The sequence below is a fragment of the Typopeltis vanoorti genome, chromosome 13, assembly GCF_054136105.1.
Source record: "Typopeltis vanoorti isolate ZY-2024b chromosome 13, IOZ_Tvanoo_1.0, whole genome shotgun sequence".
Classification (NCBI taxonomy): Eukaryota; Metazoa; Arthropoda; class Arachnida; order Uropygi; family Thelyphonidae; genus Typopeltis; species Typopeltis vanoorti.
In genome coordinates this window covers 27,141,407-27,639,425 of record NC_143561.1, presented here as the reverse complement: position 1 = coordinate 27,639,425, position 498,019 = coordinate 27,141,407, and the positions used below count along the sequence as shown (strand labels likewise).

At 35.4% G+C, this 498,019-nt stretch overlaps 2 protein-coding genes and 1 pseudogene across 2 annotated transcripts; 2 read left to right on the top strand and 1 right to left on the bottom strand.

The window, feature by feature from the left end:
* Nucleotides 1-46,536: 46,536 nt before the first annotated feature.
* On the top strand, nucleotides 46,537-83,682 carry LOC150100009 (acid-sensing ion channel 4-A-like). The gene is made up of 4 exons (XM_090403193.1): nucleotides 46,537-47,144; nucleotides 68,766-68,878; nucleotides 78,347-78,510; nucleotides 83,533-83,682. The coding sequence occupies exons 1-4, from the start codon at nucleotides 46,537-46,539 to the stop codon at nucleotides 83,680-83,682; spliced, it is 1,035 nt and encodes a 344-aa protein (XP_090259319.1).
* A 61,243-nt stretch (nucleotides 83,683-144,925) lies between these two features.
* PAN3 (Poly(A) specific ribonuclease subunit PAN3) lies at nucleotides 144,926-484,116 on the top strand. The gene is made up of 17 exons (XM_090403152.1): nucleotides 144,926-145,410; nucleotides 157,413-157,504; nucleotides 172,997-173,119; nucleotides 194,427-194,577; nucleotides 214,546-214,739; nucleotides 232,491-232,667; nucleotides 267,554-267,611; nucleotides 287,892-288,050; nucleotides 301,268-301,384; nucleotides 337,811-337,963; nucleotides 355,767-355,923; nucleotides 397,718-397,805; nucleotides 418,155-418,294; nucleotides 442,507-442,636; nucleotides 465,493-465,557; nucleotides 478,316-478,454; nucleotides 481,759-484,116. Exons 1-17 carry the CDS (start codon nucleotides 145,224-145,226, stop codon nucleotides 481,912-481,914), a joined length of 2,286 nt encoding a protein of 761 aa, XP_090259278.1. The 5' UTR covers nucleotides 144,926-145,223; the 3' UTR covers nucleotides 481,915-484,116.
* Nucleotides 171,930-172,058, bottom strand: LOC150100008 (U4 spliceosomal RNA; annotated as a pseudogene).
* Nucleotides 484,117-498,019: the final 13,903 nt, after the last annotated feature.

The following is a 498,019-nucleotide window of genomic DNA, read 5'->3' as shown; positions in this document are numbered from 1 at the left end:
TGACACATTTGTTTATCTAAGAATTTCAACTACTGAATAAACACACAACCTTCTCTTTTGAACTGTGTGTGTGTGTTATATATATATATATATATATATATATATAATGACTACTACTATTAACTCGGGGTTGGGATATGTTCATTTTTAATATTAACTGACTTAAAACCCGAGAATTATAACAAAATGAGATTTATTTGAAAACGCAACATGTTTCGTCAAGATTGACTTCATCAGGCATTAAGAACATAGAAAGATATTAAAAGACACTGAAAATAACACTGATTATAACTGTATAACTTTAGAGTGTCTCAATGTTATTTTTAGTGTCTTTTAATATCTTTCTATGTTCTTAATGCCTGATGAAGTCAATCTTGACGAAACATGTTGCGTTTTCAAATAAATCTCATTTTGTTATAATTCTCGGGTTTTAAGTCGGTTAATATTAAAAAATGAATATATATATATATATATATATATATATATATATATATATATATATATATATATATATACACACACACACACCTCCATAAACATGAAAATATATGGATGTACATAAATCACAGCTGTAGTAATGAGTAAATGAGCCGTCAGGACTAAGCAATGATAATTGCCTTTATTTACATTAAACATTCCATTGTTTGTCATTCTTTTTCTTTTATTTATATTTATTATTTTTTTTAAGTTAGAGCAGCAATTAGAAGAATTGTTTATGTACATGTTAACTTTTGCAAATTTTTCATATTCCAATGTTATTTACATATATTTTCACATATTACTTTCTCCTTTTTCGAAAACTGCATCTTTTACCATCAAAAATGTAAACCACTCGAAACATGGCAAGCTTTGGAAAAGCTTGCCATGTTTCGAGTGGTTTAATTACTGCACATTAATTACTGTACATAAACACTACACATGCATTTTTCACCAAGAAAGCAGCTTTTCATTATACAACATACATTAAATTCATAACATGCTTATGTAGCTCTAAATTGCCTTTGTGAATCGATCATCTAATCACATTTGTGTGATTAGCAGGGGTGGCTCATGCATAGGCACTGCAGAGCTGCAGTACCCCCAATTTTTCTCGATATATAAATATATTTATTAATTTATATTTGCTTGTAATAATATTTAATTTTTTCATCAACTATCCTATACAATTCTTTTATTTTTGTATAAAAAATAATAAAAAATCCCCCTTCTAGCACTCAGGAGGGTGAAGGATGCTAGCAACACTTTTTACCACAGTATCTTATTGCTAGTATTTGCTATGCGCGTCATAGTGAGATGCGAGCTTTAACGCGTAATGCACACTGTCCATCGCGCAGTTCCACTGTTGTATATATGCAGTCTGCGCCAGTAGTAGATTCGTAGTGCTTATCGTGTTTACTCTGTCTCTTTAAATATTTGGACATTACAATTAAAGACTTAACATTTGTTATAGTTTTTATTCTAGAACATTATTGGGGTTATAGTAATAGATTTTATTTTAAAGTAATTTTGAATTATACTAAACTGTATAATTTTATCAATAATAAACATTTCTTCATGAAACAAAACAAGAATATATATATTTTATTTTTAAGTAATTTTGAATTATACCAGACTGTATAATTTTATCAATAATAAACAATATTTTTTCATGTTTAATTAAAAAAAATTTTTTTATCATAATTTTGATATTTTATCCACACATGTATACACTGTACTTACAGTGTGTATGTATATTTCGAAAGTTGCAGCACCCCCACGATTTCAAGCCATGAGCCACCACTGGTGATTAGATTTAGATCATCTAATCACAATATGAGCATAAAATTTCTCTTCATATAAAATGAATATTTTTAGGATAGAGTATGAGAATTGAAACTTTTTCACCCAGCTACTTATCTGTCTTGTTATTGATATACTATTATATTTGTGCTTTCATATAACCATTTTTTTTATATAACATTTTTACTTATTTTCAGTCATTTTGTTCTCTTATAATTACTTGAAAAAAATTTGTTATAGTCCCAACAACCCAAACATGATAGTGCATTGATATAATAAGTCATTGAACAATTTATCTAGAATGTGTATATTTAAAAGATGCTGTTCTTTTTTAAAAACAGTTTCTTAAATTTGTTTCATTATCAAGTGAGAAAAGTCTATAGTAACTCATTTTGTAATTATCTGCCTTTTAGCTCTGAAAAGCAAGGTCTCTTAAAGTAGTCAAAATTACAAATTTTAATACTATAGTCTGTTCAAGATGTAATTGCCATTATCTCATACATTATTGTGCAAACACTTTACCATCACTTCTAGATTGTGTAAATATTTTGACTAAATCGCCAGTTAGTATTCATATCAAACATTGGACTTATAACGATAAGTTATTTCATTGTTTCCTTGTTGTATGGATAATGATATTGATAAGTGTTGATTCCATATTTTAGGTGATCTATTGTTGAATTTTTTAATAGATTAATAAAGATTAAGGAAATTATTCTGAATGTGAATTTCTTTTGTTTTGTGATAAAATTGGACACTGATAAGCAGTGATATGGATGCACATGCATGTGCTCACATTCTCCTTACTTTGTTTCTTTTTATTTATTACCTGCATTCAAGTGGCCCAAAATGCAACTTTGTGACCAGATTTTTAAGCTTTCAGTGCAATATTGTTGGTCATCTCAATGAAATGCAAAACATGGATTCTCTAAAATTAATTAAGAAATCGCAAATTTTGGAACTAGTTCTTAATTTTACCTCACAAAAATCCTTTTGTTTAAACAGTTTGTGTTCAGGCATAAACAAATCAAACACAAATCTGTGTAGTAGTGAGTACTACTACACAGTAATAATATTGATACAAATAGTGATATTTGTCTAAGAATGTGTAATGAATTTATTTTGTATATATTGTAATGATTTAACATGTCAGACTTTTTTTTTATATAAAATAAAAGTTGGGTAAAATATCTGAATATTGTGACAACTGGAATACATACAGCAGATTTTATCCATTATGTAAATTTTGTATCATATCACTGCTTTTTCTTTTTTGCTCAATAGTTTAATTTTTTTAAAATTTTATTTTATTCTGATGTGAAAATAATATATTGCACATTATTTCAAATATTCTTATGCATGTGAATGTTTTTAGTTCAAACATAAGCTGTTAAAATAGAGTAATTACTTTTTTCTGGTATACTTTTAACTACACTTGGTGGCTCATTTGTATAGTTGCAATTATTTTTGCTCAATAGAATAAAACTTTTATGGGAATAATTTACAAATTATTCCCATAATTTCTTTTTTTTTACTTAAATTGTTTCTCTCTTCCAAATACTGTATAAAAGGAATCATGTTATGTCATTAAAAAATTTATATATATATATATATATATTTGGGCATATGTACTCATTATATGGGACCAGTAATCATGATTGTTTATTTGTATGAGAAAATGAACAGAGTACATGGATGATATGCAGTAAATAACTTTTTGTGAATATTTTTTCATATTTTACAAAATAAATGTGTGAATTCATTTATAAATTGATTCATTAATTCAAATACTTCATAGTAATTTTTAATGGCTCACAAACACATGGTATTGTTCTGTTTGTGTGTAACTACATATGAATATATATAAACAATTTTGGGTTTGTGTTCATCCAGTTCGGACCCATCATGTGTGCAAAGATGTCTACATGTGTAAGGCATTAAAGAAGAATAGAGATCTGCAAGATGTCCAACTGTGTCAGGCAGACTGCAAACAAGAGTATACAAAAGAACATGCAGGTAGATTATTATGTCTGTACACAAATGCTAGGAGTATCCGAAACAAAGGGGGTAGAGTTTGTTGCTTAGTCAATATGTTGCGACCTCAGATTATAGGAATTAGTGAGACCTGGCTATCAGAATCAGACCTACTAACTGATATCGAGTGTCATTGTTACAGTATTTTTATGAAAGATAGGGTCGATAGGAGAGGAGGGGGGGCATGCTGCTAATGATATTGGATGACTTAACTTCAGAGTTGAGACCTATGAATGTAGTAATCCTACTAAATATTCCATGTGGCAGTGAATTTGAAGCCATCTGGTGTGAAGTGGAATCTAAGAAGACAAATTACATAGTGGGGTGTTGTTACAGATACAGATCTGGTGGATCGGTTGCTGGTGATGAAGAAATGCATCACCAAATAGAAAAGGCGAGTGCGAAAAGAGTAATCATAATGGGAGACTAATTATCCAAATATTGATTGGGTAGCAGTAGAATCACAAGAAGAATGAAAATGCATTTATTGAGCTGTTGCTGGACAACTTCCTCAAACAGCATGTGACAGAAGGAACTTGAGGTCAAAGAGTTAGATTTGATTATAGTGTCAGAGGGTGTTTCAGTTAGATGCAACTATTCTGCCTCCAGTTGGTGTCAGTTATGTGGTAATCACTTGGGAAGTGACTAAGTTTATGAATGTTCCATTCAGAAAAGGTTACATGCTGAACCTTTTCTGAATGGACAAAGCAGGAAATTATGACCAACTGAGGAGTATACTGAGTTCAGTGGAATGGGATCGGTTGCTGGGTGGAAAGAATATCAACAGTGCATGGGAAGCATTTAAACAATACTTATATTATGTGATATCAGAATGTGTTCTGAGAGTTCGAAGAATAAATAAATAGAGTAGGAGTCAAATGGATGTGTAATCTTATTAAACAAGAGACTCGTAAGAAAAGGACAATGTGGAAGGAATACTGTTTGCATAAGGATGTCCATTATTGCAGCAGGCTAGAATTCACAACTGTTGTACAGAAAGCAAACTATGAGCATGAAAAGAAACTGAGTGCTAAAGACAACCCACAAGAATTATATCAATATGCTGCAAGTAAATGAAAGAATAACTTCTGAATCCAGATGGCATGAGGGTTACAGATGCAGAAGAGGTTCACTTAATGAGTGCCCATTTTTGTTAAAAGCTATCAACTTGTGGTATGCAACATTGAGCTCACTGTTACCTCTTCACTAGATGCAGGTCTGAGGCCGAGGTATTAGAGTTGCACAAACTGAATAAGAATTCAGCAATAGGGACTGATGGAATATCAGCATGTGTGCTAAAAGAGTGTTCAGCTGAACTGGCCATTCCTTTGACCAGGATGTTAAATTTAATACGAATCTCAGAACAGGGAAGATTCTGCAGGAATGGAAGGAATGTATGGTAATTCCATTGCACAGGGTGGTGCACAGACCTTTGTATCCAACTATTGACTAATTAGTATCTCAGGTATGGTGGTGAAGATTTTGGAAAAATTGGTTATGGCCTGCATTCAGAAATGAGTTAACAATGAATATATCTACTTTGCAATTAACAACATGGGTTTACTAAGGGAAGGTCATGTTTTAGCAACTTGCTCACATTCTATAACAATATTACCATTGAACTAGACAAGGGGAATGGATACACCATGATACTTTTGGATTTTGCTAAGGCTTTTGACAGACTGCTGCATAAATTGAAGAAAATGGGTTTGGATTATACAATATTAGCATGGATAAGTGGATGGCTGACTGACAGATATCAAAAAGTGGTATATACAGGGAATCTGAGTCTGCAAGGTTTAAGGTAACCAGTGGTGTACAAGGATCAGTGCTTAGTCCACTGTTATTCAATCTGTACACTAATGATATTGGGAAGGATTTCACAAGTGACATGCAGTTATTTGCTAATGATGCAAAGATAGGGTAGGGTAGTCAGGAATGCTGTGATATGCACTCTTTGCAGAATGATTTGAATGGGCTGGAATTGTGTGCATGGGGAAAATGGGTGTCAGTTTAATGTAAGTAAATGTAAAGTCATTCACTTCGGCATGAATTAGATATCCAATGTCGTATTATGTTGGTGAGATTAGGCTAGAAGAAACTGAGGCTAGGATCTTGGAGTGTTAATAGATAGGAAGTTGAAGTTTATGGGCTATGTGGCAAAAATTGAAAATACAACTCAAAAGATAATTGCAATGCTGAAACGAATGTTCACATGTAAAGAAGAGGATGTTATTTTGCCTCTTTACAAGGCCTCGATAAGACCTCACTTGGACTATATATGCAGGTCTGGTCTCCTGGTTTCCTTTGTGATTCTGATATTGGAGAGAGTACAAAGGAGAGTTAAAAATGATTCAGGATTGTAGAATACTGATTATGAAGACATTAAGAATTTGTAGATTGCAGACACTAGTCTTTTACTTGTTGGCATAGGTTTGTTAAAGGTAGGCCGTGTTTTACAAACGTGTGTGTGCTATAATGTGACGAATGTATTGGACAAGGAAGATTCGCATACATTGATATACTTAGATTTTGTAAAGGCTTTTAGTAGATTTCCACACAAGTTAGTCACTAAACTGAAGCAGATGGTATAGAATGAGAGACTAGTGAGATGATAGGTGAATGGCTACCAGATAGGTATCAGCAAGTTGTGTATGGGGTGGAGGACACTGTCCCAAAAGCAGAAAGTCAGTAGTGGTGTGCTGCAGGGATCGCTTGGGGGACCACTTATTTAATTTGTGTATGTGTATATACACTGCTAAAAACAATTAGGGATATTTTAGTTTTTGTCGAATAATTATAAATTTCTGCAAATATAACTAGTGGACACTTTATATACATGAATAAATATTTCTTATATTTATACTTATAGATAGGAATGAGATTGTTTAAATAATCGATATTTATTACACATTTTAGCGTGAAATAATTTTAACAAGAATAGGCAAAAACGCTTTTGTTAATTTTTAATAGGGCGTATGGTCTCCATTAACAGCCAAAACAGTATTACAACTCGATTGCATGGACCACATAAGATGATCAGCAGTTCTTGTGGGATATTTCCCCACTCTTCCGTGAGAGCAATTTCGAGCTCATGAAGCGATCGTTTCGACAAGTCTTAACCAGGGGTGTAGTCGGGCCAGGGCGATGCCTGGTACTTTTTAAAAACTATCAAAATTTTTAATTCATTATAATGATGAGTTATTATGCATTTCCAGCTTTGGGTCAAAAAATAACAGCTTGCCGCTCTTGTCATTTTCGTTTCATTGGCCGTCGCAATAATAATAATGCCGCACTTCGTGCTCTGGATTTTCGTTTCCAAGATAGAGTCATGGCACTATTTTTTATTAGGACTACACTCCTGGTCTTAACATGATTTTGTACGCAGTTGCATGTTGTACATTGTTCATCAAATTCCTGACATGTACCATCAACGGGTGTAAGGATATGATAGTACTACATGAAAAAAATTACATCATTACTAACTTCCTATCTACAATTTTCCTCCAAATCAGTCTGTTACTTGTCAAGACTCCAACATTATCAGATCTTATATTTCTATCGTCTCAGGCACTTTGTACCGTATCAATCCACCTATATCTTGGTCTTCCTCTGAGTCGTTTTCCTGCCAACTTGACAGAGAACACTTGTTTTGCTAATTTTTCCTCGCCCATTCTGTTTAAGTGACCATACCACCTGAGATTAGCTCTGCTAACGCATTCCTGGATGCTAACAATGTCAAGTTCTTTCCTAATATTCTCGTTTTTAATATGATATTGCCATTGAGGCCATCTGTTCACGCCTCTAATCTTTCTCAGGACTCATATCTGCGGTCTCTAGTCAAAGAATCAGCTTTGTTGATTCTGTTGTCCATTTCCATATGTAATTTACCATCTTCACTAAAAATCGAGCCTAAGTAGCTGAAATGTTTTACTTGTTCTATAAGTTCTCCGTACACAACGCAGTTGACATTTTCAACGATTCTACCTATTTTCATTGTCTTTTTATTGCTGACTTTCATACCATATCTATTACAACAGTTATTCCATTTAGTCAGGGAATCTTGCAGACGTATGGCATCGTCGGCATAAAGCAAAGAACTGACATTAATATCTCCAAGTCTGATAGCATGTTTAATACCACTTTCCTTCATAATGTGATGCATATAGATAATAACATGGTATAATGTACATCCTCGTCTCACACCAGCTTTAACATTAAACCATCTTCCTGTACTTTAATTCTAATTGCTGACTTACAACTCAAATAAAGATTAAGTATTGCTTGATATAATTTCCCATTGACACTATATAACTGTAGTGTATTGAATAGGCTTCTCTCTTGGCACCTTGTCATATGCCTTTTCCAGACCGACAAAACTTAAATACAGATCTTTGTTATATTCCCATGCTTTCTTGACTATTTGTCGTAAAATGAAGATCTGATCCTGACAGCCTCTATTTGGCCTGAATCCCGCTTGTTCTTCACCAAGCTTTTCTTCCACAATTCTTCTCAACCGTTTCTCAAGTATACTTGCATAGATCTTGCCAGGAACACTCAATAGGGAAATACTTCTGTAATTCTCACATTGTTTTATTTCCCTTTTTATATATACGGGTACTATTAGAGCTGTACTCCAACATCAGGAATTCGTCCCTGTGTTTTTCCTTCACTGTCCAGGCCTTCTGAACTATGCAGTGCAGCCACTGTAAGACTTTTATACCATCATACTTCAGCATTTCAGGACGAATATCATCTGCTTCTGCTGCCTTTCCACATTTCAAGTCTTTGATGGCTTTTTCTACTTCAAGTATGGATATGTATTCCTGACTGCATGCCTGGTCAGTGTTTTTTTATCACTGTGCTGTCATCACTGCTTGTTTTATTTAGCAGTTTATCAAAGTAATTACTCCATATTTCAAGGATATCTTTTTCTCCCGTTTTCATGTCACCTTTATCATCTCTAACTCCTTTTACAGTACTTTCCTCCATTTCTAAGCTTCTTCAACAACCACCAGAATATTTTGCCACCTTCTTGATATTTATTTTCTATGTTCTTGCCAAAGTTCTCCCATGACTTTTGTTTAGCCAGTTTTACACGGTGTTCAGCTTTCTTACATTTTTCTGTAAGAGCACAAGCTGATATATTTGCCAGGAACTTCTGATATGCTTTCTTCTTTTCCTTTACTGCCTCTTTAACTTCCTGTGTCCACTGTGGAGTTCTGATTTTTCTATCCTTACAGATAACCTCACCACATGCCTCTCTGGCTGAATCAATCAGGGTTTTCTTCAAGGCTTGCCACTGAATCTCCAAGGTTTGGTTCCTGTTCTCAAACTCTTTTATTTATTTTTATTTTTTGCAATAATCTTTGTATTTTAGTCAACAGGTCACATCTGAGAGCTGCTCAACTTTTATTCGCTTTAAAATTTTCTTACATGTTTTTCTTTTCAAAATGAAATTCAGTTTTATCCTGCTCGAGACTAAATAGTGATCACTTCCAATTTCAAATCCTCTGTACACTCTGGTGTCCTGCACCAGGAAGAAAACATCACTATCAACAATAACATAGTCAGTGAGACTTTTCTTTTTCCTTGCATCTTTTCTCCATGTGAATTTGTGCACATTTTTATGTTGGAACATGGTGTTAGTAATAACCAGTCCATGTCCTGAGCAGAAATCCAACAACTATTTGCCATTATTATTAGCTTTGCTCTTTTCTCCAAATTTTCCCAAATTATTTTTGTATGTCTGACAATCATTTCCTACTCTGCTATTTAGATCCCCAACAAGGACCAACTTTTCCTTTTTCATTGTCAGCTGCTTTTTCTAAAGCAGCGAAACATTCCTTCACTTCTACCTTAGTAGAACCTTCTGTGGGACCACAGGCACAAATAAGTCTCATTGTCCAGTTCCCCATTCTCATATTTGCCCACATTACTCTACTTGAGACTGACTGCCATTCAAGAAGAATAGCCTCGTATTTTGTTTTGAATTCTATGGCTACTCCTTTTCCTTGATTGTTATTGCCTGAATATAACATTCTGTATTTATTGCTCAGAAAGATCTCACCAGTTTTTGTCTTTTTTGTTTCAGTCACCCCTATCATGTCCATCTGGTACTTATCTAATTCCTCAGCTAGCTCCATTTCTTTGCCATCAGGCTTCTTATGTTTATAGTGCCGATCTTTAACGCTGGTGATGTTACGTTGGGGGGGGGGGTATGCTTTCAGGTTTGTTCCAGTAGCTGACTTTTTGCTGTTTGCTCTGGTTTCCTGGAGAAAACAACGGGGACCTTGTGTAACCGGGCGACGCCCCAGCCGGCATGGAATTTTGTCATGTTGTACCATCATTTTGTATATTGGTTTAAGCCAATAAGAATACAATTTGGTTTGCTAAATCCCAAATTACCAGCCCATCCTCGTTTCTTTAGTATCCAGGTAGATACCCAACAGGGTGCACCACGGGAAGTGAGGATTGGACATTAGGTCAGAAGCCCTGGTCGGTTCTCCGCATTCCTTTAAAAGATATGTGGAGGTCTCCTCAGTTATACAGCTTTGACTCTTAAGCACCCCGTTGTACACTGTTGTATATTCAGAATATTTTTAAAAAATGTGTCACATTTGTAAATTATTTTTATAACTTTATAATTTACAAGAAAACCAATCAGAAAAAAAAAATCAGCTAACGCCTTTTTATTCCCGTATATACGGGAGTAGGCGAGGCCATTTAGCCCTATCTAACTTTTGGAGACTGAGTGGGCAGTTCAATCTCCACTGGTACCCAATCAGAGACAGATGGCCCAAGGCTATCACTAATTAAGCGGTACGCAGTGAAGAGAGACGGCTCAAATGTGCCGCCATCTCGTGGTCTCTAACCCTAACACAATATATTTAATGTCTGAAATAATGTGGGTTCTACGGTCGATTTTCTTGAGTTTACAGGACGAAAAACCCGAGTTTCCGGGAGGAAAAACCTGCTTGCCCATGCCAGAGATCGACTAACTCGGGAACCGGTCGAAAAAAGGCTTAGAAAAATTTCCTCTAGTCGCCGACTAGACTCAAAACCAAGATTTCCTTCGTGCGGCCTAGCGCGGTGGTGTGCAAACGCCACATCCACTGAGCTACACAAGAAAACCAAAACATACCTAATTGTTCTGAGCAGTGTATTAATGATACTGGGATAGGTTTAACTGGTGATTTACGGGTACAAATACAGGAACATCTAGAAAACATGGGCTTCAATATACTCTGTACTACTAGCAACTATTTTCCTTTAATTTTTCGTTTGTACAACCCTGTGGGAGTGGCGTTTGTGTCTAGTATAGTCTGTTCAAAGAAAGACCATTTTAAGTTCGATTCTAGTCGACGACCAGAGGAGCTTTTTCTAAGCCTTTCTTCATTAGTTACTAAGTTACGTGGTCTTTGGCAAAAGCAAGTAGAGTTTCCTCTCAGAAACTCAGATTTCAAATGCTGCAACTCAAGAAAAAACAAAACTGCAGAACGTGTGCTAATTGAAACAATTTATACGTGTTAGGGGTTTAGGACCAGAGTTAGTGGCAGTTGTCTGTCATAATCACTTCCCTGTCAGCCTAGAACTCACTATCAGTAACAAATGAGTGGAGCTACCCACCAATTTTCATAAAGTATGTTAAGCCAAATGAAGCTTGCCTTATTTTTTAAGCATTAAATTTGTTTATTTTATTTACGATGATTAAAATAAGGTCCTCTAATTTCCTTCATTCCGCAAAGCTATAACACTTTTAGCCTAAAGTTTGGAAATCGATTCACAGCAAGTCTATCATCGTCATAGACTTGTTCATCGATGATAAACAAGTCTATCTTGTTCTTCATCGCCAACAGCTATTCATTGTTATTGATGATTTTGAAGAGAGTAAGAGAGAAAACTTGTGTTCATAAACTCCAACTAATGTAGTATTAATGCTTGAAACACTGACCTGTATAATATAAAATAACAGATTTTTTTGAAGGTGGAAAACAGCTATCTACAGATTTTAAAAGTTACACACGGCTAAGGAAAATATTTTATATACTTAAATATACGGCTAGCATAAAATTATTTCTCCATAATGCGGAAATATGTTTATAAGTATAATGCAGTGATATTTTTCCAAACAGAGAGATCCCCATGTGAATTATCATACTAAATCATCTGCATTCTTCCTCTTTATGCAACAAAGAGTATGTCTGTTGAAAGGTTCAGGCATTACGGTTGGGAGGTGGGAGAGTCCGATATTTCTGCTACACTACTGATAAAGAGCTATTGTGCAAACCAGTGGCGCACTCAGGATTTAATCTTGGAGAGAGCCGAGTACTCAATTAATATTGGGGGGGGGGGGAGTTGAGTAGACGATTTGAAAATACACACTACGCATTGCTTACGACCTATGACTGAGCATCTGCAGTGATCGGCAATACATGATACCGTGATCTCTGGCCCAGTTCGGGCAAACAAAGTATTGCCCGAGCACTACTTGCGTTCACAACGGCCGTGATTCCCGAGAGCCAGAGGGTATTCCCACCTTATGTGACCACTAATTCATAAGTAGCATAGAAATAGAAGACTCGACAGAACATAAATAAAAAAAAAAGAATTTTAATTAGGAAAAGAGTTTTGGAAAATTTTCTAGTCTTTTTTCCTTTTTCTTTGGTGGGCAGTACTCCGTCAATGGTGCAAACTGGCAGGTGATCATAGTGATATTTACAGGCATAATACCCTTCTTGCTTTTTTTTTTTAAATTTTAATTTTTTGTAAGAATAATCGTATGAATAAGCAACATATGGACATATGACTAACCATATCCATTGCACATCTGACAGCTGTATATGATTCCTTGTCTAATAACGCTGATTTAAAAATTTTCCCACCATTCCGGAAGCAGACCATATTTCGGCTAAAGTTTTGAAAATCGATGCGCCGCCAGTTTCCATCTTTAGCTGTTAAGGATAATTGAACTCATGGCATTCGTTGTTGCTGGTTGAAAAATACACTGCTTGGAACGAAATCAACGGACGCTTCCCCCCCCCCCCTCCCCCCATGGTCAAGGTGCATTGTGCCATGTAACGATTCACGCATTTGTACCTACAATAAACTGGAGAAATATGATGCTCCCAAGTCAGTGATCCAGTGTCCATGTGAAATGGCTATGAGAAGGGAACTGACAGAGATTGAAAGAGGCGTTATGCTAGGATGGTATGTTACAGGCCTATCTGTTCGGCAAATTGGGCAGTTCCAGGTCAATAGTCATAGCATACAGAGACGGAAGCGTAGGGTGTCAACGTCAAGTGTTATCCACATAGGCCGGCCCATCATACTCACCGAACAGCACTGTAGAGTGCTATGAAGGAAAAAAATATAAAAACAGCCATTCTTCGGCCCACACGTTAAATTCGGAGTTCTAGGCATCGATTGGAACACGAATCTGCACAAAAAACCTTCAGAACCGAGGCTCACCACATGGGCTTCCATGGTAGGACTGCAATATGCAAGCCCCACATTATCCGAACTAATTTGCAGCGTCGTCTTCAGTGGTGCAAAGAAGATGTACAGTGGGACATGAAAGCTGTTATGGAGAGACGAATCACCCTCTACTGAGCAGATGGACGGGGGTGGTGGATACCCGGTAAACGTCTCATAAGAGACGGTGAACCTACATTCCAGAGACCGTCACACCTACATTGCACTCGACTTGCCTCCACACAGTCCTGATCTCAACCCTAATGAAAATCTGTGGGATGAACTGGAGTGTGTGTGTGTATGTGGGGGGGGGGGTGAGGTCAAGGGATAGTCCACCAAGGGATAGACTACAGGAAGAATGGTCTAAAATTCCCAATTATAACTATCGTGCGCTTGAAACGGTGAAATTATGCTCAGTAGGATTGCTGCAGTGATCGCAGCAAAAGGTGGTCCTACATCTTATTAAGGTGGGTGCCATGACTTTGTTCCTCACACTATGGTGTCCATTGACTTCTTTCCAAGCAGTGTATAATGGGCTCTACAATCTATTTTTCTGAGATGTAAGAGGTTAAAAACAAGAGCTCTTGGAAGGAAAACCCTACTAGCCAGTGCCAAAGGTCGACTTACTTTCAGAACCGACTGAAAAACAGTTCCTCTAGTTTAACAGTACTTCTGGCATTCTAGCATTATTGTAAAATAAACGTTGAAAATACGGCTACACAGGCACCCATAAACTGGCTCTTGCTAATATTTGTTTCCTCTCTCTCTCTCTATCTATTTTTACATTTAGTCTGATCAAGAACTGTATGTTTATTAAGCCAAACCGTTTTAATATTTCATATCTTCTATTGTCATGAAAGTATTGTAAAATTAACTCAAAGTAGAGTTTCGACTTCAGTCACATAATTGCTATTTACTTTTTTTGTCATGATGTAATTACCTTTAATGCAACATCTGACATTTATTCCTGAATGCCATTTAAATTTAAATAAATATCAAAGATAAAATTTCCATTGTCAAAGATTATACAAGCGAGAGTATGCTTATGTAGCTCAGTGGAATTGGTGTTTGTATCCTGTCTGCTAAGCCGCTGGAAGATTTAAGTTCAAGTTTGGTCACTGATTAGAAGAGCTTTTTCTTCAACCGTCCGAGTTAGTCGATTTCTGCCACGGGGAAGCGTATTTTATTTTTTCTCCCATTAGCTCAACAAACCTTTTATCTGATTTTTTGTCCCATAAACTTAAGAAAATCAAAGGCAGAAATCACACCATTTCAGAGAATAACATAAGTTGTTAGGATTAGGGACCACAAGTTGGCAGTACTTGTTTGCTATTCTCTTCGTCGATTATCGTTTAAAATTACTGATAATCTTGGGTCAGCTATCTCTGATTGGCTACCAGTGGAGACTTAATCGCCCACTCAATCTCCAAAAGTTAAATAGGGCTAAAACGACCTCACCTCCCCATAAGGGAATAAAAGGGGTTAGCTGAATTTTTTTTATATACAAAGCAATAATTTAAAACTTTCAGAGACAGTCTTTGACGAGATAGCAATGCAGACGAAAAGTATCTCTCTCAAGTGTAGTGCTTAAGACTCCTGCCTCATACCTTTAGAAGGTAAAGTTAGACATTGGTATATAGTGGTGGTTGCTTTTTTTTTCTCCAGAAGGAAACATGAGGTTTTTATTCCGAATAAAAAAAAAGCAAACCATCCCAGGAAAATTAATTAACTGGCATAACACTGACCTCATAGCCTTAGCTGATTAAGTAATCCAAAACAATCCAGAGAACAGTATACCAAGGGGAGAATGCTGCTCTTGAAATTCACGCTTGCTCTTGTTATCATTCAGGGAGTGAGAGGTGTGATTGAAGTCTGATTAGCGGAATAATGAATTACCGACCGTTTTAAAAACTATATATTTAGAAATGTATGTACATTTAATCATACAAATACAACATTTATTTTACAAATGATATTCAATCTTTTTCAATTTAGCCTTGAATACAATTTCTACCCTACGGTTCTCCTTTATGAACTAGTCAATAACATCATAATAAAAACTTGGTTGTAACTTAATTTTCCCAAGCAACACGCACACTTATAAAGGCTGGCTAGAGCTACGTTGACTGCGTATGGCCTGTGTTAAGCAACAGAGTGCGACGACGTGAAATGGCTATGCACGCGCATGAAATCCCAATGTTGCTGCGAGGATCTGGAAGCTCCTACAACCGAGCAAGCCAAGGTAGCTTTGACTAGAAGAGCTACCTTGGATGTTTGCTTTTGACGAGCAAGCATCGGCCTTCGATACACAACGCAACGCTCAATTATTGCCGCGCAAGCTTAAGACATCTTCTGTCTACAAAAACAAAAGCCAAAATGGAATGCTTATAAATGCATGCATTTATTAACAAATAAATATTACTTCTTTCTCAATTAATGAGCTTGCGCAGCAAGCATAGCAAGCATGGAGAATTCGCCCCTGCAGTATACTGATTGGCAGCCTTAGTTGCTTCAGCTGTAATTCCAACGTAATATTTTCAGGCTCAATTGCCTAGACCAGTGGTGAAGAACCTTTTTATGTGCGCATGCCAAAAATTTACAAATTGAGTTGCTGTCGTGCCGGCGTATGCCAAAAATTTACAAATCAAGTTGCTGACGTGCCAGGCTGTTTTTAGTAGGGGAAACATTAATAGAAAATTAATTAATTTATAATATTATATAATATTTTCTAAATTATTCAGTGTAAATTGATTATTGTATTATTAAATTGATTTTAATGATGTTGGTTTGAAAAAAAAAAAAAGAAAAGAAAGAAAGAAAGAAAACGGTAGTGAGAAAAATATTTATGCATTGTAACTCACCATAGAAGTCAGCGGAGCAGGGGAAGCAGAAGGATATCAACTTATCGGAGAAATGCTTACCATATTTACTCGAATATAACATGCCCTCGTGTATAACTTGAACCCCTGATTTTACTTTACGAAAAAAAGACATCAAAAAGTTTTGCATATTACCTCACACACGAAAAATGTTTAAACATATTCATGTCGAGGCGATAGTAACTCGCTCTCCGAGGTAACAACATGCCCTTCCCAGCAGCCATTATACTGTAGATTTATACTTTGTATTCCTACAGTATAATGGCTGCTGTAGTCTATGTAATATATTTCTAAACAAATAGTGTGATTCATAAGTTAGAGCAGTTTTTATTCCAGCTATCTCTAATTGCACTATTATTATTATTATTATTATTTGTCACTATGCAGCTTTGCTAAAACATTATTTCGATGCCAACTACAGGACAGTCAGAAATACATACCGTATAACAAGACCTCAGACTAATAATTGTATCACATATAAATACAATAATCACTACCAAAAGGCCACGCGAAACTTCTACATCCCAGACATGATAAACAAATTATCTTTTGAATACAGAAACCTTACAAACTACACTGAAAAGACCTCTTTTTCAGCAATCAAGTGATTTGATGAGCTGATTTACCCACTCTTGCGATATGCCCCCTAAACTTCAACTCCCTATCCACAAACACTCCCAAATCTCTGGCCTCATCAATCTCCTGGAGTATGGTTCCACCAATGTGATATACTGCTGCTATCCTTTTCACCCCAAAATGCATAACCTTACACTTTGCCACATTCAATTGACATCCATTTTCCCTAGCTCAGGCCCCCAAACTATCCAAATCATTCTGTAAAATTTTGACATCACGTGCTATTGCTCTACCCAACTTTGCATCATCAGCAAACAAGTGAACACTTCCTCTCAGATCCTTTCCTATATCGTTAATGAACAAATTGAAAAGTAGTGGTCCAAGAACTGCACAATGCGGCACACCACTAGTCACAGGCTGTCTTTTGGACTCAACTCCTGAATAAACCACTCCCTGGTATCTCTCCATCAACCACCCTCCTATCCATCTCACCAACCCTATATCCATCCCCATCTGCTCCAGTTTACTGATTAGAGTTCCATGTGGTATCCTGTCAAAGGCCTTGGCAAGGTGCAGTAGAATCACTGTAAACCCATGACCCTTATCCAGTTCAGCCGTCACTGTGTTATAAAACGTGAGCAAGTTACTGAGGCATGATCTACCCTTCACAAAACCATGTTGTCCCCCCATACATTGTATGGGGGACAACATGGGGGATCCCATTTTGATCTATCCAATCCTGTATTTTTTTCTGGACTAATTTCTCCAAGACCTTGACAACGATTCCTGATATGCTAATCGGTCGGTAATTTACAGCAGAAGTCTTGGAACCTCCTTTATGCAGTGGAACTATTTTCCCCTCTTTCTACCCCCTCGGGACTAACCCAGACCCGAGACTCAAATTAAACAAAATTGTCAAGGGCACTGACAATTCTTTAGCCGCTTCACGAACCACACGAGCTGGTATACCATCCAATCCCACAGATGATTGACATTGAGGTTTTGTAATAGACTACTTACCTCCACTTCATTCACCACAATTCCCGTATAATCTATTGGTTCATTCATTCCTGCAATGTCACCACATGGATGATATATTCTTGCAAAGTGCTCGCTCAGTAATTCAACTATATCAACTGATTCGGTTACCTCCCTACCATCGGCATTCTTTAAAATCATTCTGCCATATACATTTTTTCTTTTACTTGCAACATATCGAAAGAACTGTTGGGATTCTCTTTAGCTTGCATGACTAATGTTCTTTCATAATCCGTTTTTGCTTTTGTTACCACACTCGTTACCCTTCTGGCCTGCGCTTTATACCGTTCATGTGCCTGCCGGTCACCTATCTCCTTAAATTCCCTCCATAGTTGTTTCTTTTTTCGCAGCTCAAGCTTAATGGTGTTATTCATCCATTTAACCCCTACTTGATTTATTATTCAGACTCTAGGTATACAGTCAGCCATTGCTTCATGCAAACACTTCTTAACTGCCTCCCATGCACTATCAACTTGTAGCCCTTGCAGTTTTACATGCCATGGCACTGCTCCAATCAAACTCCTAAGCTTGTCATACTTACCAGCCCGATAATTCCACATGTACCCTGTCTTAATTGTAAATTCTACACCTTTAGCCACCTCCCAAGTCAAGACCCTATGATCACTCTCACCAATTGGTGGCAACGTGGTCATATTCGTTACAGCCAAATTCTCAGATGCAATTACTAGGTCAAGCACTCTCTGACCCCTAGTATTTTCCATTACATGCTGTCTCAGATAGTTATCCCTTAATAATCTCATAAAATTCAACTCCTTCCTCCAATGTGTCCTCTCCTCCTTCCAATCAATGTTACCATAGTTGAAATCACCCATAATAATTATCCTCTTTCCACTCATTTCTTCTATTTGCTTATGCATACTATCTCCACCATCTATTCCATCACCTGGTCTATAACAGCACCCAACTGTATATTTTGTTCTGCTAGTTTCAATCTCACACCAAATAGCCTCAAATGTTCTCTTTTCTCTATCCTCCAGTTCCTCTTCTATTCTCCGTGGTTGTAGCTCATCAGCTATCATCAATAAAACTCCTCCCCCCATTTTATTCTTCCTGTCATTCCTGAACAAACCATACTCCTCACATTCAATCCCACTAGCTATATCATCTTCTGTCAGCCATGTTTCACTAATGCCAATAACCTGTGGCCTGGAAGTGCCACCTAAGGCCAAAAATTCTTCCTTCTTGTTCCTAATACTTCTGGCATTAGTATACATGAATTGCAGAAGCCCATTTGTCCCCCTCCTTATTTTGATGCCTTATACTAACTATCCCATTCTGATTCGTGGTCTTTCATACTCGCTTGGGCATATTACACACATTTATACACTCAACTGTCTCCCTAAAGTCTGCATACCTACTCCCCCCCCCGCTTAATAGCTATAGTTTCCCTGATTCTGCACATCCACTTCCACTACATTCGACAACACCTTTTCTTTTCAAGTCTCCGTACACCAAATCCATTCAAATGTAAACCATCCATCTTATATAAATCCTTTCGTCCATCGAACCCACCCCACACATCCACAAATTCTACACCACTCCTCCTGCATAATCTGCGCATAAAGTCATTAGCAATTTTGGCCCTCCTTCTATACTCTTCACTGTCATACCGTGGAAAACAGACTCACCATCCTAACTCTCTCACTCTTCTCTTTTGCTACCTCAAGCAAATCCTTCACATCCTCACTCATAGCCATTTTGTCTCATTTCAAATCATTTGTGCCTGCTACCACTATCAATTCTTTCACCTGCCGGATTTCTGTCCCCTCCCACAGAAACTATGCTGTATAGACTCAAGCAAACGATATGTTGCTCTTAAACACAGTATCTAACTAAAAACTATTGTCCAATTTTTCAATTACATGAAATAAGTGTTTGTTTTATTGCATTTGAAATTCTCGATGTCATTATGACAGATCACAAAGGCTAACTTCAAATATAATTCTACCACGAATTGAAACATGCTATATAATTACGGTGACCATATCCTTTATTTAAGAGATCAGTCCTTTATTTCACTGCTTTGTCATTTAGATTTTGTTTTTCTAAAATGGCCATTTTGTCCTTTATTTTGTGAATTGAAATAGTAAATTGAATATTGATGTCAACATATTTAAAGATGCAATTCATAAATTTTACCAAACCTGCATTAATTATTTAAATAACTGGGACAGCTGTTTCGTGGAAATGGGAGTATTTGAATGGGTCCTACTACGGGAAATCCCTCTGCGGGCGAAGATCAAGGAAAGTGTTTTGTTCACTTCCAGTCACTGGAACTTAAACATAAATGAAGGCGAACTATTTGATGAAGTTTCGTGTGTTAAAAGTTATGTCACCAGTGAAAAGATCGAAGAATGGCGGCAAAACGACGAGTCCTGCCGACGTAGATGAGTTGAAATTTTTAAATATTTCGCAGATAAACAGGTATCTTTTAAAAACATTTTAAAAATCGTTGAATTTTGCTTATATCTCCCTGGATCTAATGCTCCCCACTGAACGAGTATTTTCATTAGTGAACAATATGTGAACCAATGAAAAAACCCAATTAGAAATCGAAACATTGAAAGCACTCGTTTATACCAAATGGAACTTTGACATGAATTGTATATACAGTTTTATGAATTTTTAAAACACGAACCTGATTTATTAAAAAAAGTTCATTCTTGTGAAAAGTATCAAAATTAAATTTTTTAAAGTAATAATATGATTGTTTAAAATGCTATGTATATGCTTATATTTTACAATAAACGTTATAAAGATTTTTAGTTTTAGTGAAACAAATAAACGCGATCGTTTTTTTTTTATTTATTATGAAACAATTTCTGATTTGTCCTTTATTTTCTCCAAATATATATATGGTCACTTACATATAATGCGTATGTGAGTAATGAGAAGTTCCGTCGGAACGATAAACGACACCCCATCGTGAATGTGTTAAAACTAAGAAATATGTAGTGAATGTTGTTATGACAGTTTCAGATGTTATGGAATTCGGTTGAAGAGAATTAGCATTTCAACTCATCAACTGTTGGTTGCCTTTGTCTTTGGGTCGCGCAATCTTTTGTTAATACCGCACCAATCATATGCACGTCATCATAGCTGCTCTCTCGTGTAAAACAAAATTTAACTTGTACGTATTGTAATAATTAAAAAAAAAAATGAATTTATACGCGTATAAAAGGATATCACCTGTAAATCGTTGACGTGCCAGCAAAATTCTCGGACGTGCCACCTCTGGCACGCGTGCCATAGGTTCGCCATCTATGCCCTAGCCTAGACAATTGCTTCCCAAAGTGTGGTACGCGCACCTCCAGAGGTACGCGAAAGTTCTTTGATTGGGTACAAGACACAATTTTTTTTTAATTGATTACTTTTTTTTTTTACTTTTATATTTTTGTCGCTGTATTGTTGAAGATAAGCGCAGGTCTATTCTATAATTAATTTTTCAATAACTCAAATATCTCAAGGAAGTTTTAAACAAAATATGTCTATTGGCATATTGGTCTATGTCTAACCTGACCTTCGTTAGAGACGCCTCTGGTTGATGGCACAAACGCGTTCCTATCGCGTGGATGGACGAACTGTTGCAACTTGTATTCTTAACATAGAGCTCTATATACGGCTAGAAATAGAAAATATAGCATCGTATTTCACGAAACTCACTTTTTCCCAACAGAAACAATTTTATTCATTAAAGTTTTTTTTTTTTTGTTCGTTACTAGTGAAAATTTTATTTCATAAATTGTGTTTCTACTGTATATACACAATTTTGTATGACAATTTTCCATACTTCAGGAATAGCAAGAACGTCATTACGGTTTAAATTTGGTCCGTGTAGTAGGGCTTCAGCAGTTTCTTTACATAAACGTTCATGTCTATATAAAGATCTATGTAAAAGTTTTGTCTTTTCCCAATGGATCCTATGGTTTGGGTTTTCAACTCCGTGTTGAGAGAGGCCAGATTTCTGCGGTTTGAAAAGACGAATGTGGTCCTGATGTTCCGAAATGCGTTTCTGAACAGATCTAGTTTACAAAATTGTGTAAAATAATCTCTTTCTATATGTTATCTTTTTTTCCCCCAGTTATATTTAATATAAATTCCATAACACGCTACTGCACGCATATTGAGATTCCATTGTAATCATGCGCCCTAACTGTATGTGTATTATTTGAACTACTGTACTGATGATGTCCCAAGATACTTGGGATGAAATATTTACATATTAAAATTTATATGTAAATTTTAATATGTAAATACTGTGGTTAGTACGTGTGTTTTTTAGTGATGAATTCACCACAGGTTTCATTGTATAAAAAATTATAATCATTCGAAATCTATGATATATCAAATTTCATATATAAATCTTCTTTATATATCTTAATACTAAGCCCTACGTGCATTATTCCTGAAATTTAAATAAAATATTTAATATGATAATTATTTGTAAAAATTATTTAATAAAATTAAAGAAATTCTTATAAAAATATTTCTAAGACAGCGGGGACGTGAACTTCGAAGGTCAGGTAAAGTAAACTGTCTTTTGTATTGTCTTGCGGGGGCGGGGGGTTGTGATTTTTTTAATGATATAATTGTGCTGAGTTAATGTGTTAATTATGTTAATAAAAATGAGCGGAATTAACTTCATTGCATTATAATTAACTGAAAGACTGTTAACTGTGCTTTTAGGTTCATAGGCTTCTTAAACGATCACAATCACCTGTCAATTAAGGAAAACAACACGTCTGTAAGCGGCTCGTGTGTTTACAAACAGCGTGAATGCACGCTATGTATGTCAGGAAATTAGTTCCTAACACGCAACCAATAAAGAAGAAAGGCAGAAAGGAGGGAAAAAAAAACTCTAAAGAAAGTAGAATGACGTAAAGTGCTGCGAAAAGAGTATTTTTTATCCCTCTTTTCTTTCCCTCCTTGCACTCCTAGCTACTTCTACCTTACTTGGGTTTCAAAGAACTGTACGAATTATTTGAATTTGAGTTACTGAAGTAAAACATCTTAAAATTTTTACACACTATTCTTATTAATGTCATTCAACTTTTAACAAACAATACACCTAAACAAAACTAGGAAGTGCAAAATGCAGATCAGCGATTTGAATTATGGATACTAGAGCATCAAAAATGCAAGACGGAAAGTAAGTAAATGAACATGGTTGAATATGAATATCTCTCAAACAAAATGCACAGTAGGAAAATATCTAAACTGAATTCTTATAAGGAACTCTGAAGATAAATATATTCACAATGGAGGATACTGTACTTCAACTATTGAATAAAGAATTCCGAATACGTAAAGCAATTTTTGAAAACAGAGCAAGTTGCGTGCGAGTTATTTGAAAAATTAGAAACTTTCATACGCTTTTATATTATGGATAAACTAAATTGTTCAATCCATTTGTTTTAGTGTGCAAATTTTAAATAAGCAAAATAAAGAAAATTAAAATAAGTGTGCTTATTTGAAATATATGTAAACAAGTATAATGTAATTATTATATGGAACCTCGATGAAGTCCTAAAATTCATCACGGGAGGCTAGAAATGCTGTCTGTATGAGTAGGATTTCCAGGTTTTGCGGAATCCAACACAGGTTATTATTATTATTATAATTATAAGGGTGTTTCCATGGAGTCAGAAGGCCCATCGCGGGAGGCTCTACATTGCCACACTAACCATCATTCACACAATGCTTATCATACTTCTCCTTAAATTCATTAATAGACGAAGCATTCACAACCACCTATGGTATCGCACTCCACGCATTCACCACCCTCTAAGCAAAAAATCTAATCCTAACACCCTTGTTAACCACACTCTTACATAATCTCCAGAGATAATCCGTCGTTCTTTCCCTTCCTGTCACATCTCCTCTCTTACGTCTATCAGCTAGTTTTTGGAGCCCACTGACCTTCAATCTTTCCTCGTAGGAAACATTCCACAGACCTGCAACAATCTTTGTAACTCACCTCTGGATCTTCTCATCCATTTATTCACCACCAAGAAATACAGGTGACCAGATCGGTGCGGTTTTATTAATGCCTTATAAAGTGGAATAATAACTTCCATATAACTACTTGTCAGTGTGTTCTTCAACAATCATGTAATTTGATTTGATCTTTTGGCATCCTTTGCAATATGCCTTCTAAATTTAAGTTCTCTGTCCACAATAACCCCCAAGTTCCTTGATTAGTTAACTTCTTGCAGTTCAGTTCTATTAGTGCAGTACACAGCATGTGATTTCATCCTCCCGAAGTGCATCACCTTACACTTGGCAACGTTAAACTGACAGCCATATATCTTAGCCCATACCGCCAGCCGGTTTAAGTCATTTAAGTCATCTTGCAAGATATCTACATCATTTGAATCGCTCTTCCCAATTTTGTATCAATAGCAAACAAGTGCATATTTCATTTCAAATTATTTCCCATAACATTAATGTACAAATTAAACAACAGAGGACCAAGTACAAAGCCCTGAGGTAGACCACTAGTCACTTGCTTTCTTCTGGACTCAGCTCCTCCATAAACCATTCTTTGATATCTGTCCTTCAGCACCCTCTAATCCAAATCACCAGCTTCAGATCCATACCCATTTGCCCCAATTTATGGAACAGAGTTTCGTGTGGGATCCTGTCAAATGCCTTTGCAAAGTCCAGCAGTATCACCGAGTAAGGATTTCCTTTATCCAACACCTCCACCGTTACATTATTATAGAAAGTAAGTCCGTTACCTACCCTTCACAAAACCATGTTGCTTCTTATAAAATATCAATTTCTGTCTATCCAGTCCTGAATTCTAATTTTTATCAATTTCTCTGAAATCATCACTCCTGATATACTGATTGGCCTATAATTTGCCACTTCTGTCTTGGCGCCCCCCATTTGCAATGGAATTATTTTCTCCTCTTTCCACTCTATTGGAACTTTACCAGAAATGAGGCTTAAACTAAACAGCCTGGTTAGAGGAAGGGCTAATTCTCTTGCGCATTCTCGTAACACGTGGGCCGATATGCTATCTTATCCCTCGTATGACAGTGTTAGCATTAAGGTTCTGTAATATACTAAGCACTTCTATTTCTTCTATCTTCTATCTCTCGACTCTCATCACTAAGTGACACATTCAGCACTGCAATATCACAACCAAGATGGTACACTTTTGCAAAATGAGTACTAAGTAACTCAACTATTTGATTTGCTTCTGTAACTTCCCTACCATCAAAACCTTTTAAAGTCATCCTTCCATAGTTATTCCTTCTTTTACTTGTCACAGCGAAAGAACTTCTTAGGATTTCTTTTGGACTCATCAGCTAGCTTCCTCTCATAATTAGCTTTGGCCTTCCTTACCATACAGGTCACCCACTTTGCATACTCATGAGCAGTACCTTGTACTGCTTGTGCGTATGCTCATCACCTTTTTTCTTTATACTTCCTCCACAACCTTTTTCTTTATCTGCAACTCCTTAATAATACTATTCATCCATCCTACACCTACTTGATTTCTCCTCCTGACTCTGGGAATATAGTCTGATACTGCTTTCCTTGAATCCGCTTTAACAATCTCCCACGCACCATTAACATCTCTCCCCTTCAAATTCTCATGTCCCAGAACTGCTGAAGTTATTATTATTATTATTATTATTATTATTAATTGCAGGGTGAGCTACGGCGAAGGCTGGAATGTAAATATTCAATGTTTAATTAAATGCTTAATATAATAAAAAAACGTTTATACATTATTATTACTATTATTATTATTAAGTAGGTGGGATTAATCTGCCTCATCACTCATCCACGCGTAATCCTCATAATCAAAGACTGCAAATTATGTAACAAAACAGTCAACAGTCAGTACGGTGTATATAATAAAGATACAGATATAAAAAAAGTACCGTGTTTTTCGGACCATAAGACGCACCTTTTTACATAGAAAAATCGAATGAAAATTGGGGTGCATCCGAAGGTAACATTAAAATACGACTCTTTGCACTGTACTGAAGCTGTTAGCGAAGTTTAATTATTGGCGCAATATGTTAATAAAATTAGTAAGTACGCCACTGAAGGTAGGTACCTAAGTTATCTCGCTGCGTATGGGTGAATCACCGATTTAGAGCATCAACAGTCATTAGTGTGTAAATATATGAGCTTTTGTACGGTTCATTGGAATTATTTTTTATTAGTCGTTAAAATGAGAAAAAATGAGTGTAAAACAAAAAAGACTTTCATATAACGTGAGTTATAAATTAAATGTGATAAATTATGCAAAACAATATGGAAACAGAGCAGCGGAAAGAAATTTTGGTCCACCACCAACAGAAAAAATGGTTCGCGAGTGGAGAAAACAAGAGGAACAATTAAAACTGCTATGTAAACACAAGAAAACATTGCGTTCGCACCTAGAAAAATGGCCAGAATTAGAAGTGCTAATGAAAAATTGGGTAACAAATCATCGAAACATGAGAATATCTGTTTCTACGAAAATGATAATTTTTGAAGCGAAACGATGGGCAACTGCTAATGGAATGTTAGATTTTACCGGATCATCGTCTTGGTGCTTTAGATTTATGAAAAGACACGGGTTGTGCATGCATACAAAAACCACTCTAGTCCAAAAAATGCTGGCTAACTATGAAGCTAAAATTATACAGTAGAATTCCATAGATTTTTCATATCAGCGAGAAGGAAATTTAACCTTGAGCTTAATCAAATTGCGAACATGGATGAAGTGCCTCTAAATTTTGATGTTCCTTCACGGACAGTGGATTCAAAAGGCACCAAATCAATAGTGATCAAAACAACAGGTCACGAAAAAACTCACTAGACTGTAGTTTTAGCTTGTTGCGCGGACGGAACAAAACTACCCCAACATGTTAATATTCAAGAGAAATACGTTACCGAGAGATGAAATTCCTCGTGGCATTATTATCCACGTTCAAGATAAAGGCTGGATGGAAGAAACAGGAATGAAATTATGGATATAAAAGATATGGGCAAGACGTCCAGGTGCGTTGTTTAAAAAGCCTGCGATGTTTAAAAAGCCTGCGATGTTAGTGTGGGATCAATTCAGAGCGCATAAAACAGAATCAACCAAGAAGCTTCTAAAAGAAATGAATACAAAATTAGCTGTCATTCCTGGAGGCCTTACAAGTCAATTACAACCCTTGGATGGATCTATTAATAAACCATTCAAAAATTTTATGCGGGAAGAGTGGAACAAATGGATGGCAAAGGCAAATTACGATGTTACAGCAACAGGACGTATGAAACGGCCAACAATTTCAGAAGTATGTACCTGGATGAAACATTCATGGGAAGCTGTGAAAGACGAGACAATTATAAAGTCATTTAAGAAATGCGGGATAGTAATGCGATGGATGGTACCGAAGATGACGCAGTTTTTGAAGGGAGTGACAACAATAGTTCAGACGAAAGTAATACGAAAGGTGTGACATTAACAAGACGAGTGATAGTACCGAGAGTGAAGATGAACTGAATACAGGTAGTCCTCGACTTACGACGATTTGTACTTACGACGGCCAAAAATTATTATTAACAATTCACTAATTTAACTTTGCCACCAGCATATACATACATATATCACATTACTTTTGTATATGCATTGCATATACAAAATGTCGCCATTAGTCGACAAGCAAAGCTGGAGTTCGAGGCAACTAAAGGGGCAGTTAATATGAAATGTGCAATTTTAATGAAAAAAAGGGAAGGGCCAATTCATGAAATGGAGAAGCTTTTAATGATATGAATAGATGAACAAATCAAATCAACAAAAATATTCCTCTGTTTGTTTACGATTCAAACAAAAGCACATTTGACAATTTAAGGAAACAACAACAACAAGAAAATAAATACAGCGAGCATACATTTAACGCTAGTAAAGGTTGGTTTTATCGATTCAAAAGCCGCTTTAACTTACTTAACATACGAATAACGGGAGAAAGCTGCTATTTCCGATTTTGAAACTGCCGAAATTTTCAAGAAAAATCTGGAAAAAAAATCTGAAATAAACACATCAAAAATGGTGATTTTTGATATGTGTTTATGTATTTTTTTCTTAAATTTTTCTTTCTTAATTTTGTATTTATGTATTTATATGTGCTAATAAATAATTTATAAATGTTTATATAAGTTTATACATTTTTAACCGTTTTAAGTTAAATAGAAACCTAATTTATGTAAATACTATAACAGAAATCAAACAAATCAAGAATTAACAAAAGTCCTCGACTTACGTCAAAATCGATTTATGGAACGTTGGAACGTAACCCCGTCGTAAGTCGAGGACTACCTGTATTGCTAATACAAACGATTGCAACAATAAATAAAAATTAAGTAAGAATTTGTAAATATCTTTATATAATAAATATTTTTTTCTAAAAATCGTCTCATAAATTTGGGGTGCGTCTTATCGTCCGAAAAATATGGTATATGAATTTGTATCCAAAGAAAAAAATATTGAAAAGAAATAATGTGCCATAAACTGCGTACAGTATAATGTACCGAGCATCAAGTGTAATATGCATTAATTGTAAATACTCTGTACGATGAAAATAGAAAAATTGTTATTTTATACATAAATGTGTAAACATGCAAAAAAATGTCTGTAATAATCATATGTATGTAATTTATCTGAGACATTATCATATTATTATTATTATTATTATTATTATTATTATCCATTATTCAAAAATTCCGTGTAATCTTCATTGTTAATATTAGAAGAACAAGTGCTGTAAATATAGATGCAAAAAAGTATTACTATCAAAATTTTAATTGAAATGCAATGTAGATAATGAATCACATATGCAGCACTTAGTGCTGAATTTTGTAAAAATTACAAGTTGAAATATCACTAAAGATAATTATTGTGATTGTGTAAATATTTCAGAAAATATTTCAGAAATCAATTATTGTTATTACTACTACGTGACACCTCCAGGGACCATCGCGGGAGGGCACTCTACTCTACTTCGCTAAATACATCTCAATCTCTCCACTATCACTTAATTCTCCTACTACGACACTACCATCATCAACACAATCAATCCCCATCATCATCATCATCATCAACAGTATTTTTTGTCTGTAAATGATAAATACATAAAGATGAAAATGAAGCTTAAGGACAGATAGAAATCTATCAGCATTCTTTTTTATTAAAATAAATAAATAAAATAAAATAAAACTGAATAATCTTAACGAATAGATGATGAATTCTCCCAGCTCCCATTCTTTCAAATAGTTACTTATTAATCTTTATCAAACACTTTTTTTTTTTCCAGGAAACAGGGAAAAACACTTCGTTTCCAAAGTGCTAATTTCTTTATTTCTTATGCACAAAATACACATGGAAAATACAGGAAATCAAATTGTACATGTTTCTTGTGACCAGAAATAACTTTTTTTCCGAATAGATAGGTTTCAGTAAATCTACACAACTTTAGCTTTTAATTAAAATGAAAATTAAGAAAATAACTTAAAAATAACTCTCTGTAAATAAATTGGTTAAGTCTTGAAAATCAGCTCTTACTAGGGAAATACATCCTATCTAACCGTGTGAACTTCCAAAGACTTCCCGATACAACATATGAAAATTTTATAATATTGACGGAATCTACACTACTTGACCTCCCTTGTTTAAAAAGAAAACGGACATAGTCGGTAGAGTGGATATTTACAATTTATGACATTATAATTAGTAAATGGTTGAACAAATTGCAAACTGGGCCGATGTCGCTTAATAAAATACATTTGAACTTTTTTTTTTTTTTTTTCCCACTAAAGGGAGTAGGCGACAGTCTTTAATACTGACTTTTTCGAAATTGTTGGAAACCGGTCTCCGGCTCTCACCATCGCCGAGGTCGAGTGCTAGATAAGTACATTGAAATCTGTATCCTATTAATGCCAAGTCCACTTCTTTTCAAACGTGTATATTGTTATGTATTACATATGCATAGCAGTATACATCTAGACCTCAATAAAGGTACAAACCGGTGTCAGAGTAGAGTGCTTTGCATTATCGGATACTGAGGCAATTGTGCAAAAAATCTTTACTGCACCTCCCGAACGCAACTTGAAAAAAGACAGGATACTGATTTGCACCTTTCGACTGGTAAATACCTGAGTTTGATTCTGGATTATATATATATATATATATATATATATATTTTTTTTTTAAGTGAAGACGAGCCAATCTCAAACGGAAGCAGCAGAGTTTTTTTTTTATCCTACATACAGGCAAATCGGCTCAGAGAACACACACACGCAATTTACAGACAAAACGCTACTTAGTGAGCTCAAGATAGTTATGTGTAAATGGAGAATTAAGTAGTGTGGATGGGTTGTGCGGAGTGGAGTGTCCTCTTATGATAAGTCCTTATTGGAGGCAATAAGGATATCTGTAAATTGCGTCTGTTCTCTGGGCCGATTTGCCTGTATGCGGGATAAAAATAACTCTGCTGCCTCCATTGAGATCGGATCCTCTTCGCTTTAAAAAACCATATAAAGATTCCTCAAGAAACCTCCAGGCAGTCAGGGACTCGCCGAGGAAGGCCGCATCACCTGCAGCTATCCTACCGTTTCTCGAATTCATTCTCACTACCTGCACTCACCACCTCCAAAGGCAATTCATTCCAATCATGCATCACTCTCCAGAAGAGAAAAATCTAGCTCTCACCCCATCTTGACAGCATTTATACATTCTCAACTTCCATGGATACTCTCTCTGTCTCTTCACCCTCTATAAAATAAAATAAAAATTCATCTGCTGATATCACATCACATCTCTTTTTCTTGTTTCCTAGTGTCTGCATCCACAAAATCTTAATCTTTCATAATCAGTATTCCACAATCCTCATATCATCTTTAACTCTCCTCTGCACTTTTTCCGTTGCATAATAATCAAAGTGAGGTCGTGAGGCCTTGTGATAAGCAAAAATGACTTCCTTATCCATACATGGTAAAGTTTGTCTCAGCACTGCAATTATCAGCTGAGTTGTATTTGCATATATGGGTATTGTACTTCAACTTCCTATCCACTAAAACTCGAAGATCTCTAGCCTGATCAGTTTATTCTAACATAATCCCATCAATATAATGAAAATGGATATATAGCCATTTTTCACATGCTCACAATTCCAGTCTGTTCAAATCATTCTGCAAATACTGCATATCAACTGCATTCCTGATTATTACCTTGACTATCTTTAATTACATCATTAGCAAAAAGCTGTAGGTCACCTGTCAAATCCTTTCCGCTGTCAATAATGTAAGGACTGAATAACAATGGACCAAAGATTGATCATTTTGGTACACCACTGGTCATCTTAAATCTTGCAAACGAACATCCCTGCACACTATTTTTTGATACCTGTCAGTCAGCTATCCACGCTCGTACTTTAAAATCCAATCTCATATTCTCCAATTCAAGAAATCGTTTTTAATACTCTATCCTGTCAAAAATCTTAGCAAAGTCCAAAAGTACCATAGCGTATCCGTTCCCCTTGTCTAATTATTATAAAATGCTTGAGCAACCTGCTCAAATGACCTTCTCTTAGTAAATCCATATATCTTACTATATAATAAGTACAGGATGTTATATTTCTGTAATGACGATCAAGGAAAGGAAGGAGCAGTGATAGCATTCAACACCAAACATGAAGGTAAACTTCTTGAGTGGAAGGCGGTTTCAAGTAGAGTTATGTGGCAAACTTCAAAATGGGGAAATGGACAATGAAATTTATTTGTTCCTGTGTCACCACAGAAGGTTTTCTCCTAAGGAAGAAGTGGAGGAATATTTCCAGTCATTGAAGCAAGCACTTGACGTAAAGAAAATGGAAAAAATTGTCTTTTTTTTTTTTGGAGATTTCGAAACAGCAGAGTAGGAAATAAATCCCACCAGGCATATAGAAACGTTGGGAAAATTTAGAGAAAAGGACAAGGCTAATAATAACGAGATAAGTATCTGCTAGATTTTGCTCAGGATACGGATTAGTTATTACTGACATCATGTTCCAACATAAAGATATGCAAAAGTTCACGTGGAGATAAGACGGAAGAAATAAGAAAAGCCTCGGTGACTGTGTCACTGTTGATAGTAATACTTCATGCTGGTTCAGGATACAAGGTGTACACAAGATTTGAAATGAAAGTCACCATCACTTACTTCTAAGTAAGATCAAGATGAATATGACACTGAAAATAACAGTATGTAGGAAAGTTTCAAAAAAGAATTAAAGTTGAGCAGCTTTTACAGGTAAATTGTAGATTCAACTACACAAACATTATTGAAGAAAACTGAAACAAATTCAAAACAAGAACCGAATCTTGGAGTCTCAGTGCCAAACTCTGAAGAAGATATTGATTGATTCAGCTAGAGGTATGTGGTGAAGTTGTCTGCAAAGATAAAAAAAAAATAAGAACACCACGCTGGACATAAGAAGTTAAAGAAGCAGACCTGAAAAAGGAGAAAGCATAGCAAAAGTTCCCAGAAAATAAGTCGGCAGATGCCCTAAAAGCATACAGAGAAAAATGTAAGACAGATAAGCCATATATAAAAGTAGCTAAACAAAAGTCATGATAAGACTGGTAAGAATATAGAAAATAAATATCAGGAAGGTGGCTAAATGTTCTGGACGCTGCTCAGAAATGGAGAAAAGAGTATTGTAAACAGAATAAAGATGATAAGAGTGACATGAAAACTGAAGATAAGCACATCCTACAAGTCTGGCGTAATTACTTCGAAAGACTTTAACGAAAGAAGCAGTGATAGAATAGTAGTAGAAAATTTGCAAGAGGAATGCAAATAGGAGTACATGTAATTACTTCAGGAGAAACGAGCCATCAAATCTTGAAATGTGGAAAGGTAGCTAGACAAGATGATATTCGACTAGAAATTCTCAAATATGGAGATATTAGTTTTACGGAAACTCAAGAAAATCGACCATATTTCAGACAATAAAAAGGTGTACGACCACTTAAATAGAATGGGTGAGGAAAGGTTAGCAAAACACGTGTTTGATGCCAAAATGACAGGAAAGAGACCCAGAGGAAGAAAAAGGTCTAGGTGGATTGATTCAGTCAAAAGTGCGTTAGAATCATGAAATGTTAGATACGATGATATTGGAGTGCTGACAAGTAATAGACTAATCTGGAAGAAAATTGTTGATAGAAAATTAATAATAATGTAAATAAATCATGTAGTGCTCTCATTGTAGCCTGAACACCCTTGAGGGTACGGGAAAGTGGTGATGATAATAATAATTTTAATTTATTACTGATTTGATTAAATAAATGAGTTTTATATAAAAAAACAATTATACTTTTCAATAATACGCAGTTATCACAACAAATATTTTTATCTGATGTGCAAGCATTGCTGCATTCGAAGAACTTGGTTTCCAATATGTCTATACGCTGTGAGCTTTCCAATTTCGTTTAGAAAAATGTCATTACAGTCGTTGTCATATTTTCATTTCATGTTTAAAAAAAAATCGTCTATACCCGAGTTTTTAGCGACTGCACTGACAGATATATAGAGACACATTTCCAAATTCTATGGGCACTAAAAGAAATTATAAAATGTTTCTGTTCATAGTCACACTTTACTTCTCAAAAAATGTCCCTGCAGATTTTGATTAACCTGTATCTATCAGAGAAGCTTTATATTAACTGAAGAAATTCATTAGGCTGGCAATCGAAATTGGTTTTATTTATTCGTATTGAGTTTCCTCCCTTTTTCTCCCCCGTCCCTATTGGAGCGAGTCGAGCCCCCTCATGGGGGGGTTAAGTATTTATGGCTGTAGATCAGTGTGTGTTCACGGGGCCGGTTTGCCTGCTTGCGGGATGAAAAACGCCAGATAAACTAGTGAAAAAAACCCTACTGCCCGCGCCAAAGACCGGATAACTTGGCTATGGCTGAGGAAGATCCTCAAATTCCTCACGTCTTTGACGGGAATCCTGGGACACTCCTTCCCCACTCATATGGTTGCGAAGCGCACAGCCACTAGGCTAACCGCGCGGATATCGAAATTGGTGATTATATTTCACATAACGAACTTTTGTGGATGCTTTAAAAAATCCGACATAGCCGATGTTGAACTGTAATTGAAAACAGTGCTGTTATTTGAACTGATATCAACGTACGAAGAACGGTCGAGAGCCAAATCGAGTCCAGAGAAAAATTATTTTTAGGCCTTCAACTTTGTATCTCTGAACACCTATATATATGAAAAATAAAACATGCTACAGGTCTGAGATGGGAGATCCTAAACTCCAGAGATAACCTTTTTTTTTTTTTCCTCCGCTTTCCGATCTCCTTGTAAACCAATAAAAGGTGACAGTTATGCAGACTTCGTGTGTGTGTGTGGGGGGGGGGGGAATGCTTTAAAAAGCAATGAAATACGAAAGTAGTTCTTCTTGAAGGTTACACGAATTCTGCATTGCTGTCGATTGGATTTAGAAACGTAAGTCATCATCATCATCATCATCATCATCATCAAATTCCTGCCATGTACCCTCAAGGGGTGTACAGGATATGACAGTACTACATGAAAAAATTACATCATTACTAACTTCCTATCTACAATTTTCCTCCGAATCAGTCTGTTACTTGTCAAGACTCCAACATTATCAGATCTTATATTTCTATCGTCTCAGGCACTTTGTACCGTATCAATCCACCTATATCTTGGTCTTCCTCTGGGTCGTTTTCCTGCCAACCTGGCAGAGAACACTTGTTTTGCTAATCTTTCCTCGCCCATTCTATTCAAGTGACCATACCATCTGAGATTAGCTCTGCTAACGCATTCCTGGATGCTGACAATGTCAAGTTCTTTCCTAATATCCTCATTTTTAATATGATATTGATATTGATGCCATCTGTTCCAGCCTCTAATCTTTCTCAGGACTCTCATATCTGCGGTCTCTAGTCTTTGGTCAAGTGTTTTACTTCTGACCCAGCTCTCAGATCCATAAGTTAAAATTGGTTTGAACACAGTCTTGTATACAGCTAATTTAGTGTTCCGACTACTTTCTTTCTTATTCCATATGAATTTATTCAATTGACTTCCCACGAATACCAGCTTTGCTGATTCTGTTGTCTATTTCTATATTTAGTTTACCATCTTCAGTAAAAATTGTGCCTAAGTAGCTGAAATGTTTTACTTGTTCCACAGGTTCTCCATTCACAACACAGTTGACATTTTCAATGATTCTGCCTATTTTCATTGTCTTTGTCTTTTTATTGCTGACCTTCATACCATATCTATTACAACAGCTATTCAATTTAGTCAGAGAATCTTGCAGACTTGTAGCGGATTTATTTAGAAGTATAACATCATCCGCATAAAGCAAAGAGCTGACATTAACATCTCCAATTTTGATATCAGGTTTAATACCACATTCCTTCATAATGTGATCCATATAGATAATGAATAACAGAGGGGATAATGTACATCCTTGTCTCACACCAGATTTAACATTAAACCATAAGTCTAAATACGCAAATATTAGTACTGGTGGTGGGAATACTAATAATAACTGCATGAAATAGTAATTAGAAAATCTCTTTCAGAGTTATTTGGTTCCTTATGGACAAGAATCAACATAAATAACTATTATCAGTATCGAATTTATTATTATTATTATTATTATCATCCCTATGGAATTAGATCTTTCACAACATTCAATCATGACAAGTGCACACTACACTTTTAAGCGGGGGAAAAAAAAGAAAAAAAGCAGCTCCTGAATACTCATCATCTCTTACTATAAATTAATTTAATGTTTTTAAACTAAATTCAGAATTAATATATTAATAAAAACAGTCTAGAAAATAAATTTAATATAATTAACCTATTAATTCAATTCACAGACGTCGTTTTTTTAAAAATAATTCTTACATTTTTTCGTATATTTTATGAATTTTCATTTATACATAGAATTTGTAAACTACGGCGCTCAGTAATGTAATCTTTTAAAGTAACTTTACTCGTAGTTCTGAAGCTGCACTTAAACTTCCAAATTTCATGCAAAAAAAAAAAAAAGTACAGAAAATACTACTTTTAAAGGTAGCAAAATCAAATTCATGTATCTCTCTGTGAGCAGTTTTCCATCCATTATTTATGAAATTTTGATTTTTTTTTAAACTTAGTAAAACAAGATAAACAACTTACATTTCTTCCTAAGCTGTCACTTAATGCCTAAAGCATAAAGTGACAGCTTTGGCATTTTTGGTCGGTATTTGTTACGAAAGCAGACGAACTAAGAATTATAAAACAGTATCGTCTGCTCTAACAAAATTGAAAAACAAAAAGACAAGCGCCATCTGGAAGTTTGTAGTTTATCCATATTATATATATATATATATATATATATATATATATATATATATATATATATATATATATATATATATTATTTTTAATTTGACTAGTTACAGTATATGGAAAATATGCCAGCTTAAATTTAGAATTATTATAGCTTACTTTTTTGAATAATCCGTTTTACAACAAATTGGTCATTAAGAGTATTTCAATAGAATACAATTGATATTTTTCTAGGATAAGATATTTTCTAGGTTCTAAGATATTTTTAGAATGATTATGCATTTATTTCGCGAATATTTTTTAAAGTGGTTTCTTCAAGACACTGAAAGTAATAAAAGATAAACAGACGCCTCCAATAGTGAATACACTTCCTGTATTAATAATGAAGCATCAGCTGTGTGTGTGTGTGTGTGAAGTTATTCGCCAATGGTTAATGAGCAAATATTTTAGTTTGCTTAAAAGAAGTGACTTCTACGTGTACGTTGCCTCAGGAGAAAATAGCTAAATAGCAGTCCAGAAGCAGTGGAAGTACGAAGAAGAAGAAGGGACAACATCAAAGTGCCTACGAGGTCACATCTCCCAGAAACTGACGGCGTATATGATCTGTACCAGTAATGTGACAAATTAGCCCCTTGGCGACAAGGTGCTGTTTGGTGAGCACGCAATGGGGATTTTCCACAGATGGCTATTGTGGTTGCTATAGCAACTGTCTCCTTTCTCTACAGTTCACCGACATTACCTGGTATTACTCTGCAAACAAAAAAACTAAGAGTAATCCACACATTTTAAGATGAGAAACGTAAACCGCAATTTAGCAATTGCATTTAGAAGTTTCTAGCAATTGGGCATCAATTGCTTAAAAGTTAATAGAACCATTCTTGAACAATATGAGAAATCCATGCGCAGTTTCGACGACATTGTGGGATCTTTATGTTCATTTTAGGTTCAATAAGGAAGCAAACGTAAATTTGGGCATTTCTATTTCTCTCACTTAGTTTGTCGTATTAAAAAGCGTAAGAAGCAAATAATTCACGTTATTTATATGTGCTACAACAGTGCTTCTCAACTGGTGTACTTTGAGATGATTTCTGATGCGCTGGGATGGGTATCTTACTTCCGCCATTCCCAACTACCTACGTAGCTGAAATAAAAGGGCGAAAAAAAAAATAAATAAATTTGTTCATGATAATACATCCTAGCTAAATTTCCAGTCCATACATGAGTCGAAAGATTTTTCATTTCTTCGATTTGCTATTACTTTTAATAATAATTTTGATATTTTTTTTTTACTCGTTTAGGAAATTTCTGTAAAAGATGGGCTCTCAAATGAAAAATTTAATAATTTTTATGAAAGCTATTTTAGCGTTCAATTCAATTCTAGCTCTTATGTTTGTTGCTTTTATAACAGATTTACGAACAGTCACAGTAAGGTTTGTAACGCAATGATTTTGTATTTTTGTCGCATCAAACCAATATCAGCGTGCAACAAAAGTTAAATATAAGGATAAGCGGCGAAGAACTGAATGTTTTATGTGTTTCCAACTGATGCTTTTATTGTACTGGAGCGTCTCCGATGCTTCAGCTTCTCTGTTAAATGATATCATGCCAGTTATCCTCTCTCATCTCGTTGCAAAATGTTACATTTCGTATATTCATCTCTTAAAGTGTGACATCATTTAAAAATAAAAATCAGAAAGATAGAAATTCGATGCACTACTACGTTACTAAACAACAAATTTCATCAGCAAGTTTTATGAACCTGGTCACGTATTTTACTAGTTTACAAGTGGGTTTACTAGTTTTGAGATTAACCTCACACAATGCATATAATAACCTGTGCCGTATCTTGCAAGTAGAGTCAAGAGTCCATTTATGCCTAGGCACAAAATTGGAAAGTCATAAAATATTACATTTAAAACAATTCATAAATTGAAATAGATAAATTACCAAAACTAAAGGTTGCTTTACAAGTGTTCCTTTTTTTTTAATTATTTTTATCCGTTACATTTAGTACAACTCCACTTAGTGTACGAGGTGTGACAATTTAATTCCCGGAACGGCCGCGTAGTGTTGCCCTTGTGGTGATTTGGTTGGAGTCACGTGAGTAATCGTATTACTTAAAGCAAGGATCTCAAACTCAAATGCAAGATTGGTAGTCGAGTGTTGAGAGTGGTAGTGGTTGATGAGTGTGTAGTCCCATTACGGAGTTATTTTGAGGAGGGTTAGTTTTCAGCGATTTACCGGTTAGTGTTGAGTGGATTATTTGAAAAATAGTGATGAACGTTCAAGTGATTGTGCTTCGAAGGTAAACCACCAGCGCGATTACGCTAAGGAGTACACCATATACACTTCAGGTAAGCAAGTTTGAAGTTTGAATATATTAAGCATGAACAGTTTAAGTCCCTACGACTTTATCCAGTCCTTAGATAGGAAGCTTGCGCTCGACCTCCTCAAAAAACTGTTGAAGAAATTTGAGGTTGAGTGGCCAGGGTACCTAAACCTCTCTTCAACAGCAGAAGACATCACAGAAGGGAACGACAAAACACCAGGGGAGGAAGGGAGATCGACCTGATAATCTCTGCTCCCACACCAACAGACCATGCAGATATAGAAACCCAAGCACTAAAAAAGCGAAAAACAGCGGATACACAGGAAAACGAGGGCGCCCCCCCCCCATTATGCGAACACAACAAATAGCCTATACACGGGCAAAGAATGTGGACGACGAGGTAAAAATGCATCCTACCATAGTGGGAGACTACAGGCACCTTACAAAAACCATGGACGACTTGGGCATTAAGTATCATACTTTCTCGCTTAAGTCGGAGAAAAATCTTAAAGTCGTGCTCAGGGGAGTAATAGAAAACATCACCACAGACGAAATAGCTGAAGACCTCCGCCTCCACGATTTCCCACCTGTCAAGGTCAGCCGAATGCTGCGGGCTGACAAGAGCCCAATGTCCTTAGTTCTCGTGGAGATACATAACACCCACAAGAACATATATAACATAAAAACAATCTGCGGCCTCAAAATCACACTTGAACCACTGAGGAAAAGAGCCTCGTCAGGCCAGTGCCGCAGATGTCAGAAATACGGCACGCTCAGAAGCTCTGCAGAGCGGATTACAAATGCCTCAAATGGGGTCAAAACCACTCCACAACCACCTGCTCAAAACCAAGGACCTCACTAGCCAAATGCGCAAACTGCGGAGGCCTCCACCCGGCAAAATACAGAGAGGTTGCAGCCACTACCCCAAAAACAAAACGGACAACAAAAAGAAACAGATCACTTCTCAACCCTGCCCACAGGCACCAGAGACGACGGCTCCCCCCCAGCTGCCTGATATTCAACAAAAGACAACAAAACACCAGTCTCTGCAAACAGAAAACATCAAAAGCCCGGAAAGCCATCATCGAATCAGGACATATGCCGAAGTAGCCCGCCCATCAAAAGACATCCCACAGGTCCAACCTCATCCAAACATGACGGCAATCATCACAGCCTCATTGGCAAACATGCTATAAGACTTCAGTAAGTCAAACCCTTCATCAAATACCACAAAGAGATTCCTAAAAGAAACACAGTCCATCTTATCAGCACTTGCATATGAACAAAACTAGACCCCTCCCAGATTCACTATAGATAGTCGCTTGGAATGCCAACGGCCTAAAAAACAAGCCACTGGAGCTTTAAGAATTCTGTCACAGACACAACCCCGACATCATCCTAATCAACGAAACTCATCTAAGACCTGCAGACAAACCAAAACTGAGAGGCTACACACTGTACAGAAAAGACCGACTGGACTACAGGGGTGGCGGCACAGCCATATTCGTTAAAAACTACATCAGGCACAATAGAATACCCAACCCTCCAACCACCAATCTAGTGCTCACTGGCATCGAATTCCACACAAACCCAACTGGAAGACTCAAAATCTACGCGGCCTACAACTCCCCTGCAAACACCCTGCTATTTTCCGACTCGGATGCTGTCCTCGGTGTAAATGAATCAATCATCATCGCTGGGGATCTAAACTCAAAACATTCCTCCTGGAAGAGCAGAATGGCCGTATCCTCTTCGGCTAGACAGGACTAAACAACGCCGTCGTAATAGGACCCACCGAACCAACTCACCATAGCACAACGGGCACAGCTGATATCCTAGGCATCGCTATCCTACACAACATGAGATATCAGTACAGCATCCAAGCACTGAACGAATTTTCATCAGATCACAACCCAATTCTACTTTACCTAGGAAACAAAGATCAACCCCCCCCCTCCAATCCTCCATAGTCTGGGAAAAACGTAGGAAAGTGCTGCCAGAACATATTGGCCCAGTTTCCTGCATAAAATCCAAGGAAGAAATAGACACAGCAATAAACAACCAAATCAAGAAGGCCATAACAGCAGCTACAGTAACCATAACCACCCACAAACAAAACCGCCTACCGGAAGAAATCATGAACTTGATAAGGGAAAAAAACAGACAAAGGAAAAGATACCACAACACACGTGCTCCCCAAGACAAAACAATCCTATCCTCAACAAACTAAACAAATCAGTTCGAGAAGCTCTCCAAAGCCACAGGAATCAACTGGGAATGCAAGCTCCAATCTATCTCCACAGCAGATCACTCTAACTGGAAATTCCTAAATAGCCTCTAGAAAAAGCGCAAATCTCCCCCCCCCCCTTCAAGCAGAACAACACCTAGTGTACACATACGCTACCCTGCATACAAGAACCTAAACTGCAGGCACGTATACAAGATTCATCGCAAAGTCAGGCTCTCAATAAATCGCCATGACAACAATCTAAGCCCTATTATGCCTACCTCACCCACAGAAATAACTGGCATCATCAATCACCTCAAGAACAAGAAAGCCCCAGGACCCGACGGCATCATGAACAAAGTCATCAAGGCACTACCACGCAAAGCCATAGTACATCTGGCAAATATCACAAACTCCATCCTAAAATGGCAGCACTTCCCCCAGTCATGGAAAATAGCCGACATCATCCCAATTCACAAGCCAGGCAAAGACCTACACCTACCAGAAAATTACCGTCCCATCAGCCTGCTATCCAATCTTGGAAAAATAGCAGAGAAAATTATCCTCATCAGACTTCAAGAACATGTCAACAAATTAAACATTATTCCACAAGAACAATTTGGCTTCTGTCAAAACCACAGCACCACCCAACAGATCCACAGGTTGGTAGAACACATCACGACAGGCTTCAACTGGAATCAGCACACCAGGCAGTCTTCCTAGACATCTCAAGGCCTTCGACAAGATCTGGCACCAGGGTCTGCTTTACAAACTTATCATCTCAAACATGCCACTAAACATGATACGTCTCATCAAGTCATACCTCACAAACAAGAAGATGCAAGTTAAAATAAGTGATACAGTTTCAACCCAACGACAAATCCTGGCTGGAGTTCCCCAAGGATCACTGCTGGTCCCTATTATGTTCAACATCTACATGACAGACATCCCTCAAAATCCTCTCACATCCACCATTGCTCTCTATGCAGACGACACGTCAATATTAGCCAGATCCCGCCCAACCACATCTCGTAACCATAAAACTACAAGATACCATCCAAAATCTAGAAAAATGGTTTGCAGACTGGCGACTACAAGTAAATCCCCAGAAAAGCTCAGCTATACTCTTCACAAGAAGATGAGCATCCCCCAAAGGAGACGTCACCCTGTTCAACACGAATATTCCCTGGAAAATGGAAACTAAATACCTCGAAATACTCCTCGACAAAAGATTATCTTTCAACAGCCACATCAAGAGCACATGCACCAAAACATCGAAAGTCAGTCATCGCCCAGCTGTGCCCCTTGATTAATAGACATAGCATACCAAACACAAGAAACAAACTTCTACTCTACAAGACAGTGATCCTCCCCACAATTACATACGCCTCCCCAGCCTGGAGTCATACCTCCAAGACAAATATCCTCAAGCTACAGAGACTACAAAACAAGTGCCTACGGATGATCCTGGACGCCGCGTGGTTTGTCGGGAATGCCCAGATCCACAGGGACATAAATACCCTCCCCCACACACACACATCTCCTCACTATTACGCTCCCTGGGAGAAAAATACTTCACGATGGTGTCCACGCATCCAAACCAATTAATACAGCAAGCTGGAAACTACGATGGTAATGACCACCGGAAACACAAAAGACCAAAAGCCATCCTAATACCCAACAACGACACATAACCCCCTCTGCCCATTCAGGGCGAGCTAAAATAGCTCACAAACCTCTCCCATCACTGCTTCCGAAACAGACAATAGGGAATATAAAAAGTGTCGAGCCCTTTGAGCAATAAATGTCCTGCGTCCCTCAAATGCAAAGAGCCAAGTCAATTAGATGTATATCAGACGAAGGCAGTGTTCAATATTATTCTGTGAACCAAAACATAAACTAAAAAAAAGAAAGGCTCTAACAAAGGCCCTTTTGTAGCTGGGCCTTTACGACTTACGTAAACAGTTATACCACCATTTAAATTTTAAATTTATAACCATTTTTATTTTTAAACTTCAGTACATTTTTTAAATCTTTTTGCCATCCCGCATCTTTTCTGTATATTCATCGCAGTTCTTATGGTTTGTTTCATAATGGCGTTTTAGGTTATATTCGTTCACCACGGCGACACTTTGTCTACATATCAAACATGTTGGAATATTTTTTTGCTTCCACAAATAAATATGCCTTCACCCATTTTTCTTGAAAGTTCTGCCTTCTTGATCTATTTTTTTTAAACTTTAAATTCAGACATTGTTGAAAAAAATCAGCTAACACCTTTTTATTCCCGTATATACAGGGAGTAGGCAAGGCCGTTTTTTTAGCCCTATCTAACTTTTTGGAGACTGAGTGGGCAGTTCAATCTCCACTGGTACCCAGTCAGAGATAGCTGGCCCAAGGCTATCACTAATTAAGCGGCACGCAGTGAAGAGAGACGGGACCACGCCATCTCGTGGTCCCTAACCCTAACACTCGTATTTAATGTCTGAAGTAATGTGGGTTCTACGGTCGATTTTCTTGAGATTACGGGGAGAAAAATCCAAGTTTCCGGGAGAAAAAACTCGCTTGCCCGTGATCGACTAACTCGGGAACCGGTCGAAAAAAGGCTTAGAAAAATTTCCTCTAGTCGCTGACTAGACTCGAAACCAAGTCTTCCTTCGTGCGGCCAAGCGCCGTGGTATGCAAACGCCACATCCACTGAGCTACACAGGCTCTATCAGACATTGTTATGGACAAAAAAAATATAAGTTATTGAGGTCGCTTTTTATTAACACACTATCATATTATAATGGTAACCTGTAACTTATTGACATTGTATCACGTGGCTTAAAATGGCTGCGTGACAAGTAACTTCCATTCAGTGTTGCTAACATTTGATGATAGAAATGGTACAAAGAATTGTAATAATTAGTTTTACTTTTGTTTAAAGCTGTCATAAAACATTTAGAAGTTTGAATTTTTTCTGTTTTAATCCCCGTAGAATGTCAGAAACATTGATTTTTAGAAAAGAAATCATTAAGGTCGTGGGCCGCCAGTTTGCGACCCCTGACTTATAGTAACACAGGCAAATTAATAACCGATGGCGCCAATATATGTTTGCTTTTAAAGAGGATGGAGTTTTTAATGTTTTATTACTTAGACCTAATATTCTATAAATGAATATTATGAATTTTGTTGTATTTTAGGAACTTAATGTCAAAACAGTTTTCACAAAGGTGCTGTGCCTCCGCACGTGTTGCCTTGAAGAAGTCTCAGCTTATTGCCACCTTCAAAGCCCTCCAGCTATTGCCCTCTCGTAAAGACAGGCTTTCTCACTTGTCGCTACCAGGTGTTTATCGAGTATCACGTTCTTCTAACTTATCCTCCTTTGGTCAAGTAGACTATTTCAGCTGATATGCGAATGTCTGAACATCAACGCTATATTCGGTTCATTAAGCCTCAATCATTCCGATTGGCTCAGCATGAAGTTGACACTAGCTATAGAAATCTTTGAAATATTATCAAACTGCTTTATTGATCAAATACCTTCTTAGATATAAACGTCTGTTCAAAGGACTGAAGCCTTATTGGGAAATTGTAATTTCTAATTAAGTAAAATAATTTCCCCCATCCCTTAAGTTCCTAATAGTGTTATAGGTTGAACCTACTACAACACGGTTACTTTTATAAAGAAAACCATTGTTAAATCATCACATTCAAACTACTGCACACAGTTTGAATCAACAGTATTTAAATTTTCCGTTCTCTTAGTTTTTATGTACACTGATGATGTTTGTTAACACTAAAAACAAAATACTGCATTTGTTCATTATTTTTAGTTAAATATTTTTCCTTTTCACTGCGGCCAAGTGCTCATTCTTCAATTATGGAACACATATAGGGGAGTCCTTTACATCATAATACTCAATAAAACATTATTTGTTACCTGAATCCACTCACAAAAAACAACAACAAAAAAAAAACTTACAAACCTATAATATATCAGTAACATGGGTGGATAAAGGATTAAATAATCCGGAAATCCTAAACATGACATGAAACTTTTCGAAGCCATTTTAGATCTTCTCTAATTAAAGAGATCTCCATTTCAATCACCAAAAATCATTACTTTTCCTTACACCAAATTGATTGGAAAAGTACTTGCTCTTTACATCATACAAAAGCCTGGTATGATGAAAGTTTAAAGAAGCCTGTGAAATTCTGATTAACCACCCTAATCTCAACAATAACGGTGGCATAAAAATTCTAAGAATTTGGATGGCACATATCCAGCCTACTTAGTTTCCGGCATACTTTAGGACTTTAAGCAACCATAATTTTATATAACGAAACTAGTTAATTTGATAGCTGTATATTTTCAGTTTAAATCATCTGAACAGATACAGTTTAAATTGTATTAAAAAAAAAAAGAACAGGTTCTGGTGGATATTAGCTAGAACTGTAGATTTTTCCAGCATGGTTCTCATTTTAGTCGATCGTTTATGCAAACAAGTAAAGTGTTTTTCCTTCCCTGAAACTCGGGATTTGAACTCAGAACAATTGACTGTAGAAATCGCATAGTAATATGCTAGTTATGATTAGGAATAGGAATACAAAATGGCGGCAGTTGTCTGCCATATTCTCTGCACCTTTATGTCTACAGATCCACAGAAGAAAATTAACTCAGCTATCCGTGATGGCTGGAGGATGGAGATTCACTGCTTACCGATTTTTCAAAAGTTAAGACTAAAACCATTCCATTCAAAGAGCTCTCTTTCGGGAATAAAAAAGGAGTTCGAGGATTTTTTATTAGTGCAAGTGATGTTTGATTGCATTCTTGATTTTTCTTTATTCGACAGGAAATTGTATATTATTTTTCTTATTAATTTCATATTCTTAAAATACACTTTTTAAATATAGAAAAAATTATAAAATTTAATAACATACGATATCAACAAAATATAAATTTCTAAATTTCTTTTGCAGAAAAACTACTGAAATTAGGTCTTATTGCTACTACCAGAAAGTTTCGATATACAGCCGGCTTTTGAAACTTTCAATTGTTTTTTTGCATTTGTCTCTGGGATGAAATTAAAACAGTGAAATCCCCCCCCCCCAAAAAAATAATATAAAAAATAACATTCCGTATACTTACAAACAGAAGATAAATTACACATCCTGGTTAAAATGTTATGTTACATAATGTCAATTGCACTTCTAAACTACAGATTTTTTTCCCTTCTACGACAGTCGTTTCAAATGTTCCTGTGAACTGTAAAAAAATATTAAACATATCTAGTCAATGATATTTTAAAATGTTCAATTCAAACATGCTTATTTTTAATTTCTAGTATACACTGGCATACCAGTATGGTTGAGAGTGTGATTATTTTAAGAATACTAATGAGCTGATTCCGAAGTTAATATAAATTTACGTATAAATCACATACGAACTTAATAGAAATATGCGTAAGACTGCCATGGTACTAATATGTAGTATTTTCCCATATACGCTACTTTATATATCATTATCACTGAAATCTCTTGTAAGGAATGTTTAAAAAAAATGAATGTATCTTCTCTTTATCAAAGAAATCAATACAATATAGCAATAATACTAAATGACCAATTTCAACTATAGTATTTATTGTCTGAATATCAAATAAACCAATAGATATTCAGCTTCCGTAAAAATCCTCCATTTAAGTCGGTCTATTCTTGCACGTCAAAACACATGTGCACTTCGGCCACTAGTCGTGAAGTAACTCGGGGCACAAACTCTAATCAATAAAGGTTTTCCTTCAGTCGCACTCACACATCTCTTGAGGCGGCTCACTTCAAACCGTAGTCATGCAAGCCTACTGGAAAGAGAGAGACTTGCGTAGCGTCAATTCTTTGTGTGGTCTTTGTCAGGATTTTGCATTTCGGTCTTCAGCACATGGTATTCCACGCATAGCGAGTTCCCAGGACCGAGCTCGTCGATGTATGTGGATTGTAGTGTTTCTTTTAGCCGTAGCAGGATTTGGATATCACAGCATTTACCTCATTCTCACCTACCTGTCGTATCCGCGAATGACAACAACGGAAGAAATTCACGCAGACCAAATCGAGTTTCCAGCAGTAACAGTGTGTAATATTAATCCTCTAAAAAAGAGTTATTTTGAGGATTACCTCGCCGAAATTTCTACCTCTAATCCTCTCCAATCTATCGAAACTACAACTCAGGATTTAATGGATATCTTTTCGCCCACTTCCAGCGAAGATAATGGAGAATTTGGACAAGCGGGAATATGTTTTCGGTCGTTGAAAGAATTCTTAGATAGAAGCAAAACTATGGACCTTAGTGATATGTGGATGAGTGTTATTGCTACAAAGGAAAATCTTAGTAAATTTGGACATCAGGCAAACGATCTGATTGTCCAATGTACTTATAATTCAAGAAACTGCTTCAATAACAGGTGAGTTTTAAGTTTGCATCTAGTTTTATGACTGCAGTTGTATATCAATTGGTGGTTCATTGCAAAGTACTGGCATTCTTAGTATTGGTTCACGAGATTTGAATTACCTAAAGATAAGCGTCTGAGAAGCAGTTGGAATTATTAATGTCTGTAAATTGTATGTTGTTCAATCCAAACAGTTTGCTACCTTATAAATACTCACGCGATCATAAGATGCAGTTCATTAATTAACGACAGAACATCCATTAACTGTTATCGCGTAAAATGTTTCGTATAGAAGTGGCCAGGCCACGTTCATCAGTGATTTCGTCATGCATCATACCTACTGCACATATGCGCAGCAGGAAACAGAACGAATGTGTAAGTAGATGAAAAGAAATGAACAATTCAATGTTTGTGTGTGTGGGGGGGGGAAGGAATCATTACTTGGTTTATCCAGGAACGAAAATATAACAAATTATATTTGGAAGTTCATTTTAAACGGCTGTAAAGGTTATGTTAATATGAGTTTTTGATTAAAAGAAGTGCCAATCTCAAAAGTTTATTCAAGAAAGGAGTGGAGCTTTGATCTTTCAAAAATAAATAAATAAATAATCCAGGGAGTTGAGGAGCATTATAAGTGGTAGAAATTAAAGCTAATTTTTATTGCCAACAACAACAACAACAATAAAAAATCAGCCTACAAATATTTTAATAAACTTTTTTAGGCCTTCATGTAACTTTTTAAAATTATATTTTATTATTTATTTTTAGGAATGGATTACGAAGGAAGATTATTCAAAATGTAACAGTAGGTGAATGAAGAGTTGTGATTTTAAGTTAAATAGTAACAGGGCCAGTTTGTGGCTTTTATAGTAGAGGCAGCTGCATCCAAAATCAGTGTATCTCAATCATATAAAATACTATATTGTTATTAAAGGCTTGGGAAGCCTCTAAATCTGCCATTATCATGGTAGCTGTCACGACGATTTATAATAATATTCCTTTTGCGGACGTAGCCAGTCTAGGTCCGCAAAGCAAGATCATTATAAATTAGACTTTACTCACCAACTACAAGAATTTTCTCTTTTTCTTTTATTTCTTTTTCCCCTTCCTAACCGATTTCAGGATTAGTCAATGTTGGGTATAGATAGGTAGCATTTTTACCCCAAGGAAAGGAAGAAGCTCGGTCTTTTTAATTCTGAACTCAGATAAATAGACCAGAGAGAGAGAGAGAGAGAGAGAGAGAGTGCACGCACGAACACGCGCGCGCGACTACATATTACCCAGTACCAGTTAGAATTAGGAACACTAATCCTAACTGGTTCGCCATAGGAATGAGCTCAACCTCGGAGATGGTGGAGACGGTGCAGACGGGGCTGCCTACCAATTCACCAAAACGGTAAGGCTAAAAACGTGCCGCCTACTCTCTTTGAGGAATAAAGGGTCGTTAGAGGATTTATTTATTTACGGAATTGTTATTAGAAATAATGAACAGGCAAAATGTTAATTTACTCGTGATTTTGTCTATTCAATAAATTTAATACACGATTTTTTAATTCAAACTTAAAAATTTAAAATCTTCGAAGTCCACTGGAGCTTGTCCATACATGTACATGAAATTATTTTTTAGATCTTATTTCCACAGTCACAAACTGTCGCATGTTATAAATCCCTCTCAAAAATTACATAAGCTTGAACAGCTTGAGCAGCTGAGGGTTGTAATCTTTGGGGAAGGCAGAGTGAGGGTAATTGTTCCAAAGAACAGAAGTAGATGGAATGAAGAAGGAGGCAGTGAAGTTGGTTGGGTGTCTATCTCTACCCTCTATCAGACGGATATCTACTTCTATTTCAGACGTGTTCCAGAAATGGAACAGCCTTCTTGACGAAGTGCTTAATTTACATCTATTCAAGTTATCAACAATTTTTTATGAGTAAGAATGACATTAAAAACAATAATGAAAAATGGGGGTTCCATCAGAAAACAAACATTAGTGGTAAAAAAAAGAAAAAAGTGAAAAGTATTGCCATTTGTTCCGCCTGTACTGCCATTCAGGAAATTACACAAATTAAAGAAGTATAATAGGTGTTCACAGTGGCGCACCCAGAGGGGGGGGGACAAGGGGCCCGGGCACCCCCCAAAGAAAAGGGAAAAACACTAGAAAATTTTCCAAAAATCTTTTCCTAATTAAAATTAATTTTTTATTTATGTTGTGTCGCGTCCTCTATTTCTATACTACTTATGAATTAGCGATCATTGCAGATGCTCAGTCATAGGTCGTATGAGATGCATAGTGTGTGTATTCGCAAATCGTCTACTCAACTCGGCCCCCCCCCCAAGGTTAATTCCTGAGCGCTCGGCCCCCTCCAAGATTAAATCCTGAGTGCGCCACTGGGTGTTCAAATGGCTTTATTTTTCGTATTATATGAGCATTACCAGGCATTAAACATGCAATAATATGAGATATAAGAATATTATTTCTAGTCAAAGCAATGGCTGTTTTCTCAGTATTTCGTTAAACTCCTTTTTTGTCTTTATGATTACAACTCATTCCCATGGCGTGCTGTGAAATCAGACCGCACTATGATACTACATAGGTTGACCTATGACACTCGTATTATTCGTGCTGTCATTTTCTGCATTTCTCTTCCTAGGAGCAGAGAGGGAGGGAGGATAAAATGTTAGCGGAAATTGAAAATTAACCTGCATTGGAAGTATCATTATAAAACATACTCATCTTTTAAGCCGCATGGAAGGTGCAAATTCATTCTGAAATGCGAAATTTTCTAATGCACCAATATATTCCATTATGGATGGCAGTAACGTTCTTTTCAGCGTGTTAATGACTGACCAGAGGAGGGTTATGTGTTTCTTATGGAAATACAACAGTCGACCAATTTGAAATCATACGGGAAGCAGGTATTTATGTCTGATGTACTGAATTTCATTTGAACCACATAGAGTGAACTTTGACTCATCTGAAAAAAATTAGTGTGCCATTGCTCTAAATTTTACTTAGCATATTCCTTTTCCCATTTAATTAAACGTACAGCGTGGATGTTTTAAGTCAGTGTTTTATTATTATTATTATTATTCTGAAAAGAGGTGCTCTTAAGTTTCTATCCACCGACAAGCAACAAACAGTAGCGCTAAGTGCTGTCACTGCTGCAACATCAACACTTTTTTTTTTTTTTTTGTTACATCTCGCAGCTAATACCTTCATGAAGAGCAGGCAAAAACATTAATAACAAAATACCACTTTGTTTACGCGGTGTTAACGGTGTTATTGTATTCACAAATAGCAGCTCTTCTCTTTATATGATGTAACTAAATCTGCAGATGAATGCCACATCAGACATATTATGTAACCAATTATTATTTTTGGTTGGGGAAGGCATAATATATTTATGCTTTCATAATATATTTATTTTCATTAATATAAAAGCCACATATATTTTGATTTTTTTCTTAAGGTTTACTATGCACTGCTTAGCAAATAATTCATTTATTGCAAATTCCATTTCTTTCCAAATCTCTGCAAAAAAAATAGGAAAAATGTTCCAAAACTTAACAAATGCACTTCGCAAATAAGAGGTCTTGTTTTCAACGTCAATGATGCCCACTTCCATCTCCAATCAACCGAGTATTTTCTTCAATCACTAATGATTTCGCTTTTACCAATTACTCACTCTGTCTCAAAAATGGCAACTGTGCATATATTTTCTCTGATATATATACCATATTAGAGAGTATCTAACTTTTTTTTGGGGGGGGGGAGGGTAGCTAAACATCTTTATCATATTCATTCAAATCCAATTGTTTCCGTCACTTTCCTAATTCCATCAACCGTCCCGAACGTTTTAATTTGCTTTCCTTAAACGTTGATTTTCTCACGTCCAACTTTCCAAACAACAGTTCATAGATTTCAATATTTGCAATTACGTAGAGATGCCGACGCATATGATATCACCAATGATCTTACATAAATTGCTCATATACCTAATAGAATACCAAATAACCCTTAATTGCGCTCTTACTCTAGATCACTTCCTCACTAATGAGGGTTATTTGGACGCATGTTTCAGAAGACTGGAATTGTTTTCAGTCTTCTGATTCAAACATTTTCACTGAAATGCATCGCTGAAAGAATTCTTGTAGGTATTATTATTATTATTATGTGACACCTCCAGGGAGTCCAAGGGCTCATCGCGGGAGGGTACTCTACTCTACTTCGCTAAATACATCCCACCCTCTCCACTAGTACTACTTAATTCCCCTATTACGACACTACTACCATCATCACCAACAACAGTATTTTTTGTTTGTAAATTGTGTGTGTGTTCTGAAGGAAAATTTGTCTGTACGTGGCATGAAAAATCCGAGTTTCCGGGAGGAAAAATCCTGCTACCCCCGTATGAGATCGGCTGACTCACTTTCAATTGAAAAAGTCCATATAAGGATTCCCTTCGTCACTGCGAGAATCGAACCCAGGTCTTTTCCAATCGAAGGACGCATGTTTCGCTGTTCTTCCAATTGAGCTATGGACACCTGAAAACACGTTATTTTTCTCTTTCCTTATCTAAACAGTGGTTCACCAGGAAGTATACTAAGGTCATACTAAAGAATTACGCATTTCTCAAGCGTGTTCACTGAAATATCCATCTATTTTTGAGTTTATACTAAAGCTCTAAACAAGTGTAAGCAATTTGCAATTACTCTAAAGCGAACTGAATGTGTAATAAATTGCGACATTCAGTTCTTTTGATTTTACACAGAAATTTGTTCAAGTTGACTCTTTTTTTTTTTTTTTTCACTTTATTATTCGGCTGACATTTATCCTGCCCGTTAGAAATTAGCCTATTCCACCTTTTCCTAAGAAGAGCGAAAAATCTTTAACATAAACTTATCGTTCCATATTCTGATTTCAGCTTCCCGCCCCCAAAAAATAATGGGATAAGAGGCAACTTCTATGCTACATGGAAACTCCTGAAATAAAAAATAACTGGCAGTACGAATTATACTACAATCGATCGACAGAGTATTTTTTCCCATTCGCGAGGAAATCTTTGGAAAATACTACATATCCTGAAATCTGAATAATCAGATTTCCAAACCGTTCTTTTTATTAGAATTAGGATATTAGCACAATCAGAATATTAGCAGAATTATTCTGATAATTCTACTTAGAGCTAAATAGTGCTAATAAATTTACTTAATATTAGAAAAAGTCAATTCTGTATAATTTCTTGCAAAAAAGAGCCCCTCCCGTTTTCTTTCAGTCTTACTTCTGACAGATAAATCCCTAGACACCTGGGGGGAGGTTGATGTAACCAAACGGGCGCATTCCTCTGGGTGGCAGATGGTGAGAGCTGCTCCGAGGATATTGGATACCATGTGATCCAATGCCGGGGGAGTATAGCTAGGTCACCAGATTTCTGAGGGATATAAATACGGAACTGACTAACTTGGATATGAACACGACATCTAGTCCTGATACCCCCCCCCGCCCACAACTGTGTTAAATATTTCTACTCCAGAACAAACATCCATATTATTTTGCTCCTACTGCAGGGAAACCAGCCTACATTTAGTACATTCGGTCCTCCCAAAAGGGGGGGGGGTGATAAAAGTCAGCCAACAAATTAATGTTTATTCCAGGAAAACTACTACTTAACAAGTGGTAGTAGTAGTAGTAATAGTACTACTACTACTACTGCACTTGTTAAGAAAGAAGGAAAGAAAAACCGCAAACGGGTACAACTCCAAAAATAGCCATTGGATTATGATTTTGAAAACACGTATAAGAACAATCACTCATCTCACAAACTCACTGAACTGAATTAAAATTAATTTTAATTCATAGTGGTACAAGAAACAAGATGGACTCGAACAGATATACAAAATTTTGGAAAATTCAGAATTCTTTCAAGTGGGAATCGAAATACGATGGAGCAGCATGTATAGTAGATAGAGAAGACATTAAAGAGAATGTTGTAGATATTAAATCTGTGAATGAAAGTTTATACACAATAAGAATGAGAACATAATTGTTTATTTTATGCATTATAAAGTCAACGTACCATCAGAAGAAAAAATGATGGGGGAGAAGGAGGATTTTTTTCTGCAAAATGATGTGGCTGTATGGTGATATAAGACTGATATGAAGGTTTTCACCTCTCATTTCACCAAAAATTCTCGACCATGGTACAAGTGTTGGTTCTCCAATTGTGCCAATCCATTCCAAGAAATAAAAAATCAACACACCACGAATGGCTCAAGCAAAACTCCAGAATTACACTCGGCCTACAATGCAGTTAGCAACGACTGCAGAAACCATTAAAAAATCGATCCTGCTGGTCCCTAGCCAAAGTCATCAGGCACAACGTTTTCCCTTTCCTGCATTTCCACCTCTCCTACGTCCAGATGTTACTAGAGTGACATCACCCAAAGGTAAGGCTATATTGGCATCACTCTTCTCTTCCAATTCCTGCACTGATGACCAAGGCAAAATTATTTACACTTTACCAAGAAATGCTCACTCCAAGAGGAAACTCCTGATCTTCAACCAGGAAGAAATCGGAAAAATCCTTCATAACTTGGGCATGAACAAGCCATCTGGTCCTGATGTATCTCCCCAACTACTGTGTTAAAAGTTTGTGCTCCAGAACTAATATCCATATTATTTTGTCCACGCATGGAAACAAGCCCATATTCAGCTCATCCCCCACCCTACTGTAAAAAAAAATGATAAAAGTTAGTTAACAATTAACATTAATTTGCACTGACTTCAGGTCTCTCAAAAACCATGGAGAAAATTATCAACATCAAATTTCTTCAACACTTGAAGACAAACCAGATAAACTACTTTCACTCGCCAGCTAATTTTCTAGCGGCCAGAGATTCTCAACCTATGGTACGCGTACCACTGGTGGTACGAAAACAGAGTATAAAATTAAAGGGTAAATTAACATATTTTTTTTACTCGCAACATGAGTTGAGAATTAAAAATGTATGCACAAATATTTAACAGTTCTACTTAAAATATTTCATGCAACTAAATGAAAACAATTAGATTTTACATTATCATTAAAAACTTTTGTATAATAATATACAAAAATAACACGGAAGTTCAATTTGAATTTAATAAGTATTAATCAAATGACAGAAAGTAACTTGAATAGATTTGATCATGCAACAATGGGAAACAGTTTGTCCGTTCTCGTTTGTTTAGCCGCGAGTCGCAGTTACAGTTAAGAAAGTAGTGGTGTTAGATTATTGTCTTTGAATGTGAGATTTTATTTGTGAAATTGTCATATTTATATGTAGTTTGTGTCAGAGGATAGAAAGCGGAAGATAAATAAGTGGTTAATGAGCGGGTCCTCAAAAAGATCGAAGGGAGAAATGAGTGTAAGCGGGAGAAACAACTCTTCTCTGCCAGAAGCCACTATTCGAATCCTAACCAACCGACGGAGGACATCATTGTACAAGAATGCAACAAAACGCCCCGTACAGCACAACGTAAATATAATCTCAGTTATTTATCATATGGTTTCACATATATTGGAGAAGAAACCGCACCTGTTCCCCAGTGTGTGATTTGTTATGAAACGCTATCAAAACATTAGATGAAGCCTTTCCTTCTTAAACGTCATTTTGAAACCAAGCATGGCGATTTAAAACACAAACCTTTGGAATATTTCCAGAGAAAACTGTCCGATTTGTCAGCGAGGAAAAAACAAATATCCTCATTTTCAGGATTTAACACGAAGGCTCTGGAGGCATCTTATGAAGTCAGTTTAAGAAAACAGCTAAGGCAGGAAAACCTCACACGATCGGAGAGTCATTAATATTACCAGCAGCTACAGATATGGTTAGAATAATTTTGCGGGAAAAGGCAGAAAAACAACTCGAAATGATTCGATTATCCAATGACACCATATCACGAAGAATTTCAGATTTGTCTTCAAATGTTAAGGAGCAGTTAATAGAAAAAGTTCAGGCTAATAAATATTTTTTCCATGCAATTAGATGAAACTAAGTTATTGTTTTGTGAACCACTGCCGGCTCGAACAACCTCAAATGAAATATTTTCAAAATTAGACCAATTTATGAAAATGAATGATATAGAATGGAATAAATGTGTTGGTGTTTGTTCTGATGGAGCACGTGCAATGGTTGGGAAACACAGTGGCGTTGTTGCAAAAATTAAAGAAGTAGCTCCACAAGCAAAATTTGTACATTTGTAGCATTCATCGCGAGGCTTTAGCCGCAAGAAATATGCCTGTTGCTCTGAAGACAGTTTTGAATGAAAGTGTGAGAATTGTTAACTTCATTAAGTCCAGAGCTATGAATTCACGACTATTTTCCATTTTGTGCAATGAAATGGGTGCTGAGCATGATTCTCTTTTACTTCACACCGAAGTTAGGTGGCTGTCGAGGGGAAATGTATTGAGCTGCCTGTTTGAACTTCGTTCAGAAGTGTAGATTTTTCTCTCTGAATATCCTCAGACTCAGACTTAAATTATTTCACTGATGAACTGTGGCTTGCCCGATTGGCTTACCTGGAAGATTTATTTTGCCAACTCAACCAGCTGAACACGAGCTGCTCCAATATTTCGATAAGATATTCAAACATGATTAGATCTCCTTCTGGGATTGATCTACACCCTCATCCTCTCTTGGTACAGTCATATCTGTCATAGCGTCTACAGCCATCAAAAAACTCGGTTTACTTTTCGGCTCAAGACACGGTACAACTACTAACACTGTACAAATCTGAAATGCTGCTCACACATTGGAGTGGTGTACCCAAATCCTCTCTTAAGATTGCTTGATGCTGTTCAGAAGAGGACAGTCTGGTTAAGCGATGATCCCATTCTTACAAATAAGCTCAAATCTCTCTCTCTCTCTCTCTCTCTCACACACACACACACATGCGAGTACATTCAGTTCTAGCTCAATTCTGTTGTAAAAGTAGGTACTTTCGCTTTCATGGACAATGTTCTGTTGAAATAACCACTATCCTTCCTTCACTTTCTTTCAAAACTTTAAGAAAAAGCAGTTGCTGGTACACATACATTTACAGTCAAGCTCCAAACTTATCGAACAAATTTCTCTTATTCGTAGTAATGATAATGGAAAGAAATTGATAGATTTTGCAGTAAGTTTGCTGATTAGTGTATCCGTTCTCCAACCATCAGGTGGGGGGGGGGGAGGTCGAATCTCACTGTGGGTATGAATGTTTGTGATTGTCTTTAGGTGACACATAATTTCATCGCCTAGTGTGAGACCACCTGGAACGTTACTTTTATTTTATTTTTATTCAGGAGTGACGGTTTTATTCAGGATGCAAACCCCATTTTATCAGGGCTACCCACATTTTAAGAAAAAAATAAATTAAAAATAACTTCAACTATAACAAAACTTTTAATGAAAAAAAAATCGGTGTGCAAAATAGTCACATGCCACCTCTTTCAACTAGTTCGATTACAAGTTGCGCATTAAAATGTATAAACATTTTATATGTATAGTTTTGTTTTTGTTTGAAACATATCCAATAGCACTTAACTATTTTTGAGGGTGCATAACTAGGTAAACAATTCACCAAATCATAACATTATGATGGATCGCTAAAAAATCTTGCTTCATAATAAAATTTATTAAAATGTTCCAAAATTGCAAAACACCCAAGTCTGTAAGCTGAGGGCAGCCTCTTGGCGAATGACCATGAAATGCTTCTCTCTCTTGCTGGAGTTTTTTTTTATTTAAAAAAAAACTGGTGAAAAAAAAAAAGAACGGGTGAAAATCCGTTTTTACATTGTGTGATTTTCTTTGAGACACTTTCTACTGCAATTATTAACAAAAATTACCATCTTTTGTTCATAACCTTTATGAAATTTTTTGTAATCACATAATAATCAATGTGATATGGAAGCAAGGATTCTCTCTCTCTTTTTTTTTTTTTTTGATTAATCGGCTGATAACTTTCGATATTTTCTCCCTTGATATTCGACAGTCATTTGTCGATAAGAGTGAAGGAACTTCTGTCACAAGTATTTCATTCTTCATGAGTCAGCGCGAATTTCTGTATCTAAATCATTATAAGAATCCAATGGCTTTCGTATTTTCATATATATGAGGCATGGCCATAAATAAAAAAGATAAATATTTTTCTTGAATACTACTGATTGACTGTTCGCGATAGTTACTTGTGGATGTGATACAATTAAGCCACTAATGCTATCACTGCTCAAAACATTTGCCAACTTTGTTTTGGAATCTCCTTCATTGTCTACATCATTTCCTTTCGAATGTTTTCAATTTTATAAATATTGCTTTCTTGTTGGTTTAAGACTCTAAAAGGAGAAAAGACTAGGTTGCCTTCATGTTCAAATTTTCAACCATACGGAGCCTTATTGATTTATTTATCGAAATCAAACTTACCGGCTATTAATCGTATACTCAGATCTAACAAAATGAACTTTTTTTTTCTTTCAGCAATTTGATTTCTTATGAGAATTATACTAAACAACTAATTTCTGCATCGTCTTTGACCTTCTTCTATAAAAATACCTGTCAAAAACTCTTATGCCTAATATTTCTTGTTCCACATTTTAACTTTTCTAATGTTGCTGTTTTCTGAACTTGGGAGAAAATTTCATGTTAATTCTTTCTAGTTGATGCTCTGTTTTCATTATGACTATTAGCAGTAGTGGTTCAACTGTACAAATATATGGTGTAAGATGCAACATGCCACTTGTGGAATGCAACATTGTTATTAACTGTATAAGTCGCTCAATAAACTCAGTATCATCAGTTATAGTCTCATTACATGCTTAATGTATTTAAGTATAAAGGGATTTTATTTAAAAAAATATATAATTTTACATTTTTTTTGCATTTTTATTTGTTTTTTTACATAATTCGGAAATCGTGTACTAGACACCAAACAAAATGCCTCCAACAAACAAGACTGTGGTCTCACAAACACACACTGGGTAATGAAATTCATTTATTCTCTAAGCATTCACAAATCTAGACAACACAGTGGGATTCGAACCCACAGCCTGTTACTCAGAAAGCGGACATATATATGCCCTCTGCCAACCAAAACTGACAAATATTTACATTAGTGCAATTTTGAGGTCGCAGATATCTTTAATGACAGATGCATACGACGTTTTTTGGTGTTGTCAACATAAACAAGAGGGAATGATATGTAAATTTCAAAATGCAACTTCAGTTTCTTGCTAATGGTATAATTTTTTTTTTTTTAAGTTTCTGTTTTAAATTCTCATTTAAACGGAAAGCCATTACCTGTAGACGATAATTGAAGAACGTTTTTTTTGTTTTTGTTTTTTCAGATTAGGAAAGGTGGACACCTTTCCTAATGCTCTCTTCAAATCTACCGGTAGATTGAAATTGTTCATAAGTTAATTTGGATTCAATTTCAATGATCAAATAGGGTATTAATTCCTACGGTCTCTTCATCGCTAATATGGCTTCTTTCAGATAAAATCGCTACGCAAGCATTCAATCAGTGCTAAAATCGAAAAGTGAAACCTCGTTGTGTACATTGCGATTAAAACTATGTAAACTACTCAATCAATTCACTATTGTTACATTTATATAATCTCGAGAAGTTTTTTTTTTTTTTTTTTGGAAAGACTCTATGAGCAAGGAACAGGTGATGCTAGTTATTGTAAAAGGAACTCCAGACATTGTCATTATTATGACGTTCCAGAAATGTGAAGTAAATAAATACAGAAAAACATCAGCGAAAGGGAACATTCTCTTATGCTATGATGTCACTGGTAAATAAACTATAAATAAACGGTAGGAGTGTCTATAGAGTGTCATTGATCTTTACTTTGTCCCTGCATGAAAACAACACAGTTATATGTAATATGGCGTCAAGTTTGCACCACAAATTCCCGAGATGACTATCTTACTTTTGAAGTTTGGCTTCAGAAAACAGCGTCTAGACATTTTAAGTGGTTGATGAAAACTTGAGACCTATTTTCGAAGGAACCAATAGTCATGAATTAGCTTAAGGTGAAAGCAATGGTCAAAAAAAAAAAAAACGCCTAACAAAAAAAAAGTCCTCAATAGTAAACAACATACCTGTTTTTGAAGAACTTCTATGCGATGGAAAATTAACATGTAATGTTGACTTCCTTATGCGGTCTAGTTTATATTCATAAAACAAAATTGAATTCAACTAAACCAAATAAAAGTACTTTCCAGTTATGGAACACTTTCTCTCCCCTTCATATTATAATCAACATGAAGATTAGCATACCTCCGCGGGTGGTCCTTTATTGGATCTGTGTCAATACTCTTTTAGGTGTCTTCTGGTTTAAAAGCAGAATACTCCCTGGTGGTTGTTTTTGAGTTTTATAGTACTTTTTAATAGGTGGAATGGTCTCTTTCAAGAAACTGTCATTGTAAAAGAAAGCGTATTATCGTATTTTGTTACTCTAGTTCTGGTATTCGCACTGCTGTGAATATCTTTTCATGCCCAAACTCTTATACACATACATTTCAGTATAATCAATAGCGGATATAAATTTTTTGTATCCACTTGTATTCATTATTTACAGAAAGAAAGTATCGCACTGTTAGATAAGAGATAAAGATCTATTAGATAATAGACCAGTTTATTATCATAAAGGCCAATTGTTAGTTTTTAATTATCTTATAAAAGTCAGTCACTATTCGGCCAAAAAAATGGAAACAAATCTTCAACATGGAATTGTCGTTACATTGCTCTTATTTCAATCTCTTCTAAAATAAATCATTATAATCTATCATATGACAAATTAAGTTATAAAAATGTCAAATGAGTTTAAACAAAAAAGAAATGCATAGAGCTTATGGTTTGTTTATTTATTTATGTTTCACTTACAATGTAACTGCATTAAATGACATCACGTGACACACTTATCAGATTCGTTTTGTTCATCTTCCTTATTCAAATAATTCCAAGATTCTGGATTCTGTTTGGACATATTTTACTAAAATTAGTGTGTGTGTGTGTGTGTGTGTGTGTGTGTGTGTGTGTGTGTGTGTGTGTGTGTGTGTGTGTGTGTGTGTGTGTGATGTGAATCCTACACAACAAAAATTGTAAACTTGTTGTACATTTAGTACTGTGGGTGGACCTAGGCTAAGATAATCTGAAATCCCTGCTCTCATGTTCCAAAGACCAAGCACGAAACTCTTCAAGACAATTCAGCTTCTAAGAAGGATATCGGTCTCACCTGTAAATGAAATTCACCCACCAACTAAAGACACTCACAGATATCCCTGTGAATTTTAACAGGATTCAAATCCACTGCATGTTGTTCGTAGAGCAAATATGCCATCTTTGCCACCAGGCTGGTCGTGTATCTTTATTTATTTATTATTTTTTGTTACCAATTCCACACATAAGAGATCCGTTCGGCACGACTGCCATTATGTGGGAAAGTGGTTAAGGAAAAAAAAAAAAAAAAGGATCGGTTGATGTTCTCTTGAGGAGTCCTTGGAGAATACAGTATGATAAAGGCTGTTGGTTCGATAAGCCTCAAGCTGATCTATGTATGGATATCGAAAGCAGCAATGCTGCTTGTGTTCTTACATGTTTAGAAGAAACTGGAGGGAGAGGAATGGTAGTAATCAAATGGGTGGAACAACGCCCAGGAAAATAACTATAGAAAACACATAATACAGAAACCAGTTGACGTATTTTCGTAGATGTCTGTTTCTATTATTCTGTGCTTTGTTTATCGTAATGACAGATGGAAGTATAATAAGAATTCGCGTCATTTCAACATAAAGTGAAATAACTTTCAGGCGCGTCTTTGATTATGACGGCAGCTTAGCTAGCACGTGACATGCCTTGTCTCATGGAACTCATGGCATGTGCTGAGTCGCATACCGGAGATCCCTCACTAAGTACCTTATTACTAAATGATGCCATAACGTTACTGAATGCAGCCTATTATTTGAAATACGAAAACGTAAGATATTAACAGTAGTTACATAAGCTGTCGAGTGTAAAAGGTTTCTGCTATAACTTTTGACCTTGCAACGCCGCTAATATCACTGATTCCTGCTTGTTATGAAAGATAAAAATGTTTGAAACAGTACCATGTGGTAGTAGAAACCTTAAAAAGGTACTTCTTTCTTTTAAAAGGTACGGAAATAAGAGATGAAGATATGGGATTTTCGGAGTTCGTTTAGTGCGTATTACGATTTTGCATGTTGGAATTCGTAAGTGCTTTTCTCTTAGAGGTTGTAAAGCTTTTATTCTTATTTTGCCGCTTTTTTAGTTCAATGTAAAAGCTAAATATATTATTAGAAGATCGGAAGATCTTCAAATAGAATATATTGAATGTCAGGTGGACACTCAGAATACCAGTATCCATGATGCAGTAATGTACTATGTATTTAGGTTTCGCGTCCTTTCGTATGTGTGCCATGCACTGCTTGAAAAGAAGTCAACGTAAGTCACATGGGTAAAGTGAATCGTGCCATGTAACGAGTCACGTATTTGCAGCGGGTACACATTGGAGGAACATGATGCTCCCAACTCAATGTAACTGAGTCCTGGTGAAATCGCTGCGAGACGAGAACTCAGAGCGTTGTGACAGGATGCCATGTTGCAGTCCTAATTGTTTGGCAAACTGTTAACAAACTGGGCCATCCCAGGTCAACTCTAAGCGGTACTACACTCGGGTGGAAGCCTAAGGAGTCAACTGCAAGTGCTACCCTCAGCGAACGACCCACTACACTCACGAACGTGACCGTAGAGTGCTTTAAGGATAAATATGTAAAAATGGCCATTCGTCGGCCGATACGCTGAATGCGCAGTTCCGTGCATAGACCGAAACGCGAATCTGACATTCAGAACTGAAGCTCATAACATGGGTTTTCATGGTACTACCGCAATATGAAATCCCCACATTACCCGAACCAACATGCAATGTCGTCTTTAGTAGTGCAAAGAACGCATACAGTGGGACGTGGAAGTGGAAAGCTGCTATGGAGCAACGAATCGCCCTACACTCTCTACCGAGCAGATATGTGGGTATGGAGGATGCCCGGTGAACGTTTCTTACTAGAGTGTGTAACCCTAACTAAATAAGATGGCATGATCTTGTTTATCCTAGTTTGGCCTCGGACTTCTGTTTGTGGTGCCACGAACAGTGAACTCTGAGAGGTATCTGAACATTCTGGACAATGCAATGCTTCCTACTTTGTGGCGTTTCAAAGGAACTGAACACTGTCTCTTTCAGTAAGTGTCATGAGGCTGCTGTTGTACTGCGTGATCTGTGGACATGAACGTCACCACACTTGACTGGTCTCCTGAGAGCACTGATCTCAACCCTACTGAACAACTGTGGGATGAATCGGATCGTCGTTGGACGAGGTCAAGGGACGTTTGCTCCACAACAGTCCAGGACCTCATTATATGTCTACAGGAAGAATGGTCGAAAGTTCTCATTGATCGTTATCACGCACGCACGCACGCACACCACACACACACACACACACTGTGTACGATAACGATCAATAAGAATTTTGGACCATTCTTCCTGTAGGCATGTAATGAGGTCCTGCAGCAAACGTCCCTTGACCTCATCCGACGACGCTCCAATTCATCCCACAGATGTTCAGTAGGGTTGATATATATATATATATATACATTGAAGTATCTAAAAAAACTGGAAATTATAGGTAAAAATTGCCACACATAATTGATACATAAAAAACATTGTATTTTTTCAAGGTTGTTCTAACAGGAGTGCCATTATTTATTGCAAGTGTGCGTACAGGCTCACGTGAACGCCAATATTGAATAACTGCAGCATGGCTATCTGGGATGTTATAACTCAAATTGTTGTTTAAGTGGACAGGGTTCAGCAGGATTTCCCCTTGATTCTACAATTTTTCTCTCAAACTCATCATCACAGCGAAAAATTTCTGATCTATCCCAGCAAACGGAGTGGCTTTGTTGATCATCATTAGGATTATTTGAAAAAAGAACATGACTGGATAACGCAGTATATATATATATATATATATATATATAATATTAAAGGAATTCCTCCTAACCGCCTCTTCTGTAGTTTTGCTGATAAAAGAATCATCCATTCTTCATTAACATGCGGTCGGTTTATGAATAATCAAAAATTGAAGACCATTGGAGATTCATTATTTGTAATACAGGGTGTCCCAAAATTCACGCAAGATTTTTAGCGCCATTTGTGCGGTAAAGTATTGCCAACGAGAAAAAAAAGACAGCGTGACAGCTGACAGTTCAGGGTTATTAAAAATGGAGCGCTACACGAAAGAACAACGCATTTTCATTGTTGAGCAATATTTTAAAAATAATGTGTGATTTTCGAACAAAATCATCTTCAGCGATGAGGCTCATTTTCATCTTGATGGCTTCGTTAATCGACAAAATTGTCGCATTTGGGGTTCAGAAAATCCACGAGTGATTGTTGAGAAACAAATGCACCCACAACGTGTCACTGTTTGGTGCGGATTTGGGGCTGGAGGCATCATCGGTCCATTCTTCTTCGAAAATGCGGCTGGTAAGGCAATAAAGTTAATGGTGCTCGCTATTGCGACATGATAATCCAGTTTTTTGTGCCTAAATTGCAAGATATGGATGTGGACGACATGTAGTTTCAACAAGACGGTGCCACATGACATACAGCCCGAGAAACAATTCAATTACTGCATGAGTCATTTCCTGGTCGTGTAATTTCCCGTTTTGGTGATCAGAATTGGCCGCCCAGATCATGTGATTTAACGCCGTTAGACTTTTTTCTTTGGGGTTTTTTGAAGTCTAAGGTTTATGCCAACAACCCCATGACCACCCACTCCTTGAAGGAGGAAATTGACGGCTGTATCAATGAAATTCAGCCACATTTATGCAAAACGGTCATGGAAAATTTCGACAAAAGAGTGCGTATGTGCCAGCAAAGCCGTGGAGGCCACTTACCCGATATGCTATTCCATGCATAACCCTATACTGTATACTTTATGAATCAATACGAAATTGCAATTTTTAATTAAAAGCTTGTGTTTTCTCTCAAAATTACTTCTTGCGTGAATTTTGGGACACCCTATATATATACTCAGCTATCCTTACTTTCCTTCCTTAAGTATGAAGACAAGCGAAAAAAATCAGAAAATGAACCACTCCCTATTTTTATTCAAAAGATTAAAAGTAGTACTACCTAACTATACTTGAAACCTTTCTACTCTTCTGCTCAGATTACTACAATCTAGATGAGGGACCACTTGTATCAGCATCATTCCTAATAACACTTTCTAACGTTGCATCAAACGTAAACGATGGGTGGTTGCCCTTCACACAATTCGCAACATCATTAACATATAGATTAAAAGCAGCTATCTAAAGGCAAAGTACTGAGCGACATGGACGTTTTAACCAAATACGCACCTACCAGGCGTTTCTTCAGCAGTTGATATAAAAATTCAATATTTATATAAAAAATATTATTGATTTGATCGAAAAAATTCTTATGATTAAATCAGTTATATTATGCAAACAATATTCAAATAGCAATCACAACAATGTAATGTTATGCATGAGATAAACGGTCGTTTTTCTAGAATCTGGGAAAGTTTTGTGGAGAGTAAAAATTTGGGGAATATGAATGCGCACTGCAAAAACGTTGTTAGAAACTGAGAGAACTTTGCCTCTTTTCCTATTATAATAAGACGTACGCCAACTATTCAGAATAAATTGACTCACTGTGTAATTATCTGGAAAACTGGCACGGATTTAGTAGCTACATATTTAGATCAGGAGGCGTTGTTTAAGATCTAAGGACAAGTTGCTAAGATTAAATCCAGAATATCAAAATTCCGATAACCGGCGAGTATGAAATGTTCATACATGGGTATTAAAATGAAAGTTAAATAATAACACTGCAGTTTTCAGACGATATTTATTATCATTTGGACTATATAGCGAACAAGCAGAATGCATGGTTCTGGGAACAAAAATTCTCCATCAATTTCATGGAAAAATTAGCTACGGAGCAAAAGTGATAGGATGGATAGCTGTGTAATGTTTAATTAGACGGGGGTTTTTGTTCCTTCAAGGAAACTATAAACTCCAGTCTGTGTAGAATGATTCCTTTTTTGCATAAAGTGACAACTCAGCTATTCTTAAGATATCCTGTGTAATTTATGCAAGAACGTGTCACGTCGTGTTGGATTATCTGCATGCTACCTTTGGCCCTTATGTAATCTCGCACTGATACCCTGAACATCGCAATAAGGAATATTATTTGGCATCTCTTGTTCCCAACTTGAATTCGTGTTGGAAGTGAAGAGTACGATCTGTTCACGGATCTCAATTTCACGAGATTAGCAGATAAATGAAAATCTCATGGACTCATTTATAGGTCACGGGGTTACTACAAATATCGAAGTGTGCTATTAACAAGTTCTTAAATAATATAAAAGATGTATGGATGGAATATTTGTTATTCCATCCATACGTTACAAACTTGAAATGTTTGAAATGAAATGAAAAATGAGCAAAATGTTCAATTTTGTTCATTTTTCAAAAAACATTTTCAAAAAAAAAAAAGTGTTAATATTTCTTGTTTGAAGATAGATTAAAAATAGTTTTTAAAACCTGGAAGATACGAAGTGTTTGTGAATGGCTGAGACATAAATTAGTGAGAGGAATATCAGACAGATAGAGCTTCTCAGTGTGTTGTTGGATGGGAACAGAGATTTATTCATCAAAGCTATATAAGTATGTGAGCAGGATGAGTGGATTTGCTACATGAAGGACAGTGAGTGAATGGACTGCACTAGCGGATTAGGAGTTTGAGTGCAACAATATGTAGAAAACCTTTCAAGATGAGACGTTAATGTAGTGTGTGTGTGTGTGTGTGTGTGTGTGTGTGTGTGTGTGTGTGTGTGTGTGTGTGTGTGTGTGTGTGTGTGTGTGTGTGACTCTCGGGAGGGGAGGACTAAGTGCGTGAACAAATTCTAACAGTTTATAGATATTACAAAATAAAGACTTATTGTTACATAGATCATATATTTATAACGTACTTATGTTCTTACAAATTGCCTACCGGTTTCGCTAGTAACTGACTAGCTTTATCAAGGCTTGCATAGTACAAAAAAAGGTAAATGCAAAAAAGGTTTAAAAATACAAAGAACCGTTAGTATCTGTTAGGTAGCTAGGGTGACACAATTTAAATAGTTTATAGATGTTTAAAATTGTTGCCAGGCACGCTATTGTCGTAGAATTCGTGGTGAACGCGATCAACACGTTATAGCTCAAAGGATTAAAGATTTACATAAATCCCTCTTCCCCCTTCCACACACATATCATTCCAAGCATACAATAATGAATGCTTCTGCGTTTTCACCACGAAGATATAAGAAGTATCTAGTCCAATCAGGATAATACCAAATGTCTCCTGATCATGATGGTATTTTCCAAATGTTCACGTTTGTGCTTCAGAGTTGGTTTTCGTTTGTGTTGCATTTTATTTTTGCACTGTTCCATTCCGCTGGGATTTATTCAATCCATATTCAACCTATTCCTAAATGAGACAAATTTTTACCATCAAATTACCACTGCAGTTTGATGGTAAAACAGTGTATATTCCATTTGAGACACTCCGTAATTTCTAAATAATGATAAAAAAAAAACTATCAAAATTCAACTTTTACACTACTCGAATTGATTCAACTATTAAACGGTCACCACTATACATAAATCGTTATGGTTCCAAAGGGACTTGCACAAATCACCCTCCTGGATAAATGCCATGGAAAATTTGGAGATTCAAGTATTTTTTCTTCAGATTTCTTAAGTATCTACTCGGTATGGCACTTTATCCTAGAACTACCACTAACTTTGTGAAAAAAGCTTGCAACATTCAAGTATAGTTCAAGTATAGCTCAGGAAAGATCATACCGAAGTAAATCGTGCGTATTTTTTTTTCAGTGTAGTATTCAGAATATAATATATTTCGAGATTTCTGTTACCGAGATTCAGCAGTTTGTCCGATCGTTATACATTATAATATTGATTTATTATTTTTTCATATTGGGGTTTCCTCCCTTATCTTCCCCGTCCCTTAAGGCGGGTTGAGCCCTCCTAATCAGAGGCTAAGTATATTTATGACAGTAAATCTGGGTGTGTGTGTGTTCAACGGGCCGGTTTGCCTTTTCTGAGGGACGAAAAACCAGAGTTTCTGGGTTTTTGAGAGAGCAGACTGAAAATATAACGCCTGAAGATCAGGAGAGGGAGAGATTTAACACAACGCATATAACGGCTGATCTAAAGCATAACGAATATTTATGATAAAAACATAGCAAAAAAGACAGAATGAAAGGATGGAATTACATTCGCTTTATGCATGGGTTTTTGCTAGGCCGACAATGCCTTTAACGGTTCAGGTCAGTTCACTTGTGAATATCTGTATTATTTTCTTTACAGTTTGCAGAGCTATTTGCTGTCATTTCTGATGGTGAATGAATTTCGACTGTTTAGTGATATTTCTTGTGAACGTTTACTGCGGAACACTGCGGTTGGAGAACTTAATGGTCTGTGGAGGTGCTTTTTCGAGTAACTTATTTTTATTTTATTTAATTATTTTTTTAAGTGCGGAGAATAGTGCAGGGTGTTTCATACTGTTTGTGTCTGTTTTTATATCAACATTTACTAATTTGTTGATTACATTATTAATTCTGTTATTCTTTGAATGTAATCTACTATGCCTTTTTTCTTTTCTGAATTCATTTGCTCCTCTATTTATAATTTTCGCATTCATCCTATTTTTTTTTAACTACAAAATTCAGATATACAATAGAAAAGTGGTCTGTAATTTGGGCATATTCATTGTAATGTGTTTCATTTAAGCAGGCATGCATAGAAAAGTAATGCAACAAAACGGCAAGCGACTGCTGCATCTTGTGTTCCTAATACTAGCTATTATTATTTTGTAAATATCTATCGTGAAATTCTACGGTAGGAGTTTTCTGACTTAAGTATTTAAAAATCCTAGTTCCGTTCAGAAGAAAATCCCCTGTTTAATGGTGTCAAAAATCGACTCACTTGGGCTGAAAAATCGCTTAAGAAAAAAGCTTTTCTAATCAGTGACTAGAAACGAATCTATAACGTCTTTCTCCTGCAGAAAATATCATTTATTTATTTATTTTCTATTCAGAATTTTATTTAGAAGCGGTATCATTGTGCTATTAGTATGATTACTCATGTTTCTTTAAGTGCATGCCATATTGTTTGTTTGTCCTCATTATCGACTGCTGTTAAAATTGGCAAATTTTGACTTCATTTCATTTTCAAATTATTTTATTTAAAGCTTTAAATAAAATATATGCCGTTGCTTAATTCTACTTACCTTTTCAAGTTATACTTCATGGTATTAAAATAATCGTTTAAAAATTAAAATAATAACTATGTTTGTGTTTCTAATTATATCATTTTATCTTACGATTTGCTCTTTATTAATAAGATGTCCATTCAATATATGTATGTGAATATTCAAGTGTATGAATATATACGATTTTAATAGAATATTCAAATGCCGTTTGCATAAACAGAATTCTTTATATTACAGTGCTTCCATTGTCCATACGAGCAGTTACCCATCTCCTCGCTATGGACTCTGTCATACAATTGTCGTTACTCAAGATGCTTTAAGAAAAGTGAGGAAAACTGGATCAGCATTAGGTAAGATGGCAAGCTATCATGAAAAGTTTGAGGTAAATTCAAATAATGAAATAAATTTATAGAGCACTTAAAAGATTACTTTGCCAGCAGAAAAAAACTATGATTTTTATGGTCTTTTGAGATGAAAGGGAGGAAAAAAACGTAATGAAGAGATTGTAAACAGCATGAATATCAAAGAGATATGCTATGGTTTAATTTAAGTTACTCACTGTTTAATTCAGTTGTTCTAAATAGATAAATCAGCTAGAGAACACACGCAACTATCAGACCGAAATATTGTTAGCAGATGGCGTAGTGTGTCGATTGTGTAGTGTCTAGAGGGAAGATAAATAGTGTACGGAGTGGAGGATATGTATATAAATGGTGGGTTGTGTGGTTAATCCTTGGTCTTCAAGGAGGTGTTAGTAATAACAATAATAATTTCCTTTATTCTAAGTCTCTTCTTTGTTTACATTGTTCCTTTCTTTTTTTTTTTGGTCTAGATTATTTGTTTGCTTTCCAATATTCAACATTTGTTAGTTGTTGTTGTTTTTTAAATAAAAAGATTAATGTTTTTACTGTCCCCTCAGTTCCTTATGGTTCTTTTTGCCTTGAAAATGATAGATATTCCTAAGAGACAGTTCAGTGCATTTTTTTTGTGAATGCAGAGAACGTTTCTAACATCCTAAATAACGATTCGGGATGTTAGAGGATTATTTTAGAAATCAGAAATCGGTATGTTGAAAATAAAACAATAATTAGATCCGAATTAAAAAAAGTTATGATTATAACAAAAAGCTACCCAACAAATTATTCAATGTAGATTCTTATCTCTAATATATATATATATATATATATATATATTAAAAGAGTGAGTCAAGTATTAGAATAGCAAAAGGTTGATTGTAGTTTACAAATATCCATTTTACTGTCATTAGTTTAATAATCAGGGTACTGCTGTTGTGTGATGGTGCTGTCCGCTTCTAAATTGTAGCCAACCTCCCGCTTCCTTAGTGCTTGGCTCACTTTTTTTGAGCATGAAATTTTTTAAACTTTAAACAGATATTATTTATTTCAGATAAAAGAGGTAAAACAATCGACAAATAATGCAACCTGCAGTGGCGACGGAGGCATTTTATATTCTTAGTTTACTTTTACAATCCAACCTTCCATTTTGGTCTAATTATGAGAAAGCTACCAGGGAACTCTAAATACGCAAGGGGAAAAAATCTGCGGTAAAATGACCCTCCCCTCGCACATACACACCAATATCTCCCTTTATTTTAGTCCTACTGGGCTGAATATTTCGCAGCATCTTCAGCCATATTCCAAAGTGAGTGGAAGTCAGTTGAACGATGCGAACTACAGAGGTTTCTGAAGTCTCACCCATTTTAGTCCGATTCAGCATTGAAAGAAACAACTATCTTCCATATATGGTCGAAATCAGTTGAACAGTGCGATCTGAAAAAGTATCTCCAGAAGAAGAGAAAAACTCCAATACTTCTTGAATGTTTTTCTTTTATTATTATTAGTAGTAGTATTACAATAATTGAATTCTAGTAGCAAGGCTTATACGTTGGTCATACATAACTGGTAATTAGTTTACGGAATTAACAACGCATATAAAGTATATTAATTAAAGGTAACTTTAATAAATAACTTCTATATTTCGGCAACGTCACGTTGCCATCTTCAGGAACATAAAGATATGGTATGTGCACGCAGGCACTAACAAAAGCAAATAGGGAAGAAAGCAAGAAACTAATATTGTTCTAAAGTCCTAATGGTGCCCTCTGGTGGGCTAATTTGGTTGACTTGGCAGTTGGGCTGAAGTTCTCAAAATGTAAGTCTCCCAAATTTGGGGTAGTTTCATGCACCCAAATTTGTTGAGGTTAGGAACGTTTTTTAGAGCTGCTGAAGATTCCTTGAATAATCTTTCGTATTTAAACTTGCTGTGGTGTATTATTTTTGTTTTCTTCCAACGAATTCTATGGTGGGTATCTAAGGCATGGTCTGCCAGCCCAGAGCGGCTGTACTGGCGAAACCGGATGTGGTCTTTGTGTTCTGAAATCCTGATATTTGTTGTTCTGCCTGTTTGGCCAAAGTAGGACCATTTGCAGCTGCAAGGGACCTGGTATACACCAGGTAGGTCTAGGAGAAGTGGTTGGTCTTTGGTAGAGCGGATAAGGGATGCCAACTTTTTATATGGTCTGTAACAAGAAGTAAGGTCATATTTTCTGAGGATATTGGTTATTTTCTCAGAGGTGCCCTGGATTTAGGGGATGGTGATAGATTTGGTGTAATCTTTATTGTGGAGGGGGGTTGTGGTTTACTGGTTTGAGTATTTTTTGGATTTTTTTGGGGTTATAGCCATTGGCTAAGAAAGTGTTGTGGATGTGGTTTAGTAGTTAGGGCCTTGTCATCTGAGCAGATTAATTTTGCCCTGTTATATAGTGTTTTTATAACCCCATATTGTTGTGAGGGGGGGGGGATTGCTGGTGAATGTATCTGCCAGTATGGGTGGGTTTTCTGTAAACAGAGAAAACCAAAGATCCATCAAGCCGGTGGGTGATTAAAGTGTCTAGGAAGGGGAGGGTGTTGTTTTCCTCTTTTTCTAAGGTGAACTGGACTCTGGGGTATTGGTTGTTTAAGTGTGTTAGGAAGGAGTGGAGTGAGTCTGAGCCATGTGGCCAAATAGCGAACACATCATCCACGTAACGAAGCCAAATAGTGGGTTTTTGTGGGGCGGAGTTTAAGGCTTTCTCTTCAAAGGTCTCCATAAAGAAATTGGCCAAGGGTGGGGAAAGTGGTGAACCCATGGCTGTCCCCTCTATCTGTTTGTAGAACTTTCCTTGCCAAACGAAATAGCCTGAGTTCATTGTGAACTGAGATATCGGGAGGAAACTTGGCTTGGATGAGCTCTAGGGTTTCTTTGAGTGGGACATTAGTGAATAGGGAGGAGACGTCAAAACTGACCATTATGTCAGCGTGTTGGAGTGAGAGGTTTTCTACACTGGCTTTAAAGTGGGCTGAGTTTTTTATGTGTGATGGTGTGTTGCCAGTATAGTGTGTGAGCGTTTTGGCTAAATATTTGGCTAATTTATATGTGGGGGAATCGCCATCCACTATGGGACGTAATGGCACATGTTGTTTATGTATTTTTGGGAGTCCATATAATCGGCGGGGTCTACAGTTATAAGGTTTTAGTTTGTTAGTGACTTCCACAGGCCAAGAAGTGACTTTCTTAATGAGTCTGTGGAGAGTTCTAATCTGAGAGCTGGTAGGATTATATTCAATAGGGGGGTAAGTAGTACGGTCTAGTACTAAAGCATTAAGCTTACCTTTGTAGTCCTTTTGATTTAGCACCACAGTGGCGTTTCCAACTGCCAAGTCAACCAAATTAGCCCACCAGAGGGCACCATTAGGACTTTAGGAACAATATTAGTTTCTTGCTTTCTTCCTCATTTGCTTTTGTTAGTGCCTGCGTGCACATACCATATCTTTATGTTCCTGAAGATGGCAACGTGACGTTGCCGAAATATAGAAGTTATTTATTAAAGTTACCTTTAATTAATATACTTTATATGCATTGTTAATTCCGTAAACTAATTACCAGTAATTAGTTTACGGAATTAACCAGTTTACCAGTTTACCATTAACCAGTTTACCAGTAATTGAATTGACTCTAATCATTCGTGCATTAAGAGTAGGCTCGCTACAGCACTTGATTGGAGTGACTGTGGTGATTCTTGATAAGCCAATCATAATATGATCACTTAGAACAAGGGGTTATGAAAAGGTTTGTACAGTGATTATTGTTATTATTATTTGTTATTTATCAATTTTTTTGAAACACAAACTAATCATCACGTATGGCTTAATACTAAATTTCGAGATATTCTCTTCGGCACTCTCACTTAAAATAAATACTTGAAACACTTCCGAAGGTTACTGTTTTTGCAGTAATTCTACTGAAATTTCTTAAATTCTAGTGATATTTCTTAAATAAAAATATCACAGTTGCCTCACTATCCCATTCATTTTCGACCTCTGAAGCGAGACTTTATTTATTTTTTTATTTTTATTTTTATTTTTTGGGAGGGAGAGATAGAACTTACCGCGTAAGGTCTAATGTGTAATAAAATACTGCTCCACCTGTATACTGGATCACTGTGGTCTTGCAACAGACAGTCAAGTGACTAATTGTAAACCTTAAAATATGTTTTTCACTAGAAATTGAAGAAAACAGGAAAGAAACTCCCAATCCTTGATCACGAAAGTGCAGTCAGTTTATCGTGCATCAAAAATATCACAGATAAAATTGCTACAGCGCTGAAACAACGTGACTGTAAAGCAGAGTCACACCCATGATCAAACAACAACAACAACAACAACAAAAAAGCATTCCTCGAAATATGTTGAGATATATGAACAATAACCAGAAGTGAATGTCTTAATTCTTTAAAAAAATCTCAACGCAGGCGGTATTATCATTATTAAAAGTCGTTAAGAGCCAATTCGCTTCATCATAAATAACTTAGATGTAAATATCAATTTAAAATTTTAACTACATAATTTAAACAAAGTTATATAACTATTTCGAATAATTACTGTCCTAAAAACATGCCCATCTCCAGATTTAAAAGCGTATCTACATTTGTTTTTTTTTTCTTTAGCAACAACTGATCCAACAGAAACTGTCTTTTATTATTGTTATTATTATTATAGCTAATACAAATCTTTCATGAACGGCCCTCAATCATCAAATTCTCCACGGAAGTCACTGTGAAAGGGGGGAGGAGGCCAGTGTATAGCATTCAGTGTTAGAAGGAAACTGCATACTGAGGATTTCTTGGAAGAGTTACCCACCATAAACCGTTAATACTCGGCTAATGCATGGCGCCAGCGATATAGTTCCGTCAACAAAGTCACATGAAAATAACTGCTGTTTTTAGTGAATAAAAATTTTATATTAGAATATTCCACGAAATGAGCACGAAATGGACTTTAGCATTCTCTGATTAAAATGGATCCAAATAAATACAATAAATACCATATATGCATATATCCTTTATCAGTATGAAAAAAAAAAAAAAAAAAAAAAACTGAATTTCACAAAAAAAAAAAAAAAAACTGTATTTCACAAATAACAGTGGAAGGAATAAACGTGCTATGTTTCTAAACCATAGCATTTAATTAATGTACAGTATGTAAGAGAGATCATATATGTACGAGGCCAATTACGGCCATTTCATATTTGAATCCTAGCACATTATTTAACACAGTTTCCAACTAGCGAATTCCGTACTGCCGGAATTTAAAATTATAATTCCCTGACAAACAGGAAAACAAAATGACCGAATTTTTGTTGTCCAAAATATCCATTAAATCACTTTATTTTTATGGCTCTGAAATATATAAAAAACGTAAATTAATATTATAAACATTATATAATAAAATTTATATTCATGCTTTTCAAGACCTTGCAGTGCATTTACTGTGGTGCCTTTGTGGCACTATCAGAAGCGACGAATAACATTTGGTCGAAAAGACCACCTCTACTCTGGCTCGAATCGCGCCTAGGATAACTTTGATTAAGAGATGAATGAAATAAATAATTTAATGAGAGCAGAATTTTCGTTCCTGGTTCAAAATCACCGTCTAGAGATGCGAGGAACATTTATGAAAGCCACAGTCATAAAAGTAGCTGGATTTTTCTTCCCCAAACTCGCGAGGCCAATCTAAAGGTAACACACACATCATTCCCGTACAATCACCCTGCCGTAGTTACTTCTATTACTTATAGGTTTAGTTACTTGAGCGTATTGTAAACGACCAACCAGTCAATCCTCTATCTTCGTAACCATGGTGATATAGTTACTGGTTGCGAAATTCTATGCCGAACAGGCTGGCTGTACGGATAACGTCTCCGCTTTTCGATCTACAGGCTGCGAGTTCGAATGCCACTGTGCTACGGATGTTTATGAATGTCTTTAGGAGATTTTCATTGCTCGGTGTCGCACCACTACCACCAATCTGCTTCTTTCAAGCGGCTTGGAAAAGGAACATATCTGGTTACTGGAACAGACTTTCTGAATTATATAACTATTTGCTCACTCAATAGCATTAAGTTATTAGTAGGAAGCTTTACTAAAATAAAAATGTCACTTTTCTTTATTTGTCGGTTGTTTTTTTACCTATTTTATATTTAAAAAATAGTTGATAAATATGAAAAAGTATTTCATAAGCAAAAAAGATGAACCACGTGCTGATGAAACTGGAAGTTGGTTGCAATTTAGAAGCGGCTACATTATTGCTTTAATTGTTGAGCGTACATTCCCCTTGGAAAGCCGAGCAGTAGCTGCTTTAAATTGCAGCCAACTTCCTGCTTCTTCGCTACTTGGCTCACTTTTTTTTCTTCTTCTTAAGAGATATGTTTCATTAGATACAAATATCCATGAAAAATAATTAGAATTTACAAACATTCAAACTAGAGAATATCATGCTCGTGCATTATCTTTAATTAATTAATTAATTTTAATACAAGAATTTTAAACTCAAGAAGTTGTACAAGTTCGTCCAGAGCAGATTTTACAAACGTCCGCATGTTACGTAAAATTTAAGAATGTGGAGTTAAAATTAACAGGGAAAAAAAAAAAAAAAAAAAAAAAAAAAACATTCATTGTGTATTTATCGCTCTTCGCCCAACAAGTTACGAGTTCGAATTTCACTACCATTAGTTCAAACGAAAAATGATGAATAAAGTAGTTGAGCCGGAAAAAAAAGAAAAAGAAAAAAAAATCATCATGGCTCAATTTAAAAAAAAAATATGCATATTCAAAAAGTTTTTTAGCCAAACAGATTGATGACAGGTTGTTATTATTGTTTTGTCTCATTTTGCCATTATAAAATGACCCAATGACAGCAACGAGATTATTATCATCACTGCAGATCGATTTGCCAATAAATACGAAATTTTAATTAAAAAAAATAAACGCTTATCAAACGGTTTGGAACCTAGGAGTTTAACAATGAAAGTGCATTCGACTAGACAATACGTCTATTGCATATCCATCCACCTATCCACACACACACACACACACACACGCACGCAGTTAGCCTATTAGGCATTATGGGCAAAAAGACTAAAGCGATGAGGTTATGTGTGTCTTAAATGTGTGTGTTCTCAGCTAGTTTGCTAGTTTTTGTGGAATGAAAAACTCCAGTTTCCGAAAGGAAAAATGAAATTCTGCCACTCCTTATATGAGACTGGCTTAATTACCTTCCACTGAAAACCTCTTGTAAAGATTCCTAGCATAATAAGCAAGATTCGAATCCAGGTCTTTCCGACGCAAATTCAATCGAATTTTGTTGTCGCATTTCTTTTGTTTTAGCGAGAACTATCGTAATGGGTTTGACAAATTTACGCTAATCAAATAACTCAGTCAAGTACAATAATATATATATGTTATTGTACTTGGGGAGGGGGGGGGGGACTATGCCCCTCTCGCGTCTACGGCGCGCAATCCCCCGTGTTCCGGACCTGGTAGGCCGGTTCTCCTTGAATTCTGATGACTCGAATTTCCAAAACTCGAAACTCAGGGTAGCCCCCGAGTTTCAAAACGTTTCCAAAAACGTGACATAAAAAAGCTTATCATTATATATATATTAGGGGGATCTCCCCCCTGATGCCTACTGCGCTCAAACCCCCCCCCCCCCGAGTTCCGGACTGGTAGGCTGGTTTCTCCTTTAATTCTGATGACTCGAATTTTGAAAACTCGAAAGGGGTTTTCTCCCCCCCCCCCCCACCGGCACCCAACTCACCCCCCCTCGAGTTCTGGACTGGTAGGCTGGTTCTCCTTGAATTCTGATGACTCGAATTTTGAAGACTCGACACTCAGGGTAGCCCCCTGAGTTTCAAAAAGTTTCAAAAAACGTGACATAAAAAGGCTTATCATTTTGTATATATATAGGGTAGATATTTTTTTATTCCTTAATTTTATGTTCTTGTGTTCGTATTTCAAGTGATTATTTCTTGCTTTTAAAATCTTTTATCGTTCAAAATTTGATTAATCAATAACAGATGGTATTTGATGTATCCCTTTTGATTCCGTATTATTAGTAATTGACACCTCCAGGGAGTCCAAAGACTAATCGAGGGAGAATGTGCCAACAGAATCGAACGATTGGGCACCTTCCAACTACTAACCGCGCTCAAACTTACTTAACTGAGCTATTAGTAGCAGAGGCTCTACCGATCGACCAACCTTTGCCGGCATGGAATATTTAATTCTGGTGCTTGAGTTCATACTCGTATGGGATTTCAAAATCTAATCGTGGTGCCATCTTATGACAAGTATTTTTCACGTGGTCCTTAAAAAAACGGAACAGATTTTTTTTTTCTTCGCTGCTTCGTAAATCAGGCGATTTTCAAAGAGAGGAAGTTCACAAACATGAGCAAATATACATGATGTAACCATACGAAGAAAAAAAAACAGGAATATTTTGATAACTCTATGTATAACTGTTCTTCATTAATAATGTTTTCGCTATTTTATCAGTATATAAATATTAATAATATTATTCCGCGGATAGGGAGGAGAAACTAAAATTCTTCAGCTCAGCTACAATAACTTTAAATACATAACGCTAGTTTAAGTTAAGGGATATTACATCCCATATTGTTTCTTAGCCGAATAAGAAACTCAAAGAGTTTCATGCCGAATATAGAAACTATATAAAGTTCGACGATTCCAAGCGTAAGCAAATACCTGGATACTGCAGCAACTGACCCTTTAGGTAGTGCAAGCTGAGGCAACTCATAGCAAAGGTGGAGCAAGCTCTGATCACTATTCTTGATATTTACCCATAATGTGAACCTTAGCTCCTAGGAGCTGTATTACTGTTCTACATTATGAGAGAAGGTCACTACCCAGACCGGTTTCAACCTTATGTATAGGTGAAGCGGGCTCTAAAAGACGATCCCGAAAGATCGCCCAACTCAGCGTTGTTCCGCTCGATGACAGGCTCACCCCGTCACCGAGAAGAACTTCTCAGCATTGGCTCTACCCAGTGGCAGGCTCACCCCACCACCAAGCAGAGCCATAATCTCAGCGGTGGCCCCACTCAGAGACAGGCAAAAATCTACCTCCAAGTGGGGCCTCTCAAAGCCAGATCTACCCCGCACCGGTTTCCACCCTCATTGGGGTCTCATCAGTGAGTAGGTAGACCTAGTTAATAATACCAAGTTTGTAGCGAACAGAACTTACATCCCTTCTATGAGAATTGCCAAGAAGTGCCCTAATAAATTACTAATTATATGAAGAGCCAAAGGCTTCAATTCGGCGACATAACAACCGGAGACAAAAACATGTTAGCGTCCGCATGGTAATTATACAAATATGTAGGTTACTTAACTGTATTTTTTTTAATAATCATGCTATTATATGCAATATAGACATCAAATAATTGCTAATTATTTTTTTACAGGCCTTCGACTTACTCTAAATATCGAACGAGATGAATACTTAGATCTTGTATCCCCAGAATACGGAGCGCGTCTATTAGTTCATCCACAAGGAACATTTCCTACATTACAAAGGGGTGGAGTGATATTACAACCGGGGACAAAAACATATGTTAGCGTCCGCATGGTAAGTATCAATATATATATATATATATATTCGCCATAATCATACGAAGTCCCAAGTAATCTGCTTGAATCGCTCTGTATACTAATAGTCCCAGGAGCCATTGAAAAAATAAAGGAATTCCCAGGCTTGCTATTTAGGGGTACCGGTCGTCCTTGAGAATTACTTTTTTTTTTTTTTTTTTTTTTTTTTTTTACTGGTTGTTAAATAGGATATTATGTATTCATCCATTTTTTATAGCCAGATAAAGAAAGAAACTTAAAAGTTTCGAAAATTACCAGAGAGTTTATGAGAATATAACCTTCAGTTTGCACTACTTAAAAAAGATACACGGAGCCGATATAACTGCCTTTTATTACTGCTTTTTTTTTTAATTAGATTAGTTTTCATTGACCTGACAGCTGTTGGTTCTCATCACAGACAAAGAAGAAACTCAGCGGCCAAAAATTCTTTGTTCAATACCATAGCATTCCTCTATCAGAAAGTTGGATTCATAATAAGGAACTCTCGGTGCTAGTTGTCGTTGACAATTACAGTTTCCCAATGAAATAAACAAATGGAAAAAAGACACACGGATTTTGCCTAGGAGCCGATATAACTGCCTTTTATTCCTGCTTTTTTATTTGGAAAGGGATTAACAGAGAAGAGAAGTCATGAGAAGATTCGCGGAAAGACAGGAAAACATACCATCTTTTGATCACAAAGGATCAGAATTTTTTTCGGGAACGTCTGGATCAAACAACATACCAAAGCAATGCTGGAAGTGAAGTGAAACGAAGTGTAAGCATGAGCCATCACGAAGGGGTTGTTTTGAATGGGTTATTAGAAAAGCTGCAAATTTCGAGACGTAAGTGAATATAGGTATATACGAGGGTAGTCTGAAAAGTTCTCGGCCTCGACCATAGATGGCAACACTATCGGCAGGATTTTTTTTTCCAAGCTGGTACATCTGTCATAAGCATCCATGTGAATTTGCAAGTCATTCTATTCTAGTATTCTAAACGTGGCCGTACCAGCCTTGAAGATGATCTACGTGAAGGACGTCCAAAAACGTGTAACAACACCAGAAATCATTGATCAAGTGCACGATATAGTATTGGATAACCGGCGAGTCAAAGTGCGTGAAATTGCTGAGACCATAGGCATTTCAAAAGAAACGTGCAGGATATATTTTGCATGAAGAATTGCAAATGAAAAAGCATTGAGCAAGATGGGTGCCGCGCTTGCTCACAGCAGATCAAAAACGCACTCGCATGAAAATCTCTGAACAGTGCTTGGAGCGTTTTAACAAGAATAAAACTGATTTTGTGCGTCGATTTATTACTATGGATGAGACTTGGATTCACCATTACACACCACAATCCAAACGGCTGTCAAAACAGTGGACAGAAGCCTTGTTCAGCGCCAAAGAAGACAAGACGGTTCCATCAGCAGGAAAGGTCATGGCATCGGTGTTTTGGTATGCTAAAGGCATTTTGTTTCTTAATTATCTTGAAAAGGGTAAAACAATATATTACCGGGAATATTATTCCGATCTTTTAACCAGACTAGACGAAAAAAATCGTGAGAAAAGACCTGGTTTGCAAAAGAAAAAATCATCTTTCATCAGGACAATGCACCCGCCCACAAAGGTATTTTGGCAATGGGAAAATTAATAAGGGATCTGCACTATGAATTGTTGGAACATCCACCCTATTCCCCAGATTTGGCTCCCTCTGACTTCTATCTCTTCCTCGCTAGTCAGCGTTTTTCTTCAAATCAAGAGGTGATTGCAACTGTAGACGGGTATTTTGCAGATCTTACTAAGAACCACTACAGGGACGGGATAATGGCGCTGGCATAAATGTATTAGTCTTAAGGGAGATTATGTTGAGAAATAAAAATAATTTTGAAATTATAAATTCGTTTTTTCATTGTTAGGCCGAGAAGGTTTCAGACCACCCTTGTATATTGACAATACTATAAAGTGTGAATGAATATTAAATAAGCAGCAGAGATATTATATTTATTATTTAAATTATTTAAAAAATATAGTATTGTATTAGAAGGAATATGGAGGGAAAGTTATAAATATTAGCTTAAAAGTTGTGATGAATCCCAGTGGAAGAGATACTGTGCACATATTTCATATGTATGCAGCTTTGGTCTATTTTTGGAAACGTTGGAAAGAAGGGGAATTGACCAGAGGCCGACGATATTTACGAATTCGATTTTGTTTGCGTTTTGTTCTGATAGCGCAGTGAACAAACAAACAAAAAGCTACTAAATAATTCAGTAGCTTCTTTGTCCTCATGTTTTTAGTGCCATAGATATGGGAAGGCCACACATTTGTGTGAGTTCTTCCTGCTCTCTCTCTCTCTCTCTCCGACCATCAGACTGTAGATTTGAATCCTATTGCTGCGGACATAAATGTTTTGTGGATTTCTTTAGGTGGGAAATGAATTTCATCGTCTACTGTGAAATCACCGCCTCGCTTCTCGAAAGCCTAAAGTGACTTGTAAAAGTTCCTTGTTTGGTCTCAAGAGCTGGTTTCCAGATTATGTTACCCTTGGCCGTCCATAGCACTAATACTAGTGTACTGTAAGTTTGCATCTTTTAGTGGGTGAGATTCACATTAAAAAAAAAAAAAGTGATCTGATCGATTGCACGGAAGGAAAAACGCACTGTATCGATGTAATGCAGAACGCCTCGCACTCGATTTTGTAATTTATTTTATAGATACGCATGTAGTACGCATGAATCTGTTCGTTGAAAGGTAGTTTTGGGGGGTGCGATCCTTTAGCGTATATGAAGAATATTGCATTTCTATGACCAGAATGTGTTTCCACCACCTGTAAACTATATATTTATATAATGCAGGTGGGGGAAAGATAAAATCAGTTAATGCCTTTTAATTCCTCTAAGGAAGTAGGCCTTAGAGGAATTATTTGACGGCCTGGTTGGCCAAGCAGTTAGCATATCAACTCTCTAACAGGTCGCGAGTCAGAATCCCGCGATAGTCTTTAAGTGGGAGATGAATTTCATAGTCTGGTGTGGGACCACCCCCACCGCCTACTGGAGGCCCGAAGTGGCTCGAAAAAGTTTATTTTTGGTCACTAGAGCAGGGTTGCTGGACTATATAAAAATCCAAACTTAATGAAATAGGAAAAAAAATCGTTAGCCCACCCATAGTACAAATACACTATAAGTTTACAAAAACGTTCCGTGACAGCCTCATAAAAATAATTACCAAGTAAAATTTTTTATTAATGTCAATTTTATTTTCGCGTTTCAAGTAGAAGTATTTGAATATCTGTGATTTATTATTTAGCAGAGGCAAAAATTCAAATATTTTCCGTTTCTTGAATATATTTTCATAATATATTCATATTCAAACTGGACGTCGGGTTCTAAAAACAGTTAATTTTGTTAAAAGTGTGTACAGAATTATATTCTAGTAGCATTTTTAATCAAACTTTTCTTTTGATATGCCCAATTACTTTTCAGCGGAAGATAGAGAGGTTACCGGAGCCGTATCGAGGATGCAGTGACAGTTTTAGAAGAACGCTGTTAGCAAAGTATTTGAAAAGCACTGGACAGGAATTCCTTCTCCAACATGAAGTTTACACCTTTGAGGTAGGGCAATGTGGATATTGTACTGTAAAGAATTATCGCGATGAAAATTTTGCTCAAGAGAAAAAAAAACATAATAAATAAAAACCAATAAATTATTATAATTACGGCTATTATAGCCTGTTTTTGTTTAGGAGTGTCCCTTATTTAAAATACATTGGCTATCATTACTCAAAAAAGGCGTATATATATTTTAGGGCATTATGGGTGGGTATAGAAGGCAATTATAGCAGAATAAAAGAGGTGGAAAAATTTTGTACATACCTTGTTTTAATTCTAGGATGTCTTCCAATTCCATGATCCTGCTGAAGGTTGTTTATAACGAGGGGGGAGGAAGGTGGAAGGGAGCGTGTGTGTTTTGACGCGGGAAAAAATTTTCCTTCAATACTCACCCATAATGCCCTAAAATATATATACCCCTTTTTTGAGTAATAATAGCCAATGTATTTTAAATAAGGGACACTCCTAAACAAAAACAGGCTATAATAGCCGTTTTTGTTTAGGATATAATTATAATAATAGTGTTTAAGAGGAGTAACATGGGAATTTTCCCAGAAACTATACCCAATAAATTAGTTATATATTTTATATACCCAATAAATTAGTTATATATTTTATATACCCAATAAATTAGTTATATATTTTATATATTAGGAATATCAATTTAATGTACTTATTAGTGAGAAAGGTATTTTTTAAGGTTTATTTTAAGAAGGAAATTACTTGGTATGAAAGCTATCAAGCTATCATTGAAAGAATAAATTATATTTTACAACCTTTTTTATTTCTTATTTTTTCTGTTAACACTAGGGGCCCCACATCATGCTCGCTGACTTTCATCAATATTGGTTGTATGATTTTTGTTTTGTTTACATTTTTATTTACTTTTTACTACTTACTTATATTTACTTATCTGAAGTGTATGGTTGGTTCAATTAGCTCAATTAGAAGCTGAAGTTCCTATTTTATTTTATTTTTTTTTAATTTTGGTTTGTTTGTCCAGGATGATTTACATTCTTTGTATTGTTATACAGGGTGTCCACAAATGTTTACCCTGATTATAATATATTATAACTCTTCAGTGGATACTTGAAATGAACACAAAGTTAGACTTCAATGCATAACATATAGAAAAAAAAAGTCAATGAACAACTTCAACATGCACCGCCCGTAACACATCTAGGAGTGTAATGTCTGGTGACCTCGGGAGCCATGGGATTGGACCATCTCTGCCAATCCAGCGATTCGGGATTTCTCGATTAAGACGATTGCGAACATCACGAGACCAATGAGGGTGGGAGGGCTCAGTCCTGTTGAAAGATAACATTTGATTGCATCTCCTGTAGCTGGGGAATGGCATAATTATTGATATTGAGCATGTCTAAGTACACATTTCCATTAATTTCTTTTCAGAGAAAGAAGAAAGGGCCAATTACTCGATCATGCATTAGTCCACACCACACATTGAGTTTTGGACTAGCGCGAATGTGTTCTCTTATGGCATGTGGGTTTTCAGATCCCCAGATCCTTACATTGTGTCTGTTGACTACTCCACTCACGTGAAATGTTGCCTCATCAGAGAAACAAACACGCTGCAAAAAATCATTATCCTCATCGATGCGATTCAAAATAAGGTTCGTAAATTCTTCACGCCTTGGAAGATCATCTGGCTTTATCTCCTGGACAATTTGGACTTTGAACGCAAACAATTTCAAACCTATGCGTACCACTTTGTGATAGGCAAACGTCGGCACTGTAACTGGAGATTTTGTTTTTGCTAGCCACAGAACACATTGGGCTTTTTCCTGTACTGAAACCATTTTTAAAGAAAATCAGCGGCAGCGCTCCTGGTAGCAAAAGCAATATACAGAAGATACCAGTATGGAAACTTTATGAGTGCCCAAGTTTACCTGCAACAAAATTTATTCAGTTAGTGTTATTGTTAAAATATTATAGCCAGTTGAAATCAGGGTAAACATTTGTGGATACCCTGTATAAGTAGAGGTGTTGTATACACACGCATTTACTTATATGCATTGTATATATGTGTGTGTATAACAGTATATATAATGATTAAATTATAATTTGTCGTTTTCATCAACAGATGACGAGTTTAAAAGACATAATTTGACTTATGTATTATATATGTTACTGTAAAAGCCCCAAAATTGGTAAATCCTAGCATTTACTATAGTGAGGTGGTAAAAGTCCGAAAAATGCTTAATAAACGCTTCCATTTCGGATTTTTACCAAACCATTTCAGTAAATGCCAGCATTTACCAATACCAACTGGTAAAAGCTCGAGTACTGTGCGAGTATAGACAGGTGTGAGCGGCTACGATCTAGAATCAATTTAGGTTAGGTTAGGGCAGGTTCCAAAAACCTGCTCTCGGACAAAATGTTAGAATAAATATACCAGATATTGATAAAGCGAAGATGGATCCAAAATCAATAATAGCCGTTATCACTGACATTAAAGGCGAAGAATTTTATGAACTTGGTACTAAGTTGGGTACCAAACCATTTTGGAAATTGTTACCATTTACCAACAGCAATTGGTAAAATGCCCGTTTTGTATAAATTATGATAATTTATCTTTGTCAATTTAAATTTCAAAACGTAATGTCCAGAATAACATTAAACATAATTGCTTTATTATTTTACTACATTTAATTAATGTATTATAAGAAAATGTTCATGAAATAAAAGTAACTTATTAATCACAATTTCTTTTAACTTTATCAAATCATAATTAAACGTATTTGTTACAGGTGGACTGTCGTGACATTTGGAGTTACAAAGTAAATTGGCTGATTTGCATAAACGCATCTTCGTGGTACATTTCTTTGAACAGTTGCATTTTTGGAATCCTTGTCCACCAACTAAAGAAAGCTTTTTTTTTTACCACTTCACGTACACTTTTCTTCCTTTCCGACTTCTTCGATGCTCAAAAATTTTTCTTTGCACAAGGTAAATTGGTTTCTTGTATACAACGCTTTTAGTTTACCCAACTTAGTACCAAGTTCATACAATTCTTCGCCTTTGATGTCTGCGATAACGGCTATTATTTATTTTGGATCTATCTTCGCTTTATCAATATCTGGTATTTTTATTCTAACATTTTATCCGAGAGTAGGTTTTTGGAACCTAACCTAAACTGATTCTGGATCGTAGCCGCTCACACCGGTTTATACTCGCACTGTACTCGGTCTTTTACCAATTGGTGTTTGGTAAATGCTGGTATTTACCGAAATGGTTTGGTAAAAGCCTGAAATGGAAGCGTTTACAAGCATTTTTCAGACTTTTACCACCTCACTATGGTAAAATGCTAGGATTTACCGGTAAAACCTAGGATTTATCAATTTTCGGGCTTTTACCGTATATATATCTAAGTAGAAATAAGTATAACCAGATAACAGTTTGTCGCTAAGTCGATAAACGGCTTAAAAACAAAACAACAACAACAAAAAAAAAAAAAAAACACGAAAAGATGTATACAAAAACACAGACAATAGCCAGCACCAAATGTCCAAACCCGATTATTAAACTGCATAACTGCTATACTATAGTGTGCTACCTTGTGACTGATGTTTTGCACTGTAGTTTAAAATTTAATTCAGTCTTTGATGTGCCCTAATAGGTAAGCCCAATGGAAAATCGATTGTTGCGATTGAAAATACTCTGTTCTTTATGCGAGGTCAGCGTGTGAAGACAGTGATGTATGTTTGCGCTTACAATGTATAACTGCAGAATCTATTTCTGTAGATTCTATACTATATTAACAAAAGTAACTGGACAATTTGTGGGGGGGGGGAAAGAAAAAGCGCTTTACTAAATTTCTGGTACCGAGTGGGACCACCTTTGGCCTGAATGACAGGCCAAAGGTGGTCCAACACTACCCTTCGGGGCACACTTTCAACCAATTTCTGATATTTCACAACAGGAATCATCTTCCATTCCTCGCGCAAAGCTATCCCCCCATTGTTGATGCCGCTGTGGTCTGGACCGAATTCAGCGTTCTAATTCTTCTCAAAGATGTTTGATTGGGTTGAAGTCTGGACTCTGAGCCGGCCGTTCCAACACTTTAATGTTGTTTTGTGGAAACCAGTCTCGGACACACAGTGCAGGTATGACATGGAGCACTGTCATGGTGAAACATGCAAGAATCACTGCCGAAGTACTTCCACAGCGTCGGAAGCATGAAGTTGTCCTGGAGATCCAGGGAGTCATCAGACGTCATGGTTTTGGGCACGTATACCAATGGAACAAGCCCCATCCAACTGAAACATTCCCATATCATTACCTAGCCTCCACCAAACTTAATAGTTGAAATGATGCAGTCCTGCTGGATTCCCAGGGTAATCTCCAGATCCAAGCACGACCATCAGAGTGAAACATTTGTAAGCGTGATTCGTCGTCCCACAGAACACTTTTCCAATCATCTACGGTCTCCAGGAACGGTGTGAAAGATACAAATCCAAATGTCGTTTGGCATTGAGGGAAGAGGGCTGGCTTATTTGCAGCAGCTCTACCGTGGTAACCTAAAGCATTCAACTCTCTGCGGAAAGTTCTATTGCTGACAGATATCCCTGCAGCATTTTCCAGGTTTACTGCAAGGTCCGCTGATGATGAGATGCGGGATGCTAGTACATTCAGAGACAGATCTGGTCGATCTCGGTCAGTGAGTGTCCGTGGCCTACCAGGGCGTTTTCTGTTGTGGTAGCACAATCAACTTTCCATCTACGAATGACATAAGGAACGGTGGATTTCGGTATGCTGAGACAGGTAGTAATGTCAGGGATAGAAAGACCTGATGTCACATCTAACTGCTATCCCACGATGGAAATCCGTCAGTTCAGCTGCATGTGGCATCTTTGACATCAAGTACAGCTCAAAACATGCGGCACATCCAGCATTTTATTACCATACTTACGCAGACGCTACCTGAATATTTGCATGTGGCAGAATCCAAAATATGCATGGCATGTGAGGTGTCTAAATACTTTTGTCAGCATAGCGCATATATTTTACTTTTCATCGCAAGTACTCATTAACGAATGTCCTTCGTATTGTGTTTTATATCTGCTGCACGCTCTTTCTTTCTCATCTCAAATGAACAGTCAGTTTGTCTAAATACGAAATATAGAACTGAAAACTTGGTCTTATAGATGCCTGAAGGACTGTTCGGATCTTTGATGATCGTAGTAAGTTCTATGTATTTGACATGAAGGCGATTTTTATGTTACACTTCTTGAGAGTATTCGCATTCTTACAGTATCCACGTAAGATAGTGAATATAAATCAGCGGATATCTAAGGGAAGCAATATCGGAACGTATTCCCATGGTCAAGAAGATAAATAAGGTAAGCGTTAGACAGACGAGTATTAGGCGTGATCTACAAAAAAAAAAAAAAAAGAAAGAAAATGTTATGGAGAATTTACCAGGCGAAAGGTGATCAATATACTCATGAACAGTACAAATCTCAGGCTACAAAGATTATCAGCATAGTAAGGAAGGCTAAATTAGATAATAAGAAGACCTTAGACAAACAGGTCAGAGGAAATTCCAAAGAATTTTACTGTGGAAAGTTTCCGAAGGAAAAACCTGATATTCCTGGAGAAAAAGCCCGTTTGCCCATGCCAGAGATCAGTTTGACTAAATACGAAATATAGTACTGAGAACTCGGTCTTTTGGGAACCAGTCGAAAAAAAAATTTAAAAAAATATTCTTCTAGTCACCGATTTAGAATTGAACCTTTCTTCGGATAGTTAATGCTATGGAGTGCAAACGCCACTTCCATTGAGCTACATAGGCTTTTGTGTACGTTGTGAAATACGTCGCTGCTAACTCATCTGATAATACCTAATCTTACCTCGTCTTAATTAATACCTAATATTAGTCTAATATATTTTTATATCGCAAATGAAAAAGTATGTAACTTTATTTGGGTTGTTCATTCATAACTTCATTAGTTACATTTTGATACTAATTTCAAAATTAACTTCTAAAATGAGGCCATGTATTTTTATGATTACAAAATAAGCTCGAAATAGTGATTCTTTTCACAACTCAGCTATTCATGAAACAGTGTATTAACTGTTTATGTTAATATTACGGGTGTTTCCATGGGGTCAGAAGATCCAATACGGGAGACCCACACTAACAGACATTCACACAACACTTAATCATACCTTGCTTTAAATACATTCGCTTTCAGGGCACTAGCTGTCTCTGACAATCCAATCATTCACAACTCTCCAAGCAAAAAATCCTGCCCGAACACGCTTACTAACCATATGCCTGGTAAGTTCTCTCTCTACTCATGATGTACTGAAAAATTTCTTTTGTTTCTTTAAGTTATGTCTCTATCATATCCTTTCTTTTCTGCATGTCAACCAGACTTTGAAACAACACACCTTAAGTATGCCCATGCTTTAGAGATCTCCACTTGGAAACTTGCCAAGAATAGTCGATTCATGCTGAAGAGAGAAAGAAATGAAGGACGTACGAATTGGTCGCCAACACGCGAAATCACGTGCTTTATAGGTAAAATTTTCCAACTGTTATACAAGCAACACAGTTAACTACAATTTGATCATAAAACAGAAGTTAAGTTTCCGACGTGTAATAATAAACAACTCATTCCACAATACGGATTGATTACCCTATTATCGGAATGGATTCTCCTTTTTTGGACATGCGCAGAAGTGTCTCTAATCTGTGGGCGAACTTTTTTTTTTATATATATATATATATACGTCTGTCACCAGCTCGGTCACTCGTTTCTGGATCCTCTTCACTATCTCCTGATCTCCAAGAAGCCCAGGTGCCAAATCTGAGCACAGTAGCCAAGATAAGGCCGAATCATACCCTTATAAAGAGGAAGGGGTATAATAACTTTTCTATCATTACTTATCAGTGTGTTCTTCAACATCCAATGATACTTTAGCTGTTTTGCAATATGCTCGCTGAACTACAACGCTCTGTCCACAACGACACCAAGATCCATAGCCTCGTAAAATTTCTGCAATCTAATACCATAAATGGAATACATAACTTGTAATCTCTTTATCCCTAAGTGCACAACGTTACGTTTTACAAGACAACCATTATCCTTCGCCAACCTGTTTAAATTATATGCAAAATGTCTGCATCACGTTTATCAACTACAATAAGCCGTTCCCAGCTTAGAATCATCAGTAAATAACTGAATTTCTCACTCACTCACTCCTCCTTAAATCATTCCCTCATTAAAAAAAAAGGTTATTATTTTTATTTTAAAAATGAAACGTTTCTTAATCTTTGTGTTTGGAAATTAAATAATATTTTATTCATTACATTTTTTAAAAAAAATACAGGCTCGATTAAATTATATCCAAATTCCATGCTTATTTTTCAGAGAGCAACTGAATCAAAACTACGACAGCAAGCGATTTGGTATTTCTGGACTGAGGGATGGGGGGGGGTACGATGGGAAAGTGGTCTACACCAAATGAAATTTAAAATATATCTTTAAAATATCGCGATAATTATGTTTGTCCCTCACAGATTGACCCCACATATTGGTCAGGTGATTGTCCTATTTTAAATAAAATTGCGGTGCTTTTTAATTGAATCCAGCTATTCACTTCTTTGTTATTTATTTATTATGCATTTATTTTTATTTATTACTTATTACTAGTTATTTTAGATTATTTTTTAGTTAACTCATGTGAAGAAGAGTGAAAAGAGATTTAGTCTCTGTAAGTGCTTTTCAAATGCAAATAATAAATAATATCTACGCTAAGAACAGACGATATTGTAACGCTAGTAAATTAGGCTTAGCAAGCCGACAGGTTCAAACACTAAAAACTAAGAAAGAATCTAATCAACTTATTAAACATACTCACGGCTTATCCAAAATATTTGTAATTATTCACCACTTAAGATATATTTATAAAAATCAAAATTGAAATATTAAAATTGAAAGAATAATCAAAACCGAAAGAATCACAAAAAAATGCAAGTAAAATGCAATCATGCAACTTGCGCCATCTCATTGCACCAGATCACATCTTAATTACGATATATCCGCAATATTTACTTGCATCTTACAAAATGTAGTAAAATGTAAATTCTGATGAAAACATATAAAATATTATTTTACAATATAAAAAAGAAAATTAATATATTAGGTATTATTACACTGCTTGATATCATCGCATTGTCTTATTTAGTATTTAACTAATTATTTAGTATTGAATGCCATGATGTATTTGTAAATTATGAATCATTTTGTGCATGATCAAGTAGCTTATTAAAAAGATTTATCGCATTAACACTTCGCAGTTTGAAGTGTTATTTTTAGCAGAGAGCGATTAACTGTTCTTTGCTTTTAGAGTACCTCAGTTACCTGCGTGGGTAGAACCCATTAATCTAATATATTTTTATATCGCAATTGCAAAAGTATGTAACTTTATTTGGATTGTTCATTCATAACTTCATTAGTTAAATTTTGAAACTAATTTCAAAATTTGCTTCTGAAATGAGGCCATGCAGTTTTAGGATTACAAAATAAAAATTCACTAGACTACTAGCTTAGTAATTGAACTGTGAGGAAACACAACAGATAACTGTAACATAAAATTCTAATTGTCAAAATATATATTTATTTAGATGATGTTTTATTATTTCAGTACTGTCAAACATTATGCAGAGAATCCAGATTATTACGTCTGTGTGGATGTCTCGAGGAATTATCTCAAGAAGGAAACAGGTCATGTGATCCATGCAATTCAACACAGGGTAACTAACTCTACGTTCATGTTAAATAATTACCAAGATGGTACAACAATCTTCTATGTTTCTAAATTTGATTCATATTCTATTGTTTGTTAAGAAACTGAGATATAAACTATTTCATGATGAGCAGATAATGTCTAGTATCAGTTGACCGAAGTATAATTATGAACATTTATAATTCACGCATTAATATAATTGCACTGATATGGAAATTTATATGATGCAAACAAAGTTTCATAGTTACTGATGAATCAACTAAAGAATTATGTTGCACTGAGTCAGTAATAGCTGATTTTTACTATTTGTGATATATCGATAAAGACTTATGCAAGTCTGTTTTTCGGAATTTTACACAAAATTCATATCTCTTAGTCTCTAATTCTTATGAATGACAAATTTCATAAGAAGTAATATCATTTTAGTATTTTGGTTTCATAATATAAAATTAAAGTCATAATTAACTGTCTATTCATGCTCTAATACACAGTTATCTATACAAAATTTATATTCTTAGTCTCCAATTCTTATGAATACCAGGAAACCAAGATACTAAAATGATATTACTTCTTATGAAATTTGTCATTTTAGTATCTTGGTTTCATAATATAAAATTAAAGTAATAATTATCTGTGTATTAATGCTATAATACACAGTTAACATTATCTATCCTCCTTCTCCTTTCATGTATTAGGCCTAGTGGCTCGTTACGTTCGTATTAGGCATAGCCTGTTACGCTTTGAAACCGCGACCGCGTCCGCGCGGTTAGCCTAGTGGCTTTGCGCTTCGCAACCATGCCTTGGAAAAGAGTGTCCTAGGTTCGATTCCCATCCACAACGTGAGGAACTTAAGGATCTTCCTCAGCCATATCCAAGTTAGCCGGTCTTGGGAGTGGACAGTAGGTTTTTTTCAGCCAGTTTATCTAGGGTTTTTCATCCCGCAAGAAGGCAAACCAGCCTGTGGACACACAGGATTACAGTCAGGAATACTGACCCAGCCATAGGCCTCATTCGTCAGCTATGCCGATTCTGGAGCCCGGATGAAATTTGGGGGGACTGAGATGGTGCCGTGCATTCCCGTAAAGGGAACTCACGGCCGCTGTATCATCATACGATAATTAATTAATTTACCGCGACTGCCTCGAGGATAAGGTGGTTAGCCCTATGCTTCTCGGTGTGTCCTATGTCTGTGGATACGTGTGTTCATGGGGCTGGTTTGTCTATACGCTTTGGGTAGTGATATGTGGAATTACATGGACTCGAACTAAAAACTTGACCAACGAGCTCAGGGCTACTTAGAAGAAATGGAAAGATCACTAATGGTATTACCATTCAAGATAAAAAGCACGATATTTGGATCAAAGCACAGATTCAAATGAAACACATTGTAAAAAGCATTATCAACTGGACAGATCATACTGCAAGAAGCAACACTCAAAAATTGACAAAGTTGATCTTGGAGATGGAAAGAGAGCCATAGAAAGACAAAAAAAGATGGTGGGAAGGTGAGATTAAGCAATTGGCTGGAACTCAGTGATTGAAAAAATCCCAAAATAGGAGAGAATGGAGGGCTTTAGGGGTGGCCTTCTTTCAGCATAGGAGAAAATAGCTGAGGATAATGATGGTTAGTTTTTCTGAATATACAATATTCGAGTCTCCAAGAAGAATCCACCCTTTCGTGAAAAGCCTTATGAAGTTTCCCCGTGTTCCAGATGAGATTAAAAACTATGGAGGCAATTTTTTAGCTTGGTGAAAACTTCCATGATACTAGATCAGTGCTAGGAAGAGTTTACATATGATTATTTATATAACGTTTGGCACATGCAGAACAATATCGAATAAAAAAAACAAAAGAAAATGAATGTAATATAAAAACTGCAATTGCATGTCTGAGCTTCTGATCCATTCTAGTGCTGATGGTGCAAATCAGACCAGTGAACTTCATAAGCATGCAGGCTGCATTCAGAAGTCATGTGATGAATTGTTTGTTTAGGATCACCGTTTAGATAATGAGTCTGCACATATTCCGTGGTTCGTATAACTCCTATTAGATACGATGTTATTCATTGACTAGAAAATCTTTTCCAGGTCTTTTTTTTTATAGTAAGCAGGGTATCTAAGTCTTTCTTCCGGTTCCTGAGTTGGTCGATCGCTGCAACGAGCAAGAAGGTTTTTTCTTCTGGAAACTACAGTTTTTCGTACCGTAAACCCAATTTCAGACAATAACATATTATGTTAGGTTCCAAGATGGCAGCACTTGTTTGCTAGTTTCTTCATTGGTTGGCGCTTATAATTAGTGATTGTATTGGACCAGCTATCGCTGATTGGCTACAGGGTAAAGATTGAACTGCCCACTCATTCTCCAAAAGCTAGATAGGATTAAAAGGCTTTGCTTACTCCCTAAAAGTGAATAAAAGGCTTTAGCTGATTTGACTTTTTTCTCCTAGAAAAACCTTAGATTTTTAACCCTGAAATTGAGAAAAACTTTCTGGGGTTCTGAATTAGCGTAACGGTGATGGTGTCAAATGTCTCTTGGAGCGAAGCGAACTAATTTCAAAGAATTTTGTACAAAATTCAAAAAAAAAAAAAAATAATAAATAAAATAAAATAAAAATCAGCTGATGCCTTTTGGGTACCAGTGGAGATTGATACCCATTCAGAGATAGCTGGCCCAAGGCTATCACGAATTAAGCGGCTGCAGTGAAGAGAGAGGGCTCAACAAGTGTCGCCATCTCGTGGTCCCTATCCCTAACACTCGTATTTAATGTCTGAAATAATATGGGTTCTACGGTCGATTTTCTTCAGTTTACGTGACGAAAAACCCAAGTTTCCGGGAGAAAAAATCGCTTGTCCATGCCAAAGATCGACTAACTCGGGAATGAATAGATTTTAAGCATTTTACCTTTCATTTTAATTATGCAAGGGTAAGTTAGTAAATCTAGCATCAAAATTCTAATCACATATTTCTGCAAAGAAGAATTTTACGTAACATTTGACATTAATGGCTTTAGGGGTGAAGCAAGATGCTTTTCATATTCCCTGCTATCTGTTATGGCTACAGTGAGAAAAAAATTTTGTGAGCAGTTTGCTCGCCCAGAATTGGCATGGAGATTATGTATCGCTACAGGAAATTAAAATGACTTTTGGTCTTTTATGTTTAAATATATCCGTTGCATCGTACACTACAGCTTGCTGAACTAGATCGTTGGAGTGTATGGACATTTTTAGGAAAAACGTTGTTTCTAAAGATCGTAGGAAAGAGAAAATATATGGAATATTTGTATCTCAATGAAGTCGCTTGGTTCTGACGAACCATGGAGCGTTTACAATCATTTAAACACTTATTTTGTACACGTTACAATTTGAGACTGTTAGTATTGGAGGTGTGGCTCCAGGCTGGAGAAGCGTAAGTGACTATGGGACGAATCAACAGCTGGTATAAAAGCAATTTGATTCTGATGTTTAGCTTGCTGTTCCTGTTGATTAGGGGGGGGGTAGATCTGGGCAATGGCTCCAGATGCCCACACGTAGTCTTGATATGCTGGTTAAAAGTTAATTTTTTGTCGAACACGACACCAAGTTATTTTATTTCTGTCTGCCAAGGGATTTTAGTTTTGAATAGTAAGACGTCTCCTGCAGAGAATATCGATCTTTTCGTGAAGAGAATGGCTGAGCTCTTTTTGGGATTTACTTGTAGTCTCCATTTGGAGAACAATTTCTCTAACTTTAGAAGGTTTCTTGAAGCTTTTTTAGTAACAAGGTGTGGCATAAAAGATCTCGCTAATAATGCTGTATCGTCCGCATATTAGGCCATGATGGATGACAATGGGTTGTGCGGAATGTCTGACTTGTACATAGAGAACAGATGGAATTATTCTAATGGAACCAGTAGGGATCCCTGTGACACTCCAACCAAGATATCTCGCTCAGATGAGGTAGTACCATTTATCTTGACTTGCATGCTTCTATTCTGTAGATATGATTTAACTAGGTGTACCCTTTTCAGTGAGATACTGGCTAAGTTTATGTAGCAATCCGAAGTGCCATATTTTGTGAAATGCTTTGGATAAATCAAGAAAACAGTTCCAGTGTATTGACGCCAGTTGTAGCTGGTGGTAGTATATTCAACTATTCTGAGGATTTCTTGGGTAGTACTATGGTATTGCCGAAAACCAAATTGTTCTTTAGGAAGGATGTTTAGTTCATTTACTGAAGCTTGAAGTCGTGAGAGGATAACCTTCTCTGCAACTTTACTCAGGTTGGAGATGAGATTGATTGGACGATAATTTTGAGGCAGGTGTGGGTCCTTGCCTGGCTTATGTATAGGGATTACATCAGCCAGTTTCCAAGTGGTAGAAAAATAATGAATCCTCAAGGTTGCATTTATGATTATGGTCTGGTGCACTACAGCTTTTCTGGGCAGAAGCTTGATCACATTATTTGTGATACCATCTGGACCAGGAGCTTTTTTGTTCTGTAAATTCTTTATGGTATCATATATTTCTGCAGGTGATGTGGGTGCAATATTGTCAGCACCGGTATCGGGAGATTTTAATGAGTGTCTGACCTGTCTGTGAATCTTATACAAGTGATTGTAATCTAAGTTTTCACATGAAGGTTTGCACTGCTCATAAATTTTTTGCTTTGGCCTCTGCCTTTTCTACGTCTGTGTGAACAAGGCCCTGGTCAGAAAGTATAGGGGAAGGGATCTGCCTTTGTTTCTGACATTCCTCAGTAGTCCCCAGATAGAGTTAATTTGTTGGGTTGGGTGTTGACTGCGGTTTCAATATCTTCTTTTGAACGTATATGAGGAAGGGGTTCAATGTAATCCAGTAGTACTTTTGACAATTTTTCCCACGATATAAATGAGTGAGAGGGAGGAGAGAGGTATTCTTGTTTTCCCAGCTGTAGCAGAATTGGGTTCTGATCAGATGACAACTCGTTCAATGATTTTAGGCTGTACTGAAGTTTAATAATTTGCAGGATAGCTATATCCAGGATGTCAGCAGTGCCAAACGTACTGAGATGAGTTGGCTCGGTGGGACCTACCACAACAGCATAGCTTTATCCTATGTAGTTGGAAAGGATGCGGCCATTCTTGTTGGTGGTTCTACAATTCCAGGCAAGGTGCTTGGAGTTTAAGTCTCCGGCAATACTGATGGACTCTCTAACTCCTAAGATGGTTTTTTACAGAATGGTGTTGTATATAATTTTTAATGAAGATGGCAATGCCACCGCCTGTACAGCTCAGCCTGTCGGTTCTGTATAGGAGATATCCCCTTATTTTTTTAAGCTGTCCGAGTGTATTAGATGTGTCTCGCTTATTAGAATAATATCTAGGTGATATCTATGATTAAAGTCTTGATGCTGAGGGTCTTAGATGTGTCTCGCTTATTAGGATAACATCTGGCTGGTATCTATAAGTAAAGTCTTGGAGCTCTAAAATTTTGTTTCTGAGGCCATTTGCATTTCATGCAACGATTTGAAGAGCGGTTGGATTAGTTTGTTTCTGTTCATCTATAAGTGCTGTGAGGAATGCCTGTGTTACGAGTAGGAATCATTTAGTGGAGGTTACTGAAGTGTTTCACATGCTGAAGTCTTGTGGCATGTTTTCTAGAGAGGCAGTAATAACAGCGGTTAGGTTTGTAGGTGCTGTTTGCTGATTCTGTTCTGATGTTGACATGTTTGAACGGGCCACTTCAGCATAACTTCTTGTTTGCCTTCGGTATACTCTATTCTTGAAAGCCTCTGATTGTGGCCGATGAGCTTTCTGCTCAGGGGTTTCTGGTGTTCGTGTTCTAGAGGAGGAAGACAGTTTAGCTGTCTCCAACCGTCTGTTCTTTGGGTGTTGAGTACATCCCTTATAGTTGGCCGGATGAGGGCCACCGCAGTTGGCACATTGTGAGAATGGTTTTCGGCTTTGTATAGATATTGGTTGGGTGGATATCCCCACATTTGGGACATTTAAACTCAGCTTTATACAGTTTCTGGGCGTGATCAAACTTTTGGCACCTGTGACATTGCCCAGAAGATACCCTTTTCTGGAGTGGCTCTGGTGTGATGATGAGCCCTCAGATTGATTTTAAGTTGTAAATATTTTTGTATATGTTGTGGATCTCTACATGGACTAACGGCATGAGTCTTCTCAGATCTATACGTTCTGCTGACCTTTATAGGATGCAGATCCTCTAAGTTAAGATCAGCAGCTATCTCTTCTGGATCAATATCTTCAGAGACGCCACGGAGGACCACTTTTAAATTTTTTTCTGAACTGAGTGAGAAGGTATGGTACTGAATACCTCTGAAGTCCATTTGCTCTGTTAATTTTCTATAATTTGTCTCCGTGGCGGGTTGTATCTTGATACCCTCATCCGCATTTTTGGCATTTGTGTAATCAATTTGTAAACTGGACATAGTAGATCTTAGAGCTGATCATCGGTGTTTTTCCTCTTAGTATGATCGGAGGCACCTTTTCTTTGGGAGAAGCAGTGGAGTCCGAAACCTGGACCGTCTTGTTCCATTTCTTTATCTTTGGGTCGTTCTACGGGTGTTTTGCGCTTCTTGCGTGCCAGGACGTCTTCGAAATCTGAGGGAGTAGAGATCACCGAGTCCAACTGCTCCTTCATTTTATCGGCGTCATCACCTGTGACGCTTGCTGGGGGGGGGGGACGTATCGTAAAGTTTCACCTTTCCTGGCCATTTGTTATTAAGCAGCTCACCCAGTCTGATGAATTCATGATATACTTCCTCAAATATCATCTCATCTATTTGTTTTTCCATGTCTGTCAATGTGAAGTGTCAGAAGCTTAAAAAAAAAAAAAAAAACGTTTACCGTGTAGTTGCAGTTTGGCCGGCACTTTTGCAAAACTCCGAATTTCTAGGATAAAAGCACTAACATAAAATGGCGAGATCTTTAGAGACTCATCTGCAACAAGCATCGCGCACAAAACCAAAATCTTAATCACAATTCGACTACCGTTTTACATAACGTATGCATAGCATGTACATTTTAGTCATCGTTATCCTTTCCTTCATTAGATGAAATGGTTTCTTTTGGCAATAAATAAAAGCAAACTCGTCACTCCATCTAAACCTGTCAATCTTAGCCTTCTATTTTTATCTAGAAACTTTCTTTTTATCATATGATTTAAAATAGACAAAGTGTGTTGTTTCCTACTCTTTTTCGCGGATCCGATCAACTTAATATTCTCAAATCGCTATAAATTTATAACATTATACTCTGCGAGGCAATGCTCCTAACTAATATTTATTGTATGTGTATGTGTTTTACGTTTGATTTTCGTTGTAGGATTAAAAATCCGATTTTCCTTTTTTTTTTTTTTTTTTTTTCCCAGAAGGGAATACATAACATATATTTTACATATATATGTTATGTAAAATATTTGATCTCTGACGTGGGAGTAAACCTTACTCCCACGTCAGAGATTGATTTATTCTGAAATAGACTGAATAAAATCATAGAAGTTGTAATCGGTGTCTAGAATTGAACTTGTAAGGTCTTATTTCTACAGATCTAGTGCCATTGAAGTCACTACATAACTACTTAGGTCACCTCTTCTAAATATATTTAACTATCCTTAATTAATTAAATCTGATCATTTCTTATCAAAAAGAGACTTCTTTGCATTAACATGCTGTGGTTGAAATAACCACGATTACTCTTTGAGTTCACTAAAGCCAAAAGTCAAAAATTCTGGCTTGTACGTACATTAACACAAGAAAACACAATCCAAGAAAATGCACATACTATAGACAAATTTACCTATTACTGTAAATCTGAATTAGAGAAAGGGATTACTCGGAAATTTTACTGATAATTTTAAGAGAGTAAATCGTAGTCCTTGTTTATTTTGAAAAATATCTAAAGGATTTAATTGTAATGTCCAAAAATTGTAAATCCATTCCTTTAATTACAATTAAAGGAATGGATTTTATTTTTAAGCAATTTTGAATTATACTAAACTGTATAATTTTATCGATAATAAACAATATTTTTTCACGAAACAAAACAAGAAGAATATATTTTATTTTTAAGTAATTTGAATTATACCAAACTGTATAATTTTATCGATAATAAACAATATTTTATCATGTTTATTTTTTTTTTAATTTTCACCATAATTTTGATATTTTATCCAAACACGTATACACTGTACTTATAGTGTGTATGTATATTTCGAAAGTTGCAGTACCCCCACGATTTCAATTCACGAGCCGCCACTGGTGAGACTACTACCTTCTTACTAGAGGTTTGAAGCAACTTGGAAAAATTTGTTTGTTCTAGAGAACAAACAAATTCTTCCAAGAGCCCAATATCAAGAGCCCAGTTTCTAGCTTATGATCTTTATCCCTGCCAACGACACTTTTGTGCTATGGGCTCTTTTGTGATTGTCCTAAAAAGAGTATTAAATGATGATGCATTTACTCTTAAAGGACCTCTCGAAGTTTTGTTTTAAATATGAATAAGCATACATAGTTTATGAGAAGTTCTTGGATAGATTTTTGTTCGTTTACTCTAGAAATACATTATAAATGCGGAGAAACAGTTTTTTTTAAATGATAATCCTGGAAACAGACAGCAGGGTACTTTCGAAATCCTGAACTCGAGACTAAACATGACCTTCTTACAATCACTTTAGGTGTGCAATAAGCAATGTGGTTATGATGATGATCTCGCATCTACCAAAAGAAAGTTATTTCCCACCATAACAACATTCACAACTATCCATTTTACAAAGAGTTTCAACCTTGTTCCTTTTATATGTATCCCGCTAATCATCCCTTTATTTACTACGTGTATGATTAAAATGAGTAGAGTGAGTCAGCGCAATTATATCAAAACTTATTAGTACGTACATTATTATTATTAGAAAACATTTTTATACCTATCCTATTGAAATAACTACGGTGTAATGCATTCCTGATTCAAATTAATCTTGTTCTTATATACTTTAGTGAGATGCAGAACTAACTTCTACAGGTCCTTCACGAGAGCCACAGGATCCCAAGAATGTCAAAAACTCTGCAAGCCAGCTTGCACGTGAGTCCGAATATTTATTAAAAGAAATTATTTTAATATTTTAATTTTAATATTTTAATATTAATCAAATTATTGCTATCAGTTTTTTTAAACAGTATCAACTAGAATTTTTATACACCTGCTTAACGTCAACAACTGAATAGCTTCTTGTTATATTAGCTTCAAGTCATTCTCTCCTTTGGATTTTTTGCCAGTAACATACCTTCAGGATATTTACAAATTCCGTTTTATATAATTAATTACAAAATAGAATAGTGGCCTCCATATGTTGTACAATACCAAGATATCTCATAAAGAAATTAGACCAGATATTATGAGAAATTTTGTGTTAGAAATTATATTATGGTAGTTCTTCTTTTTCAGCTGCTCTTTTGATTCGTTACCAGATATTAATTAATTAAACTTAATTTAATTTTAAAAAATTCTGAATTTAAAAGAAAAAAGAAATTAATCGTAAATAAATAAATTCTCTAACTTCTTTCTCTCATCTAATTGCTTCACTCTTCACCATCCTTCATTCTTCAACTTTCAAAGTCTTGAGCTCTGACGACATCTGAAAGAGGATAGTTGCCTGCGCCACACTGCGATCCTAAAATCCTAAAAGATGTAAATTAATATCTGGAATAGTGTGAGTCTTACGATCTATTTTTATAGTTGCTGAGTAAACTTGAGTTTTGGAGATAAAATCCTATTTGTCAGTGGTAAAGATCGACTCGGAAGCCGACTGAAGATAAAAGACCTGGATAAAGTACCTCTAGTTGGTGATTGAAATAAAACCTATAACGGTCTTACTTTGAGCGGTCTAGTTCTATGGAACACCATTTCCATAAGATTACACAGACACCATTAATCTCATAAAACAATTTTATCTGAAATTTAAATCTTTGATCATCTCATAAGTGATGCCTTTTCTGGATCGCATATACTTTACTGAGATACGAATATTGCGCGCTTCTTCTACTTACTGACATATTGTTGTTCTAATGTGCAACATATTGAAATTATTATGCGAAAACTTTCTTAAAAATGTTGTGCGCCAGCGGCTAATTTCCGGTTTGAGGATAGTAATATTAGTTATCAAGTAATTCCTGTGACTGCAGCAATCAATGCATTACAGATTAACTGTAGCTGATGTCATTAAAAATATGAAAATCCAATGGTGAAAAGAAAATCAAGAAAAATTCAGACATACTGCATAATTGATCTTGTTTGCTAGCACACAGTTCCAATAAAACTTATAAAAGCACTTCTTTTATAAGTTTTAGCTTTGGTTAGGGGCGAGACCTAAACGTCCAGCTTCACTTCAAGAACTGACTACCATTTTCATGGTGGAATGAGAGCTATCGTAGCACAGTTGCTTTAGACGATGCTGTTGTTTGGAAAGACCTCTGCTTGAGTTCCATCAAGGATAGGAAGAAACTTTAACAGGCCTTTTAAAATATTATGTAGGCTTTTCAAGTTATTCGGTCTCATACTGTGGTGGTAGGATTCCCAGTTCCTGGAATTCAGGTTTTTCGTCAGACGAAAATACATTACATCAAATGCTTTATATTGTTTTCATAAAATGATGCCATAGCTGCCCGTATGGGGGCCTGACTGCAGTTGTATCATAATACGCTAACTACTTACCGAACAATGGAGGCATAGACCACAATAACCCTATTTTGTTTATCAATATTTAATCTGTAATCTTGGATAAAGATGGGCCAGTGTTGTATTGAGGTGTGTGAAATAATCAAGAGTGTACATAATTTATGAAACATTGTAAGTACACATAACAGCCACTGAATTAGAAACCTTTATGTGGATGCACACAAACGTCACTTACTCGGTGTATATGCAAAATACTTGGTCACGTGCATCACCACGTGTTTTAGGTAAGTACTTAAGAATACTAATAGTCAGTAATTGTAGGTGAGATATTCCAAGTGTTTAATGAGCAGAATTGCTTGTCTAAGAGGCATAACTGTGGTCTTATAACAGGTTGTCAGGAACGAGATCGCCATCGTCTGAGAAGGCTGAAAGGCTTGTACGGAAAATGGAGCTTCCTATGTACAGCAATTGACTGAAGCATTTAATGAAGGCTGTTTTCGACCCATATCTCATCGAACTATGCGCAGGGAATTGAAGAGGATCGGTATTGGCAATCACATGCTTGCAGCTCCAACACGGAATTAAATAAATATATATGTAGATTAAGTTTTACATCTAGATAAGCATGTTTCAAAGAGTTATTGCGCAATTTCCACTAAAATGTTTACGCACATAGTGCCTTTATTGATGCGAAAAAGAGATTAATGGTACTGCAATTCACCGAAAATATTAAAGAGGTTAATAGTGAGATTACTTCAAATAATTATAATTTTGCGTTGCTAGAATAAACTGGCCTACTTGTTGAGGTCAACTGTAATATGGAGAATCCACTTTTTTTTTTTTTTTTGACACTTTCACTAGATGTTACAGCCTGGGTAGCTCAGTGGAAGTGGTGTTTGCACTCCTCAGTGCTAAACTGTCCTAAGAAAGAGCATCGTGAGTTCAATTCTAGTCGTCGACTAGAGGAATTTTTTCTAAGTCTCTTTTTCGACCGGTTCCCTAGTTAGTTGATCTCTGACATGTGTAAGTGGGTTTTTTCCTCCTGGAGACTCGAGTTTTCCGTCTTGTAAACTCAACAAAATCGACCGTAGAACCCACACTATTTCAGACATTAAAAATATTGTGTTAGGGTTAGGGAATTAATTAATTAGTGATAGCCTTGGACCAGCTCTCTCTGATTGGCTACCAGTGAAGATTGAACTGCCCACTCAGTTTTCAAAAGTTAGATGGGGCAAAACGGCCTCGCCACTTCCTCTATGGTAGTATTTACCAGCGTGAGAAATACGCTCCATAGGGGGCCATTTGAATATTTTTGGGGGGGGGGAATTAGAAAATGACGTTGCATTCGTCACCTGATCACCGATGTACTCAAAAAATTCACCATTGTTAGCGATAGATTGTCGATGTTGCAACCCTGACTTTCCGAGAAAAAAAGCTGACATCACTAGTACAGTAGTCAACATAAATACAGTATCAAGAAGAACTCTCAGAAAAGCAAAATGATGAGTCTGTTAGAACTTTATTCAACATAAAAAGGAACAATGACACGGCTTTCTGACGAGACAGAAACGAAATATCGAAATTCAACTAGTTTTGCAAAAAAAAAAAAAAAAAAATACTGTTGTCCTTCCTGTCGTCATATTTAGTTGAATGCGGCTTTAGTGGTGCTGTAAATGACTTGTTACTGAAAATAAGAAATCATCTGGATATCACAAACCGTGGGGATTTGAGATTGAAAATGACTAAATTAGTACTTCAAAGAAAAACTATTTGCAGCAGACATCAAACTCAAGGATCGCATTAACTTGGATTTTATTTTCCCAAGTTCAGTTCGATTTATGTTTTATAATATACAAAGTATAATATAAAATTTATATTCATTGAAGAAATTCAAATTAAAAACAGTTTTACCTATGTTCCTTTTTTGTTTAAAGTACATATTTATATTATACTTTTTCAGAACTTGACTGACTATTATGCTAAAGGAGGGGGGCATCAAAATCTTTGAGGCGTTGAGGTGGGGCATGATCCAAAAAAACGTTGGGGAACACTACTCTACGGGAATAAAAAGGCATAGCGCTGAATGTTTGTTTTTGATTCCTAAATGCTTTGTACTTGTAGAGAAAAGTGTGAAATAAAATTTGAACATCTGAAAAGTTTCTCTATTAGTATGGCTAAAAGTAGGTTAGTCATATTATTATTATTACCAGCGTGAGGAAGCGTAAGACACTAACACCTCCTGGAGTCAAGACTTGTCAAGGGAGGCAATAGTAAGATGCATTCTAACAGAGATAATGTTTATCATACCTCATCTTAAATTGAGTCAATGTTTGGGCACCTACCATCTCATTTGGCAATAAATTCCACTCACCAACAACTCTCCATGCAAAAAAGTCATGTCGCACTCTCTTACGCATCCAACCTTTATACAACTTCCGAGAATGATTTCTCATCCCTATCCCTTCCCTCCTTTAACCCTTTGAAAATATCCTCCGTATCTATTTGATAGGCACCCCCTTAGCAATTTGTCTCAATCATATTGCCCGTCTTCCGCCAATTGACTAGCGTTTGTAATTTACATTCGACCAAATCGATGCGATGTAGTCTAATCAAAGCCAGCCTTGTACAGCGGATTGACCACATCCTTATCTCTACTTTTTAGTGTTCTTCTCAGTATACTGGCATTTCTTTGCAGTTTTCAATACTATTCGTTAAGACATTAGCATCTTTAAATCACAGAACATCGAAGACAAATATATCTTGTCTTCATCTAAGACACTTTAATAACTTGATTCACTTTCTTATATGAAAATAACGGCAAGGTCCATTGAACAAATCACTAAAGCTTTATCCTCAGTGTTATCACTTCAGGACAAATTTAGATTTCTATATAAAAGCTAATTCATTCACTTATCAAACTAGGAATCCTAAACAAAACGAACTTTAAGTGATATTTCTAGACATATTCTAGTAGATATATGGAAAATATACATCTGGAATATCCCCAAAATAAACATAAAATATAAATAATGAATAAACTACGAAGTATTTGATAGTCCTAAATACATGAATCGTGAAAATATTGTATATCTTGCCTATTTGGATTCTTCCAGAGATATTCGATATGACCTAACCGTGTCCCAATCCGAATGGCCAAATGTCCAGCAACAACGATACGCTTTGAAACGGTGGCCATCGCTTAACAGACGTCTTGGACACGCATTATCAGAGGCCACAAACGGAAGCTACAATGGAACAGAATATATACACATCGATAGGAAGTATTTCAGGTAAGAATAGTAATTTTTTTATCAGTAATTATTTTTTTGTTTAATGCCTCGGCTCTCCTTTGAGTATTTCCTCAATTTATTACATGCAATACGATCTCATTACTTTTATTCATTTTAGGAAAAACTTTCTTCGTGTTCATGTTTACATTCAGGAGATGAACTATCTGTTTGTTAAAGACATTCCCGGTTACACGGTAACTATTACATATTTATCATTTTACTGTTCCATTATTTTTAATCATTTACTATGTTATTTGAAAGAAAATGAACATTTTGCTTTTATTTGGGAGAGTACATAAAAAACTGCACATTAAACTTTTAAATGGAGTTCTGTCAAAAAAAGAGCCTGTGTAGCTCAGTGGATGTGGCGTTTGCCAACCACCGCGCTTGGCCGCACGAAGGAAGACTTGGTTTCGAGTCTAGTCGGCGACTAGAGGAAATTTTTCTAAGCCTTTTTTCGACCGGTTCCCGAGTTAGTCGATCTCTGGCACGGGCAAGCAGGTTTTTCCTCCCGGAAACTCGGGTTTTTCGTCCTGTAAACTCAAGAAAATCGACCGTAGAACCCACATTATTTCAGACATTAAATATATTGTGTTAGGGTTAGGGACCACGAGATGCGGCACATTTGAGCCGTCTCTCTTCACTGAGTACCGCTTAATTAGTGATAGCCTTGGGCCATCTGTCTCTGATTGGGTACCAGTGGAGATTGAACTGCCCACTCAGTCTCCAAAAGTTAGATGGGGCTAAATGGCCTCGCCTACTCCCCGTATACGGGGAATAAAAGGCGTTAGCTGATTTTTTTTTTATGGAGTTCTGTCTTCTGCTATATTCTCACTGCGCGTTCCGTTAACTTCTGCCCTCGGCTATTCATTGTCGTAATTTATTTTTTATTTCTTACTTTATAGAATTTTTTTTTTTCCACCTGTAGTTCTGGAAGTGTTGAAGATTGGCAAATATGTATGGAATCCTTCCATGCTATAATTTACCATTGATATTTACCACTGATGAACCGAACTTTACTAATGCGTCTTTGTTTTTTAATTTCTGTAACTTCTATACGTATCGTTCTGAATTGACCATGGTGTCTAACTCTCTCTCAAAAAAAAAAAAAAAAGTTCACAAGCAAGACCCATCTTTGGCCCCGAATATACCTGAAATGACTTTTTTCCCCCCACAGCTTGATAAATTGATAGCATCTAACCCGAATATACCTGAAATGACTTTTTTTCCCCCACAGCTTGATAAATTGATAGCATCTAACAGTCTTCAAATCAAATGTATCTTCTCATTCATCCACGTTTTTCAGACAGTATGAATTTCCATCGGGCTCACATATTCCACACGAACGAATTCAATTATCATCTTTCTACTTTGTACTTGCATCTTCAACAGCCTTCATTTTGAGCTATACTTGTGTGCTGCACTCATCTGACCGACCACAAAACCACTCATTGTGATGAAATTACACCATTACTCATTCAGTGAATGTGTATATATATATATATACACACACACACTAGGGGGCTCCTCCCCCTGGCGCCTACGGCGCCCCCTCCCGTGTTCCGGACTGGTAGGCCAGTACTCCTTGAATTCTAATGATTCGAATTTCGAAGACTCGACACTCAGAGGTTACTCTGAGTGTCGAGTCTTCAAAAGGGGAGGCCTCCGTCCCCTGGCGCCCCCCCCCGAGTTTCGGACTGGTAGGCCGGTTCTCCTTGAATTCTGATGACTCGAATTTTGAAGACTCGACACGCAGGGTAGCCCCTGAGTTTCAAAACTTTTCAAATAACTTGACGAAAAATGTGACGCAAAAACGTTATATAAAAAGGCTTATCATTTTATATATATAGGGTAGATATGTTAAAGATAGCAAGTATTGACTTTCTTCTAAATGATAAAGTTATAAAAATAATTTATAAATGTAACACATTTATTTTAAAATATTCTTAATATACGACAGTGTAGAACACGCAACTGCATACAAAATCATGTTAAGACTTATCGAAACATGTCTTAGCTATTGAAAGTTTTATTTTTCACTTGGTTAGACTATAATAAATTTAGTTTAATTCGTTATCCACGTGTGAGCAAACAAAGTTTGCGCCTGAAAATATCGGAAACTCGTAGCAAAGGTGGATCAAGCTAACATCACTCCTATCTCAGTATCTCCCATAATGCAAAGCACATCTCCTTGCGGATATGTCTAATGTTATGCATTAAGGGAAGGGCCACTACCCAGACTAGTTTCGCCCTTTATTGAGGTCTCTTCAGTGGGAGCCAGGCCCAGAGGTGGACATACCAGGCAGAAGCAATAGCGAGGTCATCTTTACCTATAAGAGTTGCCAAAGGGTGTGCCACCTTTTTATTAAATTACTCTGGATTTAGAGAAAGATGTTGAAAGTTTATTTTTCACTTGGTTAGACTATAATAAATAGGCAACTCCTATAGGTAAATATGACCTGCCATTGCTTCTGCCCGGTATCTCCACCTCTGGGCCTGGCTCCCACTGAAGAGACCTCAATAAAGATCCAAACTGGTCTTGTGGGTAGTGGCCCTTCCCTTAATGCATAACATGATACATATCCGCAAGGAGATGTGTTTTGCAGCTTGGTCTCCACCTTTGCTACGAGTTTCCCGGTGTTGTACTACATTACCCACAGTCCTGAAGATATTTTCAGGCGCAAACTTTGTTTTCTCACACTTGGATAAAGGATTAAACTAAATTTATTATGTCTTAGCTGTATTAACATGTGAGGAGTATAAAAGCGTTGCTTGTTGCGCTCACTTCCACAATGCATAATTGTCACTTCAATTGTAAGCTTGTGTCACCTACCACCCATTATTTTGTTAGAAATGGCAGAGAAAAATGATATTCCAGAATCCATGGCTTGGAGAGCCATTGGTCGATTAGAAGCTGGACAAACGCAACAAGTTGTCGCTCAAGCATGTCGTGTATCTCGAAGCGTTATTTCGCGACTTTGGAATTGCTTTCTGGAGACGGGAAATGTTCTAAATCGTCTTTTATGTCGGTTTATATGCTCGAAGACCAATGATTTGCATTCCACTTACTGCAAATCACAAAACAGCCCGAAGAATTTGGGCACAGGACGTCACTAAAAAGTACACGAGCCCAATCCTCATTTGTAAAATGAGGATTGGGCTCGTGTACTCTTTAGTGACGAGTCCAGGTTCAGTCTGCAACCAGATAACCGACGTATCTTGATATGGCGTGAAAGATGAACAAGAAATATCCACAGTTTGTTCGTGAAATACCCTAACATCAAGGTGGGAGTTTGATCGCTGGAATAAGTATAGGTGGCCATACTGATCTCTATTTTATAAAAAACGGTAGTTTCCTTTGGGCTTAACAGCCCAAAGGTATCGCGATGAGATTTTCGAATCTATAGTTCGTCCATATGCTGCTGCAAATGACCAAGAATTCATTTTTTTGGATGACAATTCTCGTCCACACCGTGCAAATTTGGTACAAGAGTGGTTTGAGGAAGAATGTATTGAACGAATGGAGTAGTCTGCCTGTTCACCGGATTGTAGTCCAATCGAACATGCCTGGGATGCTTTAGGTAGGCGTGTTTCTGCTTGACTGGTGCCACAACAATCGCTTTAAGAGCTCTAAATTGCTCCCACAGAAGAGTAGGGAAATATCCTACAATAACTGTTTGATTTATATATATATATATATATACAGGGTGTTCGGGATAAATTTGACATATTTATAATTAATTATATTTTTCCGTAAGTTACATGTATTAACACACACTTCTCTTCATTTAAAAGTTTGGACCCTTCTTCATTCACATACAAGATGTCAGAAAGGATGGATAGCTGGAACCCACCTGAATCATGGAAGAGAATAACTTGTATCATGATGATTCGTGCCCGCCATCAAAATAAGGATATTACGACTGCTGCCCAATGCTCCCTGAATACAGTAAAAACAATCAGGCATGAACTAGAGACTTGCAATGGTGACTACGAGGATGTAGCAAGAAGAAAGATCCCTAGCAGACGATCTGATTGCGTTCGTACAGCAGAATTCCTCGCAAATCTGCAGGAACAGGTGTTGAAGAACCCTGGCATTGGAATTCGGGCTTTGTTCGTGGAGTTGCTAACTGTAGTCAAGCCCTGGATAACAAGGGTAGGCAATGGTAGGCCGTATGTATGGCAGCAGGATTCGGCCCCTTGCCACACCTCTGGGAAAAGTCAAAAATGGTTGTCTGAAAATTTCTACGACTTCACCAGTCCAAATGTTTGGCCTCCAAACTCCCCAGACCTTAACCCCATGGATTATTTTGTATGGGGCGCAGTTGAAAAAGACACCAATCGCACTTCCAGTAATACAAAAGCCCAGTTAATGGATAAAATTAAAACAGTTTTTGCGGCCCTTCCCAGGGAGACTGTAGCATCAGCTTGTTCGAGGTTCCAAAGCAGAATTGAAGCTGTGATCGATGCTAATGGTGGTTATTTTGAGTAAATCTTGTTGATAGTATTGTAATTAACTCTGCCTGTAATGTTTTTTTGTCAATTCATTAAATTTAATAGATACAAAGAAGATTTTCTTTTTCCTTACGAAACTGTCAAATTTATCCCGAACACCCTGTATATATATATATAGAAAGTTTTTTGCCTTGGGTATAATATATGTTAAACATATCAAGCTATTTTAAATATAAACCTGTTTTTTTTTACTCCATTTCCGAAGTAAGCAAACAGACAAGTCAGTCAAGTTTGCGCCTGTAACCGGTCTGGGTAGTGGCCCCTTGCCTTTAATACATAGCATCATACATCTCCTCCAGGAGATGTGCTTTGCATTAAGGGTAAATATTAAGAATAGTGATCAGAGTTTATTCTACCTTTACCACGAGTTACCTTGACTTGCACTGCATGCAGGGTCAGCTAGACTTGCAACACTTGCAGGCGCAAACTTGATTGACTTGTCTGTTTGCTTACTTGGGAAATGGAGTAAAAAGCCAAGTTTATATTTAAAATAGCTTGGTATCTTTAACGTATATTGTACCCAATATACGTTACATCTATCATCTTTCTACATCTATCTCTCATCCTGAGATTTTTATTTAATAAGGTCAAAGCACCTCATGGTAACTTGTTTTGGTAAAATATTTATAAGCTCTGTATTACTTAAAACTTAGTATTTCTTAGCCTAGCTACCACTGACAAGACCTCAATAAAGGTCGAAACGGGTCTGGGTAGTGGCCCCCTTATATATATATATATATATAAACTTTTATAAAGTAGAGGCAGTTTTTAAAAAAATTGGATTTATATATTGCTATTTTATTAATTAATAACATATGTAGGAATATGAATAATAGAAATGAACATAGAAAAATTTGCAGAAGAGCATTGCTAAGTTACGAAAACAGATGTCATGTTCATTGTTGTTTTATGGAGTACAGCGTCACTACACGGTACTATTGGGTAACTAGCTGGAAAAAAAAAAAAAAGATGCATCCGATTCTGTATGTTCAAATTTATATTAGAAGATAAAAACATGGACGGAATGTATAACATTCAATACATAAAATTACATTGCTATATATAAAACATTTTTTTATATAAAATAAAACAATGAAATGCTTTCGTAGATTGAACCGGAACATGACATTTGCTAAAATAATAAGTGAAATTCATAAATAAAAGGCGCCGGATTTCCTATCAACATATACATTCGGCGTGTTTCTCTTATTAGATTGATGTTCATTGGGAATTTAATAAGTCCATTTTGGCAGGAATATGGAAGATAATGAGACTAGCTTTTTTTTTGTTTATCTTTATGACGGAAGTGGTGATTATACGGCTCACGACAAGATAAATTATTTCCTGGTTTCATCATGAAGATCAGTAAGCTTTCTCGACTCACGCACTGCTGTCAACAGCCACATCGTATCAACAGTGTTTCGTATTACTGCGACAAGTCACGGCCATCGTCCAGTTTACGTTTTGACAATAATTAATAAAGGAGAATGGTTACGGCTGCTGGAAAGGTATTAACCGCTGACTAAAATGCAATTAGAAAACTTTATATTAGTTTGAGTGTGTAATTGCTTAATATTTTTATAATCAACCAGAACCCGAATGATAAGAAAGCTGATTAAAAACAAGTATTGCTGTCACAAGTGCCCGTTGCTGCATTTAACTTGGAGCTTCATAAAAATATATTGTGTCATTTGTGTGTATTCTATGGCTAGTTTGTCTGATTTGAAAGATGAAAAACGCTCTTGTTAACACACAAAAATAATACGCACAGCACAATATGATGAATGAGGACTGGCTTTTTTTTCCCTGAATCACATCCATAAAAAGTTGGTAACCTAATATCCCATTGGGTTGAAAAGACTTGGGTTCAAATCCCGTCTATGAGGAAAATCCTGCCATTTCTATATTTATCAAACATAACGAACTATTAATTATATTTGATAAATAAAGACAAGTTGTCCTTTATTTTTAATATTATTTCGTCACATTAAAATCTTACATCAATGAAGAAAAAAAAATTCAAATTTTTAATATTTGAAATATATTTCAAATATTCTGAAATATAGTTCAGAATATTTGAACTATATTCAAATATAGTTGAACCAAATATTGGTTGAAAAATCAACCAATCATTTCCTACATTCAAATGAAGGAAAGCTACTTCATATCAACCTAAGCAAGTTGTGTTTCTTTTTTCTGGTTATTTGGCTATAACTTTTCATTGAATATAGATAATCGAACAAACCTTCTTGCATTACGTTTCCGATTAAAGTATCTTTCCATTGATATATTATTTTATGGTATTACACCAAAAAAGTGGTGTTACGAGCCATCATACCTCAAAAATACACTTTTTCCAAAAGGTTTCCTCAATTTTGGCCACTAGTGTAGAGTAGGTGTCCTCCCTCGATGAGTCTTTGAACTCCCTGGAGGTGTCACGTAATATTAGTGATAGCAATATGGGATGTCCCCATTATGAAATGGAAAAATGTTCATTTTTTTTATAATCGTTGTATTGGAACAGTACTATTTTTACATTGTTTTTCGTACATTGCTTAGCTCCTTACTGTTCAGTTTACTTAAATCTAACCGATCTCATTGTTCCCATTCCTCTTCAGTACAATTTCTTGCAATTTATGATTACATAATCGTGTAATTTCTAATCTTTCAGCTGCCACAATTGTTTGCCGACCTTGGAGGATGCCTTGGATTATATATTGGAGTGTCGGCTATCACAATAGTCGAAGTCATCGAGCATGTTTTTAGCGTCTTCGCTTTTCTTTACATAAAACGTAAAAAGAATCTCCAGACAAGAAATCCAATTCAGCATCACATTCCCTCTCATCTTCGGAATTCAGGAATAGTCATGCATCATGTTCCGGCTCAGTGTTCAAAGACATACGGTATACGGAAAAAAGACACGGGACAGCAGATGAAACATATTCGAGCTATATTTCCAACGGAGGCCGCCAGGAGAAACAAGTGAGTTTATAATAATGATTTACGTCGTTGAAACTTTTTTGTTAGTGTTAGCAACATAAATAATGTTACTAGCAGTAATCTGGGGCAAGGCCTGCTAAACCTGTTTTCCCTTTCTCAGCTCATAGTTATGAAGTAGTCTAGTTTGTATAATTCACTGGATAACAGATGAAATTATAACGATGTCCAATCTTATCATTAATATGAAATAAGGGGGAAAAATCAGAAATGGCTAATATCAAGCAATACTAGTCATACTAGAATTAACTCGATATTAGAATTAAGACAAAATAATGTGTCCTTTAGGAATATAAAAAGTAGCATAATTTTGAATTATACAAAAGTATGCCAGTATTTTAAACGAATGCATGTTTCAAACCAAAGCATTCATGATTTGTCGGTCTGGTTGGCTGAGTGGTTAGCTTTGCCACCTACAGGCTACATTTTCGAATCCCATGGTATCCAGGGATGTTTGTGATTGTCTGTAGGTGGTAGATAAATTTCATCATCCTGTGTGAAATCAATGTTCCGCTTACAGGTTGAAATGGTTTCCTATGCAGTCTCTACATCAGGATTTCTATATTATGTAAAAAATTTCAATAAAAGGGAAAAATTCATTAGCTCACCCACTCTATTCATACACTAATGTGACTCCTCACGAAAGGCTTTCGTGGCAAAGGCAGATAAAAGGTGTTAAACATGGCGGCCTCCAGGCGACCCAAGCTAGTGGAAAAATTAAAAGAGATCTATAAGAAAGATATACACCGTAGATAACATATTAAGCATTTTATATTAATTAATTATATATATTAAGCATTTTGATGATGATTTGAAAGGTGGTAGATAAATAAACAGTTTCTATTATTTTTAAAAGAAGATAATGACAAATTCAATATTCCCACACAAGTATACCAGACTGCAAGAGAAATATCGTCAACTTTTCCAAATGTAGAAATTTTAGGGGCCCCGTAAATTCTACAACTGGCTTGATCCGCCCATGTTTTGTGGGGAATCACATAAAAAAAAAGCCTTACCTCAGATAGCTTGGGGTTTCTGAGCAGTCGCTCTCTCTTTCTCTGTTCAATCATCAAGTACTGAGGCGACGAAAACTCAAAAAAAAAAAAAAATCACTGTCGTTTCTGGTACCTAAAATTTTAGTTGATGATTCGCACTTAAAGAACCTTGATGAATTTATCAGACTAATCCACCTAACGATAAATGTATCATTAGGTGTAATCAATTGAAGAAACTGGCAACGTTATACACTTCATTGGAAGCCTCCAGGATATATTGGCTAAGAATGTGTAAACTTAAGTAAAGGGGATAAAAATCCCTTATTGTTTTTCAGCCAGTATGCGAAACTCTAAGATCGAAAACTACGATCTAAACGTTTCATGCCGACGAACTGTCGGCGGATCCAAGCGTAAGTGACCACTTGGTAGTGCCACACAGGCAACACGATGCAAAGGTGGAGCAAGCTCCCTCGCTATTCTTGATATTTTCTCATACTGTAAAAACACACAGCTCCTAGGAGATGTAGCACTGCTTTACATTATGAGGAGAGGTCACTACCCAGACTGGTTTCAACCTTTTTTGAGGTCTCATCAGTGAGTAGCTAGACCTAGATGATATCAAAGTTTAAGTGAAAAGAACTTACATACCTTCGCTATACGAATGCCTTTTTGGCATTCGTATAGCGAAGTTGTGCCACTATATTATATTATAACATATTATAACTAAGATGAAAAACCAAACGGCTATTTTTTCTGGCGAGGTTGATAATTAAAGGGGATAAAAATCCCTTATTGTTTTTCAGCCAGTATGCGAAACTATAACTTTAACTAAAGAAACTCTAAGAGTAGTGACCTCTCCTCATAATGTAAAGCAGTACTACATCTCCTAGGAGCTGTGTGTTTTTACATTATGAGAAAATATCAAGAATAGTGAGAGATCTTGCTCCACCTTTGCATCGAGTTGCCTTGGTGTGGCACTACCAAGTGGTCACTTACGCTTGGATCCGCTGACAGTTCGTAGGCATGAAACGTTTAGATCGTAGTTTTCGATCTTAGAGTTTCGCATACTGGCTGAAAAACAATAAGGGATTTTTATCCCCTTTACTTATCAACCTCGCCAGAAAAAATAGCCGTTTGGCATTTCATCTTAATGTGTAAACTTGTTACTGCTGTATCATCTTATTTATTTTCAATAAATAGTAGCATTCCTTTGTGGAAAAGCTGTATAACAGTTGACAGATTGCCTACGACATATAACAGAGTATCTAATTTTAAGATACAGGTGTTGCATTCAAATGGATAACTTATACACTGTGTTGAAATAAGCACCAAGAAAGCATTGTATTTTAGAGAACCATAAATTACGCATTCCTCAATGGCATCTGGGCATTCGTTTGGTTCTGATCACACTTTTTACTTTTCTAGATATGTGTCCCACCAGTTTGGGTAATATAAGTCAGGTATTTTGGACCAGTCGTATACCATTGTTGGTGTCATTGGTCTGGATCATACTTAACGTTTCACTTTATTGTAAACAATTTATTGTGTTGAGATTGAGACTCTGTGTAGTTAAGTTGCGTTTTTCCTCATAATTTTCCTTCAGACCGTTTTAAGAAGAACCTGCAATTCATCTCGTTCAACTAATTTGGACTAAATTTGCAATATAATTATTTCTTGATCTTCTGACGAGAGTTTCATCCCAATCGAATAAAAAGGAAAGATTATACAAGTGCAGCGATAGTTTCCTTTGCTGCCTCTGCAAATTGCATCGTTGCTATCAGTGTCATCTCTACAAGTTGCAACCTATGTCGACTAAATTTGGCATATAACTGTTTCTAACATTGCTTAAGGAACTTGGACAAATTCAGCCCGATTTAACTAAAGTCGGGAAGGGAGTTAAAGAGGTTTTATCATTCGCAGAACACTTCTACGGGTTTTATTGTTCAATTGCTTTCAAACAAATTTGGAGTATACTGTAGTTATTTCATGCGCTGCTAAATGTCCGCTGACAATTTTTCATCGTTGATCCAAAAAGGAAAGGGTTCTAAAGAAGAAAGAAGATAGTGAAATATTGCAAGTTGTCAGGGCACATTGCACATCCAATTTATTCCTCGACTGTTTAATCTAATTCATCTGAAAAATAAGTGATAGCTCATAAAATTATCACATGTAAATTAAAAAGATGTGAACTAAGGATTGAGGTCCTTACATCAAAGATAATGTCAAGATCTTTCGTAAAACTTCTAAAATGCAGCCAACCTCATGCTTTGTCAGTACTCTTGGCACACTTTTTTTACAGAAATATTTTTTATGAGATACAAATGTACACCCGACTCTAGCAAGCATTGCGGACAGTGTTTGCCTTATATAGAAGTGCATGCCATGTGTGACAGGAATATACAGGTCAGTGTGTTTCATTCTAAAACCAGGGGGTGTTCGAAAATATGTAGTTCAACATAGTGTTTCATAATGATGTTCTTCTCCAGTTTATTTACGTGTAAATTCCAGTTATTTAGAATTTAGTAATTTTTTGAGGAAGTATAATATAACATATAATATAACAATATAATATTAATATAACAATATAACATAATATTATAATATTTATATAATATTATAATATTTATATAATATTATATTTATATTATATTATATTTTACAGTACTATTATACAGTAATTTATTATTGTTTTCCTCCACTGATGTCGCTACTGAAATTCTAGCATTAAAACTCGCCAATTATCGGCAGCTTTCTGAAAACTGATATTTACGAGTGTCGCTATGGCAATAACTATTTTGTTTTTATTCTGGTGAAATTAATAATTGTATCTTTGTAATTGGACCGAACGACTTTTACTTCATTATGTTTATTCTAAACATGCGACGTATTTATTTATCGTAGTTGCAAAATAAAATGATTATTGTTATTATTTACTACCAAAAATATTTTATCTTAAACTATGATAATAATTATTCAAATGTGTTCAAAATTAAAATATTAAAATAAAAAACGACACATACAAAAAAAAAAAAAAGAAAAGAAAAGAAAAGAAAAAGAGAAATATTGTTCGTAGGTAATGAATCAATGGAAAGTATAGCCCAAAATATAAAATATTAAACCAAAATAAAAATAACAGTTTAAACTAATCTTTTTTTTTTTAATTTTTAGTTATTTTAGTTCAAATTTAATACACTTCTATAGTTTTAGTTTCAATTGTCATTGATATTTCATGATTTAAACTGAAGTGAAAGCTTTATTCGTCTTAGAAAAATTTTCGATTTTTAAAATAATTTTTCTCTCTTCTCCAGTTCCAGAACAAGAGAAGCGCATAGGAGTCAACCTTTAATGTACCATGACTCCTATCATGTAACAGATGAAACCAGAAGATCGTAGGTTAATAATTCTGCTGCCAATCATGTACTATATTTTACTAAATAGCCTAATCTACTAAAAAAAAATTAAGTTACAGTTTTATCCTTTTTAATAAAAGAAACTCACTGTTGAAACGAAAAAGAAAAAAAAAAAAGCTTTGAGACTTGACCTTGTCAGGAAATCCTAACTGACGAGAAGTGACTTCTGACCCACATTGGTGTCATCCGATAAAAGTATTGAATACCACAGCAAACAGAATCATCTTCAGTGCACACACAAAGGCCTGTTATAGTACGACGTTTTAAAAATAATATTAAAAACGTTGTTTTGTTTGTTGTTAAATGTGTTTGTTTGTAATGTGGCATATAAGTAATATCAGTTTACACGCAGAAAAGGCTGCACATCATTGCTGGAAAGGACATAACTTTAATAAAAGTGCTCTTCCAAGTATATCAAGGGAGTAAAAGAAATGATTTTAATTCTTAAATAATCCTCATGTTGTTATAGTTACTTCTATGATCATTACAAAGGAACGAATAGTAATGCAGCAGAAGTTATTTTTATAATCAACTTCATAAAGATAGTGAAGGATGGACCATAACAAAGAAATGGAGAGAAGGAGAGACCTCAATGTGGAAGATTTGAAAAGTTGAGATTTTATCCTTTTAGCAAGTTTGTAAAAGAAATCAATGTATCATGTTGTTAAGAAAAACTGTGCTTTATTAATGTAGATACAATTTGTTGATGCTTTTTTTTTCAAGTGAAGTTTTCAGTTTTTTTGCTGTATTTTTAATTAAACTGAAAAAGCATGGTTTTTTTATGCCTTAAAGAAAAATAACGATGGTTATTTGGTAACACTAAGAATAATAAATAATCAACTGCCATATTTCCTTTTTGTGAAACATTATTCGTTTTTTATATTTTTTGCAAGAGATATTTATTATTATTATTACTTTATTCACATAATTGATACACAGATAAAACAAGATATCAATCAAACAACAATTTGACTGGTGATACAAAGCAATTCAGATTCTATCCAAGAATCTAAGAATAGTCTGTCAGGTAGAGCGTCGTAAAATATGGATTATTCCAAGTAATGTCGTTTTTTGTAGATCATATGTGTTCAGCTGCATTCTTGATTATCTTGCATATCTTTGCATCATCAAATATATGCAAGATAATCAAGCATATAGTTAATAGCTGTATGTCGCTTTTCAAATCCTTCCCAATATCATTAATGTATAGACTGAATAACAAGGGAGACACACGCGACCGAGCACAAACACACATATATATTCATTTAAAACTTTGTATCATTTTATTAAGATAAACAAAAAAAAAATCCTCCATATTCACTTGAAATGGAGCTATTTATTGACAAATTACGAAGACCGGAAAGAACATACTGGAAACACTGTTGTGGTTGGATAAATTAACAGAGCTTACCTGTATGTATGGTGCTGATAACTGCACCTGTGAAGTATATGAACACTGTTACTAGCACACGTGACCTCGCCAGAATTTACTGTATTCCATCCTCTCGCAGCTTGGATTTATACACGTGAATGTTATTTCTTTTTCATAAACATAATTTTACTGTTCTCATTCGATGTTTGTTCACTCCACCGCAACTCCCCATGCACTGTTAATTGTTTTGTTGTCTGTTATCTGAATACATACATTCTTCATGGGTGTGGTTATTACCATGCGTGTAGGTGCACTTCAGGGCATTTTGTCCTACCACATGCTCTTACCAAAAGTTCTGGGACATATAGATATTCTCCACATAGAGGTCGGAAGTCATTTCAGTCCACACATAGGCAGACACACCAAAATGAAGAGTTCGGTGAGTCTTCTATAGAGATTGTGATTCGTAGTAGAAGGCTAGTGAACTGTAGCGATTTTCGCATTGGCTAAACATTAGCCGATCAGTACTAGTGAAAGAAGGTCATGACTGGTCAGCAAAGCATTAGGAGTATGTGATAGAGACTTTATCGAATAGACAGGTGTTGGCATGGAGGATGCTGGAGAGAAATCGTATGTTCAAGTGCATCATTCCAAATGTGCAGTTTGGTGACAGTGGTGGCGTAATAGTCTAGAGCTACTTCTCCTTTCATTGACTCGGACCTTTGGCTTTAATGGAACGATGAACACCAATGGTTATGCAACAATTTTCGATAATGCAATCCTTTCTAGACTGTGTTAGTTATGCAGTCTAGAAAGGATATACGACAATGCATGCCGTACTGTAGGTGATATTATGCATACTTTGAGGGAAATAATGGAAAATAATTGACCGGTCTGAACGGAGTTTCGATCTTAATTTACTAAATAACCTTAACAATTTGAAACCCCGAGTGTGCAAGCCTAATCAGTATCAAAGAACAATGTATGGCTTAGTACTCATATTGAAGGAGAGTGATTTAAAAAATTACATGAAAAAAATCGTAAACTGGTAGAGTATCACTAGAAGGGCAAAAATGTAATAGAGTTAAACAAAACTTCTTATATAATTGAGAAAAACAAGAACATCTTAAGTTTAAGATGTTCTTGTTTTTATATCAACCTACCACTTTGCTATGGTAAAAAAAAAAAAAAAAAAAAAATTATAACATGGGCATTTTAGCGAGAGTTCGGTTGTAACATTCTTGTCATGTATCTTATGGCAACACGTTACCTTTGTATAGGTCCTTCGGTTATTCATCCTTATAGTAGACCAGAAGGTTAAATTACTTTTAAATGGTAAGCATTTAGCAATTTCGAAAAAATAAATAGTTTATTGTTGTTGCTATTAATAACTAACTGTTTGAAGTGAAGTCAATTACCTCTTTATACAAGTGTCCTAGTCTTGATTACTTCATATGCAAACGTTTGTGTACTCACACTGAGGTAAAGGACTATAAACTAAGAGAATATAATTTCTAGTCAAGTATAAAGTATTTTTTGCCATTTATTTAAGATTGGTTACGAGTTCAAATTATACATGGGCATCTGTGCATTGTTAAATTTTCACGATGTAGTGTTTGAGAAAAAGAGTGCGCTGTGATCGACTGTGATGAGAAGGTTAGGTTTCCGTAAGCTGAGTGGATTTAATTAGTTCCTCAGTGAATTTAAATTGATATTTAAATATTATTGTTATTTAATTAATAATTAAATTGATAATTTAGTTATTTAATTAATAATTAAATATTAATTGATATTACTAGCTCGTGGTTTTAAAATGGAAGAACAGCAAGTAATTTATATCAGAAGCGATAGTAGATTTACTGAATTTAATATATACTTTGCTGTACACTTCAAACTCATCTAATAAATATCCTTTAATCATGTGTTATGCAAAAATAAATGATTCTTGTATGTTTCAAGCGCCTATGTCGCGAAATACATGTACTATATTTAAACATTTTTACCATAACATTTAGGACATGCTAAATAGATATTGTGTGGAAAATATTATTATTATTCGTGACTCATCGCGGGAGGACACCCACTGTACAGCTCTCCGTCTCCACTACTACACAGAATCTCTACTGCCAATCGACACCATCTACTGCCCAAAACCACCACCACCACAAGTATTTTTTTGAATAAAAATTGTGTGTGTTCTGAAGGGCCGATTTGTCTGTATGCGGGATGGAAAAAACCCTGCTACCTCCATATGAGATCAGCTAGCGCACCTTCGATTGAAAAAGTCCATATAAAGATTCCTCCTGTCATGACGAGAATCGAACATAGGCCTTTTCTAATCGAAGGTATCACATTATTTATTTTGAAATTTTGGCTGTCACATTAAAATAATTCTACGAACTCTAAAAATGTTAATATTGTTAGCAGGAAATAATCTGACTCTAAATATGATGATACGTTAGGTGTTTAATGCAGCTGGAATAATTAATTGTCAATTGCTCAGTAATTCAGCATTTAACTATTTATTTAAATTTATAGTACCCCCCTCCCCTTTTTTTTAAAGATGGAATGAATGCAAGGTTGTATTACACACTTTACATACTAATTTTACGCCTATATGATTACATCCAAGAGGTGCAGATCGGGGCAATGACTAGTCTCACAGCAGAAGAGGTCTATTTAGCAATAAAATCGCTAAAATCGGGCAAGGCTGCTGGCGATGATGAAATTGGGCCCGAAATGCTCAAAGCCTTAAATCGAGACGGTGTTCTCTGGCTGACTCGAGTGTGTCAGGCTGCTTGGATATCTGGGCGAGCACTAAAGCAATGGCATACAGGCATAATAATACCAGTCTTCAAGAAGGGAGACCAGAAGGATTGCAGTAACTATCGTGGCATCTCTCTGCTCAGCCTGCCTGGGAAAGTGTATGCTAGGTGCTTGGAAAGAGGTGCAGGAGCATAGTTGAGTCAAAGTTCGAGAAAGAACAATGTGGCTTTCATCCTGGTAGAAGCACAACTGACCAAATCTTCACTTTAAGGCAAGTCGTTGAGAAATCTTGGGAATATACCAAGAATGTCTACACATGTTTTGTGGACTTGGAGAAAGCATATGACCGGGTTCCTTGGGATAAGCTTTGGCAAGTAGTACAGGAGTATGAAGTGGATGGCCAACTATTAGCTGCCATCAAGTCCCTGTATGAATGCCCAGAGTTTTGTGTCAGGGTAAACAGCACAAAGTCTGAACCTTTCACAGTCTCCGATGGCCTCCGCCAAGGGTGTGTTCTATCATCCCTCCTTTTCCTAATATTTATGGACTGGATTGATAGGCACAGTCGAGGCAGTGTGTGTCAGAATTGGAAGATGTAGCATTGGACGTCTGCTTTTTGCAGATGACCTAGTTCTGCTTAGCTCTTCCACAGATGACCTCCAGCGGACCCTGAATAGGTTTGTAGCTGTTTGTGCAGACGCTGGAATGAATATCAGTGTGGCCAAAACTGAAACATTTGTGGTCTCAAGACAACCATCCCAGTGCACTCTACATGTAAGTGGAGTCCCAATGAGGCAGGTTGAGAAGTTTAAATACCTTGGGTCCATATTCACGAATGATGGAAAATGGGACGTAGAGCTATATACTCGAATTGGCTTAGCAAGCTCAATATTGTGGGAGCTTGGCCGTTCTGTAGTATTGAAGTTAAGCCAGAAGGCAAAGCTGACTGTCTTCAATGCAGTCTATGTCCTCATCCTCACCTATGGTCATGAGAGTTGGGTAATGACTGAAAGAATGCGGACACGAATCCAAGCGGCTGAAATGAGGTTCCTTCAAGGGGGTTGCGGGGCTGACAAGACTCGACAGGGTCAGAAGCTCTGCAATTCGGGAAACCCTCAATACTCAACCGCTGCTTCTCCGTGTTGAGAGATCACAGTTGTGTTGGTACGGGCACCTGGTCAGAATGCCACAAGAGAGGCTCCCTCGGCAGGCACTCTTTGCCAAGCCAGAGGGTGGAAGGCCAAGGACTCGCTGGACAGATTATATCCATAACCTTGGGTGGACACGTTTGGGAATCCCACCAGAACACCTGAGCTTGGTGGCGGAGGATCGTGACCATTGGAAGTTCCTCTTGCAGCTGCTGCCCCCACAACCCAATTAGGAAAGGTGGGCCTTGAAGATGTATGTATGTATGATTACAACCAATATTGAAATGTAAGTGGAGAATACATATAAATATCTCAAAGAATGTCTGTTAATTTTATTTAGTTTGACAGATTTACAAACCAAGTATATTGTTTCTAAAATTTCTGGATATACGTTTAGAAATGAATTCCGTAGATAGAAATTCTGAAATCCATTCATAGATGGTGCCACCAGTAGAACAAGAATGCGTAGTTATCGACAAACACGGTCGCCGATTCTCGACGGGCGAGTAGATCAGGCTAGACAAAATAGAATAATTTCTTATTTAACAAAAAAAAAAAAAAAAAAAAAAAAAAAAAAAATCTTCAGTACAGCATCCCTAATCATTTTGTGAGAAATTATTTGGGATATATAATTAAAAAAAAGGGGGAGAGAAATTTTGTGTGAATAAATTTTTTGAGTGGTGAGTAAAGTTTTGCATAATTGTCAAGCACTAGTAATAAGAATTTTTTTTTTTTAATTTATTCTGCTGAAGAAAGACATTATCAAGATAATGTACTTCAGTAGGTGGCATTTATGGTTGAAAAATTAACTATTGTTTACAGTCAGACCAGAAATGGTCTGACTGTAAACAGTCAGAGACCATTTCTGGTCTGAAATTAGTGGAGACCAGAAATAGCTGATTCTATGTTAGGTTTCTACAGGAAGGGTTTCAACTTTTGGCTATACTTACAATCTTCTAACATGCAGTGTGAGTGATACGCTAACTGTTTGGGAGGCTTCCCAAACAGTTAGCGTAAAATCCTGCTTCCTTTTACACTGCCAGATCGTGTTTGGAGAGAGACCATGCATGTGTTGGAAAAACTGTGGTGACCACGTTATTGTTTGGACACTGGATGCTCTCTATATGAACAGTGTGTGTTTAATATTCTATGTCCTCTCATTGAATGTTCCCCTGATTCTTTCTTATTTCTCTTAACTTATTAAACATTAACATGACAACAGGCAGACAGATAGGTCTCTAGTTGGTTAAAATTAAAAAAAAGAAAATTAATAAAATAAACGAAATTCTTCCCCGCAAAAAAAAAATAAATAAAATAAATAAATAAATAAACTTAAAAAAACTCAAAAAGTCTTAAAAATATTTTCCATATCTACTTCACCAACATTTGTGCATAAACCTCAAACTACACATACCGGCCACAAAATTATAAACTTTTATTTAATACCGTGTTGGACCTCCTCTTTAGCAACTGCCAATACAAATCTCTTCAATTGCCTGCGCATAGTTCGATGAAATATCGGTCGGGAACAGCCTTCATTAAAAGCTACCAATTTGGTCAATACTCATCTAACAAAATGCACTGGTCACATAGGAAGTTCCGTTTTTTGCCATACAATCCGTCTAAGGTGTTGGCGATCTCGTTTCTTATAGACTGTCTTAGAATCACAGTTATCCCCTCCCCCCCCCCTCTTAAACAATCAATGTAGGTTGTTTTTAAACAGCCGGGATATCTCACCTTTTGAGAAACCAATCAGATCTTATTTCAAAATTATCGCTCCAGCCAAGAGGGGTATCCACATTAAGCTATTTACTGAACACCCAAATATCCTTTGTTTTTCCCATTATGACGACGATTACTGACCAGCAGCATTCTTAAATAGTTGTGGTGACGCACGTGAGCAAGTATTTCGTATATACATTACGTAAGTGACATTTATGTACATCTGCATAACGTTTTTAATTCAATAACCGATATAAAGGGCGCTATCACCTACAGAGAGCCAGACTTGATCTCTTGTTTTTTAATGAATTCCAAATTACCTTATATGATCATTACTTACACTGTCCAAATCACACTCTGTACAATTCCTTCCACCACTTGCTTCTGTGTAGTTTCATTCCTTGCCAGAGGATGTCTAATCTTGAATCTCCTATTTTTGAAATTCTGTGGCCTAAGATTTATTTGACTCGTTACATCATTCATCTACTGTCTTTGCCACTCCCTCAGTTCTGAAAATTATCTTGATCTATTTTTGACTTCTTATCCTTATAAGCTTGATTTCCTGTAATTCAAATAATTCAACCATGAAGTTATTTCATTTGGTGACATTGACTATCCTTGACCAACTCACTGACCAAATTGAAACAGAAGCTGAGCATCTGCTCTCAGCAATGAACAAAGCAAATATTGTTCATCTACCAACTAGAATATCAGAAAAAATACTAATAATCTGCTCCGATCATCCAAGAAGCAGAATGTTTACCTAACGATTTCTTTCCAGGTACATCGTTGAGGTGACTTTTCTTCTTGTAATTCAGATCACAATCTTTTTGTTTCATCTCTAGCGGAATGCACTCCCCTCAGCCATTCACAACCAGCCTCATGTCTTTTGTACTACAAGAAGAGAAGATTTCCCAGACTTTTATTCCCCTTTTCTATGATCAGAAATATGAGAAAATTCGAATATGTAATTACCTTGAAATATTTCACGAGATTTAGTTTACACTCTTAACATTTTTCAATGAGTTCAATAAAGAAAATGTTCATTACTTACTGTTTCGTAGTTACATTACATCAAAATAACTGGTCATATAAAAGAGTTTTAAGATCTGACACCATAGGAAGCACAGCTCCATACATTTGATATGCTGTTAGTCTGGATATGACACCATGCCTGTTTATCGATTCCTCATATTCTTCTGTCACCAGATATACACAAGCAGTCTTCATATAGTATTCATAAATGTCCCAGAATAAAGAATCTTTATCGAATTCAATAAAGTCTTGAAGGTTTAATTTAATCATCGATGAATTTAAATGGTTTGCGATAATTCTTCCCATGACATGAATAGGTGGTAATTCAGTCTCTAGAAATAATAAATGATTATCAATGTTGTATATTTTTGGTGAAAATTTCAGCTTCTTTGCAGGTAATAGAGGAAAGTTTACTTATACCATTTCCTGTTTCCTCTATCATTAGTTCACCATCTTGGCATTTAAGAATATAATAGTCTCCAATGATCAATTTATACTCTACTCTTTTTTGCAAGTATCCTAGGATATGACTACACCAGTGGCACAACCCCTCCCATGTGCTTCTCGATAACCACAACACAACATATGTGTCTTCTAAAATAATAATCGGTTTCCATCCTTTTTAGAGCTATGTGGATTGTTTGTCTCGAAAAAAAATTTCGAGAAAGAAAATTTCTTCAGGAAATTTTTGGGGTTCACCAATTATTTTACTTTACCAGACACAAAACAGCACAACACAATATGATAGCTGCAATGTATGTGCGAATTGCAATAAACTGAAAACGTACTAGAGTGTTATTCATTATGGTACTGACCATTTCTTCAAAATATAACATTTGCGCAGATGATTCATGGGCATGTTTTTGCATGAAGGTGGATAGGACATTGACGTGATTTTATCCTACTTTGTGACATCATAGGGCAAAACTCATCTCTGTGCCTCAAATAGTTTTCTATATTATTTATCCTTATTGTGTAGCTCAGTGGATGTGACGTTTGCACACCACGGCGCTTGGCCGCCCGCAGGAAGACTTGGTTTCGAGTTTAGTCAGCGACTAGAGGAAATTTTTCTAAGCTTTTTTCGACCGGTTCCCGAGTTAATCGATCTCTGTCACAGGCAAGCAGGTTTTTTCTCCCTGAAACTAGGGTTTTTCATTCCGTAAACTCAAGAATCGACAAATATTTGTCAAAAAGTATATTGACAAATATTTTTCTATAGTTCCACAATCGAGCAAAAGACCCCAACACTTGACCAAATATCCTCCCAGAATTCCAATCTCTAATCATTGCTCATAATGCCACACAAACAAAAAGCTCATCTCACATCACTAACAAATACTGACAGATCTCAGAATTCCATGCTCTAATCATCACCCACAATTCCATATGCAAACCAAAACACACAATTTAACATCACTGACAGATGTTCCCCAGGGAAATTCCAAACATTCCATACTCATGACATCACGAATCCTTATCTCTAACCATTGCCCACAATTCCATACACAAACTATTACCCAGAATGCCATATGTGAACCAAAACATATAATGTGACATCACTAACAGATGTTCCCCCAGGGAAATTCCAAACATTCCATACTCATAATGTCATGAATTCTTATCTCTAACCATCACCCAGAATTCTATACGTGAACCATTACCCAGAATTCCATATGCGAACCAAAACACACAACGTGATGTCACAGACAGATTTGTCCCCAGGGAAATTCCAAGGATTCCATACCCGATCTTATCTCTAATCATCACCCACAATCCCACATGTGAACCATTACCCACAATTCCATATGCGAACCAAAACACACAACATGATGTCACACACAAATGTGTCCCCAAGGGAAATTCCAAACATTCCATACTCATGATGGCACGATTCCTTATCTTATCTTGATCTGGCTCAGAGTACCACCTATACTACTTGAATGCAGTCAAACTGCATATCTCATAGTGCTTGTACTAAAGGGAGAGGGGTGTTGAAGTTCAGTACTGAATTTTTTGCACCATATTGTACATTCTTGTAATACATGGGCTGATATCCTGTCCAAATCCATAACTGTATTCTCTTCCAGATCCTGTAATATCCTATGGATGTGACTTCCTCATTAATCCCTGTCATATCAATCACTGTAATATCTTCACCTGAATGATATACTCTTGAAAATGATTACTCAACTATTTCGAGATAGCAATTTACATTCATCAGAATATTCTACTGTGGTCATTCATTCTTTTACTCTTCATATACTTTAAAAACTCTCTAATTATTGTTGGCTTGTTCGGCTAATCTCTCATACTTCGATTTTGCCTTCCTTACCCTTACCAGCCACTTTTGGTCTGTGCTTTATACTGCTCATCGGCTTGCTGGTCACCTCTCTGTTTTGAATCTCTTTTCCACATCTTCTCTTAAATTCTGCTTAACTGTAACCCATTCATTTAATTCTCAATTTATTCATTCTCTTAACTCTTGGCATGCAGTTAAGAGAATTGTTTGTTTCTTCAAACATCCTTTTACCCATGCATTACTAACATCTTTTCCAAGAAGTTTTACTGTGCCAAGCAATTTTCTTTAGTTTCCAGATCTGGGAACTTAGAAATATACACGAAATACAACAGAGGTTGTATTTCGTATATATTTTTTTCTATTATAAGTTACGAGACCTATTTACTGAAAATTCCAAATGTTTAGTTTATTTATTTTTAAGGGTATTTTATGCAAGTTGCTTATTTAGAATGATGGGATTAATATTCGTTTTCATATCTTTAAAGACTACTACAAGAAGTTTACTTTTCCTTTTATTAAATCAAATTTAATCTGATAATTTTTTTATAAAAATGACAGGAAAAATGAGAATTGAACATTGCTTTATTTATATATTTTTAGATACATCAATAAAGTTATACAGTACATAAATACATAAATATCAAATATATAAGTGCATAATTTTTTAAAACATAAAATAGAAAATTGATCGGAAAACAGGGTTATTTATTGCTCTATTCATATATTTTAATATTTTACTTATTTCAAATACATTTACAGATGGCGTGTATTTACACCCACTTGTTTACTGATTTAACTATGTATAGCTATCATTATTTGATTAATGACAGACTCACCCGATAGATGGCAGATCGATCTTAATGATGCCTTTTTAAATCTAAGTTGACCGTCACTTTACGTCATTTTCGGGGTTGTTTACATCTTCTGAGAGAGAAAGACGTAGAACGAAGTGCATTGTGTCTAATTATTATTCCAGTTACATACAAGGAACTGTTATGCGCACTTTTTTCGTTTTTTTTTAAATTTATTTATTCCCGATTTTCTAGCAAATATATCACTGAATTTATGCAACTTTAAATGCATAGCAACAAAGCTATATAGCATCGGTATTAGAAAGTCATCAAGCATTATCAAAAATGAAAATGTTTTTGAATTTTATATTATTGCTTATATTATAGGCAGGGGTGTAGTCCTAAAAGAAATAGTGTCAGGGCTCTACCTTGGAAACAAAAATCCAGAGCACGAAGTGCGCCATAATAATAATTATTATTATTGCGACGGCCATATGGCAGAGAGATTGCCTTGTTTTCTGAAAAAAATGACAAGAGCGGCAAGCGGCTATTTTTTATTTTTAATTCTGCAACGCAAATACATAATGGCATATCTTTTCTTCGTAATCATTTCCTGTTCGATTTCATTATCTTTTCTGATCAAGACAGTAAAGAATTACAAATGTTAAAAGAAACTATTGATTTTTCTAAACATCACTTCTGTTGTATTTCGTATATTTTTATTCTATTATAAGTTACGAGACCTATCGTGAAATTACACATATTTATAAAGATATACATATTTATAAAGATTCCTGTTACACAAAAGGAATCCACATAAATAATTATTAATAACATAATAACAGTTTAATTTATATTAACTTTAAGGTTAGGAATACTTATTAAATGATCAGAAAATGTGATTCTCTGAGAAGCAAAGTATATCATGTCACAAATTCGAAGCATTTTATAAGAAGCATTTCGAAATTTTCAGATTATAAAAAAAGAGATTAGAGAATTAATATACAGCCAAAACATTCAAATGCAAACAGAACTTGTTATTGATTTCAAAACATGTAATAATGTGTCTGCTGAAGTTTAGAGTAAACGAAGTAAATTTATCTGGAAATTTTAATCAGTGACGTCACACGGGGTGAAGTGATTCACGCGTAGTTTGCGCAGTTAAAGGGTTCAGTCTAATCTGCACGATTATCTTGGAAATTCAACTACGACAGATCAAAAGTTTTTTTGTTTGTTTTTCTTTAGAATACAAGTTAACTCTTATAAAAAAAACGGCGTAATCATTTATTGATACAGCTGTAATGTTACCACTTTTTTATTATATTCAAAATGTTTTGCTGAAAAAAAAAAGAAAATAAATAAATATATATATATATATATATATATATATATATATATATATATATATATATATATATATATATATATATATATATATAGGACGCAATATATTGAGAATTATATACATTCGCATAGGAAAATAATTTGGAAAAAAAATACCGACAAGAAAGTAAATCGTTTACAGTAAGGCAATTTTTTAATGATATAATTTTACTTCGGAATTTTAAATAGCAATAGAGGACAAAATCAAATAATTATGTATTTATTTATTATTACTCTTACTATTGTTGCTACGTGTGCAGCTATTCGAGAAAACGTTGCTTTAAGAATCAACTAGCATTCATAAATTCAGTTTAATTTATGAATTTCGATTATCTACACGGGTCGATTGTATGTACAGTGGTTTTTAACACTGCGTAAAAATTTTAGTCGGGGTAGGGGAATATAATTGTTCACAACTTAAGAGGGCCATTCGTCAAGCATGAAAATTCCCTATTATAAAAAAATTAACGGCGTACGAGTTTGACCATACCAAATTGGATCTTGTACTTTCTCACTCTTGGGTTCAGTTCAGAGGAAACAAATAATAATAATTATATTAATAATAAATTACGCTTGAACATTGATTAATTGCATAAATGAACACAAATATCTTTCTATTTTTAATAATGCGACATGCTTCATGATGTTGAAATCAAAACAACAAAAAGTTATATATATATATATATATATACATAAACATGTAACATTAGACGTTGAATCTCGTGCGCGAAACCCAGTACGGTTCTCAAATGTGTTTTATAAAGTGAGTCCACTGAACCTTCGCCTGCAATACCAGCTACGGATACAAGCAACATTGTATTATGTTGTATAAGACTGGCATTGATTTCAAAAACTATTTCTGCTGTTACGGTTCTTCACATAACTGTCTGTCAAATTGTCTACGAGTTAAAGAAATAGAAAAATTACTAAAAAAGCCAAAATTGTAACTATTGTTATGACTTCAGAGGCATTAGAAACTATATAACGAAAGATTTAAACAACAATCTATATTTATTATTCCCCCCCCACACACACACACATTATTTTATAAAGTTTATTTTAGCGTCATTATGATATATGCCTCCAAGATAAAATTGTATAAAATCAGAATTTGTGATTTTATTCTTTTTTTCTCCCAAATTTCAAATAAAATATAATTTGTGGCTTCAGACTTGTTCATATTCAATAAAGATTCCGATCCCTGATGATAATAATATTTCGGTTTAGTCCATGTGTTATCAAAGCGCAATCTACGATGATAATATTATACTGTTTAGAATAAAAATGCTCCGTTCTTAAATGTGATATTTAGGTTTATTAAGACTTAAAGTAATTCTGCAACACAGGATTATAAGTTCTTTCGAATTGCTCAGATGTCACATATTTGTGTGTGTGTGTGTGTGTCATCGTCATCAACAGTTTTCTTCAGTTCACTGCTAGACGAAAGCCTCTCAATGCTTCTACCATTTTAGACGATTTTCTACATCTCTCCACCATAAATGTCCATTATACCTTTTTATCTCATGATCCATCTTATTGCTGGTCTACCTGGTTTCCAATAAGTTCTTAGTGTCCATTCTGTTGTCAGACATTCCCATCACATGTCCTGCCCAACGCCATTTTGTTGCCTTTTATTATTTTTATGTAATTATGCTATTCCCGAAATGGCTCTTTCCATGTTGTTGAGAGTACCCACCGATTGGAGATCTTTCTTTTTAAGCAGTCTGGTAAATTGCTTTTAAATATATTTCTATAATAGTTAAAAGCTTTCCATCCTGTTATTCTAGATAAAATTTCATTATCAAAGTCGGTTGTAATGATTTGTCATATATATTTGTATAAAATTACATAATTTTTGATTTGTTCATATTTATTTTCAGGCCTATTTCCAGATGTACTTCATTTCATTAACTAATCATCTGTTCTAATTCTTTTGGTGACGTTGCTATTGGTATGACATCATCAGTGAATCGTAGATTGTTCAACTATTCTCTGTCAATATTCAATTCTCTTTTTTCCAGTGTTTTTTCCTAACATATTCAAGGAACTGTAGCAAATAGTTTTGGTGTGATAGAGTTTTCCTGTCTGACTCCACTTTTTATTTCTATTTCTCTTTCTTTTCAATTTAAAATAATTTCCGCTGCACTTTTTCATATATATACGTGAATTAGCATATTAATAAAAATATCATATATTCTTATGAAAATTAACTATTATTTAGATATTGGTCAAGTGTGGGTGAAGAACTAATTTAATTACCAACTAGTTTCGCCGGCTTGTGCTGTTGGCTTCATCAGGGCATAATCAGGAAAGCAAAGAAACGAAACTAGTTGATAATTAAATTAGTTATTCACCCACACTTGACCAATATCTAAATAATAGTTAATGAAAATTAATAATTATTTAGATATTTAAACAAAATATCTAAATAATAATAATTTTCTGTAATATTAGAAATTAACAATTTCTAATATTACAGAACAGCAAATGTTCTTTTGGTTGTTGGGAATTTCATATATTGTTTATACTGCCATCTACAATTTTTGTAAAACAGTTTGGAGTTATAGGTCTATAATTTCTTAATATATAATTAATAATTAATATATATAATTTAGGTATATAACTTCATCTTCATCTGTATATTCATTGTAGTATTCAATATCCTTGTCTCTCTAATTCTTGATAAAATTTAGCAACAATCTCCAAGGTCTTTGTTTTGTTTGTAATCAGTATTCCATTTTTATATTTTACACCTGTCGTATAAAGATTACCTGCATTATCAAGATTTTTTAACCCCTTGTTATTCTATTGCTGTTCTTATCATTTTGTATTGAATTGTCTTCTACCCTCTCTCTCATAATTTTCCTTATTATTTTGCAACGTTCACTATTTCTGTTTTTTACACTATTTACATGCTATTTTCATGCTTCTACTATTTGATGTTAGTTTCCTTTTTTTTTTAATTTGTTTATTTTTGCTCCTTTTAAAATTCCCAGAAAAATTATCAGCATTCCTATTATATTTTTTGTTAGAATAATGTGAAATTTTTAGTGTTCGATATTGGGGTCGTTTTTAATGTCTTTTTTTCTTAATTTAATTGAAATTCTTTTTCCTTTTTCCGTTTCCAATATTTTAAAGATGTTTCTAGTTTTCTTTTCTTTTCTTTCTTTTTTTTTATTTTTTTAAAATCAGTTTTTGTCTTTCGATTGCCAGGTTTATATGTGCGTATGTATCTCAAAAAATCTAGTGTAAAAAATGAACTTGGTAGTCAGCGTATTAGTGGTATTATATAATTGTTTCTGCTATATTGCATTTTAAATGCGAATTTTATTCTCAACAATAATATAGCCACTTTTTCTGAATTGCAGCCAACATTCTTCAGCTTAGCTCACGTTTTTATATATGACATTTTTTTTAGATGAAGTAGCTGAAACAGCCAACTAATAACTGATCAAAATTGCTCGAACAATGCAGTAGCCGTTTTAGCAGATTAGAATGAATTATTCACATCTTGCAATGAAGAAAACAAATTTTCATTTCAATCTTTTGATAAAACATTTCAAATTAGTTACAGACAAAACATACTAGTAGTGGTGGTAGTGGGCAATAGATGGCGTTGTGTATAGATGATTATGGTAGTAGTGGAAATGAAGGAAACACAAAGTTGGAGAGTAGAGTGTTCCCACACTTGATAATTCCTTGGACGTGTCCAAGGAATCATCGTAAGCGTACCACTACTTACTATAGAATTTTTTCAAGATTTTTCAGACTTCTGCTATTAAGTGGGATGATGGTTTGCGAAATGTATTTTGATATGTTTCATAGTAATGTTTTTCATTTGTTTTAAACTGTAGTTTGAATTTGAAACTATCACTTTTAACACATTTTACACAAGCAATATAAATAAAAGGATATGCACTCATGAGACAAAACATTATGATCATCCGGCCTGTTCAGTACCAGACTGCTCGATTTGAGGGAAACAGACCTGTAGTGGTAGAATTCTTGAGCGTTCCCTGGCCGCCAAATTATTCGGATATGAATGAATCTCATTGAATATTTATGAGATCATGTGGAAGGCAGCATTCGCCTGTCACTGTCTTGACCACTCGACCACGAAGGTGTCCCTGATCATTACACCTTCTTAGTCAGTACGGACAATGCCAAGATAGTGCAAGAAGTATTTTGGCAAGAGAGGCCCAACATGGTGGTCAGCTATAATGTTTTGACTCACGAATGTATATTTAGTCATAACCATCTAATTCTAAAATTATGAAATACAGTCTAGCATTGGCCTTCATGACCTGTAAATATCTATTATTATTATTATTATTATTAAACAATATGTTTCTTAAATAAATCCGTGCTGAGCTTCACAGATAATGTTACCCAAATTTACCTAATACTATATGCAAGCTCTTACTATAATATTTTCTCCAAATTCTTAACAACTAGAGGAGTAAAACATACTGATCTTTAATTTGATGCTTCCATTCTGCTATCATCCTTATGCAAGGGCAAAACCTTAACCTAATTTCACTCTTCAGGGATTGTTCCATTTGCGAGGCTTTGATTAAATATTAAACATTAATTAACAACTTTAATCCATTCGGTTACCAGAGTACTTATGTTACACACACACACACACACACACACACATATAATCCTTGAACCAGATCGTTTTCCCTGGAATAAAACCTACTTAGGCAGAATGAAATGCTCTAGTAAAGTATTCATTAAACTACTGTCTTCCACTTTGGTTATTAAACAACATGTTCCATCTAGCAGTTATTCGTTCTCATGTCAATATATATATATATATATATATATATATATATATATATATATATATATATATATATATATATATATATATATATATATATATATATATATATATATATATATATATATATATATATACAAAAACTGAATCCCTGAAAACAAAAAAAATCCCTGAACAATCCCTGAATATATACAAAAACGTTGTATTTGTATTTGAAGCTGTTCTTTCATTTGTTGCATTGGTGGCAGAATGCGTGCTTGCTGCATCACGTGAACGCCAGTACATGATTACAGCTGAATGACTATCTGGGAGGTTGTAGCTTAAGTTGTTATTTAGATGAACAGGATTGAAGATGATTTCTCTCGATTCCACAATTTTTCTCTCTATTTCGTCACTGCAACGGAAGATGTTTGTAGATTTTTCCCAGCAGACTTTGTGACTTTGGTTATCATCATTAGGATTAGCCGAGAAAAGGATATGACTTGATAATGCCCTTGCTCGCTGTCTCTTGTAAGTAATGTCTCTCATGTGTTCTTCCATACGCATTTCGACAGATTTGTCTGTCTGCCCGAAATAAGGAATATCGCAGTCACATAATATTTTATATACGCCAGGGTATTTGAGTTGATGATGACAAGGTTTTGGGTGGCTAATTAAGGAACGGATCTTTGGAAGTGGAGTGAACAAGGTTCTGATATTGTATTTTTTTAGAACTTTTGCTAATTTATGTGAAACAGTACTTATGTAAGGAATAGAAATATTGCCTTTGAATCTATTTGTTTCTTCTGAGTGATGTCTAGGAGGATTAAGAAGGAATTTGTTAATGATTTTCTTGGAATATCCATTAACTTCGAAAGAAGTTTTCAGATGGTTTATTTCTGTAAGCAGTTCATTTGGATCATCAAGAAGATCTGTAAGCAGTTCATGATCATCATCATGAAATAGAACATGCCCTTAAGAAAATGAGTAACGGTAAAGCCTCAGGACTTGATCATGTTAAGGCTGAAGAAATTCAACAAGGTCCAATTATTTTCAAAACCTTGGCTGCCAGATTCACGTGGTACTTCAAAGAGAAAAAGATTCAAGAGGAATGGAAGACCTCAAAAACCATACTTCTATTAAAAAAAGGGAACAAGGAAGATATAAAAAACTATCGTCCAATCTGTCTACTCTCTTACATATATAAAATCATGAACAGAGTAATACTGAACAGAATCCAAAACACTCACGAAGACAACTCCAGTAGAGAGCAGGCAGGATTCAGAAGAGGCTGCTCCACAATACATTATATCCAGGTCATTTCACAACTAACTGAAAAATAGAGAGAATACATACCGAATCCCTCTATGTTTCCTCTTTATCGAATTTAAAAATGCATTTGATACTATAGAACACAATGCAGTCCAGTAAAGCAAGATAGTGCTTTACTGGAAATAAATGTGGACCCTACTCAGGGTCGGTTTTATCATTAGGCGAACTTAGGCAATCGCATAGGGCTGAGCTTCTGGGCACCATATTTTGCTACATAGTTCGGGGAAAAAATATATAGAGATAATATATAGGGACGCCTAAATTTTCTTTGCCTAGGGGAATCAGATACTCTCGGACCGGCCCTGATCCTACTTACATCCATGATAAAAGAAATTAAAAATAAAAGAAAACAAAAATCAGATCACACAAATAACCCTATTTGATCAACCTATAAATATAGATATAAAGAGAGGGGTATGCCAAGGCGATGTGATCTCCCCGAATCTATTTACCAGCACTTTAGAATACATTTTGAAAAAAATAGACCTAAACGGAGGTCTATGCTTAGGTCTATAAACCTAAGCATAGACGGTGAAAAACTACAAATCCTTGTTTTCTGATGATCTAGTACTGATATCCCACAACACCGAAATATATCTCATTGATCTGATAATAAAGATTTCTATGAAGATCTCTTTTTACTACATGATGGCTTCTGTATTTAAGAGTAAAAATGTTTTCAAAGAGAGTCCTGCCTAGTCACGCAAATATGATTTTTTTAAACACTTAATTTAATATATTATTTTATAATAATAATAATAATAATAATAATAATAATAATAATAATAATAATAATAATAATAATAATAATAATAATAATAAGCTAATGCCTTTTATTCCCTTGTAGGGAGTAGGCAAGGCCTTTTAACTCTATGTAGGTTTTGGAGACTGAGTGGGCAGTTCAGTCTCCACCAGTAGACAAACAGAGTTAGCTGGCTCATATCTATCCCTAATTGTAGGCGGCTGCGGATGAAGAGAAACAAGTGCTGCCATCTCTTGGAACCTTACCCTAACATGGTGTAATACTGTCTGAAATAATGTGGGTTCTACGATCGATTTTCTTGAGTAGACGGTACGAAAAACCAGAGTTTCCGAGTAAAAATCCCCGCTTGCCCGTACCAGAGATCGAGTAACTCGGGAACCGGTCGAAGAAAGGCATAGATTAAGTTCATCAGTCAGTGAGTAGACTTGAACTATAAGTCTATCTTCGGGCGACCTGGTGAAGAAGATGCATCTCCACTTCCACTGAGCTACAGAGGCCACTTATTTTATTTCAATTAAATCTATTTCACTTTTGCAAACAAAGAAATATGCGTTATATATACAAAGAAATTCGTATTTTAAAACCTTTAAACCATGGTAGATGACTTGCCTTGTATGGTGAAAACAACTGCTCCGTCATCACAGGTATAAAGCGGCTACTTCCATGCTCTTTCTCCAGAGTAGGATCCCTGATTTCTATACCCCCCCCCCCTCATTCTTATATGCAGTAGGTGACTGTTTGCTGAATATGCTATATACTGGGTGATTATAAAATAAAGTCAAGTGTTCAGAGTCCTCTAGCGAGTAATGTATTGGACGAAACACACCAATATTCGGTAGACGTACACAGTGGAACATGGGGATTCGATTTAATGGAAAACAAATAGTACCAAAAGTCGCCAACAGGCGGAATTACCGAGCAAATTGAATTAATTTGCATCGAGTTTCTTGTGAGCGATCATGCAATAAAAAGAAAGCCTGTGAGATTTCTTATCATTCGTAGACGAACTGCTTTTCGATACCTCTTACCTTACATGAGCGTGCTTTGTTAGTCAAACTCTATTATCAATGGAACAATAATGCCAGTGCTTGTCTTCGTGATTTTCGGTGTATGAAAAATTTACGAAAAGGACCGATTAGCATAACAAACTTACGAAAACTGATCCGGCGATTTGAAACTACTGGAACTCTAGCAGTGCAGGTAGGCAGGATGCAAACCAATCAATCACCAACAAGTTGAACAAGTTGCAACTGCTACTGTGGAACAGGAGATGACGAATGTGCAGGGTACAAGCTGTGCACGAGCAATATCCCGGCATACGGATATCGCATACACAATGGTGTGGAAAATCCTACATCAGATGTTGAAGTTTTACCCCTTTAAAATCAGTCATGTTCAAGAATTGCGCCCTGGTAATGCGAGCACACGAATCGACTTATTTTTGAGATTCTTAGCGCGCATGGAAGTGGACGATGCATGGCCATGGCAGATTTTATGGAGTGCACTCCATAACATCTGCCATGTGCACTTTTATTTGAACGGCGATATTAACACACGCAACTGTCCCATTTAGGCTGCAACTAATCCTCACGTGTGTCTGCAGATGCCTATCCACTCGCCCAAAGTCACAGTGGGGTGCGGATTTACGGCATCTTTTATCATCGGTCCATACTTTTACGAAGGAAATCGCCAAAATGGACCAGTGACTTGTTTCGTCAATGTTAACAGGTATGTCAATATGGTACAGAACTTTGTGGTTCCACAACTGCAGCAAAGATGCAGTTGTGGAACCACAACTGCAGCAAAGAAGTCCGATGTGGGGTGGTGCACCATTTTCATGCAGGATGGTGCACCACCCCACATCGGACTTCAGGTACAGCGTGTTTTGCGAAACATTTCTCTGACAGAAGATTCATTAGTCATGCATTTCTCACGCCATGGCCACCGAGATCGCCTGATCTCAATCCTTGTGACTTTTGGCTATGGGGATTTCTTAAAAGCATTGTGTATCTTATACACAATGCTTTTATCGGATACAAGGACATGTACCCGATATCCCAACTTTGAAAGATCGAATAACGTTACACGTGAGACAAATCAATTCCGATATGTTGCAAGCCACTGTGGAAAATCTCGTGCACCGTATGCAGTTCCTGGAACATCAGACTGGTGGCATATTGAACCTCATTTGTAATTAACAATAAACGTCACGAAATTGATGTGTGCTGTCTATCATTTGCTATTTAGTCATTCATTAGTCACACCTACTAAAATTATTTTGGCAGCGCCAAAATTTCCTCTTTCGGCGACTTTTGTTACTATTTTTTTTCGTTAAATCGAATCCCCATATGCCACTGTGTGTGTCTACCGAATATTGGTGTGTTTCGTCCAACACATTACTCGCAACAGGGCTCTGAACACCTGACGTTATTTTATAATCACATGGTACATGGTTATTAATGTGTGTTGACTTTGCAAATAATCATGTTCCTCATTTACTTTGCCAGGTTGTGTCTGGAAGAAGTATGAGGATAACAATGCAAGGGTACTTGTCTAGCCATGTTTGTATTGGAGTTTGAACATTCTCCATGTAAAAGTAATGTGCATGATTTTCTTACCTCTGCTGCATGTCCCTGATCAACATGTTTCATGTACTAAATCAATAATGGAAGATAATGAAATTAATACTAGTATCACTAGGGAAATAAAAAAATCGGAATGCACAAAATCGCAATTAACAAAAAATTACACAAAATATGAAAATAATACAAAATCGCAAAAAATATCCCCCCCCCAAAAAAAAGCCAGAGTAAGATAAAAATTTCATCTTTCACATCCATTTCGCTAACATCCAAGCATCAGTACTAACATTAATGATCTACATCACCGATTATGGACTTCAAAATCCAATCTGCTATTTCTAACCGAACCCTACTTGGCATTATCCACGAACACAGTACATATTATTATTCCTGATACCTCCAAGGAGTCCGAAGACTCATCGCGGGAGGACACCTACAACTGTCTCTACATCTAACCTCTACATCTACTACGAATCATGTCCATCAACGCCATCTATCGCCCACCTCCAACACCACCACAACTAGTATTTTTTGTCTGTAAATTGCGTGTGTTCTGAAGGACCGATTTGTCTGTATGCGGGATGAAAAACCCGAGTTTCCGGGAGAAAAAACCTTGCTACCTCCGTATGAGATCGGCTAACTCACCTTCGATTGAAATCGACCAGATAAATATTCCTCCCGTCGCGACGAGAATCGAACTTAGGCCTATTCCAATCGAAGGGCGCAATGTACCGTTGTTCTTCCAATTGCGCTACGGAGGCAACTATGTGAACCACATATTGCATGTTGGCTTTCCTAAAAAAAGAGAGGGATATGCACTTCTGATATTTTTCAAATCAGATATTTCTTGCTAGTGTTATCAAACCTGGAATCCCCACTTTACTATCTGTTCTTGCTTAAGATTTTCTTATCTCACTTTCCTTTCCAGCTTTCATTTGCTACCTTTACAGTTATTCTAATTATTTCAGACAACCATGCTATCCTCTTTGATTGCTTATCTCTGAAAGTCGATTTCAAACGTTCTAAATATCTAAACTCTGCAATTATTTTCCTAGGAGACTTTAATCATAACATAAACTGGTTCTCCCTTCTCTAACCTCACAGTTAGAGCTGGAAAGAAAACTTATTCACATTTCCTCTTCTACACAGTGATTTCCTCCCAGCCAATCTCAGTCATGGTTCCAGTTGGATGACCTCCGAGAATTCTGCATTTTCTATAGATCACTGCTCATGCTCTATTGCCAATCCAAGCATCTTTTTTGACCGGATAACTGAAATAAACGAGCCTCATTTTTCACCCACTACAAACTTCCCGCCTTTATTCAAGCCCTTGTTCTCTCAAAAATGTGCCTTTGCAATCCATGATACAAATGCATATATGGCTCAAATCAAAAATTCTAGCTTCTTACTAAGCCCACAGGGTGATGCCACCAACTAACATCAAGATGTTACAAGGATTCTTGATGTTACTTGGCATCACCCAAAGATAAAGTAGACCTTGTGGAATCAGTCTTTTCCTTCAATATGTATAGAAGACCCAGGAAAATCATTGATACAATACTACAGGCTGCTGGTAGAATGCTTCCTTTGATCATTAGCTGAAGAACATCAGAAAAATCCTGATATTCTGGATAGTGAGAATTTATAATAAATAATGTTTCATTGTATATATGTAAGTACAGTGGAACCTCGGTTGTCGAACGCCTCTGTTCTCGAACAATTCGGTTCCCGAACATATTTTCCGAACAACAAACGCCCCGGTTTCCGAACAGGCAAACGGCAACCTGTGCTGAGCTGTAAGGCGGGAAAGCCTCAGTTACGCGGCAGCTTTCTTTCAGTGCAGACACACCTGCTCGAATTTGCAGTGAGTGTTCTTGATTTTCTTTTTTTTCTCTTTTATTTTTCATAAATTATTAATTAATCCACCATGGGGCTGCAGAAGAATAGTAATAGCAGCGAAGCGAAAGAAAAGTTGTTAGAACCACGATAGAGATGAAAAAAGAAATCATATCCAAATATGAATATGGCGTGTCTCGAATCTTGCTATGCAGTTCGGTATTGCAAAATCAACAATATGTACAATACTCAAAAAGAAAGAGGCGATCAAGAGAGTTGATATTGCAGGAGGAGTGAAAGTTCTTACTAAACAAAGATCGCAGACGATTGACGAAGTGGAAAAATTGTTCCTGATATGGATAAACGAGAAACAGTTAGCTGGTGATAGTGTTTCTGAGGCTATAATTTGTGAAAAAAAGCGAGATGATTACATGATGACTTGTTAAAGAAATATCCCGGTACGAATGCTGATACTGATGTGTTCAAAGCTAGTAGAGGTTCGAGAAATTTAAGAGGAGAAGCGGCTTACATAGTGTGGTTAGGCATGGGGAGGCTGCTATTTCGAACCGAGAAGCTGCTGAGAAATATGTGCAAATATTTAGTGACTATGTAAAGACTGAGGGTTTTCTTACCCAACAAGTGTTCAACTGTGATGAAACCAGCCTATTTTGTAAAAAAATTGCCAAAGAGGACCTACATCACTCAGGAGGAAAAAGCATTGCCAGGACACAAGCCAATGAAGGACAGGCTGACTCTTTTGCTGTGTGGAAACGCAAGTGGGGACTTCAAGGTCAAGCCATTGCTTGTGTACCACTCTGAGAATCTGAGAGTGTTTCAGAAAAATTACGTGATGAAAAGTAAATCGACTGTTATGTGTAGGGCTAATAGTAGGACTTGGGTAACCAGGCAATTGTTTATTGAGTGGATCCATGAAGTATTTGCCCCAATTGCGAGAAAATACCTTCAAGAAAAAAATTTGCCAATTGATGCCTTGTTGTGATGGACAATGCTTCTGCTCACCCTCCAAGCTTGGAGGACGAGTTAGTGGAGGAGTCTGATTTTATCACAGTGAAGTTCCTTCCCCCTAGCACAACTTCTCTAATTCAGCCCTTGGACAAGCAGGTCATTTTGAACTTTAAGAAACTCTACACCAAAGCACTGTTTCAAAAGTGTTTTGCAATGACCTCTGAGACAATTAACTCAGAGAATTTTTTAAAAATCACTTCAACATCCTCCATTGCTTAAGTATCCTTGACAAAGCCTGGGCGCAAGTGATTTACAGGATGATGAACTCGGCCTGGAGGAAATTGTGGCCAGACTGTCTAGCAGACAGAGATATTGAGGCTGAGCGTGTTGCTCTTGTTGGTGATATTGTGTCTCTGGCTGGGCATGGGCTTAAAAGTTGACAATGCTGATGTGGAGGAGTTAGTGGAGGATCAAAGCAATGAGCTCACCACGGAAGAACTGGAACACCAGAAGAAGAAGCAGCAAAAGACAGAGGTGGAGGAAATGTCTTCAGACACAAAGGAAGGGATTGAGGATGTTCCTAGTTCTTTGATCACAGAAATGTGTGCGAAATGGGTGAGGTGCAAAGTTTTGTGGCAAGATATCACCCTCACAAAGCTGTACCAAACCGCATCATAAACCATTTCATTGGCAGTGCCATGTCTCATTTCAGAAACATTTTAAAACGCAGGCAAAAACAATTGTCATTGGACAGGTTTTTAGTGAGAGAGAGGCCCAGTGTGTCTCAAGCAGAGTTCGAGTGGTGCCAAGAGACAAAAAAGAGAAAGAGAAAAATCCCCAGAAGGACAGTAACCTGATGTTTTTATGGAAAGGGACTCCCCTTACTCACCTCCTTTCACTTATGCCATCAACTCTCCTCCGTATGTAAAGTGAAGTTAAATTTTCGTTTTTATTTTATCTATTTATTGTCTTTATTCTATTTATGTAAGATTTTATGCATTTTCATTATGTTTGTATACGACCTTATGCAATAAATACTGTTGTAAAGGTTTAAATAAACAATCATCTGGGGTTTGGAAACGGATTAATCCATTTTACATTAATTCTTATGGGGTTCCTGTATGATAATAAATCTTTCATTGTCATAAAAAATATTATTATTACATGACACCTCCAAGGAGTCACATAATAATAATAATAATAATAATAATAATAATAATAAAAATCAGCTAACGCCTTTTTATTCCCGTATACGGGGAGTAGGCGAGGCCATTTAGCCCTATCTAACTTTTGGAGACTGAGTGGGCAGTTCAATCTCCACTGGTACCAATCAGAGATAGATGGCCCAAGGCTATCACTAATTAAGCGGTACTCCGTGAAGAGAGACGGCTCAAATGTGCCGCCATCTCGTGGTCCCTAACCCTAACACAATATATTTAATGTCTGAAATAATGTGGGTTCCACGGTCGATTTTCTTGAGTTTACAGGACGAAAAACCCGAGTTTCCGGGAGGAAAAACCTGCTTGCCCGTGCCAGAGATCGACTAACTCGGGAACCGGTCGAAAAAAGGCTTAGAAAAATTTCCTCTAGTCGCCGACTAGACTCGAAACCAAGTCTTCCTTCGTGCGGCCAAGCGCCGTGGTTGGCAAACGCCACATCCACTGAGCTACACAGTAATAATAATAATAATAATAATAATAATAACAATAATAATATTAATAATAATAATAATGTATTAGAAAAATTTCCTCTAGTCGCCGACTAGACTCGAAACCAAGTCTTCCTTCGTGCGGCCAAGCGCCGTGGTTGGCAAATGCCACATCCACTGAGCTACACAGTAATGATGATGATGATTTCTTGCATACTTATTGCGTGACGCCTCCAAGGAAGGAGCGCCTGTGTATCTCAGTGAAATTGGTGTGCCATCCATGGCACTAGCTCATCCAAAGTAAAGTGTCATATGTTCAGACTAGAGAAACTTTTACTAAGCCTTTTTTGGACTGGTTCCCAAGTCTGTCGATCTCTGACACTGGCAAGTGAGGTTTTTCATCCTGTAAACTCGAGAAAATCGACCATAGAACCCACACTATTTCGAAAAGTAAACATAGAATTAGGATTAGGGACAATGAGATGGAGCAATTACCTCTCTTCACTGGATGCCATGTGTAATTAGTGATAGTTTTGGGCCAGCTATATCTGATTGGCTACTGGTGGAGGTTGAACTGCCACTCAATCTCGAAAAGTTAGGGCTAAAACAGCTTAGCCTACTCCCTATATGGGAATAAAAGGCATTAGGTGACTTTTCTGGTTTGATGACCTCCGAGGAGTCCAAAGACTCATCGAGGGAGGACACGCTACTGTACAACTCTCTGTCTCCACCATTTAATCCATCAACTACACAGAACCACTATTTCTGTCATCATCTACACACAATTCCATCTATTGTCACCATCACTAGTATGTTTTGTCTGTGCCAATTTGCCTGTACGTGGGATAAAAAAACCCGAGTTCCCGGGATTAAAAAATCCTGTTACCGCCATATGAGATCTGCTTACCTTCATTTGAAGGGAGAAAAAAAAAGGAAATATAAAGTTTCCGCTCGTCACGACGGGAATCAAACTTAGGCCTTTTCCACATAAATTATAAAACTCCACAGACTTATGAGAAATCTCTCCTTCCTGTATCATATCTATCGAACTGAAGCTTAAACTCATTCACCACATACTTAGGCCATGCATTCCACTCACCTACTGCTCTCCACTTAAAAAATAAAAACAAAAAATACTTCTCACCCTCTTATTCACCACTTCATTGCGCAATTTCAAAGGATGATCCTTAGTATTATTTACCAATACATATTATTGGTAAATAATATTTTATCTTTTATAACTGTTTTTTGATCTGATATGATCTCGACCTTTAAATGCAATGACGTTTGTTTTCTTATGCGAAATTTTTAAATTGTATTGTTGCTGATTTTGTTTAATTTATAAACTGATTTTGAAGGTCATCACCAAAAACTACTAGTGGAATATATGAAACCCAGATTTTAGTCTCACCATTAAAAGTTATAAAGTGACTCAAATCATCATTTTTTGTTATAACCTGAATATGTGTGTATATATATATATATATATATATATATATATATATATATATATATATATATATATATATATATATATATATATATATAATTGTTATTATCATATGATATAATAATGATAATAATAACGATAACATAATGTGTCAAATCTTCTCTAGAGGGTTTGTATTTATGTCTGCCGTGCATGCATCATCAGGTACTAATATAATCATTTGCAAAATTCTCCTCGTTTGTAATGAATCGCACGAAAACGGCAGGCTTAGTGTTTAATAATTTCCAGGTATATTATAGAAGTTATCGGGCTATATATTTAGGAAGAGTATCGCATCGCTTTCAGTACGTCATATTGCTAACAGAACTACAGTTACATAATATTTATTCAAGTACTTGATCACATTTAGCGAAATGTGTGATTCTGATCTGTGTTTGAGGATAGTTCTGCTCTTGTTTTTGGGTGCGCGCGCATCTACATTTGTTACCAACTGCTATCGTTCTAAATGCATTTTAACATTTTAATTCGAGTGAATGAAGACGCGTGACAAATTTTTCATTATACTTGCCCCTAGAGGCTATAGAATCAGTTAGCAGTCAGTACTTTTATGTTACGGAACATGAATGGTTCCTCAGGTGGGCAGAAAAAGGGTGCAATTTGTAGATATTTTGCAAGCAGCGGAACATGTTTTTATGGGAACGAATGTCAGTTTCTTCACACTAATCCATCCTCTAGTAGCACAACCAGTGAACTTAACCTACGTGATGCTCAAACCCCTGCTAAATCCGCAGAAGGTAAGTTTTGCACGCCAGTTATGATGATGATGATAACAGTTTTCACGTGTGAAGTTGCTTTTGTCCCGTTCGTTCGGATACAACGCGATCACTCGTTAAAGCAAGATTGTTTACTTCCGAAACATATGCTGTTTTATGTAACGCTGAATAACAATTTAACAATAGCGTGTTGCGCTTTTGCCTCGACTTGGCGTTATTTATCAGATTAAATCAGTTGCTGACATGTCTAATAGTGGGTGTTTTACTTTCATTGTACATAATAAAATATTGACGAGTTATATATATTTCCTGTGTTTTCATCAATTTGATCATTAATTGAACGGAACGGAGTGAAATCTGTGACTGCATTTTATTTACAGCTGTGTTGTTGTGCAAGACATCTGTTGCAGCTTGGAACAGAAGAAAATATAGTATTGTATAATAACAATGTCACTGACAGTTGGAAAATAAAATGCAGATGAACATAATAAGTAATATTAATTATAGTGATGTACTTATTATCCATCCAATAAGTAATCGTTTTCAGTGCAGACAATGCATATACAACATGGAATTTTAGTAGGAAGTGCTATCACATGTATGAATATTAAAATCAGTATTATTTCTAGACATAGCATAAATATGCTTATATGCCTATCCCTACTGTTTTCCTCAATATTGGAGAATGATATTGCCACCTCTAAGTTTTTTTGAAGATAGGGTTATATGTCATGTTCATAGAATAGACAGAATTTAATTATATAATACACATGAGATTTGCTAAGCTGGTAAATTATCAGACTTTGACTTTCTATTTTCACTATTCCATTTAAATTCATTTAAAATATTTATATGATTAACTGTAAAGCATATTTCATTGACGTGATATCATCTGCCATATACATAAAAATATTGAGGATTGATATATAATTCCTGTGTGTTCATCAGTTATATCATTAAGGGAACAGATTGAATGACAGTTGTGTTGTCTTGCACCACAATATATGGTATAATAAATGCTTGGAAATGCATTTAATTTAATATATTACTTTTTTATGTATGTATGTATGTATGTATGTATGCAACATTAATGTTACATCAAACGGATTTCAGCAATTATATACATTCAAATAATTTTATAATGTCATGTGTATTTTTAGAATGTTATTCATATATTCAGTCAATTTAAAGGTAACCAGTAGTGATATGTGATTGTATTCAGAATTGCATCAGTGGAGTGCTGATCACCAGAGCTGTATATTTGCATAAACTATAACTTAGGGTTTCATGTGATAATGGGCCTTTCCCTCAGTATACATAACCCAAAATTTATAACTTAGGGACTGCAACAATCATAAATCCAGCTGAGCACATAGATATTTAGTCATTTGGGCATAATTGGAAGCATTTGATTTGCATTCATCTGTAGCCACCGGTAAATTATCTCATATAACAGTCCCCTTAGCTATTTTTACTGAATGTCAGAAAGATATTCAGTAAAAGGAGGACATTGAAGATAAAAAAGAAAAAAAAACATGAGAGAACACAATTCAAAACTATGGCATTATATAATGAATTATAGCATGTTAATGTTTACAAACTTATCTTAACAACTTACCCTTTTTTAATAATACCTGCATAAAATAAATTGTTAGCTTAGTTGGCTGAATCGTACTGGATCTTCATCCAACAAGTTGTGGTTTCAGATGCACCCATTACTAGTTCAGAGGTTTGTGAATTCTGTAGATGGTAAATGTCATCACCCACAATTACTTTTTTATGTATGTATGTATGTATGCAACATTAATGTTACATCAAACGGATGTTACAGCAAATTATCCCTTCTCTTTCCTTGGTAACAAATGTATGATAGACTTGCAACTTTTTTTTTTAGGTGGAATTCACATAAAAAAAAAACAGTTCATCTTCTAAATAATATCATACTTATACTACAAATCGGTTGGTTTTGCTGCTGGTCATTTGATATAACAGTTGCTAACTCATCACTGATTGACCATTTGGAAAGATGAATAGTTTATAGTACATACCTGACATTCAATGGCAGCTTGATGGTCAGATATCCTATCAGCTATTGCAGTTGTACAACATCAATTATATTTTAAATCCCACTAAAGAGAGGATGATGAGGAATATGTCTTCTTTGTCTGGATACCCAATAATTTTTTCATAAAGTATACATAACATAAAAATTATTATTATTGCATGGACAACTCCATGGAGTCTGTAGCCTCATGATGGGAGGCCCTAAATATTATGAGCACTAATCAATATTTGCACAAATCTGTCATACTTTGCTTTGAACTCATCCACTGACACACCACTCACAACAGACTCTGGCAACCCATTCTACCTATTCACTATTCAAAGCAAAAAAAATCTAGTCCTCACATCTGCTCACTTTCCAGGAATGGCTTCTAGTCCTCCCCTCATCAGACCTGTACTGAAAAAATTTCCTCTATATCAGATAGAGGAAATAAAATATAAAAATAAAATATAAAATTTTATTTTTTATATTTATTTTATATTATATTATATTTTATTATATAAAAATCTTTAAGTAATTTGTCTCTATCATGTAGCCTCTTTTCCACCTATCAACCAATTTTTGTAACTCACAAATCTTCAACCTATCCTCATAAGGAGCATTTCATAGACCTGCCACCATCTTGGTTGCTCACTTCAGAATCCTGTCACCTCATCCCAAAAAACCCAGGTTGTCAGATCTGTGCTGCACAGTAGTTCCATGCTGGGTTGTATCAAGATCTTATAAAAGAGGTATAATTACAGAGACCAGAAATTAACTTGACTAAGGTGATATCTGGTCAGAGACTGGTGGATAAAGAGAAGGGGATATAATTAAGACATATAAGTTACTAAGGAGTTATTACTGAATTAATATAGATGAGGTTTCACACAGAATGGGGGAAACAGATGGAGGGAAACAGGAGGTCATTCCTGGAAGCTGTATTAGGAAGATGTGAGCTAGGAGCAAGTTTTTTGCATGGAGAGTGGGTGATTGAATGTATTGCCTGAGAGTGTGGTCAGTACAGAGACAGTGAATATATTTAAGGTATGGGATGATGAATTGTGTGTGCAAGACAGTGAGACCTACTGCAATGAGTCCTTTGACTCCATGGAGGTCTAATGATAATACTGCAAAAGTAACTAAAACAGCTCATAGGATTACCTAGTTATTTAAGAACACTAACATTACAGATATCAGAAACCACCTTAGTCAATCGTCTGTCACATGAGAAGAGGATTTACAAGTTCTGTCGAGGCTCGGTAGAACTGATAATGAGATTCATCAGACCACATGACTCTGGTCCACTCTGTATAATTACAGAGACCAGAAATTACTCTGGTCCACTCTGTAGAGGATCAGTTTTGATTATCCTGACACCAGGCAAGGTGCAGTGCCTGATCGCAAGCTGTCAACAGTAGTACACAATTAGGGCATCAGCTCCAGTGGCTCATGGAATGCAGGATCAGGATTCGCTATACCATTCACTCACTGACACTGCTTGGACTTCCGACATTAAAACTGGATGCGATTTGTGCTGCCATTGCCCTGCATTTGGTCTGTATGAGCCTGGACAGTCTGTCAACCTCAGTCATCAATTGCATGTGGTCAGCCACCACTTGCTCACTGGGCACTGGTACATCCATTGATGATATACTCAGTAGATCCATGATATAGTTGGGCAATAAAATGATCCATCTATCTTGTGTCGATAATATGTCTACAATCAGTCACTAAGATTGCCACATTTACCCATGTTTTTCGATTCCAATACACTATTGCGAAGCCCTGATGTCTGCTATTTACTATCTGCATTCGGTTTGGATATGTTTCAATCTGCATGGGGGGGGGGAATCCCAGTGTCAACTTCCCATCACCCCTGCTTCTAATGTTTTGTTCATAGTGTGTTTGAAGCTGAATTGCATATAGAATATAGATGTTGACCAGTAGTTAGTTACTCATGTTTTTACAGTCTTAAAGGAAAGTATAGTGATGGTAGTCTGTTCAACAGAACAGCATCTGTGAAAATACTTATAAAAAAAAGGCAGAAACAGCATGTCTGTGACAGTTTGTGATTAAAAGTCATCTGTTAACTGGTTTTTCCTCTTCTGGATAGCCTCGTGCATTTTTGAAAAAGAAAGTTTGTCTACAGTGATAGTACAAATGATTTTTTTATTTATTTATTACTAGCTGAGCCTTCCTGCTTTGCTGAGGTGAACTTATACTGCAGCTGTTCACCTCAGGGTATTTACTCAAGTATTTCGTGCTGGGGCTTTCGTTCATGGTGTAGAATTGTGAGCATTATAACATTTCTTTGTAAATAAACAACATTAGAAGTTTTCATCATCCTTGACAAAAATAATTAGATTCTCAAGACTGCTAACTCGAACATGCTATATATAACTACCCGTGTCAGAAACATTCACCTCTTAAATCTAAGCCTGCATATCTAAGGGTCTATCCTTGGGCTTTATGAATCATCACTGCAAAGCAAACTCTTATTGGAAATTGTAACCATTTGAATGCAAATGGATAGTCAGGAATAAGGGGTATTCAAGGAATGAAGACAATTTCTCTGATACCAGGACCTGTAAATATCACAACTTCTATCATATTTAGTTTCAATGATCTTACTTGAAGCCTAGTTCCATTGCAAACATTTGGAGGATGCAGATTTCGGACCAACATAACAGATCCATTATTCCTATTAAGAACCAACTCGTTCATTATTGACATGGCATCATTTCTAGTTGTGAGGATAGCTCTCTGAACCAAGAAAGTGACTTTTCTGTTATGTTCTCAATAGATGGATAGACACTGTACAGCAGTTCAGACAGTGTTCCCAATATTTAGATGTGTTAATATATATTTTTTTCATTTCTTTTCTGTGCTTCACCATTGCCAATTTTTAACAGTTTTGAGGAGAAGAAATGTGCATTAGTCTCCATGTAAGTGAACACGCTTATTGATTTTGAGAGAAAACTGCTCTATATCATGCCGTAGTGATGATTTCTTAAGGCAGGCATTCACTTCCTGGTTCTGTGGGATATGACAGGCAGTGTTTATCAAAAATTATCAGCAAAAAAAACAGTTATTACACCCATTCTTTGATTGTCTGATCTGATATCCATCAGTGTTCTGTCAACTGCTTCAACAAATGTTTTATGGGACATTGTACATTTATTCCAAACAATCAAAGAAACCTTTTGTAATAATTTTAACAGATTACTTTGTTTTGATATATTGCACATAGGTGTATCATTAATCACATTTGTAAGTGGTACTTTGAAAGTAGAATGAGCAGTTTGACCACCTTGCAATAGAGTAGTGGCTATACCTGAGGATGCCACAGCCAGAGTAATTTTACCTTGGCTTCTCAACTTAGCTAATAACAAATTTAGTAAAAATGTTTTCCCAGTACCACCTAGAGCATCCAAGAAAAACATTTTCACAGCTTGTTAAAAACATTGTGAAAAACTTCAGCTTGATCTGAAGTTAGTGATTGTTCATGCTGACTTAATAAATCCCGAAGTTCACTGAAATTGTATGAGGTTTCCCGGATTAGATCTGTATCATCAGTATTGGAAGACCAAAATCTTCACTTGAATCAATTGTTATATCAATAAGTGACAAGTCTCAGTAATCCCTCATATGTTGTTTCATTAAACTGAGCTTGAGAATGAGTTGAATGTTCTTGGTGTAAGATATCTTCCAAAAAGTGATTTTTGTAAGTTGACCATAGCGATAGAGAGTCAGTCATGTTGCAGTGAACCAACATTACAGCGAATAAAAGGTGCAAAGATGACAGAATTTGAAATTATTGAATCGCCGAGACAATCAGACCAGTGAGAATCATCTTCTCTCAAATTCAAAGCCTTACATGCATCCCAGTATGTCGGATGTACTACACCATTTACTGTTCTTAGGCCACTGAATGATTTTGGTCCTTTCACATGCATCAAGAGCATTTATAAATAAAAGCATTCAGCATTATTGGGATATACACTATAAACATGACCTAGAGCATTCACTCTTTTTCACACCAGGATAACTGTCCATATTGGCACCCTGTCTTCTTTGTTGAAATTTGTTTTAATGCCAGGTGCAGCATATAGGTACTTTGTTATAGGTCATTGTTTGAGCAAAATTATCTTTGATACTTTGCTTAAAAAAGACTTAATGTTGTGTCCCTTGGTGATTCCTATAAGCTGAGTGCATTACTTTCTGTGAAAGTAACACACTTAAGTTTTTGAAAGTTTTTCAGTTGGTTACAAATTAAATTGAAACCTGTGAAGGAATTATAATCTTGTTTAATCCTTTATCTAGTATAAGCAAACAAAGTTTGCACACGAAGTATCTTCACAACTAGGCTACTTGTATATAGAGACTGATGACTTCACATCATTTGCCTTAGTATTCCATAATGCAAAGCACACTTCTTTTTGAATGCATAATTGCTATTCATTATGGGAGGATCGCTTTCCATATAGTTTTGATCTTTATTGAGGTATCATCAGTGGAAGCTAGTAAAGTTGTTATATTTCTTAGTAAAGTTGTTATGTGCCTGTGAAGTCTACATGACTTCAAGTAGACTACAGCCACCCTCTCTCTTTTCTTCCTAGAAACTCCGGATCTCTTCTTCAAGCCAGCATACTGGTTGGAAAACACTTTCAGTTGACAGGCATCATATCTAGTCACTAGGAAAGTTATGAATTCTTAGGTCCATAAATATCTAAGCATTCATAACTGTCCTAATTTGGAACTATGAAAAGAAGAAAAATGTCAATGTCACATCACAGAAGTATGTCACATCACTGGCTACAGTAGTGTGGCCAGTGTGTGACATACCTGACTCTGTGCAACTGGCATGCTCATATCATTTTATGAGCGGCTACCAACAAGTTGTCATCATAGCAAAACTAATTCTGGTCTCTAATGTTTTTCATTATTGTTTTCCTTGAAATCATTGACTCTTTTTATATGGGAAAGGTCTTTATTATTATTACCAAGTGTGAGAGTTTGATAAGAATTTTCTCATAAATATGAATTTGTTTAGACAAAAATGAAGCAGTTCAGGTAGGTAAAGATTTTTAATGTCCTATCTATGAAAAAGTTGTAAACCTATAGTATATTAGTACCATGGGTGGCAGTAGGCTAAGAATATTTTTTCTGTTTTATTCATTTTTTATACTTTTTGTACTTTTTTTATTCATTTTTTACTTGGTCTTGGAAACACTGCTCTATAGACCAAATATGGAACTTTTTTCAAGTCACTTCAGCCTTTCCATAAGCAGAATGATGGTAGATGAATTTCATCATTCAGCTAAAGACTATCATAAATGTCCATGTACACAATGGGATTCAAACCTGTAGCCTGTTGGTCAGAGCAAAGTATACTGCACATTCCAGCTATTTAAAGGAATACAAAACTAAGCTGCAAAGAAATATAATTGCTTTTTGTATGAACTGAATTTTTAATACAAAAAATGCAACTATTTGATGTATAAATTGTAAATCGGGTTTGAGATTCATTTGCATTCATTTGAAACTACTCTTGGTAAGAAGGTAGAAGTTACTTTTTTTTATTATTTGTTTATTATTTGAAAAGACAACTATTTTGCTTATAATATTTTATAAGAATAAGTTTTTTTATATTTTTTAAATTCAAGTCCAGCAAAGTATTGTCCAAAGTGGGTACATAATTTGAAAAATGAAAGAGTTTGAGAACAGGAATCAAACCTTGGAGATTCAGTGGCAAACTCTGAAGAAAACATTAATTGATTCTGCCAGAGAGGCATGTGGTGAGGTTGTTTGTAAGGATAAAAAAATCAGAACTCCCTGGTGGACACAGGAGGTTAAAGAGGCAGTGAAGGAAAAGAAGAAAGAACACCAAAAGTTCCTGTCAAATAAGTAAGCTTGTGCTCTTAGAGAATATAGAGACAAATGCAAGAATGCTAAACACTGTGTAAAACTAGCTAAACAAAAGTCATGGGAGGACTTTGGCAAGAATATAGAAAATAAATATCAAGAAGGTGGCAAAATATTCTGGAGGTTGTTGAAGAAGCTTAAGAATGGAGGAAAGAGTGCTATAAAAGGAATTAGAGATGATAAAGGTGACATGAAAACGGGAGAAAAAGATATCCTTGAAGTATGGAGTAATTACTTTGAAAAACTGCTAAATGAAACAAGGGTGCTTAAGGGTCAAAGCTGTATAACTGAGAGGAGACCTTCACATAGCCTTAAAGGAATGCGGAGAACCGACCAGGGCTTCTGACCTAATGTCCAATCCTCACCTTCTCGTGGTGCACCCTGTTGGGTATCTACTTAGATACTGAATGGACGAGGATGGGCTGGCAATTTGGGATTTAGCCGACCAAATTGTATTCTTATTGGTTAAACCAAAATATAGAATGATGGTACAACATGACAAAATTTCATGCTGGCTGGGGCGTCGCCCGGTTAAACAAGGCCCCCATTGTTTTCTTCAGGGAACCAGGACAAACAGCGAAAAGTCAGCTACTGGAACAAATCTGAAAGCACACTCCAACTCAACATCACCTGAGTTAAAGATCAATACTATCAACATAAGAAGCCCGAATGGCAAAGAAATTGAGCTAGCTGAAGACTTAGATAAGTACCAGATCGACATAATAGGGGTGACTGAAATAAAAAAGACCAAAACTGGTGAGATCTTGCTGAGCAATAAATACAAAATGTTATATTCAGGCAATGACAATCAAGGAAAAGAAGGAGTAGCCATAGTATTCAACACAAAATACGAGGCTAATCTTCTTGAATGGCAGTCAGTCTCAAGTAGAGTAATGTGGGCAAATATGAGAATGGGGAACTGGACAATGAAACTTATTTGTGCCTATGGTCCCACAGAAGGTTCTACTAAGGTAGAAGTGGAGGAATTTTTTGAGGCTTTAGAAAAAGCAACTTACACAATGAAAAATGAAAAGTTGGTCCTTGTTGGGGATCTAAATAGCAGAGTAGGAAATGATTGTGAGACATACAAAAATATTTTGGGAAAATTTGGAGAAAAGAGCAAAGCTAATAATAATGGCAAATATCTGTTGGATTTCTGCTCAGGACATGGACTGGTTATTGCTAACACCATGTTCCAACATAAAAATGTGCACAAATTCACATGGAGAGCAGAGGCTAGGAATAAGAAAAGTCTCATTGACTATGTTATTGTTGATAGTGATGTTTTCTCCCTGGTGCAGGACGCCAGAGTGTACAGAGGATTTGATATTGGAAGTGATCACTATTTAGTCTTGAGCAGGATAAAATTGAATTTCATATTGAAAAGAATAACATGTAAGAAAGTTTTAAAGCGAATAAAAGTTGAGCAGCTCTCAGATGGGAGCTGTAGACTAAAATACACAAAGATTATTGAAGGAAAAATGAAAGAGTTTGAGAACAGGAATCAAACCTTGGAGATTCAGTAGCAAGCCTTGAAGAAAGCCCTGATTGATTCAGCTAGAGAGGCATGTGATGAAGTTGTCTGCAAGGATAGAAAAATTAGAACTCCATGGTGGACACAGGAAGTTACAGAGGCAGTGAAGGAAAAGAAGAATGCATATCAAAAGTTCCTAGCAAATAAGTCAGCTTGTGCTCTTAGAGAATACAGAGACAAATGGAAGAAAGCTAAACACTGTGTAAAACTAGCTAAACAAAAGTCATGGGAGGACTTTGGCAAGAATATAGAAAATAAATATCAATATAGAAAATAGAAAAAAGAATATAGAAAAGAAGCTTAAGAATGGAGGAAAGAGTGCTATAAAGGGAATTAGAGATGATAAAGGTGACATGAAAACGGGAGAAAAAGATATCCTTGAAGTATGGAGTAATTACTTTGAAAAACTGCTAAATGAAACAAGCAGTGATGACAGCACAGTGGTAAAAAACACTGACCAGGCATGCAGTCAGGAATACATATCCATACTTGAAGTAGAAAAAGCTATCAAAGGCTTGAAATGTGGAAAGGCAGCAGGAGTAGATGATATTCGACCAGAAATGCTGAAGTATGGTGGTATAAGAGTCTTACAGTGGCTGCACTGCATAGTTCAGAAAGCCTGGGCAGAGGGACGAATTCCCGATGATTGGAGTAGAGCTCTCATAGTACCCATATATAAAAAGGGAAATAAAACTACATGTGAGAATTACAGAGGTATTTCCCTACTGAGTGTTCCTGGCAAGATCTATGCAAGTATACTTGAGAAACGGTTGAGAAAAAATGTGGAAGAAAAGCTTGGTGAAGAACAAGCTGGATTCAGGCCAAATAGAGGCTGTCAGGATTAGATCTTCACTTTACGACAAATAGTCGAGAAAGCATGGGAATATAACAAAGATCTGTATTTAAGTTTTGTCGATCTGGAAAAGGCATATGACAAGGTCCCAAGAGAGAAGCTATTCAATACGCTGCAGTTATATGGTGTCAATGGGACATTATATCAAGCAATACTTAGTCTTTATTTGAGTTGTAAGTCAGCAGTTAGAATTGAAGGAAGTACAGGAAGATGGCTTAATGTTAAATCTGGTGTGAGACAAGGATGTATATTATCCCCTCTGTTATTCATTATCTATATGGATCACATTATGAAGGAAAGTGGTATTAAACATGATATCAAAATTGGAGATGTTAATGTCAGCTCTTTGCTTTATGCAGACGATGTTATACTTCTAAATAAATCCGTCTGCAAGATTCTCTGACTAAATTGAATAGCTCTTGTAATAGATATGGTATGAAGGTCAGCAATAAAAAGACAAAGACAATGAAAATAGGCAGAATCATTGAAAATGTGAACTGTGGTGTGAATGGAGAACCTGTGGAACAAGTAAAACATTTCAGCTATTTAGGCACGATTTTTACTGAAGATGGTAAATTAAATATAGAAATAGACAACAGAATCAGCAAAGCTGGTATGGTGGGAAGTCAATTGAATAAATTCATATGGAATAAGAGAGAAATTAGTCAGAACACTAAATTAGCTGTATACAAGACAGTGTTCAAACCAGTTTTAACTTATGGATCTGAGAGCTGGGTCAGAAGTGAAACACTTGACCAAAGACTAAAGACTTCAGATATGAGAGTCCTGAGAAAGATTATAGGCGTGAACAGATGGCATCAATGGCAATATCATATTAAAAACGAGGATAATAGGAAAGAACTTGACATTGTCAGCATCCAGGAATGCATTAGCAGAGCTAATCTCAGGTGGTATGGTCACTTAAACAGAAATGGGCGAGGAAAGATTAGCAAAACAAGTGTTCTCTTCCAGGTTGGCAGGAAAACGACCCAGAGGAAGACCAAGATATAGGTGGATTGATACGGTACAAAGTGCTTTAGACGATAGAAATATAAGATCTGATAATATTGGAGTGTTGACAAGTAACAGACTGATTTGGAGGAAAATTGTAGATAGGAAATTAATAATGATGTAATTTTTTTCATGTAGTACTATCATATCCTGTGCACCCCTTGAGGGTACATGCAGGAATTTGATGATGATGATGAAGTCCAGCAAAGTATTGTCCAAAGTGGGTAATAATTTGGAGTCATTGAAACAACATTAGTTCATATATGTTAGATTCTGTGGCAATATACTTTTTATCATGGTATCAGACTGTCTTAGGGGAAAATTATCATGATGTAATGTAGGAAAGCAATTTCTATGGCACATTATGATTTGTGACTATGTATATTTACCTAGCAAGAATTCACCATTAATAGTATTACATGATTAATCTTGGTAAATGAGTGTTGGTATTCTAAATAGTGTTTAGTGTATAGTTTTAATTCTCATGCTTTTATGTATATGAATTTATGATTTATTATTGTTTATGAAATCTGAATTTTTCTTATTCTTAATTTAAAACTAATTTTTGTATCAAATAATGGATTTTAAAGCACATAAAAACTCTATGGTGTAATTTTGATCTCTTCCTCAGTTTTTATATTTCTTTCTTTCAGAAACCCATAGTCCTGCACTTGATCCACTTTTTCAAGTCTTTGCACCTCCTACAAGTTTGCCACCAGAATCAAAGCTTCAGACATATTTAAGTGTGAGTCATATTCAAGTTATCGTACAATGTGCTTTTGCAGTTTGTGTACTTCTTTAATCATGTATGATGTTATCACAAATTTTCAATTGATTGTCATTATCATGTTTCCTGATATGTACCCTCAAAGAATGTCTGGGATACTAATGACAGTTTTACATTACATGTTTACATTAGTAATAATCTCCTAACAACAATTTTCATCGAAATTAATCTACCACTTGTCAGCACTTCAGTATTGTCAGATCTTATATTTTGGTCTTTTAAGGCTGAAGATCTAGGTGGACTGCATCAATCCACTTAGCTCTAATGTGTGACAGAGCTAAGTGGATTGTGTAAACAGATTAGCTCTGTTTACACATTCTTGAATGCTAATGTTAAGTTCCTTCATAATATCTTCATATGAGTCTGCTATCTGTTCACACTGTTATATCTGTGGTCTCTAATCTTTGATCAACTGTTTTATTTCGAATCCAACTCGCATATCCATAAGTTGAAACTTCTTTGAACAGTGTCTTGCACACTACTAGTTTAGTGTGTTAATTAATTTCTCTGTTATTTCAAGCAAATTTATTCAGTTAACTCTATATCATCCCAGCTTTCACAATTCTATTCTCTATTTCCATATTTAATTTGCTATCACAAAAAAAAATTTCTAAATAGCTGAAATATTTCACTTGTTCCATAGGATTTCCATTGAGAATGCAGTTGAAGTTTTTCATCTTGCCGTCTATTTTCATCCAGTTTGTTACAACAGTTATTCAATTTAAGTTAAAGAATTCTAAAGCCCCCCTCCCCCATTGATATTGTTTAAGAGATAACATGATCTGCATAAAGTAGAGCTAATTTTGGTATCTATTTTGATATCAGCCTAATGCCACTCTACTTCTTGATAATACCTATGGATGACGAATTATAGTGAACAATGTGCACCCTTATGTCACACCTGATTTTATATCAAATCACCTTCCTATATGTCCTTCAATTCTAATTGTTGTTGATGTATAACTTAAATATAGACTATTCACTGTTCTGCATTGTGTTCCATTTATTCCATATAACTAACATACTATGAATCACTTTTCTCTTGGCATTCTGTCATATGCTTTTTCCAGATCTACCAAACTTAAGCAGATCCTGGTTTTATTCTTAGGATTTCTCAATTATTTGTCTTAACCTCTCATGCATGAATTTTTATATTCATTTATAAAAAATTATAATGGCATGATACAGTACCATTTAATCTTTCAGTATTACTATGAATTCATTAATTGCTAAATTTGCATCCTATATATGGTAAAAACAATGTCCTCATCTGAGGACATCATGCACTAATGCCAACAGACTACAGACATATTTCTATGGAAATGACTTAGACTAAGAGGAATTTATTTTCATTGAAAGACATTGCAAGTATGACAAAACAGATTATAAACAATTTATATTTTGCTGAAACACTGTATGAACGATCAAAATTTGGATTACTTAGTACATACAAAAAAGTAGAACAATTAGAATTTGCAGTAGAGCTATGTAAATCAAGAACAGTCTTATTCTCTTTGCCTCATTTTGTATGGAAAGACTGAAAACATTCCGGACAGATTGGAACCTCACATCTACCATAGATGCATCTTGTTTTACTCTTGCAGTGCACATCTCTGCAACGATTGGCATTAGCACCTGTTGTCTTCTTTGGGAAGTGTCCACTGCCATCAAAATGTTTCTCATATTTCACAGAGTGAGTTTTGCATTTCTTTAGTGCTAGTGGTGTCTGACTTGAAGGGCATCCTTGTTTCTTTGTACCTAGTTGAGCTAAACCTTGATATATCTAAGCAGTTGCCACTCTTGATTTGAATTCCAACAAATCCAATTTTTCTTTTTCTTCCCATTTCCAAATGATCCTTGCATTACAAACAAGTACGTTCAACATATGGTAAAAAAAAATTCTCATATACCATCGTTTGTTCCTGGTATTTTCGATACAAAACCACAAGAGAATTCATAAGGTCCACTCCACCCACATGTTTGTTATAAACAGCTATGCTGCGAGGTAGTAGAATTTTCAACATACTTTTTTTCTTTCTGGCTGAACCTCTGACATACATTCACAGGCACCTTTCCTAAGTAGCTAGATACTTCATGTACTATTGAGTTATCAACCCATCTAGTGACAGTAATGCCATCAGAGGATGTGGTAACTGACATATTTCCTCGTCCCATCTTCTGCAAATCCTTTTCATTTTGTTGTCAGCACCTTGAAGTCAATTTCTTCTGCGTGTACCCACATAATAAATATCATCTTCATTTAGTTTCTTAATTAGGGGGATGCTCGTGAAGAAGTTGTGTGCATATACCTTGAAGTTCTTACCAGCAAGATCATGATAAAGCCTAAGTACTGCATTTTCACTTGCACTGAATGAGTCTGAATTTTGTCTTCCAGGATTTGCACCTACACATAAAGATCAAAACAATATACATAGCCTGAAATGCCTGCCCTCACCCACATTTTGAAACCCCATTTTTTTGGTTTCTTAGGTGAGTATTGTTTGAGTTGTGAATGTCCCTTGAATGGAATCATCATCATCATCTCATCTACACTCTGAAATTCTTCTGGGCCGAGAGCAGCATGGAATGTTTCATAAAGCTTTTGCAGCACTGGTTTTATACGTATTGCTTTGTCTTTATTGTTGGTAGTTATCGTGTCTGAATCAACAAAATGCAAATATCTCCTTATGCCCTCCCATCTGTTCACTAACATAGCATCAGTTATGACATCCATGCACAATCCATGTTCAGAAGACCAATACAGCCCTACACGTGGGTATTTTATGTATGTCATGACAAGTACAACTCCAACATGACAAGTACAATTCCAAGGTAAATTTTTAGCTCAGTCACAGTAAGTGCTAAATTATCTTTGCCTTTACGACATGCATATAGATTAGTTTGTTTCACAATTTCATCCATCAATTCATCTGGAAACAGCTGTGAAAAATAATCTACAGGGCTCTCTCCATGAATATTTACTTGGTGTTTTCCTCTAAATTGTGGTTCAGTACCAGCAAAGGGATTATCTTTCTCACTAAACCACACTAGTTGTCTCTACAATGGCATATGACCAGCAACAGCTGTATTTTGCACACTAACTAGACTTTCAACATTGTGAGTCTGACCAACAAGGGAAGGACACTGAACATCACTGTCTTCACTTGAACTGTCACTCTCTATAGGATCATTTTGTGGCTGCTGGTATGTAGGATCATCATCAAAATCACTCAGCTCCAAACCATCTTCAGATTCCTTCAACTTTTTAAATTATCTAACCATTAGCCCATAGATGTACTAAGGAATAGATAATATATAATGGTATATTATAGGCTAACAGCCTCAACCTTTTGTGGATGGGATTCAGATAAACTAGTTTGCCTGAATCCCATCTAACCATTTGTAACTATCTGTAGTTAGAAATTAGAAAATATGAATGGATGTTTTGGGAGTTGCTATTTATTAAAGACTGGTTAAGTACAGGTTGATTATAAAGTCATGCAACTCAGAAATAATACACATTATCTGTAAAATTATAAGAAAAATTATAATTATAAGAATATGAAAAATGAAACAGCTACAAACGCAAGTTATAATCGGACCTTTATAACAAAAGAAGAATAGGAACCTCATTATAACATATGTTGAAAGTGGCCACCTCCTTTGTGAATGCAAACTCGCGTTCTTTTTACCAGGTTTGATGCCACTTTGTGAAGCACCTGCACACTGATGTTTTCGATCACTGTTGAAATATTCGTTTTTAGTTCATCCAGTGCATGAGGATTATTCTGATAAACAACACCTACCCTCAAAGGAAAAAATCTGGTGATCTTAGAGGCCACAATTCTTTTGAGAGGGTCACTGAAAAATTCTTGCAAAAAATGTATGGCACTATTCGGCATGTGGTACGTTGCACTGTCTTGCTAGAGCCAACAGTGGTGTTTGCTGACATCAAGGAATGCCACAAACTGTGTGATTATGTCTTGGTAGATGGAACCATTCACAGTTGTTTCAAAGAAAATGGGTTCCACTATACGATGGCATGATATTGCACACCGAACTCCAATTTTTTGAGAATGCTAAACTTTTTCATGAAAAGCATGTGAATTTTCACCTGACCAAATCCTATTGTTTTGACTATTCACATACCTACTGACGCGAAACCAGGCCTTGTCACTGATGAAAACTGTATCAGGCATCTCTATACTATGTTCTTCGATGAATGAGTATAACCATCTGCAGAAGATTATTCGTTTGTCTTTATCTGGGTTCTTCAGTTCATGGTATACACGATACGCATGAAGGTGTAACGATCTTGCAGCTTTCTGAGCACTATTGTATGACATTGATGACTGCATGACAAGTTTCCTGAGGCTTTTTGTTGGGAACTGCTGCAGTGCTCTCTTTACCTCATCCATTTTATCGTTAGTCAAAATGGAGGGTCTTCCAGAACAGTTCCTATCTGCAACAGATCCAGTTTCCTGAAAATGCTGCATCATTGACTTCTGAGGGACTAGTGTATCTGGATATTTCTCACAAAATTCTTTGGCAACATATGCATAAAAATTATTAGCGAAATAACTTTCCAAAATGAAAATTCGTTGCAGCTTGGAAAAAAGACATTTCACTTCCACAATGAACAAAGCTACACTGAGAACAACCTGTACATGTTATAGTGAACTCAGCACTCTGAGAGTTTGTAATAATATGATGGTGACATCTAGTGGCATAAGGAGTGATTATGACAATTTGTTTCAGTCTCAGTGACTTTACGATCACCCTGTATTTATATAGGGATGTATTACGTTGATATTGATGATGTATTACATAAAAATAGGCAAATGTAATTGTATAAATTACATTACACATTTCATAAAATCTGTATTAAACATCCAACCAACCTTGATGTTTATACATGAGGATTTCTGCTGATGCAAAGTGCCCATTAAAATTATAATATCATTGACATTCCATGTTCCATTGAAATAACATTGAGACGATGTTTATGATGATTGGTATATTTCATCCATATCAATGTTTGTGTTTTCAAGGTTACACAAGTAAAATAAAATTTACACTGCAGCTGCTAAAACTGACTGTAGATTTATTATTATATAGGAACTTCCATGCATTCAGATTTATCATGAGAGGCTCATGTGAACCATTTATTTACATAACAGATTCATATCACTCCTTAAACTCATTCATTGACAAAGCACTTCTGGCAACCCATTTCACTTATTTGTCACTAGCATGCTTGTTAACTCTACTTACAAAATTTCCAGAGATGATTCCTTGTTCTCTCCTGTCCTATCGTGTATTCAAAAATTTTTTCAGTGTCTTCTCTATGACACCCAGTTAGTAACTTAATTGCACATCATAGACCAATCACCATTTTAATAACTAGGTCTAGATCCTCTCCAACATCTTCAAGATGCCAGTAGTATGAGAAATTACAACATAAACTCAGAAATTCAGAACAGAGTGTTTGTGATACTGCATTGCATGATTCTGAACTATTGAGTTATAATTCATCATACCAAGTTTAAGCAGTTCTATCAGCTTGCAGTGCAGATTATTTATTATTGTACTCATAAACACTTTGATTTGTGGTGCTACAAGATACAAGAGTGTTGATTAATCTTAATACCAGACTTACTTAAAACTACTTAAGTCAGGACTAGAATCCCTACTTAAAATTATTTATAGTTTTATTGATGAGCATACTCCATTCTTGTGCATCAGTGTCCAGATATTCTGAGCTTAAATATTTTTTATAGCTGTTACTTTAAACATTGATCTCCATGCCATTTTCCAGTAGGATGAGGATCTTTTCAAGTACGATGCCACCAAAACAGTCCTATCTTTCTTAGATGTTTGCTTTACTGCTTTTTACCACTCTAATATCCATATTTACAGACAAGATTCTCTGATTAGCAGACTTTCACCTTGTTTCCACATCCATTAGCTTTATAGAAAGCTTCTCTTCTAGAAGTTGAGGACATTACTTCCCACCTGTGTAGCTGCTACCCTACATAAATCCCAAATATGCCCAGTCTTAGAATACTGCTCTCACATTTGGCTAGTGCATAAAAACATTCTGAATTATTATTATTATGCAGGCGTCTCCATGTAGTCCAAAGAGTCATCATGGAAATTCCACACTAATAACTACTATCACATTCTCCTTAAATTCATTTGCTGATGGAGCACTCATGTTCAAAAGTCTTTCCATTCAATCACTACATTCCATGATAAAAAAAAAAAAAAAATTAATTCTCACAACCTTGTTGTTCTTCCAGTCTCATAAAAATTTCTTTGGTATCTAACTTGATCCTTTGGGCTATTTTTCCAATTCACATTTACAATATTATTATTACCAGAGACCTCTATGGAGTCAGAGACTCATTGAGGGAGGCAATATATCATCCACTCCAATTGTCATACTTTTCTTGAATTCATTCACACTACATGTACTCACCACCTCCAAAGGTAAGCCATTTCAATCACGCTGCCCTACGAGAGAAAAATTAATTCACAACCCTTTCTTGGCTGCATTCATTCTCAGCTTCTATGGATTCTCTCTCATCATTTTTCCACCTTCCATAAATATGAAAAATTTTCTACTAGTATCCTGTATGACTTTACAAGTTTGTAGGTCATAGAGGTAGAATGACTTACATTATGTTACAGCCCATTACAGTATACTGTAATAGTTGGTATGAACTCCTATTGCACCCTATCACAGGTGCCTCATTCTTATCCTTACACATATCAATGTTTGTTTCACATTGTAATTATCCTCTGAGTTGCATTTTCAATCTTTGCTTTATTCCCCCTGAAAATTTAGCTTTCTGTCTACTAAATACGATCCCTACTCTGATCAGTTTTTCTAGTTTAATCCTACCAGTATAATGTCATGGGATATCTTTTTGATATATTTTTGATACCTTTATTGGTTCTTTTAGTTCTAATCTAATTGGTTTTATATCAATAGTGATTTCTTCATTATTGTTTTCTATTATTAAATTTAGGTCATACCATAAATTCTTATAATGTTCTATCCATTGTTGTTTCTCTTGTATTATACTGATTTGTGCTATATCTCTTTCTTAGTTGTTTATTTTCCTTAATATTTTGTAGGATATGTTTTGTTTTCCATGTATGTGGTCTATTTTATTAATAAATCTGTCCCAGAAATCTTGAACTTTCTGTACTATGGTTTAAGCTATTTTAAACCATATCTTTAAGATGTGCATGCTGTACTAGTACAACATGTACTTCTGTTTTTGAAGGAATGATTTGCATGCCATTTGTTTTTCTTTTATTACATTTTGTATATCTGTGCTCTAAATTTTTAATGTTTTTCTTTTTAATATTTTAGTTTTTTTTCCAAGGACTTCAGAGGCTGCTTTATGAATTACTTTATCAAAATTTTCCATTCTTCTTCTTCTATATCTTTATTGATTTTTGGTTCTTTTAGGTAATCTCTTAATCGTGATTGATATAGCATTCTAATGCTTTCTTCTTCTAATAGATATACTTTTGTGTACATGTTCTATTTCTAGTTTTTTCTTATTTTCTTCATTTGTTAGTATTTCTATTTTGGAAACTACTAAATAATGATTTCAAAAAATTTCATTTCCTCTCTGAACATCTCTCTCTCTCCCACACACACATGGAGCTAGTTTCTGACCAGTAATGATAGGCAATTATAGATCTTGTTCCTATGCCATTCCAAGTATATTTATTTATATTCTTTTTTTTCCCCTTTTTTGAAGAAAATGTATTATTTTAAAGTTATTGAAAATATAGAAGTCTAATAGTTCTTGACCATTAGCTTAGCTACCACTGGCATAGCATGCAAGGATCCCCAAGGCAGAGATGCCATTAACCACATTGCCTTCAATATAGATAAAATACATCACTCCTCTACACTTCGTATCCATCATATATTTCAATGTCATATCAATGGTAATACAATTTTAATATACACTTCACATCCATGGTAACCTAGACGTATATATACGTCTTGGCTGGTTGGGTGGCTAAGGAGACATTTGAGACTTCAGAAGCTCTAACAATTACCATATGAAATGGCAGAAAATATAGCCACCCATCAAGGTAAATATCAATGATTATTCAAATAAAAATAATACTGGAACAAAGAAATAAATACAGGAAAATGTTCATCATCATCATCAAATTCCTGCCATGTACCCTCAAGATGTGTACAGGATATGATAGCACTACATGAAAAATTTACATCATTACTAACTTCCTATCTACAATTTTCCTCCAAATCAATCTGTTACTTGTCAAAACTCCAACATTACCAGATCTTATATTTCTATCGTCTAAGGCACTTTGTACCATATCAATCCACCTATATCTCGGTCTTCCTCAGGGTCGTTTTCCTGCCGAATTGGCAGAGAACACTTGTTTTGCTAATCATTCCTCGCCCATTCTGTTTAAGTGACCATACCACCTGAGATTAGCTCTGCTAATGCATTCCTGGATGTGACAATGTCAAGTTCTTTCCTAATATCCTCATTTTTAATATGATATTGCCATTGATGCCATCTGTTCACGCCTCTAATCTTTCTCAGGACTCTCATATCTGTGGGCTCTAATCTTCGGTCAAGTGTTTTACTTCTGACCCAGCTCTCAGATCCATAAGCTAAAACTGGTTTGAACACTGTCTTGTATATAGCTAATTTAGTGTTCCAACTAATTTCTCTTTTTTTCCATGTGAATTTATTCAATTGACTTCTTATCATACCAGCTTTGTTGATTCTGTTGTCTATTTCCATATTTAATTTACCATCTTCACTAAAAATCATGCCTAAGTAGCTGAAATGTTCTACTTGTTCCACAGGTTCTCCATTATTCACCACATAGTTGACATTTTCAATGATTCTACCTATTTTCATTGTCTTTGTCTTTTTATTGCTGACCTTCATACCATACCTATTACAACAGTTATTCAATTTAGTCAGAGAATCTTGCAGACTTGTAACGGATTTATTTAGAAGTATGACATCGCCTGCATAAAGCAAAGAGGTGACAACATCTCCAATTTTGATATCATGTTTAATACCACTTTCCTTCATAATGTGATCCATATAGATAATGAATAACAGAGGGGATAATGTACATCCTTGTATCACACCAGATTTAACATTAAACCATCTTCCAGTACTTCCTTCAATTCTAACTGCTGACTTACAACTCAAATAAAGACTAAATATTGCTTGATATAATGCCCCATTGACACCATATAACTGTAGCATATTGAATAGCTTCTCTCTTGGCACCTTGTCATATGCCTTTTCCAAATCGACAAAACTTAAATACAGATCTTTGTTATATTCCTATGATTTCTCCACTTTTTGTCGTAAAGTGAAGATCTGATCCTGACAGCCTCTATTTCACCTGAATCCAGCTTATTCTTCGCCAAGCTTTTCTTCCACAATTCTTCTCAACCGTTTCTCAAGTATACTTGCATATATCTTACCAGGAACACTCGGTAGGGATATACCTTTGTAATTCTCACATTCAGTTTTATTTCCCTTTTTATATATAGGTACTATGAGAGCTCTAGTCCCTCTGTCAAGGCATTCTGAATTATGCAGTGCAGCCACTGTAAGACTTATGCCACCATACGTCAGCATTTCTGGTCGAATATCATCTACTCCTGCTGCTTTTCCATTTCAAGACTTTGATGGCATTTTCTATTTCAAGTATGGATATGTATTCCTGACTGCATAACTTTTATTCGCTTTAAAACTTTCTTACTGTCATTCTTTTCAATATGAAATTCAATTTTATCCTGCTCAAGACTAAATAGTGATCACTTCCAATTTCAAATCCTCTGTACACTCTGGTGTCCTCCACCAGGGATGAAACATCACTATCAACAATAACATAGTCAGTGAGACTTTTCTTATTCCTTGCCTCTTCTCTCCATGTGAATTTGTGCACATTTTTATGTTGGAACATGGTGTTAGTAATAACCAGTCCATGTCCTGAGCAGAAATCCAACAGGTATTTGCCTTTATTATTAGTTTTGCTCTTTTCTCCAAATTTTCTCAAAACATATTTGTATGTCTGATAATCACTTCCTACTCTGCTATTTAGATCCCCAACAAGGACCACTTTTCCTTTTTCATTGTATCAGTAGCTTTCTCTAGAGCCTCAAAAAATTCCTCCACTTCTACCTTAGTAGAACCTGCTGTGGGACCATAGGCACAAATAAGTCTCATTGTCCAGTTCCCCATTCGGATATTTGCCTAAACCACTCTACTTGACACTGCCTGCCATCAAGAAGATGAGCCTCATATTTTGTGTTGAGTATTATGGCTACTCCTTCTTTTCCTTGATTGTCATTGCCTGAAGATAACATTTTGTATTTATTGCTCAGAAAGATCTCACCAGTTTTTGTCTTTTTTGTTTCAGTCACCCCTATTATGTCAATCTGGCACTTATCTAATTCCTTCGCTAGCTCCATTTCTTTGCCATTCTGGCTTCTTATGTTTGATAGTACCAATCTTTAACTCTGGTGATGCTGAGTTGGGGTGTGTTTTCAGATTTGTTCCAGTAGCTGACTTTTCGCTGTTCGCTCTGGTTCCCTGGCGAAAACAACGGGGACCTTGTTTAACCGGGCGACACCCCAGCTGGCATGAAATTTTGTCATGTTGTACCATCATTTTTTAGTTTGGTTTAACCAATAAGAATACAATTTGGTCGGCTAAATCCCAAATTACCAGCCCATCCTCGTTCGTTCAATATCCAAGTAGATACCCAACAGGGTGCACCACGAGAAGGTGAGGATTGGACATTAGGTCAGAAGCCCTGGTCAGTTCTCCGCATTCCTTTAAAGGCTATGTGGAGGTCTCCTCTCAGTTATACAGCTTTGACCCTTAAGCACCCCAAGTTAAATGTGAAAATTAATGATCCAATTATTTATTTAATAGTTGTTTTATACAACTTTGCACTGCAATTTCAGAAAACAGAATACAAATCAACATTGATTTCTGTATTCCAAATTGTATTAATACCTGTTGGCAAATTCTGACATCCTAATATTTATATTTCCTTTTCACTCAGGGCAGTTTTACTTCATGAGAGTCGGGACATGCACTGTGAACACATAAGCCTTTCCATGCGCTGATGATATCATCGTGTAGATAGAGATTTAAGTATGGAGACGGTGAGTTCAGTGTAGTGGACTAGTGTGCTCTCCCACAATGAGTTCTTGGAGGTGTCGCGTAATAGTAATTTGTTTGGTTCATAAAGGCATTATTTCTGTGTCCCTCTTTGCCTTCCTTGGAACACAGTGTTGAATCGAATAACTATATCAATAGTGGAACGAATAGGTAAATTTCCAATTCTGATGATCAGTTATATAATCAATGATCAGCATAGAGAAATTTTGTTTTTTATCTTCTTGACCAATGATATTCAAACTGTTCTGTGGAACCCCAGATTCTTTGGAGCAGATTTTGGGTTCTGCAGAAATATTTTTAATAAAATTCAACATTTTCATAATAATGGCAAGTGTGGAAAAAGTCTTCAAAGAATTCCAAGAGATGCTGCAGATTTTTCTCATATCCAAACAGCCTCTGTACTTTTACAAGTTAAACCTCCTCCTAATAATACTCTAAAAATAGATTGAAGGTCCTTAACATTAAAAAAGACAAAAGCATCATATTACTGAAAGCGATAAACGCAACTTAACAATAACATTGAACTCTCTAGAATTCTTTAAAAAAATGAACTCACTTCTAGAAGACAGTAACACATATAAAAAGTTATATCACAATCCCATAGCATATTTCCATAATAAAACCATCAAAGTAATAAAAAAAGATGCTAAACTGGTTTGAAAACAAAAAAAACCAAAAAAAAAAATATATTGAATCTGGACACCTGCTGGTTCATAGAGTATATGGAGTCCTTAGACTGCACGCTAGATTTGCCATTGGGACCAATTGTTGATGCAAGATCCTCTCCAACTTCTTTGCTATTGAAATATCTAGCAAACCTACTAATGCCATACACCTGCCGAACATGCTCTTTCCTGCAGAACACTATACACTTCATAAAAAGCATCAAAGACATCACAGTGGTTCCTAGTGATATAATTGCAAGCCTAGACATAATACATCTTTTCACCAGTGTTTCAAGAACAGAACAGAAACTATATAACCACTTTAAGTCATCTTCCCATCAGACACAGTGGATCTCTTTAAACACTGTATCAGTAGTACATTTTTCAAATTTCTGGAATATTATTTTGACTGGCAATCGGTTTTCCATTGTTAGCTGACCTGTTTATGGAGTGGTTTGAAAAAATAGCCCTCCAGTATTAAGGAACATAACCAAAAATTTGGCAAAGATATGTTGACAATATTTTTATTGTCTGGCCCAGTACTGTTACCCACTTAGAAAATTTCGTCACCTACCTCATCAGCATTCAACTTGTCTGTTCTTTGTACTCCACATGAAAATGATTACTACTACTCACATTATGCTCCTCCATAATGCCTTCTTCCTTCAGATTGTATGCTTAATATCTTCATTCATCAATTTCACACATGCCTTGTTTAACCTTTTGGCCAGTGGCTTACATTTAGACATTGTTTTTAGTAGATAGTTCTTGGATAGCACCCAAGCAGCTTTGATCTCCATTCAACCCAACTCCTCAATCTATAATATTGCTGCAAACTGTCTCCTGAGCTTTTAATAATGATCAGCCTTGTAGTTCCAGATATATCCTTTCTTTACAGAAGTCCTCATATAACTGGGAACTGCCTAGGTAATCACTTCGTCTTCACTCTCACCAGCCAGAGGGAGATTCAGGCTAATTTGTCTATACATTTACTTCTAACTTTTCTCCACATTATCAGGCCTATAGCAACATCCAATTAAGTATTTCATTCTATCCAATCTTTACCTCTTACATCTCTGCCTTGCATGGACACAACTCCTTTTGTATCATCAACAGCACTCCACCTTCCTTTTGCCTTTTCTACCTTCAAGAAAAGCATCATACCCTTCCATCTCTATTCCTGTCAGGATATCTTTCTCATCCAACCATGTCTCACTTATTCCAACAATTTTGGGTGAACGTCAATGCATCTATTTCATTCCCTTTATTTCTGATACTTCTGGCATTCATATACAAACATAACAGTTCATTTTGGGTCTGTAATAAATTTTGCTGATATGACTTCTTAGATGTGACTCCTCTTGTCTGCTCATACATTTGCTACATTTACGTTTTCTTAAAGTATCACCCTTTCTCATGCTGGTCCACCCTGAATTTTTCCATTTCCGTCTGTTATGCACTCCTGGTGTCTCATTCTTTCTCACTCATGCTATTCGCTTCTCCATTCATAAGCACTCCTTCAGTTCCTCTTTCTTTATTCTTCTACATTGCTTCTTACCTGCTCACATCCATTCTGTGCAGTCATCACTCTCTCCCTTCTATCAGCCTCGGCAACTGACACCAAAATCATTCAAATGCAGTCCATCGCTCTTATACAGTGCTATTTGTTCTTCAGATTTTCAAATTACACATTTATAATACTGTTACTGTATTATAAAAAGTTAGTGAATCACTAAGGCATGACGGAACTTCACAAAGCCATGTTGACCCTCATACAGTATCATATTTTTATCTACCCATTCTTGAATTCTCTTTTTTTTACCAATTTTTCTAGTACTTTTCCCAAGTGTACGCAAACAAGTTTGTGCCTGAACTATTTTTAGGACTGGGACAACTTGTATATAGAAGCATCTTCACATCACTTGCCTTAGTATCCCATAATGCAAAGCACATATCCTTATGGGTATGTATAATGCTATGCATTATGGGAAAGGTCATTACTCAGACCGGTTTCCCTGTTTAAGTGTGAGGTGACCTCTCCAAAAACTCTTGAGATCCCCCAGGTCACCCAATAATGAGTGACCTGCAGGGTCAAAAATTTAGAAACTCAGCATTGTTCTTCCTCAATAACAGGCTCACCCTGCCACTGAGAACCATTTGGCTCTACACCGTGGCAGGTTCCTCTGCACCGAGCAGAGCCGTTCGAGGGGTAACAGCAACAGCTGTGCCTCAGTTAACTTCACAGGCTACAGCATTGCCATTCATCACTCAAGCTTCCAACCGGTTTCAACCTTATGAATAAGTAAAAGCCGTCTCTAAAAAAATTCAGACGATCCCTAGGCACTCAGTAGTGGGCAAAAGACCGTCCATCTCAGCATTGGCTCCACTCAGTGATGGCCTTCCACCACCACCACCGAGCAGAACTGCTCATATTCCGGAGAAAAGCATTCACCGACAAAGCCCATCACCGTGCCATACCGGTAAACACTTTCCCCGGAGACTCAATTTGCTCCCTTAAGGGAATAACCTTAAGGGAGCAAATTGGGAAAGGTCATACTCATATTAGCAATAGCCGAGCCTCAGTTAAACTTCATTGGCTACAGCATTGCCAGACCAGTTTCAACCTTTATTGAGGTCTCATCAGTGGGAGCCAGACCCAGAGGTGATGCCAAGGTTGAAGTAATGCAGAAGTCATATTTTCATATATAAGTTGTCAAAAGGTGTCACACCTTATTGTTAAAATATTTTGGATTAGAGATAGTTGTTGGTACTTATTCCACTCGGTTATAGTATAAATTAAACATACCAAGAAATTATATACTTGGTTTAATCCTTTATCCAAGTGTAGGCAAACAAGTTTCTGTCTGAACTATTTTCAGAACTATTTATGGGAAAGGTCACTATCCTGACCAGTTTCGACCCTGGGTAGTGACCTCAATAAATGTTGAAACCGGTCTAGGTAGTGACCCTTCTCATAGTGCATAGCATTATACATACCTGTAAGGATATGTGCTTTGCATTATGGGATACTAAGACAATGTGAAGTTATAAGCTTCTGTATACTAGTTTCCCCAGTTTTGAAAATAGTTCAGGTGCCAACTTGTTTGCCTACACTTGGATAAAGGATTAAACCAAGTATATAATTTCTTTGTATCTTTAACTTATGCTATAACCAAGTGGAAAAACTTCCAACAACTATCTCTAGTACTTTTACCAATAAAATATAAATTAAAAATAATCTAATATGTATATGAAGTGTATCTATTTATATATGTGAAGTACAGCAGTGTTTTAATTCTGCCTAAAGTTAATTAAAAGCTGTATTTTTTTCCTTTTTTTTTCTTAATAAGGATTTCTTATTTTCCTACTTTTTTTCTGGGTAAGTGTTATAGTGCTTGAAGATAATATGCTATATAGTCCAGTAGAAAACTTAACCATGCTATTACTATTAAATGATTTGAGTTTGAACAGGTTTAAAAATTTGTTATTATTGTGCTTTATTAATCATTATTGTTCTCTTCATAGCTACATTATTTATTAGCTTTAGTATTTTCTAGGTCACACCTCAGGCCCAATCACCTTCTGTAGAAAATTCTAAGTATTTTGTACCTAGGACTACACTTCCCACCAATGATGTTGCAGGTGCCATGGCTGCACTCAGTATAGATTCCAACAGGAAAGTAAGTTATTGAAGAATAAATGTCATCTTTTTTTTCCTAAGTAATGGCTTTTGTATGTGATCGATCAACATAAATTGTAAACTTTTTTTTTTTGAAATTTTCTTTAAAGCATAATAAAGCAACTTCTGTTTTTTAAAAAATAAGTTCCTGCCTAACTTATCATTTACAAGGATTGTGACTTGTTTTTGATGAGATAGTTACTGTGTGTGAGAGTTTTTCTTGTGAATTGATAGTGTCTGTTTCTGTATATTTTAATTTGTGTTTTGTTTATTGTTAATATATAATAAAAAATATGTAATATTTAAAGTAATTCCATAAATATATATAATAGTTGAGAACATGTGTGTATCAGTATTAAAATAACAAATAGTCCAAAAAATGGCTATTGTTATTTTGAGTTGACATTTCTATGGTATTTGATAAGATTGTATGGGGTTGAGGATTTCTTAGCAAATCACCATCTTATTCCACCTTCTACCTCTTTTGTAACTGGATTGCCAGTTTTCTCTCAGGTCATTTTTTGCATGCAATATCAGAGGATGTTTTCTCTTCAGATGTTTCTACTAATGCAGGTTCCTTATGGCTCTGTTATTTCCCTTGACCTCTTCATCATTTCATAAAAGACCTTCTCTCACTGACTTCAAACTCCATCTACAGTTTTGCTGATGATGGCAATATTCATTCTTCCTACTCTTTTGCAGTGCTCAAATGTCTCAAGCTTCAAAATCTATAACCAATGTCCTAAACTCTGATCTCCAAACCATCCTTCAGTGGACAGTAACGATAATCTAGTCCAAAATTTCGTAGTTCTTTCCCCACTTACCTTTGTTAACATTTAGCTGATTGTCAAGATGCGATCTCTCTTCTTGGACCTGACACTTAGCCCTAGTCTTTACTAGGGCTAAGTGTCAGGTAATATTGTACAAAGACTAGGGCTAAGTGTCAGGTCAAAGAAGAGAGATCGTGTCTTGACAATTAGCTAGTGTTAACCAAAGGTAAGTGGGGAAAGAACTAAGAAATTTTGGACTAGATTATCATTACACCAACTTGGAATAAGCAGCCTTGGAATACTGCTTTCACATTTGTTGCATCAAATGTGAAAATGTACCAAGTGGTACACCAAACATCTAAACGTTCTTCATTAATGCTGTACAGAACAGGCAGTTTGGCTAATTTACCTCTTGCTTTCTCATAGTCAGTTTTTATGTTGTTTTTTCTGCACATATTTTCTCAGCTGTTCTGTAAAACTGGTATTTAACATTCTCCCTATTTCTACTATTTATGAACGAGTGGAAAGGCTTATGTGTTGGCATTACATATTAACTTATTTTTATGGTATTGATAACAACACAGAATGATAAGAAAATAATTAATATTTATTAACTTATTAGCTGATATTTTGTTGGTATTATATCCAGCATCTTCAGAGCACAAGAATAGTTCATCACAGTACATGAAACAGTAAGAATTTGGTATAACAGTGGGTTCCATGAAAATTCATCGAAAAAACAGTTAAGCGAATGAACAGTTCATTGAATGACAATTCGATGATTTGCATTTTCGAATGCAATTCATCGAAAAAAACAATTCACCCAAAATTTTAACTAAAATTTCATTAAATTGATCCAGCCAAAGCAGAATTGCTAATATCATTTCGAAACTTTTTTTCTAAAATGTTATGATAAAAGTGATCCATTTAGAACAAAAACTGAACTGTGCAGACAGCTTCTTACAACTTCTACTAATTCTGCTAAGTCAGAGAGTTATTGTAATACATAATTTGGAAATTTTGATACATTATTTCTTTGTTGCCCCGAATATAGCTGAATTGAAAACTGGAATGGTTCAACATTTTCTTGTAAAAGTTTCAAATAGATTTTTCAAGATTTTATAAGAATAGATCTTGTAAAAATTTAATCAGATTCGGTATTTGAAACTTTTATTCATCCCATAATAATTCTATTTGAATTATTATGGAATGAATAAAATTCATCTCATAATAATTGCTGCATTGAAGTCACATATTACTACTAGTAAGAAGAATAAGAATAATGGAGCCTGCATAGGCTGGGCTTTTCCTTCTGGAAACAGGCAAATCAGTCCCATGAAGAGACATGAAACAGTTATCGGACAAGAAAGACAATAAGAAACCACATTGTTCCATAATTATTCCCTATTCAAGTAGTATTGCTTTCTCACTCTGCACAGTTCAGTATTTGTTCTAAATGGATCACTTTTATCATAACATTTTTGAAAAGTTAAAAATTTTCGGTGAATTGTTTGTTCTATGTATTGCATTTTTGATGAATTGTTCATTCGATTAATTGCCTTTTCGATGAATCGTCTTTCAATTAATTGCCTTTTCGATGAACTCTCCAGATATCATAACAGTGGGACTATGTTGAAAGTTTTTTTTTTTCACTAGGTTAGACTATAATAAATTTAGTTTAATCCTTTATTCCAGTGAGAGCAAACAAAGTTTGCGCCTGAAAATATCTTCAGGACTGAATATAGTGTTGTACTATCTTACCTGGGTAAGTAGTACAACACCATGCAACTCAGAGCAAAGATGGGGCAAGTTACCAACATTCCTATTACCCAGGTATGATAGTACAACACTATATTCAGTCCTGAAGATATTTTCAGGCGCAAACTTTGTTTGCTCTCACTAGGATAAAGGATTAAACTAAATTGATTATAATCTAACCTAGTGAAAAATAAACTTTCAACATCTTTCTCTAAACCCAGAGTAATTTAATAAAAAAAGGTGGCAGACCTTTTGGCAACTCCTATAAGTAAAGATGACCTTGCTACTGTTTCGGCCTGGTATCTCCAACTCTGGGCCTGGCTCCCACTGAAGAGACCTCAATAAAAGTCGAAACTAGTCTGGGTAATGGCCAATCCCTTAATGCATAATAGTATACATATCCACAAGGAGATGTGTTTTGCATTATGGGAGATACTGGGATAGGAGTGTTGGTAGCTTGCCCCACCTTTGCTCCGAGTTGCCTGGTGTTGTACTACTTACCCAGGTAAGATAGTACAACACTATATTCAGTCCTGAAGATATTTTCAGGTGCAAACTTTGTTTGCTCTCGCTGGGATAAAGGATTAAACTAAATTTATAACAGTGGGACTAGTTTAAAAAACAAATGTAACAGACAACATAAGCAACTCAAGTCCTAATTAGGTGCAATCTATGTTGGAAAACATAGATTTAATAAATTGATTAGTATTAAATCTATTAGACAGTCATTTTAAGATCTAATTAGTACTTGTGGCATGACTATAAATAATATTGGAAGTTTCTTTTGCACTTGGTTTAGACTATAATGAATTTAGTTTAATCCTTTATCCAAGTGTAAGCAAACAAAGTTTGTGCATGAAAATATATTCAGGACTGAGGTAAGGTGGTACATCCCTTGGCAACTCGTAGCAAAGGTGGACCAAGCTCTCATCACTCCTTGTTTCAGTATCTCCCATAATGCAAAGTACATCTCATACTGAGACAAGGAGTGATGAGAGCTTGGTCCACCTTTGCTACGAGTTGCCAAGGGATGTTACCACCTTACCTCAGTCCTGAAGATATTTTCAGGCTCAAACTTTGTTTGCTTACACTTGGATAAAGGATTAAACTAAATTCATTATACTATAAATAATAAATTACACGATAACCACAGTAATTAACTTTAATGAAATGAAAGTACAGATATTTCGTATTGAAAATAACAGTACATCATCAGTATGTGTAGAAACAACTACACACTGATGTGTTATTTTCAGTATGAAATATTTGTACTTTCATTTCATTAAAGTTAATTACTGTAGTTATCATGTAATTTATTCTTTATAGTACTTGTTTTCTCTCTTTTTCCAACATTGATGTTCCTTCTATTAGGACTTGAGTTCCTTGTGTTGTCTGTTACAATTTTTTTTTCTTTTAAACTAGTCCCACTTATACCAAATTGTTGTTTCGTGTACTGTGACACTGTTTTTGCTCTGAAGATGCTGGATATAATACCAGTGAAACATCAGCTAACAGGTTAATAAATATTAATTATTTTCTTATCATTCTGTATTGTAATTGATACCATGAAATTAAATTAACACATACTACTTACATAATATGTAATTCGTGACATCTGCCATTATCCATTTATACCAATAATTAATCTGGAACCATCTTTCATATGAATTTTTCCCCAACCTCCAGCTGTTCACAAAGAGTATCAACAGATGTTTTGATATGTTCAACAAGATATGTACCCTAAACATAGAAGGGATATCTAAATCCAAAGCCGAAGTCATCAGCAAAATAGCCAAAGATAAAGCAATCGATGTCTTGACTCTCCAGGAAACCCATGTGCCTGACACAGCCCTCAATAGACTAAAGATCCCAGGACTCATTCTCGTGTCTTATAACTGCCACCTCAAGCATGGCCTAGCAATCTATATCTGGCCTGGTCTCAAGGATATAACCCAAAGTGTTCCTGATACAGAATACTCCATAGGTATTAAAGTTCAAAATATCACCATCTACGATGTCTACAAACCTCCATCGCAATCCTGGCCTGATCAGATGGACCGACCTCCTTCTCGCCCTGCTATCTATGTTGGTGGCTTCAATTCCCATCACACCATGTGGGGCTATTCCTCTAACAACCGGGATGATAATAATCTAGCTAACTGGATGGATACATATAACTTGTATTTGAATTATGATGTTAAGCAGGACGGCACTCTTTACTCAGCCAGATGGAACAGAACCTACACCCCCAGATCTGTGCATAGTCACTAAAGACTCCGAAGACCATCCTCCTCCATCAACCAGAACCATCCTTAACAGATTCCCTAATAGTTAACATCGTCCTACATTAATAGAGATAGGAACATCAATCCCAGTCATCAGCGGAACACCAGTCATTAGATGGAATCTCTGCAGGTCCAACTGATCTGCATTTCAGAAACAAATCGAGCAATTCCACCCACTCCTAATTGCTATCCTAGATTTGTTAAACTACTCAAATCTGCAGCAAAAGCCTCTGTCCCTAGAGACTGCAGAAAACATATCCCATGTTGGAGTAGAGAAAGTGAGGAACTCCTAGCCAAATATGAGGAAACTGAAGATCCAACTATTGCTAAGGAGCTCATATCAACTCTAGATAAAAACAGAAAGGAAAGATGGATCTCAACCTTCAATGAACTCGATTTTGTCACATCTAGTCAGAGAAGCTGGTCACTTCTGAGAACATTAGGTGGAGCAGAGCCAACAACACACAAAACAACAGAGATAACTCCTGATCAAATGGCTCACCATTTATTGAAAACCTCCCAGATTCATCCCAGCTCTACCAGGACAATTGCTGTACAAGCTTCCATCAGAAAATCCTGAAGACGGAACCCAAGCTTCCTGAACTCGTACATCCAATATCTCGGGAAGAGGTACAAATTGCCTTAAAACTTACCAAGAATGGCAAAGCTGCAGGAGTGGATGGTATACTCCCTGAGTTCCTAAAACATCTCGGTCAACATGGCCAAACATGACTGACTGCCCTTTTCTCAGAAATCATCATGACTGGTAAATTACCAAAGCTGTGGCAGGAAGCCAAAATAATTGCCATGCCCAAACCAGGGAAACATCCAAATGATGTGAAAAACCTATGACATATCTCCTTGCTTTGCACCACCTTTAAGCTCTTTGAAAGAATTCTCCTTCAAAGAATTTCACCACTCATCAAAAGAGCACTGCCAACTGAACAAGCTGGCTTCAGGCCAGGAAGAAGTTGCTGTGACCAGGTCCTGGCCCTGACAACTCAAACTGAAGCAGGCTTCCAGAAGAAACTTAAATCTGGAGCCACTTTCATTGACCTAACATCTGCTTATGACACTGCCTGGATCAGGGGCCTCCTCCTAAAACTAGGAAATATTATAAAGTGTAAAAAAACTTTACAACTTTTTGAATCTATTCTCTCCAACAGAAAGATCCAGGTCCATATTGGCGGAAAAAAGAGCAGGCCCAGATTCCTTCACAACAGTCTTCCTCAGGGCTCTGTGTTATCCCCTATACTTTTTAACATCTACGTGTATGATCTACCTCATACCAGATCAAGCAAGTATATGTATGCCGATGACCTAGCGATCTTACATCAATCCACCTTTTTTATCAACCTTGAATACCCTGAACACTCTGGAAGAGTACTTCAAGCAGTGGTACTTGAAGCCAAATCCAACGAATTATCGATTTGCCTCTGTACAGTGCAGAGGCAAATCGATAATTCAACCTTTCTTTCTGTGGAAAAATGGTAGAAAACGAGCCTCACCCAAAATACCTTGGAATGAGCCTGGACAGAAGCCTAACCTAAAAGGCACATCATCAACCTCTCCAATAAAATTAAAACCAGAAATAAAATCATTTCAAGGTTTGCTGGAAAAACCTGGGGTTGTGGTGCAGAAGTCCCAAGGTCGTCTGCACTAGCCCTCGCATTCTCTGCAGCAGAATATTGTGCCCCCTGTCTGGGAAAGAAGTACACACACACTAACATTATAGACACTCAGCTGAACTCTACCATGCACACAATTAGTGGGACAGTGAGAAGCACCCCTCTGTCCAAATGGTGAAAAACCTACGACCTATCTCCTTGCTTTGCACCACCTTTAAGCTCTTTGAAAGAATTCTCCTTCAAAGAATTTCACCACTCATCGAAAGAGCACTGCCTGTTCTATCTAACATTGCTCCACCACACAAATGGAGAAGACAAGCCTCAATTAAGGAATTTAATAAAGCAGTGAGCAACCCACTCCTACCCCTATGCCAGACTCATAAACCCACCTAGTCTTTACCTCAAATCTAGAAAGCCTCTCTGGTCCATGGACAAACTCTCTTCAGTTGCGCTGCCATCAATATCTGACATATGAAGAGAATACTGGTCTAACAATCTCCCAACAAACGGCTTCCTGGTAGAAGATCCCTGTGCTCTGTAGCCTGGTTTTCATCTTCCTAGGAAGATTTGGTCATCAATAAACAGGATCAGAACTAGTCAGGGCAGATGTGGCTACCTTCTACATAAATGGGGACTGTCAGATCACCCTTATTGTAATTGTTCTCCCATGGCTCAGACGATTACTCATATTGTGTACGACTGCCCAAGGCGCCAATTTCACTGTGGTGGCCTGCAGGACATCCACAAGGTGATGGATGAGGCCTTGAATTGGCTTTCCAGCCTGGACCTTGACCTGTAATTGGTATGGTGGTGGCGGCGGCAGTGGTTATGGAGGAAACAGAAGATCACGGTCCCATCTCACCACAAAGACGTTATTCTCGTAGTCACTCTCATAGTCCTCTTCATAGTATCAGCAGAACTCCTCCTCATGTTAGATGATGATGATACAATGTGAAATGGGCCTCCTCTAATGGATGAAGTTTTCTCACACAAGACACAACTACTCTCTACTTAAACATCGGATACAGCTACATTTATGTTGTGAAGTGTTGTGAGAACATGCAGCCTTGTCATACTTCGTGCAGCAGAGGATGATAATTGTGCCTAGCTTGATTATGACAAGTTACTTTTGCTTTATTTTTTTAAAAAAAGGAAAGACCTGGAAAGCAGGGTTGTGCCTTTTATGTAATGGACGTTTTATACTCGTTTTATACATCTCACCACAAAGACGTTATTCTCGTAGTCACTCTCATAGTCCTCTTCATAGTATCAGCAGAACTCCTCCTCATGTTAGATGATGATGATACAATGTGAAATGGGCCTCCTCTAATGGATGAAGTTTTCTCACACAAGACACAACTACTCTCTACTTAAACATCGGATACAGCTACATTTATGTTGTGAAGTGTTGTGAGAACATGCAGCCTTGTCATACTTCGTGCAGCATAGGATGATAATTGTGCCTAGCTTGATTATGACAAGTTACTTTTGCTTTATTTTTTTAAAAAAAGGAAAGACCTGGAAAGCAGGGTTGTGCCTTTTATGTAATGGACGTTTTATACTCGTATGTTAAGATTTTCATCATTTGTTTCTGGAAATTGTGATTGTACTTTTCACTTACCAGTTTCATGTAGCCATAAGCATAAATAAATAGGTTTATGTAATACACACACACACACACACACACACACACACACACACACACACACACACACACACACACACACACACACTAAGGGGTGTCCCCCCCCCCCCCGGCGCCTATAGCGCCCAACTTCCCGAGCTCTGGGCTGGTAAGCCAGTAAGCTGGTAAGACAAAAAACGTTTTTTCAAATTTCGGCTTATCTTTTTATATATATATAGAGTACATATAAGGGTGCTTAATGGTCAAACTTGTATAACTGAGAGGAGACCTCCACATAGCCTTTAAAAGAATGCGAAAAAATTATCAGGAATTCTGATCCAATGTAAAATCCTCAGGTAGATACCTAATTCCTGTTAGGTATCGACCTGGATACTGAACGAATGAGGATGGGCTGGCAATTTGAGATTTAGCCAACCAAATTCTATTCTTATTGGTTAAACCAAAAATAAAATGATGGTACAACATGACAGAATTTCATGCCGGCTGGGCGTCACCTGATTAAGACAAGGCCCCATGTTGTTTTCACCAGGGAACCTGGGAAAGCAACGAAAACAACGAAACAGCTACTGGAACAAATCCTAAAACACATCCCCAAATTAACATCATCTGAGTTCAAGATTGGTACTATCAACATAATAAACCTGATTGCAAAGAAATGGAGCTACCTGAGGAATTGGATAAGTACTGGATCAACATAATAGGGATGACCGAAACAAAAAAGACAAAAACTGGTGAGATCTTTCTGAGCAATAAATACAAAATGTAATATTCTGGCAATGACAATCAAAGAAAAGAAGATGTAGCCATAATATTCAATATTAAATACAAGGCTAATCTTGAATGGCAGGCAATTTCAAGTAGAGTGTTGTGGGCAAATATCAGAATGGGGAAACTGGATAGTGAGACATATTTATGCCTATAGTCCCACAGAAGGTTCTACTAAGGTAGAAGTGGAGGAATTTTTTGAGGCTTTAGAGAAAGCAACTGACACAATAAAAAATGAAAAGTTGGTTCCTTGTTGGAGATCTAAATAGCAGAGAAGGAAATGATTGTCAGACATACAAAAATATTTGGGGAAAATTTGGAGAAAAGAGCAAAGCTAATAATAATGGCAAATACCTGTTGGATTTCTGCTCAGGACATGGATTGGTTATTACTAACAGAATGTTCCAACATAAAAATGTGCTTAAATTCACATGGAGAGAAGAGGCAAGGAATAAGAAAAGTCTCATTGAATATGTTATTGTTGGAGTGATATTTTCTCACTGTCAGGACACTGGAGTGTACAGGGGATTTAAAATTGGAAGTGATTACCATTTAGTCTTGAGCAGGATAAAATTGAATTTCATAATGAAAAGAACATGTAAGAAACATTTAAAGCAAATAAAAGTTGAGCAGCTCTCAGATGTGAACTGTAGACTAAAATACACAAAGATTATTGAAGAAAAAATGAAAGAGTTTGAAAACAGGAACCAAACCTTGGAGGTTCATTGGCAAGCCTTGAAGAAAACCCTGATTGATTCAGCCAGAGAGGCATGTGGTGAGGTTGTTTGCAAGGATAGAAAAATCAAACCCTATTGGGAACACAGGAAGTTAAGGAGGCAGTGAAGGAAAAGAAAGCATATCAAAAGTTTCTGATAAGTCAGCTTGTACTCTTAGAGAATACAGAGACAAATGTAAGAAAGATGAACACTGTGTAAAACTAGCTAAACAAAATTCATGGGAAGATTTTGGTAAAAATGTAGAAAATAAATATGAGGAAGGTTGCAGAATATTCTGAATATTCTGGAGGTTGTTGAAAAATCTCAGAAATGGAGAAAAGAGTGCTGCAAAAGGAATTAGAGATAATAAAGGTGACATGCAAACTGGAGAAAAAAGATATCCTTGGATATATGCAATAATTACTTTGCGAAATTGCTAAATGAAACAAGCAGTGATAGCACGGTAGTAAAACACACTGTCTAGGCATGCAGTCAGGAATACATATCCTTACTTGAAGTAGAAAAAGCGCTCAAAAGCCTAAAATGTGTAAGGCAGCAGGATTAGATGATATTGCTCAAGTATATAGGTATAAAAGTCTTGTGGTAGCTGCACTGCATAGTTCAGAAAGCCTGGTCAGAGGGATGAATTCCAGATGACTGGAGTAGAGCTCTCATAGTACCCATAATACAAAAAAGGGAAATAAGACTGAATATGAGAATTACAGAGGTATTTCTCTACTTCAGAAACAGTTGAGAAGGATTGTGGAAGGGAAGCTTGGTGATTTAAAATGCTACAGTTATATTGTGTCAATGGGGCATTATATCAAGTAATAGTTAGTCTTTATTTGAGTTGCAAGTCAGCAGTTAGAATCGAAGGAAGTACAGGAAGATGGTTTGATGTTTAATCTGGTGTCAGACAAGAATGTACATTATTCATTCTGTTATTCCTTATCTATGTGGGTCACATTATGAATGAAAACGATATTAAACCTGATATCAAAATTGGAGATGTTAATCTCAGCTCTTTACTTTATGCAGATGAGATGAGAAGATTATACTTTTAAATTACAAGTCTGCAAGATTCCTTGACTAAATTGAATAACTGTAATAAATTTGGTATGAAAATCAGCAATAACAAGACAAAGACAATGAAAATAGGCAGAAACATTGAAAATATCAACTGCATTGTGAATGGAGAACCTTTTGAGAACAAATAAAATATTTCAGCTACTTAGGCACCATTTTTAGTGAAGACAGTAAATTAAATATGGAAATAGTCAACAGAATCAACAAAGCTGGTATGGTAGGAAGTCAACTGAATAAATTTATATGGAATAAGAGAGAAATGAGTTAAAAACTAAATTAGCTGTATTTAAGACAGTGTTCAAACCAATTTTAACTTATGGATCTGAGTGCTGGGTCAGAAATAAAACACTTGGCAAAACTAGAGACCGGAGATATGAGAGTCCTGAGCAAGATTAGATACTTGAACAGATGGCATCAATGGCAATATCATATTAGAAAAGGATATTAGGAACTTTACATTGTTACCATCCAGGAATGTGTTAGCAGATCTACAGGTGGTATGGTCACTTAAATAGAATGTGAGAGGAGAGATTAGCAAAACAAGTATTCTCTGCCAGGTTGTCAGGAAAAAGATCCAAAGGAAGAGCAAGATATAGGTGGATTGAAACAGTAAAAAGTGCTTTAGAAGATAGAAATATAAGATCTGATAATGTTGGAGTCTTGACAGGTAACAGATTGATTTAGAGGAAAATTGTAGATAAGTAGTAATTATGTAATTTTTTATGTAGTACTATCATAATATCCTGTACACCCTGTGAGAGTACATGTCAGGAATTTGATGATGGCAATTATGAACTGTAGTGTTTTGAACAGTTTTTCTCTTTGGCACCTTGTCATATGCCTTTATGAGATCTACAAAACTTAAGTACAGATTATGATTTCTCAACTATTTTTCTTAAAGTGAAAATCTCATCCTGACAACCTCTGATATGCCGAATCCAGCTTGTTCTTTTCCAAGCTTATCAATCGCAATTTTCTTAGCTGTATACTTGCATAAATCTTACCAGGAACACTCAGTATGGAAATACCTCTATAATTTTCCCTGCAGTTTTATTTCCTGTTTTTTAGATGGGTACTATGAAAACTCTACTCCAGTCATCTGGAATTCAACCCTCTGACCAGACTTTCTGAATTATGTAGTACCACTTTAAAACTTTATACTTCCATATTTGAGCATTTTAGATCTGATTATCTACTCTAGCTACCTTTCACATTTCAGGAATGTGAAAGGTAGCTAGAGAAATGTATATCAGTATTCAAATACTGATATACATTTAAAAATTACTTTAAAAGCACTCTTTAAAAGTAATTATTCCAGACATCTAGAATATCTTTATCATCAGTTTCATGTCACTGTAATTATCTCTAATTCCTTTTACAGTACTGTTTCCTTCATTTCTAACCTTTTTCAATAAGTCCAGTTTATTTTGCCACATTCCTCATATATATTTTCTGTGTTCTTATCAGATGCTACTCATGACTTTTGTTTAGCTAGTTTTACACAGTGCTTCACTTATGTTTTTTTTTCTGTATTCTGTAGGAGCAAACTGACTTACTTGCCAGGAATTTTCAGTATACATTCTTGTGGTCTGGTTTCTCTTGTGATTCTGATTCAGTGAAAGAGTGCAAAGGAGAGTGTTAAAAATGGATTGTGGAATACTATATGAAGACAGATTGAGAATTTGTAGACTGCAGACACTAACAAACAGGAGAAAGAGCGGTGATATGATTGAGACTTACAAACTTCTGAAAGGGTCATACAGGATTTCAGTTGATGGAATTTTTCAATTCACGGAAGTGGGGAAAGGACACGAGTGCATCTTTGGAAGTTGGGAATGAATGCTGTGTAAAATGGGGTTAGGACTAGATTTTTCTCTCATAGGGTGGTGTGTGATTGGAATGGATTGTCATTGGATGTTGTGTGTGTAAGCAGTGTGAATGAATTCAAGAACAAAGTATGATAGCTGGTGCATGTAGCATGTGGCTTCCCTCGATGAGTCCTTGACTCCCTTGAGATCTCTCTCAATAATAATAAATAAAAAATAATAAAATAAAATAGATAAATAAAAATTCAGCTAACACCTTTTTATTCTCATATAGGGAAGTAGGCAAGGCTGTTTTAGCCCTATCTAACTTTTGGTGACTGGGTGGCAGTTCAATCTCCACTGGTAGCCAATCAGAGATAGCTGATTGGCTACCAGTAGATTTTTTTGAGTTTATAGGATGAAAAAACCCAAGTTTCCAGGAGAAAAAAACCTGCTTGGCCATGTCAGAGATTGATTATCTCGGTAACTGGTCGAAAAAAGGCTTAGTAAAAGTCGGCAACTAGACTTGAACTCGAAGTCTATCTTTGGGCAGTTTAGCACCGAGGACTGCAAACACCACTTCCACTGAGCTACACAGGCTCTATATACATTAATCTAATAATAATAAATTAAAAATTATTTTATTTAAATTTTTAAATTTGATTATTTAATTAAATTTTATTAAATGATTTTAAATAGAAAATAATTAATTACGAATTATGAAACACATTAAATGGTGAGATTTAGTAAGATAACTTTCCATGGGACAGTTTAAGGCAATCATTTTTGTTAAGTTTAAGATTGTGAATGTGTGATTCCCAGCTTTTTTTATAGTCTTTCCAGAAGAAAGTAGCTTTTGTGTAGAACTTTCGTATTATTCCACTGAATTCTATATTTTGTAGCTGAGGTGTGGCTTGCTAAACCAGATTTATTAGGTTCTTTTAGTGAAATATATTCTTGATGTTCTTCAAGATGAATTTTTGCAGAACGATCAGTCTGTCCATAATAACATAAGCCAAAATGACCGGGGATTCTGTAAACTCCAGGATAAGAAAGAGGAGGATATTTGTCTTTTGGAAAGATAAAGAAGGTATTTAGTTTACAAACTGGGTGGCCAGAGACTTGTAGGTCAATCTGGTGAAAAAGTGTTGTAGACAGATTCTGTAAACTTCTTAAATAGGGTTAAAATAATGACTTTAATTATTGCTTATTTTATCGATAATTTTTGTATTATAACCATAAAGATAGCTGTGATAATAGACAGTTCCTTATTTAAAAAAAGATCTGGTGAACAAATCTTGTAAGCTCTGTCAACTACAGATTTGACTGTACCATATTTCTGACAAAGATGATGATGATATGAGTTGGAATAGATGTATTTACCAGTATGAGTTGGTGTTCTATATACTGAGAAATGTGGTCTCAGAAATGTGGAAATGTTCCCATTTTTTTTACGCCAACCAAATGGGAACGTCCAGAAAAGGAAGACAGTTGGTGTTGTTTTTGACTTCTCAGGTAAATTTGATTCTTGGGTTTACTAAACTAATTTTCTTAAGAAGTTATTCAATATCAGACAAAGAGAAGTTCCATACTGCCAGTAGATCCTCAACGTATCTGTAACAAATTGATGTTTTAGATGAAAAAAAATGGGAATTTGTTGTTCAAAATGTTCCATGAAATAATTAACAAAAGTAGGGGATATGGAGAATGCATAGCTTTCTGTCTATCTGCTTGTATAATCTATTCTGACAACTGAAATATCCTGAATTAATGACAGTCAAATAAATTTACAATATCATGACAAAATCATTATGAAGTAATTGAATTGTATTAGTCAGGTTGATATTTGTAAAGAATGAAACTACGTGAAAACTTACTAGATCTAGTGTTGATCTAGGATTGTAAGGATAATTCTGAAATTATATTTTTGAAATCTATTGAATTTTTTTTTTATGTAAGAAGCAGTTTCTTATAACTACTGAGAGATTAGATGGTATCTTGAGAGTTTATAAGTCAGACATCCTATGCAGTTACTGTGTGTCTTAATGGAACATTTTCTTTTTGTACTTGGGAAGACCATTAAAATCTTGGAGGAACAGCATGATGAACGTTTAGTTTTTTTTTTTTTTGTTTCTTCATCCCAGGAATGAACTTCATCTGAGACTGTTGAGTTTATCGATTTGTGATTGAGTTGGGTCTTTATCAATTCTCTGAGTAGTATGATCACGAAATAGAAGATTTAAGTTTTCTAAAGTAATTGTCAGCCATAGTAATAATTATATTGTTATTACATTTTAGAGAAGATGAACTATTGAATTAATTTTTTGATAGATGCTTTGAGGAGATATTGATTTGAATAAAATATACACTGATTGAAACCGAATTTTACTAGCTACAGTATATGAACGGTACATAGGCCTTTGTCTATACTATGTATAACGTCCATAATGGGAATAGTTTATGGAGCTATAGCATAATCTAATCCTTTTGATAAAACTGATATTTCATCATTGGATAAATGATGGCCTTAAATATTAATGACAGTTTTTGAGGAGTCAGTCTGGTTATTAACTAGCATATTTTTCTTATTCAATAGAGATTGAAATTTCTGTGTATGATGCTGTTTAACTGTCATGAAAATATTTCTGCTGAGTCAGACAAAATCTGATTGACAGTATCAAATTCTTCAATGGATAGGATATTCTATAATTCATTCATAATAAAATCAACATCACAATTAATAAAAAAAAATTAGCTGTTTCTTTGCTTGACAGATCTGATTGATTAATAATGTAAAACTTTAACACCTGTAAATCTGACATGTTTGAAAAGAATGAAAAACTTCTTTAATTCATATACTGTAACTAGTAAAATTAGTTAAAAGTTAAATACTGTTAAAAGCAGAAGAAAATTAAGCAGAAATAAAATGCAAGATATTTGTTATACTTGGAGGTGCCATGTAATAATAGTATACTTGCATGTATAGCAAACTACAAGTATATCAAATCTGCAATGAAAGTTTTTGAAGTTCATTTAAAAGGTCATGCAGAGATATAAGGTTTTTCATCCTGAGAAACAGGTAAAGCAGCCAGAACACACAGTTAACAGACATTAATACACTTCTTCTTCTTCTGCAGCTTTTCCCACTTAAGTAGGGTCACTGTTTGCGGTGAGTCTCCTCCACAATCTCCCTCCATCTCTTCTTTGGCAGTCCATGCTTCCTCTTCTCCTGCACATCCATCTGCATGACCTTTCTTCCCACATACTCTTCATCACATGACCAAACCATCTCAACCTTGCCTCCTGTATCTTTGCTCCTAAGTTTGTAACTTTCACTGTTCCCCTTACATAATTGTTTCTCAGACGATCCTTTTTGTTCACACCGCACATCCACTAAGCATTCTCATTTTCACTACCTCCAAGATTGATCGGTACCCTCTTATCACATAGTACTCCAGCCATCTCTCTCTCCAGTTCCTCCATCCTGCTTGTATCCTGCATCTCACTTCCTTCTCAGCCTCACCATCCTCTTTCATTGTTGAACCTAAGTATCTAAAGTCACTGACCTTCCTGATGACATTTCCTTCCAGCTTAGATCTGTCTCCTGGCTTCCATCCACTTTGCAACACACATATACTCTGTCTTACCTCTGCTCAGTCTCATACCTCTCACTTCCAGTACTTTCCTCCAACTTTCCAGTTTAGCTGCCACTTCTTCTCTTAAATCTGCACACAGGAAGATGTCATCTGCATACAACATTGTCCAAGGCATGTCATCTGCATACAACATTGTCCAAGGCATGTCATCTGCATACAACATTGTCCAAGGCATGTCTTCTCTCACCTCCTCCGTCACCACCTCCATCACAATATTAAACAGAAACAGACTTGATGCAAGCCAATTGTTACTTGAAAACTTTCTGTCTGTCCCAGACAGGTCCGAACTCTTGTCTTCACATTTCTGTACATCTCCTGCACCAACCTGACATATTTCTCCAGTACCTTCTTCTCCCTCAAACACCTCCAGACTTCTTGCCTTGGCACTCTATCATAAGCTTTCTCCAGATCAATAAAAACCAGATGTAGCTCCCTTTGCTTCTCTTGAAACTTTTCCATCATCTGTCGTCGATTGATCAGGCATGAAGCCAAATTGCTTCTTTGTCCACCTCCACCTCCTTCCTCAGTCTTTCATCAAGAACCTTCTCTAGGATCTTCATTGTGTGGGACATCAACTTTATTTCTCTGTAATGCTTACAGTCTTGTGCATCCCCTTTGCTCTTGTAGATGGGGACAAGAGTACTTTCCCTCCATTCCTCGGATATATTTTCCTGTTGACAAACTTTTATTAACAGGTTCCACAGCAGATCACTTCCCTCTTCCCCCTAGTGCCTTCCATGCCTCCACTAGGATCCAGTCAGGGCCTACTGATTTTCCATTCTTCATCCTCTTTACGGCTTTCTTCACTTCCACTCTACTAATGTTCTGCACCATCCCCTCATTACGCTCCCCATCTTCTCTGTGAGTCCTTGCATTTTCTTCATTCAAAAGCCCTTCAAAGTATATTCTCCATCTGTTTCTTATATACACATCTTTCCTTAATACCCTTCCTTTAGAGTCTTTGATCTGCCTCACATGTACGACGTCCTTTGATGCTTTATTTCTACATTTTGCCAATCAATAAATCTTTCTCTGTCCTTCCTTTGTTTCTAATTGATCATAAAGGTCTTGATATGCCATGGCCTTTGCGTGTGCAACAACTCTTTTGGCTTCTCGCTTTTTCTCTCTGTCCTCTTCCACTCTTGACTCGTCCCACTTCTGCTTTGCCTTCCTCTTAGCCGTCACTGCATCTTGTACATTATTATTCCACCACCAACCCTCCTTCTGCTCTCTAATCTTTCTGGATGTTTCACCAAGCACCTCAATTGCACAGCTTAGAATTACTTTGGAATTATGTCTCCACCAGTCTTGTACACTTTCTAGTTCATCCGAAATCCTCTCTAACACCTTCTCCCTAAAACGGTTCCTCACACCCTCTTCTTTTTAGCGAAACCACATAATTTTCTTCCTCTCATGACTTCCAAAGGTTCCTATCTTCGACTTTATTTTAAAGGCTGTGCACAGCAGCTGGTGTTGCTGCACCACCTGATCTGTTGGGATTACATTACAATTTGTTACTGCCGTAAGATGTTTTCTTCTAGTCAAAATGTAGTCAATCTGTGAACTATTGTTGCCACTTCTGAATGTTATCAAATGCTCTTCCTCTTACAGAAAAAGGAGTTCACAATTGCCAGATCAATTGTGATCTGGCAATTGTGAACGACTTGTGGGGCATATACACATAAGACGACCAATTGCTCTTCTCCAAGACCCAGTTTCATTCGCATGATCCTGTTGTTCCTCCTACTCACTTCCAGCACTTTGCCCTTCATTCTGCCACATACCACAATTCCAACACCATTTCTTCCCTCTTTATTCGCTCCAGCGTAGAACAATTTATACCCATCTCCTAGTTCCTTCGCCTTTTCCCCCTTCCACCTTGTCTCCTGCACGCATAAAATGTCCAATAACAGACATTAATACATGTAACATACATTATAATATAATTATAATGTACATCATATAACAGACATTAATACACTAATCTTATGAATTTACTTCTTTTTGATAATTTAAAGATTGGAATACTTTAGTGGGAGAAGAGAGCATGATAATGTTTCAGGAAGATTTGGTCTTGGACGTAGGAATGAAAGAGGAAAGCAATTAATAGAATTTTGTACACAAAAACAGTTAGTTATAGCAAATACACTATTTCAAGTTCCAAAAAGATACACCTGGGAAGCACCTAGGGATTCAAATAGATATCGAATAGATTATATATTGGTTCAAGAAAAGATACAGAAACCAAATAAAAAAATTGCAAAAGCTATCCAGGTGCCGACATTAGTAGTGACCATAACCTTGTCTTAATGAAAACAGAACTGAAACATAGGAAACAAATCCAAAGATAGAAACCAATAAGATGGAACCTTGAAAAATTAATGAGTAAAGAAGTAAAGAGAGGATACCAAGAGGCAACTGATCATAACATTCCAGAAAACATAAATAGTCAGAATAATATTGAAAACCAATGGAATATGATTAAAGAGTTAATTACAGAATCATCAAATCAATTATTTAAAAATGCAGAAAAAAAAACATTGGATAACAGATGAAATACTTGACTTTATGGATGAAAGAAGAAAATATAAAAATGCTGCTAAAGAAGAAGATGTGGCCAAATACAAATATCTTAAAAATCAAATTACAAGAAAATGTAGACAAGCCAAAAAAGAATATCTGGAAGAACAGTGTAATAACATAGATGAATTATTTAAAAAAGAAAACATAGAGGAAGCCTTTTTTTTAAAAAAAAAAAGCTACTTACTGATGGAAGCCTCAAAAAAGGCTGAAACCGGTTTGGGTAGTGACCTCCCACCATAATATAATAACAGCATACATTTCCTAGGAAATGTGTTTTTACATTATGGAAAATACCAAGAATAGCGATCAGAACTTTACTCACCTTTGCAACGAGTTGCCCGGTATTGTACTACGTACTAGGACTACTTGTATTAGCTCACGCTAGTAATTTCCGATATTTTTATAGTTTACTATATTCGGCATGAAACCCTCTGATTCCAATCTTTGAGTTTCTTATTCGGTTTTAAAACAATGTGGGATTTAATATCCCCTTAATTTAAATAGAGAAAGCCTATAAAGAAATTAACAAACTAACTTTCAAATTTAATAAGAACAGCAAAAACAATGCCATCAAAGATGAAAATGGAAAATCACTAATAGAATCTGAGGATATATTAATGGAATGGAAGAATTATCTTGAAGATCTCTATAATGGCGACGAACTTGATGTTGATATCAGCATAGAAAATCAAAATGAAGATAATCTAGGACCCCCAATAATGTGAGAAGAATTTGATAAAGCACTGTACGAAATGAGTAAGGGAAAAAGTCCAGGTGTAGACAATATTCCTATAGAACTGCTACAAAATCTAGTTGATGAGACAAAAACCTTACTCTATCAATTAATAGCCCAAATCTATGATAGAGGAGAAATACCAAAGGAGTTTACGAAATCAACCATAATACCAATACCAAAAAAGAATAATGCAAACAAATGCAGCCAATTTAGAACAATAGCTTTAATCCCATGTTAGCAAAATTCTGCTAAAAATTATTCAAAAATAGATTGTCTATTTAATGAAGACCAATTTGGATTCGGAAAGAATAAAGGAACAAGAAAGGCAATACTCTGTTTACGAACAATACTAGAGAGAAGATTAGACCTTAGTCAAAATACTTACATTTGCTTCCTTGATTTAGAGAACGCGTTTGATAAAGTAAACCAACAAATACTCCTAAATTGTCTAACTAATATCGGCATAGATTTGAGGGATAGGAAAATAATTTATCAAATTTACAAAAATCAAAATGGACGGATTAAAATCAATGATAAGGAGAAAATAATAAATATAAGGAGTGGAGTAAGACAAGGATGTATACTTTCACCACTTTTATTTAATTTATATATTGAAAAGGCCATTCAGGAAACTAAAGATAAAATAAATAGTGGCATAAAGATAAATGGTGAGCAAGTCATGTGTATAAGCTTTGCTGATGACATAGCCCTTGTAGCAGAAAACAGAAGAACATTAAAAACAATGTTAGAATTACTAAATAATAACCTTGAAAAATATAAAATGAAAATCAACACAGATAAGACTAAAATCATTGTTACATGCAAAATCCCTATCAATATAGAGCATATAGATATCAGCGGGAAACAAATAAAACAAGTGAAAAGCTTTAAATATTTAGGAAGCCTAATAACAGAAGATGGCAGAACAAGAGAAGACATAAGATCAAGAATAAACAATGTAAAAGCCCAATTCTCTAAGATGAAAAACATTTTAACAGGAAACCTCAACCTATGATTGAAAAAAAAATTAGCAAAGACATTGATATGGAGCATTGCACTGTATGGATGTGAAACCTGGATTCTAGGCAGAGAAGATGTAAGAAGAATTGGAGGCTTTTGAAATGTGGTGCTGGCACTGCATGAACAAAATAAAATGGACAGAAAAAAAAATCAAACCAACAAGTCCTGAGAGTGATGAACGAAACAAGAACTCTAATGAAATCAATCAAAATTAGAAGGGATGGGTGGTTTGGACATATACTTCGACATGATGGACTTGTGAAAAGAATAACTGAAGGCAAAATAGAGGGGAAAAGAAGAAGAGGCAGACCAAGGAAAAGCTTTCTTGACCAAGTCAAAGACAGCATGGGTTTGAGGAGTTACCAGGAGATTTAGAAGAAAGCCAATGACAGTGGAATGGAGGAAATTGCTGCTGAGCTGCCAGTCCCAAGACTGATGCAACTGATGATGATAATTTAAAAATAATAGCACTCTGCTGTAATTTAAATGTAATAACACCCAAAAGGCATGATTTTATTTTAGTATATACTTTAATGACGGGGTCATGAAATTCCCAATTCTACTATGCTGTATTAGAATTGGGCCTTAATTTGAACTATCAGTTCAATTATAAATGCTGCTACAACAGCATTTATAATTTAGTACTTTGCATTGACCTGCAATCTGAAGTTCTGATTGTGATCACTTACATAATGATTTTTTTAACTCATAAAAATATGTTGCATGATTGCCTAAAACCACACTGCATTCTACATGCATTAGATTATTTCTATTATTGTTCACTGTGTATATATGTGCTGTTTGATAATTTGACTAATGATAGTCGAATGATAATTTGACTAATTATCATTTCAGACTCCTAATCATAATAATACACAATTTGTCTCCATATCCAATGTAATGGGACCAGGCCGTCTTACCCATAGCATGAGTTCTCCTTCTTTTTCACAATTTGGTCTTTCATCTACACAGCCTGTAAATGCAGCATTTGGTCATTTCAGTACTGGTAAGTTGATATTTAGTGAATAATTTTTGTTATGTATAGTTCATTAAAACCAAACATAATTGAATTTTACAAAGTTCTTATGCAATTAGTTTTATGTCACTGTGTATTTAGCTTCAAGTGAAATATCAGTATTATAGTTGTTTACTGATAGTTTTGAAATCATTGAATAAAATCATTCCCATGAATAGTTAATTCAAAATAGTATGATTCAGAAGTGAGAGAATACCAGAAGTACACATTATTTTTTTTAGGTATAGCACTGCCTCCATTAGTATGGTTTTTGATTTATTGTGCTTTATTTGACACCACATTTCAGATAATATGGAATCAAATTTGATTCACCTACTCCGAGCATAGTACCAGATGTAGACTAAAATTTTCAGACAGTGCACAAATGCATGAAAACAGTGTGGCGATGAATTTAACATGAGCATATTTGTGTATTGTTTTCTGTTATTTGCTGTGCAGTATTTTATTTTAAATTACTATTCTTTGTAATACCCTCAACTATGGACAAAAGCAAGGAGGAGGGGAATAATGGCAGTGATGAAACAAAGTTGATTACTTTAGGGAAATAATTAGAAGTAATAAAAAAATGAATGTGTGATAGCAAAGAGAAAATTTATGGAAACTTGGGAGTAAAATGAGTTAATACTACATGATAATTTGAGCAAAGCAAATAGGTATAAGGAAAAGGTTAAATTTTCATCAAATTCAGCAGGAATGCAGACACATAAATAGATGCATTGCAGTGATTCAGAGGGAACTTATTATGTCTGTATGGTTTGAAGATTTAATCAAAAACAAATTTTGCTCAGTACCATGACTATTAAAGTGAAAGCATTAAACTTGCTATCTACTGTAAAAGAAAATGAGAATCAAGCAATTGAAGAAAATTTTACTGCTTTCAAAACCAGTTAGTTCTGTCTGGTTTTGAACATTTTTTGAAAACTGAACAGAATTGCCTAAAAGACTTAAAAGAATATTCAAAAACTGAACCTGTTCAGTTTTTAATGTATCTTGGATTCAAACAGTTCATGCTTGAATAACAACAGGTTAATCTGTGATTTCATAGGTAAAGAAGCTGTGTTAAATAATGCAGCTTCTTTACCAAAATTATTTAATTCAGCTTCTCCACTATTTTGAAGACAATAGGAGGAAGGAGGTTATAGTGCTGAATGAATATTTAATGTGGATGAAACTAGCTTGTTTTTGAAATGAATAACTTCTAAAATTCTTCAAGATGAAGAATCTCAACCTGGATTTGAAGGAACAAAAGTGTAACATTTTTATTATGAAGTTATGCTGCAGAAAGTTTGAAAAAATTGTAACCACTGCTTAGGCATCATTCATGGATCCTCATGGCTCTTAAAGGCTATTACCAGCAATTATTATGATTAGCACTCCAAATTATTGCGTAATTTGGTGTGCATTATAATGATTGCTGGTTATAGCCTTTAAGTTGTGCTAGTAAAAAAAAGGCATGGATGATAAATTTGAAAATTGAATGTAGAATGTCCAATCCTCACCTTCTTATGGTGCACCCTGTTGGGTATCTATGTGGATACTGAACGAACGAGGATGGGCTGGCAATTTGGGATTTTGCCGACCAAATTGTATTCTTATTGGCTTAAACCAATATACAAATATGATGGTACAACATGACAAAATTTCATACCGGCTGGGGCGTCACCCGGTTAAACAATGCCCCCCCCCATTGTTTTTGCCAGGGAACCAGGCCGAACAGCGAAAAGTCAGCTACTGGAACAAATCTGAAAGCACCCCCCCCCCCCCAACTCAACATCACCAGAGTTAAAGATCGGTACTATCAACATAAGAAGCCTGAATGGCAAAGAAATGGAGCTACCTGAGGAACTGGATAAGTACCAGATGGATATAATAGAGGTGACTGGAACAAAAAAGGCAAAAACTGGTGAGATCTTTCTGAGCAATAAATGCAAAATGTTATAATCAGGCAATGACAATCAAGGAAAAGAAGAAGTATCCATTGTATTCAACACTAAATACGAGGCTAATCTTGTTGAATGACAGGCAGTATTAAGTAGAGCGATGTGGGCAAATATCAGAATGGGGAACTGGACAATGATACTTATTTGTGCCTATGGTCCCACAGAAAGGTCTACTAAGGGAGAAGTGGAGGAATTTTTTGAGGCTCTAGAGAAAGCTACTGATACAATGAAAAAGGAAAAGTGGATCTAAATAGCAGAGTAGGAAGTGATTGTCAGACATACAAATATGTTTTGGGAAAATTTGGGGAAAAGAGCAAAGCTAATAATAATGGCAAATACCTGTTGGATTTCTGCTCAGGACATGGACTGGTTATTACTAACACCATGTTCCAACATAAAAATGTGCACAAATTCACATGGAGAGAAGATGAAAGAAATAAGAAATGTCTCATTGACTATGTTATTGTTGATAATGATGTTTTCTCCCTTGCGCAGGACACCAGAGTATATAGAGGATTTGAAATTGGAAGTGATCACTATTTAGTTACAAGCAGGATAAAATTGAATTTCATATTGAAAAGAATAACATGTAAGAAAGTTTTAAAGCAAATTAAAGTTGAGCTGCTCTCAGATGTGAACTGTAGACTAAAATACACAAAGATTATTGAAGAAAAAATGAAAGAGTTTGGAGTCTGAACAAGTAACAGACTGATCTGGAAGAAAATTGTAGATAGGAAGTTAGTAATGATGTAAATTTTTCATGTAGTACTATCATATCCTTTACACCGCTTGAGAGTACGTGACGGGAATTTGATGATGATGTAAAATTATTGTTGCTAAATGAAAGATTTTAAAGCCTTAATTGATTTTGCATAATGCCCTGGGTATCACAGTATACTTGATTTAGTGACTTGTGTGTCAAGGCAATATTTATACCTGAATATGACATAATGCAGTATGTCCATGATACTCAATTTTTAAGGTTTACTATTGAAGTATTTTTGCACAAGCAAAAAATTGAACTGAAGCTACAACAGGGGACAGTGTGCTTTCATTTGTATAATTTTGTGAGAAATATAAAGGATGGCATTGAAAATCTTGAGTCATGATTTGGTGGCAATTACCAATGAGAGCTGTATGGAAATATATTATGCTGCATTGTGTAAATAATTTGACTTTCTAACTGGTGCTGAACTTATTGAAGAAATAACTGATGTCGGATGAGAACTAGATTTAAGTGAATTAGATACTACAAATGTTCATGAATTGCTTGAATCTCATATTGAACTCAGATCATAATGATTTAGAACAACTGCCTACATTTGAAGAAGAGAACAGTTCTGAATCAGATAAAAATGAACTGCCGAAGAAGTTTGCCCTTAAAATAACATCACTAAATATTTTACACTTTTGAAACTTGTAGCAAATTATGAATGATGATCCCAATCGAACAAAGCTTGCAAGTCCACCGAAATCTGGAGAATCATGTTAGTTGCTACAGAAAAATGTATGAGAAGAAGAGAAAAAAAATACTAACTCAGTTCAAACTTTGCTACTGATGTACTGTTTTTTCAAAAAATAAATTACAAGATCTACAGTAATTCACTCGGTTTTGATAATGCCCCTTGGTTGGAAAGACTTATGCCCATTTAGGATATGAAGAACCTTGATCAGCGTTTTTCAGTTGAAAGTGAGTTAGTCATCCTCTTTTTCAGTTGAAAGTGAGTTAGTCATCCTCTTATACAGTTTGCTTGACCATGGTGAGTCAATGAGCCCTAACTCTCAAGAGAAAAAGAAAAATAAATAAATAAATACATACTTTTTCACACATTTTTGTGCATTTACTTTTATTTGAAATAAACCTATGATTAAAATATTATCTTTTGTAGTCATACCCATCCATAGATTCATTTGACATCATCAGATGCCATATGGTCACTCTGCTCCTCAGTGATGTGCCCACCAATCCTCACCAGATGTTCTATTTGTATGTTTTTCAAGTGGTTTCACCTCTTTTAAATTTATCTTCTATTACTGTTTTGAGAAATCCTTCCATTCTATCAATACCCTTAAGGAGTCTTAAAGTTCTACCAATAATTTCTAACACTCATTGATTTGTTTACCTCTCAGTATATGAGATCCTTAGCGATCTCCTGTAACACTACATCTCAAAAGCAGTTATCCTTTTATTATCAGACTTCTTTAGGTTCCAAGTTTCATGTCTATAAGTCACTATTGAAAAACATCTGCATCCAGAATCTTCAGCTTTGCTCCTGTGGATATATCTATCCTTCCAGATTTTAGATATCTTTGGCCTTTAGCTATTCCTAATCTTCTGATTTCTTCTGAACAGCAGTTCTTCATATTAATGATGGATCTCACTTACTCAAATTTGCTTAATTCCTCAATTATTTTTTCATTCAAGTACACTTGTATGAAACACATGCAGTTTACCATCATAGAAGACCATGCTAACAGGATTAATTGCTCTGTCATAAGCAGTAATCAGGGTTCTCTCAGATGTTAAGTTACTTGGTCATGACAGGCTACTTGGCCCAAAACGTGACCAAGTAACTTACACCTGAGAAAACCCTGATTACTGCTTATGATAGAGCAATTAATCCTATTGTCATGGTCTTCTATGGCTATAAATTGCATGTTCTGGTTGATGTGCCTCTTTGATGGGATAAAAAGCCCAAGTTTCTGGGAGGAAAACCCTCCCACCTCTGTATCAGACCAGCTAACCCATCCTTCACTTGAAAAGCCCTGATAAAGGTTCTTCACATCCTAGACAGGATTCAAACCCAGGTCTTTTCAATCAAAGGGCATCAATACTGACTGAGCTATGGAGGGTCTTTTTTTTTTTAAAATCTAGTAATTCAGTACTGTTTTCAATGAGTGTGATTTGATTAGTATGTATGTTCATCGAGAGTGAGCTCTTTTTAGTCGTGGGCTTGAAGGTCATTTTTTTTTTTTTTTTAAAGTAGTAATTTTCAAGTGTCTGGTTACTCATTCACTTTTTTGTCAGGTACTCTGGTAGATGTAGCAGCATCTGTTGTGATTCCCTAATATTTAATTATAAAATAAACACTCGGCTATTACACGACAGAGTGTATAATTAAAAAATGAATTATAAATTTACTTATACAAGGCTAAATACTTAAAAAAAAAAGTTTCACCAGCAACTAGTATACCTCTGAATCAAAAAATTAGAATAATCAAAGAAAATGTGTTGAATGATTTGCAATTCTAATTTATTGCATAGAAAATAATTATTACCAAATATGAATTAGCATCATCTAAATCTATGTACTTTGTAGATTACCCTGTAAACAATAAAAATGTAATATAAATTATAAGAAAACTGTTATTTTAAAAGATTCACAAAATTAGAATAATTTTTAACATGATTCAAAATATTAGAATAATGTGAAAATAAATGCACAGAAATTACAGTCAAAGGAAATAACATGATAATTAGTTTGTCTCCTTATAATCTGTTTATCTGTTTGTATAAATAATCTGTTTGTCCCCTTTCCTTTTATTACTGTTCATAAATGGTTGGGCATATTATTACTATGGTTCAGTCTTTTTGATCAAACATGCCCATATGGTCTGCAGACTAGGAACAAGTTCATTTTTGGGCAATTTCTTTCTTGAAGACTTTTCTTCATAATTCCCCACAAATTCTCAATGAGGTTTAAATCTAGTGAGTTTGCCAACCAAGGAATTACTTGATTTGCCTTTCTTTGAGCCATCTAGTAGTGGTCTTGGAAGTGTGACAAGAAGCTGAATCTTGCTGAAAAAGGAAATAACCATCACATAAATCTTCCAATACTGGCAACATAAAGTGCTCAAGAATTTCTTCGTACACTTTGGAATTGACTCTTTCGTAGACAATACACAGCCTACCTGGATCCTCTGCAGTCATACATCCCATACCATGGCTTAGGTTGCAAATTTCACCAAATGTTTCATGCATTCTTTATCAAATGCTTGTTTGCTTTAAGAGCCAAACACATATCCCTTGATGACCACAGGACACACAAAACATACATTTATTGCTAAAAAGTACCTTTTACTAGCCCTCTTGACCCCACAACAGTCTTTTCTTACACCATTGCACTCTAGCTGCCTTTTGCTTGGAAGTCATAGGCGGCTTCATCTTATGCACACATTGATTTAAAACCCAATTTGTGAAGTTGTCTCAACATAATAGATTTAGACCATTCACACCTAGTTCTTTCCGTCTCCTCTGAAATTGCACTTACACTCGGAAGCAGTTCTTCACAATATTCTTCAATCCCCTCTCATCTCTTGATGTAGATATTATCTTTTGACTGCTATTGCAGCAATTATTTTGAAAACTCTGGTTATTAGAATACTGTCTCAATACTCTGCTCACACTTGCTTGAGAACATTTCAATTCCTTAGCTATAAACTCAGTTCGCATCTATATATGCTATTTCTGTGCTTTCCTCAAAACCAATCGGGAAAAATTTGGAATATTCTAATATTTTAAAACTTTTTAATTTTGTGAATGTTTTCAAATAACAGTTTTCTTATACATATTTATTCAAATATAACTCGGGCCTCTGATTTTACTTTACGAAAAAAAAAGTTTCGCATTTACCTCGCACACGAAAAAAAAGTTTAAACATGTTCACATTGGGCCAATAGTAACTTGCTCACTGAGGTAAACACCACATCCTCCCAAAAGCCACTATGCTGCAGACAGAAGAAAAAACAAGTAATTTTATTGTATCACTGAATAAAGTACAGAGATATTTGCAGTCTGTATATATATTTGTCAACAAATATTGCAATTAGAGACAGGTGAGAATAAATGGCACTAACTAATGAATTAGATGTCTCCTCCCACAGAAATTATGCTATATAGACTCAAGCAAAACCATATGTTGTACTGCCAAACACAGTATCTAACTTAAAACTATTGTCAAAACATTTGTCCAAATTTTAAATTACATGAATTACTGTTTGATTGCATTTGAAATTTTCGATGTTATTAAGACAGATCACAAAGGCTAGCTTCGAATAAAATTCTACCAGCAAATTGAAACTAACATGCCATTTAATGTGTGCACGAGTCTGCCTGCCAGTCCGACGCAGAAGTGGCACACAAACAAGCAGTAATAAAATTCAACTGAAATGTTGAAACTTTGTGTCAGTTGAGCCCACCTGTGCAACGCAGAACATAATGAGAAGTCCCGTCGGAACAATAAACAGGCAAAACACCACCCCCGATGTGAATGTGTTAAAACTAAGAAATATATAGTGAATGTTGTTGTTGTTATGCCAGTTTCAGGTGTTTTGAAATTTTAATTTCAACTCAACAATTGTCGGCTTACCTTTGTTGTTGAGTTGTGCAACCTTTTGTTTATACTGCACCAATCATATGCACATCTTCATAGCTGCTCTATCTCTACTGGCCTACCATTGCTGTCTGTTTCATGCTCTGCTTTCACTTCTCATTAGTTATTCGTGAAGGACTGTTCATTACGTATCTCAAGTCTTGTAAATTGCTGGTAATTTTTGCTTGAAATATGGAGAAACTTTCAAGTTACAGTGCTGCTTTTAAACTCAAAGATCTTACGATTCCGAAATGATAAAAGGACCAAGAATGAAACTGTCTTTTAAGTTAATTACAGAATCAGAATTATCGCTAAAGATTCAAATATATTGGTGATGAAGGTGAGCAGCCAATTGCATAAATAACTTTGATAATTAAAATTTAAATACATTAATTTTATAAATAAGGTGAGCAATTATAATTTTATTGAATGCTAAGAATTTAATTGTAAATGCCAATTTATTTTTTTCTGAAAAACTTTAGTTTCCAAAAATCCCCACATATATATCTCACATCAGATTTTTTAACTTTAATGTTGGGAAAAAATGAGAGTTATGTTGAAGTAAATTAGAGTTTAGATCTCCAACAAAGGTAATTTATTTTACAATTTGAGTGAATCTACAAAGTATGTTGACTTAGATTATGTTAATTCATATTTGATAATAATTATTTTCTATGCAATAAATTAGAACTGCAAATCATTCAACATATTTTCTTTGATTATTCTAATTTTTTAATTTGGAGGTGTATCACAAATAGTTCCTTCTTCCATTTATATTCTGAATATTGTACATATAAAATTTATTTATAAAATATATTGTATATATAAATAGTGGACCTAATGTAATGACAACATGATTTCTGACAGAAAATAATGATCACTAGAGTATCTCAGTTCCCATGCTCATTCTTCTTCGCTGCCTCTTTCACTTTGTTTCACTCTGCAACTGAATTGGGAAGCAATTGTGTCAATAGGAAATTTAAATCAATTTAAATTTATTTAAATTTATTCTTAACTTTTTCTCAGTTATACTTGCATAAATCTTACAGGAAGAATCTCTTAGTAGCCAAATTCTTCTGTAATTCTCACATTCAGTTTTATTTCCTTTTTATAGATGGGTACTATGATAGCTCTATTCCAATATATCTGAAATTTGATCCTCTGACTAGATCTTCTGAATTATGTAGTGTAGCCATTGTAAAACATTTATACCTACATATTTGAACATTTTTTATCGAATGTCTACTCCAGTTGCCTTTCCATATTTTGGGTATTTGATGACTTTTTCTACGACATGTATCGATATTTATTCCTGATGCATTCCTGTTGAGTGTTTTCTACCCTGTACTACCACTGCATATTTATGTTTCATTTAGCAGTCTTTCAAATTAATTACTCCAGACATCTAGAATATCGTTAGCTTTAGAGTTCATGTCACCTTGATCATCTCTGATTCCTTTTGCAGTACTTTTTTCATTAATTTTTAAACTCTTTCAATAACCTCCAAATACTTTGCTGCCTTTCTGATATTTATTTCTATGTTCTTATCAAAATCTTTCCACGACTTTTGTTTAGCTAGTTTTACATCATGCTTCCAAACAGGTTATTTGCTATACCAATGGATCGTCAGACACCAATATGATTAATGGAGGCGCTGGTATTCTTCTACTCCTGAAAGGTGAAAAACTTGCAATAAAAGTTGAATCTGGGAGAATTGCTTCCAATTTTACCAGCGAACTTTATGCAATAAAGAAAGCACTTAATGCCTACTTAAAATTATCATCATCTCAACAATCTGAGGGAATTATAATTTAGTGACTCAAGATCAGCTATGGAGGCAATCAAAAATGGCAATACCAAACTCACACAAGACATCCATTAACTCTTAAATCGACTAAAGTGTTTAGGAAAAAGTTGCATTTTACGATTGATTCCTGCTCATGTAGGCATTGATTACAATGAAGCAGCTGATAAATTAACAAAAGAGGCCAGAGAACTCAACCAAGAAACTCACAAGATAACTCTTGCTGATGCTAATGCACTAGCAAAAGCTAAACTAATTCCACTGAAATCAGTGATACAACATCAAATTCCTGAAATCAATGCCGACAGAAAGACCTCCACCACGATAGCAAAACTATGAACAGGACATTATAGAGAAATGAAGATCAATACAGATGATACGAGAACATATAGAAACTGCAACAACTGTCCCAATACTGAACTGACACCCACTCACATCTTTACTTGTCCAGCAATTACTGCAGCCTTGCAAGAAATAGATCCTAATCCTGAACAACAGCTCTATACAAACAAAATCATCGACATAGCCAAAGCAGTTCAAGGAGCACATGGAAACATCTAAGAAATGAAACAACATGCTTCATTTCTTACATTTTTCTCTTTATTCTCTAAGAACACAAGCTGACTTACTTTCAATACACTTTTTTCTCTTCATTGTCTACCTCTTTCACTTCCCAAATTCACCACAGAGTTCTGATTTTTCTGTCCTTGCATACAACCTTACCTCATACTCTCTGGCTGAATCAATCAGTTTTATTTATGGTTTGCCACCGAAAACTTTACTTTTTAAACTTTTGCCAAAGAGTTTAAAAACAAGAACCAAATCCAAGGTTTGGTTCTTGTTTTTAAACTCTTTCATTTTTTTTTTGAATAATGGTTGTATATTTTAATCTAATGTTCACATCTGAAAGCTGTTAGACTTTGTTTCAGTTTAAAATTTTCTTATATATCCTTCTTTTCAGTATGAAATTCTGAAAAGAATTTCATCACTATCAACAATGATATAGTTGCTGCGATTTATTTTATTTGCATCTTCTCTATGTGAATTTGTAAACATTTTTATTGTTGGAACATGTAATAACTAGTCCATGTCCTTTTACAGAAATCCACCAGATACTTACCATTATTATTATTATTACTTTGCTCTTTTCTTCAAATTTTCTCCAGAATATTTCTATATAGCTGGTAATCGTTTTGTACTGTGCTGTTTAGATCTCCAACAAAGATTATTTCCTTTTTCGTATATCAACTGCCTTCTCTAATGCCTTCAAATTTAAAATTCCTCCACTTCTTTAGTGTAACCTTCTCTGAAACATAGGCACAAATAAGTATCATTGTCCAGTTCCCCTTTCTAATATTTGCCCACATCACTCTTAATATTGCCTGCCATTCAAGGAGATTATCTGTTTATTTATTGTGGAATACTAGAGCTACTCCTCCTTTTACCTGATTGTTTTCTGAATATAACATCTTGTATTTGTTGCTTAGAAAGGTCTCACATGTTGTTGTCGTGACGTTCTATTTTTATGTTATGTTCTAAATCCGCCATCTTGGTTCAAGTCACTCTTATCAATAAAACAACTAATTGCAAATTGATCACAGATCCAAAAGTAGGGAAATTTATAATTATACTGCGCCACCCTATTCTTAGATTAATCTATATAAAATAGTAGGATCAATTTTTAATTAAGTTAGCAGTCTCCTCATTTATTTAGGCCGAATTATTTACTATTCCACTTGGGGTTCCTGCAAGATTCGAATATTTATGAACGGTGCAATAAAAAGGAATTCAGGCAAACACAATATTTAGATTAACAAAATAAAACATTTAATATATGATATATATAACAAATACAAGAATTCTGCTTTAAAATGAAACAATGCAATTAACTTAATACATCTTGCTAAGTCACTCATGCCAATTCAATGTTCTAAACTTTCACATGCAATTCACAGCTTCAAAATCACAAGCTTTCTTAACTCAAGTTAATAAAACGAAACTTCTTATTTAATCAGTCTCCACATATCTATCAGCTGTATTTAATGTTTAAATTCACAGGAAGCACTAATCAAGGTGGACAATATTCCAAGCAATCTTATTTCGGACTTTGAACTTCGAAGATATGTTAATGTTAGAATAAACAGACAAATATGACTACTCTTACCAGATACAATCTTCAATACATCAATTAATTATGAGCACACTTATGAATTAACTTATTTACGTTAGCGGAACACATTAATAAAAATTCTCCAACGATTTAACTGAACTACTGTCAATTGCGCTTCACTACTCAAAAAAAAAAAACACATCAATAAGGCACTGATATCTTTTCTTGTTTACTTTTCTCAAACTAGTTAATTTCAATATAATTCTTCTCAGGGCAACATAGAATTAAGACGTAATCCTAGACTAACTGGAACTAATCAGAATTTTTCATTGAATGTCCAGTTCTTTATTTATCCGGATATGGCATTAATTTTCTTATACAACACAGCTGACTTCACTTGCAGCTAAGTATATAATTCACTATGTTTTGGCTCATTTCAAAACTCTATTCTCATGAATCTATGCCCTAGAGAACTTATAATTTTCTTCCACTTCCTTTGCTTGTATCCTACCTTCCTTCCCGCTCCGCAAAAACTTCCTCTCCTCTCTAATTAAAAATCTTCTCTATATATAATATCTTTCCTCTCCTTTCAGTCCGAAGGTCATGCTCTATTCGACTCGTGCTTGTTTATTTCATGCGTCTCCATGACAACAAATAAACGCAAACATTTCGCTAATGTAATACAATGCTCTACTACTACATGAGTGATTACATAACGTTAAATTTTCACAAATAAGAATAAACAGAATATTTGAGCTACTTAATCAGCTTTTTCATTACGTATAGAATTAATTATAATAATACTTTTCGTTACATCATATATATATTTTAGTTATTATAAATTCTGCACATATTATTGCTTAACAAATTAATAGTAGGTTAAGTTTAGAATAAATATTTAAATAGTAATCCTAAATTAAGGAATAATAAATAATTTTTATACAAATCATGATTAATACATAATAAGCAATGTTAAATGTGAATGAAAAAAAAATAAATTACACAACATAGTTTCACAATTTAACATTGTCTTCTTTCTTTCAATAACACCTATTATTGTCGATCTGACACTTATCTTGTTCTTCTGCTAATTCCATTTCTTTTTCATTGATGCTTATGTTGATGGTGCTAATTTTGAACTCTGACACTGAGCTGGTATTTGTTCCAATAGCTTACTATTTTGTTGTTCTCTCTGGTTCCCTGATGAAAACAATGGAACTTTGTTCAACTGGGTGATGCCCCAGCCAGCATGCAATTCTGTCATGTTGTGTTGTACTATCATTTTGTATTATGGTTTAAGCTAATAGGAATACAATTTGGGTCAGCTAAATCCAAAATTGCCAACCCATCCACACTTGTTCATTATCCAGGTAGATACTTCACAGCATGCACCATGAGAAGTGGAGATTCTTTAGGATTCTATATCTTAAATTGAATAAGAAATTTGGCAGTCATTATTGTTACAGCAAATAAAAATAATAGGTAGGAATATTAATACACCTGGTCGTCGATTTACGACCACACAAAAAAAAGAAAATAAATAAATTAATTAATAATAAATCAGGCAGCTGCGCGTACGATAACTGTGGGATACGATAGTTATCGTACGATAACCCGCATTCGATAACTATCTCTCACATACACTCAGTCACTCTCAAGCATCTGTTGCATGTGGTGTATTAATTAAAATTCTACTGAAATACTACCTATAAAATGTCTAGTAAAAGGAAAATGCCTTCATCTACAGATACGCCAGCTAAGAAGTCAAGGAAAACTATTGATTTAGAGTGTAAAATGAAAGTTATCCAGAAGTATGAAGGCGGAAAGAAAGTGAATATGATAGCTCGTGACTTGAAGTTATCGCATTCCACGGTATCGACGATACTTAAGGACAAAGAAAGAATTCGGGAAGCTGTGAAAGGTTCCACACCTATGAAGTCTACAATTTTAACCAAACAATGACAGGGACCCATCCATGAAATGGAGAAATTGTTGTTTATGTGGATGGAAGATTTAATACAGAAAAATTCACCCATGAGCTTTTGCACAGTGTAAGCGAAGGCTAGAAGTCTGTTTCAGAGTTTAAAATCACGTGCCGGAGACGATTATGCAGAAGATTTTCAGGCTAGTACTGGATGGTTTAAGCATTTTAAAAAAAGATTTGCTTTGCATAATGTACGTGTCGCAGGAAGTGCAGATGAAGATGAAGCCCAAAATTCGTTGATAGTTTCGACTCTTTAATCAAAGAAGAAGGTTATCTACCGGAACAAATATTTAACGTAGATGAAACTGGCTAATGGAAACGCATGCCTAATCGTACGTACATACACCAAGAAGCAAAAAGGATACCAGGATTCAAAGCTTTTAAGGATCGGTTGAATTTGTTGCTTGGTGGGAAAGCTGCAGGTTTTAAGCTAAAGCCTTTTCTCATTTATCGTTCAGAAAACCCTCGTGCATTTAAGCACATCAACAAGCACACACTGCCCATTTACTACCATTCAAACCCTAAAGCTTGGATGACTCAAGCACTGTTCGAAGACTAGTTCGTGAACTGCTTTATTCCCCAGGCTCGTGAATATTATGCGGAGAGAGGTATCCCTTTCAAGATTTTATTGATTATGGAGAGTGGTTTTTATGCCACCTAACATCACCGCTCTCATTCAATCTATGGATCAGGGTGCTATTTCAGCATTCAAGGCTCACTCCCTCAGAATGACATTCACACAAGCCATCGAAGTGATAGATTCTGATGCTGATTTATCTTTGCGAGACTTTTGGAAGCAGTACAACATTCTTCAGTATATCAAGAATATTTCGACCGCATGGGAATGTGTAACAAAGAATTGTATGTCAGGAATTTGGAAAAGTGTCTAAAATGTTATGCGAATACATTTGAAGGATTTGAAAAAGGAGAGGAACTTGAAGTGATTACAGAAAAAATAGTTAAACTTGCAAAAAATCTTAAATTAGAATGTGAAATAGAAGACATAGAGGAGTTGCTAGATTGTGAAATAAAAGAACTTTTGGATGAAGAGTTCATTGAATTGGAAGCACAGAGAGTGTCAGAAGAAAAAGCGAGAGAGGAAGAAGAGGAGCCAGAAAAGAAATTCACTGCAAAGAGTTTATCAGATCATTTTCACAACTGAATAAAGCTCTCGCCAGTTTCGAAGCAATGGACCCTAATGTCAAACGATTTACAAAGGTTGAACGTATCATTCAAAATGCTGTGCGTTGTTATCGTGAGATATATGAAGAAAAAAAGAAACAAACTGTTCAAACAAAGCTCAGCATGTTCCTCATCAAGAGCCCATCTCCTACCTCAATCCAAGAACATGACCCTGATGATCCACAACCCAGCACAAGCAAAGATTAAAAATTGATTTTGTAAATTTCATTTGTATTAATTTTTACATTAATTTTAGATTGTATTTTTGTGTTTACAGTACAGTATGTGCAGTATTATTTTTCACATTATGTACAGTATACATAATTATAAATGTAAAAGATTATAAAAATAAATTATAAAAAGATTAGAAAGATTAAAGAATATGATATGATAAAAAGATTAGAAAGGTTAAAGAATACTGTTAATAAATATATGGCCGACATACGACCAAATCGACTTACGACCTGTCATCTAGAACGTAAGTTGATGACCAAGTGTACGTTAATTTTATTTTTAATGGAAAACCTTTGAAGAAAGTAAAATATTTCAACTATTTAGGCACAATTTTAATGAAGATATCAAATTAAATATGGAAATAGAGAATAAATCTGGTATGCTATGGTCAGACTCACTTGAATAAATTTATATGGAATAAGAGAGAAATTACCCAAAATACTAAATAAGTTCTGTACAAGACGGTGTTCAAACCAATGCAGCATAACTTATTGATCAGAGAATTGGAGTAGAAATAAATAGCCAAAAAAAAAAATTAGGAGCATGAACAGATGGCATCATTTGCAGGATAATTAAACATGAATATATTAAGGGAGGAACTTGATGAGTGTCTATTAAGGAATCTAGACTAAAGTGAAATAAAATGATGTATGGCATTGATTAATAGTATGAAACTATCAGTTAATAGCATGAGTAAGATGTTTAACTGCTGAGGATGTATTGATTAACATTGGCAATTCTTCACTCTTCTCTTCCCCACCAGGAAATTAGGACCAAAAAAAATTCTGAATTTTCATTTAAATATACAAAAAACCCTATCTTTATGTATTCTTGAATTAAAACACAGATTAAAAATGATTAAAAAAACTTGTAGTAAATTATATTAGCTAAGATATTTTAAAAAATTGATATGTATTTTTAAACCTCCATCACTCCAAATTGAAGGTTGGATTCATGTCTGTTGATTAAAGTGGAGTTTCAAGATGGCAAAGAAAATTAATTTTTGATCATGATAATTGGGTACTTAAAATTTTTGACTGGTAATAAATCACTAATTAGTTTTGAGTGGGATAAAATTGAATTTTCATATTGAAAAGAAGAATGTGTAAGAAAGTTTTAAAAGGAATCAAGGTTGAGTAGCTTTCAGAGATGAACTGTAGACTGAAATACACAAACATCATTGAAGAAAAAATAAAAGAATTTGAAAACAAGAACCAAACCGTGGATATTCAATGCAAAGCCCTGAAGAAAACATCAATTGATTCAGCCAGAGAGGCATGTGATGAGATTGTGTGCAAGGATAGAAAAATCAGAACTACATGGTGAACCCAGGAAGTTAAAGGGGTGGTTGAGGAAAATAAGAAAGCATACTTGAAAGTTCCTGGCAAGTAAGTCAGCTTGTGCTCTTAGAGAATGCAGAGAAAAATGTAAGAAAGTGAAGCAATTTGTAAAAGTTGCTAAATAATATCATGGGAAGATTTTGGTAAGAACATAGAAAATAAATATCAGGACAGTGGCAAAATATTTTTGTGGCTATTGAAAAAAACTTATGAAGGGAAGAAATACTGTAAAAGGAATCACAGATGATAAAAGGTGACATGAAAACTAAAGATAAAGATATTCCAGATGTCTGGAATAATTACTTTGAAAGTCTGCTAAATGAAAAGAACAATGTTAGCATGATGGGAAAAAAACTTCCACAGGAATGCAGTCAGGAATACATATCCATTCTTGAAGTAGAAAAAGTCATCAAAAACCTGAAATGTGGAAAGGCAACTGGAGTAGATAAAATTTGGCCAGAAATGTTGAAATCTGGAGGCATAAAAGTTTTAGTGGCTGCATTACATAATTCAGAAAGCCTAGTCAGAGGATAAAATTCTGAATTATTGCAGCAGAGCTCTCTTATAAAAAAAAAAAAAAAAAAAAAAGGAAATAAAACTGAATTTGAGAATTACAGAACTATTTCCTTACTGAGCATTCCTGATAAAATTTATGTAAGTACACTTGAGAAATGGCTAAAAAAATTGTGAAAGGGAAGCTTGGTGAAGAACAAGCTGGATTCAGGCCAAATAGAGGTTGTGAGGATCAGATTTTCACTTTAAAACAAATAGTTGAGAAATCTTGGGAATATAACAAGGATTTGTATTTAAGTTTTGTTGATCTGTAAAAGACATATGGCAAGGTGTCAAGAGGAAAGCTCTTCAAAACACTACAGTTATATGGTGTAAATGGGACATTATATCAAGCAATACATAGTCTCTATTTAAGCTTAAGTCAGCAGTTATAACTGCTGACTTAAGAGGTACAGGAAGATGGTTTGAGATAAAATCAGGTGTGTGACAAGGGTTCACATTATCTCCACTGTTATTCATATTTATAAATTTAGGGACACAAAACACACGTGTTGAAAATATTATTTTATTAATTATTAATAAAATAACACTTGATGTTTTGACCCCTGTATAAGGAACCAAGTTACATGCTCTAGCCCTGTATACCGGTAAACTAAATCTATGTAGTTAATTAATCCTTTTTCCTAGCCTGACTTCTAGCGATAAAAAAAAAATAATAATAAATAAATATAAAATAAAAATAAATAAATATAAAAAAAATTAAAAAAAATACAACTACAATAAACTGCTAAAGTCCTCATGCATTAATATTCTTCTGGATTTGTACAGTTCGGATTGTTATAATACGATTTCCTTCAGTTGCTGTTGAATGTTACAAACACTTCACCAGGTTGTCTTCTTGTAGTGGGATTTTTCTTCCGCTTGTTTAGGTTGTTATACAGGTTGTAGATGGGTCCTCCACATTCTTGGAATGGTTAGGCCATCGTTTTTGTTGAGATTTGGATTATGTTTGAGCATTTCACATGACCCTTTAAATTTCCTCTCAAACCAGGTTTTGGTGCAGTGTAGTGACTTGGTATTTTTCCAATCAATTCTGTGGTATGTTTGGAGTGCGTGATCAGAAAGACCGGTTTTTCCAAAATGGAGGTATTTAATAAGTTATTTCTCCTAAAGTCCTGATGGTGCCCCCTAGCGGGCAATGTTGGTATTCTTGGGCGATTGGGCTGAAGGTCTTCTGATGTAGGTTTCCCAAATTTCAGGCAGTCTCATGCAGCCAAATTTATTGAGGTTTGGATTGTTTCTTAGGGCTGAAGCTGATTCCATGAAAAGCCTTTCATATTTGTATTTACTACAGTGTATTATCGTGGCTTTCTTCCACCGTATTCTATGGCAGGTATCCAGCGCATGGTCAGCAAGACCAGAGTGGCTGTATTGGTGAAACCGTTTGTTGTGCCTGCGTGCACGTGTCTTGTTCTTAAGTTTCTTGAAAATGGCAACGTGATGTTGTTGAAATATTGAAGTATATTAAAATTTATTTTAATGTATATCCTAGTTGACGCTGTAATTTCCTTAAATTATTTAGTAAAAAATGCATAACCAACATCTAAGCCTTTCCATGAGAAGTGTCCCTAAATTTATAAATATGAATGCTGATCACCGTGTAACCTTAAAAGAAAGATTCCACTGTTATTATTCATTATCATATGGATCACATTATGAAGGAAAGTAGTATTAAATCTGATATCAAAATTGGCGATGTTAATCTTAGCTCTTTACTTTATACAGATATTATACTTCTGAATAAATCCAGCACAAGATTACCTAACTAAATTGAATAACTGTTGTAATAAATTTAGTATGAAAATCAGCAATAAAAAGGACAAAGACAACAAAAATAGCTAGGAACATTGAAAACATCAACTGTGAACCTACAGAACAAGTAAAACATTTCCTCTATTTAAGCACAATTTTTAGTGACGATGGGAAATTAAATATGGAAACAGACAATAGAATTAGTAATGCTGGTATGGTAGGAAGTCAGCTGAATAAATTTATATGGAATCAGCTGGGTTAGAAATAAGAAAACTTGATCAAAGACTGGAGATTTCTGATATGAGAGTTCTCAGAAAGATTAGTGGGGTGAACAGATGGCATCAATGGCAAATCATGTTAACAATGAGGATATTAGGAAAGAACTTGACATTGTTAGCATTCAGGAATGTTAGCAAAGCTATTCTCAGGTGATGTGGACACTTAAACTGAATGGGAGACGAAAGATTAGCAAAACAAGTGCTATTTGCCATGTTGGCAGGAAAAAGATCCAGAGGAAAACCAAGATGTAGATGGATTGATATGTTAAAAAGTACCTTAAAAGATAGAAATATAAGATCTTATAATATTAGAATCTTGACAGAAGATAACAGATTAATTTTGAGGAAAATTGTTGATCGGAAGTTAGTAATGGTATAACTTTTTCATGTAGTACTATCATAATTATTCTGTACACCTCCCGAATGTACGCATCAAGAATTTGATGATGATAAAATTTTTGAAAATAGAAAGTGAAAAATGGGACATTATGTCATTAAAGAAAGGTTGAAATGTACATTTAGAATGGATTATGATCTCTGAAACAACAGTTACCACTCAACAGAATTTTGATCATTCCACGAACATTTGAAAATGGTTTATTTATACTTGGAAGCATGTCCAACTTCTCTTTTCCTCTTCCTAGTAAGAAAGGAAGCAGGTATGCTGTAATGCAGGGTTTTGTTATTTGGCATCTATAGTATTAACTGTTTCTCCAATTTTAATTTTTGCTTGTCCACATATAGAAGAACCTTGGAAATCACTGGACTTAATCTGAGATACATTATTCTGTAAAGTGTAGGGAGATTTTTTTTAACTTGGTTAGAAAGTAAATTATATTTGACAAGAAATTATCCTTTACCCAAGCATGAGCAAAAAAAAGTTTGTACATTATGAATTGGCTGCTTTTTATATAGAAGCTGTTGATTTCATATCAAATTGCCTCAGTATTTCACACACACACACACACACACACACACACACACACACACACACACACACACACACACACACACACACACACACACACACACACACACACACACACACACACACACACACACACCTCCTTTTATATGTGTATATTGCCAATGCATTTTGAGAAGGATCAATACTCAGACCAGTTTCAATTGAAGTCTTATCAGTGGGAGCTATACCTATGTAGATACTGAGAACTAAATCAGTGCAGAAGTCACTTCTACATTGTCACAAAATTTATATTCCAAAAAAGGGTTAATATTTATAAAAACTTTGATAGCCATGCATTAAATGTAATCTGTTTTATTTAAGTTTGAATAGAGATGATTAATCATTTGTTTCTTTATTTAAAATATATTATTATAGCCCATATATGTGAATTTATTATTGCAGATCCAAATAATACTGCCCGATTGTCTACTGGTATTACGCATGTATCATCATCAGTGGTCTCTCCTCAGCATTCTCCACTACTCAGTAAAAGAAGTAGGTCACCGATGTCTACTGGTTATTTGAGTGCACCAGGATCATCTTCTCCTATACCATCATCTCATGAACAGTTTTTGACTCCAGCTACAATGTTTCAGGTCATCATTGTATTGATCTTATTTATCAGTTTGGAACAGATGTTAAATCAAAGAGGGGGGGGAGGATAAATTATTAATCTCTTGTTTTTGGTTTTGTCGGTAAATTTCAGATACACATGTTCTATGTATAAAAGTTTGAATTTATAATAACAAATATAAACCCATTTATTTGAATTGAATAATAAAAAGTGAATACAGTATTTTCAGCACTGATTCTATAGGTTCATTGTCATTTCCTGATATGTGTATAGAAGGATATACAGGATGTCAAAATAGTGTGACAGTCAAGTTTTCATTATTACTAATTCCCTTTCACCATTTTTCGCCAAATTCACTTATTTCTCTTGTTTGTAATGCAGTCGGTATGCTATTTCTCTTAGCCTTCTAAATCAATCCATGTAGATCTTCGTGTTTTTCTTTCTGCCATTTTTGCTTCAACCTCAAATCTTCAAACAATTTTGATATTGTCTTGTACTGCTACTTTGATATTGCCAATTTCTCTTATTCAACTGGCTTCCTACATTTCAAAGTGATAACTTTAATTGCTTGTAATATCATATGGTAAATAAATAAACATTATTTATTTATCGTATGGCATGTACACATGGCTAAAAGACAATAAGATAAAATACACATAAATATAGATAAGATACACATGTATGATAATATAAATAAAAAGTAAAACATCTACATTCAGACAGATACAAATACGAAATTTATGACAAGTATCAGACAGAAGATTAATCATACTTTAGGGGTGCTTAAGGGTCAAAGCTGTATAACTGAGAGGAGACTTCCACATAGCCTTTAAAGAAATGCGGAGAACCGACCAGGGCTTCTGACCTAATGTCCAATCCTCACCTTCTCGTAGTGCACCCTGTTGGGTATCTACTTTGATACTGAACGAACGAGGATGGGCTGGCAATTTGGGATTTAGCCGACCAAATTGTATTCTTATTGGTTAAACCAAAATAAAAAATGATGGTACAACATGACAAAATTTCATGCCGGCTGGGGCGTCGCCTGGTTAAACAAGGCCCCCGTTGTTTTCGCCAGGGAACCAGGGCGAACAGCGAAAAGTCAGCTACTGGAACAAATCTGAAAACAAACCCCAACTCAACATCACCAGAGTTAAAGATCGGTACTATCAACGTAAGAAGCCTGAATGGCAAAGAAATGGAGCTAGCTGAGGAATTAGATAAGTACCAGATCGACATAATAGGGGTGACTGAAACAAAAAAGACCAAAACTGGTGAGATCTTTCTGAGCAATAAATACAAAATGTTATATTCAGGCAATGACAATCAAGGAAAAGAAGGAGTAGCCATAGCATTCAACACAAAATACGAGGCTAATCTTCTTGAATGGCAGTCAGTCTCAAGTAGAGTAATGTGGGCAAATATGAGAATGGGGAACTGGACAATGAGACTTATTTGTGCCTATGGTCCCACAGAAGGTTCTACTAAGGTAGAAGTGGAGGAATTTTTTGAGGCTTTAGAAAAAGCAACTGACACAATGAAAAAGGAAAAGTTGGTCCTTGTTGGGGATCTAAATAATAGAGTAGGAAATGATTGTGAGACATACAAAAATATTTTGGGAAAATTTGGAGAAAAGAGCAAAGCTAATAATAATGGCAAATATCTGTTGGATTTCTGCTCAGGACATGGACTGGTTATTGCTAACACCATGTTCCAACATAAAAATGTGCACAAATTCACATGGAGAGCAGAGGCTAGGAATAAGAAAAGTCTCATTGACTATGTTATTGTTGATAGTGATGTTTTCTCCCTGGTGCAGGACGCCAGAGTGTACAGAGGATTTGATATTGGAAGTGATCACTATTTAGTCTTGAGCAGGATAAAATTGAATTTCATATTGAAAAGAATAACATGTAAGAAAGTTTTAAAGCGAATAAAAGTTGAGCAGCTCTCAGATGTGAGCTGTAGACTAAAATACACAAAGATTATTGAAGGAAAAATGAAAGAGTTTGAGAACAGGAATCAAACCTTGGAGAATCGGTGGCAAACTCTGAAGGAAACATTGATTGATTCTGCCAGATAAGCATGTGGTGAGGTTGTGTGCAAGGATAAAAAAAATCAGAACTCCCTGGTGGACACAGGAAGTTAAAGAGGCAGTGAAGGAAAAGAAGAAAGCATATCAAAAGTTCCTGGCAAATAAGTCAGCTTTGTCTCTTACAGAATACAGAGACAAATGTAAGAAAGCTAAACAGTGTGTAAAACTAGCTAAACAAAAGTCATGGGAGGACTTTGGCAAGAATATAGAAAATAAATATCAAGAAGGTGACAAAATATTCTGGAGGTTGTTGAAGAAGCTTAGGAATGGAGGAAAGAGTGCTGTAAAAGGAATTAGAGATGATAAAGCTGAAATGAAAACAGGAGAAAAAGATATCCTTGAAGTATGGAGTAATTACTTTGAAAAACCGCTAAATGAAACAAGCAGTGATGACAGCACAGTGATAAAAAACACTGACCAGGCATGCAATCAGGAATACATACCATATTTGAAGTAGAAAAAGCCATCAAAGGCTTGAAATGTGGAAAGGCAGCAGGAGTAGATGATATTCGACCAGAAATGCTGAAGAATGGTGGTATAAGAGTCTTACAGTGGCTGCACTGCATAGTTCAGAAAGCCTGGACAGAGAGAGAATTCCCGATGATTGGAGTAGAGCTCTCATAGTACCCATATATAAAAAGGGAAATAAAACTGAATGTGAGAATTACAGAGGTATTTCCCTACTGAGTGTTCCTGGCAAGATCTATGCAAGCATACTTGAGAAACGGTTGAGAATAATTGTGGAAGAAAAGCTTGGTGAAAACAAGCTGGATTCAGGCCAAATAGAGGCTGTCAGGATCAGATCTTCACTTTACAACAAATAGTCGAAAAAGCATGGGAATATAACAAAGATCTGTATTTAAGTTTTGTCGATTTGGAAAACGCATATGACAAGGTGCCATGAGAGAAGCTATTCGATACACTACAGTTATATGGTGTCAATGGGGCATTATATCAAGCAATACTTAGTCTTTATTTGAGTTGTAAGTCAGCAGTTAGAATTGAAGGAAGTACAGAAAGATGGTTTAATGTTAAATCTGGTATGAGAAAAGGATGTACATTATCCCCTCTGTTATTCATTATCTATATGGATCACATTATGAAGGAAAGTGGTATTAAACATGATATCAAAATTGGAGATGTTAATGTCAGCTCTTTGCTTTATGCAGACGATGTTATACTTCTAAATAAATCCGTCTGCAAGATTCTCTGACTAAATTGAATAGCTCTTGTAATAGATATGGTATGAAGGTCAGCAATAAAAAGACAAAGACAATGAAAATAGGCAGAATCATTGAAAATGTGAACTGTGGTGTGAATGGAGAACCTGTGGAACAAGTAAAACATTTCAGCTATTTAGGCACGATTTTTACTGAAGATGGTAAATTAAATATAGAAATAGACAACAGAATCAGCAAAGCTGGTATGGTGGGAAGTCAATTGAATAAATTCATATGGAATAAGAGAGAAATTAGTCAGAACACTAAATTAGCTGTATACAAGACAGTGTTCAAACCAGTTTTAACTTATGGATCTGAGAGCTGGGTCAGAAGTGAAACACTTGACCAAAGACTAAAGACTTCAGATATGAGAGTCCTGAGAAAGATTATAGGCGTGAACAGATGGCATCAATGGCAATATCATATTAAAAACGAGGATAATAGGAAAGAACTTGACATTGTCAGCATCCAGGAATGCATTAGCAGAGCTAATCTCAGGTGGTATGGTCACTTAAACAGAAATGGGCGAGGAAAGATTAGCAAAACAAGTGTTCTCTTCCAGGTTGGCAGGAAAACGACCCAGAGGAAGACCAAGATATAGGTGGATTGATACGGTACAAAGTGCTTTAGACGATAGAAATATAAGATCTGATAATATTGGAGTGTTGACAAGTAACAGACTGATTTGGAGGAAAATTGTAGATAGGAAATTAATAATGATGTAATTTTTTTCATGTAGTACTATCATATCCTGTGCACCCCTTGAGGGTACATGCAGGAATTTGATGATGATGACAATTTAAACTGACTTTCCCTTTCCTGCTACATTGATCTAGCAAACAGTCCACCTGTTTTAGCAGATAATTCTCTTTGTTACCAACCTAATTGTTTGTGCTCTACCACAACACTCTTTTGCATGCTTACTTCTGATATCCAGGTGATTTCACAGCTTTCAGCATTAACTTCCATTACTTCATTTTCCTACATTCAGTAACTGTTACATATCTTACTTATGAAACACTTAATTAATTTCCTTTTGAAAGAATAAGATTTAAATTTTCAATTAAAGGGTCTCCTGCGATTCTGTTTAAAAGGTCATGAATTTGCTATAGTTCATAAGACAACTTTCTTTGATTGAATGCAATATATCCACTCTCTCTGATGAGGATGCCAATAAATTCCATCTAGAAGTTTCTTCTCCATTACTGAAAGCCAAACTTCCTCCTTCAAATAACATTCTTTAGCAGATACGAGGCATCTACGATTACTAAGATGCAACATTCATCTCATTATTGCAAAAGCAGATGATGAGAAAGCCACTGCCTATGGACTTTGCAGAATACAAATCCATTTATCAGGAACTTGACCAAAACCCCATCAATAGTCACCTCAGAAAATTAAAGTCACTATTAGATGAAGTCACAAGCCTTGATGGAGATATTATAGGCAAACTTAAAACTTATTTTGCTAGAACCTTATGCTTGTATGGTTTGCCAAAGATCCGCAAGGAAGACACTCCTCTTCATCCTATTGTGAGTTGTATAGATTCTCTTACATATTGCATAGCTAAGTTCTAGCACATTTATTAAAGCTCATGTTGGAACCTCCCATTCTCTTATAAAAAAATTCTGATTTCCTGGACAAAATAAAAAATTTTCATTCAGCCTCTCAACTTGCTTTTCAGCTCCAACATTGAATCCTTATTCACTAACATATCTCTGGAATATTCTCTTCATTTACTCTCTGAAGTTTTCTGTTGGATATAGTCAAATTATGTCAACTTGGTCATTCACTCAGGTTATTTTATCAAGTTGAAGGGATTCTATGGGGGAGTCTGCTCTCTCCTGCTCTTGCCAACTTGTATTAAGAACATCTAGAAGAAATTTTTTTTTTCATCCATACACCCTCAGCCTTCGTTTTGGGTATGTTACATAGATGACGTCTTTACAATCTGGCTCCACAATGAAGATACATTGCCTACCTTTCTAGCAAGCATAAACAATATACATCCATGAATTAATTTCACAATGGAAATAGAAAAAGAAGATAGTCTAGCTTTCTTACACAATTCAGCTTATCTATTCAACAGCAAACTGCTCACCATCTCAAAAGCTTGGAATCTATAACTATTAAATTGTGCTCACATTATATGCTCTGACCTGCAGCAACTACAGAAAGAATTTCTGGACAATGGTATGTGCATCTCAATGGCTTCTTAGAGCCAGCCATCTGACTTTTTATTCCTATCAGCCTGGCTCAAATGAAACAATATGAAGAGTTCCTATCAGATACGATTCTCTGGTATCTTGGAATCAATCTCTAGAATGCTTAAAAAGTATAATTTAGTGGCTACATTCATTACTTTAAACAAACTGACATCATGGTTCCCTCCCATCTTCTAAAGATAATGAACACCTCTTGCATTTCCTGGCATGTACCAAGTTTTGCATGACTGTCACTTTCCTTACTTCAAATTGGATGTTCATTGGAGAACAATATTACATTGTTAATAAGAAATATGACCTTGCACAACATGGAATCAATACTGACTAAAATATTATCATCATCAAATTCCTGCCATGTACCCTCAAGGGGTGTACAGGATATGACAGTACTACATGAAAAATTTACATCATTACTAACTTCCTATCTACAATTTTCCTCCAAATCAGTCTGTTACTTGTCAAGACTCCAACATTATCAGATCTTATATTTCTATCGTCTAAGGCACTTTGTACCGTATCAATCCACCTATATCTTGGTCTTCCTCTGGATCGTTTTCCTGCCAACCTGGCAGAGAACACTTGTTTTGCTAATCTTTCCTCTCCCATTCTATTTAAGTGACCATACCACCTGAGATTATCTCTGATGACACATTCCTGGATGCTGACAATGTCAAGTTCTTTCCTAATATCCTCATTTTTAATACGATATTGCCATTGATGCCATCTGTTCATGCCTCTAATCTTTCTCAGGACTCTCATATCTGTGGTCTCTAGTCTTTGGTCAAGTGTTTTACTTCTGACCCAGCTCTCAGATCCATAAGTTAAAACTAGTTTGAACACTGTCTTGTATACTGCTAATTTAGTGTTCCGACTAATTTCTTTTTTATTCCATATGAATTTATTCAATTGACTTCCAACCATACCAGCTTTGCTGATTCTGTTGTCTATTTCTATATTTAATTTACCATCTTCAGTAAAAATTGTGCCTAAGTAGCTGATATGTTTTACTTGTTCCACAGGTTCTCCATTCACAACACAGTTGACATTTTCAATGATTCTGCCTATTTTCATTGTCTTTGTCTTTTTATTGCTGACCTTCATACCATATCTATTACAACAGCTATTCAATTTAGTCAGAGAATCTTGCAGACTTGGCGGATTTATTTAGAAGTATAACATCATCCGCATAAAGCAAAGAGCTGACATTAACATCTGCAATTTTGATATCAGGTTTAATACCACATTCCTTCATAATGTGATCCATATAGATAATGAATAACAGAGGGGATAATGTACATCCTTTTCTCACACCAGATTTAACATTAAACCATCTTCCTGTACTTCCTTCAATTCTAACTGCTGACTTGCAACTCAAATAAAGACTAAGTATTGCTTGATATAATGTCCCATTGACACCATATAACTGCAGCGTATTGAATAGCTTCTCTCTTGGCACCTTGTCATATGCCTTTTCCAAATCGACAAAACTTAAATACAGATCTTTGTTACATTTCCATGCTTTCTCGACTATTTGTCGTAAGTGAAGATCTGATCCTGACAGCCTCTATTTGGCCTGAATCCAGCTTGTTCTTCACCAAGCTTTTCTTCCACAATTCTTCTCAACCGTTTCTCAAGTATACTTGCATAGATCTTGCCAGGAACACTCAGTAGGGAAATACCTCTGTAATTCTCACATTCAGTTTTATTTCCCTTTTTATATATGGGTACTACGAGAGCTCTACTCCAATCATCGGGAATTCGTCCCTCTGTCCAGGCTTTCTGAACTATGCAGTGCAGCCACTGTAAGACTCTTATACCACCATTCTTCAGCATTTCTGGTCGAATATCATCTACTCCTGCTGCCTTTCCACATTTCAAGCCTTTGATGGCTTTTTCTACTTCAAGTATGGATATGTAATCCTGACTGCATGCCTGGTCAGTGCTTTTTATTACTGTGCTGTCATCACTGCTTGTTTCATTTAGCAGTTTTTCAAAGTAATTACTCCATACTTCAAGGATATCTTTTTCTCCTGTTTTCATGTCACCTTTATCATCTCTAATTCCTTTTACAGCACTCTTTCCTCTATTCCTAAGATTCTTCAACAACCACCAGAATATTTTGCCACCTTCTTGATATTTATTTTCTGTGTTCTTGCCAAAGTCCTCCCTTGACTTTTGTTCAGCTAGTTTTACACACTGTTTAGCTTTCTTACATTTGTCTCTGTATTCTGTAAGAGTAAAAGCTGACTTATTTGCCAGGAACTTTTATATGCTTTCTTCTTTTCCTTCACTGCCTCTTTAACTTCCTGTGTCCACCAGGGAGTTCTGATTTTTTTATCCTTGCACACAACCTCACCACATGCCTCTCTGGCAGAATCAATCGATGTTTCTTCAGAGTTTGCCACTGAATCTCCAAGGTTTGATTTCTGTTCTCAAACTCTTTCATTTTTTCTTCAATAATCTTTGTGTATGTTAGTCTACAGTTCACATCCGAGAGCTGCTCAACTTTTATTCGCTTTAAAACTTTCTTACATGTCATTCTTTTCAATATGAAATTCAATTTTATCCTGCTCAAGACTGAATAGTGATCACTTCGAATTTCAAATCCTCTGTACACTCTGGTGTCCTGCACCAGGGAGAAAACATCACTATCAACAATAACATAGTCAATGAGACTTTTCTTTTTCCTTGCATCTTCTCTCCATGTGAATTTGTGCACATTTTTATGTTGGAACATGGTGTTAGTAATAACCAGTCCATGTCCTGAGCAGAAATCCAACAGATATTTGCCATTATTATTAGCTTTGCTCTTTTCTCCAAATTTTCCCAAAATATTTTTGTATGTCTCACAATCATTTCCTACTCTACTATTTAGATCCCCAACAAGGACCAACTTTTCCTTTTTCATTGTGTCAGTTGTTTTTTCTAAAGCCTCAAAAAATTCCTCCACTTCTACCTTAGTAGAACCTTCTGTGGGACCATAGGCACAAATAAGTCTCATTGTCCAGTTCCCCATTCTCATATTTGCCCACATTACTCTACTTGAGACTGACTGCCATTCAAGAAGATTAGCCTCGTATTTTGTGTTGAATACTATGGCTACTCCTTCTTTTCCTTGATTGTCATTGCCTGAATATAACATTTTGTATTTATTGCTCAGCAAGATCTCACCAGTTTTGGTCTTTTTTATTTCAGTCACCCCTATTATGTCGATCTGGTACTTATCTAAGTCTTCAGCTAGCTCCATTTCTTTGCCATTCGGGCTTCTTATGTTGATAGTATTGATCTTTAACTCAGGTGATGTTGAGTTGGAGTGTGCTTTCAGATTTGTTCCAGTAGCTGACTTTTCGCTGTTTGCCCTGGTTCCCTGGAGAAAACAATGGGGGCCTTGTTTAACCGGGCGACGCGCCTGCCGGGATGAAATTTTGTCATGTTGTACCGTTTTTTATTTTGGTTTAACCAATAAGAATACAATTTGGTCGGCTAAATCCCAAATTGCCAGCCCATCCTCGTTCGTTCAGTATCAAAGTAGATACCCAACAGGGTGCACCACGAGAAGATGAGGATTGGACATTAGGTCAGAAGCCCTGGTCGGTTCTCCGCATTCCTTTAAAGGCTATGTGGAGGTCTCCTCTCAGTTATACAGCTTTGACTCTTAAGCACCCCTGCAAAAGACCTTAGTATCGAAATTTTAAAGATCAGCCGTGAGTTTGGACTACGATGGGCAGCTTGCAGTTTACAAATAGCTCTTGCTTTGTGGAAAAATTACCCAGGTTTATGCAAGCAATTTGCATTGAACGATAAATATAAGGGCTTTTTAAACTGACTTCTCAATTTGGAATTTTTAAAAGATCTAGCATGAATGATTGATATCCTACAGGAATTATCATATCCATCAGAAGCTCTACAAAGTCGCAATATAAGTATTATAAGGGCTAAGTTAGGTTTTTTTTTTTTTTTTTTGCTCAACTATGCAAGCCCTTTGTTAAAATTTCCATAGTTCACCACTAGGCTTATTTCTTTTTCTGTGCCGATGATGTTGTCTTCTGTACAAGTTTTTGAGAATCTTTAACCATTGTTGCATTATGTAATTTCGGTGATAAATTTGTAATGAAATTATGAAAAATAAAAGATGAGCTATAAACATACAAAGGAAAACTGAAAAAAACTTCATTCTGCATTGAATCTGTATAATAGGATACACATTTCAGAAGTTTAGGTACAATTTTTAGTGATGGTGACAAACTAAATATGGAAATGGATGATGGAATAAGTACGGCTAGTATAGTGGTAAGCCAGTCCACTCAAAAAAATAGTCTACATTTTCTATAATAAACTTGAGGTATTACTGTATTTATAGTTCACTCGATACATACATAGTTTATTCACAACATGATACAATGTGAAGGGAAAAGAGATTTATATTAAAAATTAAATATTATAAATTAAGGTCTTCCAAGTCTCTCTCTCTATCTTGAGCTAACTGGTAGATGTCAAATGGAGTTTTGCAGTTCAGCCTACTGATGGTTTCAAATATATATTGCCAAAATTGTTTGCATGGTCTTCCTCTACTGTGTTTGCCATCTTCTGGTTTGTACATCATGAGGGATTCCAAGAAGGGCGAGACCTGAAAATGTCTGAGTTGATGCCCAAGCTATCTGAGTTGTAGTTTTTTTGACTATACTGACAAGTGGTTCTTGCTTAGCCAGATTTAGCATAGCAGAGTTAGCGACACGGTCCATCCAGGTGTATCCAAGGATCAGTCTGAGACATGTAGTTCCAAAGGAGTTAATTAGATCTGTCATTTTTTTGGTGCTTATTGTCCAGGTTTGAGAACCATACAAGAAGATGGATCTACTGGTTGCATGGTATAGTCTTAATTTTGTCTTTAATGATACTAATGATGATTTGCAGATGGGGCGGAGTTTGTTATGGAAGACTAGAGCCAGCTGTTTACGTTTTCTGATATCATTTTCTGTATTGCTAATGTATGATCCAAGGTAATGAAAGTCTTTTACTCTTTCTAAGGGTTTGTTGTAAATAATGTAGCCAGGTAGTGAGTTAGAAATAAGGATAACTTAAACTGTGTATTCTATACAAACCTTATAAGTAATTCCAAAAATCTATGCTGAAATGTGCATTCTGAGTGCAGATACAAGAAAAATTTCATATTTGCGCTCATTGAAACAATAACGGAGAATTCTGTTGGAAATCTTTTACTTAGAAAGAAAGCTTTTTTTTAAAACTATCATGTTACAGATAACAGGCAACTAGGATAACAGCTGTTGGAAAAATATAGGGAATTTATTATTATTATTATTATTACGGACGACTCCAAGAAGTCCTTAGTCTCATCGAGGGAGGTCCTAAACATCATGTTTCACAACTATTCGACATTCTCACAGCATATATCATACCTTGCCTTGAACTCACTCACCGTCATAGCACCCACAACAGACTCCGGCAGCTTATTCCACTCATTCACCACTCTAAAAATAAAAAACCCAGCTCTAACACCCTTACTAACCACACTCTTGTCCAGCTTCCATGAATGTCCCCTAGTCCTCCTACCACCAGTCCTGTTCTCAAAAACATCCTCTGAAATCCTATAGAAACCCTTCAGTAATTTGAATGTCTCAATCATATCTCCCTTTTTCCACCTATCAACCAATTTCTGTAACCCACAAATCTTCAACCTGTTTTCATAAGGTTCGTTCCATAGACCTGCTATCATCTTGGTTACTCACCTCTGGATCCTCTCAACCTCCTTCTCCCCATCAAGAAGAAACCTAGGTGACCAAATCTGGGCACAGTAGTCGAGATGGGGCCTTATCAAGGCTCGATACGGAGGAACAATAACTCGTTTATCTCTGCTCGTCAAAGTATTCTTCAGCATCCAAGTGATTTGATGTGCTAATTTAGCCACTTTTGCAATGTGCCCCCCCACCCCAAAACTTCAACTCCCTATCCACCAACACTCCCAAGTCCCTGGCCTCATCAGTCTCCTGGAGTACAGTTCCACCAATGTGATATACTGCTGCTAATCTTTTCATCCCAAAATGCATAACCTTACATTTTGCCACATTAAATTGACATCCATTCTCCTTATTCCAGCTCCAATCTATCCAAATCATCCTGCAAAACTTTAACATCTTCTGCATTCACTATTGCTCCCTACCCAACTTTGCATCATCAACGATCAAATGAACCGTTCCTCTCAGATCCTTCCCTATATCGTTAATGAACAAATTAAACAGCAGTGATCCAAGAACAGAACCCTGTGGCACACCACTAGTCACAGGCTGTCTTTTGGACTCTACTCCTGAGTAAACTACTCTCTGGTATCTCTCCATCAACCACCCTCCTATCCATCTCACCAACCCTATATCCATTCCCATATGTTGCAGTTTTTTTATAAAACCTTAGCAAGTTACTGAGGCATGATATATACCCTTCACAAAACCAGCAGTCCCCTATACAGTATCTCATTTTCATCAATCCATTCCAGTGTTTTTCCCTTGACAACGACTCCTGATATGCTGATCAGGCAGTAATTTGCAGCAGTAGTCTTGGATTCTCCTTTATGCAGTGGAACTATTTTCCCCTCTTTCCACCCCTTCGGGACTAAACCAGACCTGAGACTCAGATTAAACAATATGGTCAAGGGCACCGACAATTCTTTAGTCGCTTCATGTAAGACCCATGCTGGTATACCATCCAATCCCACGGATGTATTCATGTTAAGGTTCTGTAATAGACTATTCACCTCCACTTCATTCACCACAATTCCCCTATAAACTAATGGTTCCTTCATTCCTTCAATGTCACCACCTGGATTATATACTCTTGCAAAGTGCTCACTCAGTAATTCCACGATATCGAATGATTCAGTGACCTCCTACCATCGGCATTCCTTAAAATCATTCTTCCCTGTACAGTTTTTCTTTTACTTGCAGCATATTGAAAGAACTGTTTGGGATTCTCTTTAGCTTGCATGGCTAATTTCCTTTCATAATCTGCTTTTGCTTTTCTTACCACACTCGTTACCCTTCTGGCCTGCGCTTTATACCGTTCATGTGCCTGCCGGTCACCTTTCTCCTTAAATTCCCCCCATAGTTGTTTCTTTTTTTGCAGCTCAAGCTTAATGGTATTATTCATCCATTTAACCCCTACTTGATTTACTATTCGGACTCTAGGTATACAGTCAGCCATAACCTCCTGCAAATGCTCCTTGACCACTTCCCATGCCTATCTACATCCAGCCCTTGCAGTTTTGTTTCTTTATAATGGATAATTCTGTTTGAAGTCTTTCAAATAGAAAAAGAACTTTTTTTTTAATAATTTTTCATGTGCTATGTAGAACAGAGATGACTATAAACTGTTTGGGAGAATATATATATATATATGCCAAGTTATTATTGGCTGTTCCTTTTTCTAATAGTCTTTTATATAGATAGAAAGATTTGTGAACTTTTAAGGAGATAATAGGAGAATGAAAAGTTGAAGATGAAGAACAATATTCATTGATTTTTAGAGAAACCTGGCTACTTAAAATTGCTGGTGTAATCCATGACTCTTTAAAAGGAACACAGGAATTTGAATTTAAGGATTTACAAATCCTTTGTTGAACTTTTCATTCTCTTATTAAAGAAATCTAGTTGTTTTTGTCATTTTCATAAGAGAAGATAGATCAGGTGTGAGAATGATTGACATATCCTTTTCTTATTTTTAAGTCTTAGATTAAAATATTTGTTGAACCAAATCTTTGTGTATTGTGTATTTTTCCTTTAATTAATGTATTTTGTAATTATTAAACTATTTTATTGTGAAGACTCAGTTCTCTTGATTATTAAGAAACTAAGATTGTTTTGAAATAATAAAAAGGAGAGAATTATCATTAGCAGTATACATCTCTGATCAGACTAGTATAGAATTATGCTTAGAATTCAGTATAGAAATTTAATATCATTTAGAGTTGGTAGAACAACTTTTGTGGCTAAGAGACATTCACTTTTATATTGGTGTGGTCTAGAATATCTTGAAAGAACAAACACACCATTGTGTGTAATTTTTAAATAGGAACAGAGCACCTATGAGAAAGTGATTGGAGAGAGTCTGTATCAGCGAGATCACCTATTTGGCAGATTTTCTTCTTCTGTATTCAAGAACTCTTAGGGATATTTTGGGTGCACTACTCCAAATGTGAGAACAATATTCTAAGGATTGTTGGATTTGCGATTTATAAAGTGTTACGAGTTGAGAAGAGGAGAAGCAGCGTTTTGAACAAAACAGAATACCACTTTTTTGAGGATGAGGAGAGGCAATGGGTGTAATATATTTATGCCATGATTAGTCAGTCTAGAAGAGAAACTAATATTGACTGGAAATTGGAACATTATCAAAATAAGAGGGAGTGAAGTAGGATCTTTCTTTTGAATAATAGAAATATAATAAGGACTTGATGGCATAATAAGATAGATTTTCATGGCATTGAAATTCATTATATTATCTTCACTACACTTTAGAATAGTGAACAGATTAGTATCTGAGTAAGATCTTGAAGCTACAGTCATTTGTGTATTACAAAGTTTTCTTGAGTGGAAAGCACCAGAAAAGTTATGACTAGGATTTGAAGTTATGGGAGAAGGTCATTGGTGTATAAGAGGAAGTGTGGGTGAGCGTAAGAATCCTGATACTCCAGCATTGATAAAGAAGTCTATGAGAGTCCATCATAAACAATGAAAAGGCAGGAGGGAGACCATAAGATGGTAGCTTTGTAAGAACTTGATGCCAGAACATGCTTGTATTCCTTGGAAATATCAAGAGTGACCACACGATGTTCTCTATATCTTTTGTGGTGTGTGTGTCCAAAGGTAGATAAGGTTAACAGGGAAGTCTGCTGTTGACTAAGAAGGACAAAATTCATATTGGTGATCACTAATTAACTAATTGCTCTACAGGTAGTAAAGAAGCTGGTTGTTGGTGATCTCCATTATCTTTGAGAGTATTGATGGTACAATGGGGAAATATCTTTAGATGTTCCCATTGTACCATCAGGATGAGAGGTGGAAACATAGTAAGACAAAAGTTTTTTCAGCAGCTTTGGTGAGGGACCAGAAGGCACAACTGTTATTAGAACAGGAGGCAAGATTAGTGCATTTGGTTGTTCTGAAGCCTGCTTTAGATTTTTTATTTATTTTTTATAGTTTTGGGCTGTGGCATAAGCAGAGTGAAAAGCTGGAGTTTTTAATTTGAGTTGTGTGCTGAATTTTTGTCTTGGACTGTTTTGGCATATTTTTAGGGGAATAACTGGGACTAGGATAGGGAGCAATGAGTAGAGTGGAGAATAGGCACTCATTCTAGCAAGAATAATTTCTTCACCAATAATACCCTAAAAAAAAATATATATATATACACATACACGCCCCTTTTTGAGTAATGTTAGCCAGTGTATTAAAATAAGGGACACTTCTAAACAAAAACAGGCTATAATAGCCGTAATTATATTAATAGTGTTTAAGAGGAGTAACATGGGAATTTTCCCAGAAACTATACTTGCCTTCTATAGTCACCCATAATGCCCTAAAAATATATATGTATATATCCCTTTTTGAGTAATGTTAGCCAATGTATTAAAATAAGGGAGGCACTCCTAAACAAAAACAGGCTATAATAGCCGTAATTATATTAATAAGAATAATTTCAGTTATTTGATTGGATCAGCAAAATTATCATATCACAGAATAAAGGCCATCACAGTTTGTACTGTTGTAGTGCCCTAGGGGCAAGCCAAGATTAGCTGGGAGGAGGATGATCTGTAGAAAAAGAAACATGAACAAGATTGTTAAAGTTGCCAAGAGGAGAGCTAACATTAGGAGTGTATTTAGAGGATGAGCTAGTTAAGAACAAGTCCAGGATTTTGAGAGAATGATGAGAATTATTTGGAATTCTAGTAGGCTGGTGAATGATTTGATGTTAGATCATTACTTACAGCAGATGATTTTGCTTGTCTTCTAGCTTGGTCTCTGAAGTTGAGAGGAACCTGTGTAAATTATGGATGTTGAAATGAAATTTCTCAGGGAGATTATTTCATTGTTTGGATAATTAGACCGTGTGTAACCAACTTTCAGAGATAAATAATCAAAGGTCAGTCACTGAAATAGGAGAACAATAAAGGCAACATATGATGATAAGGAAATTTTGAGCTTGTAAATGATCATATAAAGGAGAGTCCAGGTCTGATAAGCAAATAAACTTTTCCATGGGACATCAGACCTAACAAAAGCACCTGAGGATGCCAGTTGAGGTTCTGTGATAAATAACAGATTAAGTTTTAGATCCCTATAGGCATCTAAACTCAATCTGTAAGTGATGGCACATATCACTGATGTTAGTATTGCAACCCTAGTTTTGGCCAAGTCTGTGTTGAGTGTTTCTTTTTTTATGTGGTATTTTGTTGGTTTTTTTGGATACATTTTTTTGCAGTTTTTTTATATTTTTTACCTTTGCTTGTTTTGTAGATTTTTTTAAAACTCTAGTGATACTATAGTTTGCTATGCCTAACCTTCATGGTAGTGGAATATTTGGAAAATATGTAAAATAGTGGTAAAGGCTTGTGGATCCAACTCCCACAGAAAGACTAACCTGGCTCCAATCTGGTTGTGGCCTTTGCAGTGCTCTCTGCAAGCTGCTTTATTCTGACCTATTTTAGGCATTATCTAGTTGAGTAAGCAGCAGCAGGATTATTCAGCACCTGATCAGGAAGACTTGCACAGTGTTACTGACTGGTTTGATCCTGTGTACTTTCTAGCAGCTAGCTTGCGGAACCATTTTGCCAGCACCTTTTCCTCAAATGGAAAAGGTGCTGGCTCCCTAGTATTAATTATAGTGTTGAGAACATGTAAAGCAAGGCCATCACCTATACCACTGCATGTGTAAAGAAGTGGTGGGAACAGAAACTGGAAACCCTATTGTGGAGACCAAACATGGCAAGAGCTACTTCAACTTCCGGTGAGTGGGGGCAGTGTTTATTCTTGCAGTGAATGTTTTTTTACCACCTAGATGTCTGGTTGGCATTTTCTCCAACTGCTGAGAAGTCCTGACTAAAGCTCCCTAGGCACAATGCTATTCTAAAGGAAAATCACTAGAGCAAACTATCCACTATAACAAATTATTATTATAGCCTTAAAGTTCACTCTCATTATAGTGAACTTGCAATTGTAGGTGTTTTCGGTTTCCAGCAATAGTCAGATGATTAATGTAAAAAGTTTTGTACCAGTGATAAAAAAAGATTCAGCAGATAAAAACTATCTACATTATTTATTTTTATTTTAAATGTTTGTCATCAGTGTAATTATTTGTTTAATTATAAGCTCAAAATCATTATTGAATGCTCTACACCATAAACAACATGATTCAAAAAATGTGATCCTATGTTGCATGATGGACAGATATGGAGAAATCGACTGTATTCTGATGACCTATGTTGTATTCTAATAACCTATATTTTTTACCTCCTTGTTGAGGTTATTGGTGAGTTGTTATGTTAATTATAATGTTAGTAGATGCATGTATATGTTGGCTGATTTTGTCTGTTTTGCCAGAAGAAGAAAAAAACAACAGCCATCTCATAGATTATTTTGTTATTATTACGTGACACCTCCAAGGAGTCCTTGGTCTTATTACAGGAGGGCATGCTACTCCACTACACAGCAATTCAGTCTCCTCTACTTAATCCTACTTCTACACACTATGATGTACTACCATAAAAAATACACTCCACCATCCATCAATATTATTTTGCCTCTGTAAATCACATTTGTTCTGTTGGCCAATTTGCTTGTATGCAGCTGTTTCCAGGAGAAAAACCCTTCTACTTTCATACAGATCAGCTTACTCACCTTCAATTCAAAAAGCCCACAAAGGTTTCTCTCATCACGATGAGAATTAACTCAGGTCTTTTATAGTCAAAGGGCACAATGTCCCATTGTTTTTCCAGTTGCATTACAGAGGCTCAGATTAGCTGACTTATCTCTGCTTGAAAAAAAGCAAATGGATTTCTTTTTGTTATAAATAAAAGTTGAACTTAAAACCATCCATAGTGATTTCTGAAACCTTAAATTATATGGTTTAGATGCTTCACAACTTGGACTGCTTTTCCAACATTATTACAGAAGCATGTAGATTACTACTTTATTTAAATGAATACTGATGATATTAATGTTTTATTTTAGGAATCTGTTGGAGGAACAACATACTTTTATACACAGGAAGAAAGTAGTACAACAGATGAAAATCCACCTTATATTTTACCCGACTTTAATGTTTTTCCTGGCAATCCTGCTCACATAGAACACATGAAACCAAAAGCAAATGCTCCTTCTTTTTTCCTCCAAGATGAATTACGAATGGTGAGTTACGCTCAAATTTTCTATATTACATTACAGAAATTTCATTTTAACAAAGAGGGGGGGGGAATAGCATGTTTTTATCTGAAAATTTTATTCAGAATTATCATATTAAGGTTTATTTCAATTGTTCGTATCACATTTTATCAATCTGATAAGTAATCTACAAAATTCATTCATTTATTTTGCTGGTAAGTATTCATTTACCACAAAAATGCTCAATAATATTTCTTTTTATCTACTGGATAGACATACCTTTTAAGTTGCCCTTCTCAAAAAATCTTCACAGTGTGCTTTAGGCCCTTTATGCCACCCTCCACTAACTGCAGAATAGCATCACATCAAGATGGACCACACAAATATATCACATCTATTGCAAACATGTCATGTCCACAGTCTTGTCAGCCTTGAATATCATTTGTTTTGTTTGTTTGTTTAAAACACTGCTTCTCAGTTATACAACTCATAAAACTTTAAATGCAAAATTTGGCCACCCCCAAAATACTGTTCTTACCTTTCAGGTGGTGCACCAGAAAATTCCCTATAATGCTTGATGCTGTATATGAGGAGACACTGTGCTTCATGATGTCTCCTCTCTTAGGCACTCATTTTGGTCACTTTTTCATGAAAAAAATTGTTTTTCACTGTAGTAAATGCTGTCATAACAGGCTACCAAAAGGTCATGATTAAAGGTCTCAAGCATAGTGCTATTCTAAAAAAAATTGACTATAGCAAGCTCTCCACTAGAAAAGCTCTGTATAAAACTTGCTAAACAGAAGCCATATTTCAGTCCATCTAGATTTCATTTATCTTCTGGGTCTTTTTCCTGACTCCTTTCATCTAACACCTGTCTAACCGTTATTCATCTTATCATATTTATGTGACCATACCACTATAGATTAGCTCTATACACATCCTTGAATGCTAACATTGTTGGATTCCTTTCTGATATCTTCCTTTTTAATATGATTCTGCCACTGATGTCATCTTTTCACTCCACTAATTTTTCTCAAAAATCTCATCTCTGGTCTTTGGTGAACTGTTTTCATTCTGTCCTAACTCTTAAGTTAAAATTAGTCGAACACTATCTTTTGTAGTTTAGTGTTTTGGATAATTTTTATCTTATTCTCACTTGGTTGATTTCCATTTCAGTCTTGTTACAGCAATTCTTCAGTTTGGTTAGGAAGTCCTGAAGATTACACTTAATTTACTTCTAACACCTGTATGATAACTCTATGCTTAAATCCAGATTTTTCTTACCCAAGTTCTTCTCCCATAAATTTTCTTTGCTCTTTCTCAAGTATGGTCCTTGTTGGGGATCTAAATAACAGAGTAGGAAATGATTGTAAGAAAAATATTTTGGGAAAATTTGGAGAAAAGAGCAAAGCTAATAATAATGGTAAATACCTGTTGGATTTCTGCTCAGGACATGGACTGGTTATTACTAACACCATGTTCCAACATAAAAATGTGCACAAATTCACATGGAGAGAAGAGGCAAGGAATAAGAAAAGTCTCATTGACTATGTTATTGTTGATAGTGATGTTTTCTCCCTGGTGCAGGACACCAGAGTGTACAGAGGATTTGAAATTGGAAGTGATCACTATTTAGTCTAGAGCAGGATAAAATTGAATTTCATATTGAAAAGAATTACATGTAAGAAAGTTTTAAAGAGAATAAAAGTTGAGAAGCTCTCAGATGTGAACTGTAGACTAAAACACACAAAGATTATTGAAGAAAAAAAGAAAGGGTTTGAGAACAGGAAACAAACCTTGAGGATTCAGTGGCAGGCCTTGAAGAAAACCCTGATTGATTCAGCCAGAGAGGCATGTGAAGTTGTCTGCAAGGATAGAAAAATCAGAACTCCATGGTGGACGCAGGAAGTTAAAGAGTCAGTGAAGGAAAAGAAGAATGCATATCAAAAGTTCCTGGCAAATAAGTCAGCTTGTGCTCTTAGAGAATACAGAGACAAATGTAAGAAAGCTAAACACTGTGTAAAACTAGCTAAACAAAAGTCATGGGAGGACTTTGGCAAGAACATAGAAAATAAATATGGAGTTGTTGAAAAATCTCAGAAATGGAGGAAAGAGTGCTGTAAAAGGAGTTAGGAGTTAGAGATGATAAAGGTGACATGAAAACGGGAGAAAAAAGAAATCCTTGAAGTATGGAATAATGAAACAAGCAGTGATAGCACAGTGGTAAAAAACACTCAACAGGCATACAGTCAGGAATACATATCCATACTTAAAGTAGAAAAAGCCATCAAAAGCTTGAAATGTGGAAAGGCAGCAGGAGTAGATGATATTCGACCAGAAATGCTGAAGTATAGAGGTATAATAGTCATACAGTGGCCGAGGGACGAATCCCTGATGATTAGAGTAGAGCTCTCATAGTACCCATATATAAAAAGGGAAATAAAACTGAATGTGAGAATTGCAGAGGTATTTCCCTACTGAGTATTCCTGGTAAGATTTATGCAAGTATACATGAGAAACGGTTGAGAAGAATTGTGGAAGAAAAGCTTGGATTCAGGCCAAATAGAGGCTGTCAGGATCAGATCTTCACTTTACGACAAATAGTCGAGAAAGCAATGGAATATAACAAAGATCTGTATTTAAGTTTTGTCGATCTGGAAAAGGCATATGACAAGGTGCCAAGAGAGGAGCTATTCAATACGCTGCAGTTGTATGGTGTCAGTGAGGCATTATATCAAGCAATTCCTAGTCTTTATTTGAGTTGTAAGTCAGCAGTTAGAATTGAAGGAAGTACAGGAAGATTGTTTAACGTTAAATCTGGTGTGAGACTAGGATGTACATTATCTCCTCTGTTGTTCATTATCTATATGGATCACATTATGAAGGAAAGCGGTATTAAATATGATATCAAAATTGGAGATGTTAATGTCGGCTCTTTGCTTTATGCAGACAATGTTATACTGCTAAATAAATCCGCTACAAGTCTGCAAGATTCTCTGACTAAATTGAATAACTGTTGTCATAGATATGGTATGAAGATCAGCTGTAAAACGACAAAGACAATGAAAATAGGCAGAATCATTGAAAATATCAACTGCATTGTGAATGGAGAACCTGTGGAACAAGTAAAACATTTCAGCTATTTAGGCACGATTTTTAGTGAAGATGGTAAATTCAATATAGAAATAGACAACAGAATCAACAAAGCTGGTATGGTAGGAAGTCAGTTGAATAAATTCATATGGAATAAGAGAAAAATTAGCCGGAACACTAAATTAGCCGTATACAAGACAATGTTCAAACCAATTTTAACTTATGGATCTGAGAACTGGGTCAGAAATAAAACACTTGACCAAAGATTAGAGACCGCAGATATGAGAGTCCTGAGAAAGATTTGAGGCATGAACAGATGGCATCAGTTGCAATATCATATTAAAAATGAAGATATTTGTTAAGAATTTGACATTGTCAACATCCAGGAATGCGTTGGCAGAGCTAATCTTAGGTGGTATGGTCATTAAACAGAATGGGCAAGGAAAGATTAACAAAACAAGTGTTCTCTGCCAGGTTAGCAGGAAAATGACCCAGAGAAGACCAAGATATAGGTGGATTGATATGGTACAAAGTGTCTTAGATGATAGAAATATAAGACCTGATAATGTTGGAATCTTGTCAAGTAATAACAGACTGTTTTGGAGGAAAATTGTAGATAGGAAGTTAGTAATGATGTAAATTTTTCATGTAGTACTATCATATCTTGTACACCCCCTTGACGGTACATGGCAGGAATTTGATGATGATGATGCTTGCTTGAATCTTACTTGGAACACTCAGTAGGAAAATTTGTCTGGAAATTTTTATTTTCCTTTTTTCATAGAGGGGTCCTATAAAGCTCTATTCCAGTTATCCAGAATTCAATGTTTTCTGATCTTGAATTATGCAGTGCAGCCACTATAAGACTTTTATATTTCCAAAGTTGACCATTTCTGGTCATTTACTCCAGATGCTTTCTCAGGCCTGTTCTTTACTGGGGAGCAATGAACCCGGGCAGCACAATTTAGGGACAGTAGAATTGAACATGTTCATAAAAAAAATAGGGAATAAATAATACACTGAACTGTTTGTGCATATTTGTTACCTTTGAATGTTGAGAGATTTCAGTGAAAGCTGAGTCACTGGGTAGTTAAATAAATGGTATGAGCTTCAACACAACTTTCTTTAATCACTGCTCTCAGCACACTGAACAAACATTCGAGGAGTAAAATAGAGAACACGCAGTGGGTGCATGTAATAATGGCTGCATACAATAAATAATAAGAATGGTAATATAAATATACAAAAACATAAATAATTGACACTAAACAAAAAATAAATATTTTATACTTAATACATAATGAAATGGGATCTCTTGTTTTTTGTAATGAAAATAAACATAAGGGACATATTTATTCCAAATTACTTGATTAAGCTCCAGCATTTTTTTTTGTCTAACTTAAGCTAGAATGGCCTAGAGTGTAGAGTTGTGTTTCTCAAAAATAATTAATAATATATATATAATCAATTGTGTGCTCATAGTAGAGAGTTGATAATTTTTAGTATTAATTTAGTACAGAGTTAGTATTAAAGAAGGTAAGTTTTAATATTAATTTGCCAATTTATTTCTTTTTTTTTTTGCAAAAGATCACTTCTCCAGTTATTGCTTTCTTCAGATTTTGCCATTTGGTCTGGTTTTTGTTTTCTAGTACTTTTCTTTTTTTTCCTCCATAATATTTGTATATTTGAATCCAGTTCACCTCTACAAGCTACTCGACTTGGATCTTTCTATTCTTTTATCCAAGAAAGAACTTTTAGTTTCAGACTTTATTTCCAAGAAAAGACTTACTATTCCTTTTTTGTTATTTTGTTATTTGCTCTTGTCTTTGTCTTTTTATTGCTGACCTTCATACCATATCACTCTATTTGATCACAAAAGAAACGAAGAAATTATGAAAGAATTAAACCAAGAATCAGTAATAGAAAAAATTAAAAAATATAAATGGATGGAACATGTTCAAATAATGAAAATAGAAAGATTACCAAAACAAGCCTTAGAGTACAAACCATTAGGAAAAAGAAAACCAGGACGTCCTCTTAAATGATTCAACGATGACTTCTAAGGCCAGAACAGGCCATGCTAGGCCTAAATCCTTGATATGCATGATGATGATGATTTTTGTTTCCATTGGAACCCAAGGATTCAGATATGCTATTGTGTGTGTGTGTGTGTGTGTGTGTGTGTGTGTGTGTGTGTGTGTGAGTGAGTGAGTGACAGTTGTGCATTCCTAGACCTGGTCAATTGAATGTACAGTCCTACCAATACATACGCCACAACATTAAAAACATATTGACCTATGCTTTTGTTAACATGTTCATGCTTGACCTTGTGGAATTGTATCATGCCACACTTGCCAGTTGGGTGGGACATGACAGATTGTTAGTTGTGCTTCTTGTGTTATTTCTTTAATTTTTATTATTTCTCTCTCTCTTTTTTTTTTGAAAAAAAAAAAAATCCTAGTGAATAAAACCATACTAACACTGATTTCTTCCTGTTATACTACACAACAAAACAAAAGTAGAAATTTTATTTTAGCACTGTATACAGTACAAAATCCTGACAACCTATTTCAAAGTGAAATCTATTCTAAGATTGAAGATTATCTTTCTGTTCTTTTATCCAAGAAAAAAACTTTTAGTTTCAGACTTTATTTCCAAGAAAAGACTTACTATTCCTTTGCTCTTGTTATTTGGAAATTATCTGGATTAAAAAGGAAGAAATAAGAAATCATGTAACTTTATTTTGACACGTTACCCCTCAGTCCATTCATAACCTTCATAGGAAACCATCACAAGTTCATTGGATTGATTTGATGATTAGAACAACATATAAATTTTTCTTTCTATAGATTTTGCATCCCATCTTTCACTTTTTCAAAGCAACATCTATTTGAATTAAAAAATAAAAAAAATTTTTAGTCGTAGAAAATATAAATGGTTACTGCAGTTTATAATTGTATGTAGTGCTACTTTGATATTTTTGGAGAATTTAAGAGGAAGGGGAGCAATTACTAATTGTAATGAGTACTTTATTTTCTTTTGCTGTTTTTGTGGATAATGTAGGATGATTATTATAAAACTAAATATCACTAGGTAATTGGGATACATATGCCACTAGGTGAAGGAATCAACCAATTTTATGTAATGCACAAAAATTTGAAAAGTAACGTTATTTTTGATGATTTTGCTATACCATTTAAACATTTTACAAATAATAGTTTTACATGAAAATTTCACTGAAAAAAAAAAAAACTACTTGAATGCCATATTTTTTTCCTGAGGAAGGGAGTTGAATGATGAGTGGAATTGATAACTAATATTTAAGGAATTGACAGCGTGTACTAGAAATATAGATTAAATAAACTTTAATATATACTTTCCGATATTTCGGCGAACGTCACGTTGCCATCTTCTTGGGAACTTACTACAAAGACACGTGCACACAAGTACTAATAACAGCAAATGAGACTGAAGCTAGCGTTTTCCTAAAGTCCTGATGGTGCCCCCTGGCAGGCTATAATGGTAGTTCTTGGCCTTTGGGCTGAAGTTCTTCTGATAAAAGTTTCCCAAATCAAGTATGAAAGACTATTCATGGAATCAGCCTCGGCCCTTAGGAACATGCCAAACCTCAACAAATTTGGATGCATGAGACTGCCTCAAATTTGGGAAACTTTTATCAGAAGAACTTATAGAGCCTGTGTAGCTCAGTGGATGTGGCGTTTGCATACCACCGCGCTTGGCCGCACGAAGGAAGGGCTGGTTTCGAGTCTAGTCGGCGACTAGAGGAAATTTTTCTAAGCCTTTTTTCGACCGGTTCCCGAGTTAGTCGATCTCTGGCACGGGCAAGCAGGTTTTTCCTCCCGGAAACTCGGGTTTTTCGTCCTGTAAACTCAAGAAAATCGACCGTAGAACCCACATTATTTCAGACATTAAATATATTGTGTTAGGGTCAGGGACCACGAGATGGCGGCACATTTGAGCCGTCTCTCTTCACTGCGTACCGCTTAATTAGTGATAGCCTTGGGCCATCTGTCTCTGATTGGGTACCAGTGGAGATTGAACTGCCCACTCAGTCTCCAAAAGTTAGATAGGGCTAAATGGCCTCGCCTACTCCCGTTTACGGGAATAAAAAGGCGTTAGCTGATTTTTTTTTTTTTTATCAGAACTTCAGCCCAAAGGCCAAGAACTACCAATATAGCCCGCCAGGGGGCACCATCAGGACTTTAGGAAAACGCTAGCTTCCTAGCTTCGGTCTCATTTGCTGTTATTAGTACTTGTGTGCACGTGTCTTTGTAGTAAGTTCCCAAGAAGATGGCAACGTGACGTTCGCCGAAATATCGGAAAGTATATATTAAAGTTTATTTAATCTATATTTCTAGTATACGCTGTCAATTCCTTAAATATTAGTTATCATGTTTAACCAGCATATAAGCCTCTCAACAAGAATAATGATCATCCACGGAGATCTCTTCGCACGCAAGGCCCGCCATTACGGCAAACTGAAGCTGAAGTTATCCAGACAACTTAACCGTCTGGCATTCCTAAAACACTGCCGGGATAATCAAGTCATCCCGAACTGTGTTAAATTTAAACACCACTTCATCTCACAGAAAGCTCTCCGTATTTACAACCGCGCTAGCCAGGCATTACTTCGGGAGCAAATTACTGCTACACGTGGTTCCCTAGCTGACATAAACAGAGCTATTTCAACGCTAGAAAATGAGCTTTCACTTACGCTGAATCACGAGCTTTGGTCGGTCCTACATGACGTCTCGTGTACGGCAGCTAAAAAAGAATTTGAATGAGTACGGAGCCGACATATCAACAAGTTTGATAAATTAATAAAGAACTCGGCATCCAAACCTAAACTACAAACCAACACTGTTGTTAACCTTTCGTCAGCTACCTTAAAGCCAGAAGCACTCCACGCTCTGTCACGTGGTCACAACTTCGGCATTGCTCCTAAGAAATTACCGGCCGTATACGAATATACGGAATTAATGATCCAAATTGAACGTGGGATTCGCCAACTTCCAAACCACATCGCCAACGATATTAGATTGGATGTAGCCTGTATTCTCAATAAAGCAAAACCTCCAAAATCCAACATATCCATTAGTGAATACAAGGCACTACAAGAATTGAAGAGAAACAAAAAAATAGTGATCACCAAAGCGGATAAGGGGAACGCCACTGTGGTACTCAATCTTAAAGACTACACAGGTAAGCTCAAGGCTTTATTATTAGATCATTCCACTTACCTCCCCATTGATTACAATCCCACCAACTCACAAATTAGAAAACTCCATAGGCTCCTTAAGAAGGTCACTTCTTGGCCTGTGGAGATTACCAACAGACTAAAACCCTATAACTCTAGACCCCCCCCCCCCCCCCCCGCATATATGGGCTCCCAAAAATACACAAAGAAAATGTGCCATTACGTCCCATAGTGGATGGCATTGATTCCCCCACTTACAAACTAGCCAAGCATTTACCCAAAGCGCTCTCACACTATACTGGCAATACACCATCACACATAAATAACTCAGCCCACTTCAAAGCCAGTATAGAAAACCTTACACTCCAACATAATGACATAATGGTCAGTTTTGATGTCTCCTCCCTATTCACGAATGTCCCCCTCAAAGAAACCTTAGAGCTAATCCAAGCTAAATTTCCTCCTGATATCTCAGCCCTATTTCAGTTTACAATGAACTCAGGCTATTTCGTTTGGCAGGAAAAATTCTACAAACAGATAGAGGGGACAATGGGTTCACCACTTTCCCCACCCTTGGCCAACTTCTTCATGGAGACGTTTGAAGAGAAAGCCCTAAACTCAGCCCCACAAAAACCTACCATATGGCTTCGCTACGTTGATGATATTTTCGCTATTTGGCCACATGGCCCGGATTTACTCCTCTCCTTCCTAACACACTTAAACAACCAACACCCTAGAATCAAATTCACCCTGGAAAAAGAGGAAAACAATAACCTTCCCTTCCTAGACACACTAGTCACCCACCAACCTGATGGAACCTTGGTTTTCTCAGTTTATAGAAAACCCACCCATACAGGCAGATACATTCACCAACAATCCCACCACCTCCCCTCACAACAATATGGAGTTATTAAAACATTATTCAACAGGGCAAAAATAATCTGTTCTAATGATCAAGCCCCAACCACTGAACTAAATCACATCCGTGACACTTTCTCAGCCAACGGCTACCCCCTCCAAAAAATCCAAAAAATACTTAACCCAGTTATCCACAACCCACCACCCCCTCCCCTTCACAAAAAAGATTACTCTAAATCCATCACCATTCCCTACATCCGAGGCACCTCGGAAAAAATCAATAAAATCTTAAAAAAACATGACTTGACCACTTGTTACAGACCACATAGGAAACTGGCATCCCTTATCCGCTCCACTAAAGACCAACCACTTCCCCTAGACCTACCTGGTGTATACCAGGTCCCTTGCAGCTGTAAACTGTCCTACTTTGGCCAAACAGGCAGGACAGCAAATATCAGAATCTCAGAACACAAGGATTACATCCGATTTCACCAGTACAGCCACTCTGGGCTTGCAGACCACGCTCTGGATACTCGCCACAGAATAAGATGGAAGAAAGCCACAGTAATACACCGCAGCAAGTCCAAGTATGAAAGACTATTCATGGAATCAGCCTCGGCCCTTAGGAACATGCCAAACCTCAACAAATTTGGATGCATGAGACTGCCCCAAATTTGGGAAACTTTTATCAGAAGAACTTCAGCCCAAAGGCCAAGAACTACCAATATAGCCCGCCAGGGGGCACCATCAGGACTTTAGGAAAACGCTAGCTTCCTAGCTTCGGTCTCATTTGCTGTTATTAGTACTTGTGTGCACGTGTCTTTGTAGTAAGTTCCCAAGAAGATGGCAACGTGACGTTCGCCGAAATATCGGAAAGTATATATTAAAGTTTATTTAATCTATATTTCTAGTATACGCTGTCAATTCCTTAAATATTAGTTATCATGTTTAACCAGCGTATAAGCCTCTCAACAAGAATAATGAGTGGAATTGGTTATCTGATGTGCTCATCACTTCTTCTTTGTTGAAAAATGAGATTAAGGAGAAGTGTGATAGGTTTGAATTCTCATTGTGAGTCTTTGGATGCATTATAGGAGGTATAATATCTATATTGCGAATGAAATGGTTGTTAGTGTGGACCTCATACGATGAGTCTTGGGCTCTTTAGAGATATCGAGTTCATAATAATAATAATATATTGATCAGTTTGTAAAATGTGTCCTCCTGATATAGACAGAGTTCCTGGCTGATGCTCAAGACTTGGCTGGTGAATATGCTATTGCTGTGACTAATTGTTCCTCTGTTTCTCATGTTTTTCTCAGTTTCTCATGAAGCAGTGCAAGTGAATAAAAGCAGTCACATGTTTAGGTTGTATTTTTAGAAAATATAAAGAATTATATTGTTTAGGAAAATTAAAAAAAAAAAAAAAGTGTAATACTTCTTTATGAACTATCCAAGTTTTCATATCCACTGTTCCATTAATGGTTATGAAATAAGCCAGTGACAACTGTGCATCTATTTTAGGTTACTGCATCACAGTTGGTTGATTATTTTGTGGTACTCCTGAATGCTTTGCAGAAATAAAATAAGTGAATATCCTATCCTCTTATTGGTTGTATTCCATCACAACAAAATCAGTGATAGTTGACAAAAACACAGTTGTAATGACTGGCATGCTCTAATAGGTATGATAGGTAAGGTAATGAAAAAAATTAACATAAAGCATGCCATAGAATCAGCATTATATAAATAAAACTGATGATTAAACTTGAACCACCTCTTCTGATTTCTTTACATATCAACTAATATTCTCACTTGTTATGAATGACAGATGAATGCAAATGCCTGTATATATTGTCTGAAATAGTGTGAGTTATATGATTCAATTTCTTGAATTTTAGTTTACAAATCCTCATTCCCAGGAGGAGTGCTCTTCTTGCCTTTGTCAAAGATTGACTAATTTGGGAACTGGCTGAAAAAATGCTTGGAAAAAGTACTAGTCAGCAACTAGAATCTAACTTATAACAGTCTTTCTTTTGGCAATTGTACTGTGGAAGCACACCATTTCTAAAGGCACCATTACTCAAATTTTTCTCATTCAAAAAATTTGAGTTCAAAAATACAAGATTCTTTACCACATCCTCATGTTTAAATTTCAGTGATGCTATCCTTGAATAAAATACCCTCTTTCTCCTCCACTGTTTTCCATGTAAGAAATCTACATCTAATTCTGTTTCACCACATTTTTTTCCAGCTTCCAGGAAATGACCTCTTGTTCTTCATCTTTCTCTGAAATAGCTCTTCTTGTGATATCTGCTTGATTAGCTTGCACTAACTTAAAATATATCAATCATATCACATCTTTTCCTCCTCCTACTGCTCTGCACCCTTTTTCTTGGAATCAGTAGCTAGTTCCACTACTATCTTTGTTTTTAATTCTGAACCTTCTCCATCTTTCCATCCTTTAGAAAGTCCTTTAGATCAGGTTCGAGTATAGTAGATTCTAAATCTAGCCTGGCCATTGCCTTATTTTGACTTGTTAACATCCTTGTCATTGCAGCAATTATCTGTATAATCCTTACAGCTCTAGTAATATGTCTCCTAAACATCAATCCCTTAACAACCATCACTTCTTGATCCCTTCTAATCCCATCAGTGTAATATATATGTAATTTAAAGTTAGGGATGCACCTAAGTGCCAAATATTTGTTTTTAAATTTGACCAAAATCATACTGAATTAAATTTTAATAACAAATGTTTTGGCGAAAAAAAAAAATTAAAAATTTTTAATGATGTATATTTTTTGTTCAAAATAGCTGGCAATTTGAGATTTAGCCAACCAAATTCTATTCTTATTGGTTAAACCACAAATAAAATGATGGTACAACATGGCAGAATTTCATGCCGGCTGGAGCGTCACCTAGTTAAACAAGGTTCCCATATTGTTTTCACCAGGGAACCAGGGCAAAGAGTGAAAAGTCAGCTACTGGAACAAATCCTAAAACACACCCCAAATTAACATCATCATCTGAGTTCAAGATTGGTACTATCAACATAAGAAGCCTAAATGGCAAAGAAATGGAGCTACCTGAGGAATTGGATAAGTACCAGATCGACATAATAGGGATGACTGAAACAAAAAAGACAAAAACTGATGAGATCTTTCTGAGGAATAAATAGAAAATGTTATATATTCAGGCAATGACAATCAAGAAAAAGAAGATGTAGCCATACTATTCAACATTAAATATGAGGCTAATCTTTTTGAATGGCAGGCAGTTTCAAGTAGAGTGTTGTGGGCAAATATCAGAATGGGGAAACTGGATAGTGAGACTTATTTATGCCTATTGTCCCACAGAAGATTCTACTAAGGTAGAAGTGGAGGAATATTTTGAAGCTTTAGAGAATGCACCCGACACAATGAAAAAGGAAAAGTTGGTCCTTGTTTGGGATCTAAATAGCAGAGTTGGAAATGATTGTCAGACATAGACAAAAATATTTTTTGAAAATTTGGAGAAAAGAGCAAAGCTAATAATAACGGCAATAATTGATGGATTTCTACTCAGGACATGGACTCGTTATTACTAACACAATGTTCCAACATAAAAATGTGCACGAATTCACATGGAGAGAATATGCAAGGAATAAGAAAAGTCTCATTGACTGTGTTATTGTTGAAGTGATGCTTTCTCTCTGGTGCAGGACACCAGAGAGGAAGTACAGAGGACTTGAAATTGGAAGTGATCACCATTTAGTCTTGAGCAGGATAAAATATTCATATACATATTCAAACTGAAATATACAAACACAAGACGTAAATGAAAGAGTTTGAGAACAGGAATCAAACCTTATAGATTCAATGGCAAGCTCTGAAGAAAACACTGATTGATTCAGCCAGAGAGGCATGTGATGAATCCACTGCAAGAATAGAAAAATCAGAACTCCATGGCGGACACAGGAAGTTAAAGAGGCAGTGAAGGAAAAGAAGAAAACATATCAAAAGTTCCTGGCAATTAAGTCAGCTTGTACTCTTAGAGAATATGGACACAACTGTAAGAAAGCTAAATATTGTGTAAAAATAGCTAAACAAAAGTCATGGGAAGACTTTGGTAAAAACATAGAAAATAAATATCAAGTAGGTGGCAAGATATTCTGGAGGTTGTTGAAGAAGCTCAGAAATGGAAGAAAGAGTGCCGTAAAAGAATTAGAGATGATAAAGGTGGCTTGAAAACCGGAGAAAAAGATATCCTTGAAGTATTGAGTAATTACTTTGAAAAATTGCTAAATGAAACTAAACTAAATGAAAATAAAACTTTTGATGGTTTTTTCCAGCATGCCATCAGGAATACATATCCATACTTGAAGTAGAAAAAACCATCAAAAGTCTGAAATGTGAATAGGCAGCTGGGGTAGATGACATTCGAACAGAAATGCTCAAGTATGGAGGTATAAAAGTCTTACAGTGGCTGCACTGCATAGTTCAGAGGAACGAATTCCAGATGATTGGAGTAGAGCTCTCATGGTACCATATATAAAAAGGAAAATAAAACTAAATGTGAGAATTACAGAGACATTTTTTACTGAGTGTTCCTGGTAAGATTTATTCCAGTATACTTGAGAAATGGTTAAGAAGGATTGTGGAAGGGAAACTTGGTGAAGAACAAGCTGGATTCAGACCAAATAGAGGCTGTCAGGATCAGGTCTTCACTTTACGACAAATAGTCGAGAAAGCATGGGAATATAACAGAGATCTGTATTTAAGTTTTATAGATTTGGAAAAGGCATATGACAAGGTGCCAAGAGAGAAGCTATTCAATACGCTGCAGTTATATAGTGTCGATGGGGCATTATATCAAGCAATACTTAGTCTTTATTTGAGTTGTAAGTCAGCAGTTAGAATTGAAAGAAGTACAGGGAGATGGTTTAATGTTAAATCTGGTCTGAGACAAGGATGTACATTATCCCCTCTGTTATTCATTATCTATATGGATCACATTATGAAGGAAAGTGGTATTAAATCTGATATCAAAATTGGAGATGTTAATGTCAGCTCTTTGCTTTATGCAGATGATGTTATACTTCTAAATAAATCCTCTACAAGTCTGCAAGATTCCCTGACTAGATTGAATAACTGTTGTAATAGGTATGGTATGAAGATCAGCAGTAAAACGACAAAGACAATGAAAATAGGCAGAATCATTGAAAATATCAACTGCATTGTGAATGGAGAACCTGTGGAACAAGTAAAACATTTCAGCTATTTAGGCACGATTTTTAGTGTAGATGGTAAATTCAATATAGAAATAGACAACAGAATCAACAAAGATTTTATGGTAGGAAGTCAATTGAATAAATTCATATGGAATAAGAGAGAAATTAGCCGGAACACTAAATTAGCAGTATACAAGACAGTATTCAAACCAGTTTTAACTTATGGATCTGAGAGCTGGATTAGAAGTAAAACACTTGACCAAAGACTAGAGACTGCAGATATGAGAGTCCTGAGAAAGATTTGAGGCATGAACAGATGGCATCAATGTCAATATCTTATTAAAAACGAGGATATTAGGAAAGCACTTGACATTGTTAGCAGATCTAATCTCGGGTGGTATGGCCACTTAAACAGAATGGGAGAGGAAAGATTAGCAAAATGAGCGTTCTCTGCCAGGTTGGAAAGAAAAAGACCCAGGGGAAGACCAAGATATATGTGGATTGATACGGTAAAAAGCGCCTTAGAAGATAAAAATGTAAGATCTGACAATGTTGGAGTCTTGACAAGTAATAGATTGATTTGGAGTAAAATTTTAGATAGGAAGATAGTAATGATGTAAATTTTTCATGTAGTACTATCATATGTACACCCCTTGAAGGTAAATGTCAGGAATTTGATGATGATGAAAAATAAACTTATAATATTTATATGAAATTTATTATTATTATTATTATTATTTGACACCTCCAGGGAGTCCAAAGACTCATCGATGGAGGGCACCTGCTCTACAACTGACTGCAACTACACTAATGGCATTTACCGCCGATCACCACTACTATTTCCACAGACAATCACTAACATCCATGCCCATGGTGGGATTTGAACCTGCAGTCCTTTGGCTTGAGAGCAGATACGCTAACCACTTGGCCAACCAGGCTGGTCGGGTGGTTAGTTTGTAGTGTGTTTTAAATTTAATAACTTTTTTGGCCAAATTGCAAAATGAAGAAAGATCAAAAATGTATAATGATACTTCACCTAATCTGTGATCACATGAAAATAAATGAATAACACAGTGTGCCCATTAAGTAATGAGATTAATTTTTTTATAAGAGCCCTTTGAATAAAAGTAAAAAATGTGTTTATAGTTTTGATCACTAGTGCGTTGTAATTGCAGGTGCAACTTTCGAGTTGGCTGATGCAGCAGTTTTTGTGTAGCAGCCGTTGAAGTAAGTGTGTGTGACTGGAGTGTGTCAGAAATTTTGTCATGAAGCAAAAGAGCTGTGATAAAATTTTACTGTAAATTAGATAAAACTGCTACACAAGTGTACCACGACCTAAAAAAAAGTTTATGATGACTGAGCTGTGCAGAGGTGTATTGCTGGTATTAAAGAGGGGAGAGAGCCTGGAGGATGAACCACACTGTGGATGGCCAGTTTCTGTAGACAAATGAAAATGTGGTGAAAGCTAGGGAAATTTTTGCTCACACCAGGTGAGTAACCACTAGGCTACTCGCTGTACAGCTTGGTATCAGTAAGGAAACAGGCAGATCAAATGTTAGAAAGAGATTTGCACAAGGCGAAGATTTGTTCGAGGTTTATGTTGCACATGTTGACCAAATGAAAGAGAGAGCACCGAGTTGCATGTTGTCAAAATTTCATCCATGGAGTTGATCAAGAGCATGATGTAACATGATGTGTCACAAAGAATTGTCACCAGTGATGAAAGTTTGTGTTTTCAGACAGTTTGATCTGGAAACGAAATGCCAGAGCATGGAATGCCATGGAACATCTTCTCCCCATGGGAAGAAAGTTAGGTTGCAAAAATCATGTGTTAGAACAGTGGTCATTTTTTTTTTTTTTTTCAATGTTGCTGATGAATTATCCACTGCGAATTTGTTCGTGATGGCACCATAGTGGATGGTTAGTATTATTTAGGATCAGTATTATTTGTGATCAATCAACCCCCCCCCCCCCCCCCCCCCAATTTGCCACATTTGGTTCCTGCAGACTTTTTTTCTCTTCCGAAGGGTGAAGTTTGTCTTGAAAGGGGTATGCTTCAGCAACATTGATGACATCCAACACGCCATGACTCAGACACCAAAGGAGGTTCCCATTCAGGACTTCCATTGTGTCTTCGAACACCTGTATGAGAGATGTAAATATTGTGTGGAGTTGTAGGGAGATTATTTTGAATCCGTGTAATTGACAGTTCTAAATATAATTGAATTATTTCGGTTTTATGACCACATTTTTATTAAAAAAGACTGTTTTTAAAACTAAACAAGTACTAAAAAAAACCTCGGTAAGTTTCGTTAGTCGTCAGACTAATATCTTCAGTGGTAAAGATAACTAACAGTTTAAACTTGATTTTACCACATATAGGAAAAACACCATCGTTCATTAAGAACAGCACAGACTTCATAGAGAAAGTAAAAGATATACACATCGATCTTTCAGGCATATTAATGAGTTTAGATGTGGTCAGCCTTTTCACAAAGATTCCAAGAAATGAAACAGTAAACATCCTAGAAAATCTCTTCCCACCAAATATTGTACAGCTCTATGAACATTGCATAAAAAACACGTTCTTCCTTTACCAAGACAAACTCTGGGAACAAGAAAAAGGACTAGCAATGGGTTCACCCCTCTCACCAGCTCTGGCAAACCTCTACATGGAAAATTTGGCTCCGCTATGTGGACAACATCTTCATCATTTGGCCAGGAACAGCACTAGAACTGACTGCATTTAAAGACTATCTTAATAACTTACATCCTAACATAAAATTTACTCTGGAACTAGAAGAAATAAAAAACTTCCTTTCCTAGACATCCTTATAGAAATAAATGAAATAAAAAACAGATTATAGTTTTCCATTTATAGAAAGCCAACAAACACAGGAAGATTCCTTCATACTACCTCACACCACCACCCCAAGCAAAAAATAGGCCTCATAAAAACCTTAAGGGATAAAGCATACAGCATCCCCAGTACAGAAGAAAAGTGGAAAGAAGAAATGCAATACTTAACACATATTCTACAACTGAATAGTTTCAAAACTAAATTAATTAAGAAAATTCTCAATACAGCACCTACAAGAAACTTCAATAAACAAGCCTTCAAGAACGCAGTCACCCTTCCTTATATCAAGAATGTCACAGATAAATTAGCCAAACTTCTCTACAAATACAACATAAAAGTGACTTTCCTACTACTTGAAAGACATCAAAATCTCTTCATCCTCCGAAACCTCCTCATCACCCAATGAAAAAACCAGGAGTTTACAATATTTACTGTTCCCGTGTCATCTGTTATGTAGGCCAGACGGGGAGATCGGGGGAAATCTGCATGAGCGAACATCAAAAGGATGTACAAAAAAATAGAGAACATAAGTCTGGTTTGGTATTTCACACAGCTTCTACTGGTCGTGATGTACTCTGGGACAGAACAAACATGTCCTACATTGATAAAAACTGTTTCACAAGAAAATTCAAAGAGGCAGTTAATATGATCAAAATTCCTATGCAATGCAACAAAAATCAAGGTTTGATTTTAAATCAAGTTTGGTCAGCGTTTATCAAAAATTTACCCAGTTCAGACCTCGGACAGAGTGAAAGTGAACCACAGAACTCGACATCAAATAGCATTGTTTGCAGCTAACACGTATTAACGGTTGTATAGATCTATTATTCGGTTTTTTAACGAACTTTTTTGATGTTCATAATACCAACAAATGAACTTGTTTTTTTCGTAATTTCTTATGGTTTGTGCTTTAAACTGTTAGTTATCTTTACCCCCGAAAATTTTAGTCTGACGACTAACGAAACTTGTCGGGTTTGTTTTTTAGTACTTGTTTAGTTTTAAAAAACAGTCTTTTTTAATTTTTGGTCACAAAACCGAAATAATTGGATTTGAACTTCTTAACCACAGAAACCTCTGCATGATTTTAGTTCTAAATATAGTTCTTTGTTTTGATATAATAATTGTTGTGTCATTACTTAATGGGCACGTCGTGTATATAGAAACTTAGAAAGCTTCGAAAACTGATTGGCGAACTTACGAAAATGCATTCTTTGGCATCAAAGTCACCATAGTTTGTATTGCTTCAAAGACACGGGCCTGCTCGTTTCTTTGAAGCAGTACCTGTCAGCTGTTTCAATAGGAGATTAGGCAGAAACCTTAAAATAACAAGAGACCTCATTCAATACCAAAGTATTTCTGTTTCAGTGAACTCTATTTTTCATGTGTGAGCAACAGTCTGTGCTTAAGAGCAATTATCAAAGAAGAGTCTAAATATATTCATTTCAGCATTGTAAAATAAACAGATCAATCCATATTTCACACACTGCTTATGTTTTTAAGCTAAGGCAACTTTGATGCTGAGGATTGTATTATCGTAAGCTCTAAATTCTTTATTTGAAACTCTCCAAGTATCTATATATACATATATTCAACTACGAAATAATCATATATCTTTAATATATCCTATTTCTGTATATTTTACATTGCCAAATTGAAGACTTTTAGGATCTTCTTTGATAGAATGAGAAAATAAAATTTTGCTTTCCCTAAATATAATAACTGTCAAATTTTTAAATATAGAACCAAAATGCTTCAATTTGAAATAAATGAGATATTGTAATGGCGAATATTATGGATCTATGCATATTTTATAGCCAAATGCAGAAAGAAACTTAAGTTTTTAAATTTTTCCAAACAGTTTGTAAGAACATAACCTTCTCATAAGCTTTCTAGTAAATTTTTGAAAGTAAGAAAATTTTTCTACATTTCTTATTTTCACTCGTTTCCTCATTTTGTTATTAGATGAATCGGTAATATTGTCTATTACAGTATCTTATGTAACACCGATATAAGCTTCTAAGCTATAAGATTAATATTTTATTATGCACCTACCTAGAGATTGCTTATGATGAATTTGCTTGCTGATATATTTTGGTTACAGCATTGAACGAGTTTTTATCTTCATTTCTGCTCGTAATTTTTTTGAATTTGGTCAGTTTGAAGCTTGGCGTTTCAAACTAGTGAAATTTATTCAGTGCATTTTTATAAGGTGATTACACAGATTGTGGATAGTTTGCTGTTCAGATAGCACAAACCAATTTCAGTTCTGGTCTTGTTCTTATAAGTTTGCTAGTAAATTTTTGTAACTTCACTTTCTACATTTGGCTATAAAATATAGATGGATCCATAATTCTTCCATTTTGATATAATAAAATGTTATTTAATTTCATAGAGAACATTGTGCTTAAAAAAGCAGTACAACATAAAAATCAGAAAAAAATGTTGCACTTATAAAAAAAATTAATGGAGCTTATTTTAAATTGTGAATCCTAGAGAATAATTATGGATTTAATCATTAAAATGAATTTGTCAAAATTATGATATATGAAAATGAATTTTTCAGGCATTTTTTTGGAATAGCACGCAACTAGTTTCTTCATATAAATATTTCCCACTAATGAAAAAATATATTTCAAGGAATACACTGATATCTAGAACCAAAAAAAATTTTTGGAGAAATTGTACTGTGGAATGAGTTTACTCATTAGTCTTGGAAATCCTTCTATTTGGACAATCACACAAGATAAGGGGAGGCTTTTCTCGATTAGTTGTTTTATAATGCATGTAACAGGAATTTTTCTGCTTCAGCCAGCTGAATACCCAAACTTTCTACTGATTGAGCTGAAGCCGAATATCTGAAAAACACTTTAAATTGGCCAAATACTGAAGTGAAACCAAATATTCTATACATCCCTTGTCAAAGTACAAAACTTTATATTGTAGTTTTTTTTTTTTTTTTGAAACATTCAAATTCACATTCACCCCCACACTGTTACAGTCTATTCAAATTATCTTGAAGATGAATTACATCAGAACATGCTGCCATAACTCTCCCCAATTTGTATTATCTGCAAACAACTGAATATCTTGCTTTGGATCACATATCATCAATGTAGAGGTTTAATAGTGGATAATATACACATTTTCATACAGCAGGCTATGAGTTCAAATTTCACTGTGGGCCTGAATATTTGTGAATGACTTTAGATGAGTGATGGATTTAATCACTTGCTGTGAGAAACACCACTCTGCTTGGAGGCCTGAAATGGCTTCAAGTTCCATGTTTGGTTTCTAGAGCAAGGTTTTTGGATTATGTGAGCTTAGCCATCCACAGTGCTGATATTAATGTCATCCTATAGGCTTGCAATCTATCATAGGTGGGATTCACATAAAAAAAAACATTAATACTTATGTCAACAAAGCCACCAGTATATTATCAATTCCCCTTAAATGCCAACATAATTATGCAGTGTTCTGAAAGATTCCTTTTGCAAAATCAAAAAAGATAAATTGTATGCATCTTCTATTCTTCCAGTATGAAATATTGGAAGCATTATTCCATTAAACCTCCAACATGAATTCTTCACAGCACTTAAGCCTCAATACATGATTCTAAACTGTATTTCAGTAACAAAGTTGCTGAAACTTGATCTCCCTGTTAATAGGCCCCTGCTTTCTACCAGATGTATTTCATTTCCTCTTCAATCCAGTCCAATATTTTTGTTCCAACTAATCAGTTTCTCTAATATATACTAAATTAACCTTTACAGACTTATTCTAATTACATATGAATCCACACTCTAGTTAATATACCTTCTAGTTTTATAATTTATAATAATACTTTCTTCTTTTTTTTTTTTATATCTGAACTGTCTTGTATAATTTTCAAGAAAATGCTGCAGATGATTCATATCATGTACTGTCCAGTCAAAATCAAATAGTCTTGAACTCAAACTTCATTATTGTTTTCTGATCAGGAATATCATACTTCTTGAACCTAAGAAACAGATGCTGTTTGCCTCTTGAACACAAGTCTCTTTCACTTCTTTCATGTAGACCGAAAATTAATGATTGATTATCCAGGTTCAGACTTAAACTAACAATATCCTCTTAATTGGCCATTACAGACTGCTTAAAAGTTATTGAGTATATACTACTTGGAAAGAAGTCAACAGACACCACAGTGTGAGGAACAAACAGCCATGGTGCCCACCTTAATAAGGTGTAGGACCTCCTATCACTGCGATTACTGCAGCAATCCAATGGGGCATACTTTCCACAAGTGTATCATAGCAATCAGTGGGAATTTTGGACCATTCTGCCTGTAGGCATATAATGAGGTCCTGGACTGTTGTGGGGCAGATGTCCTTTGACCTCACGTGACACTCCAGTACATCCCACAGATGTTCAGTAGGGTTGAGATCAAAGCTGTGTGGCCATCAAGTGTGGTGGTGTTCATAAACCATGCAGTTATAGCAGTAGCAGGCTTATGACATGGTGCAATGTCTTGCTGAAAGAGACAGTGGTCAGATGCATAGAAACGCCACAAAGCAGGAAGCATTGCATTGCAATTATCCAGAATGTTCGGATATCTCTCGGAGTTGAACGTTCATTGCACCACAAACAGAGGCTCAAGGCCAAACCAGGAAAAACAGGACCATACCATCACACCGCCACTTCCAAATTTCATAGTTAAGATTACACACTCTGGTAAGAGACGTTCACCGGGCATCTGCTCGGTAGAGGGTATAGTGTATGTACAGGGTGTTCAGGATAAATTTGACATATTTATAATTAATTATATTTTTCCGTAAGTTACATGTATTAACACACACTTCTCTTCATTTAAAAGTTTGGACCCTTCTTCATTCATATACAAGATGTCAGAAAGGATGGATAGCTGGAACCCACCTGAATCATGGAAGAGAATAACTTGTATCATGATGATTCGTGCCCGCCATCAAAATAAGGATATTACGACTGCTGCCCAATGCTCCCTGAATACAGTAAAAACAATCAGGCATGAACTAGAGACTTGCAATGGTGACTACGAGGATGTAGCAAGAAGAAAGATCCCTAGCAGACGATCTGATTGCGTTCGTACAGCAGAATTCCTCGCAAATCTGCAGGAACAGGTGTTGAAGAACCCTGGCATTGGAATTCGGGCTTTGTTCGTGGAGTTGCTAACTGTAGTCAAGCCCTGGATAACAAGAGTAGCCAATGGTAGGCCGTATGTATGGCAGCAGGATTCGGCCCCTTGCCACACCTCTGGGAAAAGTCAAAAATGGTTGTCTGAAAATTTCTACGACTTCACCAGTCCAAATGTTTGGCCTCCAAACTCCCCAGACCTTAACCCCATGGATTATTTTGTATGGGGCGCAGTTGAAAAAGACACCAATCGCACTTCCAGTAATACAAAAGCCCAGTTAATGGATAAAATTAAAACAGTTTTTGCGGCCCTTCCCAGGGAGACTGTAGCATCAGCTTGTTCGAGGTTCCGAAGCAGAATTGAAGCTGTGATCGATGCTAATGGTGGTTATTTTGAGTAAATCTTGTTGATAGTATTGTAATTAACTCTGCCTGTAATGTTTTTTTGTCAATTCATTAAATTTAATAGATACAAAGAAGATTTTCTTTTTCCTTACGAAACTGTCAAATTTATCCCGAACACCCTGTATGTTATGGAGTGACATAACACAGCTTTCTAAGCTTCCACATCCCACTGTACATGCTCTTTGCATCACCGAGGATGATGCTGCTGCATGTTAGTTTTAATAATGTGGGACTTGCATATTGCAGTCCTACCATGGAAATTCATGTTGTGAGCCTCGATTTTCTGAATGTTTTTTGTTCAGATTCGTGTTCCAGTCAATGCCCACATTCAACATGTTGGCTGCCGAATGACGGTTTTTACATATTATCCTATGGTCATATTCGGTCAGTGTGGTGGGTCAGTTACTGTGGGTATCACTTGCAGTTGACTCCCTGCACTTCCATGTTAGTATAGTATCAAGAATTGTTTACTTGGGATGGCCCAATTTGGGTGAAATAACTTGCAGCTATTTCACCTGAACACAGTTGCACTGACTTGGGAGCATCGTATTCCTCCAATTTATACTGGCTGCAATCACGTGATTCATTACATAGCATGATGCACCTTGCCCACAGGCATGTACATTGACTTCTTTCTAAGCAGTGTATATCAGGATAGTATGTATCACATAGGAGTTAAATTGATGAATGGCATCATTATGCCATTCATCAATTTGCAGACATATAAAAGGTTGTGGAGGGATTCTAAAGAAAAAGGTGATCAGCATGCCCATGAGCAGTACAAGGCAAGAAGGCAGACTTTGTATGGTAAGGAAGGTCAAAGCTAATTATGAAAGAAAGCTAGCTGATGAGGCCAGAAAAAAAAAAATCCAAGAGTTCTTTCGCTGTGTGGCAAAAGGAAGAATAACTATGGAAGGATGACATTAAAAGTACTGATAGTGGGAAGGTAACAAAAGCATAGTTGAATTATTGAGTCAGCATTTTACAAGGGTGTACCGTATAGGTAATGATGTTGCAATGCCAGATATGACATTGACTGATGGAAGAATGGAGGTTGAACAAATTGAGGATAGAATATTGTAGAACTTCAATGTAAATACAGCTATGGGATTAGATGGCATATCAGCCTGTGTATTACAAGAATGTGGAAAGAAATTATCTGTTCCTGTGACCAAGCTATTTAATTTAAGTCTCAGTACTAGAAAGGTGGAAAGAAAACAGAATAGTCCATTGCATAGAAGTAGCAAATTATAGGCCAATCAGCATTTCAGGACTGGGTGGATAATGATATTATATTATATAAGGAACAACATGGTTTTGTGAAGGGTAGGTCTTGCCTTAGTAATTTGCTTACTTTTTATAATAAGAACAGTGGCTACTCAAAGCAAAGACATTTGGCAGGTTCCATATAAAACTCTGTTGCATAAATTGGAGGAAATAGATATTATTTATTTATTTTATGTTGAGCCCATACATGAGGTTGATCAACCTATAGTACATCATTAGTACCATATATTGGTAGTTGACGATGGATATGAATTTGGTGATTTGTATTAGAGGATGGCTGATGGATGGATATTAGAGTGGTTTATGGAGGAGTTGAGTCAAAGAGAAGACAGGTTACCAGTGGTATATCACAGGGCTCAGTACTTCATCCTCTGTTATTTAATTTGTGCATCAGTGATTTAGTAAATGATTTGAGAAATATTCAGTTGTTTGCTGATGACAAAAACTGAGAACAGTAATGGTAAATGAAGGCAATGTCAACACCCTGCAGGATGATTTAAATACACTAGCAGTATGGGCAAAAGTAAATTGCTGACAGTTTAAAGTGGTCAAGTGTTAGATGACACACTTTGGGAAGAAGAGATCATAAGCAGTGTACTGTATTACTAGAACTGAACTGCGGGAAACTGATGAGGCCAGAGATTTTGAGAGATGATTTTGGAGAAGGAGTTGAAGTGTGTAGGGCATATTGCAAAGGTAACCAAAATTGTACATCAGATTACATGGTTGTTGAAGAACATACTAACAAGCAGGGATAGAAAAGTTATTGTTCCCCTTTAATAAGGCCATATCTGGACACCTGGATTCTGTGGGTGGTGAAGTGGTGGAGAGTATCCAGAGACAAGTGACAAAGATGGTGGTAGGTATGCAATGCTCCCTATGAGAATAGATTTGAAAGTCTGTGGGCTTCAAAAAACTAGCTGATAGGTGGGCCAGAGGAGATATGATAGAAGCATATAAGTTATTAAAAGGGTTTTATAGGATTAACACCCCAACTAGTCATGACGTCTAAAGACGTCCAGCTAAATCTGGATACGATTCTGTAACACCTGTTGAATAACATGGATAAGAAGTCCAATTTGGTCTCACTATTTCATCCACCTTGCTGGTAGGGAGGTTAAGACAAGAGACATTTTTTGGTACATGGCAGGAAGGGAGAGAATGAGGGGAAGGGGGGGGGGGTCATCCATGGAAATTATGTAAGAGTGTGATTAAGAAGGGTGTTAGGACTAGGTTTTTTTTAGAGGGTGATGAAATGGGTTGTCAGAAGAGGTTAATTGCTTCATCAATGAATGAATTTAAGGAGGGGTATGATAAATATTGTGTGAATAATGGCTCTCCTGTGACGAGCCTTCTTACTCTATGGGAATATCTGTATAATAATAACAATAATATATTTACATCAAATATATGCTTTTTTTATTGTTTATTTTTAAAACAGGCATCTGGATTCTGAAGATTCATTGTGGGAGGCCAACACTAATCATTATTGGCATAATGTCCATCTTACTTCTCCTTATGGTCATCCATTGATAAGGCTCATAACCATCTCTCTAGCAACCCTTTCCACTCATCATTTTCCGAACAAAAAAAAATATAGCCCATAGTTACGCCTTTTTACCCTCTCCGTTCATGTATCGGAAATTTTTACTACGTAAAAGAAGTTTTACAACTTCTTTAGTAACGTATATGTTTCTATCATATCTCCCTTTTTTTCCACCTATCAGTTGAACTTTTATAACTTGCAAACCTTCAGTCTATCCTCATAATGAGCACTCCAGAAACAGATAACGATTTTTGGTCACCTACCACTGAATTCTCTGTCACCTGCACATCTTCAAGATAATTGGGTCTGTGCACAATGCTGCCACAGTCATATCCTTCTAAAGAAGGATAATAAATTACATCTTGTCAATGTTTCTTAACATTTGGGTGATACTTTGAGATATTTTAACCCACTTTTGCAATATGTCTTCTGAAAACTTCAACTCTCCACTGTTATCCTTAAATCCCTAACCACATCAGTTTATTGCAGCCTAGCTCCATCTGTATAATATACACTTTATAGCTTATTCATGAATGGCATCCATTATTCTTTCCCTACACCATCAGTCTATGTTAGATGATCTTGTTAGATATCTACATCACCTTTAATAACTGTTGCTGACTACAGTTTAGTATAATTGGCAGACAACCAGATACCCTCCCCCCCCCCTACACACACAAACAAACAAAAAAATCATTCCCAATATCATTAATGTACAAATCAAGCATCAGCAGCCTGAGTACAGACCCCCTTAACATGCCATTGGGTGTCTACGTTCTCTTTGATTTAGCTTTATCATATACTACACTTTGTCTCTGTAGTACCAGATTCATATCCATCCCCATTTGTTCCATTTTTACATAATAGATTCCATGTGGTATCCTCTTATGCCTTTACAAAGTCCAGCAGCATCATATCATTTCCCAACTCTGCTGTCGTTTTATTGTAAACAGTGAACAAATTACTAAGACTAGGCCTCTCCTTCACAAAAGCATGCTGTCCTCCAAGACATATGTCTATCCACCCATTCCTGTATTCTCCCCTTAATCAACTTTTGCAATGCCTTAACCTCTACTTCTGAGATATTAATTGGTCTATAATTTGAAACCTCAGACTCAGAGCTCTCTTTGTGTAATGGAACTGTTTTGTCTTATTTCCTCTCCTTTGGCACTATCAGTGCTGAGACTGAAATTAAATAATCTAGTCATGGACCCTGCAATTTCTTTTGCACTTTCCTGTAATACATGGATTTATACATCATCCAGCCCTTTCAAACTCATAGCTGCATTCACATTAAGATCTCTTAACATCCTAAATACCTAGCCCCCCTCCAAAAGGAAAAAAAATATATACTCGAAAATTTTCCAAAAATCTTTTCCCAATTAAAATTAATATAATTACTGCCGATCACGGACTCGATTTTTACGTCTTTTTATTTACGTTGTGTCGTGTCTTCTATTTCTATACCACTTATGAATTAGTGGTCACATAAAGTGGGAATACCCTGTAGCTCTCAGAATCACGGCCACTGTGAACACAAGGCGAATGAAGTAGTGCTCGGGCAGACTGGGTGCTACTTCGTTTGCCCGAGCAGGACTAGAGGAGAGCACGGTTATTATATATTGGCGATCACTGCAGTAATCAGTCATATGTCATTTTCAATGTGTAGTATATATTCCCAACCCTCTCCCTCACCCCAATATTAAATCTTGAGTGCGACACTGCATCAGCATAACAGGACTTGTGTGAGATGGTAGCGGGCAAGTCATATGTGTATAGATTATAAAGTAAGGGTGCCAATACTGACCTTTGTGGAAGACCATTATTAAGTTTTCATTTTTGGGAGTAGCACTTCTGACATTTTATTTCCTAATATGACTTGAAAGAAACGTTCCATGAGCATGGAGGAAATTAAATGCGCAGTCCGTTTACATGGAACAATACTAAAAAATTTATATACAAGACCTTCATGCCATACTGTGTCATAGGCTGCTGTTAAGTCCAGGAAGACAGCTGATGTTTTTTCTTGCTTCTGAAATCCAGCTTCTATGTATGATGTTAAAGTGAGCACTTGATCACAGCAACCATGTTTTTTTCTCTAAAACCAGCTTGTTCATTGGGATGTGTTGTATGATTGGTATGGACAATCTGTTGTACAGAAGGTGTTCTAACATTTTATAGGTGCAACTCAATAAAGTGATAGGTCTATAACTTTTTGCCTCCTGGGGCAGTTTTCCAGGTTTAAGAATACCAACTATTTTTGACTTCTTAAACTGGCTAGTTAGTTAACCAGTCAATAATATATCAGAAAAGAATTTAGAAAGCCATTTTATAGTATTTGACCAGTCCACCCAGGGCGGCTTTTTTTGGCATTTAAGAAATCCTGCTATACTGTCTATAAACAGCAACTGAGTGATGAAATCAACTATTTTGCTAACAGAAAAGCAAGAAAAATAACATTTTAGAATGTTGGAATTAAAGTTTTACTTCAAAAATAAACATAGTGTTTTTAATTTATTTCCCTATGTCTTTTGACTTTTTGTAATATTTTTGGTGTGTATTGAGAGGGGCAGCAAAATCAGGGACCGACCCGGGCAGCAAAAGCTGTAGCTACAACACTGCAAGAATGTCTGATGTTGATAAGAATTTGAGTCTTAAAATTTTAAGTGACCATGAAATTCTTATCTAGAAAATGGTCATGATTTTAAGAAAAGAACACCTTTATAACATGTATAATCTGCTGAATATATAGGGCAAAATAGTGTACTTACTGATAAATTGATGCTTCAAAATTTAGTTGTTTTTTTCCTACAGTAATTTTTTTAAGTAATGGATTGCTTTTTTTAAAAAAAAAAAAAAAAAAAGTGGTTAATGTACTAGCTCTCGAACCAACAAGCTATGGATTCGAATCTGATATGGGCATAGATGTTTCTGATTGTATTTGAAGTGGGAGATAAATTTCATTGATTAGTGTGAGACCACCACTGTACTTATTGGAGATTTTATTTTATTTTATTTTTCTAACTTTACACTGAAAACAGCACTGCATACTATGGTCTCACATGTCTAAAACCAGAAGAGGCCTAAGCCACCTATTTGCTATGATATTCAATTCTAGACCCTCTAGACCTAGGCATTCAAGATATCATTCTCTGGTTAGTCCTCCATGCTGCCAGTATGCCATGTAAGGGTACACAAAGAGAGTATCTTGAAATCACAGCCTGAGAGAGTCCATGTAACTTTGATACTATACACCTTTAAAGGATATAGTTGCAGAGGTAAATTTTGGTAGAATGTGGTGTTCTTCCTGAAGAAACCATACCAAATTTTGGTTTTCAGTATAGTAGGCAGCTTTCTCATAATGGAGGATAGTGAGATGGTCACTCAGCATCCACAACTTGTATGTCAATAACAACTATCTCAGCACCTCTCTTTATTACTTCAATCTGGTATGTCCCGTACTGGACTTAACTGCTGTTTTCCAACCTTTTTGTTCTTCAACCTATTCTCTATAATCTGCACTATTGCATTGCGTCTTCTGACACGTGCTTCATGTGCAATAGCAACATGAGCCAAAAGTCTGCCCTGCAGTTCTTGTCATCATTTGTTCTGTGAGTTGTATGAGCTTGAGTAGGCAGAGGATTGATTCTTGTCCTGATTAAATCTATATATTCAAATCCAGGCAGGAAGTGAGTCCTATCCTTGATTCATTGATGTTGAGAAAGAACTTGTTTAGATTCTTGTAATCCAGCTTCATCAACTGAATGGTTCAACAATAAAGTCCATATCCTTTGTTCGATTGAGACAATTGTAATCGGTATCCTTCTATCAGTAGCAATCCAGAGATACATCAATAATTATCCTTAATACATGAAGTTCTAGAGGCAGCAAAACATAATTTTGAAGTGGAGAGAGAAAATTTCTTTAATCTGGATAGACATTTGCAACGAGGAATCCCAAGACCTCCATGGTTCACAAAATATTCATGGAAAATTGCTAATGGTACATTGTAAGGAAAATGTAGCCATGAAATGACTGCTGAGCAAACTTCTACATTCATCCAGGATAGTAATGAGAGAGAGAAACTTTACCTAGTACCAACCTGTGGTAGACTCTAGGAATGACATAATCCACAATGAAGAGTCTCTGTTGAGATTTAAGTGGGACTTAGAAAAAGAGAGAAAGGGTCCTAAAGTTGGGTGGGAAGAAGGAACGGCCTATTGGAGAGAAAACACCAAAGTATCTCCCTCCTCCATAGCCAATGTAGAATGCAGTGACATGCTGTGCAGGTAAATCTCAGTTCTCAACCATCAATTTCTTGTCTCTACATGAGGAGACAAGAGAAAATATACTAGACTTTGCGAAATTGATGTTTAGGCCTGAAACTTGAAGTTGACTACGTGGTCGAGAAGTTCCTGCAAGCCTTCTCTGCAAAAGGTATGAGTATAAGATCATAAGCAAATGCCATAACATTAACAGTGGTTATGTCAAGAGAGTAGCCAATATGGCTTGGAAGAGAGCAAAGAAACTCATCATTGACACAATTGATGAAAATAGGGGGAAGAGGGAGAGAGGAGGTGTGTGTGTGGGGGGGTTCTCCTTGGCATACACCCTAAGTGCTGTGATGGACATTGATCCAGAACCCATAGTGATAGTAAAGGAAGTGGCTCTCGAAAAATATCATGTTTGGTCTCTAGAGCAGGATTTCTGGACTATATAAAAAAGTAAATAAAAATGCAATATATATATATATATACAGGGTGTTCGGGATAAATTTGACAGTTTCGTAAGGAAAAAGAAAATCTTCTTTGTATCTATTAAATTTAATGAATTGACAGAAAAACATTACAGGCAGAGTTAATTACAATACTATCAACAAGATTTACTCAAAATAACCACCATTAGCATCGATCACAGCTTCAATTCTGCTTCGGAACCTCGAACAAGCTGATGCTACAGTCTCCCTGGGAAGGGCTGCAAAAACTGTTTTAATTTTATCCATTAACTGGGCTTTTGTATTACTGGAAGTGCGATTGGTGTCTTTTTCAACTGCGCCCCATACAAAATAATCCATGGGGTTAAGGTCTGGGGAGTTTGGAGGCCAAACATTTGGACTGGTGAAGTCGTAGAAATTTTCAGACAACCATTTTTGACTTTTCCCAGAGGTGTGGCAAGGGGCCGAATCCTGCTGCCATACATACGGCCTACCATTGGCTACCCTTGTTATCCAGGGCTTGACTACAGTTAGCAACTCCACGAACAAAGCCCGAATTCCAATGCCAGGGTTCTTCAACACCTGTTCCTGCAGATTTGCGAGGAATTCTGCTGTACGAACGCAATCAGATCGTCTGCTAGGGATCTTTCTTCTTGCTACATCCTCGTAGTCACCATTGCAAGTCTCTAGTTCATGCCTGATTGTTTTTACTGTATTCAGGGAGCATTGGGCAGCAGTCGTAATATCCTTATTTTGATGGCGGGCACGAATCATCATGATACAAGTTATTCTCTTCCATGATTCAGGTGGGTTCCAGCTATCCATCCTTTCTGACATCTTGTATATGAATGAAGAAGGGTCCAAACTTTTAAATGAAGAGAAGTGTGTGTTAATACATGTAACTTACGGAAAAATATAATTAATTATAAATATGTCAAATTTATCCCGAACACCCTGTATATACACAGTTAACCCTCATATAACGCGGTTTCGGTATATCAAGATCTACAAATTGTAGTAACCCTTTATCTTTTCATATATTTTTCACCCCACGACTTAAAAATCAAGTTGATCTTCATTAAATTTGTGTCTACCTGTATCGCGCATGTAGTTATAAGCACCGAATTTATATTAAGGGAAATATCCTTTAGCGCACATGTACATCAATTGTTTACCGTATGAAGATTGTGAAAATTGTCTACGTTTTCTGCCAAGAAAGCACATTAAAAATCATAAGTGTGTTAATCTCAATCTAAGCACTTTATTTCCTGGTGAGTTACATACATAATTAATATGTAATGCTTTTTTTTTTAATGTAAATTTATTTTTATAGTAATGACCACTAAAACTGCAATGAAAGGAAAAACCAACATTGAAAAGAGAATTTATTTCTCTCGAAGAAAAAAATTAAAATTTTGGATCAGTTGACAAATGAAGAATCAACAATTCGAACAATCAAACAAAATGAACATAAAATTCGAGAAAGTTGCTGGGTCAATGGGAAGTGCAAAGTTGCTCATGTACGCGATATTCTAATGGAAAAAATGAAGAAATCTCTAATAATTTGGATAGAAGATTGCACTCAAAAGAAAATTCCTTTGGAGGGAAATCATATTAATCAAAAAACTCAAAGTTTATAAACATTTAAAAGAACTTGATCAAGATTCTTCAGAAGAAACCTCTCAGCATAGATTTTGTGCCAGTAAGGGTGGTTCAAAAACTTTAAAAAGCGGTTTTCTTTGCAATTCAGGGAGCAGATGCAGAGCTGCCCGGAAATACCCAAGAGAACTTTTAAAAATCATTGAAGAAAGTGATTATAGTGTAGACCAGGTGTTCAATGCAGATGATTCTGGGTTATATTGAGGGGTGAAAAAAAAGAACCGATCTTTCATTTCGAAAAATGAAAGCTCAGCTCCTGGATTCAAAGTTTTCAAAGATAGAATTGCTTTACTATTTTGTAGTAATGCAGGTGATTACATCACAAAACCAATGATTATTAACCGATCCTCAAATCCTCTTGCTATGAAAGAGCTCGACAAGTTCACCCTACCTGTTTATTAGTGGGCCAACAAAAAGGCATAGGTTACAGCTAGCATGTTTAAAAATTGGTTTTTCAAGTGTTTTGTACCCGATGTAGAAAGTTACATTGGGTACAAACTTCTTGACTTCTTGATAACTAAACCAACCGAAGTATGCAATGAGAATTATACAAATAATGTCCAAGAGATTTCAAGTGATGACGTCTTCTGTACACTTGTAAATAAAGAACATTTACGAAATGTTTTTTTTTTGAAGACAGTGATGACAATTAAAATATGCACTTTATTTTATTTTGCCTAAAACATTTATGCATTATGTGCAATGAAGTTTACGTACAATTTATAATTTTTATAATCTTATACTATGTATTTGTTTCATAGTTTATGTTTTTTGACTTACATAAATTACCTGAATTAAATAAAAATATATTTTTGTTGGATATGTCATTGTTGTTTATATAATTAAAATTTCAGAACATAACCCTGTTTTTTCTATGTGATCTGAGTCTCACATAACGCGATTTATATAACATGGTTATATATGTGTATATATATGTCGGTCTGGTTGGCCAAGTGGTTAGCGTATCCGTTCTTCAGCCAAAGGGCTGTGGGTTCGAATCCCACTGTGGACATGGATGTTTGATTGTCTGTGGAAAGACCAGTGGTGGTAGATGGCGTTGGTGTAGTTAGTGAACTGAGTGGTGGAGACAGAGTTGTAGAGTAGGCCTCCCTCGATGAGTCTTTGGACTCCCTGGAGGTGTCATGTAATAATAATAATAATAAATAAATAAATAAATAAAAAATATATATATGTGTGTGTGTGTGTGTGTGTGTGTGTGTGTGTGTGTGTGTGTGTGTGTATATATATATATATATGAGGGATGTTCAAAAAAAGACCAAACTTTTTAAATAGTATGCCAACTGGCACAGAGAGCATGCTGTGGTTGCTGACCTCACCTAGCAGCAGGTTTTGACAACAAACTGCCATTTGCCCCATTCTGCTATAAACATTAGTCGTTGAGTTACATCCACTGAAGCAGCGAGCATTGGCACAAGCTTTTCATCGGATTAGTGACAAGTGACAATGAAAGAGCTTGAAGAACGTGTGTGAAATTTTGATGCATACTTGGTAAAATTTTTACAGAGACATTCGGTTGCTTAACCAAGCATACAGGGAGGACTGTATGAGCTGAATGCAGTGCTATGAGTGGTTTAAGCGTTTCAAAAAGAGCAGAATGTTGGCCGGTGAAGATCCCAGGCCTGGCGACCTTCCACATCAACAAACAATAACCATGTCAAGAGAGTTCATACTTTGATTCATGGAAATCATCATTTTTAACTGTCTGACGAAGTGGGCATCAGCATAGGATCTTGCCATCAAATTTTGACTGAAAAACTTCAGATGTGTCATGTCAGTGCAAAATTTGTTCCTGCATTTGTTGACTGACAATCAGAAAGAGAACCATGTTGAAATCAGTCGGGAACTGCTTGGCAATGCAAATGGTATGAAAACTTTCTTAAGAACATCATAACAGGAGATGAGATGTGGAACGTTCAGGAAAATGCAATAAGAAAACTGCACACCATTACAGAAAGTGCATTCCAACAATGGAAGAAACATTGGGATTGGTGTATCACTAGTAGAGTGAACTTCTTTGAAAGGGAAAGTGCTTAAAATGTTGTAAAATGAGTAATAAAGTCTTTATAGCAAAAGGTTGGTCTATATTTAAACACGCCTTGTGTGTGTGTGTATAATATAATAAGTAAATAGATAAAAATAATAAATGGAAATCCTTTAGCCTGCCCTGCCTATGGTATACTAATTTACTATAGGTTTACAACCTTTCTTGTGTGAGAGTAATAAAAAAAATAATAAGTTTAATATAATTTGCCAGTTCTTTAATAATTATTATATTTTAAAAAATTAAAGAACAATTTTCCATTTTATATCTCCCATGCTATTGATATCTGTGGTCCTCATATACAGGGGAACTTAGATTATTAGATATCTAAGAATTTCCATTTGTACCCTGTTTATAACTGTTATTTTAATCAAGATGCCATATGATAGAAATGACCTGAATAAGAAATTTAAAAAAAAAAAAAAAGGGAAATGATGCTTAGAATGGAAATAGGAAGATCATACATAACTGTAATTTCATCCATTTTGGTTCTTCATTGTATGTCTGTTATCAGGTTTTTGACTGTCTGCTTTGACAGTCACTGCTTCACAAAAGAAAACTTTTAAGTTGTCTTCCTTTGTGAAGGATGAGTGATGCATGTATATATGTTTGGGAAGGAAAAAGAAAAGATGAGAGGAAATTTAATTTATTTGGAATTAAGGTTATTTTGCAGATATATTGCTATTCTTCATGAAGTATGGCATCTTGATGTTTAAATGATTTGCATAATGTTCGAATGGTTATAAAAATTTTGTGTACTTATTATGTTGAGTGAATGTCTGGAAAGAAATGCAAACATTTTCCCTAGTCTGACATTGATATATATTGTGTTAATATATCTTTTATTAAAGGATATACTACATCGGCACAACCTAACCTTAGCTCAGGCTAGTCCAGATGAATATCCTGGTAAGTCCTTTAAACACAGTATTAAGCATTTCTTCACAGTTGTATTAATTTGTTCCTTGATTTTCATAATTTGCAAGTTCTGTCTTTCCTAAAGTTCTTTTTGTATTGTGTTTGTGTGTTCCATGCTGTATCCAGAAAAGACTTTAACCTGCTTTTAATTGTATTTCATCACATAGGGTAATAACCTAATTATAAATATTTTAGAATTTAAAACCCTAAAAGTTGATTATAGCTAATAAATATAAGTTAGGATATATCACAAAGTATACTGTAATTAAATCAACTGAAAGAATGAATTCATGTTAACCTTTATGACTTGCAATATCACAAAAACAGAATAAATATGATCATGTATTATGCTGCTACTATTTTGCTGGATTTCAAACCATCATTCTCCTAGCACTAGAACACTTGTCACAGAACACAAAGCACCGAAGTTAAGTAATTGTGGAAAAATTCAAAATGTAATTGAAATAACTAATGTCTTGTTACATCCTCAAGACGTGGATGTAAGGTCTGTGGTCACTGGGCTTAAAGTAGTCTTAAACTAATCAACTAGTGCTGGTTCAAAATCCAGAAAATTAAGCAATAGCGTAATGATTAACATATCAATTATGTTATGTGGTATTTGTTGAGTCACTGCTGTAAAAAAGTTAACAAGAACATTGACCAGCATTGGCCTTTCCAGTAAAGTAAATTGTACTTCTTGACTTGCCAGAATGTGTATGATGATGATAAGTGTAAGATGTGAACTACAATTAATTGTTTTTGCTGTCCAGCAAGACATTAATGTTTGTAATCAATGAATTTGTTCTTGCAATCTTTAACGAAGGAAATCCAGGGACTATTGAGAAGGGGGAAAAAAATTCAGTTTGGATGGCCAAGTGGTTAATGTACCTGCTTTTCAGCCAATAGGCTGTAGATAAAATCTTACCATGGAATAAATGTTTTTGATTGTCTTTAAGTGGTAGATGAATTTCATTGCCTGGTATGAGACACCACCCCACTTATTTGGGGTCTGAGGTGGCTTGGAAAAAATCTCTGTGTTTGATCTCTAGAGCATGGGATCTCGATTATGTAAAAAATAAATAAAAAAAATTACAAAAAAATTAATACAAATAAAGAAAATGACAGAAATGTGGGGGAGAAAGACATTAAAAAAAAAAGATATTCAGTTTTATAATCAAGTATAATGATCTCAACTGCTTCTTCAATCTGACAGGTATAGTGACTTTATAAGATAAAGCCAAGAGTAAAGGCCTCTCAGATAACAGTACACACTTGTTGATAACAGTCACACTTTGGAACGTGACTGTTATCAACACTATGAATTCTGATCCTCCTTTTTTCTTTTAATTTTTTTTTTGTTTTAAATCACTGTCCTTATATACTTATGTATAACTGCATGGTCCCCATCATGGAATTGTCCATTTTGTGATATGTTGGAGTGCTTTCATTTCAGATTCAAATCCTATCAAGGACATGATGAAACTTTTATAGGGACTTTTTTTAATAGAAAATAAATTTAGCCACTCTCATTAAATGGGGGGGAAGAATTTTTTATTTTGTACCAGAAGAATGTGTGCAATTAAATTACCATACATAATACACTGGCCTTATCATTTCTGCAATGATTGCAACTAAACCAAGCAAAACTCTTATTCTATTGTTCTGCGATAGTCAGAACAGATATATTCTCATGTGTTCTTTGATTCTTCATGCTAAGAAGTTAACATTGTCAACTTGCTGTTTATGGAAATAAAAGATTTTTTTTTTTTTTTTTCATTTTAAACTTGTTGCTAAGTTTTAGGTGATTCAGAAATTACAGACGAGTTCTATTGCACTAAATTAATTGATTAAACTAAAGAGATATTCGGTATACATAGATCAACAATTTGGTGTACAGCTGAGTCCTCTATATTACTTTATGTTATCTACTTTTACAGGGATAGTTTCCTCTAGTGAAATTTGTTTTAGAACAGTGCTGTGCTTTGTGAGGCTTCAGCCAACACTTTTCATTAGTTTATTGGAAGTGATTTGTTATAACGGTGTCTGATGTAGCGAAAGTCAACCGTACTTTAAATTATTAATGGTGGAGATTTTTGATCTAGTCATGAAATGCTTTATTATAAATGAAGAAGCTCTTATATCATATAAATAATAGAGCTACATGTAATGTAAGAAACTTGACCATTAAGTCATACATTCTGTCTAGGTACGTTGATAAACTGCAGTTCCATATCCAAAGATCGTGATGACCGGTAGATTCTATCTATAGGATATGCAGTGGGAAATAAATTTCACTAGGTTATATGTTTGTGAATCATAATCATTAGCTGCATGCATTTTGTTAAAACATATTATTTATGGATCTTAGGCAAGATGTAAAAACATTTATTATTCTTGAGACCACATGCTGTATTAATTTGTTGCATTTATTGAATGAGATTAAAATTACTCTAAGATCTAATAAGTATTTATTTCAGTAAAACCATATCCATCTTCATTTTCATACACAGATCTTCAAAATAGAATATACAATTATTATTAAGTAGTAGTCCACAATAAGGTAACTCGGGAATGCCGAGGAATGTATTCCCGCAAGCTCTCTAGTTAACTTACGAAACTTTCATAGTTTCTACATTTGGCTTTGAAATAATGCTGGATCTAATATCCACTTTGCTTATGTAAATAGAATATATAGTCCGACCACATAAGTGAGAGCTGTCGTTGGCAGACTGCCAAGAAGAGTCAATTCATATTGAAGGGGAGAAAGAAATAAGGCGATGTACAAATTGGTCACCAACACATGAAAATCAGATGCTTTATACGTAAAATTTTCCAACTGTTATACAAGCAAAATAGTTACCACTTTAAAAACTACAATGATCATAAAAGAGAAGTTAATTTTCCGACATGTAATAATAAACACTCATCCCACAATACGATTGATTATCCTATTATCGGAATGGATTCTCCTTCTTTCGACATGCACAAAAGTATCGAAGAGTCTCGTATCTGTGGGCATACTATACCAATACTGACAACAAGACTTAACCAAATTGAATCAAAATAAAACTCCTAGTAGATAGTAGAACATGCCTGTGATAATGGATGAAAAATTATTATTGAACTATTACTGAATGCAAATGCTTGGTTCTCAGAATTCTAACTGGGATCTCATTCAGTAAAAATCCTATAGTTTCACATTTTTGACTTGCCTAAGATCCACCAGAAGTAGATTCCAGCATGACTTGTGGTTGACAATCAAAATTTGCTGACATTTAATTTAGTAAAATACCCACCGATTCTAGATGTACTATCGCTTAGTCTCCTTATGTCTGAGGACTTGTGATCCTAGCTACAATGTCTTTCCATTTCTTTGTCTTTTGTTGCAGGTAGCCAACTTTAAAGTAAGTCTGATGATCTTTTTAATCTTGTCCACCCATTTTATTCTTGGGCATCCTCTTTTTTTTTTGTTCTTCCCCTTTGCCCTGGATGGTGAGTTTTCTCAGGTTGTCATGTTCACATCTTGAAATGTGACCGAAATATTTGAGAATTCTTTCATTTACAATGTCACATAGCTGCCTCTTGATTTTTAGTTGACATATTATACTTTCATTAGAACTTTTGTCTATCCAGGAGACAATAGTCATCCTTCTCCAGCACCACTAAAGCACTCAATGTGCTTTCATGTGACCACAACTTCGCCATTGCTCCCAGAAAAATACCTAGTGAGGATATTGTGATCCAGATCGAACACGGAATCTGCCACCTTCCAAATCAAATCGCCAACAGTGTAAGACTGGATGTAGCTTGTGTCCTCTCCAAAGCAAGACCACCAAAAACCAACATATCCAACAAGGAATATAAAGCTCTGCAGGAAATGAGGAATAATAAAGAAATAGTTATCACCAAAGCAGATAAGAGAAATGCAACTGTAGTACTTAACCAAAAGGACTACACAGGTAAGCTTAATGCTGTTCTATTAGATCGGGCTACTTACCTCCCTATCGAATACAATCCCACCAACTCACAAATCAGAAACTTCACAGGCTTCTTAAAAAAGTCACTTCTTGGCCTGTAGAAGTTACCAACAGATTAAAGCCGTTTAACTCTATACCCCCCCCCCCCCCCTTCCCATATTTATAGACTAGACTCCCAAAAATACATAAAGAAAATGTGCCATTATGTCCCATAGTGGATGGCATTGATTCCCCCACATACATATTAGCTAAACATTTGGCCAAAGTGCTCACACACTATACTGGCAACACACCATCACACACAAAAAACTCAGCCCACTTCAAAGCCAGCATAGAAAACCTTACACTCCAACATACTGACATAATGGTCAGCTTTGACGTCTCCTCCTTATTCACAAATGTCCCACTCAAGGAAACTTTAAAGCTAATCCAAGCTAAATTTCCTCCCGATATCTCAGCCCTATTTCAGTTCACAATGAACTTAGGCCATTTCGTTTGGCAGGGAAAATTCTACAAACAAATAGAGGGGACAGCCATGGGCGAACTCTCCCCACCCTTGGCCAATTTCTTTATGGAGACCTTTGAAGAAAAAGCCTTAGCCTCTGCCCCACAAAAACCAACCATATGGCTTCGCTACGTTGATGCTGTGTTCGCTATTTGACCACATGGCTCTGATACACTCCTCTCCTTCTTAACAGACTTAAACAGCCGGCACCCCAGAATCAAGTTCACCCTGGAAAAAGAGGAAAACAACAGCCTCCCTTTCCTAGACACACTAGTCACCCGCCAGCCTGATGGAACCTTTGTTTTTCTAATTTTATAGAAAACCCACCCATACAGGCAGGTACAAACTAAACTAATCTGCTCTAACAACATGGCCCTAAACACTGAACTACCATGTATTATCGCGTATAATGCGATCCACATATAATGCGAACTAGAAATTTTGTTTGAAAACTAGCCCTAAAATGCCATGTCCACGTATAATGCGATCTGTTAATCTTGTTCCATAACATTATAAATAATACAGTACGAATTAACAAAAGCAATATTTATTTTAAAACAAAATGTCAAAATCCTTTAAATTCTTCTTCATCTTTTGAGTCGTCAAACGTTTCATTTATAAATTCATCTGTAGGGATTGAGTCATCAGTGTAGCAGTTGTCATTATCGTCTTCATGCTCTCCAATTTGTTGTGCATCACTTTCGTCACTTTTGTCCTCACTTTCGTATATGATGTGATCTTTGGATCCATTCATTGAATTACTTATTCCACATTTAAGAAATGAGCGGTGAATCATTTCAGATGGTATCGAATCCCATGCTTCTTTAACCCAGCTGGTGACTAGGGTGATCTCAAGCTTCTGAAAATTCCCACCCTTTGTCATCTTCACCAAACCAGATGACATCCATTCTCTCCATTTTTCACATAAGTGATCTTTAAATAGCTTATTCAAGGTGACATCAAGCGGCTGCAAAACGGAAGTTAGACCACCAGGTATGACTGCTAGGTCTGTATGTAGCTCATGTGCTGTCTCTTTGCTTGCCTCTGTTAAATGTGCCCGGTACATATCCCAGACTAGCATGCTTTGTTGACGTAACAAGCTACCTGGACGTATGTTCCATACTTGATCCAGCCACAATTGTACACCTTCATCCATCCAACCTTTCTGATTGGCGCGAACAATTACACCTGGTGGAAATTTCATATGCTTCGGAATTTTCTTCCTTTTAAATATCGCTGTTGACTTTAATTTGGTTCTGTCTGTCATGCATGCTAGAACAACGGTAAAATGCATTTTTTCATGTCCCGTTGTTTTTATGAAGACACCCTTTTCACCAACTGAGTTTACTGTTCGATTCCCAGGCATATCAAAGTACATGGGCGTCTCATCCATATTGCCAATTTGGGAAAGTTCATATCCGTGACACTTCCGTAATTTTATGATAAATTTATGGAAGGACTGCACTTTTTCTTCAAGCTGCTTTGGTAACTTCTGCGCAATGTTTGTTCGGTGTCATAATATTAATGCTTTGCATTCCATAAATCTGTTGCACCACCCAGGCGAAGCAAGTAAAGATGAAATACCTGGTATGTCCTTGAATTTACCATTCTTGAGTTGTAGAGCTCGAAAACGAATTGCATTTCTTGTTACTATAATGCCATCTTGTCGTTGCGTCAAAATCCATTCATTTAGCTCTTCAAGTTCTGGAAAGGATGCTACATCTCCACGACGGGCACGTTTCATTTTGGGGATATTTTCAAGACTGTCTTTTTGCTTGCCAAAGTCTAATATTACTCTCTGCTACACCAAATTCTCTCATAGCAACACTGTTATTATGTTCTTCTGCAAACTGCACGACACACAATTTAAATCCTGCTTCAAAAGATGAACGTTTACGTTTCTGTTGGCTCATTTTCAGGCTAGGTTTGTTTAACGAATAATATTCAAAATGAACTGTGGTTAAACTGATATACCTAACTGTGCTCTATCTATCTCATTGTGCTCTATCATTCGGCAACAGAGAGTGCATGTGCAGATACGATGCGCGCTCGGTCGCTGAATGTGAGTGGGTCAAGTAGATTTGGTTGCATAGGCATTAGGTAGTATATATTGTGTGTGCAAGTCTAATAAGATGTTATATTTTTTAGGATCTGCATATAATGCGAACCCCTAACTTTAAGTAGTATTTTTTACCATAAATTTTTCGCATTATACACGATAATATACGGTAAATCACATCCTCAACACTTTCTCAGCCAATGGCTACCTCCCCCCCCCCCCCCAAAAAAAATCCAAAAAATATTGAAACCTACAAACCACAACCCCTCCCCCTCCACAACAAGGATTACTCTAAATCCATCACCATTCCTTACATTCGAGGCACCTCGGAAAAAATTACCAAAATCTTAAAAAAAAACATGACCTGACCTCCTGTTACAGACCATACAGAAAATTGGCATCCCTTATCTGCTCCACTAAAGACCAACCACTTCTCCTAGACCTACCTGGTGTATACCAGGTCCCTTGTAGCTGTAAACTGTCTTACTTTGGCCAAACAGGCAGGACAGCGAATATCAGAATTTCTGAACAGTAGGACTACATCTGTTTTCACAAGTACAGCCATTCTGGTCTTGCAGACCATGCTCTGGATACACACCACAGAATATGGTGGAAGAAAGTTACAGTAATACAATTACACCGTAGCAAATACAAATGCGAAAGACTATTTATGGAATCAGCCTCAGCCCTAAGAAACTCTCCAAACCCCAACAAATTTGGTTGTATGAGACTGCCCCAAATTTGGGAGGCTTACATCAGCAGACCTTTAGCCCAACTGCCAAGAACACCTACTTAGCCCGTTAGAAGGCACCATCAGGACTTTTAGGAGAACAATAGCTTCATCAGTTCATTCTCAGTTACTGTGTTGTAGTGCCTACATACACGTGCCATTTTTTGTAAGTTCCTTTTGAAGATGGCAACATGATGTTGCCGAAATATCGGAAATATTTATTAAAGTGTAATTTAATTTATATTCATATCTACGTTGTCAATTCCTTAAGTGATTTAGTAATGCATAACCAACGTATAAGCCTGTCTATGAGAACTTACTTTAATACTTAATATCATTATATTTCCAACATGCACCCTCAAGAGTTGCACAGAATATAGTGCTATATAATTAAGTTTGCATTATTACTAGCTTCCTAACTTCAGTTTCTTCCAAAGTAATTTGTTGTTTTGTCAGATCTTGCATCTCATCTTCTAGAATATTGCTGTATATATATTCACCTCAGTCTTTGTCTTCCTCTGGATCTTTTTCTTGCTATTGAACATCTGATTTTGATAACTCTTCCTTTCCTTTAAGTGATCATATCACCTTAAATGAGCTCTACTTACACATCCTCTCATGGTAATGATGTCAAGTTCCTTTTTAATATTATCTTCATTTTTAATATAATTCTGCCATTGATATGAACATTTCACTCTTCCTTAGATTAGTTTCTTCAAAATCTCATCTGGTGTCTAACCTTTGATCAAGTATTTTATTTCTAACCCAAGTTTCAGATCCATAAGTTAAAATTGGTTTAATCCCTGTGTTGCATATTGCTAGTTTAGTGTTTTGGCTAATTTCTTTGTTATATTCATGTTGGAGACTTAATGGAATATTATCAGCACTGAGAAAACATTAAAACTAATTTTAATGCTTCCAATATTACGTCTCAGTCACAGAGACATCTTCAAGATTACAAAAAACTTTTTATAACAACACACACAGATACAACAGTGAGTGAAACTAAAGTCCTATCTAGGTGGTGCGCCCTCTGAGGGCGTTTGCAGGTGGCCTAGGATGTAAAGAGGGATCTCTGATAATTGATGTTTCCCAAATTTTGGGAAGTTTTATGCAACCGTATTTGTTATATTATTATATTTTGATCTTACAATGAGAAATAGCCCATTCTTTTTTCAAAGCTGGAGGTCCTGCAATCAACATTCACTCTCTAATACTTCTTTTTGCCAAATATTTAATTGTTGAGATGACTGATTCACTCTTTATAGATATTCATCAGGATCAATCATGTTGTTTTGTCAGCTCAAAATGCAAAGTTATATACCAGTCCTGGTTAAATTAGAAAAAGAACACATTATAAAAAGCATAGCTTTTTATAATGTCTAATGACTTATAATATCTTATAATGTCTAAGCTAATGACTTCACAATACTAAGTCAAGTATTGTGAAGTCATTAGCTTCTATATATGAGTTGCCCCAGTCCTGAAATTACTTCAGGCATAAACTTTGTTTGGCTTACACTTGGATAAAGGATTAAACCAAGTATATAACTTCTTGGTATCTTTAATTTATAGTATAACCAAGTGGAAAAACTTCCAATAAGAACACAATATCTAGAAACAGCTCCATTTCCAAATTTATGTACATCTTGTCATTTAACCAACAGATTTATGTATTTATAGCAGAGGACCTCTCCAAAATCAAGATGCCAACTTGAAAAGTAAAGTAATCATAATGGCAAATTCATTATAATCCTCATCTAAGGCAGGTTGAGGTTACCATAAATAATAGCTTCCCAGTTCAGTCTATCTGTATCCAAGTTACACAGTGTGCCTGTTAAGTAGTGAGACAACAATTAATATAAAGACAACAATTAGTACAAAGGCAGTGCCTGTATTGTGGTTCATACGATCATTTGGGTGGAAACTGCCCCAAATCTAAATGTTTCAACTGCATGGAGATCAGACATATTGCTAATCAGTGTCTCAAAACCCTGTCAGAAATGTGAAAGTTCTGAACTTCTCATTAATACCTGTCCTTTTTGGAACTTTTACTGAAATAGTGGGAGAACCAGTAGAGCCAATTGGAACACCATATATATCAGAGAGGCACAATGAAGAGTTCCTGGATCTTCCAATTCAATCTAGTAAAGACAGCACTTTTAAACAAACTACACTTGGTAAAATCACAAAAAGTGCACAACCAAATCAGCTAGAAATTAGTCCCCAAACTCCAGATCAGCAGAAACCACTTTCCCAGTCAAATATTGATGGAACATCAGTTGAAATTACCAATAATGAACCTAGTATAGTAAACTGAACAGGTACAAAACGAAATGCAAAAACATGAAACTGTTCTACAAGGAGAAACCGGAGAAGAAGCAGAAAAACAAATAAGACAATTAAAGAACTTAATGTGCATACAAGATCATCAAAAAGGAAAAATGAATTAATAAAAAAAATTGAGGTCAAACACAAAAAATTGAAATAAATAACTACATCTAAAAAAAGAAGTAAAAAGAGGTAATAAAAAATGTAAAGATAAACATAAACTCTTCAGGCTCAGAAGAGTTTATGGACTATGAAGAACCTTCTCATGCCAATAAAGAAAAAGCAAGAGATATAATTAAAGAAAATATAATAAAGTTTACTGATTCAAAGTTTTCTCAGTACGATTATCACCTACATGAAAAGAAAATAACCAGCTTCCAAATCAAGAATGATAGGCATGAAATTGAAATAATGGAAAGCAACTGTTAAATATACCAAGCTATTTTAAACCTGGTTTTACTCCATTTCCCAAGTAAGCAAACAGACAAATAAGTCAAGTTTGCACCTGCACGTAATGCAAGTCAAGCTGACCCTGCAGGTAGTGCAAGACCAAGGTAACTCATGGTAAAAGTAGAGTTCTACTTTTACCATGAGTTACCTTGAGTAAAGCGAATATGATGGAATGGGGAAAGAACAGGCTTTCCTCAAAAGGAAAAAGTTCAAAGATCTGTATAAAGAGAGAAGTTGGTTCATAACAAACCAACGCAATGGCAATGATGTAGCAACATCATTAGAAACATTAACATAGAGATAGATATGGAAAGACAGAAAGAAAGAAATTTTACAGCTCTTCAGTAGACAATTCACAAAATTTCATAAAGAAAGGACTCGCTCAAATCTGCATTAATGGAGAAGATGTAAACCACTCAAGACATCCTTGACTCCTTTCAAAAACATAACAAAAATGTGTTTGAAGACTGTTGGAAATTATAACTCTTGGAACATTAATGGCTTTCCTGTTCATATCCAAGATGGGCTTGATAGACCCATAAAGCATCTGAAATTACCACAGCCTATAAAGAATGCCTGATAAGAAAATGCCAGGATCTGATTGTCTAGGGAGAGAACTGTATCACGAGGCCTGGGATTTTATTTTTCACATTCTAGTTATACTATTCAATTCTTTTCTCTCATCAGAACACATACCACGTGAATCTGTAGCAAGCCATACTGTCCTCATTCCAAAACCTAATAGAGATCACCTTAATCAACAGCTGGAGACCTATTTCTCTATCTAATACTGACTACAAGATATTTTTCCGCATTATCAATAACAGGCTCAAAAATGGGAATGAGATACATAATTAAAAGCACACAAGTGTATGGAGTACTAGGTCGAGTAGTTGAATTTAATCCATGCTACGTGATATAATCCGCTTAGTTAACATGAAAAAACAGTCGATGGCAGTGCTATCAGTAGATCTTACTCAAGCATTTGATAATGTCCGGCATCCCTTTCTGTTCCACATCCTCCAGCAAATTGGTGTAAGTAAAAAGCTGCTATCTGTTATCAAAGGAGCCGATGCCAATTTAACCACCCGCCTCCTAGTTAATGGGTTCCTGTCAAACCCAGTCAAAATTCAGAAAGGAATCAAGCAAGGTTGCTTTCTTAGTCCACTGCTCTTTGCATTGGTTCTTGAACCATTCTTACAGGAGGGGGACAATAACATGCTGTGCGAGGGGAATAACAGTTCCTTCAACTATAAAGGAAAATAAGGTACTAGCATATGCCAATGATGTAGTGGGCACTTTGAAGGATAATGATTCCATATATATATATTTTGGTATTTTGGAAAAATTCAGCAAGATCATTGGATTAACTACTACTGAAGACAAGACAAAATTAAAAGTTTTTGGAAAGTGGGATCTTGGAGGCATTCCTTTTGGACTAACCCTCATTATACTTGGAATTCCATTCTCCACTTACCCAATATCACCAGTCCAAAAAATTATACACAATAACCTAGAAATGCTAGAAGACTGGAAAGTAGGGCCACTTTCCTTTTCTTTTAAAGCCATAGTACTCAAAACCATAATCTTTCTGCTCAGTTGAACATAATAATATTAAGACATTACAGAAGCTAAAGAAAAGCAATTATATAGTAAGCCTGTGCAATTTTTTTTCTTCTTTTTATAAGTGACGTGTTTTATTGTAGCTTCACATTCATTTTCTGAGTAATCTACCAGATAAGCCCATTTCACTGATCAGCGTATTATTTTCAACATGGGGCCAAAGAAAACTAAGAAAGAAGAGAAGAAGTCGAGGTACCACTGTACTTTGTTTTACAACTTGTGGATGTTCCAAGTATACCCTAACAGTAAGGATCTTGCTTGGAGAATTGCATATGGCCCCCTTCCAGTCAACACCATCAAATGGAGGTATTTCAACATCGGAGATCCAATCTGTGACATCTGTTACCAATTGGAAACAATAGAACATGCATTCTACAGCTGCCCTGCGTATTTGGAACAGAGATTATGTAATGTATTGGGCATTCCATTACTTACAACAGAACAGGTTTTTTTTTTTGCAATATAATCCACCTGTAAGCAATGGGAAGAGAATTTTGATTTTTATAATTAAAGAATTAAAATACCATTTATCGAAGGTTAGAAAGAAACATGGATATGAAAAGCAACTTAAATTCAGATCTTTGTTATATTCCCATGCTTTCTCAACTATTTGTCAAGTTAAGTTAAGATCTGATCCTGACAGCCTCTATTTGGCCTGAATCCAGCTTGTTCTTCACCAAGCTTTTCTTCCACAATTCTTCTCAACCATTTCTCAAGTATACTTGCATAGATCTTGCCAGGAACACTCAGTAGGGAAATACCTCTGTAATTCTCACATTCAATTTTATTTCCATTTTTATATATGGGTACTATGAGAGCTCTACTCCAATCATCGGGAATTCGTCCCTCTGTCCAGGCTTTCTGAACTATGTAGTGCAGCCACTGTAAGACGTTTATACCACCATACTTAAGCATTTCTGGTCGAATATCATCTACTCCTGCTGCCTTTCCACATTTCAAGCCTTTGATAGCTTTTTCTACTTCAAGTATGGATATGTATTCCTGCCTGTATGCCTGGTTAGTGTTTTTTACCACTGTGTTATCACTGCTTGTTTCATTTAGCAATTTTTCGAAGTAATTACTCCATACTTCAAGGATATATTTTTCTCCTACTTTCATGTCACGTTTATCATCTCTAAGTCCTTTTCTAAGCTTTTTTATCATCTTTCCTCCATTTCTAAGCTTTTTCAACAACCTCCAGATTATTTTGCCACCTTCTTGATATTTATTTTCTATGTTCTTGCTAAAGTCCTCCCATGACTTTTGTTTAGCCAGTTTTACACATTGTTTAGCTTTCTTACATTTGTCTCTGTATTCTCTAAGAGCACAAGCTGACTTATTTGCCAGGAACTTTTGATATGCTTTCTTATTTTCCTTCACTGCCTCTTTAACTTCCTGTGTCCACCATGGAGTTCTGATTTTTCTATCCTTCCAGACAACCTCACCACATGCCTCTCTGACTGAATCAAACAGTGTTTTTCTTCAGGACTTACCACTGAATCTTTGGTTTGATTGCTGTTCTCAAACTCTTTCATTTTTTCTTCAATAATAATTTTGTATTTTAGTCTACAGTTCACATCTGAGAGCAGCTCCACTTTTATTTGCTTTAAAACTTTCTTACATGTTATTCTTCTCAATATAAAATTCAATTTTATCCTGCTCAAGACTAAATAGTGATCACTTCCAATTTCAAATCCTCTGCACACTCTCGTGTCCTGCACCAGGGAGAAAACATCACTATCAACAATAACATAGTCAATGAGACTTTTTTTATTCCTTGCCTCTTCTCTCCGTGTGAATTTGTGCACATTTTTATGTTGGAACATGGTGTTAGTAATAACTAGTCCATGTCCTGAGCAGAAATCCAACAAGTATTTGCCATTATTATTAGCTTTGCTCTTTTCTCCAAATTTTCTCAAAATATTTTTGTATGTCTGACAATCATTTCCTACTCTGCTATTTAGATCCCCAACAAGTACCAACTTTTCCTTTTTCATTGTGTCAGTTGCTTTTTCTAAAGCATCAAAAAATTCCTCCACTTTTACCTTAGTAGAACCTTCTGTTGGACCATAGGCACAAATAAGTCTCATTGTCCAGTTTCCCATTCTCATATTTGCCCACATCACTCTACTTGAGACTGCCTGCCATTCTAGATGATTAGCCTCATATTTTGTGTTGAATATTATGGCTACTCCTTCTTTTCCTTGATTGTCATTTCCTGAATATAACATTTTGTATTTATTGCTCAGAAAGATCTCGCCAGTGTTTGTCTTTTTAATTTTAGTCACCCCTATTATGTCGATCTGGTACTTATCTAAGTCTTCAGCTAGCTCCATTTCTTTGCCATTCAGGCTTCTTATGTTGATAGTATTGATCTTTAACTCAGGTGATGTTGAGTTGGAGTGTGCTTTCAGATTTGTTCCAGTAGCTGACTTTTCGCTGTTCGCCCTGGTTCTTGGTGAAAACAACTGGGGTGTTGTTTAACTGGGCAATGCCCCAGCTGGCATGAAATTTTTTTGTCATGTTGTACCTTTTCTATATTGGTTTAAGCCAATAAGAATACAGTTTGGTCGGCTAAATCCCAAATTTCCAGCCCATCCTTGTTCGTTCAGTATCCAGGTAGATACCCAACAGGGCGCACCACGAGAAGGTGAGGATTGGAAATTAGGTCAGAATCACTGGTCGATTCTCTGCATTCCTTTAAAGGTTATGTTGAGGTCTCCTCTCAGTTTTACAGCTTTGTCCCTTAAGCACCACTTAATGATAAAATTACACAGCCAAAATTACATGAGGACGAAATTACACAGGGAAGAAATTACACAAAGAAAAAATTACACACATAAGAAATTAAACAAAAAATGATTTGTAATTTCAAAAAAGAAAAAATTACACATATAAGAAATTAAATGTAATTTTATTTCGTAATTTCGAAAAAAATTAAAAGGAAAAATAGGAAAATATTTACACAAGTAATTTCGAAATTATGAAAATTACACTGAGAAAAAAATTAAAAGGAAAAAATACACAAGTAAGAAATTACACTTAAAATAAAATTTACCAAAAAATTGTACAAAATTTATAACCAGCAAGGGGTAAATCACTAATCGACAATTGTTAATCATTATGAACTGGTCAAAAATTTCTAAGAATTGTTTGGGTGTAGGTATATAAGTAAATTTTTGTCTTACATTCTTCAGTTCTAGTTTAGTGACTCGTAATACAACTAGCGTATAACGTGCGAGTTAATAAATTTCATGATTAATTTTTTTAATGAATTTTTAATTTACCAATGGCTGATTTTGAGTATGGCGTTAGCAATAAAGGTGGTCAAATTATAATTTACAAAGGATTCGAGTTTGTTCGTCACCTTGAAACTGCTATCGGAACTATTCATTGGCATTGTGCAATGTTTAGAACTTTACATTGTTGATCGCTGCTCCATACCAGAGACAACAAGATTATCCGTGAGTCTTCAGAACACTGTCATGTTAATAGGACTTTTGAATCCGAAGCTCATCAACTTGCAAATCAAATGAAAAGGAAAATGTCGAATCCAGGTGCAACGGCTCGTCCAATTATAGCTAACAATTTAGTGACTGTATCAGATGGATTAAAAATGTGCCTTCCGAAGAAGAGCTCCATGACGAGGCGATTAAATAGATCCAAAGCTAAAACAATCGGAAATGTTTTGTCAAATCCAGATAACAAAAACTTTGAAATACCAGAGAAATACTCTAAATGGATTATTCATGATTCCGGGGCAGAAGATCCAGAATGTATAATACTAATTGGTCACAAGACTCTTCTAGATCAACTTGTAGTTAACGATTTTTGCTAGCAGATGGTACATTTAAAGTGGTTCCAAAAATATATTATCAGTTATACAGTATCCATGTCCAATATGATTCAGGCGTCGCTTTTCCTTGTCTACTGGCTCTTCTACCAGGAAGAAATATACGTGAAGATGCTGAACATGTTACTGGAGAAAATTCCTCAAGCTTGACCACAAAAAATTTTGACCGATTTTGAAACAACAGCAATGAATGCTTTCCGTGCCGTGTTTGAAAACATCGAAATTGGTGGCTGCTTTTTCCACTTATCACAATCTATTATATGCAAAGTAAATGAATGTGGACTAAAATATCTATATGAATCCAATCAGTCATTTGCAGTACACATTAAAATGTTACAATCACTTGCATTTTTACCAGAAGAAGAAGTGTTAGAAACATTTTTAGAAGTTGCTGATCTGTTCTCTAATTTAGACGAATATAATGAACAAATGGAGCAAGTTCTCCTTTACTTCGAACGTACATATATTTCAGGTCATCAGCTCAGGAACGGCACTTATAGACAACCTCTATTCAATATTTCTACTTGGAACCATAGACAGTCTCCAGCCAACTGTATAGCTAGAACTACAAATTGTATCGAAGGATGGCACTATGGACTTCAGTCGCTCTTTTAGTGTTCCCATCCAACTGTTTGGAACTTTTTGGATAACATTGTTAAAGAATTATCTTTACAACATAAAAACTATTTGCAGCATTTAACTGGTCAACAAAACCCAGGACGTCATGGGTACATCTCGTTAAAACAACTTATTTCAAATATTGTACAAAATTATGACTCTAATAGACGATTGGAATTTTTACGTTGTATAGCTTATATGACTTAGTGTTTGTTTTTTATTATTTTTTAAAATAAAAGTAATTTTTGCAATATTAATAAAGTTTATGTATTTAATTTGACAACAAAATACCAATAATATTTTAATCGAATTAAAGTCAACAGGTAGGTCTTATAAAGTATTACAAAATTAATGGAACATTTGTGTAATTTTTTCTTAGTGTATTTTTATCTATTTGTAATTTCATCTTTGTGTAATTTCATGTAATTTTGGCTGTGTAATTTTATCGTGTGTAATTTTGTCCTGACACGAATTAAAAGTACACAGGTGTATGGAGTTCCAGGCTGAGCAGTAGAATTTGATCTGTTTCTGCTATGTGATCTACTTAACTTAGTTAATACAAAAAAAAAAAAAAAAAAGCTGCCAATGGCAGTGCTATCAGTAGTAGACCTTACTCAAGCATTTGATATATCTGGCATCCCTTTCTTTTCCACATCCTCCAGCAAATTGGTGTGGGTAAAAAGCTTATATCTATTATTAAAGGTGCCTATGGCAATTCAACTACCCTCCACCTAGTTAATTGATTTCTATCAAACCTGGTCAAAATTCAAAAAAGAGTCAAGCAAGGTTTCCCTCTTGGTCCATTACTAATAAACAAGGTTGCTATTTTAGTCCTTTACTCTTTACATTGGTTCTTAAACCTTTCTTGCAGGAAATTGACAATACATGTGCTGTGCAAGCAATAACAGTTTTTTCAAGTATGAAGGAAAATAAGTTATTAGTATATGCCGGTGATGTAGTAGGAACTTTGAGGGATAACGATTCCATATACATCTTTTTTTGGTATTTTGGAAAAATTCAGCAAGATCTGTTGATTTAATTGCTAATGCAGACATAACAAAATTAAAAGTTTTTGGAAAGTAGGATCTTGGAGTCATTCCTTTTACACTAACCCCTAAGAGTGAACTCCCTCACTATACTTGAAATTCTGTTTTCCACTTACCCGATATTATCAGTTCAAGAACTTACTTACAAAAACATTCAAATCTTAGAAGATTGGAAAATTGGGACACTCTTCTTTTCTTCTAAAGCGATAGCTTAAAACCATAATCTTTCCTGTTTCATTGTATATAATAAATATTAGACATTATAGAAGCTGAAGAAAAACAATTATATATGTTATAATAAATTCAGTTTAATCCTTTATCCAAGTGTGAAAATCCTGAAAATATCTTCAGGACTGAATATGGTGTTGTACTACCTCCACCTCTGGGCCTGGCTCCCACTGAAGAGACTTCAATAAAGGTCGAAACTAGTCTGGGTAGTGCCAATCCCTTAATGCATAACACGATACATATCCACAAGGAGATGTGTTTTACATTATGGAGGATACTGGGATAGGAGTGTTGTTACCTTGGTCCACCTTTGCTACGAGTTGCCCAGTGTTGTACTACCTTATCCCAGTAAGGTAGTACAACACCATATTCAGTCCTGAAGATATTTTCAGGTGCAAACTTTGTTTGCTCACACTTGGATAAAGGATTAAATTAAATTTATTATAGTCTAACCAAGTGAAAAATAAACTTTCAACATTAATAAATTACAGACTTAATTCTATATGTTAGTCAAGTAGATAATAGTTTAATATCTGACGTTTCACTGACTAATATCCGTCAGCATTTTCAAAGGATACGCTGGTAAGCAATAGAAAGTAACAAAAACTAGGAAACTAACCGACAATTCTAAAAATTATATAAGTTATCACTGTGCGTGATACAATGATATAATACGTGTGCCACAAGTACAACGTTTTATTTGTTGAGAAATTTATTGTAATTTTCATGAAAGTTCATTTCTTTTTGGTTAAATGATCTGATTAGAGTTCTCCATATATCTGGTAAGATTAGGCCTTGATTCTTATTTAAGTTACCTGTTGAACGGGCGACTGTAGCAGCTTCTTTAAATGTTCTGGAATGGTAGTTCTCTTCTATGTAGGGCATATGGCTCATATCCCATTCAATATTATGGTTGGTAGAGGCAAAGTGGGAAGAAAGGCCTGATATATCTTGTCTGTTGTTCCTTACATAGCCTATGTGTTCCTTCTTTCTTGTTTCAAAACTTCTAGATGTCTGTCCGATGTAATTAATACCGTATGAACAGGGTATGCTATAAACTCCAGAGTATTTGTAGAAAGGATGGCTATCTTTCGGTGATCTTATAAACTTTTGAATGGTCTCAATAAGTTTGAAGGTTACTCTGATATTATATGGTTTTAGAAGAAGAGCTAATTTTTTGGATATGGTACCAACAAATGGAATTGTAATAGAGTTGATGTATTCGGTTTCATCTCATTTTTGTTGTATGTCACTGAAGAGAATCTTGTTGATGATTCTTGTAGGGTAGCCATTTAGGGATAGATCTCTGGATATATTCATTAATTCTTCTTGGAAGTTGCCAGGGTCTGTGGTACACTGTATAGCTCTTTTTTTGAGCATATGGATAATGCTGAGTTTCTGGGATATGTGGTGAGACGAGTCGAAATGGAGGTAGCATCCTTTGTTAGTAGGTTTTCTATATACCGACAGGTTGATGCTATTGTCAGTTTGTTTCTTAATAAGGACGTCTAGGAATGGAAGTTTATTATCTTTTTCTAGTTCCAAAGTGAACTTGATAGTGTTGTGGAAGCAATTAATTTTGTTTAGATAATCTATTAGTTTCTCTTTTTGTGATTCCAAATGATGAAGATGTCATTAACACAGGATGCTACCTCCATTTCGACTCGTCTCTCTTATGTTCTTCAGTGCGTAACTTGGTCGATTTCTCTGTTTGGCCAAAATATGGTATATCACAGTTGCACCAAATCTGTTAAACACCGGGATATTTAAGGTTGCGATGTCTAGGTTTCGGACGGCTCACTAAGGAGTGGATTTTCGGAAGAGGAGTAAATAAAGTTCTTATGTTGTATTTCCTAAGAACCTTGGCCAATGTGTTGCAACATTTACGTGCAGAAAAGTGCCCTCTTCGTGAAACATTAGTATATTGTGTTTTCTTTCAGGAATCACCCGAAGTCTGAAAACAATTAGGGGATTCTATAACTGGAATAAATGCAAAAATATGCTATTGGTGATATTGCTATTCGCTGGATGAGCACTACACACCTAGCACACCCTGAATATTTATCCCTGGTAGATATCCTATTTACAATAAGGGAAATGAGTTCCAGATTGGATAATAAGCTCCTCAATTTTGAATATTCCTGTGTTCTTCCAGAAAAATTGCAAAACTGTTCCTTCTTTGTACTTTTCTAAATAGAAATCTCTTCAAGATTTCTATTTTTTCCTTCTCATATAAAGGATTTTCAAGGAAAAATGATCAAACATTTTGAATTCTACTTCCATGTTATTCTCCAAATAACAGACAGATTCATTACTGTTCTAGTGGAACTTTAATTTATATTAAACATATTTTTGTATATGAAAAAACTTTATATATCAAGTTTCCAAGTTCCTTTTATTTCTTTCAGAACCTTTGCAATATAACAGCTAAAACATTTAAACATCTTTAATGAAAGATGTTCCTCTAACTTGTTCCAAAATTTCTTTCGTATCTTTCTCAGATATTTATTAGTTACTGTATTTGAAAGGATATTCAAAAGAAATTCAAATATCACTTCAAATTATTAATTGCTTTAAATATTTTATTAAGCCTGGGAAAATACCATTTCCATTTTTCAGACTATCTGCTTGATTATACTCGTATTGAAGATAAGATCTAATCTTGACCAGATATAAACTTTTTATGTTGTATTTGTGATAATATACCTATGATATAAACAGATGTTTATCTAAATGGATACTGTTTATAACATAGATCCAGTGTGTTAGTAATTTATCATAGTAGTATTATTTTTCACCACTTATTAAGTATTTATTAAACTTATCTTTCTGTTTTCCCCCTCCCCTCTAGATATTCCAGCTGAAATAGATGTATATCATAATTTGTGCTCTTTAGAACCACCTTCTGCAAGTGGGTCAAGCAAATCCACACTGTTTGGTTTTGTTACATCTGTATATAAAGCTGCCAATAGTAAAACTGGTGTACATTATTGTTTAAGAAGGATACATGGTAAGACTACATGTGTTCAGTTTCCCAAATAAACTAAATTTTCAGAAAAAAAAATTTTTTTTTGTCATATTTTTTTGTATATTTAACAATTGCTTCATTTCAGGTCTACTGAAATGTAATTATATAATTGTGAGGGATGAAGAAATGCACTGCATTTCTTCTATATTTTCTAATTTTGTTCTTTGTGTTAGCATAGAAACTCCCCCCCCCTCCCAATTCTAAACTGTAGCTTCTGTGCACATTATTGGTTATGGATATTAATAAATATTCTTTAATGTAATCTGTAATTTTCAGATTAAGATGTATGGCCTTTTAATAAATATTATTCATCCTTTTTTTTGTTATCATGTGAATGTTAAAAAATTTTGAATTAACAGCATGAGTCCCACTCATAAAAAGCAGTAAATTTTATTTTATTTTATTTTTTATTTTTCTAACTTCACACTGAAAACAGTGTGATCGTAGTGTGATCCCACACATAGGGCCAGAAGAACCCCCCCCCCCCAAACAATATCATGTGCTATCCATTTTCAGACCTGGAGAATTGATGATTCATTCCCTCATAAGGCTTCGGTGTGATCAGTGTGCTTTGCAAGACACACAAAGAGAGATTATCATGAAATTAGCCCGAGAGAATCCAAAGCTTAGTAAGTCCATATAACTTGGATTACACCATATACCTCTAAAGGATAAAGTTGCAGAAGTAAATTTTGGTATGATGTGGTAAACACACTAAGTTTCATTTTTCAGCATAGTAAGCAGTTATCTCATGACTGGGGATGGGAATTATGTGCTCAGTACCCAACTTGTACATTGATAATGACCAACTTATTTCCTCTCTTTGCTACAAGGTTGGGCTTCTTCGATTCACTGTTAGTCTTATATCCTATAATGGGATTCTGCTACTTGTATTACTACTGTTATTTGACTTTTGTTTTTTAATTTATTCTCAATAACTCTCGCTATTTAATTGTGTCTTCTGACATGTACCTCCATGTGTATGATAGCAGCATAACCCAAAGTTTCTATGCTCTTGTCATCATTTCTTCACCAAATTGAATTGTATGAGCTCAAGTTAGCAGAGCATTGATTCTGGTTTTAATTAAATATACACTGCTTGGAAAGAAGTCAATAGACACCCCCCCTCCCCTATGGGCAAAATGCATTGTGCCCTGTAACAAGTCACATTTTTGTAGCCAGTATAAATTGGAGGAATATGATGCTTCCAAGTCAGTGCAACTGTGTCCAGGTGAAATAGTTGCAAGAAGGTAACTGACAGAGTTTGAAAGAGGCATTGTGATGGGATGTCATGTTGCAGGCCTATCTGTTTGACAAATTGTTTACAAATTGGACCATCCCAGGTCAGCAATCAGTGATACGATATTGAGATGGAAGTGCAGGGAGTTAACTACAAGTGCTACCTTCAGTAGACAATCCACCACACTCACTGAACTTGACCATATGTTGCTTTGAAGGATAATATGTAAAAACTGTCATTCATCTGTCAACACGTTGAATGTAGAGTTCTGAGCATTGACTGGAACACAAATCTGCTCAAAAATATTCAGAACTGAGGTTCACAACATAACTTTCCATGGTAGACCATCAATGTGTAAGCCTCACATTGATGGTCTACCATGGAAACTGAACCAACATGCAGCATCATCTTTAGTGGTGCAAAGATTTGTGAAGTTCGATGTGGAAACTTGGAAAGCTGTGTTATGGAACGACAAATCATGCTGCACCCTCTACTGAGCAGATGAATGGATGCCTGGCAAACATCTCTTACCAAAGTTTGTAACCCCAACTATGAAATTTTGAGGTGGTGGTGTGATAGTATGCTCCTGTTTTTCCTGGTTTGATCTTGGATCTCTGTTTGTGGTGCCATGAACATTAAACTTTAAGAGAGAGAGAGATCTGATCATTCTGGACAATGCAATGCTTCCTACTTTGTGGTATTTCTATGCATCTGACCATTGTCTCTTTCAGCAACAATGCATCATGTCATATGGCTGCTACTGCTGTAACTGTGTGGCTTGTGGACATGAACATCACCACACTTGACTGCTCTCCACAGAGCTCTGATCTTGACCTTATCGAGCATCTGTGGGATGAACTAGAGCATTGGGTGAGGTCAAGGGACATGTTCCTCACAATAGCCCAGGACTTCATTATGTGCCTACAGGAAGAATGTTCCAAAATTCCCATTGATCACTATTATATGCTTTTGGAAAGTATGCCCTGTAGGATTGCTGCAGTCACTGCAGTGAAAGAAGGTCCTACATTTTATGAAGATGGGTGCCATGGCTGTTTGTTCCTCACACTGTGGTGTCCATTGATTTCTTTCCAAGCAGTGTATTCAAATCCAGCAGGAGCTGACCCCCATCCCTGATCCATTGATGTTGAGATGGAACGTGTTTAGATTCTTGTAATGCATCTCCATTGACTGAATCCTTTAGTATTAGAATTAATACTGAATGGGTGAGCTAAGGGTTAAATAATCCAGAAATCGTTCTCTAGTAAATGAACATGGCTCTTTTTAAGAACCTATAAGCCCACATTAAGCAGATATGTATTATCCACTCAGCCAATTTGGCTGAGTGGATAATACATTAAAATTCATCTGCCAAGTACAGACATCTACAACCACCCTGCTCACATCCTTTCAGTTGGAGAAGTTGATGTATTATCCACTCAATCAATTTGGATGTCAGTTATTAGATAGTAACTGTTTTCTAATGGGCATGCTAGGCCTTGATGATTTCCTGCATGCTATTATTTCTTAATGGTTCTAATATTATACTAATTATATTGTATTGTATTCATTACAAGTGGAGTTGAGTCCCTGAAGCTGGAGTATTTGGGATCATTGCTGATTCCAAATATTTGTTTCATGGACTCAACTTCAAATCCTTCCTGATCGTTGTGCGATTTCTTTTTCTGAATCTCTGATTATTAACTTCTTCACATGAGGAATTATATGTGTTCTACAAGCTTTCATGTTTATTTAATTTTGGATGTAGACCTGGTTACTTGACATGTCTGTAGAGGAATTGGCAGGAGAAATTCTGTATGGTTTTATGTATTTTTTCTTCTTCATTATTCATCATGTCAGAAATTACACTAGAAAAACAGCTGCCATAATTTGATTTGATCAGATTTTCTTTCCCAAAGGTAGTAGAAAGATTTGAAAATTTTCTGTATCCATTAAAAGGAATGTAGAGAATCAACCAGAACTTCTGACCTTATGTCCGTCCTCACCTTCTCATGGTGCACTTGTTAGTAGATAGCAACAATGAACAAATGAGAATGTGCTGACATTTTGGGATTTAGCCAACCAAATTGTATTTTGTATTAGCTTAAAATAAGACAACAGTAGTATAACAAGATGAAATGTCATGTCATCTGGAAGCTACAGCAGTTAAACAAGTACAGTGTTTTGAAAACACTGTTTTCAAAACCAGGGCAAACAATGAAAAGTCATCTACTGAAACAAATCCCAATTCAACATCAATATAAGAAGTAACAACAGAAAAGCAGAATTGGCAGAAGAATTAGAGAAGTACAGTATTGATATGACTGGTGCTACTGAAACAAAGAAGGCAAAAGCAAATGATTGGGGGGGGGGGAAAGTGAGTTTTACTGAATAACAGGATGATATATTCAAGCAATAATAAACACAGGAAAGAAGGAGTAACTGTAGTATTTGAAACTAACATGAGGATAATTGTGAATGACAAGCAGTATCAAGTGGAGTGATGTGGGCAAACATTGAAATGGGGAATTGGACAATGAGACTTTTTTTTATCTAAACAAAAAGCTAAACTTTTGTAGCCAAACAAAAGTAATGGGAAGATGCAGCCAAAAAATATCAGGAAAGTGGCAAAATGTTTTGAAGACAATTGGAGGGGAGGGAGAGAAAGCTTAGAAATGTGGAATAGGGTATTGTAAAAGGAATCAGTTGAAAAAGGGGCCATAAAAACTAATATAATGATATTTTAAATGTCTAGAGTAATTATTTTGAAATACTGTCAAATGAAATAAAAAGTGACAGAAGAAAAGTGGTAAAAATATTCAAGAAGAATGCATATCAAATACTTGAGGTTTGAAAGAGCAATCAAAAACTTGAAATGTGAAAGGCAGCCAGAGTAGCTGATATTTGATCAGAAATGCTTAAGTATAGCAGTTAAAAGTTTTATAGTGGGTGCACTGCATAATTCAGATGAATTCAACTCTGATACCAAATCTGGGTGATTTCTGGATGACTTGAGTAGAGGCCCATCTTTAAAAAGTGAAAGAAAGTGAAATGTGAGAATTACAGAGAAACATCCTTACTGAATATTCCAGATAAGATTTATATAAGCATAAATCTTGTATGGAAACAATTGTAGAAGGTGAAAGTTGGAGACAAGTTTGGTTCAGACCAAATAGAAGTTGATCAGATTTTTACCTTATGACAAATAGTTTTTGAAATCATGGGAATAAAACAAGGATCCATATTTAAGTTTTGTAGATCTGGAAAAGGCATGAGACAAGAGAAAAGCTTTTCAAAAATGCTACAGTAATATGATGTGAATAGGACATGATATTGAGCAATACATAGTCTGTATTTGAATTGTAAGCCAGCGGTTAGAATTGAAGGAGGTACAAGAAGATGGTTTAATGTTAAATCAATTGTGAAACAAGAGTGCAGATTACTGTTATTTGTTAACTATGTGAAGGAAACATGCATACTTGCATGATTCCTTAACTAAATTGAATAACTGTTGTAACAAATTTGGTTTGAAAATCAGCAATAAAAAGCAGACTATGAAAATAGGCAGAACATTGAAAACATCAGTTACATCTTGAATGGAGAACTTATAGACCAAATAAAACATTTTAACTATTTAGGCACAGCTTTTAGTGAATGGAAATCACTGGAATAAGCAAAACTGGTATGATAAGGAGTGGGTGTCAACTGAATAAATTTATATAGAGTAAGAAAAATTAACTGAAACTCAAGAGTAGCAGTGTACTTGGTGTTCAAACTTGTTTGTAACTCATGGATCTGAGAGTTGGATTAGAAATAAAGCAGCCAATCAAAGATATGAGAGTTCTAAGAATAATTAGTGGAGTGAAAAGGTTGCATCATTGGCAGAATCATATTAAAAACGAAAGTATTAGGAAGGAATTTTGTTAGCATTTCAGAATGTGAGTAGAGCTAATCTCTGGTTGTATGTACACATAAACAGAATGGGAAAGGAAATGTTAGCAAAACATGTATTTGATGCCAGGGCGGGAGAGGGACCAGGACACAGAGGAAGATCAAGATTTAGGTGGTTTGATGAAATTAGAAGTGCTGTAGAAAACCTGTCAAGATGACTGACTAATTAGGAAGAAAATTGTTAATAGAATGCTTGTATTAAAAAATTGTCATATAATACTATCATCATATTCTTCATATCATACTTTAAGGGGACATTATTAGCAATTTGATAACTTTTTTGGAATATGGTGAATGGCATTCTCTGCCCTCATCATGAATGGTTGATTTTATAGTACAATGGTTTTAAAGACTTTTACAGACGTTGCTGCCATATCATGATTTTAAACTGTAACTCATTATCTGGAATGGTGTGGGTTCTACAGTTAATTTTTATCAGTTGTTGAATGAATTTAAGAATGTTGAATGTTTCCTTCCAGGAATTTGAGAAACTCAAATTCCTGGAAGGAAAACCTTGCTTGCTTACACTACCTACTGGAAGCCAGCTGAAAAACAGCCTAAACAAATTAATTTTGAGAAAGAAACATCATAAACTTTAATAATAATACACCAATTACAAATGTTGAAATGTTTGGCCATTAATTATGTAGATTATCTCCTAGATGAGTCGTTGACACCATGGGGTCTTAGGATAATAATAATAATGATTAAATTATGCCTTGTATGATACTCTTGAGTAGACTAATATCAATCCAAGTTAGACAGTTTAAAATAATGCATAAATTCTAATTCCTGAAATTTAAATGGAAACTATATAATATTTCTGTATTTTGGTTTTGATAAAGAAATCTCTCAACTTACATTGAAAAATATATGATTTCTAATTCTTAGGTACAAAATTAACTTTGGCACGTGTCCTCACTTTGGACTGGATCACCAGATGCTAATATTTTATCCTGTGGTTTCATGGAATGAGCACACAGTACAGATGAATAAAAATAAGTCAGTTTAATAATTGAAGCATGTTTTTCTCTTAAGGAGACATCATCAGTGCAGTGAAGGTATAAATGGTGAGACAGAGCCAATGTTTGGTAGCTTAATATTGGTTCTATCCCATGCCTTGGAAAGTATCAACATCCTTATTTACCCATACACAACATTGCTGTTCTTTAGTTGTTACATCTTTTATCTGTAGGTTGATTAAAAAAATTTTAAAAAAGAGGGGTGGGGTAAACACTGCTACTGATTCAAATAAAAAGTTTTTCTTGTTTAATTTGCTGCATTATAGTATGGTGGATAGTTATTTAACATTTAATCATTATATAGATGGCAAGGATTGAAATAAATATCTCAAGAACAAATACACTTTGATCTCAAGACAATTATTCTAGAGTGAAACAAAATATTTTTTTGAAATATATTTCTATCCTACTGAAACAGTGTTTAGGTTCTAGGATATCTATCTTCTTCTTCATCATTTTCCTGATATGTAACCTCAAGGAAGGTGTTCAGGCTACTAACAGTACCACATGATTAATTTTACATTATTATTAATCTCCTATCCACAACTTTCCTAACATTTCATGCTTCTAAGACACTTCTGCCTGAATCAATTCACCTAAACTTTGGTCTTCCTCTGGGTTTCTTTCCTGCTATCTTGGCATCAAATAACTGTTTTGCTAACCTTTCCTCGTCCATTCTATTTAAGTGGCCATAGCACCTTCGATTATCTCTGCTGATAAGTTTTGAATGTTAATAATGTCAAATTCCTTTCTAATATCTTCATTTTTAATATGATTCTGTTATTGATGCCATTAGTTCATTTTCCTAATTTTTTGCATCCCTGTGGTCTCTAGTCTTTGATCAAGTGCTTTATTTCTAACCCAACTCTCAGTCCATAACTTAAAACTGGTTTAAACACTGTCTTGTAAACTGCTAGTTTACAAGATGGTGTTCAAACTTTCAACAGTGTTAGTTGAAAGTTTATACCGCTTAAAAGGAAATTGGAGTGATGGCAGATGGTTAGGAGGAAGTGTCTCTGAAAATGCCTATAAGCTATAACAAATAAAAGCTATAAGAGAGAAATTAGCCAAACTACAAACTAACTTACAGGGATTACAATAATAACTGGTTATGGTGGAGCGTCCATCAAATTCCTGAACGTACCCCTCAGGGGATGTATAGTGCTATACATGATAGGATATGATAGTGCTACATGAAAAATTAACACCATTACTAACTTCCTATTGACAATTTTCCTTCAAATTAATCTGTTATCTGTCAACACATCAATATCATATCTTATATTTCCATCTTCTAAGGCACTTTTTTTTATTGTAACAATCCACCTAGATCTTGGCCTTCCTCTGGGTATTTTCTCTTCCATTCTGGCAAAAAAGACTTGTTTTGCTAACCTTTCCTCACCCATTCTATTTAAGTGGCCATACTACTTTAGATTAGCCCTGCTTACACATTCTTGAATGCTAACAATGTCAAGTTTGTTTCTAATATCTTCATTTTTAATATGATTCTACTATTGATGACATCTATTCACTCCCCTAATTTTTCTCAGAACACTCATATCTGTGGTCTCTAATCTTTGAGTGCCCAACTCACAGATCCATAACTTAAAACTGGCTTGAACATTGTCTTGTATATTGCTAGTTTGTAGTTTGGCTAATTTCTCTCTTATTATATATAAATTTATTCAGCTGACTACCCACCAAAAACAGCTTTGCTTATTCTGTTGTCTATTTGCATATTTAACTTGACATCTTCACTAAAAACTGTGCCTAAATAGTTGAAATATTTTACTTGTTTGATAGGCACTTCATTCAGTGCAGTTGATGTTTTCAATGTTTCTGACTATTTTCATAGTTTTGGTTTTTTTTTATTGCAGATTTTCATAGCAAATTTGTTACAGCTACTATTCAGTTTAGTTAGTGAATCCTGGAGACTTGCACCAGATCTGCTTAAGAGTACATGGTCATCTGCATAAAGCAAAGAGCTAAGTTTAACATCTCCAATTCTAATATCCGACATAATGCCACTCTTTCATAATGTGATCCATATAGATGATGAATAAGAGTGAGGATGATGTGCATCCTTGTCTGACCCTTGATTTTACATCAAACCATCTTCCTGTGCTTCCTTTAATTCTAACTGCTGACTTACAACTTCAATATAGACCATGTATTGGTCTGTATAATATTCGATTTATCCAATATAATTATAGTGTTTTGAAAAGCTTTTCTCTAGACACCTTGCTATATGCCTTTGCCAGGTTACAAAACTTAGTACAGATCCTTGTCATATTCTCATGAGTTTTCGTCTGTTTGTTGTAAAGTGAAAATCCGATCTTGATAACCTCTATTTGGCCTGAACCTTGCTTGTTCTTCAACTTTCTCTTCCACAATCTTCAAGTATGCTTGCATAAATCTTACCCAGAACATTTAGTAGAAATAGTAGAAAAATTCCTTTGTAATTCTCACATTCAGCTTCTTTGTTCTCTTTTTTTTTTTTTTTATATAGATGGGAACTACTGGAGTTCTACTCCAATCATCTAGATTTCGACCTTCTGACCAGGCCCTCTGAATTATGAATTATACTGCAAAAACTTTTATGCCTCCATACTTAAGCATTTCTGATCAGATATCATCTACTCCAGCTGCCCTTCCACATTTCAATTTTTGAGGCCTTTTTCTAACTCAGGTATTGATGTGTACTCTTCTTTGCATTCCTCTTGAAAATGTTCTAGTATGATTCTGTCACTGCTCGTTTCCTTTTATCAGTCTTGCAAAAGTAATTACTCCAGACATCTAGGATAGCGTTAGCTTCAGTTTTCATCTGATTTCTTTTACAGTACTCTTTCCTCCATTTCTAAGCTTTTTTCGATAGCCTCCAGGACATTTTGCCATCTTCGTAATATTTATTTTCTATATTCTTACCAAACATGTAAGAGAGCTACACATAGCTCTCTTACATGTTTCTCTGTATTCTTATAGGACATCTGCTAACTTATTTGCTAGGAACTTTTGGTATGTGCTTTCTTCTTTTCAAAAACTGCATCCACCATTGGGGTTCTTATTTTTCTCTCCTTAGAAATAACTTTACCATATGCCTCCCTAGCTGAATCAGTCAATATTTTCTTCTGAGTTTGCCACTGAGAGTTCAAGGTTTGGTAGCTTTCAAATGTAAACTGTAGACTCAAATACACAAATGTTATTCAAGAAAAAAATGAAAGAGTTTAAAAACAGGAACCAAACCTTGGAGATTCAGTAGCAAACCTTCAATGAAACATTGACTGATTCAGCCAAGGAGGCATGTGCCATGAGGTTATCTGAAAGGATAAAAAATTGGCACTCCATGATGGACTTTGAAAGTTAAAGAGGCAGTGAAAGAAAAGAAGAAAGCATCAAAAGTTATTGGAAAATAACCTTATGATATTAGAGAATACAGAGACAAATGTAAGAAAGTGATTCAGTGTGTAAAATTAGCTAAACAAAAGTCATGGGAAGACTTTGATAAGAACATAGAAATAAATATCAAGAAGGTGGCAAGATATTCTGGAGGCTATTGAAAAGGCTACGAGTACTGTAAAAGGAATTGGAGATGATAAAGGCAACACAAAAACTAGAGATAGTTATCCTTGATGCCTTGAGTAAATGACACAAGCAGTGACTGCATGGTAGTAGTAAACACTGAACAGGCATGAAATGAAGAATATATATCAATACTTGAAGTACAAAAATTAAAAAACTGAAATGTGGAAAGGTAGCGGGTATAAAAATTTTACAATGTGTACCCTGCATAATTCAGTAGGCTAGGACAGATGATAGAATTCCAAATGATCTGAGTAAACTCATAGTATCCATCTATAAAAAGGGAAATAAAACTAAATGCGAGAATTACAGAGGTATTTTTCTACACTGTTTCTGGTAAGATTTATGCAAGTATACTTAAGAAACAGTTAAGATAAATTGTGGAAAGGAAAATTTGTGAAGAGCAAACTGGATTCCACTTCTATTTGGCCTGACCAAATAGAAGTTGTGAGGATCAGATTTTCACTTTAAAACAAATAGTTGAGAAATCATGGGAATATAACAAGGATCTGTATTTAAGTTTTGTAGACCTGGAAAAGGTGTTCCAAAGAGGAAAGCTGTTCAAAACACTACTGTTATATTGTGTAAATAGGATATTATATCATGTGATACTTAGTCTTTGAATTGTAAGTCAGCAGTTGGAATTAAAGGAGGGGTCAGAAAGGATGTACATTATGCTCTCTGTTATTCGTCATATATATGGATCATATTAATAATATGATCTTCATAAAAATTAAGATATTAGAAAGGAACTTTATTATTATTAGCATTCAAGAATGCACAGCAGAGCTAATCTAAGGTGGTATGGCCACTTAAATAGAATGGGTGAGGAAAGATGAGCAAAACAGGCATTTGATGCCAAGGTGGCAGGAAAGAGATCCAGAGGAAGACGAAGGTCTAGGTGAATTGATTCATTCAGATGTTCATTGAAAGACCAAAATGTTAGATACGGCAATATTGGTATGGTGACAAGTAATCCTCCAGATTAGCCAAGTAATAGGCTAATCTGGAGGAAAATTATTGTTAGGAGTTTAGTAATGATGTAAACTTAATCCTGTAGTGCTGTCATAGTAGCCTGAACATCCCTTGAGGGTATATATCGGGAAATTGATGATGAAATTGGTTTTGAAATACCAATTTCCTTCTGATGTTCCCATAAAAATATTTGTAAAGTAAAAAAAATTTTTTTTGTCTTCATTTCTAAAGAATATATAGAAATTATCATTTTAAAGGCTTACCAAAAAAGATAATCTGTGATAATATGATAATTTAAGTGATAATAAATGATTATCACTTATCTTTATTTTTTATTTATAGAATAGGTTTGATGTATTCAGTCAGAATAAGTCTTAAACATCAAAGACTTGTAGATTATTATTTTAATTCAGCATAATTAGTTGTAATATGAAATAAAAATTAGTTTAACTACCATTTTTATATAATCAGAACAACTAATGATAATCCATTGGTTTAATCTTTGAAATTTTATTTTCAGGAGTAAATTTGATATACCATGTAGGTGGTTTTATAGTTATGGTTATTAAATTTCATTTCAAAACAGTTGTAATGATGATTCAATAATTTTACTTGTCTCTGAATGCTTAAACAAGAAAGAAAGATAATTGCATTTAATTAATGTCAACATGTTCTATTCATTCAGAAATATAAATATTCCATTCATTGGAATATTTATATTTCTTTACATATCTTGTTTTATCATTCTCTATTATGATTGATAAGTTTTTCTTGTTGAATTCAGAAGATACAGTTGACTCTCAAACTTATAATGACCACAGAAATAACTTGTACATGGATAATTGCTCTATTGGATTTTCTCAGAGCATTTGCCTATAGGAACTTGGTGAGGACTTTTCAAGTAGTTTGATGGTTGCTATAGTGAGAGTCTGCTGTAACAGACAGTGAAATTGCCATAATATGTTTCCTGAAAAGAACGTTAAAATGGCAAAGGTGATTTCTCTCTCTATGTTCACTGGGCATCTACAGATGCCGTATGGTCACTCCGATGCTCGGTGATGTTCCACACCAGGCCTTGCCGTGTAGTCCTGTTGTTTGCTTTTCTGGCAGCCTCAACTCCCTGAAGATCAGTCACTCCACACACGCCATCCATCCATCCATCCATCTCATTGATGGTCTACCCCTGCCTCTTTTTCCAGGAACTTTACCTTCTATTACTGTTCTGAGAAGTCCTCCTTCCATCCTTTCTGTGTCCAAAATATTTTAACTTTCTTCTGTCAATATCCTTAAGGAGCCTTAAAGTTCTACTAATCTTTTCTAACACCCATTCATTTGTACACCTTTCAGTATATGATATCCTCAACAGCCTTCTGTAACACCATATCTCAAAAGCAGATATCCGTTTCTTATCTGACTTCTTTAGGTTCCAAGTCTCGCATCCATAAGTCGCTGTTGGAAAAACAACTGCATCTAAAATCCTCAACTTTATTCCCATGGAGATAGATCCATCCTTCCAGATTTTAGACAGGTCTCTGACTGTTGTTTTAGCCATTCCTAACCTTTTTCTGACATCTTCTGAACAGCAATTCTTCACATTAATAATGGATCCCAGGTACTCAAACTTGCTGACCTCCTCAATTCTTTCTCCATTAAGATACACTTGTTTCTCAAGAGCTTCTCTGTTTGTTTTTCCTTTGAGAACCATGATCTTTGTCTTGCTAGAATTGAGTTGGTCTTCTGTTATTACTGATCTTGTTAACTTTGTCAAGAATTAGTCCTAGTTCCTCCATGTCATTACAAAGGAGTACTGTATCATCAGCGTACCTCAGATTACTGATCAATCTACCTCCTATCGTAATTCCTGTCCTGAGCTCATCCAATGCTTCACGCATGATGTCCTCTGCATATATACTAACCAAGTGAGGAGAAAGTAAACATCCTTGTCTAACTCCTTTTCCAATTTGAAGCCAGTCAGTCAATCCAACACCTGTTCTTACTGTGGCTTCTTGCTCCTTATACAAGTTGGCTATCAACCTGATAGTGTGTTGAGGAAAACCCATTCTTTTCATTACTTCCCACAGTTTCACATGCTCAACACAGTCAAAAGCTTTAGAGTAGTCTAAGAAACACATTACCAGAGGGAGTCTGAATTCTTTATATTTTTCTATGATCTGTCTAAGGCAAAGGATCTGATCTCTGGTGCCCCTACCTTTCCTAAAACCTGCTTGTTCCTCGGGCATCTCTGCCTCAACTTTGGCCTCAATCCTATTTAGCATGATCTTTAATAAAGGTGATTAACAGATTCTATTTAGGCATTTGAATAATAACGATATATTTGTAATATATGCAAGATATATTATTCTTATTATCATTAAGTCCTGAACAAAAATATACAACTGGTGTTTCTTTGGATATATATTTGTATATAATTGCAGATTTCAGGCTAACAAATACAAAATGTATGTGTATTGTGGATACATGGAAAAAACTGCAGCATTCAAACCTAGTGCATTTAAGAGAAGTTTTCACAACCAAAGCTTTTGGGGACCACTGTAAGTTAAACATGCTATAATTTTAATTTGGTTATAATTAAAGTTGAATTGAATTTGAAAGGAAAATCAAAAAAAAAAGAAGAAACCTCATAGATTATTTTTGGCTTGTACTCCTTAAATCCTTCTGGCTACATTTTAAAGAATTACGTAAAAATTTTGTTATATACATAAATACATCTTTTGTAAAAATGTCAGTTTGAATACATTTTAATGGCATTTATTAATTTGAGATATATTCTCAAATCATATTCTAAATATATTCTAATACATTTTTATACATAATTTTTTTGTCATTTTGTGTACAATCATATAAAAAATGTAGTATGTTCAGTTAATTATACCTGATTTCTTGTTAGAAAATGATTAATAATTCATGGATTTCATTAACCACAAAATATATGAACGGCTTTCTTTCTTCCATTAAAGGGCATTTATATAAGATGAAGTAAATTTTGTTATATATTGAAATAGAGAACCAAAAGGCTTCACTTTTGCAATGCAAAATTATTCAAATTAAGTGGATATTGAATCCAACATTATTTCAAAGCCGAATAGAGAAACTACAAGAGTTTCATGCTGAATATAGATGGAAACTATAAAAGTTTCGGCAGATCCAAGTGTAAGCAAACCTTTTCATGACAGGGGCAACTTGTAGTAAAGGTGGGTTAAGCTCTGATCACTATCCTCAGTATTTTCCCATATTGTAAAACACATCTCCTAGGAGATGTATGATGTTATACATTATGGGAGGTTGTGTGGTGGGGAATAGATGCACACATGTAATGTAAGCATATGAGAAATTACTTTCACTTTACCTTAGGAATATCTAGTTGAGTTGATTTAAGGATTGAACTAGTCTGGTCCATCATTACCATTCTAGGATCCTGGATCTTAACTAACTGTATTATTAGCCAAATGAAAAGTCTTGTTATATTAGGCGAGAACCAGTACAAATGAACAAAAGCCGACTCTTAATGTACCTATCAGAGGATGGAGGGTATCGGTTAGGGAAATAGGCAATTTGGCATAGTTTTGTGTGTACAGGAAGTGAGAAAACAAACCTTGGAATATCTGAAAACATTGTTTTCAGTGGTTATCCACTTGTTTACAGAGTTGAATACAAGATTTTCATAGTGTATCATCTGAACATGTTTTACCAACTAAGAACTTACTGTGCAGTATTATGACTAATGCTGAAAACTAGTTCTATTATTTCGAATCAAAAAATGATCAACAGAGCATGGAATAACATCACTGCAGAATGATATGGCACCTAGCTAAAAAAAGGTATGGAAGATGTTGTGTACACTGTTAGGACATGAATACTAGTTGAATAAAAAAAAAAGGCAGTTGTCAGTGCAGCTTGTTCCAATGCCAAAAACATTAACTCACACTATGCTGACAGCTGGTGTAAGTTAATGTTAAGGCAAAAGTATCCTGTCTCCCTCTCCCCCAGAGAAAAGGGTGCATCTCTTCAAACCCTGGAAAAGCTGCTGTTGGAATTGTATACTTTTCATAGCAGACATGTATGGAGATTGTATTAGAAAAAAAAAAGTGATGGAGTGGGTACCTAAGTATTGTTATGTTTTCACATGTCTCTCTTTTCTGATAAATATTTTTATTGCTTTCATATGACCATGTATAATACATACTTAAGCAAGTTAATTTGGTTATATTTAATAAAAATGTTTACTAAATGTCTACTAAAATTGCTGCATCTGTTGAAATAGTCTGATGTGTGCATTTTTAAGCAGACATAAATTGAATAATAATTATTATACTAAAGTCAACTTGCACTATAGTAAACCTGTAGTCACCACTACAGAAATAGTTTGTTATAGTAATTTAATGAATTTCCTTGAGAATACCATTATGACTATGAAACTTTGGTTTGAACTTTTTTGGTAGCTTGTTATACCGAGTGAGTTTGTTTTAATGGTGTTTACTTTATGAGAATTAATGAGAGTTCACTGCATACAATATAGCTTCTTTTTTTTTTTTTTTTTTTGTTGTTGTTTTTGTGTGTGTTATTTGTGTTAATCCTATCCATGAAAAGTTGCAGACTTTTGTACTATGAATTAGTGGGTAGTAGGTTAGCTCATCTGGATGCTTGCTCTAGAGACTATACATGGTGCTTTTTCATTCCACTTCAGGCCTCCAGTAAAGAGAGTATTGGTCACTAGATAACAAAAATCAGCTACCACTTAGACATTCACAAACTTCTATGCACAGTGGGATTTGAACCCACAGCCTGTTGGTTGGGGACCAGATGCCATCGACTCAGCCAACCACCCTTGTTTGTTGACTGGTAGAACATGTTCCACGAGTCATGCAGTATTTGTCATTTGATTTGAAATGAACCAAATGACAAATATTACACCAGGTTTCAATCTTGTCTATCACATGAGGAACTATTATGAGGACTTTTCAAGTGAAGGTGAGGTAGGTGACTGCATATGGAAGTGGTGTGTTTTTCCCTTCATAGAACTTAGTTTTTTACTCCTTCACAACTGATAAATTAGTCCAAAGCACATATACATAATTTAGAAATATAATACTAGCTTTAGACTATAGCAGCCCCAACTGTAATTCTGATCATTTTCTTGTGTAAAGTGAAAATTGACACTTAATAATCCGATTAACACAAAAGTATTATACTCTTATCTTCATGCACATTGCAGATTTCTTTCAACTTGCTATTTTTCTTTAATTCAATCAAAATGTGTAAATTTATATTCAGTGATAGTGCTCATTGTTCAGAAAGTCTTGGGTTCAAATCTTGTTTTAGGATGCAAGGAATATATACAGATAGGCTTAAGTGTTGGCTATTATTCATAAGAGTGCTTGTGCTTCACAGTATAAACAACACTAAAGGAAAAATAATTATTATTGATCATGCTGATATTTTGCTTGTTTTCCAACAACCATCCTAAGAGCACAAAAGCAATTGTTTCTACAACTATGTGCTGCATATTTTTATTATTATTATTATTATGACACCTCCAGGGAGTCCAAAGACTCATCAAGGGAGGGCACCCACTCCACAACTCTCCGTCTCCACCACTAACTTCAACTAACCACAACAACGTCATCTACTGCCGACCACCACTACTAGCATTTCCACAGACAATCACAAACATCCATGCCCACGGTGGGATTCGAACCCACAGCCTTTTGACTGGAGAGCAGGTATGCTAACCACTCGGCCAATCAGGCCGGCAGCACTTGGTTGTAGAAACAATTCAAATTATAACTGAAAACGAACTAATAGATCAAAATGATGTTAATTCAAAAAAGCAAAGCTAAATATGGTCTTAGTATGAGTCTCCAAGATTTTTGGCTAATTGATGCAGCTGCATTTGTTGAGTTCAGGGGGGAGTGATAGGCCAGATTTGTGAGGTTTGATGTGATCTTAATGTTCAGAAATATGTTTATTGACTGATCTTCCTGTTTGTCCATAGTAAGATAAGCTGCATGAACATGGTACTTAGTGTATACTAGGTAGCACTGTTGGTGAAAGTTTGTCTTTTGGAGAAGGTAACAGATTATGAATTCGGTCCATGGGTTTGAAGGTGTGATAAGCTTGCATTTTTTCATAATTTCTGCCACATGTTCAGAGTTGCCTTAATATAAGGTAAGGTATAGAAGTATAGTGAGCTTCTTTCCTTGGATGCTTCTAGGAGGGTTTTTTTGATGTTGAAAGGAGGGTTGTGAACAATTTTGTTTGTGCAACTTGCTTTACTACAGACAAAGAGGAAGATAAGTCAATCAATGCATTTCTGAATGTCACGGCTATATCTGACTTATCAAACCCTACAAATCTGTCCTGGCACAACACGGACAACACTAGCTACAGGATCTGATGGGAAAACACCAAACTATTACATAGAGCTATGTATAAATATGAACGTTTGTTAAAGGAAAGTGTGGAAGCTGTACTTTGTCAACCAGATCTTGATTGTAATGACTTGTCATCCATAAGGTTTGGGAAATTGTTATTCTCATCAGTATTAAATAGGTTACATTTTTTAAAAATTTTATTTTTATTTTTAATTATTATTTTCAGGTCAATAGTATTTTAATCTAATGCATACGACTATATTTATATAGAATGATTCTAATGAAACGCATGCGCTCTGTATCATTTGTTCAAATTTCTCATTGTTTTTCGTTCACACTAATGATGTCTTATAATATGCAAGACAAGCTGTTTGTACAATAAATAATTTTTCCTGTGGCACACACGTGATTTTATAAATAAGCAGGCACAAGAAATTTTTACACTCCAGGATGTGCAAGAGGATAATTTTGATCCTTAGGAGAACTGATGAAGGTTGCATGCAAGCAGGCAAACCGGGTTTGAGAACTCAATGCTTCTACAGACATAGAATACACTGGGAGGCATAGGGCTAACCACCTTATCCTTGTATACGGTTGCGGTTAAATGAATAGAAAAACCCTCGACACCGCAAGGTGGAAGAAGAAGAAGAAGAAGTTATTATATATTTAGTAGGATGTTGCTACAGACCAGGGAATATAATTGGTGATGAGCAGGAAATGTTTAGGCAGATTAGTTTGATAAGTGCAAAGCAAATGATATTTATGGGGGACCTGAGTTATATCGATATAAACTGGGCAAAGGAGACAGCATGCATCAATAAGGAAATAAGGGAACTGAATTTTTGAGAGGCAACTGTCTTAGGCAGCATGTGATTGAGAGAACATGAGGATCAAGTGTTTGGATTTGGTCATAGCATCAGATCAAGGTATCAAAACAGAGAGAATTTGTGTAATCATAAGGCAGGCATCTATCATAGACTTAGAAACAAGCTTTAGCAGTACAATGGATGAAAGAATCTGAAGGAAGAGGGGTCATTAGTACATGGGAGATACTTAAGAAAAAGTTGTTGACAGCAATAGCAGATTGTATACCTCTAGTGAAGAAGATAAAGCAATTTGGAGTCAAATGAATAATGATAAATAAAGGGGAAATATAAGGCTCAGGCTAAGAAAGTTGACTAGTATTATAAGGAGAGAAAAATTAGATTGAGAGGAGTCTGGTACCACAAACCAAGGAGAACCCCAAGGTTTTTTTTTTTTTTTTTTTTTTTTTTTTTGTGCTGTGTGGCAAGTAGGAGGAAAAATGATGATAGATGGATTGCCTTGCTGAATGGAGGTGAGAATTGGTGACCAAAGCAGATGATGTAGTTGAGCTATTTAATGATCACTTTATTAGATTGTTTCATCCTGGTACAGCTGGCTTTATTCATAGAAGGATAATGAGTGATGAGGTGTTAGAATTGAAGGTATGGGCCTAGATGGAATTTCACCATGTGTTTTATGTGCCATGGAACTGACTGTGCCATTAGTTTGGCTGTTTAATAAAAGTCTTGCAATGGGACAAATTCCTGGAGAGTGGAAGGAGAGCAATGGAAGAATGGAGGTATCAAACTATAGGCCTGTTTACATTTCTTCTGTTAAGATTTTGGAGAAATTGGTAAGAGCTTGTATACAGAATTGGGCAGATGAGGGAATATTATTTTATGCAGGTCAGCATGAATTTCTTAAAGGGTGCTCTTGTTTTAGTATTTGGTAACCTTTTACAATCAAGTTACAATAGCAGTGAATGAGGGTAAGGCATGCACTGTCATTTTTTGGATCTTTCAAAGACATTTGACAGGGTGCCACATGACATGTTAAGCTTTAAGTTGCAACATATGGGTTTGGATGTCAGGTCAGTGGATTGGAGATTGGCACTCTGACAGATATCAGAGCAGTATCAGGTAGTATGAAGGTTACAAGTGGAGTTCCAGTATAGGGTTCAGTACTTTAACTGTTGTCAATCTTTATGTCAATGATATTGTCACAGGACTACAGGGCGAATGTTCAGTTGTTTGCAGATGATGTGAAGCTTGGGAGAGTTATTAATAATCGTGTTGATGTTTTGCCTCTTCAAGAGGATTTGAATAAGCTGGAAAGGTGGGCAAATGAATGGAGATATCAGTTTAATGCAACTAAATGTAAGGTTTTAAAATTTTGGATTCACAGATGGGATGCTTCATACTCACTTGGTGGAGTTATAGTGGAAGAAGTGGAGTAAGCAAGGGATTTTGGGATGATTGTGGATGGAGATTTGAATTTCTGAGGACATATTGCAAAGGTTGTGAAGATATCTCAGAGAATTGCTGCAAGTTGAGGAGGACATTGACCATGAGAGATGTGTGGTGGTCCCATTGTATAAAGCTTTGATCAGACAACATCTAGATTTCTGTGCTCAGATCTGGTCACCGGGATATGAAGTAACATTCGAGGTTACAGCGACGGATAACAAAAATTATATCAGGACTGTACAATATTTATTATGAGGATAGACTAAGGGCATGCAGAGTTTGGTGGAGAGAAAACACAGTGATGATATGATCAAGTCATTTAAGCTTTTGAAGGGTTATTATATTGTTGACACTGAGATTTTTCATATGGTAGAATGAGGGGAGAAAGAGCAAGTACAAGGGGGCCATCTCTGGAAGTTGCAAAAGGGAGTAAAATGTAAGTACCTGCTGGTGGGTAAAAGGGTGAGAAGTTTTTGCATGAAGAGCAGTAGGAGCATGGAAATCATTGCCTGAGAAAGTGGTGGATGAAAGGAGTGGTATGATAAGCTGTGTTTGACCTCCCATGATGAGTCTTGTGAATCCATGGAGGTCAGGAAAATAATATAAAGAATAGGAATAGTTTTTCTGGGATCTTATGCGTTGATTGCAGGAGGGGCAGGGGCATAGAAGTTTATAGAAGTTGTAGCCATTGGCTTAAAAAGTGTTGCAAAGGTATCTAAGTTCAGTTGCAGTTCCATATCATTTGAACAAATAGCTTAGAATCTGTGTGTAAATGTTTTGAGGAAGCAGTAATGTCGGGATGGGTGATTGTTTATGTAAGTACCTGCTGGTGTGTGTGAAATTCCTATAAACAGAAAGGGATAATGAGCTATTGGTAGTCATGTAACTAGTGTGTCCAGGAAAGGGCAATAGTTAATTTATTTTCTATACTGAAGTGTATTTTTGAATGTTGTTTAAGTGCATTAAAAATATTGAAAGTTTTTTTCACTTGGTTATACTATAAATTAAAGATGTCAAGAAATTATATTCTTGGTTTCATCTTTATCCAAGTGTAAGCAAACAAAGTTGGCATGTAAAGTTACTTCACAGCTGGCCTACTTCTCTATAGAGGCTAATGACTTCACGTCAGTTGCCTGGGTATCCCATAATGCAATTATGGGATACCCAGGCAACTGATATGCCTCTACCTGGACTGATTTAGACCTTTAGTGAAGTCTCATCAGTGGAAGCTAGACCAAGAAGTGATACCAATGTTGAAGTAATGCAGAAGTCATATTTCCATGTACAAGTTCTGAAAAGGTGTCACACCTCATTACTAAAATACTCTGGATTAGAGATAGATGTTGAAAGTTTGCTCTCTTGGTTATACTATAAATTAAAGAAATTAAAGCCAAGATCATATCATCCATAGAAATTAAAGCCAAGAAATTATATTCTTGGTTTCATCCATACCTTAGTATCCCATAATGCAATGCACATATCATTGTGGACATGTAAAATTTTATGCATTATGGAAAGGACCCACTACCCAGACTGGTTTCGACATTTGTTGAGTTCTCATCAGTGGGAACCAGACGCAGAAGTGAAACCAAAAATATAATTTCTTGGCATTTTTTATTTATAGTATAACCAAGTGAAAAAACCTTCAACATCTCTCTCTAATCCAGAGTATTTTAGTAATAAGGTGTGATACCTTTTTACTACTTGTATATGGAAATATGACTTCTGCATTACTTCAACTTTAGTATCACTTCTGGATTTGGCCAAGAAGTTAAAAAGGAATTTCTTCAACTATCATAGAAGCATGGAAGATTTGGACTTCCAGTCTTAAAAGTCTGCTATTTAAGCAATGCAGCTTCTAAAATCCATGAAATGTTGCAGACCAATCACATATGTGAGGACCGTTTCTGGTACCCTGGGTTTTCATCTTCCCATTTGGAGGTAATGATTATACAGGTCCAAAAGCTGAGATTGTTTCTGAATGCTAAAACACTCTGTGCTTAACTCTAAGACTGCTAAACACTCCGGAATTGACATTCTTTCCATTAAAAAAAAGTAAAATTTGGTATAAAGAAATCTCTAATCTTTTTTGCCACGAAGTTCCACAGTTGGGTACTGACAACAATATTTTGTTTCGTAACTTGTGGAAGTTCCAAGGATACCCTAACAGTAAGGATCTTGCTTGGAGAATTGCATATGGCCGCCTTCCAGTCAATACCATCAAATGGAGGTATTTTAACATCGGAGATCCAATTTTTGACATCTGTTACCAATTGGAAACAATAGAACATGCATTCTACAGTTGCCCTCTTGCCCTGTGTATTTAGAACAGAGATTGGGCATTCCATTACTTACAACAGAACAGGTTATTTTTTTGCAATATCCACCACCTGTAAGCAATGGGAAGAGAATTTTGATTTTTATAATTAATGAATTAAAATACCATTTATAGAAGGTTAGAAAGAAACATGGATTTGAAAATCAGCAGTATGACATCCAAATGCTTTATAATATCGTATTGTGGAAATTCTGTTGTTCAGTCAGACAATTTTTGTATTTAGAAAGAAGCATTCTAGTAGATATCAAATTTATGACTAGATGGTGTAGATCACCCACATTATGCAATATTCACCAGAGGGAGATAAAATTCTATCCATTCTTGCTATTAGAGGTTTTTTAAATAGTTCCATCCTCTTAATTCAGTGTTGTCTTATAGTCGATTACAGGGATGACTGGAGAGCAATCCCATGCAGAGAAGGCCAACTCAAGGCAGTTTACCCAGATGGGTTTAACCACGTGGGTATCAGTCATCTTTGCACTTTAGTTTCAATTGGTCTTTTAGTCATTCATCTATATGAGATTGGTGAAAAGGGAAAACTGATAGCCTCTGGCTATATGATTATATAAAAAAACAGACCTTTTCTCTATCTCTCATGCTATCTATCTGTCTTTTCTTTTCTTTCTCCTAATACCATCAAGCTCTCTTGCACCCCTATACTAACTACTCTAGGCCTATGATGAGCAACCCTTTACTTTTTCACCTCAATGAAGCTTGAAACTGGTCTGGGTAGTTGTCCATCTCATAATGCATAACATTATACATTTCCATAATGATATGTGCCTTGCATTATGGGATACTAAAGCAACTAAGGCAAGTCACTAACCACTATGAAGTCATTAGCCTCTATATACAAGTAGCCCAGTCGTGAAGTAACTTCATGCAAAGTTTGCTTTCTAAATCAAGAATATAATTTCTTGGCATCTTTAATTTGTTTTGCACTAAAAATATATCGTATGTTTTTCTTATATTTGGTTCTCTTATATTTGGCTATGCAGCAAAATAACAAAAACATTATCTACATAGCATAGCCAAATTGCTGGTTTATGTCTGGATGTCTGATTTTTCTAGAAATTCCATATAGAAATTGGCTGGAAGTGGGGCATCCATTGCATTTAGTGTTTATTATTATTGTTATTTGTTTAAGTTAAGGGATATTGCATCCCATATCGTTTCTTAGCCGAATAAGAAACTCAAAGAGTTTCATGCCGAATATAGTAGAAACTATATAAAGTTTGGCGATTCCAAGTGTAAGCAAATACCTGGATACTGCAGCAACTGGCCCTAAAGGTAGTGCAAGCCGAGGCAACTCATGTCTAAGGTGGAGCAAGCTCCGATCACTATTCTTGATATTTACCCATAATGTGAACTTAATTTCTATTCTACATTATGAGAGAAGGTTACTACCCAAACCGGTTTCATCCTTTATTGAGGTCTCATCGGTGAGTAGGTAGACCTAGTTAATATCAAGTTTGTAGTGAACAGAACTTACAACCCTTCTATGAGTATTGCTGAGAGGTGTCCTAATAAATTATTAGATATATATGAAGAGCCAAAGGCTTCAATTCGGCGACATATGACATGTTTAAGTTAAGGGATATCACATCCCATATCGTTTCTTAGCCAAATAAGAAACTCAAAGAGTTTCATGCCGAATATAGTAGAAACTATATAAAGTTCGGCGATTCCAAGCATAAGCAAATACCTGGATACTGCAGAACTTAAACAAGTCATATGTCGCCGAATTGAAGCCTTTGGCTCTTCATATATCTAATAAATTATTGTTATTATTATTATTTCTGACACCTCTAAGGAGTCCGAGGACTCATCGCGAGAGGATACCTACAACTGTCTCAACCACTACATCGAACTTCAACTACGAATCATCTCCATCAACGCCATCTCTCGCCCACCACAACTAGTATTTTTTGTCTGTAAATTGCGTGTGTTCTGAAGGGCCGATTTGTATGCGGGATGAAAAATCCGAGTTTCTGGGAGAAAAAACCCTGCTACCTCTGTATGCGATCGGATAACTCACCTTCGATTGAAATCATCCAGATAAAGATTCCTCCCGTCGCGACGAGAATTGAACTTAGGCCTATTCTAATCAAATTATACAATATATATTTTTCCTTTCCATAAGAAATAACCCAAATAAATGGCGAATTTGAATAATTCAAATATGTTTTAAAATAAAATGTGGCTTGATAATGTCAAAGATCTCTTTCTGTTAATGGTACATTGATAAACAAAACTGCAACATCAAATCTGACCGTGATTAAATTTTTCAGGTTAATTAACGTGAATAGAATTTTTGATAAAGGGAAGAGAGTTGCCCGTGAGATGGGATGAAAGTGCTTTTGTTAATTGTTTGGCAAGTTTGTAAGTGGGGCTGTCTGTCAACCACAAACAAACCAACAATTTGGCTATGCTATATAGATATGTTTGCTGTTTTGTCTCATGTCCCAAACATATTAGATACATTTTTAGTGCACTTAAAAAACAGCCAACATCGACAAATGCACTTCACTCTAAAGAAACCAACATCTGCCTTCTCTTCTTGGACACACTAGGTACACAACTATGAAATGTTACATTATTTTTTTCTATTTATAGGAAATCCATACACACTGGAAGTCACTTACATAAACAATCAGTCTTCCCAACAGTATCACATCCTCAAAAACATTTACACACAGATCCAGAGCTGTTTGTACAAATGACACATCTCTTGCTACTGCAATTGAACTTAGATTCATTAACAACACTTTTTTTAGCCAGTGGCTACAACCCCTATAAAATAGTGCATGCCACTGCTCCTCCTGCAACTAACACACAAGCTTCCAATAAAACGATTCCCCATTCACTTATATTTAAGGCATCTTAGTTCATTTCCATACCAATTTCAAACTATGCACCCATTTAGCAAGCTTCTTCCTTTTGCACATCCTGCAGTGTATAAAGTTCCTGCAGCTCAGCCTATTTTGGATAGACTTGTAGATCTGTTTATATCTGACTTAAAACAAAAAAAACTACATCCGCAACGATGTACAGGTAACCGTCGTATAACGCAGATGTTAGGTTCCATAGAAATATCGCATTATGTAAATCGTGTTATGTGAGATTCAGATCACATAGAAAAAGTAGGGTTATGTTCTGAAATTATTTTATTTTTATTTTTATTTTTAAGTTATATAAACAACAATGGCATATCTAACAAAAAATATTTTTATTTAATTCAGGTAATTCATGTAAGTTAAGAAAACATATAAGCTGTGAAACAAATAAATAGTATAAACTTATAAAAATTACAAATTATATGTAAACTTCATTGCACATAATGCATAAATTTTTTAGGCAAAATAAAATAATCATCATCACTATCTTCAAAAATAACATTGCGTAGATGTTCTTTATTTACGAGTGTCCAGACATTGTCATCACTTGAAATCTTTTTTGACATCATTTGTATAATTCTCATTGCATACTTCGACTGGTTTAGTTATCAAGTCAGTAACAAGATCTTGCTTACCACTATGCTGCAGTTCATAATATGGAGCTAAACAAATATCCAGTCGTCTTGTGAATTTTCTGGAGCACTCTATTGAGGGATCATTATCCGTAAAATAACTTCCTAACTTTCTTGCCAAGTCCAGTCCTTCTGCTAATTTATTTAAACTGAATTTTTTAATGGATTCATCTCAATCAGAATCTTTGACAGAACTTTCCCCACCAGGATATGTTCCTGGTGGGGTAAGTTCTTTGGTTTGATGTTATCTGTTAATTATACCAGTTCCTCCTCATTTAAATCTATTTCCTAATCAATTAATTCACTAATTTTGTTTTCAACCATATCACAAAAGCCCTCTAAGTGGCCATTACTATAAAAATAATTTTTTTTTACATAAAAAAGAGCATTACATATTGTATTTAACTGACCAGAACATAAAGTGCTCAGCTTGAGATTAACATGCTTATGATTTTTAATGTGCTTTCCTGGCAGAAAACAGACAATTTTCAACAATAAACACTTTTTACTGTAAACAGTTGATGTACATGGGTTCTGAAGGGTATTCCCACTAAGATAAATTTGCTACTTATAACTGCATGCACATATGGGCAGACACAAATTTAATGGAGATAAAATTTGATTTTTAAGTCACGCAGTGAAAAATGTATGAAAAGATAAAGGGTTACTACAATTTGTAGACCATGTTATATCGAAACCGCGTTGTATAAATACCGTGTTATATGAGGGTTACCTGTATATGTCAAGTCAGTACCAGTTGACCATACTCTGGACATTCCTTCACACAGGATTAAATGGAAGAACTCAGTTGTTTCTGCACAGAAGTTGCTAATAGGTCTGAGAGACTATTTTTTAGAATTGGCAATTAGCTATGAAACAGTATTGCAACATCAACAAATGTGGCTGCATTAATTAGCCAAAGATCTGGGAGACCACCATTCTGCAACTACGTTTAACCTGAATTTTATGAATTAACTTTCTTTATCTTCCCCATTATTGTTATTTTTCAGTAACAAACACTTATTGTTACTGTTTCAGTAACAATAATTGTTTACCTACAACTATCTGAGTGCTACATGTCCACCGCATTTGTATATAATTTTGTGTTCTAAGGATGATGGTTGGAAATCCAGCAAAACAACAATCAGCTCAATAAATTCTTTTTTTCAGACATTGTTTATACTCTGAAGAACTGTTCTGAAGGGTGAAAGAAATATTTTTAAGTCTTTTCAGCTGAAATTGTTAGCTGGCCTTATATTGATAGAAGGGGAGCAGTTTTTCCTCCTAAAAAAACAGACATGCTTGCCAGAGAACACAGACATATTATTATTATTATTATTTGACACCTCCAGGGAGTCCAAAGACTCATCGAGGAATAGTGTGCCAACAGCATCGAACGATTGGTCCCCTTCCAACTACTAATCGCACTCAAACTTACTTAACTGAGCCATTAGTAGCAGAGGCTCTACCAATCGACCAACCTTTGCTGGCAATGGACAGGATTAATAATCCTATTGTTACCTGAATTAAATTTAGAAGAAGGAAAGCTACTGAGTTGTAAAAGACCATTGCACCTATTATATACAAAGAAGGTAAGATGGGACTGGAAATATATTCTGTAATGTAGTGACACACATTATGTTGAGAGACATTTCAATAACTGATATAAAGATTAGTATAAAGAAAAGAAGTTTATCTGGCCTGCATAAGAATGTGAGAAGGCACAATAACTTTTAGGTCCATTTGGGGGGAAGGGAGGATGGAATCTGTTGTTGATTTTCACTATTTTTGTTGAAATATAACAATTTCACGCTAATAATTTTTAACTTTATAACCAGTTGTTTTACCCACTTTGAACTCAAAATTGTGGTTCTCTCTGTAAACATGAAGTTTTTTCATCTGGTTATTTTTCATAAATTTGTTTAAAATTATAAATTAAAGATACCAAGAAATTATATTTGAAAGTAATGCGTAGTCATTAGCCCCTATATACGAGTTGCCCAGTCGTGAAATTACTTCACACACAAACTTTTGCTTATACTTGAGTAAAGGATTAAACCAAGAATATAATTTCTTGGCATCTTTAATTTATAGTATAACCGAGTGGAAAAACTTTCAACATTGTTTAAAAGTTGTAATAATTTTAATAATCAGTGTATTATTTAATGAAATTTATCTGTTTATTTACTTGGTCGCCAGGTTTGCTGAGTGGATAACATATCAGCTCTCCAAGAATCAGACTGTAAATTCAAATCCCACCGTAGGTATGGATGTTTGTGAATGTCTTTAGATGATAAATGAATGTCATCACCTAGTGTGAGACCACCTCTTCACTTACAGAGGCCCAAAGTGACTTGGAAAAAGTTCCATGTTTGATCCCTAGGTTATCTGATATGGTCCACATTCACAGTACTAATACTAATGTGTTATAGGTTTGTAGCCTTTCATAAGCAGAATTCAAATAAAAAATTATATTTTGTTTGGTGATCTTGTGACCATAGGCTCTCCATCTCACTTGGTCTCTTGTCTCTTTTTTCAGAAGTTGTAAATTCCTGTTGGTAAGTTCCTTTATGTTGTCCATCCAACCTCTTTCACTGTGTTCCTTTCCTCTTATGCCATCATCGTTCCCCAACATAATTGTTTGCATAATATGAGATGCATCCAGAAAGTAAGGTCTGGTTGAGAATTTAAAAAAAAAAAAAAAAAAAAAAAAAAACTGGTAGAGAAGAAAAAAAGTTTTATTATATGATGAAATATCTACATATATACTTTATTTTCCCCCATAACTGTTCTAATTTCATCTTCACATTGACCATTTCTTATTCTGGACCCCAGTAAATCATCACTTTTAACTACCTCTGTTTTTTCACTCTCAATTATAAATTCACCAAATTACCAAAAGCCATCACTTTTGTATTATTGAAAATCTGTCTTGATTACTTCTAGTTTAATACTCTGACTATTTTGTCTCATTCCATATAAATTTATTCAGCTGACTCCTCACCATATCAGCTTTGCTAATTATGTTGTTTATTTCCATATTTAATTTGCTGTCTTCATGAAGTGCCTAAATAGCTAAAATAGTTTTACTTGTTTTTTAGGCTCTCCATTCAGAATGCAGTTGAAGTTTTCAATGTTCCTACCTATTTTCATAGTCTTTCTTTTTATTACAAATTTTCATTAATTTTAAATTAATTCTGGCTTTTTGTTTTTCTTCTTAGCAACACAATCAATCTCTGAATATCTTAAATTTATTTTTCTGCTACCAATCTTAAACCCTGGTGAGTCTTTATCTAGGTCAGCCATTTTCATATTCACTTTATATACACTTGCTGGACTCCTTTTCCCAGTTGGACACTGTCTGTTTTTCTGAAGTTCTTGATTATCATACAGTTTTTTGATTAAGAGAATTAGATGTTCAGGTAGTTCCATTGCTCTGATCAAATTCATTCCAGCTGTTATGATCAACACACATCCTTTTGAAATTGTCTTGTTCCTTCCATAATCCATATCACATTTGCCATTTGGTGTCTAGTTCTCCTACCTCTCCTAAAACCTGCCTGTTCTTCTGGCATTTCTCTATTCGCATATGATTGTGGACTCTTTTTTTTTTGGATTACTTTCAACATAATTTACTTGCAGTGTGAAATTAAAGCAGTGTTTTGTAATTCTCACATTCTCTAGAATTTAACTTTTTTTTAGAATTGGGATGAATGCTGATGTTTTCTAGTCTCTGGCCAGTACAGTCATCCCTCGACTTACGTCCGGGTTCCATTCCATCTGGCAGGACGTAAGTCGAATTGGACATAAGTTGATACATTAAATCAGCAGAGTTATAAGGGTTAGGGACATAACCGTAATAAGTATACTATCATTTTAATTTTTAAACCTTATTATAAAACTGTACTGTGTGTTACTGCCATTATAAAACAGGAGAATAATCACCCAAATCTTCCTCCTCAATCACATCTTCATTACCTTCCCTGTGTGAACGATCAGGCTGTGGCTCTTCTTGTGTAACCTTTGTTTTTTGATGAAATGTCCAATGTGCTTTGCTTATTCCTCTTCTTTTCATCATAAATTTGTTCATAGCAAGCAAACGAATCATGCACTTTCGTTTCTATTATTAAGTAGCGTTCAACATTGGGGTCCATGTCTTCAGCCCTATTGAGAACATCGCTAACTGCACAGAACATTTCTGCAAGACCCTGCACAGTAAATTGTTTAACTTCCGCTTCCTTTCTCTTTTCCCTCTTCCTTTTCTCCTCTTCTGCAGCAGTTGTTCACCAGTTTGACCAATTCTTCATTGGTCAATTCTTCAGGGGAACTTTCTATGAGTTGAATTATGTCATCATTCACTTCGAGATTCAGATTGTTTGTTAGGCCCACTATTGCAAACTTCCAAAATCATGCACAAACCTTTTTAATGTCTTTTTCAAATGCCACTCATACATAGAGGTCACTTTGTCCCGAGCCACAGCAATATTTTTAGTAGCATGATAAATATTGAATATTTTCCAGAATTGCATGAGAGTGTGGTCATTTCCTTCAGTAGCAGAAATGGCTTGTGAAAAAGTTCTCCATAGATATTAAGCCTTAAACACTGCATGAACTCCCTGATCCATCGGTTGGATTAATGAAGTAGTGCTTGGAGGGAGAAACATGACCTTGAACAAGGCCAATGACCTGGAGCATTATCTAGAATTAATAAAATTTTTAATTCTACATTTCCTTTCACACAGTAACTTTTTATTTCACTCGCATGACACAGTTGATTAAGGCATTCTCAAACAATTTTTGAGTCATCCATGACTTCTTTTTGCTCCGATAATGAACTGGGAGTATACTTGCTAATGTTTTTGAAGATTCGTGGATTCTCATGTTCCATATCACAAATGGTTTATATCAGTTTCAGTTTATATCCAGCCACGCTACCCGTAACAGAATCGTAATATGCGCATTAAGAACTTTGAAACTAGGTATAGATTTTAGCTTTTTGTGGATGAATGTGAACCAGGTGATGGAATAGATGGGGAACATAGTATGCATAAACAAATTGATGAAATGAGTGGAAGGAGGGTAATTATTATGGGGGATTTCAACTTGATAAGACCTCATCTCAACTACTGTGCCCAGATTTGGTCACCTAGGTTTCTTCTTGATGGGGAGGAGGTGGAGAGGATCCAGGGACGAGTGACCAAGATGATAGCAGATCTATGGAATGAACCTTATGAGAACAGGTTGAAGATTTGTGGGTTGCAGAAATTGGTTGATAGGCAGAAGAGGGAGATATGATTGAGACATTCAAATTGCTAAAGGGTTTCTATAGGATTAATTCAGAGGATATTTTTGAGATCAGGACTGGTGGTGGAAGAACTAGGGGACACTCATGGAAGCTGGGCAAGAGTGTGGTTAGCAAGGGTGTTAGAAGTAGGTTCTTTACTTTTAGAGTGGTAAAGGAATAAGCTGCCAGAGTCTGTTGTGGGTGCTATGACAGTGAGTGAGTTGAAAGCAAGGTATGATGGATACTGTGAGAATGTCGAATAATTGTGTGGACATGATGTTTAGGGCCTCCCTCGATGAGTCTAAGAACTCCCTGGAGTCACCCGTAATAATAATAATGTCCGCTTGGGCATTTTTTTCTGAAACAGGGACGTCTCATCCATATTAAATATTTGCTGTAGCAAATAATTTTCCTCCGTAATAATTTTATCCAATTTTTCCACAAACTTCTTGGCAGCCTTCTCAGCACTTACAGATTCCCATACATTTTCACATTATGCAGCGCAAAATGCTGCTTAAATCTCACGAACCAACCGGAAGAAGTGTTGAATTTGTAGTCGTAATCGGGTCCTGCTTTCTCCAGTGCGTTAGCAGTTATGGTCCTAGTGCTAAGGGGTATGCGCTTTTGGTTTAGGGTCTCAATCCCAATGCAAGTAGCTTTTCCAAATCACAGACAGGACCTTGTTGTTGCTTTGTCACTATCATCAATTTAATGGAAGCAGATCCTTTCACAGCCTCTAAGATTTTATCCTTATTTTTCAAAATGGTCGTCACTGTAGAATGAGACCATCCGAAGTCATGTGCAATCACATTGAGGAGCTTACCAGCTTCATGTTGCTTTATAATTTGCAACTTCGTTTCAAGATGAATTGCCTCATTTTCTATGATTCTTCACTAGGTTTTTTGGTTGTGCGTGTAGGGGGAGGGTATGTTGCACAAAACATTGCGAAATATTTAGCGATAAATACACAAATAACCCATTTCTTAAACACAAAATCGATGAACTGTTGAAGACACGTGCCGACTGCCGAGAGAGGTTTCCGTTGAAAGCGCTGTTGTCACTGTGTGTTTTACCTTACGCTCTCTTGCATCTTGTTCGAAAATATAGCCAAAAATATTATTTATTCCCTTATGGGTTCACGTAAGTCGAGGGATCACTGTATATAATTTTCCAATCTGTTTTGCAGATTTCAGTTAATATATTCACTACTTTATCTTGTCCCCAGCTGCTCTTAACAATCCACTGATACTCTAGCTCCAGGAGCTGTTCTTGTTTGACAGTTTTATCATATCACTTCACTTTTCATTATCATAGGTTCCTTAACAAATTCTCTTTCAGTATTAATATCTTTCTTGTGCTGCAAATCTTATGCATAGTTTTTCCTCTTTTTTTTTTTTTTTTTTCATCCATCAAACTTTTTCCCAAATTATTTTTCCCTTTCTTAGTCTAGGAATTAACTTTTCCATTACTTTGTTTATCTTTCTAAATAAATCGCTTGTTCTTTCTGTAATGTCTTTCTTCAGTTTCCTTGCACCTTTTGTTCAGATGTTTTTCTTTATCTTTCCTAGTTCATCTGAAAATATGCATTCAACTGTCTGATCCTTTTTGTTTCCCTGAACAGGAAACAAAGAAAAGGTTAGACATTTGAATGCAGTTATTTATTTTCTTCTTTCTTCTGACAGCCATTTACAATATTTCTTTTTTGTTGATTTAATTTAATTCTTTGTTTTTTCTATTATATATTTTGTTTCTTCTCAGTTCTTCTAATTCTCCTCAGTAGTGAGCTATAAGGGGCTCGCCCGAGCCCTTTGTTAAATTTTTCTCAAATTTGCAAGCCCCTTGTTTTTCTTGTTTACTTTTTTATTTAAAAAAAAAACCCATAATTTTTTTAAATATATTAAATGACAAACTCATACAGTAACCTAACAAAGTGATTTTATTAAATAAAATATAGTTACTGTTACCACTATTTTACAAATAAGAATTCACTTTTGGTAATAGCATATAAATAAATAGGACTATAAAATAATGTCCCTTGATTAGTACTGTTGATTATCACTCGAAGTATAAAAACAAAAGAGATATATTATGTACTTTAATATTATTGTGTTTAGATAATATTTATTCATTCTTTATCGATTGTCATAAAAACTTTTATCGCAAACAAAAGAAATTTATTTTGTTTATAAAAAATGCGGACTATTTCATATGTGCGATTATAAAAGATTTTATTCTTATTATATTTTGATAGTTAAATAATGTTTTTCTTATGTAAGATAAATTAACACAGATGATTGTGTGCAAATATTTCATGTTTCGATCATGAAATATTTGTTTAAAAATGATAGCCTTTACAGGTTGATTGTCCTCTCATACTTTTTGATTGGCATTTGTACACAAGCTGTATTAATAAAAGTTTTTGTGCGAAATGCGGCTTTTTTTTGCTCGATGATGCGAGCCCTTTGTTAAAATTTCCATAGCTCACCACTGATTCTCCTCCTATCTTATCCAAACTTTTTAACTTCTTTCTAGCATTCTACTTTAAATGCTTCATTTATGTGACTTACACTAGTTGCCAAAATTGTGGAAACCTTTTGTAAAAAGTGTATTTCTGAGGTTTGATGGCTCATAACACCACTTTTGTTTGGAGTAATACCATAAAATTATATATCAATGGAAAGATAATTTAATCAAGAATGTAATGCAATAACGTTTATGAAGGATTTTTTATTAGAACAGCAGTTATAAAGAAGAAAAGTGAAACACAGAAAAAATGACATATACAAAAATTCTCACAATGTGAGTTAATACTTAGTTGGGTAACCTTTAGCATTAATTACGGCCTTAAAATGCCTTCCCATAGAGTGAACCAAATTTTTTAGTTCTGTAGCTGTTATAATGTGAAACCAAGATTGAATTATTGCTTCTATTCATTGGGTTTTATTGGTGGGTTGCTTCTGACTAACAAATTTCTTTAGTCGGCTCCATAGATTTTCGATTGGGTTAAGATCCCAGACCTTAGTCTGGGATATTCCCAGGCGATTCCAGCAGTGGAATATGATTATCTTGAAACCAGTTTTTTTCACACAGCAGCAACATGACATGGAGCTGAATCCTGTTGAAATATAAATGCTTCATTATCTTGGAAAAGATCACTCGCAGATGATTTCAGTTTGGGCTCAAGTATTTCATTTATATATTATTGGGCATTTATATTCCCATTAATCACGCAAATTCTGCCCACACCTTTTGATGTCATACAACCCCAGATCATAACACTAAGTGGGTGTTTCACGGTAGGTGTAATGCAATCAGGATGCAAATCTTCTCCGATTCTTCTCCTTATGTATTTTATGCCAAACAGGGAGATTTTGGTCTCATCACTCCAAATAACACTGTCCCATTGTTCTGCTGTCCAGTTCACATGGGTTTTTGCACAGTTTAATCTTTTCAACCTGTGTTTGAGAGATAAAAATGACTTTTTTCGTGGAATTCTAGCATTTAGACCAAATTCCTGCAGTCTGCGCCGAACAGTCCTTGCATTCAATTTCACATTGTATTGCGCCATTTCATCTTGTGTACATCCAGATGATTTTCTTCTGTCACGTAGGCACAGTCTCTCAATTCTTCTATCATCACTTGCTGTTGTGCACCTTTTCCTGCCCTTTCCAGTCTGGTTTTGTTGTGACTGAGTCTCCTTATACCTCTTCAAAAATTCAGAAATGCCACCTTTGGTTAAGTTTCCACCAATTTTTCTTCTAATTTCTTTATAAGTGTAGCCTTGTTCAATTAATAGTACTATTTTACATCGCTTTCTAGGTGACAATTCAACTCTTTGTGCCATTTCTTTAATTTTATTACGTTTTATAAGCTCACTAAATGAAAGAACACAAAAAAATCCAATCCAACCAACTTGATAGCAATCACATAAACACACTGACAAATGTCCTCCTCTCAGCTCCAATACATGACATCAATAGCTGAATCCTACTGTGACCTTATTGGCTCATTGCCAAAACAAGATGACACCTGATTGGCTCTCTAAACACTCATGTTCATTGGCTACATTCAAATGAAGGAAAGCTACTTCATATCAACCTAAGCAAGTTGTGCTTCTTTTTTCTGGTTATTTGGCTATAACTTTTCATAGAATACAGATAATTGAACAAACTTTGTTGCATTACATTCTTGATTAAATTATCTTTCCATTTATATATAATTTTATGGTATTACACCAAAAAAAAGTGGTGTTATGAGCCACCAAACCTCAAAAATACTCTTTTTCCAAAAGGTTTCCACAATTTTGGCCACTAGTGTAAATCGACACTGCACCATATAACTGTTTTTCTTTCTTTATAGCACTTCTTTAACTTCTTCCGTTGCTAACAATATAATCTGTTGGCGTGCCGTATTTGCCATTCAGTGAAAGTCCAGCTGTACAATTCTTTTATTTTTGAAAGTAATTGTTTGTAATAAGGAAATTGTTCTCAACACACAACTCTCCAAATTCTTTTCCTTCATTCCTAAGTCTTAAACCAATGATGCCTTATTCTTTTTTTCTCCCGCTTTTACTTTCCAGTTACTTAATATCAAGAGAAAATCTGCCTCATCAATACTGTACACTACTTTTTATTCATCAATATATTTATCAATGCTATATATAACTTGTTGTAATCTGTTGTAAAATTCATCTTCTTCACTATATTTATACTCCATTTTAAAATTCATATTTTATTACTGAAAATACAAATGTTTAACAGTAAGCCATAAAATTATCTTTTTCGTAAAATAGCTAACTTTAGTTTTAAAAATTTCTTCAGTTTTTGTATATTCCTTTCTGAATTGCATAGAAACCTCCATGAATGCTCATGAACGATTAAATGCTCTCAAAATTTCAACTTTGAAGTGATACATGATATTCCATATTCTATTTTCAACTTAAGACTGCAGTTTGAATTGTTGAACTTCCCTTAAAATTGAAATGTCATTTTTAATGAAAATGCTTTGTTTATTAAATGTTCATAATCAAATTCTTGATATATACCCTCAAGGGATACATGATGGTACTACTTGAAAAGTTTACATTATTACTGATTTCCTATTGACAGTTTTTTCTCCAAATTAGTCTGCTCTCTGCCAGGACTCCAATATTGTAAAATCATATATTTTGATCTTATATGATCCTTCTGACTACATCAATCCACGTGTAATCTCTTTTCCTCTGGGTCTTTTCCTTGCCATCCTGGCAGATTCCTTCCAAATGTCTTTATTTTTGACATGGTTTCTGCCATTTATTCCATCTTCTCTAGATTTTTCTCAGAACTCTCATATCTGTGTTCTGTAGTTTTGATCAACTTCTTTACTTTCAACCCAGGTCTATAACTCAAAACTAGCTTGAAATCTGTCTTGATTACTTCTAGTTTAATACTCTGACTATTTTGTCTCATTCCATATAAATTTATTCATCTGACTCCTCACCGTATCAGCTTTGCTAATTATGTTGTTTATATCCATATGTAATTTGCTTTCTTCATGAAAAATTAAATGCCTAAATGGCTAAAATAGTTTTACTTGTTTTTTAGGCTCTCCATTCAGAATGCAGTTGAAGTTTTCAATGTTCCTACCTATTTTCATAGTCTTTCTTTTTATTGCAAATTTTCATTAATTTTACTGCATTTTCATGTCATATTTATTAAGGCAGTTATTCAAGTTAATTAAGGAATCCTACAGACTTATACTGGATTTATTTAGTAGTATTGTCTGTGTAAATTAAAGAGCTGAGATTAATATCTCCAATTTTGATATTATGTTTAATGCATTTTTCTTCATATTGTGATCTATATAGATGACGAATGGAAGTCTATAGATGACTATGTGAAAGTCTTCTTCCAGTTATCTAGCTTCAATCTTTAAGCATCCCTTATGAAAACTAATTCCCTACATTTTTATAATCCCATATTGTTGGGAGGGGGGGGTGACTGCTGGTGAATGTATCTAGCTGTATGTGTAGGTGTTTTCTGTAAATATAGAATGTCAGGGATCCATTAGGCCGGCATGTAATCAGAGTATCTAGTTACTGGAGTATAGTGTCATCAGCAAAACTACAGATAGAATTTGAGGTCTCAGAAACAGGTCATTTATGTACAGGAGGAAGAGAATGGGGTGAAAGTACAAATCCCTGAGGTACTACAGCATTAGTGGGGAAATCATAGGAGAAGACGACATCAACCATGACATGTAGCAAGTGACCAGAAAGAAAGCTGGTGACCCAATTGTGATGGGTAGAATGCAGATCATAAGATGGAAATTTGCTGAGTTGTCATCTTAGGCCAGAACCAATCATAGGTTCTAGAAATGTCAAAAATAACCATGTGTGTTTTTGCAAACATTTCCATGACTTGTGTTACAAAAATGGCTAGGGACTGACTACAGATCAGGTGTGGCAAAATCAATCCCTATTAATGATCACTAATTAGCCCGAAGAAGTTGGCTGTCATTGACTTTATCCGTGATTTTTAAAAGAACTGAAGTGATAGTAATTTGAATATTTGTTGGCTGATTTTTGTCACCTTGTTGGAATGGGTTAAAAAGGCTTATTTCCATGCAGTAGGGTGGATGCCAATCAAGTAATAAAGATTGAAAAGGCAATAGAGGATAGGTGTTAATTCAGGAGATTTTAGCACAATGACAGGATAGATTTTTATCATATGAAGGGGACCCTCAGCACCAAAAGAATTATTAAGTTATTAAGGATTCTTCCAATTTCTTTTTATCAAACGACTAGAAGGCCGGAGTTGACTGTTCTTGGTAAATTGCTGTGATAGTCAGTGGAGGAGAATGATGCTAGAAGTTTGGCTTTTATTTTTGGATGATAATGCGATTATAAAATCAGTAGAAGTATGGAAGAACAGAAGTTGCATTAAATGGCTCTGGTGAAGGACTGGAAGTTGACTTACCTGCTATTTGTACAGGAGATAAGTTTTTGTATTTGATTGATCAAAATCAGATTCTGATTTGCTGATAATTTGTCTTTTTTCCATTTCATGCACTCACAGTTTAAGCTGAGTGTAAAGCTGAGGTTTTGATCTAAAGTTACTTTGTGATCTGCTGACCTTTTTTTTTTTTTTTGACTGCTTTGACACAGTCATTTGTGGATAGTGCTGAAAATTTTAAATGGAATGGAAAATAAAATCAGTGATAGAAACAGCAAATGAAGCGTAGCAAAGAAATTTTGAATCAGAGCAGATAAAACTTGGGGATGGGGAGGAATTCGAGACTTGGCATTCTCTGGAGAATGCCTAGACCCAGTGAATGTATGTGTGTTCCTATGATGACAGAAGGAACAGTGGGAAGGTGTAATTTGGACAGTTGAGGTTGGATGGTAGTTAGTGGTAACAGGTCTAGTTGTGGATGCCTGCATATCATTTATATAGCAGTAATGCAGATCATTTATATAACTATTAAGGATATGAACAATAAAGTGGGCACTGAACTTTTTCCAAGTATTATTGATAATTTTTTATTTGGTTTTTAATTTATTTTTTGCATTAATTTTTAAATTTATTTGTGATCATCAGCAAAACTGTATTTCTGGTTTAGCCTCAGACCTCTGTTTGTGGTGCCATGAACATTGAACTCTGAGAGGTATCTGAACATTTTGGACAATGTGATGCTTCCTACTTTGTGGTGTTTTTATGGAACTGACCATTGACTAATTCAGCAAGACAATGCACCATGTCATAAGGTGTCCACAAACTGTGTGGTTTGTGGACACCACTACACTTGACTGGCCTCCACAGAGCACTGATCTCAACTCTATTAAACATCTGTGGGATGAACTGGAGTGATGTGCTGGAGTCGAGAAACATCCTTGACTATCGCTATCATATGCTTGTGGAAAGTATGCCCCATAAAATTAATGCAATCATTGCAGCAAAATGAGGTTCTACATCTTATTAAGGTGTTTGTTCTTCACATTATGGTATTCGATGACTTCTTTCCAAGCTGTGTATAACCTATTGGTAAAAGGTGAAGTATCAGGGCTAGTGCGCTACTGATTTATTATTATTATCTGAGACCTCCAGGGAGTCAAGGACTCATCGAGGGAGGTATAAATCACCCAAACCAGCTATCATACCTTCCCTTAAATTCATTCACACTAGATGCACTCACTACCCCTAATGGCAAATTATTCCACTCACTGCCCTCTGGGAGTAAAACCTAGCTCTGACTGCTTTCTTGACTGTGAATAAAGTTAACTTCTATGGATGCCATGTGTTCTCTCCCCACCTTCCATATAACAAAAAATTTCATCAGTTGAAATCCTATAACACCCATTCAAAAGTTTATAGATCTCCATCATATCACCCCTCTTTCTAACCAGAGTCTTCAATCCACATACTCGCAATCTGTCCTCATAATCTAAATCCCATAATCCAGATATAATCTTTGTAACTCTTCTTTACATCCTTTCCACAGCTTCTTTATCCCCCTTGGAACCCAGAAGACCAAATCTGCACAGTAATCCAGGTGTGGTCTTATCAAAGCCTTATAAAGAGGCAAAATGACTTCCTTATCCTTACATGTCAAGGTTCGCTTCAACATCACAATTATCCCTTGAGTTGTATTTGCAACTTTTGCTATGTGACCTTTGAACTTTAAATTGTTATCCACCAATACACCAAGATCCCTTGCCTCTTCAGTTTCTTGTAGCATAACCCTGCTAATATAACATGCCTCTGGAACTCTAATCATGCCAAAGTGCATAACTTTACACTTAATAACATTAAACTTATAGCTATTTTTGGTTGCCCAAATTTCCAGCCTATTCAAATCATTTTGTAAGTGCTGAATATCAGTAGCATCCCTGATTGCCCTGCCCATCTTAGTATCATCGGAAAAAAATTGCACATCTGATAATAGACCCTACCTAGTGTCATTAATGTATAGATTGAACAATAATGACCCAAAGTACCAAACCCTGAGGTACACCACTGGCTTCCTTAAATCTGGCAGATCTACACCCATAGTATACAACTTTTTGAGTCTATCAACCATCCCCTGATCCAAATCAAGAGATTATATTCCAATCCAATATTCTTCAGTTTATGCAACAGCCTTTCATGTGGTATCCTATGAAATGCCTTAGAAAAATTCATCATTATCATAGTGTATCCATTCCCTTTATCAAACTTGGCCATAACATTGTTATAAAATATGAGCAAATTGCTAAAACATTACTTTCCTTTAGTAAACCCATGCTGTTCCTTGGAAAGTATAGCATGTTTGTCTACCAATTTCTGTATGCAAGTTCTTACCAACTTTGCTAAAATCTTCACTACCACACCAGAGATACTGATAGGCCGGTAGTTAGACGCATGATATTCTATCTGTCCCTATTGACAAATTCCTATCCAGGTTATGCAACAGCTCTTCAACCTCAGTTTCATGAACCTCTAACTCTTCATCCAACGTAGCAGTAGCACTGTGCACCATATTGCATACACCTGGTTGATATATCTTAGCAAAGTGAGCATTCATTAACTGAACAATCTCCTTAGCTTCTGACATTATGATACCATCTGCATTCAATAAAGTAATTCTTCTACATTCTTTCTTTCTTTTGCTTGCAGCATAACGATAAAATTCTTTTGGATTGTCTTTAGCTTGCATAGCCAGTTTCTTTTCATGCTCCGATTTAGCTTTCTAACAATACTCGTTACTTTTTTGGCCCGAGCTTTATGTTATTCATAACTCCTCTCACTCTTATTTTCACGATAGTCTTTCCACATCACCGTCTTGTGGATCTCTTTCTTAATAAGGTTGCACACCCATTTCACTCCTAACCTATTTCTTCTTCAAACACTAGGGATATGTTGAGATACTGCCTCATTCAAGCACTTTTTCAAAGATTCCCATGCATTGCTGACATTTTTCCCATTCAGTAACTGATACCATGTGACCAAAGATAGTATTTTCCTAAGTTGATCATGATTTCCAGCTTTGTAGTTCAGCATGTAACCTGTTTTAATCGGAGCTTCAATACAAGCAGATACTTCCCAAGAAGTACAGCATGATCACTGTCACCAATTGGTGGTAAAATAGCCATATTCTTGACAGAGACCCCTTCTGACGCTATGAACAATTCCAACGCTCTCTGACATCGAGTTCTTTCTTTCACATTCTGCTTAGAAAGTTGTCTCGCAACAATTCAATAAATTCCTCTTCCTTCTTATCATGAGAATTCTCTTCTGCCCAATCAATGTTTGGAAAATTAAGGTCACTCATAATGATCATTCGCTTGGTACCCATATGGCTAAATTGGTGATGCATTTCTTCGTCCCCTGCAACTGAGCCACCAGGTCTGTAGCAAGATCCACCAAGATCCATTTGTGAAGTGGAGGTTAACACCAGATAGACTCAAACTCACTGCTACATGGGACATTGTTATCATCATTATCATTGTTTTCTTGTGTTTCTACCCTCACTGGACCTAAGTCATCTGATATCATTAGTAGCACTCCTCCTCCTCTCCTATTTCTTCTGTCATTCCTAAAAATTGTATACCCATTACACTCGATCCCGCTTACCATATCTGATTCTGATAGCCAGGTTTCACTAATGCCAACAATCTTAGGCCACATCATATTCAATAAAGCAACGAACTCAACCCCTTTGTTTCTAATGCTCCTGGCATTTGTGTATAGAAATAATAAATTACAACATAGCCTATTCTTATAATTAGATATGCAATCTATTTGGTCTTGTTCTAGAATTTTCTCTTTTCCCTCCCCAGACATACTTAAAAGGTCCGAACCCAAAGCAAATTTTTCCACTCCTTTGCCACATACATAACCATGTTCGAATGCATTCATATCTTTATCATATTCGCATACCATAGCCGAACTTTTACACACATTTTTCCAGTTCCTCCCTTGATGATCTAGTTTTCCTGACTCTCTGCATTGGGTCTCATACCAAGAAGTAATTTCTCCAGGCTTCTTATGCCAAATGAATTCAAGTGCTGGCCATCATTCTTATACAAGTCTTTTCTGCCATCAAACACACTCCATGCATTTAAATATGCTTTGTCCAAGTACACGACAGCCAGAAAAGGTTGGGAAACACTGACCAGAACTAATTAGCATTTTCTTCAACTAGAGAAGATATACCATTGTGGTGGTAGTACTTATGAAATTTGCCAATTTTTTGGAAACAGGCTATAATACAAGATGGTATTGGCTTGGCTGATATGCCTGGGGAAGGAGTGTCCTAGGTTCGATTCCCGTCGAAGACGTGAGGAGCTGAAGGATCTTCCTCAGCCATAGCCAAGTTAGCCGGTCTTGGGCGCGGGCAGTAGGGTTTTTTCCGCCAGTTTATCTGGTGTTTTTCATCCCGCAAGCAGGCAAACCGGCCCCGTGAACACACATGGATACAGCCAAGAATACCTTGAGGCAAAGGAGTGACCATTCTATCCTCGTATTTCGGTTACGAAATCCAAGCATGCTTGGAAGGTTGTGGGCCTTAAAGGCCTGTTAAAGCCATTGGGATAGATTGGCTTGGCTGAGAAAGCCTATATATTGCACATCACCAGCTTTTTTTAAGTAGTCCAAATGATATCTCGTTTCCTCTGCAGTTTTGTGTTCAGATTTGTGGCCTGGAATTAAAATCCATTTTATATTGTCTGTACAGGCTGTCATATTCATCCAACATCTACCCAAATGGGAAATAAAAAGTTCAGGTCAAGCTATCATCCCATTATTTTTTGTCTCATTCCACTCAAAAACAATCAATATGCAATCAGTCACTCTTGATGTACAGGAACTCTCCTAGCCAGCCTTACCCATTTTTGGACTCATGCAATAGAAAGGTTTGGTGAAACTTGTTTGGTCACAGATGGCATTTGTTTCAGTCTGGCCAAATCAAATGTCTTGTCTAGCTTCTGCCTAGCCTATATGTTATGGTCTCTCTTCTGTCATTTATGATTGGATTGCTAGTTTCCTCTCTGGTCATTTGTTGCATTTTATGAAGATGATTTCCTTTCATCAGATTTCTCTATCAGTGGGATACCTCAGGATTTGCTATGCTCACTTACACTCTTTTTCCATACATTAATAACCTTTTTTCACTAACTCCAAATCCTATTCATAGCTTTGCTTAAGACAGTGGACTCCCATTTCTCTTTTGACAAACCTTGCAATACTTAAATGATTGGACTGATTAATTGATTGATCAGTTCAATCTTGGCCCGATCTCCTTACCATTCATCAAGGAGAAAACAACCTAGTAATTTCTGTTCTACCAAAACACAGCACTTTATATTAAAGATCTCGTTGCAGTTTCCTTCTATTATACATCTGAATAAATCCAGCACAAGTCTTCAAGATTCCCCTGACTAAATTGAATAATAGTCGTAATAAATTTGGTTTGAAAATCAGCAATAAAAAGACAGACAATGAAAATACAGAAATATTGAAAACATCAACTGAATGGTGAACTCATAAAACATTTCAGCTATTTAGGCACAATTTTTAGTGAAGCTGGCAAATTGAATATGGAAATAGACAACAGAATTAGTAAAGCTGGTATGATAAGAAATCAGCTGAATAAATTTATACGGAATAAGAAAGAAATTAATCAAAACATGAAATTAGCTGTATGCAAGACAGCATTCAAACCAATTTTAACTTACGGATCTTTAGAGCTAGGTTAGAAATAAAGCACTTGATTAAAGACTAGCGGCCTCTGATATGAGAGTTCCATGAAAGATTAGTGGAGTAAACAGATGGCATCAGTGGGAGGTGTCACATTAAAAATGGAGATATTAGGAAAGCACTTGCCATTGTTAGCATTCAGAAATGTGTTAGTAGAGCTAATCTCAGGTGGTATGGTCACTCAAATAGAATGGGAGAGGAAAGATTGGCAAAAACAAGTGTTCTTTGCGAGGTTGGCAGGAAAAAGATCCAGACCAAGATGTAGGTGGATTGATAGAGAAAAAGTGCCTTAAAGGACAAAAATGTAAGATCTGATAATGTTGGAGTCTTGATGGATAATACGTTAATTTGGAGGAAATTGTTGATTGGAAGTTAGTAATTGTGTAATTTTTTCATGTAGTACTATCATAATTATCCTGTAGTGATCCCCTGAGGGTACATATCAGAAATTTGATAATGATGATTACAGTTTCCTCTCTAGTCATTTGTTATTTATCATGGGGATGGTCCTTTTATCAGATTCCTTGTCAGATTGTAAATCCCAAATCCATTCACCCACCCACCCACCCACCCACCTGTTTCCACAATTGGGATGGTATCCCAAAAATCTCATTAAAAATGCTTGATGCTATTCAGAAGAAGAAAGTATGCTTAATAGTCATCTCTTTCTCTCTCTCTCTCTCTCTCTCTTCCACACATTCACTTTCTCATAAATGCTCTGATTCTGCATTGTCTTTTGGGTATTGCTCCACCAAATTGGCACTTCTTTTCTTTTCTCTCACATGGAAACACAAGCAATTTCCGGTCAACATCTATAAACAGTTTGAGTACAAAATTAGTATATTTTGTGCTAATTAGTACGAAATATACTAATTAGCATAATTCTTTTGAGCATCCTTCTTCACACCATTTCCCTTTGGACTGTGACCTCCAGCTGTTCAAGAAACATATCAAGGCATTGATTGGGTTTGGCATTGGAGGCCTTGCAAAATATGCAACACTGCTTTGTTATAGGTTTAGCAGTTAGCATCTGCTTATGTTATGGTATTCATATTAAAAATAAATTGTGCATAATTTATCAGCAAAGCAGATTCACTAATGAGTAGTAAGACTCTTTGAAAATTTTATTGCTAAGTAGAAAGATGAGAGCTTTTTATTACCTTCATTTGAACATATTAAGCTTAATATCCTGTCACATCTAAGTGACATTAAACCTTAGCTTTATATAAATCTAGTAATAATGTTCTGATAAGTCACTTAAGCCTGTCTATGTTTGCTAACAACATTAGTTCTCAGGCCAGTTTGTTTTGTAGGATGGGGGGAAAAAAGTTTCTAGTAGGAATAATGTCACCTTTCATATGAGACTTGCCAACTGACCTTCAGTTGAAAAGGCATTATAAAGGTTCTCCATGTCCTAGATAAGATCCAAATCCAGGTTTTTCCAACAAAAAACATCACAATTGCCAGTTGGTCATTGCTGCAGAGAACACTTTATTTGAGCTAAAAAATCACATCTTGAAATACAGAATTATGTTAACTACATGTATTGTCTAAGTTTAAAGCTTAATTTTGTATCTTACATAAACACAGTTAATCTACTTATAACAGACTGGTACTATAATATTAATTACAATGTAATATAGTATCATACTATATTTATTATGAAGTATCAAACATAGTGCAGTACACTAATGTACGTAGAAAGTGCATTATCAGCTATCACAAAAAGTGACCAACTAGTGTCATAGTTAATACATATGCAACCTTTATCAGCTATCACAAAAAGTGACCGACTGGTACATAGTTAATACATATGCAACCTTTATATAAAACTCATTCATTCAAGTCATCTCCGATCTGGAGGTTGGCATCCATGCTTTTCTGCTTATTCCCATCTTGTGCATCTCTAAAGATCTGAATGGTACGTTTACCTGTTCCAGTTTTCCATGTCCATCATATAGTGATGTCTTGGTCATCCTCTTGTTCTCTGTAGTTTCCCTGCGTTTTGATCATATTACTCAATCCTTTTCTTAGAGTATGCCCTAAGAATTTCATTTTCCTCTTTGGTTTGCTTTTCAAGTATTAGTTTGTAGCCTTTTCTATGCATATATTTATATCATTTTTCTTAGTAACCACACTTCCAGAGGCATTAGTCCTTTTTACATTTCTTTTCTAACAGTCCATGTTTCTAACATGTATATTAATGTAGAATGTGTGTGTGTGCATGCATGTGTATTTTTAAGAGGTGTGCAGGATTCATCCATATTCTTGTATTTATATAGACATTTCCATTGGTACGTATTTGTTGTTATGACGAAAAGCTGGTTTGGCTATTTATATTCTTTTTATTTCTTGTTCACATTTTTCATCATCAGATTTTCCATATAATTCTTCTTGGATTTATATATCTGGGAAGCCTATCCAGATATATAAATCTGTCTACTTGTTCTATGGATGGTCTTTTAAGGTCATGTTTCAGGTTTTTATCCATTGCTTTATCACTGATTTTGTTTTCTGTCTGTCTCTCTCTATCTCTGTGTGTGTGTGTATTTTTAGCCCAAATTAATCACAGCTCTGCTAGTTTATTAACTATAATTTACAGGTCCTCTTCATTCTCAATGATTAGTACTGTATTGTCTGCACATATCTTATGTTATTTATGTTTCTTCCACCAAATGAGATGTCTTACAATTTTTTGCATGACCATTTCTGAGAAAATCCCAAACAAACAATGGCAATAATATATTTCTCTGTCGGAGCCCTCTTTTTATATCTGTCCATTGTGAAAGTGTATTTATATAGTTTTTCCATTTTCACTATATTTAAAGCCTATTTTTATTTCAAGATTGTTGAGTCCAGTATGTGTTTTATTATTATCCTTGAATGTTTTGAGTTCAGACCAGTATTTTCCAAGATAAATTGTTTAATCAGGATGATTATCAGGTTTTCCATAGTTTTGGGGAAGATGTAATTATATATTAAATTAATATATATGATACTTTTAAATTATACTTTTATCTTCTAAATTATTTAGCATTTCATTTGCAACAAAATTTTCTTTTTTGTTTTTAAATACTTTTCTTACTTTTTCAATTAGAATTGAAAGGTATTTCTTTCATTATTAGTATTAGCTTTTAGATCTGAATCTATTTTAAATATGTTACTTCTAGTGTTTCTAGGATATCTGTCTCTTTGAACAGCACATTCCCTTTCCTGGAAGTTCTTTTATCTTGCTTTGTTTTGTAAAATCATGACAATCAGTGCAGTCTTCAGTTTCTTGACATTCAACCATATTTCCTTTACTTGCTCACATTTCTGAGTTATTTCTTTATTTAGTTTCCTATATTTACTTAGATCTTTGTCTTTCTTTCTTTTTTTAATTCCATAATTTCATTAGTCATCCATTCTTTTATTTTTTCCATGTTTTCTAAAGGTAGTTCTTTTTTTTTGTTTTGATTTTTATTTTGGTTTTCTGATGTTTTGAGCATTATTTCCTTGAAATCATTCCAAGTGTTCATTATCACACTTACTTCACTAATTTCCATTTCTCCATTTTTCACTATGAAATAATTCATTTGATTGTTTCTTGTGCACATATATGAGGGCTGTTCGATAAGTCTGTGGAAAGTCTAAGAGATGGCGCCACCAGTACATATCGAGGTTATTTTTAGTTACTGGCATCTGGTGGAGGATCACGCACCAAGTTTCAGTCAGATAGATCTATTACTCTGTGTTTGGCGTTCATTTGAATCGATCAAGTACCATGATTTGTGAAAAATGGCTGAGAAAGAATTTTGTGTAGTGATTAAACATTACTTTTTGAAAGGCAAAACGATTCAGGAAATCAAAGCTAAGCTTGATAAACATTATGGTGAGTCTGCACCTTCGATTAGAACAGTTTATAAGTGGCTTAGTAACTTTCGAAATAGCCATATGAGTACAAGTGATGCTGAACATTCTGGATGCCCTGTTGAGGTCACTACTCCAGAAATTATTGAAAAAATCCATGATATGGTGATGGATGACAGAAGAGTGATGGTGCATGAAATTGCTAAGGTTGTGGGCATCTTAAATGACCACGTACATAATATTTTACATGAGAAAACTATCTGCAAGATGGGTGCTGCGTTTGCTCACACTGGATCAAAGTGTCAAGGTGTGAACTGTTGCAAGGACAGCCTGAAGCTGTTTCAACAGAATCCAGAGGAATTTTTGCATCGTTTCATAACAGTGGACGAAACATGGATTTATTACTACCAGCCTGAGACCAAGGAACAGTCAAAACAATGGGTTGCAAGCGGGGAATCTGCACCAAAGAAAGCAAAAACCGTTCCTTCAGCAGCAAAGGTTATAGCCACTGTCCATGCTTGTGGCATAATCTTCATAGACTTCTTTGATAAAGGCAAAACAATTACCAGAGTGTAATATGCATCTTTGCTGGATCGTTTAAATAATGAAATAAAAGAAAAATGACCACACTTGCTGAAAAAGAAGATTCTTTTTCTCCACGACAGTGCACCCGCTCACTCTTCTGCAATTGTGACTGCAAATTGTTCGATTTACACTACAAAGTCTTTTCGCATCTCCCCTACTCTCCAGATTTGGCTCCCTTGGACTACTATCTGTTTCCAAACATGAAAGAATGGCTGGTAGGAAAGAGATTTTCATCAAACGATGAGTGATTGCCGAAACAACTGCCTATTTTGAAGAGTTGGACAAATCATACTATATGTATGGGATCAAAAAACTCGAGCATTGTTGGACTAAGTGTATAGACCTCAAAGGAGACTATGTTGAAAAAAAAATGTTTGGACCAAAAAAATTATGTTTACTTCATATTTGCACAGACTTATCGAACAACCCTCATATTTAAAGCCTATTTATCATTCCAGTTTAGTCAAGAGTTTTACTACTACTTTTTTGTAGATTCCTTCAATTTTATTTCTATTATGGCTATTGGTTATGATCTGAATTGCACTTAGCATAAGTTGTCTTACTGAGTTTCTAAACCTCTTTTCAATCAATATAAAATTTATTCGATTTCATGTCAAGTCCCTTGGGCTTTTTTCACATATAGAGTTGCCTTGGATGATTTTTGAACCAAGTAATTAGTAATCATTAAGTCCATTTTCCTTACACCCAAATTTGTTTTTCATCTTAGTAATTTCTTTTTCCAATCCAAAAGTTCTCATTATATACTATATTTTCATATTTTATATCGCCAACTTTTGCATTCATATTGACTATCATTATCAATAACTCATTTGTTTTTACTTGTTTTAGTGCTTCTGTATCTTTTCACACAACCTTTCAGTTTCATCATCTGTATGGCCTGAGATAAGGGCATATATCTGTAGTATGCAAATTGATTAGTTATTTTCACTGCGGTTAATACATGTTTCTTTTAATTATGATCGCACCACAGGTTTCGTTATTTAAAAAAAAAAAAGATTGGTGTAGCTTAATCATAATAATTCTGTCTGAGGTCATCTAAAGATTTGAAGTGTAATTGTTCATTAAAATTCTTGTTTCATTTTCATGTTTGTTTCCACCTAAGGTAAGCTAAAATTGATCATATAAGTACCTAAAATAAGCACATTTTAAGTACCTCAGGTAGTTGAAAGGTACTTATTTTTCTCTCTCCAGATCATGTTCACCTAACCTTACTCATCCCAAGGATGTCAATGTTTGCTTCTTGTTTAATATTTTGTAGGATGTTTTCACGAAATGAACTTCTTACATTCCATGTTACTATGCATGGATGAGTTTTCCTAATTTTCAAAATGACAACTTTGGATGGTCATGGAGAGTTTGTTCTAATCTCATCATTCTTATGATGTCTGGAGGTAATCAGTCTTCCCTGTAGTTTGAAACAGATAAGGTCACAAGATACAAGAAAAGCAAGATACAAATCAGGTCTTAACCTGATTTGTTGTATCTTACTTTTCTTTTGCCATGGGCCTCTTGAAACAGTACATAGTGGGTTTCACATCTTTCCATGGAGGATGTGCATATATAACTAATATGTTGTCTCATATATCTCTAAGAGAATCCTCATCCCTTACTACACCACCTTCACTGCCATAATGTTCAGGTGAGGAACTTATTTGCCACTTCCACCAGTGTAGTCTTTGCCAGTTTTGATTTTGCCATTTTTCATGGTTCTTAATAGGCCTTCATGATAGTGCGCCCATGAACTCACCACTGCTTCATCCCAAATTGTAATCGCATACATGGATTGTCATTGGAGCTATCACATCTTGATGAAGTTCATGTCTTAAGTATTTTATTCATTGGCTGCTTAATCAGATACACTTACTATGATAAGTAAAAAAAATCAAAATGGTTGAGCATAAAATATCTTGTCTAAATGCCCTCCTTTAGTGTTTTCATGAGGTAGAAAGGAAGACTATGTTCATATTTCTTTTTTTCTCTCTCTCTCTCTCTTCCAGCTATTGTGTTTGTGTATGATTACCACCCTGGAGCTGACACTCTTATGAATCGATACTTTAGCCAACAATCGCTATCACCTATCAATGGTTACCTTCCTGGTGTGTTTGCTGCTGGAGACAGTATTACAAGGTCCTATTCACAAAATAAAACAGGTGAAGTTTATTAAATAAATTTGTGTTAAATATTTCTAAAAAAAAATATTTCTCTTATAAAACTAAAAATGCTTTCACAAATTGGCTTTGAATTTCATCTGATAATATTTCATTTTCAAATGAAAATCTGACCAATTAAATAAATCAGATGCTTACAACAGAAATACCTGATATAGATTCCATAACGACATAATAATTGCTCTTGATTTTGTTTTAATGTATTTTATTTAAATATTGTAATTGTTTCAAACAAGACTAAAAATGGTACTGAAGGCATACCAAATTGTAAAGGATGTTTTTCATGAAATCTGTTCGTAATTGCTTTTTTAGATATAGCAATATCTATGTAAGTTAGAACTGAAATTAAACTTTAGAGTTTTATAAAAGCATATGAAACTAGCAGCAAAGCATGGATGGCAGGTGATAGAACATATTATTCACAACTGAGCATTGAAAATTTTTTATTCTTGTGCCATCCTTTGTTAGAATGTTCAAATGTTTGTCTGTTCAAGTGAATTTAAATTTAATGCCACACTTACGGAAACCTAAAACAAGTGCATAGTGTGTGCTCGTTTGCGCACACATACATCTTACAATATTTTAAGGATGTTCATCAAAATCATATGCCTAATGTGTACCCTCAAAGTGTGTACAGGATACTATGACATGGTTGCTAGTAAAGATGTGATGAATAGGTTTTGCTTCAGTAATTCGGTGTGTTTTTCAAATATTTGGCTTTGGCTGAATCAGTAAAAAGATTCAGTATTCAGTCAGCCGAAGCAGAAAAATTCATTGCATGAATCATAACAAATACAACCAAACTTTGTTTGCTTACACTTGGATAAAGAATTAAACCAAATATATAATTTATAGAATTGTAGATGTCAAACTTAGTTCTTTGCTTTATGCAGATGATGATGTACTCCTAGACACATCTAATGCGAAAGTCTCCAGAATTCTCTAACTAAATTGAATAACAGTATAACAAAATTGGCATCAAAATCATTTCTGATTTTGATGCCAAAACTATGAAAACGGGCAATAGCATAGAAAACTTCCGCTGCATTCTGAATGGAGATCCAATGTAACACACAAAATATTTCAGCTATTTAGTCATCATTTTTAGTGAAGATAGCAAATTAAATCTGGAAATAGATGACAGAATAAGCAATGTTGACACGATGCATAGTCAACAGAATAAATTTATATGGAATAATAGAGAAATTAGCCAAATTACAAACTAGTAATATACAAGACACTGTTCAAGCCAGTTTTAAGTTATGGATCTGAGAGTTGGGTTAGAAATAAAGCACTGGATCAAAGACTAGCGACTGCAGATATGAGAGTTCTGAGAAAAATTAGGGGGAGTGAATCAATGGCAGAATCATATTATAAATGAAGATATTAGAAAAGAACTGGACATTATTAGCATTCAAAAATGTGTCAGCAGAGCTAATCGAAGGTGATATGACCACTTAAATAGAATGGGTGAGGAAAGGTTAGCAAAACAGGTATTTAATGCCAAAATGGCATGAAAGAAACTCAGAAGAAGACCAACGTTTAGGTGAATTAATTCGGTCAGAACTGCCTTAGAATTGCAAAATGTTAGATATGACAATATTGGAGTTATCATAAGTAAGATTTATTTGGAGGAAAATTATTGATAGGCAATAATAATGTAAACTTTATCATGTAATGCTGTCATAGTAACCTGAACATCCTTTGGAGATACATATCAGGAAATTGATAAACATCGGATTTTCTTTTATAAGAAATAGTTGAAAAATCATGGAAATATAACTAGGTTCTGGAAAAAGCATATGACAAAGATGTCCAGAAATAAGTGTTTCAAAACACTACAATTATATGTGGTAAATAGAACATTATACAGACTAATACATAGTCTATATTTAAGTTGTAGGTCATCGCTTAGAGTTGAAGGAAACACAAAAAGGTGGTTTGATGTAAAATCAGATGTAAGACAAGGATACACATTATTTTCACTTTTAATCATCTATATAGATCACATTATGAAAGTGGCATTAAACCTGATATTTAGAATCAAAGATATCAAAACGTAGGTCTTTGCTTTATGCAAGTGATCTTGTACTCCTAAACACATCCACTACTAATTTCCAGGATTCTTTAACCGAATTGAATAACAGCTGTAACACATTTGGCATGAAAATCAGCAATAAAAAGACTAAAACTACGAAAATAGGTAGAAACATTGGACACATGAACTGCATTCTGATAGGAAAGTCTGTAGATCATGTAAAATACAAGGGTGATTCCATAAGTTTCTGGCCTGACTAACTTTTAGAGGTGATAGAAAGTGTCACTGTGTCACTCTTCAACATAATCCCCCTTTCCTTCAACACATTGTTCACATCTTTGAATTAGCATTTCTATGGCCTTGAAAAAATAGTCTGTACTTTTGTCTGCAATTTTTCTTACTTGAATGTCTTTCTTTAGTTTTGAGAAGAGGTAGGGTGTTCAATCTCTTGGAAGCCACAGTCCTTCACTGCAGCCTTTGTAACAATAGCTGTATGGACTGGTGCATTGTCATGAAGCAGGTAAACACCATGACTCAGCATTCCTCATCTCTTCTCCTTTATGGCATAGCACAGTTTGTGCAAAAGAAGTCAATCAAGAGAATTCCCCATCAATCCCAAAAGATTGTTGCCATGATCATCTTGGTGGACTGAGTGACCTTGGCTTTTTTTAGCAGTGCTTCGCCTGGTTTGCACCACTCCAGGGATTCTCTTTTGGAAAAGGACCATTGTTTCATCCCTAGTAACAATAGATTCCAGCATTTCTCTCTGATTCCCTTGGCAAAGCTCTAAAAACTTGCAGGAACAAGTCACACAATGCTCCTTCTGAACTGAAGAGAGAAGTCGGGGCACCCACCTTGCACTGACCTTTGTCATGTGAAGCTTCTCGTGAATGATGCAAAAGACAGTGCTTTGAGCTTCAGCCATCTGTCATCACTTTCACCTGACCATCATGAGGATCATCTTCAATGCTCTCTCTTTCTCTCCCTGTGCAAAACTGTTTAGCACATTCCTTCACAGTGGAATATGAAGAAGCTTGCCTCATGAACACCATCTAATCACCGTTTGATAGCACTTGGAGAAAGCCCTTCTTTGGTGAAAACCTTTGTCACAGTGCAGTACTCAATTTTTAACATTACAGTCACTTAGTGTGCCATGTATTAATCAAATGAGAGCCTCCAACTGAATGATGCAGGTAGAGAGTTGAAACTGGTACACTAAGCTCCCATAGATGGTGCTATCTGCGCATGCCGTTTTAAAATTGGTGTAAATTTGCATGTCAGGGTGGAAACTTTTGGAAACTACCTCGTATATCAGCTATTTATGCAGGTTTTTTTTAGTGAAGATGGATATTTCTTGTCTTTGCATATTTATTAAGGAGTCAGCCTGAATAAATGTATGCAAGATTACATCAGCAGTTCTGTTACAATTAACTTGTGTTGCTTTTAGGAACAGTCTCTCTGATTTAAACTGGAATTTGTGAAGTAGTTTGGCTTTCATCTAAATGGTCTTCCTCTAAGGCATGTGATAGTCAGGGGAAAAAAACAAGTTTTTTATGTTTTCTTTTTTTCTGACCAAGGTAGTCTATCCTGTCTGTCTGAATTACTGAGTTCCATAATGCCAGGGGATGCTGTAGATACCTGAGAATGAAAGACATTCCTGACAATCCTTGATTTGTCTTAGGAAGGTAGAAAATTTTACAGTTTTATACTGTTCTAATTCTGTGTTGTCTCAGGAGGAAACCCAATTTAAACCATGTTGCCACAAATTGGTGAGAGTGATCATATGGTCTTGACCTGGGAGGTGGCTAAATGTGTGACTTTTCAGTTAAGATGGGTATATAGACAGAGTTCTTGGATATATAGGATCTATCAAGGAAATAGATGAAGCTAGAGATTTAGGGGTGGTGGTAGACAGAGAATTGAAGTTTAGAGGACATATTGCTAAGGTTGCACATAAGATTACTTGGCTAGTGAAGAACACATTAACAAGTAGGGATAAAGATGTTGTAATTCCTCTTTATAAGGCCTTGGTACACTCACATCTGGATTACTGTGCTCAAGTCTGGTCCCCTGGGTTTCTTGGGGATTAGGAAGTGGTGGATAGGATTCAGAGGCAAGTGACTAAGATGGTGAGTGGCCTGTGGAATGTTCCCTATATAAGGATAAATTGATGGTGTGTGGATTGCAGAAGTTGGTTGATAGAATTAAAAGAGGGGATATGATAAAGACATTTAAGTTGCTTAAAGGGTTTTATAGGATAGATGTAGGAGAAATGTTTCAGCACTTGGCTAGAGAGACCAGAATAAGGGGTCATCCCTAGAAGTTGAAGAAAGCTGTGGTTAGTAGGGGTGTGAGGACTAGATTTTTTGCTTGGAGAGTTGTGAACAAGTGGAATGGGTTGCCAGAGTCTTTTGTGATTGCTTTGTCTATTAATGGGTATGATAGATTGGGCCTCCCACGATGAGGTGCCCATATAGTAATAATAATCTCATTACTGTCATACCTGGGCAACACACTGACTACCTTTCCTATCACCCTATTATTTTTTATTCTTCTTAACAACCTCCTGATATCCAGATGTTTTTCTTGTTCCCAGTCAAGTCATTTGTCCTTCCTACTGATACAACTCCTTTACTTGCTGACTCATAACCACCACCTTAATCTGTATTCATTTCACCTCCCATGAAACAAACCTTGTGCATCTTCTCGTTTACCACACTTCTAATAACCAAATCGCCATACAACGCCATTCATGGGTCTTTCATTACCTTTTTCATACTGACATCATTTGTTTTCGTCTTCTTCACTCTTCCATACATTATCTCCAGTTCTCTTCATTTCACTCCATATCTGCCTCATCTCTTCCCTCAGCTTTCAAAATCTTCTGTCCTTTTTTTCGCTATCATTCATATCGTGTTACATCTTTAATATCCATTTTTTTATAATTTACATCACTAAAATGAAGTTATGTGGTTCTTTCTTTTAATAATAGATCTGACAATATTTGGTGTGCTGAGTTATAGATTAATTTGGAAGAAAATAGTTGATAGAACGATGCTGTGGATATAATCATATAGTACCGTAATAGTATCGTATCTATTCCTTGAGGGTACATGTTAAGTAATTTGAGGATAATAACACTTTGCTGTTTACTCCATCCGACATGCAACATTTATTTGATATAATCCCTTTTCCTCTCATGTGTAGGAGTCATATATAAAAAATGCACTGAGATCTTTCTTCACGGATATAAAATCATTTTCTGAAACAATTTATCAGAATACTTTTATGAAAAGGGGGGGGGTGTACAAGGCATTAGTACTTATTAACTGGAGTAACAGTTAAATGGAATTCCAGATTAGCTTAAAGACAACTTACAAGATAATTTAAGCTAAAACAGTTCTTTTAGCTGTGTCTCATATAAACAATAGTGAGTTTCTGCTTATGGTGATCAAGCACAGCAACAATTGTTTGCTTAAAATTTATTTAATAATAGACATCAAGAACATTATTAGTTTGAACATTCTTTGTTTTAGTTTTAGACACTGAGATAAGTTATGCTATATTGGGTTCTCCCCCCCCCCCCCCACCAAAATCAACTACTGTAAAAATTTACATCATGTTCTGTCAATGAGATAAATCATCCATCCTGTGAAAACACATTGAAACTAATATTCTTTCCTTGCTATATAAAATGAATTTTATATCTCTCCCATACATTAGAAGTGATGAGGCCCTATAGCAAATAAATGCCATGTGTAGACTGGGGTCAAGAACAAAGTAATCTATTGCTATTCTTCTTAAAGAGCTGGAGGTTGCAGTCTTTGGAAAATACTTCATGGGGGCAAGGCTATTCCACAGAGCTGAGGTAGATGAAATAAAACATGATTAGGAGTAGTGTTACAGGTTTGTTAAGTCTGCAGTTCAATTGTAAAAGGATGATGGGCAGCTGCTCATGCTCTTGTAGTTTAGCAGAAATAGGGAGACCTGCATCTATTATGCTAGTTCTGCTAAACAGTCACCATGGAAATATCTGTAGAAGAGAGACGATGGCGAAACAAACTGTGAGATAGTGGCTCAAGAGAGTCTAAGAGAGACGATCATCAATCAACTGAACTGTTCTCTTCTGGACTGCATTAAGAATTTTTCAGACATCTCAGGTGCACCACCCCAAATGTGTGAGAGCAGTATTCCAGGGTTGAGCAGATTTGAGATTTGTTCAGAGTAAGCAACTGGACAGCAGAAAGGTAACATTTTGAACAAAATATATCAAATTTTCTAGATGCTGCAGAAGTGGTGTGGTTATGCTAGGGAAGACTAAGTTGACCTAAGTTGATTGGTAAGTTGACCATTATCAAAAGTAAATGAAGAAGTTCTTTTTTGCAAGAAAACAGTCAAATTTGTTTTTTGAAATTGAAGGTGACTAGGTTGTTGTTGTTGCCCCATTCCAGGGTGGTGTGAAGATCATTATTTAGGGTACTTATCATAGATCTTGAAGCTTGAGATGTTTGAGCACTGCAAGGTTTATCATATGAGTAATATTAGTGGAGAGCACTATCATCATCAAAACTGTGAATAGGGTTTGAGATTAGTTAGAGCAAATCATTTATATATATAAGTGAGTTGGTGAAATAGCAGAGCCCTGAGGAACACTTGAATTTTATTCAAGTGATAAATCTGATAAATCCAATTTTACCATTATATGTAGTGAATGACCTGAGAGGAAACTGACACTCCAGTTACAAAGGGAGGAAGGCAAATCATAAGATGGCAATTTATTGAGGAGCCCTCAATACCAGACTTTATCAAAAGCCTTGGAAATGTAATGGCATGGGTTTTTCCAAACTTTTCCATGTCACATGTCCAGAGGTAAGTGATGATATGCCAGGAGATTTTCTGTAGATCTTGATTGATTAAATCCATATTGGTCATTGATGAGTGGACAATCTTCCAGCTATCAAAGAAGTTGACTGTTGATGACCTTCTCCATTACTTTGGATAACCACTGATAACACTGTTCTGAGGTGATAACAATAAGCTGATATTGAATGGTAAATGGAGTTGGCTGTATGTGGGCTTGCTTACATACTGTAGGGTGAATGCCAGCTGAGTATAACGTAGTGTGCAGATTCCCAAACTGTGAGATGTACCTCCCTTGGGGAGGTACAGATAGAGTCCGAGGGATGTGTGAAGAACCTTTTAGTTGTACATTGTTACAATAAATCCGCTTTTCCCAAAATACTAGTTTCAATTGAGTAACATGGTGGTGGAGGAAGCAAACATTGCTTTTGTTTATGGCTAGCTTGTCAAAGTCATACACCCACAAATCAAATCAGTTTGGATTTGATGGATGATGCTGATAAGAAGAACAACAATCTCATCAACTACGGAGCCATCTTTGCTAAGGCAAAATTTCATTAAACAAAATCATGAATTCTGAAATGGCTGCATTGGCAGGTAATGCTCTTTTAGCCTTAATCCCATTTGCTACAACTTATCTATGAAAATCTGGATTTTCAACATTTGTCAGTATAAAGACAAAGTTTAGAAATTGATTATATGCCAGACATGATATTCACCTAGCACTGACAAAGACTGTTCCTCGCTTTTCTGTCCTAGCTGGTCAAAAGCAGCAACATCCATTTCATTAAAACAGCTATGAAGAATTATATAATTATTTTATAATTGTTTAGGATAAATAATTATTTTGGTTTCATTCGAACATTTTATCTTTATTAAAAATAAAGTTCATTGTATTGTTTTCATTGTTCATTTGAGTTCATTTTGGCATTTGGATTTTTAGGGGAGGTATGTACATTAAGATTACACTAAAGGGAGGTGTGATGTTAAAAATTTGGGAAACCCTGGTATAGATGATAAAGAACGAGTTAGTCCAGAAACACATCTCAAGTACAAGTGGGATTCCATCATGACTGGAAGCTATTTTGGTATCAAAATTGTTCAAGATTCTTCTTCTGTCTTTCTGACAGAAAGTTACAGGAGGCATTCAATGCAATATTCCAGGCAAAGGAATATTGCATTGAATTGCCTTCTTCAGTGTAACAGTTGGCTGCCAGGAGGTCAGCTTTATCTTTAGGTGATTTTGCAATGCTATTATTTGGATGAAAAAGAGGTGGATGCACAGATGAACAAAAGTTATACCCAATGGCTTTTGCAAGGGACTAGAAGGCACAGCTACCATTGGCACAAGTGGACAGTTTTTCAGCTCTAGCATACTTAGACTTAATCCTTTTAATGATAGTTTTGAAAGTATTGCAAGCTTTAGTGTAGGTTGTGAATGAAGTTGGGGTTTTTGTCTCAAGTCATTCATGATAAGCTGTTTTCTTTTCTTGGACCACCATGACACAATTTTTGGAAAACCATGTCTTACGTATAGGGTGGGAGTTTCAAACAGATTGAGACATGAAAAACTCCATCCCAACACAGATAATTTTTATAACAAGATTACAACAAGAATCTGGATCAGAAGAACAGAAACAGTAATCCTACACGGAAATGAGGAGTAAAAGTCACAGAGATCATCCCACTTGGTATTGTGATGATGCCAAACTACTTGATGTTGTAAAAGGATGTTCCACAAGAGATGAAGCTTGGATTAGATTGTGTTCTGAATTACCAAAAGGAGCAGTCAGTTCACCAGTGTACCTGGATGGAGAACTGGTTACAAAAAGAACTAGAAGAAGATTGTTAGGGATCCTAGTTGGGAAATGAATAATTTGTTTTAGAACATTGCTTACAATAAATATCTCTGCTTCTCTTCCAGCTTAGTCAGTGGAATTTGAAAAAGAGCCAGTTAGAATTGTAGGCATTAAAGTTGCCACTGTTAGGGAATTTGGATATGAAGTTAAGGAGGTCGTAATGATTTTCCGAATTGGGAGGAACAGCAGAGACAGTAAATAAATGAGACTTAAAGAGGCAGGGAAAATTTAAGCTACAGAAGGTCAAAAAGGGGAAAGATTCAATAGGCATCCTCTGACAAGGAATGTTGCACATACCACCATGTGGTATTAAAAATCATATAGGGTGTAGTTTAGACAGTTAAAATGAGCCATAGTAGTTGTGGTGGCAGCAATTTAGGGTTCGGTCACATACAGGAGATCAGGTTTGGATATCTGCACCTGATGATGCCTATCATTTAGATTTGTGTTTATATCATGAATGCTTGAAAAGTGAACGTGAAAGAAATTTTTGTTAAGATTTTTAATTTTTTAAAATTTTTGAGGTGAAGTTTTTGGTTCAATTTAACTACAGGTAACATTACATTTATTTAGATTTACTTTCTGCTATTTTTTTTTTCAAAAGAGCAGGGAAACATAACAGTGTGAGGAGATACTCTTAGACATGTTGCCCATACAAAGAGCATCCAGGCTTCAATGATGTGCCCTTGACAGTGCCTCCTTGCATACCATTGCATAGCCTCCATCCAGGCATGACCTGACAGTGTAGATAACAGCATGATTATGCACCAGCTGATCAGAAAGCCTTCAAAACATGTTACCTTTTGGTTCAATACTATCCACTGTCTTTCCATCCTGTGGAGTTGCTTTACTCCTGCACCTTTGAGGATACTTCATCCCTACGATATGGTTGCATGCTCTTAAAGGGTATCACTCACACTACATATTGAAAGACTTGGGATCAGAAACCAGAATCCCTGGTTTCTGACTGCTCTGGGAATCAAACACTGCAACAGCCGCATCAGGCCTCCAGTAACCAAGGTGATGGTATTTCACCGAGTGATGAAAGTAATCTACTACCTGGTAGGTCTAGTTGGTATTTTATTCAGCTAGGATGAAATGCCAGCAAGACTCACCAGCAGGAATACTCACTGATGCCAGAGCAGGAAAACTTGCCAATGCAAGAGCCCTTTTGTTGGAAACAGGTGACACCTAGAGAAGGCAGTATTGACTTGATCAAGAGAGGCTACATATTGCACATACCTGGCCTATGGTGGCCCAAAGTTTCCATCTACTTTTATTTTGTATATATATCTGTTGCTCTCATTACTGTCTTTTCTTTCACATATCCATCAGCTGTTATCATCATTGAATATCACTCTCTTTGTATCAAAACACTAATCATCCACCAGTATGACATAATGAGGTCAGTCATCACCCATGGTATAGAATGTATTTTTTTAACTGTGACATTCATAAAAAAAAATTCACCTCATTAACTTAATTATTTCGTTATCACCCTGGAAAGCCTCTAAAGGTGTTCCAACAATATAAAGTAAATACATATTACCAATTGTTCCTGAGATTTGTGAACCAAAATAGTATTCCATTGACTACTTTTAGGCTTCAGGGTTTTGACTTAATGACCTTCAATAATGAAATGAAAAGTATTGCTGCATTATGCAACAATACAGAATATCCTGACAAGTACAACAATTTTTGTGTTTTTCTGTTTTAAGTGTTCACAGACAAATTATGTAAAGATTATTAAATGAATTTTAGCATGTTTATAGTGATAGTTTTTCTGTAGTCAGTAGTTAGAATAGCATTGTGCTTTGGTTGGCAATGTTATGATAGTTTGTCATAGTGAGTGTGTAAATGGGGGGTTTTCTTTTATATTTATATCTTATTATCTTGTCAATTATCTTGTCGTCTTATCAGCAATATCTTATCATGTCTTCTACCTAAGGTTTTCTATCTATGTCGACTGTGGCATTGTAATATAATGTTATTTATTTATTTAAAAACCCTTTTATTTTCTTAAACTTAATATTTTGTAATTTTCTTTCCTATTCTATCTTAAGTATTCTTTCTCATGCCTGGGATCTCCAGATATTTATTTGTTTGAAGACTGCACCTCTGAAATTCCCCTATAGGCAAAAGAAAGCTTTCATACCCTAGTAGATCAAATAATCACTTATATCCTATCTTAGCCAAGGTTTGCAGTCATGGAAAAATTACTCGCTATTTATCTTAAATCACTACTAATCATTGGGGTTCTGCTATCAGGTCCGAATAGTATTTTTTAGGATCAGTGCATTGCAAAAGATTGAATCGGACAACTAATTTTATCAACAATAACAAATTTAATTTCTGGTCTAATAATTGTACATATCACATGAAATCACAAGATTCATTTATGTAAGGTAATTCTTAGTCTTTCTCAATCACTCAACTTGGTTTCTAGTATATTCTTTCACACTCCCTTAGTTAGACTTTCAACAAGCATACCTTACAACTATTAGGAAGTTATACACATAACATGAATTCTTTAGGTGCGCTTAACATTCCTAATTTAGCATCAATCAAAATACAACATACATGTGTACAAATATGTCTCTCAAAATCTCATTCCCTTCAAACACTTAATCATAATCTAGGTAATTATATTTATACAATCCACCTCATTGAGTTTCAAACATTCCAATGATATGATAGCAAGAACATACTCTATCATAAAATTCAATCATAAGTAGACATATAATTAATCAAAGAAAATTCAATAGCTTAATATTTTCTCCAAGGGAAATTAACTGCGCTCAATGCTTTACTCATTAGCGATTACACGCATTTATGAGTAATGTTAACACTCTAAATACTATCTCCTTAAACTAGACAATTTAACAGTTCGATAGGGAATTCCTTCTTAATTCACATACAATTAATGAATATATAGACTCACGTGGGTCTTTTCCTATCTTGTATGTGTCTTCCTTCTTTTTTTTTCTTTTTCCGGCACTTGAGGGGATTTTTCTCTCCTCTGTTCCGTGTTTTGGAGTTCTCCTTGAAACGTTACAGGGCACCAATGAATAGTCGTGGCAGCTGGCGGGATATAGGGTAGGCTTTCCAGCATCTTGAACTGCCTGGCTGAAGGAATTCTGCGTAGGTCGGGTCGAGCACTCACTCAACAGAGCGTCAGAGCTTCAGGACCAATACGGCAAGATTTTTCCTTAACTTATCACCTCTGGATATCTTTGGCTGTGTCTGGAGCGGCTATCGGTGGACCGGTCTCTCCGTCTTCCCCACCGGAACCTATGGCACCTCTCGTCCTCGATCTCTCATGGATGGATCACTCAGGATGAAGAAAAGGAAGCTTTTCTCATCTCAGAACCAAACCTTTTAAACACCAGTGTCCCTGCACCTTGGATTAAGTTTTTGGGACCCCTAACGTCCCTGTGAGAGTCCTGTGAGTAGTTTTGAGAACCCTGGATAATGTTTCTCGAATATTCGCTGACAATCTTACTTTCTCTCTTTACCTCCTTAATCCTGCCTACCGGCCTTTCCTTTTGATTTGCGCTATACCCTTTCAATATTGACCTTGAAGGTCACCTGTGACAGGACTTGTAAACAAGTTTCAAAAGACATGTTGAATTTTGGGTGATGCTCTTGGTTTCAATACTTCTACTGCCTTCTTAAACAATGAGTGAGTTAATTCCTTTTGGGCTTATTTTGCTCTTTATACAGATAACTTTACACAGAAAAAATAAAATACATTTGTACAAGAAAATACAGGTGTGTTCCCACTGTAAAAAGTCGATGTTTTAGATAATTTATATTTTGGTAACATCGAACTTTTACAAGTGAGCTATTATAATGTTTATTATAGTAAATCTGTTATATGTGATGTTTACTAATCCTCCTATATTTGAAGAGAGCGGTTATGCAATAGATGAATATCTGCAAATGAAAAGGATTGAATGAAAATGAAAGTTAAAAAATGCTGCCTGTACTTCCTTAAAGCATTCAAATATGATTCTGTTCCAGAAAATTCCTTAATGAAAATTTTGGAAATTTTCAGTAAGGAAAATATGCATAGCGATACCTATAATTTTGCCAGTATTGTTCTCCATCTGAGCATGCTTTTTCATTAATGCAGTGAATCAAGAAAAAGCAGATTCTGACTTAATAACCTTGAAAGCTTTATTATTACTTAAAAAAAACAACTCAAAATTGAGAATGATTCAATGAATGGGCGCAAAATTCAATGAATGAATGAAGACAAAAAACGTCATGCAATGCTGCAATACACAGTCCTTACCTGCATTATTCATACTTCTTTTTGAAGTGAAATTTTAAAAAATTCTACATACTTTTTGTTTCCTTCTCCAGCCCTATTTGTTAAATCTCTTTCAATTTTAGCTCTTGTTTTTATCGAAAGTAATTTCACATGTTTATTATGTCATCCATAAGTCTGTTCCTCTGCATTCTTGATTAGTTTTTTTTTTTTTTAAGCATCTTCACAAAAAAAAAAAAAAATTGCTAACAAAATTACTAATATCACTATGTAAATTTCCCAGGCATTGAAAAAATTGACAGTAATATATCAGATATATGTTCGTCGACTTTGCATGTTGACATGTACAATTTTTCCATAAAAATTGCATGTGATAGGAATAAGCATCCAATCTACACATTTTTTACTGCTACATTATATTTTTTCACATGTTTACTTAAATTTGGCATTGCTACTTAGAAAGGATTTCACTTTAAGCTTTTCATCTATGATCTTCTGTTCCAAAGATTTTACACATCTGACTAAACAGTTCCCTGGCTGGCTAAGTATTAAAATAAGTTTTGAAATACTCACCTTCTAAACATAATTTTTCTAGTAATAGTATAATACTGTTACTGTTGGTAACATTCTTACCATTTAGCTACATATTTCTTTCTCTCACCCAGCTACTAATCTTTAATGCTCTATCTACTGTATATTGCTTATTCATATATTTACGAATATATGCTATTCTTTTTATCTGTATCACTCTTTAGTAAAATTTTAAAAAAATTTAGGCATATGCTCAGTCATAATTGGACTTGGTTGTTTACCTGAGATGCTATATCATTATAATGTCAAACATATTTGACATTTAAGAACTATATAATAAAAATATGTAATAATTTTTTAAACTTGTGTGCATATTTTTTAATATGCACCGTTCAATTTATATGTGGTGCAGTTTGATAACAGTGCTCATATTAATAAAGTGCCTCTTTTTCTAACTTCCAGAAAATGTTTTTGATAAGTTGAAAAATTATGAAATAAATGATGTATTTATAAGAAGAAAAAAAAAATACTTTCTTGTTTCTGAGATTATGAACTCAGTGAAATCATATTCTTCTAACCATATCTGAAACCCAAATATAGTTATAAATCCACTCCTAATGGATGCCATAATAAGATATTAGCTCTTATATCCATTACAGTTGTGAATTATTTCCAAAATTTCTTGATTATTTATGCCTTGCATTCCAGAGGATGTGGATTTGAAAACCAACAGTATCAGCAGCTCAAAAAAATATATTATTGCATTCATTTTGTATTTGTGATATTCTGAGTTAATAATAGTTAAAATATTTAACTATTAAATTAACCATTATATAGTTAAAATAATTGAGGCTGCTACAGATGCATGAGCAATATCTGGTTGGGCTTTTCACTAAAAACAGCTGAAACTGAGTGTTGATAAATAGGTTTGGAAACAAAAATATTTTGAATAATGCAAATGAGAAATATATTTATTACAGTAGTTGCATGTTTAGCTATAATTACATCCCCCCCCCCAATATTTCTTATTACAGCAGGTACATGGATGAACATCATATACATCAGTGATATTGACACAGTGAAAAACTTACATAACAAATTTAACAACTTTGCTAAGTGCATAACTTTTCATTAGAAGTAGAACAGAATAATAAAGTAAACTTCTAAAATTTAAGTTTAATAAAATCAAATAATAGAGATATATCACAAATCTTCTTATGTTGAAAATTATCTACATTTCCAGTCCTTTCATGTTTAGAAATTAGTTATGGCAATTTGTTTGTCAAGCTATAATTCACCTCAGATACTACCTAACTGCATGATGAATTATAGCTTGTACTTCTATTTCAGAAACAGCTGTACCTAAAGTATTGGTCAGTTATGATGTGTGGCCCAGTAATCTATCCAAAATCCTCTTTTATAGAATCCCCCCCCCCCCCTCCAGAGGGAAAAAACCGATAATGATAATAAACCATCCATATTATCAAAAGCATTCATAAAATTCTGAAACACAAACTGGATATAGTATGGAGGGGGGGGGGGGGATCTGAAAATTTCTGGTAAACACTTAGAATAAAAATGACATTAAAGCAAGTGATGAAACCACAAGAAAGAACATACGAGGATATGAGATATAAGAACATAAGTTACCTTCATAACTCTACTACTAGTATGTTCTTTCTTGTGGTTATATCAGTTGCTTTAATAAAATTTTAGGTGTTTACCAGAACTTTCCAACCCCCCCCCCCCACCTCATAAAATTAAAATCACTTACATTGATATAAATTTTAAAAAATATCACAGTGATGTGTATAAATTTCAGTGTCGACCAAATTGTAATACATTATATAATGAATCATTAGTTGACTCAGTTTTTATGGGACTTCTTTTTTGCTGGCATGCTTGGCTGAATAGATAGCATCTCAGTGATCTAACTAACAAGCTATGTTTTCATCCACTGTGACATTAGATTTTTGTGATTAATTAATGAATTATGAATGAATTAATTTCATCACACCTAATGTGGCTGCCACTCTGCTTATTGAAAGTGGCTTGAAAAAAAAAAGTTCCACATTTGGTTTCTAGAGGATTTCCATTAGCCTATTCATGCTAGTTAATGTACTGTAGTTCAAAATGTTTTGCAATTAGAATTCACATAAAAAAAAAATCTCAGTCCAGATTACTTAATCATTTCAAAAAGAAACCCACAAGAATAGTTAGCACAAGTGTAAACCATTGAGTCATATTCCAGTATTAGGGAAAAAGTAAAAATAATAAAATTACAGAAATGTTTTTGCAGTAAGCTGATTATACAAATATAAACATGCATAGACCCTAAACCTTGTCTTTCATTTTGATTTTAGAAAATATTGAATATTAATTGATATTCAGCCAGTCAGGTATGGATCGTTATAACATAGATGAATAAAGTATACTACATTACATAGTTGAACTCATTTTCTCTTATTTCTTTTGTCTGTTGTGATTTACATTGTCCTATTCAAACTGGCTCTTAAAGTGGAAGTATCCCAAAATTTTTATTTTCTTCTAATGCAGCTTCCTGCATCTGCCGAAATGAGCTGCAGTCTGAAGTCACTTAAGTTTTTGTTATTGTCACAAATTTGAAACAGTTATTCTGTTTAAAAAATTTTATGGCTAATGTTTTGTGCATGGATTTTTTTTATATTTTTTTAAAGGCTATATGTTTCTTTATGTTATTTATGTGATTTACAAGTATTGGGTTTTCAGATGTAATTAGAAGAAAATTAATTGACAGAGTTTGTATTTTCAGAAACAGTGAGTAAATTTTTTATAAGATCATCATTTATCTATGTTCAGATTTTTCTTTAATAAGTTAAAAAGTTTCGTGAAAGTTGTAAAAGTAGGTACATATAGCTATTAAAATCCATTATAACAATTTTAATTAAATATTGATTTTAAGTTTCATTTTATAAGAATATTTATTAGTATAACTTTAATTTGTATTTAATTAAATTTAATTTAATTAATAGCAAAATAATTAAATAATAATAAAAAGAAACCTGGTCACCAGAAAATAGTGACCATGAACACCAAAATCTTAAATCGATCTCTGCATGTATTTATTACAATAAGTGTGGTAGCATCAAACTGTCTCTTATCTTGAAGGGTGCTGAACTCAGCATATATAACACCAAATGATATGTGCATAAATGTAATGCAAAATGAACAATACATATTAGAGATTAACTCTAGTAAGATTTTTGGACCATCTTCTTACCATTTTGACCATTATGCATTTCTTCTGCTTTATGATTAAAGAATATATGGTGAAATATCACAAACAGCTGGTCCATCCACTGCAATCTTTTATAGTAACTTCAAGATTTAAAAAGAGTAATTAACCTAATAATACATTATAAAGTAAAATTAATGATGCATGTAGTTTGTCTTAATTAGATAAGATTCAAATAATACAAAATGCTTTTCAGCATTTTGTCATTCAAAATTGGTATATCTCTCCTTCTCTAGTCAGTAAACATAGTATAAAAGGAATAGCAAAACATGCGAAATTTACTACCTGCATTTAATGTACTAGCCTAGATTAGTTTGTACATTAAATCAAAATATCTAGACTTGCAGCTATTTATAATAATTTCTTAGTGTATCATCACTTAATAATATTAGAATATCACAGCCATTTTCATAAAAATATATAATATTTATTACAGGTTTGTTGAATAAAAACTCCATAATAATAAGTTGGTAATTCATTTTGAAATTGAAACGAATTATCTGATTAAAATGAATCACCTTTCTAAGACAGCATTATGCTTTGAATTTTAGCTTGATTATTTTCACTTATAAATTTTGAACTTTGTTTCAGGTTAAAACTTTTTTGTTCCATTTTATATGCTTTGAATCATATTTCCATTTTGCTTTGGTTGATTATCTAGGTTATGTGGAAGTGTGTGTATGTGATTCTGTTGAATACTGAGCGTATTGAAACTGCTTCGATATGACTTATATATAATATTTACCAACAGATTTCATTGGGAATATGTAATTGCAATTGCTGTTTTTGTCCATTCATATTTATATAACTGCACTTCTATTGTAGGTAACTTTTTGAAGTTACCTCATATGTGCATACCCATAAGATTTAATACAATTATTTAAAATTTATTTTTCATTAGACAATTATGCCCATGATTTGTAGCATTTCATTGAAAATCTTTATTTTAGGTCTCAACAATCTGCGCCAACATGCTGGCCTTCTACCCGAAAGCTTAATATGGGCTTATATTGTACAGTTAAGTTCAGTTCTTCGAACCATTCATGCAGCAGGACTTTCATGCCGATCATTTGATCCATCCAAGATCCTCATAACAGGAAAATCTCGGTAAATTGTGTTCACTACTGTGTATCCGATTCTTATGTAATTCTTTCTTGATCACTATAAACATATTTGCCAACTCTCCTGAATTTCGTGGAAAATATTCGAGTGACCCCCTTTTCAAATTTTCAGTTAGGTATGTTGTTTTCCAGTTTTTATGATAAAGATTTCTAGCATCATTTATTTTATTCCTTTTTTTTATGAACTTCCATTTTGAATAAGTAATAACCATAAATACAGCATTTATTGCACATTATTTAATCCTTCAAGGTTTCTCTAATTACCTTCTGCTACATTTGTATATTTTTTCTTTATTTCTGGCACTCTGGATGTCTTGGCCAACCAGTGAGCTATTGTCTACCTTTCTGAATGCAGGACTCCACTTGAAGTAATAACAAGTTGTTTGCCTTCTCTCCCACTATAACTGGATGAAGTTGAAGTAAAACAAACAATTATTAGTTGTTTTGCGGAGTGCTTCAAAAAATGTCGACAGTTCTTTTCAGCTTTTGTTCCACTCAGTACAAATTATAACACAATTAGTAATTTATTGTTAAAGTTTAGTAAAATCTTTTAGCTGTGCTCTCTAATAAACTATTTCTTAGCCATAGCCAGAAATTAGGGACAGGTGTGGTAAACTCTGGTACAGTTTGAAAGGTCCTCTTTAACACCCAATGAAGATCTTAAATAACATTAAGTTAACACAACCTTGAATCCAACTTCATCCCTTTGATTAATGAGTATATACCTTATTTCTGAAAGAATATTTTAATTTTCAGTGGGTGCTCTTTGTTTACTGCGATTAATGGCTGAAACTTTGTATCAGATAGAACAGCTAGATATTCATTGTATAATCTGCAAATAGTCATTCATCTTATGCTTAGCAGTATTAAACACAATTCCACAAGAACAAAATAAATAAGATTTGTTAAGCTGCCAATATTTTATTTGATTTCAAACCATCTTCAGAGCACAAACATCTTGTTACAGTGCCCCTGGCACTAACAATGAAGTAGTAGTAGTGGGAACCATTCAAAAAATTATAATGGATAAAATAACTGATGTTCTATTTTGGTGCTTCTAACAACATTAGAATGTTAGATAAAAAGTTATTAGATTGAAGTTAGACTAAAAATGAATGCCTTCCAAATTTTTGGTAAATGAATGCAGCCATGCTTGTAGAGATTTGGAGAGTGCTGAATTATTGCTATTAGCTCCAGAATATTCTTTAATGAGTAATAATTTCTGTGTAATGCTGTAGCATTTTTCCATCTGATCATCTAATATTCTCATTATGATGCCGTAATGATCATAGTATATGCATTTGTTATGTTCTCTAAGGCAAATGATCAGTTCACAAATGACATGTGTGAACTGATCTTCTTGTCTATCCACATAGGCCAAGTCATAAACACAGAACACTATATATATATACTCTTGGAAGTGATAGAGAAGATGAAGTTTGCCTTTGGGTGAATGTAGCTAGGTTTGATATGTGGTTTGAAATCATGAATGGATGTGGATTTCTTGTTGTGGTTTGCAGTTCTGATTCCAACCTTACAGCTGCAAACTTCTTGTTAATCAACATTAAAAGCACTAAAATAAGACATTAGTTCTTTTGTCTGTTCCAGTTTTGAACTGTTTCCACTATTACTTGATTGTGAGTAGTAGTAGTGCTTCTGTATAGCAACAAGTTGTTTATGCTCTGAAGATGCTGGTTTGAATCCAGTGAACTATTAGCAACTTAAAAAATTACATTGCTGTACATTTGCTGGATATTCAAGATATTGTCATTCTGATGTCTACAACAAAAGTTGTCTGAATTTAGATCACTTCACCTTTGGTTTTGTTAAATAAATAATCAGGCTTTTTTCATGTGATGGGAAAGGGAAATTAATATTTCATTTTTTTTTAGTACTGGCATTTGTTTATTAATGTTGACATATAGGTGTTTACATTTTTGAAGCATATTTTTTATTTGAATAAAATTATATGTGAAGCAAACAAATGGGTATAGGATATAATTCTGAAAAAAAAAAATGAAAAAAAAACTGATATATCCTATGTCCAGAGTATAAACAAAATATCACTAGTTTTAAGGGTATAGTTGTAAATGTTATTCAGAAACTTACCATTTCTGTTAAATAATCATGCACCTGTAAAATCCTTATCCAAAATAAAATAACACTTGACGTTAGGACTTCTGTATCAAGGTCATCAGGAAAACATACATATGCACATGACACTACACAAAAGCATATGTATGTTTTCCTGATGATGACCTTGATACAGAGGTTGAAATGTTGAGTGTTATTTCATAATTAGAAGTAAAGTAATTACTCCAACATGTCTTTTTTTTCTTCACAATGAACAAAAAAACCCACAATGATAGTATCATGATAGAAAGTCACGCTGGTTGGAGATTGCTGTTAAAGAATGTCCCTATTGTTTTCATCAGTGAACTAGGGTGAATAGTGAAAAGTCAGGAGCTGGAACATACAAAACTCAGCATGAGCAGAATTGAAGATTGGCATCAATGTAAGAAATATGAATGGAAAAAGAAGTGAAACTGACAGATTACAGAATTATCATATCAACATAATTGATGTGTTGGTGTTACTGAGTTGAAAAAGAAGGCTAATGAATGGGATGAAATGCTTCTGAATAATAAAATAACTGCAAAGATTTTACATATTCACTCAATAGTGACCAGGGAAAGGAAGGAGTAGCTATAGCATTCAATACCTCAGAGATATCCTTCTTGAATGGTAGGTAATTTCAAGTTGAGTGATGTTGGTGAATTTCAAAATGGGAAATTGAAATCTGTTAAGCAAAAAGTGGAGGAGTTTCTCAGGTAAGTAATTAAAGAAGGTGACTGACATCTTATTAGAGATAGGAAATGATTACCAGACATATAGAAATGTTTGGGATGGATTTGGAGAAATGGGTAAAGCTAATAAATACCTGATGGATTTCTGTTCAGGATATGGATTTGTTATTACTACACATTCCAACATAAAGGCAACATGAAAACATAAACAAGTTCACATGAAAAGAACCAAGAAATAAGTCTTGTTGATTGTTATTGTTGATAGTGATCTCTTCATAGTGATTCAGGATAAAAGAGTATACATGAGCTTTGAAATAGGAAGTGGATGCCATTTAGTTTTTAGCAGGATAAAATTGAATACCTTGTTGAAAAGAAGAATGTGGAAGAAAGTTCTAAAAAGAATCGGTGGAGCAACTTTCAGAGGTCAGTTATAGACACAATATACAAAGATTAATCAAGGAAAAAAATGAGAGTTTGAAATCAAGACTCTGAAGAAAACATTGTTTCAGAGGAAATCATGAGGTGAAGTTGTTTTTGCAAGGATAGAAAAATCAAACTCCAAACTTAATGGTGGACTCAAAAAGAGGCAGTTTTCAAAAGGAAAAAACGTATCTGAAGAATCAGTGTGTGCCTTGAGAGGATACACAAAAAAAAAAAATTAATGGAAGACTTAAATAATAATTAAGAAGATAAATATCAGGATGCAAAATGTTCTGGAAGCTATTGAAAAAAAAAAAAAAAAAGCTTGCAAATGGACTGCAAAAGGAATCAGGGGTGAAAAAGGAGACAAAAACCAAAGATAAAGATATTCTGAATGTCTGGAGTAATTACTTTGAAATATTGCTGAATGAAAGTGACAGAAGCCAGAACAGAACAGTAGTAGAAAATATTCAACAAAAATATAATGCTTCACATGTCAGTACTTGAGGTAGAAAAGCCATCAGAAACTTGAAAATCTGCAAGGCAATTGGGATTGATGATATTTAACCAGATGTGTTGAGATAAGGAAGTAAAAAATTTTACAGTTGATTAAACTGCATAATTCAGAAGCCATGGTCAGAAGATTGAATTTTGGATGATTGAAATCGATCTCTTATATTTATTTATAAAAAGGAAATAATGTGAAAATTACATAGAAATTTACCTACTGAGTTCCAGGTAAGATTGCAAACTTGAAAAAAAAAAAGGCTTAAGAAAAATGGTGAAAGAGAAAATTGGAAAATTAGCTAGATTCAAACCAAATAGAGTGGCAAGATTGCATTTTAATTTCAAGGAAAATGATCAAGAAATCATGAGAATGCAAGTATCTATATTTAAGTTTTCTATCTAGTATAGGGACGACATCATGAGGGTTGATGAATCATGGGACAAATTAAAATCTGTCTTCATAGAGAAATGTACCAATACCTTCTGTCCTGATAGAGCAGTAAAAAAGAAAGATTGGATAACTGAAGAAATTCTTTTTCTCATGGATCAATGCAGATCATATAAAAATCACAGTCCAACAAAATATAAAGAGGTTCAAAAAATTGTTAAAGGCAAGATCAAAGAAGCAAAAGAAATCTGGATGAATGAAAAATGTAGAGAAATTGAAATTCTACAAGAAAAGCATGACAGTTTTAATCTACACAAAAAGCTGAAAGAGACCTCAGGTATATCTAAGAAAAAACAACTATGTGTCCTTCAAAACAAAAAAGGGAGAAATAATATCCGAAAAAGATGAGAAAATACAAGAATGGATGAAATATGTAGAAGAACCCAGAAAATACTTATGAACAGATGGACGGTCCATGCATTCTAAGATCAGAGGTAGAAGGTGTGCTAACTCAGCTAAAAATGGTAAAGCCTTAGACCCTAATAGAATACCAGCAGAAATAGTAAAGTTATTAGAAGGTGACAACATTGCTATATTAGTAAAGCTATTTAATAAGGTCTACGATACAGGCATATTCCCACAAGACTGGTAACAGTCGACCTTCATCATGCTACCTAAAACAGATGCGAAAACTTGTAATGACTATAGAATGATCAGCCTAATGAGTCATGTTCTCAAAATGTTCCTGAAAATAATTCAAAAAAGAATATACAGAAAATGTGAAGACACCATCAGTGATACCCAGTTCGACTTTAGAAATGGTTTGAGAACAAGAGAGGCTCTTTTCTGCTCTCAAATCTTATTCCAAAAATGTATTGATCAAAACAAGGAAATATTCATTTGCTTCATTGACATTGAGAAAGCCTTTGATAAAGTCTAACATACTAAAATGATTGCACTATTAAAGAGAATTGGATTAGATGGTAAAGACACCAGGATCATTCAAAACTTATATTGGAACCAAAAGGCATCTGTTCAAGTTGACGACATTATTACAGACCCCATTAACATCAAACAAGGAGTAAGGCAAGGATGTGTGCTGTCACCTCTTCTTTTTAACATATACTCAGAAGCCATATTTCAAAAAATCTTAAAAGGAAGAGAGGAAGAGATTAATGTAAATGGCGAAATCATCAGTAACATCCGATATGCTGATGACACACCTCTCCTGGCTGACAATATTCACGATCTTCAAAATCTTCTGGAACTAGTGAATGAAGAGAGTAAAAAAATGGGATTAAAAATAAATATCACCAAAACTAAATTCATGGTCATAAGCAAGAAAACAATTCTTAATTCAGCACTTTCTTTAAATGGGAAACGAATAGAAAGAGTGACAAAGTTTAAATATCTCAGATGCTGGTTAAATGAAGAATGCAATCCAGAAATGGAAATAAAAGTTAGAATTGAAATGGCAAGAAAAAATTTTCTCCTGATGAAATCAACACTGTGTAACTGCAACTTAAGCTTAGAGTATACATGGTTAAATGCTATGTATGGTCTATACTGCTGTATGGTGCAGAAACTTGGACCTTGAAGACAACATCAATAAAAAAAACTTGACGCCTTTGAGATGTGGTTATACAGACGAATGTTAAAAATCCCATGGACAGCAAAAACATTCAATCAGGAAGTACTGGAACAAACGGGGAAATCACATGAACTTTTAGATACCATAAAAAGAAGGAAAACTGCATATCTTGGTCATCTATTTTGTAATGAAAAATATAAAATACTTCAATTGTTTATAAAAGGGAAGATAAATGGAAGAAGACGACAAGGAAGACAAAGAAAATCTTGACTGGCAGACATCAGACAGTGGACTGGCATGAGCTCTGAGGGAACTGTTTAGAGTGGCTGAGGATTGCTCAAAATTTGCCAAGGTGGTCGCCGACCTCCGATAGGAGATGGCACTCAAAGAAGAAGAATCTGGTATAGGGCATATGACAAAGTGTCAAGAGAAAAGTTGTTCAGAATAGTACAGTCAGATGGATAAATGAGACATGAGGAAGCTATAGTCCATATTTAAGTTTTAAGAGAGTAGTAAGAATTGAAGTAGGTATAGAAAGATGGTCTGGTGTAAAATCAGGTATAAGACAAAGGTGGACACTATCTCAACTTATTGATCATCTGTATGGATCACATTATGAAGAAAAGTGGTATTCAACCTGATGTCAAAATTGGAGATATTCGACTCAGCTCTTTATTTTATTTATATGATAAATAAATCCAGTCTAAGTCTTTGGGATTTTTTAACTAAATTGAGTAATTGCTGTAACAAATTTGTATGAAATTAGCAATAAAAAAGACAAGTTATGAAAATAATCGAATTTGCAATGGAGAACCTATAGAACAAGTAAAATATTTCAGCTATTTAGGTACAGCTTTTAGTAAAGATTTTTAAATATCAAATTTTTTTTTTTTTTTATTTATTATCCCATGGTATTATTACACCAGATCATAGAGGTCAAGTTCGTGTATTTTATACAGCACCTTTTCTGGGTTGTTACAGAGTTCACATTTGGAAATATTCATACAGTTTAACAAATGCATTGGTGATGCTTTCTCGATGTTACAGATTTTGCAGGTGGGGAAGACTTTTATGCCATTGCTAAACTTGAGGCGAGAGATCATGGTAGTGGCACTGCAATTAAACTTGGAGTTGATGGTAGCTCCTGGATTTTCTGCTGAGTACCAGTGGTGAGTCATGTCCTGAAGAATTGTTCTTTTTATGTTTTCTTTTTGGGTGATTTTAAAAAGATCGAAATCTGTGGTATCACTTGATGTTGCGGCCATTTTTGCTACTTCATCTGCAGTTTCGTTTCCCTTTAATCCCACATGGGATGGGATCCATTGGAAAATTATTTCTGAATCCTTATGTAGTTTGTTTATGTTTTTTGCTATGTCTCTAAGTATTTCTTGATGGCTAGTGTAGCAGTTCTTAATAGCTTGAAGGGTTGCTAAGGAATCTGTGAAAAAAAAATATCAAAAATAAGCAGAGTTGGTTACATAGGAAACCTGTTGAATAAATTTATGTAGATTAAGAGAAAAAAATTAGCCTCCATAGCAATTTGGCATCATTGAAGCCCTTTGGTTGGAAAAACCTAGATTTAAATCAAAATCAAGACAAAAAAAGCTTTCATTATGGCTTTTCAGTTGATGGTGAGTTTGCAAGTTTCATACATAGGTGGTTGTGGGTTCCCCCCCCCCTCCCCCTTCCTGGAAACTTTTATCTTGCAACCAGTCAAGTCAATCAGCAGAACAAATGCACTTGACACAAAAATGTATATTTAGGCATATTGGCTAACCATTTTATCCTAAAATTTAGATTACAGAAGTCTGTCTATGCTGGACATGGATACATTAATAGCCTGTAAATACTGCATATTATCGTATTGCTGTATACAAAGTAGTCTTCAAAACCTATTTTAACTTGGAGATCTGAGAATTGAGTTAGAAATAGAACATTTGATCATAGACTTGGAGACAACAGTATTACAGTTTTGAGAGAAATTAAATGAGTGAACAGATGGCATCAGTGGTAGAAACTTATTAAAAACAAAGATATTAGTAATGAACTTAATATTTTCAACATTCATTGATGTGTAAGTAAAGCAAATCTAAAGTGGTATGGCCACTTAAACAAAAGAGAAGAAGAAGGGTTACTAAAACAGAAGTTTGATTTCAGGATGTCATCAGTACAATGATTGAACAACAATAGGAATTGAATCCAAAAAACAGTAGTGCACATGCTTGTTCATGGATTAAACCTAATGGGCTGAAATTAAAACTGATTAAATTAAATGTTGGAGTCTTGACAGGTAACAGATTGATTTGGAGGGAAATTGTAGATAGGAAGTTAGTAATGATGTAAATTTTTCATGCACTATCATATTCTGTACACCCCTTGAGGGTACATGGCAGGAATTTGATGATGATGATAAATTAAATTAAAATATAACTGATAAATTTATTTAATACAATTGAGGATAACAATTTCCCAAACTTTTGGAATAGTGAGACAGTCGTTCCGATTAAGTTCGTGTAACTTGTCTTACTGTGGACAAACAGGAAGATCTATAAATAAACATAACTCTGAACATCAAGACCACATCTGTCTTATGAAATCTCACAAATCTGGCCTTGCATGACATAGAATTGAAAATGTTTAACCACAGGATCCAATGGCAAAATGCTAAATATGAATGTTTATGTGAAGAAAATGCTGAAGCCTTACTTCATAGATCTAATCTTAATTGGAATGACTGTCTCACTATTCCAAAAGTTTGGGAAATTATCCTCAATTGTATTAAATAAATTTATGTTATATTTTAATTTAATTAGGTTTAATCCATGAACAAATGACCGTATATACGCAGAGGGATTCCAATTTAAGCATGTGTGCTACTGTTTTTTTTTTTTTTAATTCAATTCCTATTGTTGTTCGATTATTGTACTGATGATGTCTTTTGAGACATAAGACGAAATATTTACATAATAAAAAAAGTTATTGACTGTGGCATATGTGTTATTTACTTTAATTCTTGATTGTATATGTATAAATATTATTATCATTGGTTTGTGCTTATTTTTTACTTTTTTCTTGTTCAGTCTTTTTTATGATGGTCTCACCCATGAAAGGTTACAAACTTAGACTTACACATAACCACTGCAGCTAAAAGAGAATTATTTTAATTATTAAAATATATTTGACTGACCACTTGGATAATCAAAGATATTTCAATACTTTTTTTTTCCCTCTCTTGTGGCTATGTGTAGAATCGTTCATTTATTATGGCTTTACCATTAAGCCTAACATGTTAAGGAGATGGTACAATTAACCTTTGGTAGCCATTTATTTTTTAAAAACATAGGCAAGGACTTGCATTTTTTAAAATTTTGTCTATTCATAAAATGGAGATCATCATTTTAATCTAAAAAATTCAACTTTTCCGAATAAAAAGGTCACGTCACCCAGTGTGTATGTGTTACCCTTGATAGGCATGAAATCTCCCAGATTGGAGGGGGACTTTTCAGTGACAGTACTAGCTCATTTCATTTTTATTCTTTTACTATGCTTTTCTTTCCATATTCTTCACTCTACTTCTCCTGATCCAACATCTCACTGTTGTTGTTTGTAGTGCAGTGAAACCTACAGACATCCAGAAAGGAGGTTCCTGGTAGTCTCGCACTACTTTGGCCTTTGGGTGGTCATGAATGACCTGGCCAGGATCAGTTAGCTAGTGGACTTGCCTGCAGTGGTCAATGGTGTTGCAGTAAGTCTCCTTTCCTATAGTCCAGGGATCAAGGTTTCCTGTGCAGCTGGTATGGGCATCCATGGTGGGTGGGGCTCCCCTACCGCTGAATCAAAGTCCCTTTGAGAACGAAGTTGTCAATCTCTTGTTTATCAGGGGACCCAAACAAGCCCCCATCCAATTCAGAAACATCAACAGAAAATCAGAATAAGAAACAAAAGATTTCAGAAGCTGCAAAAATACACTGCTTTTTTAATCATGTATTTAACAGGGGACTCCCGTTGTTTAAATATCACCCTTCTTTATCCAGAAAGGTTTGGCAGGATTCAAAATCCATAAAGAAACCCTTTTCAGGAGATATTCTTATTGAAGCAGCAAAACTGACATAATCTGAAAAATTACTTTGTGCAAAATATTTTGGAATTTTGGGGGAATACCAGTTATCCCCCACAAAACCTTAAAATTTTCTAGAGGCATAATATCAGAGTGGGACTTCCTCAGCATTATTGGTGAAGAGATCTCCTCTCAATTGAGGGACCAAAGAGTAACAGCCATAAGATGGAGACCTGGTTCCCACCAAAACCACCATCTATCAAATATGGTTTATCTCAGCTACCTAGTAAGGCTCTATATCCCAAACCCTTTGTGCTGCTTCAAAATGTGGTTGTTCATAAACTACCTGTTGTGGCTCTGGCATTTGTGCCCAATGTGGCAATAAAGATCACAAGATGCCACAAAAGTAGCAACAATATCTGGTAAACTTTCTCATGACAAGAAGACAACTGTAAAGAAAGTGCCAGTATGCACAATGATACATGTAACCTTCTCAAAGTTACAACATCTTTTAATGGTATGACTTGCTGTGTCTCTTTGGAGCAAATCAAAGAGAAAAACCAGTTGAGACTTATCCCTGAGGACATGCCAAAAATGGTCCCACTACTTAAAAATCCAATTATTAAAAAAATTTTTAAAAAATGGAAAATGCACAACAGGAGATAGATCAGACATGTCTCTAAATCCTTTAATAAATGGCATGGATACCTTCATTCTCCCACAAGAAGATAAAACTATAAGTATACCATGCATTTTAGGAGGTCTAGTGTGACAACGACTTGTATATTTTTCCTGTTGATGAAGAAATAATTGACACTAGCTATTTACAATCCACCAAAAAAAGAAAAAACCAAGGCTAATGATAACAATACCTCTCAACATAGGAAGCCAGATGATACCACAAAAAAAAAAAATTATGAAAATTTTCTATAATGGAATTATCATGGATTCAGACAAAACGTTGATGACATCGGGGCTCTCTTGAAGGAGCATAACCTCTCACCAATACTTGAGAAGTTGCAGCAAACATACTTGAAGTCTGGTGACAATAATAGTTATGAAAGATAACGAAAAATAACTATCATTCGTAAGGACAAGAGAGAGGATGGGCCTGCCTGCAGAGGAGTCACCAACCTAGTGAGTGGCCACACCTACCTTCTAGCAAGTCCCACTTAATATCGACATAGATGCAGTTGCCATCCGACTTTCAATCAGATCTCTCATGATGACCTTGATGATCCTGCCATGGGCATGGATGTCTGTGAAAGCACTAGTGGTAGTAGTTCGTGTTAGATGATGAAGGTTGGTGGAGTAGTGAGACGCAGAGTTGTAGAGTTGATGCCCTCCCTCGATGAGTTTTTGGACTCCCTGGAGGTGTGATATAATATTGCTCTATGCAGTAGTGCCTGAACAAGCATTACAGGAAGAGTTGTTGAGCATATGCTCAACAACAGTATCTCACACCTGAACACTGGAGGCAACACCTTCTTCCACATGCCTACTATCGGCAATCACCGTAACTCACGTAGCTCACCCAACGTGTATAATTTCTCCCACGTGGGTCTTGTTTTGCATTGTTTGTTTTTTCTGACCACTACAAGCTTTTGCATGTGCCGTGGGTGCGTGACTGCCTGGGGCAACCTTTCTTTCCATCAGCATGCCCGCGCACTTCAAACTTTTGTTCACAGCAGCTTAATGCAAGTCATACTACAAAACATTGTATTATCAATTCTAACAAAATATTATTAATTTATAACATATCACTGGCATTATACATTCAAGTAAATATTCCTTCCTTGAAATATTCACAATCTTTTTTCTTTATAATAATGTAATCTATATTTTACCAGTTGCATACAGCACATACCTAGAAGCAAGCATATTCCCTACAAGGTTTTTCCTGTTAAACTATGATAAAATTAGAATTCTTAGGAATCTCAATTTATCAAAGTTTAACAAAACCAACCTCAAACACGTTGGGTAGTAGATATATGACTGCCAGAGTATAAATATAAATTTCAGTTCTTCATGGAGTTTACCATTGCCACCCTACATAAACTTGGATCAAAGTCTCTTGGTGGACAGCAAATAATAATAATAGTAATAACTATCTCATATCTCATGCAGTATGGATTAAAAAACAAGGAAATGTCCTGTTTCAGTATTGTGTTACTGGTGATGTTATACAAGGTGATTTTTTAGTTTACATCTGTTCTTAACAACTTTTGAAGCCAAATATGTTGTTTCCATTCAGCAACATCATTGTTTTCTTCTCAGCAATTTATGTGATAAACACAAAAGATTGTTGCTACCGTAAAATACCAACACTCATCCATCATAGCACTCATAAAATACAATAAGTCCAATAATGTGAGACCACTTACTGTGACATCTGCAATTCCTTGATTTTTCTTTTGGAATGAAATAAACAAAGTCAGGATCAAATCTACTAGACAGTGATTTTCTGATTATTATTTTATCCCCCCCCCTCACGCATTGAAATAAGTACAATTTCATTCTATTAGTAACAAATACTTAGATTATTAGAACGAATGAGGATGGGCTGGCAATTTGGGATTTAGCTGACCAAATTGTATTCTTATTGGTTAAACCAAAATAAAAAATGATGGTACAACATGACAAAATTTCATGCCGGCTGGGGCGTCACCCGGTTAAACAAGGCCCCTGTTGTTTTCGCCAGGGAACCAGGGCGAACAGCGAAAAGTCAGCTACTGGAACAAATCTGAAAACAAACCCCAACTCAACATCACCAGAGTTAAAGATTGGTACTATCAATCTAAGAAGCCTGAATGGCAAAGAAATGGAGCTAGCTGAGGAATTAGATAAGTACCAGATCGACATAATAGGGGTGACTGAAACAAAAAAGACCAAAACTGGTGAGATCTTTCTGAGCAATAAATACAAAATGTTATATTCAGGCAATGACAATCAAGGAAAAGAAGGAGTAGCCATAGTATTCAACACAAAATACGAGGCTAATATTCTTGAATGGCAGTCAGTCTCAAGTAGAGTAATGTGGGCAAATATGAGAATGGGGAACTGGACAACGAGACTTATTTGTGCCTATGGTCCCACAGAAGGTTCTACTAAGGTAAAAGTGGAGGAATTTTTTGAGGCTTTAGAAAAAGCAACTGACACAATGAAAAAGGAAAAGTTGATCCTTGTTGGGGATCTAAATAGCAGAGTAGGAAATGATTGTGAGACATATAAAAATATTTTGGGAAAATTTGGAGAAAAGAGCAAAGCTAATAATAATAGCAAATATCTGTTGGATTTCTGCTCAAGTCATGGACTGGTTATTACTAACACCATGTTCCAACATAAAAATGTGCACAAATTCACATGGAGAGAAGAGGCTAAGAATAAGAAAAGTCTCATTGACTATGTTATTGTTGATAGTGATGTTTTCTCCCTGGTGCAGGACCCCAGAGTGTACAGAGGATTTGAAATTGGAAGTGATCACTATTTAGTCTTGAGCAGGATAAAATTGAATTTCATATTGAAAAGAATAACGTGTAAGAAAGTTTTAAAGCAAATAAAAGTTAAGCAGCTCTCAGATGTGAACTGCAGACTGAAATACACAAAGCTTATTGAAGAAAAAATGAAAGAGTTTGAGAACAGGAATCAAACCTTGGAGATTCAGTGGCAAACTCTGAAGAAAGCATTGATTGATTCTGCCAGAGAGGCATGTGGTGAGGTTGTCTGCAAGGATAAAAAAAATTAGAACTCCATGGTGGACACAGGAAGTTAAAGAGGCAGTGAAGGAAAAGAAGAAAGCATATCAAAAGTTCCTGTCAAATAAGTCAGCTTGTGCTCTTAGAGAATATAGAGACAAATGCAAGAATTCTAAACACTGTGTAAAACTAGCTAAACAAAAGTCATGGGAGGACTTTGGCAAGAATATAGAAAATAAATATCAAGAAGGTGGCAAAATATTCTGGAGGTTGTTGAAGAAGCTTAGGAATGGAGGAAAGAGTGCTGTAAAAGGAGTTAGAGATGATAAAGGTGACATGAAAATAGAAGAAAAAGATATCCTTGAAGTATGGAGTAATTACTTTGAAAAACTGCTAAATGAAACAAGCAGTGATGACAGCACAGTGGTAAAAAAACACTGACCAGGCATGCAGTCAGGAATACATATCCATACTTGAAGTAGAAAAAGCCATCAAAGGCTTGAAATGTGGAAAGGCAGCAGGAGTAGATGATATTCGACCAGAAATGCTGAAGTATGGTGGTATAAGAGTCTTACAGTGGCTGCACTGCATAGTTCTGAAAGCATGGACAGAGGGACGAATTCCCGATGATTGGAGTAGAGCTCTAATAGTACCCATATATAAAAAGGGAAATAAAACTGAATGTGAGAATTACAGAGGTATTTCCCTACTGAGTGTTCCTGGCAAGATCTATACAAGTATACTTAAGAAACGGTTGAGAAGAATTGTGGAAGAAAAGCTTGGTGAAGAACAAGCTGGATTCAGGCCAAATAGAGGCTGTCAGGATCAGGTCTTCACTTTACGACAAATAGTCGAGAAAGCATGGGAATATAACAGAGATCTGTATTTAAGTTTTGTAGATTTGGAAAAGGCATATGACAAGATGCCAAGAGAGAAGCTATTCAATACGCTGCAGTTATATAGTGTCAATGGGGCATTATATCAAGCAATACTTAGTCTTTATGTCTTTATTTGAGTTGTAAGTCAGTAGTTAGAATTGAAAGAAGTACAGGGAGATGGTTTAATGTTAAATCTGGTCTGAGACAAGGATGTACATTATCCCCTCTGTTATTCATTATCTATATGGATCACATGAAGGAAAGTGGTATTAAACATGATATCAAAATTGGAGATGTTAATGTCAGCTCTTTGCTTGATGCGGATGATGTTATACTTCTAAATAAATCTGCTACAAGTCTGCAAGATTCTCTGACTAAATTGAATAGCTGTTGTAATAGATATGGTATGAAAATCAGCAATAAAAAGACAAAGACAATGAAAATAGGCAGAATCATTGAAAATGTTAACTGTGTTGTGAATGGAGAACCTGTGGAACAAGTGAAACATTTTAGCTACTTAGGCACAATTTTTACTGAAGATGGTAAATTAAATATAGAAATAGACAACAGAATCAGCAAAGCTGGTATGGTGGGAAGTCAATTGAATAAATTCATATGGAATAAGAGAGAAATTAGTCGGAACACTAAATTAGCTGTATACAAGACAGTGTTCAAACCAGTTTTAACTTATGGATCTGAGAGCTGGGTCAGAAGTAAAACACTTGACCAAAGACTAGAGACCACAGATATGAGAGTCCTGAGAAAGATTAGAGGCGTGAACAGATGGCATCAATGGCAATATCATATTAAAAATGAGGATATTAGGAAACAACTTGACATTGTCAGCATCCAGGAATGCGTTAGTAGAGGTAATCTCAGGTGGTATGGTCACTTAAACAGAATGGGCTAGGAAAGATTAGCAAAACAAGTGTTCTCTGCCAGGTTGGCAGCAAAACGACCCAGAGGAAGACTAAGATATAGGTGGATTGATATGGTACAAAGTGGCTTAGACGATAGAAATATAAGATCTGATAATGTTGGAGTCTTGACAAGTGACAGACTGATTTGGAGGAAAATTGTAGATAGGAAGTTAGTAATGATGTAATTTTTTTCAAGTAGTACTATCATATCCTGTACACCCCTTGAGGGTACACGGCAGGAATTTGATGATGATGATAGTAACAAATACATGTTTGGGAGTAAACCACCAAATCCACAAGATATTACACAGTTAAATAAATATTAAACTGAAATATACACACTTGCTATTTTTCACATCCACTAAATTTTTAGCCATGTTTTGTGTATTTATATACTGTGAATGTGTTTTTTTCCAGTTAGTAAGAGAACAACAGCCAATTCCCTGCAGCATGTGCAAAAGTTCTTCACTTTGTAGGAGAGTAAAGGGTTTGTGGGAAGAGTTAGACGTGGAAGTGTTTTGAGAGCAAGTGCCAGAAGGATGAGGAAAGTAAGAACAACAGAGAGCTGAATGACAAAAGGGGAAAACGTGATGGAAGCATGCAAAGGCACAGGCACTACGAGTGAGCACATGAATGACACAGTGGAAAATGAAGACTAGATGGTAATGAGAGAGTGTGCACTTTTGTGGAGTCCTTCGCTGGATGAAATGTTAGATAGAATGGTTGGAGGAATGCCTAGTAGTTTGATCAAAATCGTGTTACCCTAAGGCAGAAAGATTAAAGATGTTAGTAATGCAGTGAGAGAAAGTGACAATTATAGAAAGAATTTGCCAGATAGAAATTATTTGGCATGCAACATGTATGAAATGCTAGAAATATGAAAGAGTTGCTGGTATAAGTGAATAAGAAGAGTGATAAAGTAAAGATAGTCTTCTGCCAATGGATGATACATGGGAGCTGATAAGAAGAGCCATGATTTCAAATGAGTCAATGTGTAGGTTGTGCAGGAGGAATAATGTGGAGTTTGTGGATGTATGGAGTGAGTTTGATGGATGAAAGGATTTATACAAGGCAAATGATCTGGGCTTAAATGGATTTAGTATTAGGTGTTTTGAGAAAGTATTGTTCAGTGAGAGCCTTAAAAGTTCAGAATCAGGGTAGCTGGAGTGTTTTGGAGGAATGCAAGAAAGTGTGAGTGATGGCATTCTAGAGGTGAATGAGTGATAGAATAGTCACATTATGCTGATTTTAGCTCCCCAGGTTCTTAAGTAGATGACATAAAGTGAGATGGAGGTTGTGGGATGAAGGAGGCATTGTAGTTTAGGCATACTAATGCCAGAAATATTTGGAATGTGGGAAAGGAATTTTTGTCATTGGTACTTCAACTTGGCTAAAAAGTTACAGGCATTAGTGAGCCTTGATTTATGGAGGATGATATAGTGATAGAATGCAAGGGACACAGTATTTTCAGCAGACAGAAGAAACAGGATGGGGGGAGGGTTGATGATATAAGAATTGAAGCCAAAAATGTTAGTTCAGCAGGAAGATGAGATACAGAAGGTCATGCATTTGAGGCTATCTGGTGTGAGAAAAAAGGCTGACAGGATGAAATATATAGTTAATTGCTGCTATATGTGTAGGTCAGGAGATGCAGGGAGGAGAATGTGGGTTTATTATTGTGACTCAAAATATGGGGATAGATTTCAAGGAGGAACAGTCATGAGGGAGAGAACTAAAAGGAATTATACTAATGCTAGAGATAATTACCTGACACAACATGTGATGGAGGAGACTTCAGGTTCAAGAGTGCTAGATCAGATTACTATATGTTTAATGCCAAGAACTTGGCATTAAACAAGGTAGCCACATTGCTTCCAACTGAGAAGTGGTCATGTGGTCTTAACCCTGGGAAATTGCCAAACATGAAATTTTGGTCCTTGTTGGAGATCTAAATAGCAGAGTAGGAAATGATTATCAGACATACAGGAACATTTTGGGAAAATTTGGAGAAAAGAGCAAAGCTAATAATAATGGCAAATACCTGTTGGATTTTTGCTCAAGACATGGACTGGTTATTACTAACACAATGTTCCAACATAAAATGTGCCCAAATTCACATGGAGAGAAGAGGCAAGGAATAAGAAAAGTTTTATTGACTATGTTAATGTTGATAGTGATATTTTCTCACTGGTGCAGGACACTAGAATGTACAAAGAATTTGAAATCAGAAGTGATCACCATTTAGTCTTGAGCAGGATAAAATGGAATTTCATATTGAAAAGAAGGACATTTAAAAAAGTTTTAAAGCGAATAAAAGTAGATCAGCTCTCAGATGTGAATTGTAGACTAAAATATGCAAACGTTATTCAAGAATAAAGAAAGAGTTCGAGAACAGAAACCAAACTTTGGAGATTCAGTGACAAGCCCTGAAGAAAACATTGATTGATTCAGCCAGAGAGGTGTGTGGTGAGGTTGTCTGCAAGGATAGAAAAATCAGAACTCCATGGAAGTTAAAGAGGCAGTGAAAGAAAAGAAGAAAGCATATCAAAAGTTCCTGGCAAATAAGTCTGCTCGTATTCTCTAAGAACATGAGCTGACACTACTCCCCAGGGACAAATGTAAGAAAGCTAAACACTGTGTAAAATTGGTTAAACAAAAGTCATGGGAAGACTTTGGTAACAACATAGAATATAAATATCAGGAAGGTGGTAAAATATTCTGTAGGCTGTTGAAAAAAAAAAGAGTTCAGAAATGGAAGAAAGGGTGCTGAAAAAAGAATTAGAGATTATAAAGGTGACATGAAAACTGGAGAAAAAGATATCCTTGATGTATGGAGTAATTACTTCAATAAATTGCTAGATGAAACAAGCAGTGACAGCACAGTGGCAAAAAACACTCAACAGGCATGCAATCAGCAGTACATGTCTATACTTGAAGTAGAAAATGCCATCAAAAGCCTGAAATGTGGAAAAAGGCAGTAGGAATAGATGATATTCGACCAGAAATGCTCAAGTATAGAGGTATAAAAGTCTTGCAGTGGCTGCACTACATAGTTCAGAAGCCTGGGCAGAGGGACAAATTCCAGTTGATTTGAATAGAGCTCTCATAGTACCTATATATAAAAAGGGAAATAAAACTGAATGCAGGAATTAAAGAGGTATTTCCCTACTGAGTGTTCCTGGTAATATTTTATGCAAGTATACTTGAGAAACAGTTGAGAAGGATTGTGGAAGGCAAACTTGATTGTGAACAAGCTGGATTCAGGCCAAATAGAGGCTGTCAAGATCAGATTTTCACTTCATGACAAATAGCTTAGAAATTGTGGGAATATAACAAAGATCTCTATTTAAGTTTTATAGACCTGCAAAAGGCTTATGACAAGGTGCCAAGAGAAAAGCTATTCAAAATGCTAAAATTATATGGTGTCACTGGGGCATTATATCAAGCAGTACTTAGTCTTTATTTTAGTTGTACGTTGACAACTAGAATTGATGGAAGTACAGAATATAGTTTGATATTAAACCTGGTGTCAGACAAGGATGAACATTATCCCATTTATTGTTCATTATCTATATGGATCACCTTATGAAGGAAAGTGGTGTTAAACCTGATATCAAAATTGGAGATGTTAATGTCAGCTCTTTTCTTTATGCAGATGATGTTATACTTTTAAACGAATCCACTACAAGTCTGCAAGATTCCCTGGCTAAATTGAATAACTATTGTAATAAATTTGTTATGAAAATCAGCAACAGCAAGACAGTGAAAATAGGCAGAAACATTGAAAATATCAAATGCATCGTAAATGGAGAACCTATAGAACAAGTAAAACATTTCAGCTACTACTTAGGCACAATTTTTAGTGAAGATTGTACATTAAATATGGAAATAGACAGCAGAATCAACAGAGCTTGTGTGGTAGGTAATCAACTGAATAAATTTATATGGAATAAGAGAGAAATCAGTCAAAACACTAAATTAGCTGTATACAAGACATTGTTCAAACCAATTTTAACTTATGGATCTGAGAGAAGGGGTAGAAATAAAACACTTGACCAAAGACTAGAGACCACAGATACGAAAGTCCTGAGAAAGATTAGAGGGGTGAACAGATGGCATCAGTGGCAATGTCATATTAAAAATGAGGATATTAGGAAAGAACTTTATATTGTTAGCATCCAGGAATATGTTAGCAGAGCTAATCTCAGGTGGTATGGTCACTTAAATCAAATGAGAGAGGAAAGATTAGCAAAACAAGTGTTCTTTGCCATGTTGCCAGGAAAAAGACTCAGAGGAAACCCAAGATAAAGGTGGATTGATACAATAAAAAGCACCTTTAAAGAAGAAATATGAGATCTGATAATGTTGGAGTCTTGACAGATAACAGATGGATTTGGAGGAAAATTCTTGATAGGAAGTTAGTAATATGTTTTTCATGTAGTACTATCATACTATCCTGTACACCTCTTGATGGTACATGTCAGGAATTTGATGATGTTGAAATTTTCTATTAAGAAAGAGCATATGTGAAATCACAAAGCAGCTGATTATGATAATGAGAGGTCAGCTTCAAGCTTTGTCAGTCCATAAGAATATGGAGGAAAAAGATGCATAGAGCATGGGTGATGGTCTACGAGTGTTTGAAAAAAAAAATACCAGAGTGTATAACCAGAGTCAGGAGGATAAATCAGATAGGAGTTAGATGGATGAGTAGCATTATTAAGCAGGAGTTGCAGAAAAATAATGTTGTGGGGGATATCTAAAGAGAGAACTGAAAGACAGCTAGTTGGAGACCAAAGCAAATTCCAAAGAGTTCTTTTGCTATGTGGCATATAGAAGGAAGAATGATTTTAATGATGCAAACAAAATAGTTGAATTCGTGGATGCTAGTTATATGTCATTTATTAATTTCAAATAGATAGTTATAAACCTTGTTTGTTATAAATATCAAAATATTCACAGTGTGATTGTGAATCTGATAAGGCAAGCCTTGCCATTCATGCACACTTTGACTACTCATATATGAAGTGAGAGAAATGTTTCATTTGCTGAGTTTGTCATGAGGATGCCTTGATGTGCATTTTTAAAGGATAAAGATGAGTGCAAAGTAAGCAGCACTCAGGCATGTACACTGACAAAAATTTACCCAGGGTTAAAGGAGTGCGGCCTCTCAGTAGCACAGTTCTTAGTTCTTCTCAGTAGATCACTCACTGGCAACTGAGAATTGAAGTGCAGGAAGAGGCTAATAGGATGAAATATATAGTTACAAGGGTTGTTTGAAAAATGTGGTAAAAAAAATAAGTTAAAAACACATTTTTTTTGGAAAAAATTAACCTTTGTTTCTCAACAGTCTCCATTGAGGTCTACACAGCCTTGATGGCATCCTTGTTTGAAGAAAAAATTTTTTTCCCACCAACCCAAATTTTTAAGTTTGGGAACAAGAAGTCACATGGGGCCAAGTCTGGAGAATATGGTGGATGTGGAACCAATTCGAACCTCCCTTCATGCAATTTTGCCATTGTGATGGCCGATGTGGGGAATGGTACATTGTCTTGATGAAAGAGCACTTTTTTTTGGCTGCCAATCTTGCCCATTTTTTTTTTCAGTTCTTCTTTTAAACGGTCCAGCAATGATGCATAATAGACTCCTGTTATTGTCTTACTCTTTTCCAAATAGTCTGTCATGATAATTCCTTGGCAGTCACAAAAAACAGTGGCCATCACCTTCCCAGCTGACAAAATGGTCTTTGCTTTTTTCAGTGCTCTTTCACCAAGCATTGTCCACTGTTTTGACTGCTGCTTGGACTTAGGTGTGTAGCAGTGGATCCAGGTTTCATCTACAGTCACGAATCGATGCAAAAAATCCTGCGAATTGCAATTAAACATTGCCAAACGCTGCGTTGAAATGCCTTTTCGCATGCGTTTTTGATCTATAGTCAACAATTGTGGCGCCCATCACACACACACACAGCTTTTTCATGTGCAGTTTTTCGTGCAGGATATTATACAGCGTTCAGTTGAGATGTCTACAATCTCACACACTTTCACTCTGCAGTCTTCCATAATGAGACCATGGATTTTTTCAATCATTTCCTTTGTAGTGAGCTCAGTCGGGCCTCCAGAGCACATTTCATCTTTGATGCACTTACGACGATGTTTAAACTCATTTATCCAAAAATAAATAGTCTTTAATGCTGGTGCAGAGGCCCTATGAACCGCATCTAACTCGACTTTGATCTGCGCAGCCGTTCACTTATTCAAATAAAAGTGTTTTATCACTGCATGAAACTTGTTTTTCTTTATTTTTATGAAAAATGTGAATTTTAAATGTTTGCCAAATGAGAACTATTCATCACACATGGCTAAAATTTTGCCATGGGTCATGAAAAAAGTGATGCATGCCGACACACTGGTATGAATGAACGAATTTTCGGTATCTATTGCAAATTTACCAAACTTTTCAAACAACCCTCGTAGTTACTGCTAACTGTACAGTTATCTAACAGGAGAATATTTTCTCCTGTTAGATAACTGTACTTTTTTTAAACTGACATTTATTTTATCCTTCTCAATAACAGGGAAACAATGTTGAAGATATTTTGTCTACACCTTTTTCAAATTCAGAATATGAGTTCAAACTAAAAATTGTTGAAGTCTCTAAACTATGTCTGCATCTTCCAAGGTTGTGTGGCATTCATAAAAACAAAAAAGTGAGTGTATATAAGACATTTTTGTACTCAAAATATGACGCGTTGGAGTGGATGACAGGCTGTGAAATTAGGTCAAAGTTTTTCAAACTATATTGGCTGAAATCTCTTATGTTTCTGCTGTGCTACTGTTAAATGTTTGCTATCAAAAAATGTGCATTTTTCCACTTATCTCCCTGGAGAACAGGGTAAAAATAAACGAGATTTCAAAAAAAAAAAAAAAAAAAAAACCTCCTAGTTATTCCCTGCATTAAAGGAAGATCAGATGAAATAAACAGAATACCTCATAAATACCACCTTAATGTTATTGTCCTGGATTAAAGAACTTATTCATCTTCTCCAAGATCCCCTTCCTGACCTGGAGTTTATCATATGCAGTGCAGCTGTAACTTACCATATATGGATGAAACTGGACACACAATTCTTATCCAGAAAAATGAACATAAACGACACATTACATTTAATAACTATGGTAAATCTGACTTTCTGATCATGCTCTGAATACTCTACATTGAATTGACTGAAAGTCATCTGTTCATTACATCACACCAAAATGTGGTATGAGTGCAAATTTAAGGAGGCCTGTGAAATTCTAATCAATAACCCTAATCACAACAATAATGGTCTAAAAAATCTCAAGAATATGGGTGGCACATATTCTACCCACCTAACCTTTTGTTCTAAGACTTCTTTATAAATTATAATTAGGAATGTAGTACTCCGGGATCTTAGCCTTAACATAGCAAACACTTATGTAAATTATTGATTAGGCCATTGCCAAAATATGAATTTATTTTCTGACCAGGTTAAAAAAAAATAGGATTATAGCCTTTATGTCATTCCCCCCCCCCCACTAGAGGTCAAACCAGTAGAATAACAGTTGATTGTCACTTTGGCATAATGTTTGTATTGTAATGTAGCTTGTCTCTGTATACACATGTACATTCCAGATAATGACCTTAATACATAGCTTGAAACATCTGTAAATTACTTATTCTTAACATAGTAGTAGTCTCCATAATTTATCAAAATGGATGCCGATCACCAGGTAACATTAAAAGAAAGTCTAGGGATCTTGGAGTTTCAGTAGATAGGAAGTTGAAGTTCAGAGGTTGTATAGCAAAAATTGTGAATTCAACACAGTGGATAATTGCAAGGCTGAAATGACATTTAAGAATAAGGAAGCAATTTTACCTCTAAAGCTTTCATATGACCTCATCTGGACTATTGTGTGCAGATCTGGTCTCCTGGTTTTTCTGAAGGGATGCAGATACAGCAGAGTGTTAAGTGTGATATCAGGACTATGAAATGTAGATAATGAGGAGAGATTGAGAATTTGTGTAGTGCAGATGCTAGCGCACAGTGGAAAGACGGTTGATATGATACAGACCTATAAACTTTTGAGTCATATGGGATACTAGTACATGGAATATTTTATTTTATGGAGATTAGGGAGAAGATGAGAGCAGATCCATGGAAATTGAGAATGAATGCAGTCAGGAAAGGGGTGAGAGTTAGGTTTTCTGTAGGTTGCATGACTGGAATGGCTTGCCTTTGGAGGTTGTGAGTACAGATGGAATGAATGAATAAATTCAAGAGACGTTATGACATGGTGTCAGTGATATATGTCATCCCTTGATGAGTCCTTTACTCCCTGGAGGTCTCTTGTAATGATATATCTGTGTTTGTCCTTTCTTCTGTTTCTCACTGGACTCTAATGGGTTCATTCTGAGCTAATCTTGTACTATATGCATATGAAATCATTATTGTATTAAGTTCTTTCTGCTTTGCTTGTTTTTCCAGGAAAATATGCTTGTATTATGCTGATGACAATGAGATAATGGTTGAAAATTTTGCTGGAAATAATTTTCATAAGCCTAATTTAGTTTAGTGTTATTTTCTGTCATGTCTATTACTCATGTTTCTATGCATTCTAAAATTCTGCTACAAAAACCACCACCCATACTTGTAGTATGGGTAATGGCTTTTACTGGATACACTCTCCACACCATGATTTTTCAACTAGAAAGCCTGTGTCTTCTCCATTCAAAGGATGCAACATTAATTCCCTCCCACATTTCCTCTACTGGTTGCCTCCATCTCTCTCTGCATATGATTGGTGCAGTATTAACAAAAGATCGCTTGACTCAACGACAAAGGCAAGCCTCCAATTGTTGAGTTGAAATGCTGATTCTCTTCAACCAAATTCCAAAATATCTGGATTCCCTGTGGGCAAGTTGTATCCAGAAGCCTTCACTCCTAGTGCATATCCCCACTCTGTAAATTATCCCAGTTCTGCTACCATGAGTACCTACAACACAGCAAAATCCTGGTTTAAAAGACAGTTCAAGGAAGCTTGTGAGATGCCGAAACATCATCCGAATCTAAACTAGAATGATGAATTAGTAATTCCAAGAATCTGGAGGACCCATCTGCAACCTACATAGCATCCAAACATGATGGCAGAACCTCAACACAAGAAAAACCTTAATATAAGAGGACTGTGGAGTTGTGTTTGATGTACATTATAAAACTTTATTTATTTAGAGATTTTTTTCTTATAATCTGTATATTATTCTGATTTATATAAAAAATTTATTTTATTTTCTTTTTATTATTTTTTATTTTAGTTATATACGCCATCAAATGTAATTCGCACATTTTTCCCAGAAAATGTGCAAATTACATTTTTCCCAGAAAATGAATTTCAGATCCTTCCCGCTACCACTCCAAGGTCTTGTGTCTCCTCAACCTCCAAGATTTTTCCACCAGGCCCATTGTTGCCTACCAATTTCGGAACTTTACACTTTGCAACATTGAACTGACAGTTCCATATACTTGCCCACTCATAGAATTGATCCAAGTCTTCCTATAAGGCCCCATCTACTTGATTTCTCATTACTCTTTCCATTTTGCATCATCTGCAATTTGTATATATCTCCAGTTAAACTCATCCCAATACCATTAATGTACAAATTAAATAACAATGGTCCCAAAACAGATCCCCTGTGGCATGTCACAAGTGATTTTCCTCTTCTGGGATACTGCATCCTACTCCCAAACACAACTTCCTGATACATATCTGAGAGCTAGTTGCCCATCCAACTCACTAATCTATCATCCAATCCCATCTGCTACAGTTTAGTTAGCAATTTGTGGTGTGGCAATTTATCAAAAGCCTTTGCAAAATCTAAGTATACCACTATACAAGGATGGTCTGAAAAGTTCTTGGCCTAACAAGGAAAAAAAACAAATTTATAATTTCAAATTATTTTTATATTTCAACATAATCTCCCTTAAAACTAATAGATTTATTCCAGTGATGCTTCAGTGCCATTATCCTGTCCCTGTATGGTTCTCAGTAAGATCTGCAAAATACCCCACTACAGCTGCAATCACCTCTTGATTCGAAGAAAAACGCTGACCAGCAAGGAAGAGTTTTAGTTTTGGGAAGAGATAGAAGTCAGATCTGAGGAATATGGTGGATGTTCCAACAATTCATAGTGCAGATCCCTTAATTTTCCCATTGCCAAAACACCTTTGTGGGCAGGTGCATTGTCCTGATGAAAGATGATTTTTTAATTCTGCAAACCAAGTCTTTTCTCATGAATTTTTTCATCTAGTCTGGGTTAAAAGATTGGAATAATATTCCCCAGTTATTGTTTTACCCTTTTCAAGATAATTAATAAACAAAATGTCTTTAGCATCCCAAAACACCAATGCCATGACCTTTCCTGCTGATGGAACCTACTTTGTCTTCTTTGGTGCTGAATAACCAGCTTCTGTCCACTGTTTTGACTGCTCTTTGGATTCTGGTGTGTAATGGTGAATCCAAGTCTGATCTATAGTAATAAATTGATGCAAAAAATCAGTTTTATTCTTGTTAAAACTCTCCAAGCACTATTCAGAGATTTTCATGCAAGTGCGTTTTTGATCTGCTGTGAGCAAGCATGGCACTCATCTTGCGGAAAGCTTTTTCATTTGCATTTCTCATTGCGAAAATATATCTTGCACGTTCTTTTGAAATGCTTACAGTCTCAGCAATTTCACTCACTTTGACTCGCCGGTCATCCAATACCATATCGTGCATTTGATCAATTTTCTGGTGGTGTTGCATTTTTTGGATGTCCTTCACATGGATCATCTTCAAGGCTGGTACGGCTATCTTTTAACTTGGCAGCCCATTTCTTAATTGTCATAAATGAAGGAGAAGAGTGCCCATAAACTTTTATGAAGTTTGAATGAATTTCTTTTGCCGTTAAACCTTCTTTTACAAAGAATTTTATAACCGCACGATACTCAATTTTATCCATTTCAAGGGATACAGACAATACTTTTGCTTCAGATAGCTGTATAAAACAAACTACTTGATAGAATGACTTGCAATTTCACATGGATGCTTATGACATATGTACCAACTTAGAAAAAAAAAAAATCTCGAGGCCAAAAACTTTTCAGGCCACTCTCATACTTAGTCTATTCATAAATACTGTTACAACTTGAACAGCACATAAACCTTTATCAATAAATCATTTACAGGTTTCAGCACATACAAACCACATGTAAAACATCCATACAGCAGCACCCAATGTTTGATTGAAATTTCCCCCTTTTGCCTTTGTGCACACCCAGAGTCTTGTGAGGCCACATATGCACACCCAGCATCCTACAGAATCTCTTCCACTGCTTGCTCCAAATTAGCCTTCACACTGGTGATGCTGGGTGTTGTTTCTTGCAGGCTACTCACTCAAGCTCCAGCCACAATTTGAAGTCCAACAGATTCAGACAGATCGGGACTTCCAGATGGCCAATCAGATGGTGATATGTGGTTGGACACGTTCACCTCCAACCACTGTTGTATGATCTTCGCCTTGTGTGCAGGAGCTGAGTCCTGTTTGAGGACTCAGCTCCTGCACTACAATACACTGCCTACAATGAAACAATGTGTTGTTTAGGGACCATACCACAGTGTCTTGATACACTTTGGTGGAGGTTTTCTTGCAGAATTGCAACTTGAAAAACCCCTTGATCATTTTGGCAGTTAAATGACTCTTCAGTAGTGAAAATCTTCTCATCTGTGAAGAGGATATCTCTGTCTGTTATTAGCATACTGCCAGAGAAGTGCCTTTGATTTTATCACCCTCTGCTGAATAAGTTGTGTTAGCAAGTGTCCAGTAGAATGATGATAGGCTCTCACTCCAGGTCATCAGTTAGTACATGTGACACTGTTCTCTTCAAAACATTCATTATTTGCAGCATTGCTTTCTGCATTCTCACAGGATTATGGAGGAGGCATGCCTTCACAGCCCTCACAAGTTATTGCATCCTAATGCAGTCTGGTCAACCTGTTCTTTGGCAGTCAGATACATCTTCTGTATTGTTTTAATAGTCCAATACACAAACATCTTATTGATCCTTAGTATTTTTAGCATGTTGAAAATAATAGGTGGCTGCATTCCAACCTTGTAAAGTGCTGGTACAGCTTCTTTGTTCTCATAATCTCCCACTACATGTTAACCCATACAGCTAGGCAGGACTTTGTTGATAAGCACGCGAATGTTGGCTGGGAACAGCAACACTAATGGAATCGGACTTGTAAAATTCTGTGAAAAGAGCAGGGGTATGTGGAAGTTGAAACAGTATTTATGGCAAGACTGTCTATATGCATCACCCTTGTCCAGTACATTAATCACCTTGTTATAGCATATAAGTAGTTGACAAAACATACCGTATTTTTCGGACGATAAGATGCACCCCAAATTTATGAGACGATTTTTAGAAAAAAATATTTTATTATATAAAGATATTTACAAATTCTTACTTAATTTTTATTTATTGTTACAATCATTTGTATTAGCAATATTCAGTTCATCTTCACTCTTGGTACTATCACTTGTCTCGTTAATGTCACTGTTCGTGTTACTTTCATCTGAACTATTGTTGTCACTCCCTTCAAAAACTGCGTCATCTTCAGTACCATCCATCGCATTTCTTAAATGACTTTATAATCGTCTCTTCTTTCACAGCTTCCCATGAATTTTTCACCCAGGTACATACTTCTGAAATTGTTGGCCGTTTCATACGTCCTGTTGCTGTAATATCGTGATTCAGCTTTGCCATCCATTTGTTCCACTCTTCCCGCATAAAATTTTTGAATGGTTTATTAATAGATCCATCCAAGGGTTGTAATTGACTTATAAGGCCTCCAGGAATGACAGCTAATTCTGTATTCATTTCTTTTAGAAGCTTCATGGTTGATTCTGTTTTATGCGCTCTGAATTTATCCCAAACTAACAGCACAGGCTTTTTAAACAACGCACCTGGACGTTTTGCATATCTTTTGTATCAATAATTTCATTCATGTTTCGTCCATCCAGCCTTTCGGTAACATTTTTCTCTTGAAGATTAACATGGGGGGGGGGGGGGTTCTGTCCGTGCTACAAGCTAAAACTACAGTGTAATGAGTTTTTTTGTGACCTGTTGTTTTGATCACTATTGATTTAGTGCCTTTTGAATCTACCCAATTTGAAGGAACATCAAAAATTAGAGGCACTTCATCCATGTTCGCAATTTGATTAAGCTCAAAGTTAAATTTCCTTCTCGTTGATATGAAATCTATGAAATTCTATAATTTTAGCTTCATAGTAAGCAGGCATTTTTTGGGCTAGAGGTTTTTTGTATGCATGTATAACCCGTATCTTTTCATAAATCTAAAGCACCAAGACGGTGCTTTAGATCTGGTAAAATCTAAAATTCCATTAGCAGTTGCCCATTGTTTCGCTTAAAAAATTATCATTTTTGTAGAAACAGATATTCCCATGTTCCGATGATTTGTTACCCAATTTTTCATTTGTACTTCTGGCCATTTTTCTAGGTGGGAACGGAATGTTTTCTTGTGTTTACATAGCAGTTATAATTGTTCCTCTTGTTTTCTCCACTCATGAACCATTTTTTCTGTTAGTGATGGACCAAAATGTCTTTCTGCTGTTTCCATATTGTTTTGCATAATTTATCACATTTAATTTATAACTCACGTTATATGAAAGTCTTTATTTGTTTTACTCATTTTTTCTAATTTTAAGATAAAAATTTTAACGATTTATAAAAAATAATTCAAATGAATGCGCATATGTTTACACACTAATGACTATTGATGCTCTAAATCGGTGATTCACCCACATGACGAGATAACTTAGGTACCTACCTTCATTGGCGTACTTACTAATTTTATTAACATATTGCGCCAGTAATTGAACTTCATTAACAGCTTCGGTACAGTGTAAAGATTCGTATTTTAATGTTACCTTCAGACCATAAGACGTACCCCAATTTTCAGTCGATTTTCTATGTAAAAAGGTGTGTCTTATGGAGCGAAAAATACGGTACCTTCCTTTTAACAAACACATGCTGACAAGCGCAGAGAATACTGCTGTTATCGACCCACTTTTGTATCCTAGCCCTCACCAACCTCTTAACTACAACTGCGGATGTACTGATCAGACTATAATTTGTAGCTTTAACCTTATCACCACCTTTGTGAAATAGGACCATTTTCCCTTCCTTTTACTCCTTTCAGACTTGTCAGAAAGCATCAGCCTTGGGCAACTCTTATATACAAGCTAAGACAAGTGATGTGAAGTCATTAGCTTCTATATAAGAGTTACCCCCCCTGAAAATACTTCAGGTGCAGACTTTGTTTGCTTATACTTGGATAAAGGATTGAACCAAGTATATAATTTCTTGGTATCTTTAATTTTTAGTATAACCAAGTGAAAAACATCCAACAACTATCTCTAATCCAGAGTATTTTAATAATAAGTTGTGACACCTTTTGGCTACTCGTATTTGAAAATATGACTTCTGCATTGCTTCAACTTTGTCTCATCAGTGGGAGCCACTGATGAGACCCCCAATCAAGGTTGAATATTATACAGACATTTTCGAAATGGGGTAAGATTAGTAAAAATAAAAGGTTTATCAAGTGAAGATCCAAATTGGTTTTCAGGTGATGTTACTTTCACAATGGATATGAAGATGCCCGTACCAAATTTTATCAACATCGGTACAACCCCAGTTATGGTAAACTATCCCACAGTACAACGGGAATGCCTGCTTTGTGGTTCATATGATCGCTTGAGTGGTAACTGCTCCAAATCTAATCAGTGCCTCAAACCTTATCAGAAATGCACAAGTTTTGAACACCACTTTCTCTTAAGGTTGCACGGTGATCAGCATTCATATTTACGAATTTAGGGACATAAAACACGCGTGTTGAAATGATTATTTTACTAATTATTAATAAAATAACACTTGACGTTTCGACTCCTGTATTGAGATCATCATTAGAAGGATACATGTGTATAGGAACCAAGCTACATGCTGTTGCACTCTAATAAAGGTAAATTAAAACTAATCTTTTTCTTAGCCTGACTTATAGTGATTAAAAATGAAAACTACAATAAACTCTGCTAAAGTCCTCACATACTAAGATTCTTCTGGAATTGTACAGTTCATATTGTTATACTAAGATTTTCTTCTGGATTTGTACAGTTCAGGTTGCTATTGATGTTCTGGGGGGGGGAACACTTCACAAGTCTTGTATTGAATTTTTCTTTGTGATTGCAGATGGGTCCTCCACATTCTTGGAATGGTTAGACCATCATTTTTATTTAGATTTGGATTATGTTTGAGCATTTCACATGCCTCTTTGAATTTCCTCTCGAACCAGATTTTGGTGCGGTGTAGGGACTTGGTACCTTTCCAATCAATTCTGTGGTATGTTTGAAGTGAGTGGTCAGAAAGACCAAAATGGAGGTATTTAATATGTCGTTTGTGTTCATCCTTCCTGATTGGGATGGTTCGCCCTGTTTCCCCATGTATGTTACATGTGCATTGTATTTTGTAAATCCCTGGGTGGGCTAGGTGTAGCAGAGGATACTGGGAAGAACTGAGTAAGTGTCTTAATTTTGTGGGAGGTTTAAAGGTGGTTTTGATGTTGTATTTGTGTAGTGTTATGTCTGTTTTTTTGGAAATGCCTCTAACATATGGTATGGCAATAGCATTCTTGAAATCTTTTTTGTTTTTAGTGTATATCTGTGGAGGATTTTGTGGATGGTTTTTTTACTGTATCCATTTTTTATAAAGGTATGGTTGATGATCTCGTATTCCTTGTTAAGAGCCTGTTCATTTGAACAGATTGTTTGAGCTCTATCTTTTTAGTCTGTGTTTAAGGGTGCTTATGACCTCTAGTTTTTGTGTTGGGTGGTGATAAGAAGTTTTGTGCATATGCTGGCCTGTATGTGTGTGTAGGTTTGCGGTAGACTGAGGAGAGACAACCTGAGGGAAGACCTGTGACGAGTGTGACCAGGAACAGAAGAGAATTGTTTTTTACTATTTCAGTGGTGAATTGGATGCATTTGTGTTGTTTGTTCAGGTGTTATTGTTCAGGTGACTCAGTATTAGACTATGCAGCAGCTCTAAACACCATTCCGATCAAGGACTTCATGTATAATATAGATAAAGGCCTTCATAATCATATATAATTTAGCAAGTAAAATTAGATTTCAAACAGCATATATTTTATTTAAATCAATATCTCCAGAATGTAAATCTATCAAAAAAATAATTCCAAGCCTTATCTTCTCTAAAACATAGTAAAAACCTAATTAATACTGAGGCCAACAAAGATCAAGCAGTTGTAATTTGTGATTCTTCCTTTTTCGTATTATGCCTATTGACCTGTTAAGGAGCTATCCTAAGCCCTTTCAAGCCATACCTGTCCCGAGGATAAGGTGGCTAGCTCTTGCCTCCCAGTGTGTCCTATGTCTGTAGATACGTGTGTTCACGGGTCCGGTTTGCCTGCTTGCGCTAGGAAAGACCCCAGATAAACTGGGGAGGAAAAACCCTGCAGTCCACATCCAAGACCGGCTAACTTGGCTATGTCTGAGAAAGATCCTTAAGCTTCTCACGTTGAAGATGGGAATCAAACCCAGGACACTCCTTTCCCAAGCATGTGGTTGTGAAGCATAGCCACTAGGCTAACCGTGCGGATTTGTAATTCATGATAAGAACAATTATTTTGGAAAACTTAATCTTATATTTCGAGATCATTCTACATGCAGAAGCATTGCTAGAGACCCAACTCAATCACAAATCAATAAATTTAACAGCCTCTTTGGATGAAAGTTCATTCTTAGGATAAAGAAATGGTAAAAAGACTAAAAATTCATCATGCTTTTGCTCCAAGGCTGTGTGGCCTTCCTAAATTGCAAATTGAAAAGAAAATGTGCTGTTAAGACTGTTTCTGAACTGCATAGTTGTCCTATGTATAAAGTCTCAAAATACCTATCTAATCTTTCTGCATTTACTGAAAATTTTGCTTTCTTCATAAAAAATTCAATAGATTTTAAGAATAGAATTTCAGGATTATCCTTACAACCCACAGATCTAATAAGTTTTGGTGTAGTATCAGTTCTTTACAAATATCCCTCTGACAGATACGATTGAATTACTTCATAATGGCTTTCCTCCTGATATAATTATTTGACTTTTTCATTAATTCAAAATACTTTAGAAATAACTGTACAAACAAATAGAAGGAACAGCTATGGTGTCTCCCCTTTCTCCAACTCTAGCTAATTACTTTATGGAACATTTTGAAGAACATATTGTTTTTTTCACCTAAACCATCGATTTGGTACAGATATATTCATGTCTTTGCTGTGTGGAATTCCTCCTTGTCCAATCTTCATGAATTTATTGAAAAATTAATTAAATAAACCCAAGAATCATATTTACCCTGGAAGTAGAATATAACAATTGTCTTCCTTTTCTGGATGTTCTCGTTCTACATCAGCCAAATGGTAGTCTACAGTTCTCAGTATATGGAAAACCAGCTCATACTAGTAAATACAGGGTGATTCAAAAAGATGGACTCAATTTTGTAAGTCCATATATCAAACATAGAACTAGTGACAAATGTGATGTAAAGTATATTTGATTATACTCACTATAAAGTTTATAGATGTTCAATGTGCCCCCTCTCCGGCCGCATGGATAACATCAAGACGGTAGCTGAAATTGTCTCACATTCTCCTTCAACACACACAGTCTACCCGAGCTTTTTCCCTTACACAGACAACCTGTTTGCTCAAATTGATAATTCCAGTGCCAAATGCTCTTCCTCATTGGAGGTTTAATGTTGAAATGACGACGAAACGCACACTGCACTGCATTCGCCGACTCGGTTTTAATAAGCTCACAAACACAAAAAATTTTGTGCTGCATAGTAGCCATTTTACTCACAACTGACGCTGCTGTGCGCTAGGCAAGCTCTCTAGCAGTAGTATTTCAAACTTTAAGACCTCCTCTTTCAAATGTTATGTAGATCATTCACATACAATATATAGTTCTGGAAATATAGCCGTATGAAATTGAGTCCATCTTTTTGAATCACCCTGTACATTGATTCTAGCATCATCACCCTTGTTAGAAATATGGTGTAATCAAATCTTTAATCAACAGATTATTATAAAGTTATTCATTAAAGTTGCCTTTAAATAATATCCTTTTTATGCATTGTTAATTCCGTAAGCTAATTACCAGTTATTTAATCAACAGGGCTCATAAAATATGTTCTATAGATTTTCTCCTAAACAAAGAACTATTTATTATCAGAACTACCTTTATCTCTAATGGTTATAATGCAAAAGCTATGGAAAAAATAATAATTATGGCCATCGTCCTAACCTACCTCAAGAAGAAATTACCAGAATTTGTATTCCATATGTTAAAGGGCTTTCAGAAAATATAGGGAAGACTACTTTGACAGATTAACATACAAGTCTCTTTCCATCCAATTTGCAAACTTAATACCTTTCTTATCTCACCTAAAGACAGATATCCTCCTCTTTCTTATCTTGGAGTTCACAGAATCCTGTTCTTATGGCCTATGTTATTATGGAAAAACTGGTCGTTCTGCACAAATTCATCTTGAAGAACATTAAGAATACATTTCATTTATGAACCCAACAAATTTGTTTTAACAAGCCATGCATTATCTACAAAACACAGGATTCAGTTTAACAAATCCAAAGTGTTACACAAAAGTTATTTTCTTCTGGAAACACTGTACAAGGAAAGCTGTTGAGGACATATTCACAACCCAAACTTGAACAAAAACGATTTCCTAAAACTTTCTCAATTTTGGAAAGTTATATTGACTAATACTCACCATTCATGTGTTCCTTAATTTGTAATCAATTTTTTCTTTATATTTAAAAAATTGTTAACTGAATTATTTTATAATTTATTTTGAATATCTATTAATGCAGATGGAGCTATTCTCCTGCAGCTAATAATGCACATAATATCACATGCTTTCGGTTGAATTGTTCTCTTTTTTGTGTTTTCCTATAATTGTATTGATAATGGCTATGAAATTGCCATTGTCAATACAATTATATAACATTGTCAATACAGTAGTGCATTAATATAGCAGCACAGGCCATGTATGATAATAAGAATATACACATGAGCATGTTTCATTGAAAAATAGATTATGCCCCAGTGATTATTTCTACATATATGCGTTGTGTATATAGTAAATATCCCCACTACTCAATACAGAAATCTTCAGAGATGTATTTTAGAAAAACAAATGCTGAAAAAAAAAAAAAAAAAAACTTTAACATTAAACTACATCTGATGAGCTATAGTTTTTCTCTTTCAAATGTAGTCCAAATAACCTTTCTTAAAATACACAAAGAATATGAAAAATAACTTTTTTTTTTTTTTTTTTTTTTTTTTTTTTTTTTTTTATATTCAGCACACAAATGTTTACAGATAGTGTGCGGTAAGGTGACAGAGCTAGATATACGGTGGGATTATATTTTAGTGGTTTTCCTAGTGAATTATTATATATCAGGATTTCAATATATGTACTTTCTAGTATGTCTGAAATCTGCCTTCACTGAAAAATCAGAAGATTTTACTATATTAGATTTTATCAGTCTTATTTTTACTAACATCATGACAAACTCGTGGTTATGAACCCAAGACAACACAGTCCAACACAATTTTTGCTGACTTTTATATGAGACTTGTTTTTAACTAATTTGGGTGCGCTGATTTCAAATATCAAACCCATTTTTCTCTATCATGCCAGGTTTTTTCCTCTATGGCATTTTCTTTTTGCTAATTTGTAAGTTTTTGGTAGTTTTAAGGAGGAAGTACTATTTAGAGGATCAAAAAAATCGATTTTTTAATATTATTTTCTGAAAGTATGTACTTTTAAAAATCTGAAAATTCGAAAAATTCCCGAAGATATAGCCTATTATTCAAAGTGGTGCGCAGATCAGAATCGGAGCGCTCAACGCTCTCGCTTGTTAGTAAACAAATAAATGCGTAAGAACCTGCAACGGCACGTACTGGCGCTTTGAATGCGAGAGAGGCCGATAATTAGATACATAACTACTTAACAATATTCATTAAAAATTACAAGAATATATATAAAAAAATAACAGTTTTATTTACATATGAGTGTCAGGGAATAAATTTTTGTTTATAGCAATTTCTGCTGTGTGTTCTGTTTTGGCAATCCCTTTGAATACTCCAACAGTAGTCGGCCATCATGTGAGAATCCCATCTTCCTTGGTACCGATCTTCCATAGTTTTTAAGTCTTGATGAAATCTTTCGCCTTGTTCATCGCTTACAGCACCTAAAGTCTCGGGAAATCTATCAAGATGACTGTATAGGAAATGAAGCTTTATGCTCAGGTTGCAACTAAGCGCTTGAAATTTTCAAGCATTGTTTCCACTAGATCTTTGTAATTGCACGCTTTTTTGTTTCCAAGAAAATTATTCGCAACCATCGTAAATGAAGTCCAGGCCTCTTTCTCAATTTCGTTCATAAACTTGATGAAATTTGGGTCTCTCATTAAAGTTCTAATTTGCGGTCCATCAAATACACCGGCTTTAATTTTTTCATAACTAAGTCGTGGAAATTTTTCACATATGTATTGGAAACAGTCACCTTGTAAATCTAAAGCTTTAACATACTGCTTCATAAGACCTAGTTTGATGTGTAGAGGTGGAAAAATGATTTTTTCTCTGTCGATTAAAGGTTGATTTATAACATTCTGTTCTCCAACATTTAAGGATATTCTAAGAGGCCAATGTTTCTGACTCCAGTGTTGGTTTCTAGCTCGACTATCCCAGAAGCATAGAAAACACGGAAACTTTGTATATCCTCTTTGAAAGCCAAGTAAAAAGTTCACCATTTTAAGATCCACACAGATGATCCAGTTATGGTCTGTATATTTTAATAACTTCAGAACCTTTTTAATGTCCTCATATGTTTCCTTTAAGTGGACTGAATAGCTAATAGGAATTGAGCCATATACATTCCCATTGCATAGTAAGACACACTTGAGACTTCTGGTTGAACTGTCGATAAATAAACGCCACTCATTTGGATGATATTGTACAACACTCATTTCAGTTAGTAAACCTGACACATTGTTACAGTAAACAAACCCACGCTCGTGTTTAAAATATTGTACAAGATTACTTTCCCAGCTATGATAAAAAGTTATCTTTGTATCTTGCTCCAGTAAGTTTTTTCCATTTAATCTTGAAGCTAACAATTCCGATGATTCCTTTGATAGGCCCAAATCTCTTACTAAGTCATTCAATTCCGCTTGAGTAATAAAAACGTTGCAGTCCAGAACTAGAAATTAAATTTTCATTGTCTAAATCAACATCCGGGTCTTGCTCCTCAAGAACATCTGGCATATCCCGATCATGCTCGTTCTCAAGTAAAGGAAGTCCTTTATAAATTGGCACGGCTATTTCATTGGAATGAGCAACTGGCCGAAGTGCTGAGTCGAGATTTGGATATACAATTTTTTTCTTATTCTTCTTATTATAACCAGAAGTCTGAACTAAACAAAAATAACAATCGTGTATGTGATTTTTCGGTTCACGCCAAATCATTGGAATGCCAAAAGCTAATTTTTGGCATTTTCCCTTGCTCCACTGTCGTAAATTTTCTACACATGACTTACACACTTTATTTGGAGCCCATGATTTGTCCTGATCTGCAATTTTTATGTCAAAGTATGCAAAGTACACTTTCTTAACGAAATCATTGATATTTATCCTTTGACTGGGAACAGTAAAGCTGCCACAAATGTAGCAGAAGGAATCTACACTATTGATACAATTTCGAGTAGTAGACATAATGTATTTTCTTCACTGCCGACTAACATGCAATTAACAAGACAAAAAAAACCAGAGACTTTATTGAAACATTATAAGTGCTCATCATACTTTCACGATCGATTAACAATTGACTGATTTCGATTGTTCTTTGTCCGCTATGACACATATAGCATTCATTTGTTTTAGGCAGTTGTCATCGCCTACTTTCACCACCTAAGTGTATTAAATCAGTTATCGGCCTCTCTTGCATTCAAAGCGCCAGTACGTGCCGTTGCAGGTTCTTATGCATTTATTCGTTTACTAACAAGCGAGAGCGGTGAGCACTCCGATTCTGATCTGTGCACCGCTTTGAATAATAGGCTATATCTTTGGGAATTTTTCGAATTTCTTGATAAAAAGTTAGGAACAGATTTTTAAAAGTACATACTTTCAGAAAATAATATTAAAAAATCGATTTTTTTGATCCTCTAAATAGTACTGCCTCCTTAAAACTATCAAAAACTTACAAATTAGCAAAAAGAAAATGCCATAGAGGAAAAACCTGGCATGATAGAGAAGAATGGGTTTGATATTTGAAATCAGCGCGCCCAAATTAGTAAAAAACAAGTGTCGGATCATAATCAGCAGAAAAATTTTTTTTTTTGTTTGCCAGTGCAATCAATAAAATTCTTAATTCACCTCAACACCTCCTTTACTTAAACAAGATTTATCGTACTGCCTTACATCAAAGATGTTAAAGACAAAGTGGCAACACTGCTCAGTGAGTACACCTTGAAAGTATCTTTTTTATACCAGTGCATAAAATTTCTAGTATTTTACATCCACCAAAACTTCCACATTATCCTATGAAAAACCCAGGCATTGGAGATTCATTGCTCTTGTGGCATTTTCTACGTAAGCCAGGTGGGAAGGTGAGGAGAGATGCTCATGTCTGAACATGTAAAAGGCGTTGAAGAAAGAAGACATAAATTAGGTTTGCATTCCATATAACTAACACAGGCCATCACGTCATTTGACAACAAACAAAAATGCATTATGCTGATCATAATTATTTCATGGGAAAGTTCAAGACACCTCTAAAATGCTAAGATCATCACACATGTAACAAAAATCAAGGCTTAATCCTCCAAGTTTGATATGCTTTCATTAAAAATCTAACTGCGGTGGACCTAGAATACACAACATGAGATGCTACAGAATGCAACAGCAACAGAGAGATTAGTTCCAACATGTATACAGCGATTCGTTTAATTCTTTTTCTTTCTTTTTTTTAGTTTGGTTACTTATTTGTATGTACAGTTATGAAGCTCTGATAACATCCAATTTGTGTAATTAATTGTTTCTAGTCTGCATGTGTGTGTAACTTTTGCTAGTACTCCTGATGATTTAACTTGTAGGATTGTAATTGTTTATTTTATTAAACTCGTTATTTATATAAAAATGTGGTTTCATTGCTGGAAGATTTCTGCATAATTATGCATGTCATTGATTATGTTGACTCAACTCGAGCTATTGAAATAGTTGTTTCTTTATTCATGAATATAGCAGTTGAAAAATCAGAAATGTGCATGTTTTATGAACGGTCTTGGATTGTTCATGTCATATTTTGTACGTTAATGAGTATGAAGGATGTCATAATGGTTGTTACGTATTTGTAGTTCTATTTATGATAATCATCAATTGCATAAATAGAATTATAAATGTTTCTCTTTATAGTGCTTTTTTTTCCTTTTTTTTATCCTGCTCGATGCAGGGTCAGTTGTGATTATGTGACTATGGGAAACCTCAGCCGGTGTGTTACAGAGTCTGGCATTGGAGGAATAACATTTATGACTGTAGATTCATGTGTTCATTTCACCTCCCAGAACAGGGTCGGTTTGCCTGTTCTGGGAGACAAAAAACCCAAGTTTTTGAGTGAAAAACTGATATGTGCATGCAGGCACTAACAACAAGCAAATGAGGCTGAAGAAGGCAACTGTTGTTTGTCCTAGAGTTCTAAAGGTGCCCCCTAGTGGACTAAATTGGGTTGTCTTGGCTGTTGGGCTGATGTTCTAAGGATGCAAGCTTCCCAAATTTGGGGTAGTCTCATGCACCCAAATTTGTTGAGATTTGGGAAGTTTTTCAGAACTGTCCTACTACAGCCAAACAGGCAGGACAGCTAATATCAGGATATCCAAACGCAAAGACTACATCTGGTTTCACCGATACAGCCACTCAGGACTTGCGGCCCATGCACTAGATACCCACCACATAATATGCTGGAAGAAAGCCACTTTACTACACCGTAGCAAATATAAATATGAAAGATTGTTCCTGGAATCAGCCTCAGCCGCTCCAAAAAAAACTTCCCAAATCTCGAGAAATTTGGGTGCATGAGACTGCCCCAAATTTGGGAAGCTTGCATCTTAGAACATCAGCCCAACAGCCAAAACAACCCAATTTAGCCTGCTAGGGGACACTGTAGGACTCTAGGATCAATGCCAGTTGCCTTCTTCAACCTCATTTGCTCGTTGTTAGTGCCTGCGTGCACATATCATAGTTTTTATGTTCCCAAAAGATGGCAATGTAACATTGCCAAAATATAAGAAGGTATTGATTAAAGTTTTTTAATTAATATTTTAATATACATTATCATTTCCTGGAAAATTTAAAGTCGTGTAACCAACGTATAAGTTTATCTACAAGAAACACCTTTCTCTAAGGCATTTCACTACGGATGAGGAAGTTCACCAGGCAATGCAATGTTGGTTACTAGGTTTGGGCACAGACTTCTTCAGTGCTGGTATTGATAAACTGATCTGTAGTTAGGACGAGTGCATCAATAAATTTGGAGAAGAAGTGCATGTTCACTTATTTCTTAGTGTATAATTTCAACTTCCTATTAGTCAATTTAAGTGCTGCACCAGTGTTTTGTTTGTATGGTATTGTTTTAGAGTATTTAAAATAATACTATATAATTTGGTATAAGTTAATTTGATCCTTTTAAAGCCAGCAGTAAACAGTTTATGGTAATACACACAAATCTTATAATAATCAAAATATTATTGATATATTTTGGAAAAGAAAAAAGTCATCAATGATTTCATTCACTTTTAATATCACACATGAAAGATATACCATCACATCACCAGATTTCATAGTTGGGATAGTGTACTCAGCCATAAGGCATTCCCAGAGTATCTGTCACACCCACATATACTATCCAATACTAAAAGGATATAGTCATTCATATTTCTATATCACAGACTTCTAACACTCTACAAACGGTCGTGATCAACAGCAGCAGTCTGCACTGTTAACTGCTGTTGTTGTTTGGATTTTGTGTGATTGCCCTTCTGCAGTGCAAAAAAAAATAATAATAGGATGGGGGATTCTTTTCTACATCACTAAGCTATCAGTTGAGAACAAAGTAGGAACTTATTGATGTACTTTGTGAACAGCTAAATTTTGTAATCTTGGAGAACTTGCTGCAAGATGAATGCAGTTCAGGGACTATTGCTGAAGCTGGAAGGAAAAAAAAAAGCTGGTTTTAGTTAATTTTAATGTAGACTGCCTATAAGAAAAGATATGTCTGAAATAGACCACTTGCATTAAGTATTTAATCAGCCAGGAAGAAAGAGAGAGAGAGAAATCAGTTTGCTGAATTTCTCTTTTCTGGAGAGCATCAAAGATTTTCAGAAAAATTTGATGCACTAACCTCTTTCCCCACCCATATATGAGAAGTATTATAAAATAGAATTTATTTGAGATTTTTGCATTGGATTAGCAGCTGTACAGAAGAGAAGCAACAACAGATAAGGCAAGGATGGAGGTAAATAAGCCTCTGAAAGGAATGATTTTGCCAAGTGATCTGAATATTATCTAAGGTAAGAGAGGGTGAAGTGAGAATTTGTGAGAAAGAAGACAGCAAACTGTTTGGTTACCTGTAAATTAAGCAGGGCTCTTCATCCAATTGAACAGTGAGTAGTATGGAGATCAGTATTTAAGACATTGTTGCAGATGCTCAAGTTCTGAAAAGTTTGTCAGATGAGGAGGAGGAATTGGTGCAAAACTGTAGAAAGGATTTCAGTTCAATGTTTTTTTTACTTGGTTACAAAGTAAATTATAATAGAGAATTATATAATTTCTTGTGTATTGTCATTTGAGATTCTGTAGTAAAGGGACTAGTTTTAAGTTTAATGGTAGTTTCCTGGCTTATGTATGCTTTGATTTTGGTGAATTATTTGATAATTAAAAGAATATTCTATCAAAAAATGGCATTCTTCCTCTCCTCCTCGAGTTCAGATTTTTATTGCTGAAAATATAAATTATGTAAATTGAATATAGGAATTATATATTTTGTTGAATTTACAGATCATATTAAAAAAAAAATCTTTAGAAGTGCTCTATAAACAAATTAATGTTTATTAATTTGTTTTTAAAGCAGATATTTAGAAATCTGTGCAACACTATCTCTCTCTCTCTCTTTCTCTCATTCATAGAATGACTCTTTGCATAAATTATCAATGCTTGTAAGAAACAATAAAAAAAAATTCATGAAAAACTTAGTATTAGTAGAGAAAAGATTTTTTTGTTGTTATATTTTTCAGTCTTCGACTGAATTGCTGTGCCATTTTAGATGTTCTTACTTTTGATGCTAGCCACCCTAATCCAAAGGCTCTTGTACCTCATTTTCAGGTTAGTAACTCAAAACATTGTGAAATTCCAATAATGAGAAAGTATATTCGAATTATTATGGCAACTACTGTTGATTGTGATGATACAGTGCAGTAAATATTTTTTCATTTCTTTTTTGTATATTGCTAATTAGTCTTAAGACTAATTAGCAGTATAACTAATAAGAATTAATTCATTTGAGTTAATAATGTAATTCCAGATTAATCAATTAATAAAACTCTTGAGTTATTTTGCAAAATCAAGTTATAAATTCAGTTACATGCAGTGTTCAAACTTGGTTTTTGGATTTGAGAAAGAGGAGTGAAGAAGGAAGAGGATTCAGAGATAAGTAACTCATCTCAGTGATATTCCTAGAGAATTTAAGTGGAAAAATTAGTATCTGGAAGGAGGGGAGAGAGAGAGAGAGAGAGAGAGAGAATATTTGAGATCTAAGTTTTTGAGAGGAACTTATTAAATATATACCAGTATTAAACAGATACTGTCGGCTGGTTGGCCGAGTGGTTAGCGCATCCACTCTCTAGCTAAAAGGCTGCAGGTCCAAATCCTGCCATGAGCATGGATGTTTGTGAATGTCTGTGAAAATACTAGTGGTGGTGATGGGCGATGGATGGCGTTGTTTTAGATGATGGTAGTTGCAGTTTGTTGTAGTTGGTGGATTGAGTGATTGAGACAGAGAGCTGTAGAGTGGGTGCCCTCCCTCGACGAGTCTTTGGACTCCCTGGATGGGTCACGTAATAATAATACCAAGAAGATTTGTTTATAGGAAGAGGGAGAGACAAGGGTCTCTTCTAGAAAAAAAACTTGTCTGGAAGAGACCCTTGTATGATAAGCAAAGAAGGTAAAGACTCGATTTTTACTTAAAAGTGATAGTTAGTGGAATATAGTGGATAGGAAGGTGATGATTGTATCATTGCCAAATGAATCTAAATTGAGGAGAATGGAAACCTCTGTAGTGAGCTTTGACTTCATAGAGGTTAAAAAAAAAAAATTCAGGATATTAGCTAATCAATTGTCATTATTGAAAAGTTAATTTCTTAGCGTTTTTGGCAGAATGTTCAGTGAAGTTTTCATCTCTTGCATCGGTTCTCATTCAATTTTTGAATGAGAACCGATTCTTAACAAAGCTCAAAAATTGCCTTCATTGGCGATTGGCTCCTGTTCAAATGAAAATTCTCCATGATCACGATGTGCTCTCAAGGGTATATTTTGCCGACAACATAAAATTACTGTTTTTATAATTGGTTCTAATCATTTCCGATTAACTGCAGCTTGTGATGCACTATCTACATCAATTTGCCGATTGATTGGAATACATTTGCTATCTCGAATATTGTTTAGCCTTTCATAAGTCATAACAGCCTTTATATGATATTTTGTTTTTTGATGATTATTAAATTTCTCAATGACTTTCTTCCAGTTATTATAACCTTGCGTAACTAACTGCCCAGGTACTTCAGATTTAGATTTTCCAACATTAGCAGGTGCAAAAAACACGACACACAATATTTACAGTTCGCACTATTTTCAACTTGAGAGTACACAAGCCATGTAAATTTTTCAAACTATGTGTATTGAAAACTTCCGCTGTGAATCGCAGCACAGGTTGCAGGAAAATTAAAATTTGGTTCTGGTTTCCACAACTTGTTCACAATATCTAAATTATCGTAAGAATTAAATCTTTGTTCTTTCAACAATGCGATGTCGTGAGAATTGTTAATAACTAAGGAAGTACTTTCTTCTTGATAATTCGATGGTTTTGTCTGACCTACTACTGGGGAATCCAAATCCAATATTGAATCAATCTTTTTTGGTTTTTTTGAAATAGTTCAATAAAATACTCTGCGTATGTTTCTCAGCCATAATTTGAAGCATAAAATCCAAAAAATAAAATAGAATCTTTTACAAATTTAACTTTAAAATGTTATTGAAGAATTTACATACAGTAAAGGTTACCTTCAGAGATGGAAAGCTAAGTTTCAAGTTCAAGACATGCTTTTCAACAAACTCAGTGCAAAATAGCAGAATACGAGCGTATCGCACGACCTATGACAGAGCATCTGCAATGATTTGCCAGTACATGATACCCGTGATCCTTTCTGGCCCGGCTCGGACAGCTATAGAACAGCATTTCTCACCCTTTCTAAGCCCAAGGACCTAATAAAATGCCTAAAACCATTCTATGGACCACTAAATTATGTAATTTTTTTAAAAAAAACGTATGTGGGGATTCCAACGTTTGGGAAAAACTGTGCCATTTATAACATAATAAATCTGAAAGCATATTTTGAATATATATGAAAACATAATTAACTTGGAAGTAATGGATTGAAAGTGTATCATCATTATGTTACTGTTTACTTTTAATGAGATGGATGAGTTTCTCCGCCTTGCAGAGTTGCTGGATATCTGGCTCAATATTGGTCAACTTCAGTCGAAGATCGGCACACACACACTAAGACGAATTCTGTATTTTGTTTTTATTTGAAGGAACGATGAAAATCCTTTCTCACAAAGGTAGGTTGTAGAAAACTGTATGACGGTTTTCGATGCTTCTTCAGATAATTCGGGAAATTCACTTCTCACTGAAGGCGAGATCCAGAATCGATCCAAACCACGATCACGGAATTGCATTTTAAGCCCACGGTCACTTGAAAGCTCAATTATTATTATTATTTGACACCTTCAGGGAGTCCAAAGACTCATTGAGGGAGAGTGTGCCAACAGCATCGAACGATTGGTCTCCTTCCAACTACTAACCGCGCTCATACTTACTTAACTGAGCCATTAGTAGCAGAGGCTCTACCAATCGACCAACCTTTGCCGGCAGAAATATCAAAAAAAGAACAATTAGCTGTTCTTTTTTCGATAACGCAAGGTTGAAGCTAAATCGTGAACCCCCAGAAATTTCTTATAAAAGTTATTCGGAAAATATGTTTCAAAATTCAGTTTCAGAGTTTTGAGGTGGACACAAACCCTATCCTAGTGGTTAAATTCTAAACTAATAAGTTTCGGGGCCCTATACAAAATAACCAATTGCATTTACCTTTTGAATACTATCCGGGGAAGCTCCAAACCTCCGCATCCCTTTCATCACGCAGCGTTTGTAATCAGGCTACTGTTGATATTGACTTTATATACACATTCAAAACTGTAAACATTTGTTGAATAATAACACAATAATGTAGGCATAATTACCGTAAAGGGAGAAAAGTCGCAAAACAGAAAAATGTTCCTACAAAATAAGCAATTGTATTTACCTTTGAATGCAATCCACTGGTCGAGTGTCCAGCAAGTCAGCAAATCTTTCCTTTCGTTCAGGATATTAATATTATCGCATTGCAACTGATGAGATTTCTGTGTTTCTGTGGATTCGTTACAGACCTGTTTCTCTTCAGAAATCACACACAAACTGTCATTACAAACTCGTTTTGTATTATCACTGTCATCTGAGCTATTTTTCGTTTAAAGAAGGCACCAATGTACTTATCCATAATTGAAATACTGTAATTACTCGCATATAACTCGCACCCCTGATTTTACTTTTCGAAAAAATAAATTAAAAGTTTTGCATATACCTCGCAAATGAAAAAAAGCTGAAACACGGTCAGAGGAGCATGGCGATAGTAACTTGCTCCTGTGGTAAACAACACACCTCCCTAATAGTCACTATATTGCAGAGGCAAGAAAAACAAGTACTGTAATTTTATTATGTCAGTGAATAAGGTACCAGCAGCCTGTGTAATATATTTCTCAACAAATAGTGCAATTAGAGACAACTGGGATAAAAACGACACTATTAATGAATCACATGTCCTTTCATATAGAAACTATGCTATATAGACTCAAACAAAACCATATGTTGCACTGGCAAACACAGTATCTAACTAAAAACTATTGTTATTAATTTGATGTGTGCGAGTTCGCTCACCGCAAAGCAGCAATAACATTCAACCGAACTTGTTAAAATTCGAAAACGTGTTAAAACTAAGAAATATATATATAGCGAATATTGTTATGGCAGTTTCACATATGGAATTCGGTTGATGAGAGTTAGCATTTCAACTCAACTGGCAGCTTGCTTTTATCTTTCCGTCGTGTGATTTCCAAAAAAATATATAAATACTGGGGTTAACTCACAACACACTTTGTGCAAGTATTACTTAGCATTTCTGAAGATATATTGAGCCTTCGTAATTAAAATGAAAAGCCAAACGGCTAGTTTTCTGGCAACTTAATAAGTTGCCAGAAATATTATTAAAGGGATAAAAATCCTATGTTTTTATATAGCCAGTAAGTGAAACTCAAGATCTAGAACTACGATCTATGAGTTTCAATGCCGAAAAACTATCAGCGAAGGCAATTCGAAGCAAAGGTGGAGCAAGCTCCCTCACTATTCTTGATATTCTCTCATAATGTAAAACACAGCTCCTAAGAGATAAAAAACATAGGATTTTTATCCCTTTAATAAATATTGAGCCTTCGTTGAAGGAGGAAAACCTTCAACCATAAAAATGAATAAACAACAAGCAATTGGTTGAAATGTGGATAATACATGTTCACTTCAAATCTGACAAAACAGCAAGGGAAGGTGAAAGCAATAAAACCATATTGTTGTTCATTTCACCCCTCTTATTACTCATCATTCTGCCACTACAAATTAAAATAGTGGCAGAATGTTCATGAAATGAACATTCTGCTGCTATTTTTTTTTTTTAAATCTCCATTTGATTTCAATAATGTTTACTTATTCAATTTTAATTTGTTTTGTTTGGATAATTAAAATTTGGTTAATTTAAGTCTGCCTGTGGACCATCTGTCCCATCGTCACGGACCATAGGCTGAGAAATGCTGCTATAGGGTAGTCTCACCTTATGTGACCCTTAATTCATAAGTAATATAGAAATAGAAGACATGACACAACAGAAATAAAAAAAATGAATTTTAATTAGGAAAAGTATTTTGGAAATTTTTTCTAGTGTTTTCTAACTTTTTTTTGGAGGGGGCCTTGGGCCCCCCCTCCCTGGGTGCACCACTGAATACAAAGCACAGGCAAGAAAGATGACCAGCATGATAAGGAAGGCAAAATCAGATCATGAGAAGAAATTAGCTGAGCAAGCCAAAGAGTACTTTCACTATGTGACAAGTAAAAGGAAGAATGACAATGGAAGTATAACTTTAACTAGTACTAATGGTAGAAAGGTGACAGAAGCAGACAAAATGGTTGTTATTACATGGCCACTATGCAAAGGTCTCTCCAAGTGATCATGTTACTGTGACAGATGTGAAAGGACTAATGGGGGAATAGAAGTCGGTGAATTGGAAGTATTTAGGATATTGCAGAATATCAATGCAAATGTGACGATGGGATTAGATGGGATATCAGCATATTATGTGAATGTGCAAAGAAATTCCTCTGACTAAGCTGTTTTACTTAAGCTTCAGCTCTGGTCAAGTCCCAAGAGAGTGGAAGGAGGACAAAATAGCTCCATTGCATGGAGGGTGCTGTAAGACTGAGGTAGCAGATTATGGACCAGTCAGTATCTCAGGACTGGTGTTAAAGGTATTGGAAAAGTTAGTCACAGAATTGAAAAATAAGATTATGATACTCTGTGAAGGGGAGCATGGTTTTTGTGAAGGATAGTCATATCTTAGTAATTTACTTGCTTATTATAATAGAGTGATAGATGAGTCAGATAAAGGGAATGTAACACAGTGATACTACTGGATTTTGCATAATTATTTGACAGAATACCACATGGACCTCTGTTATACAAATTGTTTCAAATAGGAGTGAATGTGAATCTAATGATATAGATACACGGGTGAGTAATGGATAAATACCAAAGAGTAGTATCTGAGGAAGCAGAATCTAAGAGAAAGCAGAGGATGTGCTGTTGGACTCTGTTATTCTTAAAACAGTTATTTATAATTGTTTTAGGAATTTATTTTTGTTGTTATTATTATTGTTATTTATGTTACTATTATTAAGATAATAATTAGTTAATAAGTTAGAAATACACTTTCATTAATACAGACCAGTATTTTACAAATAAACATTTATTAAAACCTACCAGTTTCGCCAGCAAACTGTCTGGCTTTTTCAAGGTATTACGGAGATATGAAAGTAAATGCAAATTAAAAGGAACATAAAAAACGTTGTAAACCAAACTAGTATCTATGGTTACACGTTTCGCGTGACAAAGATGGCTTATTGTTCTTATTCATTATCACGCATGCGCGTTTGTTGTAGACTTGCAATGTGATTACTGGCCAGCTGCAGTTCAGATTGACTGAGAGAGAGGATCAAGTTTTTCCACGAACTGTTGAGAATTATACCCTGATTTCTGTTGAGGTTTCCGCCGGTTATTAGTACTATTGTGGCTTCCTTAAAAACACGATGCCTGTAGTCGTCATCGAGATATGGCATGGAGCTGTTTTGCCAATCTATCGTTTGGTTAGACGTGCAGAAATGATGTGCTAAGCCGGAAGAAATGCTTCTGTTGTGGTTTACATCACCAACATGTTCTTTTTGTCTAATTTCTAAACTTCGTGAAGTTTGTCCAATGTAGGCAAGACCACAGGAGCAGGGAATGTAATATACTCCTGGATATTTGTAGAAAGGAACTTTATCTTTTGGAGATCCTAAAACTTGTCTGATGTTGGTGGTTGGTTTGAAGACCACTCTGATGTTGTTGGCTCTTAGTATTCTTGCTATTTGATAAGAAATTGACTTGATGAAAGGTATCACTACAGTAGAAACGTGCTGACGGTGGGATTCTTCTTGTCTGGGGTTGTCATTGTATAGATATTTTTTGATGATGTTTTGAGGGTATCCATTTTGTGATAATGTGTTGGCTATTAGTGAGAGTTCATTCTGTGTATCCTCCTCTTCTGATATAAACTTTTTGGCTCTATGTTTCAACATGTGGATAATACTCAGTTTGTGTGACTTGTGATGGTTTGAAGTATAGTGAAGATATCTTCCAGTATCTGTGGGCTTTCTGTAAATGGATAATTTGACACTGTTAGGTTGTTTTTTTATCAAAATATCTAAAAAATGTAGTTGGTTGTTGTTTTCTACTTCCAGAGTGAATTTTATCTTGCTATGTATTGAGTTGATTTTATCCACAAACGATTTAAGGTTGTCTAAGCTGTCTTGCCATATGATGAATATATCACCCACATATCTCCACCATGTAGATGGTTTCGGAGAGATTGCAGAGAGAATTTCTTTTTCAAGTTTTTCCATGAAAAGGTCTGCACAAGATGGTGATAGTGGGCTTCCCATTGCTAGGCCTTCTAATTGTTGGTATATGGTGTTGTTAACTTTGAAGAAATTAGATTGAAGGCAGCGTCTAAACATCTGTGTGATGTCTAGAGGAAAGAGGTCTTGGATGATGTTTATTACCTCGTCTACTGGAACATTGGTAAAAAGGGATACAACATCTAGGCTGGCTAGCATGTCAGATGTTTAGACACTGCCTTCAATCTAATTTCTTCAAAGTTAACAACACCATATACTACATAGTCGCAAGAGAAAAGGTTCTCAAACCACTACAGTTATATGGAGCGAATGTAACATTACACAGAATAGTATGTAGTTTAAGTTGCAAGTCATCAGCTAGAATAAACAAGATATACAACTTGGTTTGATGTAAAATCAAATGTTAGACAAAAGTGCATGCCATCTCTACTATTAAGCATTATCTGTATGGATCACATTATGGAGAAAAGTGGCATTAAACCTGATATCAGATTTGGAGGTACTCAGCTTAGCTCTTGGTTTGATTCAGTCAGAAAACTAACCTAGCTCTTTACCTTCTGCCAGTGACATACTTCCAAATAAATCCAGCGAAAGTGTTCTAAATAGATTGAGTAACAGCTGCTGCAACAAATTTGGCATGAAAATCTTCAATAAAAACACAGACTAGCCAAGAACATCATCTATATTCTTAATGAAGAACCTATAGCACAAGTAAAATATTTCACTTTTAGATACAATTTTTAGTGAATGTGGCAAATTAAATATGGAAATAAAGTAAAATGAGCAATCTGGTGGAGAGCCAATTGAATAAATTTATATGGGATGTGAAAGAAATTAACCAGAAACTGAACTAGCAGCATAAAAAAATGGTTACTGAAATAAAGAGCCACTAGGCGTCACTTCGGTGATGTAAAATTATTTAAATTAAGGGGATGTTAAATCCCACATTATTTCAAAGCCGAATAAGAAACTCAAAGACAGAAATCCAAGAGTTGCATTGTTATGATTTATGAGGTCTGATTCCTAATGATTGGAGTAGAGCTTGCCTAGCACCCATATATGAAAAATAAATAAAACAATGTGAAAACTATAGAAAAATTTCCCTACCTAATGTAAGATGTATGGGAGCATGCTTTGGGAGGAGATTGAAAAAAAAATTGTGGAAGAAAAGGTTGTTGAAGACAAGGAACCGGTTTCAGTTCCTTGTCTCAGTATCTCCCACCATGCAAAGCACATCTCCTTGCAGACATGTATAATGCTATGCATTAAGGGAAGGGCCACTACCCAGACCAGTTTCGTTTAATTTAGTTTAATCCTTTATCCAAGTGTGAGCAAACAAAGTTTGTGCCTGAAAATATCTTCAGGACTGAGGCAAGGTGGTGCATCTGTTGGCAACTCATAGCAAATGTGGACCAAGCTCTCATCACTCCTTGTCTCAGTATCTCCCACTATGCAAAGCACATCTCCTTATGGACATGTATAATGCTATGCATTAAGGGAAGGGCCACTACCCAGACTGGTTTTGTTTAATTTATTTTAATCCTTTATCCAAGTGTGAGCAAAAAAAGCACATCTCCCACTGATAAATGATCCCGATTGATTGACGTGTGCTTAATAGATGAAAAAAGAATTTCTGCATTCTATATGTAGGACAGCCAGTGTAATTCACAATCTCATGGGGCAGTTTATGAATTTTCAGATCATATAAATAAGGATTCCTTCCAAGATCAGCAATCGTCTGTGTTTTGATAGGGTTATAGCTTATTTCCTGATAAGTAGGTGTGTGTGTTGTAAAAAAGATCTATCTTTCATTCATAGTCCATTACAACCAGCTTTTTCCTTTATCCACTTTTGAAATAGATTTGTTTGTTTTTTTCAGTGAAAGCAGTGCACAGAATCTGATTTTCATTGAATAGGCATAATCTTGAAGAATTTCACCTGATGCCAATTAATTTTTCTATCAACAAAATTCCTAATCTTGCTGATACCACAAAAGATGCACTTTTGCCTTTGTCTTTGGCTAGTGTTTATCAGTTTCTTTGCAAATGTAATCTAACATACTTTGGACAGATAAGCTGTTTTGTGGGAAAAAAAAGAATTAGCAAACATCAGTACTACATTGAATACCCTAAACCTGAGACATGTCATCTCGCACAACATGTGATTGAAAACCAATCGTAATATCCTTTGGAATGAGGCTCACTTTCTCCATAGAAGTAATTTTAAACATGAATGTCTCTTCATGCAAAGTTCTGAAGCTCTGTTACACTGGCCTAGCTTGAATTAACACACAATGATTTAATATCTCCTTATTTTAAATAATTTTACATTGCCGAAATGAAGCCTAGTGGCTCTTTATTTCAGTAATTTATTGGTGCACCTTTTTGACAACTCGTATAGCAAAGTATATAATCTCTCTTCGCTATAATCTCAGTATTAACTGGTCTACCTACTCACTGATGAGACCTCAATAAAGTTCGAAACCAGTCTGGGTAGTGACCTTCCACCATAATGTATAACATCATACATCTCCTAGGAGATGTGTTTTACATTATGGGAAATACTAAGAATAGTGATCAGAACTTTACCCACCTTTGCTACGAGTTGCCCTGGTATTGAACCATATGTTTTAGCTTACAGTACAATCTGCCGAAACTTTTATAGTTTGCTATATTCGGCATGAAACTCTTGGATTTCTATCTTTGAGTTTCTTATCAGCTTTTAAATAATGTGGGATTTAATATCCCCTTAATTTAAATAAAAAAATGGCGTTTAAACCAAGTTCAGCTTATGGATTTGGGAGTTGTATTATAAATAATAGATTAAAGACCGAAGACCACAGATATTAGTTTCAAGTAAAATTAGGCATGAGAGAGAAAACACATTAGACACGGTAAATAACATTAATAAAATTAGTATGAATATTTTGTACTGAAATTAACAGTATATCATCAGTTTTGGATGAATAAGCAGTTCAAAGAGACAAAAAAACAACATTCAGTTAACCAAACAGAAAGTGCTGCATGCTAGAAGGATCTTATCAGATATATTCCAAAATATAATAAATTACGAGGGCGGTCTAAAAAGTTCTCAGCCTAACAATGAAAAAATGGATTTATAATTTCAAAAAAAAATTTTTTTTTCAACATAATCTCCCTTAAGACATACATTTATTCCAGGACCATTATCCCGTTCCTCTGGTTCTCAGTAAGAGCTGCAAAATATCCCTCTATAGCTGCAATCACCTCCTGATTCGAAGAAAAATGCTGACCAGTGAAGAAGGTTTTTAGTTTTGGGAAGAGATAGAAGTCAGGGGGAGCCAAATCTGGAGAATATGATGAATGTTCCAACAATTCATAGTGCAGATCCCTTAATTTTCCCATGTGGGCAGGTGCATTGTCCTGATGAAAGATGATTTTTTAATTCTGCAAACCAAGTCTTTTCTCACGAATTTTTTCATCTAGTCTTGGTTAAAAGATCGGAATAATATTCCACAGTTATTGTTTTACCCTTTTCAAGATAATTAATAAACAAAATGCCTTTAGCATCCCAAAACAACGATGCCATGACCTTTCCTGCTGATGGAACCGACTTTGTCTTCTTTCGTGCTGAACAACCGGCTTCCGTCCACTGTTTTGACTACTTTTTGGATTCTGGTATGTAATGGTGAATCCAAGTCTCATCCATAGTAATAAATCGACACGCAAAATCAGTTTTATTCTTGTTAAAATGCTCCAAGCACTGTTCAGAGATTTTCATGCAAGTGCGTTTTTTGATCTGCTGTGAGCAAGCACAGCACCCATCTTGCGCAAAGCTTTTTCATTTGCAATTCTTCATGCAAAATATATCCTACATGTTCTTTTGAAATGCCTATAGTCTCAGCAATTTCATGCACTTTGATTTTCTGGTCATCCAAAACCATATCGTGCACTTGATCAATGATTTCTGGTGTTGTTACACTTTTTGGATGTCCTTCACGTGGATCATCTTCAAAGTTGGTATGGCCATGTTTAAACTTGGCAGCCCATTTCTTAATTGTTGAAAAAGGAAGGAGAAGAGTGCCCATAAACTTTTATGTACTTCGAATGAATTTCTTTTGGAGTTAAACCTTCTTTTACAAAGAATTTTATAACTGCACAATGCTCAATTTTACCCATTTCAAGAAATACAGACAACACTTTTGCTTCAGACAGCTGTATAAAACAAACTACTTTATAGAATGACTTGCAATTAAACCTGGATGGTTATGACAGATGTACCAACTTAGAAAAAAAAAAATGTTGCTAATTGTGTTGCCATCTATGGTCGACACCGAGAACTTTTTATACCACCCTCGTATTTCTGATATTTACTTAGGATAAGAATATCAAACTTTTGGAGAGGGGGGGGGGAGACACACACACATTCATAAAACTATTTCTATGGAGAAAGCAAGCATCATTCCAAATGATATGATTAGTTTCATTCCGTATTGTGCAAGACTAGACCTTTTTTGGTTTAAGGTATTCAATATAGTAGTAATGTTTGCTAATTCTTTTTTCCACAGGATGACCTGTCTGTTCAAAGTATGTTTGATTACAATAAACAAGGAATCTTTTAAACACCAGTCAGAAACAAAGATGAAAGTTTGTTTTGTGTACTTGGTAAGAGATAATAAATTTTTTTGATAAGAAAATATGTGGGTATCAAGTGAAACTTCTTGAATATTCTGCCTACAGGTTCAGTAATATATGGAATTGAAACTATATTCTGTTGAATATCCTTCAGTGTAAAAACACGGGCATCTGTATTATCCATTGAATATGATAAGTGCTGTAACCATTAGTCCATTAAAGTTTTGATGGTCAGAAGTCTTTGTTGAAAGGAGGAAGAAGAACAAAAGTTATGTGCTCTATTAATTAAAGATTGGACAATCCTGATTTTTTTTGGGGGGGGGGGTTAGTGTGATGAGAACTTTATATATATATATCATCATCATCATCAAATTCTTGCCATGTACCCTCAAGGGGGTGTAGAGGATATGATACTACTACATGAAAAAAAATTACATTATTACTAACTTCCTATCCACAATTTTCCTCCAAATCAATCTGTTACTTGTCAAGACTCCAACATTATCAGATCTTATATTTCTAATGTCTAAGGCACTTTGTACTGTATCAATCCACCTATATCTTGGTCTTCCTCTGAGTCGTTTTCCTGCCAACCTGACAGAGAACACTTGTTTTGCTAATCCTTCCTCGCCCATTCTGTTTAAGTGACCATACCACCTGAGATTACCTCTGCTAACGCATTCCTGGATGCTGACAATGTCAAGTTCTTTCCTAATATCCTCGTTTTTAATATGATATTGCCATTGATGCCATCTGTTCACACCTATAATCTTTCTCAGGACTCTCATATCTGCGGTCTCTAGTCTTTGGTCAAGTGTTTTACTTCTGACCCAGCTCTCAGATCCATAAGTTAAAACTGGTTTGAACACTGTCTTGTATATAGCTAATTTAGTGTTCCGACTAATTTCTCTCTTATTCCATATGAATTTATTCAATTGACTTGCTACCATACCAGCTTTGCTGATTCTGTTGTCTATTTCTATATTTAATTTACCATCTTCAGTAAAAATCATGCCTAAGCAGCTGAAATGTTTTACTTGTTCCACAGGTTCTCCATTCACAACAGAGTTGACATTTTCAATGATTCTGCCTATTTTCATTGTCTTTGTCTTTTTATTGCTGACCTTCATACTATTTCGAAAAATCGTGCCTAAGTAGCTGAAATGTTTTACTTGTTCTATAAGTTCTCCGTACACAACGCAGTTGACATTTTCAACGATTCTACCTATTTTCATTGTCTTTTTATTGCTGACCTTCATACCATATCTATTACAACAGTTATTCAATTTAGTCAGAGAATCTTGCAGACTTGTAGCAGATTTATTTAGAAGTATAACATCATCCGCATAAAGCAAAGAGCTGACATTAACATCTCCAATGTTGATATCATGTTTAATACCACTTTCCTTCAAAATGTGACCCATATAGATAATGAATATCAGACGGGATAATGTACATCCTTGTCTCACACCAGATTTAACATTAAACCATCTTCCTGTACTTCCTTCAATTCTAACTGCTGACTTACAACTCAAATAAAGACTAAGTATTGCTTGATATAATGCCCTTTTGACACCATATAACTGTAGCGTATTGAATAACCTCTCTCTTGGCACCTTGTCATGTACCTTTTCCAAATCGACAAAACTTAAATACAGATCTTTGTTATATTCCCATGCCTTTTCAACTATTTGTCGTAAAGTGAAGATCTGATTCTGACAGCCTCTGTTTGGCCTGAATCCAGCTTGTTCTTCACCAAGCTTTTCTTCCACAATTCTTCTCCGCTGTTTCTTAAGTATACTTGCATAGATCTTGCCAGGAACACTCAGTAGGGAAATACCTCTGTAATTCTCACATTCAGTTTTATTTCCCTTTTTATATATGGGTACTATTAGAGCTCTACTCCAATCATCGGGAATTTGTCCCTCTGTCCAGGCATACTTCAACATTTCTGGTCGAATATCATCTACTCCTGCTGCCTTTCCACATTTCAAGCCTTTGATTGCTTTTTCTACTTCAAGTATGGATATGCATTCCTGACTGCATGCCTGGTCAGTGTTTTTTACAACTGTGCTGTCATCACTGCTTGTTTCATTTAGCAGTTTTTCAAAGTAATTACTCCATACTTCAAGGATATCTTTTTCTCTCATTTTCATGTCACCTTTATCATCTCTAACTCCTTTTACAGCACTTTCCTCCATTCCTAAGAAGCTTAGGAATGGAGGAAATAATTCTTCAATAACCTCCAGAATATTTTGCCACCTTCCTGATATTTATTTTCTATATTCTTGCCAAAGTCCTCCCATGACTTTTGTTTATCTAGTTTTACACAGTGTTTAGCATTCTTGCATTTGTCTCTATATTCTCTAAGAGCACAAGCTGACTTATTTGACAGGAACTATATATCAATAATATATATATCAATCTGCCAGTAAAATTAGGTTTCTGCTATATACACTGGTTGACAAAGTACCAGAATCCATGTGAGTAAGTACTCTTTTTCAATGGTGAACTGAATATGTGGATGCAGACTATTAGTTCGATGTAGAAAGGTGGTTAATTCATTTTCAAATGAGGCCAAATGGTAAATATATCATCTAAATTAACAGCCTAGTTGGCCGAGTCGTTAGCATATCTGCTCTCCAGCCAAAAGGCTGAGGGTTTGAATCCTACAATGGGTGGTAGATGGTGTTGGTGTAGATGATGATGGTAGTTCAGTGCTTTTGTAATTCGTGACTTGAGTGGTGGAGACAGAGTTGTAGAGTAGGTGGACTCCCTGGAGGTGTCACGTAATAATAATAATAATGTCAAACTTAGAAAGAATATTGGAGATAAAGGGTGGAGAACAGAGTTTATAGATGCTATTTTTCCATCTAAAATATTCTGATTGTGTAACAAATTCAAATATCTTCACAACATCCAGAGGGAAATCGTCATAAGCAAATAGTCCTAGTCAAGGAGATGTTAGTGAACAGAGAAACAATGTAAATGCTGACTGAAATTTGAGATGCTTGCATGAAATAGCCTTAATTTTTTCAGCAAAATATGCAGAATTCTTGATAAATGATCCTGATTGATTGACGTGTGCTTAATAGAGGGGAAAAGAATTTCTACATTCTATATGTAGGACAGTCAGTATAGTTCACAATCTCATGCGGCAGTTTATGAATTTTCAGATCATAAAAAATAAGGATTCCTTCCAAAATCAGCAATTGTCTGTGTTTAGATAGGGTTATAGCTTATTTCCTTATAAGTAGGTTTGTGTTGTAAAAAAGAAGGTCTATCTTTCTTTCATAGTCATCTGTCCATTACAACCAGCTTTTTCCTTTATCCACTTTTGAAATGTGTTTTTTTCAGTGAAAGCAGTGCACAGAATCTGATTTTCATTGAATAGGCATAATCTTGAAGAAATTTCACCCTGATCCCATTTATTTTTCTATCAACAAAATTTCTAATCTTGCTGATACCACAAAAGATGCACTTTTGCCTTTGTCTTTGGCTGGTGTTTATCGTATTCTTTATGAATGTAAGTTAACATACTTTGGACAGATAAGCTGTTTTGTGGGGAAAAAAAAAAATTAGCAGACATCAGTACTGCATTGAATACCCTAAACCTGAGACACGTCATCTCGCACAACATCAGATTGAAAACCAATCTTAATATCCTTTGGAATTAGGCTCACTTTCTCCATAAAAGTAATTTTAAACATGAATGTTTCTGCATACAAAGTTCTGAAGCTCTATTACACTGGCCTAGCTTGAATTAAAATGATGGTCTCTCCTCTTGCTCTCTTGTTCCCCTCGCCCCTCACTTTCCTGGAAGATTGGGAGATTCTTGTCCTGTGTAAATATCAGAAATTATCATCATCATCAAATTCCTGGAATTTGATGATGGTGATACTATATGATAAGGATATGATAGTACTACATGAAAAATTTACATCATTACTAACTTACTATCTACAATTTTCCTCCAAAACAGTCTGTTACTTGTCAAGACTCCAACATTATCAGCTCTTATATTTCTATCGTCTAAGGCACTTTGTATCGTATCAATCCACTTATATTTTGGTCTTCCTCTGGATTGTTTTCCTGCCAACCTGGCAGAGAATACTTGTTTTGCTAATCTTTCCTCGCCCATTCTGTTTAAGTGACCATACCACCTGTGATTAGCTCTGCTAACGCATTCCTGGATGCTGACAATGTCAAGTTCTTTCCTAATATCCTCGTTTTTAATATGATATTGCCATTGATGCCATCTGTTCACATCTCTAATCTTTCTCAGCACTCACATATGTGTGTTTTCTAGTCTTTGGTCAAGTGTTTTACTTCTGACCCGGCTCTCAGATCCATAAGTTAAAACTGGTTTGAACACTGTTTTGTATACAGCTAATGCAGTTCTGACTCATTTCTCTCTTATTCGATATGAATTTATTCAGTTGACCTCCCATACCATACCAGCTTTGTTGATTCTGTTGTCTATTTCCATATTTAATTTACCATCTTCAGTAAAAATCGTGCCTAAGTAGCTGAAATGTTTTACTTGTTCCACAGATTCTCCATTCACAACACAGTTGATATTTTCAATGCTTCTACCTATTTTCATTGTCTTTGTCTTTTTATTGCTGACCTTCATACCATATCTATTACAACAGTTATTCAATTTAGTAAGGGAATCTTGCTAACTTGTAGTGGATTTATTTAGAAGTATAACATTGTCTGCATAAAGCAAAGAGCATGCATTAACATCTCCAATTCTGATATCATGTTTGAAATACCACTTTCCTTCATAATGTGATCCATATAGATAATGAATAACAGAGGGGATAATGTACATCCTTGTCTCACACCATATTTAACATTAAACCATCTTCCTGTACTTCCTTCAATTCTAACTGCTAACTTGAATAAAGACTAAGTATTGCTTGATATAATGCTCCATTGACACCATATAACTGCCGCGTATTGAATAGCATCTCTCTTGGCACCTTGTCATATGCCTTTTCCAGATCGACAAAACTTAAATACAGATCTTTGTTATATTTCCATGATTTCTCATGGGAATATAACAAAGATATATTCCATCAACTATTTGTCGTAAAGTGAAGATCTGATCCTGACAGCCTCTATTTGGCCTGAATCCAGCTTGTTCTTCACCAAGCTTTTCTTCCGCAATTCTTCTCAACCGTTTCTCAAGTATACTGGCATAAATCTTGCCAGGAACACTCAGTAAGGAAATACCTCTGTAATTCTCACATTCAGTTTTATTTCCCTTTTTATGTATGGGTACTAGGAGATCTCTACTCTAATCATCGGGAATTCGTACCTCTGTCCACTCTTTCTGAACTATGCAGTGCAGCCACTGTATGACTTTTATACCACCGTACTTCAGCATTTGTGGTCGAATATCATCTACTCCTGCTGCCTTTCCACATTTCAACCCTTTGATGGATTTTTCTATTTCAAGTATGGATATGTATTCCTGACTGTATGCCTGTTGAGTGTTTTTTACCACTGTGCTATCACTGCTAAATTTCATTTAGCAATTTTTTGAAGTAATTTCTCCATACTTCAAGGATATCTTTTTCTCCTGTTTTCATGTCACCTTTATCATCTCTAAGTCCTTTTACAGCACTCTTTCCTCCATTTCTAAGCTTCTTCAACAACCTCAAGAATATTGTGCCACCTTCTTGATATTTATTTTCTATGTTCTTGCCAAAGTCCTCCCATGACTTTTGTTTAGCTAGTTTTACATAGTGTTTAGCTTTCTTACATTTGTCTCTGTATTCTCTAAGAGCACAAGCTGACTTATTTGCCAGGAACTTTTGATATGCATTCTTCTTTTCCTTCACTGACTCTTTAACTTCCTGCGTCCACCATGGAGTTCTGATTTTTCTATCCTTGCAGACAACTTCACATGCCTCTCTGGCTGAATCAATCAGGGTTTTCTTCAAGGCCTGCCACTGAATCCTCAAGGTTTGTTTCCTGTTCTCAAACCCTTTCTTTTTTTCTTCAATAATCTTTGTGTGTTTTAGTCTACAGTTCACATCTGAGAGCTTCTCAACTTTTATTCTCTTTAAAACTTTCTTACATGTAATTCTTTTCAATATGAAATTCAATTTTATTCTGCTCAAGACTAAATAGTGATCACTTCCAATTTCAAATCCTCTGTACGCTCTGATGTCCTGCACCAGGGAGAAAACATCACTATCAACAATAACATAGCCAATGAGACTTTTCTTATCCATCAGAAATTATATATATTTAATATGATCCTTATGTAGCACTTGCTGTTGTATTTGTGTTGTATTCTGTTTTTGAATTGCTTGTTTATTCCATGATGTAGAGTTACTTTCCATATGAAATATTTGTGCTCAGTTTATTAATTATTTTTCTAATGTGTTTTCTCTCTCAATTACTACATCACATTAATTTAGACGAATGAACAGATGGTATCAAATAGTAGAATCATATGAAATTTGAAGATATTAGAAAATAATTTCATGTTAACCAGATCTGTGATATGGTTAAGATCTGTGTTTTATGTTGCTCATGCACATGCTTGATTACCTTTCTCTTTATATATACTTCATAACATTTTCTTCTTTTGCAACTCCTGTGTGTAACGATGCTATCAGTCCATTGAACTCCCACCCACGTGATTTATTCTCCTAAGCCCCCGATATGTAAGCCAGTACTGATTTCTTTAAATACCACTTGATCATTTTTCATACATTACTAATGTTCTTCCCTTGCAGTTTCTTAAGCTGTGATGCTGCTCTCAACTGCCTCCTGAGTTAACATTGAGTTTGTCATAATTATCAGTTTTGTAGTTCTATATATACACTTTCTTAATTCAAATTCTGTGTATGTGTGTAGTGTTTCCATTTCTAGGTCAGTCACTTTCTCCCCAGTCAGAGCCAAATTAGTTATATTTGATTATGGACAAATTCCCTGCTACGGTCATCAGATCACATACTCTCAAACCCCTGGTACCTTCCATAATTTTATTTTCTTCCTTCTGTGACCTCATAGCTGAATTCACTCATGATGATTACTTACCCTGTACTCACTGAGCTAATTTGCAGTGCATGTCACCCATATCTCCTCATATTTTCCTTGGTCTCTTTACAGAAGTGTGAAATGAAAGTCAACAGGACAAAATATAGTTTGTCCTGTTGACTGTTATATCACACCAAAATAGCTTCAAATGCACTTCTTCCTTGAAGTACCTTCTTATTGAACCTATACGTTTGCTGATTGTAGTTCTGTTGTCATTAAAAAGCACTCCTCCTCAAGTTCTGTTCTCTGTACCTCCCAGAAAATTGAATATCCTTTACATTCTATTTCTAGATTAATATCTTCCTCATTGAAATCTCACTGCTTATAATTTTTGGCCAATTCAAGCTTTGTGCCAAAAACTTTCTTTTATTCCTAATACTTTGGCATTAGTTTACATGCATTACAATATCCCTTTGTGCCCACAAGTACCCTTGAATCTTTTAATGAGTGTGTCATTCAGATTTGAGACTTGAGAAACTGCTTTCATGTTCTGTGTTTCTCAATCGAAATCTTTTTCATCAAAATGCCAAATATTTGCTTAGTGTCTTGTAATATCAATTCCTACTACATCACAAAAATCATGAACTGTTTTATTAATTATATTAGAAATAATATAAACTTTTTTTTTCAAAGTGAAGTTGTATTAAAACATGCAAGAAATGGGTATGATTCGTACTAGTAATAACTGCTAAATTTTATGTTGTGGTTTAGTAATTTGATGAAGCATGAATGTTGTCCTTAGCAGCCTTAATAAGCAGTTTCTTTTTGTGTTAGCATGAACTGATCTAAGATTGATGGAATTTTTTTCATCAGGAAAAAATGAAGAAAGAAATAGGAAGAAAAAATAATAGTGATTAAAATGAAATTTACTTCATCTGATGTAATTACGTTATTAACATTATTAATAACATTAGTCCCAGATTTGTGGATTCTAAAATAGCTTAACTTATCTCCTCACCTCATTATTATTTTTCTTTTTTTTGTATTAATTACTTGATTATATTTCCAGTAGGTTGGAGGTTTGTACACTGTTTCATATCAGCATATGTTTGAGCATTGGGAAATTTAAATCTTCAAGTTTTAAAAATAACATATATTGCCAGTTTCTCAAATGCTTGCCATTACCTTTTGTTTTGGAAATGTGTAAGAAAATAATAAATAACTGCTTTCATAATAATTTTAATTTTTTTTAATAATTAAAAAAAAATCAAAATGATAACAAAGAGAAAAAATAGAGAGAAGTTGGTGAAATCTAATAAATTAGCTTGTTAAAAGTTTAAAAAAATAGTTAAAAGTCAGTTATAGTTTTAGCATTCTTTAATACCATTCTTACCATTTCCATTAATAACATTATTTTAACATTATTTAATACTTCTAGTATTACTAATCAAATTTTTTCTTTTTTGTTAGCAAGAAGACTTGGTATCATTTGGAAAAGTCGTTCTTTCTTTAGCATGTAATTCCCTAGCAGCTCTGCAAAGACAAAATCTTCAAACATCGATGGATCTAGTAGCAAGGAATTATTCTGCGGATCTCAGAAATCTAATTCTGTGGGTTTAAATAAATTAGTTTTTTTTTAAACTTTTCAAGAAAAACAGAGAGATTGTTGTGTTTATAATTTTAATTTATTTAAAAATAGGTGTTTATCTAAATTCCTGACATGTACCCTCAAGGGGTGTACAGGATATGATAGTACTACATGAAAAATTTACATCATTACTAACTTCCTATCCACAATTTTCCTCCAAATCAGTCTGTTACTTGTCAAGACTCCAACATTATCAGATCTTATATTTCTAATGTCTAAGGCACTTTGTACTGTATCAATCCACCTATATCTTGGTCTTCCTCTGAGTCGTTTTCCTGCCAACCTGGCAGAGAACACTTGTTTTGCTAATCCTTCCTCGCCCATTCTGTTTAAGTGACCATACCACCTGAGATTAGCTCTGCTAACACATTCCCGGATGCTGACAATGTCAAGTTCTTTCCTAATATCCTCATTTTTAATATGATATTGCCATTGATGCCATCTGTTCAAGGCTTTAATCTTTCTCAGGACTCTCATATCTGCGGTCTCTAGTCTTTGGTCAAGTGTTTTACTTTTGACCCAGCTCTCAGATCCACAGGTTAAAACTATTTTAAACACTGTCTTGTATATAGCTAATTTAGTGTTCCGACTAATTTCTCTCTTATTCCATATGAATTTATTCAATTGACTTGCTACCATACCAGCTTTGCTGATTCTGTTGTCTATTTCTATATTTAATTTACCATCTTCAGTAAAAATTGTGCCTAAGTAGCTGAAATGTTTTACTTGTTCCACAGGTTCCCTTTCACAACACAGTTGACATTTTCAACAATTCTACCTATTTTCATTGTCTTTGTCTTTTTAATGCTGACCTTCATACCATATCTATTACAACAGTTATTCAATTTAGTCAGAGAATCTTGCAGACTTGTAGCAGATTTATTTAGAAGTATAACATCATCCGCATAAAGCAAAGAGCTGACATTAACATCTCCAATTCTGATATCATGTTTAATACCACTTTCCTTCATAATGTGATCCATATAGATAATGAATAACAGAGGGGATAATGTACATCCTTGTCTCACACAAGATTTAACATTAAACCATCTTCCTGTACTTCTTTCAATTCTAACTGCTGACTTGCAACTCAAATAAAGACTAAGTATTGCTTGATATAATGCCCCATCGACACCATATAATTGTAGCGTAGTGAATAGCTTCTCTCTTGGCACCTTGTTATATATCTTGTCCAGATCGACAAAACTTAAATACAGATCTTTATTATATTCAAATGCTTTCTCGACTATTTGTCGTAAAGTGAAGATCTGATCCTGACAGCCTCTATTTGGCCTGAATCCATCTTGTTCTTCACCAAGCTTTTCTTCCACAATTCTTCTCAGCTGTTTCTTAAGTATACTTGCATAGATCTTGCCAGGAACAGTCAGTAGGGAAATGCCTCTGTAATTCTCACATTCAGTTTTATTTCCCTTTTTATATATGGGTACAATTAGAGCTCTACGCCAATCATCGGGAATTCGTCCCTCTGTCCAGGCTCTCTGAACTATGCAGTGCAGCCATTGTAAGACTTTTATACCATCATACTTCAGCATTTCTGGTCGAATATCATCTACTCCTGCTGCCTTTTCACATTTCAAGCCTTTGATGGCTATTTCTACTTCAAGTATGGATATGTATCTCTTTCTATATGCCTGTTGAGTGTTTTTTACCAGTGTGCTATCACTGCTTGTTTCATTTAGCAATTTTTCGAAGTAATTACTCCATACTTCAAAATTATCTTTCTCTCCTGTTTTCATGTCACCTTTATCATCTCTATGTCCTTTTACAGCACTCTTTCCTCCATTTCTAAGCTTCTTCAACAACCTCCAGAATATTGTGCCACCTTCTTGATATTTATTTTTATGTTCTTGCCAAAGTTCTCCCATGACTTTTGTTTAGCTAGTTTTACATAGTGTTTAGCTTTCTTACATTTGTCTCTGTATTCTCTAAGAGCACAAGCTGACTTATTTGTCATGAACTTTTGATATGTTTTCTTCTTTCCTTCACTGCCTCTTTAACTTCCTGTGTCCACTATGGAGTTCTGATTTTTCTATCGTTGCAGACAACCTCATCACATGGTTCTTTGGCTGAATCAATCAGGATTTTCTTCAAGGTTTGCCACTGAATCTCCAAGGTTTGGTTCCTGTTCTCAAACTCATTCATTTTTTCTTCAATAATATTTGTGTATTTTAATCTACAGTTCACATCTGAGAGCTGCTCAACTTTTATTCGCTTTAAAACTTTTTTCATGTTATTCTTTTCAATATGAAATTCAGTTTTATCCTGCTCAAGACTAAATAGTGATCAATTCCAATTTCAAATCCTCTGTACACTCTGGTGTTCTGCACCAGGGAGAAAACATCACTATCAGCAATAACATAGTCAATGAGACTTTTCTAATTCCTTGCCTCTTCTCTCCATGTGAATTTGTGCACATTTTTATTTTGGAACATGGTGTTAGTAATAACCAGTCCATGTCCTTAGCAGAAATCCAACAGGTATTTGCCATTATTATTAGCTTTGCTCTTTTCTCCAAATTTTCCCAAAATATTTTTGTATGTCTGGCAATCATTTCCTACTCTGCTATTTAGATCCCCAACAAGGACCACCTTTTCCTTTTTCATTGTGTCATTTGCTTTTTCTAAAGCATCAAAAAATTCCTCCACTTCTACCTTAGTAGAACTTTCTGTGGGACCATAGGCACAAATAAGTCTCATTGTCCAGTTTCTCTTTCTCATATTTACCCACATCACTCTACTTGAGACTGCCTGCCATTCAAGAAGATTAGCCTCGTATTTTGTGTTGAATACTATGGCTACTCCTTCTTTTCCTTGATTGTCATTTCCTGAATATAACATTTTGTATTTATTGCTCAGAAAGATCTCACCAGTTTTTGTCTTTTTTGTTTCAGTCACCCCTGTTATGTCGACCTGGTACTTATCTAATTCTTCAGCTAGCTCCATTTCTTTGCCATTCAGGCTTCTTATGTTGATAGTACTGATCTTTAACTCTGGTGATGTTGAGTTGGGGTGTTCTTTCAGATTTGTTCCAATAGCTGACTTTTCGCTGTTCACCCTGGTTCCATGGTGAAAACAACGGGGCGAAAACAACTTGTTTAACTGGGTGATGCCCCAGCCAGCATGAAATTTTTTTGTCATGTTGTACCATCTTTTCTATATTGGTTTAAGCCAATAAGAATTCAGTTTGGTCGGCTAAATCCCAAATTGCCAGCCCATCCTTGTTCGTTCAGTATCCAAGTAGATACCCAACAGGGTGTACCATGAGAAGGTGAGGATTGGACATTAGGTCAGAAGCCCTGGTTGGTTCTCCGCATTCTTTTAAAGGCTTTGTGGAGGTCTCCTCTCAGTTATACAGCTTTGACCTGAAAGCTTTGAGTGTGAAGAATTATAAAAGAATTATACATTTTCACTAATTCATTATGATTAAATATGTAGCAAAATATTAAAGTCAACGTAAACAGTAGTTCTATTTCTCCTTTCCTCCCCTTCCCTGTCCTCTAGAGTATACATTTTCAGTATCAACTGAAACATATGTACTCTGGTAGTATTAACATGATATTTATACTATCCACAATTTCTGGAGGTTACCTAAGTATCAAAAATAATACATTAAAATTCAGTTCATTAATCTACTTAGATTACCTGGCAGGGGAGACTGCACAATTTCTTTTCAAAACAATTATTTCATCTTCCATGTTTTATTGAGTTGAAAAGCCTTTATACAGGACTTTTCAACTGAAGAGTCATTCAGTTATGAGTTATCCAGTCTTATACTGATGCATAAGATATCCCTTAAAAAGGGAAACTCATCAGAGAATATGCATAACTAACAGACATAATACATTAGCCTATTAGCCTTAGTTGCCTTGACTATAATATTTAATTCTACAAAAATGCAATTCTGTCTTATTTCCTGGAAGAAATGCCATGCCTCACATTCTATAACATGTCACTTTCCAACCAATATTAGTTCTTCCTTCTCGGGTTGACTAAAAGTCAACCCGAGAAGAGAGAGCCTCTCCTGGTTCTCTCTTCTTCGACTAAATATCATGTTCATAGGTCCTTCAGCCTCCTTGAAAGCTTGGTATTTTTTCCTCCCTTCCTAAACATTGCTTCTTTTCTGCTTAACTACTAATACTTTATAAATCCCAAATCACTCCAACAATGGAATATTGTTCTCACCTCTGAAGTAATGCTGCAAATAAAACCCTCAGAATGCTTGATTGCATCCAGAAAAGAGCCTATTTGTCTAATCTATTATCTCCCTCTCTCCTCTCTCTCTCTCTCTCTCACTGATTTCCTCCAGTTATTGCTTTCCCAACTATTATTACTATTATTATTAATACTATTATTACGGGCAACTCCAGGGAGTCATTAGACTCATCGAGGGAGGCCCCAAATCATATTCATCACAACTATTCGACATTCATACAGTATCTATCATACCTTGCCTTAAACTCATTCACTGTCACAGCATCCACCACAGACTCAGGGAGCGCATTCCACTCATTCACTACTCTAAAAGTAAAGAACCCAGCTCTAACACCTTTACTAACCACACTTTTGCCCAGTTTCCATGGATGTCCCCTAGTCCTCCCACAACCAGCCCTGTTCTCAAAAATATCTTCTGAATTAATTTTATAGAAACCCTTCAGTAATTTGAATGTCTCAATCATATCTCCCCTTCTCCGCCTATCAACCAATTTTTGCAACCCACAAATCCTCAACCTGTTCTCATACGGTTCATTCCACAGACCTGCTATCATCTTGGTCACTCGCCTCTGGATCCTCTCCACCTCCTCCCCATCAAGAAGAAATCTAGGTGACCAAATCTGAGCACAGTAGTCGAGATGGGGTCTTATCAAGGCTCGATACAGAGGAACAATAACCTGCTTGTCTCTGCTTGTCAACGTATTCTTCAGCAACCAAGTGATTTGATGAGCTGATTTGGCCACTTTTGCAGTGTGTCCCCTAAATTTCAATTCCTTATCCACCAACACTCCTAAATCTTGTGCCTCATCAATTTCCTGGAGCACGGTTCCACCAATGCAGTAAACTGCCTCCAATCTTTTCACCCCAAAATGCATAACCTTACATTTTGCCACATTAAATTGACGGGAAAGCAACAACTCAAGCTGCTCCACCTCACTACGATCACTATTCCTCCACTTTCTTCCATACATGGTTCAGCTCCAAACTCACTAGGCCAGCTTCTCATCCCCCTTCCTTAACTCCATATGCCTATACCATTTTCCTCAACAAATGGAGATAACTAAAGCATGGTCTACCATTCCTAACTTTAAAGCAGTGGTTATGCATTTTTTATGTTCTTTGCATCAGAGGACATCCAGCTTTTCCTGTATCTATTTAGCCAAATCACAGGTGCAAGTTACTTCATATACCTGAATGTGATAGAGATTGGAGTTTATCCTTGAGTAAACAGATGAGAGTTGTTAATTTGATAAGTGGTTTGAAGTTTGAATGTAGTTGTTGTTGAGTCCATTGAAGAGCTTCTAGATATGACCACGGATCTGTAGAACTGCTTTGGGAATCTGTTGAACTTTGTTGGAGTAGAGCTTTTCTCTAGGGTTATTGTCAGTTTTCTGTAGGGCAACAGCAATTGCTGGACAACAGATATGGACAGCTCTTAGTTCAACTCCTAGACAGTTCTTGCATGTTTCATAACTCCTACTACCATCTGGCTGTATTTTCAGCCTTTAAAATGTTCCGTCCTTAATCTGGTGATGATTGTGATAGTTTTTCTTCCTTTCGTGAAATCTGAAATCAAAATTAATGTGTTTCTCCTAATTCCAGTATGTATCGTATGCAATGATCATCAGCAAACATCCAGCCTCATCAATGAAACTGACACTCAGTGGGAAAAATATTGATCAAGTGTCAAGATATAAATATCTTGGTTGCTGGCTTAATGAACGGTGGGATCCAGAAATAGATATAAAGACAAGGACTGAAGTTGCACGGCAGTCCTTCATGAAAATGAGAACACTATTCTGCAATAAAGACCTAAACATGGACGTCAGATGCCGAATGCTGAAATGCTACGTGTGGTCTATTCTGCTCTATGGAGTTGAAACATGGACATTGAAGGCGACAACAATCAAGAAAATCGAAGCCTTTGAGATGTGGCTATACAGAAGAATGCTAAAGATATCATGGACAGAAAAAATTACCAATGAAGATGTCTTAAAATCCATTGGCAAAGCTAAACATCTTGTACAAATAATCAAGAAACGAAAAACATCATATCTTGGACACATCATGAGAAACAGCAAATACCAACTTCTACAAACTATTTTGGTAGGAAGAATTGATGGCAAAGGAACTAGAGGAAGAAAAAGAATATCATGGTTTGACAACATCAAGATGTGGACAGCAAAGAGCAGTGCACAACTGCTCAGATTAACACAAGAGCGCAGTTTGTTCGCCAAGATGGTCGCTGACCTTCGATAGAAGATAGCACAATAAGAAGAAGAATCGTATGCAATTTTTATTAGCTTTTGTCTCCAAAAGTTATCAAATGCAGCTATGAGATCCAAGAATATTGCCGTTGTCTTCTTTGGTGGTTTTTCTTGAACGCCATCAATGACTGATTGGCAAAGATAATATAATTGATCTTCTCTACTGTGTTGACACCTGTATGCAGTTTGGTAGAAGTTGATCTTGTTACTTTCTGAGAGCCAATTCATGTCTGGTATGTATTATTCTTTCATTTAGTTTACAGAGAGTGCTAGTCAAAGCTATTGGTCTGTAGCTTTTACAGTCACTAGGGTTTTTGTTTGGTTTTAGTAAGGGTATAATGACTGATATTTTCCAGATTTTTGGTAGTTTACCTGTATTCAGGAAGTGTTAAATATTTTCAGAAGGCAGTTTTGGGCTATTTTTCCTGTGTTTTTAATCATATGTCCAATGATAACATCAATCCCAGGTGATATGTCAGGGTCAATTTGACTAATTGCTGTTTCTAGTTCTGTCATAGTGAGGTCCTGAGTAAAGATGTCTTCAGAAGGATAGGTTATGGATTGTATTAGCAGATGTTGCAGTTTTCCTGCACTTTTTGTCTTCTTTGTTGTATTGCAGTTTGCTTGCTTTAGAGTAATGTTTGGCTAGTATATTTGCTATCTGTTTGTTTGTTGCTGCTGTATTAATTCCTGAGGAGACTGTGTTCGAAGGTGATTAGTATCCGGAAGTGTTGCGTTATTTAATAATCTAATGATATTCCAGTGTTGAAAGTCTTTTCTTGGATCTAGTCTATTACAGAATTCTTCCCATTTTTTTGTTTGCAGTTTGAAATTTCATCTTCTATGTTTTGAGTTAATTCTATTAGCTTCTTTCTGTTGTCTTCTGTATTATTTTGTTTTAATTGTTCGTTGATACTATCTCTTTCGGTGATCATAGCATTAATATTATGATCTTTCCAAAATGGAACCCAATTGTTTTTCCTGAGTCCTTTGTGAATTGAATTTTTTGCAGCTCTCTGTATGTTGTTAGTTAATTCTAGTAGTTGCTGATCAAGTTCTTTACTAGTAGCTGTGCCAGTGCAATATGTTTCTAATAGTTGTGTGTATTTAGGCCAGTTATCTGTGGTTTTTGGTCTAACTGAAAATTAATGATTGTGATAATAGGTCTATGATCACTGATGGCATTCTTTAGTATTTTCCACTGGGTAAGACTCGCAGTTTCATAATCTACTGCTGTGATGTCTAACTGATTCTATGCTAGATATGTATTTTGCTTGTTGTTTATGATTTCAAGGTTTAGATCATCAATTATGTCTTCTATTTGTACTCCTTTCCGATCTAGTTCTGGGGAACCCCAGGTTGGGCTTTTGGCATTTAAATCTCCTAAAAGGATCTTTATATCTGACATTGTTTGACTGAGGTGCATAAGTAGTTCTGTATTTGTATCTGTGTTATTTGGGGGATATGCATCGACTATTGTGATAATGCATTTTGGTAGAAATATCTTGACTGCTTGAGCCTGTTTATATTGCTGTTTGTAGTTGATACAATTTCTTTATATTTAATGTGTTTGGTCTGTAAGAGTATAGCTAAACACCCGAACGATCAAGTCTGTCTTTTCTTAATGCTTGAATAGCCTTTGATTTGAATCTTCGGATTTTTTTGATTTAGTTTTGTTTCTTGTAAGCATGCATTGTGGATGTTATTTTCGTATAAAATGTTCTTAAGCTTTTCCATCTTTTTTTGAGTGCCGTTGATGTTTAGCTGAAGTATGTTGATAGTCCTCATAGCATATTTCTCATTGAGATTCTGGACTGCAACTCTCGACATGTCAGCTGCGCCAGATGCAATAGCATGTATCTTTGTAGCATATTTCTCATCAAGATCCCGGACTGCAGTTCTCAACACGTTGGCTACCCTGAACGCAGTAGTATGTTTCTGATTAGAACAGATACAGTGATACCTCGGTTAACGAAGATAATTCTTTCCAGAATCACATTCGTTAGCCAAAACGTGATTTCCCATAGGTTTCTATAGATAATCGTTTAATTCGTTCTGGGTGCTGTGTACTATTTAATGATAAGTTTTATAAAATAGTAAAAAGCACACTATAAAAGGGCAAAAACTCGCCAAAGGCTGAGATGAACAGCTACCCAATTAGATGAAGGAGAATGGAAAGTAGAATGAAAAACTGACTATCTTTACACTATTATATACACTTTATTAAACTGAAAATATGTACACAACGTTTTTACTATTCTTCTTCCAAATTTTCATTCAAAGTTTATTCAAGATAAGTCTCCTCTTCTTCAGTAGCTGGCCTCTGTCTCTTTGTTAAAGAAGTCAAAAATCTGTCCAAAGTTGATTGAACTTCTCTTTTTTTCAGAATGTCTTTAAAGTGATTCAAATACTTGTCTTTAACCAATGCACATCTGTTGTCAGATCTTTTGAGTGTTCTTCAACTAATTAACACATACAGATGGAAAAGATAAGCTCCTGGAATGGCCCGACCGTTCATGTTTGCTGCTTTATGTTAGCTCACGCATCCACTAAAACATTCGTTAGCTGATTCCGAAAAACAGGGGAAAAATCTTTGTTAGCCGAAAAATTCGTTAGCAGTCGCTCGTTAACCAAGGTATCACTGTACTCTTAATGGAAATGGGTGTGCCAGAGCCCTGTTAGCCAGTAATTTTCAGGTATTTCTCTGCAGGGTTTGATGTGACAATCCAAGTGAAAAAAAAAAAAAAAAACTAATAATAATAATAAAATAATTTAAAAAAACGGAAGCAGGATTAGGCAGAAAAAAATGTTTTCATGCTACCGTATTGGAGTTTCACCCTACAAAGCAATCCTCTACTTCTTGCCACTTCTGTTTTGTCTTGGGCAAATGCCTCGGACGTGGGGTTCGACTTTTTCAAGGCTTTGAGTGTAGTATGGAGCTTATATTTATTAAGCACTTTCACATTTTTATAAATATGCTTTTGATATATAGGAGAGTGATAATAGTTGTATTGCAGTTTTATGTACTGAGGGAAGAAGAAAAATTGAGTAAAAAATTAGATTAGCATTTTATAAGAGTTATAGCTATTGCCTAAAAATGTGTCAATAATAGGTGTGTTAAGTGGAAAAGCTGCATTATTGGAAGAGATAGCTCTTGCTATGCATGAGCATTAGTGATTTCAGGATACTGCATTGTTGGATGAGTGATGGCTCATGTAAATATCTTACTGTGTGTGTGTGTGTGTGTGTGTGTGTGTGTGTGTGTGTGTGTGTGTGTGTGTGTGTGTGTGTGTGTGTGTGTGTTGGTTTTCTAGAAAATGATAATGAATCATTTGAAAGGTGTTGATTAATGTAACTAGGAAGAGCAAACAAGATAGACAAGGAATCGTATATGATCCTTTTCTGTTGTGCAGTGTTTGGTGTTGGCTGTTTTAAATGCACTAAAAATGTATATATGTCTGTACCAAGTAGCAAAAGCATACAGCATTGTGTAATAACCAGTAACATTCATTTGTCCGTAGCAAACATTCTGACCAATTCCATATCCCTTAAACAGTATTCCATAAAAAAAAAAAAAAAAGAAAGAAGAAATAATAGCCTTAAAAACCTCACATAATAACAAGAAGTTTGTGCTACTGTTATAATGAATCAAACAAAATAGAATAGAAAAATGCATGATCCTCTAAAATATCATTTTACTTATAAAGTTATTATTATCTGAGACCTCCAGGGAGTCAAGGATTCATCGAGGGAGGCTATGAATCACTCAAACCACCTGTCATACATTCCCTTCAATTCATTCATTCATACTAGATGCACTCACTATCCCCAAAGGCAAATTATTCCACTCACTCACTGCTCTGTGAGAGAAATAAATCTAGCTCTTACCTCTTTCTTGACTATGAACAAACTTAACTTCCATGGATACCCCCGTGCTCTCTCCCCACCTTCCATTTAACGAAACATTTCATCAGACACTATCCTATAATACCCATTCAAAAGTTTATAGACCTCTATCATATCACCCCTCTTTCTCATGTTAACCAGCGTCTGCAATCCACATACTCGCAATCTGTCCTCATAATCTAAACCCCATAATCTGGATATAATCTTTGTAACTCTTCTTTGTACCCTTTCCATAGCTTCTTTATCCCCTTGGAACCTGGGAGACCAAATCTGTTCACAATAATTTAGGTGTGGTCTTATCAAAGCCTTATAAAGAGGCAAAATGACTTCTTTATCCTTACATGTCAAGGTTTACTTCAACGTACACCACTGGTCACCTTAAATCTGGCAGATTCACACCTACTCTATACCACTTTTTGACATCTGTCTGTCAACCATCTCCTGATCCAAGTCAAGAGTTTATATTCCAGTCTCATATTCTCCAGTTTATGCAACAACCTTTCGTGTGGTATCCTATCAAATGCCTTAGAAAAATCCAACATTATCATAGTATATCCATTCCCTTTATCCAACTTGGCCTTAACATTGTTATAAAATATGAGCAAATTGCTAAAACATGACCTTCCTTTAGTAAACCCATGTTGCTCCTTGCAGAGTAAGCTTGTTTTTCTACCCATTCCTTTATGCGAGTTCTTACCAACTTCTCTAAAATCTTCACTACCATACCAGAGATACTGATAGGTCGGTAGTTAGATGCATCAGTTTTTTTGCACCATCCTTTTATAATGGAACTGTCCTACATTCCTGTGGTATCATTCCTGAGCTGAGACCCAAGATATACAAATGTGAAAGGCCTAGCCAATTCAGCTAAACATTCCTTTAGCAAATGGGCTGATATTCCATCTGTCCCTATTGACAAATTCTTATCCAGGTTATGCAAGAGCTCTTCAACCTCATTTTCATGAACCTCTAACTCTTAATCCAATGTAGCAGTAGCATTGTGTACCCCTTCTGACGCTCTGAGCACATCCAACACTCGTTGATCTCGAGTTCCTTGTTTCACATGCTACTTGAGAAAGTTTACATCCACTTGTGCACCTTTACATACACTGGTTGATATATCTTAGCAAAGCGAGCACTCATTAATTGAACAATCTCCTTAGCTTCTGACACTCAGGTACCATCTGCATTCAATAAAGTAATTCTTCTACATTCTTTCTTTCTTATTGCTTGCAGCATAACGATAAAATTCTTTAGGATTGTCTTTATCTTGCATAGCCAATTCCTTTTCATGCTCCGATTTAGCTTTCCACACAATACTCGTTACTTTTCTGGCCCAAGCTTTATATATTTCATAACTCCTCTCACTCTTATTATCACGATATTCTTCGCACATCATCTTCTTCTTGTGGATCTCTTGCTTAATAAGGTTGCACTTCCATTTCACTCCCAGCCTATTTATTCTTCAAACACTAGGGATACGTTCAGATACTGCCTTATTTAAGCACTTTTTCAAAGATTCCCATGCATTGCTGACATTTTTCCCATTCAGTAACTGATACCATGTGACCAAAGATAGTATTTTCCTAAGTTGATCATGATTTCCAGCTTTGTAGTTCAGCATGTAACCTGTTTTAATCAGAGCATCAATACAATTAGATACTTTCCAAGAAAGCACAGCATGATAACTGTCACGAATTGGTAGTAAAATAGCCATATTCCTAAGAGAGACCCCCTTCCGACGCTATGAGCAAATTCAACTCTCTTTGACCTCGAGTTCCTTCTTTCACGTGTTGCTTGAGAAAGTTGTCTTGCAACAATTCAATAAATTCCTCTTCTTGCTTATCATGAGATTTCTCTTCTACCCAATCAATGCTTGGAAAATTAAGGTCACTCATAATGATCATTCGCTTGGTACCCATATGGCTAAATTGGTGATGCATTTCTTTGTCCCCTAACAACTGAGCCGCCAGGTCTGTAGCAAGACCCACCATATATTTCATTCTGTTAACCTTCACTTCACACCAGATACTCAAATTCATCGCTACATGGGACATTGTTACCATCATTGTTTTCTTGTATTTCTACTCTAACTGGACCTAAGTCATCTGATATCATTAGTAGCATTCCTACTTCTCTCCTATTTCTTCTGTCATTCCTAAAAATAGTATACCCATTACACTCTATTCCACTTACAATATCTGATTCAGGTAGCCAGGTTTCACTAATGCTAGCAATCTTAGGCCACATCATATTCAATAAAGCAACGAACTCAACCCCTTTGTTTCTAATGCTCCTGGCATTTGTGTATAGAAATAATAAATTACGACATAGCCTATTCTTATAATTAGATATGCAATCTATTTGGTCTTGTTCTAGAATTTTCTCTTTTCCCTCCCCAGACATACTTAAAAGGTCCGAACCCAAAGCAAATTTTTCCGCTCCTTTGCCACATACATAACCATGTTCGAATGCATTCATATCTTTATCACATTTGCATACCATAGCTGAACTTTTACACACATTTTTTTTTCCATGCCTCCCTTGATGATTAGTTTCCCTGACTCTCTGCATTGGGTCTCATACCAAGAAGTAATTTCTCCAGGCCCCTAATGCCAAATGAATTCAAGTTTACACTATCTTTCACAAGTCTTTTCTGCCATCAAACACACTCCACACATTTAAAAACTCCATTTCTTCTACACAGCCTGCGTGTGAAATCATTTGCTATCATCACCCTCCTTCTTAACTCAGTATTGTCATAGCTGGGTAGCAGTCCTACAATTTTTACTCTCTCACATTTCTTTCTCACTTCTTCCAACAGCTCAAAACTTATGTTGAAACAACATAGAATATATAGAGCCCCAAATATTCACATATGTAATAATCATGCAACAGTTGATAGTATAGACCAGGGGTCACCAAACTTCTTTGACCATCAACCCCTTCAAGAGTTTTTAGATTGTTTATTTTATAGTTACAGTGTTTATTGTATGTATAATATAGTATATATTATTATATTGGCCTAACGTCAATAATATATAAAATATAAAATTTAATTTAGATAACAAAATAACATTAATACAATCTTCCTTATATATATGAAAATAAGACTTTTATTAACTTAGTATGCAATTTACTAGCATTGTCAATGTGAAGGGTGTGCTTGTGATTCTTGACAAGATTAGCAATGTTGGGTTCAAATCACCGACATCCATTTATTGGTAAATATCATTTTGGCCTACTTGATTGGCCTCTGTAACTATTTTCATGACCTTGCTCCATCTTACAGGTCCTATTCATGTCACTGTTCCCATGATTCACTTTTAATTGCGTTGTCATTCAGGATGGAGGAAATCCAAGTTAACCGAATTAAATATTACCCGTACAATGATGTCTTATATTTTTCTGTCGTCCCCTGAGCCCAAATTGACCCCTAACAATGTTATATTGACCCCCAGTGGTCGATATCGACCACTTTGGCAACCACTGGTATAGACAATTCTTCTCCTGTACAAACTTGCCAAGCAGTCGAACAGTCTCTTGTCTGTCTCACAAGTAACTCCTTTATAAAATATTCTGTTCATTTTAAAATTTACATTTTAGTAAAATTATGAAGACTACAACCATGTTAGGAATAGTTATTTTTGTTATTATTATTATTATTATTTCGGGCAACTCCAAGGAGTTGACAGACTCATCGAGGGAGGCCCTAACATCATGTCAAGAACAACTGTTTGACATTCACACAGTATCTATCATACCTCGCCTTGAACTCCTTCACAGTCATAGCACCCACAACAGACTCTGGCAGCTTATTCCACTCATTCACCACTCTCCAAGTAAAAAACCTAGCTCTAACACCTCTGCTAACTACATTGAATTTTATGTTGTCAAAATGTTGTGAAATTTTAATTTCACAACATTTTGACCTTCATATTATGATCATCTGGAGTACACACACACACACACACATATATATACAAAAACAAGCTACATTACATTTCTAATAGTAAGCCAAAGTGACAATGATTTAATTAATCGTTAATCTACTGGCCTGACCTCTAGTGAAAAAAAAACTGCATCAAAGTTATATGCTATTTATAACATTATCAAAGTATAAATTCATATAGATAGTTTTAATACAACAAAGTAGTTGCCTAATCCATAATTTAACAAGTGTTATATTAGAGTTATGATCCTGGATTGCTTACAGTCCTAATTATAATTAACTCTTAGACTGAAAGGTTAAGTGAATGGAATATGTGTCATCCACATTCTTGGGCCCAAGAATAATAATCACCATGTAACACTAAAAGAAAGGATTCATTTTTAAAACTGTTTTAAAAAACCCTATCATTTAAAATCAAACTTCATACTTATATTTGATATTGCATTTCCATTTATTAATGTGTCATAGCAGTTGATTTAATCAAGTCCCTTCTGCCTCCAAGACATATTTGAATGTACGGTTTATACTGGAATTTCACACGAAATGGAAAATCATAGCAACAACTGGATGGGACAACTATGAGTTCTTTCCTCCTTCGCACATCTTGAACCAATTTCTATATGGAACACTTAGAGAACCAAACTCTCAACACAACTATTCCAAAACCACTGATCTTGCTGTGCTATGCTATGTGTTTGCAATTTAGTTCCATGATACATAAACAGATACATTTTTAGTGCATTAAAAGCTACCACCATAAATTTCTAAAATACATTTTGCATATCTTTTCAAAATACATATCTTTTCCAAACTTATATATAAAGTTTGGAAAAGATATGTTGATGATATATTCATTATTTGGAATCACGGGCACACAACTCTCACAGATTTTCTTCGTCATCTAAACATCCAACATCCTAATATAAAATTTACTGCTGATATAGAAAATAATAACTCTTTACCTTTTTTGGATGTTATGCTTACACGATACTCTGAAAGATTAAAAATCTCTATGTACAGAAAACCTACGCATACCAATAGATATCTGCATAATCTTTCTCATCATTTTCCACCACAAAAACTTGGAATTATATCTACCTTAGGACACAGAGCACGTTCTCTCTTAAATGAACAAGATGAACTACAAAAAGAAATGAATCACCTGACTCTTATTTTTAAACAAAATGGATACTCTGAAAAAACAATTAAGAAACTTCTTCTGAACCCTCCTAAGCAGTGCACAACAGAGACTATTAATTTTAAAGGTAGCATCTCTATTCCATACATTAGCACAGTCTCTAAGAAAATAGCTAAAGTCCTTAAAAAATATAATATCAGGACCTTCTTCACCACACTTCCAAAAATCCGCTCTCTAATCAGCCATCCAAAACCTACTCATCACAACCTTAAGTACCCTGGAGTATATAAATTGTGGTGTGATTGCAATATCCCATACTTTGGTCAAACTAACAAATCTATTGAACAACGCATAGAAGAGCATAAGAGAGACATCTCATACAAAAGATCTCATGCAACTGCTTTATCCAGTCATGTTCTTTTTTCAAATAATCCTAATGATGACCAACAAAGCCACTCTGTATGCTGGAATAGATCAGAAAATATTTTTCGCTGTGAAGATGAGTTTGAAAGAAAAATCGTAGAATCAAGGGAAATCCTACTGAACCCGGTCCACTTAAATAATAATTTAAGTTATAACATCCCAGATAGCCATGCTGCAGTTATTCAATATTGGCGTTCACGTGAACTTGCACGCACAATTGCAACAAACAATGGCACGCCAGTTGGAACAACTTGAAAAATACAACGTTTTTATGTATCGATTATGTGAGGCAATTTGTACCTGTAATTTCCAGTTTGTTTATTTAAATAATTCAATGTTTATTAGTATTCCTTTCCTTTATAAATACCTGAAGAAGGCTGCTATGTGCCGAAACTGGTATTTATCATTAAAATCTTTATATGTTATCTCGGTCTTGGAGTCATTAAATCTATTTTTTAAAATATATATATATATATACACATACACACACACACGATGAGAAGTTGTCTTGAGGGGAAAATGGACACAGTGTTTTGGTGGCTGAGAAAGTAATGGATCTGATAAACTTATGCCAGGCTAGAGGTGAAAGTCAGTCCAAAGAGAGATTTCTGATTGTTTAAATTACAATTGCTTAAACTGGTCAAATTATTATACCGGATTGTTGTTGTTTCATGTACTGTGACGAACTGTTTTTGTGCTCCGAAGATGCTGGATAGAATACCAGCAAAATATCAGCAATAAGTTAATAAATAGTTATTTTCTTATCAGTCTGTGTTCTCATCTATACTTTTAAAAATAAATCGACATAAATAATAGCTTATTAACTGTTTGTTTTGAATAACCATTTTTCTGAAAGGTTGTAAGAAGAAATTGAAGTTCTTTGTTAATATCTTCTTCTTCACAGAGGAGGGAGTAAGCATGTTTGCCTAGCATAGAAATAATGCCAAGTTTTTGAGGTGGATAGTGATGGGACTGTGCACGGAGATATCTATTGTTGTAAGTGGGTTTCCTGTAAATAGAGATTTTTAATTTCTCAGATACATGTGTGAGTTTGACATCTAGGAACAGAAGAGAGCCATCAATTCCTAATTCTGCAGTAAATTGGATTTTTGGGTGTTGGCTGTTGAGGTGGTCTAGAAAATTCTGTAAAGACTCGGGTCCATGACTCCAGATTAAGAAGATGTCATCTATATATCTTTTCCACAATCTAGATTTCAATGGGAATGAAGAGAGAGATAGCTTTTTCTTCAAAAGATTCCGAATATAAATTCTCCAGTATGGGCAATAAAGGATTGCCTGTGGATTAATAAAGACATTACTTTTTTTTTATAATTTATCTTTTAACAGAGTAAGAACTTCTTCTGTAGGCACATTTGTGAAGAGCGAAACAACATCAAAACTAGCCATTATTTCTTCTTTTTGAATATGTAGGTTTTTGACACTCAAAACAAAATCAACAGAATTTTTAAGGAAAGAGGAGGTCGAGCCGAATAAGCATTTTAGGGATTAGGCTAAATACTGTGAGAGTTTATAAGTAGGTGAATCAATTCTTTCTACAATTGGTCTTAGTGGAGTATTTTCTTTGTGAATTTTTGGTAATCCATATAATCGAGGGATTAAAGCATGAAGTGAAGCAAAGCATTTTAATCATTCACAACTCTGCATGCAAAAAACCTGCTTCTCACTCCCTTGTGCACACTCTCTTGATACAGCTTCCAGGGATGACCTCTTATTCTCCCCTGATCTTCCATCATTTTATGAAAAATCTCTTCAACATTGATCTTATAATAACCCCTTACCAACTTGTACATCTCTCTATTATATCACTTCTCTTCCTCATATCCATTAAACTCTTTAAATTGCATCTTCTCAATCTTTTCCTCATATTCAACATTCCAGAGATCAGAAACTACCTTAGTCAACTGCCCTCTGGACTGTTTCCAACATCTCTTCATTCTTTTGAAAACCAGGTGACCATGTCTGTGCACAGTAGTCCATATGTGGTCTAATCAAGGCCTTATACAATGGAACAAGAATCTTCTACAAGTCTGTGTCTTCCTCTGCATCATTCCCAGAATTGTTTTTTTGATTAACTGTTTTAACAAGAAGACAACTATTACATAAGTGACCCTTTCTGAATCCATTTTGTTCTTCTACTGAATGTTTCTGTATATTTTGTATCCAGCATCTAGTAGACTTATTCTTTTATAATTTGAGCATTTTTATTTATCTCCTTTTTTTGAAAATAAATGATATCATGAATTTCTTCCAGTTGTCTGGAGCTGTTCCTGATTGGAAAATTTTATTTAACAGATTTAATATTATCTTATTCAGTTCCAAGCCAGCATATATAAATGGTTCCATATTTATTCCATCATTTCATGGTGCTTTTTTGTTTTTATTTTTGAATTTCAGTTGATTTATCTATTGTTATGGTTTCTAATTTGCTACTTGCTTACTTATTATGTTAGGTGTTTTGAATTCTTTATCTTTGCATAGGTTTTAATAATTATTTCATTCCTTTTTATTATGATACTATATTTCTTTGTTTAGATTTTTAAGATTTTATATGTTGATTGTGTTCTGTTCAGCTCTGTTTCTAATTCTTTTGCATAAGTATTCCAGTGTTTTCTATGTAAGGTTCTAATTTCTCTTTTAACTATGATATTCTTTCTTTTATAATTTAGTTTATTTTCAACCGTATCAGATAACCATTTTCTGTAAGCTTAAGTTTTTCTCTTTTATTATTTTTCCATGTGTTCATTTCACTTCCTGATATCCCTTTTCCTATGCAATTTTTTTCCCTAAGCTGCCATTGGCTGTTTTATTATGCTATTATATTACATATTTTCTTCCATTCTGTTTCAGTATTTTCATTTGCCTCTATCTCTAGTACCCCCCTTAAAGAGTTGGCCGGAGGCCAGTAGTTCTAATATCATGAAAGAAATATGATAATTAGAAAGAGGCTAAGAAAAATTGTGAAAAAGAAATTTGGAAAGAATAATGACCAGATTTTTACTTTAAGACAAATAGTTGAGAAATCATGAGAATATAGCACTTCATAATCTATCTGTGTAGATTGATCACATTATGAAGGAAAGTTGCATTAAATCTGATATCAAAATAAGGAAAACTAAAAATGCAGCAGATATTCTTCTTAAATAAATCTACTACAAGTCTTCAGAGTTCTCAGACAAATTTCATAATAACTAACAAATTTGTTCTGACAGTCAGCCATAAAATGACTGCAACTATGAATCTATGTAGGAGGGGAAAAAAATAGAACAATTAAAATATTTTGGCTATTTAGACAACCAGTTTTAGTGTAGATAGCAAACTAAATATTGAAATTGAAAACAGAATATAAACTGTGCTTATTCTGTTATTTATGCAGTATAATGGCATGGTCGGGAGTCCTCTGAATAAATTTATATGAAATAAAACCGGCATTAGTCCAAACACCAAACTTATAGTATACCAGATGGATTCAAGTTAACTTAGCCTAATAATCTGAAAGTGCAGATTAGAAATGAAACAGTTGATTGAAGACAGGAGATCATGCAGGAGTGAGCAGATGGCATCATTGGCAGAATCCTACTAAAACCGAAGATTCACATTCATTGATATAATTAGTAGTGCCTTACTGAAATATAAGGTCTAACATATTTGAATCCTGAAAAATAACACATTAATATGGAAAAAAATTGTTAATTAAGAGTTCATAACGATGTAAATTTAATCATTAGTACTACGAGGGTTGTTTGAAAAGTTCAGTAAAAAAATAAGTTAAACACATTTTTTTGGAAAAAATCACCTTTATTTCTCAAAATAAGTCTCCATCAAATTCTACACATTTGGTCCAGCGAGTTTTCAATTTTTTCATCCCATCTAAAAAGTAGGATTTGTGCAAAATAGTCATTGGACAGCCTTGTTCGAAGAAAATTTTTTCCCACCGAGCCGAGCCAAATTTTTAAGTTTGGGAACAAGAAGTCACGCTGGACCAAGTCCAGAGAATATGGTGGAACCAATTCGAACCTCAATTCATGCAATTTTTTTACGATGGCCGATGTGTAGGACGGTGCATTGTCTTGATGAAAGAGCACTTTTGTGCATGCACAAAAGTGTTCTTTCTTACCCTTTTTCAAATAGTCTATCATGATAATTCCTTGGGAATCCCAAAAAACAGTGGCTATCACCTTCCCAGCAGACAAAACAGTCTTAGCTTTTTTCGGTGCTCTTTCACCGGCATTGTTCACTATTTTGACTGCTGCTTGGACTCAGGTGTGTACTGGTGGATCCACGTTTCATCTACATTCACGAATCGACTCAAAAAATCCTGCGAATTGTGACTAAACATCGCCAAACACTTCTTTGAAATGTCTTTTCGTATGCAGTTTTGACCAACAGTCAACAATCGCGGCACCCATAATGGACACAGCTTTTTCATGTGCAATATTTCCTGCAGGATATTATACACTCATTCAGTTGAGATGCCTACAATCTCATGCACTTTCGCTCTATGGTCTTCCATAATGATACCATGGATTTTGTCAATCATTTTCTTCGTAGTGACCTCAGTCAGGCATCTGGAGCATGCTTCATCTTTGATGGACTTACGATCATGTTTAGACTCATTTATCCAAAAATAAATAGTCTTTAATGCTGGTGCAGAGTCCTCATGAACTGCATCTAACTCGGCTTTGATTTGTGTGACCATCTACTTCTTCAAATAAATGCGTTTTATCACTGCACGAAACTCGTTTTTCTCCATTTTTAGGAAAAATGCGAACACTATCATTTAAAACATTTGCCAAACTGAGAGCTGCATGTCGCATGTGGCTAAAATTTTGCCAGGGTCATGAAAAAGATGATACGTGCCAACACTATGAATGAATTGTGTTGCTGTCTATTGGAAATTTACCAAACTTTTCAAACAACCCTCATATTTATAATATTGTCTATCATTCTTTCAAGATACACTTCAGGAATTTGTTGATATAATGATTAACCACCCAGCTGATTGTGGTGGATGAAATATGTCAATTATCTTAAACTTCATCTCCACATTTTACATGACAGATAAACAGGTTGTGAGTAGTTATGGTGGTTCAATACAGCTAATTGTGTTTACACATTAAATAGCCAAGAAATTATATTGTTTAATCCTTTATCCTAGTGTAAGCAAACAAAATCTATGCATGAAGTATCTTCACAACTGAGCTACTTGTATATAGAGACTAATGATTTCACATTAATTGCTTTAATATCCCATAATGCAGAGCACTTTCAGTAATGCATAGTGTTATATACTTGAGTATAACACTATGCATTATGGATAAACATTATTAAAATATCATCAGTGGGAGCCGGACCCAAAAGACGTACCAAGATTGAAGTAATGTGGAAGTCATATACAGGTAACCCTCGTAAAACATGGCATTCCTACAACATGGTTTCGCTCTAACACGGTTCAAGAATTGGGGAAATCCCCATACAACATTGGATGTGATGAGAGCTTTTAAGAACAAGCACCATCTCATTCGATATTTTTCATTCGAGCGTGTATGTTGTATTAGATTTGCATACAGAATTTTAGAATTTATTAGAATTTTAAATTCATTTTGTTCATGGAGTATTAAACATATTTTAAGACTTTCACTGTTTTCTTCTTTGTACTATTCTTTGCATGTATTCTTGAACCTTCTTTGCATGTATTCTTGAACCTTTTTTAAAGAAGTGTTAAATATTTCCTTTTTGTGAATTAATTTGTAGCTCTGAACAATGTCTGCCGGAAGTAAAAAAGTACCTCTTAAAAGACATTTCATCTCGCTAGAATTAAAAATATAGATTTTGGATCATCTTAAAAAGGAGGAAAACGTATCATATGTTGCAGAAGCCCTTGGATTTAAATGAAGCAACAATCTGGACCATACAGAAAAATGAACAGAAAATTAGTGCTTCCGTTGCTGCAGGTTGTTCTATCTCTGCAAATATGACAGCTCATCCCAGAGTACCAATACTTGAAAAAATGGAAAAAGCCCTTAGTATTTGGATTGATGACTGCTCAAAAAACAGATCCCACTGATAACAACAATGTTACCAGTGTGTTGTTTAATAACACCAATGTTATTAAACATAAAACTTTAAAAATTTACAACTACTTAAAAGAAAATGGAGAATCTGCTATTAACCCCAACTTTATTGCTAGCAAAGGTTGATTCAACTGTTTTAGAAAATGCTTTTCATTACAAAACATGAAAATACAAGGAGAAAGCGCATCAGCTGATAATGAAGCTGCCAAAACTTATGCAAAGGAATTGCAAGAAATTATTGAATAGGGTGGATATACAACACATCAGGTTTTTAATGCTGACTAGATGAGGCATTGGTTGAAAGAAAAATGCCCAAGAGAACATTTATTTTAAAAAATGAAAAAGTTGCACAAGATTTTAAAGCATCAAAAGACCATGTAACATTGCTTATGTGGAGTAACGCTTCAGGCAATCACATTGTAAAACCTATGCTAGTTTATAAATCCCTCAATCCTTGTGCAATGAAAAACCTAAATAAGAGTGCTTTACTGGTATGTTGGATGTCAAATAAGAAAGCTTGTGTAACTACTGATTTATTTAAAAAATTGGTTTCTAAACTGTTTTGTATCAAGTGTGGAAAACTACTTAAAGCAGAAAAATCTAGATTTTAAAGTTCTACTGATATTGGATAATGCACCCAACCATCTGAATGATTTAAATCACCCAAATGTCAAAATAATTTTCTTCCCACCAAATACAAGTTCATTACTTCAACCGTTAGGTCAGGGAATTATAACTACAATTAAAACTAATTACATCATGAAATCATTGCAATGGGTTTTGAATAAAGTTGACGATGAATCTATCGAAGTCATGTAGGCATGGAAACTTTTTACAATTTTGGACTGTATTAATATCATAACTTCATCCATCAAAGAAATAAAACCGACAACGTTAAATGCCTGTTGGAAAATTATATGGCCCGAGTCAGTTCAAAGCGAAAATCTAATCACACCAGCAGAAAACAGAATGGATCCAATAATAGAACTTGCTAAGTCTCTAGGAGGGGAAGGTTTTGACGATATGAATGTCAAAGATATTCAAGAATTACTGGTGGAAGAAGAGACTGATGAAGCACATTTGTTGGCAATGGTATCTGGGATAAACCAAATTAATTCAGAGGACGATAGCACAGATGGAAACGATCAAGTTAAACATTTTACCCTGAAAAGCATAAAGAAAGGTCTAGACTTAGCCGAACAATTGGAGTTATATTTTCTAAATGAAGATCCTTCCACTGAAAGAAGCACAAAATTTAAGAGAGAACTTCACAAGTGCTTAGCTCCATACAAAGAAATTTATAAAGATCTCTCAGCTAAAAGCAAACAATCACAAATAACAGAATTTTTGCAAAAAGTAGAGCATAGAACTCAAGATGCTGCTGAAGAAAGCTCAGAAGATGAGGATATTTTGCCAGAAAGAAAATGCCCTCATTTAATGGTGCTTAGTAGTGATGACGAAGAAAACATTATGTAATAATATTAATATGTAATACTTTTGATCAATTATTGTTTTAATAAACATGCATCTCTCTTAGTTATAAAAAGAAAATAGTATAGTTTTTTAACTTTTGGAACCTAACCCTGTTTTTTTTGTACTAGTTCTTTGTTTCGTATAACACGAATTCGTATAGCACGCCATTTTTTAGGAACCTAATGACCGTGTTATACGGGGGTTACCTGTATATCCCATATACAATAGTGAAAAGGTATAGTACCTTACTATTCAAATATGATTAGAGCTAGTTGAAAGTTTTTTCACTTGGTTATAAATTAAAGATGCCAAGAAATTATGTTCTTGTTTAATCCTATATCCAAGTGTAAGCAAACAGTTTGTATATGAAGTAGCTTCATATCTTCTTTGATGAACTCATTAGCCTCTATATACAAGTAGCCTAGTCATGAAGATGCTTCACATGACTAGGCTAACTTTGTTTGCTTATGCTTGGATGAAGGATTAAACAAGAATATAACTTCTTGGCATCTTTAATTTATAACTAAGTGAAAAAAGTTTCAATAGCTAATATATTTATTTTGCTGAAAGCTTTAGTTGGGTTTTCTGAATAAAATTGATGTGATTAAATATATTTCAATTTTTTTCATTTTTTGTTATTTGGAGAATTTTCTAAAGATTATATTATATATATAAATCTCTTTTTTCAAAGGTATCTTCTGTCTAATCAGTCTCGTGCACGTAGTATCAATGATATCATGCCTATGATTGGTGCAAGATTTTATACTCAGTTAGATGCTGCTCAGATGAGAAGTGATGTCATTGAAACTGAATTAGCCAAAGTAAGTTAACCAATCTCTCTCTCTTTCTTTCTGTGCATGCTGGTCTTAATTTGATAATTTGTGTAATTTGGATATGAATTAATATCGAAAATGTTTTGGAGATAGTTTTCGTTATTGAGACCACATGTTTATTAAACATATAAAAGAATAAAAAATTCTCAATTAATGAACAGTTGGGAAGTCAAAAAACATCCAATTGACTATTAGTTATCAATTATCTTTGGTTGTTGTGTTAAACTTTTATACACCATTACCTCTGATGATATAAGTCTTACGATGAACAAAACTTGTCAGGATTTTTTATTGTTTAATAAACATGTGGTCTCAATACCAAAAACTGTCTCCAGAACTGCTTACCCACAGAAACCTTTGCTTACATATCCAAAATGTTTGTTATAATGATCAACTTAATATTCTGGACATAGCCTAGTTGTTTCTTAACTGTGCACTGCTTAATTGTCTTCAAATACCATACCGGATTATTTTCATCATTGTGTATTGTGAACCTCTCTTTATTATACTACACAGTTTTCTTTAAACTTTTCAAGTTATCCTTTATGAGCTATAGTATTCTATTTTTTTTAATACTTAATCAGCTGCTTAAATAGGATATTTGAGATGAAGCATCTTAAATATGTATTACTGTGTTGAAAGAAATTTCACAGCTGCTACCCAAATTAACATCTAAAAAGTCCAAGATTGGTAGAATCAACATAGGAAGTATCAGTGGAAAAGAAATGGAACTAGCAGAAGAACTAGATAATACCAGACCATCATAATGGGAATGATAGAAGAGGAGAGAATGGAAACAGTAGGAGAGAGGGAATGGTAAGAGGTGTAATGTACGGTGACTCAATGAACCGTGGTGTGCAAGATACGATGCGTGAGGGGTGTTTGCTTGGAGGAATGATAGAGTGTGGCTATGGCAATTAAGGCTGAAAGGGTGGATGAGATGGTGATGGTAGGAACAAATGACTTGAGAGGTCATGTAAATTGGGCACCGAGAGATATGAGATTCTTGCTTGAGATAGTATGAAAGAAGACACAGAGAGAGGAAGGATAGTGTGTGTTGCCTAGGTATCATTGTGATGAGCTTGGCAGAAGAGCAGTCATGTTGAATAACATAATAGCTAGAATGTGTCAGAAGAGAGGATTGGAATATGTGGATGCTTGGACAGCGTTTGAGGACAGAGAGGAATTGTATGCGAGAGACCGCTTGCATTTGAATGAGGAAAGACATAGGCATCTGGAGAGATTGCTGTTCTGAACGAGTCAGTGTGTCAATGCAGGGAAACTAGAATGCCCAAGGTGGATGATAGCAGGGGTGACCTCTTGTGGGAAAGGGTACTTGAGAGAAGAGGAGACATCATCAGGTAGCGATGAGCCCAGTGAAGTCTAGGGGGAATGACACTGGGTATAGAAATAGTGAAATTTTTTTGCTTTATACTAATACCAGGAGTATTCGGAATAAAGGAGACCGCTTGCATTTGAATGAGGAAAGACATAGGCATCTGGAGAGATTGCTGTTCTGAACGAGTCAGTGTGTCAATGCAGGGAAACTAGAATGCCCAAGGTGGATGATAGCAGGGGTGACCTCTTGTGGGAAAGGGTACTTGAGAGAAGAGGAGACATCATCAGGTAGCGATGAGCCCAGTGAAGTCTAGGGGGAATGACACTGGGTATAGAAATAGTGAAATTTTTTTGCTTTATACTAATACCAGGAGTATTCGGAATAAAGGAGAGGAATTGGTGGCACTGATAGCATCAGCCTGGCCAAAGATTATTGGGATCACTGAGACGTGGTTGACAGAAGATGATATAATAACAGGAATAGAAGTAGCAGGGTACAGCATTTTTCGACAGGATAGAAAGGGAAAGCGTGGTGGTGGAGTACTGCTTATGATAAGTGACGCCTTATGTCCTCTAAGAGTGGAAGCTTTGGAAGGCAGTGACACTAAATGATTTTGAAAGCATATGGTGTGAGGTAGAGATAGGCAGGACGGGATATTTAGTGGGGTGTTGCTACAAACCAAGGAGCAAAAAGGGTGGGGAGTGGAGATGTTTAGAAAGTTGAGCTTGGCAAGTGCAAGAGGGATGATTGTTATGGGATATTTTAACTACAGCAGTATAAATTGGGGAGAGGAAGATGCATGTAGCAATAAGGGAATGGAATTTCTAGAATTTTTGAGGGACAAATGTCTTAGGTAACATGTAATAGAGGGATCAAGAGATTCAAGAGTTTTGGATTTGGTCATAGCATCAGAAGAGCTGATAATAAGTGAGATGACATCTCTCCCACCAGTTGGAGAGAGTGACCATGTGGTTTTGACTTGGAAGATGAATAGACATGCAGGAGTATCAAAGAGAAGGGAATATATGTGGAATTATAAGGCAGGTGATTGCAATAGTCTTAGACATCAACTTGGGGAAGTTTCATGGAGGGAGGAATTGGAGGGCCGGAATATCATTAGTGCTTGGGAAATTGTGAAAGAATATTTGTTAGCAGCAATTGTAAGCTGTATTCCACAAGTGAAGAAGAGGACACAATTTGGTGTCAAGTGAATGACAAACAATATTAAACAGGAGCTGCATATGAAAAGAGGCTATGGAAGAGATATAAGGAAACAGGTGAAGAGTAGATGCATGGGGAATATAAGACACAAGCCAAATGAGTGACTAGTATGGTCAGGAAGGCGAAACTGGAATGTGAGAAGAGATTGGCCCTAAGATCCAAAGAAAATCCTGGGGAATTTTTTAGCTATGTGGCCAGTAGGAGGAGAAATGATTGTGATGAATGACATCGTGGGATAAAAATGGGAATAGAGTGACTGATGCAGAGGACATAGTGGAATTGTTCAATGAACACTTTATTGGTGTATTTCATCCTGGAGGAGTAAATTTTAATACTAGAGGGATAGGGCAGGTTCGAGGTTTAGAAGTGCAGGAGGAGAACATGTTCCAAATACTGAGTACTCTGGATGTCAGTAAAGCTGTAGGACTGGATGATATTTCACCACGAGTTTTGAGAGAATGTGCTAAAGAACTAACAGCTCTTTTGACCTGGCTTTTCAATGAAAGTCTGGCTACAGGAAAAGTGCCAGGGAATGGAAGGAAGGTAAGATAGTGCCATTGCATAATGGTTGTAGCAGACTGGAAGTGTCTAATTATAGGCCAGTTTGTGTGTCATCAGTAGTTGTTAAGATCCTGGAGAAATTAGTTAGGGACTGTATACAACATTGGACAGATGAGGGTAGTGTTATCTGTGAGAGTCAACATGGATTGGTGAGGGGGGGGCACTCTTGTTTTAGTAATATGCTAGCTTTTTATAATAAAGTTACAAGAGCAGTAGATGAGAGAAAGGCATATACTGCAATTTTCTTGGATTTAGCGAAGGCATTTGACAGGGTGCTACATGATAAGCTGATGTTTTAAATTGCGGCACATGGGTTTGGATGTCAAGTTGGTCAACTGGATTCAGGATTGGCTGTCCGATAGGTATCAGAGAGTTGTCTATGGTGGGGCAGTTTCAAGGAAGCAGAGGGTTACAAGTGGAGTCCCACAGGGCTGAGTACTGGGACCTATATTGTTTAACCTTTATATCAATGACATTGTCAGTGGATTGCAGGCGGATGTTCAGTTGTTTGCAGATGATGTTAAGCTGGGAAGGGTTATTAGTAATAGTGCAGATGTGGTACTCATGCAAGAGGATTTGAGTAAGCTAGACAGATAGGCAAATGAATGGGGGGGTGTCGGTTTAATGCAGCAAAATGCAAGGTCTTGAGGTTTAGGAAACATCAATGCGACGCTGCATATTCTATTGGATGAGATATACTGAAGGAATAAGGAAACAAGAGATCTGGATGTAATGATTGATAGAAACCTGAAATTCAAGGAAACATATTGCAAAGGTGGTGAAGGTAACACAAAGGATTGCTGCAATAATGAGAAGGACGCCGACCTGCAGAGATAAAAGAGTTATCATTCTGTTGTATAAGATCCCGATCAGACCACACTTAGACTATTGTTCTCAGATTTTGTCCCCAGGATTTGAAGGGGATAAATTAACTGTGGAAAGGGTACAGGGGCAGATAACAAAAATGGTTTCAGGACTGTACAATGTTAGTTATGAGGATCGGCTGAGGGAATGTGGACTGCAGAGTTTGGTGAATAGAAGAAGGAAAGGTGATATGATTGAGACTTTTAAACTGTTGAGAGGCAGTTACAGGGTTGAGACTGGAGAGTTCTTTCACTTGGTGGAACAGTAAGGAGGAGTGATAAGGGACCATCCCTGGAAGTTATGAAAGGAAACTGTGAGCAAGAGGGGAGTGGTTTCTTTGCATGGAGGGTGGTTGAACCATGGAATGCATTTCCTGATAGAGTGGTGAGAGCAAGAACGGTCAATGAGTTTAAGGAGTGGTATCATAGACTTTGTCTATCATACCACTATCTGATATGATAGACTTTGTCTATCATACAACGTCTTGATAGACTTGTGTTTCCTAGGAAGGACCTCCCGCAATGGGTCTTTTATCTCATTGGAGACCTGAATAATAATAATAATAATCATGTGTTACCTAAACAAAGAAGACAAAAACCATTTTGATTTTTCTAAGCAACGAATACAAGAAGTGAAATTCAAGCAAGAATAGTCAGAGAAAAGAGAGTAGCTATAGTATTATACACTAAATATGAGGATAATCTTCTTGAATGGCAGCCTATATTAGATAGTGACATGGGAAAATAGCAGAATGGAAAAGTGAACAACGAGACTTTTTTGTGCCTACAGTTCCTACAGAAGGTTCTACTAAGTTAGAAGTGGAGGAATTTTTTGAGCCATTAGAGAAGGCAGCTGAAACAATGAAAAAGGTAAAGTTCATCCTAAACAGCTGAGTAGGAATATTATCTAGACATATTTTGTATGAATTTATGTAGTAATATGTAATAATTGGTTAGAGTTCATTTGGTTTCAATGGTTAAGTTTTTGTCAACTGTCAACCACCACTCCTTGACCTGATGAATTTAGCCGCTTTTTTTAGTAGATAGCGGAAACTACAGTTTGAGAGGAAAGAGTCACCCCCTCGCCCTCGAGTTGCTCTAATAGCACTGGGCGGGGGGGGAGTAAGAATAAGAGAGAGAGTAGAGGGAAAGAAGAGTAGAAGACCAGTCTCCAGATGTGATATACCAAGCGTATATTGTATGAAGTAAGATCAGGTCTGGCTTGGGTTTCTCTGGTTTGCCATTCTCGTACTCACCAATGTGAGCCCCTGAGCCAAATCACAACAAGCGACACCAAACTGGACAGAATTGTTCGGATTCTTCCGGGACAGACAGAAGTGGAAAGAGTTCATTCGGCCTCATCATCATCATCCATATAGATGATGGAACAGAGAAGAAGAAGATGTAGTAATTGTATGAATGTTAAATTTTACTGTAAAGGTGCACAGAAATAAGCTTTATTAAGTTATATGTAAAATGAAGGAAAGAGGATTATAACGATGACTGTGAATAAACTAATGTTTGCAAGATCTTACGAACATAAAAATATGCACCCATGATATAGTGTCTTGCACAGAGCCTGCCGATGTGGCGTCACCGTGCTAGCGGGTGATCCTGGCAACATTTACAAGGTTATATTGAATGACACAAGATATTTAAGAGAGCTTAGAGGGCTCTCAAAAATATAGAGAATGGAGGATTTAGAAGACTCTCACTGGTCACTCTATCGCTCTCCTTCCTGAGTTTTGGAGGCTTCTGGCACCAGTCCCTTTCGATGAACAGAGTTCTGGTGGTGAAGGTGAGGCTGTATTTCGATGCAACGTCAGCCAGATTGCAACGCCATGCTCGGAGCTCACAGCTAATTGTGGACATAGCAGAAGACATCGGCAGTTCGTTTCCTCTTTCCAAGAAAAATCTGCCTCAATTTCCTGGCAACTGCAAGAGTGAAGAACCACCATATCGTCCAGTCAATAGTCGTATTCCAGGAAAAGGTCGCAAGGTCAAGCTAACCTAGCTGAAGAATTGTTCATGTTGACTGGACTGTATCTGTAAAGGCTACTGTAAGTTAGCATAAATTTTGTTAATGTTTTAAAAGCTTACTGTTGGAATTTATGTATGTAATGAAAGCGTTTACCGGAAATTGTCAATAACTAGTTAAGTAATCAGTTATAGTCATGAAAGAAAACGAAGTAAATTTTGTATATAGAATGAACGGAGATTAGCGAAGTTAGCACATAAGTAATAACTGTATGTTAAATTTAGATAAGTTAACAATATAAAGGTTTAAGCAAGTGTTATGTAAGAGAACGTTAACTGTATGTTGCACTTAATGTGTATATGACTAGGTTGAGAAAGAGATTTTCTCCCTCTTACATTGTGATTTGTAGTTTCATACTAAGATCAAAATAAAATGTTTTGTTTGTATAACTATCTTGCCTGATCTATTGCCAATGCACTGTCTCCCAAAAAATTAGTGAACCTGCAAGCTTGTTTGATTAAAAATCGCCACGACTAGCTATAAGAGATTGTGTATTTTAAATTTGATCTTGCCTATGTTCCATACTTTAATTCTCAAGCTATATATACAAATTAGAATGGTACAGTCGTGAAACAAATAATTTTTTCTAATTGCATAGTGTGAGAGATGGTAACCTGTTTAGACTTGGATAGACTAATAACAAAGGTCATTCACCAGCAGTGGGAACATAAAGAAGATTATAAGCGATTAATAGAGAGGTCTATCTTAAGCAGATTATAGTTATGACTGAGTAAAGTAGAAGTAAGTTAGGCCTAAGGTGCACGTGTAAAAGAATAACAAAGGCACGATTGATAGAAATACAAAGTTGATAATAGATGTAGAATATTAGAATGGCGCAGTCGACGTCAATTAACAATTAAATTATAAACCAATATTATAATTTAACAGCAGCAGGAAGCCAAAATAATTGCTGTGCCTGAACCAGAGAAAGATCCAAATAATGTCAAAAATCTACAACCTATCTCCTTGCTTTGCTCCATCTTTAAGCTCTTTGAACGAATTCTCCTTAAAAGAATTTCACCACTCATCAAAAGAGCACTCCACTTGAACAAGCTGGCTTCACGTCAGGAAGAAGTTGCTGTGACCAGGTCATGGCCCTGACAATACAGATTGAAGCAGGCTTCCAGAAGAAACTTAAATCTGGAGTCACTTTCATCGACCTAACATCAGCTTATGACACAGTCTGGATCAGGGACCTCCTCCTAAAGCTAAATAATATTATAAAGTGCAAAACAACTTTCCAGCTTTTTGAATCCATTCTCTCCAACAGAAAGATCTGGGTCCATATTGGTGGAAAAAAGAGCAGGTCCAGATTCCTCCATAAAGGTCTTCCACAGGGCCCTGTGTTATCCCTTTTACTATTTAACATCTACATGTCTGACTTACCACATACCAGCTCAAGCAAATATATATGCCGATGATCTTGCTATCCTACACCAGTCTGCCTCCTTTGCCAACCTGGAACACAGAACATCCTGGAGGTGTACTTCAATTAGTGGTTACCTGAAGCCAAATCCAATAAAAACTGTGTCCACAGCATTCCACCTGAACAATGCAGAGGCAAATCGACACCTCAGCCTCTTTCTATGGCAAAATGGTAGAACATGAGCCTCACCCGAAATGCCTGGACAGAGGCCTAACCTATAAAAGGCACATCACCAACCTGTCCAACAAAGTTAAAATGAGAAATAATATCATCTCCTGGCTTGCTGAAACAACCTGGGGTTGTGGTGCTGATGTCTTAAGGTCATCTGCACTAGCCCTCGCATTCTCTGCAGCTGAATACTGTGCCCCTATCTGGGAAAGAAGTGCACACACTAACATTAAAGACATCCAGCTAAACTCTACCATGTGCACAATTAGTGGGACACTGAGAAGCACCCCTCTCCCCTGGCTGCCTGTCCTATCTAACATTGCTCCACCAATTATATGGAGAAGGCAAACCTCGATTAAAGTATTTAATAAAGTAATGAGCAACCTGCTCCTGCCCTTGCACCAGACTCTCATAAATCCACCTAGTATTCGTCTAAAATCACGAAACCCTTTCTGATCCATGGACAAATTCTCTCTTCAGCTGCCTTATCAACACCTGATATGTGGAGGGAGCACTGGTCCAACAGTCTTCCAACAAATGGTTTCCTGGTTGAAGATCCCTGTGTTCTGCAGCCTAGTTTTGCCCTTCCTAGGAAGATTTGGTCATCTATCAACAGGATCAGAACTAACCAGGGCATATGTGGCTACCTACCGCATAAATGGAGACTATCAGACCACCCTTATTTTGACTATTCCCCCTGTGGCCCAGACGATCGCTCATATTGTGAATGAATGCCCAAAGCACCAATTTCATGGTGGTTGCCTCCAGGACATCCACGTCTGATGTGACAGATGAGGCCCTGGATTTGCTTTCTGGTCTGGACATTGACCTGTAGCTGCTTTTGCCATAAGAATAAATAAATAATGTTGAGCAGGATTAAATTGTTCATATTGAAAATAAGAATGTGTAAGAAAGTTTTAAAATGAATCAAAGATTGAACAGCTTTCAGAGGTGAACTGTAGACTCAAACACACAAATATTGATCAAGAATTATATATTTGACTTAATCCTTTATCCAAGCGTAAGCAAACAAAGTTTGTGGCTGAAGTATTTTCAGGACTGGGGCAACTTGTGGTAAAGGTAGTATAAGTTCTCATCACTTGCCTTAGTGTCTCCCATAATGCAAGCATATCTCCTTGCGGATATGTATAATGCTATGCATTAAGGGAAGGGCCACTACCCGGAACTTTAACCTTTATTAATAAGGTGTGACAACTTTTGGCAATTGTTATAGGTAAATATGACTTCTCCATTACTTCCACCTGAGTATCACCACCCCTGGGTCTGATTCCCACTGATAAGACCTCAATAAAGGTCGAAACCGGTCTGGGTAGTGGCCCTTCCCTTAATGCATAGCATTATACGTCTGCAAGGAGATGTGCTTTGCATTATGGGAGATACTAAGGCAAATGATGAGAACTTATACCACCTTTACCACAAGTTGTCCCAGTCCTGAAAATACTTCAAGTGCAAACTTTGTTTGCACTTGAAGTATTTTCAAGTGCAAACAAAGAATTAAATTAAGCAAAGAATTAAACCAAATGTATAATTTGTAGCATAGCCAAGTGAAAAAACTTCTGTTATTCAAGAAAAAATGAAAAAGATTGAAAACAAGACACAAACCTTGGAGATTCGGTGGCAAACAAGAAAACATTCATTCAGCCAGAGTGGTATATGGTGAGGACCAAAAAATCAGAACTCCATGGTGGACTCAGGAAGCTAAAAAGGCAGTCAAGAAAAAGAAGAAAGCATTTCGAAAGTTCCTGGCAAGGCAACTTGTGATCTTAGGCAATATAGAGAAAAATATAAGAAAGCAAAGAATTTTGCAAAATTAGCTAAACAAAAGTCATGGGATGACTTTGGTAAGAACATGGAAAATAAATATCAGGAAGTGCTAAAATATTCTGGAGGCTATTGAAAAAGCTAAGAAATGGAGAAAAGAATACTGTAAAAGGAATTAGAAATGATAAAGGGGACATGAAAACTGAAGATAAAGATATTCTAAATGTCTGGAGTAATTACTTTGAAAGATTGCTAAATGAAACAAGCAGTGGCAGCATCATGGTAAAAACTTCTCAACAGGAATGCATATCAGTATTCAAGTACTGATTTGCATTTCTGATTCATGAGATGTGGAAAGGCAACTAGAGTAGATGATATTCAACCCAAAATGCTCAGATATGGAGGTATAAATATTTTACAAGCTGCACTCCATATCCAGGACGACTGGAGTAGAGCTTTTGTATTACCCGTGTACGAAAAGGGAAATTAAACTGCATATGAGAATTACAGTGATATTTCCATACTGGGGTGTTTCTGGTAAGATTTATGCAAGTATACTTGAGAAATGACTAAGAAAAATTATGGAGAACTAGCTGGATTTGGGCCACAAAGAGATTGTCAAAATCTAATTTTCGTTTTAAGACAAACAAATTGAGAAATCATGAGAATATAACTAGGATCTGTATTTAAGTTTTATAGATTTGGAAAAGGCATACCCAAATGTCACTCATGTTTTTCATTTATTCTCTAAAGCTATTATCTAACCTTTTTATTTTTCTCAACTTTTTCCAATCTCACTAGTACTACTTCAACATTACCTGCAGAGAAAGTCAACTTCCAGGTTTATACTTTCTTCCAACTCCCGAATTGATGATCTATATAAAGAACCTCTCGCTTTTCAAATTGCATCTCAGTTTAATTTGATTGTTCATCAAAAAGAAATAAATAAATAAAAATCTCAACCAATCTAGGTACTAAAATGCTTCCTGTTACAGGTTACATTTCTCCAAATATGCAAAGTGAAGTTATTTTTTTATTTTTATTTTCTTTTTTTTTTTTTTTTTTTTCACTTAGTTGACTGTTAGGGGATTGCTCTGTTATTTTGTTTTGCACTTTGATCTCTTCTTAAATAACAGAAAAATCCCAAACAGTCAACTTCTTAAACATTCACAAACCTCATTTGTACTAGCAATTGTTTATTAATAAACATGCCAGTATGAATTCTGCTGCTGATTACAAAAAAAAAAATTTTCTGCTGATTATGATCTGACACTTGTTTTTTACTAATTTGGGTGCGCTGATTTCAAGTATCAAACCCATTTTTCTCTATCATGGCAGGTTTTTCCTCTATGGCATTTTCTTTTTGCTAATTTGTAAGTTTTTGATAGTTTTAAGGAGACTACTATTTAGAGGATCAAAAAATCGATTTTTTAATATTATTTTCTGAAAGTATGTACTTTTAAAAATCTGTTCCTAACTTTTTATCAAGAAATTCGAAAAATTCCCGAAGATATAGCCTATTATTCAAAGCGGTGCGCAGATCAGAATCGGAGCGCTCACCAATCTCGCTTGTTAGTAAACGAATGAATGCGTAAGAACCTGCAACGGCACATACTGGCACTTTGAATGCGAGAGAGGCTGATAACCGACCTAATACATTTAGGTGATGAAAAGTAGGCGATGACAACTGCCTAAAACAAATGAATGCTATATGCGTCATAGCGGACAAAGAACAATCGAAATCAGTCACTCATTAATCGATCGTGAAAGTATGATGAGCGCTTATAATGTTTCAATAAAGTCTCTGGTTTTTTTATCTTGTTAATTTCATGTTAGTCGGCAGTGAAGAAAATACATCATGTCTACTACTCGAAATTGTGTCAATAGTGTAGATTCCTTCTGCTACATTTGTCGCAGCTTTACTGTTCCCAGTCAAAGGACAAATATCACTGATTTCATTAAGAAAGTGTACTTTGCATACTTTGATGTAAAAATTGCAGATCAGGACAAGTCATGGGCTCCAAATAAAGTGTGTAAGTCATGTGTAGAAAATTTACGACAGTGGAGCAAGGGAAAATGCCAAAAATTAGCTTTTGGCATTCCAATGATTTGGCATGTACCGGAAAATCATGTACATGATTGCTATTTTTGTTTAGTTCAGACTTCTGGTTATAATAAGAAGAATAAGAAAAAAATTGTGTATCCAAATCTCGACTCAGCAATTCGGCCAGTTGCTCATTCCAATGAAATAGCCGTGCCAATTTATAAAGGCCTTCCTTTACTTGAGAACGAGCATGATCGGGATATGCCAGATGTTCTTGAGGAGCAAGACCCGGATGTTGATTTAGACAATGAAAATTTAATTTCTAGTTCTGGAGCACAACGTTTTACTCAAGCGGAATTGAATGACTTAGTAAGAGATTTGGGCCTATCAAAGGAATCATCGGAATTGTTAGCTTCAAGATTAAATGAAAAAACTTACTAGAGCAAGATACGAAGATAACTTTTTATCGTAGCAGGGAAAGTAATCTTGTACAATATTTTAAACACAAGTGTGGGTTTGTTTACTGTAACAATGTGTCATTTTTACTAACTGAAATGAGTGTTGTACAATATCATCCAAATGAGTGGCGTCTATTTATCGACAGTTCAAGCAGAAGTCTCAAGCGTGTCTTACTACACAATGAGAATGTATATGGCTCAATTCCTATTGGCTATCAGTCCACTTAAAGGAAACATATGAGGACATTAAAAAGATTCTGAAGTTATTAAAATATACAGACCATAACTGGATCATCTGTGTGGATCTTAAAATGGTGAACTTTTTACTTGGCTTTCAAAGAGGATATATTAAGTTTCCGTGTTTTCTATGCTTCTGGGATAGTCGAGCTAGAAACCAACACTGGAGTCAGAAACATTGGCCTCTTAGAATATCCTTAAATGTTGGAAAACAGAATGTTATAAATCAACCTTTAAATGACAGAGAAAAAATCATTTTTCCACCTCTACACATCAAACTAGGTCTTATGAAGCAGTATGTTAAAGCTTTAGATTTACAAGGTGACTGTTTCCAATACATATGTGAAAAATTTCCATGACTTAGTTATGAAAAAATTAAAGCTGGTGTATTTGATGGACCGCAAATTAGAACTTTAACGAGAGACCCAAATTTCAACTCTATGAACAAAATTGAGAAAGAGGCCTGGACTTCATTTACGATGGTTGCGAATAATTTTCTTGGAAACAAAAAAAGCGTGCAATTACAAAGATCTAGTGGAAACAATGCTTGAAAATTTCCAGCACCTAGGTTGCAACATGAGCATAAAGCTTCATTTCCTATACAGTCATCTTGATAGATTTCCTGAGAATTTAGGTGCTGTAAGCGATGAACAAGGCGAAAGATTTCATCAAGACTTAAAAACTATGGAAGATGGGATTCTCGCATGATGGCCGACTACTGTTGGAGTATTCAAAGCGATTGCCAAAACAGAACACACAGCAGAAATTGCTACAAACAAAAATTTATTCTCTGACACTCATATGTAAGTAAAATTATTATTTTTTTATAAATATTCTTGTAATTTTTAATGAATATTGTTAAGTAGTTATGTATCTAATTATCGGCCTCTCTCGCAATCAAAGCGCCAGTACGTGCTGTTGCAGGTTCTTACGCATTTATTCGTTTACTAACAAGCGAGAGCGGTGAGCGCTCCGATTCTGATCTGCACACCGCTTTGAATAATAGGCTATATCTTCGGGAATTTTTCGAATTTCTTGATAAAAAGTTAGGAACAGATTTTTAAAAGTACATACTTTCTGAAAATAATATTAAAAAATCGATTTTTTTGATCCTCTAAATAGTACTGCCTCCTTAAAACTATCAAAAACTTACAAATTAGCAAAAAGAAAATGCTATAGAAGAAAAACCTGACGTGATAAAGAAAAATGGGTTTGATATTTGAAATCAGCTCACTCAAATTAGTAAAAAACAAGTCTCATATAAAAGTCAGCAAAAATTATGTTGGACTTATCAGTTATCTACAAAGAATCTTCTTGTTTTCAAAAATAAAATAAAGATCTTTGCTATTTTTCTCACATTTTTTCAACCATTTAGCTTTAAGCAGAAATTTGTTCCTGCCAACCTTTGTCCCAGTTCTGGTTTAGGATAAATTCTCTTAGAATCCTTTTTTGACACGTCTAACATCCAATGGACATATTAATTTATAATTTACATAATCAAATTCATGATATGTATACTCTGGGGAGGAGTGAGTGTGTGTGTGAAGGGGGGGGGGGTATACAGGATATTATGATAGTACTACTTGAAAAGATTATATTATTGCTAACTTCCTATTGACAATTTTGTTCAAAATAATCGGTTATCTGTTAAGACTCCAATATTATCAGATCTTATATTTCAGTTTATAAGGCACTTTAAACTGAATAAATCCACTTATTTCTTGGTTCTCTTCTGGGTGTTTTTTTGCCATTTAAAAAAAAAAAAAAAACACTTGTTCAAGTGACCATATCATCTGAAATTCAGTCTGCTAACCATGTTGAGTTCTTTTTTAATGTGATACTGTCATTGATGCTATCTACTCACTACCCTTATCTTTCTCATTACTCCCCTATCTGTGATCTCAAGACTTTTGATCAAGTGTTTTATTTCTAACTCTGCTCTCAAATCCATAAGTTAAAATAGTTTTGAACACTGTTTTAGGAGAGAAATTAGTCAAAACACTAAACTAGATGCATACTTCTAGTAACATTCATCTGCTGCATTTACTATTCTCTGAACTCTGATAACTACTCAGACCTCTTCACATTCCTCTCCATGAAACTCTATCATCTGCAATCTGGTCATCGAAATAATGAGATCATCTTCCTAGGCAACCTCAAGGTTTATAATTCCAACTGGCTCCCCTTTCCAACACCACCGACCAAACTGGATGAGAGATAGAATTCTTTGTCATAAGCAGTTATCTAATGCAAATTGTTCATACCTACACAAATTCCTAATGACCCTCCTCACTCACCCAATATTCTGGATCTCTTTTTAATCAGTTATTCCTCCAAATACACCATAGAGGTCACCTCTCCATTGGCAACTCAGATCACAATCTAGTACAAGTCTCTTCTCTGACAGAATGCCCTTCCTCAAGCCGCTCCTTACCTCACCTCCTCTGGCACTTCAAAGGTACCAAATGAGATAATCTCCAGAACTTCTACTCCTTCCTTTCTATGGTCTGACTATTGCTCCAGTTCATCTAACCCTAACTTGCTCTGAATGAGTTTCAGAAATGATCCTTCTTACATGAAGACCTTCATCTCCATTCTACCTAGAATCCTTGTCTGCTTTCCAATTCCTGGTTCAACAGAAAGAGTATCAGAGCAGTCAAAGAAAAAACTCTGCTTACTGCAGGTGGCTTGCATCAAGAACTCTGGCTTCATACCTTGCCTATACCAAAACATGCAAATGCAAAACATTCATCAGCAAATCTAAATCTGACTTCATAGAGGCCTACAACAGAAAACTTGCCTTCTGTCTGAACAGAAGCTGTGCCTACTGGTTCTTTGCTAAGGCATTAGAACGTATCTTCTGTTCACTTTGCTCTTTCACTCCTCTCTCTTTCTCTCTCTCTCTCTCTCATCCTGATGGTACCACTGTTACTTCACCCAACGATAAATGTCACCTCCTAGCATCGCTCTTCCTCAAACTCCTGCATTGTTGACCAAGCAAAATTGCCTCCTACCATATCAGAATCTCAGCACCATATGCCTCCTGTAGTTTTTGGACAAAAGACATAAGAAAATTACTAAATAAACTGTATATTAAAAAAGTCTCCTGGTCCTGATGGCATCTTGGCATTTGTTCTCAAACATTCTGCTCCAAAGCTAACACCCATCCTATATTGTCTCTTTAATCTGTTATATATAGCTAGCACTTATCCCAACATATGGATGCAGTCATATCTCCAGCCTATTCCAAAAAAGGTAGATAGAAATCTATTGTCAAACTACTGACCAATTGCATCACTTCAGTCCTCTCCAAAATATGGAGAAAGTCATCAATAGCAAACTTCTCCCCCACCTAGATGCCCACCAATTAATCAATAACCATCAGTGTGGATGCTGCCATTTAAGATCCACAGCTGACTTCTTAGCTTACATCATCCACCACTGATGTAAGTGGTGGATGATGTAAGCCAAGATGCCATCAGGACTGATGGTCCTGATGGCATCTTGGCATTTGTTCTCAAACATTCTGCTCCAAAGCTAACACCCATCCTATATTGTCTCTTTAATCTGTTATATATAGCTAGCACTTATCCCAACATATGGATGCAGTCATATCTCCAGCCTATTCCAAAAAAGGTAGATAGAAATCTATTGTCAAACTACTGACCAATTGCATCACTTCAGTCCTCTCCAAAATATGGAGAAAGTCATCAATAGCAAACTTCTCCCCCACCTAGATGCCCACCAATTAATCAACAACCATCAGTGTGGATGCTGCCATTTAAGATCCACAGCTGACTTCTTAGCTTACATCATCCACCACTGGACACATGCAGTGGAAAGGTTTGGAGAAACTTGTGCTGTCATTTTTAACATTTCCAGGGCTTTTAATCATATCTGGCATTGAGGCCTCCTAAACAAACTACCATCCTTTGGTCTACCTACCACTCTCTGTAATTGGATTGCCACCTTCCTTTTTAGTCATTCACTGCATGTTATGATTGATGGCTCCTCTCTTCAAACTTCATCACCAGTGCAGGAGTGTCTCAAATTTCTGTCCTATCACCTACCCTGTTATTTACATAAATGACCTACTCTCACTCACCACTAATCCTATCCACAGCTTTGCAGATGATAGCACTCTCCATTCATCCTACTCATTTGATAAACCATAGAGTTATCAGATATCACAAGCTTCAAGATCAACTATAGCTAGTGCTTTAAACATTGACCTATATACTATCCTTCAGTGGAACGAGGACAATCTTGTCACATTCAGTGCCACCAAAACTCAGTGTCCTGCCTCTTCTCCCAAAAGAAATTTCAGCTCGCATTACCCCCACCCTCAGTAATACACAAATCATCAGACAAGATCAGATCTCTCCACTTGGATTCACCTCCAGCCTCTCCTGGCACAAACACATCATATCAATAACTCTCTCAGCATCCAAAAAACTAGGTATTCTCTTTCACTCAGGATGCTATTTTACACCCAATTAACTGTTAACTATATACAAATTCCAAATCTAGCAGAGCAAAGAATATAGCTCACATGTTTGGGATGAAGCACCTAAAATTTTGTAAACTTTAGGTGTTGCATCAAATTCTTGATGCTAACCAGAGCAGTGGATAAGTATTCTACTTATCCATTGCTCCATGAACTGACAATCATCATTCTCCACTTCCTGTTGCACCTACAACAGCAGCAACTGCCCAATACCCCTTTACTGTGCAACTGCAAACACACAGATCCTACTTTTCTTCTTCCTCTTTTATTCCATCTGCCTCTGTCCTCTGGAATAGCCTACCACAAGAGATATTTCCAAACTATAACCTGCAACTCTTAAAATAAGTCAAACTTCTGATTCCTCACCTACACCTCGGACATGACACTGATGCTTTATCAGGACTTTGACCTCTCGTGTATGGAATCAATATATCATCATAATCAATTTCCTGATATGTATCCTTAAGGGGTATTCAGGTTACTATGACAGGACTACATGATTAAGTTTACATTATTATTAATCTCCTGTCCACAGTTTTCCTTCAAATCAATCTATTACTTGTGAACACTCCAATATTGTCACATCTAACATTTTGTGCTTCTAAGGCACTTCTGACTGACTGAATTAGTCCACCTAGACCTTGGTGTTCCTCTGGGTCTCTATCCTACCATCTGGGTTTCTTTCTGCCATTTTGGCAAAAAAAAAAAAAAAAAAAAAAAAAAAAACTTGTTTAAGCAACCATATCTATACCTGAAATTCAGTCTGCTGACAATGTTGAGTTCTTTCCTAATATCCTTGTTTTTAATGTGATACTATAATTGATGCTATCTATTCACTATCTGTATCTTTCTCATAACTCTCCTATCTGTGATCTTAAGTGTTTGATAAAATGTTTTATTTCTAATCCAGCTCTCAGATCTATAAGTTAAAATTGGCTTGAACACTGTCTTGTATATAGCTAATTTAGTGTTTCGACTAATTTCTCTGTTGTTGTTATTATTATTATTATTAACATTTGACCTCCATGGAATCAGAGACTCGTCATGGGAGGTACTCACTATTGTGTACAATGCTCATCCAACTGCGTCTTAAACTGATTCAGTGTGTCCACATCCACAACACACTCAGACAATGCATTCCACTCACCAACCAAACTCCATGCAAAGAACCTGCATCTCACTCCTTTGCTCACACCCTCCTTATGCAGTTTCCAGCAATGGCCTCTTGTTCTACTCTCCTCTCCCATTCTATGAAAAAACTCTTCCATGTCTACCTGATAACAACCCCTGACCAGCTTATATGTCTTAATCATATTTCCCCTCTTCCTCTTATTATTTATTCCATATAAATTTATTCATTTGACTTCCTACCGTACTAGTTTTGCTAATTTTATTGTCTATTTCCATATTTAATTTGTCATTTCACTAAAAATTGTGAAATGATAAATAATGTAGAAATATTCTTTCTACAGGTTTTGCATTTAGAATGCAGGAATGTTTCAGTGTTTTTTTCCTATTTTTCATGCCTTTCTTCTTTTATTGCTGATTTTCATACGAAATTTATTACAAGAATTATTCAGTTTAGTCAAGGAATCAATGGTGACCGGTGAAATTTTAAATGGGGGTGCTATCTATACAAAATATAAAAAAAAATCTTTTTTTCCTAATTAGTAACCAATTTATTAATAAATCTGTAGATTTATTTATTAATAAATTGGTTACTGATTAGGAAAATAAGAATTTTTTTTTTATTTTGTATAGGCAGCACCCCCACTTAAAATTTCACTGGCTGCCACTGCAAGGAATCCTAGAGACTTATACTGAATTTATTTAGAAATATGACATTATCTGCATGAAATGGAGAGCTCAGATTGACATCTCTGGTTTTGATGCTGGGTTTAATAGCACATTCCTTCATAATGTGATCCATATAGATGATGAATAACAGTGGAGATAATTTGTACCCTTGTCTCACGCCTGATTTAACATCAACCATCTTATTATTATTATGTTACACCTCCAGGAGTCCAAAGACTCATCGAGGGAGAGTGTGCCAACAGCATCGAACTACTAACCACGTTCAAACTTGCTTAACTTTTTGCATGAACCATTAGTAGCAGAGGCTCCACCAATCGACCAACCTTTGCTGGCAATCTTCCTCTACCTCCTTCAATTTTAACTGCTGGCTCAAATATATACCACACACATACATATATTACTTGATATAATGTCCCATTTGCACCATATGGTAGCTGTAACCTTTTAAACATCTTTTCTTTTGGTGGCTCTCATAGAAGCCACCTAAAAAAAAGGGAGGGGGATCAAACAATGTAGAATTACAGAGGAATTTCCCTATAAAACAGCTGGATTCAGTCTAAATAGATTTTCAAGAATAGATTTTCACTTTAAGAGAAATAACTGAGAAATCATAGGAATATAACAAGGAGCTGTATCTAAGTTTTGTAGATTTGGAAAAGGCATATGACAAAGTACCAAAAGAAAAGATGTTTAAAAGGTTACAGCTATAATGTCCTATTTGCATATAATGTCCCATATGATGCAAATGGAACATTATATCAACTAATACGTGTGTGTGTGTGTGTGTGTGTGTGGTATATATTTGAGCCAGCAGTTAAAAATAAGATAATAAAAATAAGAGCTATGAGAGCTCTAATCCAGTCATTAGAGCTCTCATAGAACCTGACTTTCTGAATTATGTAGCGTAGCCACTGTAAAACTTTCATGCCTCCATATGCTCCAATTGTCTTTCCAAATTTCAGGTTTTTGATGACTTTTTCTATTTCAAGTATTCATATATACAGTCACAAATTAATCTGAACACTGACATTTTAAAGAAAGATTTTAATTTCACAAGAAAATAAGTACAAAAATTAAACTCCAACTTTATACCTAATAATTTATACGTGCTCCTCTGTTCCATATTAGGCATGGACTCTACTAACATAGAACACATTTTTCTTATTTCTGCATCACAAAACTATACTTTTATAATGGATTATATTAAGTTATCCTTTGTATCACAATTTAATTTTCCAAGTCTCTTTTTCACTATAGTTCACAAATTTTCAAATTTTCTATTGGAAATTTAAGAACTTGTAGGAGGTGGCTGAGAGAAGTCTTCTCAGTTGCTAATTTGCAAACATAGGATACTTACTCTTCTGGACAAATAAATGGCTTTCATCTGAGAATATATCTTCTACTTCTCAACAGTCCAATCTCTGTCCACGTTTGCCCATTGGAGCCTCATTTTCTGTATAGCCTTTTTTTCGCAGTTGTTTCTTTTTTGGTCTGTGGCAGTCCTTCCTGCTCTTAACAATCTTCAATGGACTGTCATGTCAAATATTAATCCCACTAGCTGCCAAGTCTCTATTTAAGTCTATAGCAGACAATCTTGGATTCATTTTGCTTTTCCTAACTAGTAAGCAATCTTGAGTAAGTTTAGTTTTTCTTTTTCACCCATATTTTTCTTTTCTGTTAGGAGAAATACCTGTATTAGAGAAAGATGTTAGAAGTTTTTTCACTTTGTTAGACTATAAATTATATATTTAGTTTAATTCTTTATCCAAGTATAAGCAAACAAAGTTTGTGCCCGAAGTATCTTCAGGACTGGGGTAGTATAAGTGATGAGAACTTATACCACTTTTACCACGAGTTGCCCCAGTCCTGAAGATACTTCAGGCACAAACTTTGTTTGCTTACAGTTGGATAAAGGATTAAACTAAATATATAATTTATAGTCTAACCAAGTGAAAAAACTTCCAACATCTTTCTTTAATCCAGAGTAATTTAATAATAAGGTGTGACACACCTTTTGGCAACTCGTATAGGTAAATATGACTTCTCCATTACTTCCACCTTGGTATCACCACCACTGGATCTGGCTCCCACTGATGAGACCTCAATAAAGGTCAAAACTGGTCTGGGTAGTGGCCCTTCCCTTAATGCATAGTGTTATACATGTCCTCAAGGAGATGTGCTTTGCATATGGGAGATACTAAGGCAAGTGATGAGAACCTATACCACCTGTACCATGAGTTGCCCCAGTCCTGAAGATACTTCAGGTGCAAGCTTTGTTTGCTTACACTTGTATAAAGGATTAAACTAAATATATAATTTAAATGGTACCTATCTCTCTCTCTAAACTCTCTTTAAAATCTCATTAACAGCACTCAAACCAACAGCACACTCAAGAAAGAGTACATATTTTTAAACACTTTCTTGGAGATGTATCAATTTTATAGTTACACAAAATGAATGAAACACTACAAATGTAATCTTATTTACACTATAAGTAAACATCATAGAGACAGTTAAAACATGCAGTACTCAACCAAAATAGTGAACTGAAACAAAAACCAAAACCTTGACAAAAATTTGACTTGTTCAAATTAATTTGTTCACTACTGTATTCCTTTTGAGTGTGTTTTACCACCATACTATCACTGCTTATTTTGTTTTGTTTAGCTATCTTTCAAATTAATTACTCCATACATGTCGAGTATCTTTAACTTCAGTTTTCATGTCACCTTTATCATCTTTAATTCCTTTTACAGTACTCTCTTTCCTCCACTTCTAAGCCTCTTGAATGGCATCCAGAATATTTTGCTGCTTCTTGATATTTATTTTCTATGTTCTTACAAAAGTTTTTCCATGACCAAAGTCTTCTTACATGCAGTTCTGATTTTTTTTTTTTTTTCTTGCAGACAACCTCACCACATGGTTCTCTGAAGAACAAATTGATTGATTTGGTGTCTGCAGGGAATCTCCATGGTTCTTGTTTTCAAACTCTCATTTTCTTTAAAAATATTTAAGTTTACAGATCACCTCTGAAAGCTGCTCAACTTTGATTCATTTTTACAGTTTTTTTTTTTCAGTATGATATTCAATTTTATTATGCTCAAAACTAAATGGTGATCATTTAGATTTCAAATCCTCTTTATACTGTTGTGTCCTGAACCAGCATGAAGAAATCAGTCAATGAGACCTTTCTTAGTTCTTGCATCTTTTCTCCAGGTGAATTGTGCACATCTTTTTTTTTTTTTTTTTAATATGATCTTAGGAATAAGTAATCCATGTCCTGAACAGAAATCCATCAAGTACTTATCGTTGTTTTTAATTTTGCTCTTTTCTCCAGCTTTTCTAAAACATTTCTATGTCTGATAATCATTTCATGCTCTGTTGCTTAGATCTCCAACAAGGAACAACTTTTTCTTTGTGGCAGCTGCCTTCTCTGATGCCTTGAAAAATTCTTCCACTTCTTCCTTACATAAAAGAACCTTCTGTGGGACCATAATAGACACAAAATAAGTCTCATTGTTTAGTTCCCCATCCTGATATGTGCCGACATCACTCTACTTGATATTGCCTTCCATTCAAGAAGATTATCCTCGTATTTAGTGTTGAATACTTTAACTGCTACTCCTTTTCTCTAATTGTTATTGCCTGAATATAACATTTTCTCTTTGCTGCTTAAAAAGATCTTGCCTATTTTGTCTTCTTTGTTTCACTTACACTTATTAGGTCGATCTGGTACTTATCCAATTCTCCTACTTCCACTTCTTTTCCATTGATGCTTCTTATGTTGATAACTCCAACCTTGAACTCTGCTTATATTGAGTTGTCCTCTGTTAAGAAATTCTGTTATGTTGTGCCATCATATTATATTGGTTTAAGCCAATAAGTACAATTTGGTAGCTAAATCTCATATTTGCCAGTCCACCCTTGTTCCTTTAATAGGTATCCAGGTAGATATCTAATAATGAAGTGCAATATGAGAAGGTGAGAATTGGACATTAGGTCGAGAAGCCTTGGCTGGTTCTCTGCATTCATTAAAAATCTACATGTAAGCATGTGGAGGTATCTTCCCAGTTATTTATCAGACTCCTAATTTATGTGCTATAGCTATTGTAAACGTTTGTTAAGTAGGTCTTATAAGTATGTTTCAGGTCATATCATCTACATCAGTATTGTTAATTCTCAATGGCTTATTCTACCTCCATTTGAACTGCATTCTTCTGAATATTTTCTTCTGGTTTTATCATTGGTTCCACCATTTTGTAATTTTTCAGATGGATTAATCTAGATATCCAGAAACTGGTTTTGTATTGAAAAAAATTAAAGCTATTTGTTTTATACTACTGAGATTAGAATTTTTTTTTTTATATATATAATTTTTATAGGAAGTAGAAAATGGAAGGCTATTGCGTCTACTTGGAAAGTTGGGAATTATTAATGAAAGGCCAGAGTAAGTTTTATCCATTAACCTCTTCTATATTATATAGACAGATTTTTTTTTTGTATCCTATATAAGCATTTTCTTAATCTCTTCGTCATTTTTAAATGGTTAGTTAGTTATTTTTGATTTTGATTTTGGTAAGTTATTTTTGACCACAACTATAAATAAAATGTCTGTGAGGAACAGTGTTCATTCTTCAGTGTGTTTAGTTTTAAATCCTGCTGTTCAGACTCATTTAGTCATAATTTTAGTTATAATTTATTACATCAGCTATCTTCTCATTAACATGACTTCATGTATTACTATATTTTAAGCTAGTTTTGAGACCATAATTGAGTTCGTACTGTGAAAATTGCTAAGGATCAGAAAATTTCTTATGTGTGTGTTTAAATGTTTTGCATGAGTACAAGATACTTGTCATAATTGTGTAAGCAACATAAAATACTCAAAAAAATTAACTGCATTTTAATGTAGAATCAAAATAATAGTAATATTTTTTTATTACTGGCTTATGAAAAATAGGAGAAAAATATTTACAAAACATTACTATAATATTTATAGAGGAAATAAAGCTGGTTAATGCAGCAGAGATGTAGCAAAATGAAAATGATTAGAAATAGAAGAAAGAGTATTGTATAATGAATTAGATAATATAAAAACTGAACTGAAGATATTCTGGTTATCTGGAGTAATATGCTGAAAAACTATTAATTCTGATTACATTCCTCTTGAATATTTTCTACCACAATAGTGGTAGAAAATATTCAAGAGGAATGTAATCAGGAGTAGTTATCAATATTTGAAGAAGAAAAAACTCTCAAAAGCTCGAAATATAGAAAGGCAGCTGGAGTAGTTGATATACAACCAGAAATGTTCAAATATGGAGGTATAAAATTTTTAGTGGCTACTCAACATAGGAGGGTGGTCTGAAAAGTTCTCGGCCTCGACCATAGATGGCAACACTATCGGCAAGATTTTTTTTTTCTAAGTTGGTACATCTGTCATAAGCACCCATGTGAAATTGCAAGACATTCTATCAAGTAGTTTGTTTTATACAGCTGTCTGAAGCAAAAGTGTTGTCTGTATTCCTTGAAATGGATAAAATTTATAACCAAAATGTCATTCGGTTATAAACTTTGTAAAAGAAGGTTTAACTCCAAAAGAAATTCATTCGAAGTTCATAAAAGTTTATGGGCACTCTTCTCCTTCATTTTCGACAATTAAGAAATGGGCTGCCAAGTTTAAATGTGGCCATACCAGCTTTGAAGATGATCCACGTGAAGGAGATCCAAAAAGTGTAACAAGACCAGAAAGCATCGATCAAGTGCACGATATGGTATTGGATGACACGGTCATCCAATACCATATCGTGTCGAGTTCGAGTCTGAGTGTGTGAAATTGCTGAGACTATAGGCATTTTAAAACAACGGGTGCTGTGCTTGGAGCGTTTTAACAAGAATAAAACTGATTTTGTGTGTCGATTTATTACTATGGATGAGACCAAAGAAGACAAAGTCAGTTCCATCAGCATGAAAGGTCATGGCATTGGTGTTTTGGAATGCTATCTTGGAAAGGGTAAAACAATAGCCAGGGAATATTATTCTGATTTTTTAACCCAGACTAGACGAAAAAATTAGTTAGAAAAGACCCAGTTTGCAGAATTAAAACATCATCTTTCATCAGGACAATGCACCTACCCACAAAGGTGTTTTGGCAATTGAAAAATTAAGGGATTTGCACTATGAATTGTTGGAACATCCACCCTATTCCCCAGATTTGGCTCCCTCTGACTTCTATCTCTTCCCAAAACTAAACCCCTTCCTCGCTGGGCAATGTTTTTCTTCGAATCAAGAGGTGATTGCAGCTGTACAGGGGTATTTAGCAGATCTTACTGAGAACCACTGCAGGGACAGGATAATGGCACTGGAGCATCGTTGGAATGAATGTATTAGTCTTATGGGAAATTATGTTGAAAAATAAAAATAATTTTGAAATTATAAATTTGTTTTTTCATTGTTAGGCCAAGACCTTTTCAGACCACCCTCGTAATTCTGGAGGCTTGGTCAGGTCAAATTCCAGATGATTAGAGTAGAGCTATCTTAGTTCCCATTTTTTAAACAGGGAAATAAAACTAAATGTGAGAAATGAGAGGGGGAATTTCTTGGTAATATTTATGCAAGCATACCTGAGAATAAGTTAAAATTGTGGGATAGAAATGAGGAAAGCAGTGGGCTAAGAAAAATCTGATCCTGACATCCCAAAATATATTTTGTCAGGATCAGATTTTCATATTATGACAAATAATTGAGAAATCCCAGCAATATCATAAGGACCTGTATCTTTTTTAAGATCTTGAAAAAGGACAAGGTGCCAAGAGAAGCTGTTGCCAAGAGAAGAGATGCTACAAATTGTTGGTAAATGGAACATTATGAAGTTCCACATAGTCTGTATTTAAGTTGTAAGTCAGCAGTTAGAATTAAAGGAAGTATACATAGGTGGGTTGATGTAAAATCATATATATAAGATGTACTCTTATCTCCACTCTCTTATTCACCATGTATATGGTCATAAAGCTGACTATCTGTGTGGTCACGGTATAAAAATTATGAAAGAAAGTGGTATGAAATCTGATATCAAAATTGGGGGATATCAAACTTACCTCTTCCCTTTATGCAGATGTTGTTCTCCTAAACAAATCCAGTGCAGGACTTCACGATTCTCTAAGAAAATTTAATAAGCTGTTGCAAATTTGACATGAAAATTAGCAATAAAAAGATCAAAACATTGACAACTTAAACCACATTCTCAATAATACAAACCCTACAGAACAAGTAAAGCATTTTAGCTATGCAGTCACAATTTTTAGTGAAGATGTCAAATTAAATATTGAAATAAAGAATAGATTAAGCAAAGCTGGTATGGTGGAGAATCACTTGAAACAGTTTGTATGGAATAAGAGAGAAATTAGCCAAAAGACTAAACTAACAGGACTGTGTTCAAGCCAATTTTAACTTAAGGATATGTGAATTGTGTTAGAAATAAAACAGTTAATTAAAAACTATAGACCATAAACACATGAGAGACTTCTCATAAAAATTATGGCAGTGAACATATATAATCAGGGACAGAATCATATTATAAAATGAAGACACTATTCATCAAAAAATGCTTGAACAGAATTAATCTAAGATGTATGGTCACTTTAGATTGATGCAGTTAGGAGTGCCCTAGAAGACAAGTATAATATCTTACAATGCTGGAGTGCTGACGAGTGATAGAATAATTTGGAGGAAAATTATTGAAAGGAGATTAGTAATAACGTAAACTTATAGTACTATCATAATATCTTGTACACCCCTTGAGGATACTATTATTATTATTCCTGATTCCTCCAAGGAGTCTGAAGACTCATCGCGGGAGGACACCTACAACTGTCTCAACCACTACACCAAACCTCTACTACGAATCATCTCCATACATGTCAGCAAATTGATTGTACACTAAACAGTGGCTGCTCATGGCTTGAAATCGTAGGGTGCTGCAACTTTCGAAATATACATACACACTGTAAGTACAGTGTATGTGTGTTTGGATAAAATATCAAAATTATGGTAAAAATTTTTAAAAAAATTTAACATAAAAAATATTATTTATTATTGATAAAATTATACAGTTTGGTATAATTCAAAATTACTTAAAAATAAAATATATTCTTCTTGTTTTGTTTAATGAAAAAAATTGTTTATTATCGATAAAATTATACAGTTTAGTATGATTAAAAATTACATAAAAATAAAATCCATTCCTTTAATTGTAATGTTCAAATATTTAAAGAGACAAGGTAAACACGATAAGCATTATGAACACTCTACTACTGGCACAAACTGCATATAAACAACAGTGGAACTGTTGTTTATATGCAGTTTATATGTGACGGACAGTGCTGCATTACGCTAATAACTCTCATCTCACTATAACGTGCATATGCTTGTGCTTTTAGCAATATGACACTGTGGTAAACACAGTGCTGCTAGCGTCCTTCACCCTCCTAAGTGCTACAAGATGGATTTTTATTATTTTTTATACAAAATAAGAGAATTGTATAGGATTGTCGATGATAAAATTAAATATTACAAGCAAATATAAATAATTGAATAAATATATTTATATATCGAGAAAAATCGGGGGTGCTGCAGTTCCACAGTGCCTATGCATGAGCCGCCCTGACACTGAAGTAGCTTGTCTAAACTAAATATATGAATACTGCAGTTGACAAAGGAATGGAATTCGCATTATCACTGATGTGGGTGATACAATTTAACCATGTCCATATTGTCAATTATAATTTTGCTTTTAGGAATTAATGTTCGCTTGTAGTGTTCTGTTTGCTTTGTGTTTTACAAATTTAACATGAATTTGATATTAATATAAACTGTAGCACTTAATTGCATAATTTTTTTTCCCCAAAAAAAATAAATAAGCAACTATCCATTAGGTAATTATCAAGACACACCTTACAGGATCACAGACAGACAGAAAGGTACCATGACATCAAACATACATGTGTTATCTTCTATATGCATCTGCATTGTGATTTATTTATTTTTTAAATAAACAAATCAAAAAAATAAATAAATACTTCCATATCTTTTTTCCTCTTGGGGAAAAAAACAACTTTGAAATATAAATGCTTTAGTTACTGTAGTATAATTATGGAAACCTATTTTCAACACCTGCAATTGTAATATTCCATTCATCTTTGTTATTTCATTTTGTAACAGTGTACTTGCCAAGCCCGTGATAGCAATGACTTATTCTTGAAGATTTATTAGTCCTTCTGTTTTTGACATTACTCAGTCAAAATAAAATGTTTAAAACATGTTTCAGCTAAAGAGTATTCTTGATTCAAGAAAGTGCAATTAATTATAGGCTACATGCAGCTGCTTCATAATGCATTTTAACAATCTAGTTACAATATGTATTTACATACCATGTGCTCCCATGGTATGCATTTACATACCATGGGAGCACAATATTATGTGTACATTGTTCTGTATTACATTGCATGTACAGTATATGTGCTTATTGCATGGAATACATCTTCAGGAACCAGAAAACTGAAAATTTTTGAGTTTCTAAAAAAACATAAATATAATTTTAGAAAAAAATTTTATTTCATCAACCATTACAAAATGTGTTACAATATGTGAAATATTCATTATGCAGTTAACTGGACAATGCTTATTTTGATTTCTGATTTTTACACAAACAAGCATTATGTAATTAAATGTTAGTCTTGTATAAGTATTAATGATGCAAATAAAATCTTATGGAATTTGGTATTATTGTTATTGTATTAGTTCATTTTTTTATATGTTTTAATTTCTGAAAAGTAAAATTTAATCATTTTATTTCCTGATCCCTCATTTGCCTTTGTCGCTGATAAGTGTTGTTGTGTTTTCATAACAGCTGAATGTTTGATCAACACTGTTGCTGAATATTGCTTCATATACAGTCAATTCTCACTATGGCAAGTATCATCATAGCAAACTTGCTCACTTGGGACTTAATTGTAATCTTATTTAATTGTAACCATCTACTAAGTGGCACCTGGCATGTGGCTTAGCTCTGTGAATAGGATTAACAATATTTGCTGTAACTTCACTTTATGATTATACCGATTAGTTTCTAATTGAAATATTTGCAGTAATAAAATTACTATATTCTTGTGAATACATGTGTATGAGGGTGGTCTGAAAAGTTTTCGGCCTAACAGTGATAAAACGAATTTATAATTTCAAAATTATTTTTATTTTTCAACATAATCTCCCTTAAGATTAATACATTTATTCCAATGATGCCCCAACACCATTATCCTGTCCCTGTAGTGGTTCTCAGTAAGATCTGCAAAATATCCTTATACAGCTTCAATCACTTCTTGATTCGAAGAAAAACGCTAATCAGCGAGGAAGAGTTTTAGTTTTGGGAAGAGATAGAAGTCAGAGGGAGCCAAATCTGATGAATATGGTGGATGTTCCAACAATTCAAGTGCAGATCCCTTAATTTTCCCATTGCCAAAACACCTTTGTGGGCAGGTGCATTGTCCTGATGAAAGATGATTTTTTCTTTTGCAAACCAGGTCTTTTCTCACAAATTTTTACGTCTAGTCTGGTTAAAATATCGCAGTAATATTCCCTGGTTGTTGTTTTACCCTTTTCAAGATAATTAATAAGCAAAATGTCTTTAGCATCCCAAAATACTGATGCCATGACCTTTCCTGCTGATGGAACCGACTTTGTCTTCTTTGGTGCTGAACACCAGCTTCTCTCCACTGTTTTGACTGCTGTTTGGATTCTGGTGTGTAATGGTGAATCCAAGTCTCATCCATAGTAATAAATTGACGCACAAAATCAGTTTTATTCTTGTTAAAACAATCCGAGCACTGTTCAGAGATTTTCATGTGAGTGCATTTTTGATCTGCTGTGAGCAAGTGCGGCACCCATCTTCCGCAAAGCTTTTTCATATTCAATTCTTCATGCAAAATTTATCCTACACATCCTTTTGAAATGGTTATAGTCAGCAATTTCACACTTTGACTTTCTGGTCATCCAATACCATATCATGCACTTTATCAATGATTTGTGGTGTTGTTACACTTTTTGGACATCCTTCACATGGATCATCTTCAAGGCTGGTATGGCCATGTGTAAACTCAGCAACCCATTTCTTAATTGTTGAAAAAGAAAGGAGAAGAGTGCCCATAACCTTTTATGAAGTTCAAATGAATTTTTTTCTGTTAAACGTTCTTAAAATTTTTTTTTATAAAATTCTTTTACAAAGAATTTTATAACTGCACGATACTCAAATTTTATCCATTTCATAAAAGACAACATTTTTACTTCAGACAGCTGTATAAAACAAACTACTTGATAAAATGACTTGCAATTTCACATGGATGCTTGTGACAGATGTACCAACTTATAAAAAAATAATCTCTTGCTGATAGGGTTGCCATCTATGGCCGAGAACTTTTTAGACCACCCTTACGAATGCCAGAGGCATCAGAAATAAGAAAGAGTAATTTTTGGCATTAGTCAGCTCAATTTGGCTAAAAATTATATGCATCATTGAGAATTAGTTGATAGAAAATGATATAGCTACAAGGATAAAATATAAAATGTTTGTATTTTCAGGGACGATAGAAGGAATAGGACAGGAGGTGTGAGATATTGCTGATAATAGCTGAAGCACTATAACCAACAAAATTAGAAGTTAAAGAGGATTTTAGGTCTGGAGGAGATGGTTTATTTAAGGCTGTCTGGTGTGTGTGTGTGAGAGAGAGATTTTTTGCTGCTGTTCACCAGGGAATCCACAGGAAAATGTAGATGCCATGTATTGACAGATTAGCACAATGAGTGCTGGTCAAACAATTATGGGAGACTTCAACTATGGACTCATGGATTAGAGAGAAGAAAGGTGGCATGGCAAGATGAAAGTGGAATTCATACAACTGCTAAGGGATAATAACCTGAAACATGTTATAGAGGAGACCAGAGGTTTGAGAGTGCTGGATCTGGTAATAGCATCAGAAGATATATCCATATCAAAGTAGACACTCTGCCTCCTGGGGAGAGTGATCATGCAGTCTTGTTATGGCAAGTTGCTAAACATGTGGAAGTCTCTGTCAGAAAAGGGCTTATGTTGAACTATAAAGCTGGTAATTATGACAGACTTTAGAGGCATCTTGACCCATCACCATGACCAGAGAAGCTACAAGGAAAGAATGTCAGCAATGCATGGCAAGTGGTCAAAGATTACTTGAGAGTAGCAGTATCAGACTGCATACCCAAGGTTAGGAGGGTAAACCATGTGGGGATTAAATGAATGAGTAGAGATATAAAGCAAGAATTGCAGAAAAAAAGAAAAGAAAACACTGTGTAGGGAATATAAAGAAAAAGGTGATCATCATACTCACAAGTGGTACAAAGTGCAAGCAAGAAAGGTTGGTCAATTGTTAGAGCCTCTGCTGCTAATGGCTCACACAAAAAATTAAGCAAGTTTGAGCACGGTTAGTAGTAGTGGGAAGGGGATCGATCGTTCGATGCTGTTGGCACACTCTCCCTTGATGAGTCTTTGGACTCCCTGGAGGTGTCAAATAATAAGAAAAAGAAAGGTTACTAAGTATGATAAGAAAGGCCATATCAGTTCATAATAAAAAAAATTAATTCAAGAAATTGTTGAATTGCTGGGTGATCATTTTACCAAGGTGTGCCATCCAGGTGGTAACAGAGATGCATGTCAAAATTCTGGTAGATAAACATGAGGTGTTCATCATATTGAAAAATATCAATGTGAATACAACAGTGGAACTTGATACCATGTCAGCCTGTGTACTATGTGAATGTGCAAGAGAATTGGCATTGCCTCATTAAGTTGTTCACCCTAAGTCTCATCTCTGGCAAGGATCCAAGAGAGTGAAGAAAGTAAAATAGTTGCATTATCTAACAGTGGCTTCAAGACAGAAGTAGCAACTAAATATATCACAAGTGGTTGTCAAAGTATTGGGAAAGTTGGTTAAAGGTAAAATCCAACAATGGGTGGATAGGGATGTGATACTTTGTAGTGGACAGTTTTGTAAAGGGTAAGACCTGTCTTAGTAATTTATTCACATTTAACAATAAAGTGACAATGGAACTGGATAAAGGAAATGGCTAAATCATGATACTACTAGCCTTGCAAAGGCATTTGACAGAATACCACATGGAAATCAATCACAAAAATTGGAGCAAATGCTTACATGGTGATTCAATGACATTATGAAAATTATGGAAACAATTACTGCATTAGAGTAAAACTTTAGTTTAATATAAACTGAAATAGACGCTCAACATTTCGACCTTCACATTAAGGTCATCATCTGGAGTATACGCATATATACAAAAAAAGAAGCAGCACTACAATCTACATGGTGTGTTAAAGTTACTGATTAACTGTTAAAACTATTGGCCTGACCTCTGTTCTAAAAAAAAAAAAAAAAAACCTTACTACATCAAATCTAGTCCTCTATTATTAGGTTACAGAATTAAATTAAAGCTGGAGAACAACATGTTCACATAAAAAAATAATAATAATAATGATTAAAAATAAAAAAAAAATGTATAAGTATAATATAATTTATGGCTAATCAGTATTGATAGTGGCCAATAAAAACTGAAAATTGCTTAGAGTCCTGAAGTTAGAGTTTGCTAGAAAGCTAAGTGGGCTAAATGTGTGCCATCCAAATTTTTGGGATTTTTATGCCACAATTATTGTTAAGATTGGGGTGGTTAATCAAAATTTCACATGCTGCATTGAATTTGGTACGAACAGAAATTCAAAGAAGCATGTGTAACCACCCTAATCTTAGCAATAATTGTGGCATAAAAATCCCAAAAATTTGGATGGCACACATTTAGCCCACTTAGCTTTCTAGCAAACTCTAACTTCAGGACTCTGAGTAATTTTCAGCTTTTATTGATCTGATTTTGTCCACAAGGTATTCCTGGTGAGATTTTTTTTTTTTTTTTTTTTTTTTTTTTACAAGGTAGTTCACCATTGCTTTTCCCCAACCCCCCTATTTTATCCGGGCTCGGGACCGGCATATGGCTGGGACGTATTCATGACTGTAATCCATGTGTGTGTTCATGGGGCTGGTTTGCCTGTTCTGGGGGGGGGGGGGATGAAATACCCAAGTTTCCAGGGGAAAAAAAACACTACCTCTGTATGAGACCTGACTGAGCTATGGAGGCTCACTTTTATTCACCACTATCAATACTGATTAGCTATAAATTATATTATACTTATATAAATTTTATTATTATTTTTTTTTTATGTGAACATGTTTTTCTCCAGCTTTAATTTAATTTTGTAACCTTATAATAATAATAATAATAATAGAGGACTGGCTTTGATGTAGTAAGGTTTTTTTTTTTTTATGCCAGAGGTCAGGCCAATAGTTTTAACGGTTAATCAGTAACTTTAGCACACCATGCAGATTGTAGTGCTGCTTGTTTTTGTATACATGTGTATACTCCAGATGATGACCTTAATATGAAAGTGGGGATATTCAGTTGTTTACTAATGATGCAAAACTGGGGAGGACAATAGTTGATAAAGATGATGTAATATTCTGCAGGATGATTTACATAAATTGGCATTGTGGACAAAGTATGATTATCAATTTAATGTTGCAAAATGTAAGGTGATACACTTCAGGTTGAAAAGGTTACACGTGGTGTGTCATATTGATGTTATTTGATTGCGGGAAATTGATGAGGCTAGGGACCTGGGGATAATGATGGATAGAGAGTTGAATTTCAGAGTTTATATTGCAAAAGTTGGTAAATTAGCTAAAAAAGAATTACTTGGATGTTGAAAAACACACATGTAAGGATGAAGTTATTATCCCTCTTTATAAAGTTATGATTTGGCCACATCATGACTACTTTGCATGGATTTGGTCACTTGGGTTTCTTGGGAATCAAGAGGTGGTAGAGAGGATTCAGTGGTCAAGCTGGTGACATCTATGGAATGCTCCAAATGAGGATAGGTTGAAGGTATGTAGGTAGAGTTTAGCTGACAGGCAGAGGAAAGGGAATAAGATAGAAACTTTTATAAGTTATTAAATGGGTTTTATAAAACTGATGCAAAGGAAATTTTTCAGTATATGACAAATAGTCATAGAACTAGGGGTTATCTATGTAAGTTGGTAAGGGTCTGTTTACTAGATCTTTTGCATGGAGAGTGGTAAACGAGTGGAATGGATTTCCAGAATTAGCTGTGAGTGTTCTGACAGTGAATGAGTTAAGAAGAGGTATGACCTGTTTTGTGCATATAAACATTAGTGGGTCTCCAGACTCCATGGAAATACTGTATTATAATAATAGTTATTTTATTACACCTTTTTCTTTCACCTACATAAGGCATATTTTATAAGAACTTGTGATTTAATCCCTCTAACAACATATTTTTTTAGAAATTTTTTAATTTTTTAAAAAAAAATTTTAACAGAATTTTTGTTTTAATATTATTATTATGTGACACCTCCAGGGAGTCCAAAGACGCATCGAGGGAGGACACTTACTCTACATCTCTGTCTCCACTACTCAATCCACCAATTCAACTAACCACCACCACTAGTATTTCCACAGTCAATCACAAACATCCATGCCCACAATGGGATTCGAACCTGCAGCCTTTTGGCTGGAGAGTGGATACGCTAACTGCTTAGACAACCAGGCTGGCAATTAATTCAGTTACTTATAATTCTTCCAAAGTTTGCATCATCAGCAAACAACTGAAGATCCCCAGTCAGTCCACATGGTATATTGTTTACAAACAAGTTAAACAGCATGGACCTAAGAATAAAACCATGGAGCATGCCACAGTTTTTTTTTTCTTTTTCTTGCAAGTTTGCAGTTTGGTTGTTTATATAGTTTTCTCCCATTTCTAATCTGGTCATAATACTAAAGAATTCATCCTTCTGAGGACTGTGAATCATATTATTAGATGATTAGCAATCTAGATAAATTAAACTCTTTCTGGTATTTTTTTATGTGAATCTCATCCATGAAAGGCTGTTATGTGTTTAAGTACTGTGGGTGGGCTAAGGGTCATAATTCTGAACTGGAACAGGAAACTTCAGGCCTTCACTTAGCAAGATGGTGTTTTCACACTAGATGACGACATTCATCTACACATTTACTTGCTGCTGGTACATAAACATGCTTTATTATTCCCCTGTGTCACTCTTTATAGATTTTATTTTCACCTTAATCATCCAGCAAAAACACATAACTTATGCTTATTGACTATAGGGCCATCTTCTCCGCTGAATATGATTTACTGTATAACTCACATGTAGTGATTGCCTTAATTATTTATCATTTATTTTTCTCTAACAGCCATTGGTTTGGTTAATATAAGTGAAAAGCAAGTCAGAGTCAAAAAACGTTTTATGACTTAGACTTGCTTGGATCACCCCACTGTAATGCTGTGAGAGAGAGTTTTTATTATAATCCCACCCCCTCCCAAAAAAATTAATTACCTATTATAGCATATTTATCACCATGAGTAGGCTGAGTTATATTATCTAGAAATCCTGTTCTAGAGACCAAAAATAGTATATATTTTTTTTTAATGCTACTTCATGCATCTGGTAAGCAGTATGGTGGTTTCACACCAGGCATTACAACTTGCCTATCACCTAAATATTTGCACAAACATATATGCTACACTGGGATTCAATATATAGTGTATTGGTATCAAAGTGGCATACGATTCAGTCACCTAGACCAGGAAGACTGTGGAGTATGCTGCAAGAGGTAATGGATATACACAGAGGGGAGTGCCCAAAACCCTTTTCCAAAGAAAGGTATATAATTCTGTTGAAAGATCAGTACACCAAAATGATAATTGTCAGTTGGAATTTTTTGATCATTGTTTAGACCATTTCCTAATTAATAGTATATTTTTAGATAATATCTACTAATTATTAGATATCTGTTCCCTCCTTAGAAAAATTCTATATATACTGCTTTATGCTAGATGAATAGTTGTCCTGTGTAGATATTTATAAAACAAAGCAGTTTGGTCCAGCATGAACATATTAAATAAATAAAGGAGCAGTCATGTATTAAAACTCTTGTTTTTACAGGAAACTAGTTTATCATAATAATGCAGTTCTTTTTAAGAAATTTTAAAGCAAAACTTTTTTTTTTAAATTACAGATTTAATATGGATCCATCATGGTCAGAAACAGGAGATAGATATATGTTGAAATTGTTCAGAGATTATCTGTTCCACCAAGTTACAGAAGATGGTAGACCCTGGATAGATATGGCCCACATTGTTCAGTGTCTTAATAAGGTACTATTTGTTTTGCAAGTCAGGTGGTGTATTCTTTGTATATATTGATCAATTTGAGAGTGAATGGATATATTTTTATCCAAGTTATCAAGATAATGATAACTGTCCTTTATACGACAAGAAATTATATTCTTGTTTTAATTTTATACACAGGCATAAACAAACTTTGTTTGCATGCTACTAAAGTATCTTCATGACTAAGCTATTTGTACACAGTCTGTTGATTTCACATCAGTTGCCCTAGGATCCAATAATGCAAAGCACACTTTCTCTCAGCTGTGTATATTGCTATGCATTATGGTAAGGATCACCATCCAGACTGATTTTGACCTTTATTGAGGTCTTCGTTAGAACTAGATCTAGGAAGACTGAGGTTTAAATTTGGAAGTTAATTGACTTAATAACCAAGCAAAAAACTTTCTACAACTATCTCTGTTTCAGAGTATTTTAAAAATATCTTAATACACCTTTTTTCCTACTTGTATGCAGAAAATATATCTACATTGATTTAACCTCAGTATCTTCATGGATTTAGCTCCCACTTGAGGAATATCGATAAAGTTTGAAACCAGTATGAGTAATGATCCTTCCCATAATTCAAAGCAATATACATACAGGGTGTTCGGGATAAATTTGACAGTTTCGTAAGGAAAAAGAAAATCTTCTTTATATCTATTAAATTTAATGAATTGACAAAAAAACATTACAGGCAGAGTTAATTACAATACTATCAACAAGATTTACTCAAAATAACCACCATTAGCATCGATCACAGCTTCAATTCTGCTTCGGAACCTCGAACAAGCTGATGCTACAGTCTCCTTGGGAAGGGCCGCAAAAACTGTTTTAATTTTATCCATTAACTGGGCTTTTGTATTACTGGAAGTGCGATTGGTGTCTTTTTCAACTGCGCCCCATACAAAATAATCCATGGGGTTAAGGTCTGGGGAGTTTGGAGGCCAAACATTTGGACTGGTGAAGTCGTAGAAATTTTCAGACAACCATTTTTGACTTTTCCCAGAGGTGTGGCAAGGGGCCGAATCCTGCTGCCATACATACGGCCTACCATTGGCTACCCTTGTTATCCAGGGCTTGACTACAGTTAGAAACTCCACGAACAAAGCCCGAATTCCAATGCCAGGGTTCTTCAACACCTGTTCCTGCAGATTTGCGAGGAATTCTGCTGTACGAACGCAATCAGATCGTCTGCTAGGGATCTTTCTTCTTGCTACATCCTCGTAGTCACCATTGCAAGTCTCTAGTTCATGCCTGATTGTTTTTACTGTATTCAGGGAGCATTGGGCAGCAGTCGTAATATCCTTATTTTGATGGCGGGCACGAATCATCATGATACAAGTTATTCTCTTCCATTATTCAGGTGGGTTCCAGCTATCCATCCTTTCTGACATCTTGTATATGAATGAAGAAGGGTCCAACCTTTTAAATGAAGAGAAGTGTGTGTTAATACATGTAACTTACGGAAAAATATAATTAATTATAAATATGTCAAATTTATCCCGAACACCCTGTATATGAAGAGAAATATATTTTGCATTATGGAAATACTACGGCAATTGATGTGACATTAACAGCCTCTATATACGAGTAGCCTAGTTAGGAAGATGCTCATGTGCAAACATTGTTTGCCTATGCTTAGGTATAGGATTGTAACAAGAATATAATTTCTCGTCTATTATAATTTGTTTGTTTATCAGGTTATACACTTGTACTGCTCTTTCTACTGATCAAGATTGAACTTAAGATGTTTTTGGTCTTAACATAATTATGTTCATTTTTAAAAATAAATATTTAACTATACATCTAGTAACAAATAGTCAGAATTTTTAAAATGTATATTGTTCGACTTGTAGTGTATACAATTGATTATCACTATGAAGAACTTTTAATGGTTACAAAAATAATTATTTATAGTGGACAGTTTGCTATCGTGAATTTTCTTTAGAATGGCATCATGCCTATAGGCTTTGGTCAGGACTGTCAGTAGGTTTTAATAATGATGTTTGCTATAGTGAGTTGACTGTACATAGCAGATGTCTCAGTGGATATAGGAAATAAGAGTTAGGTCTGACTCCAGTTTTAAGTAATTGTGTGAAATATTTTTTACATAACATGCCATGTTATATCTTTTCATTCAGAAGGATTTCAGCATACTTTACATGTTCAGATTCTATCAAGAATATGAGGAACTCATTTAATCATTTTAAACTTGAGTCTCTGTTTAATCATTCTCAGACAGCAGGTGTTGTTCTTGCAGATCCTCCATTTTTCTTCCTGCAAGAGAGAAAAATTGATCTAAAAGTATGTATTTTTTCAATATCATTCCTACAAGAAAGAGTATAGCCTCCCTCCCTCCTTCTGATTGTGCTCTGCATGGTAAGGGAGCTTGAGATTGGAAAGAGAGAGGGGGGGGGACTTTTGTTAATTTCTGAAGGTTATAGTCCCTGGAGATAACCAGATGAAGAAAGCAGTGTTCTATAAAATGGAGGTAGATGAAAGAAGAAGAGTTGGATTGTGTAAGATATTGATCAGCTGTTCTTGTTTTTATGTTTAGCTGAAAATCAAGGAATGGTTGATGCCTAGCTGGCTGTGATGCAACTTAAGTATGCATTCTATCCCTAGTATAACCTTCAAACTTTCGTTGAAGATGAAATAATTGAAATGGTGATTTGGGTTTTTCATCCCACATACAGACAAATTGGCCCTTCAGAACACACGAAATTTACAGACAAAAAAATACTAGTGGTGGTGGTAGACAGTAGATGGCATTGATGTAGATGATGATGGTAGTAGTGGTTTGATGTAGTTGGTGGATGGAGTGTGGAGATGGAGAGTTGTAGAGTAGGTGTCCTCCCTCAATGAGTCTTCATACTCCTTGGAGGTATGACGAAATAATAATAATAATTGTTCTTGCATAACATAAACGTTATGCATTATTTAGACGTTTCTGATATAGACTGTACACCTAACAAATTTACTACATTTTATTATCAAGTGAGGAAGTGACAGGGATATGCTTTGTTGTAATGTGAAGCAGATTTCTTCATGAGTTATAATTAAATTTCATTGAAAACCATTAAAATTAACCATTTATTTAATAAGCACTTTTATTAAGCTTTTGACAGTGACAAAAATCACTACACATTGCTTGTTTGATCAAACAACATTCTCCATAATACCTGCATGTTATTAACTATTCTTAATAAGTTTTATTTTTAGTTTAAAAATCTTCTATTTTTTAACAGCCATGCAAGATGCTGATCTCGTGATGTCTTTTGTTTTTTAGTTGGATGCTGGTGTTCCTGAGAAGATATGCTTAATGTCACGTGATGAACAGAATGTTCTGGTAGTTAGCTATGCTGAATTAAAACAGTGTTTTGAATCCTCTTTTCATGAGATTCTCTCAGCTAGTGTGGCGCCAAAGCAACACCAACCATCATAGCAGAATATTTTACCATCTGATGTACATGGCAAAAAATAGAGAACAAAGAGATTATGGGACCACTGATGTTATTACTTGTGTCCATTTCAAGACATGTTTGTAAACTGCCGAATATGCAAGAGCCTTAATATAAATCTTTTGCCAAATCCTTTCTAGGTCATCTTCCATATATCCCTTTACTAGCCAAAGTATAAGGATTTAAAAATAATAAAACAAACAACAAAAAAAAAAAAAAAAAAGTGACTATCTTTCAGTATGCCTCCACATCTCAAGGTATGCTTCAGAAGATTACAAATGGTACTTAACAAGATCTGGCTCAGATCATTATTTTTGTTATGCATTCCCCCCTTCCTTTTGAAATGTTGCTCATTAATCAGCATTTAATTCTTCCCAAGAAAAGTGGGAATAAGTCTGAGCTTCCTGTTTTCTTGTTGGACCTGAGTACTTGGTGCTCACCAGTTCCTTTCGCCACCATATATATTGTACAGCATTTTAATGTGTGTTAAACATGTTCAGATCATGTGTATGTGGACAATATACAAGAAAGTTATTACAGGTATTTATATACTGTTCTATCATAGGGCTGTATGTATTACCAAAATGTTTGCCTTATGGAGTATTGCCTGTTTGTTCCCCAGCCTGGTGCAAGCATATAAATTCTGCTGAACAAAAAATAATAATAACAATAAATAAATAATAAAAAATAAATAAATAAAATAATAAGAAGAAAAAAATAGCAGCCTATTAATGAAAGGTAACATATTTTATGTACTTTCCAAACAAATAATGTAAATTAGTCCTTAGATTGAACCTGGTAGCAAAGTAGAATCCATGTATGCATCCCTGAAGACTACATGAATGCAGTTGATAGTCCTACTTACATTACTACTGTACTGTACTTACATTCACACAAATTTTGTAATAATATGTGATGTGCAAATCAGTTGTTAGTGTTAATAAATTGTTGCTATGGTCTCTGGTAGACCTCATAATAAATGCAGGTGATAGTCTGCCCTTGGTTAAACCTAGCAAAACAAGTGATACCTTAAGTACAATCAGCAAATAGCTAGATGAACATTCAATGTCATTTCAAAAATAAGTGAATTTGTATCACTGCCTTCTAGAATTGATTATTGCAGCAATTGCAATGAAATATAGTAATCTCTCTATATATATATAGTAATGCATTCTAACATACCACTAATTCCATTATGATGGGAGAGAAAAGGACCATATTTATTAAGATCGTGTACAGTACATCTTGGCATTAACTGGTCAGGCGCCATATAATGTCTAAGAAACAAGGGTGTAACTCTGATATTTAAAATGAGTTTTGTCTCTATTTTTAGAGGATAAAAGCATTTTATATTTTCATATTACCTAGAAACAGTAGACTTAAATGTAGGTAATTGAAATTAAAGTAATTTCAAAACTTGGCATATCATGCCAAAATTAACCTGGGCTGAAACTTGACATTAATTCCTCCTTATGTAAACTGAATGCTGACTGCCAGGTGGAGGAGTATTGTTCTGCAACGAAGCAAGGTCACATTGTCCTATTTTGCCTAAATATTTTTACTAGAATGGGAAAAGTTTTCTGTACAAAATAAGTATTTTTTTTTTTTGTATGATTTTTTTCAATGTAAACAAAGGTAATTTTCTGTATGTCTGCTAAAAAAAAAAAAAAAAAATTTTTTAAAAGTACTGACTCGTAAGTTCGGTTAAAGCATTTATCTCCAAATCAGAATCCAAATTTTTAAAATATTTGTATATCCATAAATGTGGATATATTTCATGAACAGTCAAGCGCCTGACCAGTTAAATTTTTTTTTTGTTTATATTTTAAAGATAAGTGCTTCATTTTTGAAAGCATTGAAATGTTTTTAAATTTTAAAATTCTAATATCTATTCAGTATTTTATTTTTACACAGATTATAGTTAAGTCTTTGTTAAAATTTCTGAAATTAATTTATTTCAATCATTTAGATTAAAATTTTCATAATGTTGAATATATTGTTAAAAAAATCACTGAATGCTCAATTCTCTGGGTTTTAGCAGCAGCAGACACTGGGGATTTGAACAGTTGGGGGGGCTGCTCAGAAGGCCGAAATTATGTAGATTTTGTATACATAACAGCACAATGTTTTGTACAGATGTATGAGTAAGAATTATTTTTAATTGAATAAAGAAAATACAATATGACCATTTTTTTATGTAATTTATTTACCTAATAATTAATTAGATACATGACAGTTGAAAACAAAATAAAATTAATTTTGCAAGTAATTCCCAATTATTGATTACCTATATAAAAATAACAGACACTCTTTGTTGCTATTTTGATGTGGTGATCTTAATCAGATCTCTAGAATCTATTGATAAATTCAGAGTTCTTATGAACTGATTCTTTAAATCTAACAGTAACATACAATACAGTACACTTATAAATCAAAAAATCATATGTAATAGTTGCTGCAGATAAACACATAATAAATTTAGTTTAATCTTTATCCAAGTGTGAGAATTTGCACCTGAAAATATTTTCAGGTGCAAACTTTGTTTGCTCACACTTGGATAAAGGATTGAACTAAATTTATTACAGTCTAATCAAGTGAAAAATAAACTTTCAAGATAAACACATAGTGTTAACATTTTGTGAGAGCCAATATGTTGATAAAGTAATAAGTCTGACAGTGCAGTGTGTTGATACGTTCACATAAATTCAATTGAGACTTGTAAGCAAAATATACCTATAAAATTAAAGTGTGACCAGATTAAGAGTGGAATATTTATTATTGGTTATTTTCCAGGTAATAATAATTTTTAAAAAAAATCAAGATTTCACATATAAAAAGTCACAAGGAAACAAGAAATTTTAAAAGCCACTTCCATGTCATCACTACAACAGGCATATAAAGGTGAGGAAGATGCAATTGAATTCCTTGACCCAGAGGAATGCAGCATTAATGAATTATACTTTAATGGATTATTTTACTAACTGATAGTTAAAAAAAAAATAGTGTTTAAGTATTAGCCTCATGCATGCATTGCCAAGTTTCCTATAACATTTTCTATATTCTTTGTTCCTTTGCTGTGGACCTTTTACACTGAACCAGTCTGTCTCATTACCATCAACACTATAGTGGCACCGATTGGAATAGCTTTTACTCCTCTTTTCCATAGTGTGATTACACTGCATGGAAAGAAGTCAATGGACGCTATACTGTGAGGAACAAACAGCCATGGCACCCACCTTAATAAGATATAGGACCTCCTTTCACTGTGATAACTGCAGCAATCCTACAGGGCATGCTTTCCACAAGTATGTGATAGTGATCAATGAGAAATTTGGACCATTCTTCCTGTAGGCATGTAACGAGATCCTGGATTTTGTCAGACAGACAACCTTTGACCTCACCCGATTCTCCACAGATGTTCAGTAGGGATGAGTTCAGGGCTATGGAGGCCAGTCAAGTGTGGTGACATTCATGTCCACAAATCACATATTTACAGCAGCAGCCTTATGACACAGTGCATTGTCTTGCTGAAAGAGACAATAGTCAGTTCTTAGGAAGCATTGCATTGTCCAGAATGTTCAGATACTTCTTAGAGTTCATTGTTTGTAGCACCACAAACAGAAGTCTGAGGCCAAATCAGGAAAAACAGGACCATGGCATCACACTGCCACTTCCAAATTTCATAGTTGGGATTGTGCACCCTGATAAGAGACATATCATGCTCTATCTTGGTGATACCAAGCATCACCAACACCCCACCCCATCTGCTTGGTGGAGGTTGTAGTATGATTCGTCACTCCATAACAGTGTTCCAAGCTTTCACATCCCATTGTACATGCTCTTTGCACCCTGAAGACGATGTTGCATGTTTGTTTGGATAATGACCACAATATGCAATTCAGTTCTGAATGTTTTTTTGCAGATTCATGTTCCAGTTGATGCCCAGAACTTTGCATTCGATGTGTCGGCTGACAAACTGCAGTGTTTGCATTGTAGCTATAGTCATGTTCAGTGAGTGTGGTGGGTCGTTGCAGTCACTTGCTGCTCTTCTATCTTAGTATGGAATCACTGATTGTTGACTTGGAATGGCCCAATTTGTCAATCAACAATTTGCTGAAGGAGATAGGCCTGCAGCATGGCATTCTATCACAACACCTCTTTCAAACTTTGAGTTTCCTTCTCGCAGCCATGTCACCTGGACACAGTGGCACTGATTTGGAGCTTCATATTCCTCCAATTTATACTGGCTGCAAAAACAACTCGTTACATGGCACCTTGCCTATGGGGGGAGGGGGGGGGTCCTTTTTACTAAGCAGTGTACTTTTCCAGTTCTTTGTAAGCCTCCATATCAATTGCCCTTTATATGCCCTTTGGTTGCAACAATCTGGGTTCAAATCCCATCTAGGACAATGAACTTTTATGAGGGTTTTTTCATCTGAAGGTTAGTTGGTTTCTTGGGCAGGTGTGTGTGTGGGGGGGGGGGGGAACTTCTTGCAAAACAAGCAAATGTCAGAACATGTGCAGTTTACAGACATAAGAACTGGCCTCGTAGTCTTATTTCTTTGGCTGTAATTCCAAAATAACCACAGTATTTCTCCTGATCCAAACACCTTCCATAATTGAATATTAGAAATAATTCTACCTGGAATTTAATGCTTTAATTTCCCATTCCACTGAAGAAATCCCCAACCATTGTCCAAGCCCTAGTTTAACTGGTATGCCAAGGAAGTATACGAAAAACATTGATTATATCACAGGTGGATTCAAGATCAAAACTCTAACTTTTCACTTAGTCTGCACAGCAGTTCACAACAGCTACATTCTGAGACTTGAAACCTAGACCTCTGAAATGGCTGCATGTTGAAAACTCACCTTATGCTTACAAGGCAGACCGATCTTATGACTCAAATGGCCATATAGTCTATCACCAAAGTCACAGGGTACAGCATTTGCTATGTGTATGCTTCTATCTCTCTTGTATGTAGATACTTTTTGGAGGATGCTACAACTGTAAAATTATTACTATTTTGTTATTCCATCGTTCCATTACTCTTAAGTTATCCCTCACTTTGTTTCCCTCAAAAATCACAGAGAAATCATCCTTTTTCCCCCCAGCTAATTGGTTACCATCAATATGAATTTTACCACACTCAATCCACAGTAGATCTCCTAGCCAACTTTATTCACATTTGGACACAAGCCATGAAAAAAGGTTTGGAGAAACTTATGTGATCACTTTAATATTTTCATGACGTTTGATTTGCTTCAGGTCTAGCATATCATGCTGCTTCCATATTATGGTATGCTTTCTTTCCTTTGCAATTTGGTTGCCAGTTTCCCTCAATATTGTTCATTTCATTTCATGATAAACGGTTTCCCTTCTTCATATTTTCTCATCTATGCCTGAATACTTCAGGCCTTACTTTGACCGACTCTTTTTTCAATATATTAATGACTTCTCACTGATCTCAAAGACAAACCATGTAGTGCTAACGATCTAACCTTCAAGATCTTCCAAAACCAATACTGTAGGTCTCCTTGTCATTTCTCCAGTTAAGTGTCCTCACCTAAGAGAATAGCAAAAAACACAGTTTTCTCTCTTATTTCTCATAACATAGACTTAATTCACTTCCCCTTAAATAATACCCAGATCTCCAGCTGAAGATCAGATTTTTCTTCTCAGGCTGACATATCTCTAGCCTTTACTGACACAGTCATGTTCTTAATCTCATCAATCCTCAAAACCTTGTTTTCTGCTCGAGACACATCTTTCATGTGTAACTGTAACACAATATTCCAATATCATTCCACCTTGGAATACTGTTCTGCATTTGGGACAGTATCTAAAATGCTTATAGCTATCCAGAAAAGTGCAATCTGGTTAATGGATAATTCCTCTCTCTCTCTCTCTCCCTTGCTCCAGTCACTTTCTCCTAATGTCTTATCTCCAATCCCTTTTCTATGTTTCATGAATGATGGGCTGCTGAACTGAGTGTAATCATTCCTGCACTTTTCTTTTTAAAACAGAAGAATATGAGCATCTGCTGGTCAAAACATCCATTTACTATACGGCTTCTTCAAGCATACTGAACTGATTTCTCATTCTTTCATTCTCATACATATTGTTCTTTGGACCAGCTTTACTCTCACTGTTTTTCTCATGATTACAACATCCAGCCATTCACAAAACACACCCCTCTGGTAGTATAAGTTTTCCACCCTTCCTGTATGGAATTGATATTAAAAGGAAATGGATATTTTACATCAGTTTTCTCATTTAATTGTTGTAAGATTGATTACAAAACTGATAAAGCTTTTGCTGCTATTACAAAAATTCATTGTATATATAACTCAGGGATGGGGGGGAAGCATTAATATCCTACTTGATTTAAAAATATGGAATGGGAAAATTGAATACTTATTCTGGTAGCATTAAATTTTAATAGATTCTGGTTAAAACTATTAAAATATAAGTGAAAGGTTAGTATCAAAACTTATTAAATTTTGGTAATACTGATATATTCATCTAAGAATGTAGAGTTCATGAAAGATGACAGTTAATATAAAACTAAAGTAGACTGTTTCCATAAGTATCTATTAAGAGTAGGCCTTTTCTCTTACTGAAGTATACAATTATTCCTACATAAGATATATCTGTCCTGAGCATTCATTGCTGTTTCATGCCACTGTAAGCCATTTCTGTTAAGGTCTTGTTTGATATTGTCAGTCCATCTCATTCAGGGCCTGCCTCTTTTCCTAACGGTTATTAATTTAATGTTGAAAATGCAAGGTAAACACTTCGAGTTGAAAAAGTTACACTGGTATCCAATAGGTAAGGATGACCTGTATGTGAAAAAAAAAATATACTTTACCTGTATATGAAAAAAAAAAATATACTATACAGGTAAGAGTACAAGAAATTTAGTTTAATCCTTTATCCAAGTGTGAGCAAACAAAGTTTGCGCCTGAAAGTATCTTCAGGACTGGGTTAAGGTGGTACACACCAGGGCAACTCGTTGCACAGGTGGAGCAAGCTACCAACACTCCTATCTCAGTATCTCCTATAATGCAAAACACATCTCCTTGCGGATATGTCTAATGTTATGCATTAAGGGAAGGGCCACTGCCCAGACTAGTTTCGACCTTTATTGAGGTCTCTTCAGTGGGAGCCAGGCCCAAGTGGAGATATCAAGCAGAAGCATTAGCAGGTCATCTCTACCTATAGGAATTGCCAATTGGTGTGCCACCCTTTTTTAATAATTTACTCTGGATTTAGAGAAAAAAGGGTGGCACACCAATTGGCAATTCCTATAGGTAGAGATGACCTGCTAATGCTTCTGCTTGATATCTCCACTTGGGCCTGGCTCCCACTGAAGAGACCTCAATAAAGGTCGAAACTAGTCTGGGTAGTGGCCCTTCCCTTAATGCATAACATTAGAAATATCCGCAAGGAGATGTGTTTTGCATTATAGGAGATACTGAGATAGGAGTGTTGGTAGCTTGCTCCACCTGTGCAACGAGTTGCCCTGGTGTGTACCACCTTAACCCAGTCCTGAAGATACTTTCAGGCGCAAACTTTGTTTGCTCACACTTGGATAAAGGATTAAACTAAATTTATTGTACTCTAACCAAGTGAAAAATAAACTTTCAACATCTTTCTCTAAATCCAGAGTAAATTATTAAAAAAGGGTGGCACACCAATTGGCAATTCCTATAGGTAGAGATGACCTGCTAATGCTTCTGCTTGATATCTCCACTTGGGCCTGGCTCCCACTGAAGAGACCTCAATAAAGGTCGAAACTAGTCTGGGTAGTGGCCCTTCCCTTAATGCATAACATTAGACATATCCGCAAGGAGATGTGTTTTGCATTATAGGAGATACTGAGATAGAGTGTTGGTAGCTTGCTCCACCTGTGCAACGAGTTGCCCTGGTGTGTACCACCTTAACCCAGTCCTGAAGATACTTTCAGGCGCAAACTTTGTTTGCTCACACTTGGATAAAGGATTAAACTAAATTTATTGTACTATACAGGTAAAAATGTAATTTACCTGTATAGTATATTTGCAGTCGTGAAATTTTATGTAAAATTTCATGACTATAGCCAAATGTAGACAAATTTATTGCTATCATAATAAATTATATTACACAAAAAAATATTAATTTCCTGCAAATTAAATTCCAGTACTCCTTTGGCAAAAGTTACAAATTTCCCAATGACGAAGTTAGGGAATTAATTTATAGTGCTTACAGAAAACTATGCAGAGAGACATTTCACTATGGAATATGTCCACTCCAAACTCCTATGCAGCTCACACAATGTCGTACCATGCTTAGCACGAAGTGATTCAGAAGTTCTTGAGGCAAATTGATCCACTCCTCTCTCAAAGAAAGGAAAAGGCCTTATTTGTTTTCTGAAGAGAGAATTTCGAGCGAGCAGCAATGTGGATTGCATTGGAGTAGAGATCTGAATTGCGTCTCGGCCACTCGATTCGACTAATATCCCCGTTCTCCAAAAGTATCCCCACTGCTCGTGCACGATCTAGTGCAACATTGTCTTCTATTTCATCTTTCAAGATATAGCCAATAACTTCTATAATGGCATCCTAAGGACTATTTTCATTCTCTTTCTAGGTCTTCATATGTCTCTTTCCCCTTTGATTTATGATTTGTTACGTCTTTTGGTAGCCTTCCTCCTCCATTCTTTGTATATGTTCTTTCCAATTCATTTGGTGGTCTTTGATTTTACATTTATTGCTTGTATTTGTAATTCCTTCCTGATTTCATCATTTCGTATTCTATCCATTCTTGTACATCCTTTAATTCCTCATTAAAGAATTTCATTTCAGCTGCTTGTATTCTACTTTCATATATTTTTTTTCCCTCTATAAGCAACTTTCTGACCCATATAGTAGTGCCGGTATTGCCATTATTTTATAAAATTTTAAGTGTGCTTTCTTCCTTGTTTTACCTTTTGTTGTTCGCATTATAGTAATGCAGATTGCTTGAAAACGGCGTAACGTTTTCTCTATAGCATTATCTATATCAGGGGGGGAACCCCTCGCCCACGGGCAAAATTTCGCCCGCGAGTCTATTTCAATTCGCCCCTTTGCTGATGTACTCGTATGTACATCAGCACACTACATACACCATATATAAGAGTTAAAATTTGCCAGTCGCCCGCGTACGTTTTTAAATTAGCAATTTTCGCCCATGTTACAAAAAAGGTTCCCACCCCTGATCTACATCATATGTTATGTCATATCCTAAATATGGAAATTGTATTACTTGCACTAGAGTTTGGTTTTCAATTACTATTTTTATTCATATGTGATATTTACCCCAGTATGTCATAGTTTTAGTTTACTTTAATGAGATTCCTAAATTGCATTAGCTAATTAATTGCTGTAGATGGTGAACGGATCTCTGTAGATCGTCTTATATTTTTAAAATTACTTCATTATCTACAAAAAAAAAAAAGTTTGTGTTTACTATGGTAGGCATCCATAAAAATGAATTCTTCGCTTACAGCACCATGGAACAATTGAACATGGCGTTGAAGAACTTCTTTAATTTCTTCAACGCCATATAATCGTTCACCAGTTGAAGTCCCTTTTCCAGCACTTGTAGCTTAGTGTGTTCATTAATCATAATTCCCTCCTTATCTATCCCTTTCAAGAATATTTTCTCGATGGTAAGCAGTACCGCTTTCAGGCCAGATCAAGTGTCGTCTAGAATCGGGAGAAAGACTAAAACGACTCTCATCTATAAAACGTACATTAGCTCATTGGTGTCTTGTTCAATTTTTAAGGTCACAACACCACTGTAAGCTTGCTCTACGATGAACTGTCCATAAAGGGATGCAAACTACAGGCGTATAGGCCTGCTCGTCGATTGTGTCTTGCCACAGCTGGTCGAGATATCCGTGTACCTGTGCTCGCAAGCTGCCTTCCCCTGGTGCGTCGATTGCGCTTTGCTGTTATAATCAAAGATCTGTCTTAATGCTCCGCTGTAGAGCGAGGACGACCTCTGAAGAAGCGTCTGGAAACATTCCGTTGGTTTGAAACGCTGGTTAAATCTTGGATGTCATGCTATGTAAGATTCCAAACTATCTAGCAAAGTCAGTAATTCTGTGTCCTTCAAGCTTTCTAATAATTCTTCCAGATGAAATCGTCTAGAATTCATAGGTGGCCAAAAGCAGGCTTGCAACAGGATAAAAACTATATTAAATTATATGTATTATCAATTTAGCTATTAGTTTTGACCGCAGATTTTCTGATTGATATACTAGTTATATTCATTATTTCTGATGACGGAAACAATTTATATCAATTTCTCAATACTGAATCAAAATTGCTTTAAAAAGATTACTCAATTTATAAAGTCTTCTCTGTGCGAGTTGTAGTAGTGGGAGTAGTAGATTTCTATGTGCTCCAGAGTAACACATCATTGAAAGTCACTTGCACTGCTCTGATTACAGTGATCAGTTTCAGAGACTCAGTTTCTATGAGTCTCTGAAACTGATCACTGTAATCAGTTTTTATTTTACATAGTTCTATCATTCGCTAAACCCATCATAATTATTATTAAACAAGACCTCGTGGAGTCAAAGACTCATCTAACCCATCATAATGGGTTTAGCGAATGATAGTTAGTATTTTACATTGTTCTCCCAGTAGTTAAAATGATTTAACAAATATAATAATTCACTACATATAACTATTGCCATGAAAAAATGCAGAGTTTATTTTTTATTTAAGTTCTGTCTAAAAGTGTGCGGTCCGTAACGCTACCACTCATCATATATTGGCCCTCGTATAGAATGGAGTTGGCCACGCCTGGCTTATATGATTACCAGAATTTGAAAAACACAATTGACAAGCAGAGATAAATAAGTTATATCTCTTTAAAACGGTTCCATGGCACATGGCATTGATACAGTTTCATATCGATGTGAAATGTGAGACCAGATCTATGCTATTGTGCATAGATCTGGTCTCCTCGGAGATGTAAAGCGAATCCATTAGCGGGTGACCAAAATGGTGAAGAGTCTGGGGGATGCTTCATATGAGGTGAGGTTGAAGATTTCTGGGTTACAGAAATTGGATCATTGGCAATAAAGAGCGATATCATAGATATACCCTATCCTATCAGTGGTCCTAACAGGCACTTAAGTGCCTACGATCTTTCCAAGTATTTTTGGACTTCACAAACGTACCCATAACTCAAGGATAAGGTGGTTAGCCCTAGGCATATCAAAGTGTAGATACGTGTTTACCCAGGGGTCATCCCTGGAAATTGAGTAAGAGTGAGAATTAGATTTTTTGCTTGAAGCTTGGTGATTGATTGGAACTGGTTGCTGGAGTCAGCTGTAAGTACGTTATCAATGGATGAATTAATAGCAAATTATGATGGGTTTAGCGAATGATAGTTAGAGCTTAGTAAATAGTTAGCGGGCTTCCCACATTGAGTTTATGGATTTTACGTGCCTATAATATATAACAAGCTAACGCCATTTATTCCCGTATAGGGAATAAGCGAGGCCTTTTAACCCTATCTAGCTTCAGGAGACTGAGTGGGCAATTCAATCTCCACCGATAGCCAATAAGTGCTGACGTCTCTTGATACCTAACTCTAACAGGATATGTTACTGTCTGAAATAATGTGGGATCTACGGTTGATTTTCTTGAGTTTATAGGATGAAAAATCCGCTTGCCCGTGAGAGATCAAATAACTTGGGAACCAGTCGAAGAAAAGCTTAGAAAAAAGTTCCTCCAGTTGGCGATTAGACACGAACTATAAGTCTATCTTCGTGCGGCCAAACGCAGAGGATGCAAGTGTCACTTCCACTGAGCTACACAGGCCTCCATTTGACCATATAATAATGATAATAATAATAATAATAATGACAACAACAACAATAATAATAAAAAGAATAATAATAATAATCTAACCCCTCTTATTTCCGAAAGAGAGTAGACAGATCTCCTTTCTTCCTGACTTTTGTAGATTAGGAAATATAAGCAAGGAAAGATACGGTGCATCTTGGAAAGCACTGCCACAGTATCAGAAAAATTAAAACAAAGAATTGCTGCGACAACAAAAAATGAAAAAAAAAAAAGATTGATTTCCCATAAAAGTAGAACACAATACATATATGACATTCATTTGAAGACATACTAGCCACAATTATACCCAATATTGAAGCATATATTTTTGGGTAATCTCCAGACAGTGTTAAAAGCTTAAATCCGGAAGAAACAATTAAGTTATGGAAGCATCCGGGGAATAATTCAACAGGACACAATAAAAGTTCTACGTAGATAAAAGATGTAGAAAAACAACTGAACAATTCAGATGGAAGCATTGTCATGACAACAGAATGGTTCAAAAAGAAGGAAACAAAGTGAATAACAGGAGTGAACCATGCAAAGATGAACTGCATCGCTTTTGGCTAAAATACCTAATTTTCACTCGTAGTCGTTTGGTTCAGCCATTTAACAACCAATATAATAATTGTAAAATGGCTCAGTTGAAGAGTGGATGATAAAGGAAGGATATTTCTTGTTAAAAGACAAAGAGAAAAGAATCTATCACAAGTATATAACAAGTAAGTAATTAAGTAAATATCTAAAACATTAACTTATTTATTGATTTCTAGCATGTTCAAATAGTCTGCCTTTTATCACAACACTATTTCTTGCCCTATTAAACGAAAGGGTTGTTGAAAAACTCCAGAGGAACAAAGGATCCATTATTAAAGTGACCCTTCCTAAAATTCATAGCATTACAATCACCAACCCACCCAAAAGGATGTGTCTTTTGCATTATGGAATACTAAGGCAATTGATGTCAACTCTTCAGCCACTATATACAAGTATCCCAGTCGTGACGTTACTTCGCGTGCAAAATTTCTTTACTTACACTTGGATAAAGGAGAAAACAAGAATATAATTTCTTGGTAAGTTTAATTTGTAACCAAGTGAAAAAATGTCTACATCATTGTTATTATTATTGCTGTTAATATTGTAGTTCAGTGGAAGTAGTGCTTTAACCTCTGCACAAGGTCGCCCGAAGATAGGCTTAATTTAAGTCTAGTCACCGACTAGAATAACTTTTTCTAAGCTTTCTTCGACTGGTTCCTGAGTTACTCAATCTCTGGCATGGGCAAACGTGTTTGTTCTGCCGGAAACTCGGTTTTTTTTGTCCCATAAAAAATGGACTGTAGCACCCAAACTGTTTTTTTCAGACTACAACATATCTTGTTAGGGTTTGGTACCAAGAGATGGCAGCACTTGTTTGCTCGTCTTGTTTGCCGCTTATAATTAGTGATAGACATGGAGCAGCTACATCTGATTGGCTAGTGGTGGAGATTGAACTGCCCATTCACTGTCCAAAAGCTAGACTGTGCTAAAAAAAGCCTTGCCTATTCCCTGTAAGGGAATTAAAGGCACTAGCTGATTTATCTTATTTTTTTAGGTGTTAACATTATAATGGAACAGAAACTGCACTGTGTTAATTATATAAATGTAAATAATCCGAATGATAATAATCTCTGTCAAATGTATATTTATAAAAAAAATAATAAAAACATGAAAAATTCAGCGCTGTACATTGAATCTCTGCGGTGAGCAAAAAATGTAATAATATCTTATTTGTGCATAAAGCAATACTAAGTGTGTATGTGAATAGTGACGGAAAAATTGTATATTATTATGTATTTAACATATAATTTTTGTATGTATATATGTGCATATATGAATACATTGTAAATAGTATGCATAAATTATGAAGTTTGAATGACTAATTTGAAGTTATTATTACTATTATTATATAAGCTGCAATATTATTATTATTATTTTACAGTACTCCATGGAGTCCAGAGACTCATTGTAGGAGACCCAAATCAACCATCATACCTCTCCATGAATCCATTCACCATCTGGGATCTCACAACCGCAAACGTTCAACCTATTCTCATAGGGAGTATTCCACAGATCTGTCACCATCTTGGTCACTCGTCTCTGAATCCTATCGACTACCTGCTTGTCCTAAGAAATCTAGGTGACCAAATCTGTGTGCAGTAGTCAAGATGTGATGGAATCATAGCATTATAAAGAAGATAATAACTTTTTATCTTTACTAGTTTGCGTGTTTTTCAACATCCAAGTAATTTGTTGAGCTATTTTACTAACTTTTGCAATATGCCCTATGAACTTCAACTCTATGTCCAACATTATCCCCAAGTCTCTAGCCTCATCAATTTCCTGCAGTCCAATACCATCAATATGATACACATATGCAAATTTTTCAACCTAAAGTGCATGACTTTACATTTTGCAACATTAACATGGCAATCGTTATCCTTTACCTACAATGCCAATTTATTTAAATCATCCTGCAGGATATCTACATCACATTTATCAACTATTGCTCTCCCCCAGTTTTACATCATCAGCAAACAACTGATATTCTCTCTTAAATCTTTCCTTGTGCCATTGATATACAACTTAAAGAGTAGTGACCCCAGTACCAAACCCTGAGGTACTGCACTAATCACTATTATTCTCCTAGACTCTACTCTACCATACACTATTATCTGGTGTCTGTCTGTTAGACATCCCCTATCCATGCTACTAGCCTCATATCCATCCCTATCCTCTCCAGATATTGTAATAGTTTTCCATGTGGTATTCTGTGAAATGCCTTGGCAAAGTCAAGCCGTATCATTGTGTAGCAATTACCTTTATCCAATTCTGCTGTCACTTTATTATAAAACGTGAATAAGTTACTAAGACAGGTTAGATAAGTTAGTAAAGCCATGCTGCTACCACTGTAGAGTATTGCATCCCTATCCACTGACTGTTGTATTTTAACTTTCACCAACTTTTACAATACTTTAACAACGACTCCCGATATATTAATTGGTGTCTGTAGTTTGCTACCTGTCTTGGAGTCACCTTTATGCAATCTTTTCTATTCTTGCTAGAGCTGAGACTTAGATTGAACAACTTTCAGAGGCAATGCCAATTTTCTTGCCCATTCACGTAGTACTGCTAGCCTCAAAGAATTTCTGACCATTTGCCATGCACTACTAACATTCTCAAGCCATGGCACTGTTCCAAGATGATCCCTCAGTTTCTCATAATGACTAGCCTTATGGTTGAACATAAACTCCTTCTTGACAGAGAACTTCACATGTTTGGCAATTTCCTAGAACAAGACCCAATGGTCACTCTCCCAATTGGGGGCAGAGTGTCTACCTTCGTTATGGATACATCTTTTGATGCTATTATCAGATCCAACACCCTCTAACCCACTGTGCCATCTATAACATGTTGTTTCATGTCATTATCCCTTAGAAACTGTATAAATCCCACTTCCATCTTGCCATTTCATCCTTTCCTCCCTCCAATCGATGTCCTCATAGTTAAAGTCTCCCATAATAATTGTTCGGCCTACACGCATTTTGTTAATCTGCCGATATATGGCATCTACATCTTCCTGTGGACCGCCTGGTCTATAGTAGCACCCAACAACGTAGTTTGTCCTATTTGCCTCTATTACTGATATGATATTATTTATTATTTATTTATTCTTTATTATTTACTATGAGATTATTTACGTTGTTTAATGGTGAACTATTAACTGTAAATTGTTACTATGATTATTATTATGAAAAATATTATATGAATTATGCTCTTTTATCAATGGCAATTAATCAAATTATAATGATATTAATCATAATTCGTAATGAACCATTTGTAAGAAAATCATTGTTTCCTAAGTTTTAGTGTATGCATGTAATTTATTTGAGAGATAATAAAACTGTTTTTTAAAAAAATTATATACATCTTCATGAAGTTCTAGGAATTATCTCGGGTGGCCGCTATATACTACACATTCCACTCGGCAAACATATTTTTGTCTGCTAATTTAATGTGTTCTTTGTCAAGTTTCCCCTGGAGAACCTCAGGGTAAGAGACCACGAGCAAGACCACGGAAAAGTTATAGAGATTGATAAGAGAAGAGAAGAGATGATTTAGAAAACAGAAACCTGAACTGGCATAGTGTTCACTAATGACGATTTT

Excerpts from the sequence above, each read along its gene's own strand:
- PAN3 (XM_090403152.1), top strand. The coding sequence starts at position 145,224 with ATGTTACGGAACATGAATGGTTCCTCAGGTGGGCAGAAAAAGGGTGCA. Across the intron at positions 145,411-157,412 it reads CCCTGCTAAATCCGCAGAAG|AAACCCATAGTCCTGCACTT; the intron begins GTAAGTTTTGCA and ends TCTTTCTTTCAG. Across the intron at positions 288,051-301,267 it reads TTGTTTAAGAAGGATACATG|ATTTCAGGCTAACAAATACA; the intron begins GTAAGACTACAT and ends ATATAATTGCAG.
- LOC150100009 (XM_090403193.1), top strand. The coding sequence starts at position 46,537 with ATGCAAGCCTACTGGAAAGAGAGAGACTTGCGTAGCGTCAATTCTTTG. Across the intron at positions 47,145-68,765 it reads AGAAACTGCTTCAATAACAG|TGCTTCCATTGTCCATACGA; the intron begins GTGAGTTTTAAG and ends TTTATATTACAG. Across the intron at positions 68,879-78,346 it reads GAAAACTGGATCAGCATTAG|GCCTTCGACTTACTCTAAAT; the intron begins GTAAGATGGCAA and ends ATTTTTTTACAG.